A 532,030-nucleotide genomic window follows, 5' to 3' on the forward strand; every position below is an offset into this window, starting at 1 on the left:
GGAGACTTAACAGTGTTGGAAAGGTATTAGGGAAAAAAAATTAGAGCTATTTTATTTTTCTACGTTATTGTGTTCAAAAGTATTCAGATGAAATTCATTATTTTATATCTTTGGATATAAAGAAAAGTATGTAATGTTTTACAGTTTTTGAAATTTAAGCTACACAGGAAAAGAATGGTCATTTTTGAAGAAGCTTAAAATGTCTTTATTGCAGTTTATTAAATGGAAAAGGGAAACAAACGAACAAACAAGAAAATCAATAAGTCAAAAATTCCAAACCAAAATGAAGTGGGAGATGTTAGGGTGGATAATATGATCAAAATGCATTGTATAAAAATTTAAATACAGGCCAGGCAGTGGTGGCACACGCCTTTAATCCCAGCACCCGAGAGGTAGAGGCAGGTGGATCTCTGAGTTTAAGGCCCGCCTGGTCTATAAGAGCTAGTTCCAGGACAGACTCCAAAGCTACAGAGAAACCCTGTCTTGAAAAAAAAATTAAATACAAATTAAAAATTGGAAAGGGAATTTTATCACACTTTAAATTCAAATCGGAGGCAAAACTTCTGAAAATAATTGAGGTTTGGAGAATGTCTGCTAGAAGTTTTGTGAACATCATAAGTAGATGAATATGTTTAGTCCTTGTGGAGTGTTGAAATGAGCAAGAATCAGCCTTCATAATAAACTACATCCCATCGAAAGAAAGAAGCTTTAGTAGACCCTTACCTATCTCCCAAGCAGAGTTTTCAAATTCTTATAAGTTCTCCTCTGTACTTTCAACTCCTAGAGACTTGAACATGAATTATGGTTCAAAGACAGGGTCTGCTGAATAATATATGCCCATGGATAATTAAAAAGTGCTCTTCCTTATGGAAGAAATGCTTTAGATATGAAGAAAATGTTTCAGATACAATTCAGAGGCCTGGAATGTGTCTGAGATCTCACCTCTACCCTCACCTTCCTTGAGTCACCTTCTGCTCTTGAGACTTGGTACAACCTCTGGAGAAAATTCCAGCATTTCACAGTCCAACCATCCTTCTGACCACAATTAGGTCTGTGCAGCATTAATCATACTGAACCTTCTTCATTTTATATTTCTCTATTTTATTGCTCTTCTCCCTCTGTCTTCTTATACATAAAAACATCAATATTGCAAAACATTATTTTGGTGCCATGTAATGCTTTAACCCATGTAGGCATGGCATAGTGTTTAAATGAGGTTAAACCTATTTCTTGCTCATAATTTTTTTTTTATGTTACAAACACTGAAAACCCTTTCTGCCTGTGCCTGTTTTGATGATTATTCCATGTTGTAGTGATCATTAATGTAATTGTTTGAATATAAAATTTTCCCAATGGCTTCTCATGTGTGAATGCTGGTGGCAGTGTTTTGGGAGGTTGTGGAACCTGCTGGTGGACATAGGACTACTGGTGTGGGTCTTGAGAGTTTCCCCTGGCTTGTTACTGGCCTAGCTCCTTGCTTTCTGGGCGGCACTTTGTAGCAAACAGCTGACACACAATTCTACCATCACTGGCCAGACTTGTCCAGCAGCACTATTCCTTCACCACCAATTAGTACTGTGAACCAAAAGTGAACTCTGATTGGTTGATGTCAGGTGTTTGGTCATAGGGAAGAGGTAGGTAGTTCATATGGAAAATTGGTGCCACGAAATCAGGTCATTTTTGTGAAAGATCTGACTTTGTGGTTTGTAGCAACGGGTTTGTGGAAGGGATGTGGAAGTCTGGCCTCCAAACTGGATGCTGTTAGAAAAGCTTCACAAGCCCCTCTGGTGGGAATGAAGACACGCAGAAGTCCCAGAGAGGTGTGAGCGTTTAGGACCAGCCTCACCAGGTTTCACAGAGAAAGAATCAACACTTTCAGGGGTTTGGTTAGGGCCTGTTCATGTTACTATTCCTCTTCTGGGAAAAAATGTGTATACGTCCTACTCATATGCTGAAAAATTAAGTAAATTTTAAAATAATGGGCTAGTGGATTCAGTGTAAGAAATTTCAAGGCAGCGTAACAATTAGACTGTGCCATGGTTTTTGTTCACTGATTACAACCAAACTTGTAGTGATAATTCTGATCAAAAGGTAGAGCATAAAGATGTGAAAAAATGTGGAATTTGGCGAGGAAAAAAGAACAAGAATGAGTTTAATGTGGACAAGGTATGTGTAGACGAAGTTGCTAGAATTGTTATAGAGATTAATGCCTTTAAAGAGAAACTGGGGATTTGTGCCAGATACTATGGGAGGCACCTTAAGGACAATATTCTATTCATCGAAATGTTTGTTTTGTGTGTGAAAATGCAAGCCTACTTGAAGAATTTTTCATTGGAAAGGAAAGTGCCTGACAGGAGAGTGCCCAGGTAAAGAATGGCACTAGGGTACCCTACCCCAGACAGTTGCCTTAAAGAATGATCTCCATCGCTCAGCAGTGCAGGCTCTTGGATGTTGCTGCAACGGCGAACAGAGCGGGCAGGCTACATCTTGCATGATGTTCTATTAATCTTGAATTTTCTTAACGTTTATGAAAAAGAAACAACAGCAGCAGAGAGACATTGGATAACAAAAGAGAAACTTTTAAATTAAATCAACCAGTGTATTTCAAGTCTGTGCTGATTGCAGACTGGAAATCTGCAGATGTGCTGCATTGGGGAAGGGGTTTCGCTCTTGTTTCCACAAGAGAAGAAAAGCTATAAATGTCATCAAAATTCATAAAGATGAGATTTGAAAAGGAGTAACCTTGTGAAATAACAGCTCATATGCAGAGGTGACAATCACTCAGGTGATAAGGAAACCTCATAAGGGTTGGGGCAGGGTTCTGTTCCTGTCTTTGCAGGAAAATACACATCTTCAAAGAGTCAAGAGACCTTGGATATTTAGATGCCTAAAGAAAAAGGTAACTATCCAGAAAGAATCACCAAGCGAAGAGAAATCTGATTTATGATGGCATATCATCTGCAGGGTAAAATTTCACTACCTAAACATGTATATACCTCTACTTAAAAATTAAAGCTGCCTTTGGAGTTGGACAATGGCTATCTTTCTTTAAATCCAAGCATGTTGTTAAAGAAAAATTCAGAGTTTCTGTCTCATATCAAGAGCTATCTGGAATGGAACAAAAAAAAAAAAAAAGAAAAACAAAAAATTTAGGAAAGATTTTACTTTTCCCCATAAATATATATGCCTATATGAATAATGTTTAAGTTTTCCACAATGAACAATAAATCTTCCTTCAGTAATCTATAAAGATTCCAGGAAGAAGATGGGGCCCCACAACAATGACTCCACCTGGTTGATACGGCATCATGATGCTGATAGTGCTACTTTAAGACCAGTTTTGGGTACCAGCTGCTCAAGATGACTCCAACTGGGTTAGCTGAAATGGTGTGCCATCTCGCACATCTTGCAACATTCTGGCCAGAACTTCAAATGAGAACTTCAAACAACCCCTATCAACTACAAAGAGACTATTTGCAATTATACAAGATAGTAAACTTGAAACTTAACCACCATTTTAGTTTAACAGGATCCCATAAAAAGAACATCGCCCCTGCAACCACTGGAAGTAATTAATTCTAAAAGATGATGTTCCCTTTCCCAACAAAGTTTGTCCTCAGGGTTAGGGGCATCAATTAGGGGTTGATTATAAATGGTATAGGGTTGGGGGTTGGGGTGGAAATTATATAGGCTCAGGGATCTCCTTAAAAAAAGGAAACTGAATGGGATAATAGGTAGATTAGTGTGAGCTTACTCACACTAATAATAATAGTGAGTAATAGAGTGAATACTTGTGAGCTATTATTTATAGACAATTTACATTGCTATAGATTCTTGTACATTAATAAAAATTTAAATTATATTTGTTATATTGAATATGCTCTTATTTCTATTTATGATATTTGTACAGCTATGCAAAGTTATTTTGTCATATTGTATGCATGCATGTTTCTACCTCTGCTTAAGACATTTTGTATGTTGATACATTTTTAGGATATATTTATCATATTGCACTATACATTTCTACTTCTAATGAAGATACTTATACATTGTTTATATTTTGAAATCATTGACCTCATTTGCTGCATAGTTGCTTAAAGATTGTCTAATATTCTAATATGGAGCCTAAATCTTTAAGCTATATAGGTATTAATAATTATAGGTCAATAGTCATCCATGTTTGTCATACTTATTGTCAGACTAATCAGGTTCTTTTAGATACATATAGATTGTATTCTGCATAGATAGGTAATCTTCATCCTCTTCAAAGAATTGTAAAATATGGCATAGAAATAACTTAGGGTTCTGTTAATGTGAGACACGATTGCTCCTGACAGCACCGATCTATTCCTAAGAGAATGTTGAGCGCCGAAGACTCTCTACTTGGAGCTTGTTTTCTTTTTGGCAAAACTGGCCTTTGGTCAAGGAACTGCCCATGCATCAACCACTGACAAAATGCACGATGTCTGGACAGGACAAATAGGATACAAAAAAAAAAAAAAAAAAGACTGTCAAATCTTGCCAAGACAGGGTAAGACGCCTTTTGAAAAATTTCCTGTCTCTGAAAATGTTCTGTCAGTTACTCTAAACCTTAGGCAAACTTGGTTGCTCCAATGTTGTAAATGAGACTTTGGGAGATTGCCCAGGTAGTCAGTTGACTCTGTCATTTACTGCACATTTTGGAAATTGCTTAATTGACTTCCTGTTTACTCAAGTAATGTTATTTCCCTTCTCAGATCTTCAATAGGGTTAAAGACTAGATAGTCGTAGTTACTTTTATCTCATGACTTAGCCAAGCCAATTTTAATACAAGACTTAGACTTCTTAAGATAGGATAATTATGAAAACATTTGGCATATGTTTCTTGCTTAATGTTGTTTATACTGGTTGTAATTCTATTTTTCATACTTGATATCTGTTCTTATTGTGTATAGTTTTGTATTGGGTTTGGACCTCTCTTATTTAGACAAAGGAGGGGGTTGCTGGGAGAACTCCTTCAACCAATGGCCTTTGAGATGCTGGACCACCTTGGGTGTGGCCTTGGGTACTATAAAAAACAGATGTAGAAACATGTGTGTGTGCTCTCTCTCTCTTGGCTGCTGGATTCAGTTCCCGTTTCTTGCGCATGCAGAGGGCTGTTGATCTGTGAGTCCACCCCTAAATAAAGAACCCTTTATGATACTCAATTCCTCTCCGAGCTAGTGTGGGACTTCTTTATCCAGTCCTCTACAGCTCTTCAGTGTGAACACTGAGCTGCAGCTCTCACCCAGTCATACAACCATGACGGTAGAGACTAAAGAAATAATACTCTAACATACCACAGTACTGAGTTAACATTTGGTTAGCGATAGTAAATAAACGCCAGTGTACTGTACACTATCTTCAACTTAGGATTTTTCTTTCTTTGGTCTTTCGCTGTAGTAGTGATCGACTCTAGGCCTTGGGTATGCTGTGCAAGCACTCGGACAACGAGCTCTATCCCCAGTTCTCCTTTCGCTTTTGGATTTTGAGGCTACATCTCATTAGGTTGCCCAGGCTGCCCTCAAACTTGATTAATAGTCCAGGCAGCCCAGAAACTTGACACTCCTGTCTCAGTCTCCCAACTGGCTTGGCTCAACATCAAATTCTGTGACTCTATTTACTTAAAGAATTTCTTTTAGAGGATTAGACAAACCCTACCTGACTAGAGCAAAGGCATAAAGGCTACTGCCCCTTAGCACAGTAATATATAGTAATTGCATAGAAATTTTCTTATAATAGAACCTTGGGTCTGGATTATATGAATTACCCTCACTAACCAGGCGACTTGATTGCAGTAGCAGATGTAGAAATGTAAATCATATTAAAATCGGTTATGATACTTAAATAAGAGCTCTCTGGATCCCGCAAGAGTGTGTTGGAGTCTATATGAAGATAGTATCATTTCCATCTGTCGTAATTTTAATCATACTGCCAGTGTGATATTTAAATTACTTATACTAGAAAATTAATCAAAGAGCCTCATTCATTTCAGTTTGCTTTTCTGTGGTGTTGGCTCACAGGCAGAGAAATAAGATGAGATACCACATTTAGCTTTGCACTTAATTCAAGGTTATGAGGCTCAGTTAGGTGTCTTTACTGACTGCTCTGTTTAATGATTTTTTTCTCTGCCCTTGTGGTTTTTTTTTTTTTAAATGGGATCATTACTAATTCTCCTGCACGAGGGAAACTGGAAGTATTCTGAGAATTCAAAACAAACGAGCGTTTGGAATTTAATGAGGAAGACGCATCTTACATTTAAAAACTGTATTTCAATTATCAAGAGATTGGCCTTAGGTCACAGTAAGGTTCCTTTCAAACCTTTCCCTCCCCTCTCTTGTTTCTTCCCTCTCCTTCCTCCCATTAGGTTTTTTTTAAGAGTTGAAATATAGATTGTGTTCAGTCTGTTTTTCTGATTAAGTTCTCCACGACTTTTCTCTATAAAGACACATGTGTGTATCTGTGTTGGCCATCTTTTCCTTACTACGTCTTCTCTACCCCCAGAATACTTAATTCTATATACTTGTACTTCTTAGGACATTGTATTTGACCTCTTCACTAGAGCATCATTCTTTCTCACCTGGAGCTCACTTTTCTTCATCACACCTTGACGATCTGTGGAACATGGTAGAGAAGCAGAAAAGAGTTATGTCTAGTCTCACCTAAATTTGTGGCCATTTAATATTATTTGTTATCATTTATTTTTCCTTTTTTTTTCTTTTTTGGTTTCTCGAGACAGGGTTTCTCTGTCGCTATGGTGCCTGTCTTGGAACTATCCTTTGTAGACCAAGCTGGCCTCGAGGTCACAGAGTTCCACCTGCCTCTACCTCCAGAGTGCTGAGATTAAAGACGTGTACTGCCACTGCCTGGCTTGTTTCATTTCCATGGCTGGTGTGCTAATATTGCTGTTTTTAATTTTTTATATTAAAAACTTAAGTTTACATGCATGCACGTGTGCCTGCTTGTCTGTATGCACCACATGCGTGCAGTGTGCCGGGAGGCCAAAGAGTGGATATCCCTGGAGCCAGAGTTACAGGCTGCTGCGAATGACTGATATGGGACCTGGAAACCAAACTCTGGTCCTCTGCAAGAGCAGCAAGTGTTCTTAACTGCCAAGTCATCTCTCTGGGCTCCTACTGAAGTCATCATCTTATTTTTAACATTCTTGTTTTATGCCACAAAAATCTGTTCCTATTCCAAGGTGAAGAGTTCAAGGTACAACTTCAGGCTGAAGATTCCTGACGACTGCCTAGAACTCAGTGGGGGTCAATGTTCTCGCCTAGTACACCCATTATCTGCCTCTTCACCTGTGGCAGGACTCTTCCTTGTTGGTGTCCTTTAGTTACCTCAAACCCATAGGACCACCTTACCTTGTAGTGGGAACCAAAGGCATTTATTTCGTTTACCCTAGACTTTTGAAGATGTAGAGTGATGTGACCTTTTCTCTGGTTATCCATTACCGATGAAACTTGTCAGTTCTGCTTACAGCCTGTGAGTAGGCACTGTGTGTACACAGCGGAATAAAGGTATGTTCAAAGATGCAGGCCACAGAAGCAGCAAAGGTGTTGAGATGGTTAACTGAAAGTCAACACAGCCCTAGGGTAGATTTTGGACTTTCATAGTTCAGGACAATTTTATCTCGTATATAAGGAGTGGGATCCTTCCAGGTGCCATCTGGGTTATGCATAATAAGGTATGGTATAGACATGCTCAAAATGTTTACTATCAGACACTGGCATTAGTTGAAAGTTCAGATCAATAGCAGTATCATCTTTTGCAAAAGGACAAAGCACAAATGTAATTGGTCCCTTTTGACAGTTTTCCACATATCCCATCTGTGATAGTTTGGGAAAATCCTCTTTTCGGCCCTCTTCCTGTTGTCTCGATATCAAATTCTAACCGTAGACCATTTCTTGCCTTCCTTCTTTCCCAAATGCTAAACTCTTACTTAGGGTGTACTTGAGAAACACAAAGCCAAATTTTATTCTCTGCCAGAGGTGGATGAATAAGTCCAATTAGCTGATCATCAAAAGAGTCTTTGAAATACACTGGGAATTTAATACAAAATATTTCAAAGAATTTGCACTGGACTTGATTGGGAAAGACAAACTAAAAGAAGAAATCTCAAAGTTGGATGGAGGAGAAGTGAGGGTTGAGGGTGGAGGGGGAAGATTCGGAGGAGTTAGAGGTGAATCTATTCAAAATGCACTGTGTGCACTTCTCAAAAGAAAATTGTTTTCTTTTTTTTTTAAAGAAGGAATTTGCACTGCAGACACTGGAGGTTTTCTGTCCCTTGGGATCTGTAAGCCTTCAGCCCAGAGCAAGGCGCTTGCTAGCTTGCTGCTTTTAGGCAAATGTGTAGTAGAACTACTTTAAAGTATAAAGGAGGTTCTGACTTTTAAAATGCTCACTGAAAGCAGAGCTTTTGCTTCTTGTCCTAACCTAGTTAGACTTTACCAAGCAGACACTTATTTATGGAAAAATAAGAGCTGTCCTTGTCTGCTGTTCGGATGCCAGAAAAATGATGAGAAGAACACACTGGGTCCATTTATAAAATAAAAATATTTTAAGCCAATACTGACAGCATTCCACCTAAGATGCTTCAGATTTTATGGATGTCTGTAAATTTACAGAAATATTTTTTCCCTGTTAAAAAGTTTCTCTTGGAGTCTAAAGTTTTACTGTTTGATATTGAATTTAAGAATTAATGGGTATGTGGGAGCTACTAGTTTAGTTGAGTATCACATTAATCTTTTGAGATGTATAAACTCAAAAGATTATGGCTGTGAATGCATTGGTTTTAGAGCTATGTATGGCACTTATGGACTCTGCACATCTTGAATTAATTGGAAGTAGGATTTCCTGCAGAGAAATATTTGTTCTATCTAACTTTTCTATGCTACTATGTACCCAAGACAAGGTCAATGCATATTCATAAAGATTGCTATTGTTAATGAGATTGAAATTGAGAAAAAAGTTGACTAGTTATGTTATGGCAAATACCATATATCTTATGAATGTTGGTGAAATCACTCTGAATTTAAAATATTAAACTTGTTCCCATAACCATCCTTCCTCCCTCCCCACTCCCATTCCCCCAAGCCATCCCCAATCCTCCCCCTCTCCCCTCTCCCTAACCATCTCCCCTTACTTCCACCCTCCCACCCCCCGTGCACCCAAGTTTGCCTGGCAATCTTGACGACTTCTAATATCCAGGAGGATAACTATATGATTTCTTCAGGTTCACCTTCTTATTTAGCTTCTCTAGGATCGCAAATTATAGACTCAAAGACCTTTAACTATGGCTAGAATCCACTTATGAGTGAGTACATACCATAATCCTCTTTTTGGGTCTGGGTTACCTTACTCAGTAAAGCGTTTTCTATTTCCATCCATTTGCATGCAAAATTCAAGATGTCATTGTTTTTTAACGCTGAGTAAAACTCTAATGTGTATATGTTCCACACCTTCTTTAACCATTCTTCTATTGAGGGGCACCTAGGTTGTTTCCATGTTCTGGCTATTACAAATAGTGCAGCTATGAACATAGTTGAACAAATGCTTTTGTAGTATAATAGGGCATCTCTTGGGTATATTCCCAAGAGTGGAATTGCTGGGTTCTGAGGGAGGTTGACTCCCAGTTTCCTGAGAAACCGCCACACTGATTTCCACAGTGGCTGCACAAGTTTGCATTCCCACCAACAATGGATGAGTGTTCCCCTCACTCCACATCCTCTCCAGCATAGGCTATCATTGGTGTTTTTGAGTTTAGCTATTCTGACAGGTGTAAGATGGTATCTCAAAGTGGTTTTGATTTGCATTTCCCTGATCGCTAAGGAGGTTGAGCATGACCTTAAGGAGCAGGGAAGTTGATATCTCAACTAAGGGAGCCATTTTAGGGTTTGCAAGAGACTTGATTCTGGAGGGGTTCCCAGGCCCAAGGAGAGGTCCCCAGATTGTACTCTGGGCAGCAGAGGAGAGGGTGCCTGAACTGGCCTTGGCCCATAACCATACTGATGAATATTTTGCATGTCACCACAGAACCTTCATATGGTGATGGATGGAGATAGAGACAGAGAAACATATTGGAACACTGGACTTAACTCCCTAGGTCCAAATGAGAAGCAGAGGGAGGGAGATCATGAGCAAGGAAAGCAAAATCAGAGGGGGCCTTCATCCGACGATGGATGGAGATAGAGACGGAGACCCACAGTGGAGCACTGGAAGTCAGGACCGCGAGGGGTGGGTTCACCCACTGATACAAGGGGACTGATCAAATGAGAGCTCACCAAGGCCAGCTGGACTGGGACTGAACGAGCATGTGATCAAACCGGATTCTCTGAATGTGGCTGACATGGGGGCTGACTGAGCCCCCAAGGTCCAAATGAAGACTGAGAAGCCATTGACAATGGCACTGGGTCTTGTTTCGTCTGCATGGACTGGCGTTTTGGGATCCTGGCCTGTTTGGTTGCTCACCATCCTGGACCTGGAGGGAGGGGGGAGGAACTTGGATTTCCTACAGGGCAGGAAACCCTGACTGCTCTTGGGAATGGTGAGGGAGGAGGAGAGGGAGTGGGGGGAGCGGGAGGGTATTGGGAGGAGGGGAGGAAGTGGAAAGAGTGTTTTTGGATACTTGAATAAACAAGTCTAACTGAAAAAAAATATTAAACTTGTTTATATGTGTGCATGGCTGTGTATGTATGCATCATTCTGTGTGTGTGCTGCACGTAGAGGCCAGAGGAGGATATTCAGTGGCTTCCTCTGTTGCTTTCTCCCTTATTGTCATACAATAGTGTCTCTCACTGAACTGAAAGCTCACCATTTTGGCTAGTCTGTCGGTCTAGCAAGGTCTGGGAACCATGTGTCTTTGTCCTCTAGTGCTGGGGTTATAGGCATGCACAACCACGACTTTTTATATTGGTATTGGAGATTTAAAATCAGCCCTTTCTGTTTGCAAATGAAACAAACTTGCTCAGTATCCCTTTTCTCCAGCCCCTAAACTCTTAAATTATGCTAGTGAACAATTTGAATTTGACTCCTTAGCTCATTCAGTATAAATTGTTACAAGTCAGCTCTGTTTTCTACAAGCAACAAAAATTTTTATTAAAATATTTCTGTAATAATAATTATTAATAACACCTAACAGTCACTGAAAACTTTCCTGTGACAGGCATGTGCTAAGCAATCAACACACTGTATATAACATTTGACACTACCATCCAACACAGTGGTATCACTAATAGATGAAATTCATTCTTTGAGGTTAGGTGACTTGACCATAGGTCTGATGATCTGTGTAATTGGGCTATACCAACAACTCTAAGATTTATACAGCAAATAGTGTAACACACTGAGTCTTCCCATCAACCCAACAGCATGTCAGAATAAGAGAATAAATAGTGAAGTGTTCTGTAACTTCTCAGTTGAACTCCAGCTGCATGATTATTAACCTGTAAATGTTTGTGGTCATATATGAAAACCACTAGTTACATGTTACATATTAATTTGCTTTTTTAACAAAAAGTACAGCTGTCCATTCATTAGCTACATTCAAGAACTCAATAGCCCTTTGTGGCTGGTGGGTACTATATCGGACAGCGCAGATTACATACAGGGCACTCTGTCAGCACAGAACACTAGATTGAGCCAGGCTTCTATCTCAGTTTCATTCTTACCTTTTTCTGATGAAATTTCTGTGAAGCATGGACTCCAGGGAGAGGTCTGGCAGACACCTTTCTATTCGCAAAACCTTAGCAAATCATGGTTTGAGATGGATCTACTTGGCTGGTGGCTCACTTCATTAATTTTTTAAAATTCTGTTTATTATAAATTCTGAGAAGAAAAGCATTTCCAATATTGTCCTCAAGTTTTGTGATCCCCATTACTTGGGAATTGTAATGGACTTTGCATGGATTCCATCGCTGTTAATATCTTTATACTCAGGAATATTAGGTGTTTAAAATACTTCCAGAGACAAGAGGTATGAGAGTATTTAATGTTCTCTAAAATGTGGAGTTTTTCCAATGAATAGATTTTCAGGTCTCTCTGCTAAGGAGCATAATGCTGCTTAACTGATCTGTTTCCTTCACATTGAATTCCCATTATTGTCTAGTCATTTGAAAGATGGCCTTGTCTTTTGGAGATGGTGCATATTGTTCTATTTTAATGTGGTTTCACGAATAAAACAAACAAGGAGGAATGGCCTTTCCTTGAATACCTTTTTATTACTATGTATTTGTAAGTAGGAACCACCATTTTTCACGTCTTGACTTTAAAATTAATGACTAAAAGGAGAAAATGCAGTTTATCATCTATATGCTGACATTATGGGTACCTGCTGAATTTATTCTAATTTGTGAAGGTGTTTAGAATGATAATTTCCGAATTGATGGGCCATATTCCAGATGGAAACCTGTTTCTATGGTAACATTGGGTACTGCATTAACTAAAATTGCATATGAACAAGATGATTCCCCTTCTCCAGAAAACTCATTAAAAAATGTGAAAAAGGGCCAAACCCCATTCCAGCTCCCCATAATGATTATTTGTGTGGGTTGTGTTAAATATTCTTAGAAACAATTGGTTTCATAAACAGTATATGCTCTCTAAGGCTCACTTTACCAGGTCTGTGCCAGAAGACCATGATTAGATAGGTATCTTAGTTGGCATTTCCATTGCTGTGAAAAAACACCAGGACCAAACGCAACTTGGGGAGGAAAAGATTTAGTTTGGCTCACAGCTTGTATTCTATCACAGAGGGAAGCCAGAACAGTAACTCAGGGTAAGATCCTGGGGGCAGGAGCTGAAGCAGAAGCCATGGAGCAATGCTGCCTACTGACTTGTTCCTTGTGGGTTTTTGATAGCATCCCGGGCCACCTGCCGAGGGGTGGCTCTCCTATATCTCTAACCAATCAAGAAAATGCCTACAGGTTTGCCAACAGGCTAATCTGGTGGGAGCATTTTCTCTCCTCAAATGATTCTAGCTGGTATCAAGTTGACATCAAACTAGCCAACACAGTTGAGACTCTTAGAAATCGGTTATCTGCAGGAGCATTTCCCTAGAGGGATTCAGACACAAGAAGCAAGAGGGAACTAAGACCTGGGGCTAAGCATTTCTGACATTGGAGCAACATCAGTGTGAAGAGAAGGCGTAAATAGAAGACAGAGAAATTACAGTGGTGAAAGAGGAGAAGATGGGGCAGTTGAGACAGAGAATGGAGAATGTGAAGATTCACAGAGAGTTGTGCTATCTTTAGCTTCTTGGAAGTTTTTAAAGGAACAGTTGTAAATGAGCTACAGAGTATATCATAGAGCAGAGTTTCACCGCCTGGCCAGTACTGGGTGATAAATCCCGATGGGAACTTTAAGTCGGTGCTATGAGCAGAAGTAAAGATTGTCTTGGTTACAGAATTGTATTTTCGAAGACGTCTCTGTACTGAACTGAACAGCTTTGGAAATACAGATAGGTCTTTAAATGGAAGAAAGTCAAATTTTATTACTCCACATATGGTAAATATAACTGCTTCTGGAGGAATGTCTGACAGGCTTCCTGCCTACTGATAAACTCTTGTTTCCTGAAACTGTTCTTCAGCATGCCCCACTACCTATGCAGGTATCCTTGTCACTGTGGTTTTGAAGGCCCAGAATACTGATGCTTATACTTATGTTGTAGCTAATGCTATGAATTATAAACTGTCCTTTATCTTTGACCCATGAATCTTGTGTCATCTGTCAGCATCTGTGAATATGTGGCAGCCCTCTATAAAACTGGCTCATTTACAGTTCTTAACAGTTACTCTGGCTTGGAAAGGATTTTCCCCTCCATTGATTCAAGCCCTGTAGTATTTAAAAGAGATGCAACAATCAGGTCCCTGTTTTTCTGGGCTCTGGCAGGGTTGGAGGGCTACTGCTGTTGGATACAGTGCTTATTCTTTTCCTTAGGTCTGGCCATTCCTCTTAATATTTTTTCTAGTATCTGTAACTTGTAGTGAAGAGAGCCATTAGTTAGTTCCTGGCTGCTTAGCCCTGAAACAACCACACAGAAACTGTATTAATTAAATCACTTCTTGATCCATTAGCTCTAGCTTCTTACTGGCTAACTCTTACATATTAATTTAACCTATTTCTATTAATTTGTGTATTGCCATGTGACTGTGGGTTACCAGATTAAGTTCCATCTGGCTCCAGCGGTACTACATGGCTTCTCTTTCACTTCACCTCCTTTCTCTCAACATTCTGTTTAGTTTTTCCCACCTAACTCTGTTCCCCTATAGCTGTGCTATAGGCCCAAAGCAGTTCCTTTATTAATCAATGGTAATCACAGTATACAGAGGGAAGTTCCACATCACCTCCCCTTTTCTGTTTAAATAAAAAAGGAAGGTTTTAACTTTAAAATAGCAAAATTACATATATCAAAACAGGTATCAAGTAAGAATTATAGTTACAATATTTATATCTATTTTAACTTTTATCATGACTAAGAAAAACTATATATATTCTTCAACTCCATCAAAGACTTCAAAAAGATACAATATTACCTAAGTTAACAGGAAGTGTATTATAAGAAACTTCCAAAACTCTAGAAATAACAGAGACATCTTGCTGCCTGAACAGTCAGGCAAAGTTCTTCTGAACCATTGGGGCATCCATCTTCAGCCTACAGGCCCATAGAATCCAGCAGATTTTCCCACAAAGCAGGAAATTTCAAAGACAGTTCTACCTGTATTGGCAGTTGTCAGTTACTTTCTTTTGTATCCAGCAGACTCTTAGATGAAGGAGGAGCCCTGAAGAATGGTCTCACCTTTAGGCAAGTTCAGCAGTCTTTTCTCTGTGGGTCCTACATATCCAGTTAAGCAGTCCAGGTAAGAGCAATTTTTTGCCCAAATGTCTCACCAATTCCATAAGGAGCCACTTTGATGCCCATCTTCCTCTTGAAGTAATTGGTGCTGCCAGGAGCAGATGTGTCTCATTGTCATCATAAGTCCTAAATTCTAAAAACATTTTACCTAAATTCTTAAAACATTTTAAATGCCATATTCTGTAGTCTTTGAAAGATTTGAAGAATGCATATCCATCAGAAATACAGCTCTGTACATCTAGAAAATCTAACTAACATGACTATAAGTTTGACTATTAAAGATGACTATCTACTAACCTATATTTCTTAATTATACATTACATTTTTAGATGAGATGGACAAACACAATACCATAATCATGAACAGAAATACACACATAAAACAAAATTGACCTTAAAATTGTATCAATAGAGCAAGAACCATACCAATGCAAATCTCTATAGCATATCCCCCCTTAAATATAAACAAACATTCATAAGCAATATTTGGAAATTTGGGCATAGTTCTCCAGACTACTTCCTGCTGATTGGGAGCGTTGTTAATCAGGTCTTTCATGGTATATCCTGTGTACTAGGTTCATCTCAGTCAGCAGTTGGGTGAAATAACTTTGAGGGGTGTTCACAGAGACCTTTCTGGGGGTCTTGGTCTATCAAATCATATTAGTCTGGAAGTAATCTACAGGTTCTCATCATTTGTGAAAACAAAGGAAGAACCTCTTTTCCAAAGCAATATATCCATAGACTCTAATTTTGAAGTCAAGAAACCTTTAAAACATATATGTTGTTTATCTTAGCAATTCCCAGAATCAAATGTCTCTCTGCATCCAAGAAATATTCAAGAAAACACAATAGTATACATAATCCAGACTCCCTTTGCATATTTCATCTTTACGTGGCTTAATTTTCTTTACTCCTTTTAATCTATGACTGTCTGTACTCTATCTCTTTAAAGACTTTACCTTTTCTAAAAAAAACCATTTACTTCTTTTTATAACTGTCTTTAGTCTTCTTCTTCTCTCTTCCAAACCTATGCTCATTTATCTAATACTGTGACTCATTTAGAGGTCTTTTATGTCTGAATCTGTCATATTGTGTATCCGTAATTCTTGAAGAGCTTTTAAAATGGTAAGCAGCTTGCTCTGGATGCTGACTCTGCTTCTCTCTACTTTCAAAATACTAGAGGTACCATTACTGCCAGCTCTGGGATTGCCAGGTAGGAGTCACACTTAGCATTTTAACTCTGAGAATGAACATGCAGCATATAAACTCGTTTTTATCTGAGTAATAGCCAAATATGCCCTGTAGTGCACTGTGTGGCCTGGAAATATCTCTGTGTATGATGGCAGGAATGTGTCATGCTCTTGACTTGTGCACACCTAATAGACCTGATCCCGCTACCTGCTCAGGTGGGGAGCACTGAGCCATTGGCATGGTCTCAGCTACTTTCCTCCTGACTCTGAGTGGGCACACAAACATCCAGGCCCACAAATGCCATTCAAATGCTCCATAGCTAGAGTTCACACTGGAGGCATGGCCCATGGTCTTTTTAAAATGGCATGGATTTTTTTTCCTGCTACTACTGAATCAGGAAAACCTCTCTTAAAGGAGCTGCAGCATACTACCAGCAAACAGCAAGAAACTGTATTAAACTTTGTCTCAGGCTTTTAAGTGGATTTTAGTTTGCCACGTTGGTGCCAGTTTGTAGTGAAGAGAGCCACTAGTTAGTTCCTGACTGCTTAACCTCAAAATAATCACACAGAAAACTGTATTAATTAAATCACTGCCTTGCCCATTAGCTCTAGCTTCTTATTGGCTAACTCTTACATATTTATTTAACCCATTTTTATTAATCTTTGTATTGCCACGTGGCTGTGGCTTACTGGCTAAAGTTCCATCTGGTTCCAGCAGGGCCACATGGCTTCTCTCTCACTTCACCTTCTTTCTCCCAGCATTCTGTTTAGCTTTTCCCACCTCTGTTCCCCTATACCTCTGCTATAGGCTCAAAGCAGTTGCTTTATTTATCAATGGTAATCACATCATACAGAGGGAAATCCCACCTTAGTAACTTAAAGGACATAGAGACATAATTTTGCACATTCATTGGCTTATACCAGATATTTTATTTAGTAATACTGCATAGTTTTAATCTTTTGTGTTATAATTGTATAAAATTATTATATGGTAAATTTGTTTAGTTGGCTTAATTTCTATCACCAGTAGACTGCATTTCTCCAAATGAACATTGATATCTGCTTAGTGGTGTTGAGATATTCTATTCCTCCTTGATTTTCGCTGCTGTAAACTGTTCAGTATTCATTCTGTGACTTGCCTGGATGTGACAGTGTCTTGATAAGGTTATTCTAGGAGAATTTGATGATATGCTAATATTCAGTACACAGAGAAGACATTGATGTGTCAATCAAGAAAGACTAAAATTTTTACTATAAAGGCAAATCTGCCCAAGGATATAAGAGAAAAGGAGCATTCTTAGATTCTAATTTTGCTCCTGTTTTGTCCCTTGCATAGAAACAAAATACATCTGATTCCTATCAGCGTAAGTTTCAACTTGTTCATCACTGGTAAGAAGTTCATAGCATTTGCTCTGCGATTTTGCCAGCGTATCCTCCCCATTCCATGCCAGGGCAGCTTTTAAATTTCTAAAAACAGCAGCAGCAGGAGCAGCAGGAACAGCAACAACAAAAAACAAAGGCTCATAAAAATTTCTGTAAATTGTAACAACAGCTTCCCCACTCAACAGTTTGAGAGTTCCTTCTTCCAGTCTCTCCACTTGCAAGCTCCTGTGGGACAATGTGACCTTTGGAAAAACATACAAATTAGGGTTTTAATTAGCAATATTATTCACACTCCAGAAATATGGGAATTCTAATGCATGGGCAATTAACTTGTCAATTTGTGCCCAATCTTATCTTGCTAATGTGCAATGATTGGTGTGAAAAAGAAAAGAGCCTGGGTAAATAGAAAATATGACCTATAATTTATAATTATACACATGCATTGGCTTGCATTGAAATTGTATTTTGAAATACTGTGTAGCTTTTAACTCTTTGAACTAGGTTTTTGGGCAAAAGCCATATTTCATTTGGTATTTCCTTTTGGAGCTTTTTTTCTGTTTATATGGCTTAATTTGTATCTCTAGTCAGAATGCCCATCTGTTCTTTATGGGTTCTGGGAATAAAGTGCAGATTGTACATTAATTTTTTTCATAGAGAATGAAGCAGAATACAGTTGAAGGAAGAACACATCTGCATATTTATGAGGCAAATAAAAATAATACAACCATTAAAATTTTCAGGAGCTTACAGGTATTACAAGGACAAAAATTGGTTTGCTTTTTTTCAGGTTATCTTTCTTTCAATGTTTTTCTCTGATAGTGCAGATGAAGCAGCTATATGAACATTAAAAATATTTGAAGACATTCAGATTATGTCAGTTCCAAAAAGTATCCAACTTAAAAGGCACTAATTTTTCCCTCTTTATCTTGGATTGTTTTATGTTTGCCATCAGCTGGAAGGGTTCCCAACTGTGACTGTTCATGCCCACAAATATGTTATGAGAGTTCATTTAATTTACATACAAAGCTCATGAGAGCTCATCTTTGCCACCTAGGAAAGACTACATACTTTTTGAGTCTTTAACTCAGGTTGGTCAAATTCTATCCATCATATCTATCATGGCTGAAGGAATAAATCTGGCAAGAAATACATACTTAGTACATTCTTCGAAGTATAATATTTCATTGGTCCCTTGTCTTTTTACGAAGGAAAAGGGCATACAGAATTTTTTAGAAAAAGACACAAATCTCTAAAATGTGTTCTGTCCACGTCTTCTCTCAGAGAATGATATTTTGCAGCTAAAAATTATTTCCTAGGGACATCCCTGCCCTGCTCCAAAAATGTCCAGAGTTTAATAGTGTTTGATAGAACCACAATATTAAGCTTTGAGTGTTTTTAAGAACCAGCTCTGTTAAAGCTGCTTGTTGGCTCTGTCGCTTGTAAGTCTGATAGACAACCATTTCTGACAAGGTTTAGCATTTATAAAATGCTGTTGAACAGCCTTAAGGATAGAGTGAAGACCATATGTTACAAAAATGTAATCCAAGGTCTGCCGCATCTGCTACTTGACTCTGCTGCCGAGACATGCCCGGAGAGCCTGCCCTCAGCTGCTGTGTGTTGTCAAGATTCCCTCCCCGTTCACACTTGCGGAGTCTGTTCCCTTTCACAGTGTGCTGGAGGGCAATGCTTTGGCTCGCGCCTTTCCAATGACTCAAAGTAGCACTTAACAGGCCTGGTGTGTCAGAAGACACCGGTAGCATATAAGAACATCTCTGAGACTATGTTACTCCAGAAACACAAGCTGATTTAAATGTGTAGGAGGGCAAGTCTACATAGTTGGGATTTAAATCATAAACCAACAGTTTAATCACACTTTCAGTACGTTCTTACATAGTAACTATATGATCCCGTGTTATTTTTAATGCATGTTAAATAATAAGCAAAATATTTATGCTAGGCATCTTTACTCATTATGACTGGAAATATTCATATGAATAGATCAATTTTGAACTTAAAGTGATACTTTTACCTGAATACTTGAAAGCTATCATAAAGAATCTCATGAATTTGACATTAAGCAGTTTCTAATCCATCAATTAGCTGCTTATTACCTCATTTTGGCCCTATATTTGATTGAATTTATGTAGATACTGCATTTCTAGTCCTCCTCTTTTTTCTTTAGCTCATATTATCTTCATTTAGGTTATCTTCAAGTTGGTAGTGATTGATGACCTTCAAAATGCAAGATGGCGACTATGAAGTAAACTGAGCACAATCTTTGACATCTGGTAGACCTGAACCTGAACCTCAGCAAGACTCCTTACTTCCAGTTTGGTTTTAAGGAAATCAATCTCTCAGAGATCAGAGTTCCTTATTATAACACTGAATCAGGAGCAGTTATTTTGCACTGTTTTTGGCCAGATTTACATAACACATTTGTGTACGGAGGGACCACTCATGTAATGGCTAGTGGTACCAATCTGGTTCTTTTTGGCTGGTATTATTTATCAGTATCAGAAGAAAATTGGCTTTGAGGTTGGAAACAGTTATTCATAGTCTATAAGAGATTGGATGCTGTCTCATTTCCAGGGTAACCAATCTTCCTGTGAGCCTGGTCATTCCATTGTATGAGAAGATGTAGCAGGCTTTCTTTTGGGCCACCAACCAGCTCCCAAATCATGACACAGAGACTTAGCTATTAGTTATGAGTACTCGGCCTTAGTTTAGGCTTGTTCCCTTAGTTCTTATAACATATTAACCTGTTTCTCTCCATCTAAATTTCGCCTTGGGGCTTTTTACTTTTTATTCTGTATGACCTACATCATGTCTGTCTGTCTGACTGGCCCAGGGTATCTCCCCTTCTTTCTCCCTTGTTCTCTCTTGAGTCAAGATCTCTCCTACTTATTCTCTCTGCCTGACATTCCTGCCTCTCCCTCTACTGCCTAGCTATTGGCCATTCAGCTTTTTATTAAACCAATCAGGTGCCTTAGGCAGGCAAAGCAACACTTTAACATTGTTAAACAAATGCAACATAAACAGATGTAATACATATTTGTCTAGTCATGGTAATATTTCACAATATGAGGAGGTTCCCAGGATGTGGACTTTTGATACTAAAGTTGAGGAAGTACTGAAAAATCTATGAAGAGTTCATCACCTGAGATGTTTTACTATATATTATTGAGGATAGGGGTCAATGTTTTTGAAGAGAGACTATGCTTGTAAACCAAAGTCAAAGGTTTGAAATGATGAAGGGCCATTCACAATAAGTATTAGGATAATTAGGCTTTACTATGTTTTATGTATTGAAGAAAGTACCTGTCTCCTGAGAAAAGGGTCTTTGCATTTTTATTTTTATTCTTCCCTCATACAGTACATCCCAATTATAGATCTCCTCCTTTTCCTCCCAGATCCGCTGCTTCTCCCTTTCCCTTCAGAAAAGAGCATGCATCCCAGGGACAGCAACTGAACATGTCATAACAACATACAACAAAGGCAGGCACAAGCCTCATATCAGGCTTGGGTGAGGCAACCCAGTAGGAGGAAAAGGGTCCCAAGAGAAGGTGAAAGAGTCAGAGACCCCCGCCCCTACACTCCATTATTAGGAGTCCCACAAAACCAAGCTAAACAACTGTAACAAATATGTGGAGGACTTAACACAGACCTATGTGATTGCCTCTTCACTCTCAGTGAGCCCCTATGAACCCTACTTAGTTGAGTCTGTGGGCCATATTCTCCCTGTGTCCTTGATCCCTTTGGCTCCTATAATTCTTTCCCCCCCTCTTCATTGCAGTTCACCCCCCCCATCCAAGGGGAAAGACACAGTGGCGATCTCTAATCAGACCCAATGGAGACCTCAACCTGAACTCTACCTGCCTAAGGTTTCGCTGAGTGGCTCTGCATCTGCTCCCATCAACGACTGGAGGAAGGTTCTCTGATGATTGGACAGAACACCAATAGGAATCTTTTCACTGATTTGTTTTTTCTACCCTGGGTCTCAGGGATATCCAGCCTTAGCTATCCAGCCTGAGATCCTGGTCATTCCAGGCAGTGTTGGGCATGGGCTCCAGAAGGCTGAGTCTTAACAGAGCTGTCTAGCCTGGAAAATGGAACCCGCCGGGAATGAACGGTAGCTCCAAACTGTAACCCACCTATCTAACAGAGATCATTGCTTCACACAGAGTGTGAATGATCTTGCTTCATGACCTCTGATTTGGGTTTAATTCTTTCGGCTTCACTGATGATTGAAGGGAGAATGATTTTGGAACTCCGGGAGCTGGCTGGAGCTATAGACAGCTGTGAGCCAGCCACTACATCATGGATTTCTGGAAGAGCAGCAAGTGAACCACCTCTTCAGTCCCAAGTTTTATTATTTTAGATATGAACATTCTTTTCTTTAATCTGAAGGTTGATTTATGTATACTTGGAAGCTGGGAATTAAGAGTAACATTTGCCTCTCAATGCTCCCTATATATACAGATTTGCGAGTCCCAGACTCTGCGAGCTTTTAGTTGGCATGGTCGTTTAAAAGACTAAGTAAGTCCTTTTCCAATTACTTTTAGCAGTAACAAGCTTCTGCTGCCTTCTTGACTGAATCTTATTAACATACAGTTTTCTGTCTCAAATTACTTGGCTTCATTGTTGATGCTGCACACATCTGGTATAAATGAGGTCAGGTTGCCTGGTTTGTCCTGTGAATAGCCTTGAGCGTGATGTTTTAGTCGAATGTTTGTAGAAAACAGAGATAATTTGGTGAAAAGCTTTCACTCTAGTTTAACCTCACGTAAAATCATTATCTTAATTAAAAAGAATCTAGATTTAGAATGTATTCCTCTATCCATTGTGTGTCTTTGTGGGTATTCAACCACATGTGAAGTTCTTAGGCTTTCTGTATTGTCTCTGAACCAATGGATCTTGACTGGACTATTTCTTAGAAAGACTAGGGTAAGACTGCAGGATGGGGGTGGAGAATTTAAGAAACATTTATGCCTATGACCTATTTCAGGTCAAATAAATATGTATTTATGGGAGTGGACCCATGTATTTGAATTCTTTTAAAAGATATATTTTCTTTTCTTTTCTTTTCTTTTTTTCTTTTTTTCTTTTTCTGATTCAGGATTTCTTTATGTAGCCCTAACTGCCCCAGAAATTGCTCTGTAGACCAGGCTAACCTTGAACTCAGAAATTTGCCTGCCTCTGCCTTCAGAGTGCTGAGGTTCAAGACAAGTGTCACCACCAACTGGCTGATACCTTGTAATTTTAATGGGATCTTCTCAATAGCTTTACTGTTGGCAGTGGGTTAAAACAAATGAGGATGTCAAATAGTTTCCAGTTATCAGGCCATGTGTCGCAGCACTACTATAATTAGATTGAGAGAGGAATATACATTCCGTTTTGAAGACCTTCTCCCCTCATTCTCTGGGGAGCCCTCAGATTCTCGTGTCTCAAGGGAGAAGTGAGAAGCATGTGCACAGTGTAATCAATGCCCCTTTTCCTGATGCGGGTGCTGAATGCAGGTGGATGCAAGGGCCAACATCTGGAGAGAGGATGCTGTAACTGTCTCCTCTCCATGGCAGCCCCATTAAGCCTGTGTTGGAATTCGGGATGGAACCTGTGAAGAAAACTTTCCTTTTTGGAATTCTGAATGCCCACTATGGAGGAACCTCAGGTGAATGAATTTCAAGAATGCGGTCACTAAGAGGGAAGGAGGGAAACGGGGATGTATACACATATAGAAATTAGTGACAGAAATGGCCATTTTGCCTTATCCACCCCTAAATTACCACCACCAACCAACAACTGAGCAACTAATTGTGATAATCATTAGATTAGAAGACAGCTAAAGTAGTTTAAGATTGAGTGTCAAGACTAAAATTTAGTTCGCAACTTACCCTCATCTATGACCACGACAAAGAAACCAAATGGCAATATTTTCGAATGACCACTTGGCTGTCTAGCTCATCTCTTGAGTCTCGACGTCAAGGAAACAAGAGAAAGTCATCCGCTGGCCCCAGAGGGTGACTCTGTTTTCTATGGTCTAGGGACAATGGTGGTAGGAAAAGCAATAGTGGAAGGAGGGGAAATGGGGAAAAACTGAAAGCAGATTTTAAAAATACTTGAGGACAGCAATACTGAGCCTTTTAGTATAGTAAAGGTATGTTTGGGGCAATATTACCAAGAGGCTGGTTTGTTGGATCTAATTTTTTCCTTTAAATTTATAAATGTGCATGTACACACACACACACACACACACGCGCACACACACACACACACACACACACACTCCTACCCTATCATATACCAGGGGCTGGATGACGGAGATAAGAAAAATTGAGACTCCATGCTCAAAGTTCTTCTTTTTGAGACCTTTGGCTTCTTTATTCACATATTATTTTCACTTGATAAATTTTAATATTGTTTAAAGATTTTTTGAGGATTTCATACATGAGACAAGTACTATATTATCAGAAAGAGATTTTGCTACGTGTGTGTGTGTGTGCGCGCACACATGTGCACGTATTTATGTGGGTATGCATATGCACAGAGGCCAGAGGTTGATGTTGAATGTCTTCCTCAATCTCTCTCCACCTTTTGTACAGACTTTTGTTTCTTGCTTTTCTGTTTGTGTGTCTTGATGACACAGCCTCTCAATGAACCCAACCCTAACGAAATTGACAACATTGACTGAGAGGTCAGTTGTAGGAATCTATCCGTCTCTGCCCCCGTCGTGTGGAGATTACAGGGACGTGTCACCACAGCAACAGGAAAGGGTTCTGCACAGAGGTGCAGAGTAGTGAATTTGAAGGCACTGATGTTTTGGAGACAGGGTCTCATGTATCGTAGGCTGGCCTTGAATCTGCTAAATAGTCAAGGAAGATCTTGGAATGCAAGACCTTCTGCTTCTGCCTCCGAAGTGCTGTGGTTACAGACCTGTGACACCATGCTGGGCTTATTCTTTTATTCCTACATTATTTAGTGTTCTGATTATAAAGTGCCTATTCTAGAGAAGTTAGGGGTCTAATAGAAATATATAGAGAAACATTGCCCCGATCCCATATGTCTGGCTTCCTGTTTTGTGTAGAGCAGTTTCAGTAGTGTTCTTCCTCTTGCCTTGCTTCCGTCTTCCTCTCCGAGCTGAAGTCTTTTCCTCAGGTTACAATTCTAGTCAGTTCCCCTCTGTTCTCAGCTTCATCATCGTCATGGTGAGGGAATAACCACACCCACAACTCAGAGTTATTTTTCAAAAAATAAATGAACCTAGACAGAATGCTTGGAAAAGTGTAGCATGTAGTCATTTTATTACCACTCAGACAAATGAGCAAGCGACAGCCACCGGAAAACCCTTTTTCACACACCATTCTCCAAACTTGTTTCTCCCATACATTGGCTCCCTGACCTCTGCTGACGTGATTCTCGCTCTTGTTTCTAGCTTAGATCTGAAATGTCCCCGCAGTCTCTGAGCTCTTGGTCTGCAGCTGGTGACACTGTTTTGGATTGTTGTGAAATCTTCGGTATAAAAGATTTAGCATAGGCCCCTAGGAGTGGGTTTTAAGGGTGACAGGACAAACCTACTTCCCTCCTGAGCTCCTTCTATTTCCTGATGTGCCAAGAAGTGGACAAGCCACACTGTGAACTCCCATCCCCCGTACAGGGCCTCTCCTGCTGTGGTACCTTCCCCACCATGACAAATTTCTTCTGAATTGTGTGCTAAAATAACTCTTCTCACTTTAGGTTGTTCCTGTCAGATATTTGGACATGGAGACGAGAAAAGTGGACCAACATGGCATTGTAATTAGGTGTCGTGGGATAAGTGGCTAATTTTACAGTTACTCTTAGTAAGCTATTTTCCCAACTCAGCTGAACCGGTGCAGGCCTTTCCATGTTGTACAACATCTATTTGCATATGGGGCTGGTCCATCCAGTGTCAGATCTGGCTCCTCATCTGCAAGTAAAAACCCAGGCTTTGGAAACAAATTCCAAACTCTAACTCCTCCCAAAAAACCTAGTTCTTGATCACCTAGACCAAGCCTTCCTGCGTATCTCTCTGTCCGACTTGGGCATTTCCAGTGTGCACCGTCTCTCTAGAGTTTGTACTTACCTGCACATGTTGTCGTTGCTGTGTGTCTGTCCTCCCCAAACGGTTGACAGGGACTGCCATGTTTATATGCTTCGAGAGCCAGTTTCACGGAGGTTTGTCAAACAGACCCAATGTCCTGGGGATATTTTCAAGATGGTTACTATTTGCTGCCTTGACTTTCAATTATTCACATATATATCTTTATTCTTTTCCATTAATGTAAGGGTCTTGCCATTTGGGAAATTGTCTTCTTCAGGTATGATTGCTACAGCGTATCCAGTCTGTATCCTGCATATTAAACTTATAGGTCTTTACCCAACATTGCTGAAATAATATTTGCCTTTGCAGAGCAGAATGTTTATGCCTTATGAGACTCCCCTATGAGGAAAAACTCATTCAGTCTCATAATGAACCTTTATGGGTAGTCCCCACTTTGCAGTGGTGCTTTAACATCAGTGAGGGGAGCACACGGAGGCAGTAAGAACTCAAATCCGAGTTCTCGGAGTTTAGATGCCTCCATATTTTCTTTTATGCTCTCCTGTCTCTGAGATGAAATGCAGTATCATTTCATCTGGGTGAGCATGCAGAGTGGAGAACACGTGACTGCAGGGGCCAGGTCACCGTCATGTACCATAATTCTCTTGGGATTCTTTTAAGCCTTCTTATAGGACAGGACGGGGCTTGCTAAGAAGGGATGGGAGGTACCGGACCTGTGGTCTGATAGGAAGAGACATTTTGGAAGATAGCATGTCATGAGACAAATCTTGTGCTAAATTTAGTTTTAATGTTTGTCATTTGATAAAGCAGCCATGCTCAGGATTATCAGAAAGTGCTTAATTGTAAGGCAAATCCATGAACTGAGACTTCACCATTTCCAGTTGATTCTGCAGTTAATGTAACTCTGGACACAGGAATAGAAATGAGTACAGGGGCACTGTAGACCACACTGCAAATCCCTGAGACTTAAAAAAAGTTTCAATTTCTCTTAAAACACCACTTTTTTTTTTTTAAAAAAAAAAATAATGATTTACAATGTAGCAAGGGCCAACTGATTTTTTTTTCACACAATAACATACCTAAAAGGGCCTCTCATTTAGCTCCTGGATAGGACATGAAGCTACTTTTTTGTCATCTTATTGAAAATATTTATGGACAGATTTATTACGGTGCAAATCTAGAGCTAAACACCATTTCCTAATATTGCACCAGGAGACAGATATTTCCTGATTCCTCCGGTAATTCTTACATGTGAATTTTACACGTTAAACAATGCTCTGTCGGATAACAAAGCTAAAGGGACCGTCTACAGTGAGGAAAACCTTGCGTGTCTACGTTTTTTTCTCCATTGCTTTCGAGCCAGTCCTATGTAGCAGGTTATGCTAAGCAAGGTCAGTAATTCTGGGTCACTTACTCTTTCATTGCTTCTTTGTTCTACTAGACACAGAAGTTTTGGGGAGTACACCGAGGGCTTGCTGGCTTCCTTTTGAGGGTCTCCCTCTCCACTCTGCATTTCTCCTTGTCTCTCTTTTAAGCTCCAGCAGAGAGTTCATCTCACTAGTCAGGGAAACCTCTATTTCAGCTCTTTTCCCTGCACTTCTCCTACGCTTGACGCCATACCTTCATCCTTACAGACTGAAACCACCACTGAGTCTGTATACAGGATTTTTATTGGATCTTTGTTTTCTTACAGTAACCTGTATCTCTATTTACCCTTGAGTTTTCTCGTAAGGACACAAAACTTTTTCAATCTGTCTGTGCTGTTGATTCCCCCTAGTACTTGACTTTAGGGAGGTTTAGAAGCCTGAATGGGGGGAAAAAGTAACAATTTAGACAATGGCAAATAGCGTATCTTATTATCAGGGAGACACCTTCTGTTTCTCCTCTTGGCATTGCATTTGATGCTCCTTGTGTTCTGTCCTGATGGAATTTCCAAACTAAAAACACTTTGGAGACAACAATAATTCCCTCCCTAAACTATGTCAGTCGATAACTAATGTCTTTTTTTATTCAGATTTTTATTGTGGCAAGTGGTTTGATTTTCAATGACAAGATATTAAAGGTAACCTAATATTAGAAAAATCATAAATACCATAGCCATTATTTATTTACCAAAGACGGTTTAATAATACTTATTAAATCTACTAATAAAGAATGACACACAAATAATATTTTCAAAAGCTAAGTCACACCATACTCCAGATTAAATGCTGTTTATGCATCTCCATACTTTTAATTTTTCATTCAAGTTATTTCAACTCTCTGCCCACTCCCTTTGCCTAAGAGCTAAATTCTTAGAGGAAACTGACATGAACGCTTAGCAACTGCTACTGATGAACCAAGTTGATGATAAATAATTCAGAGTAGGAACTCCGAAGCTTGTTTACGACTGCCATTGGTATTTTTGCCAAAATACCGCAGTGGTAAATCCTTGAACATAACTCCATCAGAGCACTGATTTGGTAGCCAGTAAAAGGGACATTTCTTTCTTTCTTTCTTTCTTTCTTTCTTTCTTTCTTTCTTTCTTTCTTTCTTCCTTCCTTCCTTCCTTCCTTCCTTCCTTCCTTCTTCTTCTTTTTCTTCTTCTTCTTCTTCTTCTTCTTCTTCTTCTTCTTCTTCTTCTTCTTCTTCTTCTTCTTCTTCTTCTTCTTCTTCTTTTTCTTCTTCCCAACATTGGAAATCCTTTCATTTAGGAGTTAATGGGAGAAAGAAAGTAAGAGTCAACACTTATCTGCAGAAGGAAATGAAGAGCTTTCTTCAGCACCGTGTGCATGGATATGTGTTTATGAGACTAGTCCCAAGTAGGCAAAGCCTCTTGTCGGAGATACCTGAAGCCGGTATGGCTTGATATAGGACACTTTCCTTAGCAACTTAATGTTTTGAGCCTCATTTTGTCACTTGTAAAATGGCAATGCTGATGAGTTATGTATTTTAAAAGAGAAAACTTTTAAACATTTAGACATAATTTCTGGCAGTAAGTAAGTGTGCCTTCTTCTACCATTCTCGGGGGAAGTCCTTAACCAGCATAGACTGAGACAACATCAGTTTGATTCGTCCCCTCCTCTGTCATCATCCTTGTAAGTCCTGCATACCCGGATGTCCCTGCAGGTACTCTCTGAGCAGGTCACCTCCTGGAATCACTGTACTGGTGATGGTGCCCAGTCAGCCCCTCCTGGCTATAAGGTCAGTCGTTCAGAACAAAGGCTCTTTCTCACCTGTCTAGGTCCAAGTTGCCACTGCTATTTCTGGCACCAGTCCTGGCTTCAGAGAGACTGGAAGTGAAAGAAGGCAGGAGGAAGGACTCCTGTGGGTGCCCCTAGGAACCACTGGAATGTCTGTGCATGTCTTTGCGGTTTTTCTGGTTAGCTGTTTGCCTGTGAGCGTACAATCCACACGGCTCTGGGTGAGAAAAAGTATCCTTTAAAAGCCAAGGGCTGCTGGCAGAGTCTCCCCCAGTTACTCAAACGTCTCTTTCTGTATAGAGGATTTTTTTTTCTCTCAAGGTTGTAGCAGTTTAAATGAAAAGCTGCAGTTTTGACCTCGTGTAAGAGTTTTTGCTCTTGGAGTTTGCTGTTTTATGAGGTGTGTGCTCTGTGACTGAGTTGCATCCCCATCTAGAATTTGATATGTGGCCTGTAACATAAGATTACGTCTAGAGCTTGTGAAAGCAAATGCATACATTCTTTAAGAGATGTACATTTAAAGAGGCAGTAATACCTCTTTGTGTTATATCCCCTCTGCCCACAGCTGTGCAGTAAAGGAGCTCAAGAACACATGCTAAACTGTTGTAAAAGTGAGCCATCCCAAAGTAGCAAAGCTACCAGTGATTGCTTTATTTCCTATTGCTATGTTTTCTAAAATGTTTGCATATTAGTTCCAAATAAAAGAAACTGTGTATACATAAGAATGCATATACACATACATACATATATATGTATATATATGTATGTATGTATACACACACACACATACACACAACAGAGTTACTTATTGAAAGGACTCAGGGCATTGGTCATCACGAACGAAAGTGTCTTGTAGCCACCAGTTACTAGATCTGCAGTGATTGGTAGTGAGCGTTTTTGTACTGATTCACAATTCAGTCGGTAGAGCCAGGTGTTTTCTTCATCACGGAATGCGACCTCATGCAGATGCCTTCAACTTAGTTTCTCTGCCAAGAAAGCACAGGTGGCATCTATTTTGTTGGATTGTTATAAAGTACAAAAGAGGTTATGATAAGGAGCAGTCTTGAAAAAAAAAATCCAGGAAGGTATTGATGGCGAGGCGAGCTCGAAGGACAAGGGTACAGCAGTTTTGTGAGAAGACCCAGAGTAGTGATAGCTGAAAGTAGGGGCTAGAAGGAAGGAGGCTGTCAGTTGGTGTGCCTTGATGGCGCTAGGTGGATTTATGCAAATATTTTTCTTGATTCTTTTTTTTTTTAAATTTTTTTATGGTTTATTTAACTTTATTTTATGTGCATTGGTGTGAAGGTGTCAGATCCCCTGCAACTGGATCTTTAGACAGTTGTGAGTGGCCATGTGGGTGCTGGGAATTGAACTCGGATCCTCTGGAAGAGCAGTCAGTGCTCTTAACCACTGAGCCATCTCTCCAGCCCCTTTTTCTTGATTCTTTTGGAATTTTACATCATGCACCCTAACACGTTCATTTCCTAGTCCTTCCATGTCAGTGCCCCACCCATGTGACCTAACCCCCCAAACAAATTAAAATTAAAAAAAAAAGGAAAGGAAAAAAGAAACAGGTGCAATTTCTGTTATGTATATCCTCACTGGAGCATGGTCAAACTCTTAGTGCCTGCCTGTTAACAGAACTGAGTCCTTCCCCTCCCGCATCCCCACCAGCAGCCATCTATTGTGGAGAGCTAACTTCAGCATCCTTATCACACATTTAAAAAGATCTCTTCACGGCTTCCTGTTTAAGCTGGGGAGGGAGTGTTAGGGTGGGGGCAGGAATTGATACAGAAGCCTTCCGTGTCCCCCTTTTTCAACTGTGAGTTTGCAATCATTGATATCACCGAATAAGTAGCCTGCTGCTCTTTCCAGTCAACTGGAGCATAGACCACGGGCTTCCACACGTTTTCTGGCAAGAGCACAGACCGCGAGCCTGCCTCTCCCGCTCCTCCCGCTCCTCCCGCCCCTCGGTTGCTGCAGGACCATGAGCCCAGACAAGGCCCTTGGAAGCAGCCAGAACCATGGACGTCAGCTTGACCCTCAGGTGACAGCACAGACCACCCTTATCAATATGACCCCCAAAGGCAGCAAGGCCTATAGACATCAACAAGGCTTCAGGCTGCAGCTCAGACCGTACACATCCGCATGGCCTTCTGTGGTAACACGGCCTCAGGGCCTCAGATGTCAACACAGCTCCCAGCTGCAGTCGAACCACAGACCCAGATATGGCCCTCAGTGGCAGCACAGACTTGGACATCATCATGGGATCTGACAGCAGTGCAGGCCTCTCACATCAGCCTGGTCTTCCCTGCTGCGCCTGCGCATCTCCAGTTCTACCGCTCCCACTGCTCTGCTTCCCTATCTTCCCCATCTCTCCACCTCATTCTTGGTCACAGTAGTTGACCCCGCCCACGAGGCAACGGGATGCAAGGCCGGGCAGCCTCTCCTGGTGGAGATTTTGAGCAGCTGTGGCTATTGTCAAGGGATGTTTTTAGTATGTAGTCACACTTTCTTCAGAGAGCTAAGTGAACCACCGCTTACTGAAGAAGAGTGAGGTTGAGGGAGGAATAAAAGCAGAGGAGAATGAGTTAGAAAAGAAAAACAGGTCAAGCTAAAGTTTTTGTGTGCCAGGCTCTGTATAAAGCTTTAACTTAATTCTTAAAGTACTTCCCTAAGAAGAGTGCCGGTATGGGAGGTCCTTCTGTATATGTGTTGCTTTTATTGGGTAATGAATAAAGAATCTGGCTTGGCCTGTGATAGGGCAGAGTAGAGCTGCAGGGGGCAGGCACATGGCACAGAGGATGGGGATGGGGGATAGGATGGGACACTAAACTGAATGCTGGGAGAAATAAGGTGGAGTGGAGCTGCCAGAGGAGAAAGACACAAGCTGCCAGTTGGACCCTTGCCAGTAGCCACAACTCTCATGGTAAAATATAAAATAATAGAAATGGGCTAATTTAAGAGATAAGAGTGAGCTAGAAATATGCAAAAGCTAATAGGTCAGGCAGTGTTGTAATTAAAACAGTTTCTGTGTGGTTATTTTGGTTTTGGGCAGCCAGGAACAACCAAGCAGCCTCCATACGGCAGAATGCTTTTATTATTTGTTGTTTGTAAATAAGCAAACTGAGTCTGAGAGATTCATTTTTCTTGAAACTAAAAAGCAAAATTTCTAGAAAGTTGAAGTTTAAGCCTAAGCTGTGTGTCTTCCAAGCTCACTCCTTAGGGTTGGCTTTGTTAGCTAGAAGGCTCAATTTACTGGTAGTTACTGAAGAGAATGTATATGACTAATCTAAGGCAGAGTTGTTTTTAACTGTTTATTTTGTCTTTCTTTAACAGACCTTTTTGAACAAATCAGAGTGCATTGTATTTGTGTATTTGTCTTGCGAGCAGTCCTAAAATGGAATCAATTAAAAGACTTCACTGTTTATACATGGAAAACAACAAAGAACTGAGTATTTGCATAAAGTCAGCTTTCTACTCCATAATAGGAAATCAAATTCTTTGATGCCATAGATCAGGTTTCAAATTTCAGGATTACACTGCCACCTAGTGCAGAGAGAACATCTTCCCACAAAGCAAAAAGTAGTGAATGGGCAGATGCCATGGGACGAAACATAAGGAAATGTATGTTTAAGCTTTCTCCTAAAAAAGAAAGAAATTTCAGGATCTTCCTATGCTTTATTAATGAATGTTAGTAAGTAATTCAGGAGCTCAATTTTATTGTTAATATTAAGTTAATGAATGATGATTGTGCAAAAGAGAATACATAGGTGTCTATACCTCTCCTACCAGGCATATTTTAAAATAGATGTCTAGTAAGGAATGTATTGCTTGTGCTCTTTTCATGTGCTCTAGAAGTCTCATGAAGTCTTATGAGTTAAACTGATAATTATTCAAAATCTTATTCCACAAGTAATGATCATACATTTATAGCCTACAAGTCAATACCTGTGACGACAAAGGGGAGAGGCTTAAAGGAGTTGAAAACATGACTTGAATAGGCAGTTCTCAGTGGAACATCATCATCATCATCACCATCATTATCACCACCACCACCACCACCACCACCATCACCATCATCATCATCATCATCATCACCATTATCAGCAGTAGTAGTAGCAGCAGCATTTTGGAGCCTGTTAGAATACAAATTCTTGAACCTACCTTAAATCTTGTGAATCAGAAGCTCTGGGCCTGGGGCTCAGTAATCTGCTTTATGAACCCCAGTGGTTGATTCTAATGTAGTTTTGGCTTCACTGTTAGAAAAGAAGGCTTTCCAGTACGTAGAGAAACATGCCGATGAGCCAGTGTGCATGGTTTGGAGGAAGAAAACGAGGCTTAGGACACGAACCAGCTGCTGTAAACTTGGAGACCCACAGGCAGCAAATACAGCAACAGCTCCCCGAAGCACGTGTGCTGTAGGGGTGAGAGACTGGGGGATTGATTTTTCACTTCTTTTGGGAACTGGAAATGATCATATTTTAAGGGAAGCAAAAGTAATACCCTGAAAAGCTCTAGGGTAGGCAAAGGTTAATGCTGCTGTTTTTTTTTTGTTTTTTTTTTTTGTATTATCATTCTACAGTGTGAGCCCATTTATTTGTGAGTGATTGCACAGAAAAATGACTGTACCACGGGGCCCTGTTTGCTTGCAGTGGGCCTAGATGGTTAGGCTACAATTACAGGCATAGAAGCAAAATAAACAGATTTAAAATAGAGCTTTGATCATGGTGGGATTTCTTTACACTAAAACTGAACCCAGTGTAGGATGGTGGGAGTCTTAGTTTTAGCAACTCTCTGATTGTTAATCAGGCTCCCAGCCAGAGATTTCTATGATCAACTTCAGACTCTAGCTGTGGCTAATTTGCAGCACCCTGACACAGGTGCCATGTGCCCCCAGGCACTTTGTATCTTTTACTCTTAAAACAAAGACAGATTAATAAAGCTTAAAACTAGATTCCGTTAAGAAGCTAGTTAAAACACTCTGCTTCCTTTGAACCTATAAAGTAATTAAATACGACGATCACAACATCTTTAATTATTGTCATCAGCTCATTATTACTTCATGCAAAACCACCTTTCAAAGAAAATCAGATGCTTCTGCAGAAACCAAGAAATTCGCCCTGCTAGTCTGTGAGTTTTGTGTGATGCCCCAAGTTCTGTATCAGGAAGTAAGGAGCATTTTCAGGGGCCACTGTGTTCCAATCCAGTGTAAACATGAGTTGCAACTCATTACTGGTTCTGAGATCAATACATTGACTTGATCATCTTTACTAAAACAAGGGAATAGAAAATAAATCAGAAACTAGAGTACAGTATATTTAAATACATAGGTGTTATTTTCTGAAACTTTCACTTTAGTTTTGTGTATAAGTTGTGCAAATTGGTTTAAGCCATTCTTCAAGCAACATCAGAATCCCTTTCAAAGATACACCTAAAAGTCTCATTGGGTTCTCAAAGACTTATTGTAGTTTCCATAGCAACCAGAACAAAGTCTCAACCCCTTGGTGCCATTCAAGATCCCTCACCCAGTTCCCCCTATTCAATATTTCACAAAATTTCCTGTCTATTTAGTTTTCAAGCTCAAAACCAGAAATATAATTTTTGTGTCCCTAATCCTTCCCTTTTCAATCTACTTTATCAATCTTATCTCTTCATTCTCATTCAGTTTTCCTTAATATCGGTCACGCTAGAACAGCCTTCCTTTGTAAACAAAGCTCTCTTGTTCGGTTCCTGTCTGCCCAGACCTGAATAATCACACAAAACTATATTAATTACAACACTGTTTGGACGATTAGCTCAGGCTTCTTGTTATGCAACTCTTATATCTTAAATTAACCCATTTCCATTAATCTGTGTATCGCCATGAGGCTGTGGCCTAGTGGTCATGTTCTGGTGTGTCCTCCTTTGGCAACTACATGACATCTCCTTGTCTCCGCCTACTCTCTACATCTCTGTTTTGATTTCCTGCCTGGCCTTACTCTGCTAAGCCACTGGCCAAAATAGCTTTATTCATCAACCAGTAGAACAACACGTATACAGAAGGACATCCCACATCATTCCTGATCCTTCCGTCTCTACTCCTCTTTCTAGCACACACTTTCCTCATAGTTTTCATTTAAATTCCAACTGAAATTGTCTTCTAATGTGTTTGATGTCTCTCCCTAACCATATGTAAGCTGCATGGGACAGAGACCTGGTCATTGTGTGCTAGAACTCTAGGGCTGAGTTCAAGGTTTGATGGAGGAGGGACACGGCTGACTAATTATGAAAATGTCTCTGAGCTCAGTTTGTTATTACCCCTTTGTTTCCTCCCTGCTTTTTTTTTTTTATGATATTCTGTTTTCCTGCCTAAGATGTATTGATATTCCTTATTCTCTTGGTAGGCTTCTCTTCATCCTTTCAGATTTCAGCTCCTGGATGAAATATTTCCCTATGCCCTTGGACTGAGTTCATACTTGGCAGTCATTGTTATTATCAGTAGTGCAGTCATTTTTCACTCCCTGCTATGTTGTGAGCTTCCTCGAGGCAAGCATATGCTTATTCGTGCATTTTTGTCTTCTAAACTTCTAGCATACATTGCAATACAGTTATTGAATGGTTGAACAAACAAATGAAAGACAATAGATGATCAAGAAAGATGATTGCCTGCAACAGAACTCCCTAATTTAAGTTATAAGTAATGAGTCATTTTGATTATAGAAAAGGAAAGAGAGTGTGTAATATATACACTATAGGATATTTGCATATAAGGTAGAGAGTTAAGGAAGGTACAAAATTATTTATTCTATATAAAACTGATTACTTAAAATGTCGTGTTTTCTTACTGAATTTACAATCTGTTGTAAATGACCAGCTTTCTTTTCCATGTGACTTTTCAGGGAAGAATCATTAGGTGGGGCAACTGGACCTGGAGAGATGGTTAAGAGTATTTGCCACTCTTGTAGAGGATCTGAGTTCAGTTCCTAACGCCTGTGTTTGTTGGATCATAGCTGCCTGAAACGCCAACTCTAGGGGGTCTGACGCCCTCTCCTGGTCTCTACAGGCATCTTCAGTCATGTGCAAAATCTGATACAATGCTCATAATTTTAAAAAAGAAAAATATGGGAAAGCTTAAGGGTTTTCGACTTCAGCATACAGTTTGATCCCGACCAGATAGTGGAATTCCATCCTGATTTCTGTGAGACCTTAATGCCACATTAGGAAATACAGTTAATTTCAGATAAGATGAATGGAGGAGACAAAAGTATCTTTAAAGGTTGTGTGTAGCTTTTTTCCCCCCTCAGGTTTAGGGTTTTTTTTTTTTTTTGTCTTAATAAAGCTGTTACCTTGTTCTTCACTATTTAAAATAAACAGCCAGCCTGGAAAGAAGTCTGTCACTCACGAGTAAGCTTAGTTCCCCTCGATTCTTTTATCTTTTTATTTAAAGGCCTGCTCACCTGTTTTCTTATTTTAGTTGTAGAGATTCCTTCAAAGTGCACTGGGAAGGGGCAAACATAAAGGTGAGTTCTCTAAAACTCTTTGAAGGATTTCTGAAACCCTTACAGGGATAGGAAAATCTGTCCCCTCCCTCTTTTTTTCTTACAGATCACAAATACAGAGCTTGAATAGAAATTCCTTTTGGGAAATGCCTTTCTCTCTGCAGATCTAAGGATGGCTTGTTTTCCATAATTTCAGACCATTAGGATGCTCCCCAGAGGCACGATCCTCTTTTTACATAAACTTCAACTAGTTTAAGGAAATAAGCAGGGCTCAGGTCATTCATAGCTCTATTCTGAGCCAGGGCAGATGCCTTAGGGATTGAGGATTTGGGTAGAGAGTAAGCCTTGTGGATAGCACCACGCAAAAAACAGATGTCCCTCTCTGGGAGAGAGAGGAACCCCTGATAAGTGGGCCAGAGAAGAATGCTATACAAAGAGAGTATTTGCTTAATCAAAATCCAACCAGAGGCTCTTCAGTGAGCTGGGAGAGGCTGAAGCAGAAGAGACCTTACTGAAACCAGAAACAAGGAAGGGCTGAGGAGATGGGTTGGTGCGTAATGTTTTGGCCTCACAAGCCTGCCGACCAGAGGTTGGATCCTGGAACTCACATAACAGAGAGGCAGATCTGGCAGTTACCTATAATCTCAGCCCTAGGGGAAGATCCTCCAACACTAGCTGGCTAGCTAGATGGGCTGGAATTGGCGAGCTCCTGGTTCACTGAGAGACTGTGTCTCCTTAAATGAAGTTGAGCCCTATTTAAGAAGACACTCACTGTCAAATTTCCAGCCACTGCAGAGTCATGCACTCCATCCCCCACCACATGCAAACATGCACACACACACACACACACACACACACACACACACACACACACACACACACACACAAATAAAATGAAAACACAATACTACTTGTTCTATAATTAAATAAAAATTTAGTGAGGTACAAACATTGTCTGTCCTCCAAGATGGAGCCATAAGTAGGTCATCCTATGCTTGGGGGGACAGGCCATGGGGTCTGCTGTTCCTTCTCCAGAGGTGTTCAGGTTCACGAGGAGGCCTGTGCAATTGTGACAGTGGCATCGGTACACCATCTCTCTAGGTCTGTGATCCTAGTAATTCTCTTGTTTTGTTGTTCATCAAAAAGAATGTGTTGTGTATTCTCATGTATGTGTATATTCAGTTCAACACTATTAACATCTGAGATTGAGAACAAACAAGTGAAAGTGTTGAGGTTACTTCTTATCAAAATTTCCTGCGGCAATTTAGAGTTGATACACAATGCCCAGCAGCAACGGTGCTTGGGACAGGCACCCGGGTCTGTATCTTCATTCTCTCATCCAGTGAATAATGTTGGGTTGAGTCTAACTTCGTGCATGGCTGTGAGACCTGTACGCTGCGAGGCTGTAGGTACACAAGAGGAAGAAACAGGCAATGAAATATTACCAGGAGAATAAGGGTGCCAGGGAATGAAGTTTGGGTCAGATCCGGTATCTTTGCCTGTCTCACCCGATTCCCCCAGTAACTGTAAAGGAACTGTTTTCATCTTGTTTTATACATAAGGCAGTCAAACAAAGGAGGCTAATTACCCTGATCAAGTTCCTATAACAGATAAGCCAGGAGAAGTGGGTCTAAATCTAGAATGTCTAGGCAGCAAGACTCCAGCGAGTTCCCGCATCTCTGCCTCCTGATAGGCAGCTTTTTGCTGGGTTCAGGGGCCACTAAAAGCCTCCTCTGTGCCCTTGTAACAGTCCTAAAAGCCTCTACTGTGCCCTATAGCTACTCTAAAAGCTCCCACTGTATTCCTATAGCAGCGTGCTGCATTTTTTCTGGTGAAACTCCCCACATCCTGATTTTTTACTTGCAGCAAGACTTTCCCCCATTCAATACCTCCTTCACTGTAACCTTGTTAGCTCTGAGGGCACACCCCCTGGCTGGGCCCCGGCTTACAGGCTGCCTCTCCCCACCCCTTTCCTTTGCTTCAGTTTAAAGAGTTGTTAGACATTGTCTCTGACTCACTCTTTGCTTTTAGCCCTGCGAGGGGCAAGAAGGACCAAGATTGGGGCCCAAACTCAAGAGCCTTAGAAAGAAGGAGAAGGGGCCTTAGGGGAGTAGTGACTCCCCAGCAACCCCTTCTTCTCAGTGACTATTATAAACCAAAGAGAACCTACTGGAAAAATGAAGACCCGTTGGTAAGCCCAGGACTCTGGAGGGAGGTGGGTGAGGTTTTTTGCAGTAGTTTTAACATGAAGGGGAGCTGAGAGACCGCGAGAACCAAGGGACCATCGGAGGTAAAGACAGATGAGAAAATACAGCAAGTGAGTAAGCATTTGAGATAGAAAAAGAAGAGGCAGCTATGAGAAGAGAGAGACAGAAAGCAGAGATAAAAGAAAGCAGAGGCAAGAGTAGTGTAGAAAGTGAGCTAGGAGACATTGAGAATGTGTGATTGGGACGGCGGGAGTCAGAAATGTCTTTATCCGCAAAATTTCTTAGGGAGCTTTCAAAATGGAAATGAAGGCAGTGGTACGCCTTGGGATTTGGTTGCTGCCATCCGTCAGGATTTTGGGATTTGGTTGCCGTCATCAGTCAGGTTTGGCAAGTTTAAAATATGAAAATAGTTCCCATCGGAAGGAATTCCTGTTTGGATCATTTCTTGTTCTCTCCTCTTCAGGAAGATTCCAGTTTTCTTCTTTGCATGCAGTTTTCTGGGACCCTGGGTATCTGCAACTCCTAAGCGTCGTCCAAGTAAGAGCCATGGTTTATGGAGTTTGAAGTAGCTCTTGCTACCGGAAGCAGGCAGGGCTGTGATGGTGCCGGGCTGTGGTTGGGTGAAGACTGGTTATACCTCCAGTAGTCCTTCACACCTTCCCTCCTGTCCTGCACCGAGGAGTTGTCCTGCACGTAGCTCTGTGCTCAGTGTTGAGCCTGGAAAGGGAGTCCACACTGAGCCCAGTAGGCAGGAAGAAGAGCTATGCCTTTTCTAAGGGCCTAGCATGGTGCCTCTTCAGACAGTGAATGGTACATGTTGAGTGAATGTGTGGTAGATGGATGGGTAGGTGGATGGATTTCCCCCAAAACACTGGGGTCAGGAGGAGAAGAAGAAAATATTTGATGTACTTTGCTGGGTAGTAAAAAAGCTTAGGTTTGTATTGAAACATTTTGTTGCTTCTGCCTTTTTTGGGGGGGGGGTTGTTGTTGGTGGTGATAGGGTGTGTGTGCATGTGTGAGAAGTCTAAGACATATTTTACCAGATAAGTCTTATCAATGCAGAAAGGGACATTGCAGTTATAAAAACTCATCTTTGATGGTAATGATTCCCCAAGAACTTCACTTGTCTGGGAGTCCCATTGAGCCGTCTCAAGACTGACTCTGTAATGTCATTGGATGTTTAGAATCGGTGGTATTTAAGGAATATTTCTAGGCTAAACCACCAGAAAATTTCCAGACAGGCTTCTGACCTGTGCCATCCAGGACACTGCGCAGCTCTGGTTCTACACCGAGCAAATTCCCAACTTTTCCAGGCGGGAACATTTTTCCATCATAAATTATTATCCCTTCAGGAGAAGCTGATGGTAAATGAATTCTAACCACTGAGGCATTGAGTTCAAGCTAAATACACGGCTTATAAGCAAAGCTGTATAACACTATATTTTAAGCAGTTGCTTGGTTAGTAATATCAGTAAATATTAAATTAATTAATTAACATCTTGTAGTGGATGGATTGGATGACATGACACTACTTTTGCAGGGGTTCCTGCCAGTCCCAATGGTGGAAGTGAACTGTGTCCCAAGATCAGGATTGGCCAAGATGACTTGCCAGGCAAGTAGCCCCGTATCATACTGGAAATTTAAGCTTTTCAAATATAATTTATTTGTGGAGGGGACAGTCTCATTTCCAACTTTCTTTTCATATCTCTTTCTGTAGGGTTTGACCTGATTTCTCAGTTCCAAATCGAGAGAGCTGCATCCCAAAGAACGGTCCAGAGGGTGGTGGGATCCACGGCCCTGCAGGTGGCTTACAAGTTTGGGAGTGATGTAGACTTCAGGATCCCAACAAGGTAACCCATCAGGAAGGACTCTAATGATCCTCCTTAGAAGCATCTGGAAATGCTTACAGCAATGCAATGTTAGAGAATTTTTTTTTTTTTACTTTTTGGTAGTTCTTGGATTATTTTAAGATGAAGGGCGGGCTTGGGGTAAAGCTCAGTGGTAGAACACTTACTTGGCGTTCACTAGCCAGTGGGCTAAATCACCAGAAACTCCTAAAGAAGAAAGAAAGCCAAAGGAATGTGTTCCCCTATCAATCATTAGCACCTGAATGCTGCTCTTCATGTTAGGTTTGTAATGTAGTTTCCATTCCAGGAATGAAAACATCCCTGAGACCATTGGACATCAATTCGGGACATGTTCTTAGTATTTTGCTTTCTGTCTTTCTGTAATTTGTCTGGTTCTGACTGAAAGGACCCTCTGTGAAAAGCATCAGAAGTGAGGCATAAATTTAACCAGGAGCCGCAGTGTGGTTTGAAGGCTCACAGTGGAGCTGTTCAAGAGTCCCAGTGCTGAAACAGAACCACACACACACACACACACACACACACACACACACACACACCCACACACACCCGTAGGTCCTAGATGACACCAAACAGAAACAAAAGGGAAATAATTATAACAGAAAAACTGATGGGGATATACATACAGATTTTATTTTACTGTTATCCTTTCTTGGAATTAATCTGTAAATTCTTTATTCCTGAGGTTCTTTGGTATATGTGACTTGAATGAGTTGTGTCATTCTAATGAATGCCCTTCTATGATCTAGGTTTTGCACTATCAGCATATCTTATAATTAATAAGGTTACTATATGGCTTTGGGGGCATTATTATTTACATATGTTCATTGTACAAGCTTATTGTTTCATCACAAAATTTTCAAACATGTGTATCATATACTCTGCTGGTGTCCTGCTCCTAGTTCCCTCTCATTTCTCCTCCTGAAATAGTTTTTATATGCTTTCATGCCATATATGTATATTTATTAGTATTGTACATAATGTTTTAATGCATTTAAAAAACAGAACTAAGATTGCTTTAGTAGATAAAAATTATGATTTTAATGGACACTAAGTTATATAGAAAATAGTAATTAACTATAATAATGAAAGAATATTCTCGAAAATTTGTGTATAAAGTTCAAATATTTTTAAATTTAGAAAAATCTGACGTAAGAGGAAAGAAAGTAGAAATTCACATTTTAAGCAATTTGTGTAATACAAGTATGGTTCATGTATTTACTAATATTACTCTCAACTACTTTATAACATTGTTACAAAAGGACATTATCCCTGTTGTTTAATGTAGGAGGAAACTGAATCCTCAAAGTTTAGTTAAAATGAGTTAAAGGTTTGGTGCTAGGGGGAGGGGGAGTGTGCTGAGACCAGGCAGCATGGTTTCAGAGGCAGTGCTTCTAACTACAGCTTCATGCTGAGCCTGGGCATGCATGAAGATTAAAGGTCTCTCTCTAGTTTTGTTTCTGTTGCTGCGATAAAGTTCTACGAGCAAAAGCAACTTACGGGAGGAAAGCATGTATTTGTAGCAGTCCATCATTGAGGAAAATTAGGACAGGAACTCAAGCAAGAACGCCAAGCAGAAACCATGGAGGAATGCTGCTTCCTGCCGTATGGGCTCATGTGTCGTGAGCTTATATAGCTCAGGGCTACCTGCCCAAAGAATGGTGCCGCCTGAGGTGGGCAGTCTCTCTTGCTTCACTCAACAAGACAGTTTCCCCACAATCATTGCCCAGGGACTAATCTGAGCTGGGCAATCCCTCAGTTGAGACACCCTTCTCAGGAGACTCTAGGCTGTATCAAGTTGGCACGTAAAGCTAACTAGAGAGTGGCAACTCTGGCCTTATTTATTTGTTCATTTATTTTATTGCCTAGATAGTATTTTCATGTCATGAAATACTAGCTGGGTTTCAAAAGAAACTTCAAAATCGTTGTTTCTCTTATAATAAAATAATGACATGACACAGAACCCTGATCTAATTTCCCCTTCCATGACTTGAAGCACAATCTGAGCTGCCATTAAGCTCAGTCCAGAGACCGGAGGAATTGGGGTCGCACAATTCTCTACAGTCCGCTCATCTTTTTTTCTATTGTTTTTCTCTGAGCACTGAGAGCCTTCAATAAGTAATGCACACAGGTCCTAATCATAACTAAGGGCTCACAATCACTGGACTCACTAAGAGATGAGGAAGGAAAGAAAGAAGGAAACAGGAAGGATAACATAAAAAGGGAGGCGAGACAGAGTGCCAGGTTGTTGTGCAGTTCTTGAGGTATAATAAAGTCTTTCCTCTGTTTCTTGGAGGAAGATTTATTTCTATCTTGTAGCTTGCATTTTGGTATGAGATTCCACACATGTTTTTATACACTATTCTCAATTATTCCCCTCTTCCCCTGCCATCCCCATGCTTCTTGTCCCCAACCTTAGTTGGTTTGGAGCAAACTATTTAAACCTCAGTTTTATCAGTTAAAAATTAGAGCTATAAGGGATGACTATGTCATAAGGTTACTATATAAAGCAAATATTAATAACTGTAGAGTGCATGGACACTCTTAGCAGAGAGCCTGAGAGGAACAGCAGAGGAAATTGCATATAGGGTAAACCTTCTCCTTAATGGACTTTTTTCTTTTTACTTTTACTTATTTTAAAATTTCTGTTCATTTTTGAAGAGGACTTTATATGACTATTGAATTTATATCATTTTCCTCTTTTCCCACCAACTCATCCTGTGTCTCCTCTGCCCCCTCTCAAATTTCTGGTCTCTTATTCTTTAATTGTTATGTACACACACCCCCTAAGTGTATAAATACAAGCAATTCAACCCCTTTAATGTTATTTGCATATGTGTTTTTAGGACTTGGCAATTAGTGGTAGATAGTTAGAGGACTCACCCTTGGGGAAGATTGGTTCTTCCTCTCTCTTAGTCATTAACTGTCTGTAGTTCGTCATCTGTGCATGGAGCCTTGTGAAATTTCTCCGATTTATGTTGGTGTGTCGATTGGTGCTGTCACTATTCTGGTCTTGTTTAGGCAACAATATTGCTGAGATTTCATGGGTGCAGCTTTCTTGTCATGTATAGAAGACACGATCTCTCAGCAGTTATCCTGGTCCTCTGTCTCCAAGACCCTTCCCAGGCCCTCATCTGTGATGATTGCTGAACCTTCCATGTAGGAGTTGTGTGTAGGTGTATCAATTTTGTGAACCCTCTAGAGCGTTCTTTGCATTTTGACTAGTTGTGAATTTCTGTAACGGTCTCTGCTTCAAAAAGATGATTCTGGGTCGAGGAATGAGAGCTGCAGTTATGTGTATGTGGACAGAAGGATATGTATTTTGAATGCAGTTAGAAACCGACCAGGTTTAGAAAAGTGTCAATAGTCATTTCTCCTATTGGGTCCATGACCTCCTGAGTCACAGGTGGTTGACTAGGTTTGCAGTATCAGGCACGAATTCTCTCATATTAAGCTGGCCTTAAAGCCAATTAGATGACAACTGATTGTCCCCAAGATATGGTGCCACTATCGCAATTTTGAAATCCTTTGCCATGCTGGTCACTGTTGTGGTCTGTAGGTGTCACAACTATGAGGGACTGCTGACTGCTTTTCTCCCTAGGCCCCTTGCATAGGGCTTTTCCTCAGGGAGAAAGATTTCAGGTCATACCCAGTTCAACTCCTCCAGGTTCTGGGTCTAAAGTGTGTGGTATCTTCAGCAATAAAGTCTTGCCTTCAAATTCTTGGAAGAAACCAAGAGCAGTGGCAATACCTGCATTGTTTGAAGAGTCTTTTGACTCCCCGGGTTTCTCATGCCTAGTACTAGGCTTTTTGTTAAATAGTCTGTGGTTCTTAGGGTGATCAGTATCGCCCACATGGCATAACTTTATTTAGACTACATATTTACACTTTTAAAATACTATATGTAAATATACATATAGTATACATATGTATATTATATATATTTTTAAGTAAAAATAATCCAGCGTGATTCTATGGCTTTTTTAAATATCCCGAGTGTGATTCATCCCTGCCCACTGTATTCCATTTCCACTCCTCTCTCACGCTATCCCCTCTGTTTCCCACTGTCCCCCCTTCATTTCACCTGTATTATATGCTATTTCCTTCTCTCACGAGACCCTTCTCACCCCTCCACCACAACCACAGTCCCTTCCTACTTTCTGCTGCTATTCAAGGTTATATACACACATCTAGAGATTCAGAGCCAGGAATGGCAAATAAGAGAACACGAGGCACTAGATTTTCTGGGTCTGGGTCACCTCACTCATACGTAATATTTTCTAGTTTCATAATTTACCTGAAAACTTCATTTCGTTCTCAAGCAATTGAAAACTGATCTATGACCTGACCCAGATGTACCACGTCTCAGTGTCTTTCTGGGGGACAGGCCCTCGCTCAGCTGCGCTCATTGCTACCCTATTCGCAGTAGCCAGGAAACAGAAACTGCCTTTTGTTTGGAAATGTCCTCCAATGAATGGATAATGATGAATGGATAATGAAAACGGGGTCCATATCCACTATGGAATTTCATTCCTTCCTTTTAAATCACTCATGTCAAAGCTAGATGACCAAGAAGGAGGAGATTGGAATAATTCTCAGGGAGCAGAAATGCTCTTTTTTCCCCAAAGAATATTTTGAGACAGTGAAAAAACATGCATAGGATGTTTCTTCCTGGGGAGAGAAATATACCACACAAAACAATGCTAGGCAGTCAACGATTTTTACTTATTTGTCTTTCTAATTACTGAAGAATTAAGAGACATGGTTCTGCTCCCTTTTATTCTTTATTTTAGCCACAACAGCTTTCCATTCTTAACTGCTATTTACAACCTAGTCCGCTTGTTTTCTTTTGCAGCACAGACCTTAGCTGTCTTCGTATTAAGGTCGTAAACAAATATTTCAAGGTTCAAAGACTTTTGAATCTTTTATTTGAACCCACATGGCTCTCCATTTAAGGAACTTCGTGAAGATTGGAATACAATAAATCATTTATAGACACAACTTCTTTTAAATTATGTATGCTGTTGGGTTTACTTATTGATAGGCATAGCATATTTTCAAGAACAGAATTTCAGGTGTTTAAAAATACATTAGGCAGCCTGTTCTGTATATTAGGTTTCAGAGACATTTAACAGTCTTTGGTACACACAAATATGTATTTTTTATTCATATGAATAATGAGGCAAATTTTTTTATTAACCTCTTAACATACGAGTAGATGCTAAAGGATCATTAACATGTTAGCCATAGTTACACTTATGTACATAACCATTTGCTCATCATATGTGTGGAGGGAGGTGACACACACATATGAGCACACTTGGTATGCCAGTGCATCTAAAAATGAAGCATTCTGTGAGTGTTCCAAATGAGGATATCTATGAATGAAGAACTTTGGGGTTTTTCCTTAGAGACTATTTTGGAATAGGTATAGTTCCAAAAAATATGGAATCAAAGGAAGTGTGGCAAACCAATTGAGAAAAATTATATTTAAAACAAGTATTTGATCTTGGCCATCCTGTTTGGAGTGGATGGGGGTCGGGTGGTGGAAGATGTGGGGGGATGGGAGGTGGAGAGGGAGAGGGAACTGGGATTGGTATGTGAAATGAGAAAAGAATGTTTTAAAAAATAAATTGAAAAAAGACAAAACAAAAGGAAAAGAAGAAAAAGTATTTGGAGTGATGTGGTGGTTATTCTATTCTGAAAAAACAAGACTTTAGATAGTTCTTTTGTCTTTCTCATCTGTATTCTAAAGTGTTTTTTAAAGCACATGCTAAAACCTTATGTATACTTTTACAAAAGTGTGTGTGTGCGCGCACATGTGTGCTCATGTGTGCTTGCATGTACACATGCACACGCACACACACTAAGCTTCAGTTCACCAAATGTCATGTACGTGAAATCAATACCCATTGTGATAGTTCTTCTTGCCTTTCTTCTCTTCACTCTCTGTAAGAAGGAAGCTAAGCACATAAGTTTGACCTTCAGGAAGGTTGTTTGGAACTCTGTGTCTTAGTGAGTAATTGTTTTCAATTTTCCTATTGGTAAACACATTTCACATTTAGTTTTCCTAGCGTTTCTTTCTTGTTGAGGAATTTTCTTATACATAGAAGAAGATGCAACGAAATAACTTTGAAGACTTTGAAAGCTGACATTAGTATTTAAAACCCCACAGAACTTGCTTCAACAGAAGATCTGTAGATAAGGGTAGATAGATAAAGTGGCAGAGAAGGATGGTCTTAGGTATGCTGCTGGCTTTAGCTTCCATTTAAAGTAGTGAATAAAGTAGCTGTGGTGTAACCTTAGGTGGTGGACTGAGGAAGGATGGGCTGGAGGGGAGAAGGAAGTGCCGATTATCCATTGCCCATTACTCCTCCAATCACCAACAAGGAGCTACCGCTTCACTATCATCCTTGAAATCCCTGGAAATGCCATCCTTAGGGTGAAGAAGCCTTTAAAGAGATGCTAGGTGGTTGGTTACTAATTCTCAAAATGTGTGTCTAGAAGGCAAATTTTGAGAATAGCCTGGCAATTATAAAAATACCAAATAATTTTAATATGTGTAAAAAATTAAAATCCAGTCAAATTAAATAGTTTTTATAAGCTAGTAGATTTGATTGAGACTTTAAATGACCACCCTCCCTCACTTTTGAGGGAAATGTTGCCCCAAAGATTGCAAAAAATGTGGTTTTGGGTGGGGTGGCATTGCTAAATGGTGGCTCTTTGGGTAGAATAAATAATAATATCATTGAAAGCCTTTGCTAGTTATGAGGGAGAGGGTTTTAAAAACTATGGATTTAAGGTGGAGCCCTGATGTGCATGGATGATTGAACTAGGAGGGTCTGTGTAAGATGTCATCAGAGAACAAATGCCGCATAGCTTTCCACACTGTGACCCTTCTGCAGGGCTAGAGTCTAAAATAACACAAACACCGGAAATGGTCAATATGTATAAGCACAGAAAGCAAGGCTTATGTTTATTGTTTTCAAATTTTACTCAGGCATTTGTATCCCAGTGGACTGCCTGAAGAATATTCCTTCTTAACCACGTTCCGGATGACTGGAGGCACACTTGAGAAGAACTGGAACATTTGGCAGATCCAGGATTCCTCAGGGAAGGAGCAAGTTGGCGTGAAGATAAACGGCCAAACAAAGTCCGTCTCGTTTTCCTATAAAGGACTGGACGGACGTCTCCAGTCGGCAGACTTTTCACGTTTGCCGTCCTTGTTCGACTCCCAGTGGCATAAGATCATGATCGGTGTGGAAAGGACCAGCGCCACTCTTTTCCTCGACTGCGTCAGGATTGAGTCCTTACCTATAAAGCCGAGAGGCCAGGTTGAGACCGATGGCTTCGCTGTGCTGGGGAAGCTTGCGGACAATCCTCGGGTTTCTGTTCCTGTGAGTATACAATCACAAAGTTCCACCACTAATTCAAGCTGAAGACAAACCCAGGTGGCTAAGCTCAGCACCCAAACATCTTGGATCATTAGCTACAGGGCATACACTGAACAGTTATTCACTTTGTAAGGTTTATTAACTACATCCCACCACACATTCAGGAAGCATTCACCGCCAGCTTTGAGTGCCACGTGCAGTACAGACTTTTAGTTAAGCAGATAATCTTAAAGGAGGTTAAGGTCTACCTGGAGTTAAGGTGTTAGGCACTCACTTGGAGCATCCATAAGCCTTTGAGACCACTTACAAGGAGACCCACAATAGTGCAGAACATACCATGTATGTATAATGAATCAGAATTTCTCACGTAAAATTAGAGATGAATCGTGAATCCAGTTAGTCAGGGAGTCCATTATTTTTGAAAGCAATACATTTTGAAAGGGAAGGATTTGAGTCGGCAAAAGAAGGGAAGAGAGCATTAAAGACAACTGAGCAAAAATGATTCAAGAGTAAGTAGGATTCATTCAAAAGTCTAGAGACTGATTTGAGTAACACGTGTATATGTGAAGGGAGTGTTTGTGGGACTAGGTGAAGGCTAGTGAATGCAGATGGTAAGATGTAAAGTAAGGAAATCATATGGTGTTTGATAAGCCATATTATATAGAGGGCGTGAGATGTATTTACTTAGAACTAGACTTTGTGTAATAGACATCCGAGGGCATTGAATTCCGTGGTGCTAGAATTTACAGACGTTCTGAGTATCTGATGTGGGTGCTGGGAGACGAATTCTGGTCCTCGGCAAAAGCAGTGCAGGTTTTTAACTATTGAACCATCGCTCTTACCTGAAGTAAAGAATTTTAAACTCTGTTCATCGTTTTGTTGTAGAAATCCATTGTGATGGAAGTAAGAAAGTGACATCACAATTGTCTCAGCTAGCACCTTCCAGCTCTATCATTTTGAACATGGAGGAGCAATTCTTTCATAGCATTTTGACAGTAACTTAAAAATACAACCTTAGAGATCAAGGATTCTTTTGGGGAAACAGAGGAGGATAAAAGTCAATGTAAAGAAACTGTTGATGCTAATACAGCTCTCCTACTGTATGGAGCTGTCATGGTCTAGTCACAAAGTCTGTGTCACAGAGAGAGCAAGGGTGACACAGTCGTTTTGAATTGTTTCTCTCCACATCTCTGGGAGAAAGAGACTTTTGGGGATCTCAGTAATGGAATTGTTCAAATGACTTATTTTTACAGGAAGAGCAGTGATGAGTGTGAAGGCTGGTGTGAAATTTCTGTATTCTGTGATAGACAGGGAGCAATTTGGAGCTGCCACATTGCTGCTCTGGCTTGCAGAGTCTTCTTCATCTCATGAGTCATCACACTTCAAGCGGCTGGGTTAGAAAGCTGATGCGGCCACTGTTGTGAAATGCTCAAATTCTGCATAGCAGGAACTCTGAAATGACCCTGGAGCGTTTTTTCAGACAACATGGCCTCTGTGATGTCAGTGCCATTTCTGGACCCGGGCTAGGGAGTGAAGGTCTAAACACCTTCTCAAGGCGCTGAGTATCAGTTGCTTAAAAAATGGATTTGTTGACCTTAAAAACACGCCAAAATCTTATCAGTCTGCTTTCTGGATACTATTAAAGATGCCTTTTGGTTTTATTTCCATTGTGGCGAAGTCTCAGTATTACTTTGCTATGCTACACATCCCCTAGCTAGTTGTGGATTTTCTGAAAAACCTAGTCTCCCACCACAGTGCGTAGAAGTTTATGTTGTCATCTTCCGTTTTCTTCCTCGCATTAGGAATGCAGCCAATACTATAGCATCGGAGTGTTCCACGGTGCTTCTGGGAGAGTAAGGAGCTTTTCTAAGTCATCCAGCTGACCCCAGTGTTAAAATGATTTGGTATAGGCAGTGCAGCCTTCCCTTTTCAGAATGAATTTCCTTCCTGGAAACAAAAAAGATCTGAGCCCAAATCCCTACTAAAGTTCAGTATTAAGTGGTGTTGGTGGTGTGGTAACATTGATACTTAGATGGAAACTATAGGCTACCAAACAAACTCTGCTTTCATTAAAGACATCAAAATGACATTATCATACTCAAACTTTTCCCTAGCGTAGCCTTCTTCCCTTTCCGCCAGCTCCCTATCTACTTTCTTCTTACCTGATACTTCTTCCTCTTTTTTTCTCCTCCTCCTTCTTAGGAGAAAAGGGTACAAGAGAAGTCCATTTTCCTTGAAGAAATCATCTTAGTGTCTTTAATATAACACTTAGATGTTTTCAAAATCCTGTTTTTCTAACTTTCTGATCTTTAGAATAATTTTATAAGATAACCCATGGTCTCCTTATTAAAGGAGATGGTGTCTGAGAGAATCCTGGAGAGGAGAATAAAACGGTATTTGACATGGATGGATTCTCACTTGGAAACTCATATATACCAATTCATTCCTTTCCAAACGCCTAAAGACTGCTTATGCTACACCTCATGGTTTAGAACTAAAGCAGTCGGGTTTAAGTCTTCAAAATCCAAGTGCCCACGAGTTGACTTAGACCCTGCTTTTACCTTATAGCCTGTCATCTTGGGCTTTGCATCAATTTTCCTAAAGGCGGAAGTCCTTGGGAATTATTGAAGACCACCACCAACTAGCGACTTCCTTTAAGGTCGTAAAGGGTGATGGCTAGTGATATGCATGTATCTCGAGAAGCAAAAAACTCGTAATAGTGGGCCATCTGTCTCTCAGTTTGGGACAGCAAGTACTCAGTGTCACTTTCTAAGGATTTTTTCAAGTTAAAAATAACATGAAATAGCTTGAAACCAGAAAAACATCTACATTTTTTAGTATTTTCCGAATGCGATTGGGTTATTTCTAAACTTCAACATGTTCTATTGGTTGAATATTTGTTTCAGGGTCAACCCTTGCTTTTCTTTTGTAAATAAACCCAAAGCAAGATATCCTCTCCACAGGCATTGTCGGCTATCAAAGGTAGGTATGAGAACTGCATAGTAAAATGGAACCTGGACATTTGATGGATCACAAATGCTGAAAGACTCGCTTACGCTGTAGCTGTTTGTGACTTTCCCCATCCATCCCATCTCGTGTTCCGTCTCTTTTTCTAAATTGGAAAAAGAAAACAATTTCAAGAAGCTTTCATGAACATTCTTGTGGGCTACAATTCAAACACATTCTCATCATTTATAGTTATTTAGTGGGCTCAGAGAATTTTGTATTTTTCCCTTTGAATATCTGTAAGTTTGTTATTTTTGATTTTAAAGCAATAAATTCCTCATTTCCTATTCTCCCCTGTGCCTGTAGTTTAGGATGGAGCCATTTATCTCGCTGCAAAGCGTGGTTCCCAGGCAGATTACCATGAAAACATGTTACTTTATGACAGGTTCTTTATTGTTTGTTGTCAACATGATTGCCTGGGAGAGTTATTTGGTGCAGCTCTATTAGAAAACAAAGTTAGCCTTTCTCCCTTTCCAGGGATGCACTGCATTGGGAGTTTGGTCTTGTTTGAGGGAGGATAAAAGTTTATGTGGATTTTCCCATATATAACTCAAATCATTCTTCTCTTTACCTGTGCATATTCCCTATAAATCACCATAGAACATAACGGATTTGATGCTATGTGAAGTGTATGTCTGAGGCCTTGCTGTAATTTTTTTCCTTCAGATTTAGAGAAAAATGCCTAAGTGGGAGAAACCATTGCTAGAGGAGCTCTCTGTCTTCTTCTTTACTCTGTAGCACTGGGACATTTTATATGCAAATGTGAAAACAGTGCAAGGTTCATGAACAATAACCTGGGAAAATAATTTTTGATGTCATAATCAGCATTTCTGGCATTTGAGGAATGTAGGAAGCTATGCACAGTATGTAGTGATGTAAGCAATATACAATTCTTATGTTCTGTTATTAATATTCCTTTTTAAATTGTTTTTTCAAGACAAGATTTCTTTATTGCTTTGGTGCTTGTCCTGGAGCTTACTCTGAAGACCAGGCTGGCCTTGAACTCACAGAGATCTACCTATCTCTATCTCCCAAGTGCTGGGATTAAAGGTGTGTGCCATCCATGCCCGACTGTTATTAATATTAAACAACTATTTTTAAAAAGTATTTACTAAGTTACAGGTGTACTTTAGGTGACTAAGAAATACAAAATTAATGCCTAAATAAAGGCTACATTCTGGGGAGAGGCACAAGGAGGAGCTGAATAGTTCATAGTGTACCAGGAAATCATAAATGTTATCAGGGAAAGTGAAATGGAAGGTTGAGCTGGGACTCATTCAGAAGTAAACACTTTTGAGGTAGCTTTAAGGACCTGAGGTAATGGCCTGAAGATACCTTAGAGAGCAAGGTTGCAGGAAGAGAGAACATGAGTGACAAGGGACAAAGATGGGTGTTACCTGACATTTGAGTGCTACTTGCAAAGCAGGGAGACTAGAGGAGGAAATGAGAAACAGCCAATGAGGTTGCAGAGCCACGTCATTAAGCTTCTGAGGGAAGATGTTGAGCAGGCTGTTAGCTGTGAGCTTTTGGCGTTTATGAGCCAGGATCATAGGGGCACTGAACCCTGGGAGCTGTGAACATTTATGCATTATGAAAGTCATCAAGTCAAGTCATAAGTGGAGGACTGAAGACTGACTTCTGAGGTGTGCAGGATTATTGCCACAATGAGGAAGACAATAAAAAATATGGTGGCTGTGATGGCGAAGTGAAGTAGATGGTTGTGCCCCAAAGGTTGAGCAGGAAAGGCTGATTCAAGGCGAATGATACAAGAATTGTTTCAAATGCTGGGTAAGTCACATACGAGGACGACTGACAGGTGTCTGTTGGTTTTAGAGACCCACGAGAGTGATTGGATCAGAGATCCACTAGCCTGGTGTGAGTGGAAATCAAGTTGGAAAGAACTCAAGAGCAAATGAGGAGAGGCTTTGGAGACCAAGTGTAGATTGTTTTGAGCTCTGTAGAAGGAGGTGCAGATAACTGAACAGGAGCTGGGCAGGTTGTGGAATTAGGAGAGGGATTTCTTTCCACTTGGCTGATACCTTAGGACGTATTGTCAATGGCGCTGTATGCAGGACTTCTTGAAGCCTACTGTAATAGCTTCCTGCCTGAAGTATCAGACATGCATGATTAACGGACTCTTCATGAAGCTCCCTTCGAATTCCACCCACTTGTTACCATATTTATCCACTGAAGAAAAATCTTTGATGCTCACACCCGAGCATTGAAATTCCTCAGCTTAGAATTCATAGTGTGGAAAGCCCTGATGCATGCTCTACCTCAGCTAATCCGGGTCCCCCTCTGCATAGTCTTTCCTACCCATGGGCTTTGTCCTAGCTTGAGAAAATCTCACTTGCCATTTGGAACCATTCACATATTATGCATTACGTCATGGCTTTAGCCAGAAAAGCATTTTACCACCTCCCGCGCTTTAGCAGTATTGCTAAAAATATTTTTTCAGTACATATATATCCTTAAGTAATATTTTGTGTCTTACATGGTATTTATATCCAAACACACAATTTAGTAAACGAATATATTCCCAGTGTGCTAAGTCCAGGTCAAACGTCTTCTCCTGTCACCATTCTGCCCACATTTAATTCTATTTCCAGCACTATGTCTGAACTGCATGACTCATTTTACACAGAGTTGGGGGAACTCTTGATTCTAAGGACGTTCAGAACTTCCTGCTCAGTGCCTAGGAAGTGTCATCTGGTGACATTTCTTGGTGATGGAAGAAGGCAACATCTCAACAAAAGTGGTACATCAGGATAAGATCTGAACCCTCAGCATTGACTGGACAGCTTGATGAAGGGTTGATCTTGTCAGCAAAAATTAGCTTAGGTGCTTAGTACCAGCAAATTGTCAAAATAATTCTGTTAACAAAAATCACAACTTGTACCATTCTAAGTAGGCTGGAATTGAGTTCAAATACTTAATCTTTCTCAACAGTCTAGCACAATAAGTAGCCATGGTTGCAACACTATTAACAAAGACTAGAGTGTTGGCATCTGGGCCCCAACGTTAACGTCATTCCATTAGCTGAGCACCACCTTAGCTTCAGAAATGAAGTTCTCTCAAGGGTTGATTAGAGATGAAACATCTGGATAAGGCCAGATCTGCACAGGTGTGAGGACTTTCCACTCACATCATCCCATTCTCCCTGAGAGAAGAAGAATTTCCTGTTGCAAACAATGGCATTTCCTGAGGTGCATTATGCTTGCCTTCATAGTAGAATGTTCTAGTTCTCTATTTGCATTTTCCTCATCTTACAGACCGGGAACTGTTTCTGCAGCGGGTGCTATCTGGCTTCCATACCCTGTCTCCTCAGTGCTTGCTTTATCCTGGGCTTTGAAATGTTGACTGAATGCCTAAGTTAAAATGTTTGTCACGTATGTTTTGTCAGGGAATATTCAAAGAGCACGAGGATCCCAGGTATGAAAATGAGAAATCAGCATTTTGGCTGCATAATGAAAGTGACTGTTACAAAAGCGCTCTGCCAATCTTCCTTCAGAATAATTAGCATGCAAATTGGAATTCATATTGCTTGCCAAAAAATTGGTTGTTGTATAGCTGATTATTAGTGCGTAGGAGGTGTTTATGTGGATACGCAGATGTGTTCGGAAACCCTTGATCACTTTGAACAGCCCAGCTTGTATTCACAGATGAAATACATTTCATTTCTCCATTTTTTTGTGCCACAATTGCATTTTCTGCATATTTAAACAGGTGCAGCAATTTATCCAGAGCATTTTACAATTTTAGGATGACAGCTTAAAGAATGACTTCGGGTCTCTAAGAGGTAACTTTGACGAACTATCTCAACGAAGGATCTACATTCCCTGGATAGTCATCTGATCAATGTTCATCAGGGTGATCACTTTTCAGAACTAGTGTTTTGTGGACTTGTAGTGCATACCGAGTTTGCATGACCAATCCACACAGGCCTTAGTGAATAAAATTGTGTGGTGTAGTCTTCTATTTTGAAGACTGGCGATGAGGAATATATATTTTTGTATTCCGGTTAAACGTTTATGTAGTCCGTTGGAGAAAGAAGAATGATAATTATCTTTCCCATGTGCTATTTGCCGTGCATGTGAATGTGCAGTTGCATATAGGCACGGCTGTTGATCCTCAGAGGATGTTTCTGGGTGTGTTTCTATAATGAGTACACAGAATGGGGAAAGTTTTGACTCTTTAATGAAAGGTTCTTAGCTTAGCTCTGAAGGTTCTAGAAGATGGTAGAATTGAGCATGTGCAGTTTTAATTTTTACTTCTTGCTTCCATCCCTCTTTCATGTAGATGGTCAGTTGACAAACATATTGGTTACCTATATCAAAACATGACACATTATGGAGATAGTGTGCGTTATTCAGAAATATTGGGAGGTGTAGAAGAAACATTATTAATTTAATATTTGGGAAATTTAGAAACCTCTGCCCTTTATGAGCCGCTACAAGTGAGTCGACTTCTTTTTCACACTTTGTCTGTGTCCAACCTTAAGTGACATGCATTCCTCTGTCATTAAGTCAAAATTCATTTCAATTTTTCTTCTCATCTTTCTTTTAAAACTTCTATTGCAATGAAAGTAAAACTCAAATAATTCTTTTCCCCAGTAATCAAGACTAGTCTGATAAAGGTAGTGCTTGGCTGAAGTGGTTTCTTTAACTCTAAGAGGCTGTGAAGCTTGGCAAATTTTTTGAGGAATGTCTTCATTCTATGTTAAGTCAGCACAGCACGGTGCTCATGCAATCTGTAGATAATTTTTTTAAAGTCTGTCCTGATGGCTGCTTCATTTGACTCCTGTGATTTTCACTTCCTTACAAGAGGGGCGCTCACCCTCAGCTTCTTTCTCCCTACATTTATTGGAAGTGAACGACTTCTCTTTGCTTTGTCTCAGGCTTCATTTTCTACATCCAAATCTCAACTCTGGATGTGTGCACGTTTAGCAGTGGGTCAATGGGTATCGCATATCTTTCTAGAGCTGGGAGTTCTAGAATCCATCCGGCAGGCGGTAATCAAAGAAAATCACGATGGGCTGAAAAGAAGGCCATAGTGTTTAGATCTGAGACCTGGCCACCTAACCAGCTGCCTAGGGCCAATAGAACTTACTGACCAAGAAAGAAGGAACTGATTTTGATTGCACAGCAAGGAACCTGCCTCCCCAGAAGATGGGCCAACACGTCTTTCAGCTTCTGATGGGGTTTGCAGGTTTTCTTGTCTTTTCATTTAAGACTGTCTTCAGATTTAGACCTGGCAACCCTTGACTTCCTCTGTTTCTTCCTTGTTTTAATCTTCCTCCCTTAACAGTCTATTGAGAGCATTAGAAGTTGTCAGGACTAGATTTCGAGTCTTTAAAAGGCTATCTCTCTTCAAACATGAGTACTCATACACAGAATTGAAATAGTTTGAACTTTCCTCCACCATAGATTTCTCCACTATTCTGTGGAGGATGTTTTCTTCAGGAATAAATTTTCTTTCTTCTATTTTTTCTCTCTTTAGTCACCTCTTGCTGTCTCTGTCTCTAATCTCCCAGGTGAAGTTTTAGAGTGTGTTTCCTGTGGAGATGGCAATCCTGGTTTCCAGGGTTTGCTTTGGGAACTCTATGAACCATGTTTTAATAGCATTGACTTCTGGAGGGTGTGGTGAGGACAGAAATTGTTTTCCGAGGTTTTTTGTCCCGCCCAGTTCTGTAGCCGGTAAGTCTTAAAGAAACACACAGAGGTCTATATTAATTATAAAACTGATTGGCCCATTAGCTCAGGTTTCTTATTACCTCATAACTTATATTAGCCCATTATTCTTATCTATGTTAGCCACGTGGCTTAGTACCTCATTCAGAGAGGCTGTCACATTTTGCTTACTCTGCGTCTGGGTCATGACTCCAGACTGAGCTTTCCTCTCCCAGAATTCTCCTGTTCTCATCGTCCTGTCCCTATTTCCTGCCTGGTCACCATGCCTATACTTCCCGGCCAATCAGCATTTTATTAAAAAATAATACAAGTGACAGGATAAAAGACCATTGTCCCACAGCACTCAAGAATAATAGGCTAATATAATTTATAAGAGTTAATAAGATGCCTGAGCTAATGAGCCAATCAGTTTTATAATTAATGTAGACCTCTGTGTGTTTCTTTGGGACTTACTGACTGCAGGACCAGGTGGGACAGAAAACCTCAGTCAACAAGAAATAGGAAGTCAATGCCAATGGTCTGCTTCCAGGCTAGAGCTAAACTGGAGCAAATCAAAGCTAAGGACATCTCCTGCCAATGAGCAGAAGAATTTGGAAAGGCTTCCAGACATTTCCACTAGAAACTCTTCTCAGGAAAAATCAAGAGCTTGCTGTTCTGCTAAGGATTATAGATCATATTAAAAAACAACAACGAAACGCTCCTCTTTGACCTGATCTCTCCCGTCTCTCGCCAGTTTGAACTCCAGTGGATGCTGATCCATTGCGACCCACTGAGACCCAGGAGAGAAACGTGTCATGAGCTGCCAGTCAGAAGCACGGTGAGTCCTTGAACCACCTGCAAAAGCCACTTCTTCCCACCTCACCTTCTCCTCAGCACCAATCTCTCTAGGTCTCTCCTCTCACTTTCTCTTTCCCTAGAGTCTGCCTTGCTATACTGACTAGCTTGGAATTAAAGGAACACAGGTCCTTCTTGCAACCTGGGGGCAGAAGCGATCCCTGAACAGGCCAGTGTCTGACACACTTGGCAGCTCAGCATCTCCAGAAAGCACTGGAGGGCTGCTCCTCTGTAAGGCGCAGACCCTTGGCAGGCTCCTGGCATGATCAGCAATCACACCGAGAAGGGGTGTGCATTCAAGCCTGGATGCAGCTGCCAGGAAAGGGTTAAAGGGGACCGTTGTCATTCTATCCCTCCTCCCAGACTTGTTAGCTCTCCTCCAATCCCCAGGACCCTCTCCAGGCCATTCATAAACAGGAGGAACCTAGGTCCCCTTAGCAGGGCACCTTTGCGACCTCGGCTCCCGGTGCATTTGAATGTCCAAGGGCCACTTTACATCCTCAGCTGGGTCTAGGAGGCTGGAAGGCATCAGGTTGCAGAGTCCCGAGGATTAGCAGAGAGCATTCAGGATGGCCTGGACTGCCTGGGGCCCTGGAGCACTTGGGTTGCCACTGCTGCTGTCAGGGCTCTGCTTCTGTGCTGCGCAAGTAAGTTGTGTGTGAGTTTGCCGGGTGCTTGCTCACTTTCTCTCCATCTTTTTGTCTACAGCCCAGCCAGACCACCGATGACGAGGTAAGCTGGGAACGGAAAAAAAAATAAAAAATGATGCATTTTCCAACTGTATGGTGAGACGGCACAGAGCACTCTTAGGGCTCTCTGGCCAGCTGCTCTGCAGCCAGGAGTACCTCCAGCAAGTAGGGTCTGAGTCGGAACCTCAGGTGACCCACTAATGTGGGAAAGGGGGCCACTTCTCCCACTTGAACACTGGCACTAAAGGCTCGGTACTGGATGGCTTAAATCTGCCTCTTCGTTTGTTTGTTTGTTTGTTTGTTTGTTTGTTGTTACTGTTGCTTACTTACCCTTCCCCTCAAGCCCGGTCCTATTCAAGGGCAGGTTGATGGTCAAGGCAGAAATTCGGGCAAGCGTTTTTTCCTGCCACAGTAGGGAAACCGCTAAACCTCAAGATCTTGCTAGCAGTTCAGAAATGAAGCCTGGCAGTCCTGGATCCCATTAGAACTCTAGTAATGTCTCCTTAGTCTTTCCCCACCCCACCCCTGGCAAGGGAGAGTGCAGCAGCCAGGCAGGGAGGCCAGGGGAGGTATGAGGTTTCACTTACAGAGACCCCATTGTAACCTGTCTGGTCCTTGGAGTTCAGGAAAACAAAGTCTTCCTTGATGAAAGCAGCCTTCTTCTCTCTCCCTCTTCTCTCACCATTCCCTCTCCCTCTAGAAGCAGAGGGGGGAAAAGCATTCCCTAAAGCAACAAATTAATACCGTTTGAGGCGCCAGTATCCCCTGCAGACCCTTCGAAACAGTTGCCTGCTTGTGACAAGGGACACACAGGGCTCGCAAAGCGAAGGGTCCTTCTGAAATTTGTGTAACTTTGGAAGCAAGGCGAAACACCTATTCTCTCTCAGGGAGTGTCGTGTGAAACAAAGTCAGGCTCCTGAATTCAGGGCTCTATCATGCCATACCTTCTGAACTTAAATCTCCCTCCCCCAATGACCCCCCCAGCACCCCCACGCACGCAGCGCGCTCCCAGTCTACTGGACAAAGAAAGGTTTACAGTTGTAAAGAAACTGTTTGTCCCGGGACTGCTCCATTCAAGACAAGACTGACCTGCAGTGAAGCTATCAATGATTCCCATAGTCATTTCTTAGTTTCTTTTGGGGGAAAGAAGACCTTAGATACCCGCTTCGCATTTCCCGTCTTTCCAAAGCCTTCTGAGAAAGTGGGGCCAAGTGAACTTCTATTCGTAGGCTTCGAGTCTACTCCACCCTGGACAGTGTATCTCATAGGAGGTGGAAACACACTATATTTTGGTTCAAAAGCTTATCCCATTAGAAAGGCTTTCTTGTCGAGGTGTGTGGGGGTGGAGGGCCAGGGAGGTCTTGTTTGGTTGCTCTCGATGGTGCACATTGCTCTCCATTAATCCTTGTGCGTTGTTTTTGACAGAGAGGTCCTCCTGGTGAGCAGGGCCCTCCAGGGCCTCCTGGGCCTCCTGGAGTTCCGGGCATAGATGGCATTGATGTAAGTTTGTATCTCCTTTGTTCTACAAGACAGACTCTTCCCATACTTCTTAGGCTTTGGATGAGCTTTTGGAAAGCACCTTGTGACCCCTTCCTGTCGCTCCCAAGAAGAGATGCCAGTGAATGTTCTGGGTTGGATACTGTGACCTGGGGATTGTTAGAGAGGCGACCTAGACCTGTTGCCCTATGGGGCATGAACTCCCATCTTTAGGCCCTCACCCTGGCTTCGGTCCATAACTTTGGGGTGCATGTCTGAGACTGTTCCGTGGGACCCCAGCTACTCTTGCTTACGTATTGCTTTTACCCTTTCTCTGTTTCCAGGGTGACCGAGGTCCAAAGGGTCCCGTGGGCCCTCCGGTAAGTTGATTGGCATCGTGGCACCTCATTTCCTTCCTTAAGATATGTTTGTAGCCGTGTGTGTTTGAAGAGTCTTAAATTTACTTTATTTTCTTTCTCTGCCTCCCCTTCATAGGGTCCTCCTGGAGACCCGGGCAAGCCAGGAGCGCCAGGCAAACCAGGCACACCAGGCGCTGATGTGAGTTGAGTGTGTGTGTGTGTGTGTGTGTGTGTGTGTGTGTGTGTGTGTGAGAGAGAGAGAGAGAGAGAGAGAGAGAGAGAGAGAGAGAGTTGCTGCTGTGGCACCCTGCAAAATGCCATGGGAGGGTTCCACAGCACAGAGCTTTGACATCTCAGAAAAATGGTGAGTTTATGGGTTCCCGTCTCTAACAGTTTCTCCCTACTCACCCTATAAATGCGCACCTCCACTGCCTGCATAGGGAGGAAGGTGGGTGCTGGTGTGTGGAGGGCTAGGTCTCACAGTAGATGAGTTCTGTTTTCCTCTGGCACTCCCTGGATTAATTAGAAAGATGGAGTCGGAGTGGCGGCTCAATGGTTAAGAGCATTGGCGCTGTTCATCCAGAGGATCGGGGGTCTAGTCCCAGCATCCACATGGCAGCTCACAACTATCCCAGGGGATATTTCTGAGGCTCTCCTCTGGTCTCTGGGAACACAGCATGAATGTGGTAAGGAATGCATGCACATAAGAATAAAACAAATTAAAATATTAGAAAAAGAACTGAAATCAAGGTGGATGTAGTAAAGGACAGGAAGTATTTCGGTTCCCAGTAATATAAAGAATGAAAATTTGTTCAGAGTGAGTGGAGGAGTGTGTACGGATACAGTAGGGGCAGGGAATGGGCAACACAGAGACACAAAAACTTAAAAATCAGCTTGGGAAACAGGAAGCTAAGGATCAGTTAGAGATGTTCAGATGCTCAGTTATATGGTAAATAATACCTCTCCAGAGTGAAGTAGCTCCCAGTTCTCAGCATCCTCTCTCCATGCCCACTACTCACAGCTGATTTGGTCCTTCATCAGGACTTGACATTTGTCTGCCTCTGGGTTGCAAAGAGATGACATTTACTTTCTAGGATTCCTAAGTCTCTCTCCAATCAATTATCCCTTACTTGTTTTACAAAACCCAAAGGCTTTTCTGAAGAAAGCCAGCACCTTAAAACCTACACCTGCTATTTCCAAGAGTTTTTGCCAGTGCTGAACAAAGCTTCATTGTTCCGAGAGAAGCAACTGGCTGGATTTTAGTTGTTACTCAGACATGTGCATTTTGTTGTGATTAACTTGGTGCAGATGTCTATTTGTGTATTATTTAGTGTGTCAGGAGACACCCTTTGTTTTACAGTTCAAAGCTTCTAGTCTGATTTTCTTTTTTTGTGTGTGCATTTCAAATATGGCAACACATGAGCTAGCTCATGTGGATTAAGTATGGATAATATCAACTCATGTTCGGATACTACAAATGAGATTATGTAACTTGTTGGCTATCAAGATTTTTGAAATTGAATTACTTGAAATTGTCAGATCCTAGTAAGGATGTTTCTTAAATGCCAGGCCACTAGGTTAACTACTAGTATAGTATCAGCTGATTTCTTCTCTACATTTTTTTTATTGATTTTTATTGACCTCTACATTTTTCTCTGCTCCGCTTCCTGCCTCTCCCCTCCCCTTCCATCCTCCCTCAAGGTCTCCATGCTCCCAATTTACTCAGGAGATCTTGTCTACATTTTTTTTTTTTTGAAATTTCAACCAGCCTTTCCTTTTGGAGGAAGAGAAAATTTCAGATTAAATTTTAAAAATTATGCTAGAAACATAAGCAATTTATCTAAAATCTTGTCTTCCTGTTGAACTTTAATTTAAATTCAGTCAGAATGCTGGAATTCAGTGTCCCTCAGTCTGTCTGTTTGTTTGTGTGTCTAAGATCTTTCAGTGCAGCTCAGCCTGGCCTGGAATTCACAATACTTCCTCAAAGTGTTAGAATTACAGGTTTGTACCATGGTACCTATAATGGCCCAGGTAATTCCTCAGTTTAGTGGTGATTTTGAAACTTAACTTGCTTGACAGTTTTTTTTAAAATTTTTTTTTAAAATCTCAAATTGTAAGTAATCATTTTTTTTTCTTTTTAAAAATTATGCTCCCATTTGGACAAACAAACAAAAGTGCTCTGAATTTTGTAGTAGTAGACGAGGAAAACAGTTACAGGTTGGTTTGTTTTGTCTATATTTGTAGATAAGAGTATGAGAAAGACACACAGGGTGTGAAAAAGACACCATTTTCAATACTGGAAGCTGTACAAACTTGTTAGATGATTACTCTATCCCTAAAGTGGTCCATAAGAAGAAACTCAGGACAGAAGAAGAAAACAAAAGAGAGAAAAAGAGAGGCTGGAAAAGGGAGAAAATCCACACATGTGCCAGTGTCCTAGGCATTCCTTAGAGAGAAATTAGCTGTGGCATTTTCATAAACTTGGGACATTTTTCTCAAGCATGGTCACAAATATACTCCCTTCAGCTTTACCATAGCCTAGGAAGAAGGTTGTTCTAATGCCATTTTTCCAATAAAAAGGAAAATGAAAAAAATATAAGGTTAAATAACTTCCTCAGAGACCCAGAGTTACGTAGCTGCTAAGACAACAAAGACTTTTATATTTATTGAATTCATTTAGGCAACTCAGTTCTACCTCAAGCTGATGCAATTGAGTTTCGTAATGCATTGGCAGTCATACACCCTGAATGTGCTGGATAGAATCTTCTTAATAGATGGGTGAATGAAAGAGTAGGAAAGAGTGGCAATGAATTTTTAGTACCCAAGTTACCAGCTAAGATGAATGATATGTAATACAGTAAGTGCTGAAAATTGTTGACGATTGGCACCCAGTGATTGCTTTAAGTATTTTAATGTTTCATGTCCTTCAATTTTGGAATTAGAGTCATTCAGGACATTTTTTTAAAATTTTTATTGAGCTCTACATTTTTCTCTGCTCCACTCCCTGCCTCTCCCCTCTCCTGCAACCCTCTCCCAAGGTCCCCATGCTTCCAATTTATTTAGGAGATCTTGTCTTTTTCTACTTCCCATGTAGATTAGATCTATGTAAGTGTCTCTTAAGATCCTCATCATTGTCTAGGTTCTTTGGGATTGTGATTTGTAGGCTGATTTTCTTTGCTTTATGTTTAAAAACCACTTATCAGTGAATACATATGATAATTGTCTTTCTGGGTCTGGGTTACCTCACTCAAAATGATATTTTCTATCTCCATCCATTAGCCTGCAAAATTGAAGATGTTGTTATTTTTTTCTGCTGTGTAGTACTCCATTGTGTAAATGTACCACATTTTCCTTATCCATTCTTCAGTCAAGGGGCATTTAGGTTGTTTCCAGATTCTGGCTATGATAAACAAAGTTGCTATGAATATAGTTGAGCACATGTCCTTGTGGCACGGTTGAGCATCCTTTGGGTATATACCCAAAAGTGGTATTGCTGGGACTTGAGGAAGGTTGTTTCCTAATTTTCTGAGAAATCACCAAACTGATATCCAAAGGTGCTGTACCAGCTTACACTCTCACCAGTAATGCAGGAGTGTTCCCTTTACCCCACAACCTCTCCAGCATAAGCTTTCATCAGTGTTTTTGATCTTGGATACTCTTACAGGTGTAAGATGAAATCTCAGTGTTGTTTAAATTTGCATTTCTCTGAAGATGTTGAGCATTTCCTTAAGTGTCTTTCAGCCATTTTAGATTCCTCTTTTGAGAGTTTTCTGTTTAAGTCTGTACTCCATTGTTTTATTGAATTTTTTTTTGATGATCAATTTCTTGAGTTCTCTGTATATTTTGGAGATCTGTCTGATATGGGGTTGGTGAAGATCTTTTCCCATTCTGCAGGCTGTTGTTTTGTCTTGTTGACTGTGTCCTTTGCTTTACAGAAGCTTTTCAGTTTCAGGAGGTCCCATTTATTAATTGTTTCTCTCTGTGTCTGTGCTACTGGGGTTATATTTGGAAGTGGTCTTCTGTGCCAAAGCGTTCAAGTGAACTTCCCACTTTCTCTTCTATGAGATTCAATGTGGCTGACTTTATGTTGAGGTCTTTGATCCATTTGGACTTGAGTTTTATGCATGGTGATAGATATGGATTTATGTCCATTCTTCTACATGATATCCAGTTATGCCAGCACCACTTGTTAAATATGCTTTCTTTTTTCTATTTGATATTTTTTGCTTCTTTGTCAAAAATTAGGTATTTATAGGTGTGTGAATTAATATCTGGGTCTTTGATTCAGTTCCATTGGTCCTCCTATCTGTTTTTATGCCAGTACCAGGCTGTTTTCAGCTCTGTAGCTCTGTAGTAGAGTTTGAAGTCAGGGATTGTGATGCCTCCAGAAATTCTTTTATTGTACAGGATTGTTATGGCCATCCTGGGTCTTTTGCTTTTCCATATGAAGTTGAGTACTGTTCTTTTGGTCACTCAGGACTTCTGGATCTAGGAAGTTTTCTTACTGCCCTCTCATTGAGTTGACATTAAAACCTTTCACAGTCATTGAGAAAGGACATTTTTTTTGAGAACAATGAGTAATAGCTCCCTCAGAGGGCACAGGTGCCTCTGCCTAGCCTCTGTGGAATATACCTAGTAAGACATCTTTGAAAGAACTGTTTCGACAATGATCTCAAGGATCTTGATGTCCGATCTCTTTGTCTTCTACTCTTCATTTCACAGTGAAAGTTATGCATATTTTTGGTGATGATTCTGAAATGATTATTGGATGATGTTTGTTCAGATCTGAGAGAGGGACTTCATTTCCCATGGGCAATGGATTTTGATAGGTTTGTCATTGCAGCTATGCTTCTAGTAGTACACTTGGTTGTCAGTAGCTGAGATGCTGGCGTGCTGGAAGGAAGCAAGAGGCAGGATGCCGGGGACAGGTATTCCCTGACTAATGGTGATGGGAAGGCTCAGAACACAACTCCAATCCTGTTCTGTATGGAGCTCTGTCTGCATAAGCACCCATATAAAGGCAGTTTGCCCTGCCATTGGAGAGCTTTTTCTCTGTCATTTCTTTGAAATTAGATTTAGAGGATTTTTATTACAAATTGGATTTTGAAAATTGTGCATGCTGTGTGTGTTCATGTATTTCCAGTTTCTCTTCCCACCTCTCTAAGTCAGGTCTTCTTTTCTTTTGTATTTATATAGAATAGGATGCCAGAGCCTTACACCCAAAGGACAGCTGTGTTACTCTTACGGACAATACTCGATAGAGAGATTCTAGCAAGTGCTGTTTGTTGCAGAGTGTTCAGAAATCTCTGTAAACAGTATTTAATTCTTTCAGGACCCACACGAGACAGGTACACATAGGGATTGTGGTTAAATCATATGATACCAGACAGGCATGACGTTAAATGCTTTCTTCCCTTTGAATGAGCATAGTCTACATTCCTGAGATATGTGTCCCAGCAGGAGTAGTTGGTTAAGACATTATTCTGAAAGGTCAATGTTCATTGACGAAGTCTGAGGAGGCAAAGAAGTGCCATGCTGTGGTTAATACCCAGATGTTTGTTTGTAGGGACCTGTCTGAATGAGGAGTAGCGTTAGAGCACTGTATAGCTAAGCAGCATGCATAAACAGCAGTAGGTAGGGTCAAATAATCAAAGAGGACATAGAAGGACCCTTCTACCCAAAAGGTGAATCTAAATTTAATGTGTTCTTTCATCATGCATTGTCTGTGTTAGATGCCAAGGGGCAATGTGCTAGAACTCTATTTAAGTATGGAGTCCTTCTCCTCCTTTTCCTTTTGTCTCCTCTTCTCTCTTTTCTCTTTCTTCTCTCTCTTTCCCCTTCCTGTTTCTCATCTTCTCTCCACTCTTTCTTTTTTTTTTTGCTTTATAGCAGCCAAACAACTTGAATGTAGCCCCAACTGGTGTTTGAACTAGTAGCTTTCTCACCTCAGACTCCTGACTGCTGACATTACAGTCTTGAACCAGCGCACTTGGCAAGCTCAGTCTTTTCTTCATAGTTATTTCATAACTTCACTGCAACACCCAACACCAAATCTGCTTTCAGTTTAGTTCAAAGAACTTTCCAACCATAGACATAATTGCAAAGATCCTATGAAAGGTATTATAAATGTGAGTGACTTGGAACAGCCCTCGGGGTACCTAACACTTCCTTGATTATGTTTCAATGTATTACATACATAGTAGTTATGATCCTCTGCTATTCCAATTATTCCAGTCACAAAATGAAGAAGTTGACTTTGTGTAGGAAAACTGACCAGGAGTTGTCTTTGAAGTTGATACAAGAAGTGGGATTTAGAGCATCCACTAAATATGCCCCAAGGTTTTTAAAATGCGTGTACGAAATACACCAAGAGAGTCCACCTTGGTGGAGGTGGTGCCTTTGCTAAGTCAGGGAAGGCAAACAGTTCATTCCTATTAGCATTTAGCAATTAAATGCTATCATAGCTCTTGTTCATACCTCATAGTCTTAGAAGTCGGCTAGGGAAAGTGAAAAACTGACATCCTAAAAATTATATATGTTTAATAATTTTTGTTGTTAATAAATTTCCAGTGACTAACATTTTCTATTTTTTCCTCTCTGATTTCTTTGGTTCACTTTATGGAATTGCTAGAGGACTTGATAAGAAAAAAAAAGTGTGAAAATGTTAGTAAATGGTAGACTCAGAAGTTAAAACTCCCTGATTCTGCAGAGGATCAGAGTTTGTTTCCCAGGGTTTATTTTGGATAGCTCATAGTCACTGATCCCTCTCGCTCTGGAAAATCTGTTGTTCTCCTCTGGCCTCTTTGGGAGCTCATGCACTCATATACCAACACACAGACACACACATGCACATAATTAAAAATAAAAAATAAAAAGTATAAACCACAAGCTTTTTATAAATTGCCTAAAAGCATTATTTGATATTTGACATGAATTTTGGCAATCTGGTATAGACAGGGTTTCTGCAGTTTCAGGAGGCCTCAATGAATATTTTTCAAATATTGATGATATAGACTTTATGAGATATTTATATGCATGTATACATAAATACACATAAGCATATATGCACACATATTTTTATCTTTAGGAAAATAGAATTTCAAGATAACATTACAAAGACAGCATCTGAAAATATCTGGATTAAACAGAAAAATAGTAAAAACTGAAATTTATCTGTCAAATGTAGAAAATGTGGCCTGCATGCAGTATTATTATGGTTTCATCTTTACTTTTATATTGAATAAGATGATTAAATAATTATTAATAGAAAAGAATAGATAGAAAATACATTCAATACATCTTAGAATGGGATATGATCACTAGATATATATACTAGGCTTAAGCTATACATAACAGATAGCATACATTGTTACATGTTTTTACTAAGGAAAATATAAGCTTTCAAGTTTTTTTTAAGTTAAAAGTTAATATTCTTCACTAAGTTGTTGCTAGAAGATGGCTGGAGGGTTTAAGGTGGCTCTCAGTGATAATAAAATTATCTGTCTTTAATTTATATTAAGAAAACATTGCATTAGCTTTCAAACACTATTGACCCTCATCTAGGAAGACATACAATATTTTTATTTTGTAGGTGAAGTAAAGTAGATACATAAACATAGCAAAGGGGTGGAGTCAAAGTCCATCAGAGTCAACTGGAGAAAACTGAAAACATTGCATTTTCTCAGAGCAGAGATTTAAAAATTTTACTAAATTATTGAACTTGCAGGACCTGCAGTTATCAAATCATACAATTTTCAAAAAATGAGAAGTCAAAATCAGATCCCATGTAAAAGGTTTTAAATAAGGATATGTTGAAAAGAGTTACTTGATCAATACTTGTGTTATCCATGTGCGAGCCAACCTACAGCTAATTAATAAAATAAAAAAAATTCTGTCCAGTGGTTTTTCTAGGGCTATTACAATAGTGCTGACATAATTTTCTTGCTTCATTAGGGATTAACAGGACCTGATGGCTCCCCTGGCTCTGTTGGACCAAGGGGACAAAAAGTAAGTTAGCCTCTTGGTGTTAATTATGTAGTGTCCTCAAATGTCAATGAAAATACCCCAAGAGAAAGTGTGTGAATCAATTGAAACGCTAAACATCTGGTAGATTGGATTAAAGATTTCGGTATTTATTCAATTTTCTTATATTCATATTCATGCTCCAAAGAGATAAGAACAGTGGAACTGCTTTTATTTTTTTTTTTAGGGAGAACCTGGAGTGCCTGGATCTCGTGGTTTTCCGGTAAGTATTAGTTTAAAGCCACAAAACTGAAAACCTATGTTTAGGTAAAACTCCTCCAGTGTGAAGGAAAATGTAGTGCGATTTCCTACATACTACACACGACAAAGGGCCTATGAGCCATCGAGTATAGCAAGTACACTATTATGGCCAGAAAAGTTCAAAGGTATGGGATAAAGTGCACATCCATATCAGGTGGGGTTTCTCAATGTGATTTTCTTTGGAGACAGAAAGAGTCTTACTCTGTAGCCCAGGCTGGAGCTTACGTAGCCCAGGCTAGATTTAGTCTCACAGTGATCCTCCTGAGGTGTGAACCACAATGCCGAGCTGCCTCTGGTGCTTCTGCCTGCGTGCTAGGAACCACTGAGCAAAGGTCCAAGTGTGGTCTAATTGAAGTCTCACGATGCGTCACGCCCCTCCCAGCTGTACAATCTCCTGAGAGCGCAACAGACGAGCTGTTGCTCGACAGATGTGTTCTTCACCAGAGAAGCACAGTGGTATCTTCGCGTGCAGGAGGACTCGGCTCTGTTCTCCTTTCTTGCTGTTTTCGTCAGTCTGTGTCCGCTCCCCATTTGCTCTCCTTTCTTTGCTTCCTTTTTATCAACCCTTCTCTTTTTATTGGTCGCCTTGGTCCCCTGGGACAGTTTTACTTTTGCACCATGTATACAGACATTGTTTCATATGATTGTTATATAATCTTATCTCATATTTATGAGAAAAACATAGATTATAAATTTATTACAATATCGATATTATTTGTATAATTCTATATAAAAATCTAGAAGACACAACTTTAAAAAAAAGTGGTGTTTGTCTTTCCGAAGACTGATTTGGTTTGTTCTCCATTGCTCACCTTCAGTGGCACCCATTTTCCATCTTTCTGGAGTTTGCTGTATACTAGACTCTGTGCTGGGAATTGTGAGGGGAGGATATAAGTAAGATGTAACTTCAGCCTGAGATAGTCTGGCGTGAATAAAGGGATATGAAGGACAGAGGAAAGGGAGAGTCAAGTCTTGATCTTTTAAACCAAATAGTATATCCCATAAAGATCCCATTATGAGGAGTGTTATCAACTTAATTTAAATATACATTAAAGTTAGTGTGCAGAAATATAGTCATACTTCTTAAAAGGGGTACATCTGTTTTCAAAATATTTTTCTTTGTGCATGTGTGTGAGCCTGCATGAGTTTATGTGTACTCCGCTCATGCAAGTCTCTTCAAAACCAGAAGGCAATGGATTCCCTGGGGTTGGAACTGAAGGGGTGTGAGCTGCCTAATGTTGGGCGGGCTCAGGACGTCCGTAAGAGCAATAGCACTCTTACCAATGAAGCCAGTCTGTATTACTGAAAAATGTGTTACTCCTTTGCCTCTCTGTGCCTACAGCTTGTTTATGGGAATGTGTAAATGTCATTTATTACAACCTATAAAGCTGTGTTGTCTTTAATACAGGTTTCTTATACAGTTGAGGAAAATCTTTAGACTATGCTGGTTGTGATGTGCCTCTCTGTGAGTGAGGGCAAGTATAGATGGCTTCTTCTGTCAGTGAGGGCAAACATACATAGCTTCTTCTGTGTGTGAGGGCGAGCATAGAAGGCTGCTTTATTGATTTTTCTTTTAAAAATCCTTAGCAAAACAGTACTGGTAAGCATAGAATCAAAGCAAGGCTTCCGGGACAGAAACAAACTTCTGGCTTTGTCTGAGGTAGGGTGATATTGCTTCTGCCATCCAGGGCTTTCCAGTAAGCACTGCTAGTCTGTTTACACAGTGTAAGAGCTTCAGCTTCTTGTGAATTGAGCCATGTCTATAACTATGTTTATGTTATATATGTTGTAAATAAGTTTGATGTTCAAACCTCAAGCCATAAATATTTTTATTTTGATCTTTTAGGGCCGTGGTATTCCAGGACCCCCTGTACGTATCATTTCATTGCTTACAGTTTTACACATTCTAGAAAATACTCTATCTCTAAAACCTAACCTTATACCTATTACTCTAACCAGGGGGGTGTAAAGACTTTTCTGTATGGTGTTATATAGCTCCTAATGACAGCGTCACTATTTTGCCAAACAAAAATACCAATTAGGAAAATGACCACTTTAGGGAATTTCTGCTTCCTGATAAATAAAATTTTGTTACATGAATTATTGTCTCACTGCAAGCCAACATGAGAAAAGATGGGTGATTCTAAGTCGGTTCTTTATCAGTTTTAATAGCATTTACGATAGATTGTAAACACTATTACAAATCAGATTGTCCCTTTGATTTGTTGACTTCAGGGTCCTCCTGGGACCACAGGACTTCCTGGAGAACTTGGCCGTGTAGGACCTAGTGTAAGTACCATGGTGCCTTTTGATTGGCATTTGATCCTTTGAAAGAATGTGCTACTATTGCAGGCAGTGGGGTCACTGCGCATCTCCCCCTGAAATTCCCAACATTGTAGGTGAATTTTATTCCAGTCAAACATTTCTTCCTAACCTGCAGCAGATTGAGTTTCAAATTAAAGATGTCATCCCGTTATTGCACTTTCATCTAGGATTGGGATCCAGTGTCTTTTCTGTTAAATTATCCATCTGAAATTAAACAATAGCACTCAGTTATCACCATAAATACCACACTAGAAGCATTAAATTATAGCCAGGATTTAATTCTAATTGAACAGAAAGAAACCGAAATTGACTGAGAAAATTGTTGATTAAAAAGTGTTTCGTGTGATATTCTATAAGCACTTAAAAATGTTGAAGTATTGATATGAGAAGCTATGAAATTATGATCTCATTGAGGGACGAAGTCAAACGCCATGTATCTTTCTTGCTCTCTACATGCGTTTCCTGTATGCAAAGTAACTTACACATATGTTACAAAAGAATGAATTATGATTGCATATTTAAAATAATTATGATGTTTCTGATTTTTTATGTGAAATATTAAGAAAGAAAATGTACCAATAGTAAAAAGAGGGCGTTCAGAGTAATTTGAACCCACTTTCATCTGAATGGATTGTTTTAATTTAGCTCTCTTTGCTTTACTGTCCATTGCAAGAGTTCAGTGACAGCTCAGACCAGGGGACAGCAGAACTAAGACATGGGTTTGCAGAGATGGGTCCTCCACTCTCAGTTTTGGCCTGGGGTCTGTGCTTTCTTTTGCTTTAATTATCTAAATGACACTAGCAATACTGGCTATTCTGTTCTGTAAACCAACTGGATCAGTCCATGGGATTTCTGATTCGTGTTTAAAGTAGGTAGGGGGATCATCATCCTATAGATAGCTGCTTCGGTGTCTGCACCCCTTTTCTGTGTCTTCTTTGCTTTGTTTTCTACCTTGGTAAGACCAGAATTTCTTTGTTTGCCTGGAGTTGGACTATTAATTGGGTTTTGGTGGTAGGTTCACGCCTGCCTGAGTTCTGCTTGACTTTCTAGCAATGCCTTTCTCTCATGGCTCCTTGGTTTTATGAACTGTATTCTGAATCTTGTGTAACTACTGTGTCTCTATTTTGAAATGACCTAGGGTGACCCTGGGAAAAGAGGACCACCTGGCCCCCCTGGTCCCCCAGGACCCAGTGTAAGTAATTTCCAGCTTAAATTTCTTTTGTATCTGAGCGGGAACTGAAGAAATCTTAGAAACAAATGTGGAAATATTTATTAAGTCATTGTTCTGCACTGCCAAAATGGCTACTGTGTTTTCTTCTTTTTTTCTTTTTAATATACTCAGAGCCTGTTTTATTTTACAACTAGAAACATAGAGGAACCATAATAATCTAAAGGATGTTTTCCCAGAGAGGTCTTATTTGTTTACAGCTTTTTGGTAGTTGTGATTTCTTAAGAGCTTAAAATGTTGACACGAGAAGAAGCATTTTCATGCGAATTAGTTTTTGTTAAGTTTTTCAAAGTCGAAATCAAAAAAATAGTTTAAGTATGTGATACTCTATGTTTTCATTCATGTGCCAGAGTTCCCCACTTTCTATATTGTCAGTGATTTACTCTCCCCCAAAAGTTAACCAACTATAGTTTAGGGATCTTTGAAGGACTCACCCATCAATAAATTTTCAAATATTAACATACATGCTTCTATTTTTCCTTGTATTTCATAAAATAAATACCCATATTATAGTTTTGCACCCTTGTTATATATTACAAAATATATTTTAAAATTTCTGTCAATCATAAATTAGAGTAAATCTTCTAGTTTTATTCTTAATTTTTGTATTTTACTTACTTTAGGGAACAATTGGATTTCATGATGGAGACCCATTGGTAAGATTTTTTTTCTTTGAATACAATATAGATTGTAACTCTTTCTTGTTAGTATATATGATATAAAACAATGAGTTTAATCATGATGTTTATACATCATAGCACATAACTACTATGTGTACAACATAGCAGTTTTAAAGACCATGCAGTCTTCAGATGAGCTGTCTTTAAAATGATCTGCCTGAAATATGCTTGGCCTCCACGTTCTCCTTCAGCCTAGTTGGCAGAGCCGTGTGGACAGGCTGCTCACGTGTTCTCAGGCTATACAAGGGTTTTCACTGGAGAAGGGTCGCTGTTTCTGTTTAAACCTTCGGCTCTATGCCTGAGGTGTGATTTTCCATGGGAGTACTCCAGTTTTGGGACATGGTTTAAGTCTAGATGAGCAGTCAACAATGGTAAACCACACTCATGGAGTTTTGGTCTATGGTGAACGACTGTGACCTCAGGATGGTGCAGTTTCCGCGGAGGAGGAGGAAGAGGCCAGACAAGGTCCTGCTACAGTCTACTATCTAAAGAATTTCACTTCTTGTATTATATCTGAAATAAATACGATAAAATGTTTACAGGTAACATGTGAAAGATGAGCACATGGCAGGATGACTGTTGAGTTCTCCATGCGTTTCTATATTTAAAAGAAAAACAAAGGAAGAGGATATTCAGAGTTGTTTAATGATTATAACTGCTTTGGGGCTCTGTAGCTGGACTCTTTGAAAATATATTTCTCATTTTCACAAAGTAGGTTCTCTAGTTTACCTCTCCCCTCTCTTTGTCAGTGCCCCAATTCCTGCCCACCAGGTCGCTCTGGATATCCTGGCCTCCCAGGCATGCGGGTAAGAATAATTCCATTACTTTAAAGAGTGGCAACATCTAACCACTGGTCTTGGTTAGATTAGTAAAGTCTGCCGTTGCTCTTTCTGTCCGTGGCACAAATTCAACCTGGAAAATCTAACTAGTGCCCCTACCGAGGTGCATGTGTTCAGTTACAGAATGTCTGTAGTTAGGGAGGAAACGCTCCCAGCATGCACTGGGCCAGGAAACTTGAACATGAAATCCAGGACTGGATGTTTGTCTTCTATAGGGAAAGATGGAGGTAAGGATGTGGAGGGAGACTGTATAGATGAGAATTTGAGAATGTCATGGTAAAAAAATTATTGGGGGAACCTGTGCAGAATAGATTTTCCTGAAGTTTCTCTCTCTTACTTTGCCATCATGATACTTAAAAATGTCTATTTTGAAAGAAAAAAACAATTGCTTTCCCCTCCATTCTCTGAATCTGCAGTGATTTTGAGAAATTCCAGACCCTTCCTTCTCTGCTATGATTGGAAGACGTTGGGCCGAGAGGCACAGGTTTCCAAAGGGTTTTCTCTAATTGCAATTTGGTGAATTCTCTTAATTGCAATGCTGTGGAAGGGTTAGTGCTTTGTGACGTAATCTTTTTGTTCATAGTTTTTAACACAGATTTAGAGAGGCAGAACAATTTTAGGAGCCTTCTGGCCACTTTTGACATCAAACTCAACGCAGCTTCATTTACTTGTGTTTTTATTTTTTATGTTTGTTAGGGTCATAAAGGGGCAAAAGGAGAAATTGGTGAACCAGGACGACAAGGACACAAGGTAAGGGAAATGAGCGTTTAGTGGGCCAATGTGATTAAGAGGTAGTGTGGATGTCCACTACCAGGAATTCTAAGAAATAGTAAAGTGTGATGTGTTATTTCTTTGGAAAGTAAATGCTTGTGTATTCTAACTACAGTATTCCAAGCTGTTCAGTTATTGAAATGACAGAGAAAACACCATTTTTTTTTTGCCTATTTGCCCCATATTGACTGCATTTTCTTTGTTTCAAATAGGCCATATCTTGATTTTTTTAATCAAAGCTGATGACAGCCAGACACTATGTCACTAGTTGTTTTACCTCCCCAGAGTTTATGATAGCTGTAAAGCTGTACAAGTGTTTTGAAAGTCAGAAGCACGGGATTTAGTAGATAATTGGCTTCGAAGTCTACTTCTCTAGACCTGAACTAATTTGTCTGTTTATTTCTCATCTCTTTTCACCATAACTTCGACGTGAAGTAGCTGGAAGTTAGCAATATTATCCAGTTAGAAATGTGGAATCTAGGCCCGGCAGTGGTGGTGCATGCCTTTAATCCCAGCATTCGGATTGGAGGATGGTGCAGAGATAGAAGTAGAGGCAGGTGGATCTCTGTGACTTCGAGGACAGCCTGGTCAACAAGAGCTAGTTCCAGGACAGGCTCCAATGCTACAGAGAATTCTGGTTTCGAAAAATCAAAAGACAAACAAACAAACAAAGAAAGAAATGTGGAATTTATATTGCACTGAGGTTGATATACCTTTCCAAGAAAAGCTGAAAAGTACTTGAAGCAATGCAATTTGATTGCCATTTCTTCATCTTATAATTTTACTTCCTGCATAGTGTAGGCTCTTTCTCTTAGTAAATTTTATAATATTTTACAAAACCATACCACTATTATTAGTGCAGGATTGCTAGACTTTGTTGATTGTGTCTGTCCATATAATTACTAGGTTCTGGTAAAATATTCGCCTTTCTATTCAGAAGTAATGAGCAGGAGAGGCAATTTATTTTTTTTGAGTAAAATATCTTTGAGTATTAACATCCTTGAACTCTTCAGCCCAAATCAGTCTGTTAAATAACCTCACTTGTATAATCAGGATAAATAGGCCAATTTTCTGTGCCCTATTACAATTTGCACATTATTTTCAGTCATTTATTATGAAGACTGTGAATTGCTAAGGTATTTTTATTGATCTGGAATGAAACCGCTGGGTTTCAGGTATCAAACTTGAATAAAATAGAAAAAGTGAATGTCCTGTTTCTCTGCATGCCCATTCCTCCCCAGAATTTTAGATTTCCCCATTTTGAAAATTCAACCAGTATTTATCAACTACTTGTTATGTGCCATTGTTTGTTCAAAGTTCTGAGAGTTCAAAAGAGAACAAAAACAATACTCAGTCATAGGGGATTAACTAAATTGAACATGACATACTACTCCATGAGAACACTAGCTAGTCACTAAAACGGGCAAGCAAGAACATTAAATTACACCAGAGCTTTTTTTTCTGTTCTTTTTGAGAGACGTGTGTAAAGCAGACAGTAGATTTCCATTCAGGCCAATACTTTTATCCCCTCCTCCTTGTGCTGTGGGTCGCTTTCCTTTGGAGAACCATCTCTCCCTTGTCCTGCAGGATTTAGAACTGTTAATCAGGTCTTTTCTCCCTAATGCCCATCAAACTTCTATTTTTGGTGCCTACAACTTAGCTACACAGAAGCTTAATTTTTTTTGCATGTTAGGCAATTGGATAAATGTCCACTTTGATGTTGAAGATTCCTGTAGTTCTTTTGATATTTTTGTGCAAACCTAAACTTTAAGTAGTGACTTTCAAAATTGGTCTAAGAAGGTGGGATGGCCATAGGCTATTGATGACTGAACCTTCGAAGAACTGAGCCTGGACTGAGCAGAGGGGCCTGGAGGTCTGCTGTTGGCACGCAGCTTCACAGTCTGTCTTTAAAGGTATCCTGCACGTTAACTAACGAAGATTAAAAAGCTCTGTGAATACAAGCGAAGTCCTAATAATAAAACTGTGGTCCTGGAATCATCAATCTACACTTCAATCATCACCCATTCCAAATTCCTCCAGTGACACGATAATAAATAAGGTCTCTTAAACTTGTCATTTAGAATTTGTGACTATTGATTGGATGAGTACGTTTTATCTGCAGGAGAAATGTTTAATTCAAACATATTACTTCAAGTTTTATTGAAAATCTATGAGAAATATGCCATATGCTGATAAGAAAACTTGCAGTCGACTATCAATCATTGTTGTTTGTACAGCAATGTGATAGCTCTGGAGGAAAAGCAAGTACCGTTTATTTATATTCAGGAAGTGCTGGAGAGATGGCTCAGCAGTTAAGAACACTTGCTGCTCTTGAAGAGAACCCTGGTTCAGTTCCCAGCATCCTGGCAGTTCAACCCTCTGCCGGCACTGCCTTCACATATACATAAAACCAGGCAAAACACTCATACACATAAAGTAAAAATAATTCCTTGATAGTACTTACATAAAGATTACTCACTCCATGAACGAGCCAATTTCAGTAGCTTTTTAACTTGGGACTGCTTCTTTCTGCTGTCAATCGTAAGTTCTAGTAGAATACAACCTGAATTTATTTATGGTACTAAAGCAGTAAAAATTTCATAATTCACTTGGAAATTAAGTGCCAGGGCTCATGCGATGGCTCTTGTGAATGGGTGAATGGTCTTGCCGTCAAACCTACCTTAGTTTGATCTTCAGAATCTTGTGTTGGTAGGAGAAAACCAATCCCACAAGATGTTTTCTGACCTCCTTAGATGCATATGGTATGTGCGTGACCCCTCCAAATAAGTAAATGCAAAAATTAAATGTAATTCATTAAAAGATAATCTAGTTGTTTTCTACACTTGATGCCTAAATGTTATCTATTAATACTCTATTAAATTTTCTAGGTGTACTTGGTTATTAGTTGTGTGAAAAGACCTGTAAATTTAGTGTATAACCTAGGGAAATTATAATATATTGCAATTATATTATATTTATATGAATAGCATCTATTAGTCTATTGTATATAAATATGATATAAAATTATAAGCATGAAAATGAGTTAATAAAATATGTATATTAATAATTGAATGACAGAATTAATTTTAATATTTAATATAAATACGAAATTTTCCTCACTAATAGCATCACAATTAAAGATATGTATTACCACTGAAATGTAAAGTGTTATATTTAGTATTTTCTCAATCTGTAGAGTTGACTTTCTGTAAGAGACAGCCATCAGACTTCTCTCTCTCTTTCTTCTATGATGCTGGAGATTTGAACTTAGGACTGTGGCATGCCTAACCAGTGCTCTATCATTGGGCTATATCCACAGCCCAGGAAGAATACTTCTTAATAGAATATTCTGACATTTTAAAGTATGACAGAGTTTAAAAAATAACAAAATGTCCAAATAACAACTAGATAATATGAGAGATGTTCTCAATGACAATAATCACCCAACTGCAGATTGCTTTGAACAAACTTCAGCAGTATTCAAGTCTAATATAAAGAAAATGTCAAAACTTTATTCATTAAATAAAAACAGAAAAAAGGTTCTACTAACTAGAGTAAAATACATAACTTCAAGAATAAAGCAGAGTCGTGTACTTTAATACTACTTGTGAAGGTAGACAATTCTGCTTTTAAAATTCATGTGCATGTGTGTGTCTGATGTGTGCATGTGTGCGTGTATGTGTGTGCATGTGTATGTGCGTGTGTGTGTGTGTGTGTGTGTGTGTGTTGTGTGCATGTGCACAGGCACGCACACCTGCATAAACACATAGAGGTCCGTCAAGCACACTGGTTGTTCTGTTTGATCAGTCTCTGCTTACTCCCTTGAGACAAGGTCTCTCCGTGAACCTGGAGCCAAGCTACCAGTCACAAGCATCAAACATCCTCCTGTCCCTACTCTGCCCCCGTAGCACTTGGGTTATAGGAACATGTGCAAGCCATAAACAGCTTTTTCATGTAGGTTCTTTGGATGCACACTCAGGTTCTCATGTTAGCACAGCAAACGATCTTACCCAGCCCACCATCTGTCCCTTTCTGATCAGCTATTCAAGTTCATCTGGAAGAATAAACATTTAGGCAAATATGAAAAAAAGAGTATCTATGGGCAAAACATATAGAGAAATTTTTCCTCCGTAGATAAAAGCGTATTAAAAATTCAGTAAGTAAAAAAGTTTTGGTAACAATGACATCACACAGCAGGTCAGCAGTAAAATCAGAGCCCTCCAGCTCACATGTCCACACTGTATAGAAAGGATTTGTTAGTCAACGCATGATACCGAAACAAGTGTCCAATTGCCACAGCAAAGATACATTTTTAATCAAAAATTAAATTATTAATAAATACTTTGCATAAAAACGGAACTGTGGAATGACTCAAAGAAAATATAAATGAATTCTAATAGTCTTATTGGTGAAAGTGGCCTTTCTGTTGTTGATGTTACAGGCATAATCTATGAAAAAATTGATTGATGCATTAACATTGTTCGTGGTATAAATTTATGATAAGAAAAGCCGAAATGGAAATTACAACAAAGTATCTTACAGTAAAAGATTTTATGATGTGGTTATATCTTCCTAGTAACACTAGCAACCTAAGTACCCTCTCTTCTTTCTCCCCTCTTGTCTTCCTCCCTCTCTTTAGAAAATCTTGAAAGAACAGCTTCTAAGCGGTATCCCCCTGAGTGCCTCCCTATCTGCTTATCTGCGTTGCCTGAATACCATGCAATTGACACAGCCTACCTATATAATTTAACAAAACACAGTAGAACCATCCAGAGGATGTCAAACACACTTCACACCCTGAGCAAGACCTGGCATATTCATTTGCTAGCTAATATTTACTGTGATTTTTCTCTGCTGCTTTTTAGGGTGAAGAAGGTGACCAGGGAGAACTGGGAGAAGTTGGAGCTCAAGGACCCCCAGTAAAGTATTTTTTTTAAAAAATGTTTACCTAGGATAAGCAAATCTTTTTAATGGCTCAGTATTATCTTCTCTTTAGCGTGTGGATTAATGGTTTACAGCATATGAATTTGATCTTCTCTGAGCCTCCAGCCAGCCAGCACCAGGCAACCACAACTTTTTCACAAGAAGAAAGAGTCTACATTGTTCTTTCAAGAATTTTTTAAGAGAAAAGTTCTACGTAAAATCACATGTAACCTCCAAGACTTCATAACCTGAAAGCAAATGTTGAACCCAACAGGATGATATATTTTAATTTCAGCAGTGCTCTGGCGGGACAGAAGTAACATCTTGTATGCCTTGAACACGAAGTGGGTTAAGTTCCAGGGGATTACCGCAGTACCTTCCAGAAAGTGATCACACATTAGAATGCTCTTCGTGGTTCATAACCACGCCTGCTTCTGCAGTCCCACACCTGCTGTGACGTAACATGGCTGGACATAAACATACTTCAAGTTTAAGATGTTTGCCAGGTTGGAATTCATGTTAATTTTGTACCATGTGGAAGTGCAATTGTTGGCCTTTGTCCTTGTCTAAATTACAGCGATAAGTGTTGAGGATTCCTTGAACATGTGACACTTCCTGAAGTAAAGCCGATGTAAAAGGCTACCAGCAAAGAGTCAGAGAAGACAACTCAGGCTCCCTCTCCTGCGTTGATCTTCTCCTCAGGACTACTTATTTATTTTATTTATTTTATGTGTATGAGTGTTTTGCATGTATGCATTGCACCATGTGCATGCAATGCCTGGCCTGCAGATGCCAGAAGATGCCTTTGAACTCGAGTTATAGGCAGCTGTGAGTTGCCATGTGCCAGAGCTGAGAACTGAACCTAGGATCTCTGCAAAAGAAGACAGTGCTCTTAACTCCTGAGCCATTGTGAGAGCCCCGAGAACTAGTCTTTTAAAGGGGGTGAGAAGGGCACTAAAGATCCATGCTTATTTAGAGTTAAAGGCTAAAATATATGGTGACGAGTATCTAAGAAGACCTTTAAGAGACCTTTGTAGGAGAGGGAATGTTTTCTTCAGAAATTTGCTTTTTCTGAACCTTTGTTAGGAGGCAATAAGGAGTTGAGCTTTTACTTCCTAGGAGATAATGCTAGTTAGTGTAGTTTGTTTGCTTTTGCTTTTTGGATCTAATGAAAATTAGGTGTGGGCTTATATATTTTCAAAAAAATCCATTCTCAAAGATTATGGAGTTACGTTGTATAGCTCAGCGGATCCACTGGGGCCTACTATCACCATCTGCTGACCTCTTGGTGTTTAGGAGGAGGATGCTCAAATGTTTCTGCAGAATTCACAGACTTTTACCTCTTAATATAAAGCACACTTATAAGGCAATACATATATTTATAAACATTTCCATGGTGTATTCATATAAGGAATAGTCATTTTAAGGGCTTATTTATGGGACTCCTGTATCACAACTACTTATTAATTTTTTATGTACAAGAATTACCCACAGAATTACGTACAACAAGCGACGTAAGTTGGAGCGTTCAATCTGATATGGCTACATTTCATTTGAAAACCTAAGGTGTCAGTCCAGCCTGGTTCATACTGTACTTGGGAATTTTGAACACTTTCAGACTGACATGAAGAGAGTTTGTGACTGAACTAGATAAATGAAGGCTGGTCCTAGAACTGTCCTTCTTTTCCGAGTGTAAAGATAGCCACCCTAAAGCACCTTTATCTGAGGCCGACGTGAGAAGTTGGCAGATGTCAAAAGTATCTAACTTCCTTTCCGTGGAGCGTGCACTCACAGCTCCACTCCGGGGAGCACCCAGGCTCACCCCTGAGCAGGTGGCTCATGGAAGAAGCCTTTCAGTACTGAAAGAGTGCTCGAAAGTCACTCCGCCTCCTCGTGTTTAGGCTTATTCACCTCTGTGTCTGTGATTTCTTCCCATGTCATGCTGGAGTTCAGAACACTCCTTGTCATAGAAATAGCGTGATAAATACTGGTGACAGGTGGTTGTTGGGCAGTCCAGCTCGATTTCTGATAATACACAGCCTTCCTTTGCTAGCATGGATTTGTAGGTAGCTATTATTTTAAAAGTTAAAATAGTGCTACCCCTAATGGACCTCGAAAGAGCTGGCAATGGGAGTGTGGGTTTTACCCATGAGTTAAAAGATGTCAAAACCACTGTCACAGTTGCTTGTGTTTACTTTTTTTAAACCATCAAGTAATTGTGTTCACTCAATTTGTATAGTGTTATATAAGCCTTTAGAATTTTACCAAAGGGTTTTAAGCAGTAGAATTTTACTTGGACCTTTCTTTTTAAATTGGAAGTGTTTGCCTGTGTAAACTGTTGCCCTCTCTTAATGTCTTCCTTCATTATGATAACATGCTTTTTTCTGGATCGGCATCTGCAAAAAGTGTGTGCTTTGACAGAAATCATTGGCCACTCCCCCCCCCTCTTGCTTTTCCAGGGACCTCAAGGTCTGAGAGGCATCACTGGAACAGTCGGAGACAAAGGAGAAAAGGTGAGATATCTTTAATAAAAACATAATATAAGAGTGATTTTGCCTCCAGTAGCATCACTTTTTAGTTTATCTTTGGCATGTTTATATGTTTTAATGATACCTAATACAATGCATATTTTGTAAATATTTACAATGACAAGAAAACCATGTGTAATTATTAAATAGAGAGGTATTTTCCGCTAAATATTTTTTGGTGGGATTCATGGCACAGAACCCATGGGCATGGATGGGGTAGTTTTGTCTTAGGTCAATCCGTTTAAGTGGGGATGAGTTGTTCCAGATTTGTCATTATCTGTAGCTACTGCTCACAGTACTGACACGATGCTGGAGATGATTCTGGTCCAGCATGGCTAAGACAAAGGAAGATAGGAAGGGAGAGATAGGCTCTTGAGACCATATTAGTGGTCTACCTTACTCGGGGACCATCCAGTTGTAGCCATAGGCACCAGACTGTCCTTTGCCAGTCTCAGAAGTCAGGTTTTCCTGACTCTTGCCATGCAAGGCATCTGCAAGTTCAAAGACAGTTTGAAGATCAGGTTTACATTAAGTACATTACCTCTTTGGAGAGGCAGATAAATAGCTAAGCAAATACAATTAGGGAAGACACAAATCTGCAGTCAGGCAGTGCAAGGAACTTGCAGCAAAGCAGTGGTTTAATCTTGATATGACATCTGAGAGGGCGGGCCCATGACAAAGCCGACCTCAGAAGGTGATAGGAGGATGAGGTGCAGGTGATGGTGAAGGATGAAGATGTAGGATGCTCGGTGGAGTGGTTCTGGCTTTGCTCTCTTCAGAGCCCTTTTCTGCTAATTTGCATCAGTTCCACAGAGCATAGTGCTTTTTAGTTAAGATTTTATTGTTGATATACAATGTATTTTAAAAGAAACCCTTTTCTGAAGAGCCACACACCCTGTGGCTTGCAGGACTGACTTGTCTACCACATTTTCTTCAATCTCTCTTCTCACACTCGATCTTTTCTAGATATTTCTCTCCTTTCCATCTCCTCTAAGGTATTTTTTTTATATAAACACACCACACTGAAGTCCCACTTATTTTTACATCCATGCTCCTTTAAGTAACACTTGATGCACATCTCTTGGCTATTAAGCAATAAATTCCATCTATTTTGATACAGCGAACACCCAGGCTATCATTCCCCACCTCCATGGATTTAACTCACCCCATAAAATAGGCGACCTCTCCTTGAAACCAATTACTGTTCTTGATATGCTCTTTATTGAGGCATTTCTCCATTTGATATGTTTCAAGATTTTTTCATTTCTCTTCATTTCTATTAAATTGCTTCAAAAAGACAGCTCCCCTTGTGAACACAGATGTTGAAGGGTTACTTAGTAACAGCACTTTGGGCCTGAGCTCATGCTGAATTGCAACACGGCAGAGAGCGAGTGCATCAAAGCCATTTCCGCAATGCAAAGGCTGGGGTGTGCTCTCGTAATACAAGGTGAATGATGAATTCAAGGTCTTTTTCGGGTGTTCTTAATCCTTTCTTTTCTGATGAATGGAGAAGGGCTCTGCTCTGTTCTAGTTTTTAGTGATCAAAGAATTTCAGGGCTCTGTGCTACCTCTGCTTCCACAGTGTTTTTTTTTTTTCCCCCTTTGAGTCCACGTATGTCTGAACTTTCTATCAAATGTTTTCTAGTTTTTCATTCTTCCCTGGTCCACCTGGTTGTGCCGGCCTGACATCTATCCAGTGCCTTTGACCGATTTCTGCTTCTTTCTGTCACCTCCCCCCTTCAGCTACTTCGTTAGGAGACCACCCGTCTGTCCACTTGAGTCATCTTAGTGCTGTCTCAATGAGAGGGACATCTCAAGATGGGGCATGCATTTTGTCGGGGAGAATATGTAGGGAGCACAAAACCCACTGTAGTTTTGTTTTCTAAAAGAAAACTACCCTTTGGTTCTAATGAAGAAAACGAAGAGATGGTATCTGTACTGTAACCAAGTCTGAGACCATTCTCAGAGTTCTAGACTTGGACACTTTAGACAGTTCCTATGCCATTCCATTATAGGGCGGATTACTATATAGAAAGTAATATCAGTCCAGGAGTGGGTATGTCTAGATTCCTCTAGGAGTCTAACAGTTCTCTCTTCTGAATCACAGTCATGTGATTTACTTTTATTCTAACTCAGGGATGGGGTGGTGCTTTCTAGAGCCATAGAAGTCCTTCTCACACCTGTGGCATCACAAAGTCTACTGTGGCTACCCCTAAATTCATGCTCACCTGGTGGTTCTAGGACCCCTAGCATTAGTGAATTCCCATAGATGTCCAGAGCCTTTGGAGGCTGCCTGCTGAATCTTGTTCAGTAGATCTGCTAAGTTCTGTGAATAAGGACCAGTTTTCTGTTCATGCCAGCAGTTGAGTATAGAGCCATTGTTTACTTAGAATATGCAGAGTGGTATCAAAGGCTGTCCCAACTGTTCTTGGCATGATGAACAGTACACACTAGTGGCTTCATGTCCTAAGCATCTAATGAATTACTCTTCATTGTTCAAATATAGTACATGAAAAGAATGTAAAGCTTCCTTTTGTTCTGGCTGGTATGCTTCTTTAGAAAGACGGTGATGCCCTTCAACGTGCATGACTGGTCTGAATTTTATTTCTTTGTCTCGTTTTCAGGGTGCTCGGGGATTCGATGGAGAGCCCGGGCCGCAGGGGATTCCAGGTGCAGCTGTAAGTAGCTTTTCTCTCACAAACAATCAGTGACAGATTTTCAAAACAAAGATACTCTCCCTTCCCTTCCCCTCTCCTATTCTTCCCTTCTCTGCCATCCCTTCCCTGTCCTTTGTTCTGATACATCATCTTGCTATGTAGCCCTGTCTGGCCTTAGACTTACAGTGATCCTTTGGTGTCAGCCTACCAACTGCTGAGATTACAGATGAACAAACACTATCACATTCAACCAGAACATATGTTTTGAAGGCTTTACCCCATTTACCCCAGTTTTCTTTTCTTTTTGCCTTTTCTATCCATAGGGATAAACATAAGTAACTTTTACATATAAATTATTGAAATGAAAAATAAAAGCCAGGTCTAAAAGGCCAGGCCTGTAATTGCAGCTACTCAAGAGGCAGAGGTAGCGAAACCCTAAATTCAAGGTGTGGTTGGACTACAGAGTGACTTCAGGGCTAGTCTGACCAACTTAGTGAGGCCCGGCCATAAAATAAACAGAGGGATGGATGAAAAAGTTCAGCGACAGACTGCTCTTCCAGTTTGTGAAAGGCCTCAGGCTTGTCCCCCAGTGCCAATAAATAAATAGAAAAGTGGGCAAAAGTTTTCGTATTTATTTAAAAATTACAATCTTTCTTTTGGATGTAGAGAATTATTTCCCTAGTTTTCTTAGGGGGTATGTCCTGTGGTTACCAGCTTATATGATTGCGTTTTCCTTTTGCTTCGGTTGTTAGGGTACTTTGACTGACAGCGGTGACCATGTTTCTGGGGCCTAGACTGTTCAATCGTTTCCTCTTTGCTGGTTTCTGATCTCATTGTTTCATAGTTTGACTACCATGTACCCATGGGTCATTATTCAGACTGCCTCACACCTTTTTGAAGATTCACAGATGAAAGAAATCATTCTTACTCATCTATACCATGAAAAGGTAGACATTACACACATGAAGCAGAATTTCTCACTATCGAGGTACAATGGGGAAGGCAAGATAGGACTCATTGATGAGCTACAAGATCAAGTGCTTGAATTGGGACAGAGGCAGTTCCCAAGAGAAAGATTGCTCTGGAAAGGCCTTCTGAAGCGCAGGGGGTGCTGTTGGTGGTGGTGTTATTTGTGTTACCACAGGGCCCCACTGCCTAGGGGAAAGGTGTGTTTTCAGAAGAGGAGACTGAATGGATCAAGTAGAAATGCATTATGGGTGATGCCAACACCAGGCTGAGCAGCCTGAGCTGAGAAATGACACCAGAGAGCCGGGTTAAGCTGGGAGTAGTTTAACAATTCAAAAACCCTATGTTTTAAGAAAGACATCTTCTCATCTGTTGGGGGCTGGAGAGATGGCTTAATGGTTAAGAGCACTGGCTGCTCTTCCAAAGGTCGTGAGCTCAAGTCCCAGCAACCACATGATGAGTCACAACCATCTGTACTGAGATCTGGTGCCCCCTTGAAAAAGAGACCTGGTCAGTGATCCTCATCAACTTAGACCATGAAAACCAATGTGGCCAAGTTCAGCAGAACTGCCATATATAGGGTACCCATGCCTGCTTCAGCATTGCCAGGGCATACATTTCATTTTTTTCTCATCTATTGCCATATATAACATATATCATTAGGTAGATACTTTTTCCAGAAACTATTATTATTGAAGCGGGAACCAAATAGCAAAGAGAAAATCCAGGTGTCTAATTCATCCCTCAGCCTACCATAACAGCCAGTGAGATCAACTTACACGTACAAAAAGTGAACAAAGTTGTTGCTTTAAAAGTGAAATTCAGCCTGTTTCGTATGCACATCCAGGGTGCAGGACCATCATGCATCTGGAATGGAAACAAATGACGCACATCCTCAGTTAACCTATGGCAATATCAGTTTTTGAGGACAAAGAGCAACAACATTCCTCAATAGCAGCTGGAGAGATGGCTTAGTGGTTACAACACTGGTTCAACTCCCAGCACCCACGGGGCAGCTCGAAATCCATCTTTAACTCTGCTTCTAGTGGGTCTGATACCAAGGCAAACCACTCACATACTCTAAAAACAGTTACTCAGTAGTCTTCAATGCAGATGATGTTTTCTAGCCTTTGGGCACCCCCAAATAAGCAGCCTCTGTTCACATTAGGAACTTTGTGTTTCTACAGGGTGACCAAGGACAGCGGGGCCCTCCAGGAGAAGCAGGTCCCAAGGGAGACAGGGTGAGAACAGATGAGACCTCATCACGGCAAAGCAACCCGATTTTCTGAATTATCTGTTGATTTTGCGTGTTTGCATGACCTGTGCACTCTGCTCAGTGAAGATGCCTTGTTTCCTCTTTCTCTTCTGCCCTCCAGGGTGCTCAAGGTTCCCGAGGAATTCCTGGTTCTCCTGGGCCGAAAGGAGACACGGTATGTCCTGAGCTGTAGGTGTCAAATACAGTTCCCAAGATGGCTGGCTAGCAGTGGGACTTCAGGAAGTAACGCAGAGAAGAGGAATGTGGCTGTTTCTACACAGTGTGCTCTTTGTGTGTCCTTAGGGCTTGCCAGGTGTAGATGGTCACGACGGAATACCTGGAATGCCGGGAACAAAGGTAGCTGTGTGGCCGAGTCCTGTGTGAATGCGGAGAGCTTTGCTCTGCACAACTAAATTCAGCATTCCCATTATATCATTACCAGGAAGTTTTCTTAAACAGCACTGCTATTTTTTTTCTCCTCTCTTTCAATTTTGAAATTGCCTACTGCAAAATTCTTATTAAGATAGCACACTTATTTGCTTGCTTTAGGAACTCAGTAAAATAGACTCATTGACGAAAGTCATCTGAAAGAAACTCTGTTTGAATATGTGCCCCGTATCCCACCCACCACCTAACCCGAGCTAAGTAATTTCAAAGTACACCTAAGGTTAGCTGCTGGAAAAATATTTTCACCTAAAATGTCTGCACTCCTCTTTCTTAGAAGAACACATCCGTTCATAATGGCACAATTGTGTGACTAAGAACTTTGCTTTCAGGGTGAAGCGGGGAAGCCTGGACCTCCGGGTGATGTGGGCTTGCAGGGGTTGCCGGTACGTGGCCATCTTTGATTGCTTACGTGTTCATGTTTTGTGTATGGGATAAAAAAAGATGAATTCAGAGGGATGACTATGTTATGCAGTTTGTTAAGTTTTGAGGGAAAAATGATGCTCTATTTTTTTGTTTTTTTATTTTAATGTTTACATTTTTGATGTTTTTTTTTCCCCCTGTGATTAGCTGGTCATTTGCCTCTGGTTATTTGCCCAAGAAGCATAAAGAGAATTCTGCTTATGCACCATTTAGCTTTATGGTTTGTGTCTGCCTTCTCTGTTACGTTCCTTAAACAGCCCAGAGCAGTGGGCACTGCTCTGTCTTATGGGGCTGAGACACGAGGAGATTATAAGAATTCTCAGGGACAGTCTGAGAAAAGTTACCAGTCTTGGGTTAGGTGATATTTTGAAACACTGCAATTGGTATTTCCTTTCATTAGTATGGCTGAAAATTCATATGAAATTCATTGTTTGTGCTTTTTGAGTCTCTGAAGGCAAATCTTTTGAGTTAACAAAAGATGTTTGGTAGTATCAAGAACTGGCTCCCAATCTGTTATGGCATCTGGCACTCTGTAAGCTGCCAGGGGATATAAGGACACCCAATGCTGAAATGAGGGTTTTATTATTCTGTACAAGAAGTAATGTCACGTCTCTGTAGCATCTGTCCTGCCCGGAAGGTTGTCTGTTGATGTGAGGACAGGGTTGAGTTCTAGCTTGAAAGGTCATTCCGAAAAATAGCGTTAGCTTGGAGATTTTCCTTACGGTTCAGCCTTAGTAAGCCGGGTACAGCGAAGCAGAGCGCTGCACACCATATGTAGCTCTGGCAATGGCCAATGTGGGAGATGGCAGCATCTCCCCCACACTGCCCTTGTGGTTGCCATGGTCCCTTCCACCTCTTCTCTGATGGCTTTGGTGTTTGGTGGATTGTCAGATGAGGTGATTAAACCCAGAATCTGTGTGTATTCTTTTAGGGTGTACCTGGGATTCCTGGTGCGAAAGGCGTGGCTGGCGAAAAGGTAAACAAACAAACAACAACAAAACAAGAAACCCTGTCAGCATTCGTGTTATCCCTTTGTGAGTTTATTTTGTTATAATTTTAATACATCCAGTCCGTATTTGGTTTTATATTTAACTCCAGGGAGAAATCAGAAAGCAGAAGCTTTAATGGGTCGCGTGCTCAATCTCTTTCCCAGCTGCAGAAATCTGCTGACCAGACTTCATGAGAACGTCAGCCTTTCGCTAGTAGAAAAGACAGAGGCAGCTTCGTGGTTTCTGACAATTTAAAATAAGGGCTGTATTATTAATCTATAGAACAAATGTCAGACTATATTCTACAGAGAATTAAAGAACAAGTTATTAAAAGCAATAGGAGAAAGAGAGAAAACAAAGTGATAACATGGCTTTTCTTACATTTCTTTAGAGTAAAGTAGGTAAAACATGACCTGGTAGAACATCAGGCTGGTAGGCTGTGCCGTTTGTGAAGAGCCTGCTTGAGTCTGTTCCCCAGAGTCCCTGTAAACATCCAGGCATGTGTCCTCAGTCCTGGAAGGATGCCTTCAGCTTGGTGAACAGCCAGCTTGGCCTACATGATGAGTTCCAGGCCAATGCAAGACTGTCTCCCTAAACCCAGGAGGACAAATGACACACAAAGATGTATTCTGGCCTTCACATACACACAGGCGTATGCCCATCCACGAACATACATACACATGTGCACGTGTGAACATGCATTCATATGTACATACAAACACGCACCTAAGAAAGAGATTATGTATCCTCCCAGAGTCCCAGTGTGAAACCAGGAGATCAATGCTATTTAACGCATAGTGTGGGTAAGGCAGGTTGATGGCTACATTCGCAATCTGAATTACTCTAAATGTTGCATTTTTGTCCTCAGGGTAACACAGGTGCTCCCGGGAAGCCTGGCCAGTTGGGAAGTTCAGGAAAACCAGTAAGACTGCACTTCAGATTTCAGCTGATTACAATCCATCGTTCCCGGGAGGTGTTCACTAACTGTTTCTCTACCTGCTTTTCTTTTCACAGGGCCAGCAAGGGCCTCCAGGAGAGGTGGGACCTCGAGGACCCAGGGGTCTCCCTGTGAGTACTCCTCTCTACTCTCCCCTCTGACAATTTCGCTGCGTGTCCCTTGCTTATGATTGTATGAGTGAGTGAGCATGGGCATGTCTATCTGTCCAGACAGATGACAGCATGGGACTGCCAATCTATATATATAGTGTATCTTCTTTTCAAAAAATGGTTCCAAAATGGTGTTTAAAAGAAGCATAAAGGCTGCCCCCACCCTCCCTGAGACAGTGTTTCTCTGAGTTACAGCATTGGCTGTGCTAGAACTCACTTTATAGATCAGGCTGGCCTGGAACTTACAGAGATCTGCCTGCCTTTGCCTCCTTCATGCTGGGATTAAAGGTATACACTACCCCTGGCTAGGGTTTTTTGTTTTCATATCATGTTGGAAGTATTTGGGTGTGGTTCAAAACCTTTCCACAGATGTAATTCACATGCTATATAAATTACCCAGTAAATATACAAGACACTTATTTTTAGTATAGTCACGAAATTATTTAGTCACCATCACGATCAATTTCAGAATATTTTCATCGCCCATTAAAGAAACCCTGTTCTCACTTTCAGGCACTCAGTTCCAATTCCTTCAGCTCTATGCATCCCAGCTCCCCTTCTGTCCCTATGGCACTGCTGATTCTGAAAGTTTGTAGGAATGGATCCATCCAATAAGTCTTCTGTCCCTTGGTATTGTGGCTCAACATTCTTGTACTCTGTAGCATGTTTCAGCATTTCTTTCCTATTTCTTGCTACGTAGTGGCTAATTGTGTGGATTAATCACACAGATAGATCCCATCTCTTCCACCCATTCATCGGGCGGAGGTATTCGGTCCTCCACTTTTGGCTGTTGTAAGTATGCTGCTCAGAGCATACGTGTTCACACTTTTCTGTTGATGCCTTTAGGTTCTCTTGAGAATATACTTACGAGTGACTCTCCATTTAGACTTTGAGAAGCTTCCATATTTCTTAAGTGCAAATATGTGAACTTGTGTAAAGGATGCACTTGTTTTATAGACAACACAACAATGTGTATTTTCCTACTAGAGGATACATTTTAATCCTTAGAGAGAAACTGATCAAAATTTTCATGTTAGGGCCAAAGAGGTGGCTCTTCAGTTAAGAACACTGGTTGTTCCTCTAGAGGACCTACGTTCTATTCCCAGCAGCCAGGCAAAAGCTCACAACTGTCTATAACTTCTATCCAATGGGATCTGTCACCCTCTTATGATCTCCTTGGGTGCTGCATAATGTAATAAAATAGTCACCCACGTAAAATAAAATAATTCAAAAAATTTACATTATGTACTTAAATCTGACTTCCTAAAACTCTCTGGCCTTCATTTTCAGTTCTTAGTTGCAGTCTTCTGGATAATAAAAACAAGGAAACAAGCTAACACTCCAAGAAAGAAGATATAAACAGATCTAAACATTCTTCCCTTGAAGCCTTTCTTTAGTGTGTGGAACAAAGGTTTTCATGCTCGAGAAAGTGTACATTGCCGGCTGTCATGTGGCAAGAGAGTCGTAGTCTCTGCTTCTAACAGGTGTTTATAACTGACCTACATAAGGTGGTTTCTCAGGGTTTCTCAGCAGCCAAAGAAACCAGCGCCTGTTTCTAGCCTTGCTCTTTGCTCGCTCATTATTTCCTTCCCCTGGGTTTGAAGCCTGTGGATTTCTAACTAAAATGCTTGCCATGGATTACTTTCCAGGCACTGAAGTTAGAGCCAGATCTTGTTTCTCAGGCAGTGAAAATGCTGCGTGACTGACTCAGGGAGAAGCGGAAGAGCCTGGGAATTAGTATTTTTGAGATGGTTTCCTGTTAAATCAATTTATTTTTAGCAGAAAGCTGTGCATGAGTGAATGGAACATTGATTGTGGGCCTATTGCGTACTAAAAAAATGCACTGAACATATACACACACACATACACATGCACACGCATGCACATGCACACACACGTATGCACACATCACACAGGGAATGCTTGCTGTTACCAGGTAAGTGAAAGGAACACAAGCTAATAACTCTCCAGAGACGGAACTTGAGAAGGACATAGGATTGGGTGTGGCGAGCTGGTTTAGAGAAGGTTAGCAGGTGGAAGTTTTGGGATTTGAACTCCAGGTTTCGCTTTTCACATTTCTGTGGGTCTGTATTCTTCCTTTTGTTCCTGTCTCTGAGGCTCAAAGCATGACCCCTCTGCTGTCCTAGTTCCTGTCTCTAACAGGGTACTTCGATCTGTCTTCTTCCAGCCCCTTTTGATTGACCTTTTCGACTTCTGTTTCCTTCACCCTGGCTGACTCAGCACCCACTTGGGTTACTGCGGTAACTCCTGATTTGCTTCATCAGCTCTAGTCTGTTCTCCCTCCGCCAGTTTGTCTCCACAGGACACCACGGATATCCAGTGCTTTCTAGTCCTCTTGTTTGTTGCGTGGTGTGTCCTATCCATGCCCGCCACCCTAGGATACTGTGGAAGAATCCATAATCACTGGGATGAATGAAATTGTCGAACATAATCCTAAAGGCCCCAAGAAATGGTAGTACCTCCTGCCTGCACACTCCAGAGTACTGATCTTTTAAAAGTACAGCTTTCATATTATCTTTCCCTCCCTATTTAAAATCTTTTATGGCTGAGCATGGTGGCTTTTAATCCCAGAACTCAGGAGTCAGAGTCGAGTGACTGACTCTCTGTGAGTTTAGCCCAGTCAGCTCTACACAGCAAGTTCCAGGCATAACAAGGCTACAGAGTGAGACCTTATCTTAAACAACAGCAAAAACAATAAAAATAAAAACAAAAATTATGGATTTACACTGAGCAGAGAAAATCTAAATTCTGAAACTATTTGATAACTTCCTAGTTATCAAATCTCTTCCCTCCCTCTTCTCTCTCTCGCTTTCTTTTTTCCTTTCTAATATGTGCATGTGTGTTTGGCATGTGTGTATATATGGTGTTCCCATGTGTGTAGACACATGTGGCATGTGTGTGGAAACCCAAAGTTGACGGCAGAAATCCTTGCCAGCTTTGCTTCACCTTATGCATGGAGTAGGAGTTCCTCAGTTAAATCCAGAGCCCACTGATGGGCTGGGCTGGTTAGCTGGCTCATTCCAGGGATCCTCTGTCTTCATCTTTCTTGTACTGGAATTCCAGGCTGCCATTTATATGGATTCAGAAGATCTGAGCGAACTCTTCACACCTGTGACAAGTGCTTTAGCCACTGAGCGATCACCCCAGTCCTTTACTTCTCACTTCTGCTGACATCCACGCTGAGGTCACATTTACTTCTGTGTGAAGTTCACAGTTAACTGCTCTGATACTTCTTAGTGCATTGTTTCTCTGTGTCAGCTTTTGCATTTATCTAGTTGGAACGCTTCTCCATATCTGTGAGTCATCATTCCCTGCTGAGTTGTTCTGAAGTTCATAACCCTTGACCCCTCTGTGTCCCCAGCTGTGACTTTCAGGGAGACTGAGGGATGCCTATTCATCTCTGTGCCTCTTACTTCTCTTTACTTAGGGCCTGACATAAGGTAGTGCTCAATATTTCTTGGATTATGTTGACTTGGAAGCATAGTAAATCCTGTCATGCTGCTTTCATTGGTAATGACTGACTTCTCATCTATAGTAATTTCTCTCAGAAAAAAATGCCAGAGTGTTCTGAATATTATAGTTCTGGGACAAAGATTTAACACCAAATTGCTCTCCTGGAGGTTATATTTGCTCTCCCATTTACACCATTTTGTAGACAGATTCACACATTTCTATTTACGGTTGGTGAATTTGATCAGATTTTCCTGCAAATCTCAAATCAAACTGAGTAAAAGGGCTTTCAACATATGTCTAATGTAACCCTGAAGCAATTGATTTTTGTTGATTTGATTGCAAGAAGGATTAGTTTTTTTCATTTTGACCATCTCAACTCTCTTAATTCTGTGACCCTTTAACCATACAATTATTTTCATTGTTACCTCATAACTATAATTTTGCTATTGCTATGAACATGATGTAAATATGTGTGTTTTCTGGTGGTCTTAGGCTACCCATGGGAAAGAGTCATTCAACCCCTGGAGGGGTACGACCCTCAGGTTGAGAACCACTGCCTCAGTAATTTCATGGGAACCACTACCACACACTGAAGGCATTTTCTGTTACACTTTCTCTGCTTGGTTGATAATTTTTGTGAGTGGCTCTTGATTCAGAGCAGGCAAACAGCCTGGCCTCTGATGTGGCACTACATGTTAGTGGCTCCTAGCTACTTTGAAGAGGCCTCTTTGAACTTGCCAAGATTTTGGATGAGTGGGTTATGTGTGCTCTGCTCTCTTGGTTCTAGTGGGGATAGCAGTCTGCTGACTTACCTCCTTCTGAACATCCCATGTCCCTATTGTACTTTTCCTGGAGACCTCCTCCCCATCCCAACACAACAGTCTCATATGAGGACCAGATGGGGTGTTGTTGAACAGTCTAAGCTGCACCCCATTCTGCCCAGCCCTCGGCAATGGTGTGAGAAGCTGATCTGTGTGATGGTAAACTTTCAGACAGATTTCTCTCTGCCTATGTATCAGCGAATATTTAAACTCATCCAAGATAAATACAACTGTATCATATCGTAAAATGGAATCCTTTAGAACATCCTTGCAACAAATGGAAAGTTATTCCCTGAGGTAGAGCTTATGTGATTTTCCAATTTAATAGGAAAACGAATTGATAAAAAGAGACAGTCTAGAGAAATCAAGATTGATCTTTTGGGTTAAATCAGCATCTTCTCTTTTTGTTGTTGCCAGAGAGAGGCACTTAGTACACAGAGCAGACTGAATATAATGATGTATAATTTCTCACTTCTAAAATTTACCCAGCATGCACCATGCTATTTATTCTTCAGCTGGTTAGCATTTGGGGTAATTTTGGAAACATGGGGAGTATGAGATTCATGACAAACTGAAGAGATAGAATAGAGTCAGTCCTTTTGGGAAACAATCCTGGTAACATCACGTCACACTAAATTTTTAGACTTTTTGTGATCTTTTATAAATGTCTAATAGTTCCTTTAAAAGGGAATGGGCATCAAATTGAAGGATTTGGTGTCTACATCTCTCTGTAGCTGCATGCGGTCACCGCCATTGCATGACTTTCAGTTGGTACTTGTTTGCCAAAATCTGCTGGTATAAGACATTTAGCCATTTTTATATTTAAGATTTATGAGACGTTTCAGTCTTAAGCTTTTATTGGAGGTTTAAGCAAAGTTGGTAAAGACAAATACACAAATTTGTACTGATTCCTGGGCGTGTGTTACACTAGAGGCACAGAATTAGAATCAGAAGAGGGCTGAGTAAGCATAGGTACAATGGAGCGAAGTGCTGGAAACTCCTGTGCAGCCCAGATCTAAACGGCATAGAGTAGCTGTTCACAGCCACGGCAGGGGCAGAGGCTCTGCGTCTTCTCTAAAGCCTTGGTTGGCTATAGGGGTGCTTTGGATGCATTGGCAGGCGGCGCTGAGGTTTTTGCGAGTGGAAGCACAAGGACCCTGAGAGAAGCAAAGAGCCCTTTAGCACAATCTCACATATTAACTGGCAGAACCGTTACTGTCAGAATCAACTGATTCTCTTGTCATAAACGGAGACTGTTATTGTCATGGCTGTGTAATTATCAGTCACTGGGAGGGGCCAGCCTCCACTGCCCACACCCGAGAGTGTGGTGAGCACACGCTATTGGATCACAAGGCTTTATCATTTATGTGCCTTACCTAGTTACTGTTCAACATTTTCAGAGTGACTATTTTCAGAGTGACTATATTGACTACTCATCTTTTTCTTCTCACGTAAAAAAATCCAGAGTTTACACAAGTATATGCAGTGTGTGTGGGTGCGTGTGCATGTGCACGCATTGTGTCCAGAAATCACAAAATAACCATCAGAGAACTTGTCCTTAACAGTTGATTCTAAGTAACTGAATACTGTCATGAAAATGACCATTTCGGACTTTCCCAGTGAGGTGATGTCTGTAGAAATAGCTACATTTAGAATAGCCTGGAGTGTGTAACAGGGGAACGAAGAAGAGCAAAGAACCTACCTGTTTGTGCAGAAGCAGAAGCAGAAGCAGAGGAGCACACGTCCACATCACAGGTCTTTCTTGTGGTCCTCCATATCCAGCGACTTCTCTTGGGTTCATCCATCGGCAATGCAGGCTGTTGCTAGAGGTGCCCTGAGTCATCCATGGGTCCTTATCATGGTGGTTGAGGAGGACGGAGGAAACAAACAGAAATCATGAAAGATGGGAAAAAATTAGATTTCAGTGGAGAGAATCCTTGTTTTTGACTCATAAGATAGTTAATCCTCCCAAGAATAAACCAAAGGTTCTGTAGTTCTGATGCTCTGTCTTTGGAAAAGAACCCTACTACTCTCCTTGATTTCAATGCAGCAGCATTGACTCTTTTACTTAGAAGTGAATTAGAAGGGAATACTTGAGACTCTGTTGGAGACCAAACTTTCTGCTTTCTTTGGATATCATCTGCTTTTCCTCACCAGTGATTATTCGTTTTAAAAATTAATGTCATGTTAGACCAGTGACTTTGGGGATCTGCATCACAATGGAGTAGAGAACAGTTTGAAAATACCAGTGGCATATGTATGCTGAAGAGAAGCCATCTTGAACTTGGAAGGTCCAGGGCAAATTATTGGAATCTTCTCTTTCGTCACAATTTTTAAAAATTAAACTTGTTCTTTAGTAATGCGCTCTCTCTCTCTCTCTCTCTCTCTCTCTCTCTATATATATATATATATATATATATATATATATATATTTAATGTATTATGAACTCACATACCCCACACATCCTACCCTCTTCCTCACTCCTCATATAAGCCACCCTCAGTTTTATTATCTTCTTGTTTTGTCTTTATTTAGTGATTCAATGAGTTTAGCCAGGGTATGTATGAGCATATGTGTAATTCAGTCCCTGGAGCATGGGGGACTCACCAGAGTCTATGCTACTGAAGACAATGACTCTCCTTCAATAGTTTCCTAAGGAAGGGTGGGTCCATGAGCTTTTCTTGTGGTAGGTGTCTGGAGGGAGGACAGAAGATAATCTTTTAGATGGATAGAAAAAATTGTTACAGTGGCCACTTTTTATCTAGATTCACATCCTTACAGCTGCTTCTATCCTCATGGGCACCGCTTCTGGTTTCCAAGATGTTCATGGGATTAAGGACCAATGTATTATTCCAAATGTTTACACCTGACAGGTTAATATAAATTTTTATTGAAAAGCACTTGAGAGCATTGAGTTTCAATCACTTATAAATCATCTGAAATGACTACAATGAAATTATATTCCACAGCCAGAGGCTGTTGGAAGGTGTTAATCTTTAGGGAGATCAAGAATTCAGGAGGTTTATGGATCTTGACACCTTGTTCAACCTAAAGATGAATGAGTAACATATAGGTCAGAATAAAATAACCTTAACAGGAGCATTTAGAAGTATCAATTATTAAAATGGATCTCTTACATCATTTAAAAAAAACAAACTCAAATTATTCCTCCTAGTTCTATGATAGATCTCGAAGGGAATGTGTACCAGTGTTCCACTCAGCTGAACACAGTATGAGCTATACAACAGGCTTTTGTCAGATCACACGAAATTGTGTTGAGTTCTTAAGAACAGAAGTAAAAGACATACTTCGCCTTTTCTCAAAAGTTCCTTTTCTTTAAAGGTTAGAGTTTCAAGTAGAATAGAAATTTGATGACTTAAATTTCAAATAAAAAGACTTTAAATTGGCCCCCCAAAATAAAATTGGCACTGCCGTTAGCAAATCTTCATAGTGAGTCACTTTTCAAAGTCTGTAATCCTTGAAGACGTATTTAGATCTAGAATGAGGGAAACAAGACATTTTATCTCAGAAATTTTATAAATGTCTTCCATCTGTGCCTGCTTGAGGTGCAGTGATGATTCACAGACGAGCATCTCTGTCTCGTGTTTTTCTTTTCACGCCTTTCTTGAGGTAAGCAATCACTCCCAGCTGCTCCTTTGAGGTATCCGTAGACACAAGAGCTTGCTCTGCCTCACAGACATGGCACCATGATGAATGGATAGGTATGGAATATCCTAAGAACATGTCCTAGTGCGGGCATAAAATGTATATATATATATGAATATCCATAACGTAAAATCGGACACGACTTACATGCTGAACCTTGCTAATTGTCATTGTGTGTACAGGTTGTGGATATTTCCAATGTCCTGCATCCTTGGAACAGCATGAGCAGGCGCCATGAACAGTGTGCTCAGAGGATAATTAGATCTTGATAGAATGGCTTGCACCTTCAACTGCAGTGAAGGGAGAGGATTTTGGCAACTCCTATATTTTAACAAAAACCTATATGGAATGTTATTTCTTTTTCATATGACAATTAAGCATTTGACTCTGGCCTAAACATACAGCTGATGACAACATGTCTGTTTTCACAGGGCAGTAGAGGGGAAGTAGGACCAGAAGGGTCCCCAGGCATAACAGGTAAACTGGTAAGTGATGTTTCCAATCTCTACGCGGTCGCTTCCTACAAAGCAGATATGGTTTTTGAAACAGGAAAGGGGAGAAAAACCAATTTACAACAGGTTGTCTAATCAACTATACATTTTTTTGTTGTACAGGAAATGTGAAACTGTAAATACGAAATTTTAAATCGTATCTATGGATATCCTCCAAGAGTATTTATTTTAATCAGTGTGGTTTGAATGCGTTTGAAAATCTAGAGAGGCTTGGAGTGCTGCATTTGGCGTCTGCCTCTTCTTGGAATGGAAGAGAACTGTGGATGAATGCTGGCTTTTGCTTCTTGTGTACCTCCTGTTTACATAGCAGAGGCGACAGCGTCCCACAGGACCTTGACTCAAAGAGTCCACTGTTGCTGAGCTGCGCAGTGGGAACTCAGAGGTGGGGCGGAAGGTGGGGGGCCGCCGGCCTCTCTTCTGGGTTACGAGAGGGAGCCAAACTGAAGGGGCAGCTCTAAACCAACCAGACATTAATTTTAGACATGTGTTGCTACCCCAGCGCCTTGCCTGGCTTGTCAACATTGAGTATTGTGGGCATCGTGACTTTGGAGGTTTTCTGTTTGTTTTCCAGGGACCTCGTGGGAGCCCTGGCCTTCCTGGCTTGCCTGGGCCCCCTGGACTTCCTGGAATGAAAGGCGACAGGGTAAGAAATCCAGCATTCTGCACGCCTATTTATCCGGAATGATGAATCCTTCTTGGTTGAGAAATCAAGCTTGCTTTGCCCAGTGAAGACTGTCTCTAATAATTATCACAAAGAAGCGCATAAGAGGCAAATGAAGTTGCTGAGAGTTGACATTGAAAAGAAAGAAACAAAACAAAATGGTAACTTCCTGGAAGGAAGAGAAATAAAGGCTGAAAGAAGTGTTAGCTGTAGTTAGAGTTTTTATTTAGTTCTAAGTTTATATTCCTATCAGTAAATGTTCATTAACATGGCTATAGTCAAAGAACGTTCCCCTGTTGCCACAGATTTTGGGACCAATTGTTGATAAGCACAGGTCTCGTCTGGTCCTCATTAAGCAGTGAGAAATGGGGAGCTCTCAGTCAGCACACCATCCATCACTTCATTCGGGGATGTTGGCTCCTCTGAAATTGCACACGTGACTCAAAACACTGAACAAGTGTTAAACCTTCTTCGTTTCAGGGTGTATTTGGCGAACCAGGTCCCAAGGGTGAGCAGGTAAGCTGTGCGTGTGGTTGGTGGTATTGGATATATACCGCTTCTCAAGGGCATGGCTGGCTGGTTTGCAGGTGTGGCGGATGATGGCGACTCATAGCATTTCTCAGTGTACTGTAGGGTGCGTGAAAGCCATAATGAGGTTTGGTGTGCAGGCAGACTGTGTTCGTATGCTGGAGCTGGCGGCTGTCTCCTGTGCTGTACTGTGCTCTTCCTTTGAAGTGTGTGACCCTGTCTCTCTGGCTTGCCTGGTTTTATTCAGGTGACACAGACTTTCAAAGCCACAAAATAGCATTTTAAGTATTGCGTGGTTAAGACCTCAGCAAATAAAATGTGTAAACAGAGTCAGCCCTGCGTCTGGATTCCTATTCCTACTGTAGGGTGCCACTTTCGAGGGTTATTGAACTTTAAAATTGCTAGATACCATTGTTAGCTTAATGAAATAACTTAAACTTAATCAGTAGCTGAAACCAGGCCTCACCTCTGTCCTCTCTCGTCTACTGCTTTTTTTTTTTTTTTGGTTAGGGTTAGCCTGCTGGTATGGAATCCAGAGTCTACGTGATCTGTGGGGCATTTGGGCACTTAGAAATGCTTATCAGTGTTGATTGGTTAATGCTGCCTCATGAATAGAGGATAGGAAAACATGTGACATTTTATCTTTTTTTTTTTTTAGGGTGCTTCTGGTGAAGAAGGTGAAGCTGGGACAAGGGGAGATCTTGTAAGATTTTTTTTTTAAATTGGGGATATAAGACTTCAAAAATTTTGAAAAAATACGATTTCTCTTTCAGACACTCTTCCCATTATCTCAAAGGCTAAGTGGGTTTTCCCTCTACCTTGACTGTTGATCCCCAATCCTGAAGGAAGGAAAAGTAGTTGGTAGACGTAGTTTTAAACTTCTGCAGAATTCCCTTAGAGATAGCGAATTCTTCCATGCTCACACACGGAGACATTCAAGTTGCTCATATAGTACTACAGAATTTGTAGGAATACAGTCTAGCAGAAAAATCATGTCTCTTTACGGTCAGGGAATTGTGGCCTGCAAATATGACTGAGAGCATCCTATCTCCCCCGATAAACTCTGGAGGAATGACGCCCATTTCCAGAGGGTGAGACCGCCAGTCTCCAGGACAAGGACAGGGCACACTGTCTGTGTGCAGAGCTTCAGGCTTGCTGCCTCATTACCATGACGGTTTGGGCAGGAATGGTCAGACCTGACGTGGAAATGCATGCCTGAGTCCTTCTGCGGTCAGCAAGGTCTTTCCTGTGAAGTAGCCTTACAGCTCTTCAAGAGCGAAGAAACAGTCTGCTAATATTTACTGGGACTTACAGGGTCTGGAAGAAATAGGAATGAAATGTCTGAACTGGGTCACATTTCCGGAATTTTGTTTAAAGGAAATTTCTGTGATTACTGCATTTTAGCTTCTGTAATGGCTGTTCATTTTATGTGCCTAGGGAATGTTTTAAAATTTAAATCATTCCATCTTATAGCGGAGATATGCTAACTCTTGAACTGAACTCATCCAAAATTAATGATGGGAAGATCGCCTAGGTGTTTTTTTTTTTTAAGCCTTAAAGCATGTATATTTTGTTTGTTAGACTTTGGTGAATGAGTTAGAAATCACAAATATAAAAATAAAATGTCCGTGTATAGTTTTAAATGTCCGCCGTATTTGGTAAGAAAAGCTATTTTATTTTATTGTGTATAGATTTTCAGTTTTGGTGCTGAGCGTGTATATCTGGGTGGATCTCCCACAGCTCTGATCTCAGCCTGTTAGTTAACAGCTCAGTTGGCCAAGGGCTGGGAGGTGGCCTTGCTCACACAGAAGCACAGAGTTGGGTAGCCGAGCTGGAATGACAGCCCATATTTTGAATGAATTGCTTTCTACAATTCTGGGCTCCATCTGCATATGGTTTTCTATATATTAGCAGTACAATAGCATTGGAAAAATGGTTTAGGAAACTATGTAAAGTGAATGAATTGTACCAATCTAATTTTGTTTTACTGATTTAGGGAGATATGGGATCACCTGGCCCAAAAGGATCTGTAAGTATGATGAAATTAAATGGTATAAAATTAAAAACATAAATAAAGCTGTAGAAAATGTAATATTCCGCTTCATGAAATGGCTGTATAAAATTAAATTCCACGAAGGACTAGGAGGAAATAAGTCTCTAAATTTACTCTGTAAATAATGCATTACACCAGTAGAAAATAATTCTCAACTGTGGAAATGGACCTTGCTTCTGAACCAACCACTCTAAAGAAGGGTTTTGTTTTGATATTCTAAATGGCTCAGTGGATGTTACATTACAAAGCTCTGACACCGTCCCCAAATGGGCCATTTCTAAAAGATGGTAGGTACTCTGCAGTGAGAACGGCTAAATCTCAATGGCAGCCACGCTTCTGCGGAATATTTCAGTAACTTTCTCAATGTCCCATGCATTCTAGTTGAGGGAACTGAGAGAGAAGCCAAGCACATAACAGAATATAACAGAGTCATCAGAACTCCAAAATAATTAGCTTCTTCAATTTTGTTATTTTATAGAAAACTAAGCTCATGTCCTTAGAGTAGATGAATTCAAAGTTGTAGATCTAATTCATAGGAAACCCGAGGTGTCTTGCTAATGTGCATACCAGCACAATCTGAACTGAGAATTTAGAGAGAAAAGGGAAGCTCCGATGGTAATCTTGAAGGCCACTACTACTAGCTTCCAGTGGATTTTTACCTTCTCTCTGTTTCTGGAATATTCCCTATTTCTGTCTTTATCTGACAAATTATCTCCTCAGCAGCTATTTTAACCCTATTTTTTTTTTAAAAAGCCTGCTATATATCACTCTTTCCCTCTGAATCCTAAAGCAGAACTTAAAAAAAGATAACCATTGTAGAATAAAATCAGACTCCCAGCAAAGTAGATTACAGCTGTCTGGTAGTGTTATTGTTTTTCCCATTTTGTCTCTTGGAGATCTAGAACTTTGTCTGTTTTCTGTGCTTTTATATACTGTGTCATTAACACTTCCTGGTGTGAACAGACTTTCTCTTTCGTAAGAATTACTGCCTCCTACTTAGGCATGCTGATCCCTCCTTTATCTTATCTGCTCTAGGGGCACCCACCCTACCCTGGTTTCAGACCCCAGATGCAGGCTTGTTTGTAGACTGCATCATACTAGCATGTGGATGCAATCGTATTGTATGGACATCCCTGCCTTTAAACATCAAGTTTCAAGAATGTTTGTGTATAAAAATACTTGACCAGGTGGTGGCGGCGCCTGCCTTTAGTCCCATCCCTTGAGAGGTGGAGGCCTCTGTGAGTTTGAGGCCAGCCTGGTCTACAGACGAGTTCTAGAACAGACAGAGCTGTTATACAGAGAGACCCTGTCTCAAAAAACAAACAACAACTAAAGAATACTTGAAAGGAATGGTTTAAAATTGCACCAGATATAAAGAGTAAACCCTGATGTGTTTGGTGAAAGAAATCTTATGTCATTGCTTAACATAATTTGGTTATGTTCAAGGGAAAGGATTCAAACTATAAAAGAAAAAATGATCATAGTGTAGTGACCAACACTTACTGCACTCTAATTTGGATGTGTTAGGAATTAGCTCTTAATTCATCCCTTCTCTTCTACCCACTTTGTATATGACACTGCCCAAGCAATGCTGAAGAAATTGAACTGTCCTGCCCCAGAGTCAGGAAAATACTTTCCTAACATAGGAGCTTTTATCGTGCACTCAAATGCGAGCTCAGATGAAAACCCGAGGTCTGCTCAATGCACAGAATATGCCCGTTGAAGAACTCTTTCTGGGAGATCCAGGATCCTTAGGGCATCCTGATCCTTGCATCCAAGAGCTCCTGTGCTTTGTTCAGTAGTAGTCTTGATCGCCATCAAGAGAGTGAGTGTAAAAATGTGGTCAGTTCTTGAGTGCATTTTTAAGGTTCATTTTGGCATTTCTTTGGTTTGTTTTAGATGTTGCTAGAGTGTTTCACGTGGGCATCTGACAGTTTTGCAGCCTTTTGCAGTTTTAGCCCTCTTTGTTGGCGTTGCTTCCCAGCAAGTCTTTCAAGTTCTAATTTCCTTAGAGAAGCAATCTGGTCAAGTTGACGTAGATGAATTTCATTTTTTACATCATAAAGCAAGATTGAGAAAGCCTGTGGGATCTTGTCTGGGTGCATGTGGTGAAATCATGGCTTTTCTTCTTCCCTTGGGCCGAACACATTGGAATATTTGAAACAGCTCTTCACAGACAGCTGTTGCACAGGAGAAAGAGGCAGGGTGAAGTCGATCTATGAACATCCCCACCTGCAAGATTAGCACTCCCTGACTTCCTCTTGCCCTGTACTTTTTCATTTTTATTCAGAACAACAGTATGTTGTACTGCTTGGCAACGAATTGCAACAAATTTTAGTCTCACAAAAGAGTGAATTAATAAAGTCTTTTTTTAAAAGCAGTTATTATACATGAAGATTTTAAAAATGCTTTTAGTGGTGCTTTCAGAAAAAAGCACATAATTTATGTTGTATATATGCCTCCATGCTGAGGAAGAGAGTGGTTTGTTGGTTAGCTTTTTTAATATTTAGGCTTTAATTCCCTTATTACTGAAACTGTAAAGTTGCCCCCCCCCTTTTAAATGCATAACTTTCAAGGGTATTCTGAGTGTGCTGGCTTAGTTTATGTTAGTATTTTCTGATTCCTGTTTATTACTAGTGTTTTCAAGTTCACCAAAACCATCTTATAAAAGTCAAATAACTTATATTCTTGGATTGTTACATTGTTATATCCAAATAACATATCTTGGAGAAAATCTTTGACTTGGAAGAAGTTTTTTTTTTTTATTGCCAGAAAATGTTACCAATCGTCATTTAAAAATTAAATGACAGTCTGGGGAGACAGCTGGGTGGGTAAAAGCACTTGCCATACAAACTGGAGAATTGGAGATCTCAGTTCAGAGCTCCAAAAATCATTTCAAAGCTAGCGATGGTGGCGTGAGAATCCATAACCCCAGTGGGAAATGGGAGGCAAAGACTGGGGACTCTCCAGAAACTACAGGCCAGAAAACTTGGCTTATGAAGCAGCAGGAAGATCCTGTCTCGAACAAGGTGAAAATGGGAGGACTAACTTCTAAAGGTTGTCCTTTGACCTCTGTGTCATCATTCCCCCCACAACACATTCACAACAAACAAACACAACAAGCAAACAGCTTGCTTGGACTGGCCTGTATCTTGGAGGCTGGGCGTGTGTAAGGACCTGGATTCCTCTCGGCATCAAAACCAGGAGGAAGCCTAAAACCACTGACTTGTTCTTAGGAAGCAACTTAAGGGATGGCAAATGAGTCCTGAAACAGATCTCATCTCAGTGGAGATTTTGAAATAATAATAAAAGAATTGTCAGTTTACTTAAATTCTAAGTGGCTGGTGAGTGTCTATAGTTGAGGTAACTTCTAGACAGACATTACTGAGGGACCGAAATGGTAGAAAACCTAATATTCCACCTAAATATTTGTACTGATACTAAGCAGAACATTGCTTATGTCTGGCCCCAGTTTCACAGAGCCCTGTTTGTTCTAGGTGGGTAACCCTGGGGAACCTGGCCTGAGGGGCCCCGAAGGAGTCAGAGGGCTTCCTGGAATGGAAGGACCAAGAGGACCTCCTGGACCCCGGGGTGTGCAGGGAGAACAAGGTGCTACTGGGCTGCCTGGTATCCAGGGCCCTCCGGTGAGTGGTGGACACATCCCATGGTTTTCTACGGGTATAGCTCCATTAATCTCAACCAAGTTCTTCAGCAGTAGACCTCTCAGCGATTCTGGCACCTGGTTCCTGGTGATGTCTGTCCTAACAGCTTAACAGTCTTCTCTGTACGATTGTGAATACAACCTGTGCTTTCCTTTCTCATCCCAGGGCAGAGCGCCGACAGATCAGCACATCAAGCAGGTTTGCATGAGAGTTATTCAAGGTAAATCAGTGACAGGGGTTGAAACATTTCCACTGCCCGCTTTGCTTCTTTAGCTTTTATTTCTGCAGGCCTGCAAGGCTAAGTAACTAGCTTTAAAGGTGGGAGATGTTGAGTGATGTTAATACCAGTTATGTTTTACCTAAGAGGTGACGCTTATCACCTTATAATAAAATATTACCTTCTGTCTTAGCCTTCTCTCCACTCCCCATCCAGGCTCCATCTCTATGGGTCTCACCCACCCCTTTCCAGAAGAGAGGGTAACATACAGAAACAAAATGCATATACACGTGTCATTTTCCCCCCTCGTTTGCAACACAAATTTCTAGGCATCATCTCTCCTGAAGATGCTACCCTTTAGTGTCTACCTGGTATGGTCGTAGGATCTCACAGCCCCGTGCCTATGGGTAGCCTAAGGACATTGTTGATACCCACGTAGTACATGTTTAAAAAGTAACAAGTTTCCCAAAAATGATTTGAAAAAAAAAGTATTTCTGCATTCGTTAATCTTGATCTAAATTTATCTAAGGCTATGGAAATCACTATTCATTTTAGAGTTTGCCTACTCATAAAACCACAGAGAAAATGAATATGTACAAAAATACCCCCAAACTGAGGAGACACCACAATTTTGGCACTTTCTGCAGAAAACCCTCTTATTATGGTAGAATTGTGTCTCAAAGAAATGCTTGTCTTTCATGTGCTAGTAGACAATCCACTCTGTCTAGTAGACTTGTAGAATTTTCTAGAACCAAATGAGAATAAAAGGAATATTTCTGTATTCGTAAGTCTCATTACTGCACGCACTTTATTTTGGCTCCCATTTGAGCTTTAAGCATTACTAACATACCCAGAAAATTATAATTTGATGTTTATAAATTAAGAAATTCAAAATAGTCATACTTAAGTAATTTTTAAACTGTTGAATGGAAATGTGTTTTTAGTTCCTGTTTTTTATACCCTAAAGCTTTAAAAACAATATTGCACTGGAATACTTGCCTCAGCATTTTAATGGGGTGGATTTTCTTGCCTTTCATGGCTTTAGCAACTGATTCTGAATGTATGTAAGAGTTATTAATTTTTAAGACAAACTGTGACCATTTTCAAGGAAGGTTGTTTTTATGATTGTTACCTATTCCAGACATGAAAACAAACTGTAGGGGAGAGAATTATTAGAAGTCTTGAATTCTCATGATATTTCAGATTATAGAATTGCTTTGAACCAAAAAAACTTAGTTTTATGATCCATCTCAGCGTGTCTGAACCTTAATTTTGAGCGACGCTTCGGTTTTTTTAAAAGCTCCGAGACAACATTTCCAGCCATGCATGATAAGAAACTCATTTTCTTCTCATCCTGGGGTTTCACTGAGTACCAGATAGCATTGGCACCCTCAAGGTTCTGGACCCCCACTCATTTCAAAACTCCCTCACCCTGAGTTGTCTCCAAACAGCTGTGCCAGATAGACCCAGGGCAAGCTCAGAAAAGTCCCCTGGGGATGTCATCCTCTTCTTCTGAGCCAACCGTTGTGTTTGTGACCTGCAGTCTTGTTTTTATTGTCTTTCAGAGCATTTTGCTGAAATGGCTGCTAGTCTCAAGAGACCAGATGCGGGAGCCTCAGGTCTTCCTGGGAGGCCTGGTCCCCCTGGGCCTCCAGGCCCCCCTGGAGAGAATGGTTTTCCCGGTCAGATGGGAATTCGTGGTCTCCCTGGCATTAAGGGTCCCCCTGGCGCTCTTGGCTTAAGAGGACCTAAAGGTAAGTTTTATCTTATTTTCCATTACGTGTATGTGTCTGAATATGGGGGTTCCCATGGAGACCAGAGAGTGCATCAGACACCCTGGAGCTGGGGTTGCAGGGACATTTGTGAAGTGCCCAGTGTGGGTGATGGGAAACTAAACTCGCGTCTTTCCCAAGAGCAGTGTATTCTTTCTAATGGCTGAACCCTCTCTGCAGCCCCAAGGTAAGCTATTCTGCCCGAATGCAAGGCACCATGGCTGCTTATTTTCTTTACATGTTTGATCTGCAACCAAACTCACAGACTCAGAAAATCCCAAGACTCTAAAGTCATTGTAGCGATTTCTTAATATGGCATCTAGTCTAAGGATGTCGGGGTGTCTGTTAACCTAACAAAGGTGCAGAATATGTGACTGCTTCACGATGCCGCCGATTAGCGCGGTTCCCCTCCTCTTTGAAGAGTTAGTCTGCTACCTTTACTCTTGATGGGCTTTTATTTTTCAGCCCCAGGGCGCAATCTAATTTGCTTCTTTCCTTAATCTAAAGCAAGCCAAGTGCTTGTAGACAGGAAATGTTGCAAAAACACAACACAGTTTTGTGAGCAGGTTAAGATTCGCAGAGCTGACAGAAAGGGCACCTCAGACAGCCTTTGCTAGTGGAGGTATGTGAGCCGAAGTGTTTATAGATAATTTATGGAGAATTAAGTAAAGCGAGGAATTTCTGTGTTGTGACCAGTTACTGACAGCTCTCCAGGGAACTTCAAAAGGATGTGACATAAAAAAACAAGAGCCCCCCCCCCCACATTATTTTTAACATTGTGGTGTTCCAATTAGGGGCAAATATTACAGTGTGATAAGGTCAGAGGGCAAGTCAGCTGCCTCTTTGGATCTATAAACAAGTTGGTGATGTGGTTGGCTAACTACAGCCCCAGTTGGAACAATTCGTTTAATTACTTTTTTGGCATGTGCAGAGCTGTGTGTTAAAAATGGACTCTAATTGGAACTCTTGTGAGTCTGGAGAGATGAGGGAAAACACAGAGCACTCTGTTCTTCTCAGAAAGTGTCCGGTGCTTATGCATCTTGGTCCTTTTTAGAACTAGCTCAGGACTCTGTGCCAGATGAATCTTGTGGGCAGTCCCATCCACCCTGAAGACCATGGCTTGGGTGGGCTATTGAGTTGGTTGGACCGGTTGGACCACATGCATCAATGTAGCCTTCCCCGACTTCACATGCAGTCAAGAACAGCGATGTGAAAGACTCCTGAGACTTTAAGAAGGTCTCCAGTTCTCTGCCCCACCCTTGACACACTGAATCAGAAACTCAGGGTGGAGCCTAGTACTTGGACTCAAGAGATTCTCAGAAGATGCAGATGTGGTCAGACATCGGTGTGCCGTTCAAGCTCCTTAGAGGGTCTAGGGAAATTAATCACAGAAGCAGAAAACTCACATCCCTGTTCTCTTTAGCAAATCAGTGATTGGTTCAGATCTTGCCTTTGTGCTAGTACCAAACTCTCCTCCAGGCAGCTTGTGGGGCCACCTCCTCCAGTCTTGGCTGCATGAGGAATCTCCCTGGAAATTTGACGAGCAGTCCAGCAGCACCTCCAGACTCTCAGGATCAGGTCTGGGCTTTGGGGGCTCACGATGCCCCTGAGGTGGTCTTAACTCTAGTCAGCATTTTTGAAGTGCTTTCTGAAGAAGCTTTTGACTGCATGGGACGGCAGCTGTGTGGGGTAGGTTTGGCTCTAGAAGGAGAACCTCATCCGAGAGGAAGAAAAACATATTTCCGAATTTGGAACCCAAGAGGCTCATTTTTCAGTCCCTGCTGGATGGCAGGGGGTTTCTTCTTCTTCTTCAGTGGTCACAGCGCAGTCTACCATCCATCCAGTCCTTCACTCCCAGCCCTCCACCCCTATCTCATTTGATTCCTTCAAATTAGCATTTTCTAAGGTTTACTTATGAAATCTGGGGTGGAGGCAGGCAGGGTAGGTGGATTTCATCATCAGCACTACAACTAATTAAGAAACGCACAATTCCAGGTAACTGACCTTAGCTTTATTCCACCACATATTGGACAGCAATATTTAACGAAAAATATTTTATTCTACTAGTCAGAAGCTTACAGCTTAAAATTTCCCCAAGGAAATGCATTCTACTGTGTTGAAATTTGAGTTTTGGGTCATTAGAGATGCTCTTCAGTCTGGTTGTCTCTTTTCCCCCACTTTCTTCTAAGAAGAGGAGATAACATGAGGCTCACTCTATCATATGATCACTTTGGATCTTTTCTCAGAGAAATAAGAAAAGTAAGAAGCTACATTTACAATTAAGGCTTTTGAGAGTCCAGGCTATGGCCTAGTCATTGTTTTCCTCTTGACGGTGGAACATTTGGGTAAGAGCTCGTCACCTTCCCCAAGTGTCCCTTGCCCACCAATGTAGATTGACATCTCAGTCCACATAGGTAGTTCTCCCTGACACCATAAAATGTGTAATTGCACACATGCAGGACCAGTGTCTATGCAGCATGCACCACCCCCCCCACGCATGGCGGGGCAGAAGAATGACAGCAGGGCGGCCTTCTGCTCAGGTTGCTTAGCGTTTTATTCGTCTTTCTGCCCATAAATCTCATTTTTTAAAATGTTCACGGGTTAGGATTAATTTTTAAGCTCCTTTGAATAAGGCTGTGCCTTTTTAGACATTTTAGTGTGAGCCAAGCAGATGTGACAGCATGGAAGGGAAGGTGTGAGAAAATACTTGTTAGAGCCGTGACTCACACGTTTTCTGGATTAGTCCGCTCTTGGAGGCGGGCGTGCAGAACATCAGGTAGAGCTTGTGAGTAACGAAGGTGAAGTAAACAGCATCTGGAAAGCCCAGCATCCTGCTTTCCCTCTCAGCCTGGCTCTTACTCCATACCCCACCTACAGCTTTCTCATGTGTGTGTTTTATTTGCATGTGAGAACATTTTGCAGCCTTGTTTTGCGGCTGCCGAGGCCCCGAGTCCGGCTGTCTCATAAATGGCCTTGTGCACGTTTGGTTGCCACCCGCAGGATATTCCCAATCAACTCCAAGTTAGAAGTGAGAGACACTTGGGATAGCACGCTTTAATTTTTAAATTAAGTTTGCTTTTGGTAATAACTACATTTACACCGCCCAAAAAGTTAAATGCGAGAAAGGAGTTTAGTAAAGAATTTCTCCCCCAAGCTTCCTATCTGCTTAGTTTCCTTTGAGGACATTTTCTTACGATAAAGAAACCCCCTGGCTTCCTGTAGAGTCCTACAAGCAATGCTGTAGAAATCTGGGGACGGAACTTTGTCTGCCCCCTTATGAACAGAGCCACATTATCCTGCAGTGAGCAATTCGGACTTCATTTGTTTTTCATTTAACAATATGTCCAGGAGACCATGCCAAAGAGCTTCCTGTGATTTCCCCAGCTGCGCAGCTGTCTCTTCTGTGGCAGTAACTCAGTGTTTACCTTTAATGATCCTTTTGACAGTTTCTAGTCTGCTGTTGCTGTAGCAAGGCGGAGCGCACAGCAGTGTACACATCTCATCTCGGTACAAAGTATTAACACAGACTTCATTCCTGCTTCTAATTCCATCTCCATTCCAAAGAATTTTTCTGTTCTGAGAGTAAAGTTCTGGAAGTGGAATACCTGGGCAGCACAGAGCTCCACTTTTAATTTGATTGTTATTGTTTTACCCCTCTAATGAACTCAAGCCAACTTGTAGTTTTCTAAGCAATATACAGTTCTTTGGTTTTCTATAAACTCAATATGTTTGCATAACCATGGAACTTTTGCTAATTTTATAGGATAAACATCTCTGTTCCTTTTTTAATTTGTGTGTATTTCTGAAAGCAAACCCAGGGGCTCTCATCTATGCGATAGCCATTTTTGTTTTCTTTTCATGGCTGCCTAATCATGCAGTTTGCTCATCCTTTTAAAATTAATTTTCACTGCTTGTGTGTGTATGTGTGCCTGGTTGGGCATATGTGCACCATGTATGTGCAGGTACCTGTGGGGGCCACAAGGGGTGCTCGATCTCCTGTAAATGGAGGTACAGTCGGACACCTGATGTGGTTCTAGGAACCGAACCTGAGTCCTCTGTAAGAACACAAAGTGCCCTTAACCACTGAGCCATGTTCCCAGCCCCATGTTTTCCCATGGTTCCTAGACATTTGATCAATTTGTGATTTATCCTATTGTTTGATAGATGTTTAGCTATAACTTCTTTTCCTGGTGGACTACTCACTTTTTCTAAGCATCTGATAACTCACTAATGGTTTCCACTTGAGATGCCACCTTTATGACTGGGGAGGTGGTTCAGCAGTTAGGAGCGCTTGCGGTTCTTGCCGAGGACCCAAACCCACAACTGTCCTAAGCACCCACATCAGGGCACTAGCACGAATCTTTATTCCCAGTTTGAGGGGACTCTATGCCTTTTTCTGGTGTTTGCAAGCAACTCACACACATGTGCACATGCACACGCATAAAAACCGACAGAAAACACAAAGGAATTTTAAAATAAAAGATGCCATCTTTGTTATAAACCAAATTTCTCATACGTATTTGTATCTATTAAGACCTTGTACCTTGTGGATGAGTACTTACTACACCATTGTAATAGGCTTAATAACTGGTAGAATTAAATCCTTCATACGGCTTTCCTTGGGTGAACTTTATGGCCATTCCAGCTTATGTGATTTTTAAAATATAAGACAGAATTATCTTCTTTGGTTTAGTGTACTTCGAAAAATGGGGTTGTAATCAGTATTCCGCTTAGGGAGAAGGATGACGCTTTATTGGGCTGTCAGTGCACTCCAGGATGGTTTTCAAGCCTTTTCACATGCATTAGAAATGCTCATTTTCTTTCACGTGTTACTCGAACATTTCCATTAAGCCCACGTCTAGATGTTGAGTATTTTAATTGCCGCTATAAATAGTCTTTGCCATTTCTCATAACCGATGGCTCTTTGTATATGTGAGAATGATTGATTTCGGGGTATTAATTTTGTATCCTGCTAGATTACTGAATTCACTTATTGTTTGCAATGGTTTTTGAGCTGATTCTCACCTTTAAAGTATATGTCTCTGTTATTTAAAAATAGAAATGGTTTTAATTCTCCAAAGCAAATGATGTTCAATAGTGGCAAAAGAATATTCTCACTCTTCCTGGGTAAGGGTCACTGCCAAGGGTTATGCTTACAGGTTGAGACAGATTTGGTCATATCAAGGAAGGATCCATTGACTTTCGCCTTATCAAGTGTTTTACTGAAAATGCACATCCAGTTTTGTGAAACTGTCACTTCAGTGGCTACAGATCAATCATTTGTTTGTTTGTTTGTTTCTTCTTTGGTCTGTTGATATGCTTTTGGCCTTGCCTCATGAGTTTGTTTTTTTTCAAAGTTTAAAATACAGAAATTTGTTGATATATTGAAACATAACATTTCTTTAATGAAATGCAGGTGACTTGGGAGAGAAAGGAGAACGTGGCCCTCCAGGAAGAGGTCCTAAGGGTTTGCCTGGAGCTATAGGTCTCCCAGGTAAGTGAGTTCTGCGGTAGAAGGAGGGGAGAAAGTGTGTGTGTGTGAGGGGGTATAGAACAAGAGCTGAGGAACATTTAAAAGGAAGTGCTGCTCAGTCACTAAAACTTATCAAGTGACCATGATGGTGGGCACCGAGTTTTCACAACTGGCTCTAATGAAGAATTAAGTGATTTGTAAATCAAGTCTGCACTCCTTTCCAGCAGATAGATACCAAGGCTTGAACTATTCATTTCTTAAACGAAACTATTATTTCCTTTAAGGAAAATAGCATCAAGGTCCATTCTTACTCCACTTGTTAAAAAATTTGCAATGAGTTGTGCAATTGTATCCATGTTTAGCCCAGGTGACCATTTCATGCTATTTTATTATAACTATTAACCGCTATTATTAGTTGGTGGTTATGGGAATCAAGCCCAGGGCCTGGCACACACTGGGCAAGTGTTTTACCATCACACTATAACACTAACCCTGACATTTTACAAAATCCAGAGCAGTCGTTAAAGGAATCCAAGTTCTCAGTTACTCTTGTGGTACACGGAGTAACTGAAGTTTCATTTTAAAAGCTTTCCTTTCAGATACCCAGACCCTCCAGAAACCCACTCTGCCCTAAACAAACATTGAGGGAATTCATCTAATAGCTGCAAGGAACTCCACACAGGAGCAGATCAGAGCTGTGTGGGCCACGGTGACAGAGCAGCTCTGTGAGGAGCAGAATTCTCTCCCTGGGCGCTCTGTGTTCTCTTTCCACACGGGCTGCTCTGGTGCTGGGGTCTGGCCTGAAATGGACTCATCTACTGGGGAGGAAACTTGTAAACCCAAACACTGAAGGAGCACTGTGGACCTGAGGCCTGGCTCAGCTCAGCAGTGGGTAGGATGTGCAAGCTGCCCCCTCCTGACAGCTGAGGCATGACTGGGGGAGGTTTGGAATCTAGTTGATTCTTACAAGGGGCGGTTAGGGACAGAGAGGGAGGAGGGAGGGAAAAGAAAGTTAGGTGTGGCTTGTTTCAATCACGGATTTGGAAAACCAGTTTAGAGAAATTTAGGAGAAGAAATTACCATTTTATAATTCTGCCAGAGGTTACATATTTAATCATGGCTATAATTATATAATTATGACAAAAATTTAAAAAAAATCCTTGCTTTCCAATTATCTATTTCATTGCTCTCGGGAATTGCTTTCTTATTAAAATTTTGGAGGGGGACTGCATTTGGAGAGAGCTCAAACGCTGCCAATCTAAAACTGTGATTCATGGGCCTGTCCAGATATTTTCATAAATTAATATTTTTTATGGTTGGGTAGAAGAAAAATCTAGCTGGGCTTTGAAGGATCAAGAAAAAGACTTTAGCACACAATAAAACGCGGGTTTGTTGATGGCCGAGACAGAGAGAGGAAAACAGTTTTCACTATGAGCACCCCCCTTTGACAGTGAGTATCATATGGGGCTTAAAGCGATCTACTCCTCCTTTCTTTTCTTTCTTTTTTTTTAACATGGGTCATCTCTCCCTTCCTTCCATCTTTTTCACACTGATTCTCTCCTTTCTCCATCTCCCCCATCCTCCACCTCGTTTCTCCATCTCCCGCATCCTCCATCTCCTTTCTCCTTATCCTCCAGGCCGACCTCCATCTCAGTTTTCTTTGTGGGAGGGCTTTGTTACTTTGATGAGACAATGACATCATTTGGTGAATTTGAGCTTCAGATTAATTTTCAAAAATATAGGCTAAACTTCCAAATCACGGTTGCTTCTCCATGGGTTTCAGTAGACTACAGGGTCAGAATTTACCACTCCCCAGAGTGCCTGTTCAGGTCTGTCTTTTTCAGACAGATTCACATTCTTTTCTTTGCACTGTGAATATATTTGCCTAATTGGGTCAGACATGTCCTGACAAGGGATTTCCTGCCTGAAAGCATAGGACCTACCATCCAGAAACCTAGGGTTCAAATCAGGCCACAATCCTTTCTTCACCTTATGGCCTTGGGCCAATTAGTTTCTCTCTGTGCCTCAGTTTACTTATTTACAAAATGTCAGGGAGGTCATTCTGAGCATGTAATCTTCAGAATTACGAACAAGCAGTCACGTAAAATGTTTAGGACAGTTTCTGACATGACAGTTGCCCCAGAATGTGGCCTATTAGTTCAGTTTCGCTTTTGACATTGACGAGGGAGCTAAGGACAAAGCAGAATCGTAGTGAAGCCCTTCCAGTCCAGCGTTTACTCCATTAGCCCTCCTCCCGAGGTGCCAGCCTTCCTTCACGACAGGGCTTTGACTCTGTGTCATGGCTGTAGAGACCTGGTCGCTATGGTCATTCCACTGGTTAATTGTCCACCAAGTGGTTATGAAATTTTAAAAACAAATTTCCTAATAGAACTTAGAATGTGGTTTTGTGGTACTTTCCAAATATACTGCCAGTAATAGCATTCTGAGCAGGAACCTGTTGGCATCTTCTATGTAAATACACATTTTATCTGAAAGTAATACTGTCCTCACCCTTTTAAAGTTTTATCTTTTAAAAATTTGAACACATTTTAATTAAAATCTACTTAGTATCACTTTCTCCATACCTACCACTTAAGCTCTAATTTTTAAATTTTATTTTTAAAATATGTTTTTAATTGAATTAGAATTACCTCGTTTTCTCCCTTCCTTTTCTCCCTCCAATCTCCCCGAGTACTCTCTGTCTAATCCCTGCATGTCCACCTTGACTATCATTGATAGCTTCTTTTCCTTTGATTATGATATACATACTCACATATACATGTATATGTGTGCACATGTTAATACAATCTGCTGAGTCTGTTGGCGTTGATACACACACACACACACACACACACACACACACACACACATATATATATATATATGGCTTAAGGGCTAACTAGTCTGCATTGGACAACCCATAAGGGGATCATCAGAGGGAGAGGGTAATCCCAGCATTCATTAGTTGCCTGTAGTTTTTTTGTCTAGGGGTGGGACCCTGAAAAATTCCCCCCTTCCACATTAATATTCCATTGACATTGTCATGGCTCCAGTCTTGTTTATGCAGCCATCTCCAGGAGACATTTTCCCAGAAGACTTCCTGGTGTTCTGGCTCTCACAGTCTTTCCACTTCCTTCCTCCGTGTTCGCTGAGCCATAGATCAGGAGCTGTAATGTAGATGTATCCCTTAGGGCCGGGGTTCCCATGATCAGTCCTCTGTGCCTTGTGTCCAGTTGTGGTTTTCTGGGATGGTCTCTGAGAAACAACCCTTCTTGGTTGTCTCTATTGTTGAGTTTGGGATTTAACTCCTACGGAGTGGGAAAAGATCATTTCATCATTATTTGTGCAAACATACCTAACATTTAAACACTGTAATAAGTACCTTCCATAGCTATCAGTTGTTAGAATCCCTGTCTTCTTTCTGTGCTGTTTCCGCTCTGTCTCCCTCCCCAGCAGCATCTCTCTGTTCAGTGGCAAGCATTACATGTTCTGGAATTTTGGGGTGACATTGCTTATTATAGACCAGATGTCATAATTGTAATGCTGATTATCATTTTGGCTATTGTACCTTGTTATTTAAAAGCAGACATGTGCTGTATAGTTCGTTAGTTGAACTAGAAGGGACAAATATTTAAGGACTATGGTCCCGGATGCAGGCTCCTAGGATTTGAGGACCCTTCTCTTCCTTATTTCCAGTGACCACTGCTATAAGTTCTTTCTTATGGAGCAGGATTCAGAACCACACCCCCTATGGGAGCATCTAGGAGAATATATGCCTTTGAGGATACATGCAAAGCCCAAAGAGAAGATCCTTGCTAATCCCCACGCTGAGAATTAATTGTAGTTAATCCTTTCTTTATTTTGGCCATATATAGACTGGCCCAGGTGTCACACACCCTGGCAACTGTATCTCTGGCTGTAAGTGGTAGAGGGAAATATTTGTGTTTCCTGAGTCTAGGTTCATATAAAGGACAAAATGACAGGTTTTCCAATGCGATTAGTTTGTCTTTGTCACCATAGTTACCTGATGCAGGCATATCCCCAACCTCTTATTCTTCCGCCTCTCTCCGAGAGCTGTGCAGATCTCATAAACAACCTCGGGGCCTTTAATCCCCCTCTTCTTCGTTCTTGCACCAGAGCTAGCGGGAGCTGTTGCTGAGTTAGGTCATCTCATTAAGGGACATCCTCGCGCGCCTGCTGCCACGGAACTGCTCATGTGTGACCAGTAACTCAGCACTCAGAGCATTCCAAGGAAAAATATTTAATAATAAATCCTGACTTCTCTGTGCATTCAAACTCACCAGGGAAAGAAATAAATTAAATAAAGAATCTTGTGAAAACAGCACAGAAGTAAGCTCCATGTAGAAAAAAAAAATGTAACTTTGGGGCAGATCCCCAAAGATTAAATAGCCGTTCCATTCATCATCAGATCGCCTACTTAATGCTGACAATTGTCTGCGTGTCTTTTTCCTTCATTTGTGTGTATACCTTATTTCATTTTGTAAGGCGTTGGGGGAAAAGGGCTTGCCTCCATCAGTGTAACACGCCTGCCCTCTAGTGTCAGGAAAACTTTTGGCAGTGTGGCCGTTGATGCTTCAGAAAGCCATGTAGTCATTAGGTAGTTGGTGTAGTTAACAGGCCCACAGGCTGGACAAGGCATTTGGGGGGGGGCTCTCCAGACCCTGGTCTTCTCAGCACATAGAGACTTCAGATAGACACTCTAATGTAGCTGCTCAGGCTAGCATTTGCGCTGTGAATCCTCTCCAACTGGAATACAACGTCCCCTCAATATGAGGCTCCCTATCCACTAGTCTAGAGTATCCTGGGGAGCAAGTTGAGGCTCTCAAGAAATTGATAAGCTGTTATGGTCAGTCCATTACCTGACCTACGGCATGCACACAGGACAAAACCCACTAAAGTAAGTTAGTTTCTTACGACAGAGACCTAAAAGGCAAAAATCAATCCTAAATTTTTGTAATTGGGGTCTCTTTTTAATTTCATAGTCAAGTTAGACCCAACAAATTCACCACCAGTATCACCACCACCACACATATAACCTCAGGAAAGTTGGTCAATCATTATTTATGGGAGGTTTGCTCAGTTAGAGTAGGGTGAAGGGCCCTTATTGCTAACTACAATGTTTTCTAGATCAGCGACTTGGAGACTAGCCTTTTTAACTCTGGTTCCCTATGAGGGAGATGAGGTCAGTCATGAGCACAGTATATGGCATGTGAGAGAAGGGCACTCTGTGGTGCTGGTGATGCTGGTGGTGATGACATCATCCGTAGCTACAAGGGTGTACCTTGCTGGTGCCCTTGCTGAAGGCTGACTAGGGCTAACTGTGACTCTTCTAAGATGAGCCTAGGATAGAACGGACACTATCACTGACTCTACTGTCAAAGGTCAAGAAGAAATTTGAATAAAATCAGCAAGTTAAAACAAAACAAAATAAAATACCCATGTCCCTTAAAGTGTGTTGGGTCCGAGTCAGGCATGGTAGCTCCTGCCTGTAATCCTAGCACTTGGGAGGCAGAGGCAGGAATTGATGGCCAGCCTGGGCTATGCGGTGAATGAGGCCAGCCTAATTACAGAGTAAGATCCTCACACTGCTCCCAGTGTGTTAGCTGGGACACTGTGAGAGAAAAATGTAAGAATCTTTCTGTTTTTGCTGTTGTTTATTTGTGTGAGCAGGGTCAGACTACATATTACTGACTAGCCTTGAATTCTATATGTTGAGCATGCTGGCCTCAAACTCATAGAGATCCACCTGCCTCTGCCTCCCGCGAGCTTGGATTAAAGGTGTGCGCCACCCCATCTGGCTGAACAAATTCCCTTAAAGGTGTGCACCACCACATCTGGATGAATGAATTCCCTTTAACGTGAGGTTTCAGGGAGGGCGCTAGTTTACTACCGTGAAATAAAAGTGGGAAGCAGTTGTTCACACCCTAACTGGGAAGGTCTGAGTTGAGTCATGGCTGTGTTTTCCCTGTGGTAGCTGCTAGCAGGAGCAGGCCCAGGGCATCCATCCTCCAGCTCCCACCCACGCAGTGCCCTCTTGCGTTTCCCCAAACGGGCACAGAGCCCTGGTGGTCCTTTCCATTATTCTCTCATTATCTGTTTTCTTTTAGTAAAAAGCTAGTGGGACGTTTCCTAATCCTGGCCTGTTGGTGGATGATGTTTGTTGCCAAGGATGCTTCTCTCTACAGGCTTATAGTTCTTGGCTTTGAGTGTGTGGGGGGGTCCTCTGTGACAGCCATTCAGCCATGGCTTTGCCTTCCAAAAACAGCTACAGACAATATGTAAACAAATGAGCATTGCTATTCCTAATACAGCCATTTTTACGAAGAAGATTTGGCATGTGAATTGAGGTAGCCTAAACTACGCTACCTGCCTAGAAGTTGGCCTAATCTACATCGCCTGCCTAGAGATTACCCTAATCTATGCTGCCTGCCTTGTCCTCATAGCCTTTAGACTTGAATTCTTCTTGTGAGCATGGTCATTTTCTCCTGGTCTTGATCTGATTTCAAGATGAATTTGACATATCTCAGTGGGACATTCCTATTGATAAAGTACATGAAAATCACCTTTTATATGTAGTTAGATGTGTCCTATTTTTTTTTAAGCTAAAAAAAAGTCAAGCTGACCTTTCGCTGTCTCTAATGTCAGGGGATGGAGAGGTCCGTGCTGCAGGGGCTGTTGTGCTGGTCTTTTCTGTGGAGGCTGTGGATGAGGAAGAGCCTTTCTCCCATTAGAGAAAATGCATAATCACCTGCTTCATCTCAATTTAGAGTTGGATAAAAGCCTATGAGATAATTTATTGGAAATAACACATTTCTTCTTAACTGCAGCCTTAAGATGCATAATTCAAAGATAATTATTCTCCCTTAAATCTTGCTAATGGTTTGCCCTCTAACACTGCTTCATGTGGGCTTGATGTAAAACACACAGAAGAGTGAGATGTGTGTAAAACAGGGTCTCCCACTCACCTTTACTTCAAAGTTTATGAGATCTGCAATAATCATACCATTTATTATGACCAGGTCATTATAGTAGGATGTATGTAATTAGACTACTAAAACAGAAAAAAAGACCGAAGACCCTGGAAAAAGCAGGAGTATACCTTTACCTATGAAAAATGTGCAATTGAACATGAAGATTTGGCTTTCAACTTCTCCACAGAATGCCTATGATAAGAAAACCGAGACAGAATAAGGATCTGTGTAGCAAGATTGCCGTAGCAAATGCAGTTGCTTCTATACTGCTTTCTTAGAGTCACTTTTGGGATAACAGAATGAAAGCACTGTTGCTGCAAAGAGGGACACATTCACTAGAAAGTCTTCTTTGTTAGGGGGCACTCTGTCTCAGAAGGTGCCAAAATAGGAATATCTGCAAGAAACTCACTGTGGCGAAACTCATGTCGGGGTAAAATTATGGAATTTTGTAGGCAGCATGGTGTGATCTTCTAAAAGACATTAATAAATAATATTTGATAATTAAGACAGTCCCCCATTTAACTGATGCTGTCAATCACAGAATTTAATAACAAACACATCATCTTATTTTGTAGATGATGAAAGTTAGAGGTTTTTTTTTATTCTAATTGTTCATAGAGTTACACCTTAAAACCATGTGTCCTAAAAGTCTGTGCTTAGCTTCGTCTGGATATGGATCACTATTAGAAATTAGGGAAGCTGCTACTGCTCATGAGAAAGACAACGTGAGCCATAAATCAGCCCAGCACATGTGATTCTGAGTCTTCCATAACCAAGGTGCAGAGTCAGGGGAAACCAACTTTAGTAATATAGCTAGTCACTGGCTTAAGGTATCTAATCAGAGTTTTCAGTGTTGTGAGGATAAGAAGGGAGACAAGTTTAGTAGAAACTTCACTCAAAAATTCTGAGTTTTGATGTTTTTATGGAGTCAGTGATACATAATATGATAGTCTCTCCTGAAGCCAGACAGAGTTGGCTATGCACTCACTAATGAAAAGACCTGTACCTTGTGGTTTCTAGTCATGATGCTTGGGAGCTTGGGTGTGTTATTTACTTAACTATGTTCTCAACATAACCACCCTATATGCTGAGTGATGCCTGTGCCATTTACTTAACCCACTGGCTTAAAAATATTATTGTGTCAGGTAATAAGTCTAAATTTTGTTATAAAATATTTTACACCTTTTCATATTAAGCCTTCAAATATCAGCTTTATTTTATACTTACAGTTCACCTCTATTTGGGCCAACCACATTTCAGTAATCAATAGCCATATATGGTCAGAGGCGGCCATGATGGAAATGTGAGAGACAGACACTGATACCTCTGTCTGCCTTTGTTGTCTATGAAATGCACATCCACCAATGGGGCTCCCCATTTCATCCTTGTGCATGATCTCCAAGGGCATTGGCTAAGTATCTTGTTGCACACTGCTGGGCTATACGGTCTAGCGTCTTCTGCTAATCAATAGTTTGTTCTCACGGGTGGGTTTGTGTCTGTTTCAGGTGATCCCGGCCCTGCCAGCTACGGGAAAAATGGGCGAGATGGAGAGCAAGGTCCCCCAGGAGTGGCAGGAATTCCTGGTGTGCCTGGACCCCCAGGTCCCCCAGGCCCTCCTGGTTTCTGCGAGCCAGCTTCTTGCACCCTGCAGTCTGGTCAACGAGCCTTTATCAAAGGGCCTGACAAGTGAGGGCCTTAGCGTTAGAGGTCCTCTTCACAAACCATGCCTGGGAGAGGAGCAGGGGGGAGGAAAACACCCAAAGCTGGGGCAATGACTAAAAGCTTCATCTTCAGCATGATTACACAAGTCCTATCTGACAATCAGATTTAGAAAAATGGTGCTATCAGTAAGTCTTGTTCCTTGTCCATGGAAGGAAGACTGGTGCAACATCAGACAAAAATCAAAATCAAATTTCCTCTAGCCAAATTTATAATCTTCTTCCAAGGATCTTGAACTTTAGTATGTTATGAGTAAATATGTGATTTATTGTGGGCCACTGTGCCAACGAACAAAAACAACTGTCCAGTTTACCTCAGTTGCTATAGTTATCTTCATTTCAATTCAGATACTGTCCTCAGATTATTAATTCAGTTATATTATTAATTCAGGTATTGCTAGAATAGTAAGGAAGAAACCCCACTACATTCAATAAAATTGGTGCTTTAATCTTTATATCAGCTGTGTCATGGAAGTGATCTATTTACATCATACAGTGGTTTCCATCTTTATGCTGAATTTGTGACTTGTATGTACTGTACCCCAAACCTATTTGTATCTCCCATATGAAAGCAAAGAAGTAATTTTAATACCCTGACATGCATACATTTTATTGTTGACATTATTTATTTTAAAAGTTTGAGGTAACATCTCTGGTTGTACCAAAGAACAAATAAACATGGTTTCATAATCTTTTGTATGTTTCTAAATGGATAGTTGTGTTAAATGCACTTAAAAGTGAATTGAATTTGTTTATATACATTAAAATTTTGACTTATTGCTACTTCTAAAAATGTGTTTGTTTTACTGGTTTATTCCATCAAGAGAAATCTGAAAAGTACCTACTAGTCCATAGGGTTACCTGTGACAGATATTGTGTGTGCTTGTGTGTGTGTGCTGAGAGACTTAATAGATTTCTTAGAAATTCTAATGAAAACTATGAACTCATTTCTCCTAGATGAATGCACAGGTCCATACACATGTGCACTTTGTTCAGAGAGTTCATGGAGCCCTATAAGATTAAAATGATTTAATCTTCTTTGAACATGTACACAAACACACAGTGGTTGAATTTCATGTTATTTGTACTTATAGGTTTATATATATTTTTGATTCCCCACACTATTTTTCATAATGACTTTATTACAATCCCACTACTAGTCTGTATGGCTTCTCTTTTCTCTACATATTTGCTAGCATTTGTTAGTGTTGTTTTTTATTATTGCCATCTAAGTAAAGTTGGATTGTGGCTTGTTTCACATTCTCTAATGATCACTGAGATCTTGTTTTATGCACTCATTTGGTTATTTATATGTCTTGAAATTTTGAGAAATATCTATATTTTTTGGCCATTTTACAATTGGATATTTTTCTTCTTCAGTTGGGTTTGCTACATATTCTGGATCTCATTCATTTACTGGAGAAACTGTTTGCTCATACAAATAGAAAAGGAAGAAATAAAATTATTCCTATTTGCAGGCATTATAATTCTATTTATAATAAACTCAAGAGAGTCCACCAGGAAGCTTTTAGAATGAATGATCCTTCAGCAAAACAGCAGGATACAAAGTAAGTGGCTTTCTAACCTACTGATAATGAACACATGGAGAAAACTGTCAGGAAAGCAATCTTTCATTATTATAGTGTCAAAAAATATAAAATGCCCAGGAATAATCCTAACTGAGGATATGAAAACCCTCTACACTGAAAATAACAAGACACCAGAGAAAGGAAGAAAAAATTTTCCATGTTTACAGATTGGTAAAAATAATATAGCAAAAATGGTTGTATAACCGAAAGTGAGTTATAGATCCAGTGTGATCCCATAGACAGAAGCTGCTTATTTGTTCCTAGCTGTCCAGACCCAAAATAATCACACAAAAACTGTATTAATTACATCACTGCTTGGCCAATGGTTCTTGAACATTTCAAGCTATCTCTTACATCTTAAATTAACTCATCTCTGTTAAGTTGTACATCACCACAAGATCGTGGCCTGCTGGCAAGTTTCCTTCCAGCATCTGTCTCCTGCAGCAGCTATGTGGCATCTCCCTGACTCCACCTATTTTCTCCTCTATCTTTGCTTGGAATTCCCACCTTACTCTATTCTGCCCTGCTATAGGACCAAAGTAGCTTTATTCATTAACAAAACACATGCACAACATACAGAGGGGAACCCCACATTTTTTGTCTAAATAAAATGGAAGGTTTTGAATTTAACATGGTAAAATTACATATAACAAAACAGTTATCAAGCATGAATTACAGTTATAATATTTATATTTCCTTTATCTTTTATCATTACTAACGAAAACTATAACTATGTATTCTTTAACTCCATCAAAGACACCAGAAGGATATACTATTATCTAAGTTAACAGGAAGTGCCTTTTAAGCAACTTCCAAAGCTCTAAAATTGGCAGAGACATCTTACTGCCTGGACAGCCACCTAAAGTTTTTCTGTGCCATTATGGCATCCATCTTCAGCCTACAGGTCCATAGCATCTAGCAGACTTTTTCATGAAGCAGGAAATTTGAAAGACTGTTTTGCCTCTATTGGCAGTTTGTCAGTCACTTTCTTCTATATCCTGCAGAATGTCTGGAAGACTCTTTTATGAAGCAGGAACCCTAAAGGATTATCTCACCTTTAGGCAAGAGTAGTCATTTTTCTGGGGGTCCTACATGTCCAGTTCATACAGCATACCTTGAAGCAGTCTAGGCAAGAGCAGTTTCTTGCCCAAATGGCTAACCAACTCAATAAGGAGCCTCTTTACTGCCCATCATCCTTTTGAAGAAGACTGGTGCTACCAGGAACAGATGTGTCTTATTGTCATAAAAAGTCCTACATTCTTAAAACATTTTGAATGCCATATTCTGTTAGTCTTCGAAAGGTTTGAAGAATAACTATCCATCTGAAATATATCTCTATACATCTAGAAAACCTAAGTAACATGACTAGAGGCTTGACTATTATAGATGATTATCTCTTAGTATGTATTTCTTAATTATACATTACATTTTTAAATGAGATGCACAAACACATTACCTTAATGAAGAACAGAAATATACATATAAAAAACTGACCTTAAATTTGTATCAATAGACTAAGATCCATACTGACGCAAAGTATTCATCTCTATAGCATGCCCTATTTTGTAGAAATTGACTGTGACCCTTAATCACTTAAATCAATCCTCCCCCCCTTTTTTGAGACAGGGTTTCTCTGTAGCTTTGGAGCCTGTCCTGGAACTAGCTGTTGTAGACCAGGCTAGCCTTGAACTCACAAAGATCCACCTGCCTCTGCCTCCCGAGTGTTGGGGTTAAAGCTGTGTGCCACCATGCCTGGCAACAATCAACCCCCTTTAAGTGTAAACAAACATTGATAAATGACCATTTAGGGAATTTGGATGTAGTTCTCTCCAAACTGCTTCCTGTTTTTTGTTGGGAAAAGCAATTTTATCCTGTACTATGAAGCCAGTGAATGAGGCAAACCTGTCTGTAGTTTCAACAAGAAACTTAACTAATGAACTAAGGAGCAATCAAGGTGGTTGTGGCTTTGGGGGTCAGGGGGAGAACTGTTAAACTGGTAAGTCTGTCGGTACCCTAGTCACCAAACACCATCAGCTCTGAGGAGGATAAATTTCACCTGAGTCATTTTCTCAAGGATCAGGGGATCATTATCTGTTAGGTATATCTAAACTATACAAATGTTGTTTAGGCTCAACTTTGATAAGAATATATCATTCACACACACACACACACACACACACACACACATATGGATGATAATATCTGAACATATCAAAGAAGTTGATCCTTTATGAAGTAATTTGTATGTCTAAGTATACCATTACAGAACATAACTGTTTTCTCTATGACTTTGTTTACCAAATTAGCTACAGCTTACCAATGTTAGTAAAAGCAAGAAGGTGAGATATGTTTTGAAACTGGTTTTTGTCAGCCTGAAGAGACCTTAGAGAAGAAGAGGCCCTTTATCGGACCGTTTAGGTTATCACCTTGCTGCTTCATAAAACAGGAATACCCCAGTCTCTGTTTTTCAGCTGTGGTCCTAAGACATAGAGCATAGTCATAATCTGTGGAAGGCAAAACCAAGTTTTAGCACTGTAAACAATCTAGTCAAGGGGATTATTCTTATGTTGTGGAATCTGGCTGCCAACAAGATACATCCCTGTACCTGAATGCTTGGAGGTACAGCTTTAACACCTCAGTAACCAGCATTGCTTTAAGTCCCATCTTTCATGAACCTTGTTTTTAGGACAGGAATTGTAATACAGAAATCTATACTAATCAAAAAATATATTGGATACCTAATGTCTTTTTGGTGGGGCCATCTCTATGTGGTCATTTTTGTTTAAGATGGTGTGAACTCATATAATCTCCCTCTTTTTCAACCTTAGTCAGAATGGCATCTTTAATTAAGGTGGTGGTAGACCATGTGGTGTTTTCCAGAACAGTTTCAATCTGGAGATATCAGTTTTACATATTTTAAACTATATCCAATTTCTAACTTGTTTTTGTTTAATAGGGTAGAACAGCATAAAATAAATTTGACTGTCATTATATCAGATTCAGGGTGAGAAAAGCCCAGAGGCAAATTCTGATCCCAGGCAGTTTGTGGACACACAGAACACATACAGTCAGGCATCCAAGACCAGTCAGGAACAAGCATGCAGTGGCCACATGTTTACACATCCAACTGAACCTGAAGTAAACATACAGGCACAGATCCATTCTTACACACAGACCGGACGTTTTAACAGAAAGACAGACAAGACTTTCCCCAGGGGAGAGCGGGCAGAAGCATAGAGTGGAAGAGTTGGAAAAAGAGATGTTTAGGAGAGAGTAAGTAGAGTCCTAGAGACCCAGTGATGTGGCTCCGCAGGCTCAAAGAGTCATAGCCATCTGTAGAAGTCTCGCCGAAGTCCAAACTGAGGGTCTCCCAGGCTGTTGGGGAAGCGGAGGAACAGCCTGTTTCTCCAGTTTCCTTTACAGGCTGTAATGAAAAGAAGGATGAGACATTTACACAGTTTAGTGTGGAAGAGCAGACAGGAACAGAGATAGAAGGGAAGGGTAGAGACAGAGACAAGCGGAACAGGCTAGGAGACAGGAGTTCAAAGCTCCTAAGCATGGATGAGGTAACTCAAACTAACATATGGTGTGAGATAGTCCTAACTTGAATAAATTTTGTCTCCAAGGGTGTCTGGGGATCGAACTTGAACCCACGAGTACCATTCACAAGCCTTTTGCCTGGGACCAGAGTGTATAGAACTGCATCCAGTTTTAAACACTTTTAGAGTTGGAAGGATTGTGCCTCTATGGAGACTGTCTCCCCTACAAGGGAACCCCCAAGGGGCAGGGACTGCCCCTGCTCTAGAATTGGCTAGAGTTATCATGGCAGGCAATCCTGGAGCCTTTATTACCAGAAGGGTTAAAAAGACCCAGAAGGGGTCCTGGATCCCTTATAGTATTTTGGTTTGGAAATGGGTGACTTAGCCAGCAAGTCTTGTGTGTCCAGTGGCTTCCCATGGCCATGTGGTCAGGGGAAAGACTCAACTCTACCAGGGCTGGGAATCAGACGCTAAGTGGTTTTGAAACTGATGAAATTGACTTTTTGTCCTATGTATCAGAAAATTATCTTTATTTATGTATACATATACATATGACATGGAGCAAGAGGGAGACTAAGGGAGGACGGACATGAGCTACTGGGGCAGGAACGAGCAGGAGTAAAGGGACAACATGGTAAGAGGTGGATGTGTCTTCATATTGTCACCATGTACTTGACAAAAGTGTCTATATGAAACCAAACACAAAGCATAGTAAATGTGCCCCAATTAAAAAACAAAACAAAACAAAACAAAACTCTGAACTATGTCTTTTCTATTACCTCTAGATGGAATGTTCTGCAAATGTGATTCAGTTCCGATAGTTTTCTTTTGCAAACTTTCTGTCTAAATGATCTTTCCATTGAGGGAAATGAGATTAGTGTATTAGAGCCCACCTCTCCCTTTTAAAAAGACTATATTTTTGATTATTGATATTTTCTGATCACTCAGGTAGATTAACATTGTTTACATAAATGCATCGACTTGCTATTCCATCAGCATGTAGTTGAACTACCAGTCAGAGCTAATGTACTTCCTATGTTACAAAGCATCTTTGAGACTTGTCCCGCACAGAGACAATACTCAATGTCCTCAGTTAGTTTATGAAACTCCGGTCAAAGAAGAGCAGGTTCTACTGATAGTTTTATACCAAGGGTTTCTCATGTGAATTCTTTACTTATGAGTTGTTTGGTTAAATCAAACATGAAATCTGTAGCATGGAATTTCTTTACATTGTTTTTAGCATGTAGTTCAGTGATTTTATCTTGAATTGTTATAAAGAGAAAGGTTCCATCTTGGCTATGTGTCAGCACCATTTATCTAGATTGTCCTTCCCCTGCTTGGAAGACAACTTTGAGAATGGAGGCGTCTGTTACAGTTCTCTATGACATATTATATAAAAATGGTGTATATTTTCTATGACACAGAATAAACATGCAAAGAAACAATTTTTTCATCAAAGTGCTTTTATCTTTAATTAGAGTGACAATACCCAAATACAGGAAAAGAAAAATTAAGTAATTAAACGAGTTCCTCAGTCCTATAACATTGTATTCATAAGAAATAAAAAAATAAAATTTCAAATATCAGTTCACCCAACTGTTACACAAACTTGATGCATATCGAGGCAGGACAACAAGACCCACAGATACAGTAATGTTGGGGACAGCCACTTACAGACAGCTTATGCAAAGCTAGCACATCCCAAATGGCAGGAACAACCAACCCACTGTAAATTTCAGTTAAACGAAACAGTTTGCGCGAAGCACTAATATTTGATGAAAAAAATTCAAAAAATAAATGTGCCTAGTGAATGCTCTCCATGAAAGATGGCTGCTTAACCCAGGCAGGCCTACTATGCATTCCTAGCAAAATAGAGGTATCCAGATCTTCCTTGATGTGCTTTAGAGATTGGGTAGTGTCGATCAGAGAACCTGTCAAGAGGGGAATGCGTAGACAGCTGAAGTTGCTGAGAAACTGGCCTATTAGTCAAGAGCAGATGATTTCTGGTTTTTTTCTACTCATGTTTCCAAGATGGGATGATTTGATGCGTAATCCTAATAGCCAACAGGCTAGTTAATAAGTATGAAACCAATTTTCTAGTCTGAGCACATATATTTGTTGCTGATTTTGGATAATCGTCTTCTGTTTGTTGGAAGAGTATGAATGAGTAGTCATACAGTTTGGTGACTGATGTGGAATATTTTATATTTCAAGCTTGTTAAACCAATATTGCTACCCTTAAACATTATCAGATCCGACCCCAAATGTGCTAAATTTAAACCCCTGCTTCAAAGATCACTTACAATTGAATTATTAAATTTTGGAGATATATTGTTTCTGAGGTATAAAATCTCCAGGTTTGAAGTTAACCAATATTGGTGGAAAATCTCCCATAACACAAATAATCCCAAATAGCAGGAGAATTACCTTTAAGCATGCTGGTAACCCTAGGAGAGGGAGTATAAAAATGGCACTAAAAATGAGACGTTAGTGAGCTATTTCTTTTGTGACAAATGGAAAATTGATGCGGGAGAATTGTCTGTATTCTGTCAATCATATTTTAATAAAACGCTGATTGGCCAGGCAGGCAGTATAGGCGGGAAAACCAGACAGGAAATAGAGGTGATGCAATGAGAACAGAAGAATTCTGGGAAGCAGGGAGGTTCCTCTGCCACTCCTGTGCAGACCACCGAAGAGACAGCATGTAACTTGCCCAGCTGAAAAAGGTACCAAGCCATATGGCTAACGTAGATAAGGATAATGGGGTAATATGTGTCATAAGAACTAATAAGTAGCCTGACTTAATGGGCCAATCAGCTTTATAATCTTATGGAGTCCTGTGTGTAATTTTCGTTGGAATTTGCCGGCTGTGGGGTACCGGGCAGGACAGAAACCCCAACAAGCCGGCCCCCTCGTGTTACAGAAAATGGCCATAAATAGTCTAAAACTCTAAGACAATTTTCATGGTTAGGCCTTATAGGTTATGAATTTTGTGTAGTAAAATACTGTCCAGTTGTGTACTTGTTTTTTATGAACTTCTGATGTTGAACATTAAGTACCAATGGCTCAGTAAATATTAAATACAAGTTGGCCATTTGTAATATTGTATATGCAGTACACACGCTCAAATGGCACTGAGAAGGTTATCCAAAGACCTGTAGCATGCTTGATAGATCTGGTTATTGGCAAGAGGGTGCTGTCTGATAAATATTTGTGTCTTAAAAACTGTCAATTTACACTAACTTTCTGTTTCCCATGCTTTTGTGTGCTGTCGTTCATTCTACATTTGTAACTGAAGAGGAAAAAAATGGAGGAAATTGACTCTAAGAAACGTCTTAGAATTTGTGTCTTCTTTTTCAAGTTTATTTTGATGTGTTTTTATTTGGTCTCCAAGTTCACAGTTGCATATGAGAAGACAACAATACTTTTTAGAGAGCACCCACTTATTGTAAGGGAATATGAAGGCAAGGATAGTTGAGTATTGTTTAAGTCATTAGCTAGTCCATATAGACATATAAAGCCACTGGCATATTTTGATTGAATTAATTTCTGTTAGAAAACATACTATATATTTAAATATGTATTGCCATGCTAAGAAACTTATTATAGGAGGAAAGTTAGTCACACTCTTCTTAGCTTTCTAAGAGTTCTTTCTAGCAAGGAGTCTAACTTTGATTTTAACTTCTGTTAGAAGAGAGCATCATTTTGGACTCACTCTTACTTCCATTTCCATTTATAATTCTCATCTGAAATCAATATACTGGGCTTTGCATAGTCTGCCAGGGAGGAAGGTCACAAGTTCATACTGTGAGGCCGGTGTGGTAGACACTGAGCCTCCAGCAGAACAGTCCCCGGCTCCATGGATGCTGTGGGCTTGCGCTTGGTGCGAGGGTGATTGTGAAGCTTCAGTGTGGCTAAGAACTAACAGAACAGAGCTGGGGTGGAGCTTCGGCCACGGAGAAGGACTGAAGAGTAGACACAGTGTTAAGAATTGCACCTTAGAGGTCCCTGATTTAGAGTGGATTCCTTTATTGCTGAGAGAGGCAAGGTGTTCCTGACGCATAATAAAGCTAGAGGAACCAAGGCCTACAAGCATATATTCACTGGGATTTATCATTAAGTGATATGAAGTGAGTGTAATAAAACTCAACCTGAAATAGCTAATGAGGTAAGATAGTGAACAAACAAAATGGAGAAAAATACATCCCAAATGTTATTTTAAAAATAAATAGTTATAAAATAGACAATAACACAATCTGAATTCAAATTCACTACAAGCATTTATCCTCTAAATATACCTTAAGAACCAAAGGAAAATAAAAAGTTGTAAATTGAATGTTGATGCCTGTCAGCTTGTTATGGTCAAGCAATGCCCAGACTCATGTTACATGTTGAGCAGTTAGTCCATTCACTTTGGGCAAGTCTGTGAAGCAACCAGCTGATATCTTGAGTCAAATCATACATCACTACTGAAATCAAACTTGAACGTTTTTCTGTGTAGCTGTTTCTTGCTAGACTAAGTTTCCTCTTGTCTTTTGGATCATTATTTTCTTGCTGGTTTGCTTGCCTGAATCAGTGTTCTCTGGGGCTGCTGGAAGCTTCATTCAATCAAACCAAACTGATGAACTAAGCCATGACTCGGTTAAGTGACGTGCTGCTGTGGTCGCTCCAGCTATACCAGTAAATAAAATTTTTCTGTATCCTGGAATTCCCACTCATTGAATATATTTGATCCAACAAACGCCACTTTACACACTGATGATGAAGAAATACAAGTCAATGGGCTACAACATTACTCTTATGCACACGACTTAAAGGGCGATAATTAAACTCTCCTGGGATTCTCCTCATAGGGGCTCTTTAATCTCTGAGACGAGAGGAGTACAAAAGGAGAGTATGTCCCACTCTGAAGCCAGGAGAGAAAACACCATGTGTCTTCGCATGGTAGATATGTCCAGACAAGCGTAGAAAGTAAGTTAAGGACAAGGGCAAATGTCAAATCTGTTCAGCTTTTCCCTGGGTCATTCAAATCACCTCAACATCACTGTACCCAATTCTCAGTCTTGGGATAGCGCTACCAACACTAGAAAAAGGATGGCATTTTGAAAATCAGTTTTCTTACTTAGTTTTGGAAAGGGTGACATATTTCTAGAAAAATAGACATTGTATAAATTTAATTGCAAAATTTACCGTGAGCAATAAGGAGTTTAGACATTGTGTAATGTGTAAATAGCTCCTTGTGCTAAGCTAAATGTGTCTCATTTGTCAGGACACCTGCCCTGCCTGCAAGGTGGGATGAATACTTAGTGTGTGCACATTAGTCACGAAAATGCAAAAGTGGCATAAGACAGCCTTATAGCAAATTCGCAGGTCGCATATAGGTATACACATAATAAATAAATACAAATGAGACAACCAACAAACCAAAAGCTATTGTGTTCGCCTCACAAAGCTACTGAAAATTTGGAAAAAACGCAAATTAACTAAATGAATAACAAAGAATATTTACAAAACAAAAGTGCAAAGGCCAATGTCTGACTTAGCTGTTCACCAAACTTTTCTAGGGTTTAGACTTCTGGGAGTCTGTTCACCTCTGAACAAACTGCTGCCAACACCATCTTGTGGACAAAGGAGGTATGTAATAAGTTTCTCAGAAATGCAGAAGAGCTGAACCATGTCTGGGACATAGCTATCGAAATTGCTTATTAACTCAGAATCAAATGGTAATATGTATAGGCAGTATATTGTGAAATAATTCCTTAAGCTTTGTAGTAGGCAAAATGTCAATCTTCAGCTACGTCGTGAAATACAGAAAAAAAAAGTACAGGAGGTCAAAGTCTTTAAATGGCTCTGATCAAGGTAAGATGTTGAAAAACTCAAGACTGACTGCTTCTGTTGTGGTTGGAAGTAGCGGTCAATGCTTTCATGCGGAAAGAACAATGGACAAATGCCTAGGTCATTCTTCTCTCTTTTCTTTTGCCTCTAAAAGCCAGAAAAAATGAACTGGGAATAGAATAGTCTACATAGGAAGATTTCTAACTAAAATTGCTAACGGAACTGGCATAAAATTTAAAGAGTTCTAAAATCTTTGTTTATGGGGGGGAAAAAACCAGTTGTAATATTGTCATCATGGCCTGTAATTATTTTGTATTTAAACATATGTGTAGTACGAATGAGAGAAAATTAATAATTCTTCCTCTTGCTAAAGACAACACCTAAAGTAAACAGCTTTTTAAAATTATTTTTTAAATGAAACAAATGGTTATTTAGAGGAACATTTCCCATTCTACTTGGGGGACCAAATTATCCTGTTTATTTTTATCAAAGGGTTGAGCGCCTGCCAATCTCTTTGCTATGCTAGCTAGACTAAGTGTTCCTTGTAGCCCTACAGCTGTAGTTATGACTACAGCTGAGGCAGAAAAAGAAAAACAACTTTTCAAGATGAGTCAGGGTTTGTGCTATGTAATCTCAGGCCCCGCTCTCTAGTTATATCAGACTTAGTCACATACCCCAGTTTTAAAAATGAGCTTGAACCACGGTGACAGATCACTCTCAAAATGTATCATGTAACATTTCATCCCCTCCTGAAGTCACATTAATAAATCTAAATCCTTAAAACAGAAATAACGCAGTCACACAGTCACAGAAATTAGAAAAAGGAAGAATAATAACTACTATATTACGTAAAAGAAAGGTTTCTGTTGTGTGGAACTGAAGTGAATGCAATTGAATATAATTTACAAGACAAGAAATCTTTTTCTACATATAAACTGATCAATAAAAAAAACCCAAATGCATTGATCACCAGTCAAATGTTCATGAAAATATTAAAATTATGAAATAAATATTTTTGAATAAACCAAAAGGCAAAAGGATAAATAACCTGTCAATTAATATGAAAAATAATCTTTGAAAACATATAAAAGTCTTAGCTTTACAGCAAATTCAAGTAAATTAATATGTGCCAGGTATTTGGTAAGTTTTCAGAAAGTTTAACAAATTGAAATCTCAAAATATACACATAGCACCCATCTTTTCACCTTATGTACATGGGGGGGTAGACTGTTATTTGATTATGAAGATACATATGCAAATGTCTGCATCTTCCAATTGCATGAGTTTAAAACACAGCACCATTGCAGGTATTGCAGAAGAAAGAAAATAAAGTAATACGCAACAAAATGTTTAAAACGTTGGAAATAAATAAAGTAGACTTGGAAAATGAATACACTTGGATGGAAATACACAGCGAAAACTCAATATTAAATACCTAAAAAGCTATATTTATGCACAATTATATTGACAGTACCCGGCCAGCAGCTCATCTATTTGTAAGGAAAGCCAGTTCAAATCATGGGTGCATTTGAACAAACTCTGCCTTACATCAGGCATGCTTCCCGGGAAAATCCTTCACAGCTTTCCCCACTCTCAGGGGGCTTGCTTTCTTAAACTCATTGTCTGCTTTAATTAGTGGGTAGAAAACACCATTTTATCCTGTGAAATATGTCCTGCTCCTTGAGGTGTGAACTAGTCTCTGTGACCGAAGGGCTCTGGTGGTGCACGCTCAGCTTCTGGGCGCAGGGTGGGGGGGGTGGAGGAGGAATCCAATGAATTAGATTCCAGCAATGTCCATCCTTGTGCTAAATATTCTAGAAAATCAGTTGTTTCCCACAAAAAGTTGCTCTAAACAATGAATGGGTAGGGAGTATAAAATACCGCTGGATAATTCAGCTAACCCCACTGGAATTTTGCTTCCTTTTAGAGTATATGTTTGTTTATTTCTTTTCTCCCCCAGAGCTGAGGATGGAACCCAAGGCCTTGAGCTTACCAGGAAAGTGCTCTACAACTGAGCTAAATCTCCAAACCCGGAACACACCGTTTTGAAGCATGGGGTGCCTTTCATGTAGAATCTCCATCTTTCCTTTGCAGAACTGGACTCTTTCTAGGAAAACATCCATGATTCTCCTTAGGATGGTGTGTGCTCCACCTATTCATCTGCTGGTGCTTAACCCTCACTTTGCAAAGTGAGGACTCTTCTGTTTCAGTCACTACAAGTCCTGTGCTTTGTCCTAATTGGGGGTCTGGGGATCAGAAAAATAACGCATGAAAGAGCACAAAGTCTTGCCAGCCTACTAAAGTTTGTCAAAATCCAAAGACTTGGTACTTGATACTTTGACTTCAACCACCAAACACCTCTTAGGGAAAAACCAATTTCTTCATCACTGGAGACTCACTGAAGTGAGCATAGGGTCAGTTTGGTTCCTTCTTTCTCTTGTAGCATATGTTCAATGTTATGAGGAGTACTTCAAATTGAGCTCACAGCAAGGAAGACACAAAGTCATTTCAACAGTTGGCTATGCTGAGTTTGGGGACTTCCTAATAAAGAGTCTCCCATAGTTTGTCTTTTGAAAAATAACTTAAAAATGAATCTCTTATTGCCTATTTTTCTGTATAAATAGAATGAATGTAGGATGGTATAAGACTTCTCGTAAAAATCAGCCATAGAACAATCGACAGCAGTAATGTGCTGTCTCAATCTCAAAAGAGCAGAAAGATGGTTTTTAAGCAACAATAGTAAACTTAAACATGAAGAAAATACCAATATAAATTTCAAAAATTCAGGTTCAGAAATCAAAGTCTAATCGTGTTGATAAGTTCACAAACTGTATGTCGTCTGTGGCCCATATCATCTCATGGGATTTCTTCTGAAGAGCCCGTGATAGGCTCGCTTGCATTTTCATATAAAACTGAGTAGAACTCAGAGCCACGGCAAAGCAAAACACACAGAACAAAGTTGGGAAACGTCTGAAAAATACTGATTTGCAATTACTGTCAGATAGGATTCTGATGGTGGCTTCGGATGTTTGTGCCACATCGGAGGAAAAAAAAAGCAAAGAAAAACGGTCCAGAAATCATACGCCTTGCGAGCACGTGGCTGAAAAGCAGAGATCAACAGCTCCAAGGGCATGGAGATCTCACCAGGAACAACGTCTCCCTCTGTAGTGTTCATTTTCCACCTGCTTTCTGCTGGGCAGAAGTCATAGGAAAGAGGCAGTCTTCTGGATTACATCTTCCACTAGGGCCTGGGGGTCCTTGAGGCCCTGGGGCACCTGGTGAACCTGGCAAACCTGCTGTTAATGAAATGAAATACACCATGAGAATGCAGGTCACATGCAATCCTGCCTATCTCCCTCTCTCCAGCTGCCATGGGCCATTCCACTGAACAGGTAGGCCCACAGGGGAGAAGAGGCTCATCTTTTAGAGGCCTGCATGCTTAAGGATAATATGTCTATTACCTGAAGATCCAGGAAGGCCTGGACTCCCTGGCAGCCCAATCCCAGGTTCTCCTCTTTCCCCCTTCTGTCCTCGGTAGCCTGCAATAGAGATAAATACAAAGAGAGATATGGAAACATGAGTATTCAACCCTGGCATGCTCGTGGAAGTACCGTGTTCCGAGGCATTCTGTCTCTTCACTCATCTTGCATTAATATTCATTTCATATTATCATACATGAGACACGAATGAGAACAGTAAAGCACGGAGGATCTGATAACTATGCAGCTAATATGTAAAGTTTAAATAAACCAAGCTTTGGATAGTGAGGATTACTTTTAAAAATCATAAAAGTAGGCCCTGCAGTGGTGGCACACGCCTTTAAACCCAGCACTTGGGAGGCAGAGGCAGGTGAATCTCTGTGAGTTCAAGGCCAGCCTACTCTTCAAAGCTAGTTCCAGGACAGTTAGGACTGTTAACACAGAGAAACTCTGTCTCAAAAAAAACAAAACAAAACAAAACAAAACAAAAAAACCCCAAAAACCCAAAACAAAATAATAATAGTAATAATAATAATAATTAATCTTTAAAATGCATTGTAAGTACTTTGGAGACTTCTCAATCTTTCACATTGTGGCAGATAAAATTTCTGGCCCTTTACATTTATAAACTTTTACAGTAAAACATTTTTGTGTTGTTATCTTACTAATTTGACTCAAATTTGTATTTTGCCAATCTTGAAATTATGAGTTGTTTGTTCCTTTTATTTCATTTAATTATCATTAATAAATTGATTATTTTATTTCATAAAGTCTATATTCTTATGCTGTCTTGTTCTCATATGAAATAGAATTATTTCTGTATATTTCTTTCCTGTTTCCTGTATCTAGACTCCATCAGAATTTCTGTTGAAGAGGGCTCACACACCCATCACAAATATATAAGAGGAGATATGAACAATATATTTAAGGATTATCTATAATGATAAATTCTCATTATTAAAAGCTTGGTTTGTTGGCACTTTATATATTAGCTGTGTATCTGTGAGACCCTCCATGTTTCATTGTACCCAACTTGGTATTTATGTTTACTATATGATAACTGTGAAATGGATGATTAATATATGATGAGAGAAACAGCAATATACACAACATGAGCTCAGAAAATAGCCTGGCTTCTGAGGGTGTTGCTTTCATATGGATACACACACACAAACACACACACACACACACACACACACACACTGTGCTCAGCCTCCCTGGTTCTGGTTCACTAATCGACTGCTGAGCCCTTCAGCCATTTTGACAGTCTTGTCCTCTGGTTTCCAAAGGACACCACTGCTAATTGTTTTGTTCGGTCAGAACTATCCTAGGACTGTCAGCCATTCTATGGGCCACCGCATTAAATACAGGGGAATAAGAGGTTTGCCTTGACTTAGAAGCAGATGCTACCTAAACTATAAAAGTTCAAAAAGAAGAGCAATGACTCCCAGTATTGTCCTCTTAAAATTGATGGGAGTGGGTAGGTAGGACTAGATCCTTTGCCTCCTCCTCCCCCTCCTCCCCCTCCTCCTCCTCCTCCTCCTCCTTTTCCTCCTCCTCCTCCTCTTCCTCCTCCTCCTTATTATCTTCGGATAACTCGACATGCAAAGTTCTTTCTGAAATGAGAGAAGCATTTAAGTATGCCAACTTATTTCTCAAGGTTTTAAAACAAGTCTTTCTTTTTTTTTGCTGTTAAAAAAAATTAACTACATTTTGTGAAAATGCTTCCACAAAAGCTCACCCAAGAAAGTGAGCTTTGTTAGGAAAGCTTGCCATCATTTATCTAGACTTCTGCTGGGTTAGGCTTTTCAGGTTCACGTTCTTGAGCTGTGGCAATCGGGCCCCGTGTTGCAGCCCCCTTCCAGGAGTGACAGAACGCCGAGCAATACTTCCTCCAGCACAGTGGGAATGCAACTACCACAGCTCCGCAGAAGGGCTAACATGAGAATTCAACGGAACCGCTTTTGGCTTTAATAAGACATCAGTCATCACCCACTCGGGAGACTCAGAGGATTTGGACAAAACGGGGTCCCCTTTAGCATCTTTCCCAATAAGCTTCCACTATCCTTTAAGAAGACTGGGTTCCTGGAAGAACACCCTCGGGCTTTCATTAGTAAGTCTTCATAAGAGTATAGCCTCCCCCTCCCTGGACACATTCCTGATGGCTTCACATCAATTTCTTCCTTGCTTCTAAAGAATCCTGCTTTGCAGAATAAGCACAGGACAGTTTTTAAGGTCTTAGTTTTTTTTTTTTAATTCCTCACTAACTATATAAGATAATGAAGGTAATAAAAGGACCCCATTGATTGTCCGTATTTCAAATTGTCACTTAATTTGAGTTAAAAATGGCTTTCTTTTCTGACAAGTATGGTTAAGAACTCATACATCCTTCATGCAACTCCTAAGAGTGAACTACCCTCAGAGAGAGTTCCAGGTGACGGGTGTGCCCTGAGATACAGCTCAGCAGAGACATTTTCTGTTCCTTTCTGCACTGTGTTTTGCACGTCAACCTTCTGTTGACCTCACTTGTCACAATGAAGAGGGCTAATCTAGTCAACAGCATTTAAGTTGGCCTGGCTGCCCATGCCCTGCTTTTGAAATTGAGTAGAGAAAAGCATTGAAGGAATACGTGTGGCTTCATCCTCTGAGAACTTCCTATTTCCCTGTTACCAGGGAAAACCTTCCATTTCTAATGCCCTCACAGAGAAGCAACAAAAAGCAGACAGTGGTTGCTGCCTTTTCACCTGTTTCTCACCTTCTCTTATTCCCCCCTGTCCCCTTTCTCCTCCCCCTCTTCCCCCTCCTCCTTCTCTCCTCTCCCTCCTCTCCCATACCTTCTTCCATGAGATTTCTTTGTGGCTTTCAGGATCATCAGCACACCATTTGCTGATGACTATCAGCAAAATTCTTTTTAAAAAGCCCACCAGATCAACCCCCATCTCTGCAAACTTTATTTTTCTGCTGTATTTCCGGCAAATTTAACATTACAAAGAGCGGGAGTGTCAATAAACAGCGATATTCACTGTCAGAAGCCCCACGGGGGAAACAAACTGAGGCAACAACTTCTAAGTGTGTTTGTTGTCAGAAACTCTGGTGGGACAGAAGCTGTGTCCATTTTAGTAGATCTTGCCTTAAAGAAAACCGGAAATCATGTGGGGAATTCCTTCAAACTCAAGAATTGCACTCAGATCTCTATTAGAAGTCGTAGTCTGTGATGTGCACACAGCAGCAGGCTAAAGCCACAAAAATCTCTTGCAAAAGGATGGCTCCTCAGTTGGCTGTGTAGCGAATATGAGTCTTGTTTTCAATACCCCCACCCCCGATATTGTTTACTTAGAGTTGCCCCTGACAGAACCTTCCAAATCACCTGGGAAGGTGCCTGGAGCGATGAGGGTGTGTGGGAAAGTGACTCCAGTCGGAACTCTGTTTTACCAGGTCACTCTATTTTCCATCTTGTATATTCTCTTGGACTAGAAAGGTTTGAAGGATCCATCTGAATTTTCTACTGGTATTAACCTGGCTTGCTCTTCATGTGGTTTGAGTATCGCATGTTCAGATGACATTTAGAGGTCTTTCCAGTTCTCACTCATTCTGACTTCAGAAGAGACTCAATGAATAAGAAATAATAACTACCCAATATTAGTGTAAATGGGGAGGGACTTGGTCCTGCCTCAACTTGATATGTCAGGCTTAGTTGACTCCCCATGGGAGACCTTAGCCTCTCTGAGGATGGGGGTAGGGAGGTAGGGAAGATGGGAGGAGGGGAGGGAGGGGGAAGTGTGGTTGTATGTAAAATGAGTAAAATAAGAAAAGGAAAAAATAAAATTTATAAAAAAAAATAAGTGTATACACACAGAAGACTACCTATGAGTCTGCACACTTCCCTTTTCTTCAACTCCGAGTCAAACCTCCTGACCTACGATAAATGGAAGACGGATATTTGTTGGGCCAAAATTATCTCTGAGCCTATACCTCGAGGCCTATAGGAAGAGAAAAGCCTGGCTCGAGTTTGAGGGATAGTCTCAAAGCTACAGAGGATGAGACAGCAATATCTAGGTAGACGGCCCTCCAGTCAGAGGTAGGGCTTGGCTGTCTCTCATTGGCTGGAGGTACCCCCACATCACACGATGCAGCTTAACCTATATAAGTTGACACTCACAGTAATAAACTGAGCTCCTGCTTTGACCTGACTCCCTGCCGTGTCTGATGGTCCTGTGTCGTGGGGCTGCAGAATGGGCGAATAGAGCACTCCCCTTTCCCTGGGGAATAAGCCTAAGGAGGCCTGGCAGATATTTAAGAAAACAATAGTGGTTTTGAAAGTGAGCATAGAGGCCAACTCGTATGCGGACTTCCCACTGAACTCGGTGTGACTCACGTCTTCGCAGTTATCAGGTACAGTAGGTTTCTTTTGCTGTGAGTTTGGAGCTTGGCAAGGGGGCTTTGTGGTAGCCCCTTCCTCCAGGCTGTCCACTGTGGAATGGGAACTGAGCCTGGACAGACTCATGGGTGACACGAACAATCAGGAAATAATGATCTCTGCAGAAGATTGAAGCACTGTGCTCGAGTGGCTAGAACTGGATATTCAACCCCTGACCACAGATCCACACGTGTGCAAAAGTTCTGCTTAGTTTTCAACCACCAGTCTATGTAAGCATCCCACAGTCAGCCTCCTGACAGCATGACCCAAATGGTTCTCATCTTCTGATCGGTTAGCTCATCTTTCCAGGTCTTTCTGTGCTGCCTTGCCTTTAGACCAACTGGCTTTTCTTTTGGAGCTCCAACCATGGCAAGCTGACCACTCACACTAGCAACATCCTTCCTTGCTATGCCTTCAGTAGTTGACAGTGCCTCTTGTTTCTACTGCTCCCCCATCTCCACACTGACTGCCTCCAAATGCCCAGAGACAACTGCCTCTAGTAAGCTGAAGAAGCCAAGCTGAAGTATCTATGGGTCAGTTACGAAGGCCTCCCGTTTCCTCCACAGGCTAGCAGAGAATTGGGGCTGAGTGGGATCCATTCTAGGGTTCAGCCAGAATCTAAAAACCGGGGGTCCATCTTCTTCCTGAAGTGGGGCCCTGTGCCCAATATTGAGAATGGTTTTACTGGAGGCTGCTGTTCTGTCCCTGTTGTGTACAGGACTTGGAAAGGTGGATAATTAAAATGGATTCCAGAGTAGAATTTAATTCAACTCCAGCAAGGTAAACTTCCCAGAATGCTTAGGAATAACTTTGGTGGTAGCAGAGGTTCCTAGGGCTAAAATTTCTCTAGTCTTGTTTATCATGGTTCAGACATACTAAACTCGGCATTTCTCTGTCAGAATGCATGAATCGTCTGAATGCAGACCTATCTAGTCAGTTTGCAGATTGCTAACCACAATTTTACAGAATAGCTGTGTCAGAATAACTGAATCAAGCAAAATTTGAGAGTATTTGTCTTCTCCAGTCGTCATCAGTGGTTCACTTCCTTTTCTTTTTCCTGCCAACCTAAGTTTGTCTTTAGAGACTTTAGAGGTCATACAAAGTATCCTTTAATGTAGAGGATTCAATAAACCCACGTTGGGTGCCAGATGTAGACAATTTCAATAAAGCAGTCCCACACTAGCTCAGAATGAAGTCTAATAAAGGTTTTTTTTTATTTGGGGTAGACTCATAGATCAACAGTCCTCTGCACGGATGGGGAACAGGAACCGAATCCAGCAGACAAGAGGATGCACATGTTTTTGCATTTGTACCCAAGACCACACCCAAAGTGGTCCAGCATCTTAAAGGCCATTGACTGAAGGAGTTCCCACAGCACTTTAAAGTTCAAAAGTTATCATTACCTGGCCAAGACCTACCCAAGGTAAGTTATTTAAAAATTCTGGCATAGATGGAGTAGATGACCTCCGGGCCCTGCCCCTTACTAGGGAACTATTGACAGAGGCTGGGGAAGGGGGACTTATTCCTTTTTTGTTTTTGTTTTTTTTTGGTTTTGTTTTGTTTTGTTTCTTGAGACAGGGTTTCTCTGCGTAGCTTTGGAACCTGTCCCAGAACTTGTTCTGTAGACCAGGCTGGCCTTTTAAGCTCACAGAGATCTGCCTGCCTCTGTCTCCCAAGTGCTGAGAGGACTCATCCTTAATGGAAGATGTGACCGCTGGTAGGTCTCACATGTCTTAGGGGATGACTTTACACCTGTGCACATATGGGGAGCCCTAACTGGACTTAGTGAGTCATTAAAAGAAAGACAGGAACTTGGGGAGGACCTATTGAGAGGGCATGGGGAAACTTGGATGGGGAATGGGGAATATAAATCATTATATTTCTCTGCATACATTTATGAAATTCTCAGAAATGAATATAAGTTAAAAGAAGATTATGTCTATACTTTAAAAGTTACCATCTACAAAACTCTACTACACAATCACTCTAACCCCCCCATTAGGTGTTAGCCCCAAATGACTACTGTAGCAGACTCTCCTGACTCTTTCTTCAGTTTAAGACCCTCTGAAGAGAAGCCTTGCCTGGCAGTGAGATGGAGACAGAAGCAACTCTAGGATTGCTCTATAACAATAGAGCAGCAGGGAGCATTGCTGTTATTGTTACACTGGATATCATGAAGGTGAACTTAGAGTAGCAGGCATGTCAGTTTTAAATTTGCAGTAGTAATAATATTTATCACTAGAAAATAAAATATTAACAAAATAGTTCACAACACGTCATTAAACACATATCACACATATGTTTTTAATTGCAATTAGCATGTTATAAATATAAAGGATTAAAAACTTGGCAAATACAATATTATACTTGCACCTTACCTTGGGGTCCGGGGTCTCCTGGGGGTCCAGGTAACCCATCCTTCCCCGGTGGGCCAGGTCTCCCATGAGCTTGCGCGGACAGCATTGCTGCTGGCAGCTTAAGTTGGGATAGAAACACAGCCATCCTCTCTGCATTTGTGAAAGAAAAAGATACATCACAAAACGGAAGCGTCTTTATGTCAAAGGATTTCCAAATACTTTTATAAGAAGTTAAAAGAAATCAGTTACTGATTTAAGCACATATTATATCAACTGGTCTGATGGCTGTGTTTTTATAAAATGAAGAATCAGTTGCATGAAGTTATTTGAAGACAGAATTGGCTTGCTGGGTGACTCACAGTGTCTAAGAATTACTAAGGTTCCTGGAACCCGGCAATGGGGTGGCCAAAACACTTGCCTAATTAACTTGGTTATGACTTGTGGAGAAACCTTGGGTTCACTGTTTCCAGAATAAATGTAAGGCACTTTCTAGCCATGTGTTGAGAGTGTAGCAATTTGACACGATCACAGATTCTTTAATACCCCCTTCCGCGGTTAGAACACAATCTCCGTGTTTTGCGTCATGACTGGATTTACTTTTCTTATGAAAAGAAAAAAAAATCAAAAGCAGAATGGACAATGTGTAACCAGAAAGAATCATTCATAAAAGAACGTTCTAGTTGCTTCTCAGGTGCTGTCCCAGGAAGTAGTCACTGACATAGAATACAAAGTGGGGTCACTCAAGTGACATCTATACTAGTGAACTTGTAGGTGCCCACCTTTCCCCTGCAGCAGACTTGGGTCCTATCTGTGACCTTACTCCAGATTTAGTGACAGAACAATATAACTAAGCAACGCTTCAAGATGTTGACCCACAGACCATGTGAACTAGTGGGTATCTACTCTTCCGATTCACTCATATGTGTAGGAATTACATATTCTTACATGACAACAGATGACCCATGTTGCAGGTGACTCGAACCACACCACCTTTTCAACAGCGATATTTAGTTTCTGAAAAACTGCCATTGGCTTCATTTCATCATTTACGCTCTACAGTAGGCAAAAAGGTCACGAATAACTTTTACTTTTTAAGGAAGGGAGCCTCTGTGCCCTCATTATGCATTTTCTGGGTTGCATTTCTAGTTAGCGAGTCATTAGTTCAGTCAGGTTGGTAGGAGGAAGCATGTCTGGTTTTGTAAAAGGAAAATGTATCCAGCATTGCTGCAGACGAAAAGCCTCTCTCTGAATCCCAGTGGCAGCCGTAGAAACAATGTTTCTGTGAGTCTCTGAGAGCCTAATGCTGGACTAGAGAACACAAATTACAGTCAATGGACACGTTATACATGCCATTCCAAAGAGCAGGTAAATACGTTCCAGTTTTTTGTTAAGCACTGAGGAATACATCTTTATGAATTAAGTCCTTTCTAACACAAGATGCTTTCCCAAAGGGCACATCAAAGGCATTGCCACTTATTTATTTGACAGACTGCCTGGAGCAAAACACTATGTATATGTGTCCCGGAGAAAGAGTCCACTGATGACAGAGAACATTAAAGAACACACCCTCTCAGGGGCTAACTATCAGCTCACAAAAGCACCTTTATAGTAGGTGCAGTGGGGTGTAACTGCTAAGTCTTAGACAGTTATTAATGTCATAGGACTTTGGGATGAAAGTGAGTATACAAAACTGAAAGTTAGCATGTTGGATGAGGTTAGGGAGATGACTCGGTGGGTAACGGTGATTGCCGCACAAGCGTGTGGACTCCAGTTCAGCTCCTCAGCACTCCTGTAAAAGCTGTGAAGGCTCGTGTGCATCTGTAACCCGAGTGCTCAGAGGTCAGAGACAGGAGATCACTTGGACTTCTAGCCATCTGTCTAGCAGAGAATACAAAGCCGAGGTTCAGTGAAAGACCAGGTTCCAGGGAGTAAGATGGAGGGTGATAGAGGAGGACATTTGACATCCTCTGTGGCCTATGTGCAGGCACTTGGTCACAAGGGGCATATCCCAGCCAATCGCTTCCTGCCCTGCACACAGACATATGACACCGCCCCCCCCCAAGAAGAACCAAGAAAACTGGTGTGCTAATGAGACTTGAAAGAACCATAAAAAAGAAGTTCAAAGACTGTATGAAAATATGAATAAGAATTTTGCATTAAAATCAGCTTCTAAACAAGGTATATTATCAACTAAATTAACTAAACATTCTTTATTTTATTTTTTTAAATATTTGTTTATTTATTATTGTCACAGTGTTCTGCCTGCATAACAGAAGAGGGCACCAGATTTCATTATAGACGGTTGTGAGTCACCATGTAATTGCTGGGAATTGAAATCAGGACCTCTGGAAAAGCAGTCAGTATTCTTAACCTCTGAGCCATCTCTCTGGTCCCCTCTTCATTTTATTTTTTAAGTAAAAACATATTTGATTACGGATCTCATGCAGTCCAGGCTACCCTTGAACTCCTGGGGTTCCAGCTGCTAACAACAAACCTGGCTCAACATTCTCCATAGCAGAGCTTTTCATAAGGAATTGTGGACTTTGTTCTGGGATTACGGAATTTACTCATTTAAGTAAGAACTATTACCATGCTTTTATGAATCACATATATTATAAAGGACATTTCTTATCTGGTGTCTCAAACTCCAAAACAGCTGAGCCTCTTCAGCTTAATCGGAGACAGCGGAATAGGACTTTGTCAGCTCATGCAAGACATTTCTTGTCGCTATTGAATTGTTTGTTATTAATTCCAGACAGAGCATTGCTCAGTTAAATTTTATCTCAAGAGCATACTCACTATTTTAGTCTGGAATTCATTTTGAGAAAATCATGAATTCACTTATCTATAAAAGCTGCCACGAGGCTCCTTAAACTTGCTTTGCTTATATTATATATATTTTCATCTAATTAATTTTCAGTCTAATATATGGGTGATTAATTTTTAATATACAAAACTAGAAAAGGGTACAGTCTTGCCATGATAAGAAGAAGCTGATGGTTAATGTGTCTCCTCACCACACAATTTCTTCAAAAAAAAAAAAACCCAAACAAACTGTCTTAGTACTTCAAATGATTTCACTGGTAAAACTAACTGGCAGCTGAGATAGCTCAGCTGGTAAAGACGCTTGGCACTAACACTGACGACCTGAGCCCAATCCCTGGGATCCACACGGGAGAAGGGGAGCACAGACTCCTACAACTTTTCCTCTGGCTTCCGCACATGTACACACGCTGTGGCACATGCGCCAACATACATAGGTGTGCATGTGGACACACACACCAATAAATAAATGTGATGAAACATGTTTAGTACCTTTAATACCTAAACAGCTATTTGCCACCCTAATTTTCTTCTCTTTAACATAAGAGGTAAATTTACAAGTATTTTGTTTTGGGAGGATTTTTAATAACTTTAGCAAAACACAATTATTTTAAACAACTACTCCTAGCTGTAAATGAACTGGCTTTAAGCTACACCAAGAAACAGTCATTTAGCATAAGCTAATTAGCTCTTCTGAACCCTACCCTAATGCTCTATAATTGAAACTAATAGTTTCTTAGCATCTAAATGAATTGTGGAGGCCTGTATTCTTAATTGCTTTCCCTCTGTTTTCAGGGCTCCTTAGTCATTTAAACTGTTTTTTTGATTCTGCCTTCTAATGAGGCAGAAAATTAAAGACTTTGGAAGAGGTGTATATAAACCATTCATATTCCACCTGCCTGGGCAAAACAAGAGCTAGCAGTCACAAGAGCCAACAGACTGACAGGCGAGACTGAGCACCTGGCTTCCTTGGAGAATGAAGTTCCAGGGACAAGGCAGGCATTAACATGGATTGAAGAAGTAAGGGTCACTCAGGTGTCACCCAGTCCTCTTCTGCCTCTTGCTTCGCAAGTACAAATTGTAACTTGGGTTTTTTTTTTTTCAGAAAACAATTGAATCTTTTCTCCTAACACTCATTCCCATGTTGAATTGCCCACTTTCTTAGTATAACCTCATCTTATTTTCTTTTTATGTTCCACTATGGAAGTACTAGTTACATGATAGATCAAGGGAAGTCCTCGTCACTTGATAATACTGTTATCTTTTAGCCTTAAGGATAAAGAATTATCATTCACAGGATTACTAAATTGTTCTAGAAATCACTTTTGGGGGCATTTTCCATGGCTTTCCCTTATGTCTTATAATTTTGGAAAAGAAAATTACATATAGGTTTCACCTATGGGGCAATACAGCAATAATTTCTTGTGATATCTGAATCATTTCTCAGTTTCATTTTAATTGCTGTTGTATATTTTGGACTTATTTATTTTATAGTTCACAATGCTGTATTTGTTCACAGTCTTTGTAAAGTATGTTACTTTGAAATGCTATCATGGGTAAATACAGTGAGTTGAACACTCGCATCTGACTTAAGTCTCCTGGGGATGCTTGAAAAACAACCAAGACACTTTTAAAATCACGAAGCTCAAGAATAAGGAGACTCTAAAAGGAAAAAGTAGTTACACGGTTTTGGAAGCTGAGGGTCAGATTGCAGAGGGATATTTGTCTTGGTATAAAGCAAGAAAACTGAGACTTTACACTGAGAACAGAAACCAAATTTAAAATGCAAATTCTAGAGACTCAGAATGGGGGATAAAGTTATCTCTGGAAGTAGGCAGCAAAGGAAAAGAGTTGAAATAAAGTAAATAGATTAAAAGCTTAAGTATAAAGTGGTAGAAATGTTTCTCTAAGAATCTAAACAGTCTACCCTAGCCCTAGCAGCTAAAGGGTCCCTTTCTAAAAAGGGGGCAGTCTAGGGGAGAAGAAGGATGGAGAAAGTGAGGTAACTGTATTCCCATTAAAATGTAAAATGAATAAATAAAGGGAGATAGACTGTCTCTGAACTGACAACTCCAGACTTCAGCAATACTCTGGCTTTAATACTGGAAAAAAATTAATAAATGTACCCCTAAAATACTGCCGAGGTGGCAGTCAAGGTAGAAAACCGAAACGCATTCTTAAAGACACTGAAATCGAAAGACCTTCATTTAGAATGCCCAGCTAGCTTCCCCATGTGAAGACCACGGTTGGCAAGTTCTACATTCGCTCGCAACCATCAGTTATGTATTTTAGAACCCATTTTTCTGTGTGAACAGACAACCACAGCTCACTGGAGACAGAGGAAATCCTGTAAGGCGCATGACTGATTCTGGTTGAGTCCCTGGCAAACAGATGTAAATGGAATTTACAGAATATGTTGTGGAAAATACTGTATCTTCCATGATGCGTATCTATTGGATGATGCGTATATTCACACACACACACACACACACACACACACACACACACACACACACACAAATATCCTACTTATAGATGAGTATCTGTTGGATGCTGTGTCTATGCACAAATATATACACACTTATAAACATCTTACTTATAGAGAGGAAAGAGATGTTGCCTTGAAATAGTAGAATGGGATAATATGTTATACTCATTCAAATACATGTATGTGAAAATGGAGAAAATATGGGTTTTCTGAACACTGGAAACCAAACGCAGAAATAACCCTAACCTTCCTGTTCTTCCTCAGTTGCAGGTTGGACTTTGAGGGTTTAAAGAGTGGAAAGAGTCTGTCAGTTTGTATACACTATTTCATAATTTTCCATATAGATGCAAATGCTCAATTATTATAGGGTAGGTCATAGCAAAATCCATGCTTCCCTGACATGTAGATAGCATCACGAGAAGCTGCTAAGTCCTCCTAAGGACAAAAGATGCTAAGGGGAGTCATGTGGATGGCATCTGTCTCTGCCTTGTGTTATCTGATCACCCTACCCGCAGAAGTGCTTTGACATATTGGCCAATCAAAGTGGGAATTTAATCTAACTTTAGAATGAATGCATGCTTGTGTATTACTATCCAGGTGGAACCCAGGTTTGAGATCATGGAGAATCATCTCCCTCCTCCACTTCTCAGGGTTGGGAATGAGCATTTAGCATGCTGAAGTACAGGGTAGAGGCCTGTAGGACAGCCCAAGGTGAGAAGCCTGTGAGGATCACCTATGAAGCTCAACGGAGGCTGATAAATCCCTGGAGGAGAGCTCAGAACTTGGGTCCTGTGTAGGGTTTTACACGAGGAGCCACCTGGACAGCAGGACCTCCTGAGGACCACGTTGGACTCCTGCTGAAGAGGGAGGACCCTTCCTGAGGCTATGGCCAGGCAGGGGTGTGGAAAGACTGCAGGAGCTCCCATTGACATCTTCTCTAGCGAAAAGGCTAAGAAAACAGGCTGCAGGTGAGCGTGGCTGAACCCTAGCACTGACTGTACTGCACTAGGTCACTGAACCTGTTTTAAAATGTGACAATCTCTGCCTTTAGAGGAGGCTTTGTGGAAAAGGAAACTGACCTTACAGTGCCATGATTTGCGAAAGTGGAGTTTTACCTTTTTTCTTCTTGGAAAATGGTGTTCAGAAGTCATGGAAGAAGGGGCTTCTGAATGGGAAAAAAAAATCAAGCGGACTGAATGGAAATGGTTTGAGGACAAATGAACTTAAGTGTTAAATAAGCAACTGTAGGTTCAGGTGCATTTTGTGTGGGAGAAGACAGACGTGCCAGGATGCTGTCTGGAGAGTGAGCAGGAGAGGGGACAGCACACATGGAGCTGGAGGCTAGAGATTCCAAGCAAAAAACTTCCATTGGCTCTTTCTAATAAACCATCTTGAGGAAAAGGTTATCTGTGGCTTTGGCGGTAAACAAGCTCTCTCAAGGTTAGAGTGTCCTGCCATTCACTGGGACTCTAAGTGAGAGGCGTTGGGAGAGATTGGAGGTGAAGCTAGGGGACACATGGGTGAGAGGCCTAGAACAGATTTTAGAAAATATATAGAGTCAAACTTCAATAAACAGTAGATTGATAGATAACTTATAGCCGTGCAGAAGGAATCTGATGACATTTGGAAAAACCTAAGTCCTGATTCAACTTAAAATTTGAAACATTCACATTTTATTACTACTATGACTACTCATTTATTATTTATTGTTATTGTTATTGTGTGTGTGTGTGTGTGTGTGTGTGTGTGTGTGCATGGCAGCTGTGACAAGGTGTGTGCAAAGCGGTCAAAGGACAACTTGCAGGAGCCATTTCTCTCCTCCCACCACGTGGGCCCCAGAGGTGGACCTCAGGCTGTCAGTCTCGGCAGCAAGCGCCCTCACCCACTGAGCCATCCTGTCAGCCCAGCTCTTGACTTTTCAATTCAACATTTCCATCCACAGTTAGAATGATAACATGGTTATACCTTTAGAGATGACCCAAAGCTGTGCCAACCACCTTACCTCCCACGAATATTCGAAACGATAGTTTCAGGTTGGACCAATGTCAGAACACACATCACTTGAGTTTTATTTGATTTTGTTTTGTTTATTTAATTTTATTTTTTTGGTGTTGTAAGTCAAACCCAGGGCCTTAGATAGGTCGAGCAAGTGTTCTGCCACTAAAGCCACTGGACACTTAATAACATCAAACATAAATTCACCTGTTTAAGGTCTTTAAAATAATACACAATTAAAAACTCTTTTAAAAAGTTTTCAGAAGGAAGAAGCACGCAGCAAGTCTTAGCTGTTGAGAGAAAGCACTGATGGGCTGGAATGTGGCTTGGCTGGTAAGCGTCCACTAGTGTGCATAAAGCCCTAGGTCTAGGCGCAAGAACAGCATTAATAATCCTGGTAGGGTGGTCAAGTGCTATAATCTCAGCACTTGTAAGGTGGAGGCAGGAGCATCAGGAGTTCTAGGTCATCCTCAGGCTCCATGGAGAATTCAAGGCCAGCGTGCGGGTCTGTGAGACACCGCTTTGTTTGTCTATCTTTGTTTGGCTATCTTGGGCTTAAATACCAAGAGCTGGGGCAGGCAAACTTACTCTGAAAGAGTCAGAAAGTGAATATGTAGTTTTTTGCTAGCTATATGAAATCCGTCACATCTATTCAACTATTCACCTGTAGTCTGAAAACGCTGGAGAAATAAGAAAAAAAGGGAGCATGACTGTACCCCAAACCATTTTATCAGAAACCAGATCTGAATTTAGGTCATTTTAAATGTGTCATTTTGATATTTTTAAAAAATGATGATGGGAAATCCTATAACAAATATATAGAACTGTTCTCAGCTTGTGGGCCATATAAAAGTCCATCTGTAGCAGAAGGAAGTGGCTGGGAGTCTTTAGTTTGCTGACCCTGGTATAGAGCAAAGGACATTGTAACCCACCCTGGTTAAAACCTTCATAGGTAAATTAAACACCTCCCTATGGTGGCAGGGATGGGGGAACTGGACGTACTCCATGGAGGAGGAAAATCAGGATGGAGGGGGATGGGTATTGAGATATTTGAAAGGCAGCTACACCAATCGCACCAATAGAAGGTCCTTCACCTGTGGTGTTTTATAGACAAGTGGCGAGGAAAGGAAGCTTAAAGAGAAAATTTGACAGCACAAGGCAGACATTTCTGTCCGAAGGAGTTGCCTCTCTATAAAATGGATCTGCTAAGGTTGCTGTCACGGAGTCTTTCAAGAATGTCAGTCACTAAAGGGATTCCCCAAGAGGGAATAGGAAGTGGAGACTCGTTAAACATTCGGAACTATTACAAAGCGAATCTAACCTTCAAAAATCCTTAGGACCTCTTGATTAATGTACTTTTTGATTTCTTCAAATGAAACAGCATCAGCCTAAAGGAGGAAAAAGAACGACTATTAAAAGAGAGCAGAACACAAGTGGGTGAGAAACGGAAATGTTGGGCTTGGGAGACCTTGGCTGATAAACATCTGCCAGGCAAAATCTTCAGGCTATTTTGGACAGTAAACACTGTTTGGTCCAATGCTTGGATAAACTGAAGTTCATAGTTGCTTTACAAGTAACTGGGATTATAATCAGTGATGCTAATACTTTGCCTAAGAATGGAGAAATGTGGCTAGAGACAATTAGGACATACAGTTTCTGTTGCTTCATCTCATAACCTTAAAAGGCTCAAACAATGCATGCTGTTCATAACTAATCTCAATGGAATGCATACCCCACTCCTGGATACTGGAAAAATCTCTAACAATCACTGACATCATGTTGTTGCAGGATTATCCTATAAAATGTTTTCCTCATATCTTGCCTGTCTCATGCTACTATAACTTATATATTAATATAAATATATTTGCTAAATTTTAATTTTTGGTCGTGAACATAGCTCAGAAATGACTGAGTCATTTCTCCTGCCCATAAGCACATTTCCCATAGAAAACACCTGAGATACCTGGGTAACTCCAAGCAGGTACGTGTTGTCAACTGGATGCTTAGTCCTTTGACAAGAAACCACATTTAAAATAGGCATGTTTTATTGACATACTTTAATATTTTCAGAAGGAATCTCTCACTTTTCAAGACTGCCAGGATTTGAAGGTATCTCAGTGCTAGTCTTTGTATGTATAGTTATTTTCTGAGGCTCCATGTATGGCAATGAAGACAGCGTAGCACACGTGACAAGCTATGATGCAGGGTATCCCTCTCATTGCCAATCACACACTTTGAGGAACGCATAACAACGCCCAGTGGGCTGTGACCAGATGAGGGGCATGGAAGATCTGTGGGAAATCTCCATGGGAGGTGATTTTCAGACATGGTCCTGCTTATTCCTACAAATTAGGCAGTTGTCCTAAATCTGTCAAAGTTCCTGTGTTGGCGAGTTCTCCATCATTCTCCCCTGATTCCCTCATCATGTTTGCCTATCGAGCCTGTATGTATGATGATAAGACTGTGAGCTTGTCTGTGCACAAAAGACAATGTGATGTCCCCATAAGGCACTGATTTCTATTGCTCAGAACTGCTCCCTTGTCTTCCTTGTGCATGGGAAAATGAACTTGAATGAAAGTACCGAGACGGCAAGGTGGACATAGGTCCCACCCCTAACCAAGAAGTCGTCTGCAGCTAATACCTGCTGCAAAGAGAAATATCAGTTTTCTCTAGTGGAGTGTCACCAGGCAACTACACTCCAGGGTGGGTCACATGTCCTGTTATCCAATGCGAAACAAACTCAAAGGCATTTGTGTGGATTTCTTATTCTGTTTTGCTTTGTTTAGGTATTTTTTACCTTACTGGGTTTTTGCCTATTTGTCTTGATTTTTGTTTTTGTGGGATTTTTTGTTTCTTGATTTTTTTTTGGCTTTTGTTTCTTATTTGTTTTGAGAAAAAGAGATAAATTGGGTGGGTTGGGTGGGTAGGGAGGCGAAGAGGATCACAGAAGGGGCATGATAATATACAATGTATAAAATAGGATCAGCACATAACTTTAAATAATGGTGAAGACCAGCTTATTTCATATGTTTACAAAGGATTGGCATTTCTTTCATTATAGAAAGTCACATGGTCAGTCTGAGCCAGGAGCTCCACTTACCGGCATGCCGGGGATGCCTGGAGAGCCTGGAGGGCCCTGGTGGCCAGGTGATCCTACTGAGCCCTTGCTTCCTGGGGGCCCCACAGGACCTATAGCCCCTTTCATGCCCATAAGGCCTGGTTTACCACGTTCACCTTGTGGGCCTCTGTCTCCTGGAATTCCCTGATCACCCTGTTTGGGGAGAAAATAAGGAGTTACCTTTTCTAGTAATGCAGTGACTACTAGCGAAGTCAAGGGAAGTGCCCAAGGGAAGTGTGACCCCACAGCAAGTGCTTCAGTTCCACGCCTTCAGTTCACATGCACGACTCTGGGAAGTGTGAGCTGAGTGTGATGGGCAGGTGCTAGAGGCCGCCCTGCTCTTCCCACACCATGCCTGGGTCTGTAATGCTCTGCAAAAAACTCACCTGTATTTCTCTTGATTTTAAAAAAAAACATGAAAATAAGTGAACAATCACAGGTATTAATGTGATCATAAGGTACTAAAGGAGATAAAGAAGCCATGTAGAAAGAAAACATGTGCCTGTAATATCAATGGCATTGTCTTATAAAATGTGTCAATTCGTAGACTTCTCAGCTCATGCCTGCAGAAACTTCCAAGATTAAAAAATATTAACATACTTGGATCTATGATCTGTATTTTATGATCATGTGAACCTTTAATTTTTTTTTTTTTTGGTTTTTCAAGACAGAGTTTCTCTGTGTAACAGTCCTAGCTGTCCTGGAACTAGCTCTGCAGACCAGACTGGCCTCAAACTCACAGAGATCCTCCTGCCTCTGCTTGCCAAGTGCTGAGATTAAAGGTATGTGCCACCACCGCCTTGCAGAACATCTAAATTTTTATGTATGGGACCTGGTGAGATAACTGAGTTGACACCTGTCACCCATTGTCACTTCAGGCCTCAAAAGGGCAGATGGCATCCATCACCAGATTTGATGTGTTGGTTTAATCCACATACGCAGGCCGCAGGGTGGAGGCAGAGAACTCCTCTATACCCACATAACTCTTTTTTAAAATTATTTTTTCTAAAAAAATGTTTGTAGCGTTTATTATTAAGAAAACTGGAGAGAAAATAGCTGATTGGAAGAAGAGGACTAGGGAATCTGTATATAGTCATTGCATATTGCTAGTAGAAAAAAATGCTTACAGAACACTGTCAATCTGATTTCGAAAGATTATACTTTCGATAATACTTTATATCGATTATATAAAGATCAATACTTTATATTGATTATATGTGTACATTATACATAAAAGTGAAAAGTTAAAATACATTCAAAATATCTAATGTTTATCCCTGTGTAAGGTTGCATGGAAGACTTTTTCTTCTTAAATTTGTTATCTTGTTTTTCATACTTCCTTCCATCATCACAAATGACTTGTGTAACATTTTAAAAAAATGCCAATAAATTAGACACCAGTACACAAACACATATATGGTCACAAACATAGGAGCAGCCCTAAGAAGGACTATGTGAAGTAACAAGGCTGTGTAACTTCCACCGGGAACACAAGTCCTACTAGGAGCTTATGATTCATTACAGAAAATGCTGGTAAGTTCCAGTAACAGCACCGGCAGCCTCCAGAGTTCTAACAGAAGTACACTGCACACCTGCATGCGGAACTTCACATTCTGTTTCCTTCCTACTCCTCTCCTTCCTCAGTTTCCCTACTCCACTTAGTGTTCTCGTGGACCAGTGTTTCTCAGCCTGGGCGGTCTTCTCCCTGGAAGGCATTTAGTGAAGCCTGGGGAGCGACAGCGGAGGCGTGATGGTGCTGCTGCATCAGGACAGGGCCAGCAATGCCAGCAGTGTTCTGCAATATGCTAGGCAGCCAGACAGCACAAAATCTTACCTACCTCCACGTGTCAGTACCACTGTGGGTGAGAAATCCCTAAGCTGGCCAAAAGAATTTGGGTGGTCTTTGTAGTTGGCCTATGTGTCTCAGACAGGAGGGTGGTAAAACCCTTCCAAACTGGAATAGAAAGGCAGACTCATGTGCACAAAGACCAACTAGCAGGCACACTGCCCACATGACTTACACAAGTGTCGCATCCTATTCCTAGTGGATGCATTGTTTCATGTACATCCTAACCATTTGCTGTCAGGAGAACCAAAGTTTTCTACAGGCTTCATTGTGTGGCTAAAGTGATGGAAGAGTTGTTATCAGACAGGCAGGAGCATCAACCACAGTGGTGATATACATACGCGCTCTCCTTTGGGGCCTCTGTCTCCAGGTTTACCCATGATGCCCTGGAAAACAGATGTCAACACTAAAAATCATTTCTTACCAAGAATTCCCATCAGTCTAACTGACCCAAATGGCTTTGAGATACATATACTTAAAAAGTAGAAATTTTAAGAATTCATACCATTTAATATTTTTTTCCCATACCTGAGCACCTGGTAATCCATCTTTTCCATTTATGCCCTAAAAAGATATAAAAGAAAATTGTCTATCTCATGTCTATGTACAGTCATAGTTAAACACACAAAAATATGTTACATATTACTTCATGTCTTGGTGAGTCTGAATAGTAAAATTGAATAGAGAATCAGTAAAGCCTTGTGGCCCCAAGTTCAAATTCTGATTGTCATTTACTGGCTCCATTGACCAGGCTCGGGGATTTAGTCCATCTTATTAACACCGGCATCTTCACATACACAGTGAAGAACGTAAGAATGAGTTTACAACCAAGAAGGAAGCACAGCAACGTGGAATTGTGTGTGGCGTCACCCAAAACGGCTTCCTCCGCCTCCTATGAAGAGTAATGGCAACCCAAAGCACTGAATGCATGAACTGTGAAGAGACTTTATACGTCTGTTGTGCAAGAGTTTTCTCTGAGATAAACCTACCATCTTGGAGGGAAGTTTCTTAAGACTCAGGATAGTTTTAAGGAAGACGAAACACTCCGTCCTTCAGGGAAGCTACTTAAAATTCAGGGTAAACAACCTGAAAGCTTTAGGAAGTTCCTGAAACTGACCATATTCACTATGCTCCTCCTTTCCAAGGTTAGTAAGGACTTCTGAGAGATGCCCTTAGATTGGCTGAACTGCCCAGAAATGTGGAAGAATTTGGAGAATGCACTCTCAGCAGCCTGTAGGCTGTGCAGTGAGCTCCAGAGCTCCAGCTTCTGTGAGCACTATCCATGGTGATGCAGCTTTCTGGGCATCATTTGTGCTCCTGCCAGGAGCTCCCCACCTACACTCCTGTAAGTCATGCCAGCTAAACTCACACGTTCACAGGTTTCCTTTCTTCAGTCTGCTGTTGATTCCCTATCTGTCCCTACCAGTGGGTGTCTTCCTGGGATTGGTGTCTCCACAACAACCTTCTAGCAATTTTAAGCCCAGGTTCCCTCTCAGCAAACACTGTCACTTGGTTCTGAGGGAATTTTATAACATGGACAGAATGTGTTCCTCCTATAAAATAAACCATCAACTGGAGAAAAATTATTATTTTTTGATTTGAAAGAATAGTAAATGAGAGCTGGGAATCCATCATCGTAGCTTTTGAGACTATTAGGTAGTGACTTTTTTTTTTTATTAGAAAATGGGAACTTCTCAGACCTCTTAAAGGTATTCTGGAAGTGGTCATAAAGCCAGCCCTGACTGGAAATTTCTAAAACTGACAGAATTGCCTGTCAGATACAGAGGGAAGAAAAGGGCTTGGGGTCAAATCAAATACCTAGAATCCGACTGCAGACACGGCTTTGAGGTGTGATTTGAAGAGAGAGAGATGAAGGTGAGGGAGCGGCATTTCCTAGCCAGCGGGCATGGCCTAGACACGCTCTGGGAAAGCCTGAGAGACTTTGTGCGGGCACAGACTCCCCAAGGACACAGCTGCAGACAGTCACCTGTTTCAGGACTGCAAACCATGCTGACATCTGTTGTGGTTGGTAACCCAACCATAGGCTCAGGACTTCTCTGAAGCGCCCTGGGAATTCTGGAGAGCACTTTAACTAAGAATATGTTTCCTGAAGTGTATAGTTCAAAGACTTTATTACCTGCCAGAACACTAGCAACACAGGTAAAGCTGATTAAAGAGAGAATGAGAAACAACTGTGACACCTGAATAAAAGATAAATCAAACTGGAACTCATGCTTTGAACCTTTAAAATGTACGTAAGTTTCTCTTTTTAAAAATACCCATACACATATACAAAGAAACATAATCACATCTATCCCCATTTTCCCACCAACTCTCCATGAATCCCTCTCAGTATGACCCCTTCCCAACTTTATCTTCTCTTCTTTTGATAACAGACTGAATCCAAGTGGCACCCCTGCTATACACATAAGCAAAGGGTGGCAGCACCCCAGTGGGAGCTCCCTCAGGCAGGAAGGAGTGCCTCCTGCAGCGGTTTTCAGCACCAACCATTGTTAGCATGGAACAGTTGCTCAAAAACGTTCAATGAAAACAATTGCCAAATGTATTATATACAGGGAACTCAACCACAAGCCTTTTACGGGCTGGCTCACAAGGGTTAGGGAGGAAAATTTGTTAAGGGGAGGTGACGGGAAGCTCAGAACACTATGCTGTTCACTGGTACTTCCTATAGCCAGCACTGCAGGTCCCTTCACACCACATGCCGCCCGATTGACTCATGGAACACCCTGGGTCATCGATCAAGCCCAGAATGCCTGATGCTGAACAGCATACACCTTTTGTCTTCTGCATTGCCACCTCTGAGGAGAGGAAGGCCAGAGAATTCATCAACTCTGAATGTCAGAGAAATATCGAACAAAGTCCTAAGATTCATGGTACTCATTTTCAGGACTTCCCTTCCATGCATGACAGAGCAAATGACCAAGACCTGTAAAGAAACTTTGATAGGCTGGACAGATGACTCAGAGATTAAGAGCACTTGTTGCTCTTCCAAAGGACTGGGTTTGATTCTTAGCACCCATCTGATGGCTCACAATCCTCTCTAACTATAGTTCCAGGGGATCTGATACCCTCTTCTAGCTTCCACATGTACCAGGTACACATATGGTACACACATATACATGTGGTGACACATACACATAAAATAAACTACATATTAAAAGATGAAAAAAATCTTTAAAACAAAACCCAGAGCTTCACATGCCTCTCTCTGGCCTCAGGACACTCTGGGCTCACAGTAGGGGCTAGATGTATAATCGCTGGGTGGGCATGACTGTCACAATGTCATGTCAATACACAAGCTTTTTAAGGGCTCTGGGCACAACACATTTGCAGTAATGGTTATTAATGACATTGTCAGGACAAGGCCTATAGTAGGTTTTCTTACTTAGTTTATCACACAGGCACTATGCCAGCAAGCTGTTGGCTTCTTCCTATTTTAGGATGTGACAGGACATTTAATTTGAACTCTAATGAAGTTACTAGACATAAGAAACAAAGAGTCCACTTTAGTGGCACTCACAAAAATCACATCGTTCCCCACCATTGTTTAAATGATAAAAAGATTCCAAATAGAGATTTAGGAAACTCCTGGAGAAATCTCCTGCCAGTACTCCAAATTCAATTTTTAGAACCTGTCTGCATTTCATTCTGAAGCTGCTTGCTGAGATCTTCGATTTCTGAGGAGGAAAGTGAAGAGACAATGGATAGAACATCTCTTAGAATAGCAGTGTCTGTGTCGTAAGTACTTACTGGCCTCCCCGAGGGTCCCTCTGGTCCAGGAAAACCTGTATCTCCAACAGGCCCTCTCTCACCCTAGAAGTGTGAGCCAAGAAAAAAGTTCATTGGTGAAAATTTCTTTAAAATAGCTCCTAGATACTACAGCAGCGTATCTGCTGCTAAATTGGTGGTAGCTCACCGGCTCCCCTGGGACTCCTGGAGGACCTTGGGCACCGGGCTTTCCCTGTAAGAAAACCAAATAAAAATGTTAGGAGCCAGGTTAGGACGCCATGCATTTCTGCCTCCACAATAGGTTACTGTCTGTCTGGACTAGTACATGTTCCAGGGCTCAGTGGACCCCAGAGGCTGTAAGGCATACACTACAGCGTCCTGAGCGGGAGGAGGATATTGTTGAACATGTACCCTCGTTATTGGATGTCCTTAAGTCTTTTTTTTCCTGGCAATTCTTTCTTACTCTAGGCCAGTGGTTCTCAACATTCCTAATGCTACGCCCTTTAATACAGTTCCTCATGTCGTGGTGACCCCCAGGCACATTATTTTTTATTTTGTTACCTAACTGTAATTTTGTTACTGTTATGAATTGTCATGTAAATCTCTGATATGTAGGATGTATTTTCATTGTTACAAATTGACCCAAGAGGGTCACGACCCATAGATTAAGAACTGCTCCTCTATGGTAGGAGATGGAGGTGGGAGTTTGGGGAGGGTGTGCTGGTTGGGTTTTGTTGTTGTTGTTGTTGTTGTTGCTTGTCAAGTTGATGCAAAGTCGGGTCATTAGGAAGAGGAAAACGTAATTGAGAAATTCCCCCATCAGACTGACCTGTGGACAAGTCTGTGGGACATTTTCTTGATTAATTATTGATGTGGGAGGGCCAGCTCACTGTGGGCAGTGCTACAACTGGGTTGGTGGTCCGGGGTTGTATGAGAAAGCAGGTTGAGCAAGCCATAAAGTGCAAGCCAGTAAGTAGTAGCCTTATGTGGTCTCGGTTTTAGTTCCTCCCTCCTGGTTCCTGCCCTGTTTGAGTTCCTGCCCTGATTTCCCTGAGGGATGGGCTGTGTTCAGGTCACATTAGCCAAATAAACTTCCTAAGTTGCTCTTGGTCATTTTTAAAAAAAAAATCACACTGATAGAAAACAAAGTAAGATAAAAGGCAGAGGTGAGAGGAATTTACGTCAGGTTATGAGTTTCGCAAGGGAGCGTCTGTGTTGGTAATAAAATAATATGAAAAAACATTTTATTTGAAAAGCTGTATTTGGGTAAAAGGTTGAGGAAAATATTTCAATGTGCTATGGTCCAAAGAACAAGAAGCAGGAAACCCTGGAGCAGAAAGACCACAGGAAGAGGTAGGGACGTGATGCCTCCACAGTTTAAATGTGAAATGTGTCCTACAGGCTCATGTATGTGAGCATGAGGTCCTCAGCTGCTGAGGTTTGGGAAAGTTATAAGCCTTTAGGACTATGGTTTTATAGCAGAAACAAGCTGACTGCTCAGAGGCAGGCCTTGAGGCTCCTATCCACTTCTGTGTCCTGCTGGAGCTCTCTACTGTTTGGTCTACCAACACGTAGAAAATACATTTCAAGTTCTTTCTGCATCTGCTCAGCCTACCCCAGCAAAACCTGGCTGTCGTGGCTTTCTGGTTTGCCAGCAAGTATGGCTCTGACTCTTTCAGGAGGTCCGATTATGGAGTACTTGAATAGTGTTTGTAGGCCCAGGTGCTTGTATGGCCACTCGGGGAGTAGGAGGAAAGGAGCAGAGACCATGCCCATGGCTCAACACCCCTGCCCCACTGCCTGGGCAGGTGGTGGGATTGGGTCTGCTAGACATGCACAGGCAGGAGAGCATAGAGGATTCACGCTGCCGTACACAGAGGTATTTCCAGGCTGTGCACTGCGCTGCATGGCAGATTTAGCTTTCACTTAGATAAAAAAGGGTTTACATGCTGCACAGTGCTACCCAGAGTTGAGGTGGTGAGGACAGCTCACACCCAGCAGTCCCAGAGCTGGTGATGAACTTCCTCTGCCATATTAAAAGCCTGAGAGAGGTGGAGCCAGTGTCAAGGGCCACTGCAACTGAGCTGCTTACCATTTCAAAAGCACTCCTGGTCAGAAAATTATTACAGATATGCAATAAAGACAGATCCAGATAAAAAGACCTCTAAATGGGTCACAGTGTTGGGTAAATGTATGCACACTTGAGAGAAGAAAAAAGATATAGAAAGTTATAAAAATAAGTAAATTGTTTAAAAAATAAAAATTAAACAAAGTCTTTAAAGACACAAAGTACAAACACCTAAAGATTAAAGGAGTAAAGAAAAATATGCCATGTAAAAATGAAAAGTACTATGATACTGGGACCTGTTTCCTCTGCATATACTGGATTTTGGGGATCCAGTCTGTTTGGACACTCACCTTCCTGGACCTGGAGGGAGGGGGAAGGAACTGGAACTTCCCACAGGGCAGGAAACCCTGACTGCTCTAAGGGACAAAGAGGGAGGAGGAGAGGGAGTGGGGGGAGTGGGAGGGTGTTGGGAAGAGGGGCGTAAATGGAAACTTTTATAATTTAATAAAATTTACTTAAAATAAATAAATAAATAAATGAAAAGTACGAAGAAAGTCTGAATTATGCATATTATTGTGTTTTCTTTGAATATTTTGACTGTGAAGGAGCTAAGTACAGAAAGACATTATATTGTATAGTCTGTTAAGTTAAACCAACATATATATTTTAAAGGTATCTTAATTTCAAAATTTGGGTCTAAGGCTATGTTGCTTTGAAAAAGAGGTTCTGCTTTTGCTTTCTCAGAAGATGAGAACCTGTGGTTTCCTTGTAGACTAATGTGGTTTGATGGACCAAGACCCCTGTAAGGTCACTGTGAACATCCCTAAAAAATTGCTTTGTCCAACAAAAAGCAGGAAGCAGTTTGGAGATAACTATGTCCAAATTCCCTAAATATTGTTTATAAATGTTTGTTTACATTTAAAAGAGGATATGCTACCGAAGATGAATACTTTGCATTAGTATAGATCTTGGTCTATTGATACAAATTTAAATCCAATTTTGTTATATGTATATTTGCGCTCTTCATTAAGGTATTAAATTTGTGCAGCTCACTTAAAAAGTGTAATGTATAATTAAGAAATATAGGTTAATAGATAATCATCTATAATAGTCAAGCTTGTAGTCCTCATGTTAGCTAGGCTTTCTAGATATATAGAGATATAGTTCAGTAAGACAATCTTCAAACCTTTCAAAGACCTACAGAATATGGCATTTAAAATGTTTTAAGAACATAGGACTTTTCATGACAATGAGACACATCTGCTCCTGGCAGCATCAATCTACTTCAAGGGGAAAATGGACATCAAAGAGGCTCCTTATGGAGTTTGCTGGCCATTTAGGCAAGAAACTGTGCTTACCTGGACTGTCTGATGTTATACTGTTTGAAGTGGACATGCAGAACCCACAGAAAAGTGCTAAAATTGCCTAAAGGTGAGAAAGTTCTTTAGGGTCCCTGCTTCATGAAAGAGTCTGCAAGACATTCTGCAGGAAACAGAAGAAAGTGACTGACAAACTGTCAATATAGGCAGAACAGTCTTTAAAATTTCCTGCTTTGTGGGAAAGTCTGCCAGATACTATGGGTCTCTAGGCTGAAGATGGATGCTCTAACAATGCAGAACAACTTTGGGTGACTGTCTAGGAAGTGAAATGTCTCTGTCAATTCTAGAGTTTTGGAAGCTGCTTACAATGTACTTCCTGTTTTCTTAGGTAATATTATAACCTTCTGGAGTCTTTGATGGAGTTGAAGAACAGATAGTTATAGTTTTTCTTAGTTATGATAAATGATAAAGGAGATATAAATATTGTAACTGTAATTATTGTTTGATACCTATTTTGTTATATGTAATTTTACTATGTTAAAGTTAAAACCTTTTTTTATTTAGACAGAAAAGGGGAGATGATGTGGGAAGTCCTTCTGTATATGTGTTGCTTTTATTGGTTAAAGAATAAAACTGCTTTGGCTTGTGATAGGGCAGCGTAGAGCTGGGCAGCAAACTAAATCAAATGCTGGGAGGAAAAAGGCAGAGTCAATTAGATGCCATGTAGCCACCACAGGAGGCAGACATACCGGAACCTTGCTGGTAAATCACAAGCCTCATTGTAAAATATAAAATAATAGAAATGGGTTAATTTAAGAAGTAAGAGCTAGTTAGAAGTACACTTAAGCTATTGCTAAACAGTATTGCAATTAATATACTTTCAGTGTGTTTTTTTCAGATTTGGGCTCCTGGGAACAACCTCTGGCAACAGGTATCTAGAAATATTTCTTTGAAAACAGACAATTTATGGTAATAGTAGAAGGTATGTTAAAGTCACATGTAGGTGAATGTAATAGGAAAATGAGTTTCTTTGTGAGTATGAGAACGTGAGTGTAAGGGAACAGGTTGGGATGCCATTCTGAGTATGGTTCCAGAAAGAGAGCCCCCAACGCTAACGAGAAGGAGAGTCAGATGTGTGTGGAGGGTGTAAGATTAAGTGTGAAGTCCGTTTTCATAAACAATCTTCATTTTATATAAATTCTAGAGAAAGTATTTTTTATTTTTTGCCTTGACAATTGTACACATTTTTAGTCTCAGTATGGACAAAAGTAATAAAGAATGTCGTTCTCTGTAAGGCATCTACATGATGGGTAGCATTTCATTTTTTATTTGAGCTAGTTAAATATAATAATGAGGGGTTCATGGACCTTTTTAGGATGGCAGTAGATGGCAATGTATGGTGGTTGGGGGTCTTAGGTTGTATACAGTGATGCTAAGTGGTGTTAGTGAAGCAGCCGTGGGGTGGGGCTGACAGTCGGGCCCCTTCTTGTCTTCACTATTCAAGCACATGGCGTCCGTGGACTTTCTTGTAATACGATACTGGACTTTCCCTGCGGGGTCACCTGCCAAGAGGATAAATGGCCTCTTACTCATAAACCGTGACCACAAAATTTTAATGAGGGCATCATGAATGAAGATCAGAATTGTCCCAAGGGCTCGTTGAAATGATTTCAACCTTTCTGGGAGCACTTCTTATTCATTTGCAGAGACCTTGATGAAATTAAAGCATTTGACACCAGAGAGCAACAAAAAATGACTGAGAGGTTTGAAGCCTGGTTTACGAGAAAACATTAGCAGCAATAAAGCTCTGCTAATAACCCTGGGTGAAGTGAGCACCCAGGCAGACTACAGTTTAATGTGGGAGCCCGACGCACGTGTCCCAAGATGAGAACGTGGCCTCGGGGAGATAGAGAACTGCTGAAATATGACAGGGACAGAGGTATAAAAAGTGAGTTTTCAAAGCTGTGCACACACACTAATGCACAGCCATATGTAAAATGATTTCCTCTCTTTCCATGAAAGAGACTTGGGAAGGAACAAAAGGCAAAAAAGAGAGGGATGGTCAAAATGAAGAACAGACATGCTAGAATCAAGAGCAGCGAGACAGGCTCTGGACATCAACCACCATATAGTCAAAAACCCTTGATCACTAGCTATAGACTGAGATAGAAATGCATACCTGAAAAGCTAACATGATATAAGCCAAACTCACCGACATGCCGGCTATTCCTGGGGGACCTGCTGGGCCTCGATCTCCCTGTTGAGGTTAAAATAGAAATGGTTATTTATAATGATAGCTATATACTCTTTACTCTTATAATCATTGCTCAAATAGTAATTTGACATGCCATTGTGGATGGAGAAAATCTCACAAGGCTCTACACCTAGATGAAAAGTGCAGAGTGAAGGAGAGAGGGAAGAAGGGAGAGAGAGAGAGAGAGAGAGAGAGAGAGAGAGAGAGAGAGACAGAGAGAGAGACAGAGAGAGAGACAGATTTTCAGTCTTCAAGGATGAGCCTCCTGATTGATTATCCAACTAGAAATGGGCAGCCCTAAACACACACACACACACACACACACACACACACACACACACACACGATACTAAATGGCCTCAAAAGGCTACATTTATAACAAATTGTTTACATATGTGAGTAATAATGAAGAGAAGGCCATGAATTTGAGGGTGGGCAAAGAAGTTGGAGGTAGAGAGGAAGGGATAGAAATGCTGTGAATATGTTGTGAATACAATACTTGTGTTTATAATGAAAAGAAATTGGATTTGTAAAGCCTTTGTTGAATATAATAAGTGCTATTGTTATTAACTTGTATGAAGAAAACTAGAAAAGCAGAAAAAATGTATACACAATTCAACCTATTATATTTTCATCCTCTAAAGAACTAAGTAATTCATAGTTCTAATAAAAACCATTATTTATGATATTACTTTGGCTTATTTCAAGAGGAAGCCATGCATTCTAACAGTTAAAGTTAGTCAATATTTAAAATTCTACACATAATAAAAATTACTACTATGACCTGAAAGATTAATCACAATGAATGTCTCCTGAGAACCTCTTCTTCACCTACTCCTGTTGGATGCAGGGTTAGAATAAGAAAGACTGAGAACTAAAGATTTTTATTTCTCCTCCAATGACCAGTCAGAAGATCCAGGTAATTGCTCTGAAAACCAGAATAATTCAGGTGCCTTCAAGAGGCAGTGTGCTTCAGATACAGTTCGCACTGCTGTCCGTGCTGGGGAATGACATGTGGGAGAGCAAAATGGCAATTTTATTGAGCAGAACCCATAATTTAAAAAAAAAACTCACAATTTTGCTTAGGGATGTAAAAGAAGACTTGATGAAATAAGGAGATATGGAGCGTAAGACAATGCCATAATTTATAAACTTAAGGTGACTAAACGGGTATAATATACCTTGTAGGTTAATGGGAAACCCAAATAGGAAAGCTATACCTTGTAGTTAAGAATTCTGTTTGCAGTTTTCTTCTTTGTTCTGTGCAAGTTAGAGCTTCTATTTGTAATTAAAAAGTCTCTGTCCTGTATAGGTTACAGTTTTTGTTTGTAGTTCAAGAATAAGCTCCTGTTTGCCCTGTAGTAAGTTCTTGCAAGTTAAGGTTTTTATTTGTAACCAGGAATAAGCTTCTGTTTCTTAGATCTGATTTAAACTGCTTGCAACTCCACTTACATGATGTCTATCCTTGCCCTTGATGATTTCTTGTCATTATATCCTTTTAACAATGTATAACAGCCAGCTCTCTCACTTCTGGTAACACCTTATCTCTCCTATAAAAGGGACTTCAAGCAGCAGGGGATGCTTTCTCAAATCCTGACTTAGGAGGAGACAGCCTACTTGGTCAGTGTCCAAAATACAGTTTGCTTTAATTGAACACTTGTGGATTTGGTCTTTTCTCCTCTAGATCCTCAGGCCTAACAATTCCTCCATAATTTCTTCAATTTCCGCCTCTAGGTTCCTGCTTGAGTTCCTGCGCTGACCGCTTGATGATGGAGCGTGAAGTGGAAGTGTAGCCAAGTAAACCCTTTCATTCCTCCAAGCTGCGTTTGCTGAGAATATTTTATCGCAGCAACAGAAAGCGAGCTAGACTATTAGATAATGCCGGGGCTTACCTCGGTCTCTTCCATCCTCTGGCCAGCACCGTTCCTCCAGTGGTCACAATGAGCAGCACTGTTTGATATACCGGGGTCACCTTTCTACCCTACCCCCACTTCTCAGACCTCATATCTAAGACTTCTGCATTCTCACATTTGATGCAGGACAATTGTCTGTATTCTGTCAATCATATTTTAAATAAATGCTGATTGGCCAGGCAGGAAGTAGAGGTGGGAAAACCAAACAGGAAGTAGAGGTGATGCAATGAGAACAGAAGTATTCTGGGAAGCAGGAAGCTCCCTCCACACTCCTGCACAGGCCACTGAAGAGGCAGGATGTAACCTGCCCAGCTGAGAAAGGTACTGAGCCGTGTGGCTAACGTAGATAAGGATAATGGGGTAGCATAAGTTATAAGAGCTAATAAGTAGCCTGACCTAATGGGCCAATCAGTTTATAACCTAATGTAGACTCTGTGATTTCTTTGGGACTTGCTGGTTGTGGGGTACCGGGCGGGACAGAAACCCCAACAAGCCGGCCCTTCATGCTACACACATTGACCTTCCCATTATCGCTGGAGCTGGTGGCTTGTCTCCGGGTCCTTACATCTGTGGTTTCTGCTTCATGAATTGTTCTTTCTTCAGACTTATGAGGACATGGCTAACTCACCTTCCTTAAGTCACTGTTCAGTTCTTGCTTTCTGGGATATCATATGATTGATGGAGGACCCTCCACCCCCACCCAGCACGTGTGATACCTTTTAACCTGTTCTACTTTTAATTTCTTTCTGTAGTATTTTCTGATAACTTTGTTTTTATTGTGCATTTCCTGTTAGTTTCTGTATCCCTCCCTGGAAAACAAGCCCTGTAAGTATAAAGCTTCGCTTGTTTCGTTCTCCTATACTTAATAAATATAAAACAGTTACTGGCATAATAGCAGGTGAACATACATTTTTTAATATTGAACCAACACTGCCTCTGTGCTTACCTTTACACCAGGAAATCCTTCGAGTCCTGGCAAGCCCATTGCACCAGGCTCTCCCTGTAAATGGGAAAACAGAACATGCAGGAGCAATGGCCAAAGGTTTATAAGCAATGATTTAAAGTCAAGGTCTTTTTATTGCTCATATCCATCAACTCTGATTTCCAACCTGGCTAGTGAATGGCATCCTTTATCTTCAGGCATTAGGTATATGAAAACAGCTTGGGAATTACAGCTATTCTCCAGGCATACGTCTGCTTTCTGATTAATTATTTTTATTCTGATTAAGAATCTAATCAGGATGAATCCCTGTAGTATATTAATAACTCCAATTTCAGTAAGAATTAGAATGAGAGGCAGATTTTAATAAAGTTTGCCAATTTGTGGGACACATGGGGCTGCTAGCTTACAATCTAATAAGATTGGACTGTTTAAGAGTGAGTGGAACTGGGGCTCTCAGAACAGACTGTGGCATCCTTGGCACGGATTGTAAACGCTTAGGAAGATAACCCCAGGAGTGGTACCGTTAATAATTTAAGTCAGTGCTCAAGCTGGCAGATACTGAAAGGGGGATAGACCAGCACTTTATATGTTCTATCGCATGGTCCCAGTCTGTGGGTCTTTAAGTAGCATTTGGAAAAATCTCTTGAAAAATGCTGATGGTTTGAACAAAAAAACCCATTTTGACCAAGAATGATGTAGAGTGGGCTCAGAGTGAGGCTCGACAGTTGGCTGCTTTTGCAAAAGACGGGAGTTCAGTTCCCAGCATCCACATGGCGGCTCACAACCACCTGTAACTCCAGTTCCAGGGGATATGATGCCCTCTTCTGGTCTCTTGTGGGTACAGCAGGCATGTGATAATTGTTCATATCAGGCAAACCAAGCACAGAAACAAATCTCTAGAAACATAGAGAAATAAGTAAAATGGAGTTATTTGATAATTTCCTGTGAATTAATTACTTTTAGCTAAAAATATTTTCTTAGGACACTAGATGCTTTAAGGATCACAACCCTGGCTGGTGTGGTGGTGCATGCCAAAGAAACAAAAAAACAAACTAGAAAAGCGAGCTTTCAAACTGCACTCTCTGTAGATACATGTTTTGCATAAAAATACAGTTCTGCTAGAAAATATTTCTAAAGCTTAACAACCATTACTGTTTATCCCTGTATTGTATAACCTAATAAATGCATGCACAACTTAATACGTTTTATGTTTCAAAACATTTTTTTTAGTGCTCACTAATAAATAACCTGTCAGTCAGAAGAATAAAAAATAAAAAGGCATTCAGACTCTAGTTTGTGTAAGGCTGTGGGAAGAGGCCCTGAGTTATCAATGCATGGCGTATATCCTGGTATCATGACATCTCTTCGTCTACACTTCCAGCAGTCTTTCCTTACAACAGAGGAAGTAATCAATTAATTAATCAGCATTTGTTTGGGAGCAGATAATAATTAAATATTTAATTGAAATCACGTTGATATTGAATAACTAAAAAGGAAGTGTTCTGCATCAGGAAATCATTCACTTATTAGTATATCCAGCTTTATTCCGAAGAATATTATTGCCATGTGCTGTGTTTTGAATCTTAACTCTCTTCCCAAAGTACATGAGTTTGAGGGCCGATCTGCACATCCTTGCATACAGACGCAGGGCTCATGGGGACTCTGACCTCATCAATTAACCCATTAGAGATTTATAGCTTAGCAGGTTTTAGGAATGGAGCATGGATGTAAATAAAAACTGTGTTTCTTTTCCTGCCACCACGAGGCTAGCAGCTAAGTGTTCCCTGGTCCTTTGACTCCCCACAGGCCCAGCAGAGCAGCTGACAATGGACTGAAACCTTTGAAACCGTCAATCAAAACTAGTATTGCCTCCTTCTAAGTTGTTTATCTCCAGTATTTTGTCAGAGTGACACACAGCTGACTGAGCATGTCATGGAATGTGAAGGATACCCAGAGAGTGCATTTCCTCCGCCCACCCGTGTTGGCGTTTCAGACATGCGCTCTGGAGGGTACAGTCCTTCCACTCCTGGTTTATTCCTGTACTGTGGGGTGCTGTTTCTCTATACCCAGCACACGGTGGGAGATGATGACAATAGCAAGAGGCTGTGTTCATGTTGTATGAATGTTCACACAATGTTTAATTCCATGACTCCGTATTTCCCATTCATATTCTAAGCACAGAGACTAACCTTCAATTACTTTTTATTCTTTGCCCTGCTGAAGTTTAGAAACACGGGGCCTAATTTTTTTTTTAAATTTTACTCAAAAGGTCTTAGTTTTTGACCAGCTACTTTCCAGCGCTAATGAATTGTAATTTATTCTCCAGTATAATATATTTTTTAAAATGTTCTCACCTTAACCTGCAATTATTAACGTGAGAATGTGAAAGAATGTTCCAGAAATGTCAGTGAGAAGTCTGAATTTATCTGTATAACTCAGAGGGGTGCTGTTCTATAAGACTGTAAGAAAGTAAGACTAGGGGAATTTTTATCAATAGCATGAAAAAATAGAAACAAAATTGAACACTATATTTCCAGATGAACATATAGAATAGTATTTTCAAAGATACAAAGAAAGAGTAACCAATCACAAAAGAAAACCATCTAGATAACATATTTGGGATTCAGAATACAGTACTTAGGACTTGAAGTAATTATTTTAGAGTAAATCAAATAGACATCTAATGTGTATATCATTCAGTAACAAAGATAACTTCTTTGGTAAATCTCTTTTTGAAAATATATTTATATATTAAAAGCTATTTTCTATGGTTTGTCTCTTTTCTGGTTTAACATTTATTCAGACAGTTTCACCAACTTCAACTATAATAAAAAAAAAATCTTTTTTTTTTCCAGAGCAACAAAAGATTTTTTTTTTTCCAGAGCAACAGAAAGTGGTTTGAAAGCCTGTTTCAGTGTTAGGTACATTTAAGTTCCAATTCTCTCCTCAAAGGCTAAGAGGCTATACAAATAGAACATGAAGGATGGAATATTTGCTTGGAAAGGACATGGCAGGGAAAAAATGCCAAAGGTTAAAGGGAATCTAATTGAATTTGGCAGAACTTTTGTCACGAGGCTCCACGGCTGAGAGAGATGCTGAGAACAATTATCACCCTTTGGGCAGCTTGAGGACACGATCTCCTTCTCGGCGGAGTGTTAACCTCCAGATATATTCCACTCAATAAGCAGGTTTATGACAGTCTGCACTCCCTGCAGAATAATTGCCCAGGACATGCAAAGTAAATAAACAGTCCTTTCCCCTTTTCTTGCTGGCGAGATGTCAGACATATTAAGGAATTTCTCTCCCTTAAGTATTTCTCTTCCACGAGCTACTTAAAACTGAATCAATCATCAAAAGAAGGCCATTAGAGGGAAACGTTCCATTTGTCAAGAGCCTTATATGTGCCTTCCTACATCAGAGGGTGATTTTTAAAACCTGCTGATGGAAAGAGTCGCACCTCAAGGGCAGGGACAGCATCCGCACTAATGCATCCTGAAAACAAAGGACGTGTTTGCAGGCATATCTCTACTTGCTTGTCTCTGACACCTTAACTGAGACACAGCTAAGAAGGCAGGCCACCTTTGCTTGGTATCCTTTGCAGGATTAACCAAGACTACCGCACAGAGGTAAGAGTATACATACCACTGGGCCGGGATCACCTTTTGGACCCTAGAAGAAAAGCATACAAAGATGTCTTAATTGTTATGAAAACACAGTTACAGAATCTGAGGCATTTTTTTTTCTTCAAATGCCCATTAACAAATGTAAGGATGGTACATATTTTGCTTTTGCTGAAGTTTGGATATGAAGAATAAAATTAAGAAATGTGACTTGGGGTCTAGAGGAATTGCGGTTCAGTAGTTAAGAGTGCATAATTCTCTTCCAGAGTACCTAAGTTCAGGGCTCAGCACCCATGATGGGTGGCTTTAGCTCCAGGAAATCAAGCATCCTCTTCTAGCTTCTATAGGCATTGAGTGTATATCCCATGCATATACTTACATACATACCAATCAAAATAAAAAAAAACTCTAAAGAAGCAATATGTAGCTATTTCTGTGAACATGATTGGACGTTGACTCAGAACTTAGCTTGGCAATGAAAAATGGCACTATGCTAAATATTTTCCATTAGAAAAGTTTCATGAAAATTTTCTTTTATTCAAATTGGTTTCACTTATTATTTACTCCGTCTGTAAAATTTGGTTACATTTGTGACGTTCAGTTTTCAGTGAACTTGAGAGATTCCCCCCACAATCATCACTGTAGTCTAGCTAAAGCAACTTCAAGATATTCATCTGTACTTACAGGGGGTCCCGGGGGTCCTGGGTAACTAGGAACATTCATTCCTCCCTTCAAAGGAAGAAAAAAACAGATGAGAAGAAAATACAGAGCCCGACAAGGGGAAAATGATCACAGCTAACTAGACATGGAGATACCTGGATTTTGTACAAACTGCTCATGCCGTTTCCTTCATTGAGCGGGACACCCTTAGGGAAGAAAGAAGATGCAGAAGTAAGCGTTTGAACCTCAGTCATTTTACTAAATGGCATTCTTCTGATATTAATTTTTACTTAAGTTTTTCTGTTCTATACTTAAAGCGGATTTAATATAATAAACAAGCTATCATTGTGCCTCAATGTCTCAAAACGGGAAAGCAGGGAAAAGGAGCCTGTGCTACGCCTGGAGCACCTGGATGTTTCCCATCAGGGTTTGAATAGTGTTCAAGTCTGCAGACGAGGCACTAATGTATTCAGAGGGAAAATATTATTTGCTCATTAAAATTCAGTTTCTGAGTTGCCAATTTGCCGTGTTTACAGCCTGCTGACCTGCAGGCAGCCGAGCAGCAGGACTGATGAAGATGTGATCAGGGAACAATCTGGTACTGCAAAGTGAGGCTTTCCTAGAGTATCTTCAAACCGAGCAGAAAACTGAGGTGAATTGGAGGACAGCTTCACTCACCATCTCGTGTGGGTACTTCTACAAAAACATCCCTAGTACCTGGGGAAAGAGCACTTGCTCCTTCCCCGCAAAAAACCATATATGAATATGGAGTAAAAAAAGAGAACCCATAGTGCAGTTTGAAAATTTCCATCCATGTTAGCATTTGGGGAAAACGCACATGAAACATTCAGTTTGGAAGCACCTAGAAAGGACATCAGAGTCTTACATTAAATACCCAAGTGTGTGCTTTCATTTTTTTGGTATTTTTTTTAATATCTCAGAAGCAAAAACGAAGAAGCCATCGTTTCATTGCCGCTTGGGGATAATGGTGGTGGGCCCAGCGTGCACAGTTCTCACGCATCTGCGAAACAGCAAGGAGGGAAGAAAAAGCTCTGCCTGTTTCGTCTGCTGCTCCCGTTCATTGGGGAATAACTGAGCAGGGGCTATATTTTAGTATGCTATGCCCGGAGGAGACATAAGAGACTTAGGAGACTTCTAAGAAAGTTTCCCAGAGAAGATGCACCATCTGTCTCAGAAATGAATTATTTTTGAAGAATCCAGAGACAAGAGGAAGATTTATTAAGCCTGATATAAAAACACAGGTTTCTTGATATAATTTTCTTTCTTTCTTTTTCCCATTGAGAAGAGGAGCGTATTTTAGAATAGAACACCAGGAATTTTCTGTCTTGCTCCTTTGTTAAGAAAGAATCAGATAAAGAACATGTTCAAGAAAAGAGAGAGTCGAGCAGCTAGCTTGTGTGCAAAGCGTGCAACTGTGCACAGGCTCATAACATCTGCCTTAGGTTTCAGAAGGCTGCCAAGAGACACTACCTCTCTCTCCTAAATTTGCAGTGCGGGGGAAATAAGGGCTGTGGACCTCAGGCTTGCTGCAATTCGGCCAAGGCCCCACACGAGGGCAGACTTGCCACAGAGTGGCCGCTCTTCTCGCCACAGCTTCCCTGGAAGAGTGTGAGTCTGTGTAGACCATCAGGGCAAATGTCCAGGGCTCTCAATGCATTTTTCTCACTGCACGTCATAGCAGAAGAATTTCCTCATGTCTCAGACATCACTCACCGGTGAACATACACAGCATCTTTGAAAGTCCAAATTGCATGCTAAAGAAAGGACGTCCTTTTAAAGGCCTTTTATTTTCTGAGATGGTATAGGTTAGTCAAATGATTCTCTGTCCTTTTTAGGAAGTCTAGAGGCAGGCCAGTGTACAGCCATGCATCCTGACTACACACACACACACACACACACACACACACACACACACAGGAAACTCAGAGGACACAGTTTTTCAAGCATCTAAGCAATCTGCCTTATGAGTCTGAAGTGCCCAGAATTAAAGTTTAAATCTTAAACAACTCACAGGAGGTCCAGGAGGTCCAGGTTTCCCAGGGGGTCCCTCGCTGCCCTGCAGGAGATACAAAGGACCAAATGAATGGCTTGGACATTTCCACTTGAGATTTGTGATCCAGGTTGTTTGAAGAGCTGCCTTTTAAAATTCCCATGACCTATAATATTGCCTCTGCCTTGCAGTCTTATTCTGCTTACCTTGCTCCTTGGTCCGGTGAAATACATTTCCCCACTCCAGGAATGTGAATGCCTCTCTCCAAGCTGTGTGAACTCTAGGGAAGGACCCTTAGCTTCACTGGGGGTAGACAAGCTAGGTGACCTGGTCTAGGCTTTGAGTACAGTGGGGGATTCTCTCCTTCTATGTATACATGGGGAAGAAAGGGAGAGTTCATGCACAGATTGCAGGTTCTGAGACTTTGCCTCCACTAGCCTTCACTCTTGGCTTCACCTCCACCAACTTCAGCTTTGTGGAACCAGAGAGAGCAGTCTAGTAAATTTAGCCGAAGTATCAAATCACTCCTGTTGGCTAATATTTAACTACAATCAGGTGAGTCATGTCTTACCGAGTGGAAGTGACTTTGGTATGACAGCACTTAAGAGAAATGGTCTGTTAATTTAATTTGTTGATACAATTTAAATAGCCTTAGGTTTCTGCTTATAGGAGACACAAGTTGAAAATGAAGGGGCACTGCAATAATCACTTACTATAAAACAATAACTATTCTGGGATTTGAACTGGGACTTGGAAAATGACTTTTACAAAGCACAGACTCCTTACCAGCTCACAGCCAACAATTGTTGGAGCCCCTTGGGCTTTTTGCCAGTTGTTCCTATAACTGCGCATTGTTTGTGGAATGGTACCTTTATAAACTTTTCTATGTTGTGTTTATCAGGGACAGAGATAACACACGGTTAATTGACAAGAGTATCCAGAGGGACTAACACACAATGTCCAGGAATTTTGAGGGATGCTAGTCCTCTTCCAGAATTTGGCAGACGATTTTATTTCAACACTCATCTGTCTTCTCATAACAAAGGAAAACATCACAAGCCATACATTTATCAATTTAAATAAAGCTGTGAAGTTTCTCATGCAATGAACGGCCTGAGAGTGTATCCACTGAATAAGCACGCTGTATCGTCCCCAAACCACTTCGATGGCCACTGCATCTCTAAGACATCCTCCATCCTGCTGACTGCTGGCAATGTCCTTTAAAGCATTACATCATAGTGCTCATGAGTCAACAGCGTGTGCCTAGTGAGAATACGTCTTTTCTTTCTTCCTGGCACAATTAGAAGTCATATTCTCATTGGTGCCCTCGAGCTCATTTCAGTGTGGAATTCCCATTAACTTCAAAGGCCAATCTAGGACAGAAGAATTTTCATAGAAAATAGAGAGAGAGAGAAAAAGGCTGGTGCAGCAGAGAAGGATTCTTGAGATATTAGCAGGATAAAAATGTGCTGTGGCTCTTCAGAACAAGTAAGTTGTTTCATTTAAGTGTCCTGGGGATATTTTGCTCCTCGACGCCACCATGATCCGTTTAGCTCAGGGAGCTGGCATCCTGGCAAGTGTGCAGGAGACACTTAGCTAGCTTATGTGGCCCCTTGGCTCTTAGTTCCTTATCCTGAATAATTTTAGCTGTTTCACCATTTGTGAGTCTATGCCTGGGCTGTCACTGTAATGCCACTTTTGACCCTACACCCGGACAGCCTGGTGCTCTTGCGTTGTTGGTCTTCCCTCCCTAACACAGCCCGCATGGCCAGCTGTGAGCTGTGGTGGTTCATCTTCACTGCCCAGCTGATGAGATTTAGAATCACCATGGAAACGCACCTCCGGGTGTGTCTGTGAGGACATTTCCAGAAATGTCTAGCAGAGCAGGGGAAGACCCACACTGGATGTGGACATCATTATCACGTGGGCTGGAGTCCCAACCGAACAAGAGTACGGCAGCAGCATTCACCTTTCTCTGCTTCTGCCTGAAGAGGCAGGGTGACCCCCCGGATCTCCTCCTACCATGACCTCACTGCCGTGATGAATGCTATGAACTGTAGGCCAGAACAAACCCTTCCTGCATGTGATGTTGTCTCAGATATTTTGAAATAGCAGCTAGAGTAACCAATACATTCTTTTCCCCAAGGAACAAGTTTTCAGTGACTTCCCACTACTGCCTTCCAGGGCCAGCATTTCCAGACTGTATCACAAGACCTTTGGTTACTGATCAATGTTTTTATAGTCGGTACGGCATCTGGAGCCAGAGAGCTTGTTCAGAATCTTTGGGCACTCCTCCCCCTAACTTACAGCATGAATCCAATCCACAGGGTGATGAATGAGATGGACCCTTTGGGAGACAGTTAGGTCACGGGGTGGAACTTTCATGAATGGGATCAGTGCCCTTATAAAGAAGCCCAAGAGAGCTGAGTTACAATTGAACTACACAAGGACTCATTTAGGGCATGCCCTCTGTGAACAAGAAGATGGGCCCCAGCGGCTGCCAAAGCTACCAGGGCTTTGAAGCTTTGACTGGGGACTTTCCAGCTTCTGAGGCTGCAAGAGGTGCCGTTTAGAAACTATTGATAATATTTTGGTTATAAAAGCCCAAGAGATTAACAGGAACAGCTGGAACTCTCTGGTATGCTACAATCAATCCAGCTTACCCATATCTCTTTAGGAGACTGGGACCAGTCACCCTTCCACATGGACGCATGGCCTAGTCTCGGACTCCAGTTTCTGGATTTTCTTTTTTGTTGATTTTTTTTTTATTTTTATTGAGCTCTACAATTTTCTCTGCTCCCCTCCCTACCTCTCCCCTTCAACCCTACCCCAAAGTCTCCATGTTCCCAATTTACTTTGGATTTTCTAAATCCCACCCCAGTGTTCTCTCTCGTCTTGTTTTCCTCTGTGAACACACCTGTGCTCACACCTACTTTTAGACCAGCATCTTTGCAAGCACACTCCATGAGTAGCCACTTCCTGACACCATTTGCTCTTGTAGGCTGTTCTTGGTTGCATGGATCTCTCAGTAAATGGTTCCACCTTTCCCATAACCCAAGCTCCATTGTCCTCTGTACCTTGTCACCTTTGGCTCCAGTGGGACCGGGGTGTCCAGTTCTTCCTGTTAAACCCTGTGAAATGGACAGCTGAGTTTGTCATAGAGCCAACAAGTCAATGATCAAAAGATGTTGGAAGTTGGTTGCTAAAACTTACCCATGTTGAAGGTCATTTAATCTTAATTAAACCAGTTCTACAAGTTTATATTTCTTCAAGCTGATACAGCACCTGTATTCTCCTGATAACTCTTTGGAAGGGTAAAATTTCTGTCTGTGGGTTTTTTCACCTTGGCCAAACACATTTAATGACCTTAATTGGAACCTTTTTGATACACTTAAGAATTTAGTCTTGCTGTTTAAATGGCAATTTACATAACATTATGTCTTTCTAAATGAGGTATAATTTTGGTAGCGATCAACATTTTAAATACTCTAAGACTGGGCAGAATTAACAATGGGCATATTGAGTTATGTGATCTGCATTGTAAAAAACTTGTGTTGCATCTGAATCTCTTGTCCAAGGTTAGAACCAAAATTTAAAAGTAAGGAGATGATGCACTTGTGTATCCAGCTTTTATTTCCAGTGGAGTGGGAGGATGCTCTTTGGCTTGGCAAAACTTTTGACAGGAGGTCTCCAGGTCACTAAGTGGGCTTAACTGATCTTAGAAAAAAATGGAGGTGCTGAAGGAGGCTGCAATGGCTGATCTACAGAGAGACACGGAGCTTGAGAGGCCCCAGGAATACTAATGTACCTTGTAGCATTCCTACAGGTATGACCTGTGAGGAGAATAGTTGTATCAAATACTTACAGGAGGTCCAGTTGGGCCAGGAGCTCCTGAGAGGCCAGGAATTCCTTGAAGACCCTGGAAGAAACAGTTTCTATCATAAAGTTTATTCTAGGAAACAAATCATTTTTGCAATTCAAACATTTTTATTATTGAAAATTAATCATAGACTTTAATTGAGAAACTTGATATGCATAACCTATAAATAACTACTTAAATGAAAAATTATCTGTATGGGTGTTTGCCTACATGTATATCTGGGTACCATGTGTGTGCCTGTTGTCTGCAGAGGCCAGAAGACCACATTATAAAACTGTAGTTACACATAGTTGTCAGTCACGACTTTGGGGTTGAGAATCGAACCTGGGTTTCTGGAGAGCAGAAAGTGCTCTGAGACATCTAAAAGAACATGGAGACATCTCTCCGGTCTCTAAATACCAGCTTCAAAGAGTACGGGTGGTAAGCTAAAATGCCATGGCATGGAATCTGTAACAAAGGTAACTGAATCTGTTGGTGATCCATAGAACATTTCTGACGTTCTATACCCACCAACCAGCGGTAGTATTACTGAGAATTATGTATTACTAAAGCATGAAAATACAGGCTTTGGGCTGGTATAATACCAGTAGGAAAACACTTGCTTGTACCAAATCTTCATCCAGCTACTGGCAAAATAGAAAATGCTTTATAATATACTTAGTTTATCTGTTTAGTTCATTATAAGAAAAAAAAACTCACCTGTGAGTTTACCTGAAAAAATATGGCTTAAGCATCAAAGTGAAGGTCTTTTCCCACCCCCTTCCATGGATTGCCAGGAGAATAATTAAATGGGTATGACTTGGAAAGCTGGAACAATTATTTATACTTGGGAAGAAATTTGTAAGGTAATTTCGTTTCTTTATCATGTGTTCCACTACAGGATATTAGTTGACTACATCCCGTAAAACCCAAAACATGGAAAGTTTCACAATTACTAAATTACTGCCTAGAAAAACCATTGGATGGCATGGAAAATGGAGGTCAGAAATGTTATATAGCAGAGGCTAAATTTTTAAAGATTTAAAAATATTTAAAAAGCAATGCATCCATTATGAGTGGTGTGACGAGATCACACTGGTGTCTGCAGAAGCATTTCTAACAGCACATAAACATGTGAATACTTCTATAGCAGAGTGTGATGTTCTGGTAGAACGAGAAGACAGACCAGACCTGTGTGAGTTTGTGTCAGACTTTGCTGTCAGTTGAATTCATTGCCAACCAGAGTGAGTTTTCCAGGATTTTCAGAGGTTTCAGGGGTTTGGGTTGTGGGCCATCCACAATACTCCAATTACCATTTCAGTGTGTTGTGGGAACAGACAGAAGGCTTAGGCTTCTACTGTTTTGTGTTTTTGCCAATTTTTCTGTAAGAGGTTTAGATCACTTTTTAATCAGAGAAGATAAATTAGTCGCCCTTTTGTTGTTTCAGATCAACATGAAATGCGTCAAGTTCTAGATTGAAGGGCTGGGTTGTAGCTTAGTGGTCCAGCACTTGCCTATCAGTAATAAAACTCAGGCTTTCATCCCCGGCAGTGTAAATACCAACCAACCAACCATCCAACCAAACCAAAACCAGATTCAACTTATGGATCAAATGGTCCCATTCTTTCAAGATTTAATCCCGTTTATCGAATAAAATATTCTTTTTCCACTGCCTTAATATTATTTGTTATAATAGGACTCCTCCATCTCCTCTTCTTAAATGATGATTTTTATTCTTGTTATAGAGACCAGGTGACTCGGCTGTGGGAGACTGATTACATCTTTTATAAAGCATCAGCAAGACTGAGCTGGATCGAGGTTCTTTGCACCCATAGGGAGAACAAGCTCAGTTCTTCCAATTCTACATAGGATCACAGTTATTTCAGCTTTATTCATGAGGTGTCGTGGTGGTTTGAATGAGGATGGCTTCTATGGGCTTGCATGTTTGAATATTTGGTCCCTAGTAGGGGGGTGGTGGAACTGTTTGGGAAGGATTAGGAGGGTTGGCCTGTTTGAGATGGATTAGGAGGAGGTAAGTCACTGGGGGTGGGCTTTAAGGTACCCAAAGTCCATTCCAGGCTGGGTTTCCCTCTCTCTCTGCCTTTTGTGGATATCAGGTAAGCTCTCAGCTACTGCCCCAGCACGATGCCTGCCTGCCTTCTGCTATGCTCTCCACCCTGATGATTGTGAACTAACTCTTTGAAAGGGCAAGCAAGGCAAGCCCTCAATTATATTATTTTCTAAATAACCTTGGTCGTGGTGTCTCTTCACAGCAGAGCAATAGTAACTCAGACAGAAATGATGTGCAGGAATACTGAAAGACTCTCCTTGAATGTGGAGGAATGGCTCATGTAATAAGTCTTGGGGAAAATCTCCTGCATATTTGTGTTAAAGAACATAGTCATTCTTCCTTCAAGACTCAACCAACCCCATTGGCTGGCTGACTGTGTGCACACAGGCCTGTGCAATCCCACCAGCGTGATGGATTGACTCTTTCATTTTCCTAGCATTATCTTCATGAGCTTATAAACAAATTTCTAATTTTATAAGTAGAAAGGAAAATTTTCTATGGGGAATGGTACTTTTCAATGACCGAAGTTTAGGCACGTGTGTTGTAAGTTTCTTTATCTTGGAACATCTGCGTTTCCATGTTTTTTCTACACATACCTGTTTCAGGTACGCATGTGCATATTTCTTCCTCAACTCTGAGTCAATCTAGGGATGCTGAGTGAGGTTTTAGGCTGTCTAATTTATAAGCATGGGACTCATTAACCTTTGATGGCTGCATTAAACTTTAAAATAAACCCCACTGCATAAGTGAAAAACATCATTCTCAGCAGTCATTCTCTCAGCCTCCTGAAATTTGTAATAAGAGTGGAAAGTTCCTATGGAGGCCTAAAGGGCGATGGATTGATTTTGTGAGGCCAGGCAGTCACTAAAATAGAGAGACATTCAAGACGAAGACAGCCAAGTTAAGTACATAGTGCCAACCTCAAGCACAATTACAATCTATTGCATAGGTATTCAGCCATCATTTGTATATTTTGCGATGAATGATATTTTCATGTCTTGTTTGTCATTTATTAGCATAAATTATATGAATACATAAATCCAAAAAAGAATTTTCTGAGGCTCAGAAGGGCAGGATCTGTGTGTTGTTAGCGCCTTTGCAACTTGGTGCTGAGTCAGAAACATAGGAGGAGAACCTGGCTTCCGCCACTTTTGAGGATTGATAAGCGAGTGATTCCTCTAACTTAACAAATTATTGATCATTATAAAACCAAAGCTCTAAAAGATATGTTCTTCCCTCTGTTCCTTTCCATGGAATGAGAAATAGATGTCTGTGGTTTGTAACATTAGAGGCAATGCACACCTGCCGAGAGAGAATAGCCTGGTGGCCAGTTGGTCAACATTTTATTCACTTAAATGAATCAACGAGCTATGTAACTAAGGTATTCTTTGAGTCCAAGCAGATATTGCAATTATGATTCTGTTGTTGATCTGTGTGAAAGATCAAAGTAATGTTGTTTTGTTCCTTTCAAAAGACCAGACTAAGTCAGTATGTTGGGCCAGGTTTATTCATGCTATGCTTATGATGTGGAGAACAAGGGAAAAGAGCCTTCTGAACTCCAATAAGTTCTCTGCAGATTTCATGTGATCCATGTCAAAGAGTGCACAGAGTGTACCCAAGAAAGACTAGACTAAAATATCGAGGAATATTAACCATGGGTTCAGCTCACCAAGACAGCGAAATACCTGCAGAATCAATAAAATTTAATGTGTAGTGAATTTAACAGAGTCACTTATAAAAGGCCCAAATTACAATCATTTCTCAATCTTTTTTTTAATGACTGTCTGAATTGCCTCTAAAGCCCAGCTCTGGGATCTAGGCAGTTAATCTGCCTGCGTGCTAAAGCCGTTCCTGTGCTTTGGCTTCACCGAAACCTTCTGTGCAACCCCGGGAAGCAAACGCTCATCAATTCTTACTTGTTTTCCAAACACAAGTGCCTTTAATGTTTTATTTAGAAATGAAAATAAATGCCGTATTTCTTATTCTTTAATTTTTAACTTGGAAAACAATCCCAAGCCAATCTTAAAGGTTTCTAGAACACAATGAATATCAATAAAAACAATAATAAATGATGATCACTTGTAATGTGAAATACAGTTCTAAGCAGGAAAATAGATCGACTTTATAGTGTCATAATTTCCCACACTACCATCAAGGTTAATATATGCCAGATGGCTTTCTTACTTTCATTAAGAACTATTAGCACCAAAACTGTTTAAACTAACAGCAATTCATCATTCTAATTGGTTTTTCTAAGAGTTAATGTGAATTATGCAGGGCAAGAATGATATCCTAAGCATCACTGTGGTTTACAGTCAGGAATTTACACCATTATTTCTAAAGCACATTTGAGTTGGGTGCTTGGTCCTGGAGTGGGTGAGCCTGCTGACCTAAACCAGTATGCACAGATGCCCAGCACAGCTTATTTCTCCCAAGTACTTGGAAGCTGAGCAGAGACATGGAGAAACCAAGGTTGTTAAAGTTCAGCCATAGCACAGAGGGCTGGCTCCCCTGGCTGGGCTCTGGAGTGGCCCTTGGGTCTATGCTTGTCCATTTACCCTTTCCACCTCTTTGCTATCCTGAGGTTTGTTTTTGTGAGTTCACTCTTCTTTCTTTTCTTGTAAGAACCCAGATATTTACCTGCTACCTAAAAACAAAAACTCCATAACTTCCATGTTAGTTACTAGCCTTATTTTGTGCCTCCACATCTAGACCACTGGAGATAAATGTGCATCTATAATTACCAAAAATGTGTCATTTTAAAACATCTAACTGTTCTTGGTTTTCAATGGCCTTGGTATTGAACACGCACTAGTGATAACTTAGTGTCTTTCCTTTATGGAATCAGGTGGAGAGAGGCAGTAACTGAGTGCTTTATCAGAGAGTCTCTTACCTCATCTCCCTTCTCCCCATGCACTCCAGGGTAGCCCCGCTCTCCTTTGCTTCCCTAAAAAGACAGCAACTTCAGTTAACACTGGACCATTTCAGTATTATTTGTAATAACAGGAAAAAAAATCTCCCTTCAGAGCACTTGGGGTGTGCGCTTTGCACAGGGCCATGGGATAAACTAATAGCATCATCTGCACCTGCCCTTTGCCCCATGTTACTAAGGTAGGTTTCACAGGAGTAGGGTATTTTAAAAATGGGATTCGTTTCTCCATGTTTCATTTAGTTAGAATCTCACAAAGGACTTTCTTACCTTTGGCCCCTCTCTGCCTGGGACTCCTGGAGGACCCCGTGGTCCCGCATCCCCCTGGAAGACAGAGGAGTCAGAGCTGCCGGCGGACACTCAGTAGGTGTGCGGCAGGACTCACAGGCATGCCAGCAACCTCTCACCTTCCTGCCTGCAGAATCGTGTTTTCCAGGTTCCCCTGTGCCTCCTTCATCCCCTTTGTTGCTCTTCAGCCCGGGAACACTGGCTGGGCAGTTGCCACAGAAGTTCTAGCGAGCATAAAGACAGTTTCACTGGGAGGTTCCTGAAACCCGTCTATGAAGCTGATCTATTTGTACCCTGGTCAAATGAGCAACTGGGAGGCCGCTCTACCTTCAGAGACTTGTCTGTCCAATCTGAAAGATGGCTTTTTGGGGTAAACACTGGACAAGCCTAATCTGTAATCCTCCTTTACAATACTGGTGAACTTTTACTTAAAAGCAAAACACCACACCCACACACCTCTGCTACCATTTCAATGGAAAATTCCAAATAAATAGTAGGGGTGGGGGATATAATTTGAGAGCGCAATCTAAGTTTTAACTGTTCAGCACTTTTAGGACAGGAAGACTTATTAAAGCTTGAATATATATATATATATATATATATATATATATATATACATGTGTGTGTGTGTGTGTGTGTATGTGTGTGTATTTGCCAATATAGAGCAAAACCTTCAGATACTGATTTCAGAAACATTTTCAGATAGATGATTCCATTGATGATTTTAGTGGAATTCGTATTCAGTAAAATAAGAAAAAATTTAAAAATGATAAAAAAGATAATTGTTTTAACTCAAGAGAAACGTCTTATATCTATTTGATAATGGTCTCATTTTCTTCAGTTAGATAAAGCAAGAGAAACTGATTTTAATAAAGGTTCCTGAGAAATGACTTGATATTATTTTATCGAAATGATTAAGACGCATTCATCACTAGCCTGTGCGCAATCTGCTTCAAAGAGACCTGCCACACAGATTAACCCAGAAGGGCTGGGAGGGATGGTTCGGGGTTAGCATCAGGCCAGGGGCTCTCCATGCTCTGACCAAGGGCATCTTCACAAACAGAAAGCAGCTGGCAGCTTGTGAAAGGCTCAAGGCCTGGAGCTTGCGTCAGTGTGCTGGCTTCCAGGGTCAGGATTTAACATTACGTTATTAAATTGCGTCCGCAGGTCAATCTCTAAATCAAATTCTGGAGGTTGGGGTTTGGGTGGGGGCTACTTGTTTCCCCCTTTCATCTGTTGCATAAAGGTCGTTGGGGTCAGCTGCCAAGCTTTCCTCTCTGCATCCCACCTGTCAGGTCCTTTGTGACTGAGAACCTTACTGAGATGATTCTGGGATGTGTCAGAGCAGGCTGCCCTGGCAAGACCGTCAGCTCCTCACATGCATGAGACTCCTGAGGCTCTGGTTCTCCTTTTAGGAGAGTCCACTCAGTCTGCTGTCTGTCCTATGAGGCACCCCCACACTCTATCAGAACATTTAGTTCTGCTTAAGTAAACAAATTTCTCATCCTTCAAGGATTCAAGCATCTAATTCCTACAATCTTGTCATTTCTAACATTATAGCAGTTACAAAGACTCTGGGGCCTAATACCTGAGGACATGCAATTCCTGTGTCAACCTCACACTTATTAACTATGTATCTGGGCAAATTCTTCAGCTACTTGGGGCTTCAAGTATCTTCAACGAATGAGAATGGTCCTCCAGCCTGAGCTCATAACATTTTGGTAAAGACTCAATGGGAAAGAAATTAGTAAGGTTGCACTGACTGACATATAATTATAATTCAGTATGAGAGCTCTTTGGAACTCTCACAAATATTCCACATTATAAGAAAATGCTGCTTTTCTTGAGTTCCTAATAACCCCTCCAGAAGTTTTTTCTTTGTTCTTTTTGGTTTTTTGAGACAGGGTTTCACTGTAGTTTTAGAGTCTGTCCTGGAACTAGCTCTTGTAGACCAGGCTGGCCTTGAACTCACAGAGATCCACCTGCCTCTGCTGGGATTAAAGGCATGCATCACCACTGCCCAGCCAGAAGTTCTTATATTAATATTTGTATTTACATATATTTTCCTATCTTTTCTTGAGACTAGACTATGTCTTTTGGTGAATTCCATGTTATAACTCTTCATGTTTACATGTATGTCATTTGGCAAATCATGTGAATAAACACCAGTTGTATAAGTGAAATCACTTAACAGTGTTAACTAACACTCTCTGGTCATCTGAAGACAGGAAATATCAGAGTGAAATGAAGGGCTACATTTTCATTTGGGATCACCAGCTCTTACTAGACTGCATGAAGATTACATAAGCATAGTCTTACCCACTGCCATACCCCCAATCTTACTGATAAAACATAGCAAAGTATTTAAGAAAAATGGTGGCCATAGTGAGTGCACATGCGTGTGTGTGTGTGAGAGAGAGAGAGAGAGAGTGTGTGTATGTGTGTGAGAGAGTGTGTGTGCGCATGCGTAAGTGTGTGAGTGTGTGCGTGCGTGAGTGTGTGTGTACGCGTGTGTGAGTGTGCATGTGTGTGTGAGTATGTGTGTGCATGCATGCCTCTGTGTGTGTGTCTGCATAGAGCTGGACTGAAACTTGTACTCTTGTTTCAGGCTCTTAAAGGCTGGAATTACAGGTGTGTGCCATCATGTTTCGCCCGAGGTACTTTATGGGATGGATAATCAGTAGAGATAATTTTTGTTTAACAGGGTAACAGATGTTAGAGCGATTGTTGGCTATGGAATTTTATAGCTCATTTTGTAAAATTCTATGATATAAAAACTCAATCTGTAAGCGAGTGGCACTGGTTTTCTCCTTGAGACTGCCCAGAGCTGACAGGGTGGCAGACAGGCTTTAGGACCATGAGCCAGAGTAAGTTGAAGAAAGGAAGAGAAAGCTAGTCCTTGAGAGGAGGCAGGGTCTACTTTAAGGTAGCAACGATGTCACCCCTTCCTGTAAGTCATCTCAGTACTGTCTTCCCCCATCTTTGTATCCACAATGTGAGACCCGGAAAGAAGGGAATGGGAAGATTGGTATAAATGCTATAAGCTATAATAAGACATGCATGTTCTTATGTCTTAAATATTTTCTAGCAGAATTTGAATTGTTTGGGATGAGCAGTTAATTATTCTATCTTTGGTAGAAAGTTCCTTTTCAACCTTTTCCACACACCAACATCTAATTCCTTTTCTACCAAAATAAAATACCTTCAGCAAGGCGCCAATGTCTCCCAAGAGAGGAAGTGCAATCTGTAGTTAAGAGAGAGAAACTCAAATCCATGGATATTCGCATATACATGAACATAATACAACATGAACATAGAAGTTGATGAGTGTATTTGTTCTAAAGTGCCATGCCAATTGCTTTGGGGATGGTGAGTCTAGCCAGGCTCTCTTGCTTAGCTTTCTTTCAGGGCATGGAACTTACACACAGTACGGCTGGAACCAGCATGTGAGAACAGTCACTATTTTGTCAGCAAGATCATGCAAACTCACATGTGTCATTGCTTTGATAATACACCTGTATTTTAGAGATTCATGACAAGGTCACCTTTATGCTTTCTCTGTGCTGTTGGTTTTTAGTAATATAGTGTTTTATTTAATCATTTGGTAAAAGGAAATCACTCATCAAGCCCATTATCAGGCTGCTGAGAAACACGAAGATTGCATGGTGAGTCTGCCTTAAAATTAGCTCTTACGGAAATTCTAAAGATACTTAAGTGAGGGGCAAGACAGACATTTGGGGATGGTGGACTGTGTCTGGGCCACAGGTCTTAACATGTCCTTTCAGAGGAACACTGTATAAGCCTGGGTGACAGTTGACAGGATGAGAGATGAGGGATGCACTGTTCAGACTTGGAAGTAAAGGAAGCCGGATAATGCTGCCGCATGCAGCTCCTAAGATCTCAAAGGCACAGCCAGTGTGGGAGGTGAGAGAATCGGAGAAGACACAGCGAGGGGCCAGATTGGGATTCTATTATACAAAACTCTTAATACAATGCCGTGTGCCGTGTGGCCTCTCAAAACTGTAAGTGCTGGAGCTGAGGCTATTTAAAGGGACTTACTGTCACTCACAGCAAGGCTTAACCTGAAATAAAGCTATGTAACACACGGTTAGCGTCTAAATGCATTTTCTGAGAGTTTCAATCCAATTTTCATAATTTAATCCTCGCATCTGTTGAGAGGCACTCAATCAATGGGTATGGACCACGTTGGAGGTAACTTACCTGCAAACTTTCATCTAGAAAAATGAAATTCATTTACTCACCAGCATTAGAAAGACTAGAAATTGTGGTTATCTGTTTTATCTCAATTTTCCATGGAACAAAGACTTTAAATGCTCAGGCTCAGCCTGGGGCAAAATTGTACAGCTGAATTATACCCTTAGGAAATAAGAATTCATCACACACGCACAATAACGCTGACCCAGCTTGAATTTTCCCCCCTCTACAAAATAATGGGGATAAACAAAATCACCAAGCAGTCACCGAGCATTGCAATTAGTTTGGACAGCAAAATTTGCTTGGTAGGCTGTTTGGCTTCTGGGTGCGTTAAAGATACATAAATCAGGCAAAGCCTGCCTACATACCGGGTCACCTGGGGGGCCTGGAAGGCCTGGCTTTCCGTCTCTCCCTGGAGGTCCCTAAAAACAGACGTCGCTTATTCAAACCTCTGCAAGTTACAGCTGATTAAAATGGACCCGGATGGGAGCTGGGGAAAGGTCCTTACATCATTCCCTGGGGTCCCTGGAGTTCCTGGCAATCCGGGCAGACCTCGAGGACCCTAGAAAAATGAAGAAAACAGTCTTGCTGGGCCTGTCTTTTGAGCAGTTCCTGGCAATAAAGAAAACTGAACTTCTTTTGTGCGTAATTTAGTGAAGTCACTTACCTGAATACCTGGCTCTCCGGTGGGTCCTTGGGAGCCCTGGGTAAACAGAGAGAGAATTATCTAACCTCTACCAGGGATACTCATAAATGCCCTATCCTTTACGTAGCAGAAAAACGAGGTTTGGCACTTGCACAACCTGAAAACTCTGTAAGTCTTGCACACAGTTTCTGGTGGGTGCGCCATGACCTCAAGCCATAGGTAAAGAACCAGATATTCAAGGCTGAAGCACAAGACTTTGCTCAATTACTTGGATGTTTCTTTTATTCCCCTCTGCTGCTGCACACTCAGAAGTGTCCAAGCAATGTGTCCACATCCTGTCAGGTCAGAAACCACTTGCTCATGGGGCTCAGGAACCTGAGACTCCTTTCCTTTCTTCGTTGGCTCATTTTTCTCTTTTTTATTTGCTTATTAATTTTTTTTGAAAGTACATTCTTCTCACATGCAGTACAATTCCCAGCACAGTTTCCTCTCCCTCCACTCCTCCCAACTCCCTCTCCTCTCTTCTCTCCCTCAGACCTGCTCCACTTAGGTTTCTTCTGCAGAAAAGAGCAGGCCTCCAAGACACAACAACCAAACACAGCAGCACAAGATACAATAAGACAAGGTAAAATCCCTCATGTCCAGGCTGGACAAGGTGACCCAGCAGGAGGAAAAGAGTTCCAAGAACAGGCAAGAGAGTCACAGAAACACACTCTTCCACAGTTGGGAGTACCACAAAAGCACCAAGCTAACAGCTAGAGCATGTAAGCATAGAACCTGGTATGAACACATGCGGGTTCTCATTTTCCTCTTATGAAAGAGCAGGGTCCAGTATTCAGTGGTGGGCGTAGATGGCTAACTAACAGCACCTGGAGTTATTTTCTTCTTCTGGAATGCTGAGTTTGGAATAACCCAAGTGAGGCTGAAGTTGGCCAAGAAACCAATGACATTCCTTCTGGTTATGCATATCTTTGGGTCATTGAATTTCTGGTGCACATGACTTCAGTTTTAGCACTTGGGAAGCAGACGTAGGCTGACTTCTGTGTGTTCCAGGTCTTACACAGTGAGTTTAGCCAGTTAACCCTATGTAGTGAGACCCCATCTTTAAAATCTTTTTTTCTTTAAAGTAGTTGGTATCAGCATTTTCTGGGTTCTTTGTCTTATTTAAAAATATTCGTAACATCTTTATTATCTAAGCCTTTTGTTGCCTTTTTATTGTGGTATTTTTTCCTATAAACTGGTTACCTATTTAAAGAGTTATTGACATAATGTTTTATCAACTGTTAAAGTAGTGTGTAAATCTGTGGTTTCCATTCTGACATTTTCACACACATTGCTCCGATGGGTCTCCCCCCCACCATTGCCCCCTTCTTGGCCTGTTTTCTTCGTGGTGGTCTCCCGTCTCACCACAAGACTTGCCTTATGCTTCCCTGTCAGATGTATTTCATTACTCTCTCTTTTCTTCCCCTCTCATTCTTCTTTCATTTCTACTTATGTGACTTACACACACACACACACACACACACACACACACACACACACACACTTCCACATGTACTATTTGTCTTTCTGAGTCTGACTTATTTCACATAATAGAATGATTTCCAGTTGAATCCATTTTCTGTAAATGTCATGATTTCCTTTTCCTTCGTGGGGATGAATAAAACTCCTGGTGTATACACACGGCATTTTCTTCATCTGTCGAGAAAGCCCCTGGGCTGGTTTCATCCCTTAGCTATTGTGAACAGTGAAGAAATAAATATAAACGTGCAAGTCTCTTCGGGGTAGGCTGAGTCAGAAGGCTTCTGGTGTGCGCAGAGCAGGATAGCTGGCCCATGTGCTAGTTCTTGTTTTACCTTTGAGGAGACCTCCTCGTGATTTCTGTAGATGCTACATGTATTTTATATCCACACTAGGCGTGCGTAAGAGCTACACTTTTCTCAAAGTATTACCAGTATTTGTCTCTTGTCGTGATGATAGCTTTTTCGGACTGGGGTGAGGTGTGTGTGTGTGTGTGTGTGTGTGTGTGTGTGTGTGTGTGTGATATACATGTGTACACGGGAGTCCTGGTGTTGGAGGCCTTGAAACTGGAGTTACAGGATGGTGTGGGTTGCCTGATGTGGGTGCTGAGAGCAGAATTCGCTTCCTTGGAAAGCTCACACAGATCAAGCTCTGAACTGACGAGTCGTCATCTCTCCAGTCGCCAAAGCAGCTTTAACTTTTATTTCCTTGATGGCTAAGGACGTTAGACACTTTAAAAGTTATTATGGATTGGCTATTGTGCGTTTTCTTTTAAGAGCTATTTAGTTCATTAATCCATTATTGATAGAGAAATTTATTTATTTGTTTATTTTGACCTTTAGTTCTTGTAGTTTTTATAGATTCCTGATATTAGTGCAGAGACGCCATCTTTGCTGTCCTCTCCTGTCCGGTGGTTGCTTCCTTTGCGGTGCAGAAACTTCTTAGCTTCACAGTTTCCCCTTTGTCAGTTTTTAACTCTCTATGCTGCTGGGTTTCTTTTCAGAAAGGTTTTTGCTTTCGAAAACCTGTATTTCGAAGAGTTTTTCCTCATATTTCCCCTATAGTTTCTGTTTTTATATTAAAGTCTTTGATTTATTTTGACTGATTATTTTTCCTTCATGGTGTGTGATATGGGTCTACTTTCTTGTATATGTGATATTCTTGTATATTCTTGTATATATCTGTTTTTCCCTGCACCATTTGTTGAAGAGGCTATTTTTGTATTCCAATGAATATTTTTGATACTTTTCTCAAAAATTAGGTGGCTGTGGTAGTGTGGATTTATTTCAGGGTTTGTTATTCTCCTCCCTCAGTTTACATATCTGTTCATGTGTCAGAACCATGCTGTGTTGACACTATGGCTCTATAGCGCACGTTGAGATCAGGTATTGTATTTCTAGAATTTCTCCTTCTGATTAGGATTGCTTTTGCTGTTCAGGGTCTTTGGGCTTCTATATACATTTTAGCATTGCTTTTTCCAGTACTGTGAAGAACATCATTGGAATTTTGACAGAGATTACATTGAGTGCATGGGTGACTTTTGGTAATATAGACATTTCTCATGGCACTAGCTCGGTCTGTTTGTGAGTGTAAGTGATGTCTCCAATGCCTAGTGTCTTCTTCAGTACCTTCAAGTTTTCATTGAACGTGTCTCTGCCCTCTTTAGTCCGGCTTATTTTTAGGTAGCGCCACTTCCCCCCCCCTCGCCTGGGCTAATTGAGTGAGAATTTTTCCCCTGATATTTCTTCTTATGTTTCTTATATGCTATATAGAGAAGCTACTACTTTTTAATGCTTAGCTTGCATTCTGCTACATTGCTGAAAATGTTTTACCACTCTAAGAGTTTTCTGGCAGTGTCTTCAGGGTCTTTGCAGCATAGGGCGAAGTAGAGTCTGAACAGTGATGATTTGATTCTGTCCTTTCCTGTTCATATCTCTTCTACTTTTTCTCTCTTCTTACTGCTTTCTGTAAGACTTTGAGCACTGCATTGAAGAAGACTGGAGACAAAAATGTAACCAACTGGGTTGCAATAACTTGACTGAATATTACTTACTGTCCTGCCTGGGATTCCTACCCCTGGTGGGCCTGTGTCCCCTGGGGAGCCATGGATACCTGGTAGTCCTCTTTCACCCTGTGAAAGCAAGTGCTCCTGTTAGGATGAGGTTCCAGACAGATGCATTTTCAGTTACATTTTCTTAATTATTAATTTTTTTTAAAACTAGCTATGAAATCTGTATACCTTTGGACCACGTGGGCCAGGTGAACCAGGATTTCCATCTAATCCCTAAAAGGAATGAAAAAAGTAACATGATTACATTTCTTTCTCTACATAACTAAAAAAATTAGAAGTTATAATTAAAAACATGATTCATTACCCTTCATTTTACTTAAGACAAGAGAGAAAATTTTAGAACGTCCTAGATTTTGCATAATTAGCTCAAAATATAGGGTTTTATCTGTGAAATTAAACATCTAATCTTCAGAATTATTGCCATTGATAATTGTTATAAAAAGTAGAAAGAAGGTAGAGGAAAATAAGCCAATCAAATGAGCATATTGGCTTTTAGGTTTTCTAGTAATAGAATTTTCTGCATCCTGAGTAGAGCATGGATCATATACACTCTCTATGAATGATGGTCTGTGGTTATGTTCTTAAACTCCAGAAGGGCAAGGTTGAGTGTTTGTTTTAAGGCAGTGTCCTAGTAAGATCTACAGCTCACAACCTGTGTTTAAGGATTCATAGATCCTTGAGGAATCAGTACATAAGGTGCTGGGACCTTTGAAACATCTCAGTTTATCTGTAAAATACTGCAGCCTGTGTATCTTCTGCAGCTGAGACCTCTCGGCTTACATCCAACATTCAAATTGTTTTAGCTTTATGAGCTATGGGATAAGATCGATCTTTCCTTCCTCCCTCCCTCCTTCCTTCCTTCTCACCTTTTTTTTTGGCCGGCTTAAAGACTACAGTTGTATCCTGAAACTGTGGACCCAGAATTAGCAGTACATTAACTCTCAAGGGCAATCCTAGTAAAAGAGCGGTACTTACTGGTTTCCCTGGCAGGCTTTTCCCTGGAGGCCCAGCATCACCCTTTGGACCTGGAACTCCAGGAGGGCCTAGCCTTCCACCAGCATCTCCCTGTGAAAACAAGATGAGATTCTTTCTTTCTCTGCTGAGGTTCATGATGGGAAGTTGGAAGACAGCAGTTTCCATTGCTTTATTTTGTCATAGCAAGGCAAACTTCATCTTTGTGTTCACGTCTGTACTCACACCCTCAACAGCATTTACACGTGCCTAGCTCACTCTAGGAGCTGCTCTTGTTATTTTAAATACATCCACGTTCTGCAATGAGTTCTGTTTTACAAAGTTGAACAGTACCATGAAACACAGACTTGTATATAAAGTGTGGAGGCCCCAAAATGTGAGCCTATTTCCCCTTGACCAAAGATCAGAGAGCTGGAATTTACTTCTAGAGGACAATAACTCCTTCAAGGTTATTGTCTGTTTCTACCTCAAACAAAGGTTCCACCTAGATTTTAGGCCCGTGGGTTCTGCTCTCCCAAGATTATTGTCAACAGGTATGGCTAATATCCAGACTGTGTATTTCAGGAATTGAGAAGTCGATATGTTTCTACCCCAAACAAAAGTCTAAGGGTTCAACTAAGTTCCAGTTCCCTTAGGGAGATAACAATGGAGTCTACTTAGGGAGTGGTTTGCCTACGGAATGTTTTGGTCTAGGGGTGTGAGCATTTCTTGTCTTGTTCTAACCACAAAATGTTTAACTATGAATGTAGCCCACAACCTTCAGTATGTGGTTATGTTCATTTCCTTGTATCATTTTAATGCAGTATTTTTAATCTTACTCCTGTCTTTTGGGATTGGGGTATTTTAAGCAATTGGAAATTAAATGTGGGCGGCTTCAGTACTCACTGAAACTCCCTCCCGGTACTATCCTATACTTCTGTTTTATTATTTTTACTTGCATCTTTGCCCTCTTTACTATTCTTCTGATCCCCATGCCCCCACCCTGGTAAGTGGTATTTTTGTCGAAGCTGGTCTCCAACAATCAAACACGGACACAAAGGGCCCATCTATTCATGAAGATTTTTAGATGATCTACATTCCTGATTTCCTGGGGAGGATGCAATATATTGATATGCCATCTTCACACACATCCAAGCAGATGGTAAGAGGCGGAGAGACTTTTGAGAATTCAAAGCTTGACCTCAGCCCTAACATTTTCATTTTCAAGTTAGCTCATTTGGTTACCTGGAATTCCTGTGCCATACCCATACTGCAATGATGCATGACATCAGGGGCGCCATATCACAGGTTATATGAATGTCTGTCCCTTGCACTGATAAATCCTGGGAAGCTCAAGTCTTGATAGGCTAATCTTTGGCTTCTTTAGTGACTTTAGAATCTTTGGTTTCTTCTTTCTATTTTTTTTAACATACTGTACAAAAGTAAAGTCTAAACGGTACCTTCTCTCCTTTAATGCCTTGTATCCCTGGGATACCATGTTCTCCTGGCAATCCCTAGAAAATACAGAATTAAAGGGAAAGAACAGTTAGAACCTCTCTTAATGTAAGGGGACAGGATTTTAACATCTTTCTATAAGGTAATGCTTATTTGGCCTAAGGAGAAATGTTATTTGAAAATATGTGGCTTCTTGTCTCAAATGAAGTCAACAGCTATAATGGGAATTGGAAAAGAACTAAAATGTTCCATCTAAGAAGAGGGAGGGTGGTGGTTGGTGGCATTGCAACCCAACTTAAGTAGTCAAGATATTTTTATTATGTTTAACCAGAGTGACTATTTCTTTTCTTTTCTTTTTTTTTTAGTTCCAATAGATAGTTTAGTCTAACCAGAGGATTTTGTGGTTAATCTTGTGTTATTAATATTGTCTCTTTTTATGGTGTCTTTCAATGAGTTACCTCAGAAGTGGTCCAAAGTTGGCTTGTAGGAAGAATATAAAACAACAAACTTTCCCTATGATAATAGTGGTGATGCATGCCTTTAATCCCAGCACTGGGGAGGCAGAAACAGGTGGATTTCTGAATTCAAGGCCAGCCTTGTTTACAGAGAGAGTTCTAGGAGGGTCAGGGCTATATAGAGAAACCCTGTCTCCAATAAGCAAACCAACAAAACCTTTGCCCTATGGATTGGTTGTTCAAATTAGCAAGCACACTATGATGCTAACCAGGAGACCCCAGGAGGCTCAGGTTGTAAGCATCAGAGCAGGGAAAGAAGCCATGGACTGCTCCCAAGATGGTAGAAAAGTAGCAATCTCAAGTCTGCCTACCTAGAATTCTAGTCATGGACAGAGAGAGAGTCACTGTGAGCTGAGGCCAGGAATTTTCTCCATTTTGATCTAGTTTCTGATGGTTAGCTCTCAATTCATATGGGGAGGTCAGAATATTATCCAAGGGGTAGAAATCTGGGGAAATAGATGAAAAATGCTTCCAAAGAGAATGAGGGTTTGTCTGTGTAAGAGAGAAGCGGGGGGTGGGGGTGAAGAGAGCCCACTACAGAGTTACTTTATCTCACAGAACATTGGAAATGCTTGTTGTCTTTTTTGACTTTCTCTTATTTCCTCGGATATTTCCGTTTTCCTCTATTCACAGTAGTATTGACTATGACAATTGAGTTAACCTGAGTTTCAAAGATTGGATTATTAGGCTCTATACCAAGGGACTTCCCAGTAGTAAACCCCGCCCCCGACATCAGAGGTGATCAGCCTGGGTGGTGGCAGTGACTCATGTTTTTGGGGAATGTAGTATAATTCAGATCATTAATATGTTCTTTATGACATATCCTAATCTTAATTTCATCTCAAAATATTGAAGATACTATACATACAACATCTCCTGGTGGTCCTCTGGGTCCCATGGAACCTGCAGGTCCTTGCTGACCCTAAAACAGAAGATAATAGATACTTTAACTCTGCATGAAAATAGATTGTATCTGAGTGTTGGTGAAATACCTTGTGCCCTTGACAGGGAAGAGACGGACTTCTCAGCATCCCACCTTTGTGTACAGTGCTGACATGCCCTATGAGCTTGGCAAGATAGTTCTGAGATGCTTCATTTAGTGGGTCTGCTTTTATCAGCAGGTGATAACTGGGTAGCTGGCTTCATGCACTGCTGGGAACATTCTCTGAGAGTCTCTCTCCCACCTCCCCCAACTGCTTTTGCTTAAGACACTCCTGCAGAATTTCCTCTGGGGAACACAAGCATCTCAGGGATGCATAATTTTAGTGTAGAAACAAAGCCTGGATCCTTCCTTTCCCTGTCAAGAACGTGGCACAGGGTCATAGATTTAACTGATATTGTTTACTTGTAAAGCTTTTGTGGATGCCATTCTGAATTGCCCTTGCTCTTAAAAGGGATTTTGAAGTCCTATTGTATACCAAAAGGCCTAGCTTCTGTGTTTGTAACAAATGCAGCCAGTGGTACTGGTGGGGAGGGAGGTCACCATGGAAACAAGATAAAAATCTCTGAGAACATCTGTGAAGAAAATGAGCGGTACACCAACGCCTTTCTGCATCCAGGACGGCTGCAATCTCCTCATCATTTCCCAATAGCGACTTCTTATACACCTTAGTATATGAAGTGCATACCTTTAGCCCTGGGCTTCCTGTTAAACCAGGGGGACCAGCAACTCCAGGTTCCCCCTAAATGCAAGAGTGGAAAGGAAAGTTGGATGTTACTATTATTTTCAGCATCTTCTGAAGGATGCAATGGTGACTGAAGAAATGCGGAGGGATTACCTTCATTCCCTGTGGTCCTAAAAGGCCGGGCTCTCCCTGTAAATAAAAGAGTTGGTGTATGGTTCATTGCTGAATCCAGATAGGGTCGGACATCTTGATCCTTTAACTGACTTTCTATCGGTTAGCATACAACAAAGCGGACATTGTGGAAGCTATGTAATCCAGCAATGCTCACCCTAAGACCAGATCCAGAACCCTTATTGCTAGGAAGTAACAAAACTCCTCATTTCATTCTTTACTTGGGACAGCACGTGTGGTAGTTTGAAAGTATTTGGCCCCCATAAGCTCATAGAGAATGGCACTTTTAGGAAGTGTGGTCGTGTTGGAGGAGGCTGGATGACACACACCTTTAATCCAGACCTTGAGGATGCAGGGTATACCTTTAATCTGGGCCACGCCTTCTGTTGGAAGTGTGTCACTGTGGGGGCGGGCTTTGAGGTCTTTTTCCTAGGCTTCACACAGTGTGACAGTCAGTGAACTTCCTATTGCCTCTGAGTCAAGATGTAGGGCTCTCAGCTCTAGCACCACCTCTGCCTGAATGCTGCCATGCTCTCTCCGATGATGGACTGAAACTCTGAACTATAAGCGAGCCTCCCCCTCCCCCACCAACTAAATGTTTTCTTTATAAGGATAGCTGTGGTCATGGTGTCTCCTCACAACAATAGAAACCTAACTAAGATGTCATGGCACGTTAGCATTCACCACTAAATGGTAGCCAACCTCAGATGAGAGGCAGGATAGAATAGGCTAAGTTCAAAGGGGTGTGTGCTGGTAATTCTACTTCCGGGTGCTTAATAAAAACAGAAAAGATTATATGAAATAGCACAATATTTTCTTATTTCCCATGCCTCACTTAAAAGTTCAATCTGTGTCTTTAACAAAAATTTTGAAAATCTGTACTGCTTGCTTTAGTTTTGTAGTTTAGATAGTCTTCTTCTTTTCCTTCCCTCCCTCCCTTCCTTTCTCTCCTCCCTCCCTCCCTCCTTTTTTCCTTCCTTTCTTTTCCCCTGAGACAGGATTTCTTCCTTGGTTGTTCTGAAACTTCCTTTGTAGACTAGGTCAGCCTTGGCCTTTAACTCACAGAGATCTACCTGCCTCTGCCTCCAGAGCATTGGTTTTAAAGGCATGTGCCACCACTATCTGCCAGTTTAGATATTCTTACATTGAGGCATAACCACTAATAACAGTAGGCTACAAAACAGAAACAAAAGCCATGAATAGGGCTGGGAAGGTGACTAAGAGAGCGAAGGAAGTTGCCCCTGAGCCTAAAGACATGAAATCAGTCCTCAGGACCCACGTGGTGGAAGGAGAGGACAGGCTCCCACAAGCTATCTTCTGACCATCATATACACACCAAGGCATGCATACAAAATGCGGCACACACATACCATCCCCCTAAAATAAATGTAAAATAAAAATACAAAAGAAAGCCTGCATAACCCAAATCAAATGTACAAGTGTTACCACAAGATAGCAACTTACTTTATCAAATCAATTAGGAGCTGAACCACAAACTGAAGAGAGAATCAATGAAATAGCAAACCCAAGACAGCACTAAACAGCTACTTACTCTATCTCCCTTTTCACCTCTGGTTAAAGGCTCCCCCTAGGAGAATGGGTAGAAACAAGAATCAATTATAAACACTTAGAAATCAACTCTGACAGGGGTAAGTGAGAATGACCTTACAGATTCCTCCATATTCCCAAACGAGCACCGAGTTAATCATGTTAATACTATTTAGGGGCTCCCAACAGCAGTCAAATTGAAATGCTGCCCTAGGCTAAACCTTCCTATTCCGAAATGAAGACGAGCACACAAGCATCCATCTGCAAGTGGAGGGAAATGGGTTCGGTTAAACTGTTGAGTGGCAGGTACCCACTTGAATTTCCCACCCAGGCTAACTGTGTTCAAACACACGGAAACATGGTTTCAACGATGCTCTTTGACGTGTCTGTGTACTCTAACCAAAATGACTCAAAAGGGGTTAATTACTGGGGAGACAATTGTACAGGTGGATGGAACTGATTGGTGGCTATTGGGCTTAGGATGAAGGTTCCCTGGACAGATAGATGATGTAAGAGAATCTATCTATCTATCTTTCCTGCTGACCTGGCAGCTGAATCTTTCCCTGTAAGCCATGACCTCGTGGTGACATACAGATTATTAGAAATGGGTTGAGTCAAGATGTGAGAGTTAGCCAATAAGAGGCTGGAGATAATGGGCCAGGCAGTGTTTAAAAGAATACAGTTTCCATGTAATTATTTCAGGTAAAGCTAGCCGGGAAGCGGGCTGCAGGAAGCGGCCCACCATTCCTTCTACAGATAGATTTGAAGAATCATCCTATTCCTGACACTCTTCCTTGCTGTGCCCATGTTACCAACCTTCTCTGGTTACACACACACACACACACACACACACACACACACACACACACACCATGGTTAACACTCAGTTATCAAGGAGAAGTTGCTATTATTATAGCCATATACAGTTGAAGAAACTGAGGCACAGATTGGCCAGAATTCTTCAGGCTCACTTCCTCTTCAATGGTGACTGAGAAGTTTGCATATGCCCGAGGATGCAGCCATAGGATTTGAATCAGCTTGGTGGCTGAGTGTGGTGACAAGCAATCAACCACCTCTTCTTCTAAATGAACCAAGCTGCCCTCTAGTGCATGCGGGGGCTAACTTTTCTCAGGTTAAAGCCACAGATTTGTTACCTGGTGTAACCACACAAACTATGATCTATGTAACACGATGCCATCTTTATTATGGGTTAATTTTTACATGTTAGATCAGGGCCTTGTTTATAGTCTTGCTTTACATATTTTTATCTTAAAATTATGTGTTCACCTACTAAGGTATTCATGGTGGGCCACTTTGTTTCCACCTCTGCTTGCAACCTTGATATCTACATTGAATCCCCCACTCCCTGGGGCTTAATCCAGGTCAGTGCCTTATGAAGCTGAATCCTAAATTTTCTCACCTTACTTTTCCATTTGGAGACTAGGTTTCACTAAGTTTCCCAGTTAGGACTTGAACCCTGTATCCTAGGATAACTTTCAACTTGTGGTCCTCCTGCCTTATTCCCCTGAATAGCTGGGGTAATAGACCTGTGCCTCCAGGCCTGGTTCAAAGTCTACATTGATTGGTGTCATTTGTAGGAGTCTGGTTGACTGAGGTTGGCAATTTAGTCTCATCTCCTCTGAATACTAACTGGAGTAGCCATTTGAAATTTTCGAGTACCCCTTTCTTTATCTATAAAAGTGTGAATTCGAATGAGATCCTTTTGTGTACATATTTTAGAGCTCTGATACACAGCACATGCCATCATATTCTAAATGCCCAGTAGTGGGGGGGGGAGGGGCATGTGGCCATTTGGATGTTGGGGTTCAAAATTCTAGTTCTCTAGTAGTTAGATACTGACTACTCTTCTCTATGTGCTTCCTGGTTATTATGCAAAGTCACCCTTAGGAACTATGCATTACTCCAACCCTCAATGATGTTGGGGCCACAGCACTGGTCCTTTGAAAGAGTAGCCAGCGCTTAGGACCGCTGAGCCATGTAACCAGCCCAAGGAGTTTATTTCTACAGAATAAAAAGGACAGGGCTAAGATAGGCCCACATGGGCAGCCAGGCTTCCCATGAACATGGAAGGCAGGAGAGGAAGCCAGAGGGAATCCGTAAGAAGAAAAAGGCCTCTTTAGGAAGCATGCATTTCTTCAACCCTCAGCGATGATGCTGGAGCAAGGGCATTGGTGTCACTTGTGGGAAGTGCAGGGTTCCAGGCTCCACCCAGAACTCCTGAGCTAGAATTCTCAGGGCTTGAGCCCACACTCATGTTTACAGAGCACAGCTGCTGATCACAGAATATTCTTTTCTGCTTCGTGTCTTGTCAGATCCTCCACGGTCCACTCAGGAAATTAAAATTGAGGTGGGCGCCACTGGGAAGGTAGAGTGGAGAGTCCAAGGGAGGCTAGGAGATGCTCTGAGCGGTGTCTGGGGGAGGGGTCGCATGATAGCCCCCAGACCCTTGGAAATCCTCGGCCGGAGGACACTGTTAACGGCTGTTCGGGAGGTCTGGACAGGGCACTGAGGATAAGAGACCAGAAGGTCAATAACCAAGGCCCGTAGGTGCAATGCTGATTTCAAAGCTGCCAGAAGCAATTCCCAGGACTACTGAAGATGTCTAAGTGAAGCTGAGCAGGGGAGAAGCTCAGCTTGGTAGCGCCGAGTGCTTTCCCTATTGCTTCTGCTTGTCATGCAGGTATTTTAGTGACTTCTCCATTCCTCGTGTCCAATCAACCCATAGCCCTAACTCACTCTGGAACACGGGTGAAACAATTTAAAAAGATGTGCTGCATGTAACAGAAATGGCAAGACATAAGTTAATCCTGATTTTTGCACAAGAGTGAAGACCTGTGTTTGTTTTACAGAACTCACGTCCAACAAGGGCAGTGTATGGTTGCCATCCCGGGGCTGGGGAAGCACAGCAACAGGATTCTTGAACATGGCTAGCTAGTTAGACTTGCCAGATGACTGAGTTCCAGGTTCAAGAGCACACAAACACACACACACACACACACACACACACACACACACTAAATGTTGAAACTTTTTTTTTTTTGCAACTAGGCTTCTGCCATCTCTTAGGTGGTCCTATTTGAATACAAATAATGTGATAGAGTTTCTCTTTTCTTTTCTTCTTTTTTCCCCACACGAGGAAAAGTTTTGAAAGAAAGCAGTCACAGCAATATTGGAAGGCGGCTTTGCGAAGTCACTGTGATCTCACAGAAACCAGAAAGGAAAATAACTTCAGAGGTGTACTGAGAGCAATTGTTTGAGCAGAGAGGGAAGCATTTTCAATTTTTAAGATAAATTTGTACCAGTCTTGATATATTGATTGTGTTTCTCACTTCAGATATGGTGTTCAGTCATCTCCAGGCAACTTAAATGGTTTGAATGCCTGGGTTCTGGAAACAGCCTAACCTGTGTGCAGAATGGGCTACCTCAAGGGGCTTTTTTATACGAGTTACATGAGTTAATATATAAAAGATCTGGTGCCTGGCATGGTGTGTACTTGCCTCAGAATCTGATCTACAAAACTGTTCAGATTGTTAAAAGTAAAGGGCCATGGAATTGCTGCTGGGAAAATACTTTTAATTCTTCATCTGTTTTTTTGCTTTCTCCCTCTATTCTGGAGGATAAAATACTTACAGGTTCTCCTTTCTGTCCTTTAGGGCCAACAGACCCTGGAAATCCTGGCAGTCCAGAGTCACCCTGTCGAGACAAAACAGAAGAGAGACACTACCTGAGTGAAGAGAAATTCTCCCTTCAGCCCCAGAATCCAGCGGCCTGGGTCCAGGGCCTCGGGAAGCTCCATACCTAGGCAGTCTGTTTGCCTAATAAGGAGTCTTTGCCCTCCTCCATGCCGTAAGTCTTCCAGAAGTCCGTAACATTTTATTAGGACATTTAAAATTAATGTGGAACAATGTTAATTATTTTTCAAGGACAGGACACAGAGAGGAGAAAAGAATTACAGTTTTGTTCTGGTGTAGCCAAAACATTATTTATTTAATTTTGCCTTTAAATGACACAACAGTCTGCTCCTGTTTTCTTTCCAGGACTCATTTCTTATTTTAGGTGTGTGTGTGGGGGAGGAGTCCGTGATCGCAGAGAGAGAAATGAGTCTGCCAGCTGTCCCCAGCCTTTCCCCGTGCTGTGTGGATGACTGACTGGAGACAAAGAGATCATTTGGGCTGGAGAGATGGTTCAGAGGTTAAGAGCACTGACTGCTCTTCCAGAGGTCCTGAGTTCAAATCCCAGCAACCACATGGTGGCTCACAGCCATCTGTAATGAGATCTGGTGCCCTCTTCTGGCCAGCAAGCATACATGACATGCAGACAGAACACTGTATACATAATAAACAAATAAATCTTAAAAAAAAAGAGAGATCACTCTCGTTGATATGGTGACAGCAGCAGCTTAGAAATGTCTGAGACATTTCTAAGACATTTCAACACTTGTCAAAAGTGTTGAAGAGGAATTTGTATGTGGCACGGAAAGAGGACTTTCAGAAGATACAGTTGGAGAGAGCAAACTGCTGAGTCATCTTTCTAGCCCTGATATATGATGCATCCTAGCAGAAATAGGAAAAAACAAACAAACAAACAAACAAACAAACACGTCTTGTATATCCCTGGCAGTACTTTACCACATTGTAGGTGGCATGTGACTTTCTAGACAGAGTAAATCATGTTCGATATAGGAAGATATAGGAAGTTCGATATAGGCAGTGAGCACTTACGGCACCAGTGTGTAACTGGTTTGTAAAACTCTAAACTGACCTCTGTGTCACACACGAGGTTTGTGCTATAACATCCCCAGAACATAGTCATAAAGGAAGCATACTCCAGACAATCATCTCGTTTATCAGAAGTAAGCAAGTGTAGGGGCTAGGAATCACTTAAAAACACACATCTGCTCAGAATAATAAAGGATGGGTGAAAGAATGAAGGCCAGGATTTTGATGCTGTGATGTGTGAACTGAGGTAGGCAGAATGCCAGTGAAGGACAGCAGAGGGACCCAACGAAGCCTGCGCTTTGTGCTCCCTGGGTGGGGTTGGCCTTGGCTAAACCATAAGAACACATCTCACAAGTGAAATCTCGCAAATGTTTATGTCTAATACTAGACACATGTGGGTTCGTTTCATGCTTGAAATGCATTGCAGTGGCTTATCGCAGTCAATATGAGTGGAAAGGCGGCGATGAATTTGCGGAGACTCAGAAGGCTGTCTTCCAGCCCAACAATTCTGATGCTGCTTAGAAGGTCTTGTGCTGTTGAGCCTCCATCTTGTTTGTGCCACAGTCTGCTCCAGGAGAAAGCTGATTTTTTCCCAGGAATCCTTGCTCTGCTAAACTGTCCCAAAGTCTCAATGCAAGTCATTTGCACCGACCAAATACATGCAAATACTGACCCTCCATCACACTTTGGGGTGTGCAAAGCCGAAGAAGACAAGGCACTAAGGATGGCAATAGCTCATAGCAAAAAAGAGCCAAATGAGGACTTATGAGCAGAAGGCACAAACAAAGAAGAAAAACGGATGTTTACTAAGATGCTTCCAGGTGAGTTCATCTCATTAGATCTTAATCCTCCCATCGGTTCTTCCTATAGATGATCATGCCCACTATACAGGTGGGGAAACCGATGCTTGGGGCAATGAGTTGGCTTCCCAAGGTAACACAGCAGTCAACGCCATAGTCAACGTCTGATCCCAAAGTTGATGCTTCTCCCATTCCTCAGTGGTTCCCAGCCCCGAGGGCATGTCACAATCATCTCACACATGCTTAAGTCACAGTAATACTGGTCTCGGAGTCCCTATATGTGAGGCATTAGAGCAGGCCTCTATTTTCCTCATCCTCTCCCAGCGGGTCTATGTACAATCAGGATTCAGAACCCCTGGCCACATTGCAAGCATAGCCAGAGACCCACACTAAGGAGTTTACATTTTCACTGTGGAAAACACAACTTTAGAAAGCCAAGAGATGGATTCAGAATAGACAGGGAGTGGATGTGCACGTAGAGTTGACTTCCTTCTCCCTGCCATTGCTACACTAGGGTTTCCTCATTTACTCTATGCACGGTTTATTGGCAGTGGCTCCTTCATGACAGGTAATTTTAAAAACCCTTCTGTTGGTGCACTGGTACGAGGCTCAGTGACAAGTTCCCTGCAGGCTCTTCTAGATCATTTATCTGGGTAGGGTGATGGGACAGATACGCCACCAGCTTTTCCTGCCTCCCCTTTAGATTCTGAAGCAATTAGAAGAGATTCCAAGCGGTAGGAACCATCCCTGGAGTTTGAGATACACCTATTTTCCAGAATCAAGTTTCTCATCAGCGAGGTCTTAAGGATTTCTAAGTGGCATGTGTTTGCCAATGAGGAGGGCGACGTAGAAGCCAGCTGTTTGGTTTCGAGAAATGAATCGTCATTTAAATGCTTTAAGAGTGTCGCACCCTCTTCTCCACACAGCTGTGCCATGTGACAAGCTTTGTGCCCCGTTGACCCTGCAGCCTACGTCTGTTCTATGGTGATGTCTTGCAATGTAATGCCTTTGCGAGGATGGGGTGGCGCTGCAAGCTGCTGACTCACAGGAAATAGTGTTGTTCGAAACCCAAGACACTGGAGTGACTTGGATTGCTGTGGGATCATTTTTAAAATCGTTTTCAGAGTGTCCATGTTTTATTTATGTGTTTGGCAGGCTTTTCCTTTTGAATGGCCAGTCTATGAGGAATGTACTGTTCCTGCTGAGAGGTTCGCTTAGCGATACTTCCAGGGGAGAGACTCACCGTCTTTTGAATAGATTGTGCTGATTTAGAAGACACAGAAGGCTGATTTCTCGGACTCACGTCACAGTATCGTGCCCTCAATCAAGAGAACTTTTACGGGGCGAATGAATGAAGGCAGTTCTCACAGGCCATCTGCCCACAGAATATTTTTCCAACCTTCATATTCCTGTCTGCAGATTTAACGGGCTTTTTTTTTTTTTTTTAAAATTCTTTTCTCTGACCATGCCTCTTTGACTGTGTTCACACTCACAGTCCAAGGCCATCACGGCTTTACAGTCAGATGGGAGTGGAGTGATATTTTCCCTAGGAAAGTTAATCTGCCATCTTCACAAATGATAAAACCAGGCTACCGTGTGTGAGCAATGAAAACGCAATGGACGCACACTGGTGTTTGAACTTGAAAGCTGTTTCTGAAATAATTGCTTGGCTAGACTACTACTGGGCATGATGAACCCTCACAAAAACAAAACAAAATAATCCCTCGACAGCCTCTGTTTTAAGAACAGAAAACCAGTGAGCTTGAGCCATAGGCATTTTGCCATTTGGATCTTCCTTCGGATGGTTTTGGCTGCCTGCAAGGATTCCTGACCAATCTTAAAGGTGTTTTCTCTGGACAGCGCTCCTCCCTTATAGCCCAGCCCAGCTCAGCAGCGCCCCCAAGGGGCAGCATCCAGCTGCTGGTCAGCAGTCAGGGGAGGTGCCTGCTCGCAGGGACTGCTGCCCCCTGTAGGTGAAAGAGTTTAACGGCTTTGGAAACAGCAAAACCAAAAAACCTGGCATTACCTTTTCTCCTTTTGGGCCACCAGCTTCGTGTTCACCCGTTCCCTGGGGGGGGGGAAAAACAAACAAAAAAGTCCAGTTGTTTTTAATGCATTCAGTCTTTAAAAGCAACTAGCCAAATGTAAGTACTTTATGTTTTGTGTATTCTGTGTGACACTTTGGCAGACATTTTTGTCTTTCTCATTTGTATTCCTGTTAGTGTAATGAATATTTAATCTTGTTAAAATACCAGCCAAATAAATATCTCCAGCGTCGGAGACCCCATTTGTTCTTTCCTGGCAATCTCTCCAGGGGGAAACATCACAACTCAAGGGCCTGACTCCTTTCTCCATATGCATAGCAGCCAAACTCAGTTGCTGTCTGCCTCTCCTGATTTTTCTATTGCAAATATTTATTGCCTTAACTTGACTCTGCTCACCCTGGGAGGATGATTGTGCTTGTCAGCACACAGAAAAGGTTAAATATAAATTGCTAAGAAACACTTAGGCCTCAGAACCCTCTGGGTGTTGAGAGACAGAGACCATTATTAAAGACCGGAAGAGGACAGACAGGCTCTCATTAGTGAATTCCAACAAGTGTGGTCCAGAAATCCTCCACCGAAAATGTAAGCTGTGAGGAACCTGTAACTGGACACCTCAGAACTGCAGCCAGGCGACCCAGCCTTTGCCGAGGACCAAACATTGACCAGTCAGGACTCCCCTAATCTGCATGGTAGAGATGCAAAACAGAAAATGACAAGCACATGTGGCTCGCGCTAACCTCCCAGGCCCCAATGCTGACCAGTTATGAATGTCCCCATTCCTGTAGAAGAAATTGCAGGCTGGAAAGTTACTTGCATAGTACGGCACCTGCTGGGATCAGGACTTCTCCCGAAGTGGAGTCCTGCATATCACTGCCTTGGTGCTACTGGTTCTTCTGACTGCTCTTATTATGGTTTAATGAATAAACCTATTTTTCCTCTTATCTGGTTTAGAGTGAATTTGTCTGTTCATCACCAATAAACCCCGTGTGTGACATGCCTCTGCCTTCTCAAGGAATGTTATCATTGCTGTTAGATGAAACTGGCCAGTTTACGTAAGCTGTAGCTGAAGTTGGCCAAATTCTTTAAACGTTTCTTCTTGCCTTGGTCAGTCCACCTGTTCTCTCTTCTGCAGACACAACAGAAAACACTTGCTTCCCATTCTTGAACAACTTTCCCAAGATCTAAATGGCCTCAATGTTCCCAGCAGCCCAGATAATTGATACAATAGAAACTTCAGACACACTTCCTCTGACTCTAGCTTCCCTGCACTTAGAACATCTACTGTAGGAAACCTGTGCTCTTGTGGTTTGAAGAATTCCTGTGGTACTGGGTTTACTGTGTTCTGTGAGTGGAAGCTGAGCTGCCCTTGTCCCTCTTTGGGCTCTCTCTTCTGATCTTTACCTCTGTCTCAGGCTTCTTTCCTTCTCTCCCCATCTAACTGTGGAAGGTTGCTCTTCCTTCGAACTTGGCCCAGGCTCTCTCCTCAGATGACTGCCCACCCCGTACCCTTGTCTAGCCTCATGGTTAGGGTATTGTTTAGACAAACAGAAGTTCATCAGCCTGTCATGTCTCTTCTTCGCTCTGCTTTAGACTTACGTATCTAATTCGAGAAGCAACTCATACCCAGCAATTTAAAATATGGAATGAGAACACATGCACGCATATATATGAGAAGAAAAGACAGGGTGACAAGTACCTTAACACTGATGAATCCGGAAGTAGAAGAATGACAATGACTGTCTTTACAATGTATTTCTGAATGGCTTTTTAAAAATATTAATTCTGTTTTATGATTGAAAAGTAATTAGGGGATGAGATCTGCACTTATTCCTCTTGCCTACAGAAGCTAGGCCGTTCAATATTGTATTGTCTTATATCCCCTTTCCCCTTTTTCTGAGACAGGCTCTCATGTGGCTTAGACTGGCCTTAAACTTACCATGTAGCCATGCCTGGCCCCGAACTCCTGATTCTCCTGTCCTGACCTTCCTAGTGCTGGTATTATAGGCACAGGCCACCATGTATGCCTTCATCGTTTTTTTATTCTTGTCCCTGACATTCAATTCACCATCCAGTCTAGCCTCCCTAATGTACACAGAAGCAAACTTTACATAGTTCCTGAAAACACTAGTCACGTTGGCATGGTGTCAGTCATTGCTCCTAAAACGTCAGCATGTCCCCCTAGCTGTACTTTTTGCTTGGATATTTTTAGGGATGCTGGAATGTGCTTTTGTCTTTACACATGGCCTTTGGATTTTGAAGGTCCAGGTACTTGGAGCACAGGGCAGAAGAGCATGGAGTATCTCTGGTGAAGGTATATCCTGGTGCATGCCAGCAAGCTCCGGGGTACCATACCATAGCTGAAGTAGTTTGGATCTAGTAATTTCCCTGCAGCCTCAAGTCATACAGTTCTAATAGTATCCCAAATTTTGGTTTTCTGATGATTTAGAAAATCATCAAGACCATCAGAACACGGTGTGCTTGTTTTAGTCTGTAATCAGGTCAAGAAATCCAGGTATCCCTTGGTCCTCAGAAGCTCCCGCGTCACTCTCCCCTCTTGCGTTAATAATACAGCCGTCTCAAACTCGAACGTCAGTAACATTTGCTCACTGACATGTCATATACTCTTTCCTCCTCTATTCAAACCAATGGCACCAGACAATTACCCGGTTTTACAGGAATAATAGGAGACAAGCCCTAGCTTCTAGACCTCTAGTTCTGCTCCACAGTCTCACAGTTTTGACCCTGTTTGTTGAAACTTCCTGAGATACAATGATAACAGTCATGGTGTGTGGCTTGCTAATGTGTCTGCTCAACTGGAGAATTCTTCATGTGAACGTCTCTGTGTTCCCACATGGGAAGTGGTATGCAGAATTTCGGAACCATCTCAAGCAGTAGAAAGGCTCAGGGCTACTCTGATTCTTTCAAAGAGAGAATTTCTGGCAAGGATGCTCTGTGGTACACATGTATGAATTAAGTGAAGTAGTCATTTTTTTTTTCGTAGTTCCCAAAGAGTAAACAGCCAGCAATTTCCTGTCATAAAACTAAAGGAAGAAATCAGGGACATGAGCTCCCTGCTAAAACATGGAGTCATTGCCACCCACTCAAGTCCATGCTTTTAGGAATACACTGTAACATCCTCTGTTTATTCATTAAAGACTGCAACTGTGAACCTGCTTCACTCATTCATATGTAAAAGTCCGACTCCCAGGACTTCGGAATGTGAATTTAATTTGACAACATGGTGGCAGACACTGTAGCTAGTTACTTGATAAAGATAACAAAACCTTTTATAATGACCATGTCTTTATAAAAAGAGAACACAGAGCCATACGTATAGGAAGGGATCAGTGGGTATGGATGGGGAACCATTGGAAGTTAAGAGAGGAGTTTGTAATGCACTCATGTCTAGAGCTCTCAGTGGGGCCATAGCCCTGCCATCAACTTTATTCTAGACTTCCACTCTCTAGAACTGAGAGATGGCAAATGCTTGCTGCTTAGGCTGCTCCACTGGTGATACTACACGAGTCAAACCCTAGAAAGTTCAAATACAATATATGATGGACAGGGTAGCACTCTCAGGGATGAATGAATTCTTAAAACTGGTTCAAAGTCCAACTTCCCAGTTACTTTCAAGAAAACATTTTGCTGGCCACAAACGGGAGTTCATGTCAGTGCCTACATCCTAAATGCTCCCCAAAGTCAGCGGATCCTGGTCATGAAGCGGGAAAGTGGAGGAAACCATGCATTTCATCTTGACTGTCATCTAGATGAGATTTAGAATCACCATGGAAACTGATCTCTGGGAATATCTGTGTAGGGGTAATTTAGACTAGGGAAACCGAGGTGAGAAGACTCACCCTGAATATGGGCGAGACCATCCCATAGGGCTGGGGTTCTGGACTGAATAGAAATGAAAATGTGAGCTGAACACCGGCATCCATCTCTTGCTGCTGCTTGGAGGCTGCTGCAATGTGACCTGGTGCCTCAAGCTGTTACTGCTGTGACCTCCCTGTCATCTACCCGCGAGCCCCAACAAACCTTCCTTTCCTTAATTGCTTTTCTCAGGCATTTTGTCACAGCAGCAAGACAAGCAACTAATTCAGGAAATTAGGATTTAAAGTTTAGGTTTTTTTTAAAACTCTTTAGGGACCAGAAGGGTTGCCACCAAGGAAGCCTTTGTTTTATATACCCTTGTTGGATTTAATTCTGTGTTTGGAAAGACCTTGGAGTCTGTTTTTGGACAAGAGTTTTCCGTCCTTCCTAGTCTGTGAGCATCAGTGCGAAGTTATACTTTGGTACATGGAAGGGAAATAGATGATTTTGCTATCATTTGTTTTGGATCAACTGTTTGGAGAAGGGAACACTGGGATTGGTTGCTGGGAAGTATTGCATCAATCTCCAACAGCTCGAACTGAGCCTCACGATGGCACAAGATGATATTACTGGACATTTTCAATGTCGATCTTTGAAAACATGTCAGATGTGTGTCACATCAGTACTCAGTATTCAGTCTACACAGAGAATGCTCCACTTCCGCCTACGGAGCTCCAGTGCTCAGTCTGCACAGAGAGCACTCCATTTCCATCTATGGCGCTCAGTACTCAGTATTCATATACAGAACACTCCACTTCCGTGTACGGAGCCCAGTGCTCAGTCTGCATAGAGAACGCTCCACTTCCGTCTACGGAGCTTAGTGCTCAGTCTGCATAGAGAGCACTCCACTTCCATCTATGGAGCTCATGACTTTAAAAGATGATGGAACCTATCTTAAGGTGACTAAAATTTCCAGAGATAAAGACAATGAAGAACAGTGTGCCTGGGCTGGGTAGTGAGCAGACTTTCCTTCGGAGGACAAGTGTGCTGGGAGTTGATGTTGCTCGCAAACAACCCAACGGTATGAGAGCAACCGTCTGAAAATGATGTCTGCCATATGAGGGAAATTCACTCTCTTTTCCATCATTGCACGTGAAAACACACATGTAATCCTGCCGACTTCACCCTCCTGTGAATCGCTCTCATTTTCCTCTTTCTTCTCCTTTTTCCCTTCTATTTTGACTTGTGCTGTGAAGGGAGAGATTTCTTTTGACCATGGCTCTCCTTTGGGTGGGACAGGGAATATGCACTGGAAGAGATCAATTCTGTTTGAGGACCGCAATGCAAGCGCGGGATGCTGGGATGAGGGATGAGCCATCCGTCTTTTAGTCTGGAGCAGGGAGGGGACAAGTGTGAGGGGTGTGCTTGCTCCTCGTCCTCCCATGAGCAGCTGCCTCAGCAGAATCTGGGCTGTGGAAGTGCCATAGCTCCTGCCAGAGGGAGAGCTGAGGTCCAGGACTCGACGCAGGTGTCCCATAAATCAATGCCAATTTAAAAGGGAAGATTGTTTTAACCTTGGAGTGTCACTTTGTGTGTCTCAATACATGGTCCATTATTTAATCCCAGCTCCTCCTCCACTGTGCTCATTTGTTATAGCCAGGACCATCAGGCATGCAACAAACTGCAAACCACAACAACCTTACTATCCCAGACCAGATGGGGGTGTCAGGGGCAGTGCCAAGTGAAAAATGCAGCTGCCTCATCGCAGCGCACTTGGCCCTTTGCTTTGTGAAGAAGACATGGTAACAATTCAAAAATAGCATTCCGTGTGGGTCCCGGGGGTGGGGCTCGCTAGCGATCCTCGTGGGACCTCAGCGTAGGAGCCCCATCTACTCTCCGGAGGAAACAGAATAAACTGTTTAATAAGCTACCTCCCAACAATCACAATAGACATAAACACTTCTGACTCAAAAGGGTTCTGTTGCATTATTTTGGGGAAAAAGAAGCTTTGGTTCCTCACCTTACACTATCATGTTCCATCCCCAAAGTCACACTCAGAGCACCCGTGAACTGACGTGAAGCTCAGCTCTGTAGTAGTGACGATAGTAACTGAGGTTCTTTTAGGAGAGACAACAACTGAGCTCCAGGTACCGGTGTGCAAGTCTCAAACCTCCCCACTCAGCTGCTAAGCTCAGTTTCCATTAAAGCAAGTATAACTTTAAAGTCTAAAATTAACGTTTTTCAACCTCAGACTGTAAAGTACAAAGGTTCCATATATTTTCATTTAAGAAGAAACTGACTCATCAGTAAGAAAAAGTATATCCAGAACTAATGTTAGAAGACCTGTAAAGACCCAAGCCTTAAAAGTTTTGCAGGGTTAGCAAAAATTTAAGCAGCTGAGCCGTGACTTGGTACATCTTGTACTGATGGGGAGAGGGATAAATTATAGTACTTCAACTTTTCTAGCTGACTTGTGACATCAGACCAACTTATTCTCATTATTTTGAAGCTTTTACTGTAAGTCCTTACGCTGATTCAATTTAGATACCCTCAGGCTTATATTGTTTTTTAAAACTTGTCAGCTTCTAATGTTTTTTTTTTTAAAGTTGGTATCAATTTAGTTAAGATATTTAATAAAGAGTCGGGAAACATTGGAACCATCCTAACACAGCACTCCCTGAAAAATCTAAACGAATGAAAAGATTCAAGACAGGATCATGATCTTAAAATTAACAAGAGCAACAGAGTGCTTACATGCTTGATTTTAAATTTATTAATTATGCATTTTCCAGGCCTTTACATTAAGTTTAATTTGGTGAACAAATAACTGAGATTTTTTAATTAATCAATTTGGCCTTGAAAACGAATGAGAACGTAGTTTTGAGCGCCAGATGTCTTCAAGACTTGGGCTGGGAGGTTGAGGGACAGCAAGAACCCTATAGCTGCTCTGGCAGAAAGCCGGAGTTCAGTTCCCAGAACCCTTACGGTGTGGCTCACAACCATCTGAAACTCCGTTTACAAGATATCTGACATCTTCTTCTGGCCTCTGTGGGCACCAGACATGCGTGTTACACACACACACTCAGAAAAATAAGTAAATCCTGAAAAAGAAAAGACTTGGTTTGGAACACAGGTTCTTGGAATGTGTGAACAAAGATGCAGTATTGGTTCCAGAAGTTTATAGGGGACAAATGCCAGAAAAACAAAGCAAAAACACAGGGGTATGTTTCTAACTTTTTCTGTGAGACAAGGTATCAGCGATGAGCTGGCGGTGACTGAAAGGACCCGGTTGCTGTCATTTGGGCAAGGAAAAACAAAATGACACTGTCTAGGTTTCCCTATGTGATTAGACCCCCAAGTGTTGTTCTTGAATGACGAACCCATCAATGACTTCATTCCTACCTTTGAGTCCTGTGTAGTCATCAGGTATAATCAGGAGTTAGTCACTTCAGTGTTTCCATGGCAATAGTCTTTGTTCCAGGTGTGGTGACAAAGGATGTTATACGCTACACTTACCCATCCCTGAGGAGGCTCTCACTCTTGATCTATGGGATGTGGATGTGTGCCTGGGACCTTGGTTTGGAGAGGTTCAGTTGTGGTATGACCCAGAGCTTCAGAAAACAAATAATTTCTTCTAGCTCTTCATTATCAAACTTTGAACTATTACTTTAAAATCTATAAAACCAAACTCTTGGTTTATAATATGTCTAAGAACCTTTTAAAAATTTAAATTGGGAAACATAGTGCTCAGTATGGGAAGATATTTTGAGCATATATCTCAAGGTCTGAGATGTTAGGAATTAAAAATGCTTTTGCCCCCTACAAATATAACCACATAAAAATCTCTGTACCCACAAGCTGTGGGAATAAAGAAGCTGTACCTTATTGAAGTAGCCACCAAAAGTCTGCGGTAGTCCTTGTAGCCCAGGAGGTCCCTGCAGGAGAAAACAAAGACAAACACATTTCCCGAAACACTGTGTCTTTAAATAATACACCCATAGTCTATTTTGTCAAATATTCTACTGAATAAAGAATTTCATGGTTATCAACATATAATAAGATTTCTAAAGTTCATTTTTTTCTACATTAAGTCTTACATGAATTGGAAGTACAGTCATATAGTGTGGGAGAATTATCTGTATTCTGTCAATCATATTTTAAATAAATGCTGGTTGGCCAGGCAGGAAGTATAGACGGGAAAAACAGACAGGAAGTAGAGGTGGAGCAAAGAGAATGGAAATATTGTGGGAAGCAGGAAGCTCCCTCTGTTATTCCTGCCCAGACCACCGAGAAGAAAGGTATAACCTACCCAGCTGTGAAAGGTACCGGGTGGGACAGAAACCCCAACAAGCAGGCCCCTCATGTTACAGTCATAAATGGCAACAGGAAACATTTACATGTTCAAGCACCATCAAACTCTCTACTGAAAGGAATTCCACCCACTATTCCAGAAAGGACGTCATAACTTCAGTTTTTCTGTGTTTTTCACGGGATGGAATGAATGTTTTGCAGAAATGCACGGTACCACATATAGATAACATAAAATGTGGGGAAGTACTTTTTTTTCTGTTGATTTACTCTTATGAATTGTTTGAAATGGGATACACATGAATCCTAAAATGGGATACACATTTGAGAACAGGAACAGACATGTAAAACCTTACTTCTAAGGCATTTTAATGCTGGCAGTTATTGTCTTGAGACTATTTGCTTGGCATTATATCCAGCTTCGGCTGGATAGAAAATAATAAGTAAGACAGCTGTCCATCTCTAGAGCTACCAGGAAAAAAAGATAGAAAAGAGTTCTCTAAGATTTTTAAGGGTTACAATTTTGGGAGAGAATCATAAGAAACACCAAGTATAGCATTGTTTTATGAAGGAGCTGCAGTCAAGTTAGGCTGAGCTATCTCAGACAGGAGATGCATATACTTCATTTAGACCTCAAAAACTAGGAAGAGAGAATACACTACAGAAGCAAAATTCCCAATGTTTTACCTAAGAAGACCAATTAGATGATTGAACAAATTAAAGAGCCCCATTGAGCAAAGAATGTTTTTAAACAGAGAACTTAAGTTTTGAAATGTGAAGAAAAATATTTGAGGAAGAGTCGCTTTCTATGTTCTGATTCAGGTTAACATCTTAGGAGTATGGACATACTTAATGCAGACTAACATGCTAGGTGTTTCCTACAGATGGCTGGTGTCTGAATATCATTTAAATATGAGATCTTGGTATTGTGTCAGTAAACATAGAGGACATGAGGGTGAGGTGATGGATTCCTGGGAACAAGTTGCTGTAATACTTGAGACAGTAATGGGACCTGCAAACAATTGAACTGGCTGTGATCAGAAAGACAATACTGTTACCTTGCTGAAATAGATAAGTAAAAAGAGTCAAAGAATTCTCTTGACGTCATGTACTTTTCCATCATTCAGTCTTGTGTAAAATATTCCAGGTTTGTTAGATGAAATAATGAGGAAGTCAACCATTGAATTGAGGGCAGTTGAAGACTTTCTAGCCCAAAACACACAAGTTAATAACTTATTCTTCAGAGGAGATAAGATATTCCATACATGTTAATCTTTCTGAAAACATATATGAGGCAAGGAGAAATTTTGGACACCATGGTTAATAGCATCGACTATGTGTTAAAGCACTAAGGAGTCTAAGTGTCAAGAATTCAGTCTGTGTGTTCATGATAGGACCCTTTATAGGCAATTACTGTGATACGATGGATTAATTTAGTTTCATATGCCTTCTTCCTAGTATGAGAATTGATTATGATGGCTTCTAAGTAGAGTAGAACAATTAAAAATATTGCCTCTTGAATAGAGTCTAAGGATCAATCAAATAATAACATTCCAAATTTATATAGTGCTAATTGCGTGCCATTTATTATGATTTAACTCATTAAGTTCTTGCAATGACATCGCAATAAATGTGCCATCACTATTTATGATTCAAAGATAAAGAAAGAGAAAGTTAGAGTTGTTAATTGGCTCAAACTCAAATCACTGTCATCTGGTAAGGCTAAAATTTAAGTCACCTTTGACCTACTCTTTTTCTGTTGCAACTGATGTGTAGTCATTGTACATAGTGCCATGTTTCATGAGAACAGCTTCTTTTAAGTGTATCATGCATTCAATCATGTCTATCGTCCAGTATCCCAACCTCATTCTATCTCTTCCTGCTGGTCTTATCCTTGCACCTTCTGTTTTCATCATGTGTGTATGGGGGGAGGGCATGTTTAAGCATCTATATAAAATCTAGGACCCCCCCAAATGAGAGAAATCATGTGATATTTGTCTTTCTGATTCTGACTTTTGTTTAAAATGATAATTTCAATTTGCATTTACTTTCCACTAAGTAACCTAATTTAATTCTTTATGGTTGACTAGAACTTCATTGTGCACATGTGTATAAACATTTTCTTTCTTTATCTACTGGTGGATACCAAGGAAGATTTCACTGCGTGGCTGTTATGAATAGTGCTTTAATAAACATGATATTCAAAAGTCTTTCTTATTAACTCAACATCCTTTGGGTATATTCCCATAAGTGGTATATCTGGGTTATAAGGTAGATATATTTCTACCTTTTGTACTAATTTCCATAGTGGCTGGACTGACTTACATCCCAACTAGTAGTATATAGGGATTCTTTTCTTCATATCTAGAATTTGTTGTCAATTATTTTCTTAGTTGCATCCTTTCTAATTAGAATAAAGTAGAACCTCAATGTAGTTTTAATTTTCATTTCCTTGATGGCCAAGAATGTTGAACATATATTTATTATCAATTTGTGCTTCATCTTTTGGTAATTACTCATTTTAATAGTCCTTTTATTGGCTGGGTTGGGTTGTTTGTTTCTTTGATGTTTAGTTTGTTGAGTTCTTTCTCTCCCGCTCTGTAGGCTGTTCTTCACTCTATTTGCTGCTTCCTTTGAGGTACAAAAGCTTTTAGATTTTGTTCATTGCTGTTGTTGGCACTACTTCCTGAGGAGCCTGTGTCTCGATGTGTTAACTGTTTTAGAGATTTGAGTCTTACAGTAATGTCTTTGATCCATTTGGAATTAGATATATTTGGATTTTTTTACAGGTTGCAAGTTAGGCAGAGATGTCTCCAGTTTCATTTTTCTATATATGGATATCCAGTATCTCCAACACCATTTGTTAAAGAGAACATCATTCCCTCAATGTATGTTTTTGCATGTGTCAAAAACTAGGTGTCTTTATCTGTCTATTTCATGACTCTGTATGTCTGGTTATTCTTTGCTAATACCATGTTGATATTCTTTTTTAATTTAAAATGAATTTTATCTTCATACAGTATATTCTGATCTCTTTTTCCCTCCCTCATCTCCTCCCAGATCCTTCCCACTTTGCCACCATTCCAAATATGTCTTCTATCTTTTCATCTTTGGAAAAGAAATGGGCACAAAATAAAAACAAAACAAAACAAAATAAAGCCAACCAACTAAATAGACAACACCAACCAAACAAAGAAAAGGCAAAAGAAACATATACATACATACATACATACAGAACCCCCAATTGGAAACCATAATATACATATATAATATACAAGTAATCAGTAAGATATACAAGATCAGTAAGGTAAAAAAAATTCTCAAGCAAAGCACTATGAGACAAAATAGTCTGCAAAAATATGTCTGAATCTGCTTTACATTGTATATCTACCGCTGGCGCCTGCCTAGAGCCTTTGCCACTCCTGACTCGTGTTTGTGGTACTGGAAGGTACTGTGGACATTGTTAGAGTAGAAAGGTAAACACCAAATCTGTAGTGTAACATGAAGTCAGATATGATACTTTCAGCTTTGTTCTTTCTTCTTCAGATTACATTGACTATCTGGAATATTTTTATGGCTCCATGTGAATTTTAGGATTATTTTTTTCTAGTTTGATTTCTCTGTAGCATATCAGTGTGTAGATTACTTTTGGTAATACAGTCATTTTCATAATATTTCTATTGATCTGTGAGCATGGGAGGTGGTGGTGGCTAACTGCTGCTTCTCAGCCTGACACATCTGGGCAGAGAGACATTCAGCAGAGGAACTGACTCTATCAGATTGACCTGTGGGCACATCTATAGGGATTTTCTTAATTGTTAATTGATGTAGGGGCACTTGACCCCCTGTGAACAGTGCCATCCTCAGGCAGGTGGACCTGTGGTAGCTGAGCAAGTTAGCTGAGCAAGACAAGGGGAAGCAAATCAATAAGTAGCTTTTCTCCATTGTCTGTTTTAGTTCTTGCCTCTAGGACCCTGTGTTGGCTTCCTTTGATGATGGACGATCACCTATAAGGAAAATACATGTCCCCACAAGTTGCTTTTGGTTATGGTGTTTATCACAGCAACAGGTATCAAATCAGAACAGAAATTTCTATCAGGAAAGTGAGATGTTGGTGTGATCGGCCTGACCATGTTTCTTGTTCTTCTTTTCTTTCTGTCTTTGTATTGTGATGACATTTGAAACATTAGGCTAGAAAAGCCAGTGAGAGACCAGAGCTCAATAGGCTCTTATTGTGGGGGTTTAGAAGATAACGTTGAAGGAGAGGAGCAGAGAAAAATGGATACCTCAATAAAAACAATTTTAAAAAGTTAAACAAAAAGGGAAGAAAACATTGAGAGCGCACGGGCAGTAAAGCCTGGCTTTGCAAATTCTAGAAGGAACTTTGAGAATCCCTTAAGAGTGATATGTTGAATTAAGAATCTGTGAAAGTTACCCCTGATAACGGGAAAGGGAGGAGGACAGGGAGGAGAGGGAAGCAGATGAGGAGGGACTGGGCGTGAGGCTGGGCTTGCTTTCTATTTTGCACAATTGAAAAGTCTACCAGTCCAGGAGGTGCAAATCTTTCTCCTGGGTTTGGATAACGCTGGCAAGACAACTCTGCTGAAGCCTCGCGTCTGAAAGCACCAGGCAATTCGCACTTACACAGGATTCGAACCTCAAAAGTGTAGAGTCACAAGGTTTTGAACTGAACGGATAGGACGCTCACTGGTGGGTGGAGGGATACCAGACCAAGTTGGGGGAGTTCTTTTGAAAATACTGATATTCTTATAGATGTAATCGACAGTGCAGACAGAAAAAGATTCGAAGAGATGAACCATAAACTAACGGGATTACTGTAGGAAGATAATCTAAGTCGTGTGCTGGTGTCCGTCTCTGCTAACAAGCAGGATCTGCTCATAGCAGCCCCGGCCGACCTCTGAGACTAGGGAAGGATTGAATTTACACACCCCCACTGCACCGACGCTGACATATCTAGTCTCACGGGCAAGGGCAAGCAGGATGGCGTGAACTGGGCGATCTGCAAAAATGTCAATGCAAAGAAGACATAAAATGAATGCAGACACTGGGGCTGCAGGAGCTGAATTCGGCCCTGAAAAACACTGATTTGCTGCTTTTTGACCAACTGCTTTTCCATTTCACATCTGTGTGTAGAGAGAGGGCCGCAGTTTGAAAAAGAGCCCCGTTCCGGCAGTAGATTTTAACTGATCTCAGAGGTTTAATATAGGTTTTCAAATAAAGGAATTATATTATTTTCTGTCTGTGGAAGTGAAACCTTTGCTTCACCCGGATCATCAATGCTGTATCTGGGGCTTAGAAATCAAGTGTGACTAATAAGAGACCAGCATCAGTAAGGCACCACCTTCTGGGGAGATAGCGTGTTTCCTTCCTCAGGGTGAGCATGCAAGCCGTGGTCCATAGGAGGCTGATGCTGCGCTTCCTAGCTGGCAGCCTAACTTGGCTCTATGAAGGAGCCACGTGGTCCGGGGTTTGCTCATGTGAAAGCAGCAGAATCTGAGGGCTAAGGAAGAGCAGCTGAGACTTGGCACCATGTGGCTGGGCCAGAGTGCCTGAAGAGAGGCCAGGAGGCTATGGGTGAAGGTGCAATTTCAGTTGCCATGGAGATCCCAGCACTGGAGATGCCTAGAAACTAGAACATGGCTCTTTCCTCCGTCTACAGTCTTCTTTAATTTCTTTTTTCAACATTTCAAAACTTGAACTGTAGAGGGACTTTACTTCCTTGATTAAAGTTATTCCTAGGTATTTCGTTTTCTTTGAGGCTATTGTGATTATGTCGGTTTTTCCGAGTTCTTTCTCAACGTGTTTGTTCCTGGTAAACAAGTGACTGGTTTTGAATGTTGACTTTATATCCTACTACTTTGATGAAATGTGTAACAGTTTCAAGAGTTTCTGAAACTCTGGGAGCCTTTTTTTCTATATAGATGACATCATGCACACATAGAATTTTATGACTTCTTCCTTTATTATTCATAGCCTTTATCTCACTTGTCTTATTGCTCTAAAACTTCAATAGCTATAGTGAATACAGAGGCCTGATCTCTAGCTAAAATCACACTTGTAGTAATTGTCATCATAGTTCTTTTTTTTTAATTAGGTGTTGACCCAGAGAATGCAAGATGATGCCTCTCCTTGGTTCACTTCTCATACCACAAAGAGTGTAGTTAGCACGTCTCATCCACCAACACTGTGTGGCTAGATGGAGGGATGGAAGTGCTTTGCTCTTAGCTATTGCTTAAAGGAAACTCCCTTTTGTTTATTATCTTTCAATCATTCGTTCTTTAAGAATTATTTGTTTCATGCTTCTTGCATCTACCTTCATGCATTCTTTCAATGTGCCGGAACATTTCAGAATACAATTGCAGTAAGAATGTGTCCTATTGCATGTTGGGAGAAAACGTGGCTGAGCAAGGAATGTATGTGTGTGAGGGGAGGGGCTTCAAAGTAACTCCGAAGACAGGGAAAATAGCAGTAAAGCAGACAGGGTGGTGCCAACAGAACAGCAAAGGCAGCAGGGTGTTGACAGGAAAGTTTAGGAGAGCATCGGGTATGCGTCTACATAGATGGTTATCTGCCCACTGGATACAGCTGTAGTCCTTAGACACAGAGTATGCTCTGGATGTAGAATCCTGATCTTGGGAAACTCACCTTTGGGAGTAGGGTGGGAAAATACAGGTGGCTCAGTGTGGCTGTTTCCTCTAACACAGTAGCAAGAATACAGCCCACTGTAAAGAGCCACATGCCAATAGAAAAGTGAAAACAGTTATTCAGATACCCAGAAGATCAACACATCTACAAAAGTGACACCCGTATTTTCACATCTTCTTGTTATGAAATGTCCTGTTTGCAAAATAGTGCTCCAAGTGGGTTTGATCTGAAGTGTTAAGCTCTACTACTTAATCAGATGATGGGCATTTATGGTGACGTTTTCCTTCTAACTTCTTAGTCAGTGGAGTACTCTGGGTACCATAAATTCATGGATTGATGTAATAGAGATTTATTGCTGACAGTCCGCTAGTGCAGCGGTACTTTAAATAAGCTCTCCCAGACAGCTGCGGAACCACACTGCGTCTGAACGCAAACGCTGGCACAGATAGGGAAGAGTTCATGGACACCGAGTTCAGCTAGCAGAGAAAAGACTCACTTGATTATTTGAAACATGCAGAAAAAAACTTCAAATAAAGTAGAGGATAATAACCATGGATAAACTCCAAGAATATATGTGCCAAGAGTAGCTTGGTATATGGTTAGAAAAACAATATAGACTTTGAGGTCTTAGAACTGAAAGGCATTCCTATAGCCACATCATCAAAAAACGTGCTATTTTTCCTAGCTTCTCTTCTAGGTTACAGAATAGCTGGGAAGACTCAAGGAATCAATTGTTTCAAGTTTAGCAAGTGCCCGCAGTTCTATAGAGCATCAATCAATTCTAAGAAAGAAGAAGTTAAAAATGGATGGCGACAAGTCTCCAGGCAACATGAGCTCTAGGGCATCCGAGAGGTCATTTTCTCTTAAAGACTTGTGTTTAAGAGCCAGTTGAGAAGACACTGAGACAAGTCACCCTCAGTGAAGAGGAGGGAACAGTCATGGAGAGCATACCACCATTGGTTAATCCACTTACATGTTCTAGCTAAACAGAATACAGATTTGTACAGAAAGAATATCAGAATATCTTGCCCGCAACAGAGGCGGGCAACATGAGTGCAGGTGAATCAGGGCTATTAGTTTTTGTTGTTGCTGGTTTTGTGTGTGGAGCTCTGATTCTTTTTTTTTAGTTTGTTTGTTTATTTATTTATTTATTTATTATGTAGACAATATTCTGTCTGGGTGTATGTCTGCAGGCCAGAAGAGGGCACCAGACCTCATTACAGATGGTTGTGAGCCACCATGTGGTTGTGGGAACTGAACTCAGGACCTTTGGAAGAGCAGGCAATGCCCTTAACCACTGAGCCATCTCTCCAGCCCGAGCTCTGATTCTTTACTTGGATGCCCCAGAAGATACAAAGCATTAGGTTAATGTGAGTAGCACACAATATACAGCAGCTTTTAATGGCTAATGAGCTCCAGGAAAACACACCCGCCTGGAATGCAACTGTACTGATGTGCACTGATTTGAGAGGTCTATAAACTTAGCATGAGTAGAAATGTTGAGGTTGCAAAGAACCATGTCTGGTTGATACATGGAATTAAAGCTCTGTCCAATTCTGGAACTTCGTACCTTCAGCAATGGTCTTAGTAGCATTTAAGGAATCTGGCTAAATCCTTGCTGGATATGAAAAGCAGAAATACCATGACATCTCTCACTAGTTACCTCGACATCCTATCACACCACCATGGCATGATATGAAGATCTGTGGCTACAATCTTTTTAATAGATTTCACTTGGGGCTGAGCATTCTTGAAAGGTCTGGTGAATCTACTGTTAAAATTGAGACTTTCTTAGTGGCTTAGCTCTATTGTCACTTTTCAGCACCCAATATGCAAAACTCAAGGGAATAAGTGTGCCTTCCCCGCCATTTTTATCATGAACTCTCTCTGCATGTCTGAGTGTTTGATGTAGATTTAGTTCATCTTAAACACTGCGTCAAGATCTCAGTGGCTCCTCAACTTCTGTTTATTCACTGATCTTTGCTTGGTGATTCCAACTCTGTTTAAAAAAAAAACAAGAAAAACAAAAAGCAAACAAACAAAAAACCGCTCTTTTCTGACTTATAACTATGCCGACTGAGCTGTCTCAATTCCACTTATCTCAAAGTACCATAGCCTTTCAATGTCTTATTAGTACAAGGAGGTCCTCCCAGGACTCATAAATACAAATTGTGAGCAATAAACAACTATCTCTGGCCTTATGAATTTCTAAGTAATTTCAATAATGACCTTTGAAATATCAGAAACTTCTGTGAGCAAAAAAAAGTTTTGCTAAGAATACTCTTCAAATTATAGTAAAATTAATTTTGCTTTAAGAACAAGTAGAAGGCTAATTATTGGTCAGTTATTTGGGTTCATATTCCAAAGATCATTTCCATTGTTCAAATGGCTGGTGGGAAAGGCAGAGAAGTAATTATTTTTTCCTTGATAATTAAAATTTTCATTAGGAAGTCTAAGATCTCAGACATAGGCATAGTGACAATGATCGGAAACACTAATGTTACACTGTTTCTTTTTCTCATCTATGCTCCCACATGTGACACATTGTACAGGACTTAATACAACACATATACACTGATGATAGTGTATTATATACTAATACATAGTCTTCTCGAATGAAAATTCCTTTAGGACAGGATTTCAATTACTATCGAGATTCAGCATTATAATATCAGTCGTGGCATAGGGAAGCTTTCCAATGTATGCCTCCCCCCCCCAATTCCTGGTACCAGATACTCTCTGAATTCAATCAATCGTTGCTTTTACAAGAAAATGTTCATGAGAAAAGCTCACTTCCTTCTTGTTCATTTGGCTTCACTTACAGATGGTCACAGAAAGAGCAAAGAGCTCGCTGCTTCTAGAGTCACAGAGGGCAGGCCCCGCAGATTCAGATTAATCTGGGAACTTGTCAAGTCAATCGGAGGCAAAGCTGTGGGGAGCACTGGTTAAGTAGGAAAGAACGCATGGGTGGGAATTTGACTAGAATTACAACATTTGAGATTGGACTATAACTCTGAGGGAAAAAAATCAATAAGGTTCTTCAGAGAGAAACAATTCGAAAAAGAATTATTTTGTTTTTAGGGAACTCAGATCCTTGGGCGCGAAAGAGATTGCTCAGGGGTTAAGAGCACTTGCTGCTCTTCCAGAGGACCTAGGTTTGGTGCCCAGCACCCACATGGTGGTTTTCAAAACCACTTGTTAAGTGCAGGTTTAGGGAATCCAAAGACGTCTTCTGACCTCTGTAGGCACCAAGCATACACATACTTACATGTGGGCACTCAAAATACACATAAAATTGAATAAATGTAAAAATGAAGCATAGAACCTTTCATTTATCTTAATATTTATTATCAGTTGGATTTTCCAGCATTTCTTGAGATTTCATTCTGTAAATTAAATGAATGTAAGTTCACAATGAACCACTTTATTGGCCTGCATCTACTGTAAATTGTAGAGAGAAAGGAGATGGTGTGACACTAGCCTTCTCTTCTACACTTATGCATGTCTGTGAATGTGAGTGTAAGCATGTATACGTATACACACATACACACACATACACATACTACATATGCTCACATACATGTACACACATACATGCGCTGGCATGTATGCAACAGCAGCAACAACAATGACAAACCCACAAATAAACAAACCAAAACAACAACAAAAAACCACCAACAAATACATTCTATGCACTCAAATATCAAGACAGGATTTCTGAAGCTAGAAGACTCACTGAGTGTTTCTAGTTGGGATTCTGGTGGGACATCCTAGAAATGTGGCCAGCTACTTCATATTAACCTATATTTGAGGGCTGCTGGGAGGTGAGAATTCTTATCCATACATTCTACCTACTCCTTGGTTTATGCCTCCAGCTCCACTAATGATCCTTATTTAGTTGTTATTAAGTTCTACTACCGCCTCAGATGCTAATATTCTTGGATGATGCAATTCTAAAGTTTCATATTTCATAGTTCATGGTAAATCTATAATTATCTGGACCCCCGTTTTTCCTCGACTGCGGGGTAGTTTGATTGCAAAGACGATAATCTAATCTGAGCTCATGAGAGCTTAACCAAGTGGGTACTTTTTTGTTCCCCACTGGGAAGATGGCAAAGCCAAATACTTTTTCCATCCAACTACACAATTATTGTCTTATTGTGACAGAATCAAGTGTGAAATGCATTTCATTTTAATACACTCGTACGAATGGTTCTTTATGTAGCTATCCAGACCAGGTGAGGTGGGGAGGGAAAGGAGAACACTAACTAGGAAGAAATAGAGGAGAAACTAGTATCAAGAGAGGGAAGTGGTTCAATAAAAGACACCGCAACTCTAAAATCAGGAGATCGCACCATCCTCAGGTAGAGCATCTCACTTTCTACTGCTGGGCTCCATGGAAAGAAGTCGCTTCTTTGGAGCCAAATCTTAGTTGCCTTCAACTCTCAGTGGTGGAAACTCAGAGAAGAATCCAGCCAGAAGTTGGGCTCTGAGAGAAGAGCCACATGGAGACAAAGAAAGACCCCTGGGATGACTTTGACAGTCAGGAGATCTGAGGTGTTTTCCTTCAGTAGGCCTTCGTATGTGCTTTTGTTCTCTTTGACAATTGGATTTAACAAGGTATCCAGGCATGTATTTATACCAACAGCGTTGGACCAAGTTTCTTTACAACCATTTGAACAGAGGACGGTACAAAGGAGAAAAGCAAAGCACAAAGGAAAAGCAGTAAGCCGATGGTCCTGATTGGATGTTGAAAAGCAAGCATCGGGACAAAGTCCCGAATACAGTAGGTCCAGGGGTGAATCCCCAGGCAGACAAAGGTAGTGACAAGGCGGGGGAGGACAAGGCGGGGGCGGCTGTGATAACAGTATTAGGAAGCTGCAGCAATGACTCTTGAGAATGGTAGCTGTGACAGCCCATTTCCTCCGTTTGTGCCGCTATAGCAGAACACCCCAGACAGGATAGTGGATAAACCATAGATTGAATTTCCCATAATTCCTTAGACTGGGGAGCCGAACATTAAAGTTCTGGCCTCTGATCTCACGAGGACCTTCTTGTATCCTCACTTGGCAGAAGGCAGAAGGCCAAGATAGCGAGCTAACCACACGCTGGGGAGGCTTCATTTATGAACTGCCTTAATCCTGTTAATGAGGTCAAAGGCTAACAGATGTAGATTAAACTCAGAATTTGAAAGCAAAGCTATGGCGAAGCTTTGGTTTAATCGTCTCTCCAAGTCACCACTTCTTAGTACTGGAAATGTGGGTTGTGGGAAGGACACAATAAAACCACAGCATAAGTGTATTTATTATCGCATTAACTATTTCAACAATGCAATGAAGGGTACTCTCCTTCTTTTCTATGTAGGACTAAATAATTTACTCAGGTTCAGTCAATGGAGAAGAATCTGGTTTTAACCCAGGCCCTGTCTGAGCCCCCAGCTGTAATCTTTTAACTCTTTCTCTTAAACTGACAGGGAAACGAAATCTCAGCCATCTTTTAAAACCAGTTAAAAATATCCAGATGGGGGTCATTCTGTTGTGGAAGATGACAGAACCCCCCTCAATATGATATAGGATCAACGAAGGCCACACAGGGATAGCTTTGAAATCTGCCATAGCCTTTCAAAGACTTCAGTGAGAAGAAGTGATCGAGGGAAAATCGCCAGAATAGGCCCAGAGAGTGAGGAGAAAGGAAACAACACGGAGACAATGAACTCCCTGAGGACTTAGAAAATCAAGGCAGGACAAGGGAGGAAGACAGGGCAGCTGCGAAGGAAAAGGTAGTAAGACTGTGACCTCGGTCACAGCATTCAGAACGTCTGAGGCCAAGTAACACCAGCGAGGGTTGGAAGTCTCCGCATTTACACCACGGGAAGAGAAAAGGAGAAATAACAGTTTGCAAAGGTGGCGGAAGAAACTCCGTAACCAAATGAGCACAGTCGCCTGGGGAGAATGTTGATGACAGCAAACTCCCGTGAGCACGGAACCGCAGAGAACATTAGTCGTGAACTTGTCACGCAGAGACAAAGAAATATCCTTCTAATAAGAACACAGCAGAGCCTTTGTGGTCTATCCTGGAGGAGGCACTGGGTACATCAGCACTGAGCGACCTGCCAGGGCACTTTGGTTTCAATACTGTGGGGAGATTTTCCCTATAAAACACAGTTTGCAGTGGTCACATGCTCATTCTAGGTGAATTTCTGGAACTTCTGGGTAGTACTGTGACCCATGACATTCAGTACTGTGACCTACAGCCTTCTCTCCTGTGACCCATGGTGCTCATTACTGGGATCCACTGTCTTCAGTACTGTGTGACCCATGACATTCAGTACTGTGACCTACAGCCTTCTCTCCTGTGACCCATGGTGCTCATTACTGGGATCCACTGTCTTCAGTACTGTGTGACCCATGACATTCAGTACTGTGACCTACAGCCTTCTCTCCTGTGACCCATGGTGCTCATTACTGGGATCCACTGTCTTCAGTACTGTGTGACCCATGACATTCAGTACTGTGACCTACAGCCTTCTCTCCTGTGACCCATGATGCTCATTACTGGGATCCACTGTCTTCAGTACTGTGGTCCGCGACATTCAGAACTGTGACCTACGGTCTCTGCACTGTGGCGTTCAGTACCTGTGACCCCTCTTCTTCTCCCATCTCGGCTGCTTTGCCCTATGGCGGCATATACTCACACCATTTTTGTAAAGATCTATAGCTCTTAAGGGTCTTGGCCTGAGATATTATTAGTGCCCCGGTTCTGAGATTTAGAAGCTGTGTGGTTAACAGGTGAGGGATTGCGGAAGAGGCAACCTCTTGATCTTGAAGGAGAATTTTTCCCGTCTGCCACTTTGGACATTTTTCAAACTTGTCCCTCTGTGTATTCTAGGAAAGCACTCACTTGCGCTGGGCTTGTCTGTTTCTGGCCTGCACACTGAGCTGTGTAATTGAGGGAACTCAAGCATGGACAGTTCATGGCTGTATGAATAAGCAAACTGCTCAATATGTGACCTGATTGTTTTCCAAAATTGCGCCGGCCCCGGTTTCACTTGTCATTTTGGAGCAGGAGTGGGAGGCTGAGGCTGAGACAGTGACTGCTTTTCAATGGGCATAATTAATCCATTTCAGGAAAACAGATTTCCTCAATTAGGCTATGAATTACAAACATTTTTAACCCTGTACACTCCAAGTCGGGGAAGCATCATTTTTGTAAGGTGCATGTTTCCTCAGACATCAAGCTAATGCGTCTAAACCTCATTGCGTTATTGACAGAATAGTGCTTTTTGACTGATACCCATGGCATGGAGCCTAGATAATATAAATGATTCCTCCCCAATACTGCCTCTCAGGTTACTCACCCACTAAATGTTCCAGACTCTTCTCTCTGCGGTATGTCCCCCCCAAAAGAAAAATAGTATTTGTCAGCTTCCTACAATATGAGGAGCAGCAGGAATCTTTCAAGTCCTTGCCACCCACAGAAGCGACATCAATGATCCAGTGCAAGGTGATAAAACCAGGGGACATGAAAGCCAGCAAGCATGGGGATGTGTGAAAATAATTGTTTGTATCCAGCGGTGTCCCCCAAAGATCACCATCAACAAAAACTACACCTTGGGGACAGCTGTGCCTCCTCCGACCTTCTTGTCTGGCCTCTGGAAACCTCTCCACACACCACCCAAATCAGAAAGAAAGTTGGCTTGCAGAGGCCACACAGGCAGCCTCCGCCTATCGGCCCTCCGCACCCCCATTTACTATAATTAAGTGATAACATTCACTCCCTTTAAAAGCACCAAGAGAATGACAAGGCATCCTGTGCAGAGAAAATGAAATTTTCAGGTACACTGCTGAGACTCAGGATAACCAGGCTGCTGCTGGGGGCTCTTACACAACCAAGTATCATAGCGGCTAGGAGCAGGTAGGAAATTCAAATAGCTGGCCACAGTGTGGATTGCTGTAGACAACAGAAAGATTGCAAGCTTTATTTTTATAGGAAGATTAATTCCTTGCTTCCAGCTCAAATGTTTGATACTGCTTTTGCACTCATTTCCATGCAGAACTAATGGCAAATCTGCACATGACAATCGAGGCTCAACTGAGCCCCTTTGTTACATAAAGTGTTGTTGCTGGGGGGGGGAGTACCTGATGGTTTTAGTTTAAAAATATTTAGCGCCATTGCACAAAGGATTTCTAGAAGAGAGAACACTGATGATCTTGGGGGTAAAGATATGGTTAGTGACAGTGACCTTTACGAATTTTGTAGGGTGAATTTCCTGGTTATAAAAAATGGATTTGGAATACTGCAAACACATGAAATGGTACAGAAAATAATATGATAAAAGTCATGAATTTGGAGGTGGGGGGCTCCCAGGTCCCTACCCCAATTTAGTAGCAGTAGACAGTTGATGGGCGCTAAGAAAGAAAGAGAGAGAGAGAGAGAGAGAGAGAGAGAGAGAGAGAGAGAGAGATTCTTTTAAGCACATAGCCTTTGGTAGGTTCATGTGGATGGCCCAACACCCAGAAGTATATGGATAGGACAAGTTGTTCTTGGAATATTAAAAGAAGAAGGACATACTTATTTGGGAGGTGGTTGGGGATAGGAAAGAGCAGGAGTTGGGAGTTGAATATGATCAAAATGCAAACATTCTCAGAGAACTAATAAATATTATATTAAAATGTCTCATAAAGCCACACTCTAACATTATAATCAAATATTAACTGTCGGCCACATTTGCTCAGCTCTGCATCCCATTTAACAAAATTAATAGACACATCAGAAGTTACTTCTGATCTTTTTTTCTTCAGATTTCCTTCCTTGTTGCGGATTCCCCAAAACGACCCTGAAATCCCGTTGCCTCTCCACTCAGAGAATGCCCATTGGTCTTTCCCTCACTAACCTGAGCTGTAGTTGGGCACAAAACTAATGCCACAGGTGGGGCTGAGTCTCGGTTTGCTGGACCTGGAGTCTGGAGTCTTGCTAAAACAGAGATGGTCTTTTCTGCTGATCCCATGAAGTTCTATAGTTATAAAGCTAAATGCCCAATCAGCATCTTTTGGGGGCTATTGAGGTATAGTGTAAACTATAAAATTATTTCAGAAACAAGTCCCCCGTTTTGAACATAAAAGGTTCTAATAAATCTGATTGCGTTTTGTTTCCTTAAACCTCAGTCTTTACCCAACACAAAGGAATCATGAAAAGTTCACGCACTGAGCCAGCTAGTTACCAGTTTAGTCCGCATAGACCCAGGATTTCAAACATCGGCCTCACTGTTGATAGAAAGAACATAGATTGGTCTAAAGAGATATAGTCAGTGGAAGATGAAGATGACACTTCTTCCACCATTGTTTAGGCATGACCACAAAAGACCTATGGGAGAAAGGGGCTAATAATGTCCCATGACTGCTGCTCTTCGAGAGAAAAGGGGGAGTAAGAAAGCAGATCTGAGCGCTGGTGTTTGAAACCTCAACCTGACACCCAGCTGCCTCACATGCACGCCTACTTATCCTGTGGTCACAAATTGACGCTGGAATTTTAGTAATGTTGACAACAGCTGTTTTGTCTGGAACCATGACCCCAATAAGGGACAAGTGGCAGTAAAAATAATTAATGGGTCAGGTCTCCAATTTTTAGATTCTATGTGTCCGTATTTTTAAATCTAGGGATGTCATCTTATTTTTCAATAAGTAATGAAATTATTATCCCATCGACTCAAATGAATGGTTAGGTTTATTTTCTCTGAAGATATTGCCATTAAAGTGCTTGACCTTTAGTCAGTTGATAGACAGAAGAGGCCAGGATCATGGCTGAAATGGACATTTAGAAAAGCTTTGATGGATTCAAGGCTTGCAAATGAACCGGATTCCCACCGAAACATCACGGGCTTCAAAATGCACGCAGCCATGCACAGGACATTTTAATAAGAAATGATGCTGCAGTCTGATATTTTGCAATCTGCCTTATTCAGTAGTCTGAGTGTGGTTTAGGGCACTAACTTGTTTTGGGAGGCAGTCATTATATCGGATACAATGACATTTTACATTTGCCCCTCAGTGCATTGCGACAGTCAGAGTAGGAGGGCACAGAGTGGAGGACAAGTGGAGACAAGAGGGTACACATACAGTAGTTCTGTGGTTCTGGGATGTTTGGAGGGTGGGCATTGTCATACTAGGACTTCAGCTGACCCAACATGGAGCCCATTAGAGAGCATCAGCGTTAGCAGTAGAGGGGGAAATACTGATTTATTTGTGATAGAATTTCTATCTTTGATAAAAAATTGAATCCAGTGTTCACACCAAGGTTGAAATTAAATGGGCTACAATAAAATCTTTGTTTCTTTTTTTTTTTCTTTTGGTAAACAAGTCTACTATCTTGATGTGGGAGTCTCCTCTGTGTGCTGTGATTACCATTAATGAATAAAGAAACTTTCTTAGCCTGTTGATAGGGCAGAACTTAGGTAGGCAGGGAAAACTAAACAGAATGCTGGGAGGAAGAAGGCAGAGTCAGAGAGAGATGCCATGGAGCTGCCGCCCTGGGAGATGAACATGCTGAAACTTTGCTGGTAGGCCACAACCTTGTGGTGATATACAAATTAAAAGAAATGAGTTAAATTAAGATGGAAGAGTTAGCCGATAAGAAGCTATAACTAATGGGCCAAGCAGTGTTTTAATTAATACAGTTTCTGTGTGATTATTTCGGTTCTGGTGGCCGGGATGAACAAGCAGCTTCTCTTTCAACACTAACTGTCTATTCAAAGACTAAAAATGACAGGCTAAAATTTAAATCATCTTCATAATAATTATTTGAATCAGAAAAGTGATTATTTCATCACATTAAAATGAAAGCAAAATCAAACAATCAAACAAACAAAAAACAAAAGACAACCAATTAAAACACACATGAGATTTAACAGAAAGGAGCAGTGAGCACCCCGTTGTTTTCGTTCCTGCTTGTACCACCCCGACTCCCACTCTTATAATAAGGTCTTCATAGAATAAATATTCCTATCCCTTATCCTTCTCTCAAACTAAGTTTTCAGTTCTGTCTATTTTTTTTGAACACATCCATCTTTCTGGTTGGAAAGTTCTTGTCCATTTTCCTCGTGTGGCCAGTCCCTTCTTGAATCCTATTATTGACCAGAGATACCTCCTTGGGTCAGCCTGGCTGGAAAAACACCTCTTTTATGTTTTACCACTTTCATCACTTTATCCCCACAGAAATCCTCAAGTAAAGAATAATTCTGAAAAGGTTTTGTCTCTTATTTGCTTATTAATCACAATAGTGGGCAATTATTAAGCAGAGACCTCTGTGGTGTGCTACTCTGCTGTTTGAAAACACTGTACATGCACTGTTTATGGTAGTGATTAAAAGATGACTGTATTGGTCTGCCCTTATCTGGAAAGAGTAAACGTAAGAACCTCAGCTGATACCAGCCAACCTAATAAGCAGAAACTACACGCTCATGATGTTTTGGAAGTGCGGGGTACAAGCAGAACAAGCTTTGTACCTTTTCCTTTTTATGATTTCACCAATAGAAGACTTAATTTTTTTAACCATAGATCCTAGAAACCTCAGCATATAATTTCCCTTTAAACTGACAACTTCTGCCTTCTCACTTAAAGTAAGCGTGTTATCCCTTCTCTTTGGCATTTCAACCACAGTTATACTACTGATGAGATTTGAATTAAGTAGAGTAAGTGCTGTTTAAATACTGTTTGCCATACTATGGTGGTCAATCTGATGACAATGGCTACCAGGCAGGCGCTATATAGAAACTAGATGCAGTGGGTAAGGGAGATGGTATATAACCTGAGGAAGGAAGAAGGACATAAAATGGGGTTTCACTCAAAAAGGGGGTGGGTATAAAGAAAAAGGTTATGAATTATTTAGTTCTAAAATTTACTTAACATTGTTGGACCATGGTTGAACATAGTTAACTAAAACCACAGAAAATGAAACCACAGATAAGGGGGTACTGTTGAAAATGGATTAAATTTTGCACCTCAGATTTATTCCTTTAATGTCATCACCTGATGTTTAATCGGTCACACCCTTTAGGGCCATGAGATGAAATTATGAAAGAAATTATTTTACAGTGATGTTAAAATCAAAGCATAAATAAGGTGGCCATAAATATTTAAAACCAGATTGTTGCCCTAGAAGACAGGCATTTCTTTGGAGTGAGCGCCACAAAGCACACATCTATATCAGCATTTTACCATACATGGGCATTCTAGAGAACCCAGGGTTAGGACTGAATTTGCAACTTAATGAAGCGTCAAGCTGATGTTAAAAGCTACTGTCGCTGAAATGATAAATATATTTAAAATGTAAGAGACATAGAAAGTGCCACAAATCATGAAAATTAGATTCTAAAATTACACTTGCTCACAACTAAACCCAAAACACGTTAAAAAGAAATGTCCAAATCTGCCCTCTCTCTCTTTCTCCGAGAAGCGTCTTTGCCTAGAAAGTTTCCAGTGGTAACAGTAGAGGGCGCTGCTGACCCACGTTACATATTTCTTGAATTTTGTTTTTCAGCCGAAATCGCTCGGCACTCAAATGTGACATATTTGAGGCCACTGCTGGATTCTCATACCGTAATAATGAAACAATACGCAGAAACAATGCCGGAAATAAAATAAAGATGGTTTAAAGTCATGCCAGTGATAGAAAGAATAATTACACATTTCAGAGCTAGCATGGCTTTTAATCAATGCCCCTTACCGAGACGATAAACGAGAAGAAAGTCAACGTCAGGGGGTTGGGCCGTCACCCGCTACACTTAATGGCTCATTAACTTCTCTGGCTTTCCCTCCTACTCCAACTCATTTCCACGGCTCTCCAACCTTTTCAAAGGAAACTAAAAACTAAAATGTTCACGGTTGCACTAAGGCGTCCTGAGTTTCCAGGCTTTCCAGTTTCGCTATAGTAACACGGGGTCACTATTTTCCATGGCATACCCTACTCAGGTCACCAGAAAGCTGTTTCAGAGCGATGTTTTTATTACAGTGTGAGGAGCATGTGGTGAAGACTCACAGAAGATCCCCGGTAAGAAAATACAGCGTCTCAGATAAACCAGTAAACCAGCTCTGTAAGCCGGAAAGACAGTGTGAAGCTGCGGGAGAAAAAAAAAACTTCATTGTATCCCTTGCCTCAGCTGCAGTAGTGACTTAGAAATAATTTCCCTGTCTCTTCAAGAGTGGGTTTACGTATGGGGAGTAAGTATTCGGCATGTAGCCTGATCATTTAAACAATTCAAAGATGGATTACATTTTCAGTAGCTAGATCTTGGGAAAGTAGAAAGGAGAAAAACGACATTGGTTCTGCTGTAGTTTTGGACAAGCTCTTCTACCCAGAATGCAAATGAATGATGCTCAGAGCAATCTTAATATTTTTACTTGCATACAGCGGAAAATTCCTATGCATACATGGCAGCTGGTCCCCCTAGCCAGCGTAGGAAGTAGATGGGGCGGGCACTATGGTTTCATACTTACAGAGGAACCAGTGTCAGGTGCACGGTCGGGAAAGGGTTGCACAAGGGTAGAGGGATGGCACCCCCACACCCCAGGCTACCTTACATTCCTATGAGGTGGGTGTCAAGAACTGTCATAGAAAAGTCAAACAATGCTTGGGTGTGTAAGGCTGGTCCATATTGAACGTAACCGGGAAGAGCTCAACTACAGTAAAGGTGGATTTGGGGCTCAAATCTCGAGTCTGAATTCTGCTTCGCTCTCATGCACTCCAGTGTTTGGTGTTTGTAAGCCCTACTTATCCTGTTGCAAAATGAAGATAATTTTGACTTTCCGAGGCCGTTCTGAGGATTCCATAAGACCCTGGAAATGTCGTCTAACACAGACGTTAGTGCTATAATCAAGCTTCCTGGGTTCCCCGCACCTCTTTCTTTCTCTGTTAGACTTACTTCTTTCGTGAGGGACTTGAATGTTCTTCTACTTTGCCTCTCTGGAAAATTGTTCTCAATTATAATCTTAGTGCATCCGAAGATATTATTCATTTAAGATATCTCTACTTAATGGTTTCCTTCTGCTCTTGTTTACTGAGTCCTCCAAATTTTATGTATTGGAAACTCAACCATTAAATTCATATTGAACAGTATTTGGAGGTGGGTGGGATTTTTGAGGATGTAATTAGTATCAGATGGGACCATGAGTGTGAGGTCCTCATGATACAATTAGTGACAGACAGGGATCCTGACGCCCCCACCACGCTATTGTTCAAGAACGCCCTTACCAGATGGTGGTACAATGTTCTTGGATTTTGCAGGCTCTGCATGTCTGGGCATGGTAAGAAGCAAACACTAAATTAGATCCGACCTCTCCACCTGGCCAGATACCACACATTCTTTTCCAGTATCAACTGATCAGTGTATTCAAGGAATCTTCTCTTTGCAACAGGTGGAGGTCATTACAGAAAACCACAATCAATCAAAATGCAGAGTGATGGAGTCCTGTCCCAACTGACACCACATGACTCCCATAACGAAGGCTCAGGGATCATCGCTGAAGCGGGGTTGGAAAGACCGTATGGGCCAGAGGAGTTCGCTGTGAGACTGTTTCTCTGAGGAATGTCAGAAGCTACACCCGTAAATTCTCACTAATACGACAGCTGAAAAGTGATCTGAACAAGGACAACAACAATAAACATGTCATATTGGACAGGAAAAGACCACAGGACCTCCACTCGACACAAAGAACTACAGGCTGCTAAGGAATGCTGGAAAGAAAAACAGCTTCCTCCAGGGAAGAGCACACAAATTTGGCTATCCAATTCCAAATGATCAGCTCTGAAAATATACGTAAAGGTAGCACTCTATAGACTGAACAGGTTATATATAGGAATCTATATGTATATAGCAACAATAAATGAAAAGGGAGGCCAGGAATTTGAAGGAGAGCAGGGAGGGTTTGGGGAGGGCTTGGAGAAAGGAAAGGGAAGGGGAAATAAATGAAAGGACATGTTGGCAAAAGTCATTTAGGAAATTTGGAAGCATTAACCTTTGCATATATGTGTGTGTGTGTGTGTGTATATATATATATATATATATATATATATATATATATATATACATACAGATCCATACACATACATACATATGTGTGTGTGTGCCTCTTGACAGAAAACCATGAAAAGTGATTTTAAGAAATATGTCCCACATAAGTGAGCAGAGCTAGCCCTGGCAACCAACTGCAGATTGCATATATGAACTACAAATAAATCTTCCCTGAAAAGATAAATTTCCCCTGATGCTAAAACTGAAATGTGGTGAGCTAATCTGCAGTAACGTATGTGACATTGAGACAGTGACTCCTAATTTAGGAGCATTCTTCAGTAGACTTAGTAAATGTCCTGGTTAGTTATTATTGTCAACTAGACACAACCTGGAGTCACCTGGGAGTGGAGAACTTCTGCTGAGGAATTTCTTTACTTAGATTGGTCTTGATCATGTCTAGGAGAGATTGTCTTGATTGATGATTTTTTGGGGGGAACAGCCACACCCACTGTGGGTGGCCCCATCCTTAGGCAGGTGGGTCTGGGCTAATAAGAGAGCTATCTGAGCAAGCCAGGGAGTGAGTCAGCCAGTACCATGCCTCTGTTGTTTCTGCTTGAGTTCCTGCCCTGACTTCCCCTGATGGTGGCCTGAATGTGTAAGTCAAGTAAATCCTTTCCTCTCCAAGTTGCCTTCATGCAGAGAGATGTATCAGAATAACAGAAAAGCAAACAAGAATAGTCAATACCTCCTTCTAGAATTTTGCTTTTTTCCCCTACTAGATTTAATTTTCTTCAAATGTTAGTCACATGGCTCTGTGGATACAGCCCTTTCTACGCGCATCCTCCTGCGTGTGGGTGTGCACGCGCCCACCTACACGTGCACACAGCACCCAGCTCATTAGCTAACGCTAAAGTTATAGAAAGCTATTCCTTGTAAATGATGTGCCTTTTGGCTGAAACATTTCTTAGGGAGGTGAGAAAATAAAAATTCGACCTCAGAAGAAGAGGCACAGGTAAAGGATGGGCTACCGCAGTTTAATTATTTCGAGTTGCTGCAGGCCAGCAGAGACCTTCCCTCCCAGTCCCAGCTCCTTTCATGTTCACTGGCATTGCCCTAAATAACAACACTGCTTTGATTCAGCAAATACCCCGGAATCTCCCAAAGGGGAGAGTGTTCTCTTGAGGACATTGAGTCAAACACTCTATCTTCAAAGGCTTGCCTGTGGAAGACTCACATTCCTTAGCTCCTTTCTAACTCAGATTGATTAATATTTAAAAAAAAAACTGCTCAAACATAGTGTTATAAATACTTCAGTTATTTATTTATTTTGGGCATATTGCTTAATTTATTTGATTAGAGGTAAAGTTAAATTTTTCTTCGTTTTGTTTCTATATTCACACTTGTCACAAGCCATTCTTATACACGTTTTAGGAAATTCTAAGTCTGGGCCACTGGGATGAATCACACAACATCTCAAATCCCAACTAGAAGAATTTCAGCCTCCTACCACCTTTTCTCTTAGCTGTCTTATTCCCTGCCATGAAATAGGGCTTGTGTAATGCAGAGTACAAGCACTGGAATAGACAAAAAATATTTAAAAATAGAGTAGATTGCTCTTGGTCACCTCTAGCTCTATATGGAAATGAAATGCAAACAGCTCCATGGGCCAGCCGCACTGAGGTAGCAAGCATCTTGCGGAGACTTCAGGGTCGGTAAATCTAATAGCTCTAGTGAGTCTCACTTGCCCTCAGCAATCTGCTTTCAGGATGTTGCTAGAGTGACCATCAGTGAAATCTGGCCTTGTCCCTCTCCAGCATAGGCCCTTTGTTTACTTTCATAGCTTTCCCTGAGGTTTGCCAGGACCCTGCAAAGATTTGACTTCATCCCTATTGGCCTGGGGCTGTGCCTCAGTTGTCTATGGCAGGGAGCCCACCTCTACCCACTGGAGGCTTGACAGTTCTGGGTGTTTGTTCACGTTGTCTTCCTTCTCAGGGGCACCCAGCTGGCTCCCTCCCCTGCTCTATTTGCTTTACTTTTCAAGCCTCAATCTTAATCCTTTGCTGGAAGTTCCTCCAGGAAACCATCTGTGTTATCTTCACTGCGTTCTCTTCCTCACCCTACATTGCTCTCACCTGAACTTGAACCTCATAAAAGGCAAGGACAGCGTGTTCTTCAGGTTTTCAAGTCCACCTCCAGTTACGCACTTAGTCGGACCCTCCATAAATGTGTGTGAAACTCTTGAACAATGTGAAAATTCGGTGCAACTAGATTCTTTTGATGAGTTAGTTATTGAAAACACTAGTTATTATGACCTTGAAAAGATTCAATATGAAGAACGCTTTTCATTTCTAATCATTTGGGAAGCAGCAGCTCTCTTTCAGGAGGACCTTGGGTTTAGAAAAATTACGTGTTCAGTCCTCAGCTACACTGTGAGTAGGGTAGACATCCTATGATCCATCCTATGGTGGGAACAATCTCAAACTGATGAAAACTGACGGTACCCTAAGATGGAGTTTTGATGATGCTTGCTTGAAAGGAAACATTTTAGTCATTTAGAGGAACCAGCCTCCTTAAATCACACCTACCAAGCAGACATGAACCAATTGCTTGGCCCAATGTTTTCTTCTTAAGTAAATGCTGACCTACGTATAAAACCTGTTTATAGTCTACATAACTGTTTTCTTTTTTTTTTTTAGCCTTAACAAATTGGCTCTTTTATTATATTAAAAAGTTCATAAACCATTTTTATTTCAAACACAAGATTTAACGAGAGCTCTGAATCAGAACCATAGCTGAGTTTAAATGTTAATACTTAAAATATGCACACACCTCCCCCAAAGACTCTAGCAATAAACTGAAACCCATGGAGCAGAGCGCTTCAGGTCCTTTCTCCTGGTCATGGATTTCTTAATCTTCCCAACCCTTCAGTAAATGTGTTTATCAGACCTCACCTTAGATTCGAGCATGTTCACCTTCTCCCCAGGCCTTGGGCCCACTGAGTGCGCATGCCTTCATCTTCTAGATTCTCTCTCAGAGACAAGTCTTGAGGCCCTGTCAAGTGTTTAGGAACGACAGGAAGACTTCCCCTTGCCTGCCAGCACACCCTCACTGTCTTCTTCAAAGCACAAAGCAATTACTGAAAATCGTACAAAGCATTTTTTGTTTTACCAAAAAAAAGTGCAATAAAAGCCAACATCCTATCCAATTCAACCCACACTCTCTTGTTTTTCCTTGTAACCAATATTAATCAACAGCAATGCACTGCTGATAGCCCAATCACTTGCATGGGTAAAGGGAAATAAAAGGAATTAGGCGGCACCGGAAGTGTTTATTTTGCCACGTGACCGCAGCCTCATTACTCACTGGCGGTCCTGGAGGGCCTGGGTTTCCTGGAGGTCCTGTCTTCCCTCGTCTTCCCTTGAAATGAAAAGAAAATAGATTAAGTGTTGTGGTTTGATTTCGTTTTAATATAACAATATTTAGCAGCAATATGGAAGACAGTAAAAGTGTTTTTAAAAAATAATTTAAAAAAATTCCAAGTCCACAAGGCTCTTGACCATCAATGAATTCCGAAACTGTGGGCCAGTACTCTACCATGTTGGGGAATATACGGCCGGAAATGTACAGATTCTAATTGCTGTTGACCTTTCCTGTGCAAATTATCTTGACACTCCAGTCAATGTTTGATGACTCTGCAGTTCCAGTTCAAATAAAAATTGCAATTTAGATGAAATAACAAATGTTTTTCAGCAGTTGGAGAAATGGTTTAGTGGTTAAAAGCCCTGCCTGTTCTTCCAAAAGACCCAGGTTCGGCTTCTAGCACCCACACACAAAAGCTTTCAGCCAGAACGCTTACAACCGGGGGATCTGTCACCCTCTGCTGGCTTCTATGGGTACTGCAGGTAGAGGGTGCATGCAAGACATACACAATAAATAAAAATAAAAATAAATAAAATCTCAAAAAAAAGTTTCTGAAGGGGGTCTGAATCCTAGTGTGATTAATTCAGGTACCCAGGGACTAGTGTAACTAATTAAGAAACTGGTTAAAAACCTCGGGGCTAAGAACCATGAATCTGTACTTCAGAGTGACTTCCAGTAATCCTTATATTTACTAACATTTGAAAAGCGTTGCATTGATCAAATCATATATCCTACCTGGAGTATACAAGCTAGCTCGTTCCTTCTAGCTAGGTAAAGTGAACTAACTGAATAATTCTTGCAGATCACTCATTATTATAGCTCTGTGTTCACATTTCCAGATTCATGACGGGCTGAATTCCAACCACAGGGGCCAGCGACATAGACTTGTGGTGACATGGTTAATAAATTGCATGTCTAACATTACATAAAAGAATTTAGGTGCCATTATTATTATTGTATATGTGTGGGGGTGCACATGCCATGGCTCCTGAGCAGAGGTCAGGCTATAACTTCTGGAGTTAGGTCTTCCACCTTTACTTGTGGTTTCCGGGGTACCCACTGAGTCCTTGCTCTCTAGCCCTAGCTATTTGTTAAAAACAAAACAAAACAAAACAAAACAAAAAACCCACTTTCTTAATCCTTTTTGCGCTTAAGACAAGGAAAATAAGTTTGTTTGAAGTAATATGTTCTGAATGAGGACCATTTCTGAGCTTATGTTTCCTAAACACTGCAATTCCACCCCAAGGATACTATTCTACTAAGAATGTGGTCGCCACACGGAGAAGGTACTGACACAATTGTGGCTCCACGACAACAGACTTTAAAATGTAAAGACGTTATTAGGCCAACCTCTTCAATGTTTTTGATATGTTTGAGAATTATAAGCACAGAAAGGCCCATTGCATTGACGAATTTTATTCAAGCTCCAAGTTGGGTAGGACGTCTAAACCGCAGCTGGGTCTGTAGGTTCAGCTTTGAGAAATAAGCAAGCATTATGTTGTGACTGGGGAGAGAAACGTTCCCATTACTGTGGGAGAGAAGTCCAGGGCAGACTGTTAGGGACTTAGGACTCTAGCTAGCTGTGGTTACCTTCGAGGCCTGCATGAGACTGAGCTGTCAACATTCAGTTAGGAGGAGGGAAGGATCTCAGGAAGTCCCAGTCCAAGAGGGGAGACTAAATGGCTGCTGGGGGGTGGGGATGGAGTTCTTCAGTGATGCCACCAAAGGTGAGTGTCCTTGCTTCCCCACACATGCTTGTCCCATGCTTATGCAAACAACCCTGATTTAATCCAGCGAGTCATTTTTCTTTTCCTTTTTTTTTTCTTTTTTAAGAGATAAAAGCAGGAAGGGGATTGGTTGGGAAAATAAGTTCAGAGGGAGGTGAGAGGTAAACATAATGTTTAAAACATGATCAAAATACATTATATACAGTACAAAATTGTCAAAGAATAAACAGAACCCACCCTTTCTGTAAACACTTCTAAGAGTCACATTCACAGAACAGAAAATGCACCCAAACCGCCACAGTCATACAGTTAGTGGAGTTTCCATATGCTTTCTGTTTAAACGATAGAAATGTTGGCTTTCTTTGGGAGGAACGTAGGATTGGAATGAATAGGTAATTTTATATTCTGTGTATTTAGTGAAGATTATACATGCATACAAGAAGCTCGTCTTGCAGTATATATTTTCTGGAAATCGATATATTTGACTTTTACTAAATGCGAGTCAATTGCCTTTGAGAGCTAAGGGAGAATAAAGAGTTTCCTCAGAAGTAGAAGCATTGTAATTACTAATTTGCAAGAGTACTGGAAATGAAATCAAAGACCTCTAAGCAGGTGATCCATTTCTTCTGGAAGCATGCATTAGGTTGAGTTTAAGTTAAAACCGTAGTGTCGGGTTTGTTTATAGTCCCCTTTCTTCAAAAGAGAAATGGGTATCTGTTTGAACTGGAAGCAGGGAAAATGAGGCTATTGATCAATTTTTATCACAGAGTTTACGCCAAGACAAACCAAGTGTCAGATTCCATAACACAGCATTGATGTGCTACTATGAGGACCCAAAAGCGTCCACGGTTCTGGATGGTGAGGGCAAGCATCCAGACGCCTTCACTTCCCCACTGATTTACGTGACGTGTTACATTAGCCCTGATGGAGCCCTGCTGTGCCTACTGAGTGCAGGGAGGGCTGGCTCGCTAGTACATCCTTCCTAAGAGTGGACAAGCAAGTAAGATATTTGCGAGGGTTGTAAACATAAAGGAACATATTTGTGAGGGGAACTTCGGCCAACACATATTTTCAGCTTAAGGCCTGAGAGTCTTGTAAGTGCCAGAAGCATATTTGAACAGTTTGAAGTGTCTGCTTTACAGCACCCGCCCCTCCCCCATTCTAGCTTTATTACGCATAGCATAGGGAACAGGCAAGGCAAGGCTGGGATTTCAGGTTCCTGTCTCAGTGTCCTGCAGAGGGCACTCTGGCACAAGGCGGACAGAGCCGTGAGGCGAACGTCAGAGGATGAGAGAGATATTAGAGCCATGTCCAAGGAAGTAATAGTTCCTGTTCACTCTCAGACATTGTCTCTCTTCCTCCAGGAGGCTCCAGGAGTCTCTCTCTTTCTCCCCTCTGGCCATTTCCTCTTCTTCTGCAAAGTCTCTCTGCCTTTGAGGGAAGAATAGCGACTACCTCAGAACTAATCTCTCTCTCTCTCTCTCTCTCTCTCTCTCTCTCCTTCTTTCTTTTGTACTGCAGATTGTATTGTTTGGGGGACAACAGGAAAAGTACTTTATTGCTGATACCTTAGCCAACACAACAGGCACAAACCTCTGTTCATACTAAGACTAAAAGTAGATTTCTTCATTACAGTAAGGTGTCCTGATTTTCTTCACAAGGCTCTGCAGCACTGGCTGGGGGCACATGGGTCTTGGAGCAGGAAGGTGCAGATGGGAGTGTTAGGGAGGAGTCTGCCATGCTGGTGGGGGAATGTTTATGACATGTCTGCCTCCCTGCCTGTCTCCTCCTGTTTCTCTCCTTTCATCTCATGTCTTACAATAGGTCCGCTGTAAAGGAAGACAAAAAGGGAAATCCTGCAGATACCGCATACAACTGCAGATCTAAGAAAGACTGCCCTTCTTTGGGTGGCTGCTCTCAGGAGGTTATTTGTTCAGAAACAGCTTTGTTAAACCTCATCCCACAAACCTGCCAACGCAGAGAGACCTGCCATGCCTGCCTTATGATGATCAAGCTAATCTAATACATTCCCGACAACCAAGGTAGAAAGCTTAAAATCACAGATTTACTCCAGCCTGTTACCCTGGAAACCTCAGAGAGTTTTTCTGCTTGGCAGCGGTAGAAAGATTTTGAGCTACGATTTAGATTCTGCCCAGTGTTTGCTCAAACCGGGAACACCAGTTAACATGGATGGTCCCTGCCCTAGGCTGGCGTTTCTCAGATCTGGGAATTAGCATCTCCAATAAGTCCTGTAGAGCATAGACCCACAAGTCTCATAAAAAGTAATTCAATAGGTTCGCTGATTATGCAAAGCTGAAAATGATCTTTGTCAAATTAAGACGCAGCTAGACTGGGATAACTGTTTTTTTTTTCTCATAGAAACATTGCTGTGTATGTGTGAAAGTTCCATTGCTATACAATGGTGTTTAGAAGCGGCCACAAGTTTGTTGAAGATTCCAAAAGAGATTACTTGTAAAAAACCAAAGAAACAATTGAAATAAAAACAGGAAGTGACAAGTATTGACAAGAATGTGGGAAATGAATACCTATGGACTGCTGGCAGGACTGCCCAATGGTGCCATCACTGGATAAAATGTTATGGCGCTCAGAAAGTTGAAAACGGGACTGTGTGTGGTCTTCTGGGCATACACCCCAGTACATACTTCTTGGAGCTGAAAGTGTCCCAGGGACTCACAGGCTGCTTTTGATGGAAGCATTGACTCTTCCCTGGAACCCACAGATGTCCCATGGGTAACTCAAGGCAGGATGAAACGTGGTATCTCTGCCTCTATACTTGACCTCGGCCTTTGCTCACTCTTGTTTGTCTTCCTGTCCCGCAGATAAGTTCATCATTTTAGGAGTGTCTACAATTCCTAATGCAAGCATCCCAAATTAACCTAACTACTTTCCTCTCACTTGGAGGCTAAAGACACTAAGGTAAGAGCACGACATTTTCCTGACTTAGAGGATCATCTTGTCTGATGGACACTGACCACCTGATGTTACAGTGTCCCGCTGTAGACCAGAAAGGTGGCACCAAGAGTCTGCAGGCATGGCCCTAAACCTGAAGGAAGACCCTGTAGTCATGGCCCCAGGCAACGCGATTACATTCTGGAACATACTCTTTTTCAGCGATTGTTCCTTTCCAGCTTACTGAAAGTTCCAGGAACAATGAGCCTTGTCGGCAGGCAATCATCCCCCCTGGTGCCAGGAAACCCAGCACAGCCAGAGCCGAGACGACAATCAGTCAAGCCACGGTTTGTACAAGGCTGCTTGATTGTGCATGCCTTTCGGTCCCAGACTTTTTTTTTTCTACTGTCAGCACCGTGAAGACAGAGTGAGGAAGTCACCGGATTTGCTCTTTCCGGTGTGACCACACTGGAAAAGTATTTTCCTGTTTCTGCTATCACTTATTTCTCTGGTTAGAACTTCAGGGTTCTGGGTAATTGACCTTAGTCTCTTGGGTCCCCCCTGGGGTCAGGTTTCTATCCTAGAACTCTGGTAACACAAAGTTCATTGCAGTAACATTCTCAACAGCTATGAGATGAAATCAATCATTTCCCTCCATGGAGAGATGGCTGAACCAAATGTGGAACACACATACAGTGGGTTGTTACTCAGTCTAACAGGAAGAACATTTTATAACATGGCACAGCATGGAGGGAGCTTCATCACGTGACTCACTGAAATAAAGTAATCACATCATGACAAATACTTCATGGCACTTTTCATATTGGCAGTTAAATATCCAAACTCATAGAGACAGAAAGTAGAACGGTTGCTTTCAGGAGCGTAGAGGGCAAGAAGAGAGGAGTAGCCAAATGGGGAATTTCAGCTTTAGGAGGTGAAAAAGTTCCGTAGATCTGTTTTGCAACAACATGAATATAGCACGTATTTAACAATGGAAGGATGATAGATTTTATGTTCCAATCTCTGGAACCTGGTAGCACAGCCAGTTTCTTTCCTTCTCTATCCTTTTACTACTTTATCCTGTTTTCTAGTTTGCCATGTGAAACTGTTTGTAGTGTCAAAAGGGAAGTTACTAAAGAATAAAGAGAAATCCTTCACAAGAGTGTGACCATGAGCTGGCAAGGCAACCCAGTGGGTAAAGCATTCTGACACCAGCTCAATGTTCTGAGTTTGATGATAGCAATCCACATAAAGGTGGGATGAAAGAACTGACTTCACACAGCTGTCTTCTCATCTTCATGTGTGCTGTAGCATGTACATGCCAGTCTCGTGCATATATACAACAATAATAAATAATGCACTTTAAAAAATGTGTAACCAACCCTGAGTTATACATACAGATGGATAAGGCCTAACATAACAGTCAAACGTCCATAAAAAGTCCAAATAAAGTAAATGTTATGAAATAGTGTATAACATTCAAAAATGAGTGAAATTGAACTATATAGAGTCATATCCATTCTTAGAAGTGTTATGTTGGGGCTGGAGAAATGGCTTACTGGTTAGGGATGTGTACTGATCTTCAGAGGATCTCAGTTTGGTTCCTAGCGCCCATGTCAGGAGGCTCACAACTATCTGTAACCCTAGGGAGTCCAATGACCCTTTCTTGCCTCCTTGGGCACCTGGACTCATATGCACATACCTATGGGCAACTCCCCACCCTATCCCACTAAACAAGTAAACTAAATCTAAAAATTTACAAGCTTGATGTTGATCAATTTATACAGAGGACCAAGCAGGGAGAACTAGTCTATGCAATTAGGAATGACAATGAGTGACCCATGTGGATGAGGATGACTTATGGGAGCAAGCACAAGGGGCATTTCCCTTTTTTCAACTCGGTGTTGGTTCAATTGTGTGTGTTCATTTGGTTAAAAAGTACCAAGCCACACCATAGCACGACCTATCTTTTTAATGCACATTTTAGTAAACTTTCAAAATGAAACCAAGATCTTCTCACAATGGAATAAACTTATTTAAAGAATCTAAATGACAATCTATCTGTGTTTGCTCTGTTCAAGGCAAAAAATAAAATAAAAAGTACTGGCAGAGGGTGACTATTGTCAGCAAGCCATCAGGCAGGCCGGGCTATTAAAATGAACGACATTGGCAGGCGGGCAACAGTGAAGCATCACCCGATCCTTTCAGGATGACTTGCAGTACGAGCACACGTGCATCTTAAATTCGATACTGGACTTAGACACACTTCGCCCTCCACCAGCATTATGAAGAGAAGAAAACACATAACGGACTATTGGTCCTTATATAGCAGGTGCTTTTTGTTGTTGGTAAGGATTGTGAGGATGTAGAAGGAGTTACAGCAGGAATTAGACTCAAATCAAGGGTTAATATCGAGACCCCCAAACCCACAAGCTGAAAGATGTGTCCAACTGTGTCTCCCCGGAATTGCTGATCGCAAATGCAGGTGGTTCCTTTCAAATATTTCTCTGTTCTCCTGCCTGTGTGTCTCATACTCTTAGGCACTGGCTCAGTCTGAGCAGGTATCGGGGAGATGTCAAGGAAGAGCAGACAGTGCTTTGACTGGCACTCACAACTGTGAATGAGGTGTTAATTACACAGGAAAACATTAGTGTCTATCTGGGAAGTTTGAACTTCTTTTTTTACATTGTGAACGGAAATTAGATTCATGACTGGTGTTGTAAAGAGTTACCATGTTTCAAAAATCGAGGCTAGGAGCAAAAATGAGAAGCACATTCTCACGTGAGGAATGTGTAACATCCCAAGTGCACTTTCTCTCTTCGCAGCCGTTTAAAAATACATCTGCGACGGCACCGACACTAGTCATAAAGGTCTTGTTACTTCAGGGATCAGACAAGAGGCTCTTGTAAGGGCTGGAGAGAGGGTGTAATTCAGTACGAACAAGAGATTTGGAATAAGTTTAGAACTGTGGAAAGATGAATCCATACTGCTGCCTCCTCCACTTGCAACAGGAGCTTAAAATCTTCAAATCATTCCACAAGTTCTCAACTTGCCTCCCTCTTTTCTTTTTTCCCCTTTCTTTCTCTTTTTTCATCACTTTTCCAGTGTGTGTGTGTGTGTGTGTGTTTGTGCATGCGTGTGTGTGCGCGTGCATGCGTGTGAGCATGAGTGTGTGTGTGTGTATTTGCTCCCCCTTTCCTTTTCTCTCTCTCTTTTAAAACAATCCTCCAGTGTGTGCGAGCGTGTGTGTATGCACGTGTGTGTGTGTATGCGTGTGTGCTCATCCAAACCATGGTACACGTATGGAAATCAGAGGACAACTTCCAGATGAGCCAGTTCTCACCTTCCACTGTCTATATTCCAGGCACTGTTCTCGGATTTTTGGGCTTGGCAGAAAATGGCTTTATCTGCTGAGTCATCTTGCTGGCTCCCCTTTCTTTTCTTTAACTAGACTTCGCTTCTAACTAATGATGGGTTTCCAAACAAACTACAGCTGTCCTGACATTTATTGTCTAAGCCCCCCTGGGCTACACGGAGTAAATGATGATCTGAATAAATAATAATACTTCACAAGAACAGGATTATAATGTCCCCTCAGTGCAGAGATTCTGATCACTTACAATTTAAGCATTCTGCTTCTGTTATTCTCCCTTTATTACTATGACTGGTTTTGTTTTTGACACATGGTATTTGTAGAGTGTATCTGGATGATATCTCGAGCATGTTGTGATGTGTATCAATACCCTTGTGACACACGGGGAAGGTGGAAGCTGCAAGCGAATGAAAGACCTGCCTTCCTGCTTTGCATGTACCCAGACTGAGAAAGTGGGGTTCAGCTCTACACGCCATCTCAGGGACTGAGAACAGGACCGCTAGGTTTCCTCACCCCCAAAACCTTTATCATTCTCACGAATGTGGTGTTTCTATCGTTCGTGTTTAACAGGGTAGGTATATGGTTTCAGAGTTAGAGCAGAAACAGGCTGCATGTAGAGGGACACATGATACAGGTAAATGATTTGTCTTGCTTACTGGAAGTGCTAATGTGAAAACAACATGGTGACATTTACCCACAAACCTATGGGTAAATATACCCACAAAAACTCCAGATAGGTCACAGTCTAAGTCAGAGGAACAAGAGCAAGCCCTGAGTTACTAGACAGCATCAGCAACTAGAAACAGTCAATAACACTTAACACTGTGATTTCCATCAGGGTACATACTCACAAGATACGCTTTCAGAGTTTTTGAGTTATATGCTTTAGACGATATATCCTTAAGAGTTGGAATTTTAGGGTCAGTTAAGTGGCTTAGAGCATAAGGGTGCCTGGCACCAAGTCTGATGACCCGAGTTTAATCCTGGGGACGCGCACGGTAGAAGGAGAGAACAGACTGCAACCAGTTGTCCTCTGACTGCAGTGAGTACACACACATACACATGACGAACGAAAAATGAGGGGGGAAGTCAAAAGCTGGAATTTTAGAACCACATACTCATTCTTAAAGACCAAATTGACCAGCACCGCATACATCCGCAGGAATAGATTTCAGTTATTAACACACTTCTGACAAATGAAGTGGATGCTGTAGCTAACCCCGAGACAAAACTGAAGGTTAGGAAGCAAAGCTTTGCCTCACACAGGTCTTGACTGACTGAATTGAGTTTAGTGGCTCAAAGTGCCTTTGGATATGTAAAGGCTGCCTTCAGAAATCAGTCCTGTGGAGATGACTTATTTAGGAAAAATTGACCATCAGTGTTTTACCCAGGGGCGCTACAGGGAAATGTTCCAAGATGTCTGCGACCTGGGTCCTGCCTCCCAGGAAGAAGGGTTGGGCAGTCGCTCAGTGATACTTGAGAGCTTTGCTCATGGGGTTTCAGGAGAATTCAGCTTCTTCAAGGTGGGAAAGTAGCAAAGACGTGCCTCCCAAATGTGCTACTTTGTGGCACCCTCTCCAGATGTCACTCTGAGGCTGAGGGGCCATGTGGACAACAGGAAAGGATGTGCAGGCAACACAGATTCCATACCCCTAGTGACAAGACAGAGGAGCAGCGTCTCACTGGTGGCTTTGACTAGATGCTTCTGTGCCAGCACAAAGGGGATGTGTGAGTCACCTGCGGTTTTCTTTTCTGACTCTTATCACCAGTCTAATTCTGTAGGCCTCTCTCAGGCCGCCCTCATCTTTCCTTGCACAACTGATTAAATATTAGGGAAATATATTGATGGTGTTCAAAACCTGAACACGTGGGTCACACTGTTTGGCAGATGCTGGCAATATGTGTGGGGTGGGGTTTTTGTTTATTTCTTGCTGTTGTTGTCTTTATTTGAATGTTATTTTTCCTTCTCTTAAACCTAACATACAGTGGCAGTTGAAAGTCCAAGTGGGTGAAAGTAATTTAGACTCTGTCCTTATCAATCTACCTCCTCTAGGCTCTCGTCGGCTCTAGTTTCCAGAATAAAACAGAGACTTCCTGGAAAGGCTGGAGCTGCTGAAATCCCCTGGACCACTTCCCAGGTGCCACGTGTTCCCTTGTGTTCTTGTTCTGTTCTCTTGTGACTCTTGCTCTGTCTCCCTCCGGGGAAGTCTCTTGTTCCTAGCACCTAGCAAAGCTACATCTAGTAATATATATCCTAAAATTAATGTAGCCAGCTTTCTCAACTGCATGAAACGTCCGCTTTGACTTGTAAGTATCTCATTTGCTTGCCTGCCACCTCTTCGCTGTTTCGTAGACATTTTCCTCACTTTGAGCTCACAGATACCCAGTCATTTATCGACCACCCAAGAATCAGTTAAGCCTTGGAAGTACCTTGAAGCCTGCTTTCATGCAGCTTACGTTCCCCTGTGGACAACGGCAGCAAGAGATAACCTAAGACCTTAGCATTGGCAACTCCAATAAAAGCAGTTTACACATATTCATTTGATAATTCACTTTGATGTGGTTCCATTTTACAAATGAGATGAATGTGTGATAAAGCGATTTATCCAGGGTCATTGACTAATGAGCAACAGATTTAGGCCTTGAATCTGGGCAATCTGGCTGTACCATCAGTGACCTTTACTGCTATGCTATATTTATTGTTTATATAATAAATAAACACACATAGGAATGTTAGGTTGGGACAAGACTTGCAAAACAATATAACGAGGCAAAGAGGCAACTCTTACGTAGGGAGATGAACTATTTTGGAATAACATGGGAAGTTTCAGAAGAGGTCTGAAGCGAGCATGTCTAGGAGCCATGTAAGGTCTGAGGAACAGGCAGCAGAGGGGACAGACACAGGGGACAGACACAGGGGACAGACACGGGGCTTGCTCACGGAATGGTGAGAAACAGCTGGCTGGTGAAGAGTGAGTGGCAGAGTGGCTGGATTATGCTGGGCTTTGCAAATTACACCAAGGACTCTTAGTTAGAACTCTGGGCTGAGCTCGTTGACTGTCCCTGGAAGCCAGAGAGTTTTGCCTCGAAAAGGCCTCCTAGCCACGACGCAGCAGCAAGCACCTGTGTGGGCTGTCAGTCATTTCCACAGTAAATCTGCTGTACTCCCGCCACTTAGCACAGCAGTCCAGGAGAACTGGCGTAAGATGATCTGAATTAGAGCGTTTACAGCAAGGCCTCCTTACAGCTGTGCAGCCACTGAGGCCTTAATTCTATGTGAAACACTTCTTCCTCACGCGAGCATTGTGTGTTGCTAATTGTGATAGCTACTTTTTGCTATTTACTCAGAAAGGGTGTATGAGGAAGACAGATCCATTTCTCTCTTCGCCATGAACTATGGTTTTTAAAATAGAGAATTTTTTTAAAATGTAAGTAGTCCTACAAGACTTATACAAGGATATTAATAATTTAATGATCTTGCACTCCAGGGGGAAGAACGTTCTTGAAATATGTCAGGATGAATTTCCGAGGGAAAGGCCTAATTAGCAGGGTCTGCGGCATGTGTCATCACGTTGAGAAAACAAGATCTAGTCCCTGTGGACAGAGTGGGAATTTGGCTTTCAAAACGTTAACTACTCTAGTTAATATGTATGATTAATGAGCAATATGTCAGTGGGCTAGCCTAACTACAGCAGAAGACCTGATGGAGGGAAAAGGACACATAAACTCGGACGGAGAGAATATGTAATGTAGTTTATAATCTCACGTGCATTATGACTAGTCTATAATTTAGGGAAGCAATGTCGTACTTCAGAGAACCGATGCTCTATGATGACTAAAGGTCCCAGTGACGTTACAAATGAGAAGATTAATGCTGAGACATTAGTGATAAAAAAAGACCCCCATGTTAGAGCATGTCTGGAAAACCAATCACTGGAAAAAAGAATTTAAAGAAAGCTATGCCACTATCTTTCTCTTAAATATTATTATTCTGATATTTTTGAAAGAGTCACTTTAATGAAACCTGATTTACTTCTTTGTCTTTTATTTTTTTTATGATGCACTGAGTCCAATGAGAACTATCCTTCTGTGAAGTTATGGGGTCATCCACTGGAACATGGGAAACCCACCTGAGACAACACTCCTAAAGAAAACTGACTTGCCTTCCCCCAGCAGCTACTCCCTGCCCAAAGCTCAGAAGCTCTCAGTTGGAGTGCAGCCCCAAACTGGAAATAACACAGGTGTCCTCCAGTGAGTGTATGGTTAAACAGAGTATGGATTCACCCAGAACATGAACTATCACTCACAAATAAAAACAATTGGTTTTAATATTGAAAAAAAAGAAACCGGATTTAAATCCATTCAAAACATATGCAAGTGAAATCTATTTGAGGTCAAAAATCTCAAAGACAACAAGAAAAATTCAATGTACTATCTGTTTATCTGTGAAAGACTCCAAAATAACATGGTTATATTTACATGTTCAAGGAGATTTTGGAGCTCTTGAAGCAGAAATGTAAGTTTTTTGGGATCACCAGTGAGAAAAAAAAACTATAAAAGCTAATGTGAGAGCCAATAAAAATTGCATATTTATTTACTACTCCAACAAGAAACAATCTGGCAATGAAGAACACAAATAAGTAGGAAAATAAAGAAAGACAATCTTACATAGATGAAAATATTTGAGCATTCCATAAATGAAGAATATGTGCCCACTATTGAAGATTGAAGAGAAATTTGCACACAGAACCAGTCCTTGACACTCTTATAATGTGGCAGTGCAATCTGGAAGCATACTTTTCTTTTTTGCTGCATGCTTTTCCCTCCAAACATGAGTTAAGGCTGTTTAAAGACCCCCCTCTCCCCGTACACTCCGACCCAATTGTCCATTGTTATATGCAGCAACACGATTGGCTAGCGTAGCAATGACCCCAATTTGGCATACTGTAGCTATGAGGCATACTTACTGGTTGCGGTTATATTTTATATTTCAGTAAAGAATATCACCAATTTAACAGGAACCAAATGGAAAAAATGCACATCATATTGAGAAATCAGAGCTCTTGCCATTGGCATTCCCTCTTGCTCATTAACTAAACAAATCTGACCAAACTGCATAATCTTTGTCTCTGATGTTTCTACTGTAGGAATTAAAATATCCATGCAGAGACAGTGGGTTGGTGTACATGAACACACTAGAGATGTCTTCTTTAACAAGAAATATGTAACTTTGTGAAGGCCTTCCCATAGTCTTCTCGCTGTTACTAGGCTGTAAGCTTCCTTATGGCAGGGGAGGTGTCCATAGAGCAGTATTCTTTACACAAATGTCTACCAACTACGGAGAGTTAAATCTGCAAGTGACCATGGATGTTAGCCATTCCCTCTAATTCTAGAGATGGCGAGGTGACCACTTCCCTAGAACACACCCAAGAGAAACGAACCCTACATATTCCATTTGTAACTTGGATTATTGTTATTACTGTATGTTTGGGTGCTGGGGGATTGAATTCAGGATCTGTATGTACTAAGTATCTACTCTTTTATTGAGCTATAACCCCACCCCTTAAAATGCAGTTACTTAGGCCAACCTATTAGCCTAAGAGAAAACAAAGTCCATAGAATGTACTGTCTGACACTGGCATGAACTACAAACAGAAAAGACAAATAGCAGAAATGTCTTTAAATTGGCCAGGCACGTGGTCAACAGCTACTTTGTTCTCTTTTCCTCCCAGTAAGAGTGAGAACAAGAAGGATGGCTGCCAGATTAGGACTGTACAGTGTCTTACAGACAGAGGTGGCAATCTCAGCTTTAGCCCTGGTCTCTAAACAAAGTGGACATTCTAGATATCATAAAGTGACAAACTGCCTTTGATCAGCAGCAGTTGGACGCTTCGGTGACCTGCAGGGTTGAGTTCAGCATGGTCCCATGGACTCTCTGACCTCTGCTCACTTTCTATCCCATTCTGGCCACAGCGGCCCTATGAAGCTCCTTAGAATTCATGTCTCAGAACTCTATACCTTCTCCTTCTGCCTGCATGGATTTCCCTGGATCTGAGTCTGCTCCTTCTGCTCTGTGAAATCTTTGGTCAAAAGTCATCTTCGCGGGGGCAGTTTTTCTGATGCCTCCTTCTCAGTACTCACAGTCTCATCCTCCTGCTTTCCAGCATTTTGTTTTATATTGTCACACACACAAAGCTTACATTACGACTATCTGTATCAGAATGCGTGCCATGAAGGACCGAAGCTTTTGTACACTGCAGGGATGGGGAACACTTCTTTAGAGGAAAAGACGACAAGTATTTTAGGCTTAGAGAATCACTCATTTTTATATAATTATTCATCTTTACTGTTGAGCAACTGAAGAGGCAACAAGAACAAAAGGGCATTGATGTGTTCCAATAAAACTTTATTTACAAAAGTTGGTGGCAACAGAGTTAAAGACCCTCATTCTGTTTGTTCCTCTAGCTGAAATGCATGGGAATATAATTGGTGCTAATTATATACTTTTTTGCTTTATGACTGAGCTAATAAGGAAAATGGGATTAAATAAAACTTTCTGAAATGATGAGCTTATAGTAATGAGGAAAGCTGTGACTGCATTATACCTTGAAAGTTCTTTAGGATATGATGATGTTTGTGTTGTTATTTTGGTTAATGTTGTAGATTTTTTGAAATTCTTTTGCCAAGAAAAATTTGAAATCAGATCTCATCCAAAATGGGTAGCATAGCAAATGATAACTTTTAGAATTAACAACTAGTGATAAATACAGAGTATTTTCTTCAAGTCTTAAAAAGAAACAAAACACCACAGATTTAAGGGAAATCCCTTTTACTATGACAAAGTTTTGTTATGAAGCTGATGCTGGCCTCGAACTTATGATCACCCCATCCCATCTGGGGTTGCAATCATGTCTCCCATGCCTGGTTGGAAACCTTCTTAAATCACCTAGAGTTATTTCCCTCACATCTGCCTATGGGTAAGTACTCTCACAAGTTCTATGCTATACTTCTGGTCAATGGTAGTCTTCTGAATTATGTAAATATGCCACATTAATACATACAATGTATTCTGTTTTAACATTTATCCTTGTGTTTCTGTGTCAATATTTTAAAGTACTGCCAATGCTCAATTCCATTGATAGTATGTGAAATTTTCAGATGGAATTATCCCTAAGTAAAGAAATACAGAAGTTATTAGATACTTATCATTTTATGAGCTAAAGTTTAAAGTAGCTTTTGAGGTCATCCATATCGGGATACACTGAGAAGATCAAGCCTTTCATCCAATGAAAACGCTAACAAGCTGAGAGATAGGAGAATTTAGCAACATTCCATTAAATCTCTGCTGGGAAAACTTCATCCTGTAATGTCAATTTTGTGTTAAGTCTTCCAGCAGAATACCCCACTTTCAATATTTTAATTTATCCAGCTGCTTTTGAAAACACAAAACAGTATCATATGGCGCTTCTCCCTAAGAGCAAACATAATGGCAAACATTTTAAAATTGCGTCTAAGTACAAACCGAGCAAGTTGAAATTGAATGTAGGCCAACTGCTGCAAAGTCTCCGGGTGTAGGAGCTTTGAGGCAGAGAGTATGGTTCTAAGAGGGTCGAGATATGGTGACCTTACTAATGCCTCCTGACATACCTCATACCATCAAGGCATGGGAAGGGGAATGAAGAGTTTGCGTGAGGCATTTGTGGTCCATAAAACATTCCTCAAAGTTCTGTGTCATCCTGTGTTATAAATAGCTCCATCCTGGTGTGCTGCATGTCTCACAAGTGTCTGCCTAATGACAGAAGGAGGACTCAAGACTACTCGGTGCCAGCTTTAGAAGTATTAACAGTTTTCTGGGGGAACCAACAATGGTAAATGTTTATTTATTTAACACCACAGTAAGGGGAAAAAAACCTACCAAACAGCACCTGTCAGTGTCTATTTGGTGGTGCTCTCTGGTTGTAATGAGTCAGGAGCCAGGGGCACCAGGTACCACAGATTGAGCTACGGGCCTTAGGGGAAAAAGGCTCCTTCTTCAGTTAGCGGCAGCCCTACCCCGAGGACCGCAGTTGGCTGGGTTTCACCTCCCAGCTATCTGGACTTTAGAGGCACTTTTTGAGAGAGTAACCTGGGCAAGGGTGCTAGGCAACAGATCCAGAAGTGTCCTGAGACTCTGTATGAGCCAGTGAACTTTCCCTGGATCTAGTGCTAGAGGATGTCCCTGTGCTCAAGGATCAGTTAATGTAGAAATTCTGATACCCCAGTGTAGGCTAGGCACAGGCAAGAAAATAGAGCATTTTGTATAACTGTCATGTGTGACTTTTTATGACTCACGTTTTCTGTATTGTTACACTTTAAAAATATCCTGTCATATTCTACATCTTTAATGATGTCTGTATCATGAGTCAATTTGTGATTTATTCATGTATTAAAATGCATACTCTGGAGAACCTAGCAACTGTAAAAACAGAATTGGTCAGGAACTATTAGTTAGAAACCCACTCTGTTCTTGCTCTGTGTCCTCAAACACAATATTGTAACCTCTTTAAATTTCAGTGTTTTCATCTGAAAAATGGAAATAATAACCCTCAACACAGAGGAGTGTTTTGCTAAGGGATAACATTCCTTCTGGGGATAATGTAGGAAAATTCAGAATTACATGTTATGAAGGCTATTTTTATTGCTGCAATGTTGCATGTGTTATCAGTACCATGAAGTGACCTGAAAATTTTCAGTTTTATGATTTCGTTAGATTTACTTATTCCAAACTCAAATTTGTTCATCTCCCTTAAAAATGACCTGTTAGCATAAATCTAAACTCCGTCTTGGAGTTAATTGCTCCCACAAACCTTCCCCAGGATGCCCTACACTGTAAGCTCCTCCCTGCTTGTGTTTAGCCGTCACACACCCAGCCTTTCTACTGCGCTTTAAGGTTTCAGCTCTGGGAGGTCACACACTGAGTCATCTCTTGAAGCTCTTTGAGGAAGACGGATCTTCAGATCTTACAAAGAAAAGTCAGACTGTTCACACTTCCCCTGTTCCGGATCATTTTATGCTCTACCTCACAGGAGGAAACACCCAAAAGAGTAAAGGAATTAATCGTTATTTCTTCTTAAAATATCTTTTCAGAGATTTCATTTAAAAGCCAGTTTTCGACCCACTGGCGGCTATGCTCTGTATATATCCTCTATGGGAATTATTCCAGAATAAATTATACAGGATAATAAAAGATGGCTGTTGCCATCCTAAGTCTACTTAGCACATAGGGCACAGCTAAGAGTTCATTGTGTAATTTACTCATTAGAGAGGTGACCTGACTTTGTGTATGTTTCTCCTAATTATTACAAAATTAAATTATTTTTAAAAGGCTAGTAATATTTAAACAAAAATAAAGCTAAATATATATGCCTGCCTAATTTTTGATAAAGACAATAAGCATATGTATTGGAGAAAAGTCACAATCTTTTCTCAAATGAAGTTGGGAAATCAGTAAACCTATATGTAGAAGAGTGAAGCTGGGGCCCCATTTCTTACCTGTATAAAAACCAGAGTTCTTTATGTAAGGTCTGAAACTCTGTTAGAGGACAAATTAAGGATAATTCTTGAAAACATAGGCAAAGTCAAGATTTTTCTAGAATGGACTCGAGTAGCTTCGGAAGTAAAACTAAGAGTTGAAAAGAATTTTCATGAAATTAAAAAAACTACTCCTCTCCACATTAAAGGAGAAAATTAAGTGAACAGACAGAGGAACAGATGTCAACTACATGTCTGACAGGACTAATATCTAGAGTACATAAAGAACTAGAAAATTAATTAAAAAAAACTCAGTCAACTTACAAGCTAATGAAATGACTAGTTTTCAAACACACAGTCAAGAAACATAGGAAAAAACGTGCAATATTCTTAGTTATTAGGAAAATGCAATTTAAGTGTACACTGAGATACCATATCCTCTCAGGCAGAATAGTATTTAAAAAATAACAAAAATGTTGGCTTTATAAAAAGGAAACCCCTATACATGGCTGGTGAGAATATGAATTGCCTCAACTATTATGGAAATCAGTTTGAACATTCTTCTAAAAGCTAAACTATGTACCTATCATATGGCCATTTTCTGGGAATATAACTTCCACCGAGATTGTTGTAAAGCCGTGGTGTTTGGCAACACTATCTGCGATAGCAAGGATGGAGGCAGCCTAGGTGTCTTTAAGCAGATGAGTGGATACAGGGGATGCCAGACATATACCCAGTGAAGTTTTATGTAGCGACAAAGAAGAATGAAATTAAATCATCGATAATCAAATGTATACAAGTAGAGGTCATCATATTAAAATGCCTATTAGAATTGGAAAGACAAATATGTTGTTTTTTCTCCCTTGTGGATCTTAAATTTAATATAAGTTCATTATATAACACACACATAAGGATGAGCAGTACACACATCCTGGAAGGCAAGTTCATGTGTCTAGATGTTTAAATTTAATTTTGAAAATGTGAGAATAAACTTTTTAAGGTTGTAAAATTTTTTAATTTATGTGTGTATTTCTCTCTCTCTCTCTCTCTCTCTCTCTCTCTCTTTGTGTGTGTGTGTGTGTGTGTGTGTGTGTGTGTGTGTGTATAGGATAGAGAGTGTGTGGGGTCATCTGAAGCTGGAGTTACACATAGTTGCTAGAACCTGAACTTGGGGACAATCTCAGAAGTTTATCTACCCCTGTAACTGCACCATCAGACCAAAGCCCTGTACAAGAACTAAGTTCCAATAGTTCTCTGCAATGCAGTCATAGTCGTGGGCAAAGATGCTGAAGAGGAAATTGCTTTAACACTACCATCCTCTACAATCACTAAAAATTGCTGCAGGGATGTTACCTGCATGCTAGTGAAGAGGCAGGGACCACGATTCAGGAGTTTTCTTTGTTTCCCAAGTGGATATGTACTAGTTTTTGTAAATGTTAAGCCATAGAATTTTTCTACATATTCATGTCACAGTTCCAAGGAAGCATCTTTGAAGCCTTTGCCCACAATTGCCTCAGCAATTGGATGTTTCTTTTGTAGTTGCAACGATTTAAGAAATTACTAAGAAACCATTAATGTTTGTATTTGAAATAGTGTACATTTGGTTTAATTGGCTTTTTAAAATCAGTATTTGTTTTTCCAGAAATCTTTTTGTCTTTGAGTTTATATTTAAGTTTTTGCATACATGTTGCTAATATTTTTATGGTCCTACTGCCTCATTACCCAGCCCACAATTGCAGACAGCATGCTGTGATTTAATGCTTCTCCACGAATTAAGAGACTCAGTTATGTTTAATCACAATGCCTAGTAAAACCACACTTAACGATTTTGGTCTGCATTTCTTCAGACTGATTTGCAAGACTCTCATTTAGCTTATTCCTATTATAATGGGATGTAAAGAAATTTAGTGAAAATTGTTTTGCCTTAAGTTAGTATTAAAATACAGTTTCCTTCTTTAACACGAATACAAAATAAATAATGAAATGTAGATTAATAATTCAAATGTGTAAATAAATTAAAATACAAATCGCAAAAAAAATCTGTAAACGCAAATAATCGCATTTTTCTCAGGGCTTTGCATGCTCTCTTAATGGCTCACTTTAATAAAAGTCACAAGTGTGTGGACCTGCTGCTTACAACTCAGAGGAAGCCAACAGAAGCTGTGGCTCCCCATGAGCTCACTGCTACTTCTTGGTGGATTGTTCCACTGGGAGAGTCCAGCGATCATAGGCTGAAATTGTACGGCCAGAGTTAACTGTTATTAAAGTTTCCAAGTCAGCGTGTTTAGCTTATGGACATGTCTTTGCTTGTTTACGGTTTCCTAAGCACCACACTTCCACTGCTTCTGCTCTGCAAGGATGGTTCACCAACTCTTCTCACTTGAGACAGGATCATTCTCTCAATTCTTTTAGTGCCCTTTAGCTAGGCAGACAACAGCCCAAGCTTTAAGAGAAAGCAAATGTAAGGTCAACTTTAAAGAAATGGCAGTGACCAAGGTCTGTTTCCCTCTGTCCTCATCCTTTTTCTGCTTATGTTGCCTGTTATGGCTGCATATGAAGTCTACTCCAGGGATGGATACCTTGCTTCTTTCACATCTACCTGTTGGTGCTGTTTTACGAAGCTGGAGGACACAAGTTTCAGAGGATGCACCTGCGAAGATCATCCCTTGTACCACTTCTCTCCTCTTTCTTCCTGCTTCCTGTCTGTGATCCATGGGACAGGTGACCCTCCCACATGTTCCTACAGCTAGGATGTTCTGTCGTCCTGTCATGTACCAGTTTCTCAAGATTAAAAGCTTCCACCTCGGAGGGCAGTTTCTTAAGACATAGACGTAAAAGGAAAGGAACTAACGTGATATTTTATGACTCACCGGGAAGTAAAACAAGGTGCTGTAAGGGGAGGTAAAACATCCCATCCTGCAGGGAAGCTCATTAAGACAGCATGTAACCAGTTCAAAATAACTCCAAGAAGTCCCTGAAACTGACCAGATTCACTAGCCCTTTCCCCTTCTCAGGAATATATAAGCAGTAAAGCCCTCTGGGAATTACTCTTAGCTAAATCTAGCCACTTGGAAGCAGTGACGCACTGAGCAGCCTGAAAACGGCTGAGACCAACTGAGATCCCTACAAGGGAAAAGTCTCCACCTTATTGAGAGGAGGCCTGCAGCTTGTGCCATATACTCCATGTTTCAGCTTTTGTGGGTGCATGAGAAGGCATTGGTGATGCCGCTGTCCTTGAGTCACTTCTGTTCCTGTAAGTAACCCCTCCCCCCCGCCCAAAAAAAACCTCATTTGGTTTACAAAATTGAACTTTGGTGCTATCCGTACTTTGGTCTGTCCTCATGTTCCTATCCTGGAGTGAGCACACATTTGCTCATGCCTTCCCAGGAATAGTGTCACACATCAGCCCTCAGGGATCCGAAATCAATGGAATCGAAGGCTAACAACGTTGAAAGGTTAACAAGGAAACTTTTCAAAACCGCACGGCAAAGTAAGCACTTCCTCCCTCTAATTGTATGCGTCGGGTGTTCAGCTACAGCACAGAAAGCCAGCAGGACGTATTTCCCATTGTTCCCACGGGGAATTTGTAGGCACAACCTCCATGACTATCTTTTCTTATTGGCTTTTTCTTTCCCGTTTAATGAGTCATCAGTCTTAGTGATGATGTAGCTCATTCCGTTATCTCTAGAAGGTGATGGTGCAGATATTTTTCTACTAGAATAATATCGAGGATCCTGAAGAAGGATCCTCTTTCTGAGCCATATATTTCCCATTCCTGTTATGATTTGTGTTCTTGCAGGAAGTCTGAAAGTCTCTCTAAGTTGGATCATGAATAACTGATCTGAGAAAATTTCATAGATTTGTTCACCTTTTTTTTTTCTAATTGTGCTCATGACCGAAAATCTACTTAACTTTTAAAATGATGTGGCAGAAAAAAATTTGTTTTTAAGAAAATTCATTATAGATAATTATATTTGAAACCAAGTAGCAAAATATAAAGAAGTATGGAGGGCGTATGTGTGTGTGGGGAGGAGGGAATAATTAGAATAAAAAGTTAAAAATGAAGGCTTTTTCTCCTTAATACCGTAGGGCCATGGTTCTCAACCTTCTTAATTCTGCGACCCTTTGTTTCAATTCTTCATGTTGTGGTGACCCCCCAACCATAACATTATTTTGTTGCTATTTCATAACTGTAACTTTCCTACTGTTATGAATCATAATGCAAATATCTGATAAACAGGACAGATGACATGTGACCCCTGTGATAGGGTCGTGTGAGCCCAAAGAGATCACAACTCTCAGGCTGAGAACTACTGCCCCCAAGAGTTCACCTATTTCATTATCATTGTCTCTGCTTTCCTTAGATGAGAAATATTTAATCAAAGCAAAGTAGACACACTCAAGTCACACAATTTTGACAACATAAGGAATAAGAGTGAACAGTACACCTTTTAAAATCTTACATTAGAAACATAATTTTTCAATTAGGAATTTTTATTTCATCCCTCTTGTACTCTGAAAAGATTTTTATCTCTATGGCAACGGCTGCACAGGAGTACACAATATTCACCCCAATCAGCTCTCCTGGAAAGGAATTCGAGCTTATAGTGAGTGAGCACAACTGTATATGCAGATCTAAGATGCCAGAAATACATGAGCCGTAAACTGGTCTCTTGTCTTGGCAAAGACGCTTGATCTGCGTACTTCAGACATTTTATGGAATTCAGGAAAATGAGAGTTTAAAAAAATGAGCTCAGAGTTATAAGACGTGAAATTCTTCAGAAGCAATAAATATAAGAACAATTTAATTTTAATAGTGTTTTACCCTGACTCTATTTATATTTTGCCAATAAAATTTTCTAAAAATTAGAACTGTCTTTCAGAGAAACATGTTTATAAAACAAAATTAATGTTTTGTTTTAATATACCTGATAAAAGGGGTTTTTAGAAAAGACATCACTGGTAATTTATGTAAGACAGAATACACGGAGGTTTCAGATCAAATGCCTGGACTTCACCAGAAGCTAGCACCCCTGAATTGCTGCCACAGACCCTTTTTTATTCAGTGATCACCCGTTCTCTGTTCTCTTACTTGGCCTTCTCAACATCTCTATTTTTCCCTGCTTTTTTTTCACTGACTTGGGCTTGTTCATGAGCGAAACAGGCAGTAGCTATCATGAACAGTCGTGGTAGAAATGCTTCTTGTAAATAAAAAAGAATTGTGGAAATCTATCTCTTCTGATTTTTTCTGTATGAGACAAACATATGTATATAATATGAAACATTATAGATATATGTAATATGAAAATTAATTTACTTTGGTTCCTTCTTGTCCCCAAAGTGAATGCTCACATCCCTTTATACCAGTGGTTCTCAACTTGTGGGTTGTGACCCCTTTGTGGGGGGTCAAACGTCCCTTTCTCAGGGGTTGTATTTCGTGTACCCTGTATACGAGATATTTACATTTCAATCACAAAAGTAGCAAAATTATAGTTATGAAGTAGGAGCAAAGAGAATAATATGGTTGGGCTCACCATAAGGGAAGCACGGTATTAAAGGGTTGCAGCATTAACAAGCGTGAGAACCATTGCTCTCCACCTTCCTCTGGGTCCTCCCAGTGGAGTTACTGATTAGTGATTATGCAATACTTGCTTTCCCAACTTCCCTTGGACACCTATAGGATTTTCATGGTTGTTTTTAGAAGCTTGTACCTTTAGTTTCTACCTGTTTGTGAGTTTTCTTCTTTCAGGTTATGAATGCCATTCAAGTACAAAAAGAAAATCTTCTCCCTGCCTTCCAAATGTGGCCTTCAGTTATTTCCCTTTAAATTCTAGTTTGTGGGCAGGGGAGAGGATACGGTGGTTAATGCACATGCTAGAAAGCCTCAAGACTAGAATTTTAATCCTCAAATGCAAGTAAGTGCTGGCTGGGTCAGTAATGCAGAAGGTCTAAAGGCAGAGGTGGGATCTCTAGAGGCAGCTGGCTAGCGAAATGAGTCATGTCTTGGAGTTCTGGTCTGATGAGAGGCCCTGCCCCTGCCTCAGTAAACAAGGATGGTTTCTGACATCAACCTCCAACTTCCATCTAACCTCCAGTGTACACATGTGCACATATCCATACACATGTGAGTCAATTCATAAAAACATGCATACACATATACTACATATGCATGCAAGTTGAGAAAGAGAATTCTAAGCTTCTGAAAATGATAGTCCACCACCCTCTGACTTTCTTAAGATTGGTAGTGTTTCCTCAGAACATGTTTCCTCCTTATCTACTCCTAGATGTAGGGGTTACCCCAAGTTCAAGGCCCTGTCCCCAGTCCTTTCTGAATCCAGTCCTTTAGTGGGAGGCAGTCGGTCTTCAATATTCTTCCTACTAGTAACTTCTCTCCTTCTTGCTTGAGGGATCAGATGATCTTATCTTTATTTTAACAATACTTTCTCTTTTAGTTTTATTTATTATTTTATGTATATGAGAATTTTGTCTGAAAGCATGTATGTTCCACGCTAGTGCACATCATGCCTGACAAGAACAAAGGCGGGCATTGCATCTTCCTGAACTGGCGCTGTGGCTGGCTTTTAACCACAGTGTGGGTGCTGTGAATCAAACCTGGTCTTCTGGAAGAGTAGCCAGTGCTCTTAGCTGGGGAGCCATCTCTTTAGCCCTGCTCACCCACGGTTTTAAGGGCTGATGCTCTTCCTGCCTGTGTTCCTTAACTGTAGCCTTTAAACAGATTCTTCTCCAAAAGAAAGATTTGCTCTGTGGTTTCTTACTGTCTTCAAAGGCACTATCATTATTTTCAAATTGTTCGGAAATAACTGAAGACTTTTTGTTTATTCTGTGTCAGTTTCAGACATGTATATAATTAATTTTAGTTGTTTTCACCCCTGAATAGCCATTGCTATTTAAGGTTATTGCTTTGGGTCTCTGTTCATTTGCTCTCCTCAATGACCACAATATCTGGCTAGTTCACTTGCTTAGGTAATCATGTTCTATCATCTACCTTACCCGCTTCCTCTGTCTTTCCTGTCATAATGTGATTATCAAATTTATTGTGGTGTCTTTGCTTCTGCTCAGAAGCCATCAGATTCTACACAACTGGCACTGATGTCTGTGTTTTGCTCCACCCCTAGCCCAGAGCCATGCTTAGTTGGTAGGTGTTTGCCACTAACTGTTTCTACCCATACCTTTCCCCAGAAGTCTCCTTTGTTTCTAAGAGTTGCCTGTTGGGAGTTAACTGGGAAATTATTTCCCATATTCCAATCCAGAAAGAGGAGGCACAACCGTTTGCCCCAATGTGGGATAAGGTCTGTGTGCCTCATTGAGCCTTGTGGATTCAAACTCTTCTGAGTCCTCTCAAAATCAAATTTCCCTGTGTGCTTCAGCTGCTCACAGGTTTCTTTAACCAGCCGCTTCAGTAAGGACGACTTCTACCTCTGCTTTTAATGAACACCAGGGTAGCTAACTTCCAAAGCATGTCACAGAAAACATAATTCAAGTGCTTCATCTCATTTTTTTTCTGTTAACTAGCTCTTATTTTTTATCCCCTCAGTGTACAGGGTTAAGTTTGGTTTCTTTTGTAAAAATACTCTCAAATACCCTAAAAATAAAAGCTCAATAACATAGTGAAATAAATGTCTACAGTTATGCAAATGTTTTATGTGGAACACTTCACAAAAAATACCATCAGTGGAAAGTGTGAAGACATGATCAAAGGAATACAATCATTTTCCTCAATGGAATCTTAGTCTATGGCGCTTTTTTGGTTTGTCTTGATACTTTGGTTATGAGTCTAAACTTTAATGACTGAGGCATCTCTCCATTCTAAGGGTTGTTTTTTTTAGAGTGTCATTATGATTGAACATATGCAATATTTATTTATTATTTATGGGAATATATGTACATATATACCGCAAATTTCATGTGCATTCATGTATTAGGTGTTACTTTAGATATTCATTAGTCATGGTTTCATAATCCTGTCTCAGACACAAACAATGAAATAGCATCCTTTGCTAGTGCTAACGGTGAGTGTAGCCTAGCACATGGTTTCTATTCCCGAACCACAAATGATAGCCATGCAGTGTATCCTTCTTACTGTAGTGTAGCAACTATAAAGACCACCGTGGTGAACACAACCACTTAAATACAAACATGTATGAATGTGCTTGTATTGAACTTATTAAAAGCTATCAAGTGGGTATCCCTAATTTCCAATGAGAACAATTCAAAGGACTTTTTAAAAAGGAAAATGAGAAAGAGAAGGTCATTAATTAGCTTTTTCTGCAGATTTCAAAAATGACTCTGAGTAGTTGTGTACATCCACATGAAAAAAAGTCTGGTTTTTCAACTGCTACGTCATCACATTTACTTTGTACCCAATGCTGTCTCTTGAGACTTTTAGTATGATACTAAAATATTTGCTTTCAGAATTCCATTATTACTGAAGGTTATTGCAGATGCTAGAGCTGAGTGAAGTTGAGGTTTGAAATGCAGCTTTCAGGCTTTTAAATCATTTTCTATAAAAAATGTTTCATTGTTCCTCAAGTTTTGCCTTAAAAAAACCCCTCCACATGCAGAGTTCCCACACTTGTTCTTGGCTCTGCCAGCCATCCTCACAGCTATTCACTGTCTCTCAAATGGATAAAAGCGTTCTGCTTGACATTTTCCCCGGCAAAGTTAGCAAATCCTCAGGAAGGTGCTCTGTGTGATGTGGGTGCAGTTAAGCCAGGATGCACGAGGGTGAGTTAGCACCGCCCACTTTGAAGAAACTGCTTCTTCTCTTTCCTGTCCCTGTACACCCCCCCTTCCCCCGGCACCAAGTGCTTCTGTGGCTAAGTAGGTAGCATTTATAGGATGCTTCAGTCCACACCTGTCGCCAGAGAACATTCGAAGTGCCTCTGGTTTAATTCTGTAATATACCAGAGAGCCAAGTTGTGATAAAACAGACACATTTACATTAGAACTTGAAGCGGTTTGCCTGGAGTTGAGCTAACCCCACAGCTGGAGCAGGGTGACTCTGACAACCACCCTCCCAGCTTCCATCCCCCTGGCCGGGCAATTCTGGCTGTGAGCTGCTGACAAGATAAGGAGGCACTGGGAGGCTGTGTGTGCCTTTCTCTGCACGGAGACCAGAAAGGATCGGCTGCACCATTGTCCCTTTTAATGTGTGGTCTTAAAGTGAAAATTGAAGTGGATCTCAGGTCAGTGCTCCAGTTAAATTCTCAATATTCTCCATTTTAAAGATATGCAAATCCATTTTTTATGTGGAACCACAAAGTAGGTAATATTTCCTCTTATAGAGAAAAATATAACTTGTCCTCTGGCCTTCTTTAAAACACTATTGGAATTTTATGGCTTCAGTTTCATTTGATGGGCAAGAATGACCCTACCGGTCCTTTTTATTTTTAATTCCCACCCCCCTAAGTTGTGGCATGTTCTGGAAGTGCAGCCCTCAACAGACTGGTCTCTCTGAATCTCCCAGCATCTCTGGACACTGACGACAAGGAGTCTTCAGTCTGAAGGAGGCTCCATGATAGGCCTCTTCCATGGCACAGAACGGCACTTCATGGATTCGTAGAGACAAACTGCTCACAGTCAGTTGCCCATTTGGAGACTATGAAAGGGTTCCTCTTTGCTAGTCACCAAATGGAGATAGTTTGCACAACCATTTTATTCCACTCCAAGTCATGTCCTTGGCCCTTCGTTTAAATGAATGTAAGAACCTCAGCTCATTGCATCTCGGCGATCTATTTAAGTGTTGAATTGTAACCAGAGGCTACAATCGTTTTTTCCTCCTCACTGATAGTCCTTTCTGAGCATTTTGTCTTTCTGGCTTTAAGTTCATCGCAGGCACCACTAATTGGAGTGAGTTTTACCACAATGGGCCACAGACACATTGTCATTAACTAGCTGTGACATTTAACTGGATCTGAAGGATGGCCTTTTCTCACCAAGTCCAGTCCATGCCTGCTGCTGTCTCCTTTTGCCTGACTTCAATTAGACTGAGCTAGAAGTTGTCTCCATACATCTTGTTTCTTGGATTTACAGATCCCATAAGGCAAAGCGCGAGAAGCAAAACTAGAAGATGTTTACTGCTGATACCCAACTGTACCCTTGATGATATATATTTGATATTAACAAACATGGACATCATCTCTGCCTTCCTGTCTTAACTCACTGCTTCAGCAGACACATACGCACACACGCACACACAGAGTTTTTATTTGATGATGATTTGAGAGACATTAAATACCCAAATACTGCTACAGAATCTGTAAAATGGAATACGGGATTAATGCAGATTTTTATTAATTTTATACATTAAGTCTGATATTGGGTTTTGTATATGCAAGCAAAGTGTTGCTGAAATTACATACCTCTTGCCTGAATCCTGTGTGGGTTGCTTAGCTTCTCATTCATTCATCTAGAAATTCTAGAAATTAAAGATGCTATCTCATATGACATCTCAAGATAATCCTCATGGGGAAAATATCTTCAGAAAATAGTTGAAAATATGCCATCTGTGTGGTTGCAAGTATATGGCATTTGCAGTGAGCATGAACCATGCATGGGTTGTAGTTCAGAACCTTAGAGATACTGTCTAAAACAAATTTACATACAGACTCAAGAGAGACTTTTTTTCCCCATATTTGTGTCCTAAGTAGGAATAGAATCAAAATAGTTTTTAAATAAATTTTTGGGAGTACACATTGTTAATATAGAATTATGGATATATCCGTGGGGCTTTCTCAAGGTCAATATCTGTTTTAAGATAAAGTCTCACTATATATCCTTGGCTAGTCCTAGAACTTGCTAGGAAGGTCAGGTTGACCTCAAACTCACAGAGAACCACCTGCTCCATCCAGCCTTCCAAAATGCTGGAATCCTAGGCACGTGCTACATGCCTGGCAGCTTCCTTCTTATTGCATGTAAAATTAATCAAATGACTTCCTGAATTCATTGCAATTCGCCATCATCTCAAGAAGCCGACTTAGGCCCCTGTAAGTATGTGAAACTATGGGTTCACTTAACGAGTGGTTTCTTTAACTGGCTTGGCTGTCTGAGGTGATTTGCATAGTTGCGAAGTTACTGCATCTAAATAAACTGCCCTGAAGAAGAGACAGGATAATGGTTTAAACTCAAAGCCAAAGACCTTCCCTGTCAGAATGCTGTGCCTTTAAAAGCACAACAAGGATAGGACATAGGGTGGTGGTTTTTGACCTTCCTAATGCTGCACCCCTTTAATGTAGTTCGTCGTGTTTAGTGACTCTCCACCGACCATAAAATTATTGTGTTGCTACTTTATAGCTGTACACTTGCTTCTGTTGTGGATTGTAACGTAAATATCCGATATTCAGGATGTTTTATATGCCAGCCCTCTGAAAGGGTCACTCAACCTGCCTCAAAGGGGCTGAGACTCACAGCCTGAGGATTGCTGATGTGGATGCACAACTGCACCTGGGAATTGTGCCAAGTCCCACAGAAACAAACAAGCTTGAGGAAGAACTGGCTTGAGTGGGTGTTGAAGTATCTGTTGGTTTCCGAGAAGCAGTGGTTTTGACGGCCTTTGTCCTAGTGGGGTCAGTAAGCTCAGTTATTATCAGCACATCATCTGTGTTATTTATGCTACCTTTGGTAAAGCGTCTCACCCACATCAGAAATAAACAAGGAGGAAAGCGAGGTGCTTGCCAGAAATCCTGGTAAATTTATACATAAGCACTTTGTTTTACTCATAAAGCAAAGATCGAGGCCTTGGCTTCTCTACAGTAATAACATCAATCTTCACGTCTTCCCTTCAAGGGGAAGGAAGTAGTAGTGAAAAGCATTTTTCTTAAATGACTTCCCTTAATCATTACACAGTGTTGCTAATTGAGCTCTCATAGGTGCTGTGCCCTGCCTCCCCTTTCACCGTCTCTGCATCTCCAGGCTGGAGATGAGAATGATGGTTGTTTCTGGCGCGTACTTCGTACTCCATATAAGCGGGCCTTGGTGGGTGGTATTATGACCTACGTTTTCTAAGTGAGGAAACAGGTGCAGAGGGCCAGAGGAACTCACTCGTGATGACACAGTCAGGATTGAAATTCCATCAGTCTGGCCTCAGAGCCCGTGTGGCTCTACGCTAACCGCCGTCTTGCCTGTGGCATGAGAAGTAGGCAGACACACGGCTCTCCCTGACTTCCTATCATTTTGCTGGCTCCAACATCATGAAGGAAATCCTTTGCCACCAAATTTGGCAATGTACAATGGGGTGGAGTCTGAGCAATTCCAGTTCTTGGTGTTCCGTTAAGTGCAAGGATTCCTGAGACCAGACAGGGCAGGCATCTAGCTCTGTGAGGGAAAATAAAATCTGCACCTCGGAGTCAAAGGGAGAAATCAAGGCAGAGCTTTCTGACAGGCTCAGGTACACAGGATAACCTGGCAATATGATGAAGGGGGTTATGAGGAAAGTTATTGGAAAATTGAAAGAGTATTTCTGTTAGCATTAACATTAGATTCTAGTGACAGAGGGTAAGAATGAGATGCCATCTTTGTCTAACGATGCAAAGTGCATTTAACGTGGTAACTAGCTGACTAATTAAGGCTCATTTTTAGACTTAGAATAATTTTTTATAAGAAATCATATTAGCTTCACGTTAAACTCATATCGTTCACATATATTCAATGTGTACATAAGAAAAGAAGAAGGTTACATTGAATAATTATAGCTTTTTTATACGTTGAGAAATTCTATTATAAAGAACTCCTCAGGGAATCTGTCTCTCAGTGGGGATCTTTATCAAAGTCAGCTCTCTTGAGGTATTTCATGTCAGCATCTACAAACACCTGACCTGTCACCTGAACTATGTCACTTAGCACAAATATTTTCTGGGCTTCCATTCAGTTCTAGTCCCCATTGCTGTTTCTGCTTCCTCACAAAGACTCCTCTCATTTCCTTACCCCATCTGTTCCATTTTGTCTTCTAAGGCCTTGTCTATTAATCAATTGAAATTTATTCCTCGATTGACACTGAATCCGCCTGTTTCTCTTAACAAACTTCTTTTTGCTGATGTTGCTGCACATTGTGTGTGTGTTGTGTTGTGTGTGTGCACTTTTATGTGTTCCATGTGTGGTGCGGGAGAATTGTCTGTAATCTGTCAATCATATTTTAAATAAAAACTGATTGGCCAGGCAAGAAGTATAGGCGGGAAAACCAGACAGGAAGTAGAGGTGGAGCAAAGAGAACTGGAGTATTCTGGGAAGCAGGAAGCTTCCTCTGCCATTCCTTCCCAGATCACCGAAGAAGTAACATGTGAGCTGACAGCTGAAAAAGGTACCAGGCCATATGGCTGACATAGATCAGAAAAAATGGGTTAATCAAGATATGAGCGTTAGCTAATAAGTAGCTTGACCTAATGGGCCAATCAGCTTTATAACTAATAGAGATCGTTGTGTGATTTTCTTTGGGCTTGCCGGCTGTGGGGTACTGGGCGGAACAGAAACCCCCAACAAACGAACAGCCCCTCATGTTACACATGTGTGCTCACAGCCCCTCATGTTACACATGTGTGCTCACAGCCCCTCATGTTACACATGTGTGCTCAGGCTCCAAAACCCTGGATCTGGAGTTGCCCTATGGTGAGCCACCATGTAGGTGCTGGGAACTGATCATTGGACCTCTGTAAGAGCAGAAAGAACTATTAACCTCCAAAACAGCTTTCTATCTCCTGATGTGAGTTTTAATCCTAATGAATTCTTCATAAGCATTTTTAGAAATAATTTATTTTATGTGCTTTGGTATGAAGGTGTCAGGTCCCCTGGAACTGGAGTTTTAGACAGTTGCGTGCTGCCATGTGGGTGCTGAGACTTGAACCTGGCTCCTCTTGAGTCAAATATTTTACTTACAGGATTTCAAAAAAAGTTAAGTTAATAAAGTTGATGTTATAAAACAAAGATAAAAATCAGGTGAAGAAAACATTCCTATAAGTCTCAGATACAGGAGCCTGGGCTATGGGCTCAGCCCGGCAGGGGCAGTTCCTGTGCTTTGAGAGCCTGCCTGAGCACAGGCAGGCCCTGTGTCAGCTCAGCCACATTCCTGGCCAGCAAGAGACAGTGAACGTCTAGCAGACATCCATTGGAGGAGGGGTGAGTTTGCTCCTGGCCCGAGGACTTCGGCTAGGAGGAATTCAGACTTTCCCTGCCCCCCTTGACTTTCTGGTCACCCTGCAGTGGTGGCTCCACCCTGCGGAGCTCTCCTGAATCCCATCCCAGCCTTCATCCAGGCACACCTTCCTCTCTTCCCCCCTTCCCTCTGGGGCCACAAGATCTCCCCAGAGCAGCTCCCTTGCACGCTGGGCCTGGGCTGTGAGTGCAACCCGGCAGGAGGGAGTCCCTGTGTTTCAATAGACTGCCTGAGGAAAGGTAGACCTTCTGTCATTGAAGTCCCTGCCCAACAAGGGAACCTAACCTGGTAACAGAAGATCCAATATAGAGCATTTGAAGGAAGAGATGGGCAGACGCCAAGGCAAGAACTCCTCCAACAATCTAAAAAACAACATGAAATCACCAGATCCCAACGACCCTACAATAGAAGGACCTGAACCTCTTAATTCAGAAGAAGTGGAAAAAGGTGCCATGATGAAAGCAATAGAATCCCTTAAACAGAATATGAATAACTCCCTTAAAGAACTGGATGAGAAATACAACAAAAAGAGTTAAGAAATGAGTAAAGAAATGGATGAGAAGTATAACAAAATGTTCAAAGAAATGAGTAAATCCGTGAATGATACACTGGGAAACCAAGAAAAATCAATCAAACAGGTAATGGAAACAGTTCAAGAATTGAAAACTGAAATGGAGGCAATAAAGAAAACACAAAACGAGGGCCGGCTGGATATGGAAAATCTAGGTAAATGAACAGAGACTACAGAATCAAGCATAACCAATAGGATACAAGAGATGGAAGAACGAATCTCAGAGTCTGAAGATACCATAGAGAAAATAAATGCTCTGATCAAAGAAAACAGCAAATCCAACAAATTCTCATCACAAAACATTCAAGAAATTTGGGACATAATGAAAAAACCAAATCTAAGAATAATAGGGATTGAAGAAGGAGAAGAACTGCAGATCAAAGGCCCAGAAAATATATTCAACAAAATTATAAAAGAAAACTTTCCCAACCTAAAGAATGTTATTCCTATGAAGGTTCAAGAAGCATACAGAACACTGAATAGACTTGATCAAAAAAAAAAACCCATCCCCTTGCCATATAATAATCAATGAATCAAAAAGCTGGTTCTTGGAGAAAATCAACAAGATTGACAAACCCCTATCCAAATTAATCAAACGGCAGAGAGAGAACATGCAAATTAATAATATCAGAAATGAAAAGGGGGACATAACCACAGACACAGAGGAAATTCAGAGAATCATTAGATCTTACTACGAAAGTTTATATGCCACAAAGTTGGAAAATGTTAAAGATATGGACATTTTTTTAGATAAGTACCATATACCAAAGTTGAACCAAGACCAGGTGAACAATCTAAATAGACCTGTCAGTCATGAAGAATTAGAAGCTGTTATCAAAAATCTCCCTACCAAAAAAAGCCCAGGACCAGATGGTTTCAATGCAGAATTCTACCAGAACTTCCAGGAAGAGCTAATACCTATACTCCTTAATGTATTTCACAATATAGAAACAGAAGAATCATTGCCAAACTCTTTTTATGAAGCTACAGTTACCCTGATACCAAAACCACACAAAGACACAACCAAGAAAGAGAATTACAGACCAATCTCACTCATGAACATTGACGCTAAAATACTCAATAAAATACTGGCAAACCGAATCCAAGAATACATTAGAAAAATTATCCATTGTGATCAAGTGGGCTTCATCCCAGAGATGCAGGGCTGGTTCAACATACGCAAATCTCTCAATGTAATCCATCATATAAATAAACTGAAAGAAAAAAACCATATGATCATTTCATTGGATGCTGAAAAAGCATTTGACAAAATTCAACACCCCTTTATGATAAAGGTGTTGGAGAGATTGGATATACGAGGATCATACCTAAATATAATAAAAGCAATATATAGTAAGCCGACAGCTAACATCCAATTGAACGGAGAGAAACTCAAAGCCATTCCACTAAAATCAGGAACACGACAAGGCTGTCCACTCTCTCCATACCTCTTCAATATTGTGCTTGAAGTCCTAGCAATAGCAATAAGACAACATAAGGGGATCAAGGGGGATTCGAATTGGAAAGTATGAAGTTAAACTTTCGTTATTTGCAGACGATATGATAGTGTACATAAGCGACCCCAAAAACCCTACCAAAGAACTCCTACAGTTGATAAAAACCTTTAGTAATGTGGCAGGATACAAGATCAACTCCAAAAAATCAGTTGCCCTCCTATATACAAAGGATGAAGAAGCAGAGAGGGAAATCAGAGAAACATCACCTTTCATGATAGCCACAAATAGCATAAAATATCTTGGGGTAACTTTAACCAAGGAAGTGAAAGACCTATTTGACAAGAACTTTAAGTCCTTGAAGAAAGAAATTGAGGAGGATACCAGAAAATGGAAAGACCTCCCCTGCTCTTGGATTGGGAGAATCAACACAGTAAAAACGGCAATTCTACCAAAAGCAATCTATAGATTCAATGCAATTCCCATCAAAATCCCATCAAACTTCTTCACAGACCTTGAGAGAACAATAATCAAGTTTATATGGCAAAACAAAAAACCCAGGATAGCCAAAACAATCTTATACAATAAAGGAACTTCTGAAGGCATTACCATCCCTGACTTCAAACTCTATTACAGAGCAACAGTATTGAAAATAGCTTGGTATTGGCATAACAACATTGAAGTCGACCTATGGAATCGAATAGAAGACCCGGGTATTAACCCACAAACGTATGAACACCTGATATTTGACAAGGGAGCTAAAGGCATACAATGGAAGAAGGAAAGCATCTTTAACAAATGGTGCTGGCATAAGTGGATGTCAACCTGTAGAAGAATGAAAGTAGATCCATATCTATCACCATGCACAAAACTCAGGTCCAAATGGATTAAAGACCTCAACATTAATCTGACCACTTTGAACCTGATAGAAGAGAAAGTGGGAAGTAGTCTACAAGATATAGGCACAGGAGACCAGTTCCTAAGCAGAACCCCAGGAGCTCAGACAATAAGAGAAGCAATGAATAAATGGGACCTCCTGAAACTGAGAAGCTTCTGTAAAGCAAAGGACACTGTCAGTAAGACCAAAAGGCTACCTTCCGACTGGGAGAAGATCTTCACAAATCCCTCATCAGACAAAGGTCTGATCTCCAAAATATACAAAGAACTCAAGAAACTAGACACTAAAACTCTAATTAACCCAATTAAAAAATGGGGGTACTGAACTGAACAGAGAATTCACAACAGATGAACTCCGAATGGCCAAAAGGCACTTAAGGTCATGCTCAACCTCCTTAGCGATCAGGGAAATGCAAATCAAAACAACTTTGAAATATCATCTTACACCTGTCAGAATAGCCAAACTCAAAAACACCAATGATAGTCTATGCTGGAGAGGATGTGGAATGAGGGGAACACTCATCCATTGTTGGTGGGAATGCAAACTTGTTCAGCCACTGTGGAAATCAGTGTGGCGGTTTCTCAGGAAACTGGGAGTCAACCTCCCTCAGGACCCAGCAATTCCACTCTTGGGAATATACCCAAGAGATGCCCTATCATACCACAAAAGCATTTGTTCAACTATGTTCATAGCAGCACTATTTGTAATAGCTAGAACCTGGAAACAACCTAGGTGCCCCTCAATAGAAGAATGGTTAATAAATGTGTGGAACATATACACATTAGAGTTTTACTCAGTGGTAAAAAACAATGACATCTTGAATTTTGCATGCAAATGGATGGAAATAGAAAATGCTTTACTGAGTGAGGTAAGCCAGACCCAAAAAGAGGAATATGGTATGTATTCACTCATATGTGGATTCTAACCATAATTAAAGGTCTTTGAGCCTATTATTCATGATCCTAGAGAAGCTAAATAAGAAGGTGAACCTGATGAAAATCATGTAGCTATCTGCCTGGAGATTGGAAATAGACAAGAGTCCCAGGTAACCTCGGGTGCATGGGGGGGTGGGATGGTTGTTGGAAGGGGAGAGGGTTAGAGAGAAGGGAGTAGGGGAGGAATGGGGAAAGCTAGGTGGACTGGGATGGGGAGAGGGAGGAAGGATGGATATGAGATCAGGGAAGAATATATTTCAACTAATGGAGTCATTTTAGGGTTTACAGGAGACTTGATTATAAATGGGATCACAGGTTCAAGGAGATCCCCAGATTGTTCTCTGGACAGAAGAGAGGGTGCCTGAAACGGCCTAGGCCCATAACCATACTGATGAATATTTTGCTTATCACCATAGAACCTTCATCTGGCGACGGATGGAGATAGAGACAGAGACCCACATTGGAACACTGGACTTAACTCCCTAGGTCCAAACGAGAAGCAGAAGGAAAGAGAACGTGAGCAAAGAAGCAAGACCAAAGGGAACCTTCATTCGACAATGGATAACGATACAGACAGAGACCCACATTGGAGCACCGGACTGAGCCCTCCAAGGTCCAAATGAGGAGCAGAAGGAGGAAGAAAATGAAAAAGGAAATAAGGACTGCGAGTGATGCGATCACCCACTGATACAAGGGGACGGATCTAATGAGAGTTTACCAAGGCCAGTTGGACTGGGACTGAACGAGGACGTGATCCAACCAGATTCTCTGAATGTGGCCAGATTCTCTGAATGTGGCTGGCCTGGAGTCTTTCTGAAAAGCCATTGACAATGACACTGGGACTTGTTTCCTCTGCATATACTGGATTTTGCGGATCCAGTCTGTCTGGACACTCACCTTCCTGGACCTGGAGGGAGGGGGGAGGAACTTGAACTTCCCACAGGGCAGGAAACCCTGACTGCTCTTAGGGATGGAGAGGGAGGAGGAGAGGGAGTGGGGGGAATAGGAGGGTGGTGGGAGGACGGGCGGAAATGGAAACTTTTATAATTTAATAAAATTACTTTAAAAAAAAACAAAAAAAACCACAAAAAACAATCAAACAAAAAATCTCAGATACACATTGCCATAAGTTGTTGCTGAAATTTAAGTTAATCTTCAAGTATAAGAACATTAATTTTTATGGCTTATCAAATGAATAGGTTTTAAGCTAATGTCAGTTTAAAGGACAAATAAAATCAACTCATTAACATTTCAAACAGAGTTCTATTTAAGTACCCATAAAACAGTATTGTCATTGAATTGAATAGAAATCTTTTTATCATACAGAGAGAGAGAGAGAGAGACAGACAGACTTACATAGTGTCTTAATAAAAATAACTTAGCAATACATACATATTTCTGTAATAGTTACATTTTCAACATATGTCTTTATGCCATACTTGTTTTTTAATTTTTTGTTTTGTTTTGTTTTCTTAAGACAGGGTTTGTCTGTAGCTTTGGAGTCTGTCCTGGAACTAGTTCTTGTAGACCAGGTTGGCCTCAAACTTACAGAGATCTGCCTGCCTCTGCCTGCCAAGTGCTGGGATTAAAGGCGTGGGCCACCACTGCCTGGCATATAATTGTCTTAATGTGAGAAAAGGTTATGTGTGTAATCGCAAAGGAAATATAGAAGTTAATGATTCATCTACTATTAAATGTTTCCCTTTAAAGACACTGTGCCTAGAAGTCCTGAGGACCTGTCATGTGTTTCATATTTCATTTTAACAGTCGTAACAAGAGTCAGACACCTGTAACTAAATTTACATGTTTGTTGACTGTTGATCAATATATTTTTATAGCTACAGATCTTTCTATAGTATTTCAAAATTCAATGAAGTAGAATAATTATTAGTTTTAATTTCTGAAGGTGTGTGTGTATGCTTGTAAATATATTTGTGTGTGCAATGTGTGTGTATTGTGTGTGTGTGTGTCTATTCAGACATGTCTACATCTCACCCATACATATAGTTAATGTGTTTTGAGGCTGAGTGATACCTAGCACCCTTAAAGAGGAGAAATGGTGACACTTAGGGATATAAGCATAAATCTACAGGGGTGTACTCCTTATATTAACTCACTTCCTGTTTAAGTAGCTTATATGGCAGAGAAAACATCAGAAATTATTTTTAACTATGGATAATACCATTTATTTTCTTTAAAATACATGAGATTTTTGAGAGAGCAGTAGAAACAGAGACAAGCTACCCACAACAGTGACTATAAAATCCTGCTTCATTGTCTACTGTCTGATGCTGTTGTTCTTCAAAGAAAATAGAAAGAAAGTAATAGGAAGTGTTCTGGAATACACACATTGATAAGTGGGGTATATTTGCCTTAAAATTGTGATTGAGCTATAGTTCAAATAATTGCCTCTGCAATCATAAAAGATGCATCAGCTTCATTTATCCTTTGACCTTTTTCAGAAGCCTTATCAAAGCTTTCAACGGAAATGTATTAAAGCAAAACAAAACAAAACTGTCATTTGAATAGTTTGTTGTTTCAGCTAGTACCTGATAAGTCTCTTATAATCATCTTACAAATGCAATTAAGAAACGGGGGTGAGAAGGAAGCGAATTCACATGCATTATATGTGCTCTGATTTGCGTGTCACAAGCCCGTGATAAAATGGCAGGCTGTGCTGGTGTTGCTTGGATTGGCAGGTCTTTTTCTGTTTAGAATTTATTAATGATTTCAATGATGTAAAGATGGGGCCTGTTTGACTGGAAAACATGATTTTTATACTTCAAAATAACAAAATCACAAGGACATAATGTTCAAATAATAGAAGATTAGAGACTGAAATCCAGAAGATGAAATAATACAAGGTTTGTTCCAATGCTGTGATATAAAAAGACAACCATACAGCAGAGAGAACATGACTGGGCAGATGTTTTCATTCTAACAAAAGAGGGCAGTGTTTACCTGAGCACATGCCAGCGCAAACCCAAAGCATCATCCCAGACTAGAAACATCTTAGAAAGCAGTGAGTGTCTACTGTCCGTGGTATGGGGCTTACCTGACATACTGCATTGCACCCTATTAAGACTATACATTTCTAGTCCCATTCTTGATACCTGCATGAGGTTAATTAGTATTTCCTGGGACAAACTACTGGTCTGCACTGAGCTCAGGAATACATAAAATGAAGGAAAAAAGTATCAAGAAAATTGTTTCTTTATTAACCCCCAAAAGGCAAAGCTTAATAAATTGTTCTTCATATATTTGAAGTACAATGATATGTTTTAAGGGTTTGATTTATTTCACATAGGGTAGAAATGAGATTAATATGAACAAATGAGAATAATTTAAGATATACCTGGGTAACAAGAGAAAACATGACCTCTACTTTAGGAGCCAAAGCCAAATCATTTGAGTCTATGTTACAGAACTCTAGTCCACACTGTTGTAGCACTGATAATGCCTGCTTTATGTAGCACAAAGGCTTGGTAAGCAGTGTATGAAAAAGCATATAAAAACACGCTAGCCTCCAGAATCAACCAAAAACAGCACAACATGACCCAAGGATGGTGTGTCAAGAGTCTCAGTGGAGTGGACCAGTTGCCAGAATCCTTCAGGGATTCCCTTTTGTGGAGACACAGAGATTCCGCTCTGACCAGGGATAGAATTATTGTGCTACATCCAACTATAACTGATATTCGTTTATTGCCTATTTCATCTCGGTTAAAGTCAATAAATAGTAATTAGATAAGAGTTACAAAGAGTCATTAATGTCAATTAGCTAATTTGGGTCAAGAGCACAGCTAATATCCACAGTTTTTAGAGAATATGTGATAGATTGGACTTCAACCAAAATACTCATTAGCTTAAAGATGAAAACTATGGCCAAAATATTCTAGACCAAATTAGGGCTAATTTATTTTATGCAAATAATTGTCTGTACATTTGTACTGCCAATTTTGAAAATATGTAGACTTTTCTGACCTTAAACTTCTGTCAGAATCTCTAATCTTATATTCTGTCTTTGGTAGTCGATACCCCATGTGCACCTGTTTGCTATATTTTTATTTTATTTTATTAGTGCTCAAAAATAATTATCCTCCAAGTTAGCAAACTCTACCAGCTGTTCCTAGCTTACTTACCCTTTGACCTTCTTTTCCAGGTGGACCTTGGGGGCCTTGTATCCCTATGGAAGCCTGTGAAGAAAACGGAACACATGTTACCACTCTAGCTCAGTGCATCTGCCATGAAAGAATGTAGCGATAATTGATACTCATTTCAGTGGTGAAACCTAACAAGTTTAAGTCATTTGAGCTCCTGCAATGTTAATCTATCAATATATCAATATATCAATAAATTAATAATGATAAATGGCTCCTCCTTGTTTCCAGAAAAGAGTAAATGGAAGTTATGAGTCAGATGAGAGATTAAACAAATGAATAAACAAGCAAACAAACAAAATCCCCAAAAATACAAACCAAAAAAACCCTTCTTATTACTGAAACCCCATATTGTTAAACTACCGAACACACATGCTAACAATATTTATAAGTAGAAAAATTACCTTTTATATATTTAAATTTTATAAATAAAATTACAGTTTTATTGAGAACAGCTTTGTATAGTTTTAGAAAGCACATGATTGGCTTCAAATATGTCTATTTATAACATGTACCCTTCAGTACCTTACATGTTATTAAATAATTTCTCTTATTGCCATCAAATGATGGAGGAAAGTCATTATTTTTCAGACTGTAAAAATGTTGATGAAATCCCAGGAGCTGTTATTCTGAAAGTCAGTCTTTTGAATTTCAGAAGTATTTGTTATTACAAGATGTCCTGCTCAACCTGAAACTCAGACTATATCACTATTCTTCATCTTCAGCAATTATTATTTGGTGTGGGACAATTCTGTATTCTGTCAATTATGTTTTAAATAAACACTGATTGGCCAGTCACTAGGCAGGAAGTATAAGTGGGTCAATCAGACAGGAAGTAGAGGTGAGTCAATAAGAACAGGAGAATTCTGGGAAGGAAGAAGCCCATTCCTCCCCAGTCCTGCCCAGACATGGAAGAAGGAAGATGTGACCTGCCCCACTGGAAAAGGTACCAAGCCATATGGCTAACATAGATACGAATAATGGTCTAATGTAAGTCATAAGAGTTAATAAGAATCCTGAACGAATGGGCCAATCAGTTTATAATTAACACAGACTCTCTGTGTGATTTCTTTGGGGCTAAATGGCTGTGGGACCTGGTGGGAGGACAGAAACCAGGAAGGACAGAAACCTCAGTCAACAATTCTTGGTTATTCTTGGTCCTTCCTAGTGTTACTTCCTTCCCCTTTTAACCTTCAAATAGGCTTATGTGGAATTTTACACGTGTCTTCAGAGTTTCTGTTCTCTTCATGATTTCCTTCATTTATGGCTTCAGATCCTTTACAGAAATGATTCCCAGACCCATAGCCTTCATTTATCATATGCAGATCTAACAGCCAAATGCCTGTGTGACACCCCCACTTGAATATAAAATATGGCAATCAAACACTGGATGTAGAACCCTCCCCACTTCCCTTTGGCATTCTGTACCTCAGTACCCAAGCATTGTCTTGTCACTCAATGTAGAAATCAGACTCACACCCCACACTTTCTTCTCCATTCCTTACATATAATTACCGAGGCTGCTTAGTTTTCTGTGTATTTGAGTCCATATGTCTCCATCCCATTACTTTCAAATAATCTGCCTGTCTGCAAAGCTTCTTGATGATCCTGTCACCACCAAGTCAGTTTCAGAAAAAACCCAGCTTTGCCTCCCTGTGACTCTCCTGACTTGCCTGTTCAGTTTATGATGGTTTAAACTTTTAGAAAACAGCATACTACAGATTCATTTAAATGGTGTTCATGTAATGATTTGTTCTTCTGGCTGAGAGTCTATCTTGTTTAATATGGTGTGAAAGATCTCCCATGCTCTTAGGCAGGTAAAATTAACATAGTAAAAATGACATTCTTACCAAAAGCAGTATACAGATTCAACAAAATGCCCATAAAAATCTCAGCAAAATTCTTCGCAGACCTCAACTTCATATGGAAAAGAAAAAAAAACCAGGATAGCCAAAACAATCCTGTATAATAATGCCACTTCTGGAGGCATCATAATCCCTGACTTCAAACTCTACTACAGAGCTACAGTACTGAAAACAGCCTGATATTGGCATAAAAACAGACAGGAAGAACAATGGAACTGAATAGAAGATCCAGATATTAATCCACACACCTTTGAATACCTGATTTTTGACAAAGAAGCAAAAAACATCAAATGGAAAAAAAGAGAGCATATTTAACAAATGGTGCTGGCATAACTGGATATCAACATGTAGAAGAATGAAAATAGTTCTATATCTATCACCATGCACAAAACTCAAGTTCAAATGGATCAAAGACCTCATCATAAAACCAGCCACACTGAACCACATAGGAGAGAAGGTGGGAAGTACATTTTGAATATATTGGCACAAGAGACCACTTCCTAAATATAACCCCAATAACACAGTCACTGAAAGCAGCAACTATTAAGTGGGGTCTCTTGAAACTGAGAAGCTTCTGTAAAGCAAAGGACATAGTCAACTTGACAAAACAGGAGCCTACAGAATGGGAAAAGATCTTCACTAACCCCGCATCAGACAGAGGAGTGATTTCCATAATATACAAAGAACTCAAGAAATTGGCCATTGAAAGAACAAACAATCCAATAACTAAATGGAGTACAGACCTAATCAGAGAACTCTCAACAGATGAATCTAAAATGGCTGAAGGACACTTAAGGAAATGGTCAATATCATTAGGCATCAGAGAAAGGCAAACAAAACAACTCTGAGATTCTATATTATGCCTGTAAGAATGGCCAAGATCAAAAACAGTGATGACAACTTTTTTTTGGAGAGGATGTGGGGTAAAGAGAACTATTGGGGAAAGCTGTTTGTTCATTCCTGGCTATCAAGAACTGAAATAATCACACAGAAATCTGTATTATTTGCAATACGGTTTGGCCAATAGCTTAAGCATTTTTCTTGCTAGCTCTTATATCTTCAATTAACCCATTTCTATTATTTTATATTTTACCATGAGCCTACCAGTAAAGTTTCCAGACATCTGTCTCCTTCAGCTGTGCCTATATGGTGTCTCACTGACTCTGCCTACTTTCTTCCAGCATTCAGTTTAGTTTTCCCACCTATCTATTCTTCCAAAGCAGCTTCTTTATTTATTAACCAATATACAGATTGACATCCCACACCGTTTCTCCTTTTCTGTTCAAATAAAAAGGAAGTTTTTATCTTTAACATAGTAAAATTACATATAATAAAACTAGTATCAAGCGAGAATTACAGTTACAATATTTATATCTACTTTATCTTCTGTTATAACTAAGAAAAACTATAATTATAACTAAGAAAAACTATAATTATAACTATTTATTCTTCAACTCCATCAAAGACCCCTCCAAAATATAATATTACCTAAGTTAACAGGAAGTGCATTGTAAGCAACTTTCAAAACTCTAGAATTGATAGAGACTTCTTGCTGCCTGGACAGTCACCCAAAGTTCTTCTGTAAAGATTGGGGCATCCACTCTTTAACCTATAGGCCCATAGTATCTGGCAGAATTTTCCATGAAGCAGAAAATTTCAAAGGCAGTTCCACTTATGTTGGCAGTTTGTCATCACTCATCACTTTCTTCTGTGTTGTGAAGAATGTCTTGCAGACTCTTTCACCTTCTATAGGCAACTTCAGTAGTCATTTTTCTGCAGGTTCTGCATGTCCAATTCATACAGCATAACATCAAGCAGTCCAGACTCAAAATAACACCTCTTTATTGTTGTTGGGAGTGCAAACTTGTACAGCCACTTTGGAAATAGTATGGTGATTTCTCAGAAAATTAGGAAAGAACCTACTTCAAGACCCAACAATACCACTTTTGGGTATATACACAAATAATGCTCAGTCATATTACAAGGACATGTGCTCAACTATGTTCATAGTAGTATTATTTATCATAGCCAGACCTGGAAACAACTTAAATGCCCCTCGAGCAAAGAATGGATAAAGAAGATGTGGTACATTTACACAATGAAGTACTATACACAGTAGAAAAAGTAATGACATCTTGAAATTTATGGGCTAATGGATAGATCCAGAAAACATTATATTGAGTGAGATAACCCAGACCCCAAAAATGCAAATATCATATGTACTCACTCATAAGTGGCTTTTAGACATAAATCAAAGAAAATTAGCCTAAAAATCACAATTTCAGAGAATGTAGACATCAATGAGGACCCTAAGAAAAACATACATGGATCTAATCTACATGAGAAGTAGTAAAAGACAAGATCTCCTGAGTAAATTGGGAGCGTAGGAATCATAGGAGAGGGTAGAAGAGAAGGCGAGAGGATGGGAGAGGAATGGAGAAAAATATATAGCTCAATAAAAACAATTTTAGGAAGAAAAAATAAAAGTAACAAAATTCTGTATAAATTATTGAAACAGATTTTTGAACATTAGTACAAAATTTCTGCTCTTGCTAATTGTTAAATTCTTAGCTTCTTCACCATGGTTGATCAGTAAAAGCTATACATTTATCACTACGGTTATTTTATATGATTTGGAAAAAATGATGGTATGAAAGTAGGACAAACTTCCATTTTACTATCTTAGGAATAAAACTTGAGAACAGAGAAATTGATCGATTTTGTTTGTAATTTAAAAACCACTGGCAAAATGATATATAAGCATGGAAAGTTGGCTCGTTAGGCTAATTCCAAGATAACAACAAATTCCTAATATTTATGAGTAAATTGAATGTTGAGATTAAAATATACCAATATTAATTACAGCATAATTACATAGACACATTATTTTGTACGAGACTGACACATTCTTGGCTCTAGATGAAACTCTTCTCTTTTGCCCTCAGGAAAGCTACTGTATTTCAAGAATAATAAAACTAATACACAACATTTTTGATATTCATCCAAATGCTGACAACTCCTTCAATGTTTTTAAACATGAGTTTCTAAAACACATACACATTAGCTATCATCAAAGGAATATGCTTAAATCTTGGAAATATTAGAACTGTATTCTCTTTACAAGTATGGAAAATTATATTGTGAAGTCTGTATAATGCAAAATAGTACATTTTATTTTGAATGAGTTCAACATATTAGGAAATATGAGAATCTTTTGTGCAGAGGTCTACCCGGGAAGAAAATGGTACACACATAAATGCCAAGTGTGCCTCACAGCCACAAGCTCTGCTCCCACTTCACTCTTGCTAAGTGAAGGAGCCAAGTAGCAGACTGATGAAAGCTCACTATATTCTGTTTAATCTTTAACAAATAACTTCCAATTAAAATTATCCATGGCATCTTATATTTAATCTTCTCCATGCTGACCCAATGCTCGGAAATTTAGCTCCTGGTGTGCTGGATAGTGTTATCAAACTCAGGACGCAGGCTGCTATGTGTAAATGCCCTGCCTTTGATCCAGCTCCAGTATTCTTATACTGCTGTATGGAACATTAGCTGACATTGACAAAGAAAATGAGTTTTAATATTGACAGTAGTAAAACAGATCCGTCAATTACACATACAATTATTATTATTTTAAAAACTTGTTTTCAATATTGCATTAGAGAAGTGATTTTCCCTCTTTCATCTCAGCATTCCATATTCATAAATATCATTCTTTTACTTTCAAGTCTTTTTTCCTTCCTGTGCTCTATAAGTGAGAGACATCATGCGATACTTTAATTTATGGTATCCTCCAGAACTTGAAAATAAGACCCGATTGTTGAAGACCCCATATGCTTGAGCCTTAGAATGTGGAGGAATCAAACTGATAATGACCTGAAAGCTTCATTCCTACTGGCTGGCTTTCTCAATGCTGGAAGTGTCGTGTACCCTACTTGGAGAGAACTAACCATCAGTCACACCCAGAAATACACTCTGTGAGCTACAATAATGGCCAAAAAGGCAATGGAGGCTTTGTAATATAAAAGTGGCATGAATGTTTTGGGAATAAGTAACCTCTTCTAATTTTACCTGAATTTAAGCCCTGCCCCCATAAAAGGAACTCTGAACATGAGTCATAGTATTAAATTGACTTCTATAGACATCTCATTATGCATATATATTAGGTATTTCTCAACTCTCATCAGAGAAGCTTCTTCTTGTAATTATGGTGATTAGCACAGAGACTCAAAATGGGTCAATGCAGAAAATAACAAATGTCGGATGCCCAGCAGTAAAATGGGTCCTCAGGATCACGCCCTTTCTGCCTGAGGCTCAAGGGTTATCACACCACAGGAGCTGAAAAGATTTTAAGAGCCATCAATTTAATTTCTGTCTTCCGTGTCACTTAATAAAGCTCCATTGGGTACCACTTTTCCTTTAAGAGACAGAAGAGGTGGGTGACTCCACTGAGATGGGATTTGCTGGGCAACGGGACACTTATGCATGACTCAGTAGTTGTTACTGCATGCACAAGACTATCGTAAGATCAAGCCATACGAAGTCCCGGCATGCAGGGGGCAGGTGGTGAGCAAGTCCACCCCTAACCGAGGAGCTATGGACAGGTTGAGCTGCTGGGAGAGGGAAGTCAGTTTTCTTTTGTAATAGGAATGCAACCCCGAGAGACTATCTATAACCCTACCCCATGAACATACTGGAAGCATTAAGTGGATTTTAATAAAGGAACATAAAGGAACATTTGGATTGAGAGATGGAGTAAGTAGGGTGGAAAGTGGGTGAAAGGAAATAGGGGGTTGACTTGATAATGATATATTGTCCACACACACACACACACACACACACACACATATATATAATAAAATTACAGATAATAAAAATTATCACCGTATATGAAGGAAGTGTGTGGCCTGGCACATGTGTGGAGTTCAGAGCACAACTTTGGGGAACATTTTTTTCTTCCCTTCCAGATTCATGTGGACTTTGGATATATACCTATGTGTAGATATCATATGGGAATTTTATATACTCTTTTAGAAATCTCCACTATTATTGCCATAGTGGCCCTACCCTTTTACATTGCAGTCAGCCGTATAATAAAGGATTTGCCAGTACTCCCTGTCTTCATCATCAGTTTTTATTTTCTTTTGCTTTGTTTTCTTTGTTTTGTTTTTGAGACAGGTTTTTTAAATTTAATTTATGTTTTAAATTTTTTTATTTTTTTATTTTTATTTTTTTATGTAGCCCTGGCTGTCCTGAAATTTGATTACATAGACCAGGTTGATCTCCAGTTCACAGAACTCCACCTGCCTCTGCCTCCTGAGTGCTTGGATTAAATTGTAACTGGGATGAGATGCAATTTCAATGTAGTTTTGGTTTTCATTTCTCTTATGACTAAAGATTTTTTATGCATTTATTTAATCATTTGTTGTTCTTTTGGAAATGTGTCTAGTTTGTTTGGTAAATTATTGACTGGGATATCTGCTTTTTTAGTATTGATTTCTGAATTTTATACTGTTTATTAACCCTCTGTCCGATGACTAGATGACAAGATTTCTTTGCTTGTCTCTTCACTTTGGTATTTTTTCTTTGTCATGCTGATGCTTTTCAGTTTGACGTAATTTCATTTGTTACTTAGGAGTCCTTATTCAGAAAGTTCTTGTCTGTGCCTACGTCTGGGCATGTTTCTCTTACGGTTCTCTCCAGGTGTCTCCAAGGTTCAAGTCTGTGATCCTTTGAGCTGATTTTGTATGAGATGAGAAACAGAGGCCTGGTTTCAGCCTCTGCACATGCATATCCAATTTCCTCAGCACCACTTAGAGAGGATATGGACTTTTATCTAGTACATGCCTTTGTCACTTTGGTTAGAAGTCATATGGCTATCGCTGTGTGGGTTTATTTCTGTGTCCTCTGTTATAATCAATTGATTTACATATCTGTTTCTGTACCAGTCAGTACCATGTTGCCATTGTTACTGTGGTTCTGTAGTATGTTGATAATTTGAGATCAGATATTGTGATACATCCAGAATTGCTCTTTTTTGCTCAGGATGGTTTTGGCTCTTTATATTTCTCTATTAATCTTCTAATTAACTTTTTTTCATAAATAATGTCATTGGAATTTTGATGTTGTCTTGAATCTGTAAATAGATAGATTTCAGTAATATATCCATGCTCACAGTGTTATTTCTGCTGGTTTATGAGCTTTGGAAAATCTTTACATCTTTTAATGTCTTCTTCAGTTTCTGTCTCCAGGGTTTTATAGTTAGCACTGTAGAGACCTGTCTTCTCTTCCCTTAGGATTACTCATAGTTACTTAATTTCCAGGCTAGTGTGAACTAGCCTGAATGATGGCTAAAGTTCATCCCCCCCACCACCACCTCTCTCTCTTGAGACAAGGTTTCTCTGTAGCTTTGGAGCCTGTCTTGGAACTAGCTTTTGTAGACCAGGTTGGCCTTGAACTCACAGAGTCTCTGCCTCCTGAGTGCTAAGATTAAAGGCATGTGCCACCACGCCTGGCTACTAAAAGTTCCTTTCTTTCTGAACTCATTTATTATGGTGCATAGAACAGCATTGATTTGATATTTGCACGTTGAATTTGCATTCTGTTTGCTAGAAGTATTTATGTACTTTCAGACTTTTCTAATGAGTTCTTTAGAATATTTAAAAATAGGATCACAATGCCTGTAAATAGAAGCAATTTGAGTTATTTTCATACTTCCAACTCTTTTATCACAATGTCTATAAGTAGGAGCAATCTGACTTATTTTCACACTTCCATCTTTTTATTTTTTTCCTGCCAATAGGGCAAACTCAGGATTCAAATCCTATATCTAATAATAGTGTAGAATAGACACTCATGACTCATTTCTGATTTTAGAGGAAATGTTTCCAGGTATTTTTCTCTTCATTCAGTATAACACTTGCAACATTGGTTGCAGATACGTCACGTGCATCCTGTATTATTTAGGAGTATGCTCCTCCAAACCTCTCTGCTTAATCAGGGACTTGAATCATTATTTGGAATGTTGGGATTTTTAAAAGACTGTTTGAAAGCCCCTTCATCTATCTGTATTATGTTACATTCATTTACATGATATGAACATAGACCTTTGCATCTATGTTCATGAAGAAAATTGAACTATAGGCCTTTATTTCTGTATTCTAATCTTAGAACTGATTTAGGATTATACTGACTTCCTAAAATAAGCTTGATGGTGCTTCTTCCCTTTCACTTTTATCAAATCATTTGAGATAATTAGTTTTGTTATTAGTTCTTCTTTAGTCTTTATTCATAATTCTAGCCTATTAGAATTATGTCCTATGCAATCTTGTCCTGTTTTATTTATTTAGAAACTTTCTAGCAATACGTCAATCGCATTTCTTGGTATTTGCTTAGATTCTCTCAACAAATTCTGGTAGGCCAGTCAGTGTATGAATTTATCCATTTTTTCGGGTTTTCCCATTTTACTTCAATGGTGTCCGTTTTTAACACCTTTGAAAAAAACATTCATTTTATTCTTTATTATGTGGATGTGCCCATTTCTCCATGTGGGTATGTGCATGCAAGTGCAGGTGCCATGAAGGCCGGAGGGATCATTCTGGAGTCAGCGTTAAAGGTGGTTATGACCCACCCAACATGGTAAACAAACTCAGGCTCTCTAAGCGAGCAATAAGCTGTTCAAAACGCTGATCCATCATTTTAGCCCCAGTGACTCCTTTTTTGGCTCAATTTAAATCTGAATCCTTTGCTTTTTTGACTAATTTAGCTGAAGATTTGGCAGTTTAGTTTGCCTTTTCAAAGAGATAACAATGAAAACACCGCTCCTTTGCAGTACTATGAGGCTTTTCATTCTACGACAACTGGATATTCAAACTTGTCACAAATTATGGGTTTAGCTTGTTCTTTCTTTTATGAAACCTCACAGAGTACCATTTTAAACTGATTTATGTGAAACTTTTAATGGACACACTCACAGCTATATGGTTTTAGAACTGTCTTTGTTGTTTACCAAATATTCTGCAAATCTATTTTCTCCCACCTTTTTCGTTTATTATAGAAATTAAAAATTGCTCCAAATGTCTCACTAATCATGTAAAATCTTTGAAAATACCTGATTGATCTCTATGTGTTTGTTCAGTTCCTAATTTTTTTCTTTGTATTGATTTCTAATTTTAATCCATTATAGTCTGATAAAGAAATATTTTGTCATGCATTTACATTTAATAAGACTTTCCTTATGGTCTAACGAGTGCTCCACTTTGGAGAAAGCTCCTTGGGCTATGTGTAAGCTGCAGCTGTTGGACAGAACATTCCATTAATGTCTGTGAGGTTCATTTGTTCTGAAATGTAGTTTTACTCTGAAGATCCATTGCTGACATTTGTTTGGATAACTATTGATCAAAGTCAGGTATTGGAATCACTCAATATTATTGTATATGGAACCGGCTGCCCTTTTGTGTCCAGTAGCATTTGTTTTTGGCAGCCTGGCTATATCAGTGTTCAGAGAATATGGATTTACAGTCATATTTTCTTATTCGATTGAGAAATTTAACTCTCATTTATCTTCCTCATTCTGAAATTATCATTTTGTTAATACACAAGTCTGACTTGTGGTTCATTAACTAATGAATCACACATTGACTGAATTTCATCTCAGTTATTAAACTTAGTAAAATCTTTGGTCACTTCCTCACCTTATTCTGTGTATTATCTAGAGTTTTGTATTATTAAATGTTTAGACACATGCTGCATTTACATGTTTTTTGAATGTTTTCATTCATTTAATTAGGTAATGAGTGCCCTTTAATCTACTCCTGCCATTTACTTAGTCCTCTATAAGAGTACCTGAGATAAGGTTATATCCAAAATGGTACAGATGCACAGACTCATTTATGTAAAAAAGAAACCTGAGATTGTATTCAGCATTTTTATAATCTAAGCATCTATATATTCACCCATTGTTTGTCAATCTAAGCATCTATATATTCACCCTTTGTTTGCCAATGGAGTTCTGGCTGTTAAAAATGTTGACAAAGAATGGAGTTCCTAAGACTGATACATCATTTGGCTAGAATAAAAAATATGTAGAATGAGGTCCTAGCCAGCTAACACATTCCAGTGAGTAGAAGTTACAATGTGTTATATTTCACATAGTTCTCTCTGGACAATGGGCTGATTATTTAAGACACACTTGGGATTATCATTATGGAAGATGGTGTAAATATTTAGCTGAGAAATTACTTAGCATTAAGTGGTTCAGAACAGCACTTTGAAATGTTTGGCAAATATACCAGATGTTTAGAAAAGTTAATAGGATAGATTAATTGCATTTGAACACATCTCCACTTGTGAAAATAGGCAAGATATGTTCATAACTTCCCAATCAAAGAAAGGATCTGAATTAAATCAAAGTGTTTTCTTTGTAAGTGTTATCTACACCCCTTTGCCAGGAATGCTGAAGTACACAATACCTAATACCACCTTGACAAAAATGTTACATGGATAAGCATACTTTAGGTGTTATGATTATTGCTTTATAATATCCTTCAACGGCTTGAAACATAAGCTTAAACTGTATCTGCATAAATTTTAAAATGCTACCACTTTTTTCAAATAGAATACATGATAATAAAGCTGGAAACAGCTTATCTGTCAATGTAAAAAATTCTTATCATTAGTATGAAAACAAGAACAAATTTTTCTTAGTTTTGTATATTATAATAAATTATTTTCTTCCACATATAGTTCTTTAATCAGTGTTTTTTGATAAAAATCTGTCTGATTTAAGACAAAGTGACTACATAAAATATAAATGATATATGATCCAATCATAAGAAATGTTTTCATAATAGTTTTGAAATATAAAATAAAATTTAAGAGAACAATGTAAAGGATTCATTAGTTTATATTATATTTAAGAAGTAGAAGGACACACAATTTTCTTAGTATATATGTTAAGAAAACTAAGTCTATATTTATTTCAAAAGTCTACGGTTTTATTATAAGTAGTTTGCAATGCACAGTAGTAAGTGAGTGTCTTTAAAATGAAGAACAGCAAAACACCTTCCACAGATTGACGAAGTCTTTATCATCCTTCCCAGGAACATGAGCATGCGATAATTTGTCAGTCTGTGGCTTCCGAAATAATAGTGTGCAACAGGGATTTGGTCATCATCCTCTGTAACCAAATTTCCTATCTGGATGGACAACTGATTCCCACCAGCGGTTAAGTACAGAGCCTTCTGCCTAGTAATTCTGCCCCAAAAGCCCTCGAAGTTTCAGACAATAGACACATGCTGTTTCTGAGGCACAGTTGGGAAGTAACCTCAGCCTGTGTTGGGTGAATTCAAAAAGCACAGCCTTTTATATTAGAGATTTTGAAATAGCTAGTCTTTGTTGCCATAAATGAGTTTTCTAAAACTAGGAATAGCATAGGTTAGAAAATGCAACATGTCTTTGGATTTGGAAAGGGAGACGTCTATATTCCCCACAAACATCCCTCCAACACTGATGTTTTGCTCTACTGTAGAGCCTTCTACTGGGTTGTTGTGGTACACCCTCAGCTTCCTTCCCGTGGGCACAGGACCTAGCACTGTCCTCTGAGTCTGGCAGGTAAGAATGGATGAATGATGATTGAGGTTCTAATTCTTGGCATGGCTCGCAGCATTTCTGTCATAGGCAGCAGTGAGAACACTGATTGACACAGATACAGAAAATCCAACTCAGAGGATTCCACTTTTCTCCCACAAATCGTACTTGATGTCAAATAGCCCAACAGAGTTCTTACTACCTGTGGGGTTAAGGGTGAAAGCAGATACTAGTGTCCCACTTGAAGAAGCTTGCCCTTTATCACAGGAAGACATGTAACCGGTATTGCTTAACTTGTCTCATGCTGATGAAGGTTTATTTTGAAAGTATTTACTCTTGAAAAGTAGAATAACACAACAATTAAAGAATCTGTACAAATATCAGTAAAGTTGTTTGAAACGCTTGTGTATGGAGCTGACTCAGTTAGTACAATTCTCACTTTGGAAACATGAGGGCAGATTTTCTCCAGCCCCCACACAAAGGCCAGGCATTGATGCCTATATTTAGAATGATCCCAATTAGATTAATTAAAATGGAATCTGTCACAAGGCATGGTGGCACACACTCATAATTATGGCACCCAGGAGTTGGAAACAGAAGGACTGTGAGTCCAAAGCCAGATATGAACACAGCAAGACCCTGTCTCAAGTAAACAGTTTTCCGATTTAGACTCTTAGACTCTCAGCACTGGGAAGACAGAGATAATAGGATCCCCGGAGCTCCTAGGCCAGTCAACATAACCCCATGAGAGACCCTGGCTTAAAACCCAAGCTGGATGGGTCCTGAGAAATGACACCTAAGGTTGATCCCTGCCCTCCACACACACTCATACATTCATTTACAGACATTCACACACATACTCATGCCACAAGCCAACCGTACAAACAAACAAACAAACAAATAAATAAATAAATAAATAAATAAATAAATAAAAAAATGCCTATATCCTTTTAAATACCAAATCTAATTTTTAATTGATAAAAACTTTTAAATTCACCTTTATTTATTGACTACAAATATGTTCATATGGTTGTAATTCCACCTTTGAATTATTCTTGATCACAATTTTTAAAAGATTTATTTCTATGTATGTCTGTATGTGCATGTATATGTGCATATGTGCCCAGGTGCCTGGAAGGCCAAAAGGGTATCAGATCTCTCTGGATTTACCTGGATTTGCAGGTAGTTGTGAGTCACCAGACACGGGTGCTGTGAGTGTTAAAAACTGAACTTGGGTCCTAAGGAAAAGCCTCAAGTGCTCTTTGACTCTGGCTTACATAAATTTTATTTAGATTTATTTTGACCCTGATCTAATGAATGAAATGGTTTGGCTGTTGTCAACTCGGTGCACTTTTGACAAAATTAGTAGTTCATAATCTGTCACATCCACTCTGTCATCTGTTTTGATGACTTACATGAGGGACATATGGCAGCTTCAATATTTTCCCCCGTTTTGTGTATTTGTTTCCTTGAGAAAAGGTCTTGTTATTTTCAAAGCCGGCCTTAGACTCGCAATTCTGCATTCAACTCCAGTGTGCCATAATTCTGGCTATGTGTCACCATGCCTAGTGACAGGTTCCATTTTAATTAATATAATTAGGATACTTACTTAGAGTTTGAGACTTGCTTTTTCATACATCCTCGGCTACATGAAGATTGTCATAAATATTAATTTAGACATATGTTGCTTTAAAATATCTTCCAAAGATTGGCTGTATGGCAGAAAATTAATTTGACATCATTAGCAACTCTTGTTAATTAGAACTTTGCAGAATAGGTGAGTGGACTTTCCCAAACTCTTTGGAATTTCAGAATTAAGATGCAATTAGTGCTCCCACATTTACTCCATGTGAAACATCTCTGTACTTACTGCAGACGACAATGCGGGTGGTTTCAACAATACTAGGATGAGTAAGTTATAACTGATTATGGATATGAAAACAATATGAAACACAGAAAAGCATTTCATGCTGTATTAGAGACATTTCAAAAGTGTTAACATATTTGAAGTACAATTCTCTTTTATATTCTTCCTACTAACCCTGTTCCTTTATGCCCGAGGAAGCCATTTCTTAGGGAGGATTGGGGTGGTGGCAAAGTTGAGGGTCAGTTGAATAAAGATGATGGAAGAATCAATGCTGGCCTTTTTACTGCAAAGAAAGGGTTGTTTAATCAACCCAGGGTAGTAGTTTGGGAAGTGACCCGCCCAGGACAAAAGTACTTCTAAAGATCATGTTGTTCCTCTCTACACCTCAGAATATGCTTGCTCGTGTTTTCTAGTAAGCCATGAATCACCTGGTGCAGAAGAAGAACAGGCAGGGCTAGCTATACCCGATCAGAAAGGAGATGTAGAAATGCCCTTTCCTTCTGGTTTCCTTGTATGAAGTTCCAGAAGGATGGAAGAAGTCATTGTTCTTACTTTCCCTCTTCTCAGGAAACTAAGAGAACCAGCAATCCAAACAGAAGTTAAACTTCTTGGCAGCACAATCTAAGGGAAATATTTTTCTGTCTGCAATTCAATACTGGCTCAAACTGTCAGTCAAGTGTTTGAGTAGAAAATAAAATCCAAGACATGCTAAGTCTCTGGAAAATGTCTTTCATTTCACATATTTTGCATAATTTGCTTGAAGATATATCTACATAAATGAGGATACAAAAGCAAGGCAGAAGATGACGAGGAAAAGAAGCAGAGGTGAATCAATGCCAACCAACAAAGAATGAGAAAACAACCATCAACCAATCAACAAAACAGAACAACAGATAATAAACAAACAATGAAACAAATGAAAACAAGGGACATGGCTGATGAGTTTCCTGTCCAGATAACCTGAAAGCTAACCACGGAGAGAGAAAAGGGCCTGAGTTGTGTTTCAGAAACCAAGAAGTAGTGACCAGTGTGGAAAGAATGAAAGGCAATCACAGGAAAACAAGACAATCACAAATGCCAGGGCACAGAACAACACTAAAAACAAACGAACCAACAACCTTATTCAACAAAGGAGATGTATACACCCGACTCTGTAAATAACACGTAAAAATGCAAGCATATTAATAACAAAAATAATACTGCCGCTGTTCACTCCCCTCTTTTGGACATGCATGTTATTTCTAGGGTCTGTGTGATGTCGTAGATGAGGGAGACTTATCTATTGCTGTGTTTTCTGATGTGTATTGTGATGATAGTGTAAAATTGTTACCTCCTTCCACAGTCCAGAGACTGAATTCACACATACTTTTCCTAGAAAGTGTAAGGGTGTATCTCACCTCTTTGTCAACATAATGAACTACCAGTCCTTTGAAAACATCTTTGAATGGTTTCATTTTCTTATTCTTATGAATGAACATAGGTACTTTTGGTATGTCTAAGGGGCACCTTATATTTAAACCAATTTAGTCTTTGTCTTTTGGGAACTGAGTTCACATCATTAACTACTTTATTTAACTGAGTTTTGATTTTTTTTATTGTCTTATGAGAGTCTTTCTGTATATTAGGAAATTCAATCCCCTTCTGTATATTAGGAAATTTAATGATGAATATTTCCCTTTTGGCCATTCCGTGGTATATCATTTTAAAAAGCAAGTAGTTGTTTATGCATATGATCAAATATGCACATGCATGGTAAAAAGAAAGCACCGCCTCCCTGCACGCTGCCCCCTGACATCGACAAGCATGTCTCTGCACACCTACACAACCCCCTGCTGACACATAAGTAAATAAATACAAATTCTATTTGTTATATTAGAAACCCAACATTTCTCTAAAACATTTCAGTTCAGCTGCCCATCCGTAAAGTCTTGATCTATTCAATACTTTTATTGGCATACTCACTGGAAGGGATCCAACTTTGTTTTTCTAAATGCTGAATAATTAGTCCCAACCCCATTTATTAAAAACATGAGTTTTGTGATAAGTCAATCAAAGTGCTACTTGATTTTTGGCTTTGCAAATATATTGATTTGGGAAGAATCAAATTTTCATTTGAAACACCGAATGCAGCAAGATTAATGAAGCTAATTCTCAAAGGTATTACGTGAAGAATCAAACTGAGCACTTGGAATAGTCAAAGTGTGCATGATTTTCATTTCTGGCAACTTATCCGAAAGCACGCTGAAGATATGCTTCCCTCATTGGCAGAAGCGATAACTGCACTGCAATGATTTACTAATTTGGGTAATAGAGAACGGTTATTATTATAATGTAAAATTTGTGTTTAATTATCACCTTGTCATTAGACTCTATTTGTACTTCATGGTGCCAGAACCAGAAAAATGTGCTCTACAGGTTGAATCAACCCATGCAACAAAGCACAGAATCGAGAAAAGTACCAAGGTGACTTCTTAAGAGCTACTTCTTCATTCACAGGATCGCCAAGAACTCTGGGAATTTACACTAAAAGGTGGATTTTGAAAATCTGTGTACTAGTAAAAGACAGTGATTGCATTGCTTGTATTTTTTTGTAATACTAAGTTGGGAAATATATAATAGCTGTTTTTACACTTAGAATAATGTGTGACCGTTGATAATGTTACTGTGGGCAATGAATCCAAGAGCCAACAGTTTTCGGTGGAAATATCTTTCAGCTCAACAGGCAAATTCCTATGTACAAATATTTCCTAGAGCTTTTCTGTTTAGAATCAGGAGTCACACTATGAAGCTATGTAAGTGCATCTATTTTGCAGGCTGATGGGTTAAGGCTTTGCCACCCGAATTCCAGTGTCAGTAGCGCCAACAGGATTGATCATGGCACATCACACAGACCCTTAGGATATCTGAAGTCGCTTTTCAGTGACTTTATTAGGTTAGTTAAATGGGTTGGGTATACTCTCCAAATAAACAGACTGTGAGGCTATCAAAGCCACCTAATTTTCAATTTTCAAAACCCTAGGAAGTTGGCATGAAAGTAAATTATAATTAGTGTTTTTATAGTATCTCAAAGAAGCAAAGCAATCAGAAATTATTTTCTTGCTTCTGAAAAGTAGGTGGGGTGTCTAGTGTATAAATCAAGAGACTCTGAGAGTCAATGCACTCTGAAGTCAGGAGAACACAGAGCATCAGAAGCAAATACACAATTGTGAGGAAGAGGAAAATCAGCATGGCCAGTATCAGCGCTCCTTGCATCATGCAAACTGACATTCTCCAAACTTCCTTTCCCCAACTCATCCCATTATCCCAACACTCAACACCAAAAGGCACTTGCTGGGACCCCAGCAGCCACAGTAGCCAGGGAAGCATAAGGCTAGCTGCAGATCTCCACCCCTTGTCTCTCTCCTCCAAATATCCCCTAGTCTCATTCCCAGTTCTGTAGCAGACCGCCTGCTGCAGACACCCTACCCTTCTCCGGATCTCCAGGGGATCGCATAAGTCTTACCCTGCAAATTTCCTTCCCCCAATGCATTGCTTTAGCCCTGTCCCAGCTTCAGTGCACATTCCCCGGGAGCCAACCAGGCAAATTTGCCAGAGTAACAAGTCAAATGACAAAGCAGGTAGGCGAGTTTCAGATCTTCACTCCCCCCCCTCCACATCCAGTCTCCCAATCTCGTGGTCAGCTCTGTAGCAGACGGCTTGCTGTGTCTCTGGCTCATTCTCTGCCCTTATTCCCAGGAGGATAAGCAGATCCTGGTAGAACATCTTTCTTTCCTTCCTCCCATGGGTCCCCTCAGTGTCCCTCCCAGCCCATCCCCATTTCTAAGGGTCAGCTCCCAATACCTAGAAACAGGTTTTACCGGGAACCTCCTGTGGCCACACCTATCAGGATCCCAGAAGAATTTATTACTAGGCCACCCACAGCCACCACATTCTAAGTACCAGAGAGGGCAGTGGAAACCAAGAAGCCAAACTGTCACCCAATAATGACAAGACATACATCAGTACTTGTAATTACAGTCTTGCAAAAACCCAGAAGCCTAGATGCCAGTGTAAAAAAGACAATCAACAACAGCAAAGACAATGTGTATCTCTACTGGAGCCCTCAAAATTTGCTACAGTAGGCCCTGAGAAAATTGCAACATAGCTAAAGTTCAAGACAAGAACCTAAAAGAGCATTTATGAATATGATAGAGGTCCTTACAGAAGAAATGAATAAATCTCTTAAAGAAATTAATGAAAACACAAAAAGTGGAAGAAAATGAATAAAAAAAGTTCAAGATCTCAAAGTGAGAATAGAAAAAAGAAAACTCAATCTGAGGGAAATCTGGAAATGAACTTGAGCAGGAACCACATTGTTACGCCTTACCAACAAAATACAAGAGGTGAAAGAGATAAACTCCGGAACTAAAGACATAATAGAAGAAACGAATGTGTAGGTAAAATAAAATACTAAATATAAATATTTCCTGCTACGAAGCATTTAGGAAATCTGGAACACTATGAAAAGACAAGAATTTAAGAATAATAGGAATAGAGGAAGGAGAAGAAACCCAGGAAAAAGGCAGTGAAAATATTTTCAACAAAACCATAGAAGAAAAATTTCCTATCTAAAAGGTGGAGATACCTATTGAGGCGCAAGAACACCATATATAGAAGGGAGAAGAAGAGAAAGGCCTCTTGGTACATTATAATTAAGACATTAAATGTATAAAACACTAAATTTATGGAACAAAGAAAAAATAAAATCTCCTGGGGGAGAAAACCAAGTAACATATACAGGCAGATATATTAGAATAACACCTGACGTCTCAATGGAGACTCTGAAAGCTAGAAGGGTTTGGACATATTTTATAGAGACTCTAAAAGATCACAGAGGCCTACACAGGGACTACTTGACCCAGAAAAACTTTCAGTTGCAAATGATAGAGAAAGTAAGACATTCCACAATAAAACAAAATTTAAGCAATAGCTTTCCACAAACCCAGTCCTACAGAAGGCGCTAGAAGGAGGTTTCCAACTTGGAGATCAAACACACTCATGAAAACACAAGGAAGAATAATTCCAGCACAGCAAATAAAAAGAGAGAAAATCTCTCTCTCTCTCTCTCTCTCTCTCTCTCTCTCTCTCTCTCTCTCTCTCTCTTCAACAGCATAATAATAGGAATCAACAAACACTGGTCATTGATCTTATTCAACATCCATGGTCTGATTTCCTAGTAAAAAGATGCAGACCAAAACCATGTATGAATAACACGATCTATCCTTTTGTTGCATCAAAACAAACAAAGAAACAAATAAAAAAACCTTAAAATCAAGAATAAACATCAACCCAGAGTAAAAAAATTGGAAAAAAATAATCCAAGCAAATGGATTTAAGAAGCAAGTTGGTACAGCCACTTTAATATCTGACAAAACAGACATATAACTAAAACCAATCAAAAGAGATGGAGAAGGACATTACATACTTGTGAAAGGAAAAATCTACCAAGTGGACATTATAATTTTTCTTATTCATCTATTTATTTTATGTCCTAGTTACAGCCTTTACCCCATTGTTCCTTCCCAGTTTCTCTTTCCCAATCGCCCTCCCACACCCTTGCATTGCAATTTTTTAAATCTATGCACCAGATACAAGGGCATCCAAGTTCATAAAAGCAATTCAACTATAGATTAAATCACACAATGCCCCTTACATACTGATAGTACTCCACTCTCTCACCAATAGATAGGTCATCTAGTCAAAAACTAAACAGAGAAATGCCAGAAGTTACTGGCATCACAAACCACATGAACCTAACAGATATCTATGGAACATTTCACCCAAATACAAAAGAATATCACTTCTTCTCAGCACGTTATGGAACTTTCTACAAAATTAACCACATACTTGGTCACAAAACAAGTCTCAACAGATACAAAGAAAATTGAAATAACACCTTGTATCTTATCTGACTACCGTGGATCAAAGCTATATATTAGCAGTAGAAGCAACAGGAGCTTAAAAACTATGGAAACTGAAAAACTCACTGGTCACTGAAGAAAAAAAAAACTAGGAAGACAGAAATTACTAAAGAAAGACTTTCTAGAAAAGAATAAAAATGAATACATTTCCATTAACATACTCAAACTTATGGGATACAATGAAGGCAGTTCTAAGAAGCAAGTTCATAGAACTAAATGCCTGCATAAAAATTGGAGATACCGCATACTAATAACAATATACCTGAAAGATCTAGAACAAAAAGAAGAAATCACACCTCAAAGTCACAGGTGGTAAAAACAATAATCAAACTCAGGGCTGATATTAATAGAAATGACAACAAAAACCATACAAAGAGTCAATGCAACAAAGAGTTGATTCTTTTAGAAAAATCAATAAGGTTGACAAATTTTTATCCAAATTAATTGAAGGTGGAGAAAAAATATTCAATATAACAAAATAAGAGGTAAAGGGGGGGACATAACAACGGACACAGAGGAAATTCAGAGAATCATAAGAATATATTTTAAAACTTTATCTAATTGGAAAATCTAAAAGGAAGTAATTTTTTTCAATACATATCATATACCAAAGTTAAATCAAGGTAAAAAAAACAATTGAAATAGACATATAACCCAATATGGAAATCAAAACAGCCATTAAAAGTCTCCCAACCAAAAAAAAAAATAGCCCAGGCTCAGTAGGTTTTAGTTCAGAATTCTACCAGACTTTCAAAGAAGAGTTAGTGCCAGTACTTCAAGTAATACTGTCCAATTCATATTGCAAAGCCATAGTTATCCTGATATAAAAATCACATAACAACTCAATGAATAAAGAGATTTACAGACCAATTTTCCATTAATATAGATGTAAAATTGTCAATAAAATACTTGCCAACAGAATCCAAAAACACATCAAAAATATCATTCACCATGATCAAGTAGGCATCGTCTCAGAGATGCAAGGGTGGTTCAACATGTATAGATAGATGAATAGGATAAACGTTCATCATAAGGATAAACAAACTGAGAGACAAATCCACATGACCTTCTCAGGCAGAAAAGGCCTGTGATAAAATCCAATAATTCATTATGATAAAAATCTTGGAGAGATTAGAGATATAAGGTACACACCTCAACATTATAAAGGCAATTTACAGAAAGCCCATAGCAGACATCAACTAAGAGAAACTCAGAGCAATTTCCCTAAAATCAGGGACAAGACAAGGCTGCCCACTCTCACCATACCTATTCAGTAGAATACTTGGAAGTCTTAGTTAGAGCAATAAGGCTACCCAAGAAGATCAAGGGAATACAAATTAGAAATGAAGAAGTCAAAGTATCTTTATCTACAGATGATATAATAGCATACATGAGTAAGCCTAAAAATCCAAAAGGGAATTCTTACAGCTGACAAACACTTTCAGCAAAGTAGTTGGATACAAAATTAACTCACAAATTCAGCATCCCTCCTATATACAATGAAAAAAATGGACTGAGAAAGAAATCAGGGAACAATATCTTTCACAATAGCCTTAAATAATATAAAATATCATAGGTGTAACTCTAGCCATGCAAGTGAAAAGCAATATGATAAAACTTCTAGTCATTGAAGAAAGAAATTTAAGAAAACATATGATGAAAAGATCTCCTATGGTCATGGATCAGTAGGATTAATACAGTAAAAACTGGCATCCTACAAGAGCAACTTAGAGATTCAATGCAATCCCCATCAAAATTCCAACACAATTCTTTACAGGACAAATTTCTGCTTCATATGGAAACACACACAAAAAAAACTGGATAGTTAGAACAATCCTGAATAATGAAAAGTTATTAAATTTATCTCTATCCCTGACCTCAAATTGCAGTAGAGTTACAGTAATAAAAACAGCATGTTATTGCCCCAAAAAGAGATATGTTGATCAATAGAATTTAATTGTAGATTCAGACATAAATTAACATAGCTATGGACAACTCATTTTTGTTCAACATGCCAGAAATACATACTAAAAAACTGCATCTTAAGCAAATGGCCTGGTCAAACTATATGGCTGCACATAGAAGAATTCAAATAGGTCCATCCTTATCGTTCTGCACAAAACTCAACAGTAGACAAATCAAGACCCCAATATAAAACCAGATACATTGAACTTGACTAAAAAGAAAGTGGGGAATAGCCTTGAACCATTGGCAAAGGAAAAGACTTTCTGAAATTTAAAAGCTTCTGCACAGCAAAGAACACTACCATTGGACAAAGTGGCAACTTACAGAATGGGATTTTTTTTAACTAACTATATATCCAATAAAGGGCTAATATCCAAAATATATAGAGAACTCAAAAGCTAGATATCAAGAAAATAAAAACCTACTTGAAATGAGTTATAGATATAAAGAGAATCCTCAAAAAAGGTAAACTCAAATGACTAAGAAACAAAGAAATATACAATATCCTTAGGTAACAGAGAAATGCAAATCAAAAGTAGTTTGAGATTTTATCTTACACCATCGGAATGATCATGATCAATATAACAGTGACAGCTCATACTGATAAGGAGTGAGGGAAACACTCATCCAATGTTAATAGGAGTACAAACTTATGAGTCAATATCAATATTAGTGTGACAGTTCCTCAGGAACATGGAAATTGATCTACCTCAAGATTTGTCTATTCTGTTTTGGAGCATATACCCAAAGGATGCTTCATCATACACCTGTTCAACTATATTCATTGTGCTCTATTTATAATAACTAGAAATTGGAAGCAACCTAGATGTCTTTCAACAGATGAGTGGATAAAGAAAATGTGGTACACTTACAAAATGGGATATTACTCAGCTGATAAAAATTGAAATAATGAAATTATGTGCAGGTAAATGGATAGAACTAAAAAAAATCATCCTGGGTGAGGGAACCCAGATTCAGAAAGATAAATATGATATGTATTTGCTCATATACAAATATTTACTTTTGAGTAAATTATAACAAAGCTATAATCTGTAGAACTACAGAGATTAGGTATAGAGTAAGAGACTGGAATGTCAGATAAACCTTGTTAGGAAAGGGAAATAGAATAGATAGGTAGGGATGAATGGGAGTTCTGGAGCAGGAGGGTCAAGAGCGAAAGGAATATTACAAGAGACTTACATGCCATTTGAGGGTGGCATGGAAACCAAAACTGTAGAAGTTTCCTAAAATATATGCACAAATAAATGTAAACTAAATGACTGCCAAATAATTAGGGAAATTGCCAAATAATTACCAAATAATCAGGGAAACAAAGGCCAAACTGTCCATCTCTTGTCACAAATGTAGCACTGAATACTGGAATTGGGATATATCTAATTGAGTTATTGGCCAAAGGGTTTCCACAGGAATCTCAAATAACCCAGGCTGCTGCCAAGATTATATATTGCTCTCCACAAACTAGCAGAAAGACCCCCATTGTAGAAGATGGCACCTACACAACCCACTGAACATAGAGAAGTCAAGTTGGTGTCTACATAGAGCCTCACTCCTACTTATCTGCATCTTTGGTACGGGAAGGTACTCTGCATACAACCAAAAGAAAAGTATAAACTGCGACCCAACTGCAAATCTTTTCATCTGTAATGGCCATGACTGCAAGATATGTTAGAGCAACAGTGGCACAAAGGTTGTGGGAGTAACCAACCCATATCTGGTTTGACTTAAGGCACACTCTATGAGACAGAACCTATATCTGACCCTAAGAACCTTAGGCTAGATAGCTACTGCTGCAAAACAGACAAACAAAATGTAGCAGTAAAATCACTCCCAGAGATATTCTGCTATACTCATAGAGAAGTTCTTGCACACTATCATCAGAGAAACATCCTCCTGAAGCAGATGGGAACAAATAAAGAGATTCACAACTGAACATTATGCAGAGAATGAGAGACCTAGGACTGTTCAGTCTGAAACAGAATGTCTCCATTCAATCCTACCTCATAAGGCCCAGGAAACCCTACAGAAGAGGATGAAGAATGTTTGTTCTTTGTGTTTATATTGTGGCTTCCAGTTCAGTGTTTTTATGGAATTCCTGGGTATGGGTGTGAATGGAGTTCTACATCTATATCTGTTTCTTGTACCTTTTCTTGGGTTCTTTTCTGTTTGATTTTCCCTATTTTGATGTATTAGGGTTTTTTTTTTTTGCTTTACTATGTTACATTATATTTTATTATTATTCCTTAGAAGCCAGTTTGTTTTCTAATGAGAGACAGAAAAGGGTGGATTTAGATGAAAGTGGAGGTGGGGAAGAACTGGGAGGAGTAAAGGTAGGGAACATATAATCATGACATATTATGTGAGAAAAATTTTTTCCAATGAAAGGAAACTGCTGTGGGACAATGGTTTTACCCTGTAAAGATTTGCTCCTTGTACTTGTTTAATAAAATACTAATTGACCAGTAGCCAGACAGAAAGTATAGGTGGGGCACCCAGGCAGGAAGTAGAGGCAGGGCAATGAGAACAGAAGAATCCTGGGAAGAGGGAAAGTTTCAGTCCACAGTCCTCACCCAGACACAAAGGAAGCCACACACAGAGCAAGCAATATGCTGCCTCGCCGAAAAGATACCAAGCCACGTGGCTAACACAGACAAGAATTACGGGTTAATATAAGTTATAAGAGTTAATAAGAATCCTGAGATACTAGGCCCATCAGTTTATAATTAATATAGACCTCTGTGTGATTTCTTTGGGACTTAATAACTGAAGAAACCGGGCAGGACAGAAACCTCAGTCAACAGGAAACAAACAAACATAAGAAAGTATATCAATCAATCAATCAATCAATCAATTAATAAAATATTCATCTTGAAGAGTATAGAACCAAAACAAAATTTATTTTCATGGTCTTCACTTATTCACAGTACTAAACAAGAAAGGGGACAGAGAAATGATATTTAATTGAACGTTGGTTTCTGTACTCATGGTTTTAGTCACTCTACACCCATGATCTTATTTAACTTTAGCAATGTTTAGAAATAAAATTATTTCCTTTTATATATGAAGGGAAACTTTCAAATGATAACCCTATGAATAAATGGTGAATATTAACTAGTAACTCAAATATGTCTGACATCAAAACTATCGTATTTCTATTATATTAAACTTGTACTTTTCAAAGAAACTTTGGAAACTCAGGGGTATTTGAATATGCTTCATTTTAACCTGCTAATGAGGATACAGGTTAGTATTACCAGGCTTAATAATGAGACAACTCTTGACATTTTTGACTCATGAATATGATAAGCCTTCTAGAATATTTCATATTTGGAAGGGCAGTGTAAGACTGCACTGTAAAATTGTATGACATTCTGCAACAAAAGGGATGAAAAATCAACAGTGTCATAAAGAGAAATAAGGCTAGCCATGCACCAGAAGAAAAACACTCAATGATCAGGCCTGTTTAGAAGCAGAATGATTACCCAATACAATTTGCAGTGGTAGAGGAAAGGAAAAAATAGCTTTTCCCTAGGTTTTGTTTAAAAAGAAATGCAATGCAAAGACCTGGTTATTGCTATAATTCTCCATAAGCTCATGCATTTACGTTTATCCTGTTAGTGCGTGACTGTCCTAGCTTAATTTATGTTGCTGTGATAAAACAAAAGCAACATGGAAAAGAACAGGTTTATTTCAGCGTGCTGGCTAGAATCAATTGTTAAGGGAAGCCAATCCAGGTCTCAAGGTAAGAACTGAAGCAGAGGCAATGGAGGATCACTGCTTATTGGCTTGCTTCCTGGGTCTGGTTCACCTACATTCATATACAGACAGCTCTTCTAAATCCTGCTGCCTAGGGACAGTACTGCCCACAGGAGTCTTGAATTTTCTATATCAACTAGCAATTAAGAAAACTCCCTGAAAGGACATGTCCACAGATCAACCCGATGGAGGTAATTCATCACGTGAGGTTCCTCATTCCCATGTCGCCGTAGTTTGTTTCAAGTTGACAAAACCTAAGCTAACTCCTCTTTTGTTTTACTCTTCAAGTAGAGGCACTGACAAAAGGAGACCATGAGGATAAAACAGTTCTGGCATGGTTACCTGAATATCCTTGATTATTATATACCCTTAATAATAAAACAACAACAATATCCAGTGCAGCACCTTATTAGTTCCCTTTGGTAGTACACCTAGGCCAAAGTGGACAGAATGAATCTCTAAATTTTACAAAGAGTTGTACATGTCATTGATGTTCCTGGATTAATGTATTCATTCAAGAAGAAAGTTCAATACAGAAATGTAAGGAGACTGTCACATAAGTTTTTAAGATAGGTCTGTTTCAATCACTTATGGGGTTGGTTTTGATTCTTGGATGTGGGGTCGCAAAGAAGCACCAACTTGACTCATCTATCTACTTGCTTGGAGTCCTGCCATCAGTACCTTTTATTAAGTAGCATTGAGACAAGCTGCAGAGTTTTAGTGTCAACTGCTTTTGGTGAGATTAGGTGCAAGCAGTTGATGGCATGGAATACTCAAGAGTCAAGACAGCTTAGAAAAGAAGAGTGGAAATCATAGAAGACAGTGGGTCTTTCTGTGTGTTATTTCTCTGTCTGCATGTCTTGTGAGTTGAATATTGACTGTCCTTTAGACTGCTCTCTCATTTTTCCTGTGGTGCTATGTATTGGTTTGCCTCTCAAGTGCTAGGGTGGCACCACCATGCATGACTGGACTCTCTTTTAGAAGATTTTTTTTTTTTAGCAATGCAAAAGACACTTAATTATTTGGAACATTCGAGATTAATCCTTTCTCTGGACAAGGGGAAATTTTATTTATTGCAGTTGATTATAAAAGTATTTGGTTTCCGTATTTTGGAACTGCTTAGCTTTGACAAATCTGCAGTAGGTACAGCCCCCACCTGGGTGCTTCGTATGCGAGATGAGAGCAGCAGAGAAACCACCCAGCTCATGCGCTTATTCTCAAGCACTCACATGCCTTTTCCTCTGATTCAGAAGTTTCATGTCTGCTTTGAGGTTTCAGGACACTGTAACAGGCTAAATGATCTTTCAATAGGAGAATATGTCATGTCACACCTTTCATAGTTTTTGACACTGGTAATCTTCTATGTTGGAAGTAGACAAGATTGCCAGGCAAACTTGGGTGCACGGGGGAGGGGAGTAGGGGGTGGAACTCAGGGGAGATGGTTAGAGAGAAGGGAGAAGGGTAGGATGGGGGATAGCTTGGGGGAATGGGATGGGGGGAGGGAGGAAGGATGGATATGGGAGCAGGGAAGTATATATCTCAACTAAGGGAGCCATTTTAGGGTTTGCAAGAGACTTGATTCTAGAGGGGTTCCCAGGCCCAAGGAGAGGTCCCCAGATTGTTCCCTGGGCAGCAGAGCAGAGGATGCCTGAACTGGCCTTGGCCCATAACCATACAGATGAATATTTTGAATGTCACCATAGAACCTTCATCTGGCGATGGATGGAGATAGAGACAGAGACCCACATTGGAACACAGGATTTAACTTTCTAGGTCCAAATGGAAGTCAGGACTGCGAGGGGTGCGTTCACCCACTGATACAAGGAGACTGATCTAATGAGAACTCACCAAGACCAGCTGGACTGGCACTGAACGAGCATGTGATCAAACCGAATTCTCTGAATGTGGCTGACACGGGGACTGTCTGAGAAGCCATTGGTAATGGAACTGGGACTTGATTCGTCTGCATGTACTGGCTTTTTGGGATCCTAGTCTGTTTGATGCTCACCTTCCTAGACCTGGAGGGAGGGGGGAGGAACTTGAACTTCTCACAGGGCAGGAAACCTGACTGCTCTTAGGACTGGAGAGAGAGGAGGAGAAGGAGTGGGGGGAGTGGGAGGGTACTGGGAGGAAGGGAGGAAGTGGAAATTTTTATAGATAATAAAAAAAGAGAAAAAAATCTATAGTTAAGCCATTCCTTATACAAAGAGTGATGAAAAAGATATTTTAAAGAAAATAAATTGTTGAAGGGCTAGATATTAGCAGTCCTTTATTAACCAATGGTATTCACAACAAGAACTGCTTTGGACCTATAGCAGGACAGAATTTAGGTAGGTGGGAAAAACAGAACTGAATGCTGGGAGAAAGGAGGTGGAATTAGGGAGAAGTTATGGAGCCACCGTCGTGATGATACACAGATTGATGGAGATGAATTAAATTAATATGTAAGAGTTAACAAATAAGAAACTAGAGCTAATGGGTCAAGCAGTGATTTAAATAATTAAGTTTCTGTGTGATTATTTCAGGCCTGAGCTGCTGGGCGGCTGGGAAACAAACAAGCGGCCCTCTTCACAACAGGAGACTATAATCAAATTTTAGAGTTGCCAATGAGATTTATATTTTTGGTTTAACCCTAAGTGTTAATAAGTGACATACTGGATGTGAAAATGAATAAAATAAGTTGTATATTTCATGTTAGAGTCTGATTTTTGACCTTATGCACAATGTTTCTTTAACTTTTTCTTCTAAAGAGGACTTTATTAATAGCTTAAACATATAAAGCCCTGATTACACACGCAGGGTATTTAACAGATGGTAGATTTTTCCAATCAAGGAGACAATACTATTTACTCCAAAACATGGCTTTGAAATCAACCAGACAAAATTTTCATAATCACTGACATAAGCATTGCTACTGTTGAAAAGTCTTGGTACAGGAGAAGTTGATCACTTGTCCAAATTTAATTAGTTTTAATGTACTTCATTTGATGCTCAAGGCAGTATTTTACATTTTCCGGGGGGGGGCGGTTGCTTTCAGTGCAGGAATGTATTACATTATAATAATATGTTTTTCAGTGTGGTGAAATGTATTTTTTTTAACCAATGAAGAAATAATATTGAATACCTAGATTGCATTAAGCACTGTTAATCCTGAGAGATGCAGCTATACATTAGATAGACAAAAATCATGTCCTCTTAGAGGTCACACCGTTGATGGACAAAGAAACACCAGGAATGAATTCATCTTACATTCAATAGTTTTCTTAAAATGAAATAAATTTCACCTAGACCATGTGATTTTTATGAAAATTCAAACACTTTTAGAAATTATTTCATAAAAATCATCTACCTTCACACATACTAATATTTATTTGTGATTCATATCGGCATGATAATAGTAACAACCACGATTAAGTGTTAAACAGTGGTTTAGGGGAGCAAGTTTTTATTTTAAAATGTTTAATATACCACCTCATTTAACTACAATATTGTAAAGCACAAGAAACTACATTTTGTAAATAATGAAACTTAGATATAGATGATTAAGACGCATGGCCAGCTTAAAACTCATGTCAATATATTGCCTAAAATACCCTGGATGAGTTCTTGCTATGCTATCAAATGGATGGAATAAGTAATCCGAGAGAATCTGATTCTAGTCCCGAGAGATGGTGCACACTGATAAAGTCCCGCTTTGTCAATCAACATGAGGCTCCACTACAAATTTTTTTTTTTTAAAAAAGAAAACGCTTTAACAGAATGGGATGAAATTTGACTAATTTTCCTGTAGATTAATAGCTTGAATTGTATGCACTGGTGCACATAAACTTTTGCTCCCTTTATAATTCTCTAATGCATTTGAGGTATATTTTCCTCCATTTCCTTAGATTGCTTAGCATTTCTTTAACATGAGATAAAATAGTCTATCATAAAAGTCCCAGCATGCCAATTTATTTCACTTTTAGTAAAGTGAACTGTTGAGGTTTAAAATGTGTAATTTAGATGTTTGATGAAAACAATTCAAAATGCATTCTGAGAAAGAAGCAAAGTGTACAGTGAAGGGCAGGATAAGCTATTGTCAAGTCATTCATCTAATGAAAGACATATAAATCATGCCCATGTCAAGCAAGCTGGCTGTATGTTTTCAAAAACATAAATTTTCTCTGAGGCTAAAGCATAAATCTTTCAAAACCTTTAAGCATTTGACTTGCCTATATTTCTGCAAAGTATATAAATATAGTTTTATATTATATAGGCAGTTTCTGTTTTTTATTTGCATTCTTGAGACTCTTTTTGTCCATGAGTACTGTATTTGAATCATTTCTACAGCTTTCTCACCCATCCAAGCTGCTCTTATTTTGATAAACTAATTTACTTACAGAAATCTTTGACTTGCAAATTTAAAAACAACGCTTTTTGAGTAAGACTTTAAAATTTATTTTTACTCTTCTTTTGCATTGTTTTTTTTTTCCTTCGCATGTGTCCATGCACCACATGTGCATGCAGTCTGTGGAGGCTGGGAGAGGGCATCGGATACCCTGGGACTGGAGATCAAAATGGTTGTGAGCTGCTCTGTGGCTGCTGGGAATTGAACTTGGGTCTTCTGGAAGACCAGCAAGTGATCGTAGCCACAGAACCATCCCTACAGCGCCCTTAAGCACTGATTTAAAAAAAAAATGTGTTAAAGCATTTTTACTTATTTTCCCAATAGCACAAAGATGCTCTAAAAATTCAAATATTGTCTTGGATCACTAGTTTCAATGATTTAAAATGATTTTAGGAGAGTTAAAAATGATTTTAGGACAAATGTTATTTATGTAAGTTTAGTGATTGAAAAAACATGCCAACAGTTCAGTTCATTATATCATAGATTAAAGTAATCTTAAGTAGAATGATCCCTCACTTATGCTATACTATGAAGTCTTGTGTGTACATGTGATACCAATGTAACATATTCACTATAGAGGAGATGTTGAGTCTAGTCAGAACAAAAAAAGTATTTTAGCTGAAATCTATGTAACAAAACTTTTACTAAAAAGAGCTGACCATAGCTCCTTTGGGAATTCAATAAGAAAGCATTATTTAGTAGGTGAGTTTGTAATTCTAATACAAATATCGTCTTATATTACAAAGTAAATGTTTATAAATTACCTATTTCCTTGGAAATAGCTAAGTCTGTATATCGTACCACCTAACTACAGTTGAACAAATGCTTGTAGACTACTTGTATATTAGCTAAATGTCTGTATGTAGTACCAGATAACTACAGTTGAGCTCATGTTTGTAGACTACTTGTATATTAGCTGCAAATCATGATTGAAAAAGGATCCGACTTTACCTAAGTGGTTGTTTAACTAGCCAAAGGAGAGGCCTGCCCTGTTTATCCTGTGTTCCCGGTGCTTATTGCAGTGTGTACGTGTGCTAAGCATTCAAGTGAGGGAGGAAGGTGGGCAAGATTCTGCACCACTTGCTGAAGAATTGTCTTTTCACATGCCGCCTCCGAGAAAGAATTATTTCAAGACTTCCTCCGTGTGTGTGCTTTATGATCTGTGCATCAGGTCATCTGGTAATTGAGTGCCATTTTATTTATAAATGGCCAGCTGAAAATTTCTCTCTCTTGCCTACAGTATTTAGAGTAGTTCTCGTTCTCTCTCTCTCTCTCTCTCTCTCTCTCTCTCTCTCTCTCTTTCTGCCTTCTCAGTTCCTCATTTTCACTTAGGCAGGGTTTATCCGGGCCCCAGAGAGCTGATAATCAAGTATCATTTAGTGGGCATGGATGAGGCACCTCTGCTGTTGACCGACTTAACCTTTGGCCTCTGTCTAAACATATGGTGCCGTGTGGAGGAGTATTTAATAACTTGCTGGTGAGACAGGGCTAAAGCAACACAGTCATATTCCTGGGTACTAAAATTAGGATATATATTACATGAAATAGCACTCTGTGTCTTTCTCACCTGTCTCTCTTCTGACATGACATGCAGAAGCCAGAAGTGATGGGAGCGGGGGAGAAGAGGGCCAGCCAACTGTCTCATTTCATTCATAGCGCCCAGGTCAAAACAGCAGTGACTTTTTTTTTTTTTACTTAAAGGAAATCTGATTAATTATGAAGGTAGGAAGAACACAGAACATTCACAGTTTAAGAGCCTACACACAACTCCATATTTATATAAAATTAATGACAAGTGATAACTGTATTTAAATATAAGGGTTTACATCCAATAAATGTACATTTTCAATGTAAGAAAATACATTTTCAAATGTAAGAAAAAGCTAATATCACTTGTCATAATTCAAACAATATGAACAAACAGGGAAATCACTAACTTTAATAGGAGATTTCAAAGTAAAAATCTTCATGTTTCCTAATAACTTAGATAAATCACATCTCAGTCAAGGAACTCTTAATACTTATAATAAAAATATTCCCATTTAGACTTGATGTTACCTTCTTTGCATATTATAAATACCAGCTGAAGAGATACTTTAAACCCAGTGGTAATTAGGTTTTTAAAACATCTCGATATTAAGTGCATAGTTTTCCTAAAATCAGGATGTGATATCTTAGAAACAAACTGACTCTGAAAATGGTTTTCTCAACCTACCTCTTTAAATAATTCATTAGATTAATTATTATTGCTTATTAGGCTATTTATATCTGTTTTCCTTAAATGATATCTATTGTGCATCAGTATTTGGCAACGATGTCAGAAATAACACCATTTCTGTTCTAGTGTTAGCCAGGAAAGTCAAGGAAAACTCTGAAGTAAACCAAGTTCTTAAACTCATAATTTAAATGTTTGTATCAATATGAAAGATACACTCATATGGAGTTATTCTTTGTTAATAATCTACTCAATTAGAAAATTTCAGCTAGAATCATGGCACTATTTGAACTTATTTGACTTTATTTGGGCTAATAAAAGCAAAAGCAGTCAGCTGATAGCAGTTTGTTTGAGATTTCGATAGACTACTCCATTTACCTTCTAAGAGTTCAGCGAAGTGCTAAGAAGTGAATGAACAGATATGGTTAAGATTTACTATAAACCATAGGTAAAGTTTGTATGAACTGTAGGCCAAAGACTTATCCAGTGTATACTTTAATAATTACCAGACATATCACAGGGATTAGAATTCAACATTGATCCCCCCGCTCCCTTCCCTGTAAACCTGAGGACATTGAGCAGAGCCGATGTGCAGCGGTACGACAATCCATTACATTTGGTCGTTATCTTGCTTTTAAAAAACCTGAATAGTGGACAACTATCTGAGAAAGTGGCTTAAGAAGAAGCAGAAAGCCTTGATGAACAAATTACCCTGAGGAATTAAAAATAGCCAGTTTGAGAAAAGTCCTTAAAAATGTGCCGCTTTACCAGTTTTACCCGAATCTTTTGTAAGAGCTAATATTTATACAGACTCAATTGGAGTGGAAAGAATCTGGCAAGCTAAATTACTAAAGCTAATATAACATTAAAAAATTGCCCAAAGATAATATTCACTAAACTCCAGGCACTTCTCGAGGGCAAGCAATATGTCAAGCCATGCTAGATATGCTTGGAATTCCAAATAAATTACTTTTCTAAGTGGGTCAATGTAACACTTACATTCAATGTCTCGCCGTGCCTAACTCTTACTGTGCTATTTGTCAATGAGCAGAACTCTTAAAAACTCTTGACTTTGTGGAGTTAATATTCAAATGGATAAGGAAAGTGAAAACAAAATAAATGTAACAAACAGAAGTTCTGAATACATTAGAGCATTAGAAGAAATGTGAAATGAAAAAAATATGGACCATAATGATGGGTATTAAAAATTCAAGTCCTTTCAAGGGAAGGGTAGCCTATATGGTCATAGAGAGGGTGATGGGTAAACAGAAACTGTCCATGGGTAAGGAAGTTATCTATGTATTCATCAGGCAGAGCAAAGAGAAGTGAAGCTCCTATGGTGGCAATATGCCTGGAAGTGGGGGAGAGGACAGGCAGAGAGAGATATAATGACACCAGAAAGAAAATAATAACACAACTTCAGGAACTCAGGTGAGAATTTAATTATGTGAGGCTTTGTAGGCCCTTGTACTACATGTGGATGTTAGTTTAGATCACAGTAGGAGAAGACAGTGGAGGGTTTGAACAGAAGAGTGACCAGGGATACTCTGCTTTGTGTCTTAAGAAATAGCTCAAGAACAAGGACTCAGCGGTAGAACGTTTTTTTTATTAGTGTGTGTAAGGCCACAGTAGAAAACCCCTCGTAGAAAAAAGAAGTCGCTAGGAAGACAAAAGGAAGAGCAGGGAGAAGGCAGATTGGTTGACAGAAATAACCACGAGTCAGTGGGCGTAGAAGAGAACATGAGAAGCGGTCAGACCCTGCAGGGTTTTCAAAGGTAAGGTTGATGGAAGAAGCAAACATACAAAGCTTATGTTTAAATAGTCAACATGACTAAGAAAATTATATACAATTGAGTATTACATAAAAATGCCTTATGTTTCCATAAATGACCTATCAGTTCCTATTGGACCAACACCCAGATGATTATCAACTATGGGCCAAATATAAAGACACAGATGATGAAAAAGGATGCGGTGTAGGCAAAAGGGTGGAGTGTAGTAATAAGGAAATAAAGCTATATTTCTAGTTTCAACTTCATTATGATTTTTGTTTTTCTTTTCCTAGTCACTATGTGAATTCAGTTCTCCATTTTGGAATTCAGGAAAGATCAATCATGAATATTCCTTTCAGCATACTTGAGAAAGCTGGCTTTCCTGCTTTAGTTCCTTTGATCATTAGCCCATAGGAGTTAGGGACAGTGAGCCAATGAATGCAGCCATTGCACTGACTCTTAGAATAAGTGAATTAAAGACCTTTTTCCCTTAGGGTGAAGGATTTCTATAATCTGAATTTTTGATCATTTTCTTTCTATTTAAAACAATATTAAATCATTCTACTATAGTTTTATCTAATAAGTAAATTGTATAGAGTATGGTGTGTGTGTGTGTGTGTGTGTGCGTGTGTGTGATAACAATCATTTGAAAAAACTGGAAATGTACAGAGATACAGAACTGGAGTCAATATTTGAAAACTTAAGCAGCACGGGGACTATTTTCCTGTTTTTAAGAAGTTTAGCCTGAACACAAGGTCATATCTGAGTCACACAGTAGCTGAAGGAAAAGCCGGCAGGCAGCTGAATTGAAAGATTCAAGGTTAGCATTTTGGGCAAAGGCCATCTCTGGAAAGTCAAGGGAGGGGGTTTACCAAGCCCTGGAAAAAACTTTACCACAGATTCTGATTATAAATACTGTTCATATCTCTGGCTGATCTTCTCCGATTTATAGGAAATTTTTTAAAAAGTAAGGTTAGAACTAGTGCTAACCAGAAAAACAATTTATAATATGAATTCAGTTGATGTAGTTCATTAAAACTATTATTGAACTGCAGAGAAATAAAAGAGAATACAGGATGTGTGCTGGTCAGTTTGGGCCAACTTGACACAAATCCAGACCTATGTGAGGAAAAGGAATCTTAATTGAGGGTTGCCTCCATCAGATCATTCACTAGTGTGTCTTAAGGACATTTCTTGGTTCATTATTGGCGTGTGAGGGTCCAGCACAGTTGGGCAGTGCCGCCCACTAGTGATGACCCTGGGATGTGTTGAGTAAGAAAGTAGGCTGAGAAAGCCCTGGGGAACAACCCTGTAAGAAACATTCTTCCATGAGCTCTGCTTCAGTTCCTGCCTTCAGATTCCTGCCCTAACTTCCATTGTAAGATGAAATAAATGCTTTCCTTTCCAAGTTACTTTGGTTGTGGTGCTTATCACAGCGTGGAAAGCAAGCTATGACAGCATTCCCCTGACTCCTCACTCACAGGAGCTGGCGGCCATGTCACGGGAGCTGCAGGTGGCAATTGAAGGTCAAGGTGTCAGGCCACCAGGATGAGACTCCCGGATGGGTGAATCTCAGACAGGCATGGCCCCCGAGACCATAGACCCTGGAATGTCTTCTGCTTCTGCTGTTCCTTTCCAATTTTATATTAAAAGCTTCATTTGATGATTCAACAGTAGACCAAAGACAAGCAAAACATTAGTGAGCCTGACAGCAGTGCAATAGAATTGTGACTTCAAAAGAAGGAAAAGAATGATAACAATGAACAGAGGTTAGTAGATAAGTAGAATAGTATTTAAAAACCCAACTATATGGAACTGATATCGCAAAAGAGAAAAGGAGACAATGGGACAGAAGACATACTGGAAATGTTCAAATTTTCTCAAGTTATATGAAAGATATAAATTAAAAATTTCTGAAACTATTTAGGACAAAGTTAAACATATGTACACATAACCGCATCATTACTAAACATCTAAAATTGATGAAACATAATGAAGGCTGTCTGTGAAAACTGGGACATTATGATTGGTGAGTTCTTATCATAAATAATAGAACCCTGAAGAGAGGAGAGATCCTTCAAATAAGTGGTCAGACCAAAGCCCACATCTTTCATTAATGTGTCAAAAATATTCATCATGGCAAAGTAGGACTTATCCTAGGCAGTGAGATAGTATGCACTCAGAAACTATATAAGGTCATTTACTATATTGAGGTGTTGAAGAAAAAAAATATGTATCTATTTTAACATATGCAGAAAAGACCACAAGTTCAACATGTAGGCTAAGAGAAGGGAGAAGGGGCGGATTGGGGAGAGCTTGGGGGAATGGGATGAGTGGGATGGAGGAAGGGTCGATATGGGAGCAGGGAAGTAAATATCTTAATTAAGGGAGCCATTTTAGGGTTGGCAAGAGACTTGACTATAGAGGGGTTTCCAGGTCCAAGGAGATGTCCCCAGCTTGTTCCTTGGGCAGCAGAGGAGAGGGTGCCTGAACTGGCCTTGTCCATAGCCACACTGATGAATATCTTGCATATCACCATAGAACCTTCATCTGCCGATAGATGGAGATCGCATCAGAGACCCACACTGGAGCACTGGACTGAGCTCCCAAGGTCCAAATGAGGAGCAGAAGGAGGGGAGACATGAGCGGGGAAGTCAGGACCGCGAGGGGTACATCTACCTACTGAGACGGTGGGACTGATCTAGTGGGAGCTCACTAAGGCCAGCTGGACTGGAACTGATGGAGCATGGGATCAAACCGGACTCTCTGAATGTGGTTGTCAATGAAGGCTGACTGAAAAGCCAAAGACAATGGCACTGGGTTTTGATTCTACTGAATGGACCGGCTTTGTGGGAGCCTGGTTTGTTTGTATGCTCACCTTCATAGACCTGGTTGGAGGGGGGAGGACCTTGGACTTCCCACGGGGCAGGGAACCCTGACTGCTCTTAGGACTGGAGAGGGAGAAGGAGAGGGGGTAGGGGAGAGGGGGAGAGAAAAGAGAGGTGGGGAGGAGGTGAAAATTTTTAATAATAAAAAAGTTTGCCAAATAAAGCAGAAAGAGATTTCTTTTGCCAAATCCAAAATCAGAACAAAACAATCATAAAAATACTAGCTTTAATGTAAAACTCTGGCACACTTAGATGCAAAAAGACCAGCTCTACTCTCTTCTTTATCCAATATTCTCTAAACTTGCATAAAAACATCAAACAGAAAACAAGAAACAGAAAGATCATATTTAATATGAAACTTATGAGCTACCATGCTTGTGTCATACGAGGACGTTTTGGAAAGATGAGAAAATCATTCTAAAATGAGAACAGCATGGTTAACTATAAGGAAATATATGAGAAAGTACAAACAAATCTGATATCTTACTAAGGTCATAAGTATTTGCCAGCATAAAAAAATATGAAAGAGTAACATATTTTTTCTTCTTCTTAGAAAAACCACTGTCTCTATATAATGTTTGGGGTGGTCTGTTCTGTTTCTTATTCTCTTATTGATTTGTAATATCTTCCATATTATAATCCAAAGTCCCATAAGTATTTGAATGTGTTACAGGGCTTTGAGAGTCCTAAAACTAAAACATTTAACAGTGTTAAATATTGTTGAAATGTAGTTGCTTTTAGAATTCTCATAAATTGACAAGTTTGTAATTTGTGTAGTTACTTTGGGGAGGGAAATTAGACAGTATCTTGTTAAGTTGGACAAAGGACATTCTTTATCACACGATGACTTTACTTGTAGGTATATAGCCAAGAACACTCATGTTCATGAGAGATAAGCACAAAACGATTCATACATTGTTAACAAATGAAAACATCATCAACAGGAAAATTAGTCCATATTTATTCATGCAAAAGTTTACTACCTATTGGAAGATTGTAAGTCAGTTAAAAAGAATAAATAAATCTAACCTATAATATCATCACAAATAAAGCTCAAAACCTGATGAAAATCAGCATACATCAAATACTTCTTCCTAAAAGAATAGCATGTATGGGAAACATATAGCCCAACATGACTTTAAGTACATACCTATATCATAGACATGTAGTAAGTATACATTATTATCAATATAGTGACTTTTTAGAATAAAAAGACAAAGTAGACATCTAATAATATTTTTTTATTTAGAAATTTCTAGGGCAGTATCATAGGTTAATAATGCTGTTTACTTTAAATAATAAATACAGTGTCCGTTATGTCTCATATTCTTCATTAGACAGGAGGGAACACATGCTTGCTATTCTAACCTGAACAAGAGCCTATGTTTGGAGAGATCACAGGCCACAACAACCTATTATTATTGTTTTCTCTAAATAGTCATGCTGTCAAATTGCTTATTAAATATTGATCTGTATCTATAGAGCAATGCTGCTCTCAATCTTGACTATAGAAGCTCCTTCGTTCGGTGGGTAGCAGTTACTTCCCTACAAGTTATTGGCCAGAGAGGCCCAAGAGATACTGGAAGCAATAGAAACTATTGCCATTGCTTTTGATTATCTATTTTAGCTAGATGGTAAGACCCTCGTGCTGAAGACACCACACAGTTTGGTTGTAGGCTACAGAGGGATTAATCTTGAACTTACCAAGAAACTACCCCTGCTGACTCTCTTTCATAGTGCTATAACATACTATTCAGGATGCTGGGGGAGAAAGGGCACCAATAGTCTTGCCCAGTACTGAATACTGCATGCTACAATATTGACCTGCCAGCCAAGATGCTTCCACGGGTGCCATGCTGGTAAAAATGCTAATGGCCGTGACCAGTTTCCCCCTGACTGCATTTGAAGGCTGCTTTACTGGAAAGAATTCTTGGCTGGTGTTTTAAGCATAGCCAAGCCCCAAGAATATGGAATTCATAGGCCTAGGGGTATTGATTTCTAAGTGGTCATGTTCTTAAACTACCTTCTAAATATTTGTATTGATATTTTAGATATTTTTTTTCTGTTCCTAACCTTGGTCAGAGAAATTTGTTATTGCAGTGGGTAGTGGCTAACACAGAAATGTTACTAGAAGCATTGAGTACAAGAGACTGAATGTAGTACAAGAGCTTGGGTATAGGTGGGACTAAATATCAATTCACTTCTCTACAGGCCCAGGGAATGTCTTAGAGTGTTCAGAAAGAATCTTAGAACTGGAGGATAGGGATGGGTGCTGCGAAATGTGGTCCTCTGGACATGAAATCACAGTGGCCATGTTCACTTTTGCAAGATCTGCACAAGATTAGGGCAGTTAAAAATTCAAGCATATTTTCAAGGTTGACCATTTAGTACTGGGCAACCAATTGGCATGCTCTCTTCTAGTGAAAACCATTTCTCCCATTCTCAGCATTTGTCAGCTGCCTGTAGTTTAGGACTGAGGCCTCTTGAGTTTTCTTCTATTCATGTTAGTGTACGTCTATTGCTCTCTTTGGTCAGGTTGTACTTATATATTTAGTATATATATATATATATATATATATATATATACATGTATATACATATATGTAACACACGCACACACACATATGTTATATATATATAAAACAACAGTTAATGAAAAAACAGGTCATGGATTAGAAAGAAAGCAAGTATGTGTATATGGGAGGTTTTGAAGGGGGAAGAGGAAGGGAACAAATTATTTAATTATATTATATTTTTTTTCTCAGTGTAGAGGGAGAGGGACTTTGGAGACCTATCTGAGGACATACTGATAGTTGATAGGTTCTGAAGAAGGGAGGTGACTTTTCTTTGGGTTTAAGTATTTAGAGAAGATTCCTGGGCAAGGTTTTGTGGACTATTCTGCTCTCAGATTCACTGGGTTGTTCTTGAGGTTATTCCTTAATGTTTTTTTCTTCAAATAATTTGGAAAATTTTAAAGAAGGCATCTGGGAAGATCGAAACTTTATTCACATAATGATAAAAATCATCTTTCAGATTCGTAAATCTGGGGAGACTGATAGAATAATTAAAGGTTAAGAATAGAAGAGACATGGGGGTAACTCATCTTTATGTTTTTAGTCCCAGATTATTTCTTTCTTCCTTCCTCCCTCTCTCCTCCCTCCTTTTATCCTATCTTCCTTCTCTTCTTTTCCTTCCTTCCTTGCTGGCCTTTCTTTCTCCTCCTCCACATCCTGATGTTTTTGTTTGTCTATTTGGTTTTGGGTAAATATTTCTCCCTCCATGTGGTAACTTTGGAGTTCTGTCTATATGATCTGTGAAAATGAACCTACAAAAGCTGAATGTTATCAAAGAGATTTAACTCTGGAATCTGAACATGAACTACGTTCACTAAGTCAAGAATGAATTTAGTATAGACTGTCTGGAAACTGCAGTGCCATTTTGGTCAGTCTTGTCAGCCCTGTTCCCTATTTTCTAAGGCATCCTGTACAAGGAGAAACAGTGGGTGACTGTGGGTGGCAGAAAGTGTAAGAACTGCTGCAATTGGACTTCTCTAGTGAACCTGCTTCCAGAGAAAAGCATCAGCTTTTCTCTATTCCTTGCAAATTTGGCTTCCGGCCCTCCTTTACCCACTTTCTTCACTGAGACCCAGTTATAGTTATATGTGAGAAGTTAGAAACTCCAAATAAGAAATAAAAATACCGTTAATGAGAATAGATGGTTTGGGATACCATTTTGAATTACTTATAATGTGGTTTTAATTGAGTTTTAAACTTTTAGCCAATAGCCAAAGCACAATGATTCACCAGGATAGAAAAATAACTGCAATAAACTTATCTCCTCACAAACTTCCTGCATGCAAAGACATTATGCTCAATTGTTATTTCTCTTCATACATTGTTTTAAAAAGTCTTTATGTTAAATCAAAATGAGTAAGTCCTATGACTTAAGTGAGGAAACTAACCCAGCCTGTTCACTCTCCTTACCCAGCTCAACAGTGTGAACTCGGATACTCTTTAGTATTCTATGTCTTGGAATTATCAATACTTGTGTACTTGCTTAGGAAATAGAAAAATCCCTGTTGGACTTGCCAGTAGATTGCAAATATATAGTTTGAAGTTTATCCTTCACGATGAAGTAATCAGAAACCAAATATTAAATATTACTAAGGGGTCTAGTCTCTCCCAAAAGTCCCTAAAGTAATCACGCTGGTTGTTTCTTATATGAATACGAATGAGTTACTCCAAATTTTTGTTCAAGAATTTCAAGAGGAAGTTGCAAAAATCGTTAGGTGTGCTTTCAAGACCATGGCTCTCAAACTATGTAGGAGTTGCCTTAAGAAAATTTAACCTCCGACTGCATAGTTTTTTCCAAGAGGTTCTAACTTCATTGGTATAGATTGTAGCCTAAAAGTTACATCTTTTCAAAAAGTACCTGCGGTAATTTGAATGTGAAGTAAAGATGGAGAGCCACTGACCTGTGAAATAAGGTGGTGAGTCAGAAAGAACATTAAGCTTTGTTTGAGCCATGGACCAGGGGGACCTTCAGCATTTTAGTAGGTACTTACTGAGAATGTATAATTTCTAGTCTCAACCCCACACTTACAGCATAAAACTATGCACTTGAAGAAGATTCCCTGGGTGGCTCCTATGCACTTTAAATTTTGAGATGCATTAAGGCATCTAACCCAGCAGGCAGACTTGAATAGTTGGATTAAAGTAGTAATTGAAAGGCATTCCTAGACCTAACCCCCTCTACTTAACCAAGCCATTTTGTATCTTGATTTTTGCCTGTGTGCTTCCCCAAGAGAGAGATATTTCTTTATTGCTGTTCATTAAGTTGAATTTGAAAGCCAGAGTACTCCAACATTCTAAAAAATTTGCGGGCAGAAACAAAACTTGTTTACTACAGTTTTTATAAACAATGGTTTTTCACTCCATATTCATATTTAGCTTGACTTGTGGGACTTTAAAAATATACTGGTTCCACTTTAGAGTTATTAAATTAGAATTTTGGGGGGAATGGAGGCCCAATACTGGAATTTGCTAAAGCTTTCTGGTGGATTTTAGTGAGCAGCTGGTTTGGGGAACTATTATGGATGAACTCTTTGATATATCATTATCTTGTTTAATATATTATAAAGCAGTTAGTCATTTTGGCTTCCCGAAAGACTGATATCAGTTACTTCAATTAATAAAATATTAACCTGCATTATAAGACAAATTAAATATTTAGAGCGTATAGGTTGATATTAACCTCACTTCACCCCTATTTATAAATGATGGTTCATTGTCTACATAAGAAAACGAATTAATGGCAAGCATATCAAATAACAATACCCACATAATATTATTATCTCATTTTGTAAAATGCAACACTTTTTATTGGGATTTGGGTTTGCCATATCATTAGACACCACAAAGCAAAAATATCTTATCTTTATCTCCGTAAGTGCATTCTAAATGAATGGCAGAGACCACCATGGGGTGTTCCTTAGCAGAAGGGCTTCAGCTGCTATGAAACAGGCACAAGGAAGATAGAATCCTACAGTTTCCCAGGTGAGGCTCCAAAATTCCATTTCAAGTGAAAGGATAAAGATCACATGTCAGCCTTCAAATGGAAGTTGAAAATGACTGGGGAATCAAATGACTAAGTGAAGTAGCTGACTTACCTGCAGCAAAGCAGTCATGCCTTGCACAAGATAAGCAAGCCTAACTCTAAATGAAGCCAAATAAAGTTTTAATTCCAAAATGTATAAAATGGAAGGTATTAAAGGTAAAAGCTCCTTTCAAAATCATTTTATTCCACTTTGGAAAAAAAAAACCTTAAAAAATCTGGCTGTTCTTATTGTCTGTGCTACTGGGGTTCTACTTAGGAAGTAGTCTAATAGCCAGAACATGGAAACAACCTAGGTGCCCCTCAATAGAAGAATGGTTAAAAAAGGTGTGGAACATATACACATTAGAGTTTTACTCAGCGGTAAAAAACAATGACATCTTGAATTTTGCATGCAAATGGATGGAAATAGAAAACGCTTTACTGAGTGAGGTAACCCAGACACAAAAAGAGGAATATGGTATGTACTCACTCATAAGTGGATTCTAGCCATAGTTAAAGGTCTTTGAGTCTATAATTAGTGATCCTAGAGAAGCTAAAAAAGAAGGTGAACCTGAAGAAAATCATATAGTTATCCTCCTGGATATTAGAAGTAGACAAGATTGCCAGGCAAACTTGGGTGCACGGGGGGTGGGGGGTGGAAGTAAGGGGAGATGGTTAGGGAGAGGGGAGAGGGGGAGGATTGGGGATGGCTTGGGGAATGGGATGGGGGGAGGGAGGAAGGATGGCTTTGGGAGCAGGGAAGTTTATACCTCAACTAAGGGAGCCATTTTAGGGTTTACAAGAGACTTGATTCTGGAAGGGTTTCCAGGCCCAAGGAGAGGTCCCCAGATTGTTCCCTGGGCAGCAGAGGAGAGGGCACCTGAACTGGCCTGGGCCCATAACCATACTGATGAATATTTTGCATGTCACCACAGAACCTTCATATGGTGAAGGATGGAGATAGACACAGAGACACATATTGGAACACTGGACTTAACTCCCTAGGTCCAAATGAGAAGCAGAGGGAGGGAGATTGTGAGCAACGAAAGCAGAACCAGAGGGAACCTTCATCCAATGATGGATGGAGATAGAGACGGAGACCCCCATTAGAGCACTGGACTGAGCCCCCAAGGTCCAAATGAAGAGCAGAAGGAAGGAGAACATGAAAAAGGAAGTCAGGACCGCGAAGCGTGCGTTCACCCACTGATACAAGGGAACTGATCAATGAGAGCGCACCAAGGCCAGCTGGACTGGGACTGAAGGAGCATGTGATCAAACCGGATTCTCTGAATGTGGCTGAAATGGGGGCTGACTGAGAAGCCATTGACAATGGCACTGGGTTTTGATCCATTTGCATGGACTGGCTTTTCGAGATCCTGATCTGCTTGGATGCTCACCTTCTTGGATCTGGAGGGAGGGGGGAGGAACTTGGAATTCCCTCAGGGCAGGAAATCCTGACTGCTCTTGGGAACGGGGAGGGAGGAGGAGAGGGAGTGGGGGGAGCAGGAGCGGGAGGGTATTGGGAGGAGGGGAGGAAGTGGAAATTCTTTAAATAAATAAATAAGGGGAAAAAATCTGGCTATTCTTAAGTAAGACCCTTTTTGGTTTCTTGAGTTTTTTGTATACCAAGAAATAGCTTTTCTTTTAATGTCAGCTGGAAAATGTGAGCAAGACATTACTATCATTCCGTTTGGGGTGTTCAACTTTTTTAAAAAGTACACATGTATAAAATCAAAACTCCTCAAATTCCTGTGCTCTACAGATAGCAATGCTTCATCCAGAGTGCCGGGAGACATCCTTAGAAATCCTGACTTTCTACCATAACCAGAGGATCTTGAATATTAGTGACTCCATGCTTCATTTATGTCATCCATAATAGCAACACAAAATTTGACAAACCTAAACTTGATCTTTAAAAAAACCTTCTTCTTTTCCATTGGGCTTAGAATATTTCTTAAGTTAAACAAGAATCTTTAATGCTCTATGCAGAAAATTTGTATCTAAATGGAAATATTCCATAAGTGTTTAAAACTGATGAGACATTTAATTGAGAACTATCCTATCATGTGCACATTATTAAATTTTCTTATGAATCTTTTGTCATTTTATCATTTGCAATTCTTACAAGGAATCATAGGAAAATAACAACAGCCTCTGTCAGGTTTGGGGGGGCAAAGTAACTATCAGTGGGAAAGTGTAGCTCTTGGCTGGACATCATGAGACACACCTTTAACTACAGCACTAAGCAGGCAGAGGCAGGCAGGTCTCTATGAGTTCAAAGCCAGCCTGGGCAGCATACTGAGTTCTGAGTTCTGGGTGAGCTAGTGGTGCTCAGTAGTGATACCATGTTAAGGTTGGGAGGAGAATAATAGAAAAGGGAGGAGAGAAGCTATCTGTTCTCCTTTCTGGATGGTTATGTCTGGTGTTACTCTTATAATTTTTAGACTAAGTAGAACTTTCCATTTCCATTTACTCACATTTTTTATTACAAAAGAATGTGTAATCAAACACAGGGGCATGGTATTAACCTTGGTAAGCATGTAGAGAATTGTTTGAGGTAGATACTGATTACAGACTCCTGTGGGAAATAACCTTAACACCTTGGGTCAAGTACTTCACGGTTCAGGGAAGAATCCCATCTTTAAAAGGAGAAGGTTTACTAGTCATATTGTGATTCCACTATCAGTTCCTGTAATACTACATGGCTTAAATTATATCTGCTAGTATGGATAGCAAAAAGAACATTTTAATTTAATTTATTTATTTACTTTGGTTTAAGATTACTTACAGTTGAGGCTGGTGGCCCTGGAGGTCCCATATCACCCTAAAATAGATGAGAGAAATGTTGCAATTACCATCAGCACTTTTCTACACATTATTTCAGTTTCTGGAAAGAAGCAATAATACAGATAAACCTTTTATGTCTTTATTTATTCTTTAAGAATTTCATATGATATATTTTGATCATATTCTTCCCCCATTTCCCATTTCCTCCCAGACTCCTCCGTTTCCCTACCACAAAATTCATAATCTGAAAAGACTTAAAAATAGAATTTTTCTTGATAAAATTTTCTGCGTAATGAGAGCCTTATCATCTTCCCCTTAGGGATTATGATATGAAGATCGCCTTGTGTGCCCTTGTGCTTTCTGCGGGAGCAAAACGTGTTTTGAAAAACTAAAATAATCTAGTTTTCTATTCTTTTGACTGTGAATCCAAAATTAGGAAAAAAATTATCTTTCCAAATACGGTTACTTGCCAACAGAGCAGCTGGGAAGCGTCATAGCGACAGATAATTTTTCTGACAAAGTTAGCATGAGCATCAGCAGAAATAATAAGTGGATCCCCCCCCCCGTGCCTTCCAGCTGCAAGGAACAGTTCCCACCACCTCTCCTAGGCTCTGCTTAGTAGGCATCACTCGTGTCTGGGGCATTCAGAGGCTTTTCCTCCATCTGAGTGTTTTCCAGGGCTAGGATAGCTTTGTTGACCTACGTGAATTCAGGCATGTGTGTTGGCTATTAAAAAGTCTTTGAAAATGCTGTCTGTAGTGAGAGTGGTGTGCACTTTAATTCCAAGCACTGGGAAGGCAGAGGTAGGAAGATATCTATGATTTTAAGGCTAGTCTAATTGACATAGCAAGTTCCAGGCCAGCCAGGGCTCCATAGTAAAATCTTGTTTAAAAACAAAGGTTTTGAAAAAGTGTCTACAAGTTCTTGATGTGTCATTCCAGTGTTTTGCTGGCTTGGGAGCTCTACTCATTTATGAGAATGCTGTCACTGGGCCCGAGTGTCTTTCCTGTGATTTTTTACTGCCTTGAACATTATGGAGTCCACGTTCCTGTAGAGTGTACCATGGGGCTGTCTTGCCAAGTATATCTAGGATTTTCTCTTCTCATTAAACGCAATTATCTCTAATTTTAAGACATAGCATTGTACATTCATTATCTTCAGAACCATTTTACTAAAATAACAGTTGTTAAGGAACTTAAATCAGTCTCTAAGGATTGCTCTGTGAGATCATCTCTAACTCAAAGAGAAATATTTAAGATACACAAGGAATTCTGCATCTGTTGACCATGGAGAATAAAATGCAGACATGGGCAACTCCCATGAAATCCGGGTTGCTAACTTACCTTACTCAACACAACCCTTACCTTTAATATTTGTTAGCTCTCAGTGAGAGGCCACTACCAAAATCCTTTTATAAAGTGGTACACAAGAAATGAAGCATTTAATCTAAGGATGAGGCATCACGTTGGCTTCCTTTCCTCAAAGCCTCCTGCCTGTTCATTATGGTGACAGCTTTGTGCTGTTGGCTGAGTTTCCTGACACAGGACACCTTTGCTAATGTGGTGTTGGAACACCTCATGCTGTCAAGCAAAGGTGAGAAACAGGAGGTTTCACACGTGTGCTAATGTCAGCTATGGCGGCACACACACAGTCTCTCACACTAAAGCAACCAAAAGGCTTTCCTTGCTCTGAGGATTTTCATATAATAGCCTTCCATTAATCTCAAGATGTTTGTGCAACCAGATGTGATCTACAAGCAGTCACCCTGTTTTCTGGAAAGGTAGGTCTTAAAACAAGGTCGGGACGCTCGGGGGTAGATACAGTACCTTTTCTCCTTTTGGGCCAGGTGGACCATGAGGACCCAAGTCACCTTTCAAACCCTGAAAAAGAACATAACAAAAATCATTTTGATATAAGAGTCACCAAAAGGTTCAATTACTGACAAATTATTAGTAAGAAAATGAAGCATGTTTTCCTGAACTCCCAAATCCCATTCTTCCCTTTGTAGTGGAGAGAGAGACAGGCAACTGGCACCAATGAGATAAGCAACATCTGTGCTGCGGTGGTTTCAGATCCATTAAACCAGTGCGAGGCCTCAATACTGCATATTTGTGCAACTTTGCTTCCTGCTAAAATTACATTAATTCACCATCTGGGGGAACATCATTTAGATCTATATGAGCTTTTAAGTATCCTCTTTGGATTAAATTTGTGGGTGTTGTAAATACCTCTGATTTAGCATTGATTTAGTCTTTATAGAGCTTGCCAAAAAAAAACATGAGTTACATCAAAAACATGTTCATGTCTCTCTCAAGAAATTTAATTATTGGGAGGAGAGCTACCATAGCTGTATGCTTCTCTTGTCACTCACTGGGCTGCAACGAAGGGGAGCATCCTGCCCATCTGAAAGTATGTTTTAGTTTTCTAATTCCTTTCCTAGAAAGCTATCAAATGGAACTACATGAGACAGAGAATGCCAGCTAAATATTTTCACAAGTCCTTTGGACTCTTGGGTGTCTTAGAGGTATTTAGGTGGTGACAGCCATAATCAGTTCTGCAGTTGAATGTATTCACTGTAGAAACAGAGGACAAGTTGGATGGACACATCTTGATGGAGTGGCAAATAGGAAAGATATCTGCCATCATTTTTAACACATCAGTTGAGGGAGAAGGGATAAGGAAAAAGGAAGCACTCAGGAGTAATATTACACACAGTTTAAGTCCAAACATCATACTGTCCTAGCTGAGGAATTGCTACCCTGGCATTTTGAAGGGACTAAATTACGTACAGATAGGCATTCAATATGGAATCCAAGGACAAAGTGAAGTAATAAAAAAAAAACAATTAGATAAGAACATTTTGTTGCACAGAGAGTGTGACAATCATTTCAGACACTACCACCAACAAAGGCAGGATAAAGACCAGACCTTCATTTTGTAAATCATTCAATAAAAAACCCAAATCCAAAAGAAAACAAAACAAAAAACAACCAATTTTGAAATGAATAAATACCTTAATATGTTTTTAATCATTAGTTTAGTGTTTAACGAATATATTTGAAGTGTAGTAGTCTACTATATTTTGGATTATCAATCTATTCCTTCCCAAAACGGTAGATACTTGAGAGTAAAACCTGGCAAAGGAATATCTTAATCACTTGTAGTGAGACAATTGCCATTTCTGTGAGTGGATTTCTACCATTCATTCATCCATTTATGCAATAAATCTTCACCAGGTACCCACATAAAATGTATAAGCAGGAGTAATTTTCAAGAGATGCTCAAAATCAAAGTGGTGAGAACAGTTAGTAAAATGGCTGGCACTTAACAAAGGCTACCTATTTTATTTTCAGGACAAGTAAGACATAATCAATAGTGCTTTTTGTTCTGTTTCACACTCAGGTGGACAGATATGTAACAACTGTGCTTTAAGTCATAGAGAATAAAATGCAGTTGAGAAGTATTATATTAATAAAGCTTCGACAACTACATCCAGGAAAGTAGACCCATGTAACTCATGTCCCTTATGACAAAGGACTGTGAGGCTGAAGCTATGGCTTTGTAATGGTCTCTGAAAAACAGCTCAGTAATGCTTTTTGCAAGTATGGTTTTTCTCTTCCTGTCATGCTGATGCTGCTATCAATGTTATTGAGTGCCAGAGGGGTAAAAGAAAGACACAGTGCAAAAGTATAAAACATGTTTAGAAATGGGAGCAGTCGTCTTTAACAGCTGAGCTGTGCCTTCTAGATAGGAGCAAGATGCTGCAACCATGAAATCTCGATGTTGTGGTCTCCTAAACAAGACCAGCATAATGATAACACCTGTTGACATGACAGAGCAGATAAGGGAGATTTCAGACGGCCTTGTCTCTAGAGGAGAACTACAGCAATCAATGACTGCAGGAGAGGAATAATCTGTCTTCTTCCCCTAGGGATGTGGCCAGTGATAAATGATCCAATCCTGAAAAAAGTGGTTGACTCTAAACACATGTACATAAGAACATCATTAAATGAACATCATTAATCAGTAAACCCTCTGTATACATGTGTGTGTGTGTGTGTAAAATGAAGAAAATTATAGACAAGGTCATGAGCATGAGAGGGAGTGGTGGGGGAGGTATGAGAGAAATTAAAGGGAGGTGGGTGAATAGAAATGATGTAATTAAGTACAGTAAAGTACAGTAATAAAACTTAGGAAAGTTTTATTAATCTATGAAAACTTTAAATTAAAAAGCATAAAACACCAAATGAAATGGATACTTAGCTTAAGACTTGGACCGATATCTATTATTAAGGCTTCCAGTAATATTATTGTACATAAAGAATACTTGAAACCTGGCAGTTGTATCTACAGGAAATGTGAAGAGGGGGAGTTTTCTCTATAAGAGAAATGAAAGTGAGGGATGGCGTCACATAAAGCAAATGGATTTCAGGATTTTTATCGGAAAATACACTGCTCATGTGATATAGAATCCTTAAATATCATATAATATAAAATAATATTGTTTGTTTAAAAATTTAAGTTATTAATTCCTTGTCCCATCTACTGATGAAATCTTATTTTCTAACAATGGCAGCACCCATCACCTAATGATACCTCTGGTTTTGTGATTTCAGGGTTTGTATCATTAGTAGTGCACGTTGTACTGGTATATGGAAAGAAGTTTTGATGATTATTTTCGAAATGTCAGATATGTTAGTTTTGAAAAGTTTCAAAGATCAAAATGAACATGTAGAAGAGACTAAACTCAGTGACTGAAATCTACTTTTCTGAGATTGTATAGCCATCTGAGAACAAACTAACGAAAGAGATAACCATTAAAACTAAGTATGTCACATTTAAAAGTTTTTAATGGACAATGATTACATAGTTCTTACTGTATGCTGGGCACTATTTTAACGCTGTATGCATGATGATGCCTTTGATCCTCTCACAATCCCTGTGAGCACTAAAATCTTATCATCCTACGTGTAAATAAAGACAATGAGAGGAGAAATAGGGCAGCGTGACATGCAGTTACTGGAAGAACTGCTGGAGTTCGAAGCTGACAGCCTAGCTTCAGTGCTCACAATAGTACATTTATAGTACTCCCTCCCACGTCTGTTCTGAGATACTATTGTGGAATACATTTCATACTGGGCCACAGTCAGAATCACATCACTAAGTAAGAACAAGATCTTATCATTTCTATATTGTTTAGTATGCACCACTTAAACTGCAATGAAAATATGTTTATCAATTCTTTAGCACGTAGTCGAAAGTTCACGCACATTTATGCATGTGCACACATATGTGCATGCAGTCACACATATTCTGGAAGTTATAATCCCTATAGTGGCTTGACTTTAGAGAGTTTAAAATCACCATTAAAATTCCATACACTCCCTAAAAAAGTGTGCGTGTAATTACAAGGGCAGCATGAATTGTGACAAGTGCTGAAATACTTTGGTATGGAGTCAGGAGTTTAGCCTTGAAGAATAGGTAATGGTGTATGGCATGATTTAGTGGAAAAATGAGACCTTTTAGTGGGGCACTCAGAATTAAAGAATAATTTTACTGTTTTATAGAATAAAATTGATTAATTTCCTCATGTGACTTTTTCCTTTTGAAAATAACTTGCGATAATGCCCTGATATAGCTAGAAAATAAAGCTGGAAGAGGACTAAATTTCAATTTCTAATAAAAGTAATTTATGAGAAACATTGTTACATACCACGGTCACAAATGGCAATGTCATAAAATTCCTGGATTCTTCACAAGTAACTGGGTTTTCATTAACAATGATAAAGGGGTTATATTTTAGCTTCCCCTCTATTCAAGTACCAAGTTACATGTATGTAAGACATCTGCCACAGCACCTCCAGGTCTTTCTTCCTCTTTCATCATTGTCTTAGGTCAGGCTTCAGTTACTTAGGCATGAGACTACACAACACAGTGACCGTTTCTAAAAAAAAAAATGTAAACTGCAGCAAACAGCAACTGAAAACTTAGCCCAAGCATTCAGTAAGTGCTTGGTAGTATAACACATCTTTACTTTCTTGATAGGACTATAGAAAGGACAGAAAACTAGGCAAAGACTCAAATTGTATCTTAGAAATGACTCACCCTTAGCCATAAGGTGGGGCTTACAGGAAGGACAGGCCTTGCCTACTGGACAGGTTCTAGATTCTCCCAGGAGTCATGTCTGGGGCACTGTCTGTGAGGAGGTTTCTAGATTGGGTGAACTAAGATGGGAAGACACTAAGTGCAGGAGACACCATCCATGGTCCAGATTCCAGGACTGAATAAGAGGGAGAGGCAGCGCTGTCACCAACTTCCTTCTTTCTCTTTTTTCTGGACTCTGGATTCAGTGTGACTGGCTGTCTCATGTTCCTCCCACTGTGAGTTCCCTTTAAGAATTTGACTAGACCTTCAAACTGTGAGCCAAAACGAATGCTTGCTTACTTAAGTTGCTTATTGCTAGGTATTTGTTTGTCAAAGCAACGAGAAAAGAAACTAACACTGCTAATGCAGTGCTTTCTATACTCTGGTTCTAAGTGTGTTCTGGATTTTCCTTCTCTGCAGTCATGAATTGGTCAGATATTAATAGGAAGAGTGCTGGAAACCTCAAAATTTCATCATGTTAATAGTAAAGGTTTAAAAAATGATTTCTCCATCACTTGGCAACAAGCCAAAGAAATCACAAAAAGTTGTCCTACTTGTTCCTTCTATAACCAAACTCCTTTACCTACAGGGAACAACCCTAAAGGTATGCAAAGAAATAAAATTTGACAAATCGATATGTTTCATTTTTAAAAATTTGAAAGATTAAAATATGTACACCATACAATAGACACATTATTCAGGATTTCAATATGCAACTGCTTTGATTTCTGAAAGGTTTGATTCTATAATTGCACACCTGTTAGAAGTTATGGCTGTCATGGGTATACCTTCACACATTAAAACTGACTATGCTCCAACATATGTCTCCAGCAAGATAAAACAGCTTTTGAATTACTGTAACATAAAACATATTATAGGTATATCACATAATCCAACAGGACTACTTGTCATTGAGAGATCTAATAATAATAAAATAAATGCTTAATAAACAGGTGGGAAAATCAAGACGCCCAGAGATAGACTGCTTAATGTCTTATTAAACTTAAATTTTCTTAATGCTAGTGAGAAAGGAACAACAGCTGTAGAGAGACATTGGACAACAGAAAAAAATCTTTGAATTAAATCAGCTGGTGTATTTCAAGGATGTGTTGACATCAGAATGGAAATCAGGATATGTGTGGAAGGGCTTTCACTCTTGTTTTCACAGAAGAAACATTATGGATACCATCAAAATTAATCAAGATTCAGTTTGAAAGAAGAAACCTCTTGATAAAGTGAAATAACAGTTTATTCACAGAGGTGACAATCCTACAGGTTGTAAGGAAACCTCACAAGGGTTGGGGTAGGGTTCTGTTCTTGTCTTTGCAGGAAAATAGGAAATACCCATCTTCAAAATGTCAAGAGACCTTCGACATCTAGATGCCTAAAGAAGCAAAGATAGTTACAGAAATAATCACCAAGCAAAGAAAAATCTGACTTATGATATCAATATTCTCTGCAGGGTAAAATTTCACTACTAAAAGATACATATCTCCTTACTTCTCAGTATAGTGGTAGTCCTGACTCACTTAAAAAAAACTCCTCAAAATGATTTCAACTTGACTAGCTGAGGTGGTACACCATATTACCACACTCTGGCCGGAATTTTAAATGAAAACTTCAACAACAAAAACCCTACACACTACTCAGAGACTATCTACAATTGTTATAGGCAGTATCCTTGAGACGTAACCATCATTTAGTTTTTTACAGGATCCCATTTGCATGCAAAATTCAAGATGTCATTGTTTTTTACCGCTGAGTAAAACTCTAATGGGTATATGTTTCACATTTTCTTTAACCATTCTTCTATTGAGGGGCACCTAGGTTGTTTCCAGGTTCTGGCTATTACAAATTGTGCAGCTATGAACATAGTTGAACAAATACTTTTGTAGTATGATAGGGCATCTCTTGGGTATATTCCCAAGAGTGGAATTGCTGGGTCCTGACGTAAGTTGACTCCCAGTTTCCTGCTGTGTCAGAAACCGCCACACTGATTTCCAAAGTGGCTATACCATCACTCCCATGACAGCTAAAAAGTAGTTCTAAAAAATGATGTCTCATCTCCCTACAGATTTTGTCTTCTCAAGGTTATGGATAATTGCTATCTGTGAGGAGTTGATTATAAGTTGTATAGAGTTGGTGTGGAATACGAAGTAGTATCAGGAATCTCTTTTTGAAAAATAAAGGGGAATGGATGAAATGGAATAATAGGTAGATTAGTGTATCTACTTGTGAACTATTAGTTATAAACAATTTACACTGGTATAGCTTCTTGATTACATATTTAAAATTATTTTTGTATTCCTAAGATAATTTGTATACTAATTCAAATTCAAATTATGTTTATTATATTGAGGATGCTCCTATTTCTTTTTAAAATATTTGTACACAAATGTAAAATTATTTTGTCATATTGTATATATGTATGTTTCTACCTCTTCTTAAGATATTTCATACTGATGCAATTTTTGTATATTTTTATCATATTGCTCTATACATTTCTACCTCTGATCAAGATATTTATATACATTGTAAAAATTTGATGTCATTGTCCTCATCACTGCACATCTGTTTAAAGATTGTTTCTTTTTTATAATGTGAGGCTTTGGTTTTTAAGTTACATAGGTATTAAGTACTATAGTTTAATAGTCACATGTTTGTCATATTTTTTAGTTATGTTAGCATGGTTCTCTAGGTGAACAAAGATCAGTCTGCACTGATAGGAACTATTCAAAGAACTGTAGAATATGACATTTAAATAACTCAGGATTTGTTGACATGGGACACGATTGTTCTTGGAAGCACTGATATCTCTTCCTGAGAGAATGTTGGTCACTGAAGACAATCCACCTGAAACTTGATGGCAAAACTGGTCTTTGGGCAAAGAACTGCTCTTGTCTCAACTACTGACAATATGCACACTGTCTAAATTGGGCAAGCAGGATACAATCAGAAATGGCTGCTAAACCTTGCCAAGACAGGGTAGCACAGTCTTTCAAATTTTCCTGCTTCTTTAAATGGTCTGTCAGATCCTCTAGACCTTAGCCAAAGTTGGTTGCCCCAGTGTTGCAATAAAAGACTTTGTGTGATTGTTCAAGTAGCCAGCTGTCTCTGTCATTTCTTAAACCTTTTAGAAATTGTTTGTTTGCACTCCCTGCTTACTCAGATAATATTAATTTTCTTCTCAGGTCATTGATGGGGTTGAAGACTAGTTTGTCACAGATGCTTTCCTCTCATAACTTAGCTAAGGCATTTTAGTATAACACTTAGACACCTCGGGATGGGACAACTATTAAAATAATCTCTGTTACCATTTGTGTATAGGAGGGCAACTGATTTTTTGGAGTTGATCTTGTATCCTGCCACATTACTAAAGGTGTTTATCAGCTATAGGAGTTCTTTGGTAGAGTTTTTGGGGTCGCTCATGTATACTATCATATCGTCTACAAATAACGAGAGTTTAACTTCTTCCTTTCCAATTCGGATCCCCTCTATCCCCTTATGTTGCCGTATTACTATTGCTAGAACTTCTAGCACTATATTGAAGAGGTATGGGGAGAGTGGACAGCCTTGTCTTGTTCCTGATTTCAATGGAATGGCTTTGAGTTTCTCTCCGTTCAGTTTGACGTTAGCTGTCGGCTTGCTGTAAATAGCTTTTATTATATTTAGGTATAATCCTTGTATCCCCAATCTCTTCAACACCTTTATCATAAAGGATTGTTGGATTTTGTCAAATGCTTTTTCAGCATCTAATGAGATGATCATACGGTTTTTTTCTTTCAGTTTATTTATATGATGGATTACATTCATAGATTTGCGTATGTTGAACCAGCCCTGCATCTCTGGAATGAAGCCTACTTGATCATAATGGATAATTTTTCTAATGTGTTCTTGGAATCGGTTTGCCAGGATTTTGTTGAGAATTTTTGCGTCAATGTTCATGAGTGAGACTGGCCTGTAATTCTCTTTCTTGGTTGTGTCTTTGTGTGGTTTTGGTATCAGGGTAACTGTAGCTTCATAAAAAGAGTTTGGCAATGACTCTTCTGTTTCTATATTGTGAAATACCTTAAGGAGTATAGGTATCAGCTCTTCTTGGAAGTTCTGGTAGAATTCTGCATTGAAACCATCTGGCCCTGGGCTTTTTTTGGTCGGAAGGTTTTTGATAACAGCTTCTAATGCTTCGTGACTAACAGGTCTATTTAGATTGTTCACCTGGTCTTGATTTAACTTTGGTAAATGGTATTTATCTAAAAACCAATCCATTTCTTGTACATTTTCCAACTTTGTGGCATATAAACTTTCGTAGTAAGATCTAATGATTCTTTGAATTTCCTCTGTGTCTGTTGTTATGTCCCCCTTTTCATTTCTGATCTTATTAATTTGAGTGTTCTCTCTCTGCCTTTTGATTAGTTTGGCTAGGGATTTGTCAATCCTGTTGATTTTCTCCAAGAACCAACTTTTTGTTTCTTTGATTTTTTGGATTGTTTTCTGTGTTTCTATTTTATTGATTTCAGCCTTCAGTTTGATTATTTCCAGTCTTCTACTCCTCCTGGAAGAGTCTGCTTCTTTTTTTTCCAGAGCTTTCAGGTGTGCTGTTAAGTCTCCAATATGTGCTTTCTCCGTTTTCTTTAATTGGGCACTTAGTGCTATGAACAAACTTCACCTTTCACGATAGCCACAAATAGCATAAAATACCTTGGGATAACTCTGACCAAGGTAGTGAAAGACCTATTTGACAAGAACTTTAAGTCTTTGAAGAAAGAAATTGAGGAGGATACCAGAAAATGGAAAGATCTCCCTTGCTCTTGGATTGGGAGGATCAACATAGTAAAAATGGCAATTCTACCAAGAGCAATCTATAGATTCAATGCAATCCCCATCAAAATCCCATCAAACTTCTTCACAGATCTTGAGAGAATAATAATTAATTTTATATGGAAAAACAAAAAACCCAGGATAGCCAAAACAATCTTATATAATAAAGGAACTTTTGGAGGTATAACCATCCCTGACTTCAAACTCTATTACAGAGCTACAGTATTGAAAACAGCTTGGTACTGGCATAAGAACAGAGAAGTTGACCTATGGAATCGAATAGAAGACCCAGATATTAACCCACAAACCTATGAACACTTGATTTTCGACAAGGGGGCTAAAGGTATATAATGGAAGAAGGAAAGCATCTTTAACAAATGGTGCTGGCATAACTGGAGGTCAACCTGTAGAAGAATGAAAGTAGATCCATATCTATCACCATGCACAAAACTCAAGTCCAAATGGATTAAAGACCTCAACATTAATCTGACCACTTTGAACCAGATAGAAGAGAAAGTGGGAAGTAGTCTACAAGACATAGGCACAGGAGACCACTTCCTAGGTAGAACCCCAGTAGCACAGACAATAAGAAAATCAATGAATAAGTGGGACCTCCTGAAACTGAGAAGCTTCTGTAAAGCAAAGGACACCGTCAGTAAGACAAAAAGGCTACCTTCTGACTGGGAGAAGATCTTCACCAACTCCTCATCAGATAAAGGCCTGATCTTCAAAATATACAAAGAACTCAAGAAACTAGACACTAAAACTCTAATTAACCTAATTAAAAAATGGGGTGCTGAACTGAACAGAGAATTCTTAACAGAAGAACTTCGAATGGCCAAAAGTCACTTAAGGTCATGCTCAACCTCCTTAGCGATCAGGGAAATGCAAATCAAAATAACTATGAGATACCATTTTACACCGGTCAGATTAGCTAAAGTCAAAAACACCAATGATAGTCTATGCTGGAGAGGATGTGGAGTGAGGGGAACACTCATCCATTGTTGGTGGGAATGCAAACTTGTGCAGCCACTGTGGAAATCAGTGTGGCGGTTTCTCAGCAAACTGGGAGTCAATCTCCCTCAAGACCCAGCAATTCCACTCTTGGGAATATAACCAAGAGATGCCCTATCATACCACAAAAGCATTTGTTCAACTATGTTCATAGCAGCACTATTTGTAATAGCTAGAACCTGGAAACAACCTAGGTGCCCCTCAATAGAAGAATGGTTAAAGAAGGTGTGGAACATATATACATTAGAGTTTTACTCAGCGGTACAAAACAATGACATCTTGAATTTTGCATGTAAATGGATGGACATAGAAAACGCTTTACTGAGTGAGGTAAGCCAGACCCAAAAAGAGGAATATGGTATGTATTCACTCATAAGTGGATTCTAGCCATAATTAAAGGTCTTTGAGCCTATTATTCGTGATCCTAGAGAAGCTAAATAAGAAGGTGAACCTGAAGAAAATCATGTAGTTATCCTCCTGGAGACTGGAAATAGACAAGAGGGTCAGGTAACCTCGGGTGCATGGGGGGGTGGGAGGGTTGTTGGAAGGGGAGAGGGTTAGAGAGAAGGGAGTAGGGGAGGAATGAGGAAAACTCGGGGGACTGGGATGGGGGGAGGGAGGAAGGATGGATATGGGATCAGGGAAGAATATATCTCAACTAAGGGAGTCATTTTAGGGTTTACAAGAGACTTGATTATAAATGGGATCCCAGGTCCAAGGAGAGATCCCCAGATTGTTCTCTGGACAGAGGAGAGGCTGCCTGAACCGGCCTTGGCCCATAACCATACTGATGAATATTTTGCTTATCACCATAGAACCTTCATCTGGCGATGGATGGAGATAGAGACAGAGACCCACATTGGAACACTGGACTTAACTCCCTAGGTCCAAACGAGAAGCAGAAGGAAAGAGAACGTGAGCAAAGAAGGCAAGACCAGAGGGAACCTTCATCCGACGATGGATGGCGATACAGACGGAGACCCACACTGGAGCACGGGACTGAGCCCCCACAATGTCCAAATGAGGGGCAGAAGGAAGAAGAACATGAAAAAGGAAATCAGCACCGCGAGGGGTGTGATCACCCACTGATACAAGGGGACTGATGTAATGAGAGTTCACCAAGGCCAGTTGGACTGGGACTGAGCGAGCACGTGATCCAGCCAGATTCTCTGAATGTGGCCGGATTCTCTGAATGTGGCTGGCCTGGAGTCTTTCTGAAAAGCCATTGACAATGACACTGGGACTTGTTTCCTCTGCATATACTGGATTTTTGGGATCCAGTCTGTTTGGATACTCACCTTCCTGGACCTGGAGGGAGGGGGGAGGAACTTGAACTTCCTACAGGGCAGGAAACCCTGACTGCTCTTAGGGATGGAGAGGGAGGAGGAGAGGGAGTGGGGGGAGTGGGAGGATGTTGGGAGGAGGAGCGGAAATGGAAACTTTTATAATTTAATAAACTTTGAAAAAAAATAATCTCTGTTATTTGCTAATTATCTTAGACTGGACATTTAGCATGTGTTTCTTACTTGATTTGTTCATATTGGTTGTAGTTCTATTTTTCTGTATGTTTTTGCCTTTTCTTCTAGACAATACTTGATATTTGTTCTTATTGTATATTGTTTTGCATTAGGTTTAGAGGCCTCTTATTTGGACAAAAGGGAGAAGTGTTGTGGGAACTCCTTCAGCCTTTTTGGGTACTGGCACATTAGGGCATGGTCTGAGGCACTATGTGTGAGTGATAAGCACAGATGGAAAGCGTAGTGGTCAGAGTTCTGTTCGCAGCTTCCAGCATCCACAGAGCAGAAGATTTTGACTCTCTATCCATATTGTGAGTTTTCCCCAGATAAATATTTGTTATCCTTAATTCCAGCCTCTTATGGACGTTCTTTAATTATGCCTACATTAGGGGTTCTAAAACAAAAAGGAATGCTTTAAATCTCATGATGCTTTCCATGCCTATAGTCTTAATAACCTTTGTATAAAACCATAGGATACTTTAGCAGAGGGTACTTTGTTACCTATGCTAATTGTGCCTGCCACTTAGCAGACTGGAAAGTGACTTGCTGATCTAAGGGCACAGCTAGGGTCCTTCCTTGGCTTGTTCTCTAGGACTCTTACTGCTACACCAAGTACCATAGTACTGTGATGTCACGGTAGGTCAGATACTGCATTTAAACCCGTGGGTCAATGTCCTGATACAGCAAGGGAAGGCCATAGAGTATAGACAGACTCCTGAGCTGGAAACCAGTGCATAACACAGCACAGAGAACTGCTGCAAAGGTGAAGATCAGCAAGGATGAGGGCCATAGTAAAGATGTGAATGGAGAGCCCTAGGAAATAAGCAAGAAGCAGAAGTTGAGGTGTGTCAGCAACTTGTGCCAGGGGTAACTCCTGGGGGGTCACTCTATTGGGATCAAGTCTCCCAGGAATTTGATGACTTTCTCCACAGTCCTAAAAGATTGATCTTCAACCTTCTTTCCTGCTGTGGATGTCTACTGCACACAAGATGGATTTCATAATATCTTTAGGGATGGCAAAGATTTCAAAGGCTTTCAGGTATTACAGAATTGAATAGAGCCTTGGGTAGTGTTTCCTTATTCTTGACTAATAAAGACAGGTAATGGGACCCTTTAAACCATTTAAACAGTGTATACGAATAGATGCCTAAGGAAAGGATTGTCACTTTTTAACCTCCTAGTACAATCTGCATTTCAACAGAAAATGGTAGCTGTTGATTGGAACAGTTTCCATTTTAAAAGAAACCAAAAAATGAGCTATTATTCAATTATTATTCTAATATCTGTGGTAGCATGCTGGAAAGAAGGAAGGGCAATAATTCTCCAGGAAAAGGGAAGGATATGTATGGATTCAAAGATGTCAAAAGCTGTGGTCAGCTTTAGCTTGAAGAAATCCTGTATGGGGTGGTTAGGGGGTCATTGTTTTCTAGAAGAGTTTATACTATTAGCACACAGCCTCCCTTTTCTTTTCTTTCCCTGTTTATATAAATACCACCCTACAATCACAACTCTCCCTGCAGGGAGACATTGGTGATTTGAACTGTGAACTCTGACTGAGAACAAATGTCACCAATGAATATGTGCTGGGAGAAAATGACAATGAAAGCAAGACTCAAAAAAAATCAATCAGGAAATAGAGATGAAGAAAGGATTAGTGTGGGTAAGGAAGTGCGTGAGACAAATGAAGCCTATGGGAGCCCGGTTATGGAGCTAAAAACACTGCTGCAAATTACCTTGTGTAAAACCTACCTCCATCCTTCATTTTGTTTGAATGTGGCTGGTCCTGCCAAGGAGATCTAACTCTAATTGCGTTACATAGAATATTTCAGTGGTAAAACTAAACAGAACATTATTAAAGAGGGAATTAGTTTTATATCATGGGCATTAAGGCCAGCCAGACCAGTGTCACCGTTGGCCCTGGTTCACTCTAGAAAGAAACAGTTTATACAATAAAAAATGTTGTATTTCAAACCCTTTACTAAGAAAAAACAGGAGCTTTATAATGTTTGTATATATATGAAACAAAGTGATTAATTTGTTAACCCGCTGAAGGAAACGTGTATCTGAAAAATAAACAGTTGTGAGCCCTAAAACCAAAGAAGTTCAAAGGTTCAAAGGAATCCTGCATAAAAAATGATTAGAGTAGAATTAGAACGAGGATTATTTCTTTTCTTCTATAAGCAAAAAATAACTTTCCAGAGGGCAATTTGGCAATATATACCAAGGATCTTAAATCAGTTCCTTCCACCTGGCCCTGTGATTTTTTTTTAAGAATGTATCCTAAGGAAATAATCAGATGAGAAGCTTAAGGCACCTTATAATAAATGCAGTGGTATTTATGAGAAACATTCCACATTCTTAAGAATAAGGAACTGATCCAATAAATTACTGCACATAGATGAATTGACTCTGGTGCAGCTACTGAAGTCATGTTATGATTTTATGTTATGCTTATTTTATACTATAAAATTATTAGTATATAAATAGTAGAAACAATAAACAGATTAAAAGCTCCAATGAGTGTATGTTAACTAACATGCAATTTTTTTTTTTTAAGATAGTGGTCATCCCTAGTAGGGATATCTTTATTACATCCTCACACGCACACAAATCTTAGGGAACTTCGTGGGAAAGAAGACAGAAAGAGTTGGAATATGGAGAAATGTCTGCTGGGCACAACAGATATCACACTCACGAGCACAGAGAGCAGGAACCTGCTCAAGACCTGACATGCAATAGACCAAGCCAATCAAATTTCTAGCATAGTCGGCAAAGCAGCTCTGTGGGCCCTGCCTTAATAAGGGGCTACCGGCAGTCAGCATATATTCTTAGGAACTCACAGTTATTCAAAATGGCCATGAATATCATGGTGGATAATACATAACAATAGTGACACCTAATTTTGTTCAGTTTCTGTCTGAAAGATGTATTTACTTGCATACCATGTAAACCTACAGCACAATTCAATTTCAGAAAAATGCTGTCTACCTAATAACCTGCACATTAGCTTTTTACAAGTCTTGGGAATAATAGTGGGAAAAAAACAAACCAAAGCAGTTAAAGTGGATGCTTGATGCATTCTAGTGATTATGAATGTTTCTTTTCATTTCACACTTTAGTGTTTTTTGTTTCTTTTCCCTAGCAATAAATATGTATTAACTGCACTAGCAGCAATGACTTAAAAATAAACACATATAAAAAGAATTCACCCCCCCGCCATGTGTCTGTGCTGTCTGATACAATGTAAGTGGCTAATACATTCAATAGTGTCTGTATAGTATGTGTGTGCATGTGTGTAGTGTTTGTTGTGTGTATAGTGAGTTGTGTGTATAGTGTGTGTATGTGTATCATATATGTGCTTATATATGTGTATAGTGTGTATATAGTGAATGTGTGTGTGCATGTAAATGTAAAATATAACATGTTTGTACCATATCTACTTTGCATCACCAAAGTGATTTTTTTTATTTCTATTCTTTCTATTTTTTCAATGACAATTATTATTTTTACTTGCAAGAATATTAAACTAGGCATGCAGTTTTAAGAAGTAGTACATTAGAGAGTGAAATACTTCACAAATAAAAATACATATATGTCGTCTCAATACTCTTAAGATTATTTGTATCTACTGAAATGAAATATAAATAATCATTGGTATATAATAACATACACACGGGAACAATAAAGTGCCCAAATCTAATTTTCACAGTGAGTGGAAACTAGAATGCAGCAAGGAGTTTAAGGCTAAAGTGTTGGGCGAGGAGTTACTCCAGAGTTGTGATGCGCACTGGCCACAGGTGGCTCTTTGGATTAGCATCTTAAACAGTTAAAAACTGGTTCACTATCCAGTGAGACCGCTCAGATTGTAAGGGCACTTACAGCAAAGCCTGAGCTCCTAAGATCTTTTGAACCCACATGGCGGAGGGAGAGAGGAACTGATTTGTCCCATGTGTGTGTGATGGCTTGCATACCTTCTGTACCCAGGACGCACCACACAAGAGACACAAACAAACCTAATTTTAAAAATCATTCTTCAAGTCAGGCAGTGGTGGTCCACACCTTTTGTCCAAGCACTCAGGAGGTAGAGGCTACAGCAGATTTCTGTAATTTCAAGGCCAGCCATATCTACAAAGAGTTCTAGGACAGCCAGGGCTGTTACACAGAGAAACCCTGTCTTGAAAAAATGAAATAAAAATAATCATTTCTCAATTGTCCTAGACACATTTCAAGTGATCTCATTTTAATGAGTCCCACACATTTTCTATCATGACAGAACATTTAATTGAAAATGATGATGCAGAGAGAGAATATTATGTGTGACAGAAAGCTTAGGAGTTGTGAGCCTTGTGCTGTGGAATGGATTCACGTGGTGCACAGGGGGCCTGAGAAGCTGCAGGTGAAAAATGATAAGAGCACAATCAACAGGGCTGGAGAGTTGATGTGGCTGAAGGGAGGACTGGCTGTTCCTAGGTGAAGTTCCTAGCACCCACATGGTGGCTCACAACTGTCTGCAATCCTAGCCCCAGGGATCTGACATTCTTTTCTGGCCTCCAGTGGTACCAGACACACATGCATTGTATAAGCTTAGATGCAGACAAAACATGCATGCACATAAAAATAAATTTAAAAAATAGCCCCATTGACAGAGAAAGAAAAAAATATATATCTACTTAAGAAATAAAAAACACAACACTGCCTTTAAGGCACATAAAGTTGCTAATAAAATGCAGTGGAATTTGTGGCATCAGAAAACAAGTGGAATTCTCTGGGGACCATCAGAAATATTTAAAATTTATTTGACAACAAGCACAATCTTGAGTATGAAATAATTCTGGGATTAGTGATTCATTTCTGTGGTACATTGATATGTCTAATCTAAATTATGTGAAATCTAGGTCTTTTCATCACCCCAAAAATAGAACAAAATAAAAATAAAATAAAATGATGGTTTCTAAAGATGAAAAAATTAAGTCCTGTACCTATTAAAAGTATATGTGCTTACAATGACATTTGAAGTTAGATGATAGCGTTTGTGATGATGGTAATGATGGTGTTGATGATAGTAGTAATAAGGTTGGTGATGGTGGGGTTGGTGGTGATGAAGGTGATGGTGAACATGGTGGTGGTGGTGATGATGGTAAAGATGTTAATGTTGATGGTGAGGATGGTTGTTGTGGTGATGGTCAGAATGGTGGTGGTGGTGATAGTTGTGGTGTCAATGGTAGTGGTGATGCTGATGGTGAGAATGGTGATGTTGGTAATGGTGATGCTGATGGTGGGGTGGTGATGGTGATCCTCATGATAGAAGGGTAGTGGTGATGCTGAAGATGGTGTTGTTGGTGATGATAAGGATGGTGGTGGTGATGATAAGGATAGTGGTGGTGATGGTAAGGATGGTGATGGTAATACTGGTGATGATGGTATCATGACTGTAATGAAGATGCAGTGAACAGAGCTGATAGTCTGATGAAGTTTGTTCTGTAGGGTAAGAGGACATGGAAAGAAAGAGAGCTGAAGAAGCACCATACTGCTTCAAACTGATCTCTAGTTTAAAATTAAGTTTATGATAAGCACCAACATTGTACAAATGAGGAAACTAAAGACAAGAAATATGCCTAATTCCTAATTCAGCTCAGGCACCCTGCCTTGTAGTCAGCATCCTAAACCTATTAAATTCATTTTTTAAAAGAAATGTTTCAATTATGAAGCTGAAATACAGCACATCTGGCTGGATCTCTTCAAAGAAAGACACAAAGTTGTTCAAAATGTTCTTAACATGGGTTTTAGAAATAGAGGCACAGGGATGGGAGAGCTTGCTGGTCTAACACAGTGGTCTAGAGAGCTTGCTGCTCTTCCAGAATTGGGCACCAGAACTGACATTGGGTGGCTCGTAGTTGCCAGTAACTTCAGCTCTTAAAGGATATTATTCCTTTTGGTCTCTATGGGCACCTGTGCTCAAAGGCACACACACACACACACACACACACACACACACACACACACACAGAGAGAGAGAGAGAGAGAGAGAATAAACAAATATTTTTTTAAAAAATAAAAATGGGGGGGAGTGGGAGGGTGTTGGGAAGAGGGGCGTAAATGGAAACTTTTATAATTTAATAAAATTACTTTCAAAAAAAAATAAAAAATAAAAATGGCTGGGCATGGTTTTATTGACGAGTGGGCAACTGGCAGAGGAATGGTGCACAGTAAAAGCTTGTTCACTGTCTACCTCCATACCCACCTATCTGTCACCTACCTCTTCTAATTTCAGAGCTCTTGGCAACTCTCTGTTGTAGGTTGTCCTCTACACTGCAAGGTATTTAGCGTCATCCCAGATTTCTATTCACTATAATCCAGAAACCAGCCTCTCCTCTACTCCATGAATCTTTAGTAACAGCAACTAAGAATGCCCATAGACATTTCTAAAAATGCCCTAGAGTAATGCTACTTCCAGTGAAGAAAAATTGCTGATATTTCTTGCATATATAAAGTATCTATGTAACGTATTTGTTATATAAAACATTATAGCAACCGAAACAATACATAGTGTCAAACAAAAATATTTAAATAATAAACGTGTAGTCTTGCACTTAAGTTAATTCTGGATCCATCAAACAATTACATCGTAAGTATTGCAGAATGAAAAGGAAGTATAATTGAATGTAGCAAGGACTCATAGGAGATAATGCACCCCAAAGCATGGAACAAAACATCCAAAGTAGAGAAAAAGTAACATGCTTGATAAATTATAAACAAACTAGTAATATTATGATAATCTAAATAACTTAGGGAAATATTACTTGGTGGTAGATTATTTAGCATAATTATTAGGCAAAGAATTTTCAGCACTCATAGGAAAAAGAAGGTTATGCTGACTGGTAGTCAAGTAAAGGATGTGCAGGTTAGACAGAGGAGGAGTACAGGAGAAAATGCTGGATGATAAAATTGCAAATTCGATACTGGGACCACATGATCTTTTGGTTTCTCTGTTTTAAATTCTATCATTGTTCGCAAAAAGAAAGAAGTGGTGAGCTCTAAATCCAGACGAGAAAAACATATATTCATGTGTTGCATATTTAATAAATCTCAAACAAAAGAAAGTTGAAAATAGAAACCAGCTGCTTCTTTCTTTCCACTGGAAGAGAATGGGTAAAGACAAAACCAAAGCATTAAAAATTTAATCTAAAATTAAAAAAAACCTTACTTTGACATCAGGGTATATTAGAAAATAAGATGAGCATTGATTGTTTCTTGGTATTTGACTCAGTGTTAAAAGATGAAATATGAAAAATAGAATGTCTGAATATTTCTTTAAAAATATAATAAATCATGGAATGTTTGACTGATGGGAAACTAAAAACAATTCTAACCAAGTATGAAAGACAAATGGGAATTAAGTCCCTTTGATAATTTTTCCACTGTCCATTCTTTCATGAAGCTATGTTAAAATCATATAATGATTGTGACCCTCCAAGAAAAACTTCAATGCCTCTGAAAAATATGTTTTGTAGCAGTTGAATAAGAATGGTGCCCATAGACTCATATATTTGAATTCTTGCACCCCAGTTGGCTGAATTGTTTGGGAAAGATTAGCAGATGTGGCCTTTTTGGAAGAGATTTGCCACTGCAGGGATAGGCTTTGAGATCTCAGAAGACATTTCCCAGTGTGCCCCTCACTACTTCCTACCGGTGTGGATAGAGATGTGAACAGTCAACTATTCCTGCTACTGCGTCTTTGTGCTAGCATCATGGACTCTAACTCTCTGAAAACACAAGCCCAGTTAAATGCTTTCTACTGTACATTGTCTTGGTCATGGTGTTTTGTCACAATGGAAAAGCAATAGATAGCTTTAACCACCAATCTCTCTCTCCAGCTCATAAGTGCCGTGGTCTATTCTATCAGAGATCACATATGGCTATTATTTTCATCCCTTCTCACTGGTACAGCTCAGAGACTATAAGTCACTTCCATGGTCAAAAAACTTCTGTTATTCCAAGTTACTTGTTCAACAAAAGTACAAACACATAAAATCTTTCATTCATTGTGCTTAACTTCACTTTTTCCACAGGTCTAGGGCCATCTTTGATTTTAGCTGTAGCTGGAGGACAGTTCTTGAAAAGTTTTGCACATTTGTCAGCGTTTTGTCAAACTCTATCCTCCCCTACTTTCTTTGGTTTTTTGTTTTTGTGATTGCTCTGAAGCAAATAAATTAGTTTGGTCCTGGCATGAATGGTGATAGCAATTGATGCTCTTAGAATACCAAAGGGTGACAAAAGTTAGTCCATTAACATATTAGCTTCTAGAGAAGGACAATTTCAAGCCACCCTCTCTGGTTTCCTGAGGGAGTTCAGTAGCATTCAGTCCCAGGTGCCACCAAGGATAAGAAAGCTCACATTCTTTCCCCTACCTCCCTTGACGTCTAATATATTCTCTGGATCCCTCTTGCCTTGTTTCTTGAGATCTGTTTCCTATTTTATACCTGAAGAATAAATTTTTCAAGAGTCACTTTCAGTGGGGTTTATTACTTCAAATTATTTGAAATACAAAATGAATGTCTAACTAAATTTTTCTCAAGTCATTGGTATTCAAAACAGACTGGGTGTGGTGGTGCACTCCTTTCATTCCAGCACTTTGAAGGCAGAGGCAGGTAGAACTCAACTACAAACTGAGTTCTAGGCCAGCCAGCCAAGACTATACAAAAACAAACAAACAAACAACAACAACAGATCCAGAAAGACAGTCTTCGTGATGATTTGCTGACTTAAACATGAAACAGTTCTGGTTAAGAAATGCTTTCACCGAAAGCCTATTATTGCTTCCATGGTCTTGGCTAGCAGTTAGCTCAGCTAATTGGTGCAGGAGGAAAATCGCTCAGTTGACATTTCCATGGGCCGTGCAGAATCCAAGATTTCTTAGCATCAACCACTGGGAAATATACAAGCAGGCAATGGTCACTCGTGTTCATTAATGCAGTTTCAGAATTTCCAGGCTCCTTAAACTTAATTTTTGTAATAGACACAAAAGAGAAATGTTCAGAACTGTTGCCATAAGAAACCACAGTTAACAAGTGCACCATGGGAACCGTGACAGTCGGGCATTAGCAAACTGCTCGGTATAGCCTACCACTTCCAATCACCTACAACGGTAGTTTCTATACTATAAATGGAAAACAGTAAGAAGCAAGTCCTTTGCTGATTAGTTGAGAAAGTCCAGAGCAAGAGAATGCGAATGGAGAAAGAGAGAGGCAGAGGGGAAGTAGGGGAGGAGCATCTTTTCTGTAGGAGGAGGCAGCACAGCAATAAATCCAGGTTAATGGAATAGAACAGGAGAGTGGTGCTTTGGGGGAAAGCCAGGCCCATGTCTAAAGGAAGAGATAGATGATGGGGAGAAGCAAGACATCAAATGAGACATTAAGGCCCATTCCTCAAAGTTAACAAATCTGGGCTGACTCGGTTCAGATGTGCACATAGTAGGTCTCCCACAAACACCTCTTAGAGGAAGGTCACAGGCAACCCTGAGTAAAGCAATGGAATCTGAAATGAGAGTGTCAGTCTGACTTAGGCTTGGGGCCACATGTAGAACGAGTCCCTACACTGCCAAATCTCCTGTGTAATAGCCTGACCAGTTCCAAATTATAGCAATGTCAGCAATAATATTTCAGGCCATTTCCAAAATCCCCCATTTCATTTCATTTTGCTGATGCGGAAAGGAAATGAAACGCGATCCACATTTGGGAGAAGCAATTCAGTCTCTTGCAGCTGCTGCCTGGTATCCGGACAGAATGACAGATCCAGGGAATTCTCCACAATCATCGTGGGCCAGTTGCAACTTGTTCTGGGAGCCATTGCTCTCTTTGCTGTCTCAAACTCATTTCTGGTCTAAGTAGGATGAATGGTTGAGAGAGTTATTTCCTTTGTTGGTTTGAGAATGAAAGGGTTTTTTTTTTAATTTAAAATGAATTGTCATGCACGTATAATTAACAAGATGCTGAGCATTAAGAATGTTTTGATAGGAAAAGAACAACTTCTTTTCTGACTTGTAGTTACTTTGTCCATAAACTTGAGCTGAAGAGTCACCGACCCCCCGAATTACTGAGCTAACTTGTGAAAGCTGTTTATGAACTGCCCATATATTGTTTTTGCAGAGTGTCCATTACTCTAAATTTATGATGCTGAAAACTGTGTGATTTTTTTTTCTTCTGGGTTGAAGCATCCTATTCTGGAAGGAAGAAGAGAGATCACCCAGAGTCAAAGAACTAACAGGCTCGGTAAGCCTGTAAAATTACTGGAAAAATCCCAAGGCTACTCCACAAGTTTATAAAGCATAGAACAACTGAGAGATGGAAGACTCTTTGCTAGAAAGCTCTACGAGTCTTCCTCTATGCTGGGGTGGGCCTTTGTCCTTTGTATCACCCATGCTCCTGTAAGAAACACCAATAAATCCATTGGTTCACCAAGTTAGATTAGTTGGACTGATTTCCTTGTTCTATGATCAGGTCTCCCAGAGTTACATAATATACAGTTAAATGACACAGTATCTGAAATCCTAACAGTGCACTCTGGTGTGGAGAGAGTAAGGTGGCACCTTAAACTACTTATTATTAGATCATGTCAGAAAAATGTGAGTGCATTTTATGTACTCCCTGTGACTATTTCATTAGTGCTATTTTTGCCTTTACAACATCTTATGCATTTATTTAGTTTTAAATATAGAGTTTTAAAAAGTTTATTTTGTTGGTATTATTATTATTATAAATGGCATGCCTTAATTCAATTCACTGGACCTTGACTGAAAAAACATACACAACTCTACATTCAAGATTGGAAAACATTTTCAACTAAATTAGATTTAAATTGTTATAATAAGCAAGCAAGGGTAGCCCTATTTAATGTTGGATACATTCATATGATCATAAGCCTACTCAAATTGTGAAGTACTAAATAATCAAACAACTTGATGGCATCACAAGTTTATGTAACGTCTCATGCTAGCACTGCGGATTTATGATCTCAGCATTGCTGTTTAGAGAAGAGCCATCTACGGTAATCTGCAAGGGGAACCAGGGCATTAAATGCTACATGAACTCAAGAGTAAAGAAAGTACTAAAAGCAGTCATGCTTAGGGACTTTTATGATGCGGACAGAAGCTAAGTTAGTCCTTTCAGTACATTAAAGCTTAAATGATCTGTCATCCTAACAGAAGGAGCTTACAAAGGTATGGCTCACGGTGAAGTGATTTAGGGGCTAGGTGGGAGTGCTTTTACTGGCCAAACAAGACAATTTTAGTACCAATAAGGATAAGGTCAATGGATTAAAGCAGTTCCATAATACCAAAAAAAAAAAAACAGTAAAATAAAACTAACTGGTAACCATTTGTAGATACTAGAAAATCAACTTACTTTTTTGAAAATTATATATGAGTGAAAAGAGTGTTTAACAAAACCTTCTTACTTATGTCTAACATGGGGTAATTTAGGGAATTGATTGAAGAAAGTTTCTTCCTATAGAAGTAGTACATCTAATAGAATAGAGGGGAAAATAGAGTTAAACTATCGCCAGTTTTGCTTCCCTAAAAGTAAGAATGGACCTAGGTATTGATAAGTAAATGTTACACACAGAAAAAGGCATTTCAAGGTGGCTTGAGAGATGTCCTAGCTACACAAGTCTGAGGACCCAGGTTCAGATTTCTAGCACCCACATTAAAAACAGAATATCAACGCCTTGTGTGAGGTGCATGCCCAGGACCTAAGGGCTGGTGGGGCATAAACTGGCAGGTTTCAGAGCCCACTGGTCAGCCAGCCTAGTCAAATAGTGAACTCCAGCTACCTGAGTCACTGAACCCTGTCTCAGAACCTAAGGTAGGGAGTACTTGAGGAAGACACCTAAATGTGTCCTCTGGGCTCCAATAACTTTACAGGACAACTCAGGGGAAAGCTCAGCAAGTAGAGTGTATTAAGCAAAATACAGAACAGCAGAACTCTAATATGAAGTGGAGGATTAGACAAAATAAGAAATAAATATGAAAAATTTAAAAATATACCCACAGGAAAGGAAACATAGAACACCATGAAAATATCAAAATCTCGAATTATAGGCATATCAGGGAGAAGAATTCCAGGTCAGTGGCATAGACCAGATCTTCACCAAGATCACAGAGAAAACATCCCCAAAGTAAAGAAACACCCACACACATGCAGGAAACACACAGAACACCAAATAGACAAGACCAGAAAAGAAAATCCCATGGTATATCACAGATAAAACACTAAGTATGTTTACTAAAGAAAGTGTAGTGGGAGCTACAAGAGAAAAAACACAAGCCACACATGAAGGAAAACCGATCGAATAACACTGATTCTTTCAAAGTTTCTCAAGGAGAACTTGGAAAGCTGGAAGAGCCTGGAGCTACACATTCCAAGTCCCAAAAGACCGTGACAGTCAGCCTTGTCGAAGATACCAAACAAACTTACATGCTAAATTAAGGGAAAAGAAAGGTTCGGGATATAAACAGCTTTACAAAGTTTATATTCCCCAAACAAACCTAAAGAAAACAGGAAGCTCTACACAAGGATGGAGAGAGTAAAGAGAGCATAGCTGGAAAGCTGGGGAAGAAATACGAAGCTGTAATTATTAAAACACAGAACATCACTGAAAACGCACCACCATGAAAATTCAACAGCGTGATGACTAATTATTACACACATTTCAAACTATACAAAGATAAATGGAGTTTATTTCACATATCCACAAATAGAAAGGTGATAGCTACATACATTCACTGTTAAGCTTTATGCTATCTAAAAATTTCCTTCATATGTCAGAGGACTGGAACAAAGGCGAACACTACCCTTTCACAGATGGTGTATGGTATGAATATAAGATCTTGCATACATGCCCCTCATCTATGAGATTCAACTCACTCACTTGTCTTATCACAACACTAGGGCTGCACGCTACTATTATATCCTCTCTCTGTATGATCAAACAAGGAAAAGGTGAAGCAGCCAGTCACTGGCTCTTACCTCGACCTCAGTCTGAAAATGGCGACCCTGCTACACCAGGAATCCTGAGTGAGACTGAGGCTGAGAACTGTCTCCTTCCGTTTTACAATCTTCTCTAGTTCTGAAGTTAATGGCATGCACCACTATCGCCTGGTTTCTATGGCAGTCTAGTGTGGCTACTGGGATTAAAGGTGTGTATCATTGCTGCCTGATCTGTAAGGCTAGCCAGTGTAGCTGTTTTACCTTTTTTTTTTTTTTTTAATCTTCAGGCAAGCTTTCTTTATTGAAATACCAATGAAATGCCACCACAGAGGTTCTTCAGTAAGGACAGCCAGGAATCCTGCACAACAGTCAAGTACTGTATGAGGTGGTAACTCACAACTGGGAGGCGTGGCTAGAGTCAAGCCTCAAGTCAGCAAATGGAAGAGCTGAGGTACAAGCGGGGTGCTTCTTTCTTTAGCATCTGGAATACAGTTGCAAGTGCACAAAGATTTCTGGGCTAACCCACATGTTATAACCATTGTGCCTTGTGTGAAAGCAATAGCCCATTCTTTCAAAGATTTCATTTAAAATTGGTTTTAAGCATCAGAGTTTAAACATTTTAGGAGCAAATTGAGAAGAACTTCAATTTTTCTGAATTTCTGAATTTGGGTACAGTATTGTGGACATTTCTACTGTGAGAAAGAATTAAAAGATTTTGGATTTATTACATCATATAATTCCACAATTTGTCATTTATTTTTTGAGGAATGCTGTAGAATGAAAGAACATGACAGGGTTTAGACCGTGTGTGTGTGTGTGTGTGTGTGTGTGTGTGTGTGTGTGTGTGTCGTGTGTGTGTCATGTGTGTGGTGTGTGTGTGTGTGTGTGGTCTGTTTGTATGTGTATGTTGGCATAGCTTGATGAATCAGTTACAATCACTAATAAGTTTGTAGGACTTGAGTAGGTAGAGGTGGTAGGTTTTGATTTGACCCATCAAAATGGATTTTGCAAAAGACCCCCAGTCTTAGAAGTAAAGAGAATCTATAAATTGCTTTTTAAATTTGTACTTAGACTTCCATGGTTCCCTATTGGAGTCACAAAACTAGGTGACTTCCCATATGTGCCAACTTTTCTTGTTGTGCAAGGATCTCTGAGGGTACAATGCAAACTTCTAAAGCATAGTGAACCAGGAGGTTTTAATGTAGGCAGTCTACAAGCTATGTTATGAAAGACACTGAGTATAATCTGTATCTGGTGTTTCTCATTACTGTCTATCCATTGGTAATTAACAATAACCTCAGCTTAAACAGAAACACACAGTCTCTCACATTCTGCCATGCAAAAAAAAGCTAGTTTTTCAATTCACATCAATATGCCATAAACTGCTTTGCACAGCAATTACTAATTTTGCTAGACATTTTCTATGTGTGCTATTAAAACTAAAGACAATAAAATTAAATTTAAAATGTTGTTTTGTCTTTTTCTATTTTAGTAGATTAACACGCTTGAAAATTTATTTTTATATCTTTTATCTTCATTTTATTTGTATTTTGTATTTATAAAATTAAACATATTCAAGCTTGCGTAGCTAAAGCAAGATCTCTAACTAAAACACGACATGGAAAGAGTGCATGTTTTAACAAGGCCCTCAACCGGGTTTTCAAAAGACCCCACTGGGCCCACTGTAGCTGTTACAATCTATTAAATTCAATTTATATAGGTGGAAAGTCCTTATTATGCATCTTATGATAATATGCATTTTAAGATGTCCCATGATAAATATTATCCTCACTATAAGACCATAATGGTTATTAACTCAGTAAAATTAATAATAGGCCTCTTAAATGATCCAAACTTTTAAAGATTCTCAGGGGAGTACTTTTGTAGTGAAGTGTTGAAATAAAGGAATTCCTACAATTTTGTGAACAAAGCAATATAAGTTTAAAATATTTTTGAAAATGTTCGGAAGTCATAAATGAATCTTAGTTCCAGAATTCAGGTGATGAGAGTTTCTTCTCAACTCTTTTTTAACAACTGTATCTATATCTTCTAATCATAACTCTCAATTCCAGTTTTATCATTCACCTAAGCAGTCTTAATTTTTCTGACTGTGTTACCCACAGATGGGTCAAGATTTGGAGTCTCCCTCACCCTCTTCATTACTCTATCAGGAGCCGCTCTTGGGCCACACAGCTCCGGAGCACAGGAATGGTTGCAGTGCCTCACGCTTCACAGCCGTCATCTCTCTGAGGTGAGCGCCTCTGCGAGTCAGAGCTTGACAATGCAGAAAGTGGGATCAGAACACTTCTCTGCTGCAGAAGTCAGGCTGGCTGTAATGTCGAACCTTGTACTACTACTGTGATTTCCCCACCAAGGAACTCAAGTTTTGCAATCCTGGCGAAAATAATTCCTCCCTAAAAAAACCCACGTTGGCGTGCACTTTGTATTTCAAATCCTGTGAATGAAGAATATTAAAATCAAATCCGTCCTTCTTAACAGTCAAAAACTGTCAAATATCAGCCCTGCACCCCTTTACTCAGTGCTGTAGTGCGTACACTATTTTGCATAACTGCAGGAAGGAAACCTAAGAAACAAGAGCTTGAAAGGGAGTATAGACGTCTTTGTTCACATGGCATGGTTCTCTAGTTTGCCTTCCTGTGGCTCTGATGAAGCATTCTGAACAAACGCACCCTGGGTAGGTAAAGCATTTATTTGGCTTTCAGGTTACAGCTCATCAGGAGGAAAGCCAACGTGGGAATTCAAGCCAAGAACCTGGTGGCAGGAACTGAAGCTGAGACCATAGAAGAATTCTGCTAACTGACTTGTTACTCTTTGTTCATATTCAACCAGCGTTCTTCTACAACCCAGGCCCACCTGTCCAGGGTTGCTACCACTCACATTGGGCTGGCTACTTCTGCATCAATTAACAATTAAAAATATATACCTCACAGATAAACTCACAGGCACACAGGCCAATCTACTCAAAGAAGTTTTTCAATTGATGTTCTGTCTTCCTGAGTTCAAGGTAGATAATTACAACTAATTGACACATGGTGACCTAGAAAGTCGTAGACCTTGTCTCAGAAATAAAGAGGAGAGAAAATTAGGAAGATGCCTTTCATCTCTTCTTTAACCTTTAGTCAACACATATCACTTTTTGACATGCATGCATATAACACACATGCACACACACACACACACACACACACACGATACCTAGTAATAATTCTAACAAAGGTTATCTCTAAAGTGAAAACTACAAGGCGTTACTAAGAAGAAAGTAGACCTTGGCTGGAAAGATAGTTAAGAGGCTTACAGTAAGCAATGTTCTCAGAGAGAACTAGAATTTAATGCCCAGCACCCACATGGGCTGCTGTAACTACCTGTAACTTCAACACAATTACCTTCAACCCAAAACCTCTGGCTTCCCTTGACACTAACATTTATGCACTCACATGTTGTTGGTTATTTTTTACTCTTTGGGTCTTTAGAGGGGGCCCACCATCCAGCTCCCAAATAATCACATGGAGTCTTATTCTTTCTTATGAATGACTGCTTTTAACTTGGCTTGTTTCTTGCTAGTTTTTCTTAACTTCAATTATCCCATTATCTTTTGCCTCTGGGCCTTTACTTTCCCCTATTCTATGTACCTTTCTATACTTCTTACTCTGTGGCTTGCTGTGTACTGGGTAGCTAGCCTCTGGTGACGGTTCACCTTCTGCTTCTCTTGCTCCTTAATCTTCTCTTCCCAGGTTCTCCTCTTATTTATTCTCTCTGATTGCCAGCCACACCTATCCTTTCTCTTGCCTAACTGTTGGCTGTTGAGCTCTTTATTAGACCAATCAAGTGTTTTAGACAGGAAAGTAAAACAGATTCACAGAGTTAAACAAACGTAACATAAAAGAATGCAACACATCTTTGCATCAATAAATATTCCACAGCATAAACAAATGTAACACATCTTCAACTAATAATCTGCAAAACTCATACTCACAGGCACACATACATACACACATTAAAAAAATAAAATAAACCCTAAAAAAGGAACAAGAAAAATATAAGTAGGCATATTATGAATTGGAAGATTCTATAAAAGATCCAACCAAATTACATATCAAAAATTCCATTTAATAGATCAGCAAGTTGTTTGTGAGAGCTGAAGGTGACTGGCTAACTTTTAAATTTATGTGCAAATCCTAAGATACTAGTTTGCTCAAGAATACCTTAAAGAGCTAGAGATGGGTGTTTGTGGCTGAATGCTAACTCTAGATGAGTTACCTATGCAGTGTAGTATTGGTACCAGAATAGAAAATAAATAGGTTAGAGACTTCTTTCTCCTTTCTTTCTTTCTTTCTTTCCTTCCTTCCTTCCTTCCTTCCTTCCTTCCTTCCTTCCTTCCTTCCTTCCTTCCTTCCTTCCTTCTTTCTTTCTTTCTTTCTTTCTTCCTTCCTTCCTTCCTCCCTCCCTCCCTCCCTCCCTCCCTCCCTCCCTCCCTCCCTTTCTTTCTTTCTTTCTTTCTTTCTTTCCATTTTCATTTCCGTTAACTGATTCAGCATTTGCAACTTCCCTGTCCCACTGCTACTGTGGCACTACCATTACTGTTCTCACAACCCTGCTTCAGTGTCAGTACTGGCTACTGTAGCAGTTACCTACGTCGCGCTACATTTGTAGTTAAAAGCTTTCCTAGGACTTGAGATTTTAGCACAGAAATAGACTGGCTACTGAGTGCAAGGCCTTATGTTAAAATCCCCTGTACCACTAAAACACAAGACAAAAATGAGCTAAAATGCATACATATTGATATTATATATACATAAAATATATATGTTAGTGCAGATGTTAAAGTATTATCTGATATTTATATGTGGATGACAATAGCTGGAGTTAATGAACCTATATAATACAAGTATGCATTTAGAAATTGTTATGAATTTAACATTTATTAATATAAATATATATAATTTACACATTTGCAGTATTTCAAAATATAAAATATGTGTAATATTCATGTTTTCAAGTTAAACAAGCAGTCATTTCTTATGTTCTTGCTATTTTCTTTTTTCCTTTATTTACTCTTTGCTGTGCTGTTTGTCAGGCTCCGCCCCCTGGACATTCTACAGATGAGCTATAACCCCAGCACTTTCATTTTTAAAATGGGTATTTAGTCAACTGGATATCATAATTTTATCAGTGTCGTGTAGGCACTTCAGTTTATTTAAACTCACATAATCAAAATTGGATACATATACAATATACAGTCTTGTTTTTTAAAACAATTAGCCTATATAGTTATATACATACATTATATATATGTGCAGTTTCACAATTTTAAATTCTCCTTCAAGATTATCATCTGTATATTAATTTGGATCACTCATATAATCCCATTCTCTTAAATATTTGCACTATACTCTATGACATACCATAATTTATTCAATTATTTCCTGCTAAGAACATTGACTATTTACTGTTTTGTGCCATTATGTATAAAACTGCAATAAACACCATTGTATTCCTCACAAGGAAGCACTCGACAGGGTTTGTACTGTATAACTAATAAGTGGTACTTATATTAAGACATTTGTGGGCCAACTGTGCAGATCTCAGTAAATGGTTGAGTTCAGCTGACTCCATTAGGACTTGTATTAAAGCTTTATCCTCCTTCAAGCCATAAACACCATCATTTGTCTGTGACATACTTCACGGTAGTAGGATTCTCAAGATGGTGATTGCTAGGTAAAAGGATTATGCATTTTTCATTTCAGAACAGATGTTGCCAAATTGCTTTCCCAAAGAGAATATAGCTCTGCGCATACCACCAGCAATGCATGGGCATGTCTTTGCCCTTGAATTCCATCCAGCAACAGGTGCCAAATGGGTGTTAAGTTGCGTCTCATAATTGCTTTAAATTACACATCACAGACTGCCATTAAGCTCCAGCTTCACTGTGTTAGCATTGTGAGTTTACTACTGAGTGCCTGCTTGTTCGTATATCTTTACACACTTAAAAACTGAGTTACTTGGGGTTTTTTTTCTTGTCAAAAATTTAAAATCCTCTGAAGAGAGCAAATGTTAATTATTACAGTGTTGATAGAGCTATCATTTTTAGTTGATTTTGCTTTTTAAGATGGTTCTGTACCATTGCAATGTTCAATTTTTATATGGGTAGACAATCTTTCTTTTTAGTCCTGTCTTTTCACATTTTGGTATACAAACCCTGTTCTTCAATTTTACAAATACAACATATTTACTTAGTTTGATTTTGGCTCAAGTATTTCATCAATCTGGAATTTATTGTTGTTAGGTATAAGGTATCCTTCAGATGGATAAATTCAATAGTTCCAGAGTCTGTATAGAAAAATCCTTCCCTCCCGACTTGATTGAATTTTAAGTGATATTCCAGTCTTAGAATAAAGAGGTCGGGTTCTGGGCTCTGAGGCTTACTTACTTCTATATGTGATGTAATATGTACAACCATGCAGAATCGCACAACATGCCAGTATGATAAAGTTCTCAGACTCTGTCTAAGAAGAAATGGAGAATGCTGTGATATCTTGGACTAGTAGATTATCCTAGCAGGCCCCTGCGTGCAAACCTGGCAGGATCTGAGCCCATGGACCATGTTGGCAGGAGATAACTGGACTTGAACGCTTTCTCCAACCTCCCTAGGGTGCCACCCATTCTTTGTAATCATCATAAACCCACAGGGGCCACCTGTCCCCTGTAATATTATCAGACAATGCCTTTAAACTTTAAAAGAAAAAACAATGTTATGATGATGATGTCTAATAAAAGAAACACTTCTCCCCCACCCCCTGAGAGACTATGTCCATTTATTAAATATCCAAATAAATGTCAAGGGATAGTCTCCAACTTTAAAAAATAATTGAAAGCATTTTCAAACTTTTATGGCATGAAATTTGTGTATTAACTTTGATCATTGAACTATTTTATTTTTTTATTTTTTATTTTTTTGGAGAACAGAATCAACATGTATACCTTTAGACTTTATTCTGTACTCATTATTTTTGTTAACAGATGATGTGGGAAATCCATCTGTATATGTGTTGTTTTTATTGGCTAATAAATAAAAAAGCTAGTTTGGCCTGTGATGAGGCAGAATGGAGCTAGGTGGGAAAACTGAATTGAATGCTGGAAGAAAGTAGGTGGGGTCAGTGAGAAGCCATGGAGCTGCGTGCCCATGGGAACCTTTCCAGGAAGCCACAGTCACGTGGCAATACATAGATTAACAGAAATGGGTTAATTTAAGATATAAGTGTTAGTCAAAAACATGTTTACCCTATTGGCCAAACAGTATTGCAATTATATAGATTTCTGTGTGGTTGTTTCGGTTCTGGGCAGCAGGGAACAAACAAGCGGCCTCTGTTAACCAACAAATATTCTTTCTGTTCTTAAGATTTCTCAAAATTGTTATTGATTTTAATATTTAATAACTTGTTTATCATTTTTACTTTAGTTATTCCTGGATACAAATACAATATCAATTTTCAACACATTTACTATTAATAAAGTAACTTCTCTTATAAATAATTATAATATTTTTCTAGCAAGTTCTCCTAAGTTTTCTTAAAACTCACTTTATAGCCAGGGATTAATATCTTTTTTCCAATTCATGTGATTTAATTTTCATGTGAAATAGTGGTGATGGAAATTTTACTTCTAGGAAATAATTTTGCTTACTCAATTTCTAATATGTTTTTTCTTTTTACAATCAATATTTACTGTTGCATTTCAGTAAAGATATTTTATCAGTTCCTGTTACCTGGGTATTTTATTAAGAGTGACTACTCCATGCTATTGAAAACTTCAGTCTGTGCCGAGAGGGCAGCTCAACCAGACCCTTTATTTGGCTAATGCAGTGCACTTGATAATCCCTTCACCTGAATCTTCACAGACATCCTTCTCTAGTTTTGTTTGTTTTTTTTGATGAATAATTCAAATCTAACCATTTATGTCTTATTTAATACATTTGCATATATGCTTGTGAATGAAATCCAGCAGCAGTTTAGGTTTCATTAACTCTGCGATTGAATTACAACAACTTCTTGGAAGCTATCTTAGAGCATTTTAATTATTTAAACACTTAAACAATTTAAGTCTTGTATCCATAAAGCCAAGCTCAGAAACCAATTGCTCCTTTATTTACTGGTGTGTTTTCAGCTACTTCTCCAGTTTCTTCCACAGCAACTGAGATAGCCATATTTTCCAGTTCTTATTGATTACATTTTTTTACATCTTCTAGGTTATGCAGTTGGCCCGTTCAGGGTGCATGTTAGAAAACCCACATTCTTTTAGTCCATCTGCTGTCCATGGTCTTCTGTTACTAGCTTATCTTATTTCTCTTTCTACTTTCTGTCTACTTGAATTTTATTCGTTTTCTTGATCACACGTTAAACCAGCTTTTAAAGTTATTTTTCCTCTCTACAGCTTTATGACTGTTGTGTTTCATAAATTTTACTGACTGTGTTTATTAATTCACTGTTACTATTTTACTTTGAAGTTTCTTTTTTATTTCAGAGTAAAATCTGTTTTTCTCTATTTTCATTTGATTCTTGGGAATAAACAACATTTGTACTGTACCATTTCACACTTGTGGCAGCTTTGGATTTTCCCTATGGGTCTGGGTGTATTTTCCTGGGTGTTTTTTTTTTAATGAACTTTACTTCGTTTTCTCTATTTCTTAGTGTGTTCTCCACTTTCCCATTTTATTATTATATGCAAGAATGTGTTTTACAAAATGTCTACATTCTATTTTAACCTTTTGCCGCCAAAACAAAATTTTATGTATGTTAACAGACACGCACTGCACACACACACACACACACACACACACACACACACACACACATTGGGGGCTGCGGAATGGCTCAGAGGATAAAGTGCTTGCCTTTCAGGCAGGAAGACCTTAGTTCATATTCCCAGAACGATGTAATGCTTGATGAGATACAGCATACCTAAAGGAGAGATGGGATGGAGACACAGAAACTCTAGGGACAACTAACCTTGTACACAACAGCGAACAAGAGACCCTGTCTCAAATAAGGTGGAAGGCAAGGGTTGACATCCTGACTTCCACACACAGACTTTGGCATACCTTTATTGACATATGTGAATACATACATGGACACACATGCACACTTCTTAAAAATATCGCACAGATAAAGGGTAAATGGTTTCTTTTTTCTCTTTTCCTCCTCCTCACTTTCCATGTTCTTACTTGTACCCCCTACTTTTGTTTCTTTTTCTCCCTTGGCTTCTCTCTCTCTCTCTCTCTCTGCTTAGTTTGCTAAACCCAGAAATACCTTGCTTTTTTCACTTCTCAAAAGCCAAGATGGAATCCTAGCAAAAGGAAACTGTTGAATCCACGCTTAACAATTTGTAGATGTAACACAGAATCCCTGCAGTTTCTCAGACAATTAGCAGAGCAAAATCATAGGAAAAGACTAGACACCTATTATTTTTCTTGTTGTCTTGTAGTTAAGTGACTGTACCTTCTCATTAGCAGGTAAAGTCAGTAGCTCACCACTTAACACTTGACAATCAAAAAAAATCACATATGAGTCATAAAAGAAGTGGCAATGTTTCTATTTTCTCTCTCTTTCTCTCTCTCTCTCTCTCTCTCTCTCTCTCTCTCTCTCTCACACACACACACACACACACACACACACATTCACATTTACTCAGAGGAAAATTAAATGACTGGATTAAATTGCCTCAGATTTTGGCTAGCTGAATAAACTTATGCTAGAGGTCAAAATTACCCTCCCAGCTAGAATAAACTCTTTAGTTTTACTAAATGGTGAGAATAAGCAGAGAACTTAGGTAAAAGTCCTATTCATGCCATCCCAAAGCTATCAAAAGGATTTTGGCCTCTAATCTTCTGTCTTGAGGCTTCAGGTAGGCATTCTCATGAGAGGATTCTCCCAGAAACAACCAGCTTCCTTACCAAGGTGGTTGATTGCTTTCTGATCTGGTAGCACGTCTGCTGAGAAAAGGGGGGTCTAAATATGCCAACAACTGAATGCTCCCTCTGATGTTATATTTTGATGATTCCCTCTCTACAATCTTTGGATATTCTTCCCAAAGCTGAGCTTCAGTCATTTTCTGAAGAGCTTTTCTTTCTCCTCCAGTGGTCACTGCTTTCCATATACATATAGGATGCTCCCTATGCATCCCATAATGTATTACATTGAACTTTTGAACTTTCTTCTGCCTCTTCCTGCTATGAGAACTCTTACTTAGCCCCTCAGTGCTTACTAATGAACAATATTTTGAAATATATTCTTCCCTGATCCCACATTCATCCTTCCTCCCTTCCCCCCATCCCGGTCAACAGAGCTTTCTCCATTCCTCCCCTACTCCCTTCTCTCTAACCCTCTCCCCTTCCAACAACCCTCCCACCCCCCCCCCCCCCCATGCACCCAAGGTTACCTGGGACTCTTGACTATTTCCTACCTCCTGGCGGATAGCTAAAAAATCTTCATCAGGTTCGTCTTCTTATTTAGCTTCTCTAGGATCACGAATAATAGGCTCAAAGACCTTTAACTATGGTTAGAATCCACTTATGAGTGAATACATACCGTGTTCCTCTTTTTGGGTCTGGCTTACCTCACTCAGTAAAGCGTTTTCTATGTCCATCCATTTGCATGCAAAATTCAAGATGTCATTATTTTTTACCGCTGAGTAAAACTCTAATGTGTATATGTTCCACACCTTCTTTAACCATTCTTCTATTGAGGGGCACCTAGGCTGTTTCCAGGTCCTGGCTATTACAAATAGTGCTGCTATGAACATAGTTGAACAAATGCTTTTGTAGTATGTTTGGGCATCTCTAGGGTATATTCCCAAGAGAGGAATTGCTGGGTCCTGAGGGAGGTTGACTCCCAGTTTCCTGAGAAACCGCCACACTGATTTCCAAAGTGGCTGCACAAGTTTGCATTCCCACCAACAATGGATGAGTGTTCCCCTCATTCCACATCCTCTCCAGCATAGGCTATCATTGGTGTTTTTAACTTTAGCTATTCTGACAGGTGTAAGATGGTATCTCAAAGTGGTTTTGATTTGCATTTCCCTGATCGCTAAGGAGGTTGAGCATGACCTTAAGTGTCTTCTGGCCATTCGAAGTTCATCTGTTGTGAATTCTCTGTTCAGATCAGTACCCCCATTTTTTAATTGGGTTAATTAGAGTTTTAGTGTCTAGTTTCTTGAGTTCTTTGTATATTCTGGAGATCAGACCTTTGTCTGATGAGGGGTTGGTGAAGATCTTCTCCCAGTCAGAAGGCAGCCTTTTTGTCTTACTGACAGTGTCCTTTGCTTTACAGAAGCTTCTCAGTTTCAGCAGGTCCCATTTATTCATTGTTTCTCTTATTGTCTGTGCTACTGGGGTCCTACTTAGGAAGTGGAGTCATATTAGAGTTTACAGGAAACTTGATTATATATGGGATCCCAGGTCCAAGGAGAGATCCCCAGATTGCTCTCTGGACAGAGGAGGGGGTGCCTGAACCGGCCTTGGCCCGTGACCATACTGATGAATATTTTGCTTATCACCATAGATCCCTCATCTGGCGTTGGATGACGATACAGATGAAGGCCCGCGTTGGAGCACGGAACTGAGCCCCCCAAGATCCAAATGGAAGGAAGAAAATGACGAAGGACTGCGAGGGATACTATCACCCACTGATACAAGGGGTCGGATCTAATGAGAGTTTACCAAGGCCAGATGGACCGTGACTGAACGAGCATGTGATCCAACCAGATTCTCTGAATGTGGCCGGATTTTCTGAATGTGGCTGGCCTGCAGTCTTACTGAGAAGCCATTGACAATGACACTGGGACTGGTTTCCTCTGCATATACTGGATTTTTGGGATCCAGTCTGTTTGGATGCTCACCTTCCTGGACCTGGAGGGAGGGGGGAGGAACTTGGACTTCCCACAGGGCAGGAGACCCTGACTGCCCTTGGGGACAAAGAGGGAGGAGAAGAGGGAGGGGGGAGTGGGAGGGCGTTGGGAGGAGGGGCGTAAATGGAAACTCTTTATAATTTAATAAAATTACTTTCAAAAAAAAAAAAACTAATGAACAATATTTGACCTAAATCTACCTCCGTCTCTGAGGCACTATGTGTTCCTTTCTCTTCCTCTACACTCCATCCTATACAAGCTCCCATCAATCCCTTCACATGTTTTGTCTTTGTCATGTTATCTGAGTGCTGAACACAGCATCTAGTCTGCAGTAGGTCCTCAGTGATCAAATCAATGAATGACTGAACAAACAGATCTGTTCTAAAGCCCAGTATGTGTTTGAAGGGATTCTCTGTCTTGCTGAGTTTCATTGGCATCAAACAGTCTGGAAAAGACATTGAAGGCCTTGGAATTAATTGGTTGATTGATTGCAGCTGAGACCCCTGAGACCAAGATGGACATGAAGATTGGAAGGACAGATGAAGGACAGATAATTGACGTGAGTCTCAGAATCTTAAGGAAAGGCTGGTCTGCTATACGATATCTTCATGTTAAAGATATATATATATATATACATTTAATGGACTTAAAGAAGGATTCTTGGTAGATACCTGGACTTTATTACTTTTAAAGCATTTTAAGGAATGTATAAGGAATACGATGATTTCTAAAGCAAAACTCTTGTGTTATGATTTCTGTTTATAATTGAGTAAAACATTTAACAAAGGATGGGTTTAAATGTTAGCGTGGTAAAAAATAAAAGTGGTTAAGTAACAATACTTTATATCTTCAGATGTGTTTAGCTATTGCCCAGAAAAAGGATTCTTATACACTACTTATATTAGTGATTCAAGTCACCATAATTCCTATATATAATATCCACAGCTCTTATAAGGCTAAAAGTGTGATAACTGTAATAAAACAGAGTTAACGGCATACAGTGAGGACCGTAAGGCCCCAGAAGAGAAGTGATCACATATAAATGTGGATGCTTATATTGTGGGTCAAGATAATTACCTTCCTATAGCATAACCCCTCCATATTTTCAGAGTTTAGGCCAGAACACCTGTGACTCTAGAGGAGGCAACACAGCCTCTTTCTTTATGTTCCCAGGTGAAGGCTCTGAAACAGCCATACAATTAACTAGAGTTGGAATTGGATTAAGGCTCTGTTCATTGATACACTGCCTAGGTAATTCAGTGATTACACCAAAAAGAGTAATCATTGCAATTTCTGAACTGTGTCAGTAGCCTTATGAGGTATAGTGGCATATAAAAGCAGCAATGAAAAATCTTAGGAGTCTGTGAATTTATCAATGAAGCACAAAGCAACCCTGACTCACCTGAGATGTTAACAGTCTACCTGGCAGTACACACACTGCCTTGGACTCACCAAAAGATTATCAGAGCTCAGGTGGATTAGCAAATATAACAGATTTTGACTTATAACAAATAGTTTTTAATTGTCTTCTATCAGCATTAATGAGAAAATCCATGAAGCTGGCTTAACAAAATCTGAATAAATGGTGAGAGCCAATGTAGGTGATCTTCTAATTTCTTGATGACTAAGAAAGAAGCTTTGATTCAACCCGTGCTTATGGGACGGGGGAGGCTGTCGTGTGTCTTCACCACAACTGCTGCTAAGGTATTATCGTCATGATCATCAGTACACATACGCAAAGCTTAAGAGGGAGCAATATCCCTATCATTGAACTCCTGGAATGTAGCCAGCTAACGGCATCTGTACTGCTACACTCCCAAGGCTGGACAATGGCAGGTATATAAAATAACGTTCTATGAAATCCTTGCTCCAATCCTCAGTGCTGTGTAGATTTGTCCTTGTGCCTAATCATGCAGTAGGAACAACAGACAGGGAGAGGCAGTGAGGAAAAGTACTGCAGAGGGAAGTGGATGCTAATGTTTTGCTGGGTCTTGTTTTCTTAATCCTCCTCTGCTATTAAAGAAGATCATTGATAGAGAGTTATACGGCTTAAAGGGGATCATCAGGATTATCAAGGAAAAGTGGAATCTGGAGGCGGTTTCTTGAAGATATTAGAAAAAGAAGAGAAGGCTGACCGTAAGCCTGGATAGTAATCTCACATAGGCAGCCACCGCACACTTCCTGGGCAACAGCAGCTGCGTCAACACCTCTGCTTGCTGTACAGGAATTCTGCTATTTTGGTGAGACACAATCATTCCACAATTGCTATACAGTGAGTTGTTTATACAATGATTATGAAAGAAGTTCCCACAGCGGTGGCTTTTAAATAAAAGCGATGAACCTGTCAACTAATATTTTTGTGACATGGCTTTTCCAGCATCTAGAATGTCAAATTTTGTCAATAATGTACACTTATGAACTTAGAAAATTACAAGGTTATGGAATTAATAACTTATTCCATTTAGCACATTTTAGATCACATATTTTTGTTTTATACACTCAACTCTGTCATCAAATGTGAAGACAGCGTTGACCTTTTAAATCACATATTTTTGTTTTATATACTAAACTCTGCCATCAAACATGAAGACAGCCTTGACCTTACTCTTAATTTAGAACATGGCCTCATTCAGAAATGTTCAAGAATCGAGACGTGGGAAACAATTCAGCGATAGAGTATTTTCGCAGAAAGTGCAGAGCCTTGGGTTCAATCTTCAGAAATGCAAAAACGCTCAAGGGTGGTACCAGTGGCAGGAATGTATAATAGACCTCTTTCCTGGAATGAGAAAACGCTCTCCAGTCACCTGCTGAGGAACTCAGACATTTATATTAAAAATGAGTTGCTAGAAATGAAAATGCTGAGGAGAAACTCATAGGGATGTCACAGAAATTAAACGAGTGTGGAGAATGAGGTGGAGGTCCAGAAATGAAGGAGAAGTCAGGAAGGGGGCCAGCAGAGAGCAGAGGAAAGGGCTGTGGCATAGGATGGCCAGCGCACGGAGAACTGGAAGACAGAGCAGAAACAGGGAAGCCTCGGTAGCCCAGAGCCTGAGTAAGGACTGGGGGGCATGAAGTGAAAGTCAGAATATGAGCAAAATCACTAATCACTGATTAACAAAAACACTTCAACCTACAAATGACCAGGTTCTTCTGCGTGCCCCTTAAGCGCCCCAGAGTTTCTTATTTCTTCATCCTTAAATTATGTAAGATAATGAATGAATAAGTTTCTTATAAAAAAAGTATCTTGAGGTCGCTACAGTTAACAGCCCACAATTCCACCATAATTAAAACTAAAAAAAAAAAAAAATTACAGTACAGGAGTCATCAGATACTTTTAATATTGTCACTAAATTTAAAAGACAGTGTCATATCTGGCATTAAAGGCATTATATATTTTTTTACAGATATAATATAAAGTTAGATAGCACCTCCCAAAATGTAATTTGTAAATAATAAAAGTTGAAGTATTTTAATCAATTTATTCTATGCATATTTTAGCATACTGCTGAATGTATTAATGGTTTATATCTTCATTGAGATGCAATTATAAAAATTATACATATAGAACTAGTGTAATGGAGCAAGTGCATATGCACACACATTAAATATCATGTATATGCAACTCTGCCTTACAAGTTAAAGAGCAATAATTTTAAGAGACGAGATATTGCTTGCAACAAAATATTTACCAAATAATTTGAGAGGATGAAAAGAAACATTCAACGTTTTCCACACTATTCCCTGGTGGTAATGAATGAATTAATTAAATTCTGTTTTATGCTAAGCATTATGTTAGGTGTTGGAGATAAAAGCAAAACTGTAGGCTGATATCTTCTGTCTTGGAATGTCTAATTGACTAAGTGGAAATGAGTATTAAAAAAAAAACACATGCCGGAAAGTTATAATTGCAAATTGTGATAAGTAATTAAAGGTGAACTATAGTGTTAAAGGCTTAACGAGAATTTATGACAGCAGAAATATTAACTTTCAAATGTAATGACTGAATAGAAGTAAGGTAATTGCAATGGCTTGTTTTAATTGTTACTTTGACACAATCTAGAATAACCTGGAAAAGAAATCTCAATGAGAGAGTGTTTAGATTAAGTCCGCTTGTGGGCCTATCTGTGGAGGGTTTTCTTTTCGATTACAATAATTGGAGTGGGTAATCCTGAGTGACTCATTCCCTATTCAGGAGGTCCTGAACTTAGTAAAAGGGGAGCGTGGTGTGAGAACACTCATGTTGCATTAATTCACTGTTCTTTACTGTGGATGTAATGACTGGCTGCTTCGGGTTCTTACTGTCTTTATTTTACATACAATAATAGAGTGAATTTTTACAGAAGCAGGAAAGGAAATAGAAGCAGTAAATGAAGGGGAACAGGATTAAAAAACCCATGCAGGCAACAGTGGACGGAAGAGTTTGTCGAAGTCAAAGAAGTGAAAGAAGAAAAGCTACTGGGGTGTGGGGAGAAAGATTCCAGGGAAATAGTGCAGGTCAGACCCTGGGAGGCTTTAGGTACTGTGTTTGTGGTTGGACCTTAACCTAGTAGAAAAGCAGTAGAATGCTTTTATAAGTGTAGCCATGTACTTATTTCTTAAAGATCCACTTGGCCACCGTTTTGGAGAGTGGAAGAGAGAGCAGGATTTAGTTCGTGAGTGGTTAGGGTGCGGTGGTATTTAGGCAGATGAAGACAAACAAAAATCAGTAGTACGTAGTTTAGAAGTAAAATTAGCATTACTCAAAAAAAAATCCCAGGTACTGTTAAATAATAATGTGTTAGTCATGTTACAGTTTAGTGGGAGTTCCTTAAGAGTGTGGTATTACTGGCTTTAGACGACAGTCCTGAGGACATATGAGACATTTGTAATTCCCGGTAAGTGCATCCATCTTTCCTTTTGGTTCAAGGTTCATGGTTGCTCAAGACCATGTCCTTTCAAGGATCATGCTTTTTTTTTTACACATATACATTTTCCTCTGCAGTCATCCACTGCCCCTCCAGCACTATTGCTGTTGGCTTTCACATCAAGTCTTGAGAGGATTCCATGCCATGCTTTTACTCTGTCACTTATATAGCTACTTAGACGTCAACAAAACATCACCACACCAAAATTACTTAGCCAAAGTTACCAAGAACACATAGAAAAGTCAGATTTCCAATCAGGTAATCATTAAATAAATTAATATATAGCCACATATTGAAACAGTCTACGGTTATTGGAAATAATACTTGAAAAGATTAACATTTGTGAAAATTATTCTATTTGTATATATGTATCGCTATTTAGTATACCATTTTCTATAATTATTAATGAATAAAAGAGGGTTAACTATACTTTATTTTAGTATTTATTCAACAGCTCTGTAAGGATTGGGGAAATAACATACAATCTGTACTGACTAATGTTAAGCCTTTGCCTTGGCACTGCCATTCATGAGTCCCAGTTGCCTGCCACCATGGATAATTGAAAGTTGGCATGGTTATTCCCATACCAATTTTCAATGGCCACACATAAATTGCTCTGATTTTTGAAATTATAGTTACTCTACTCCATCTGTTCTCTTCATTTTTCAAGTCAGTTGTCAAATGATACACGTGAGTCCTAACTAAAAGCTTGAGAAGTTTCTCACATGTTATCAGGATAAATGAAATAATTCTAGATCAGGCTAATGTTCAGGAAAATTCCACAAGGTGAACCACAGGAAAATTCACAGGAAGTAAGGTGACAGGTTGACATTCGCTTTGTAAGGATGATGGCAAATTGCCTCATTGTAATAACAGGGTTTAGCAATCTTGCCTAGTTCTGAATATTAAATATTAAGCATAATTGCCAAGAAAGTTTTAATAGTAAAATTCTGAAAATATGTTTCAATTCTGACCTGCTTTTTCCATTTATTCTAACAGTTTTATTGTAACTAAAATTAAAAAGCACATGATATTAAATAAAAGCAGAACATAATTCATTGATATAGCTAATGAGTACTTCTTTTCTGTAACCACTACAATGAGTTTTATTTTTCTATAATGGTTTTACATATAAGGCGGTGCTGTCAATCAAGTTTGAAAACATATTTTTCACAGTTTCTAAATCCAAATAAGAGCAACTAATGTATTTCAGGTTATGAGAGGATGAAAACAATAAAATTGTTAAATCAGTCAGCTTCTATTCTAAACTATTGATTTAAAGGTAGGTTAGTTTTTATCATTTGTGTTACTTTTGTTACAAAATCTAGCATTTTGTGTTCTTCCGTGTATCTGTACTTTCTGCAACCAATAGTTGGGTGGGGTCTGGAATCACACCTCTTGAACCTGGGCTGGCTTTAGAACCCGCTTTCTAATAGAACACCGTGGAGATGTGGCTTGCTGGTTCAGAGACAGGAACTGCAAAAGGCCTTACAAGTTTTGACATTTTTGCATGTTGTCTTTGGATCCTTGCCTTGAGAAAAGTCTGTGATGACTTTTGGACAGAGAGCGGTCCTCTAGAACAAAGACATGCTGGGTCTTAAACTCTAACATAGATTGGCTACCCTCAGTCAGTATCCTAGCTCAGAGGTTGTACTTAAGCAATCCAAGCAGGATCAGTGTGACTAAAGAATCCCTGATCGAAACCACAGAAAAACAGGCTAAACACATCAATGTTGGTTTGGGGTTATTTGTGCTGTACAAGTAGCTAAGAATCCTGAATACTTTATTTACTTGTTTAGAGGGAAAGTTAAGAATTAACTTTATACACCTTAAAAAGTAAGCATTGTAATTATGTCAAAATTCCAATATTTTGTGTATTTTTTCATAGTTTGGCTACTGATGAATTAGTTTTAATAGAACATCTTTTATTCGTTAGGCATTTTTTTTTAAATTTCTACAGCTAGTCTGTAAAAGAGGAATTGGGTGTCTTATAAAGGAAAGCCCGTGGTAAAGAACACACAAAGGTGCACACAGCTGACATAGCAAGTTGGGCTACGATACAGCATATAGCAATCTATGATTCGTTTATCCCAATCACAGAAAACCATGAGCACCACAAAGAGTTGTCAATCGAGTCTCTGATTGGAGTGCTACTGAACAGGCCAGAAGCTATGTTCCTGTTCTTCTACATAAAATGTGATTAATTTTGGTCCGTTAATGAGTCACTTTTATCTTTTATCATGGGTATACGTGGACAAACTCTGACACGGATATAAAATATCTCAGCCAGTGTAGACTTCTCCAGTTGGTAAAGGGACCTCTTGACTGACCTAAAATTCTTCACTAGAATATCCAGAAGAAAAGTTTATGAAAACTGACTAAGTTCTTTCTTTGGCAATTTTCTCATTCAATTTTATGTGGCCGGATCATGGCTCCCTTTCAGTGTTTCAAGTTCTTTGTGTCTTTAACATGACAACAGTTAAGGAACAATTGACTAGAGGGACCACATTTTTCTGTGTGCTAGATCTTGGAATATTTGGAGCCATAATCATTGTTTCTTGGTGCAAATAATTACTGCTGATTGTCTAATTGGTTATAACCACGATAGATACTGCTAGAAGTCCGTGTTTCAACTGTGTATTCATAGGTGACATTTACTTGTGATGCTGGTACAAAATATTGTCTCATCTTTTAAGTTTAGTTAATAATTAAATGTACATCATAATCTATCAAAAATAAATGAACAAAATTCTATCATATACATTGCCCACCCCACTATTTTTGTCGCCATTGTTTTGAGACAGGATTTCTCTGTGTAACAGTCTTGGCTGTATTGGAACTCACTTTGTACACCAGGTGACCTTGAACTCACTGAGATTTGCCTGCCTTTGCCTCCCAAGTGCTAGGATTAAAGGCCTAAGCCACCACCACTCAGTGCCCACCCTACTTATTAGCTTAGCATTTACATACCATTTTTACATGTGGGACATGCTATGTGTTGATGCTATTGTATTCTAATTCTACAAGTACAGAGCAACAGAATAGCAAGAATGGGCTCAATACTGCTTTTTCACTTGACTAACACCCAACATGAAGGACAAAGTCAAATACATAGGTGGAGACATTTTCTAAAAAGCATTGGCTATCTCTCCTATTGAACCAGCAAAAACAACCACCAGAGAGCAACCCTACTGCATGTAACTCAGACAAGTGAACTCATCTTAAAAAAAAAAAAAAATCTACAGGAGGACCACACACATGTATTTATGTGTTACATCTTAAGTTGGCATCTGAAAATTTGAATTACATCACCTAAAAATTACCTGATGTGGATTTATGATTAAAGAATACAAATATTTGGTTACATGGCTTAATTATAAATGACACCATACAGTTTTCTAGCATTAAAGTAAATATATACATATTTATTTACACATGCACATAGATATGCATATAGGTAAATAATTCTAGGTTATAAAACATAAAACACATTTTTCTAATTTTACTTATGGGAATTTTTGACATTTTATAGAATTAAATAGTATGTATTTAAAAGAACCAAGTAGAAATAGGACTCAGTGGAATATTTTTCCAGCAGACATCTCAAGTAATAGATATGCACAACATTTACAAAACCAGAGGAATAGATGGCTAAGCATAATTTTCTGACTTACAAACATGTATCATATGGATGGTATGTAAAGCATGTAAAGAGGACTTTGGTAACAGCAGGACAATAAAAGTCATATCACTAGCCATTTATAAGGTCTAGTTTTTCCTGTGGTGGTTATAAGAGAGTGAAAGCCATATGCATTTGCTAGTTTTATAACTTCTTTATTGTGTTAGCTTAACCTAGAGTAGGAGAAAACATTGACAAACAACATAGTGGAAACGGTCATTTTTCATAAGCCTAAACAAGAGTCACTACATTGTGGACATTCAAGGCTAGAGGGTATGTCAAGGTCTCAATGCTGTCAGCACCTCCCTGGCTCAGTTTACACAGAAAGAATTCACTCTCTCATTTTACTTTAAATTAAGAGATTTGAAAATCTTGTTCATTTTAGTTTCCCAAATAAGAATGCTGAAAGTAGCTGAAACACTGTGTATTTCCTTACTAAATATGTCTATGGTCACTGTCACTCAATAATCAATCAAACCCAACTGCATTTTAGGTAATAAATCAGGAAAGATATGGCTGGCAACTGTCGTTCTTTGTCTGCAATGGTATTTCACAGCAGGTTTAGCAGGGCCAACTTTTCAATTTCTCCTTATTTACTTTATGTGTATGAATGTTTTGCTTACATATATGCATGTACAACATGTGCTTGGTGCCTGCAGATGCAGAGAACACTAAACTAAACAACTAAAAGATACAGTTTTGAGCCATCATGTGACATGATAAACTTTTTTAAAAAGCTATCTTCTTAGAGATACGTATCTTATAAACAACTATTTTTGAGAGGACTAAGCACCTTTATGGTAAATTTCACTTTAGAAATGACTTGGCTTAATAATGTGCATGGTTCTGATCTGTTAGAAGTAGCTGTTCACAGGAGTATGTAGTCCGACCTTGGATCAAACCAATGGCCAAATCTATCAAAAAAAATTGTCTGAAGGACATGGGTGTTGGGAGGGGAACTCTTATACACTATTGGTATTAATGTAAACTAGTCTAGCCACTTTGAACATTAGTTTGGAAGCTTCTCAAAAAGTTAGAACTAGAACTATCATATGACCCAGCTATACAACTCCTGCATATATTTCCAAAGGACTTTATAGTCTACTACAGAGATCCTTGCACATTCATATTAATTGCTACTCTATTCTTAATATGTTACAAAGAGAATAAACCTAATGTCCATCAAATAATGAATAGATAAGGAAAATGTGAAATACATATACATACTAGAATTTTATTTGGATGTTAAGAAAAATGAAATCACAAAATTTGCTGATAAATGGATCAAAATAAAAAATATACTGAATGAAATAAGTTAATTAAAAATATAATTAAGAAAAAAAGGAGTTCAAACAGAGGTGCCCTATAAGGGTTAACAATGTTGCTCCTAGAAGACATGAGCTATTAAAAGAAATTATATGGGACCAGGTCTGAGGTAGTAAACTCAACAGGAGCAGGACTGAGCCAGCAAACTGGAAGCAGGACTAAGCCAGCGACTTTGGCTGGAGCAGGCCTGAGGCACTGAACTCCACAGAAGCAGTACTGAGCAAGTGACCTGGGCCAGAGTAGGCCTGGGATGATTAATTCCACGAGAGTAGGAGTGAATCCTGACCAGGGACATTTGTGGAAGCTGGACTGAGCCAGGGACCTGGGTCAGAGCAGGCCTGGGTTGACAAACTCAACAGGTGCAGAACTGAGTCAGTGACCTAGGCCGGAGCAGGCCTGAGACTATGAACTCCACATGAGTGGGAGCAGATCCAGACCAGGAACATTTACAGAAACAGGGCTGAGTCACCAACCTAGGCAGGAACAGAGTGTTTGTCTCAACAGCAAACTCCACAGGAAAAAGTACAGGGGAACAACCACTGAGGGAGTGGGACAGAGACAGAGACCACTGTAGGTCTAGGCATGAATCTGGGGCCTTTGAGGTAGTATAGCCGAGTCACCCCTGCAGATCTGAGAATGAGTCTGGGACCTCTGAGGAACTAGTCCTGAGTCAGGACATCTTCTGGCCCAGGGCTGAGTCTGGGACCACTGAGAGAGTAGGCCCAAGCCAGAGACCTTTGAGGAGCAACCCCAAGCCAGGGACCTCTGCAGAAGCAGATCTAAACTAGGGACATTTATAGAAACAGGAATAAGCCAGGAACCTAAACCAGAGCAGGCCTGAGATAGTGAACTCCACAGGAATGAAGCAAACTCCGGAGTGCTGAGTGACCTCCAGGAACATGAAGTGACCAATGGGGTGACTGAAACCATGGCACTAACTGTACCATGAGGAAAAATCCATCTGAGCCTTGGATCCACTGGCAACTGGAAGACTGATCACCAGAGTCCAAGACAGCCCCAACTACACCAATTAGAGGAAAAGATGGGTAGATAAGGTAAGAACACATGAACACCACAAAGAGCAACATGACACCAGTAAAATCTAGTGACCCTACAACAGCAAGACTTGAACAACCAAATATAGATGAAGCAGAAAAAAATGACCTAAAAAGGGAGGGTGGTGGGAGGAGGGGCGGAAATAGAAACTTTTATAATTTAATAAAATTACTTTAAAAAAATGTAGGCAATATGAACATTTCCCAAATAAAAAAAAATGACCTAAAAAATAACTTTAGGAGAATGTTTAAGGCCCTTAAAGAAAAATGAAAAATTCCCTCAATGAAATGGAGGGAAAGGCAAGCAAAAAATTGGAAGACATCAGCAAATCCCTTAAAGAAAACCAAGAAGAAGAAATCAAATATATGAAAGAAACTATTCAAGACTTGAAAATAGAAATAGAAACAATAAACAAAACATAAGCCGAGGGAATTATAGAAAAAGAAATCATAAGAAAATGATCAGGAACCACAAATGCAAGCATAAACAGCAGAATACAAAAGATGAAAGAGAAAATCTCAAGTTCTGAAGATACAATAGAGGAAATAGCCTTATCAGTCAAAGAAAACATTAAATCTAACAAAAGCATAATAGAAAATATCCAGGAAATATGGGATACCATGAAAATACCAAACCTAAGAATAATAGGTATAGAAGAAGGAGACGAAGTTCAACTAAAAAGCACGGAAAATTTATTTAACAAAATCATAGAAGAAAACTTTCCCAACCTAAAGAAAGATATCCCTATGAAGAAATAAGAAGCCTACAGAACGCCAAATAGACTGTATCAAAAAAAAAGTGCCTTTGCCACATAGTAAAACACTCAACATACAGAATAAAGAAAAAATATTAAGAGCTGCAAAGGAAAAAGGTCAAGTAACATATAAAGGCAGACCTATCCGAACAACACCTGACTTTTCATTGGAGACAATGAAAGACAGAAGGTCATGGTCAAGTGTTATGCAGACATTAAGAGACCATGAATGCCATCCCAGACTACTATACTAGCAAAACTTTCAATCACCATAGAAGGACAAAACAAGATATTCCATGAGAAAAACAGATTTAACCAATACCTAGGCACAAACCCAGTCCTACACAAAGTACTAGAAGGAAAACTCCAACTCAAGGAAGTTGTCTACATCAACAAAAACACAGACAATTGATGATCTCACAGCAGCAAATCCCAAAGATGGGAAAAACACACAAATCAACATCACCAACAATAAAAACTAAATTAACAGGAGACAACAATCACTAATCATTAATATCCCTTAATATAAATGGGCTCAACTCACCTATAAAAAGACAGAGGCTAAGAGAGTGGATATAAAAATAGAATCCATCCTTGTGCTGCATACAAGAAACACACCTCAGCCTCAAAGACAGACATGTCCTCAGAGTAAAGGGTTGGGAAAAAATTTTCCAATCAAATGGACTTAAGAAACAAGCTGGTGTAGCTATCCTAAGATTTAACAAAATAGGCTTCAAACTAAAATCAATCAAAAAGACAAAGAAGGACATTTCATATTAGTCACAGGAAAAATCCATCAAGAGATCTCAATACTGAACTATGCCCCCAAATACAAGGGCACCCTCATATGTAAAAGAAACACTTATGAAGATTAAATCATACATTAAACCCCACACACTAATGGTGGGAGGCTTCAACACACCACTCTCATCACTGGTCAGGTCAATCAGACAAAAAATTAACAGAGAATTAAGAGACCTAATAGGTGTTATGGCTCAAATGGACTTAACAGACATCATTAGAATATTCCACTCAAACAAAAAAAAATGAATATGCCTTCTTCTCAGCACCTCATGGAGCCTTCTCAAAAACTGACCACATACTCGGTAACAAAACAAACCTCAACAAATATTTTCAAAAAATGGAATAACCCAATGTATCTTATCTGATCACCATGACTTAAAACTAGAATTCAAAACACTAATTCCAGAATGCCCACAAACATATGGAAATTAAACAATGCTCACCTTATTCATCAATGAGTCAAGGAAGAAATAAAGGAAGAAATTAAAGACTTCCTAAAACTCAATGAAAACGACCACACAACACACCCAATTTTATGGGACACAATGAAGCAGTGTTAAGAGGAAAGTTCATAGCATTAAATACCTACATGAGGAAGCTGGAAAAATCCCACACTAGTGAATTAACAGAACATTTGTAGCCCTTAGAACAAAAAGAAACAAACTCACCCAAGAGAACTAGATGGAAGGAAGTAATCAAACTGATAGCTGATATCAACAAAATAGAAACAAAGAAAACAATAAAGAATGAATGAGACAAAGAGTTGGTTCTTTGAGAAAATCAACAAAATAAAGAAATCTTTATCTAAATTAACCAAAGGCAAAAAGAGAATACCTAATTAAGAAAATCAGAAATGAGAGGGGGGCATCACAGCAGACATGGAGGAAATGCAAGGATCTATAGGTCATATTTCAAAAACCTGTACTCCACAAAATTGGAAAACTTAAAGGAAATGGACAACTTTCTGGATAAATATCACTTACAAAAATCAAATCAAGACCACATAAGCAAATTAAAAAGACCTATAACTGCTAAAGAAATGGAAACAGTCATCAAAAGTTTCCCAATCAAAAAAGCCCAGGACCAGATGGGTTCAGCTCAGAATTCTACAAGATTTTCAAAGAAGAACTAATTAATACCAGTACTCTTCAAATTGTTCCACACAATAGAAACAGAAGAACATTGCCAAATACTTTTTATGAGGCTACATTTACCCTGATACCCAAACCACCACAGTTACAGTATGGATATATTAGGCAAGATAGTAAGTAACACTGGTGTAATAGTGACACATAGAGGTCCCCAATGTCTGTCTGGGTGGATTTGATACCTGTTCCATGGGGAGTAATTAATGATGGATACTGTAAACACAGTCAAAAGCCAATGACTGAAGAGGGGAGCCACTATTGTTTTGCTAAATGATTATATTGTCAAAATACCTTCTAAATATTTCTGTTTATACCCATAGATCTAGGCTACTTCCCACCTTGGTCCAAGATGCTTCTTTTGCAGTGGGTAGTAGTTAACGCAGAGGTTCATAAACATGAGTGCTCAGCTGGAATGAGAAGACACCTATATAGCCTCCCCAACATGGTCCAAGAACATCATGGGAGAGCTCGAGGATGGGGAAGAGGGGAGAGTGCTGTGAAGTGCCATCTCTGAATGGCAGCTCTTCCCACCACTATATCAGCAATGCTGTATTGTAAGTACCATCTTCTTGACATGACATTGTTCTTGCACTCATGAATAACGGCAACAGTGGTTGCCTGTCCAGGAACAGCACAAGAACAAAACTATCAAAACTGCAGCATGAATGAGGAAAACACTCATGAGGCCCCACTCATAACTGAGGAGCTATCGACAGTTGGTGGTTACTGGGGGAGAATTATTATTTTTCTGGGGCGTGGGGATATGGCTACTAGTGGGTTCCCTATGCTCTGGTAGATGGCTCCACACCATGTGCGTATAAGAAGCACTAATTAGCCTCGATTAATTAGTTATAAGAAAGAAACAAACAAAGAAAGAAAGAAACAAAGAAAAAAAGAAAGCATTGGAAGGAGGAAGGAAGGATGAATGAGGGAGGGAAGGAGTGAGGGAGAAAGGGAGAAAGGGAGAAAGGGAGGGAGAGATGAAGGAAAAAGGGAGGGAGGGAGGAGGGAAGGAGAAGGATGGAAGGACGGAGGGAAGGAAGGAAGGAAGAGGGAAGGAGAAAGGGAGAGAGGAAGAAAAGGAAGGAGGGAGAAAGAAAGGAGGGAAAAAGGAAGGAAGCAGGGAAGGGGGAAGGAAGGAAGGGAAGAAAGGAAGAAAGGAAAGGATGGAGAGGGGAGAGAGGGAGGGAGGAAAGGAGAGGGAATGAAGTTCAGAGGGAAACGTTTTATGAGGGTTGTAGGTGGATATATTGTGTTCATGAATTCTCAATGAATAGACAAAGCAGTGTTTAATATGTGTCTGTATTGAGAACACAGTGTTTCTCTTGTCATCATTTCCTAGGGTATAATAGCTATATACATATCATTTGCATTGTATTGAATATTATAAAATAATTTAGAGGCAATTAAAATACTCATGAGTATGTACATAAGACACATAGCATTTCCTATACGGTACATGAATATCTGTGGATTTTTGACCTGTTCAGAGGAGTCTTCAAACCAATACCCTATGGATATCAAGGTACAAACAGACAAGTACTTCATAAATCAAAGTTTTTGGACTAAAAGCAGTGCATCTGTAAACTGGACTTTTGCGGAATCTCTTGGGCATTCCTAGTGAGTATATCAGGCTGAAGTTTTATTGTCTATCTATGAGTAAATAGCAGACTTCTGAACTTGGTTTCCATTGCCTATAGAAACAACACCTGGAAATCAACACAGAGCATGCTATCCATCAGAGTCAATATTATCTTTTACCATAACCTTGAGTTCTTGATAGATGTGAAATTCCTCATAATCTCCTGAATGATTTAGTCCACAATCATTGTATTGTGTCTCAAATTTTAATTTTGTCACTCAGAATCATCAAATTTTAAACATGGGAGTGGAGAAAATATGATAGTTTAAGAAGAAAGATGTTTGTAAAGTAATTATATGTTAATTCTTCCACAAGGAATTGATATTGAAGTGTAGCTAGCTGATTTTGTTCAGAAAAAATGCATTGCAAGCAACCCAAGAACACTGGACTCTTGTCACACCAAATTGAGATCTGTCACAGACTTTTCTTTCTTTTTCTCATAACCAAAGTCAACCACATGACCTTATTTATTTATCCTATGGAAAATGATTTATGGATCAAATATAAAGCTTTTTACAGTTTGCAATACTGAAAAGAATCATTTAATGTACTGTAAATAGCAATCAAAGTAAAACCTTCTAAGCTTAAAGGTGATTACATGAATATTAAATCTGGCTATAAACCATCAGGATTGTGATTCTCATTACAGTCACTGTCCTTTCTCTTTGATGCTTATTTCTTTCTACCATATTTAGGGTAGTCTCCATAACTGTTTCCGCCTTACAGTAGAAATTGGTTGCTTGAATGCAACACTCAATAAACATGAGGAAGCAGAAGTAAAATCTTAGGTGCAAAATAAATGGAATGTGTGTTCTTTTTCAATGTTTGATTAGCATATGTTAATTATACACAGTAATGAATTTCATTGCGGCATTATGACGCATGTACATAATGTATTTTGTTCATGTTCAGTCTGTGAGAATCTGTTTATACCACAAAATATTAGCTATGTTCAGAGAATAATAAAATAACCAAGTTTTGAGGTATTGTTGACTAAATTATAGAAAGGATATTATGCCTTACTTAGTTTCATTCATTCCTACGGATAAAATTCAACTAATGAACCAAAATATACATCTAAATAAGAATTAGAGACACGGCTTGATAATAACTATTATTCTAAAGCAAAAGTGTTCAAGAATTTCTAAAAAAAAACCCATTAAAAGTCGTTAAAATTTTAATGGATTTTTCCTCAATTGCACGGTTATTATATGGCCATCTTCTCCTTTTTTCTCTCTCTCTAACTTCCAGGAGGGAAAGTAATTATTATGTAGAAATAATATACAACATGTGAAATTTGTACTGTAATTATAAAAGATAATCATTGTCTCTATAAATACTTATAAGAGAGGCAAATAACTGATCGCTGCCCGAAAGCTAGATGCCAGCAACGCTGGCTGATTTGAGAGCACCGTTTCCACCTGCAGAGCCTGTTTGTACAGGAAAGATTGTTCTGCTTTTCAAGGGCTACAAGATGACTCGGTAATAATTGCTTAGAATAAAACACTGCTTAAAGGTATAAAATGCATAGTTCAATTTTGTGAGCTGGTGATGGGCTGACCCTTGGGTTACAGGGATGATATCTGTTCTTGGTTCCTCAGGCACTACACTCTACCAGTATCTAAACTCCTTTGAGCCCCAGGGTTCCCAGGTCCATGGGTTACATACACCCGACTGACTCTGATTTGCTTGCTTCACTAGGAGGAGTCCAGGGCTGAGTGGGGGTACTTCTTCCCAAGGTTCTCACTGGGGACTGACTGCCTTGGGAAAAGTACTTTCAGTCTGAAGCCTTCCCCACATTTTTCTCTGCCTTTGCATCTGTAACCTTGTGGCATTGATCAAAGAGTCTTCTGCAATGCAACACAAGGCATTTAAAAGTCTTGTGAGTCAGTTTCTTACACATCACCCACATCTTTTAATCACCCCTATACTCAACCTTTTGAAATAACTCTGATTGTAGTATTTGCTATCTTGTCTGTAGCATTCAGCTCTTTTCTTATTATTTTTTTAATTTCCCCTCAGAAAATATTCCACTGATAAGCCAGTGTCCATGTTAATAAAACTTTTAGCCAGAGACGTAGTCATAGTGGATGAATGACACCATAATATAAAAATACAATTTCCAATAAATAGTTGTATCTTTTATATATAAATGTAATAAATGTAACTAAAGATGCCTGACCAAGTAAATTTAGAACAATTTTTGTCAATCACCAATGTATAAAAGTTACTCTAGTTGATGCAAATGTTTTTAGTTTCACTATAAAATTATTATACATACTGTATAGAACGTATGAAAGAAGCTAAATGTCACATTAAACTATTTGGGGAGCATAATTCTTCTTTATAAACACTAAAGGATTACCTTTTCACCAGTTTCTCCTTTGGTGCCTTCAAGTCCTTGTTCTCCCTGCAAAAGAAGAGCATCATGTAAAGTAATAAGAACAGTTCTTATGGTTCATGGAATTTTCATAATAATAATATTATTTCTAAGAATAAAATATCAGCAATTTAAATAGTTCCCTGCGATATGAAGTTCTAAGCAAACACTAAACAATGCAAAGTCTGAATAGTACAAAATATTCAAGGAACAGTTTTTTTGGATATTTCCTTATCTTCCCAAAAGATTACATCCCCATAAATTCAAGGCCCCTGCACATTAAGTGTCAAAGAATGGTATCGTCTAGATTTGCTTTGAGAACTGAACAAAACAGCACAGACTGAGTTTGCAACATCTCATTAAATCCAGATGACACAAACTTCTTTGAAACCTACCTTCCACATGAGTATCTAACGAGAGGTTCATGAGTGGGTTTAGAGTTGAACCTTGGAGACCCCTACCCCACCCCAGCACTTCCCTGCACCTGGAGCCACAGGTTACTCTCCGTTCTGCTCATGTGATTTACAGTCACAAAAAAGAACTGTTTTCTAAGTCTATATGGAGGAAGGATGGAGATGAGAGCAAGGAAAGAGAGATCTTGATTGAGGGAGCCATTATGGGGCTAGCAAGAAATTTGGCACTAGAGGAATTCCCAGGAATCCCCAAGGCTGATCCCAGCTAGGATCCTAAGCAATAGAGGATAGGGTGCCCAAACTGGCATTGTCTTGTGGTCAGACTGATGAATATCTTAAATGTCACCATAGAACTGATTCAGCAACTGATGTAAACAAAGGCAGAGACCTACATCAGAGCACTGGGTTGAGCTCCCAAAGTCCAGTTGAAGAGTGGGAGGAATGAGAATTTGAGCAAAGGAGTCAAGACCGTGATGGGTTCACCCACTGAAACAGTTTACCTGAGCTAATGGAAGCTCACCAACTCCAGCCAGACTGGGAAGGAACAGCATAGCACCAAACTAGTCCCTCTGAATGTGGATGACAGTTGCATTGCTGGGGCAGACTGGGGTGGGGCAGGGGGCACTGGTGTGGCACCAGGATTTATCCCTACTGCATGTACTGGCTTTTGCGGAACCTATTCTCTTTGAATGATACCTTTCTCAGCCTATATATAGTAGGGAGGGACTTGGACCTTCCCCAAAGCAATGTGCCTTACCCTCTCTGAGGATTGGATGGGGGTGGGGTGGGAGGGTATGAGAGGGGAATGGGAGGAGGGAAGAAGTGGGAACTTGGATTGTATGTATAATCAAAAAAGATAGTTTATTTTCTTTAAAAAAATAAAAATTCAAAATAAATAAATTAAAAATAGAATTAAAAAAGGACTAGCAAAGTAAAAGAAAAAGAAAAAAAATCTGAGTCCTTCAGCATATTTCTAATCAATAATTGATCAATTTCTCCATTACCTCATGCTTGAGCACCTGGCAGACATGCATGGTGTCAAATGTGTGTTTTGTATATAGAATGATTCCTATTCCTGACTATATCTTGCAACTGAATGAATAACAAAGACAATTCTGTATCACCTGGTCTAAAAAAATAAAAACAAAAAGACAAAGAAAACCCTGTTTTCTATGCCATCCTCTAAATCTACAAAGTGCAAGTGTTTTTTCCTCAGCTGAACCCTTTCCAATTTCATAAATTTATTTTTTTACTAATTTGACATGAATATGTTGATGAGGTTCCCACCAAACATTTAGTAAATGCTGACTGAGAGCCTCCTGCACGTCAGGGATCTATGGTATGATGGGTTATATCTGTCGTCCACTCATTAACTGGGGGTCATTGCTGTGGGAGTTCCTTCCGCTCTGATGGAGGAGGGTTATCTGTCTATTGTGTTATTTTCATTGGTCAATAAAGAGACTGCCTTGGCCCCTTGATAGGACAGAAAATTAGGTAGGCGGAGTAAACAGAACAGAATGCTGGGAAGAGGGCTATGAGCCAGAAGCCATGGAGCCAGCCACCAGGTCAGACATGCTGAATCTTTCCCGGTAAGCCACCACCTCGTGGTGCTACAGATTATTAGAAATGGGTTAATATCAAGATATGAGAGTTAGTCAGTAACTAACTCTCTAGAGATAATGGGCCAGGCAGTGCTTAAATGAATACAATCTGTGTGTTGTTATTTCTGGGACTAAGCTAGCCGTGCGGGAGCTGGGTGAGGCGAAAAGCAGGCCTGCCTGCAGCCCCTCATTACACCGCTCCATCAGCCAATCGCCGCTGAGTTACCAGCCCATTGGGGCGTGGTCTGTCTCTCTTTAAAAAAAGCAGCGGCTGTCCTCCACTACCTCTTTGGCTTCCAGCTCAGCCCCTCTGAGCGAACAGGAAAGGAGTCTAGGAGCCGGAAGCGGAGCCGGAAGCCAAAGAGGGAGTGGAGGACAGCCGCTGCTTTTTTTAAAGAGAGAGAGACCACGCCCCAATGGGCTGGTAACTCAGCAGTGATTGGCTGAAGGAGCGGAAGGAACTCCCATAGCAGGTCATGGCATAAGGCATCCAGCCAGTATCCTCATAGGAGGCCAATATTTACGTTTGCCTGTTTTATTTTTCTATTTAAGTTTTTAAGGATAAAATGTGGTGTGGGTCAGATTGTCCTTAAGTTCACTATGTAGCCCATAATGACCTTGACCTCCTGATGATCCTGTCTCTGTCACAGAAGCGCTGAGATAACAAATAAGCACATGCCATCACACCTAGCAACAAATGAAAAGTTTCTGATATCAACTTTTTTGTACTGCCTCTACAAAATGCCGTATGACATAATTAAAATTCACATGTATTATATAGATTAGAAGGTAAGCTCTTGTTATCTATACATAGATAATTTATGAGTATATTAGTACTTGCAGAGTCAAATAAATGTATATAATGAGTGTAGAAACTTGATTAAATAATTATCTTCTGCTTCCTTTATTCTCCAAATATCACTAGCAAACAATATGTTAATTCACAGGGACTTTTTATCACTAATGCGCGGGCCTACCTTACTTTTAATAGTGTTTCCCCTGAAATAAAGACTTGAACTCCGTCTGGTAATTCAAGCTGACATTGAAGCTGCTAAAGCCCGTAGCGCACTGGCCACGATGTCAGCATGATGCAGCCACCACAAACAGCTGCTGGAAAGTCCAAAACCATTTCCCAGCAGATAAATCTGCACATCCTTGGCTTGCAGCTCAGATCGCAGATGCGGCACATGCTGTACCAGTGGGGTTTGCAGAGAACTGCTGGGAAGTGTACGATTTCATGGCTCCCAGTACAGTCTTATTATCTCTACGGGGCTAGGTAAAGAAACAGTTTTTTAAAGCTCCAACTCTATATGAAAGTATGACTTTTCAAATGGCATTTCGGGCTACGGAAAAGCAAAGCGTAGATGCGTAGCGACTTCAGGCTTTCTGTTATTAAATCCTATAATGTTTCGCCACGATGTTGAAATGACAGCTTTGGCTTTGGGGGGCATCTAAAATTGTATCAATAATGCTCTCCCCTGTGGTGTGATTTTCTGGGCTGTATCACAACAGCTGGCCCCACTGGAAGCGACTCCTTTTCATTCCAGGAATCTATGAAGTATAGTAGCTCCTGTACACCCAGTGATGCTCGGCCCATATTGTTGTTCCCAGAGAGAGAAAGCCGTCCTCGGATAGGTAGTAAAGAATCCAGAGGAAGTTCATCTTGGTGATGAGAAAGATGTGAGGCCAAGACTCAGACTAGGTGGTGACAAAGTTCTCCTTCATTATTAGTATTAATGTAGGGTTTATTATTATTGTTATTATTATTATTTATAGAGGATCAAGTCGACAGCCTCATCTGAGCTAAGCAAGCACTCCAGACTGGACTATTTCTCCAGTCCTCTTTTTCCTTTTTCTTTTGAGACATGATCTCACTACGTTGTCCATGCTAGCCTCTACAGGCTGGCAGGCTGTGGACCTGCAATATTCCTGCTTCAGCCTTCTGAGCAGCTAAGATTCTCGGCTTGTGCTGCCAGACAAAAGCAGACAGGTGTGTTTTGAAGAGCTTAGTTGCGTGTGATCCTTGTACTGTTAGATATTCTATGACATCACAAACATTTTTGCTTAACTCAATCTGAGAAGCACAACACATGCACGTCAGAAATGACAAGCAGAACACACTGTTCCATTGTTCACTCCAACTGATAACGGTCAACATGTTTCTGGTGCAGTTGTAACACCTCCATGGCCTTTAGAAGGCATCTCTACTGATTCCTCAGGACGGCATGCTGCTAACACCCTGGAACAAACGCTTCCTTGAGAGGTCCCTGAGAAGGAAATGCTTCTACAAGTCCTCCTTGGAAAGATGGATTTATTAGCTTAGTTTGTGGGAAACATTTATAAAACCCATTACCTTTTGACCAAGTAAGCCTGGAAGACCATGGATGCCATTTTCACCCTAAAAGAGTAACCAAAATAAATCCCATTAGCCACAAGTAATAATAAGAAATACCCCCACACACACCCACACACACCTTCTGTGTTTGTTGATTGTTTTTTTGAGACAGAGATTCCTGGCTGCCCTGGAACTTGTTTTGTAGACCAGGCTTGCCTCAAACTCACAGAGAATCGTCAGCCTCTGCCACCCAAGTGTTCGGGAAGCTGCAGTGTTATGAGGTAAGGTAACTTTTTTTCTGGATATCTGTCACATGCAGGGTCTTTCAACTTTTTGACAGGTCACAACACCAGAACAATCACCTCAAATTTTAAGATAAAGGACCGGAGGCCCTGAGATGCTAAGTACTAGTCTCACAGTCCCAGTGTCATCCACCTTACAGTATCGCCTGAGATGTCCAGCGCATGCTCAATGTGTATTCTATATGCTATTTACTAATCTCTTTCCTCTCTCTCCCTTCCTTCCTCCCTCCCTCTCTCTCTCTCTCTCTCTCTCTCTCTCTCTCTCTCTCTCTCTCTCTCTCCCTTCCTTTCTTTTTTTTTTTGCTTTAAAACATCTGGGCAAATTAATAAATGCTTTTTATGGGGTAGACATCATTTTCTGAACAAACTTATCAGCGAGTTACTATTCTTGTAACTATCTTAAATGAATGGACACACAATAACTGGCCTTCAGACTCTTCTCCCTCAGCTGTGGTCAATGTCCGACTTCCCTACATGGTCTCTGACAACCAACTTAATAGTAGTGTGTAAGTGTCTTCTTACCTAACATGAGATATCACATATGCACATATGCATAGTCTTACCACGTTATAGACATGCTTATTTCCTTATCTATATCTGTTGACTGCTGCGAGGTCAATTCTGAAGTCATACCAAAGGCAATTCCACATAAAACAGTTCCCTTTCCACATGGCCCTTGCCATGGGCACATTTTCAGCAGATGCCTATCAGGTTCCATTACTGGAATTCTTGGTCATTGCACTGACACCTCTGCTCTGGGAAGAGCACACCAGCTAGAAGATGCTCTATGGGGGTTTCAAGCATTCTCAGTAATCCCTTGTCTGTTTACTTCAGTCTAGGAATTCACCCTGGCTCCCAACAGTCCAGACTCAGGCAGCTCCAAACAAGCTAACAATGCTGTGACCTGCTCTACTTCCGTGAAATAGTTATTAAATTTACTTAGCAACAGTTTATAAGCATTTTTGAAAACACAGGTATTATTTCTAAGAAATACCTGAAGGAGGTTTAAGTATATTATGAAAAACATCATGTCTTCAAATTTTTAAACGACAGTGTGATGTTCTGCCTAAATATTGGGATCTTAATTTTATTACTAATACATTTTTTTGCAAAGTTTTAGAGTTTCTTTTTCCATAGGTGTACTGTCATTTACATGTACATTATTTTAGGAGCTAAGGCTTTTCTTTATTTAGATTAAATTATCCAAGTATTCTATAGTGTAGCTGCTGTCGTCATAGTAAGGACAAAACTTGGCTGTGATATGTAATTACGTGAGGAGGCATCAAAAATAGCATTCATTATCAGTGGGCAAAGTATTTCTACCACTTAAAAGTTACTGCAGGGGGCTGGAGAGACGGCTCAGTGGTTAAGAGCATTGCCTGCTCTTCCAAAGGTCCTGAGTTCAATTCCCAGCAACCACATGGTGGCTCACAACCATCTGTAATGAGGTCTGGTGCTCTCTTCTGGCCTACAGACATACACACAGACAGAATATTGTATACATAATAAATAAATAAATATTTTTTTAAAAAAAAGTTACTGCAGTTCTTAACCCTAGGCACCAGGCAGCACTAGTAGAAGCTGTAGTAACATCTGATAAGGAGATAACGAAATTACAAGAAGTATCTGATGCCAAGGGGAATAGAGCTCTACTCATCGCTGAAGTATGCCCACTTGTCCCTAAGAAGCAGATTATTTTCCTCAGTTGATTCAATATAATATTTTATATCATATTGCAAATTACACGGGATAACAAGATACAGCATATAATCCATTAAAGCACACTGATACGGTAGTTATCCCACCAACAGCCCATTTCGGAGAAGAGGGAGTGGTCATGGTTCTTTCCTCTCTTCTTTGCTAGCTGCCAACATTTGCATCTCACGTGCCCTGAGTGCTGAACTAGGTGTGTTGTGAGTTGATGCTTTGTGAATATTGTAGTTGAAATACAGTGTTCCCCTATGACAAGTGTTAACCGATCTCTTCTCTTTCTCTACTAAGAATTTTAAAATCACTTCTAATTGTCTATAGACCATAGGAGGAGTGTGAGCATCCTGGTTCCCATCACTACCTCAAAAAAGAGAGGAAAACATAGAATCACCATTAAAAACTCAAAAGGACATAGTTCATGCTAATGACAACTGTTGATTCTGTAAAACTTCAAAAATATTTAGGCTAGTAGCTGCAGTCCTCTTAGTGCTTATTCTGAAACACAGAACAAAGTCCACAAAGGTGCAGGCAGTAGCGATAAATGCAAGTTTACCTATAAAATCAGCATTTTCCTGACACTACTAGAAGAATGTGTATCTGCTTAGTGTGTGTGCAATCGAGTGTGTGCATGTGTGTACATTTGTGTGTGTATTTCTGAACTCTTGCTGCCTTTTTCTCCAGTATCATCGTAAGAAGGCATAGATGCTTCTCTTTTATCTTTCAATTATTGGAAAAAGTTACAACCAATGGTTTCAAAGAAGTCATACCTTTCAAAACTCATTTCTGGGGATAGTCTTTCTATTACAAGCCTTTTAATTCCTGAAGCACACATGGGAGGAGGAGAGAACTGACTCCCAAAATTTGTCTGTGACTTCCCTGTGAACACCAATCCAATATGAACACTCACTCTTACCAAATTAATAAGACATAAACTGTATTTATATATCAAACACCATTATAAGCTTCTAGTTAACTTTTTCTGATTTACACGGTGAAACACAAATAAAAAATCACATGCATTCTTATTTAATTAAAGCTTCTTGAATCAAAATTTCTGCCCACTAATCTTATTTCTGTTATCTTAAATTATGGGAGAAAAAGATCTTTCAGATCTTATACATGACACCCATGTGGGTCACTATTAAGGCTTCTATTCAGTAAATAATAAAAGATAGTTTGGAATTTTAATATTATGACCCTACTCTCTGGGTGCACAGTGGCCAGTCAATACACCTCTTAAAATATGGATTTCAAAACTCAGCATATTATGTCAGAAATGGTCCCACACAGAACAGAAACCAAGGCCATTACCTACACACACACACACACACACACACACACACACACACCATGCTGTTTTAGATGCTAAATTATTTTTCTATTAATATATTTTGCTTCTAAAATTGTATTTACATATACTAATTTTGTAAGCAAGTATAAACTCTACTACTATTTCCTTTCAAAGGAAAAATTTCTATTTCCAATCCTTTTTAAAGTTATACACATGTAAGTCATATTCAGCTTAAAAAAGTAAACATCTTAGTACTTATTTGTGGAGGTGGTAAGTTTCCTTCCACACCTACTGAAGTTAGGGAGACAGCGACTTTTGTAGGATCTTATGAAAATCTGAGATCCCATGAAATTGATATGATCTTAAAATGAACCTGTCCTAAGCAAAGATTTGGGCTAATTATATTGTCAAGTATAGGTTAAGGACAGCTTCAATAAATTTTAAACTGCAAAACCAGGGTAGGGAAATCAAGACCTTTAATCCAAATCATCTACCAAAAGATCTGATGATGTGTGGTAACTACCACCGGCATTGCGCAGTCCTCCCAGTGGAAGATGATTTAAGATACAGAACTCGGTGCCATCAGCCAGCTCCTAATTGCGGATGGTGAGATACCAGTCACTGCAAACCATTTCCTGTCCAGAGTATTCCTCGTGATGAGTAATTTATAGTGTGAGTCCATATCAGTTACCTCTACTAGGGCTCAGCTGTGCCTCAGCCATCGGTTAACTTTCAGTAAACGATCATGGAACCTTGGAATGAAAATTTCCTTGAGAAAATATAAGAAACAAAGGAGATTTTTCAACCTGAGACAGGGTGGACAGAAAGCCAGAGAACAAAGCCTGGCTATGCTTTAGAGAGCAGGGAGGGCAGGAGACGAGGAAACGGGAAGCAAATTCCGGAGCTGTACACACTGTCCCTATTACATTTCGTTCTAGGAAGCAGCACTTCTAAGCATTGCTAGGTAAAGCGTCTCCTTTCCCCCACTTCCCTGAAGTCCGCTGTTGCAGAAAGCCTTGCGAGTTCTTATTAATTCACCTTTCCCTTTCTGCGCTCAACGTAGTTGTCTAACGACTGTCTTTTATTTCCCTTCTGTGTTTTGGAGCTAAGTTTCCCTGAGTTCTGCCTAGTTCGGCTAACACTTATGAAGGTTCTATCAGCATGGGTGTCCTTTATCAGCATGTATGTCCACGTGTAGGCATCACAGAGATTAGAGAGACTATGATTCCTTCTATTCCAGGAGCTTCTCAGGGATATAGATGCACAAATATTGGTGATGTTAATAAAATTCCATGTGAGGGGAATGGAGGAGCTTCTAATTTTGCTTACTGGACTAAAAACTTTCGTAAAAGAGTTGCATGAACTTGGAATGCAGTAATCAGTGATGATGATGGTAAAGTATCAAACTATCAGTTGTTTGATAGTACAAAATTAGTATATGCAAACACAATTTTAGAAGCAATTGATAGTTTGATACTTTACCATCATCGTCAAGCTTTCAAATTTACCTGACAACTTTGCCTAAGATCGTATACTGGTACATGTGGCCCTGACTGGGCTGGCTGAAAGATGCTTCTAATGGAACCACTTCAAGAAAACTGTCTTTTAAAGTCACAAAGATGTCTTAAACCATTGCAGATATTTCCTAAATGTTCACTGTTCAGTGTAAAGGCAATCTACGCAAAGAATAAGATAACTAGCTAGCTAGCTAAGCGATGTAATATTTATGCACTAGATACCAACTGCACGTTAAACCAAAAGGGACATTAGCAGACTGGGTTTCGGAAATCTGGCTAACTGTTTGGTAAATAAAGGTCAAGTGCTTGGGAGCCAGCTACGCTGCATGTGTTGAGCTCGTCCTCCATCTGTTGCGGTCTCTGCCAACTGCTCTACTTGGGATGTGAGTGGAAAGCATTAGAAGGGAATGAGAAACCATTAAGGAAGAAAGTCAGCTGCACAGGGAGCAGGCTTCTTCTGCCTATTCCGCTACTAGCTAGCTCTTTCCTCACAGTTCTGCTCATTGCAGTGATGGATCGTATCAGCATACACCTCCTGACAGCACAGCGACCAGACAGTCCACATCAAAGCCGGAGTTTTTCACCAATAAAGTTTTAGCCTTGGAACTTTAGCCAGTGAAACTAGAAAATACAGCAGTGAAATGATAATTTTTGTGGTCACTTTCTATAAATATTGGTTATTATAAGAATTCCAATGCTATGTCTGGGTTTGATAGAATTTTCATTATTAAATATATTTTTAAAAATACAGGTAGATAAGATGATTTCTTTGCAAAATAAGAGTTGATTACATAAGAAATCGATAACACTAAAAGTTATTATTAGTTTTAATAGAAAGGTGAAACATAATCACATTGAGATTATTTTTCTTACAAACAGCATATTTTTGATTGGTAATACTTGATATAAATGTAAAAATGGTATTTTTGTTCACATAAAATTTACATTTATTTCATCAGCCTTGACAAAACATCCTATTGTTCAACATGAGCTGAACAAAGATGACCAATAGACATGCCAAACTAGACAGGGAAAACTCGTGAGGCTCCGCCCCTACACAAAGAATTGAAAGCAACTAACGAATGTTGAGAGCAAGAGAAATGATCTTCCCCAAGTCATCCAAGACCAAATGCCTGGCCGTGAAAACATGAACGCAAGTGACACCACACAGACTGAGCAGGTTACATTTAGGAATATATCAGAATATATACACATATATTCATGGAACAATAATTTAAAAGGAGGCCATGAATTTACAGAGAGCAAGGAGGGGCATATGAGAGCATTTGGAGGGAGGAATGGGAAGAAATGTAATTACACTATAATCTTAAAAAGTTCTTTTTTTCTCATTGGATAAAGTTGTGTGTTCTTATTTAGATGTTTCAGTTTCTATAATAAATCGCTACGTGCAAATACATATTAATTTTTTCTTGACTTAGGGAGAAACTGTGGAAATGTGCTTAATTCTGATTGTCTACGGAAAAATTAAGTGAAACTAGAAATGCAGAGAGGAAGCCAAATGGCTTAAACAAAAATTATTTTCACTAAACGCCTATAAGGTTTTTAGTCTCCGAGGCATTAACACCACATCTGGACCAGGCTAGCGCAGAACTCATTAGGATTCACAACAGCTACAGGACTCGTCTGCACGTACATAAACTGAACCAGCATCTGCCTTTGTTTCCTGGAGCTGCAATATTCTCACAAATGCCTTTTTAGGGAAAGTCGAGATCCAAACATCACCATCATTTCGTTTCCCAGCAGAAAAGAGATGCAGAGACAATTAACTATGGATCAGCCTTGTTTGTGCTCATCCCAGTGCAATGACTGGGGACCCAGAGGTTATAGAAAAAGATCTGCCATCGAAAGTCCGGTATAATGAGGGTAGTTCAGCAGCTTATTATGACGGGCAAATTAGCAACTGACTCATTGTGTTATTAGGTGTAATTCTTCAGTATCTTAAAGAATATGGCTTTTTACCATTACAGGCTATTTTATTGGAGTCATGGTATTAAGTTTAATGTCTTTGTTGGTGAGTACTCTGTATGTATATGTTCATGTGCCTCTGTGTGCATGCATGTGCATCAAGAGCATATTTGGTAAAAGGTATAAAAGGTAGTATGTTTTATGCTTGATGTTCAGGTCAACCCAGAGAGTAGTCACGAGTGGGCTACTGTCCACGGAGTCCAGACTACAGATCTTTAGAATCACCTCTGTACACATTGGAAATATTTCAATTCTAGTTTTGAATTTGGAAAATGAGCAAAATCAAACCATCATAGTTTTATAATTCTTATTTCTGTGCGTAAAACTGCAAAATCCTCACATTGGGTGAGTAAACTTGTTTTCAGTAATTCTCAGGAGACGAATACAATCTTCTGCAGGTGGTGGAGCTAGAGGATCTAAGGTTAAAGATGTTCACAGACTTAAGGATGGGGACACAGCACTCTCTGGAACAGAATTTAGAGAGCCAACGTCACAATCCACTCCCTAAGCTGCAAGGCAAATGGATTTGCACTCTAAGTCAAACTGAGTGCGAAAGGAAATCTGGGTCTTTGGCCACATCCAGATGATGTCACAGCAGGAAAGCTACTGTGGGCAGAGCATCACCTTCTAACTCCACTTCTTACAAGTTATGAAGCTTAAGGAAGGTCTAATTCTCTTTATATATTAGATTCTAAATCAAAAAACTAACAACAACTCTGAACTAACATGTCTTTAAGTATCGAATGAGTTAATTTAAAGGAGGCTCTTGGCAGTGTTTAGCACATAGTATTTACTGCATGTGACTATTTTTATCGACGTGATACAAGTTTGTAATTCTATATGTAATTATTTTGAAGGAGTTCACTGGTTTGGAAACATCACATTTTTTTTGTCAAAGAAGCCAAAGACACAGATGATAATTTGAGTTTTATTTTAACACTATTGCTAAATAAATTTTGAATAAGATACATTTCCTTAAGTGAGTTCTAATTTGGTCTCATTTTAAGCCAGGATTTGGAGCAAGAACATCAGCAGACTGTATGTTTGAAATATATCTTCTAGTTATCAAACACTGGTGCTAATCATGAAGCTGCCTCTTCCATGAACTTCCAATCTCATCACTAAGATAAACCAAAAGTGGGTCCAAGTATGATCTCCATGTGATAGCGGAGAAAGAGTGTTGTACTGGAACCCATTCCGGGAAGTGTAACTCTGCTTGCCCAGTGTCAAGTGCACACTGAGGACTAGGATCTATGTTCTTCGTACTCTAGAAGGAACAAAGAAATTTAATAACTCTTTCCTCCTGCTTGGCTGGTGATGCACACCTTTTAGCCCCACACTCAGGAGAGAGAAGCGTGAGGATTTGAGTTTGAGGCCAGGTTGGTCTACCTAGTGAGTTCCAAGCCAGTCAGGACTGCAAGGTGAGACTGCCTCAAAATAAATAAATAAATAAATAAATAAATAAATAAATAAACAGATTGCTCCTCCTTAGGTAAAAGTTAATCATTTAGAAAACAAATATTACGTTAGCATCATTTAGGTTCTATTTTAGTTATATTTTTACTATCGCATAAGTAAAATAGACATTATTGGAAAATAATCTTATTTTTAAAAACTATAGATATCTCCCTCAAACAATGGACAATGTACTGGCACATAAGAGGAGTAAGAAGTAAAGCAAATTTTTGTACACAGTATGCAGCAGTGAAAGCATGTGTGGCTCCCGAACTGGAGATGCGAGACGCTCAGCCACTGTTCACCTTACCAAAATTTCCCACTTTAGACAAGAAGGACAAAATGTGTCTGTATGTGCAAGGGTATGTGCATGTGTGTGGGTGCGTGAATGTGTGTGGGAGTGTGTGTGTGTGTGTGTGTGTGTGTGTGGATGTGGGGAGGTATGTGGGGGGAACAGCAGTTGTGCATTGTGATTCTATGCATTCCTGTGTTTATTTCTTCTGGAAACTCATCCACTCCTTTAACTCACTTGCCTATCTACATAAGCTTACCAAAAGTAGCCAGGTATTTACTATAGAATGGAACATTTCCCTATGAACCAACAACAGTCAGTTTACCAAACGTAAGCAGAATTTCAGGTGAGCGGCATATGTGATGCAGACAGTTACTGATTTGTGATATTTGACAGGAAGGCTCTATGTATAAGGTGAGGAACGCCTATTCATGTCTGCACTGGCTGATAAGGGTAATTTGTAAAAAATATATATATATAATTAAATGTTGTAATTCTTCATTCTTAAAGTCCAAATGAATCCATTCTCCAAAAATACATTTCACAAAACAGTGCTACACAGTGTATTAGTTTGCTTCTGTCTCCACAGAGGAAAAGAAGCCACCTTGGTTGAGCGCCACTTTGTTCAGGGTCCTCTCGAAGAATAATTCCTGCTGTCACTTTGCCAGACGTCTAAGTGCGCGTCTATCTTACAACAATAGAATTTGCATGCGAATAATTTAATTTAGTACAATATCATATTGGGGGAGATATAAATTGAAACTAGTATGCAAATTCTGCTTAATACTGTTCAGAATATGCCTAATTCCATAATCATAAATCAGTTTCTTGTTTAAATATAAAAAAATCCCATTTGAAAATAATGATTCAGCCAATAAAGGTTACTCTCACAGGCCACAAACCAAAAGTCAGATACAGTATTTTTATTATAAAGCAACAGGAGCATTCTATCTGAAATATTTAACTAGAGTTTGGTTTAAAATTTTGAAATTTAAAAGACTGACAATTTCTTCATTAGAGTCAAATCTTTGTAAAGTATATCAGCTATACCATCGAATAAAATAACAGTGACTTGCTTATTATTTTTATTTTGCACGGGCTCATCAGAATTACCTAAAATAAATGTTAAACCTTAGATTATAGACGTGAAGAAACACCCTGCTGGTGGTAGTTCTTTTCCACAAGCGTTAAATCCCTCTCACAACTAAATGAAAGTGAAGTTAGAAGCAGAGTTGGCACCGCCATGGACGCAGACCCTGGGACGAGAACGCGGTCAAAGACTGAGTGTTTCTATAAATACCAGGGCGATGCTCGCCACTAAGTAGGGTCTCTAAGCTGCACGAAACTGGCTACAGAGAAAGCAACCTAAGCTGATACTGTATTTAGCTCCACTGGAAGCGGAATGAATCTGGACCCTGTGCGACTCTTGGGAGCAACTAAAGTAACCTGGACGCAAAATAAAACTGCTCGAGGTACCTGAGGGAGGAATTAACGGACAGTTTTTTTTTTTTAATGTTAATTGTTCCAATTCTCAGAACACTTGCCTTTCAGTTAAGAAAATGAAACGTCAAGAGCCCGAGAGGCGTAGCCAAGTTCAAACCTTTCAGCAAAGAAGAGTTGGACTGATCCCTGGATCTTTCTCCACGGAGTTCACTTTATTACCTCTGCAGGCCGTTTACAATGCATAGTCCCCCTAGTTGAAAGACGATGGTACAAATACTAGACTGACACTCTGAGCAAGTTGATAAGGATAAAATAGTACAGAGTAGAGAATACCCCAATGACAGAACACACATAATACCGAGGTACATTTCAGAAAAGGGAGTCGCCTTCAAAACAGAGATCAGTCAAGGGAAGGAAAATGGACTCGGCAGACCTGGACTCAGTTCTCAGCCTCAACCTATGCTGTTTCGGCAATAATTAAGCCTCACTAACCCTCAGTCTTTCCATCAGTAAAATGGCAATACTAATTCCCAACATGAAAACTTGTATGAGAGTTAAATGCAAGAGCATCAAAAGCATTGGCCTCAGCGTTTGCACACGGTGAACAGTAAATACGTATATTTACTGTCTGGAATGATTTGAGTGCTCAAGTTGATTTAAGTCGTCTTTACATAATGTGTTTAATTATTTTGAACTTTCATATAATGATACCAAAAGCCTAGGAGCCCAAGATTTGTAACTGAAATAATCAGTCCCCTTTCACTTCAGAAATATCCTCTCCAGCACCCACTGTAATGATAGACTATGTCATGAAAAGTATGATGGAGAGACATTCCACGTACTCTGTGGAAGTCCTGAGGCTCTGTCAGGCATTAACCTCCTTCCGAAAAAAAAGCTCAACTAGAGTATGTAAATAATCATGAATTTCCAAGTGAGGAATTGAAGTCTATTTTCCCTTTGAGAAGAAAGGACAGTCACCTGACCATAGTATAAATTAACTTATATGATTAGCTAGAAGACACACTCAAAAAATCAGAAAACATTACAGAGAAGTTGAGCTTGTCCAAGGGAAGACAAATTTTGACGATGGGTTCTCGCCTACTGACAGGTCAGGAGCTTGCAGCATACGCCTTGTTCAGTTCTTTCCAGTCTCTCTGGGTAGTTTTCTTAGGACTCTTAAAATTCTCATATGGCATCTAACATAGATATTCGCCATCTTCTTCCCAGAGCGACATCCCAGGAAGCAGCTTATCCTACTCTTTATTGCCCCTAAAACCTGCAGTAACAAGCTTCCCACAGCTACCTAGTGAAGGTTCGCCATTGGATCCTGCTCAGTAGGGACCTATCAATGTACAAGGAGGGTATGATTCTCAGATGTCTGAAGAAAAGAACAATGAGGAAGGGTAGCAGGCAGCTGGGACACACGCCTGCTTTACTGTGTTGTTTAGAACGTAGAGGTACAGACTCGTGGTTCTAAGCTTCTCCGAATTTCCTACCATGATCTCAGAAGCAGACTCAAATGCTGACAGGACTCTGGTTTACAGAGATCTTCATCTCAGTTGAGTTTTTGAAAACCTTTGTGAAATGTGTTCATGGAGATTATGAGGTAGAAAAACCTTAAGTTACATCTGAACAAATCCCTTTATCCCAAGAGAATTAGTTGTGCACACATTACCGGTTCTCCTTTGTTCCCTTTTGGTCCAAGGGAACCCAGAGTTGGTGAGCCTGCTTCCTCCTGAGGGGGAAAAAGATAAATGCCCATGTCAAAATCATTCTGTTTCATTGTTCTAAAGTCAAATCTTCCTGTCTGTTTTTCTATTATCTATCTATCTATCTATCTATCTATCTATCTATCTATCTATCTATCTACTATCTACCATCTATCTATCTTCTATATATCTACTATCTATCTATCATCTATCTATCTATCTATCATCTCTCTATTATCATTTATATATTGTCTACCTACCTATCAACCTACCTATCACTTATTGTATTTACCTTCCACTATTTAGTTCTCCAATGGCCTCTTTTTAGAACACACCTAATCAACGTCTATGAACACAAAAAGAATGCTTGTGAAGGTCCATGGGCACAGCATCATTGATTAAAGAACCATATAGGTTTAGATGAAGTTAATAAATTGAATATGACCAACAGAGACAATCAATTAATAGAAGAAAGGCACTTAGTTAAATATGTGTAGTTGTTGCACAAATATCATCAGACAGGAAAGGAGAAGTTACTATACAGAGTGTTTTTCTATGTCTTTGTTGAAGATCAGACACTTTTCCTCCAGCACCAAATTCCCAAACTGTAGCCTGTTCCTAGCATGTGCTGTGTACTCAGGACTCCTAACATTTTTACATACTTCATATTCCTTGTCATACAGTGCTTTTTCTCTTCATTTTTTCTGTTAAATGTCACTTTCACACATTAAAAAGGAATTAAAAAACACCCACAGTCAAACATGAGGCAGAGCTGGGGAAACCCCATGGAAGAGGGGGAGAAAGGATGTTGAGCCAGAGGCATCATGGACACCACAGAAACCCCACAGAATCAACTAACTTGGCCTCATAGGAACTCATAGATGCTTATTCAACAACCAGGGAGCCCACCATAGATCTGACCTAGGGCCTCTGCATATATGTGACAGTTGTGTAGCTTCATCTTCTTGTGGGACTCCTGACAGTGGGGGTAGGTGCTGTCTCTGACTCTTTTGTTGGCTTTTGGGACTGCTTTCCTCATACTTGGTCTCCTTGTCCAACCTTAATATGAGGGGAGGTGCCTAATGTCACTGCAACTTGATATGTCATTTTTGGTTGATATCCATGGGAGGCCTGCCCTTTTCTGAAGAGAAGTGGATGGGGGAAACAGAGGGAGCTGGAAAGAGAGGAGGGAGAGAAACTGTGGTCAGGATGTAAGAAAAAATGATGATGATAATAATATTTCAAAAAGGGAAGGCAAAATCCAATAAGTGAAACTTAGATTTCTTTTTCTGATGTACTTTGGTAGTTGTATTATTTTTGATATTTGATTTCACCAGTACTAAAGAAAAGGTACCTTCTGAGGACCACAGGCCTCAGTCAAGGAGTCCAGACCACTGTGAGAAGTAACCTTTTGTTGTGTATATATGAAGGCTAGCATACCTTGATTGGAATGCACTGGCACGGGTCTTTAAGTTCCTGCTTTCCCGGCAGATATAAAGACATCTCACCAGTGTGAGTGGTCACCCATGATGGAGTGGTACTTCCAAGGTTGTCTTGCTCAGGACACTAAAATCCCCAAAGAGAATTTAGAGAATGGTGTTAGTTCTTGATGCTAGTAGTATCGAACCAGAGATAGCTATTTGACAGCCATACTTCCTTCTTATTAATCAAACACTGTCATCCAGATATGAAAAATTACTAAGCTTTTGCTCTATCACAAATCCTCAAGTATATTTACCTGGTGTGGGACAATTCTGTATCCTGTCAATTATGTTTTAAATTAATGCTGATTGGCCAGTAGCCAGGCAGGAAGCATGAGCAGGACAACCAGACAGGAAGTAGAGTTGGGAAAATGACAATGAAAGAATTCTGGGAAGGAGGAAGCCCATTCCTTGCAGTACTGTCCAGACACCAAAGAAGCAGGATATAACCTACCCTGCTGAAAAATGTACTGAGCCATGTGGCTAACATAGATAAGAATAATGGCTTAATATAAGTTATAAGAGTTAACAAGAAACCTATGATAACGGGCCAATCAGTTTATAACTTATGTAGACCTTCTGTGTGATTCTTTGGGACTAAATGGCTGGAGAATCGGGCAGCCAGAAACCCCAACAAGCAGGCCCATCATGTTATGTTTACCCACACTGACAACACATGAAGAATATAGGAAAACTGATTATTTTGGGGAAAATTTTAGTCATGTTAGTTGGTCTTATTGTAAGTATAGTAATATTGTACATTTAAAATATTAATATAAGACTTTACACAAGCAAAATGTAAAAAGTATCTGGCAAACAAAGGTTTAAAAGCATATACATTTAATTGATAAAGTATAATTACCACAAGAAGCTGGCTATAATTGTATATAAAGCTGGAAGTTACTTCTTTTCACATACAAAGATCATAATTAGTTAATCATGAGTATACTCTGTTCTACTCTAATATCCTTTAAAGTTATAAAAGTGGAGGATACCAAATCTTGTGAGTTTAGAGCATGCTGAACAACATAAAGTAAAGTTTGGTTATAAAGAGAGAAAATCTTTCCCTCCATCCCAATTTAGTTAAGGGGCAAGAGAGAGAGCAATTAAGAGTCTTAAGAGCAATTAAGACTTCTTTAGCAGAGAAGCCAAGGTCAGTTCTCACCACCTATAACTGTGGACTTAGCCCCAGCTGTTATTCTAGCCTCTGATGCTCTCTTCTGCTCTTCTGCACCTGCACCCATAGCATATATCCACATGCCAACATACACATGCATGCACACGCATCACATCCACATATGTAAATAAATAAATACTTTATAATATAGAGGAAAATTGATTAGCAAGGTGATTGTAAGGAGAATGGCTCTCTTGGACACCTGACACCACCCTGGTCCTTGGGCTTAATTCTTTATTTGCAGCTTCGGTAAACTGAAAACAACAGTGGAAGAACATACCAGCTGCTTTGTGTACTGCAGATTACATATGTATGGGAAAACGTGTTATGACTATGAATGATTCTTGGGGGTTTTCTTCTGTGGTGTGAGACCATGGTGGATATCTATTTTTGTCCTTGTGTCTGATATTTATTTACTTCCTGTATTTACTTTCTAAAATAAGAATTCATAAATTGTTTTTTAATAGATAGAACTCTAGTACTTTTGATAACAATAAAACCTGTAACAAACAGCACCCGAGACACTGGGACCAGATTCCTGTGTTTTGCCCTAGGGATTTCATGCTCTTTGCCTCTAGATTGGGTGATCATTGGGTATCCTAACAAATTTTTAAATCCAAAATCTTATAAATTATATTCAGATGAAACAAGAACACCGCTAAGACAGATTATTCTCCCCCCCCCAAAACTCATTATTTTCTAAGCAGTTTTCCCCTTACATCATCAGTCGTGTGGAGTTTGTTCTAGTGATAGGTTTTGAACTCTGGTCACATGGTTCTATAACAAATGCTCTTAACCACTGAGTCATTTCTCTGGCCCCCTTTAAAACATTTTTCAAAAATAAGAAGCAAAGAAGACAGTTATGATCAAAAGTTCACCAAGTGTGTCTAAATGACTTTTGTATGATTATCTTATTTAAGTGTCTATGAAATGTGTCAGATTGTTATTTATTATTAACTACACAGTGGATGGTGATGTCCTCACCACAAATAATTATCCACATGAGAACTACTGTGTTTGGTTGTTCTTATATAGTTGGTATGAATTTCTAACGTATTTTCAACTACAAAACCAATTTCCAAATAATCCTTATAAACATTATTTATTTTTATTTAATTTTAAGGTTAGCAGTATAAAACTAACAAGAACTGTTAACAATTGGGAAGTCAAGTCTGACTTTAGCTACTAAGTTACTTTATCCAATTCTTCACCTATACATATTTAAACCATTTTTATAGCACCATAGTTAACATAGGCAATGAATATTGGTCACGAATATTACATTTACAGATATTAAAACATAACTATATTACTTTTAAATGGCAGAAGATGGTTATTTTAAGAACCCTAATAAAATACAATCATAACCACTTAAAAAAAACTTTTGGATTTCATGATTAAAGGTATAGGCTCAGGCAGCCTTGGTATTTCAAGTCTGTAGATTGGCATTCAAGTTATCTTTTTAGATATTTATAGAAAGATATTTGGCAGACTTTCACTTTGCTTGGAATTAGATCCATAAACTGAGTTTGAGATGTGCTTCATACAGCCAAGTTATATAAGCAAGGCAAAATATTTGAAAGACTGGATTTATTTGGCTAGATTTTCACACTGCTACTCAAACTGTGTGAGAGAAGTTATGTGAATTCTTGAATTAAAAATCCCTGATTAAAATTTCATGTAGACTTCTTAGCAAGTGTAGAAATTTGGGGAACTTATTCCCTTCTCACAACTTCGTAGTGGACAAATCAGTAAACAAAGAGGTTCCATTGATTTTCAGTAGAAATGACCCCCAAGGGCTCGAATAGTTCAACACTTGGTCCCCGGATGTGGTACTGTCTGAGGGCTGCCATTTCCTTGGAGGAAGGAAGTCGCTGCCAGGACCCTGAGACTTCCTAGCCTTGTTCTACTTCCAGTTCATTTTCTCTGCCTTGTGTTTGAGGCTGAAGAGGTGATCTCTCAGCTTCCTGCCAGGCCTACCTTCCCCACCACCATTATGAACTCTTCCTTTAGAATCATAAGCTAAAAAAACAGTCTTTCTCCCGTGGTCATTATATTTTATCAAAGCAGTTCGGAAAACAAAGTAATCATACTTCGACAATCTTTTGCTAACAATGTGCTAGATATGAAAGAATTTGAAAGTAACTCCTCCATCTCTGTCTAATTTGTACTTCAATCAATTAAAAACAATTATTATATCCATAATATGCAATGGTATGGGGGACTAGTGCACTAGAGACACAGGAAGCACTGCCTTTTTTCTTGGAAGGAAGAACATGGATGTAGGAACAATGGTTATACAAGGAAGTCAAGACTATTTAACAAGGGAGACCACTCTACTGGGCTGATATGTTGTTGCCAACAGGGAATCATTTAGGACACTGAGAAAAAGATGACCACACAGGGACTCTGTTCATGTCAGTATATCTTTTTCCTTAGTTCAGTGTCTACTAGATCCATGGTTAAAAGCAAATATCTACTGTAGGAAAACAAATAAACATATAATCCAGTGATTTAGAGATTCATTCTGGTGATATCGCCAAGAAAAAGAAGGTGTGTTAGAAAGGCAGTTGGCTTGATGCTGTGAAAGCCAGGCATGAAGTAAAAGCGGATTGGGCAATGGCAGGGAAAAGAAGAAAAGAACAACATGTGTCACAAAGCAAAACTATACAAGACAGGCTGACGTAACTGAAAGTGTGAGTCCAATTAATGCAGAAGAGACTTGACTTTAATGGGGTAGCACCTCCAATCAGCGGGGTCTCAGATGAAACAAGGGTGAAAGGTTTGGGGGAAGATGTTAGTCCTCCTTGAGCTATGCTAAGTTTAGAGTGAGAACAAATCACCATCAAATTGCAATGTACAACATGGTGGTTGAAGTTTGGGCAGGTACTTGGAAGGGCTCCCTATTGGAAATAAGTTATCCATCCAGATTCAGCTGAGATACTTCATACTGCCCTACACACAGAATCTGCAGACCTTACGTTGAAAGGTAACGAACGTTTGTCGGTGTTTTACCCGGTATGAAAATTAGCCTACCTTATTAGCTGCTAGGTCACAGCATGATTCCTTAGCTAGGAAGTCAGAATTGCAGGCGATTATGAGCTGGTGTAGTTCAATCTGTAAAAAGGAAGTAGTAATATGCATCGTTGGTGTTGATAATCAAATCTAGGCATTATGAGCTATAGCAATTCAAATAGAAAGAAAAGAAAGTTAATGCAAGTGATGGATACACATTTATAGGGTTCAATTTTAAGTTATGATTCATTACTTTAAGGATCATTTGAGAACCCATCAGCTACACAGGAAGATCTTCAGACAGGAAAGGAGTTAATTGTCTCAAGCAATAAAAATGAAACGTTGAATTAAGGAGGCAATAGAGACAAACATTTAATTAGAGATATATTGCTATGTGCTACCATATACTACTGTAGGAAATGACATTTAAAAGTAAAACTTTGCAGGAAGGTAGACAAAGGTGTTAACATGGAATGGAAAAGGCTTTCTCTTTAGGTCCAAACGTCCTATTTGTGGTATGAAGTAAATGTGCCATTCCTAATTAAGTAAACAGAAGATATTTAGTTTTCACCTATGCTTAATGAAATCTGCCTAAGGTCTATGGATTGTCTTATTAGTGCCATCCTGAGCAAGGTTCAAAAGCTGAACCCTGTAACACCTGCCTGAAATACTCAAAGTGGTGACTTTGATGCAAGGTGAGGGTTATCTCAAGGCTAACTTGAGTTATATGTGGTTTTCCAGAACAGTCTGGACTACCTGAGTGATCCTTATTCAATAGCACTAAACCAACCACAGGCTGTTCTGCTCCACCTGTTCTTCATTTCCTCATCACAGAGCCTGACAGTCTTGTCTTTCAGATCTGCTCATGCATAGTCTCTAAGAGAAAAATGCTTTAAAAATTATATTTCCTGGCCAGGTAGTTATGGCACAGGCCTTTAATCCCAGCACTCTGGAGGTAGAGGCAGGCAGATCTCTGTGAGTTTGAGGCCAGCCTGGTCTACAGAGAGAGCTCCAGGACAGACTCCAAAGCGACACGGAGAAACTCTATCTTGATAAACAAAAACAAAAACAAAAATCATATTTCCGGAATATGTATCTGTATCTATACGTTTTTCCTTCCCAACAGATATTAAGAAATAACATCCTCCCGAACTTTTATTTCTGAAATATAATTTCACTCTCAGCACTTTGTGTTTACACCTCTGGCATTTATTCCTGGTCATCTGCATTCAGATTTTTGGAGACTTCCTTATCATTTTACCCATAAGAAAATATTTAGCTATTAAATGTAGGCAGATCTCTCCCTTTAAAGATTACAGGCCTTCTTTTGCAAGAAAATCGACAGTAAATCAGTAAATCTATATCATCTTAGCTTCAATATGTAATTTTTAAAGGGCCTTTCATCTGAGTTTTCCTAGCTGTCTGCTCATCCAAATGAGCCACTGATAGATTTAATGGCTGTTTTTCTGTGCAAAGGAACTCTAAAAAGACATTATAAGTTGTGCAAAATGCAGTAAGTAGAATTGCTTGAATGAATTACCTATTGTTCTTGAATGAAAACATCAGATAGTCTGGAACCATTTAAAGTATGTCTTTTTCCAATTTTTACTTAAAACACAAAAGTTTGGCCAAGTTTATACTGTCTTTGTCTCCTATTTTCAATTTTTTTGCTCAAAGTTACTCTCAGCCATCTAGGGTTTAAAGGAATGACACATTTATTTTAAATTTGCTGACTGAAAAATGAGGTTGAAAAAAATTATAGAATATAATTATTTGTGAAAATAGAGTTGGGAATAACTATTCTTCGGATATTTAATGACATTATAAACATTGATGAGAGGAAGGTCTTTAGAGTGTGTAATCATTAAAGGAAGAAATGGGTTCCTCCTTCCATCCCTCTCTCCCTTCCTTCCTCCCTCCTTCCTTCTCTCCCTTCCTTCTTTTCTTCCTTCTTTCCTTCCTTTCTTTTTTCTTTCTTTCCTTCCTTCCTTTTTTCCTTCCTCCCTATGTCCTTCCTTACTTCCTTTATTTTTTCTCTTTCTTTCTTATACTGGGTCTTATGTAGCCATGCTGACATTATACTCACAATGTGACTAAGAATGATCCTGAACTGAGCTTCTCATCCCCTTGTCTATACCTTTGTAGTCTGTGATTGGGGGCACATCATGAACCACCATGCCTGGTTTGGGTGGTACTGGAGTTCAAGTCTCAGGTGCCATGCAGGCTATGTAAGCTGGCTACCTATGGAGTCACATTTACGGACCCAGGAAGCCACTCTGAATAAGATATTTTGTTTTAACTTAGGGATGATGGAAGCACCCTGTGAGCGTTACTATTAGACTTACGTCCACAGGCTTGCCATCCGAAGCTCGCGCGGCGATAACTGTCTTCCCATGAAAATCCACAGAGTCCTTCTCTTCCGTGTGCCGACTTGCAATTAAATGACAATCCATATAGAGAGAAAGGACTCGGGATTGCACACCAATGCCAAGTTTATGCCACTGACGATCGAAGAGAGGGCGGAGTTCTCGATTCTTAAAAACGTAGTTCAACAGATCTCCCTCAGCTCCGCGGAACATAAATTCTATCACCTTCTTTGTGCCGTCAATCACTATAGAAATCTGAAAAAAAAAACAAACCAAGAAAGATAAGCAGAGTATCTTTATATGGCTTGAGACTCAATGCTCAAAATTAGTAAAGCTCTCAAACAAAAGCTCCACGTGTACAACGGCATAACTCAAGAACTGGCTAAACATGAGAGAGTACCTGTACCTGCTACACTGGTGGATACGAAAGAGTGTGTTAGCGTGAAGCATCCTGTACAATATGCTCCTTCACAAAAGAACATAAAAGGGTGTGCATGTGTATACAAACGCAAATGATTATTTTACATTTACAAATGCAACCATAACTATATACTTGTGTTATGACTTCATAAAAGTGTCATTTTATGAAGTAGAAAAGGTACTGAGAATATGATCATATACCTAAATAAGCTTATCTATGTTATTGTTCTATATGAGTATGTAGACTACAAGGTTTCTAATTTAAAAGAAACACAATATATGCATTTCTTTTTACATGACAACTGACATGGACCTTCTAAGCCCTTAATCATTTTCATGGCAAAGATAGATATTTTATAGATGACATGCCTTTCAGTTCAAATTATCATCCCATCGTAAAACTGTGAACTATATTCATATTAATAAGATTAACCAAAGCTAAAGGCATCCAATGGTTATGTACAGAAGTGGACACAAATGTGTGATGCTAATAAGTAACTTTGCAGTCTGTAGGGTGTTTGCATCACCACCTTGGCTCCACCGTCATTTCCACAAGGTCTCCTGGGTTCTTCACTCTTCTTTCTTGCTCAGACATCTCCCATCACACTTCCTTCAGTATAACTCTGCTGCACAAGTCCTCATAAATGTTTTCCCATGATATAGACTTTCTGCTCCATAAGAACATGAATTATGCTTTTAAAAATCTCTTATTTTCTTTTGTGTGTGTGTGTGTGTGTGTGTGTGTGTGTGTGTGTGTGTGTGTGGTTGTGTGTGGCATGCTTGGGTATATGTGTTCCTAGGTGTGGAGTGTGTGTGTGTGTGTGTGTGTGTGTGTGTGTGTGTGTGTGTGTGTGTAAGTATGATGCACATATGTGCACAAGAATATAGGAACCACAGCGGACATTAGGTGTCTTTTATCAAGTGTACTCCACTTTCTGTATTGAGGCCAGGCCTCTCCCTTGAGCCCAGAGCTCTTTGATTTGACTACTCTTGCTAGCTAAACTGCTCTGGGGATTCCATCTCCCACCTTGTGAATGTTGGACTGACAGGTGAACCCCACCTTCACCTGCCGTTTATGTGGGTGCTGGGGATCTGAACTCCATCCCTCAGTTTTGCATGACAAACACTTTCCCCTAGACCCTAAGGTATCTCCCTAGACCTAAATTTCTTATTCTTATCACTTCTTGGCATAAGGCATGTGGCTCTTATTTGTGTTTATTGATGAAACAAATTGTTAAGTATCAGGATAATATATAATATTAGTGATGAGAGGAGGTGAAGGTCATTAATGGGGTGAAGTCAGTCAATTAGCTCCCATAGAAAGTAAGTAATTTTGCTGTCTTCAGATAAAGTATGAATCTCTAAGTTAAAATAAACCAGGGCTGGAGGCATGGCTCAGTGGTTCAGAACGCTGACTGATTTGCAGAAAACCTGGATTCAATTCTCAGTACCCACTTGGTGGCACAAAATTATTAATGTCTCCAGGTCCTGGGTATCATAAACTCTCTTATGGCCTCTCTGGTCATTAGATAAGCACATGGTGTGCATACACACACACACACACACACACACACACACACACACGAGTGCGCGCTCACATGCACATACATATATGTAAACATTTATGTATATAAAATAAAAATAAATCTTTAAGACAAGATAAAACTCAAACCTCTGGTGTACTAGATTCTCACATCATTGATATCATCAAGGCTATCCTATTTATAATGCTTCCATTTCTCTGTTGATGATTCATTCCTCTAACCAACACATCATTTGAGTACTAACTACATCTGTTCCCAAATTTGGGTGCACAACACATCTGACCTAATGAAACAAATTAGCATCTTACCTGTGGCATATTCTGCTGGTTTAAAATCCGCCATAAAAACCACCGCTCCTTCTTGGTGCTTCTTCGTACACGAAACATGACTGCTACAGAGTACTCCTCAGGAAGGCCTTTGGGAAATATCTTACTATGGGAAGAAAGCAAATAGCTATTCAGGGGTGACTGGAGGTGGCCAGGGAAGAAGTCCAGGTATGAACCCTGTGTAATGTGATCTCTCAGTCATAGAAACTCTCAAATGAGTTTAATAATTTATTCTTCCTTTTTCAGCTGTTAGAAATATGGATGCAGTCATGTCAGCATTTTCTATGTAATTATTGTTGTAATTCGCTCTCTTTTTGTAATCGTCTAATATGGTTTTGATAAAGGTTGTAATAGGCAAACGAGTGGGTAGACTACAGTAAGCAATTTGTTGTTCTCTTATTGCGGGGTGTCTAACACAGAGGAGCTCAGAACTCACTGCGTTCAGATGAACATCAGTGCTTTATTAAAATGAAAGTGGTGTCCCTGGTGGTTTTGGTAGAGAAAAGTAAAGATAAATTCAAAAAACATTGATTATAAATCAATGAATATTTTCTGAAGAAATTTTACCATATTCAGCTCTTGCAGAAGAGTTCCTAATGTTGACTTCCTGGTAAATTATGATGACACTAAATTGGATGAGATTTAGCTTTATTTGTATTCCTTTAGAAAAAGTAATCTTTCTAGACGGTAGAAGCCAAAACATTGCCCCAGTATCCTTCTACCTCAGTCTCAGGTTCAAAATACTGATCTTAGTAAAAAACACAAAGAAACAAAAAATATTTCGCAATATACTTATCCACATATTCTGAATTTCATTTCCATTAGATAATAAGTTATGATTTTCTTTCTTTTCATTGGATTTGGGAATTTTATAATATTGTAATACTGCTTTTGTTTTCTTTTTTCAAGTAAGAAAGTATGTCCCTTAAAGACAAAGAGACTTGAATTGTCATACATAAATAAAGCACCAAGCGCTTAATTCGTAACTACTAACTTTGAATATTATGCTCAGCTCTACTAACAGTGAGAATCAAGACATTGACCCCCAGACTGTTATGGAGAACACTGAATGTTTTTTTTTCTCTTTGTGTTAGACTAAGAGACACATGTGGTAGAGAATTTACAAAGAAAATATGAAAAAGATGTACTTGCTTATGGTTGTAATTTACTTACTTGGTTAAATAGAACATTCACATATGTACCTATCGATCTATTTCTATGCATACGTGTGTGTGTGTGTGTGTGTGTGTGTGTGTGTGTGTGTGCATCTAGAGGCAGACAGAGTAAGATGCCAGCCTAAGAGAGTTTTGACATTATGATAGTGGGAAGGTGACATACATTAAGTGGAAACAGTACTACATGTTGATGAGAAACTAATTGATGCTTTTATATTGCTAAAATATTATCTAATATGTGAATACCTTTCAATAAATACAGTTATATTCTATACCTTTTAATGTGCATTTCTTACTTTGTTTTATTTTTTCCAAAGATCCTTATTCCCCGTCTATTTTATAGTTTGGAAATAATATTAGACAAAAAGCAGATGCAGTTGATTTTTTTATTCATATTCAAAATGGCCCATGAAATAGTGAAGACAACTTACATCTTCAGCAATGAATTTGGTACAGGAACTGCTAGCAAACGTACATTTGGTACATAGTGGTTCAAGAAGTTTTGCAACAAGAGAAGAGCCTTGAAGATGAGAAGCTCAGTGACCAGTTATCAGGAGTTGGTGATAACAATTAAGAACAAGCATCTAAGGTGCTCTACTTACAAGTACGTGTGAAGTTAACAAAGACTGCAAAGTGAATTCAATGTTCCCTCAACATTTGATCAAACTGAAGAGGCAAAAAACTCAGTAAGTAGGTGCTTAGTAATTGAAACGTCCCCTTGGACTGTCGTCTTCTCTTATTCTACACAACAAACCATTTCTCAATCAAACTGTGTTGTGGAACCAAAACAGGATTATATACAACACCCAGCGATGACCAACGAAGAGCGCCAAAGCACTTTCCAAAGCCAAATGGCACCAGAAAATTGTTACGGTCACTGTTTAGCGGTCTTCTCCAGTTTGATTGGCTAAGCCTTTCTGAATTCTAGGGAAATTGTCATCTATGAGAACTATGTTCAACAAACTGATGACAGGTGTCAAAATCAGCAATGTTTGCAGCCACCATAGATTGTGAGCAAGGCATAATTCAAGACCAACCTTGACAGTGCACTGCACAGCCAACATTTCATACATTTAACTAACTGCACTTTCAAGTTCTGCTTCATCTGTGATATTCACCTGACCTCCTGCCAGCCAACTACTATTTCTTCAACCTTTTCAGCAACTTTTGCAAGAAAGACACTTCCACAATCAACAGGATGAAGAAATGCTTTCCAAGAGTCAGTCAAATCCTGAAGCACGTATTCCCAGGCCAAGAAACAAGCAAACTTATTTCTCATTGACAAAAATGTGCTGACTACAAGGGTTCTTTTACTTAACAAGGATATGTTTCAGCCTAGGCATAATGATTTAAAGTTCACGGAAAACTGCATTTCTTTGTCACTATCTGGTTTGTTTTCTAATATTGGTTGTTAGCTTGATATATCTGGGAAAATGGAACATCAGATAAGGATGAGGAATTGCTTTCATCCCATTAGAGATTGGTGGGCAAGTCTGTGAAACATTGTCGTAATTACTAATTTAAAGTGGAAGGTCCAGGCAACCATGGACAGTGCCATCCTTCAGTGGCTTGGTTTGGACTGTAAAATAAAAAGTAGCTGAGTGTGAGCCTAAGAGCAAACCAGTATGCAGCATTTCTCCATGGTTATTGCTGTAATCTCTAGCCTTGAGTCCCTGCCTTGGTTTCCCTGATTTTAGACTAGAACCTGAAAACTGAAAGAAACTCTTTCTTCCCCCAGATGACTTCTGGTTTATCACAGCAGTAGAAAGCGATTGAGCACAGTTGAATTTTCCTGTGTGGTCCTTTCTAGATCCAGCTATTTGGTGCAGTGTACTCATTTGTGATACTGGAAGGCAGCCTGAGGCCACAGGGCTCCATCAGTCACATGATCATGAGAGTAGAAGCCTGGTCTGCAGTGTACTCTGCTGCTGACCTATGCTAAGAGGGAGACAGGTGAATGACATATATTCTCTACTTTGAATATATTCAAATTACTAAAAACATCCGCATTTGCTTAAAATCCTCTATCTAGGGCTGGAGAAGTTCAACACTTAGAAGCACTTTTTGCTCTTGCACTTTTTGATCTTGACTTTGATCCCCAGGACAAAGATGGAAGTCCACAATTGTCTGTAACTCCACTTCCAGGAGATAGAGTAACTTCTTCTGGCCTCTGTGGGCACTGTATACACAGAGTGCACGTACACACATGCCGTCAAACACTCACAGACATAAAATTTAAAAATGATTAATAACTCTTAAAAAGAGATTAATTCACCTATGTATAATTTAGATTTATTTTGTTTGTTGAGAGTTTAGTAAAAGAAGCAACAGACATTACCACAACTACATTATTATATCCCTTTAATCAATCAATTCAGAAACAACCTTTTTTTTCAATTCCCTAAAAATAAATACCAGTAATGGAATATTGTTTCTTCTGGGATTTTTTTTCCAGTATCAGATACAATTTTTACTAAATTACTGTTGACAAATATTGTGTTGCTTGAAGTAGTGTTGCTGACTTAAACACAACAACAACAACAACAAAGCAGGCACAGATACCTGCCATTTCCCTTTGAGACTATTTAAACCTGAAAGGTGGGCACATGTAGGGTTGAAGAGATAACACCAAACACACTTGCAAATGGAAGCTTTGAGTTAGGTGCAGCAAAACTACTGTTGAAGGGAATTCCAAGCCCTACATTAATCCCTATCACATATAATAATAGTTGATATCCTATTTTGTTTTCTATGTGAAAAGCAGTGTCTCTGTTGGCATAATGAGTCAATGGGCATGCCTCATTGCCCAGCATTTGTTGGGAGTTTTCACCAAGGCTCTTCAAACGTTGTGTGTCGTGGTTATTTATCCAGATATATTTCTTTTTACCCGAAAAGAATACTTTTGTTTTATACCTAGTAAATTATGTTCTCCTGGCTACAAGCATTTTACAAGTGTGTGTATGTGGGTGGAGGGCAATGTAGGAGTCTCATGGTTCATTATAAAATTTTGCTTTTGATTCATTTTTGGTGTCCCAACTCATTCTTGTCTTTACTCTCTTGTTAAAGTCAGTCTGACAGATTTGTAGCTCAATTTGTTTAGCTGATAAAACCCTCACCTCCTTTGTGGTTGGGTAATGAAGGTGGTAAGGTGGTAACGTGGAGCTCCAAACTCACATGCTCATCAGGCACACATACACAGACAAACATGGCAGTGTTTGCACACCCATGCACAAACCTATGCATGTACACCTACCTACACACACTTCCTCAGTAGTTTCTGCAGGGATTGATTCCTCTTAACCATGCATGCTTCAGGAATTGGGTGGGGTAGATTCACTTCTTACCAATATTGCCCACCTGCAACACTGAAGGTCCAGCTCGTTGCTTTTGTTCAGTCAGGTACATAGTCCCCAACTGCCTTCTCTTTTCTAGAATGAACTATAATTTTTCTTATTCCTTAGTATCCCAGCCTACAGATGTATTTGCATATTCAAGAGTAAACCTTCTTTGCAATCTTTAATGCATCATTTTCAAATGGTCTCATAATCTTGCTTTGCAAATTATGTCTTCTCTTGCTATAAACCAGACTTCCTTTGACCTGGCCGTACAACTGGTAGCTTCTAACTCACTCACCAAACTAATGAACATTTCAAATACCGACATATTTGCCATCCATCCATTCCTTACCCACTGCCTCCTGAATTCTAGCATTATTACAATCAGCTAGCCCACCACCCTCTTCTCAGCCACCTTCCCCACCCCTCGTGCAGGTTTGAAGACTACTGGCGCATATTGTTGTTGTTGTTTTTCATGCAAACTAAGTCTTAAACCAGAGCGGCTACAGGTCCCTGCAAGAAAGACTGAAATGTAAATTCTCTGGGTGCTTAGGTCTAACCCACTCACCTATTTGTCCTCAGCAGCTACGGTAGTGTCTGTGCAAATTAGATAATACATACAAGCAAACAAATAACTGAGCTGAACTTGGACTGTTTTTCAGATAAGAACATGACATGACGGACCCTCAACATACTTCCCCCATTTTGATATAATGGTGAATACATAATCTTTCAAAAATTCACAAATTTCTCTTACGCCTCTGTATGAGAACCAGAGCAGTGGATTAACCCCAGTGAAGTGACACTGGTCCATATGTAGAGGACACACGTGAGGACTGTAGGAACAGCCCAGTCTGTCTACAGGGACAGCTGTTAAATAGTACCAGCCAGCTGGCACCATGTGGAAACATAGATTCAGTGTTGCCAGATCATCCATTTTTCCACAGAAGCCAAAAGCCGAAAGTCTAGATTTATACCTAAAAAAGTTTAGAGTTTTAAATGTTGGCAATTAATCACAATTTTTAGTAAATACTGTCCAGACCAACAATGGACAAGCCGAATAAAGCCAGGGAGCAGCGGTTAGTAAACTTGGAATTACACAGTTGTCAGCTGAGTTCTGGTATAGAACACTATAAAACTTTAAAAGGCGACAAAAGTAAGGTCCTAGCCTGCATTTGCTGCTTCTTCAAACCAGTTGAGAGTGGAGAGTATTCTTGGGACATAAAAAAGTACTATAAATTGGTTCAGAACAGGGAAATGTTAAGGTGGCCAAAACCAGAACTACATTATATGAATGGAAAACCTAATGTTGAAAGTAAATCCAGTTAAAAAAAATTCTTATTAATAGCGAAGCAAGATGGCAGCTGTTGGGGATTCTCAGTGATCTGTTGAACAGAATATAGCCATGAGGGTGTAGTGAGAGATGTCTTAAAATACCTTGTCTCGGAGTCGCAGACCCTAGCTCACTGTCAACTGTATCTCCAGGATTTGGTGATACCTAATGCTTCTGGGACTCCTACTTGCTGGTTTCACCAAAATGCAAGGGTTTACTAAATCATTTCTTAACCCACTTCTCTAAAACTCCTCATCTGACTCCTCTGAATGGGTGATTCCTCCATCTTTGTTTCCATTCCTAAGACATATACTAAAGCCACAGTTAGAAATGCTGTGGACTCTAGGAGCTGGATGTAGTCTCTCTTGGGAACTTCATGGGTGCGACTTTCACCAAGTTTGGTTCTATTGCGAATACCAAGAGTACAGGAAGAATGGGAGGAGCTTGTCCCCTTGCTCCCTTGTTCTGTGTGGTTTTGTCTCCTTTTTCCTCATTCATAGAGTTTTCCTCTCTAAACTGTTATTCCCATTCCCCTCAAGGTCTCTTACTTTGTCTGGCTATGTTCTCTGTGCTTTTTCCAATATTTCTAACAGATAATCTCTCAACTCATACTTTCACTCTATTGGCTCCAGGCGGTAGGAAGGGGATTGTGGTACGCAATTCATAGAATGTGCCAAAGATGGTCTTAGCATTTAGTTATCAGTAGTGAGTAAGTTTTGGAAAATTTTGTTTTCTACTCACGAATCTTAATATAGTTGATCCATGACTAATTCAAATGCAGAGTATTTAACATGTACATGTTTTTACATGTGGAGTACCTTTTGCTGTTTTCTGAGTACATTATAATTGGAAAACATATTCAATGTGAATATGAAACATTTAAACTTTTAAAATGTAGTTATAGCCTATTCTGGACAATGTTCCATGCACACTTAAGAAGCACATGTGTTCTTCTATTTCTGGAAGGAATCTCCTCCAGAAAACAGTTAAACTAAGTTATCTCACAGACTTCAAACTTTCTATTGCCTTGAGAATTTTCTACCTAATGGTCCATTAATCTTTACATTTGGTATTGAAATTTTCCACATTTTTTATTGAATTATATATGTCTGTCTTCTACTCTATTAGAGTTTGTGTATTTTAGGGCTGTAATGTAGGGTACATATGTAATGATCATTGCTATCACCTTTTGAAGCACTAAGATTATAAAAATGATAAATTATAAAAATAGCCTTTTCTTAAAGTCTATTTTGTCTGACATTTGTATAGCCATTATAGGAGTCTTTATAGCCAATAGTGCAATCTTTTAATTCAGACTGAGTGGCATATTTCTTCTCTTATTTTTAACGAATTTTTTTACTAAAATTTAAAAAATGGAGTATGTCTATTTTAAATTGTAATATATGTATCATACTTTTATGAATTTGATAAATGTTTGAGATTCATATAATAATCATTTAGATAAGATCTATACTTATCATTTGCTGTTTGTTTTCCACTTACTTTATGTTTTTATTGTTCCATTAATTATTTATTAAATGTTATTTTACAGTGCCATTTTATTCCTTTTAAAAATATACTGTTTATGTTACTTTCTTATTGACCACTCTCAGTATGATACCTAACATAAATTTACAACACTGTGGTTTATATTAATGACAACTTAATTTCAATTATATATAACATATTTTATATATAAATTCAGCTCCTATATAAACATTCTCCTCCCCTGCACTGTGCTATTTATGCTTCTTTATACTTTATATACCTATCAACATAGATTCATATGTATTTACACCTATGTATTTTAAACCTAAAAAGAAAATAAAAGAGTTAAAAATAAACAAGGAACTGGATTGATAGCTCAGTAAATTATTACCTTGGCACACAAGCAAGAGGAAATAAGTTCAATACCAATGCACACATTAAAACAAGGCGTGATGTCTTGACCTTGCAGTCCCAGCACTGATGAAGTAGAGAAGGGAGAGACCCTGAGACTCAGCTATAAGTATCCCAGCTCTGCTCTAAGGGTGCACTTATAGGGTCCTGGATAACTGAGGTATACTCAGAGCTTACTGGATAACTGGGGCACACTCAGATGGTACTGGATAACTGGGGTACACCTAGAGTTTACTGGATAACTGGGGTACACTCAGAGGGTACTGGAATCAGTCAGGAAGTAGTCTACAGTTCTTATGAGTCATCTGGTTAGGTTTATCCAGAGCTTTACATTTATCCAAAGTTAGACTCTTAAGGCCTTCTCAAGTCTTTCCTGTCTTTCCACACAACCTTATGAACAATAGTGTTTGGATCTCACAAATGGTAGTTGTAGTTCTCAACAGTCATTGATTGTTTTGTGCTATTTCCCAAAGAAAGAAGCAACTCCTACTGAGTGAGCTCTGCCCTGGTAAAATAAAGACGAACTTTGAGCATCAGCCAGGTAAAGTCAGGTCTAGGGAGGAGTCATTAAGAACCCAGAGCCCCTTGTTGCCACCCTCCAGGGGCTCCTATGCTGCTGTCAATGTCTAATAGACTTAACCAGTCATTAAATTGTTGTAAGCCCTTGCTGTATTGACAGACTGAAAACTCTGAAATAGACAGTTTTAGTCCATATTCCCTTTGCTTTAAATGGAGTAAATTCTTTTCCTTTTAAATCTTTCACTTTTTAAAAAAAAATCAACAATGCAGTTATTTTAACTCGTTTTATGGCAAAACAAAAAAATAATGAAACAACTCTTTGTCATCTTCTACTTGGATTATCACTGTGCTCACCTCTGACACTGAACGCAAATGTGGACTTTATATTTACCACAAAGTCTATCAGCATTTCAGTGGGGCACCTAATGACTTTGTATTAAAGAAAGAAGTAGTTGAGCAAGAAAATAGGTAAAGGCTGACTTAATTCTAGGGTGAAACTTAAATACTTCATACAACAAGGTTCCATATGATTATTTTCATCAATTTATAATCTAATTTTAAAGTTTAAATGTTTTATATCATGAAACTTTTCTTGTGATAAAATGACTATGTAGTATAATTAACACATAACAATTACACCCTCAAATATGCGGGGAAGGAATGTCTCTGGTGTGCATTTGTAGAAGATGGAGATCTTTATAATTATCATATTTCTCTTTCAGAAATTTATATTCAGTCTTTGAGAACAAAAAACTAATTTTATTTTGCTTGCCAAGCATGTAAATTTTAAATAGAAATTTCTGTGTTTTAAAAATAAGAGGTTAAAAATGATATCTGTTCCTACTGACTTGGTCTCGTGTTTATAGGACACACACACAAACAGTCAGTGTGACACAGAATAGTTTCTCTGGGCCTTGCCAAAGTTTCTATTATAAAAGAGGCCATATTGGATTACTTGTGTGCTACCAGAGAGATATAATGACAGCTTGCTATGTCCAAGATATCCAGCCTGAATGTTTGTGAATGGAGTGTAATTTCCTATAAGAAACCCTACCCGCTGCTTATTCAGTGATATTGCCATTAAGGAAAATATTGCTAAGCTTTACTCAAATGAATATATATAGCTTTGCTATAAATTATCAATGGAATATTTTCTGACTTCACCCTTTTTTATATTCACTGCTTCTTGTCCAATATCATCCATGTAATTTTAGCCCCAAGCATTAATATTAACCTACTTTTGAGGGCTCAGTGGAATTCTGAATATTACATTGTTTCCCTTTGGGTGTCAAAATTGAGTAAGATTTCATTTTTCCTTTGTATTTTCTACATTTACTCATTTTTTTCCCAAAGAACATTATCTCATTAATGATTATTTAAAAATCCCAACTGACTCACACCTTTAAATCCAGCCCCCTGGAGGCAGAGGCAAGCGGATCTCTGAGTTTGAGGTCAGCCTGGTCTACAGAGCCAGTTCCAGAGCAATCAGGGCTACACAGAGAAAATCCTGTCTCGAAAAACCAAAACCAAACAAAAAGCAAAAAAAAAAAAAAAAAAAAAAAAAAAAAACAAAAACAAAAACCCACAACTGTTTCCATTTGGATAAAATAACACTAAGTAATGAAATGACTATAAGTAAACTTGTTTTCTTCAGATACGTAATAATAGAGTAGTATAGACAATGCCACCACCTCTTCCTAATCCTCCAAGTGCCACATGTATTCATTTGAAATTAGTGAGGCAAGTTTTTTGAATGGTGACAAGTAGACTAATATATTATTATAATATAATATATCATATAATACAATTATATTAGACTAAGATAATATTATCATAGGTAAAACTAAGTCACTAAAGTCTGTAGTCACCGCTTTACACCAAGGAATACCCTGAAGCATCAGAAAAGACTGAAAAGAAAAACTTCAAATGAAAATGTGCCTGAGTGAATATTTTCTCCATATACTTAAAATTCATCAATTAGTGACAAAACCCTAAGACATATGAAACTGCATTTCATTTTTTAAAAAATTGCATTCAAAGTATCCATGAAAGAATTCATTGTTCAGAACTTTAGACTAGACTGTACGGATCCAAATTGTACATTTGCTATATTCTCTAGTGATTTTTTTTTCCTTGCTGATTAATGAGATTTCTTGCTAGGCAAAATTTATTTAATGCCATGAGGAAGAATAAATAAGATAACAAAGTTTAGACAGTTTTGTATTGTAGGAAAGCTCTTGGCAAGAGAGAGAGAGAATGACTTTGGTAGAGAATGGCTGTGTACTTTTAATTACTGTGAAATGGAATTGTGCTTCCAAAGTCATTTAAACATACGGTCTGAGGTCAAAAAGTGTGGGAAGGTGCCAGCATTCTCTCTAATTATGCAGTGCTTTCGCCGAATGCCCAAGCTTGTGACAGCCACGGGTAGGGCTGCTCCTCCTCCCTGGATAGTGCTTCTGTTTATAAAACAGAAGCCCTGCTAGCCCTAGACCTTAGTCAATATTAATCCTTGAAAACCAGTTACATCTTGCTACCAGGTTATCTAATAATCAGTCCTTACTATGGAAAGCCCAGAGTCGAGATCTGCAGGGATTATGATAAAGGAAGGAAATTTCAGTAGCAAGCACAGAGGGAAGACCAAGTTTGATTTCCAAAACATCCCTGAGTTAGCTAGACCAAAATGACACACCTCTGTTATGAGATCCAAGTACTCAAAATGTCACCTTGAGGTATGGAGGGGAGGGAGAGAAAGAGATGTGGAGGGGGAAGGGAGAGAGGAAGGGAGGGAAAGAAGAAGAAGAGGGGAGGAGAAAGAGGAAGAAGGAGAATAAGGAAGAGGCAAACAAAGAAAGAAGAGAAGGGAGGAGAAGAGAGGAGGAGGGGAAGAGAAGATGGGAAAGGAGGGAGATAAAGTAGAAGAGAGATAAAACCCTGGTCAACTTTGTCAACTTCCGTCTTGTGTGTTCTGGACTCACATGGCCTATGTTTCTCCTGGGCATCTCTACTTAGAGGTCACAATCATTCTTTTGTTCAACTTCTTGTTTTTCTTGCCAAATATATGTATCAACATTCCACAACTCAATAGATGCACAGACATTCTCCCAATCCGAAGAAGTCAGTTTAATTCTTGCCTTTCCTTCATTATCAACCCAATCCACTGGCAAATCTTACTCCTTCCACCACCAAAGCAAACTCCAATTCTATCCATTCTTCTCCATCTACACTGTCATTGCATGAGTCCAGGCAGTCAGCATGTCTCTGTGGAAGTCCTGTTCCACTATCGTGATTAAACATATTCCTTTCCCTCTTTGGTTTAGTCTGATCAGTGCATGGGAGAGAGAATAAACTTTTAAAATTGAAAATTTCTTAAAACTTTTAGAACATGTCTTCCATTTTACAGAGGAAAAGGGACATTGCCAATGCTGGTCCAGAAGCCGATGAGGTCCCGCCTCAGACACATTGCCTCCTCCACCAAATTCTGTGTGGCAGCTGAGAATGCCACAGTGACCTGGATTTTGATTCTTTCAATGCACTGTGGTCATTGAGGCCTTGGTCCTTTGTGTCTCCTGACTGAGCCCTCTCATGGGACAGTCTTTCCAAAGTTTTCATTTACGCAGATCGCCCCCATCTCTCTTGTCTCAGCTCAAATGTCATTTTCTCTTAGAAGCTTAAGGTCAACCTGGCTCCGGTCACTACCTGACGCATCGCCTTGCTCTACTTTCTTCAGTCGTCTGAGTCTTTAATAATTTGCCATCTTACACATTTATCACCTATTTCCAACACCATAAAATGATTTCCATGGAAACAGGGGTCTAACAAACTCGTTTCTGTTAAATAACCATTGGGACTGTGCCCTGTGCCATTTCAGAAACCCACAATTCCTGTGATCTTGTCCGAGGTGCTACGTGAGCCTAAACATCTGTGTTCACTTGCTTAACCTTTGGAAACTGCACCACATTCTATTCGACAGGAAAATGGCAGAAGAGGCAATTAAAGGACCAGGTGGTGCTAAAGTTTCATGAAAAACTGAGAAACAAAAACTGTCCCACAACGAGCCCATCAGATGGCCATTCCCAAAAAGGAATGTAAGATCCCCACAGAGATTTAATGCCGCTGACGGGAAAACACTAACAGCTGAAGATTTCAACAAAAATGTTATTCAGTATTATCCTTGCATTCTTGCTAAAGTTTCAGACCTGAGAAACCATACACTGTACTCTTAATCTGAAAGGAATCCTGGCAGGAATTTCTATCCACCACCTTAGTTCCGAAGTGAGAAATCAAAGCCACAGAACTTAAATGACTGCCCCTCCATCCCTCTGCCAGACAGAGATCACGATGGGACTTGAACTCATGACTTTTTATTAGGTCAGCTTTTCCCAGGAGATCAAGTTGCTTGCATCCTCTTGGTTACAAATAAAATTGTCCTCATCGTTGCTGATCTGGCTTAAAAGTAACCTTTTCAGATTCTGATGAAGAAAAGAAGGCTCTAGTTCTCTTCCTGAGCATGAGGGTGTGAGTAAATTATTATAAAATACCAACATTACAAAATCTAAGGAAAGGACCGTTTCCATGTTTACAATCACACAGTGATATTAGCAACAACAGCAAGTCCTGTTTGGTCTCTAAGGAAAATATTCACTGTGACATTTGTCCTTCCTAGGTTCCTGGTATCCCTGAGGCTGATAATTACAGGTCCTTCCCCTCCTGTTATCTGAGCGCACCAGGAAGTCACAAAACACGCAGCAATATCTTTAAAGTGAACTACTTACAGTCTTAGAAAAGATATATGCTAAAGAACGTAAAATGAGAATAATTTTCCCTTATAAACCTGAGAGGTTATTTGTTTATTTTGGACAAGTGCGTCTTTAACAGTAACTCAGCTTTCAGGAAGGAGTAGAAATCTCGAGGGCAGTATATACATCAATAGTTATACAGTGGGACAAAAAGGATTAAAGAAATGAGAAATGTCTGTGTGTCTTATAGACGAAAGGTACAAGAATAGACTGTAAAACCCAGAGATGAAAACTAATAGAATGGCAACCTAATTAAAAAGATAAATAATTCTTAAAAAAAAAAAACAGACTTAATGCACTTTACTTTTCTTGTATAAAAACCCTTTCTAGTGTGTTAGCCATGTTTGGATCCTGGACCATTTTAATGGAGTCTTGTTTGGGTTTTCACAAGGTACTGTGAAAAAGGCTAAGGAGACTAACAAGGATACTTAGTGAACACAGTCCAGAGGTCAGGGGTCAAGCAGTTGTATTGGTCTTGGAGATGGCATCCAAGGTGGCCTTGGCTGGATAGCATTCCAAACGGATTGGTGGCTTAATTTTTTAAAGCTAGAAGCCCTTCTCATCCAGGAGCTGATGCTCTCCTAGGATCAGGGCAGACACCTTTGGTCAGGTCTATTATGTATTAGAAAGGCCATCCTCTCCTCTTGCTTAGAAAAACCCCAAGTACACACTGGATCTGTGTGATTGCCAGAGCTGAGGTGGGGGCAATGAATAGCCCTTTAGGGTGTAAAGAAATGATCATAAATTTGACAATTGGGAACAATGATTGACAGGAGAGCTCTTTGCTCCGATCCTAGATCACTGTCCTACATGCAGATCAGTGTCTATTCCACCCCATTCATCCACTGAGTTCCCAAAGCAGGAACTGGCATTGCTACCTACCCACAAAGCTAACTTAATGAAGGTAAAGATTACCCTCGTCACAGAAGGAGAGAAGATTTCAACTGAGCAAACTGAAAGGCAGCCCTGGCTGACCAACTAATGAGAAGGCAGCAGGGCCTGACTCCAGGGGACAAGGCTTCACTGCCCACCTCCTTTCCAGGTAGCAGGCACTGGAAGTCTGGCAGATTCAAGAAGGATAACACTGAAAATAGCTCGCTTCTAAAATATGCCCAGATATGTACTGGCATGGCTGTTTTATGGGGAGAAGGAAGTGTAAGACAGATTGATTTATTCTCCATCACAAGCTTAGATGTTTCTCTGATGAGAAAAATAAAGAGCACAGTGAACAGTCATCAATCTCTGTTTCTTGGTGTGTCAAGTCATTTCCTTGTATAGAATGCTCAGTCTGGTGGAGTTTTCTACATTCCTAAGGGAATCATAGTCTGCAAGTGGCAAACAGCACCTCTGTCTCACACACAAAGTAAAGGATAAAACCAAACTGCGGAGTAAGAGGCCGGGCAGAAAAACAACCACCTAACTGCTACTTCCTTTCCACAGACTTCTTTGATATGTAATAAGGAAAGTGAGGCCAGGAAAAACCTATGGAAAACAAAATCAGAGATTTTTTTTTTCAAGCTCTTGGTACTCATAATCCACAAGAAGGAGGGCTTAATTGTTTTAGAAAAACTTCACTTCCTAAACTATGTTCCCCAAATCAAGTATAATTTGTTTCCAAACAACAACTTGTTCAAAAGGCTTAAGTGTTGATTACAGGGGTCCCAATGCTAATTCGTCAAGCAGCTCATGGCCCAGGGCTTTAAGGAAAGCGACCTTCAGAAAGCTCTGTTCCCGTAGAACTAAAGCGAGTTTTCTAAATCACAGTTAACAAGACGGACATTTGTTTATTTTTTTTTCCTTTTAAAATGAATGGCCACATGGAAAAAAAATCTATTTTTAAACATTAAGAACAGGCTTCCAAATTAATTCTTCCATTCTGAATAAGTGTGAGGCAGGGTTCGTGAAGAACTTCCGTATTTACCAGTATCGCTGAGCGTCTCTGCCTTGCTGAACGTCTTCCAGAAAGAGAAATACGATCCAAGTTACATTTCCTGAGAGTGAAGTGAGAGATGCCTGCAGTTTATAGCAAGTCATTTCGTTCCCAGCTGACATCCACATCACCTGTCTACTTACAGGCGAGTGTGGCTAGCTGGGCTGGAGAGTCTGTCACAATGCCTTCCCTCAGGCTTGGGGGTAATGTTTGATTTCCGAGTCACAGAGAGTCTGACATCTTAGCCTTTTTGTGTTTGCTGAGAGGATTCGGACAGATGGGTTGTTAATGGGAAAACAGAGCTTTGGTGATGCTCTAATAATTTCTCGCCTATTCTGGGAAGCACTTGTTCATTGTGGTGTTGTAAATGACTTCCTGGTGAACACAATCCCTCCTACAAATGCCATCCAGCTCCCAAGGAAAAGCAAAACCAAAAACACCACGGCGAATTAAGCAAGTTGTTCTTCGGCAGAAGAGAACCATCGCAAGTGGGTTCTGTCAGGTGTTTCTCCTTCAAGGAAGAGCAAAATATCCTGAGGAAAACTCAGTCTCCACAGGAATCCCTGGACATCAGAAATGACTTCTGGGATCTGGGTGCTTGGCTTCTGTTTCAAAATCCACTTCAGAAGTCTCACACCTAACTGAAAGCTGTGATTTCTCAATGGTATTCACACAGTTCCTATTTTTATTTTCCTAGGGTGTATGCTACTGCTCCCAAACCTTTGACTTTTTGGATGAATGAGGTTCACACTCTTCAGACCGGCACATACGGCCTTTCAGAATAGCCTCACCTATCTCGACTCTCTCCCACTGATGTTCACTAACTGCACAGGATTCTCTTAGGATCCCTCCAACTGCCTTGACCTTTAAAAGTACTTTAATACTCTCTTTAACAGACATAGCGCATGCTGTTCCCCAGCTCCTCTACCACAATCATACTTTAAATCTCAACCTTTCAAATCCTCTGTGAAACTGTCCTTCATCTGCTCTCCCAGAGTGCATGTCATACACACACAGATATATGACATTACATTCCATAATAGCTAATTGTTGGCCTCTCTGGCTTTTGAGACAGAAATAACTTGAAAGCATGGACTATGCCTTTATTCATCTTTCAGCTCACAGTGAGCAACCATGATCATTTAGGGATTGAATGAACTACTTTGCAGAATTTCTTTTCCTTCAGTGGCATCAAAGCAGAATTTAACAGTGACATAATATCATGAAGCGCTCTTCTCTATGGTCCTCCTAATAACAGATAATTTTATATGCTTATTATGTATATCAAAAAGAGCAAGGCAAAATGAGGGCAACTGAAAGAATTGATCATATTCATAGCTCTAACTTTTGAGCCTCATGGAGGGAGAACTGGGAGTCAATATAATTTCTTTACTGAGAACTTTGTGAGGCTATGTGGGTATACTGTGCAGCCTCAGTGCCCCAGAATCAGAAGCGCTACATTCTTAACACACCCCTCCAAAGTGTGGATGGATGTGTGTGTGTAGCTACAGGGTAACTCTGTAACCCAAAGACTGAAGATGAGCATGTCTGAGCAGAATTTCAATGGATCTTGGGGAGCAACATTTTCATGAATCGAAATTCAGCAAGGGAATGGCCAGAAATTTAGAGAACAATGGTGAAAGTGGACTTCCTTTTTTGTTCTTGTTTCAATTCATATTTTCTTTATAGCACTGAGAATTAAACCCACCCCATGGGCATTACATATGTCATGGTGGTGGTCAGTGCTGGAACCACTGGGCTACAGCCCTCACTCGACCATATCTTTTTGTTTTAAACATGTACACATGATGAACATCCCTGTGGTTCCCAGAAAATGAACCCAAACAACCATTTGGGGGAACTTAGGTTCCCTAGATAACCAGGTAAGGAGGAGGTTTCACAGTGATGGAGGTTTAGTGTACTCATGACATCATTTGAACTCTCAAGTTGATTGAGTCTTCTGGAACCATTTATATGACTCCGGTCAAAATGAGATTAGAATTGTGTGCAAAATTACATCAAAAGTGAAGGGTATTGGAGCGCAAAATTGGAGTAAATTTGTCTGAGGACTTCGGCAGGGGCTGAATGCTGAAGGTATGGCTGCACAAGGTTTTCTAGGTTACATAGTAGTCCAGTTGGCAGGAATGAGAAACAGAGGTATGAGAGAGACATTGTAATGCTGATGTGATTGGCACTGGAAATGGAACAGTAGTTACTAGGATCTCAGAAGATGACATTTTTATAGGACTGAGGAAATCTTGGTCAGATGTGAATGTGTTAGGGGATGAATAAGAAATGTGTCGGTAACATGGAGGGTTTGTGAGTGAATGGGATTGTTTTGAAGATGTTTCTAGACTAGGGTTATTAAGCACATATTTGAAGAATAAGATGGTGTGGGAGAATTGTCTGTATTCTGTCAATCATATTTTAAATAAATGCTGATTTGCCATTAGCCAGACAGGAAGTAGAGGTGGGACAATGAGAACAAGAGTATTCTGGGAAGAAGGAAGCTCTTTTCCCAGTCCTGCCCAGAGCACCGAAGAAGCAGGATGTGACCTGCCCTGCTGAAAAAGGTACTGAGCCATGTGGCTAACATATACAAGAATAATGGGTTAATATAAGCTACAAGAACTAATAAGAATCCTGAGCTAATGGACCAATCAGTTTATCATTAATATATAATCTCTGTGTGATTTTCTTTGGGACTTGCAGGCTGTGGGAACTGGGCAGGACAGAAACCTCAACAAGCAGGCCCTCATGTTACAATAAGAAGCTAGGATACTATCAGGAGGTGAGTTGAAGACACAAGTTCCAAGGATCTATCACCAATTCACTTAAGGTGTCTAGTCATGGCAAATCAAATTTTTCTTCTTGGTTAATTGGATATCTTTTTTTGCTTAAAATTATAAAATATTTACCTTTTAGAGTGAATATATTTTAAGAAATCTAAGTTGTTATTAAAATGAGGCTATGGACAAAGTGAGTAACTATGTGTGTCACCTAAAATAATATAAGCAATTTTAGGCTACCATTTTACATTAGTCTTCATTGCTAAGAATAAAAATTTGAAATGGTAATAGGTTAATGAGTAATTGGGTACCACAGCTATTCTTCATTGGTGGATATAAATCCCAAAGTTTATCATTGAAATTGGGTTTTTATCTTACTATTTGGTAGCATCAAAGAGTGATTGTAAAACTATTTTATGATTATAGTGATATTTTATAAAAGCAGAGTCCTACCACCTTATAAAAAGTCTGTAGAGTTGCTTTAAATGTATTCCTAAGTATATAGCAAGAGATCATATATTACAACCATTAGTTCCTTAGCTAATTTAACAATTTAGAGCCAGAGAGGTGAATCAGTGGATAGAGGTACTGGTAGCCAAGCTAATAACTTGAGTTCAATTCAATTCAAAGCCACATGTTGGAATGAGGACACCAAATTCCTCATGTTATCCTCTAACTCCACGTTCTATGTGATGGTATGTTTACATATGCACACACACACACACACACACACACACACACACACACGTGCTAAATAAATAGAAAGGGCAAAATTGGTTGGTAAAATTTAAGGTTATGCTTAGCTATTTGAAGGCTTGTAAGCATTATAAAAATAATTCATTTTTCCATTCCTTATGTTAATTATTATTTAATCTTATCAGAACTGTTATGGACTAAATAAGATCAGAGATGTATAAAGCATGTGTTCATCCACCTGTTTTATTTTGTGTAGTGTAAAAATGTTCTCCAGACATGCTCAGCAGTTTTCTGATTAAGCCTTTTTCCTCAACTGAGAGTCCCTCTTAGCATGACTTAATCAAGTTGACAGAAAACATGATACCAGGCTACCATTTGTTCTCATGTCCTCTTTCTTCCTGCCCTTTCTTTTTTCTTTCTTTTTCTTTTCTTCCACCACAAAGTTATATCCTATCTATATAAGGTTTATGTTTTCCACTGAACACTGTCTGCTGTGAGATACAAAGCCGGCTTTCAATTGCTTCCCTTCCCTCCTGCTAGAAGAACATGACTAGCTGTCCCATTGGAAGAGTTGTGTTTTACGTGCTAACATTCTGCTCTGCACTATACCAAGTGGAGGGAAAAAAAACACTGTTTTCCTCAGAAATGGAAACACAGTCACTTTCTTTATATGCATTTGAATCTAGAAAGAGGTAAGTTTGTAAATGGACAGTAATATTTCACAGGCAGTTGCTTTCATTTTATTTGAGAGTGGGTTTAACTTTTAAGAATGTGCTCTTTGAAGGTGATAAGGAGAATCCTTACTTTACTAATGTATTAAATATATTCCCATCTGTATTCTGTGAATACCATTGGTTAACAAAGAAACTGTCTTGGGCCTGTGGCAGGGAATAGAGGTAGGTGGGAAAAACTAAGCTGAATGCTGAGAGAAAAGAGGTGAAGCAAGAGAGAAGCCATGGAGCTACCACTGGAAACAGATGTGCTGAAACTTTGCTGGTAGGTTACAACCTCGTGGTGATGAACAGATTAATGGAGATGGGTTAAATTAGGTTATAAAAGTTAGCCAATAAGAAGCTAGAACTAATGGGTCAAACAATGATTTAAATAATACAGTTTGGTGTGATTATTTGGGGGCTGAGCAGCTGGGAACTAACTAGCAGCCTCCTCCTACAAATTGACGCCCAGGTTGCCAATCCACTTTAAACCAAGAAAGCTTAAAAAGGAATTCTAGACACAAAATAGCCAAGCTAAGCATGGCTTCGTGATAGCCAGCATTTTGCTGGTGACGTGCTACGGCTCCTTTAAAAGAGGTTTTCCTGATTCAGTGGTTGAAAAAAAAAAGCCACGCCACTTTGAAATGCCAGCTTTCTGGGCCGTGCTGCCAGTGCAAACTCTGGCTCTTTCAGGAGGCCGAGGATTTAAATGGGTTTTGTCAACAACATATTACAAACTGCTCAATGGCTTGACATAGACCCACTGCATACTTGTAACTGGGACAATGTGCCTGACTTGCAGAGGCAGTGAACAAACTTCCACCATATTGGACTGTGTGAAGCAAGCAGACAGCGCCATACATACCCTAGCAATGGCACAGCTTAGGTTTTTAAGAAGCATTTACCATTTTAAGAAACGTTCCTGGACCATAAAGAATTACAGATACACAAAAGCACAGATTCAGACATCAAAGACCTCTAAATGGATCACAATGTTGGGTAAAAGTACATAGGCTTAGGAAAGAGAAGAAAAAGAGTATAGAGAGTTGGAAAACAAAGTCCTTAAAGAGACAGAGTACAGATAGTCATAGATTAAAGAAATAAGTAATAAATAAGCCATGTAAAGATGAACTATACACAGAGAGTCTGGATTATATTATATTATTGTGTTTTCTTTTGAATGTTTTGACTGTTAAAAAGCTATGTAACAAGAGATATTTCATTGTATGGTCTGTTAAGGTAGACCAACATATATGTTCTAAAGGCATCATGACTTCCAAATTTGGGTCTAAGGATAAGTTGCTTTGGAAAATAAGTTCTTATTTTGTTTCCACAGAAGATGAGAACCTGTGGATTTCTTCCAGAATAATATGGTTTTATAGACCAAGACCCCCTGAAAGGTTGCCTTGAACACCCCTCAAAAATTACTTTGCCCAACTGCTGACTGAGATGAACCTAGCACATGGGATACCCTATCAAAAACCTGATTAACAGCACCCTCAATCAGCAGAAAGTAGTCTAAAGAACTGTGTCCAAATTCCCTAAATGATTGTTTACAAATATTTCTTTACATTTAAAGGGAGATATGCTATAGAGATTTGCATTGGTATGGATCTTGGTTTATTGATACAAATTTAAGGTCAATTTTGTTATATGTATATATATTTCTGCTGTTAATTAAGTATTGTGATTGTATAATTAAGAAATATAGATTAATAGATAGTCATCTATAAAAGCCAAATTTGTAGTCATTTAGTCAGGTTTTCAAGATATATAAAGATATATTTCAATTAGATAGATATTCTTCAAATCTTTAGAGACCTTCAGAATATGGCATTTAAATGTTTTAAGAATTTAGTACTTTTCATGACAGTGAGACACATCTGCCTCTAGCAGCACTGAATTACTTCAAAAGGAAGATGGGCATCTAAGAGGCTCCTTATGGAGTTAGTTAGCTCCTTATGGAGTTAGTTTGGGGAAGAAACTGCCCTTGCCTGGTCTATTGTGTGAACTGGACATGCAGGATCCACAGAGAAATGACTGCTGAGATTGCCTAAAGGTGAGACAATCCTTCAGGGTTGCTATTTCATGAAAGAATAGAGTCTGCAAGACATTCTGCATGCCACAGAAGAAAGTGACTGACAAACTGCCAATATAGGCAGAACAGTCTTTGAAATTTCCTGCTCCATAAAAAATGCCTGCTGGATACTATGGGCCTGCAGGCTGAAGATGGATGCCCCAATGGTACAGAAGAACTTTGGGTGACTGTCCAGGTAGCAAGATGTCTCTGTCAATTCTAGAGTTTTGGAAGTTGCTTACAATGCACTTCCAGTTTACTTAGATAGTATTATGTCCTTCTGGAGTCTTTGATGGAGTTGAAGAATTGACAGTTAAAGTTTTCCTTAGTTATGATAAAAGATAAAGTAGATATAAATATTGTAACTATAATTCTTGCTTGATAGCTGTTTTGTTATATGCAATTTTACTATGTTAAAGTTTAAACATTCCTTTTCATTTAAACAGAAAAGAGGAAGTGATATAGGTAGGATTCATTCCCCCTCTGTATGCTATGAATACCATTGGTTAGTAAAGAAACTGTCTTGGGTTTGCACAGGGAATAGAGGTAGGCAGGGAAAACTAAGCTGAATGCTGGGAGAAAGGAGGTGGAGTCAGAGAGTCACCGCCAAGGACAGACATGCTGAAACATTGCTGGTAGTCTATGACCTCATGGTGATGCACACATTAATGAAGATGGGTTAAATTAGGATGTAAGAGTTAGCCAATAAGAATCTAGAGCTAATGGGCAAAGCAGTGATTTAATAATACAGTTTCTACGTGATTATGTTTTGGGGGTCAAGTGGGCAGGAACTAACTAGAGGTTTCCTAACAACAAAATGTAAATTAATATTATGCAAATAAAATCTCCTCATAGTGTCTTCATTCACAACTCATGTGAAATAAAATATTTAAGACTTATGAGTATTTTTTCCACTAGCACTCACAAATAGATACAAAATTTTAAAAGTTTCTTAACGAATAAGATTATTTGTCTCTGGGTTCACACTCAAGAGAATCTTCAATTAAATTGATAGCGGTGTACATCTATGCACTTGTGATCAATTATTCTTGCAGTTTAGCTTTCCAAAATGATACTAAGTTATGTGAAACCTGAAGAAAGAATACCCAATTAACTAAGTTTGTTGAGGAGAAGATAAAATCTTCTCAAGTCTTACTATTTGATCAACAAGAAAGGCACATGGACTTCATGTTTCACACAGTGCAGCGGTAGGATTTCCATAACGACATGACTTCATAGCTGTAATCTCAAAGGTATCTCTTTACTTTTCCTTGCAATTAATGTAAGCATACTCTTAAATTTTCTGAAGTGTTATCAGTAGAGACAGTCTAGTAAAGATTTAAAGTTTTATCCATTTAGCAGGTGTTTGCTTATTTCTTATATTCTTGAGGTAATTTGTTCCTTCAATTTAGTGATATTGTACTTTAAAATGATGAGCAAATGAAACAGTCTCCACCTAACAATCAGTACAATTTTTAAAATATTGTGTTGAGTATTTAATTAACAGTTTTACACATACAGAATTTTCTTGAAGATCCTTTCTAGTTGTATTATAGAAGAAGTTATGAAATAGTTAATATGTCAGTCAAATCAAGTATTATGTTACTTAATTTCCAAATGAACTCCGTGATGAAAGACTTAAAGATGAACTTTAAAAATATTGAAATTGGATTATTAGGTTCTGTAAAATTGTTACATATATCCTGCTTAACTTCTGATCGTTAATTTATATCCAACCAGTTACAAAGCAAATTTGGAGAGAAAAAATAAACAAAAATACTAGAGGATTTTTGCATCATTTTTACATTTTTGTAGTCATTTTTATGTTAAACCACTTGTTGATAGATAAAAATATCCCTTAATTTCCTAAAGAGGTCTGAGATAATTTTTGTAACTATTGTTAATATTTCCATACATTATTTAAAACTTCTACAAGAGTTATCTTTAAATTCCTTCAGAAGTAATACTAGTAATTTTGCTAAATAGTTTGACTTGACTGAAACAATTCCATAGCTGTGAGCCCAGCAGCCTTCTCTTTCCATTTTAGAATGTATGAGCAGTGACTCACCTCACATTCTTAGCGTGCCAGATGAGAATTAAGGAAGTACCACCGTGATGACATAAAGAATCATGTGTAACAGTCAGTCAGTCCCATAAAACAGCTGGACAAGGTTTTAGCTAAGTCACATCGCCCTTATATAGGAAGCTTCCTATCTCAAAACAAAAGAATGTCCAGAGAAAAGCCCAGGGGACACATAGTCATTCTCCATAGCTTAATGGAACTGCAAAATGATCCTTCAAAAACGCTCAGGAATTAGAAGCCTGTGTCAGAGCTCCGAGCATAGCTTCATGCCTCAGAATTTAACTGGTTCTAAGTACTTGGAAAGGACCCAGCTAAGAGCGAAAAAAAGTGAAACACGGGTTAGAAAACAGGCCCTTATGAGGGAAAGAATGAAAATACTGAAAATTGACCCTTACACGCATGGTGCTTAAAGTTTAGCCTCAATGACAGAGGGGTGGGCTATGAGCCACATGGTTTAACCATGCTGAACCGTGAAAGACCGGAGGTTCCAGGTTCTTCTCAGACCAGCACAAAAAGAAAGCAAACTTTTTTATTATTATAATAGTTGTTGGTGTTATTAATTATCATTATTATTATTTTCTGGTTTTTTAAAGCTTTCTTTAGTTTTAATTATTTCTATGTGTGAGCAGTTGTGTACATGTGAGGGCCAATAACCTAAGAGGTCAGAAGATCAGAAGTTTGGGTCCTCCTGGAATTGGAATTGCAGGGTTCCGTAAGGCAACAGATGTGAGTGCTGGAAACTAAATTCAGGTTTGCGGGAAGAACTTGTGTTATTTTCTTTTTTTGGGGGGGGGGGTGGGGAGGCTAGGTTAATTAGCAGTTTTATTTTTGGAGGAAACTCCATACTTTTTTCTATAGTGATGGCACAAGCTTATGCTCCGACCAGCAATCTATAAGTTTCCTCTTTCCCCCACCTGTGTCAGCACTTGTGTTCTTTTTTATTCCATTTTTCTATATTTTTTCTTTTTTGAATATCATGTGTTCTTAGCAGCTGGTCTGTCATATCTGCAGCCGTTAGTAGCTATTTCTTTCTTTTCATATATATAAAGTGATGGGTTCCATTCCGGCATTTGGAAGAATAGTTTGTTTCTATTGATCCTCATCCTCCTCTTCCCTCCTCATCCTCCTGGCCCCTCCTCCTGGTCCCCTCCCAGTTGACTCACTTCTTTCTCATGGCACGTGTACTCTACACCATCCTTTTAATTTTCCTCTTCCTTATTTTCCCCTATGCATGGCCTCCTTTTTAATTTCATAATTATATATGAACATCAATGGATTAACTACCAAATACGATATTTATTTATTCTATTATATCTATGTATAAGAGAGAAAATACTCAGTATTTGTCTTTATTAGTCTGGGATGTTTCACTTAATGTAATATTTTTATGTTTATTGCTATCTTTATTTACAATAACTAAGAAGTGGAATCGGCTTGCTTTGTCTCTCAGTAGTTGAACAGATGAAGAAAATGTGATATAATGAGATCTGCTTCAGTTGCAAAGACAAATGAAATCATGACTTTTGTAGGGAAATGGTCAGAGCTGTAAAATTTTTAGGGAAGTGTAACTTTTCCTTGTAACCTGTATCTCTCTAACACGTTCCAGGAAGGGAAGACAGGCTCACATCCCTTACCAGGGGAAGCCTGGAACAGTGTGCAGTGCTGAGTCATAGGATGTTCGATGTTTGCTGACTGAAATAAGCGTTGATTGCATGAATGAGAGGAACTTACAAATGCTACTTCTCGTTCTTCCTTTAGCTGAGGGGAACCATTTAGGAACAGCTATGGCAGGTGGAAGACACACCCGCTCCTGTTAGCAATTGCATAAGGATTAAGTTTAAAAACAACACCTTTGAATTTAGAACCACAGGCCCTAACGCTACAGCTGACTTCAGAAAATACAAAGTATACAAGGATACCAATGTGCTGGGACAGAGCTAGTACTCTATCGGGATCCCTGAAGATGGCTTTCAGGTCTACTAATCAGTCTTTGGGAAATAATCCCATGTGGAGAATAAAACCCCTTTCCTGTAGTCTGGAGTGCTGTTTGTAATCCTAAAAATCTGAGTTTGACTAATGACAGCTGACGGTGGAGGACAGGAGGGAGGGAAACCTGCAGCCAGGATGTAAGATAAATGAAGAAATTTAATTAATAAAAAAATAAACTTTAGTTTGTATAAAAGCCCGTGGGGAAAAATCAAACTTCTAGGGACCACCATTCAAAACTGTTAAAGACAAGATGTAAATTTTGGCATAAGCTATCCAGTGCACCACTCAGATTCAGGGTGATTTCCAGCGAAGATGCTAAACTCCGAAGCACCCCCCAAAAGTTTAAAATACAAAAATACAAATTAGACTAGCTTCTACTTACTTCTTCCCTTCCTTTGAGACATGCTCAGGTTTTCTTTGTATGACATTTTCTTAGCTTTTGTGAATATTCATTGACCCTTCTAATATCTCAGAAGACTGCTAGCATTTTCCTATAAAATTTTACTTGTCCTTTGATCTTTCATGTATCAATTACTTTAACTGATATATAAAAATCATACCTAGCTATGGGGTGTCATATGACTTTTGATACATGTACGCACTGAATGATAGTAAATGAAATTAAATGTATTTATTACCTTAAATAATCACCAATTCCTTACAGAGAAACTTTCAAAATCTTTTTCAAGCCTTTTGAAATGTACAATGTACTGTCATTATTTATCCCTCTATGCTATCCAACACCAGGAGCAAATCCTTTCTCACTGTGACTTAGTATCCACTGATCCCTCCCTCCCCATCCCTCCTGGTACCCAGCTGTGCTAGTTTAAATGAGAAAAATCCTCCCATAGACTCAAGTAATTCATCACTCATAGCCAGATAGTCATGCTGTTTATGGAGATGGTTCAACTTTGCTGGAAGAAGTACATCACTGAGGGCCTGCATCAAGACATCAAGAGTTCATAGCCTTGCCCACTTCCAGTTTCTTCCGGTTTTTTTTTTTCAGTTGAGTAGATACTCTTCTGGCTCCCTATTCTAGCCACCTGCTACCATGCCCCTGCCCCCCCCCCCGCCACCATTATGGACTCTGGAACTGTAAGTCCAAGTAAACTTTGTCTTCCATGAGCCTTTTTGATCATGGTGTCTTTTGACAGTGATGAAATGTAACCAATACATCTCCCTTGACTCTCATAATCACTATTCTACTCCCATCCCTTACTTCCAGGTAAAAGTATGGAGCTATATAACCCTGTCTTCATAAAGTAATAACTGAGGATACATTAGACATTTTGGTAACAAAAATCAGAATATATTTATTCCACTCTGATATATTTCTTCAATTCTAAGTAGAATATTTTTAGCATTGTAAAAGCATAACATACCCAGTGTCATATGTGTTAAATACATGGCAAGACAAGTATGCTATCCTCACTCACTGAGCCTTATTACCTGAATATTTTTCAAGCGAAACATCGCCTCACCTCCATTCATAGGTGTTACTTCAAATGCAAAACCCACCAGCTTCCAGACTTTTATCATAAATCAGAACAGTTACAAAGCTGAAACTCATTTGTGTAGATGGAGGTTTCTGTCCAGCATGCTGTTCCCAAGTAACCAATCAAAGGCTTACTATTAATTATAAATGCTCCTTCAATAACTCAGGCTTGTTACTAGCTAACTCTTACATCTAAATTGATCCATATTTCTTACGTATGCTTTGTCATATGACTTGGTACCTTTTCTCAGCATCTGGCTTCTCTCTGCATCTGCTGGCAACTCCCCAGCTCTGCCCCTCTTTCTCCCAGCTTTCTCAGTTTGGCTCTCCCACCTAACCTTGCCCTATTTAGTGATTAGCCTATCAACTTCCTTATCAAACCAATTCCAGTGACATTTATTCACACAGTATAAAGGAAAAGTCCACAGTTCCCTTTTTCTAATTAAAAATGAAGGTTTTATCTTAAACATAATAAATTATATACAACAAAACCAGTTATCAGGTAGGAATTACAGTTTACAACATCTAGTCCATTTGTATTTGGCAAAATTAGAGAAATGCTCTACTATTTATTTTATCCTTGTGAGTCTGAAATTTTAAACCTAATTTGCCTTTTATCATAACTAAGAAAAATTTAATTCTATTATTTAGTCTTTAACTCTGACAAAGACCGCAGAAGGGTAAAATGTTATCTAATAACAACTTTGAGTTCTGAAAAGGCTGATTCTGTAATTACACATTTATTAGAAGTTATGGCCATCATTGGGATGCCTGTACAAATTAAGACTGACAATGTTCCAGCATATGTCTCTAGTAAAATGAAACAGGTTGTTTTGAATATTTTACAACATTAAGCATATTGTAGGTATACCACACAATTCTACAGGATAATCAGTTGTAGAAAGATCTAATCACACTCTAAAAGATATGGTTAATAAACAGAAAGGAGTAATAAAGACCCCCCCAGAGACAGATTGCACAATGCTTTATTAATTTTAAATTTTTAATACTAATGAGAAAGGAATCACAGCAGTAGAGAGACATTGGCTAATAGAAAAGACTGCTGAATTCAATCAGCTTGTACACCTTAAAGATATGTTGACCTCTGAATAGAAACCAGCATATTTGTTACATTAGGAACGACGTTTTGCTTTTGTTTCCACAGTAGAAGAAAAGATATGAATAGCTACCATCAAAATTGGTAAAGCTCAGATTCCAACAGGAGAGACCTCTTGATTGGAAGAGGCAATAATTCATCAAACAGTATGGCCATTAAATCTAAACTAACTTAAAAGACTAACAAATGCCTTTCATTTGATCGGGTATAACCTGCCAAAAAGGAAACTACCCACAGTTAGGGTTGGGGAAAGGTTTTGTTTTTGTTTATCCAAGAGAATGAAGGCATCCAGCTAAGGAATCTGAAGACAACTGGACAAACAAGACATCTGAAGAAAAAAAGACGAATCATCCAGAGAAAATGTACCAAGAAAAAGAGTAAATTGGCCTAATGGTATAGCACATTTCCAACAGGATAAAAATTTTATAAATCTTCCCAAATATTTGTTTCTGCCATTCTCCACAGACATATAAGGCAAATGGTCTTTTTTAGTCCCAGTCTTGTAAGTTAGTTTATAACCTTGGGTGACTGTCCAGGCAGTCAGTTGTTTCTGTCATTTCTTAGTTTTGGAAGGTGTTTGCTCTGCACTTCCCATTTACTCAGGTAATATTATATTTTTCTCAGGTCTCTGATGGAGTTGAAGACAAGATAGTTACAGTTTTTCTTGTTGCCAAATTCAGAAAAGAAACTCACAAGAGAAGTGCAAAGAGTATAAGGTTGAGCAGCATAAAAAGATAGTTTGGGACTGGTGATACAAGTTAGGATAGAAAGTAAGCTAGGTACAACACCTTGGACTCACCAAGATAAGGTAGATAATGTGGTATTTTCTCTGAATTTGCCAAATGCAAATGGACTGCACATTGTTAGTGTAACTCTTACCTGTATATATTTGTACATAATTATTGCTCTTATTGTATATTGTTTTTACCATATTAGAGCTAAAATCTTCCCTTTTTATTTATAAAAAGAAAGAAATGATGTATGATGCTGTTTTGCATTCTGACAATAGAGTTTGTTTTGAATCAGAGGTAGAGCTAGATATTAGCTGCCCAAAATTAACCATAGAACTTTTAGAGAATTGAGGAAGTAGTAAGGCAGGGCCTAGAGATGATCTCAGCCCTTTTGGAGGAAGGAACAGAAGAAGTAGAAAGTCATTGGTGGCTGCTCTGCTACTTCTCTAATCTTTCAGGTTCTTACCCCAATATCTGACACCCAGTTTTTTCTTGATAAAGAATAATTAGATAAATACTTCACATTTGAGTGCCTCTTTAATAGGTCAAAGTACTAAAAACCAACAGAACTCAATACAGCCTCAAAATTCATCCTACTATAGTATTCCAGACAGCACTATAAATAAATAACCTAAGGTACAGGGTGACTTACCATAACAGAATCAGTGATAAATAAGAAGATTCACTTCTTGAAATTTATTTCCTATTTCCTAATCCAGCTCTGACTGTGATGGTTTTCGGACCAACAATACATAGAAACTCAAAATTTATGAACACCTTTGTATTGTAAGAGTATTAATAAAGGCTCACTAAGGGAAAAAAAAACTTCTGGTCAAGAGAACAGAATCTCCGGTGATATAACATCCCAGCTGGCTCAAGTGAGTCACCTCTCCAAGGTCCAACTCCTAGGAAGGCAGGCTTCTCTCAAGCCAATCTAAGGAGGCAGGTGGAGCATGCTCTCCTTTAATGTGGTACTGTATCTTTTCTACGCTGGATTCTTCCCATCGCACAATGCCCTACAGAGGACATTCATGCTGCTTTCTGTGTCCGCCACCTTCCTGAAATACACAGAAAACTGTAACTTTTCCCCTCCCTTTTACCTGTTCCCTAAGCACACCTTATGGCTGCCTGACTCCTTGCCACGCAGCTGCTTGTCTACCATGGGTCTGACCTCCACGCTGGTTCAACAAACATGATTTTCTTTTCTCTCTTTCCCCTTCTGTTTCTCTGGGGATAGTTACAGCTTGACTGCCCTGAGGGTTTTTCTTTTAAACTCTAATAAAATTGACTTCAAGATTCCACTTGAGTTCATTCTTAAATTCTTTTAGCGGTAAGACTAAAACCCCTAAGAGGGGAAAAGGCTTCCTCTGGAAAGATAACTCAGACAACTAAAAGCACACCACCCAGAATCTTTTAAAGCACAGATACTCACCCTTCATTCGCTCAAGAAATACTGAAGAAATTGACACGAGTTTCAAATCAAGAAAAACACACCAAGTTGTCAAGACACCCTTTAGCCAACATAGTTTTAGGTATACAATAATATAGATATAGATAGGTAGATATAAGTATCTTAAGGACCCTTGTCTGAGCAAACTTTGGGCATCCGATCGGAAGCCAGGCTAAGAATATTGAATGTGCTCTAATGGGTTTCTGATCCCCACATTTGCAAGACTTCTCGCCTCATGAATGTCAAGTAGAATATGCCAAACAATAAAAACAAGTTCAGGTACAGAAAGCATTTTCATTTTCCATAGAAAACAGCTTCTGCCTTTTCCCATGCTGAGTCTGCAAGGCAGCTTATTTACAAATATATAAATAGCTGCAACTTTACTCCAGGCCCATTGAAAAATTAAAACGGCACCATGCAAGAGAAGCATCCTAGCATAGTTGGCTCAATGAGTAAAATGTAAGTGGAGATGAGCCAAGCGACTTGACACTCGCTAGTCAGCTTAACCAGACACCCTCCAGTTTCCTGTCATGGAGGAACCCAGGGTTCTGCTCTGCAGAGTGAGATAATTCACTTTCATTGATTGTCCAGAGACTGGGGAGTGATTTAGAGCCAAAGGTGGAAAAGCAAACTTCAATTCGTTTGTAATCCTGTGGGCTCAAAGGGAGATCACGTAATACTGGCAGTACTTTTAAAATCAGCTTATTCTGCTTTCATGAAAGTCCAGTGAATTTAGAATGACTCACTCTAGTCAATTCTTTTCCCATATTGCCAGACTTAGGGGGATTTAAATCAACAGGAGAAAAGAAGTAAGAAAAATAATGCATCTTAATGTTTGAACAGAATGTATTGCCTTTCCTAAATTTATTAAGAAACATTAACTACCAAGAATTAATCCCTCTCCCTCCCTTTCTCCCTCCCTAGATACACACACACACACACACACACACACACACACACACACACTAGCATGTATCTTGATTGTCCTTACAGCATATGCATAACCAAGCATGGAAGTGCGGGGCTGTCCTCAGTGTCTCCTCATGAGGTCACCTGAGTAGCTATACCTTATGGCACCTAATGACAATCACTCCTTATATATACTTCCAATATCAAATTATGCTCTTCCTTAACATCTTTGTTTCTCATCAATGAATGAACAGAAGAATGCCATTAAATTAAAGTCTTCCAAAGCATCACAAAACAGGAAGTTTAAAAGGAACATTTTGCCAGGAGGTGGTGGTACAAGCCTTTAATCCGAGCACTCAGAAGGCAGAGGCAGGCGGATCTCTGTGAGTTCAAGGCCAGCCTGGTCTACAAGAGCTAGTTCTAGGATAGGCTCCAAAACTACAATGAAACCCTGTCTCTAAAAACTAAAAGGAAAAGAAAAGAAAAGAAGCATTTCCAGAGGAGAAAACGAGTTATGAACTTAGTCTGTGTGGAGAATATGAGAACAGACAACAAGATGCATAGATGCGTGTCGAACGTGAGAGCACTCATGCGTGCTGCATTCACTCCCACACAAAGACATCTGCGCTGAATGTTAACACCAGGGTGGCCGTGCTGCTTGTTCACAACAGTGCATTGACACACAAGGATGTTCAAGTTTGAGTCAACATATAAATGCCAAAAAACTAAACTGCAAAACAGTTTCTCATCACTTCAAGCGCTATTCAGTATTTAGAGGAAGCGCCCACAAATAAACTGTTATTTTAATTCCCCACATAACATAGTATATAGGAATAAATGCAGTAGCCATCCTTTGTCTCTAGACCTATATTGAGCCTATGTTTCAAAGTTCACTTTTTAAATTACTTTTAAATTTATGTCTACTTTAAATGCTAACAAGATTACTCCAAAAGTGTATGTAATTTTCTGAAGACTTTCTGAGGGCATGCAAAAGATTTGATTGCAGAGTTTTAACAATAACAAATAAATACATTGTACATTTGTGACAGCATTGAGGGGCACAACTGAGCTTTTATATTTTTGAGCAAAAATTTGGAATATCCTTAGAAAATATTTTTGTACTATGGTTGAAATGAAAACAAATTAGTTTACTCACCCAGTGTCTCTGAGAAGAAGGGCACTTCCTAATTTGAAACAGGTTTTATCACCTTCGCAAAATGCGCGCCTCAGAGCAAAACTCTCTCCGAGATCAAAGCCTGTAAAACGTCACACGCTATTAAACCCAGCAATAAGCTCACAGACAGATTGATTTTTTTTTAAAACAGGAACTTGTTATCATATATACAGGTTGATTGATTTAAAATAAAATCCTCCTGTTTGAAATCAACAAATATGCTCGATTTCTTTTTTGTTTATTTTCCTTTTAGGGTACAGGAGAATAAAATCCTCTTTGACTAAGGAAGGCAAGGCTATCTTTCTGAAGAACGGTTCATGAGTAGAGTTCTCTCTGGCTTCATCCGGCCTGATTACACAGCAACACTCCCACCTCGGCCTGCCCAGTGCAAGAGCACACTGGATCCTGAGAGTGCAAGGGTTCACCACCACCCTCCCTTCTCACAGGTGTTTCAAAGAAATACAATATCGCTTCACTTTTATTTAGGAGTTGACCTAAGCAAATTGCTATGGTAGTTCATTGTACCCTCTCTAAAGTATATAGAGAGCATTAGCCAGAATAAAAAATCATAGCCATTCTTTTTGAATCTAAACAACCTCTTACAAAAGCATGCTTCGGGGAAGTATGTGGATGTAGGGAAATGTTTCAAATTCAAGTGCAGTCTCTGTGTTATCATCATGTACATGTGAGAGTTGAGGAAACACGGAAAGAGAATATGGAAAGGAAGGGAAAGAAGGACAAGGAAAATAGGAATGTTGTCCGGGTTGGTAGAACAGGCCTATGATACATTTTTGAGACTGAAGCAGCAGGAGCTTGAGTTGGAAGTCAACCTGGGCTACACAGGGAGATCCTGTGAAAAAACAAACAAAGAAAAAAAACCAAAGCAACAATAACAACAAAACTAGCAAAGGCCATATTAATAGCAAAAAAAAAATGGTATAAAAAAAAAGAAAAACATAAAAATGTTACCTCAACACATTATGTAGATTATGACTTCATCTGCGTGCTATTCCATTGTAAAAGGAAAGTGGCGGGCTGCGTTCCCGCCCGGATCCTGGCTAGCTTACCCCTAAAATAATTACATGGAAACTGTATTCATTTAAACACTGCCTGGCCCATTATCTGTAGCATCTTATTGGCTAACTCTCTCATATTGATTCAACCCATTTCTAATAATCTGTATCTCACCACGGGGTCGTGACTTATCAGGAAATATTCAGCATTTCTGACCTGGCAGCTTCATGGTGGGCAGCTCTCTGACTCTGCTTTCTTCCTCCCAGAATTCAGTTCTGTCTTCCCCGCCTATCTATGTTCTGACCTATCAGGCCAAGCAGTTTTCTTTATTAACCAATGAAAGTAACACATAGACAGTTGATCCTCCTCCATCATTACATTGTCTCATTAGTCTTTCCTCTTTTAAAAATTGCAAGAGAAGTCACAACTTTTGTGATTTTCCATCGAGTTCATTCCCCACCAAAGTGAGGTGTTGTTCCCTGAGATTAAACAATCTAGAACTCTGCTGACAGTATTTCACCTGCAGCATTTACTCCATTTCTCTGTGAATGTTATGACCTTAACGTGTTATATTGGCAAAGGAGCACATTGGCCCACCTAGGCAAGACTTCTGGTCACGAGGATACAATCTCTGGCTTGGTGGAGACCTAACACGCCATCTGGGCAGGGTCAGTGAGCTGGCTGCGGAGCTACCCCTAGGACAAGGATGGGGTGGGGTGGAGGGGGATGGCCTTAAGCATTTTAGCCTCCCTGAACTCCCACTCCCCAGAGCAGTCTCATACAGGGCTGCAACCACACAGTGTGCAGTCACTACGGATGGACACTTTGCACAAAGTGCTGCTTAACAAAGGATGCTCACCTGAAACTTCAAGTTTGCTTCTGTCTTCTTGATATCCCTCCATCCTCAGTATAGGGCAGGTACTTTCTATTTAAAAGACAAGCATGAATTATTTGAACTAAAATTTCCGTCCTACTTTTTCCAAATAAAGTTCAATGCTACTGTATAATCAAAAACATGATAACAATGAAAATAAAAATAAACTGAACTACCTTATTAAATTTCTATAAGGTGGGGATGAAGATCCCCATCCTACAGTATGTCTATGAAAATTTAATGTTATATCTATAAAAAATAGAATATTGCCAGCCCATAGTGAGAATATAGTGATACTGGCTAGTATATATATATATATATATATATATATATATATAATATTATATATATAGTGTGTGTGTATGTATGTATGTATGTATATATTTGACCATAGGATTCAGTTAACTTTCATGGCTTCATCGAACAATTAAATTCAACGCATATTCTCTCAAATAGACAAGTGAATTATTGCTGTATTTTATCATAATTTTATTCATGTTTTTATCTGGTGATCCTTTATAACAGAAGGGGACATGAATGGAACAAGTTAAATAAAATTAGAAAGCAAAGATATTTCTATATGACAAAGTTGAGGAAGTTAATACTTTATAAGTTTGTTCATAGTACTCATGGATATATATAAAGTTAATCTCTACTCAGCGAGTTTAAATGTCCAATAAAACCACATCATAATGTATATGCATATATTGGTCTTTGAAGTGATGTGTTTAAATCTAACTCAGACTATAACCACAAATGAAGTAATGTTGCCAAAGCTGCAAGCCATTTTTCAAGTCATGCCACTACACAACAATACAGCTACACTCTTAAATTAAGTATTTCAAACCTTTTACATTGTATAGTCACAGGTTTAATTCTCCACATCAAAAATTTGTGTTTGAGTTTCATGTCTTAAAGTTTATAGTGTAGAAAGGAAATAAACTGCTGATGGCAAACTGACCACTACTGGACTGAAAGTGACAGCCTCTGATTTTCCAGCTAATGTCTGAGTGCCTCAGCCCTTCGTTTGACAAATGTACCTCATAGCTAGAGCTGTGGTCAGGAGTCAGTGTAGCATATTTAACTAGAAGAGCCTCAAAGTCTAAGTAATGCTATCACATCGTTGGCAAGTAAGAAGCAAATAACATATTCTTTCTGAATGACAGTTAGAATCCCAATTTCTATAGATCAGGGTGTGTGTGTGTGTGTGTGTGTGTGTGTGTGTGTGTGTGTGTGTGTTTGAAAACTGACAAGTTTATTGTCTAGTTTAAATGGAAAAGCAAAGATAGAGAAGGGCAAAGCTGAACAATAACTTTGAGACAAACCATGAGATATAAGAAATCCTTTTAACATGACTTTGGTGAACATATAGAAAGCCATCAATCAAACAGAATAGGAGGTCTAAATCCAGATCCTTCACGTGTAGCTCCATTTACTGCAAAAACTACTGCAATTCAGTTGGAAATGGAGGGTCTTTTAGTCAGTGGGGTCTGGCATTAGATATTGATACAGGAAATCACTGAATCTTGGTTTTTTTATACCACATGCAGAAATTGGAGAAAATTATAAATGTGAAATGAAAAGCTAAAGCAGGTTTGGTAGAGCATAGAGCTTGGTGAACCTGGAGAAGCAAAGAGCTCTGGAGAGAGACAAAGTATTGCTGTCAAAAGAAACTATTGATAAATGGGGCTTCTTCAGCTGAAAGCATATATTAATCAAAAGATCGGAAGTGTGAAAAGACAAGCCAGAGAATAGGAGCAGGTATTTACAATAGAAGCATCTTAAAGAGAGAAGGCAAACCACACACAAGGAGAAAATATCCAATGAAGTACTGAATCCAGAGCAAGCCCTGAGCTTTCATAAATGAGCAAAACATGAAAACGTTTATTTCTAATACACTCTAAACTTTTTAAGCACTTTGCAAAATGGAATGTTCAAATTACCAACTCATATATTCCAAGGGGTGTCACCCCATCAGTAATCAGAAATGTAGAGGAAACTACCGAGAGTCCATTAAATGACCAAAATTAAAGAACTGTCACTCCAAGTGTTGATGAGGCTGTGACAAACGGCGAACACTTTCGACTCGTCTACATTGCATGTGGGGGCCGAGAGCAGTGCAATCGCTTGGGAAAACCCTCTGACAGTGTTTACTGGAGCTAGTGATGCATGAACTCCAAGAGAAACTCAGTGACCCAAGAGACAGGAGAGCAAAACAGGAATGGAAATGACCTTTTTAGATAAGAATGCCTATGTTATCATTACTCGTAGAGTTACAACCTAAAGTTCATCAAGAGGACATACTGCAAAATAAACAATGAAAAAACTGGATAACAGTTCAAAAAGAAAGATTTGACTTGATACATTGAAATGTTTGGCTATTAGAGGCAAAGTAAGTGGGTGAATGTCATTCCCCTAAATATATACTACCTATTCCATTTATGTGATAATAACACAGCCAATCTCTGTGAGAGAAGTGATTACCGTAGAGGGAGTACCACCTCAAAGCAAGTACACAGAAATGTTTTAGAATCCAGGAAACATTTTATGATTTTATTTGAGTGATAATTACATTAGTGTACATATAAACGTAAAAATCAGTATATGGTGCTTTTAACATTTACTGACTTTATATAAGAAAATCTCAACACAAAGTAGGAAAGCAACAACTCCCTTGAGAAAATATTTTAATCTAAAAGTAGCTCTAAAATTTAAGTGATTAAAATATCCCAATAAAATGTCTACTGGCTGTGAATGTCTATATGGCAATATGCCCTAAGAGGAACCTTTCATTCTTCATAACATAGGCATATAGAGGAAAGAAGGAATCTCTGGGCAGCAGAAGGGCTTCCCTGCTAGGAGACTTGAGAAGGGAGGGGGAAGTATGTGGCCTGTTTCCAGTAGCAAACTGTAAATCTCATTACAATTCTTCCTAGGGAATATATGTTGATGTCAACAGAACAAACACACTGCTTTGAAAGAAAGGGGATTCAATATTTCCAGCAATATGCATGTATTTCCCCACTAAAGGTATTTCATTTATAAAACATTAATGCTGTTTCTTGCCTTTAAAACACAAGCTTTGTTGTAAACAACTGAACAAAACAAATTAAAACTAAGTGTTTTAAGATAATAAGATAGATTCATGAAGATAGATGAATTCATTGCATAAAAATGAAGAAAGAAATAGTGTCACTGCCTGTCATAAGCTAGAAATGCTAATTAATTTAAATAGTGACATATACATTGTAATATAAAACAGTAGAAGTGACACTATCACAAGTTGGGCACGTTAATTTATTCGAATATAAGCATATAAACATACGGGTGTATTTTAATATTAATGTATCTTTAGACTTATGCCTAAGATTCAAATGTTGTCTTGAGCAGACAGGACCAAACAGAGCAACTCTGTCCCTCAGAGGCTCTCTGGAGTGTTTCAGAGTAATGAATACCATCTTTCTATGGATGGTGCATTGCTTGCCGAACTCAACAGCTTTTCAAAAACAAATAAAAGTAGCTTTAACAAATGCCTGCTAAAGTGTTAATGTTAATGATTGGCAGGCTTTATTTCCTCTTTTATGTGACTTGAAAGACCTGGGTAGTCTCCATGATAGGTGGGGTACTGAAAGGAGCCACAGGAAACAAAAGGGAAGTCATCTAGTTCAGCTTTGCATATGCCACGACTTGATCTAATAACATCCTTAAACACTCTTGATTCCTGGTCATCTGAAAGTGAATCACTCTAGAAAAATAGGTCATGCAGCTACTCAATGAGAGAGTAGAGAAAGACACATTTCCTGCAAATCAACTTTCTTTCCTTCTGTATTGAGCATCTATCTCCCAAATGTATATTTTAAACAAAATAATGACATACCTAAGAAACTCTTTCCATTCTTTTTTAACATATATATATGATTTTTTTTCAAGACAGGACTTCTCTGTAGCTTTGAAACTTGTCCTAGAATTTGCTCTGTAGAGAAGGCTGGTCTCGAACTCACATAGATCCACCTGTCCCTGCCTCCAGACTGCTGGGGTTAAAAGTATGTGCCACTACCACCCAGCTTGGACTGGAGAGATGGCTTAGCCGTTAAAGGCTAAACTCACAACCAAAAATGTAAGACTCTTCATTCTTTAATGAAATGTATTTGCTCCCACCATCTGTTTTAACTATGTACTTAAGAAATGAATCCCTTTTCACACATACACACTAATAGATCTAATCTATTAGTTCTGGTTTCCATTTTACTAGTAGGCATGGCCTACTAGATCTTGGTACTAGTTTATTTCTTTTTTTCTGAAAGACATTTTAAAATATATGTGTGTGTTTGAGTGGTTTGCCTGTGTGTATGTTTGTGTACCACATGAATGCAGTACTCTCAGAAGCCAGGAGAGGGCTCTGAATGTCATGGTACTAGAGTCATAGGCTGCTGTTAGCCTGTCATGAAGGTAGTACCTTCAGACCCAGATCATCTGCAAGATCAGTCAATACTCTCTTAATCACTGACCCATCTCTCCAGCCTCATAAAGTATGTTTCTAATAGTGCACAGAAACATTAAAACTATGTATAGAAATATGGTTATAAGCAAGGATTTTTGGACAAGATTCCTAAAACATATAAAATAAAAATAAACAGCACATTGGGTCAAAAGAAAGTTTGCACATCTTAAATACATGCTCGCTCCTACCATACAGAGTTTTCTACTCTGAATGATGTGAATTTTTATTTTATTATGGTATTCACTAAAATACCTGACAACATGTTGAAATCTCCTTTTGCCCTTTTTGGCTTTTATTTTTGTCGGTGTCCCCTTGTTTCTCATATCTAAGACCAGCTAAAATCTATTGTTTCAAGTTTGTCTTTTCAATTGATTAATACCTAGGCAGTTTGTGTTTGTTTACTGATGGTCATACCAAATATGAACTAGGAACCTTTATGAGTCTAGCTTAGGAAAAGCAAATGGTGAATTCATTCCTGTATATAGTAAGGCAAAGGGGAAAACTCAGTTTTCAGAGTCATGAAAAATTAAGGCCAGCGTGTTCTATTAGACCTTTTCACTTTACAGACAGGCCTTTGCATCACTTACAGAACACCTCACGAATTACAGGAAAAGAAAATGTGTCCTATGCTTGGTAAAGTTATAATTTATATTTAAACTTTGCTAAAATGTACATATCTGAGGCTGGAGAGATGGCTCATCAGTTAAGATCCCCTGTTCTTGCGGAGGACCAGGACTGGGTTCCTAGCACCCACCTGGCAGCTTATAACCATCCCAAATTCCAGTTCTAGGAGATCCAACACTGCCTTCTGAAGTCTGCAGGCACCAGACAGACGATGCACACACATATGTGCAAACAAGACACCAAACACATAGAATAATATATATATTATTATTCAAATATATTTTATTCAAATAAAATTCAAAAATATATATGAAACAAAGATAAGAATAAAGTATACAACATCTCTACACATTTGCATTTTAACAGTAGCCCCCACCACACACCATGGGTTTTACATTGCAAAATCTTAGGAATTCAAAATCAATTGAAATATGCAAATATTAAATGGAAAAATTCTAGAAATAATTTTTTAATTTAAATTTAATTACAGAATATTGAGAGTTTTTAAATTTTATTTGAGTGCCAGCCATTGCTGCCAATCTCTCACTAGGGACTAATTTATAGATTGGCAGGACTAATTTATAAGTCATGTATACATAGGAGAAACAGTGTATGCAGGATTTACTGCTACCCGTAACTTCAGACACCCACTGGAAGCCTTGCAATATATCTCTTGTGGATAAGGGATGATGCTATCATAGGTGTCAGATAATCGTGACTTAAGTCCTTCTGAGAGAGACTGTACACTATAAACCCAGAAGTCTGCCATTTGTATGTTATCTGGGAATAAACAAACAAGCAATATTTCCTAGGAGAACTCACAGGACAGCGTACATTGCTCTGGTAAATGTAACAGAGTCCATGCTCGAGCTGTTGACTTTGCAGACTTAGGAATCAGATGATTTCAAATCACAAAACAAAGTAGCATGTGCCCCTATCCCCCTGCCCCTCATTCCTGTGACTCCTTTCTCCTGGCCTTTGTGACATTTCTCCCTCATGTGGAGCTGTAATCTTCTCAGAACCTTTGTGTGGCTGCTTCTCAGGTGTCCATGCCTTATTCTCACAGCCTTTGTGCCTCCACTTAAAAGCCCCTGCATGAGCCCAGCCTTCCCTGCCTGTCTGATTCTTGCATTACATCATATAGGATTGCCCAATATAGTGAATAAACAGAAGATTCATAATCAAATACCAGATACATATTGATAATATTTTAACATCAGTAGGTCTGATATAACGTCTAGAACATCCAGGTGCACTTGAAAGCATCATGTGTTATTTATCTAAACTTCAAATTTAGCTTGGTTCTTGAGATTTTATCTGGCCACTTTCCCACATGCTGTTAGCCCAGAGACGATGTTAGCGTGGACTACAAAGATAACCGCGAGGGTTGGGAAAGGCAGAAAGAATGAACGGCAAGAATCAACAAGCCATGGCGGTGAAAGAAGAGTTCATTAGACAGCATGTGTATTAATCAGCGGCAGTTAGGAGGAGCTAGAAGTGTTAAGATTGAGGAGCCACTAAATAATTCAAATGACTGAACAGAAGTTCATGAATTAAGGGCATGGGGTTGTATAAAACAGAAGCAATCGATACAGTAAAGAGACAACACACAGAATGTGAGGAAATGCCTGCAAACTTTTCATCTTTCTGGAGGTTGATAGTTAATAACCAGACATGAGACTCTAAAATCTCGACAGCAGAAAAGACGTTGACTAAGTCTGATGAAAACCACATGTAAATGATCTGAATTTCTCAAAAGATAACATACAAAAGGCAAACAAATGCATTTAAGAAATCAGTATCACCAATCGTCAGGGAAATGCAAATTCAAACTCAGTGAGAACGTCTTGTTCCAAATTTTAATTATCATAAAGACAAGAAATAGATTGAGATGCTGAAGAGAAAGGGGATCTCATGTTCACTGTTGATACAAATGTGTTATTACAGTTTTTGTCGGAAATAGTGTAGCGCTCCTTGGGAAACATGAAATGGAACTAAATATGATCCAACTAACCCACTATAGGACATTCTCAAATGTACTGGAATTCTTATACCAAAAGATGTATATTTCTATACCTATTACAATATTATTCATTATAGCCAAGCTATAGAAATAACCAAAATGTCTATTGACAAATAACTGGACAAAAAAATGCAGAAATTTTAACCATGAAGATGAGTGGAGTCTTGTTATTGGTAGAGACGTGAGCAGAACTGGAGGACCTTATATCAAGTGGAATAAACCTGCCATTGAAAGAAAAATATTATGTGTTCTTGTTCAGATGTTGGTGCTCGGGTAAAATAGTAGTCACAAGAATCGAAGCAGGAGTGAAGGTGAATGCCAGCTTGGAAGGATCTAGGATCACCAGAAAACAAAGTGCTTGGTATATCTATAGGGGACTTCGGTAATTATGGTGAGATGACCCAGCCTAAGTATGGGCAACATCATTCCATAGGCTTGTGTGCTGGACTCATAATAAAAGGGGGAAGCAAGCAAGAACACCAACATTCATTTCTCTGCTTCCTATCTGAGCGGCAATGTGACCAGTCACCTCAGTCTTGTGGTACCATGACTTCCTGGACATGCTGGAAACCGAACCCTTAAACTATGGGCCAAAATAAACCCTTAGTTGTTTATGTCGGGTGTTCTGTTTCAGAAACTGGAAAAACAACTAATACTGAAGGATGAAGGAGCAGGAGGTGGCAATGGATTTCAGTGTTCAGTCCTACAGAAGGAGCAACTACGGCTAACAATAATTTATTAGAAGTTGTGTAAGTAGAGAGAAAATAGAATCTTAAGACTTCCCAACACAAAGAAATGTTTAAGGATATATAAATCCTTTTAGTTGCATTTGTCACCACACATGTATATGCATATATTGAACTATCACAGTGCATCCCAGAAATATGTACAAATATTATTATATGCCAATTAAAATCTTTATCAACAGAGGAAGAAAAAAGGAAGGAAGGAAGGAAGGAAGAAAGGAAGGAAGGAAGGAAGGAAGGAAGGAAGGAAGGAAGGAAGGAAGGAAGAAAGCCAGAGGACTGTCTAGATGTCTGGAATGCACTGTGTAGTCTAGGTAGCTGACCTGCAGGTCTCAAGACTTTGACTGTCTCTTCCTCCCAAGAGTCAAAGTTTCAATGATGGGTCACTATGCACAGATTTAAAAAAGGGGGGGTGCATTCTGGGGAATCAAGCTCAGGTCATTTAGCTTGAAAGGCAAGCCTTTTACTGACTGAGCCATCTCTCGTGTTTTTCAAAAGCTCAAACAGAATTCTTATTGGATAGAGGCAGTCAAGGGGCCGGCCTGCTCATTGTTCCAAGTTGTGCTTCAGATCTCTGTGCACCTACTTTCTATGTAGTCCAGGCATTTGAGAACAGAATACCACTATTCTATGTTGAAAGTAAATCAAAGGCTAAGAAAAGTAGACAAAGCATGCTGGGCGACAGTATAACAAAACTACTATGGAAAAAAAAAAAGCTGCCAATGAGAAAAAAAGAGAGTCATAGCTATTCTGGGGAAAGGTCACAAGAGGTCACAAAAGTACCTCCACTACTTAGCTTTGATCCAAACCTCCAAAGAAAATATCTGGTGAGGAACATGTTCTCCGGTCCCTGTGGTATTTACTTTCCACATGCAGGCGATACGTACTGCATGTGTCCCTGTGGGGGATTTTAGGTGGTTCCATATCAGCACTAAGATTTACTAAAAATAGAGAAGACAAATTTCTATGTGAGGTTAATGGGAGCTTTTTCTGTCTACAAATATAAGCTATACTTCAGAACAATAACTTTTACATCTGTGCTAGTAGAGAATGGACTTAGTGAGGTTTCTGTGATTAGCTTTTGGCCTATGAGAATCCTTAATACCAGAGAGTACATGAAGCTGGAAAACTGTTTGCAAAATATTCTCTTAGATGGCACCCTGCCATCTAGTTTACCTAGGCTTTGCACTCTGGTGTTTCTGTTTTTTAGAATTTCTTATAATAATTTAGTACTCACGTTTAATGCCACATTAAGAGAAGAAGCTAACCATGTGATATGGAAGTTTCTATCATAGAGGATCCAGTTTTAAGAAACTGATTAAAGCCAATTTAAAGGTTGTCGAATTTTGTATATGTTAATACACTTTTCTTCTCTGCCCTGAAAGCTGAGCTGAAGCTGTCAGATTCAAGTTGAAATTTATCGATACTATGAAAATACACACATGTATCTTATTCCATAATGTGAATATAAAGCAAAATGATCAAAAATGGGAAATAGCTGAATTCAAGATTTTTTTCAGTTTACGATATTGTTGACTCTTCCATATTATTTTTGAAGTCTGTCCCACTCACAACAATATTCCAGGTTCTCATTAAGGCTGACATAGAGCGGAGGATGGCAGTGAAGACTTGAGGTATCCTTTATTACATTAGTTTTAACTGTAAACTGTTGACAACCTCACCAAGTCCAGAACTGAAACCCTAGCCTCTCCCTCAGATTTGCTAGATTTTATTTTTAGATGTAATCACTTCCCTCCGGTAAATGGTTAGTGACCACACACACAGGTCTGCACATGAGGAAACTAACAAGGGAATCTTGCCCCGTGAATCAGACACACAGGACACGACCCAAGAAGAGTCTCCTGCCAGGCCAGGCCCAGTGTGTCATGTTCTCCAACTGTCCCAGGGATGGTAGTGTGCTGACATTTTCAATTAATGTAAATGATATTTGAGATGAAGCAATTTCCATGGCAGGCTCCAAATGTACTTCTTGCTCTACAGGCACCCTCTGCCAAATGGCATGAGAAAACTTGGTGTTTTCTAAATTAATTTCCTTTAGTGCTACCTGTTTTGTGAATCTTATTACAATTTAGCTTCTTAGAAAAAAAATCTTTCAAAGAAACCAATTCAGTAAGATATTTGAGGTTAGATTACATTTGGGTAGTTTTATATACAGTATAACTTGATCAAAGAACTGTGATATTCAATGTAGAAAAGTAAAACATTCAGAAAAATTCCAAAATATGGAAGTTGGGTTATGTAAAATGATTGAGTTCTAGGGATATTCAGTAGACAGGGCCATTATGGTTAATAATGCTTTCTGTACTTGTACAGAAAAACATATTTCAGTGTACCTTTTACAAAGTAGAAAGCATGGTAAGTGTTCTTACAATAAATGAGTTATTAAAGCTAGAGATTAAAATAAAATAACAGAAGATAACCAGCTAAGGAATAATACAGAAAAATAATACAGAAAATAATTTAATTATCCCAAAAGTGAGTATTCTCCCAAATACTTCACAGTCATCCTGCACTAGACTCAAATCGTTGGCTTGTCAAAGACGTAAAGTACCGACTTAACCATGGCTTCCACGGCAAATGGAAATCTCTGCTAGACAGGCAGGAATCAGTACCTGCTGTGATTCTTGTTCTTGCTATAACTGGAGTCATTTGTGTAGATCCTTCAAACCATGTTTCCACTTAAAGCTATTTCCTACATACTGGCTTGGCCAAAAACACTGTACCACTCAGCTAAAGATTTATCCTCCATTCTAGGTAAAGGAAGCCCACCTACTCATGTTAAATTGCAAAACACAGCACCTTTGCTTCCTAAAGAAACATAAATTTAAGGGAGCAGATTATCAGAACATAGTTGCTCTCTCTAAGTAGCTTTTCATTTTAATGTGGCTGCATTTGTTAGGCATTGCTGCGTATGTATTTATTTCTCCATGAAGAAAAGGCACATTTCCTCAAGACCACGTGACAAGCACAGAGTATCATAAACACATAATAGAAAATTTAATTTTCACATGGACTGTTTTTAGGAAATGGGCTTCCTCTGAAATTAATGATAAATAATCAAGATGTACAAAGATTTGTTAAATGGTTATAGGCAACAGTTTTTATTTTGTATGTGTATAAACTAAAAGACCTTTATGAGATGGAAGTTGTCCTATTCATCAAAATTATTAAGAAATATTCTAAAGAACATACACAGAAAGATTCAGTCTTCAGATCTCAAGATAGATTACCATGTGTGGTTATTGTCAGAGTACATCCCATGTGATCTTTCCTTAGCAAATGACCTTATAGATACGCTTCAACTTTGCATCATGAAATGCAGGTAGGTTAATGATCTATATAGGAGCAGTTAATTTAAAAAGTCAGTGATAAAAATGAATGCTCCAAATGGCTGGAAAGACCTGTGGGGCTATTTAAGAGAAGATTCATAAATTTAACACTTGAAAATAAATGTTATCTATTTCTTGGATACTGTAAAGATTGTCTGCCCTTTGTTTCTCTCATCTGAGACACCACAAAGCCGACATATAATTAAACTCTATTTCTTTTTACACTTCAGAGACTGTTTTTCACTTTTTCTTAATTAAGGGCAGACACATCCTTCTTAATCCTAATTAGTGGTGAGGTTTTCGACTTATAACTTGAGCAAATAATTCTTAGAGGCTAAAATGTGAGATAATATCATATAGACGCACAGAGACAAGCAAGCATATAATCACACTTACAAGTTCCAATTACAGAAAAAGATAAGATGCATGTGGAAAAATCTGGAAGTTCACCATGGGCACTTTCTCAAGGTCAGTGGTCGAAAACAATGATTTCTCTTTTCTGGGTCAGTAGATCTAATCTGTAGCCTCTCCAATCTTAACAAGATTTGCTTTGATGGATTTTTTTTTAAATAATTTAAGGACTATAGATAACATTTATCATTCAAGGAGAGAGGTGACCCACATACCTGACTTGTCCCTGACCGTCACACAAGTGAAAGCAGGAAGCAGGACCATTGCCACCCAGGTCCACAGTTTCCAAGAGCCAGTGTGCCTCATTGTGCCGTGAGACCATGGGAACAAACGGCCAAGGATCTGTAATGGCAGAAACATTCAAGTTGAGATTCTGTATTCTGCTCCATCACACCCACAAAATCAGTAGCAGCAAAGCGAAAACAATTGATTTCTATATATCATATAGTTTTATATTAGGGTATATGATGTTCTAACATGCAACTGAGTGTTTCGATATATATTTTAACCTTTATGAGTGCTCAGGAGATATTTCTACTATTAACTACTAATGATGACAGATTTTCATCACTTAATTTTTCTCACCTTTTCAATGGTTTTAAAGCCATAACACTCAAATGATTTTTTTTATTTTAAAAAATGTGGTAAAATATATTGCAAAATGTATTTTATTTCGTATTTTATATTTTGTTTAATTTGTATTTTGATCATTTCTAGGTGTGCATATCAGTGTAATTAAGTTCATTGCCACTGCTGTGCACCCCCACAGCCATCCATCTCAACAGTTCTTGTCAGGTCCCAGAAGTGGGTATCTTTGACTGCTAAGTAAAACCCCCCATCTCATTGTCTGCAATTCCCTGTAATCCCTCCACTTTCCCTGCTACTCATGCGGGTAGGTACCTGAATATCGGTTGATTCTGCAATCATTCTACTTTGTCTTCTGGTGACTTTATTTTTCTTAACATGATATTTTTGGTGGTAGTGGTGGTGGTGGTGGTGGCGGCGGTGTGTGTGTGTGTGTTGTGTGTTGTGTGTACTCACAAAGGTGCCTACAGTCTTGGGCTTATGGGTGCACATATACATGTGTATGGGCGGAAAGTGGAGGTCAGTTCCAGGTGTCATTCCTCAGGAGCCAGCTACCTTGCTTTGTGAGACAAGGTCTTTCATTCACCTCACCTTCACTGGTTAGAGTAGACTGACTGATGAGCAAGCTCTCTTCCCCACAGCTGGGTTTACAGGCACACACCACCCTATCCAGTTTTTCATGTGAGTTCTGGGACTTGATCTCTGGTGTTCATGCATGTGCATCAAGCATTAACTGACTGAGAGCTTTCCTGGCCAATAGTATAAGGACCTAAAAGTTCATTTGTGTTGAGACTTGTGTCAGAAATTTCTCTTGGTTGGGGCTAGATGATACTTCACTGCTCCCAAGTGCCCATTTTTGTTCATCATCCATCAGTGGATATTCATTTATTCCCATCTATTGGCTGCTTTGAACGCTCGTTCTGAGCAAAGATGTACAGCCATCAACCTGTGCTCCCACTTACAATTCTCTTGGGTATATGGTGTGAGAGATCCTTCTGTCTATGTGTTGCTTTCACTGGTTAATGAATAAAGAAAGTGCCTTAGCCTGTGAATAGGGCAGGACTTAGGTAGGCCGGAAAAGCTAGGCAGAATGCTGGGAGAAGGAAGGCAGGGAAAGAGACATCATGAAGCCGCCAGAGTCAGACATGCTAAATCTTTCCTGGTAAACCACTGCCACATGGCGATATACAGATTAATAAAAATTAATGGGTTAAATTAATGCAAGAGTTAGCCAATAAGAAGCTATAGCAGTGACTTAATTAATACAGCTTCTGTGTGATTATTTCGGTTCTGGGCAGCCGGGAAAAGCTACTGGCCTCCTCCTACAGGCTCAACAATGAAAATGCTAGGTGAATCACATGGTTTTCCAACTTTCAGTTTCCTGAGGCAGCACCATGCCTTTTTCTGAAACACCCACACCATTCACATGGCCAATAGTGAGGGGTACTGATTTCTCCATATCCTCTGTTACATTCCTTGTTTTCTTTCTTTGTGATCGATACTATACTAATGGTTATTAATGTTATAACTATAACAGTATAGGTATGCTATACTAATGACTCATTGTGGTTTTGATCTGTCTTTTCCTGAGGATTCGTACTGCTAAACATGTTTTGTGTACATTATAGCCATTCTTATGTCTTCTGTGGAGAAATGACACTCATATTTTCTCTTTTTAATGGTTGGCTGTTGCTGTTCTTTCATATATTCTGAGTTTTGACTCTTTACTTACTTATTTATTTATTTATTTATTTATCTATTTATTATGTATACAATATTCTGTGTGTGTGTCTGTCTGGAGGCCAGAAGAGGGCATCAGATCTCAGTTCAGATGGTTGTGAGCCACCATGTGGTTGCTGGGAATTGAACTCAGGACCTTTGGAAGAGCAGGCAATGCTCTTAACCACTGAGCCATCTCTCCAGCCCGAGTATTGACTCTTTATCAGCTTATAATTAACAAGTGTTCTCTCTTATTTCACAGGGTTCCATTCAGTCAACTGACTGTATCCTTTAAAATACACACACGTTTAAATATATTTTATTGTATTTTTTCATTTATTGCCTATATAGTTGGTCTAAAATACCATGATTCAGAATTTTTAAACACAATTCCATCATTCATGATTTTGTTTGAGAATATTATATTTGTATATTATGGCTTAAATGACATCATAATATTTGACATGAACTATCTTGTTATGGGATTGCGTTTCACTCCTAAAATTACAATTGCACAGATGCAGTCTTCATACTGTCTAAAGGGAAACTGATACATGACATGCCAAGTGGGCATTTTATAATTGTCCATTGACATCACTGCTTTTAAGAATTTATATTCTCCCTTTACAGGTACGTCAATGAAAGTTCCAGCATACAAAAGCCATAGAGGGCCTGGAGGGTTTGCTCAGTGCTTAAGAGCACTGGCTACTCTTGCAGAGGACTTGGTTTGGAATCCCAGCACCCACAAGGCAGCTCACATTGATTGTTACTCCAATTCAGCTGATATGATGCCCTATTCTTGCCTCCATGAACATCAGACATAGAATAATTGTATGCAAGAAATCCATACACACACAAAATAGTGACAGATAAAATAAAATATATTTAGATACCTATAACAATTTTTCTAAATTTAGCATTATTTAAATTAACTTTACTGTAGCGAATTAGCAAAAATGGAAATAATTTGGAAGAAAAATGTACCGGATTCCTTAATTTTATTTGACAAATACACTTTTATTAGAAATAGCTATTCAAGAGTCATAAATCACTCATTTGCAATTATCTACATTTTAACAAAGAACCAATCATGAAAGAATTCACCATACAAATGTCTAACTTGTGTCAAGAGATTCTCTATAGAAAACAGTAAGCCCACCATCTTTGATAGTCTACATACACATGCCAAATACTCAATTCAGCATTTTGAAATTAATTCAAGATTCTAGATATTTCTGGATGAATAGCTAGAGGCAGCAATTTCAATGTTAAAACTGTATGTGTGGTTCTAAATACCAAACATCTGTTCGTATGTCGTATTTATTTTGAATTTTAGGACAGACATAGTCCTAATCCTCACAGAACCTTGCAAATTGATCACAGCTTTTATTTCTTCTCTGTTAGCAACTGTTAAATAAATGTATTCTGGTTCATATAAATTCTATAGCTAATTTTGATCCAATTGTCAAAAAGATCTATGATTGTGTTTTAACTGGGGGGATTTCGCTCAATTGATCAATTAGCACTGTAACATAGTAGTTAAAATCACGACTTCCTGTGTGAGTTCTCCTAATTGTATGAAAGTTACAGAACATTTTTAAGTTTTGATTTATTCACCTGCAAGCTAGGATCACTGACATTGAACTATGTACTCTGAAGATGTCTGCTGCTATATCTGCTAAAGAATAATTAGTCTAATTTGCAGCTACGGTTATCTCTTCCGCTCAGGTTGATTTGGTATCTGAAAAGGAGAAGTGCTAAGTGGTTTTAGAAATTCATTTTCATCAAAACTTTGGTTCCTGTTACAGCAACAAAGAACTAGAGAGCGATAAAGTCGCAAGTAGATCTTGACATCCCCCAACAATTTTTCAGAGACACTCGGAGGATTACAGAACTTAGCATTAATCTTATTTATCCAGAGTGTTGTAAGCATAAGATCGGATAATTAGTAGATCAAATGTTTGAGTACTTGAGCCTCCTACCAGCATCTTTCAGTGAGATAAGCAGGAACTTACACAAGAATCCATTCACTCCTCATCTTAACTCAGTCCCTTCTGAATTTCCAACAGCCAAGCCTTCATCCTTTTGTAAATACTCACTGGGTTCCCTAACTTCACATTACCCAGAACCTCTTCAGAACCTCTTCTAACCTCCCTACAGATCCATTGTTTTGGACTTGACTTCTTCTATCTGTCTGTCTGCTTGTCTACTACCATGTCTGTCTGCCTATCTATCTATCTATCTATCTATCTATCTATCTATCTATCTATCTATCTATCTATCATTTATTTATGCATCTATCTGTATGTCTATTTATCTATCTATCACCTATCCATGCATTTGTGTATTCATCCAACCATCCACCTACCTATCTCTCTTCAATTCAGTTGGTTACCTCATTTCTACCATCCACTTTCTTATTTCACTAGCATGCATTTTCTAGATTTTTTTTAATGTTATGCTGGAGGCATTTTCTGGGATGACCACCAACAAAACTGCCATGGAAAGAACTTTTCCATATCTTTCTGAGTCTGTTCGCTCTTTTTTTCCTGTCTCTGTCCCAGACACAGGCTGAGTTTAGGCTGCCGGTTGCTGCCCTAAGTTTGTCACTGTTCCCCTCCTTGGATTTCTTCATCCTTGACTTTAACCAACAACCAACCCCATATCAGAATGTGGCAGCTTTCTATATGTCCCTTCAGGTCTAGGTAAGATGACTATCAGGATAGCTTTGTAAATTAATTCAATCCAATGTTATCACAATCTAGTGCTTTGCCTTTCACGGCTGAAGTTAAGCTCTAAGACAGATGTCCCAAGTCTTCCCAGGTCAGTGACTAACCTAGAGCCACAAGACAACGTATGCAGAGGCAGAAGTTTCTTAACACCCTGAAATTGCTTTCTAGAAAGCCTGTACAAAGCCATCTACAATACATTTTTAATAAAGGTATAGAAAATATTTGTTCTATGTGGTTTCATTTTCTAAAATAAAGCATATTTTATGTGTTGCATTTATTTTAATATTCATAGTTCAGAAATATATGCCTGCCTCTAATATTTACAGGGTACAGAGTAAGAAGGCTATGTAACATATGCTCAAATATTTGAAAAAAATTTTTTTTGGTTGTTTGAGACAGGGTTTCCCTGTGTAACAATCCTAGCTGTCCTGGAACTAGCTCTTGTAGACCAGGCTGGCCTCGAACTCAGAGGGATTCACCTACCTCTGCCTCCTGAGTGCTGAGATTAAAGTGTTGAGATTAAAGGCACCACCACGACCCAGTCTATTTGAAAAAAAAATTAAAAGAGACTAGGAACATTAATTTTAAAAACACACATTTTCTCTTTCTACCCAAGCAAATATCTTGGGTTGGCAAGATGGTTCAGTCAGTAAAGGCACTTGCTGTCAAGCCTCAGGAACTAAGTTTGCTCCCAGATCCTACATGATTGAAAAAGGAAGATGAGACACGCTTGCCTAGACCCTAAGTCTTGTAATTCCACAGGCATGAATGCTCGTGCAATAATCCATCTGGGAGCCTTGGGTCCAAGTCCAGGTTTGCTTGATCAAGAAGTTTTTGTTATTACAATTTATTATCTACTAGCAGGGTGCAGGGTGTGGCTCTCAGATCATTATATATCACATCACTTCTTCATAAATATTCATTTATCCCCTGTCAAGATCCCAATCAGAACGTTGATAGTTCCAATCCAGTTCCACACGATGTAAAGACATACTTGTGCATGTGCTCAGCACTGACAGGCCCTACACAGACAGCAGTAGACCTTCTAAAACAATCCTCTGAAATCCTTCAGATAGCCCTACCTGAAACCTATTTCTCACTGCTATGACAGCAACAACATAGTAGATGTTGAATGCCTGGTCCTGATTGCTACTTGTAATCCAGTATTCTCCTCCAGTCCTTGCTGACCAGATAAGTTTTGGATACTATCTCTTATTCTTAGTCCATTTATCAAAATCTTTAAAGCTTTTATAAAATCTAATGGATTTTTAAGAAAGACAAGTTTTGAAAAATTCCATATTATGTTTTATAACATAAAGTCCATATTTGTACACAGAAAATATGAACAGCAGAGGAAGGATCAACTGAAAACTTTATTCCTTAATTTCATTGATATGATGAGAGCCCTACTATGTACCATTAATTGGGTGAAGATACAGCAATGTTGTAGATACTTGGTGGAGATACCAAGTCTGGTTTTAGGGCTAAGAGATGCCTCAGTAGTTAACAGCACTTGCTGCTTTCAGAGTGAATCCAGGTTTGGTCCCCAGAACCCACATCAGGCAGCTCACCGCTGACTGTAAATCCAGTTCCAGGGAATCTGATGCCATCTGGTCCATATGGGCACTCTTTTGAATGTTATAGACATAAACTCATGTAATACACATACATATAATTTACACATACTTGTGTAGATAAGTGCTGATGTCACTGTGGTCCACGAGAGAAATGTAAGTAGGGTAGATGCCTAATTTTTAAATCAAACTCTCTTGACTATGCTCCAGTATGTCTGTGCAACTCTAGCAGGAAAGCTTCGCTGTGCTGTTATGAAGTGAGGCATTGTGTAAATAAGCAAAGCAACAGGTGTCACACATCTGTTCTCTTGTCAATCTTGAGAATCTAACTTTCGTGAAGAGAAAAAAAAAAGCCAGCAGAAAAGTCATCAGAGTTAAAATCCTAAACTAATAATCAAATGCAATTGCTTTGTTATAGATGTGTTATTTGATAGTTTCATCATTTCTTTTACTCATGAAATTAAAGTCAGTCCACAGAAACCTCCCACAACTTGAACAAGGTTTCTACCTCTTGAAAACTGCACAGAAATCCCACCTTGATCTTTTTGTTACAAATCCTGTCAAAGTAGGAACCCATTAAGTTTCAACATCACCTTCAATTTCTTCTTCACTTCCTATGCGCTCCAGACCAGGAGAGAAGCCTGTCATATCCCTGTGCAGTGTGTCTTTTGAAACCATGCACACTTTCTCCACACCAAAAAAAAAAAAAAATAGTCTGTTCTCTTTGGTGCCATTTCTAGTCCTGGAAGCTACAACAGATTCCGCTAGACTCTTTTCTAGTTGTTACAACAACTACAACAAGACTCTTTTCCTCCACTCTTGTTTCCCCAACTTCCATTTCCCAACTGCTAAAAATTGATTTCTTCTTCCTCCTCTCCCGACAAGGCTTTGTAGGTATTCCAGGATAGCTGCACACCAGTGATTAGCACACCAACGGAGTGCTAGATTGCAGCAAAGTGTGGAAGTCCTGCCTAAGAATTCTCTCTCTAAACCCATGAGGGCTCCTTTTTCCATCCTCGGTGGTGTTTTATTGTGTACTGTGAAGCAAGGGACTTAAGGCTCTGGTACAGTAGAGCCTTGCCTCTTCAGCTCTCTGCTTATCTACTGCTTTCCAAACTGCCCCATCAAACTAGAAGCAGGACCCCAAGTACCCTACTTTTGCCCATGCTTTCAGGGTGTGCGTTGGGGATCAGAAGAAGGGCTTTGTACATAATGAACACATTCTACCTGTGAATTACAACTGCAATGCTGATTGTGCTTTGTACACTTTATTTATTAATTTATATTATTTGCTTATTTCCTGGAGAAGCATTCTTCCAGTCCTCTCACCACCTGGGTACTCTTATTCTGCCTTTAACTTGCTGTCCGAAAGCCATCTTCTGGGTGGTCTGTGAGCACCATCCTAGGCAAAGTTCGCTAGCCCCTGACTTTTGAGCTCACTGATCTCCACTCCTCTGCATCAGCAGTCTCTACTACGCAATGATAATTTGTTTGCATTGTCTCCACTCTTAAAAAAAAATTGGTTGCATTTTAGTCGTTCATCCCCTGCAAACCTAGCATCAGTAGGCAGCTATGAGACCAGCTGGAAAAAGGAACACAGTCACTGGCAAATTTTTAGATGAAAGCAAAATAGATATTGAGAACTATGAGCCAATATAGTGACACCTGGACTACTTCATATTTGTAGAAAGATACATGTGAAATAAGGAATTGTAGGGAAGTATAAAAATTGCAAAAAGAAGGCTTGGTGAATTTAATTTCGTGAGATTCAAAGATAATAACAGTATTGAACTGGGTCTTTGTCATCACAAAAAACACACTCCTTGACAACGAATATTTGTACTACCGACCAATTAGCTTAAATACTTCAAAGTTCTATAGAATTTTTCCTTTCATTTCAGAAACAGTGCTCACTTCCCGGAAGACATCCACCCTCAGATTCTATGTGCACACACCTAAGGGCTTGTCTCCCTTCTTGACAGTGCATCTGCTTTGACAGCTGTCTGCCATGGCTTTGCAGATACCCCAGATCTGAGATACCTCAGCAACTGCAACTGGCCGGCACTGCCTTCTCGTTACAAGCTCTGGTTCTGTTTTTCGTAGGCACATCCCTACCTCTGACAGAATTTCATATTGAAAGATTTGTATGCTTTCCCAACTCATCCATCTTTTCTTGTTTCTCTTTTATCTGAATGGCTCTGTAGGCTTCCTGATAAAATAGTCTTAAAATCGCACAACTGCCTTTGATTTTGTAACAAAAGGGAGGGGCATTTCCAATTCACAATCTACACATGCATAAGATAGGCCTGTTGGTCTGCCATCACCATCTTTCTGTTAATTTCAGTGTGCAGCCTCCTCACCTGGGTGTCTTGCTGTTGGTCTACACAACAGCATCCAGGGACCCCTGCTCCTCAGCCTCCCCATTCCAGTCTTCTTGCCATCTCTCCTCATCCTAGACTCCACATCAGCTGTGCTGTCTGTCTCACCAGGCACGTGAATGCTCCCCCTCGACACCTTTAAGCCTTCCTACATGCCATTCCTTCTGTCTCCCATGTTTGTTATCCTCTGCTAAGCCTACCGGTTCTCTGCCTCTTTGGATGCAAGCTTTCAACAAGGCCTGCCTGGAGTTATTAAACTCAGCCCATTCATTCGACTTCCCAGACCCTTCAAGTCTATGTATTAGTGTATCTGCTGCCCCACTTCTTTGTATCCCTGCTTGTTTTTCATTCGTCATTTGGATTTCCACTTAAGATGCTATTAGTCTCTTTCCTATGGTTCCTGTCTCTAGAATAGCGCACTCAGAACCCACTGCCCATTTCTGCTGCCTCAGAAAAAAAAACACAAACAAACAAAACAAACAAACAAACAAAAAAGCCGAACTGAGATTTTCGCAATAGAGATCAAACTGCAGGACCAGAAAAATAGATGGAAAGTTTCCATTTTTGAAGAATACCATGAACTCCCATCTGTTTGGAAAGGATTTGGGGAGAACAATGATTCAGATACAAACATAATTGCACGGCTTTCTTCCCTTCCCTTGGGCATTTCTCTTACCTGTCCATATGGAGCCTCTCTCCCTGCTCTATTGTCACAGATGTCCTTTCTCAGGACACCCCACTTAGGCTTCTGAACACTCGCAGAAATCGTTCTGATCAAAACCACGTGAAAGCACCTGGCAGCTACTTCCAGCATTTCCTGGAAGAGAATGAGTTCTCTAGCCCTGGCAGCTACCTCCTCTTTTGAGTCCTGAAGAATTATCCCTCTCAGATATGGTCCCGTCCGTTTGTCTGGGGACTGGGAAATTACAATTTGCACAATGAAAACATCCCGGCTCCTCCTTTGCAGGAGCCTGGTGGCAGGCTCTTTACTTAGAAAGAGCCCTGCAGCTTTGCTTGCCTTTTCGGGAGAACCTAAAGGCCACCCCTATCAAGCCAGACTTCTTTCCCTTCTCTCACAGAACAACCATAGGCCTTGGTTTGTGCAGGACTGTGGCTTTCATTAGCTCCCTTTCTTGGCGGTGGGGAGTGGGCAGATGTAAATTCCTCTAAAGCGCCTCTACCTCCTCTCCTAGGAGAGGCTGGAAGTAAGTAGTCTCTGAATTGGCGATGGGGTGGGAGGAGGCAGCACAATTTATTTCTGTTACCCTTCCATTTCCCAGCCTCGAGCTTGGTCTCACATCACCCACTGTCGCAGTTCCTGGATGGTTCTATTAAAAGTACACATTTTCAGCATCTGGGTCTGATTCTTTCTACTGCGGAGTCTACTGTCCCCCAAGATCCACCATGCGTTCCCCTCTGCCTCCCAGGCAGTGGGGAACCTGCGCACCCACTCGACTGGCTCCAGAGCCCTCCACGACCTAGCTGGAGTAAGGTTAAGCTTTATCGCCCGCCTGCTTCAAAGGAGCTGGCTTGCGCGGTGGCGCGCTTGGTTCCGGGCCAACAAACTTCTCCCGGACCGTGCGCGCCGCCTCCCTCCTCCCGATCGCTGTGGCTGCGGCGCCGGCCGGATTCCCGCAGAGCCGAGGGCCGCGGGCGGAGGCGGGGCGGCGTCCCCTTGCGCCTGGACCCTGACGTCCCAGCGGCGGCGGCGGTGGCAGTGAGGACGGCGGGGACGGCGGCTGCGCTCCGACCGGACGCGCTGCGCACTCTGCGGGTTGAAGAAGGCACAGGGCCGGGTACTCGGGGACCAGTCCCGGATTCTCGCCCCTGTCAGCCCAAGACTGGCTCAGGAACCACCGTGGGGGTCCAAGTGGGTAACTCCATGGGGAACTCGGGCGTCCGAGATTGCGCGTCCTGGCTTTCACCTCTCCCGGCACAGCATCCCAGCCCCAAACCACAGCCCCGCAGAATTCGTAGCTTGCTCTGTGTGTACTCCCGCGGATTCTCCTTCAGTGACCGTTCCACCCGCATCAGCATCGCTCACACTTCTGCTTTCCCAAACCCAACCAGAAAACCCACCGAGAACTAAAGTGGAACGCGCGAGCCCGCGTGACCTGGACGCACAAACACGAACCACATTATGGGTAGCGTATCAAAGTGGCCTGATCTGGCCAAATGCACTCAGTCCCCTCGGCTGGGAGCGTGGGAATGCGTAACCGCAGGTGGGCAGATTTACTCCCGAAATATGTGCACATGTGCAGTACCGTTTTGACATTTTCTTAAAAAGCAGATGCAGGCAAATGACCAGAATCAGAGCATATGACAGAGACCGGGCTTGTGTGGGAGACATCAAGCAAAAACGGTGGTAGAACTGAGCAGCTTACCTTGGGTTGGTGTCGGAGCCCCTGGGAGGCGCGGTGGAGTCCGGACAGAGCTGCCGCACCACCGCGGAGTGGCCCGCGCCAGCTCCCAGCGAGTGGAAGCGGGACGCATCTCTGCCCTTATTCGTCCCTCCAGTGTGACCCTCCCACTCGGTGAGCACGGAGGACTCCGCAAGACAGTCTTCAGCCAACTCGTGCCCAGGTTTTCCTTGATCACACAGAGCTGGGAATTAGGTCTTTTAGGTTTCTGTTTTAATAACAATATCATAGAGGCAATGACAGTTGGAGGCAGACCCTTTCACACTTCTGACTATGAAGAGTCCTCAAAGTACAATACGTGGCATACGTTCACAGGTAGATAACTGGCTTTTTTGACAGCTGAGCTAAAAATGAAAAGGGTATCATGTATATTTTATTTTTCACTTCCATGTCTGGAGTTTATTTAAAGTTAATCGAGTTGGCTCGAGTTCTAATCACTATCCTGCATGTAGGTTTGTGACTATATAATCCTCCGATGGAGTGATGTTGTAAATACTGATCTTTTAATTCTTTGAGTTTTCTTTTGATATGTGGAGGGAGTGGGTGTAGCAGCAAATATATAAAAGTATATAGGTATTTTCAGATCTATATTCATAGTAGATATATACAAATATTTATATACATATAGTGTTGTGACTTTTTAAATTCTAGAATTTGGAAGATTAATCCAAGGAATAGCAAATACTTAATGAGTTTTTTTTAGTTATATGTTGGCACAGTTGGAGCTAAAGATGTGTTATTGGTCCATAATGATGGAAATCGGGAAAATGTTACCTCAGAACTATGGACATCAGCTTCATGCACTGAGGGTCACAAACCAAGGTATACATAAAATAAAGGTGGCAAAGATTTTTTAAAAATGCTCAGAACGAATTTTAAAAGAGCTCATTTTCACCTCATCGGAGGGAGACCATTACAGCATCAACGGGTGGGAGTTAAACCCACCTGTGACCCTGAAGAAAACATTTAACAGTTTGAGAGTTCTCAGAGTGCCGTGAACCACGTTTCTGTCCTCGTGTGATTTCCGTTACCAATTTTTGGTTGACTCTGGAAAGAGGCCAAAGAAGGAGTTTATCACATGAGTTGAGTGCCCGGGGTGACCATTTGGAGATGTGATTCATAAGCCTTTCCTGGGCTTCTGGTGAACCTTTCCATTAGCTCAAGTATCCTTATTTCACTAGCTTTCCAATTTGTCAATTATAATTTAAATTCGTCCTCTTTTTATGCCCGGGTTTTACAGACTACTAAAATCAGGTATTTGCATCCTACTCAAACTCTTTAAAAGAAAACTTTTAAGCTGTATGGCAAGACATCCACAATTTTGACTCCACTGCTTCAATAATTTTATAACCTTTAGTGTTTACGAAAGAACCAAGCACAGTTTTGTTTCTATGTCATAATTCTCATTTTGTTACATAAAACACTGAACCAACAAAATTTTGGACACCATCAGAAACGAGTAAGTAAGTTTAAAACACTGTCATCAGTTACTTTCTCAGTTTCTAGACACACCTGACCAAGTATTCTCTTTCTCTCTCTCTCTCTCTCTCTCTCTCTCTCTCTCTCTCTCTCTCTCTCTCCAGGAAATGATTTGAATCTAGACTGGTTTTATGATCCAGACCAATTTTGTCCATAAGTTTCGAGGTTTTATCATTTTTTGTTGACTTTTAAAGTGACTTCAGGTAGAAATTAAACCAAATTAAACAATTAAACCAAATACCTTTTATTTATCGAAGTCAAATACAACTCTAAATAGTCCCCTTGACTCTGAAGCTACTGCTGGGGTGGGGGAGGGGGGAACGTCTCTGAAAATAGCCGAGGAATTTAAAATGACTAAATTCCCACAGCAAGCTATAGAACTTGTCACATCTAGCTTCTCTCTCTCTCTCTCTCTCTCTCTCTCTCTCTCTCTCTCTCTCTCTCTCTCTCTCTCCTTAAATCTTTAAGATTTAAAATCACAACCTACTTTCAACATGTATGCCTCATAGAAGACACAATTCACTATTTGTGACCCATGAGAGACAAGTTTCTTTTGAAGTATCTTAAATCTTCATATTTGTCTGCTCTGCTTACATAAACTAGACACATTGCAACCTATCTTGATACTTTGGGCAGATTAAATGTATACAATGTGTTTCTGTGATGGCTTCCTTCTCAACATCTTTCAGTTTCCTGTATTTTCTGCATCTGTACTCCCAGCCAGGCCACTTCTTTTCTCCTTTGTTGTTTCTTTTACTTTTCTCCTTCACAGTTTCCATTTCTTCCAAGAAGACAGAATTCCAGCATTGCCCCCAGCTAATTTCTTAGTTTCCAAAACATGAAAGTGTGCATTCTTTATTGACTTTTCAGGGCACAGGCATACATGACTTTCATGCATGTCCCATGGAAATACTTCAATGGACCCATAGTGGATGAACAGAACTCACTGTTAGCTGTAATTGCCAAATCTGACTTGTCGTTGTTCAAATGCCCTTCCCATTATACTCCTTTCTAGACCAGTGTTACATTACATTAGTAAGTATTACATTACTTTTATTCATATCAACTCTAAATTCTCACAAATCATCCAAAGCAGGCTAGGCATCTGCTGGTTTTAAAGTCTCGTTTTGCCACTGTTGCTGAAAAATTCTAGTCACACAGAAATTAATATTCCGCGGTTCGCCTTTCTCTTTGCTTCCTTTCCTGGAAGAATCTATAGCTCATGACGTGGACTCGGCTTACAAGCGATGGGGGAGGGAGCACAGCTGCATCTTTCTCCTGGTTTCTTCGTCCCTCTTCCTAGGATCAGTGACACTGAAAGGAAATATGATAAAACACAAGTGACTGGCCGAGTCATGGAGACAGTTTAGCAACATGCGCTAAGTTCTCAAAAGCAATTTAAGAGTGACAGAGTGACATACCCGGGTAGGAAAAATAGTCACCAGGAGGGAAAAACCCCAAGAGACAAATTACCCAGAAATATATATATGCAATAAATTCATGATGAAATATTTAACCTAGTTAGCTTTAGAAGAAATACACATTTATTTTTTAAAATTCTTTCTTTCACCTATTTTGCCAGGATTAAATATTAGTAATTGTGAGTGATGTTGGTAGAAGCAAAGAGCATGCTCCACAACTCGAGAAGTATAGACTAGCTCAGTCTTGCTAAAGGACAACTTAGCCACATGCATTTCAAATGAAAAGAAAATAAAGCAGGGTGGGGCAGGTGTCAATTGCATTGTAAATTCCTATAAAACAGTAACTCTGGCTATTTTGAGGGTAGGATTATAGGGATTTTCCTTCTTTTGCTTATCTGTAGCATATAAAGTTTCTACAGTGCACATGCAACTCTACTATAATAAAAATGTAAAAAGCGCAACAGTGTGTGTTGTTCTGTCTCAGGCATGTTGATAAAGCTGTGGTCTTACAGGAATCAAGAAACAGGCCTTATCAGTACTTTTTTTAAAAATCAAATAAGACAGGCGGTGGTGGCGCATGCCTTTAATACCAGCACTCGGGAGGCAGAGGCAGGTGGATCTCTGTGAGTTTGAGGCCAGCCTGGTCTAGCTAGATCCAGGGTAAGCTCCAAAACTACAGAGAAACCCTCTCAAAAAAAAATGAAATAAGAGCATTTTGAATATAAATTCACATGTAACTTGGCTCATTTAAGCTGGGTCTAGTGAATTCATTAGGAAATGGGTTATCTATCAAGCCTTCAGATCATTTAACATCAAATGGATTTTAAATTCAGAGGTAGGTTTAATGCTCCTTGGTGTCTGACCAGTGTGTTTGGTAAGAACACACACTCACGTGTTTAATTACAACATTAACAGAACATGCCAAGCATCACAAGCAAAGGAGATCTAAGAGATGAAGACCCATCAGAGAAGACCATCCTCTCCTGTGAACGTCAAGTTCTTAAAATTGTAGTACATGAAATACTACCATCATTTTGTCGACCTGAATAATTACACTTCCAAATCATTGCACGATCTTAGTTCTGGGGAGGGCATTGGACTTCTCGATTTGTGAAGCTATCATCTTATCATTTCATTCATAAGTGTTTGCCCAAAACATCAACAGAGCGTGAGGGTGCATGTCTCTTGTGATGAAAACGTGAGGTTTCTTGTTTCCTGCAGACTTAAATCCATTCCTCTGGAATTCAAGGGAGTTAACTCTACCACCCCAATCTACTCATACCTGTTCCCTCAATCACAGTCAGATTCGGCGACTTGGAACCACAAGCAGAGCATGTCTAATGGTCACTCATCCTGCCGCCTCCAGCTGAAATGTGGAAGAGCCACTGAAATCCTGCCAATCAGTCAGGGATTATTGAGGTGTCACGGTTAGCATGACTCCCTTCCTGCCACCCTCCACGTATACCAACCCTCCCTTCCCTCTGTACAGCACGGTGCTGCTTCAGTGACAATCTGTGTTCTTCTGCCTGGCTTATCACACATTTCTATACCTGTCTGTGTGGAAGAGGTCAAATAACCAAGGACACACAATTTTTAATGACAATTATGGATTGAGTATATGAAAAAGTAATAGGTTCATTTTTTTTCCTTCTAGCTGGGGGAATTCTATTACCCCACTGATAAAATCACTAGACAAAGTATTCTTACCTTTAAAAAAAGCCTCCAGAGTATAGGGATTATGAGGACAGCAATACATCAAGACAGGACTTCCACTACTTTAAAATATCGTTGTATGTACCTTTTACTTTTTCCTAATTCAAAATTTATTTCCACTATAAAAATTAGAATATAATACCATTTAATTTCTTATTACTTTTTTTGTTTATCTTTTGTGTTTTTGAGTCAGAGTTTCTCTGCATAGCCTTAGCTGTTCTGGAACTCACTCTGAGGACCATGGTGACCTCCAATTCACAAAGCTGAGTTCTGCCTCTACCTCTCAACTGCTGGCATTCTCCACACAGCCCGACTTTTTACTATGTTACAACTCTTAAAGGATAAAATACTCTCTGTTTGAACTTTGTTGGATTCATGAACATTCTTAAGCAGCTTATCTCACCCACAAAATTATTTTAATAATATCTCAGTATTGGCACAATACTGCTTATATATTAGCTAGGTTTATGTCCACAATATTGTGATTATTTTCCCTGAAAATTCTTCGCGGTGGGCATTTATTTTTCACTCAGAACTTATTTAGCTTGATCAATAAGAATCATAAAATCAAAATTGTGTTTCTAGAGAGTTCATCAAGTATTGTTCATGATGCTAAGTCCTTTCTGTACTTGGTTCTTTAGAATGTGAAGTGGCTCTGTTGTCCTACTCAGACAGTGCGGACCCTGGGATGTGAACAAATCATGGGCAGAGTGAGTGAGGATTTTCGCTCAGACCTGTCTCGTTCCCCACTCAAACCTGTCTCATTCCCCAGTCAGGTGTCACGTTACTAGGATATAGGACCTTGTCTTCAGCAGCTTCCATGAGACCTTCTAGGAACTTTGTCTCTCAGTGCTACAACCATCAGGGGGTTGGATCAACAGGCATTCAGGAGAAGCAGAGGCCCACAAGCCCTGACAAATTTATACCCCGCTCCACACTAAATACTACAAAAAAGAAAATGCATAAAGTCAGCAAAGCAGTCCTGCCTGAGAATGAGTTGATTTTACTTCGCATGTCGCTCAGGCTGGCTGCAAACTGTGTCGGCGATGATGACCGTGGATTTCTGGTACTATCAGAACCAGATTACCATCAGGTGCCACCAAAATCTGTTTCCTGTGGTGATACGCAGTGGAGTCGGGGTTCCCTGTATTCTAGGTAAGAATACCACAGACAGAGCTACACCCTGAGCCAGCAAGTCATCTCAAGGAATGCAAAACTGTGGATGGTGTTAAACGGAGCTTGCATTGTTTTATTTATTCAGATGCCCTGCTGCAATGTGCTTTAACTATTTCCAACAAGAATGAGAAGTACAAGACAGCAAACTGGGTAAAGAGCATTTCCCAGCTGAGTACTCAGCTAAGCCATGAAGACAAAGAAAATTCAGCTGGACTCTGCTCTCCATCACGGATGACAGAATTACCTATCTTTCCCATATTCAAAAATGTCCTTGCTGTCAAATAATGTTACCACAGGCCCGTTTTTTACCTATCTGAAAAATAAACCTTTATGTTTGTAGAATCCCTTCCAAGTAATTATGAGTGGTCATGCAACAAGTGAAAAATTATGAGATGTAATAACTCTATACATGTTCTAAGTCACTTCAAGTGTTAGCCAAAAACCACAGCCTTTTTTTTTCTGCATAGATTTGTTTTATTCACATACCCCACTTCCAGTTTTTTGTTGTTGTTGCTGTCGTTGTTTGAGAAAGGGTCTTCTCACTATGTAGCCATAACTGTGCTGGAACTCATACACATTCACCTGCTAGTGCTGGAATTAAATATGTGCACTGCTATACCAGGCCCATGTTTGTTTCATTCTTTTTTTTTAAATATTTCATTTATTGTGTATACAATACAGTGTGCTGCCTCCATGTATGCCTGCATGCCAGAAGAGGGTACCAGATCTCATTGTAGATGGTTGTGAGCTCCCATGTGGTTGCTGGGAATTGAACTCAGGACCTCTGAAAGAACAGTCAGCGTCCTTAACCTCTGAGCCATCTCTCCAGCCCTGTTTGTTTCATTCTTCAAACCTCATCATAAGCTTTAGTGTTTCACATAGCCACAGTGAAATTTCCAAAGCACATTATTTCTCGAAGGCTTTGTCTCACTAACTGCCTGGCAGGTCCCCTCATTGCCATCCCATCACAGTGTGGTCACTGTTAAACTGCTTCTGCTGTATTGTCATCATCCCAGCCCTGGAGATGTGGACTGCTTCAGGAGCCTGCTCCCAACCAAAGCAGAAAATTACAGTTGGAATGTGTGTGACCCGCCCACTTCATGCTGAAATTCTAACAGACAGTGGCTTATATTAATTTTAACCTAATTGGCCTATTAGCTTCAGGCTTATTATTAACTAGCTCTTACATCTTAAATTAACCTGTAATTCTTATCAATGTTTAGCCACATGACTTGGTATTTTTCTCAGTGCAGCATTTTCATCTTGTTTCCTCTGCATCTGGGTAGTGACTGCAGACTGAGCCTTTCCTCTTCCCAGAATTCTCCACCCTACCTATACTTCCTGCCTGGCTACTGACCAATCAGCATTAGTCCCTGTGAGTTTCTATGTGCCTCAGTCTTGTTGTGTCTCGGAGGCCTCATTTTGTTGTAGTCTTCTATCCCCCACTGGCTCTTAAAATCTTTCTATCTCCCCTTCTTCAAAGTTCCCAAGGACAAGAATGAAGGGACTAAATAGAGACAATCCATTTAGGACTAGGTGTTTTAAGGTCTCTACTCTCTGTACATTGTTCAGCTGTGGGTCTCTGTATTTGTTTCCATCTACTGCATAAAGAAACTTCTTTAATGATGGCTGAGCAAGGCACTGATCTGAGTCTAGGAGAATGCCATTGGAGTCATTTTATTGCTACTCTCCTTTAGCAGACTAGTAATAACTGGTTTTCTCCTAGATCCCTGGACTACCTAGTCTCAGGTTCTTTTCTACCCTGGGTGAGTTCTATCTCATGGAATGGAACTTAAATCCAACCAGATAGTGTTTGGTTACTCCTATAAGCTTTGTGTCACTATTGTACCCATGCATCTGATCAGCAGGTTGCCATTGTAGACCACAGGGTTTGTAGCTAGGATGGTGATTATGCAGAATGTTTTCCAGCATCATGAACATTAGCCAGTAGTGATGAAAGTTTTAGGTAGGCACCAGTTCAACTTCTCCATGTTCAATCAGCTGTGTAGGTATTGTCTTCAGCAAAAGGACCTTGCTGTCAATTTGTGGAGAGCAACCAATAGCGTTGGACATAGGCTGGAATGTTTGGGGGTTCCCATGGGCCCCTTTGGCAAACAATACAATTAGAGGTAGTAGCCTATTACTCAAACTGGAGGCTTCATTTGGTGATGAGAGATATGTAGTTGAGGCTCTGTCTCTGCAGTTATAACATTTAGATCTTTATTTGTGTGTATAATTTAGGAAGCCTCTACTGTATTAGGTTTCTATATGATCTTTCAAATGACCCTTAGTTTTAGCTGCCCCTTTCTGTACTCCTTCTCTCATCCCTTTTTCTTTCCCCTCCCCATTTCATCCTCCCATCCCACCCAACCCCAATCTATTCATACCTTTCTATTCTATTTCTCCTTCCTAGGGGGTTTCAGGTTTCCTCTCAAGTCCCTACTTTATACCTAACTTCTTTTGACATACAGATTGCTTACCAAAGATTTAACAGCTGATATCCACATATGGGTGAATGCATACTATATTTGTCTTCTTTCTGGATATGGATTACATTACTCACCATGATTTTTTTCTGGTTCTATCCAATGACATGAAAATTTCATTTTTAACAGCTAGGTAATATTCCGCTGTGAAAAAATGCATCACATTTTCTTTATCCATTCATCTGAGAACATTTTAATTAATTGATTAAAAAAATTAAATTAAAAGCTAGTTTAAAATTTTTTTCAGCCTTCAGGAAAATGAATAAAGGATAAAATATCTAAGTACAAACGATAGATATATCAGGTGTTACAATTTGCATTAGAGTACCAAGGGCAGGTACAGAGCCGTTCTGAGAGAGTTATTATCACATTTGAAGTGGGTAGGTTTCAGGGGAGGAAGGGTGAGCAGGAATCACATGAACTTCTCCAATATTAACCAGACTGAAGGACTGAGGGCTGCAGAGGAACCAGATTGTTTTTCCCACAGAAGGAAGGCTATTAATAGCTCTTCTTGGTCCCTGAACTTCAACTGGAGTGCCAATAGCCCCAAATGATTCTTTTTTCTAATCACGCTGGACAAATGAAAGTAGGAGAAGGAGACGGTGGGAGAAGTGGGAGAGGATTCCAGAAAAAGATCTTAAGCAATGAACCTTTTTGCTGTTTATGAATCGTACTTATCAGCACAGAGACTCTTGCAGGTATACAGAAGTGAAAGAGAAAATTAAGCTTTGTGTTTTATAGTTGTTTTATGGTCTTAGAGAAATAAATCAACTTTAAAATAACATACTAATCCAGTATTTGGGGATTTTTTAAAAATAAAGTTGATTGCATAAGACTTGGCAAAATTCTATTGAGGTACATTTTAGTACTTGGTTGAGTCCTGAAGAGCTCAACTTCCAGACAGCCCGGCACCTCCGTTCCTGTTCTTGTGGTGGTTCTGCCCTACACAAAACCCAGATCTCCTAAACGTTTAGTGCAACCATTGGGGGAAAAATAGATCATTTTCCTAACATGTCTTCATTTATTTAATGATCCCAGAATGTTTGAGAGGCTGAGTTTATTTTAAGAAAAGATGAAAATAAGTCAGTTATGAACAATTAGTATTCAGTTTGTATATTTTAACATCAAGATCCCAACAGGCTTCATACGAACAAGGTAAAGTAAAAATTGTGGGGTTTTTTTTGAAGTCGTTTATATGTAGACCTGGAAATATAATTTTGAGATTATTTATAAACAAAACAGTGGGTTTTTAAAAAATGATCAAAAGTCAGTCGAGTGTACAGATTTCTGTGCCTCCCATCCCATTGTGCCATTCCAAGGGTGTGGTCTGCAGTAAAAAATTCTGAGACGATTCTGCTTCTGTGACAAAGACACCTTTCACTTGATTGCCCACAGAGGGTTTGAAGATGGTGGACAGATAGTTGTTTTTTTTCCAAACATGGATACTTTCAAGAATGAAAGGAAGCTTCACGAATATTATAATAGGACAATAGAAATAAATGCCAATGTAATAGCCCAATGTTTAAACAGATAACTTGCTAAAAGAATGTCAAAGGCTGAAGAGTCTGCTCTACTTACCTTTGGATTTAGGACTTATTTCCAAGAGCCAGATTTGGGATATAGTAGCTGTGGATCAACCAGAGCCCTGGTGGTTGTTCTGGGACAAGTGTCTGTAAATATTGTCAGTATGCTCCTTTTATCTCCAGACGTTACCACTCCTTCATATCTATGCTCCTGAGTTGTGTGCCTTACAGTTCTAAAATACCTCCCCGGATTCTTGCAAGCATGACTATCCTCTAAGCCAAATTGAGTCTCCTGTTCTAGCTTCTGCTTGGTGCATATTTAAGGTAATACCACAGTCTTTAATACTGTTGTCCGATTTATTCATGGTTTTACTTTGGCCCCCACCTAAATGATTTAATCATCATTGCGGATACTTTTTATAATGAATCCAATATGCTCAACTTTGGATTGTGTTATCGCATTCAGTATAAAAAGAATGGCCTTCTAGAATGAAAGTCTGTGTGTGCTTTCGTCAGAGAATGTTGAATGCATTGTTGGGCTTAAGGAATTCCTATAAAGAAAGATTGTGTACTATAAAAAAAATTGGAGGGCATGGACAAAAGAGATCAAATGCTATGCAATACCAAGGAACATGCATGCCCAAGCTGGCTTCTTGTTAAAACTGGGGCATTTACAATTTGCAGCTGACTTCAGTTAATACCTTAGTCATTTACAAGAGTGAAGCATTTGGCTTTCTGTTTTAATTGGAGGCACAAGAGAAAATAGAATCTCTCTTCATCAAATAATCACTAAAAATGTTCAACTGCTATAGAATTTTACATATATCATGATACATATAATGCACAGACAAATACTAATTCAAAAATATTTTTAATTTTACACTTGTTTATTTTGAAACAGCTATTAGCAAAATAGACAGCATTACATGATCCCAACATAAACAGTGATGGGAAAGTTCTTTTAAAGAAAGATAATTTCATGTCTTTTATCAATACTTTGGACTAACCAGTCTCAAAGCGGCGTAGGGATCTTCTAGATTAAATAAACACAGGACAGTGTTCCCATGGGCCAATGCTCTGTAAGATTAAATTTGTGAGCAGCTACCTCCTAATGGCTCAGAAGATCTGAAATCCTCACAAATGTCTTCTTAATGTGTGTACAACATGGACTTCAACGCGTATTTATGGAGTGCTATCATGTGCTAAGCTCTGCTGTAGTCTTGGAGATACAGACCTGAACAAAATGAACTCTCTACCCTTGCAGAGTTTATATAACAAGGGACAAAGCAGAGAGTATTGCAGAAATAAGGGAATGATATTTATCACATCAGAAAGTGACATGTGCAAGAGAAGAAGGTAAGCAGGAACGGGGCAGAGCTTCCCAGGCTGGGTCAGGGCATAGCTAGTTTCTCTTATATGAAGGATTTCCAGGAGACCTCACAGGAAGAGCACATTGAGTAAAACCTGAGCGAGGAAAGGGACTGAAGTGCAGGGACAGCTGGAGTAGGAGAGGAGAGTGTGGTAGGCAACAAGGAAAGCTAGCGTGCAAGTCCTCATTTGAGAAGGTGCGCGGTGGCTGCAAGAAGCCCCAGGAATGGCAGTAGCCACAGAAACAAGCAAAGGCCTTAGGAGAAGGTGTGATAACCAGAGGGCTCTGTGGTGGCCAGTCGCCAAAGAGCAGTCTACTGCAGAACCCCAGCTGGTGAGAGAAGAAATGCTCACTTTGGACTGTTTATCCTGTTAAATTCTTTCCAGCCCTTCTCACTCTAATCCTTGGGATTTTGGGGTTGTATATATAAAATAAGATTTCCTTGGTAATTTTTAGAATTTTGTTTTTGGCAAAGGGTATAACAATACTCACTCACTGAGGTGTCATTTAAAGGAGAAGCAAGAATATTTTTCTCCAGTCCTGGAAATCTTGATATATTTAGGTGCTAGACGCATGAAAGGGTGCCTGACTTATCTGTTATGGGAAGGAAAAGCATTCTTTTCCAAGTATGCACATATATAACTATGCACACTTAGTATGGATATTTACATTTTCAACTTTATTCCTAGAAAATAAAGAAGCTAGCCTTAGCACAAATTGCATATAACCTTTTATATTGTGTACTCATTAGCGGTTAGTATTTGTGTAAAAAAGTAGATGTTTTCTTTAGCAGAGACAGCATCAAAGGACAATTAAACCTCTAGTAACAAATATTATTTCTGCCACAGGTACGTGACATAAAAATACAGGTAAGGTTATAGCATTTTTAGTCTTCTGTCTAGTGTCTTAGGCATCATGATGCACGGCCATAAGCTGTAGAATCAGAGAGAGCTGGGTTTGAGGTCAACTTTTGATACTTTCAAGTAAGTAACTTAATCTTACTCTAAATGTCTACATGCAGTGGATCTGAAAAGATTTCTTCAAATATATGGAATATTAGGAAAACTATGAGATATATATTAATTGCTCCATGGAGCATAGTAATTGTCTTTTCCTTATCTCCTTCATTCTCCTTAATCCCCAAATTCAGCCAATTGCCATTTCCTATTAGTCCTTCACCAGAAGGGATATGAGTTTGGTTTCTTTGTCTGAATTTCCAAACCAATTAACCAAAGAACACATTTATTCATTCAAGCAGTGCTTATTGAACAGAAAGAGAGCCACAAAAGGGACACAGAGGTGCCATTCAGCTTTTATTCTCAATTGCACTGCCTTGAATACTAAATTTAGATAAAGTATCCCCACAGCATCCAGCATAAAGCCTAATATTAGGGATATTACAAAACAGTCCCCAAAAGTGGCATTATAAAATTAGGAAAGAACATACAGACAATTTTGTACAAACTTTTTAACTTTCAAATAAATTTTAAGGATAGCCCAGAATTTAGATGATGCTTCAAGTGGTGAAAATCAGTGTAGTGTTACTTGTGAAATTCGAGAACTCTTTGACTGAGAGAGCTAGAACAATGGAGTAGGAAGTGATATTGTCCAGTTCTAGAAAGGGTGGTATGATATTGGAAGTTCTGGAGTTGAAAATCTCAAAGTTAAAATAACTAAGGACAAACCAAGAACTAGATGAAGTGTGTTTCAGCAAAAATTGAATGATATAAATAATGATCAAGTGAAAACTTTAGGAGTAAGACACTCATGCATGCGTGTGCACATGCACACACACACACACATACACACACACACACACAGAGAGAGAGAGAGAGAGAAACAGAATAAATGGAAATTAATAGCAAATTACATACAGCAGAAGGAAAAACTGGTAACACTGGTGATGACTGATCAGGAGAAAAAAATTATCTGAGACGAAATAAAAATACCACTTGTGAGTGACTAGAGTTTTCATATTAGAAAGTAGAAAATAGACCAATAACATGGGGGAAGACAAAGTGGCTCATGTTTTTCCAAGTCTGATGAAAGCTATTATGCCAGGCAGTGGTGGCGAATGCCTTTAATTCCAGCACCTGAGAGGCAAAAGCAGGTACATCTCTGTGAGTTTGAGGCCAGCTTGTTCTGGTGAAAGATATAAAAGTAAAAATTCAAGAGTATAAGCCAAAGGGGCAATCACAAGTAGAACCGTAAGAATTAAAATCATATAGGGGTGAGGAAAGCTATAATTTCTAATGAGCAGCTAGTTTTGATTGTGTGTTTCTTAACGTAAATGATGTGAGCCGGACAACAGTGTAAAAAAATCATTGAAGCATTTGAAATAAATAACTTCTCTAGAACTTCAGATCATCGCCTCCCACAAGGTTGTTCTTAAAGCAAAAGACAAAACAATACGTTCTCAGGGGCTGGAGAGATGGCTAAGATGTTTCGAGAGCTTGCGGCCCTTACAGAGGACTGAGCATGCGTCGTCCACCAGATATCCAGCAGATAACTCCAGCGCCAGGAGCTCTACCACCTCTTCTAGCCTTCACAGCCATCAGCACACACACAGCAGACATACAAATATGCAAATAAAAACTAAAGAATCTTAAAAACAAAGCCAACCAACAAAAACACCACTCAACAACAGCAAGGTGTTTCTAAGCCAGCGCACACTAACAGAATCTATTTAAGGGACATTTGGCAGATACAGTGAGAACGATCCTAGTTGACAAAACAAAAATTCAGAAACAGAGGAGGGACAAAAATAAAAGGAAAAATAAGTAAGTCAACGGCAGAGGCTTTGGCTGACTAAATCAAAATGCAACGGGTTATTTTAGTTTGATATACACCACGTGTTTGGCGCTACTGAGATGGCCCAGCTAGTAGGGACAGTTGCCCCTAACAGCCTGCCTTCTGTCTAGAGCACTCACCTGGTGGAAGGGGGGTTGTCTGCTGACCTGCACACGTTGCTGTGCCACAGGGCACCCACAACTCAGCACACATACAAATAGATACATACACACATACGTAAATGTAAATAAATGTTTTAAGGATTTCTTTTTAATAGTTTTAACTGTGTGTAGAGAAATGCCCGCATGTGGGTGTGTGCGCACGAGTGCAGATGTCAAAGCTGGAGTTACAGGAGCTAGTGAAGCCACTTGATGTGGGGTCTGGGAACCTTATTTAGGCCCTCTGGGAAAGCAACAGGTGCTTTTAACCACTGGGCTATTTCTCTAGCCCCAAATGTAATTAAAAATTTTTAAAGGTATCTGTATCATTATATGTACATAGAATATGCATATGTAAAGTAGAGACTAGACTATCTATGTATGTGTGTTCAATAGCACAAAAGAAGGTAAGTAGAATATCCAAAGTTTACTGTGTTCTTTTGAAAAAGTACAACGACTAAATAAATCTCATCAGGTCTCTAACAAGGTAACTACTTATAGTTTATATTCTATGGGCATATTCAGTCCTTCAACATTATCACACGACATAGTCATCTTTAACATTTATGCTCAAGAATTGATATAATCAAGTTACAAGACTTCATTTAAGAACATTTCACAATATTTTAAGTAATACTTTTGTGTTGGGCCACATTCATTTCTCATGTGCCTTCAGGAAGCAGCAAGTTTGACACACCTATTAGATTACGAACTTTCACAGATTAGTGAAAAATTCGTGGAACCTACACATTCTTGCATGTAGTTGATGGAATGGGGAAGAAACTCATGAATGCATGAATAATTTAAAGGAGAATACAGAGTAAAGAACATATGAATTAGAAAAAAGCACATGAGTACCTCTATAGGTAATATAACTAAATGTTAGACTATTAATATTTTAGATGCAGCAATTTCCCTATATCCATCTAGAAAGAATGTAAAAATGTATTCCAAGACCCCAGAGTAAACTTGAAATTGCAGTTACTACTGAACCCTGTACATATAGTGCTTTACCTATATATAAATACCCATGATAAATTTCAGTCATAAACTAAGCAAAAGCAAAAAACAAAACCAAAAATTCCTATGTAACGTTGAGTATTTAACCTTTTGCTTTAAAACTCAACCCTTCATACGATTTTGAAACACATAGTGTCTTAGTCAGGGTTACTATTGCTTTGATGAAATGCCATAATCAAAAGTAATTTGGGGAGGAAAGGGTTTATTTGGTTTATACTTCCAGATTACAGTCCATCATTGGAGGAAGTCAACCCAGGAACTCAAGCAGGAACCTGGAGGCAAGAGCTGATGCAGAGGTCAGTTAGGGTGAAGCTGCTTGCTTGCTTGCTTCCCCTGCCTTGCTCAGTCTGCTTTCTTTTAGAACCCAGGACCACCAGCTCAGGAGTGTCCCCACTCACAATGAGCTGGGCCCTCTGCCATCAACCACAAGTTTCTCGATTAGTGCACTACAATCAGATCTTATGGGACTTTTTCTCAATGGAGCTTCCCTCCATTCAGAAACCCTAGCTTGTGTCAAGTTGACATAAAACCACCAGGACATAAATACATGTTACAAACGTTTAAAATATGCTACTTAAATGTTAACTTATCTTCATATTTATAAATGCTCTCACCTCCTGCTTATTCTTAGAAACACAAAACCGAAAGTTTATGCCATGTTTGAACTTAGAATTTTTGAGTCAAAAGAACTGAATTGAGAGATTGTGCTGACAGAAGGGATCTATGAAAGCAATGGGATTCAGAGATGTTCGGTTTTCTCCTCGCAGTCTCTGAGATGGGTAATGTCAGAGCCAGCAGTGAACCCCAGTTCTTCATAGCCAGATAGCGCCTGCCCTTTCTGACAGAAAATAGTGCTTGATACCCCTTCCATTCTGATACAAATATCATGCTAAATGTCTATGCATATGTGTTTATATGTCAATGTTTTAGGTATAATAATAACATTACTATATTGATATTGTCAAATACAAAATGTTTATTTTATTTATATTATATTCTAAAACATTTAATATTAAATATGAAGTTGACTTTTCTTTCCTTCAAGCATAAAAAAATTGCTTTTTAGTCCTAAAAGCTCTATTTATAAAGCTTTCACAGAACCTCAGCAATTACATGGGATCTGTCTCTTCTGGGAAGTTTTGGGTTGTGTCTATTTTTTTACGTATGTAAAATCATTCTGAGCATACTTGTTAATCTACAATCTCCCGAACTTGAGACCACTTCTCCTAACCCTCTTACTCAAATTGCCTGCCTTCTTGTGACTTCTAATATATACTAGTTATTTTTTAAATAACAATGAAATCAGCAACATCAAGCACACCGTGTGGAGCTGGAGATATGACTTAGTGATTGAGAGCCCTTCTAAACCTCCCGCTCCACAGGATCTAATGCCCTCTCCTGGTCTCAGGAGAGACCTGCACTCATGGGCACATACCCACACACATCACACCCTTATTAGTTCAGCTTGCTGTTTGTGCTTTTCTTCTTGACTGGAGACCCACTGTGACCAGTCTCTTCAAGTCCCTGTCATACTGCCTTCCCCACCATGATGGACTATATTAAACTGCAAATCAAAGAAGATCTGCCTTACATTTCTTCTTCTTGGGTGTTTGGGCGCAGAAAGAAGTAACTGATATAATGAGCACCCATTTCATTGTGAATACAATCACTCTTTATGTGATAATAAAAGTTACGGGCCTCATGTTTGTCATAAACACTGTTAGCATCATACAGAGATCACAGGAAAATATATATGGGCAAATAAGTGGCTAATAATATAAATTAACACTTAAAACTGTTTCATGTGCATTGGGACTGCAAATTTAAGTATACCATAATTGAGATCATCATATAAAGTGACTTTCTTGTTTTCTATAACTGATCAAATCTTCACTACTTAGTTTAACCTATGCATTGGAAAGTGGAACAGGAAGTCTCAGCGCAGTCTTCAAATGGCAATCCAAGTATCTGGGCAGGCTAGTTACGACAGTCCTAAAATCCTGTGAAAATGCCTAATTATCTTTCCTCTGTCTCTGTTACGTGTTGTTTAGGTCTTCAGGAGAGAAGTGTAAATCACGTTATCATTCTAGAAAGAAGGGACCTGCTAGCTTCATGCTAGTCCTTGGGCATGCATTGGCAAACCAGTCAATGGGATTTTGTCCGTTATTGGTGACAATAGAAATAGCTAAATCCCAGCACAACATGGGTACCCAAGAAGACAAACTATGGTGGTTGGTACTCATTCTCTGTGTGTTGTCTAGTGTGCATCTGTTGCTCATGTCTGATGTTAATAAACCTACTTCGGCCCTTTCAGGATCCATTGCCATTTTTCGGCGTGTTGTGTCTCCTCTGACTGATGTTGCGGACACTCCTTCTGACTGTCTCCCTGACTCTCTGTATAAATCTCTGAGCCAAGGAAATAGATTTCTGCTACATCATAGCCCCTTCTTCCAGAAAAGAGAATTGTCCACACCTCTCTTTTCCCAGACCTTAAATATTTCTTACATTTTTAACTATTTGTGGATATGACTGGCTTGGGAAACATGCACATGAGTGCAGGTGCCCAGAGAGTCCGGAGAAAGGTGCTGGGTCCCCTGAAGCTGGAGTTATAGGTAGCTGGGAGCTGAAGACCTTGATACCAGAAACCAAACTTGTGCCCTATTCAACAGCAAGAAGCACTCCTTCCAGCCCCATTTCCTGGAACATTTTGACTTTACTTAAACAAACTTCTTAATAATTTTTTGATCATATTCGTTGCCACCCCCTCCCAAATCTTCTAATCTGTATATCTACTCAAATTTATGTTTTTGCCCTTTTTCTAAAACCCATCAAATCTAAGTGCCTTTGAAAATGTATGCCAGGAGGTCAATAGATGAATTAAAAGCTTTTAGTAACATTTACTTACAGATTGTTTAATTGTTTTGTTCTATAACATTTTACAATATTCCTAGAGGACTGTAGACCAATTTATTAACTTTTACCTTTGAGATGGTAATATAATTACATTTCCTTTTTCCCTTCCCCATCTCCAAGCTCTTCCATATAAACCCACCCTGTTCTCCTTGAAATTCTTTGCCTATTATCACTAACTGATCATGCATGTATATATATACATGTGTGTGTCTGTGTGTGTGTGTGTCTATGTGTATTCTAATTATAACATGGTCATATTGCAAAATGTTACCTATATGTATATTTCCAGGGCTGACTGTCTGGCACTGGACAACTAGTTTGTCCTTACACCTACAGATAAGTGTAGTCTTCACCCCTCATCCAGAAAAGCTTTTCTTTGCAACAGACAGACAACATTTCAGAAAACCACAACCAATCAAAAATGCAGAGTTCAGAGCTCAGTGCCAATGGATCCATCCACAAAATACTCCCACCCCTAAGACTCAGGGAACATTGCAGATAAGGGGCCTGAAAAACAGTAAGAGCCAGAGGACCAAGGAGTTTGCTGTGAGGTTGTGTGCCCTGGTAATATCAGAAATTACTCCCATAAAGTCTCACCAACATGACTGAATGTGAGCTTCTCCAGTGCGAGCTGAACAAAGTGACACCAGTGGACTTGCCAAACTGGATGATAAAAACCCACAAGGCCTCAGCTCTACACAGCGAACTGCAGTCAACTAAGCAAAGCTGGAATTAGGAGAGGAGGTCCTTCCCGGGGAAGAGCACACCAACTGGTTGTTTAGTACCAAAGTGTCAGCTGTGAAAATAAACATACCTGTAGTGTTGCATGGAATGAACAGGTTATATGTAGGAATATGTATGCATATATGTGAAACCACAATTAGTCCAAAAAAGATTAAGAGGCCATGAATGAAACGCAGAGGAGCGGATATATTTGGGAGAGTTTGGAAGGGGGTAAGGGAAGGAAAAAATGTAATCAAACTATAATCTTGAGAAAACATGAAAAATATGTCAAGATAGAGCTTAATGGAAGAGCAATCACCTAAGATAAATGGGACATCCAGATATACCCACTAACAAGGCTGTTGGGTGTTATAATATCTCAGAAATAAATTTCACCTTAACAAAAATATTAGCCTGGGAGATGGACATTCGTGAGTGAGGAGGATTCCATGCAGAGAAGAACATCTGTGGAGTCACATCTTGCTTTTCCACTTTATGAGTTTCAGGGATGGCTGTTGCTCGCCAGACTTGTGCAGCAAGAACTGTTACCCACTGAACCTTCTCTCCAGCCCCCAGCATTGTTTATCTTAAAAAACATGCCATATGTTGTGATGCTGACATGCTGAGGGAAGGTGGTTTAGTCTTTTTATGTGTTGTTGCCAGATTTCTATGACAGGCTACAATATCACCAAGATATCGTAGCATGTGCATTAAATATCAAACCACAGATGCTCTTTTAAAAATTAGATATGCTAGATCTGTTTCTAAGTCTAAGTCTATGCAATGCATGACAATTCTCTTTAGTCTCATTGAGAACAAAAATAGAAAGTTCATATGGTCTGCTATTGCTATTTATAGTTTTAATGACAAAAGAAATCCAAGTTTTAATAAAACAGAGACTGGGTATGCTGTCACCAAAATTTTAATATGAGAAAGTCAACATTATAAAAATAAACAAGATGGAAACTGGACCTCCTGTTATTTTGAGGCTTTTTTTTTCAGGCTAATTTTAAAAGGACTCAGGCTCAATCCCAAGCATTTGTACTCACAAGCACAGCTTGACATGGTCCTTTAACTCCATGTAACTCTAACGCCAATATATGATAGCAATAAGCACATAACTTCCTTCACTAAATCAGTTGATATCAGTTGGATCTTTCCTTTATGAACAGTTGGTATTTTATACCTTCACAAAGTAGCTCACATAGGAAACAGGGACATTAGGGTTACCTCAAATGTTAGCTTTCTTTAAAAGAAAAGAAATAGATAACATAGGAAATGCATAATTTTGTTTACTTATTTATGAAACACTGTTCTGGAATTTTATCAAAAATAAAACTACCCAGGCTACATCTTACCCGTGTCAAAATATTGAAAACTTTTCCAGTAAAACTTGATATGTTTTCTTATAATAGCATAAATTGAAAATATTTTACCTTCTTGTCTAATGTTTTTGGTAGTGTTTGGTGGTTTTGTCTTGTTTTCCAGTATGCTGTTTCTTGTGACTCAAGCATTCTCTTCTACATAGACGACTTCATCCAATAGTGCACAAAGAGGACCGAGCTGGGAGTCCTCCCCACTCAAACATAACTATTCCTTTTTTTAGGTTCTCGTGTGCATTGAGTTTAATCTGTTAATTATGCTCAACTATGAACTTTCATTTAAAATTTCACATCAACTACTTTAGAATAAATGAACATTTATTTCTACCCATGCCCTTTTGCGTTCTCAGGTTTATTCAGATATATTTCTATAGCGTTATTTAGGTGCAAACAAAGGTGACAGAAGCTAAGTTTGTATTCATAGTCCTATCACTTATTACGCCATCAATACTGGATACATCCGTCACCTAACCCCCGGGGGTTTCAGTTCCTCAAGACATGAAAGGATGGCATTGAACTATGTGGCACGGGAACATTCCAGCATCTATAAGGGACCTGGATCAATCATGGACCCGCTGGGAAACACCACAAAGACATATGCTCAAGCCTAACACTTCATAACTTTGTGACAATCGACTTCTCGTCTCTGTCCGTGTGTTCTCTGATAACCTTCATTATGCTTCTTCCACACCCTGTGGTGATAGGGTGAATAAAACTGTGAACTCTGGAAAGGCAGATTCTGCATTTAACTTAACTTTAATATCTACTTTAGTGATCTCAGTGATGTGACTTCAACATCTGCTTAGTATTTCAAGCATTTCTTTCCACTTATGCATGCGTAAGTGTGTTCATGTGCGGGTATGCACACAAGATGGCCAGAGTGCTCCCTTAAAGCTGGAGTCCCAGGCTGTTGTATGTTGGCTCTGGGACTCAAACTTAGGTCCTCTGCAAAAGCAGTGGGTGCTCTTAACCAATGAGTCATCCTTTCAATCCTTTAAGCATCAAAAATTCGATTTTATAAAACGTTTACTTTTTTACATTTTTCTCAGTATAACTGACACTGCTAATCCTAATGTAGCAGGGTTGTTCTGGCTAGTTCTATGTCAACTGGACACAAACTCATGTCATCTGAGAGAAGGGAACATCCATTGAGAAAATACCTCCATAAGCATAGGCTGTAGTCAGACCTGTGTGGTACTTTTTTAAATTAAAAATCACCAATTAATTAATAAATTAATAAATAATTAATTAATAAATCACTAATTATGATTTATGGGGTAGGACCCAATTCATTTTTTGGTGGGGATAACCTTGAACGGTTGCTCCAGCATTCTGTAAGAAAGCTTGCTAAGTAAGCCATGAGGAGCAAGCCAGTAAGCAGATTGTTCCAAGGTTTCTGTTTCAGCTCCTGCCTCCAGCTTCCTTCCCTGATTGAATTCCTGCCCTACCTATTTCCAACGATGGCCTGTAATGTGGATGTATGAGCGGAAATAAACCCTTTCCTCCCCAAGCTGCTTTTGGTCATGGCGTTTCAACACAACAATAGTAACCCTAACTGAGACAAGGGTTTGCATGATCAATTTATGTATTAAAATGTAAAATCAGATGATTTGATTCATGAGCCTTGGGAATAGTCATCTATGTATTTTTTTTCTAAAGTAACCTCACCAGCGTATTATTTTTCCGGTAACCGCCACAATACCTAAGAAAAAGCAGCTGAAGGGAGAAAGGGTTTCTTCTGGCTCACAGTTCAGAAGAATATCATAGCCAGGAAGGCATGATGGTGTGAAGAGTTTGTTCTGCAGAGCCTGCAAGGACACAGAGAAAGGGGAAAGTCAGTGCCACTCACATTCCCACTCATTCCCTCCTTAGCTTGTCTTATTGGCTACACACACACACACACACACACACACACCTCATTAATGCCCTAAGTATTTCTTAGTTCAATCAAGTTAATAATGGAAATTAAATATTAAAAACAGAAAAAGGTAGAAAAGGTAGCTCCTACTCTGCCAGAGACCAGGTCAAAGACCTGAGACCCAAGTAAGATTGTCCCCCGACCCTGCCTGTGCCCACTCAGCATAACTCTCACGTCCCCTCTTCTCCTTGTCACTATATCCTGGCCCACATTTCTAGTAGAAGACTCCTACCCCATCATAGCCCAAGCAAGATCCCTGAAAACCAGGTGAGTCACCACCCCGCCCCCTACCCTGCCTGTACCCACCCAGAATAACCCTAACTGTCCCTCCTCTTCTTGTCACCATATCCCAGCCCAACTTCCGGAGGAAACCTCCTATTCCACAGAAGGCCAGAGCAGCATCCTGAACACCAGAGACCAGGTTGACTCCCTGAAAACCAGGTAGAAGCCTCCTGTCCTACCAGAAGACAAGTCAGTATCCTGAACCACAGAAGACCTGCGTTCAGATCAGAGGTCACATATAGAGCCGGAAAACCAAACCTAATCTTGGGCAGCAAGTCCTTACTGGATCAGAGACCATCCAGGCCATTAGAAGTCCAACCCCCAACTTGGACAAAGGCCCTCTACTAAACCACAGACCCCTGAAGTCAAAAGACCAGAGAGAAAATAGAAACCAAGGAAAAAAATACCCACCCCACAGTCCAGACATTGGCACTTATAATCCCTTCAAATCAAGATGCCTAAATGTCAGTGTAAGAGCACAGACAACAGCCAGGGCAGTATGTCACCACCAGAGACCAGCCATCCCACTATAGTAAGTCCTGAATTTTCCAACACAGCTGAAGCATGAGAAAATGACCTTAAAATCTACTTTATGAAAATGACAGAATTTCTTAAAGGAGAAATGGTGTGGGAGGACCTTCTGTCTATGTGTTGCTTTTATTGGTTAATAAATAAAGAACTGCTTTAAGCCTATGGAAAGGGCAGAACAGGACTAGGTGGTGAAAGCTAGGCTGCATGCTAGAAGAAAGAAGGGCAGAGTCAGAAAGATGCCATGGAGCCACCGCCAGAGTCAGACATGCTGAAATTTTGTCAGTAAGCCACTGCCACATGGCAATACACAGATTAATGGAGATGGGTTAAATTAAAATATAAGAGCTAGCTGATAGGAAGTTAGAGCTAATAGGCTCTAAATAATATCGTTTCTGGGTGATTATTTTGGGTCAAATCTAGCCAAGTGGCCAGGAACCAACAAGTAACCTCCCTCCAACAAGGAAATGACAGAAAAAAATTGGACGAACCCAATAAATCCCTTAAAGAATGTGAAGAAAGCCAAGAAAAAAAACAAATGAATGATTGAAGGAAATAAATATAATTGTATAAGACCTATGAAAATAGAAATAGAAACAATAAAGAAAACACGAGCTGAGGGAATTCTGGAAATGAAAAATCTAGGCAAGAGAACAGGAAGTACAAATACAAGTAATACCAATAGAATACAAGACATGGAAGAGAGACTCTCAGGCACTGAAAGCATGACAGATGAACTAGATGCATCAAAGAAAAAAATGTTAAATCTAAAAAATATTCCTGACACAAAACATCCAGGAAATCTGGGACATTGTGAGAAGAACAAACCTAAGAGTAATAGGAGTAGTAAGAAGGAGATGAATTCCAGATCAAAGGTCCAGAAAGTATTTTTTAACAAAGTCATGGAAGAAAATTTACTTAACCTAAAGAAGGAGATTCCTATAAGAGTACAAGAACCTTACAGAACATCAAATGAGAAAAACTCCTTACCACATAATAAGAAAAACACTAAACACATCGGGCAGCGGTGGCTCACACCTTTGGTCCCAGCACTTGGGAGGCAGAGGCAGGCAGATCTTTGTGAGTTCGAGACCAGAGTGGTACACAGGAGCTAGTTCCAAGACAGGCTCAAAAAAAAAAAAAAAAAAAAAAAAAAACAACAACAGAAAAAAAAAACACTAAACACATCAAACAAAGAAGCCTGAAGGTCCTGGACAGAAGTCTGGCAGATTCTAGGACACCATAGATGCCAGCCCAGACTACTATACCCAGAAAAACTTTCAACCACAGTAGACGGATAAAGTAAACTAATCCATGATAAAAATCAAATTTCAAAAATACCTATCCATAAATCAAGCCCTACCAATGGTACTGGAAGCACAATTCCAACCCAAGGATGTTAACTATACATATGAAAACACAAAAACTAAATTATCTCACACAAGTATAACCCAAAGAATGAAAACACATACACACATTGTCACCACCAACTACAACAAAATAACAGAGATTAATAATCGTTGGTCACTGATATTTCTCAATATCAGTAGGCTTAATTCTCTAACAAAAAGACACAGACTAACAGAATGGATGCAAAAAAAAACAAGATCTATATTTCTGCTTCATACAAGAAACACAGCCCACCATCAAAGACAGAGTAAAGGGATAGAAAAAGATTTCTTGAGAAAATGGTCCCATGAAACAAGCTAGTGTAGCTCTTCTTATATCTAACAAAATTGACTTCAAATCAAAATTAATAAAAAGAGGTGGGGAAGGACATCATACTCATCAAAGAAAACTTCTCCAAGATGCCATCCCATTTCTCAATTTCTATGCCCTAAACACAACGGAACCCGTGTTTGTAAAGGAAACACTAATAAAGCTTGCATGACACATTGACCCTCATACATTAATAGTGGAAAACTTCAATACTTCACTCTCGACAATGAACAGATAAGCCAGACAAAAACTAAACAGAGAAATATTAGAGCTAACAGACAATATGAAACAAATAGGTCTAACAGATATCTACAGTGCTTTTCACCCAGACACAAAGAATAGACCTTTTTTTCAGCACCTCACGGAACATTCTCCAAAACCGACCACATATTCAGTCACAACGCAAGTCTCAACAGATACGTGAAAATTAAAATAACCCTCTGCTTCCTATCAGAAAACCATGGGTTAAAGCTGAATTTCAACAACAACAGAAAGCCTAAAAACTCATGGAGACTGAAAAACTCTCTATTGAATGAGTACTGTGTCAAAAAAAAAATAAAGACTTCCTAGAATTCAATGAAAATGAATTAACACACCCACGTTATGAGACACGATGAAATCAGTATTAGGAGAAAAGTCCATAGCACTAAATGCCTACATAAAGAATTAGCAACTTGAAAGCACACTTGAAAACTCTAGAAGAGTCAAAAGGACCCAAGAGGAGTCGACAACAGGAAATAATCAAACTAAAATCAATAGAAGCAAAGAGAAAGCATACGGAATTAATGGAACAGAGAAAACATAAAGAATTAATGAAACAAAGAGCTCATTCTTTGAGAAAAGCAACAAGGTATACAAACTGATAAACCCTTATCCAAAGTAACTAAAAGTCAGAGAAAGAATATTTAAATTTAAAAAATCAGAAACAAAAATGGGGACATAACAGACTCTGAGTTAATCAAGAGAAATATTCAGTCATACTTCAAAAACCTTGAAAAACTTGAAAAACAAAAAATTAAAAAATATAAAAGAAATGAGCAAATTTCTTGATACATACCACTTACCAAAGTTAAATCAAGATCAGATAAACAATTTAAATAGATCTGTAACTGCTGAGGAAATCAAAACAGTCATTAAAAGTCTTTCAACCAAAAAAAAAAACCCCAGGGCCAGATGGTTCTAGTGCAGAATTCTACCAGACGTTCAAAGAAGAACTAATACCAGTACTCATCAAATTATTCCACAAAATAGAAACAGAAGAAACGTTACTAAATTCATTTTATGAGGCCACAGTCAACTTGATACCCAAATCACACAAAGACTGAGAAAAGAAAGAGAATTACAGACCAATATAACTCATAAACACTGATGCAATATCAATACAAACCAAAACCAAGAACACATCGTAAAGCTCATCCACCATGATTCAGCATACAAAAAACTCTGCCAATGTAATCCACCATATAAACAACCTGAAAGAAAAACAATCTTCTCATTAGATGCTGAAGAAGCCTTTGACAAAATCCAACATCCCTTCATGATATAAATTTGGGGAGATTAGGGATTAGGGATTCAAGGGACATACATGTAATAAAGGCAATATACAACAAGCCAATAGTCAACATCAAATTAAGTGGAGAGAAGTTCAAACAATTGCACAAAAATCAGGAACAAGACAAGACTGTCTGCTTTTTCCATGTCTATTCAATTGTACTTGACGTTCTAGCTAGAACAATAAAACAACTAAAGGAGATTAAGAGGATACAAATTGGAAAGAAAGAAGTCAAAGTATCTTTATTTCCAGATGATATGATAGTATACATAAGAAACCCCAAAAATTAAACCAGAGAATTTCTATAGCTGATAAACACCTTAAGTGAAGTGGTTGGATGAAAGAGTAACTCAAAAACATCAGTAGCTTTCTCATACACAAATTATAAATGAGTAGAAAAAGAAATCATGGAAACAAAACCCTTCACAATAGCCATAAATAATACAAAATATCTCAGTGTAACTTTAACCAAGCAAATGAGAGACCTGTATGACAAGAACTTTAAGTCTTTGAAGAAAGAAATTGGAGAAGATATCAGAAAACAGAAGGATTGTCCATGTTCATAAATTGGTAAGGTTAACATAGTAAAAATGACCAGGACCTCCAGAGACTGGATGGACCAAAGACCTAGGATTGAACTGAACAGGACTGGCAGAAAAAAAAAAAGTCAATACCTGATGATATTTCGCTATACCATACATTGGTGCCTAGAAATATCAGAAAAACTTCATCCAGCAACTGACGGAAACAGATGCAGAGACCCACAACCAAATATTAGGTGGAACTTGGATAATCCTGTGGAAACTGTAGAGGGGGAGGGAGGATTGAAGGAGCCAGAGGGGTCAAGGACACCACAAAAAAAAAAAAAAAAAAAAAAAAAAAAAAGAAAGAAAAAAAGAAAAAAAACAAAAAAAAACCCCAGAGAATCAACTAACCTAGTCTCATCGAAACTCACAGAGACTGAATAGCCAACAAAGGAGCCTACATGGGACCAACCTAGGCCCTCTTCATATATGCCACAGTTATGTAGCGTGGTCTTCTTGTGGGACTCCTAACAGTGGGAGCAGGGGCCATCTCTGACTCTTTTGCAGGCTTTTGGGACCCTATTCCATGTACTGGATGGATTGCCTTGTCCATCCTTCATATAAGGGGAGGTGCTTAGTCTTACTTGATATGCCATGTTTGGTTGATATCCATGGGAAGCCTGTGTTTTTCTGAACAGAAATAGAGGAGAGGGGCATAGGGGAAGTAGGACTGGAAGGAGAAAAGGGAGGAGAAACTGTGGTCAAGATGTAAAAGAAAAAAGGAAGGAAGGAAGGAAGGAAGACAAGAAGGTGAAGAGCTGTATTTCAGTATGTAATTTTTATTTCATCACAACTGAACCTACCCCTTCCTGCTACTTACAGACTGAAATAAGAAACATGACTGAAAAATAGTAATAAAGAAATGAAGAATAATCAATCTGAAAAGATAGTCAAGTAGAAGAATAAAAGTAATAGAATTGTAAGACTGAAAATTATGTTATGGAAAGCTTTGTGTGTGCTGAAAAGAGACAATTACTACATGAAAAGTTTACCCTGAGAAAAATATGAAAAAAAAAAACTTCTCAGGCACAATTTATAAATCTAGGCAGTTGTTTTTATTGGACATGGATGTATCTGCATTAAAAAGTTTTCTATATTTTTTTAATGTATCAAATACAAACAGTAAAAAAACACAAGGTTTGGAACTTACCAGCAGACATTATTTTTTTTTAATGCCAACACTACAGCATAGCTGAAATGGAAGAAGATATCAGGATGTTCTTTTACAGAGACACTAAGTAATAAAAGGAATCCAGAAGGCAGAGAAATCTGAACTTTTATGGTATGTGGAGAAGTTAAAACACAGAAGCTCTTCAAAGTCAAGGGTACGTATAAACGAATAAGAATGCTTCAGGCAAGATTGAAAGCTGAGCTGGGAGAGGAGGTAGTGCTATGAATAGCGTGTTGAAATGTAAACAATTCAGCCTGCTTACTGGCGACAGAGAAGCTGAGATGAGAGATACAGGCTGATACATGGAAAGAGAGAAATGAGACAAATGAAAAGTGATGGATGACAGACAGGCAGATGCGTGGATTGATGGGTGTGTGGATTAGATGGATGAAACTCCACATCTTCACAATTGATTGATGTGGCTGCTTTTGTTATGTAAATAGATTAGAAAAAAGGAACAGTTAAAGAGAACTATCTAAGTAAGTGTGGATCACAGCACAAGTAAGGTGTAATGTCCAAAAGCATAACCATGTTGATAGTGAATCCTTTAGATCTGAGATGAATTTGGAGGTCCTATATTGGGAGTTCCAACCCCAAACCAAATAGTTGTGACCACGGACAGCCATGTTGCTTATGGCCTAGGACCATTCAATGATGTACATTTCAGCTGATAAGCATGCCTTCTAAGCCAGCACTACCAGAAGTGAGCAGGAGAAAGGGGTCAGAGACAAGTGAGGTGAGGTTTTATCTCTAGAGAACCTTGATTCTGATAGAAGAGACAGATGTGACAGAAGCAATGGCAGAAGTTTTCTGATTAGAACAGAAAAATCGAGTTATAAACAACCTGCTGAATCTGGAAGAGAGAAACCCTTCTTCCCCCAGGGAGAAGAGCATAAAATGGGTTAAAGATACAACACGCACAAATGTGCAGAAGCAATACAAATGCATAGTCCTTCTGTTTTTCCTTCTGTTCTATCCTTCCTTCCTTCCTCCTTCCTTCCTCCCACATTCCTTCCTTCCTTCTGTCTTCCCTTCCTTCTATCCATCTATCCTTCCTTCCTTTCTTTCTTTTTACTTTTGAGACCAAATCTTTGCATTTGATGGCCAAGTCTGACCCCAAACTTTTCCTGCCGAGGCATTCTAAGTGATGGGGTGAATTACTGCGGCTGACTGATTTGCATTGTTTTTAGCATCTTAATTTATTATTAAATCCACTTATTCATCAAAAGGGAAAAGCAGGCATATGAATACATATTACATATATGACCGTGCATATAAATTGTATATAGAAAGGGTAAATAAGTAAATAAGCCCATTGCTTGGACAGAAGCCACGTTCTTCAAAATGGAGTCCCAGAGCTACAACAACAGAATCACAAGCCTTCACAGATATGACCATTGTCTGGATGTACCTCAGACTGAGAATCCTCGGGGTTGATCTGGCATTAGCTCATTAGTTCTCCTCGTAATTCTGATGCCAATGTCTGAAAAATGATGCATTTGTATCAAGAGTTCACCTCAGCTTGTGAGGAGCAGATCTTTAGAACTCAGAAACAAGTCCCTTTTATTTCAAAGGCTTGTTTAACCTCATAGATATCAGGACTGTGGTTTTTAACATTTTAGAACCACACAAGAGCCCTTTTTGTGTCACATGAGATACAATGACACTTGCGTCAAATGGATTTACATATTACCTTTATAGAGCGAAAGGAAAGGTTTTAATGTGAATATATATGTACATTTTTAAAAGATTCTTATGTGCATTTTAGTGTCATAGGGAATGTGACATCTGTACTCAGTGTAAGGAAAAATCATCCAGAAGTAGCCCATCTTCTTCCTACACGGAGATGTACAGGAAAAACCTGTTGATATTGGCTTTGATAATGACCTATTGTTATTACACCAAAAACTCTGAAATGAAGAATAAATTTACAACAGTTTACACCAGTTAGAAAAGCTGATGGGTACAGCCCAGAAGGGAAAAGACGTGAGCACAGCATAGAGATATCCACAGTTTAATGTTTACTGGAGGATCGTTTTCAATCCCCCAAGACATGGAAACAATCTCAGTCTTCATTAGAGGGCCAATGGGTAAATTGTGGTATAGAGCTACAGAGAAGTATTGCTCAGCCTTTGCAATGGAGATGGTACCACTTATAACAACATCAGTCAACCTGGAAGACATTAGTCAGGGATGCTATTGCTCCTGTGAAACTCTACGACCAAAATCAACTTGGGGAGGAATGGTTATTTGATTTGAATATCCAGAGTCAGAGACCACTGACAGAAGCCAAAGCAGGCATTCAAAAATGGCAGGAACCTGGAAGTAGGAGCTGATACAGAGACCATGGTGGGGTGCTGCTTACTGGTTTTTTCCTCTGGCTTGCTCAGCCTGTTATAAGAGCTAGTCCTCAGGAAGAAGGCTTTCAGATCAGATCAAGTTAAATTCCTCTAATTCCTAGGTCGAAACACCCTGGTATCAAAAGCAGTCAGATGCCGAAGACCAGATAGTTAAGAATATAAAGACTTATAAAAATAATAAGACAGAAACCATAGAATAATACCAGGAGAGCATTCCAGTCAGTGACTGAAATCCTGAATTCCTGAAATCCCTGCATTTATTTTTTCACAGCTTTTATTCCCAATGTAAATGGCAGAGGAGGTGGAAGACAAAAGACTTAATTAACATGATACAAGGGATAATACAGTCAACCTTTTTTCACTCTGAGACATCAAATCATTAGCATTCTGTTATCTAGGTAGCAAAGGGGCTGTAGGTCACTTATTCTAAAATCCACCCCTTCCCCAGGTGACCTCATAGTTTCAAAAGCAGGAATAGAAGTACATTTGCATATCCTGATTACCTGTGGGATGGTGTGGAGCTATCTTAATTTCAAAAGAACCAAGCAATCACATCCTGAGTTGGGATAAGTAACTATGCTTGTCAATCTCCAAACTCTCTGACTGTTGAACAAGGTGGAAATGGGTCTGCGTGCCCCCCTCCCCACCCTCGGCCTCCACATTGGGGGTCTTACCCTCAATTTCTAGGAGACAACCAAGGACAATAGTTGTAGCCTATACTGTTGGGAAGTCCCCGGGCTCCCTTGACTAACAACTCAAAAGAAAGCTTCAAATCCCTGGCACTGGGGTTATTAGATCATTTATGGCTTTTAGGGGGAGCATTATCATCTCAAGTGGCACAACTTCATTAAAAATTGCTGGATGGTGGTAGTGCATGCCTTTAATTCCAGTACTTGGGAGGCAGAGGTAGTGAGTTCAAGGCCAGCCTGGTCTCCAAAGCAAGTACTGGGGCAGCTAAGGCTACACAGAAAAACCCTGTCCCAAGAGAAAATTAATAAATACAGAATATACTTATATATTATAGGAAATGTTAAGTAAAAAAATAGAAGAATATGATTCTTGACTACTTCTTCAAAGGCATACTTAGTTTTATGTATGCCTCTTTCCTTCCTCTGTCTCCACATTTCCCTCTCTCCCCTGTCCGCCGGCAAGTCTCCCCCTGTATTCCACAGTTCCATGCTTCACAACACCTATATTCTGCTGGTCCCCTTTCTAGAACTCAAGCCCTAATCTGCCCCACACCATCCCTTTTTCACTTTCCTTGTTTCTGTGGTTACTCCAGGTTATATAGCCACGCCTAAATTTTTGGAATATGATCCATCAATAAAGGAGAGCATGCAGAATTCTTTGTTGTGCTGCTTCTGAACAGTGTAAGAGTAGAAGCATAAAGATGGACAGTGTACCAACAGTTAGGGAGCCTGCATGGGACCAACCTAGGCCCTCTGCATGTCTGTGACAGTTGTGTAGCTTGGTCTGTTTTTTAAGGATAATATCAATGAGAGGAGGACCTGTCCCTGGCACTTAGCTGGCTTTTGGGAACTTGTTTCCCAAAGTGGATGACCTTGCCCAGGTAATTATATGGGGGCGGGGAGGGGGACTCAGCCCTACCTCAACTTGATGTGCCATACTTTGCTCAAGCCCATGGAAGGCCTGCCCCTTTCAGAGTGGAGATAGAGGAGAAGTGGATTGGGAGGGGAAGAGGGAGGGGAAATTGTGGTTAGTATATAAAAATAAATAAATAAAAATTAATTAAATAAAATTTTTTAAAAAGTTCAGTGTGTAACGGTCTGTCCTGTCCCTTTAAGAGACAAGCCCCACCTCTCCCTCCCCATCTGCTGAGGCAAGCAGGCCTTCCTTCTGCTTCCAGTATGAGTTCTTTCCTTTCTGTCTCTCTCCCAAAGAGGTAGCATGCTTCTCCTCTTCCCTCCCTCCCCTCTCTGTTTGTCTGCCTCTCTCTGCTCTTCCCCCTTCTCCCCTTCCCCCTTCCCTTCCATAACCCACTAAATAAATATACAACCTCACTCTGCATGGCATGCCTATCTGTCTTGGTCTCTCACATGCTGCACAGGTCCCAGGCCAGCTCCCTTCGTGGCCCATTGTGGTCTAGTGCCCCTGCCCACTGCTGCCACTTGGGGACCTGCAGCATTTTATTTTTACCATAACACAGTGTAGAAAATAAGCACATACAAATGGAGAGGAAATGAAGGTGGGGAGGGATTTTTATGAGTAAGTTTTGAGTGCAAAGCCTGAGTGTTTCCGAGTAACAGCAGGAATAGAAAAAATAGCATTAGTTGTGGATGTGGATTGAAGTGTTTCCTAATGATGACAGGAGTATCATGGACTGATTTGATCTGATTTGATCAAGTATATCACAGCTGTAATCTATGAAGACTAAATTTTGACCATGAAAGATAAGAACTTTTGGTGTCAGACATCAAATAAGTGTCTTTTAGTGCTAACTGACCTTGACACTAGTATTCTGGCTCTGGAGATATGTTTCAGGTTATCCTGGCAATCATACGAAGTAAAATTGATCTTTCAGCCTCCAGGCTAACCTGCAGCGACCATGGAAAACGACAATTCTAAAAATTACACCTGTGACAAAGTTATACAATGTCAACCGCAGCTCTCCATTTCTCATGAGTGCTATCCCTTGCTATGTGATAATATTCTAATCAAATGCCGAGAAGAACTAATGGATTACTACAAATTATCAACTGTAAAATTCATTATAATGGAAAAAGAACTCACAAAGCAGGGGAAAGAATGTCGTCAGGAGTAAAGTCATTCTGATTATTAGCCATCAGAGAACGTCTCCTTGAGTGGAATCATGCTCACAAAGAGGGCAGCTGTTAAGGTTCTAAATCATCAAAACAGAACTCAGAAACCGGTGAAGCAGCTTAAGACTTTTACCCAGGAAATATGATCAAGAATGAATTGCACATTAAAAATAAACACTCTCTTCAACTCCCCAAAATAAAAGCTAGACAGAAGTAGGTGAAAGACTGAAGAGGGAGTCGTTTCCATCTGGCGAAGGGACAGTTTGAAGAACCCATCTGCAGAAGTAGGTTTTTCATATGCCAGACAGGAAATGAGGTCTTGCCAGGATAGCAGTGACATTTCCCCCAAGTATCAAGTGATTTTTTTCTCTCCCCATATCCATTGTCTTAGTCATTGGTCTATTGCTGCGAAGAGACACCATGATCAAGGAAATTTTTTTAAATTTCTTTGCCACCTTACTTATAGTTTCAGGGCTTTGGTCTGTAATTATTACAGCAGGAAACATTGTAGCAGGGATAATGGAGGTAGGTAGTCACGGTGCTGGAGAAACAGTTAAGAGTTATATCCTGATCTATAGGTCAAGAAAGAGAGAGAGAGAGAGAGAGAGAGAGAGAGAGAGAGAGAGAGAGAGAGAGAGCATGCGTTCATGGTATAGAGTTTTAAAATTTCAAAACCCACCCCACCCCTACCACCAGTGACATACCTCCTCCAGCAAGGCCATACCTGCCCCAGCAAAGCCACGCCTCCTAATCTTTCTCATTTTTTCAAATAGTACCACTTCCTGGTGATTATAAATTTAAATAGTTGAGCCTATGGGGAACATTCTTATTCAAACCACCATGTCAATGTCTAGAGAAAGGTATCAGTTTATGACTTTGGCAGTACCTGGGTGGTACTCGTTCCTCTATCCTTCCCATTAGGGCCTGATGTAGTCATACTTATCCTTCATCTGGCGAAGGACGGCGATACAGACGGAGCCCCACATTGGAGCACCGGACTGAGCCCCTCAAGGTCCAAATGAGGAGCAGAAGGAGAAAGAACATGAAAAACGAAATCAGTACTGCGAGGGATGCTATCACCCACTGATACAAGGGAACGGATCTAATGAGAGTTTACCAAGGCCAGTTGGACTGGGACTGAACGAGGACGTGATCTAACCAGATTCTCGGAATTTGGCCGGATTCTCTGACTGTGGCTGGCCCGAAGTCTTTCTGAAAAGCCATTGACTATGATACTGGGACCTGTTTCCTCTGCATATTCTGGATTTTGGGGATCCAGTCTGTTTGGATACTCACCTTCCTGGACCTGGAGGGAGGGGGGAGGAACTTGAACTTCCCACAGGGCAGGAAACACTGACTGCCCTAAGGGACGAAGAGGGAGGAGGAGAGGGAGTGGGGGGAGTGGGAGGGTGTTGGGAAGAGGGGAGGAAATGGAAACTTTTTTAATTTAATAAAATTTACTCTCAAAAAAAAAAAACTCTTGGAGTTCCTGAGATAGTCTTGTAAACAGTCCTAAGTAGAAGCTCAGTGAATAAATCTTATACACATTTTATGCAATACACTATCAAGAGCTTGAAGGAAGGAACTAAGCCTTCTCTTTGTTTACATTCTTTACAGCATAAAAGATTTAATAAATTTAAATAGATGTTTGTTACAATGGGATCCAGCAATGCTACTCCTAGTATCTACCGAAAGAAACCCAAGTTACCAAAAGCAAGGCTTCCTGCATGCCTGGTATTATGAAATTGATCACAAGAGCTAAAGGCCAAACCTAGATGCCATCAACCTATGAAAGAATAAAGAAAATGTAGACACGCACAATGAAGTGGTATTGACCCATAAGGAAGAATAAGATTCTTTTGTTCGTAAGAAACTGCAGAGAACTAGAGATCGTCTTACTAAGTCAAATAAACCAACTTCACCACAACAAAGAGTGCACCTTTCTCCATGTGCAAAATTTAACTGTGTGTGTGTCTGTGCCTGTGCCTGTGTGTGTGTGTGTGTGTGTGTGTGTGTGTGTGTGTGTATGTATGTGTGTGAAGGCAGCAGAAAGATAGAGTAAAGGATTGTGGGTCATGGTCATATATGTGGGTCATGGTCATATGTGGGTCATATATGTGGGTTTATATAAATAACATATAAACACGAAAATGTTGCAATGAATATACACTATTTTTAAAAGCTTATTGGATACTGTTTGCATTTTAGAGACATTACTTTAGATAGACTTGTGATCCCTTGGTGACTAGGAAAGTTACAAGCCAAAATAGTCTATATCCATGACAACGAATTTAAAGAAAAAAACCCCCACAGATTTGTAAATGGACATTTTTTGTGTCCTTAAATCTGTTATTAAGGAGCATAGGCTCTAGGTGCTTGCACTAACTGCCAATTTTAAGATGCAAATTTCACTCCCCATTTGTGGAGTTGCTATTAGACCAAGTGAGGTAATAGGCAGGACACCACATTGTACAGTGTAAGCCTGTCACTGAGGTGTGCATATTTCTCATTGCACCAACCGGGACTAGCTTTCTGGAATGTGTCAAACTTAATCATAGAAAGCCTCCTTGGTTTTGTAAATTAGTGAGGGTGTGGCCACACCTACCATTTACATACTGACGAAGAGGTCCTCTTCAAGTTCCCAAGCTCTTCACAGAAAAGACAATCCACTCATTCACACTACAAACAATCGCTTAAGAAGGTAAAGAAGCTTTTTTCCGACATTTTAGGGAGGCTGCAGTGGTCGCCACCACTCTCCGAGCTTCATCATGCTGCCCAAGGACGACAAGAAGAAGAAAGATGCCAGAAAGTCGGCCAAAAAAGACAAAGACCCAATAAATAAGTCTGGTTGCAAGACCAAAAAGAAGTGGTCCAAAGGCAAAGTTCGGGACAAGCTCAACAATCTAGTCCTGTTTGACAAGGCTACATACAACAAACTCTGTAAGGAAGTTCCCAACTATAAACTTACTACTCCAGCTGTGGTCTCTGAAGACTGAAGGTCCAGGGTTCCTTGGCCAGGGCAGCCCTTCAGGAGCTCCTTAGGAAAGGGCTTATCAAGCTTTCTTCAAAGCACAGAGCCCAAGAAATTTACATCAGAAACACCCCGGCTGCTGGTGAAGATGCATGAACAGGTTCAATCAGCTGTACATTTGGAAAAATAAAACTTTATTAAATAAAAAAAAAAAACATGTAACACTCTTAATCCAATGCCTGGCACATGCACTGTGCTCACTGGAAGCCATTTTCCCTCTTTCTCTTCTAGTTCTTCCTCGTTGGCCCCTCAGAGGTGTAGACAATGAACAAGAATCTTCAGGGAAGGAGCCAACGCTACTACAGTGTCAAAAGAAACCAAACCTCCCAAGTTATAGTCATGACTTCTTTTTCCCATAATGAACTTCACCTGAGTGCCTGCAGGGTTTCACGTCGCTGGGTAACGTAGCTAGCTTTAAAAGACCAAAGACTTGACGGGGATGGGGTGGGGGCACTCTGACAGATAACGTTACTTGCCTTCTAAATCTTACTTCTTTTATGATTACTCTGGGATTTAATTTCTTTATATAACACATGACATCACAGGTAGGGTTGAGAAATAAAGGAATTATGAAGAAGATTAATAGACAACATGCTGTCTCTAGAAGTAAAGGGAATGGCGGGACAGCTCGGCTGGTCGAGGGACTTGCTCTGCGCGTGCTAGGGACTGGGTTTGGTCTCTGAAACACACACAGAGGTGGAAAAAAAGAACCAGACTCGACAAACTTGTCCTCTGACTGTATGTCCCTCCTCCCAATAAAAAGTAAATAATTTGTTAAAGGTGGGATTAGGAGGGGAGATGAGATTAGAAAGGGTGACCGGCGAGTCTGAAATTCAGAGTACATCCTTCATTGAGCCCTTGAATTCAGGCGCTCTGGAGGGCTGGAAAATCAAGTACAGGCAACTGCAGAGCGCCATCTAGTATTGGTTGCTAGAACTGCAGCTGCGTTTCTGACCGGCCAGAGGGGAAATTTACTTCGCTGTTTAGAATTCTTTAATTATTAAGGTGTTGAATTACAGGTGTTGCCTTGCTATGGCCACAGAGGGGGCAGCCTTCTCTGAAACAGCCGATGTTCAGTTGACAATTTAGAGTTTCTCGTGAAAAATAAATAAGCTACAAACAGATGACAGCATTCGAGGTTGTGCGTGCAAGACGACTTCAACGCACTCGTAACGACCTCTTTCCACAGCTTATGAGACAGCTGTGGAAGTCTGTAGTAAGTTTAGTTTTGGTGCGTAAATTCGAGTATATTTTAAAAACATAGTATTTTTTAAAAATAAAGTTGGCCTTTTATAAAAAGAACAAGGTTTTATTTAACAATTTTAATTCCCAAAGTACATTTTGATTTTAATTTTAAAAATTAGTTTGAATTTTCTGAAAATAACCTACAACACACAATAATCCCATCATCTTAATTTCTCCTTGACTTAGCAATCACATTATTTCAGATAACTGTATGTAGACTCTGTATTGACACACAATCTGGAACCACCGGGAAGGGAGTCTCAGTGAGGGACTACCTCGATTAGATAGTTTATGGCCATGCCTGGGTTTAGGTCCTAGATTTAAAACCAAACAGAAAACGAGCCAAGCAAGCATGCATGCATTCATGTCTCTCTGCCCCATAAATGCTATGTGACCAACTCGTTTGAACTCCTGCCACTGCGACTTGGATCTGGGATCTGAAATGGATTCTTTGTCCTCCAGGTTGCCTTTGTCTGGGTATTTTACCAGAGCGACTGTTGAGATTAAGACAGTCCCTGTCCTAATTCAGTTCCTATCGCTGTGATGAACACACGATCGGAAGCAGCTGAGGGAGAAAAGGGTTCTTTTCAGGTAACAGTTCATCACTGAGGGGTCAAGGCAAGGACTTTGGAGGCAGAAACGGAAGAAGAGACTAAGGACGAACATCATTTACTGGCTTGCTCTCCATGTCTTACTTGCTTGATTTTTAAAAAATACTATCGACAACCCTGTCCCAAGGTGGCAACGCCAACACTGGGCTGGACCCTCCCACATTAATCATTAATCAAGAAATTGCCCCCACAGGCTATTCTACAGGACAATCCAATCGAGGTTTTTCTCAACTGACTTTCCCTCACCTGAATGATGCTAGCTAGCTTGTGTCAACTTGAGAAAGAAAAAAGATACTAGCCAACACAGTATGATTTTGATTAATTTGGACATTCCTCTAGTTTAGTTTACCAAGCATATGTAAATATTGTGAAAAGATTAAAAGAATAGGAATGTTGGTTGTTATTTGAGATTTTTGATTGATTGGTTGGTTTTTTGAGATAGGGCCTAACGTCATAGTCAGAGTAGCCTGGAGCTGGGATCCTTCTTCCTCAATTGCTTTGGTCCTGAGACTACAGATCTGTGGTACTCTGAGTGACCAATGCCATATTTTTCCGAGAAGGACTTTTAGAAGAATGAATCTACAGACTCAGTCAGTCAACTTGAACTTCCTCTTTTAAAAAGACTTTCTTCACAATACTCTTGTTAAATTTCCATATAAACTTCTAAATTTCTCCTTAGTTAAAATGAGCATTATCACCTTTAATCTGACAGAAAATCTCTTTAATAGTTTGCCTAAATAAATTACATGTTATATTGGTGATTCAAAAGCATAATGCTTTGACTTCATATAGTATTGTAACATCTCAAAGACACTAAATCTCTCATTATAATGGAATCACTTCTCTGACAGTAAACGTCATGTAACAAATTACTTAACCACTTCAATCGTTTTCCTTTTCTATTCTTCAATTGTTCTCTTTATAATTAATTGAACTTCAAGGACATTTTTTTTTCTTTTTACTGTTGTAGTTGGAAATGCATTTGTCTATCCAGAGAAACAGTTATCATTGGTGCTGATGTTCTGTGGTTATTGGAAGGAAATCATCCTAACATGCAGACCCTGCTGTTTTGACTCCAGCCCTTCTCAGGGCTGCTGTACGGGTCCTCTGTCCAATGCCCTCCCCATGCTGTGTGCTACAAGGCAGTAAACTAATCTGTCAGTTATTTTTCATTACCTTTTAAAATCAGTTCTAGCCCTGTAAGAGTGTATCCTATTGTTTGCATCCATAAAAACCATATTTCCAGTCTTCTCTAAAATATTGCTTAGGGTTCAGATTCTACCGAGTGAGTTTCAGGTTAAAAAAAAAAATGTACCTGTCAGATAGCAAGAGGAAAATTTAGGTGGCAGCTAAGGGGGACATGGTCAGTCACTGGTTTTCCAGATAAGGCAAAACTTAGTTCTGTAGAATATTTTAGTGAAACTGACAGGTATAAACACTCTTCTGTTTTCAAATTGGCTGTTAGTGTTCCAGCAAAAATCTTAAATGTCAAGAGCTAAAATTATTTGTTATTCAAATTAAAATATGTATATAAGGCTTAGCAAAGTATCATTACATATGTTATTTTGAAAAAGTGATTAATTCAGACGTGTTTTCCTCCCAGAGAGAATCATTGTCATTTTTTTCTGATAATACAGAAACTGCATTTGGTTATATAACTGCCACCAAATTATTTTTGATGTTTTAACCTAGAAAGGCAACTCAAAAATATATTAATCCCGTATAACATATACAAAATATATGCCACCCCCTATAATAAATGTTCCAAACAGCATCTTTCTTAGAATTGATAGAAATATAAACATCAAAGAGAATTTGCAGTCTGAAAAATAATAAACACTGCTCATTGGTATCCTTCAACATCAGTGGTCTTAACTTCCCAAATAAAAAGACACAGACTAACAGAGTGGATGCAAAAACAGGATCCATTCTCATGTTACATCCAAGAAACAAACCTTAGCATATGATATGTCTATGGATATGAAGGACAGGAAAAGCTATTTTAAGCAAATGGACATAAGAAGCAAGTTGAAATAGCCATTTTAATATCTGATAAAATAGACTTGAAGCCAGAAATAATCAGAAGAGATATGGAAGGGTACTACATACTCATCAAAGGAAAAATGGCTATATAGAGCCTCCTCTCCTATGTTCTAGTGTCTTTAGCATAGCCTTCTGCAAGCTACCAAAGGAGAAGCCACCAAACCAACCACAAAGTCATTGATCTATAGTGGTGTCCTGCCTGACATATATGCTAGTGTAATGACGGCACAATACTTGCATGCGTAACCAATCCATCTCTGACTTGACTTAAGGTGTATTCCACAAGATGGAACCCATATATGACACTGTTTGTACGACCAAGATCTTGAGATTAGATCCTTGGACCTAGGGTAAAACTATGTACTACTGTTCTTTTAAAATAAAAAGCATCAATTAAATGATTTCTAATGAAGTTCTACAATATTCAAGTTGATGTCATGCTCCGTTAGCATCAGAGGCACTTCCTCCTGCAGCATATGAGAAGGAATACAGAGGGCCATAGCCAAACATTATGCAGAAAGGAAGTAACCTTGAAACACTCAGCTCTAACCTGGATATCTCCATCAAATCCCTCCTCTCAGTGCTCAGGGAACCCCGAGGAAGAAGAGACAGAAAGAATGCAAGAGCCAAAGAGGATGGTAGACAACAACAACAACAACAACAAAAAAAAAACCAACAACAAAACAAAACAAAAAACCAGGAAACTGACGAACACAGGAACTCAAAGATACGGAGGCAGGATGCAAAGGCCCACAGGGTCTGCACCAGATGTGTCCTATAGCGGAAAGAAGTGAACATATGCTCACATTCTTGTCTCAGGAGCAGTCTGCTCTTGATAACCATTAGCAAAGGAAAATTTAGTTTGCTCCAAAGGGGTCTCACTGGGCAAACAAACTACTCTTCAGGGTAGACTTCATGCCCAGCAGTAGAGGGTCAACAGAAAACAAACCTAATGGCACTTTTGGGTGCCCCTTTTCTTGCAATATCATTATGAAGTCAATTGAATTAAGGAATGCCTCACAGAGCACAACTCTGGGTGTGTCTGTGGTGGAACTTCCTACTGTGAATGTTCGGGCCTAGTCCATGAATGAACTTCTTGATGGAGTTCAGTAGGACAATGGCTTTACAAGCAGATAGTGCAATGTAGGTCAGGAGGTTGGGGCAAGTTGTAGGAAGTAGATCATTGGAGCCTGTCTTTGGGCATGGTACCTTGCAACAGGTCCTTCCTGTGCCCTTACTTTGTTCCATTTCTTTTTCTTACCACCATGGTGGACTGAAATCCCTGATACTGGAAGCCAAAACAAATCCTCTTGGGTTGTTTCTGCCAGGCATTTCATAACTGGTTGCAAATGGTCTTAAGTATTAAAAGCATTAATTACCTAAGCATTTTAAGGAAAATAACTTAGACAAGGTGATCTAAAATAGAAGCAATGAAATTAATTTGGAAGTACTCATACTCTTCATGTAGCTTCTTATTTTCTGTTATAATTCCCTGACCCTGTCCCAATTATTTCTACTCGATGGGCTTTTGTGGAGGACAGTCAACTGTGAGATTTTATCATCTGAGCTGAACCTGCATCTCATGGTACCATGTGTTCTTTTTACAGGTGTGTTATAGATAATGGTTTTTCTGACATCTTGAAATTTCTGTTCTGAAGAAAGGACCACATGGTGGATATTCTAGCTAGTCTTTTTGAAGCTCCTGGTAAGAATGAACTTTGTGAAAAGTCTCTATTTCTGTGACCAGTCTGCATCTCTGTGACTCCTTTTGCTTCACTGTGTGATAGTGATACTGAGTGGTAGACTTTGGAATGCAGAACCTTTGGTGCCTCGAAGATTCTGCTACTTTTACCAGGCTAATGATAGTTCATGGAGACACACAGAAGTCATAACTATTGAGTGCTCCTCCACAATGTTTCCCACTTGTCCTTCTAGTGAGTGCCCACCTGTTGTGCTTCAGGAATGTGAGATGGAAGCCTAAATTGGAATGGAGTTGGAGATGAGATTGTGTTACAATAAGGACTTAGCTCATTTTGTATTTGGGTCCCATGCTTGTACTTGCTAATAGATATCCTGAAATCACTACATTTCCCAAGTTCCTATGAAGCACACCGACCTACATATTTTACAATCCCCGTTCTACACTTTACCATTAAAATAGAAAATCTCTAAGAATGGAGTCTTAGAATTTTCAATTTTAAAAACTTTCTTGTTTTTAAAGCATGGTGGGGCACACTTCCAATCCCAGCAATTGTGAGGCTGAGGAGAGAGATCATGAGTTTGAAGTCAGTCTGAATTATATAGCAAGTCTGACACAGCCATGGCTGCATAGTAAAATCATTTAAAACAAACAATGACCCTTTGTTTGACAAGTTCAATTTCTTTAACTCACAGTTTTCTCAATATCGAAAGGATTGCTTTGAACTAAAGAATTGTTAGAGTCAAAATACGCACCTTCTAAATCATGATTTTCATGTTTGCAGCTCTGTTGGTGCTTACCACCATTTAACAGTTCATAGTTGCCTTTTATCCTTACATCATAAGGACCTTAACAGTATACAGTGCTTCTTCTCCACCAATGCCCAGGAGAGTTTTGAAACATACAGTATCATAGGAATGGTTGTTTTATTGAACTCAGTTAAAGATATAGACGGACATTTAATTTGCACTATGCTTTCACACCCAGGATTTTCCTGCCTTGACTGACTTAGCACACTTGATATAAAGAATGAGTCTGAAATTCCTTCTAATGTTTAATTAAATAAAACAACGTTAGCAGAATTTATTGTGGAATTAACATAAAAGAATGTGACGTGTGAGACACAGAAATCAAAATTCCCTTAGAAGGAATAGTTTTAGTCCCTCGTGAAGTGTTCTGGTTCAGTGTGTTTGGTATTTCAGTGGCCTCTCAATGTGAGCAACAGACCAACTGCAATGCAATGGAATCCAAGAGGTCAAACACATGAATTAATTGCATTGAAATCTGAAGTGCAGAACTCTCCAAAACTATGCTTTCTATTTAAGTAGTTCATGGAATATTTTTGGAAATTAGTCTTCAATACTAACAAGCTGTTAGGTAGGCTGATTATTGATGGATTTATGCAGGTATATTCCCTGGTAATGAGCATAAATCATCTGCAGCAGGAGGATAGTTAAACATCAGAAGGAACTTGATCTTATGACACCTATGAAGTTATAGAAATAACATTAGTTAGAAGAAATACTTAAGTTATTCATAGACGATGAAAAAATTATTATCTTATCAGCCTGAATTATGCAAATGTATCTCTCTCAGGCGCATACCAGTTATGTCAGACGTGCAGATATAAATAGAGTTTATTAGGAGAAAAATTATAAAAAGAATAACGACCATGTTGAACTCATTGGCTCAGGTCAGGCAGACATAGGATGCGTGCACCTGGCTGGCAGTCCAGGTGAGACTCTCATCAGCTCTGCACAGATTTACAAGGAAGAAGGTCAGAGGACATCTGCATAGTCATGTAACAGTAGGCGCCCGTGTTTGAGCAAGTGGCCTTGCTAAAAGGGGGTAATATTTGCAAACCAGTATCTGGTGTCAGCCAATTCTTCAATTGCACTAAGTGACCTGCAGAGTCAGCTCTCTGAGAAGTCACGGAAGGAGAAGAAAATAAGCCTTTGGCACCATTCCATTTTGTCATTGTCAGTCAGGCCCTTTGGTCCCTAGGGATGAAATAAATGTGAGCATTCCCTAGCAATGAGTGACTCCAGATGAATATGTTTCCCATATTGTTCTTGGGGGTCAGGCAGTGATGCGGCATTGGCTGGGCGCAAAGCATGGTTGCATATGCTAGGTGAGACTTCTACTGCCAGCTCAGATGAAGTGGCCCATCACACTCACTCCTTTCACTGAGAATATTGGTTATTTCTTTTCTCCTCCCTGCAACAAAATTTCTAGGAAAAAAAATTAACTCAAAGGAGGGAAGATTTATTTATATTGTGATTTAGAGAACCCAGTTTATCTTGGCGGGGAGGTCAGGCTGTGGCAGCTGACATGTGTGACTATGGCTTCTCACATCCTACAGGGTCAGGACATTGAGCACTTGAGCTCTTAAGCAGGGCAAGGCCATAACCCCCAGTGACCCGCCTTTACCATCATGCCCCCCAACCAAAACGTTCCATAACTTCTCCAGACACCATGAGCTGTTCAAATGCATGACCTTGTGTGAAACATTTTATATTCAAACCACAGCATTGACTAGTATCGGATACTTTGACAAAGGCCTTTTAAAAGTTACCTGAGGGCTCTGAAAAGTCTAATGGCAGAAAAGTTAGAAAAGAAACCAAAACCTCAAAGAATGACTCTTACTGTGGAGAAGAGCGATTTTGCTTTCCTATTTTATTCTCTTCTTCCTTCTACCCTTCTCCTCTTTCTGCTTTCGCCCATCCCCTAACTGTGATTACTTTCACCTGTGATCTTGTTTCTGTCTTTGTTTTGTGTTTTTGAGGTCGTTATATGATATTTAGCCCAAGGTAGCTTTGAACTAATGATTCGCCCAAACTCTGAGATGAGATCTCACATCTGTAGCCTGAGCAATGGCTCCGTGGGTAGTCAAAAGTATCAAATGTTCTTACAGGGTACGTGAGTTCAGTTCCCAGCACCCACATGGCAGTTCACAACTGCCTGAGACTGCAATGCCATAGGTTCTAATACCCTCTTCTAACTTTCAAAGGCACTGCAGTGCACAAACAGAGACATTCATACGTTGGGGTCTATGGTTCAGCTGCAGCCAAGGAAGTGTTGGTGTCTGAGACCTGTTTTATCACTGAAGGCCATGCAGAAGATAGTTCTCTGTGTCTCCGCCCGTGCTCGTGTTTGATGTCCGTGGGCAGGCCTGTTGTGGAGGCTATATTTGTGCCAATGACCTGTGTTTGGGCAGGGGCTTGTGCTGATGCCTGTGCTCTGTACTGCCACCAGAGACCATGCTGAGGTCAGCGGCACATGTTGACTCTGTGTAGAAGCCTGGGATCCATGTTCTGCCTGACTGGACAGGACAAGGAAGCTACTTTTGTAGTGGCACTGATGACTGCAGACACACAGTTGAGAAGGAGAGACATAGAGGGTTTCTGGGACAACCCCTACGTCTACCCCACCCATTCCTCCCAAAAAGTAACAGCCTAGACAGGAAATCATCAAAGAAAACTCTTAAAATTGTGATAAGGAAGATGAATAATTGAGGGTTTCTGGTGGGGAAGGACTCTATTTTCTTTAAGGGGCTGACTACTGGGAGTTTGACCCTGCTCCAATGAGTATATGGCAAACACAATTTGAACTTGTGGCTTCTTCTTCTTCTTCTTCTTCTTCTTCTTCTTCTTCTTCTTCTTCTTCTTCTTCTTCTTCTTCTTCTTCTTCTTCTTCTCCTTCTCCTTCTCCTTCTCCTTCTCCTTCTCCTCCTCCTCCTCCTCCTCCTCCTCCTCCTCCCCTTCTCCTTCTCCTTCTCCTTCTCCTCCTCCTCCTCCTCCTCCTCCTCCTCCTCCTCCTCCTCCTCCTCCTCCTCCTCCTCCCCTTCTCCTTCTCCTTCTCCTTCTCCTTCTCCTTCTCCTTCTGCTCTCCTTCTCCTTCCCCTTCTCCTTCTCCTTCTTCTTCCTCCTCCTCCTTCTTCTTTGTCAGGGTTGGGATGGGTCTGGGAGGACTCGGAAGTGAATGTGATGGGGGGCATAATGTGAAATTCTCAAATAACCAACAAAAATGTTATGTTGGAAAAATGACTTAAAATAAAAATAAAATCCTTTTGAAACATGTATATGCTACCATGTTCAATCGTCGCTTGATTTCCACTCACAATTCACACCAATTCGGGCAGCCATTAGTCTAAAACTACTACTCCTAGTGCCCACCAAATGATTCCTATGTGTAGAGACCTGTAAAGAATCCATCATGTTCCACCTCACTATTTCTATTTCTCTCCCAGGTGTTTCACTGTCTGTCAGCCTTGACACACAAATGCACAACATTAAACCATAACCTTTTCTCTTCTTGTTTGTCCTCCAAGATTTCACATTAATATTGCAATATAAAAATACAGTACAACTTTTAAAGTCTTACAATCTTTAGTGCTTTCAACACTTCAAAAGTCCAAGAGGGCTTTAAACATTCCAAGTCTCATAACTGGGCTCTTATGAAATAAAAAATACACACTTTCTTATTTCAAGAAGGAATAATCATGGCACCATTACAATCAAATAAAAATAAGGACAATAAAAAAAACCAAATCCAACAGCATAAAAGTTTAATTAATGACATCTGGAACTCACTCATGATCTAGATGGCAAAAGGCTTGGGCAGTTGCGCTTCTCCAGTTCGGCTACTCATATTACATGTAGCTCACGCTGACTCTGCTCCATAGCTGCCATTGTCCTTAGCAAATGTCCCACAGCCCTGGCATCTCCAACATCCCAGGGTTTTCTACAACTCAGTCTGTGGCTTCACTTCCAGCCGTTACTGGCTTTCTTCTGAGTTTACCACACCTACCAAGACTCAACTGTTCCTCTTCAAGCCTTGAAAACCAGTAGTGTGTGAGAGATTCTTACACTTTATTTGTCAAGTTGATGAGAAGCCTTGCACCCTACCCTCCCAGTGGGTTCCAGCTTCTACGTGCTGACCTTGAAGCAATGCATTACAAAACATTTTGCTTCAATGATACCCATGATTCTTCTAATCACAGCTGATTTTCAGCCCCAACTAATCAGCACCGATTGTCCTAGTAAAAGCAAAGGTTTCACTTCAGTGGTTCTGAACTGAGGCAATAAACTTATCAGAACTTATCTTATTTATACTACCACAGAAACAGTCCTGATAAGAGGATTGGAAGGACTCTCAAACTTTCCTCTGAAATTTCACAAGCTATTCCTCAATTGTCTGCATTTATCTCAACATTCTTATCTTCCAAGCTCTCACAGAACAGCATATTAAGTTGTATCTTTTCTAGCCCTAAGCTCCAAATGCTTCAACAATCCATCCCCAGAACAATGAGGTCAAGTCTGTAGCAGTGATACTTTATGAACCCTGGAACCAATTTCCATTCCAGTTTGTTTTTCTGGAGTCATGACAAACACCAGGAGCATAACCTTTCCACTATAGGAAGAGAGAGGTTTGTAACACGAAGGCCGGCTTGTTGGGGTTTCTGTCCTGCCCAGTACTCCACAGCCGGCAAGCCCAAAGAAAATCACACACAAGACTCCATAAGGTTATAAACTGATTGGCCCACTAGGTCAGGCTTCTTGTTAATTCTTATAACTTATGTTACCCCATTATCCTTATCTATGTTAGCCACATGGGCTCAGTACCTTTCTCAGTGTGACAGCTTACATGTTGCCTCTTCGGTGGTCTGCCCAGGAATGGTGAGGGAGCTCTGCTTCCAGAATACTCCCAGTCTCTTTGCTCCACCCCTACTTCCTGTCTGGCTTTTCCGCCTATACTGCCTGCCTGGCCAATCAGCGTTTTATTAAAATGATTGACAGAATACAGACAATTCTCCCGTATCATTTCCCTCTTTTAGGCTGGCTTGTTGGGGTACTGGGCGGGACAGAAACCCCAACGAGCTGGCCTTCGTGTTACAGAGGTTTATTTCAGTTATAGGTCACAGTCCATCATCAATGAAGCCAGATCAGGAGATCAGAGACTAAAGCAGAGACTGTGGAGAAATGCTGCTTACTGGCTTGATTTATGACTCATAGTAAGCAGCTATGTCTTTTATATATAAGGCCCAGGTCCGGTTGCTGAAGGTTGGGGATCACCAACAGAGGGCAGACTCTCCTACATCAATTCTTCTTCCCACGTGGCTAGGTTTGTATCATGCTTGATACATGCATGCATTGGTGCTATAGACAACTAACCCTTGCATATTAGGAGAAAGATAGAAAAATGTAATTATAGATAATGTAGTTGTTCAATAAGCCTTAACCAAGGCTCAGACCATTATCAGAGAACTTCAGACAACAGCAAGAAGAAGAGTAGACAAGAATAGTAAAGCAAAATACTGATGTGAAATCAGCACAACACACAAATGACGAACCAGAATTTAATGGAGCACTTCCCCCACCAAAAAAGTGCTCAGCAGAAAACTTTAGCAGAATCCAAAATTTCATAAAATAGTATTTTAAAAGCTATCAAGGTGACTCAGTGGTTAAGAGCCCTTCCTGCTCTTACAGAGAACCAGAAAGTGGGTTCCTAGAAATCACATCAGTCAGATTACCTGTACTCCAGTTGTAGGGCAGCCAACACCTTTGTCTAATCTCCATGGGCACCTGCACACGGCTCAAAAATTACGTGATGATGGGAATACATCCTGATAAATATGTCACTAAGTCGTTTAGCTGTTGTGTGAAAATCCTAAAGTGTAGTTATGAAAACCAGCATGATACAACGTGACTAAGAAACATAATTTTATGAGAACACTATCATTCACGCAGTTCCTTACTGACTGAAAGGTTGTTATGCAGTGCATAATAGTATATAAGTATGTGTTATACATTATCCATATTGAGCATAAAGTATAAAGAGCTATCAGACACCTAGAATTTGATGTATGTTATTCTTCATTTTGTACTTTACACTTATCTTTCATATTTATGTCAGTTATAAAAGATGCATAATTAGAATTTTTAAATCCAAACATAAAACAGCTGTCTTTTTAAATGTTTGTTTTTATATTTCTTATTTGTATCAGTGTAAATATATGTCATTTACATGCAGGTGCCCATGAGCTAAGAAAAGGGCTTCAGATCCCTTGAATATGCAAGGGCATATTGTTGGCATGACAGGCAGCTGTGATGTGGTGTTGGAAAATGAACACAAGTCCTTTGGAAGAGCAGCAAGTGCTCTAAACCACTGAGTTATTGCTCCAGCTCCTGACATTTATCTTTCATTGAAACATTTGACCCCTGTACACAGAAGTAATTACTAGCATAATTCCATTTTAATCTTATTTTCTACTTTTTATTTGTAATCCTGGCCCAAGTTTCTTTTTTCTTGCCCATTTAGAGTATTTTTAACAGTCTGTTCTTCTCCACTAGTAGTTTGAAAAGTATGTGGAGTGTTTTTAATATTTGAGATCTTTTAATATATTTTGATAGACATTGCTTCTCAAAGCCTAACAATAAATATTTCCGTTATTTGAAAATAAATCCAAGGCCTTCCTTCCTCTAGCATTCTGATAATACTATTTGTATGTTTTATGTTTATAATACTAATATTGCTTTGATACAATCTACACAGTTAAAAACAACTTTATGGGGAAAGTAGGCGGGTTTGGTCAGTGGGTAAAGTCACTTGCTGTGCAAGGTTGGTGCCCTGAGTTTGAACCCTGGGAAGCATGCCACAAAGTTGTCTTCCAACCTCCACATGCCCCTGAAGGATGCGTGCCTCCCCCCAAACAACTTTATAAATGTGTGTTATGCCAAGTATAGGTAAGAACATGTGACAGGCACATTTTAAGGAACAGAGAGTAAATGAGTAACAGCACACTGTGCCTACAAAATAGAGTGATACAAATGTATTTACTTTCTGAAATCTCTACATAGATGTGTTCACTAGTTTAACACTACATGCATTATTTCACTGGATGGGAGGGCTATCAATTCTCCATTCAAAGAGAATATTAGAGAATTATTAGTATTAGATGAACACTCATTGCTATTTTTAAGTTGGGCTAAAATATTAATGTGCATGCCTTGTCAGAACATGTGCTGATGAAAATCTGAGGTTACTTAAATTTCATATGGTGTTCGCCCATGCTAAGTTTCACACAATGACATAATAGCCATGTTTGTTCCTGTGTGCTCACATTCTCCACAATGCCTCTCCAACAGTTTCGTTGCTCTCCATTTTGTCCAGCACTAGAGTTATCATTTCAGCTTTTGTTCGTTGTGGTAGATGTAAATCATTTATCATCTGTTTGCTTCATGAATTTTGGTGATTGATAGCGTTTGAATATCATTTCATGTTATTTACCATATATGTTATTTGGATCAGTATGGCAGTATTAAATTAAAAAAGTAGGCAGCACAAATCTGTGGTGATACAGGTCATAGCAATTGCTATGCAGTGAAGGGATGGGTACTTTTTGTTTATCAGAGGGCTTAAATTCTTGAAGCTTTATGCATTCTGTAGCTGGGTCTCATTGGGGCTACCAGGGATATCTAGTAACATTTATTGAAATATAAACTAATTGTAAATTATATTGCAGCTGCTATATAGTACCAAACTGGGAAGGAAACCCTCATCTAAACAGTAGGAAAACAAGGCCTATAGACATATGAGATATGGTTGCTCGCCACTTTTGTAGGTAATCACGTAGTAAACAAATGGGTTCTGAGATCGGAGGAGGCTGGAAGTTACCTGCTTCTCTGACAGGAGAGAAACTGGGTGCTCTTTCTTCTTTGTCATTAAAATAACCACTGAGGAATGAGGATGATGCTAAGTGGGATGATACTCAGGAAGTGTTGGCATGGAGAAGCCATTTACAGGACTGCAAGCTTTTTAGTGTTTGGCTAAATAGATTCCACAAGAAAACAATAACACATTTTTCTTCTGTGACTTGGCTTTGCTGTGGTATATTGCTTGTAAGACAAACAAACAGACAGAAAACGTATCCCTAAAATATGCAATCAGGATGTCCTCTATGACCCCTAAAGGGAGGCCAGGGGTCAGGAAAATGTGACTGGCAGACAGAACATGGCTTAGAGAGTTTGTTCAAAGTGGTGATTGGGTACCATCAAAAGAGGCACACAGAGCAGATGGGCAAAACAAGAGTAGGAGGATACACTGGGACAGGGCCACCAAAGCTGCTGGCTGGCTCAGGCCCAGGACTTGTGGGAGTAACAAGCTGGCTAGCATACCACAGCAAAAAAGCTTGCATTCCCTTTTATAAGTAAGCCCCAAAATAAGAGCAAAGCAAAAGAGACTGTAGGGGAAAGGTGAGACAAAATATACTAATAATAAAGCAAAAATTAAAGAAAGAAATATGTCTAAACAGTGGGTTCCTAACATCAGGATAAATTATAAGCATGGCTCAAAGGAATTGTTAAAGACCTGGTGTGACATTTCTTAGAAAGATTAGTGCCACCTTCCTGGAATGTTTCTCATCCATTTCACCCACCAATCCTCTAATAAGCCTAAGTGCACACTGTGATGCTGGGTTGTCAGCTGGACAGATCTTCTTGGAGATGAGCCTCTCAGTGTGCCAGTAGGAGGTTTTCTTGATGGCTTCAACTGGGGTGGAAAGATTTGCCCATTATGGGAGGTGCCATTCCCTGGTTTGGCTCTTACACCCTATAAATGAAGAAAGGAAACCGAGCAGCAGTATTGCAGCCATCCCTTGCTCTCGGTTTCTTTACTGTGGATGCTGTGTGAGCAGCTGCCCCCAGTTCCTTCTGCTTTGGCATCTCTGTCATGAGGAACTAACTGCTCCTTGAACTGTAAGCTGAAATAAACCACTTCCTCCTTAAAGACACGTTTGAGAGAATGTTTTATTATAGCAAGAGGCATTCAGCTCTGAAGCCATTCAACTTTGTTTCCAACCATAAACAGTCGGATCAGGGTGCTGTAGAAATTCCTATAGCCAGTAGCCTTTAAGTTACCTGCCCACTTGGGCATGGTCTCTTATACTATTTATGCCGATGTAAAGTGTGAGTCGGGCCTCTTTTCTGGTCATGGGATGTAGTTGCTGTTCCATGTTCCAGCAGAGGATTGTGATCTGTGAGTCTACCTCTAAACAAATAACCCTCTATTATTCTCAATTCTGGGCTAGTGTGGGATTTCTTTTAAGTGTCGTTCTTCATCGGGGAGTGGATACAGTGTACAACTCCTTTTCTTTTCCCTGGTACCCTGTGGTTTTAGATGCTGGTGTAGTGAACCTCCAGAGTCTTGTCTATTGCCACAGTGATGTTCTTGTATGTCCAAGGTAGTACAAAAGGTCATACTGGTGCCTCACATTGCGAGACGTGGTGGTATCTACTAATTCCCTCGCTTGGTTCGTATATTCCAAGACTAACAGCCGTGGAAGTGTCAGCGGTCACCTTTAGATGTAGGCTGGGTTAGTGCTTCACTGAAAGCTTGAGGCTAAATTGTGGCATGCTATTTCAGAGACCAAATTTTCCAAAAATGATTTTGTTCTAGAAATTTCTTGCTGCTCATAGAGCTCTAAGGCATAATTAACTCTGGAAGTTCTGCTTTCTCCAGAACCCACCTACTAGATCCCATGCTCTTTACATGGGAAGATCACTAGCTAAAGATCAAAGGTCCTCTGCACATTGTCTCCAGTGAAGCTTATTTTCTCTGTTATGATCTAAGTAAGGGAGATCTTCTAAAACCTTCATAAAAACAATAGCTGCTTGGGGCTGTCCTCCTGTTTTGTTTCTCTGAAACTGCCTAAAGGAACAGTAACTTTCCTTATTAAAATACAGATGTGTAGGACTGATGTAACTGCTCTGCCAGGAAACCCCATTTTGTACAAGTCAGTACACATAGATTTGTAATTACTATGTATTTTGTGTTTTTAAATTTTATTTTTGTATTTCTTTCTGAATGCATGTTTGTATGTATGTGTATGTTCTAGTGAGCACACATGAACATTCATGTTGTGAATGTGGAAGTCAGAATTGAATGTTGAGTATCTTCCTCCATTACTCTCCACCTTCATTTTTGGGACAGAGTCTCTCACAGAACCTGGAGCTTCTTGATTGGTTACCCTAGCTGACCAACAAGACCCATGGATACTTCTGTCTCTGCGTTCCCTAATGTAGGAAGGTCATCTGTCTATATGTTACTTTCATTGGTTATTAAAGAAACTGCCTTGGCTTTTTGATAGGGCAGGAATTAGATAGGTGGAGTAGACCGAACAGAATGCTGGGAAGAAGGGAAGTGAGTCAGACACCAAGCTTCTCCTGCCCAAGATGGACGTGGGTTAGAATCCTCCCGGTAAGCCACGACCTCGTGGTGCTACACAGATTATTAGAAATGGGTTGAATCAATATGTAAGAGCTAGCCAATAAGAGGTTGGAACTAATGGGCCATGCGGTGTTTAAATGAATACAATTTATGTGTTGTTATTTCGGGTGTAAAGCTAGCCGTGTGGGACTAAAAGCAGGCCTGCTTGCCTTATCACTACAGTTCCCGGTGCTGAGATTTTAGGCATGTCCCTCAGGCATGTTTGTTTTGTTTTGTTTTTTTACAGTGGCTATTTGACTCATTCATTAGACAAGAACGCATAGACAAATTCTTATATGACAACCTTGAGGATACAAGAAACAGTCAGAGCCTTCGGACTAGAGGTACAGAGGAAAGAAGCAGATAAGTAAATAGATCATTTTAATATGTCACAGCCAGTGAATATGCTGGCTAATGAGTGCAGGCCTGGGTAATTACAAAAAGGCTGTTTTAATTAGATCTTCTTTCTTAGTTATAAAGACAGAGGTTCCCTAAGAACGCCTCAAGTCATGTGGAGTTTATTAAAAGACTCCACATGGGAGTAAGCAAAACAGACATTGTGCTCATTCATTCTAGCTTCCGGCCAATCTAAGGAATACATCAAACCAGGACCCACAAGAAGAACTGACCTTCGGTGGCACTGATTTTCATCGGCTTCAGGAACGCAAAAGACGTTCTTTTCAAACATCACAATATTCCACCCATAATATTTTCATCCCCTGTGCTGTCTATTCTTGCTGGCTAAATTTTTGTTTGCCTCCTTCCTTCTGAATCATGGATTGTATTTCTTGCGTGTTTGATTACTCAGCAATTCTGTTCTTCAATCTCTACCGCCAGATGTTGGCAACTGCCTTCTTTCTGTGTATCTTTCTTCTTTGCTTACCGATTACCCCCTCACTACAACTTCTTTAAAGCTTTCAGAGTAGATATTCTGTTTACCCACATTTTAAACATGGGACAAAACTCTTGAGCTAGGCATGGTGGCCTAGTCCTTTAATCCCAGCACTTGGTAGTCAGAGGCAGGTAAACATGTTCAAGGCAAGCTTGGTCTATGAAAAAAGTCCTCTGTCAACTCTCAAAGAAAACTGTAAATCAACATTTTTATTCTACATTTTATATTTCATTTAAAAATCTTACAAAGTTATAAGTACACATTGGATTAAAACTCCAGTTGAATGCCCTTCTATAAACTCCTTGTCCCACCTGCACTGGGCAAAAATCAGATGACAATAAAATTGAATGTATTGAATTTCCTTGATTGGAAAAAAATTGTAACAGGATGGATAGAGGCCTTAATTAGTCAGGACTCACCAACCCCTCGAGAATCTTACTGGGTAGTCAGTGTTACAGTCACATTGTAAACAAATGTTTTTTATTATTCCTAAAGTATATCCCATGTTCTAATGTTGTATTACCAAAATACACAATAATAAAAAGTTCGATTTGAAGTTGCAGTAGTAATTGGATCAATTTAACGCAAACCTCCCTGGTACTAATATCACACTATCTCCAAATAAGGAAGAGAGTTCACACAATTATCAAGACTCCACTTTAAAACTGGCTCTCAAGGATTATTCCCTAGATTTACTTAAGCATAGAGTTTAATGACACTTAATTACCAAACAAAGACTGGAAATTACCACTTGTACCACATACTTAGGGGAACTGATATTTTCTATGGTTGTGTTATTGAAATCAAAGTCCCCAAGCAGATTAATTCTAAAGCCAGACATGAGTATTGAGCCCAGGACTAGATACCTTTGTTCCAGCAAGGTACCATCATGTATCACATTAAAATAGTGTCAGTAACACAAACCTCTGTAAATTTTGTTGGAACTTTTTAGCTTTATAGGGTCAACAAGCTCTAGGCATTTGCACACAAATTCATAATTATAGATATCTAAATAGCATAAAATAACAACACTGTGCTGGGTGGCGGTGGCACACGCCTTTAATTCCAGCACTCGGCAGACAGAGGAGGCAGGCAGAGGTCTGTGAGTTTGAGGTCAGCCTGGTCTACAGATTAGTTCCATGAGCCAGAGCTGTTACACAGAGAAACCCTGTTTCAAAAACAAACAAACAAACAAAAAAAAAAAACAAAAAAAACCCCAAACAAACAAAAACTTGACATTGGATCTTGCAAAGATCTTTTTGTCTTTAAAGGGATACATCGAGGTATTTTCAAAGCTCGAGAAACACCTTGTAATCATATAAAAGACAGATAATTTTATTCTCATTTAAATTGAAACTGGAGAGTCAGTGCTCAAGATAAATGCAGTTAAGAGGAGAAAGGGAAAGCCCAGATGTTTAATAGGTTTGTGAGGGGGAGCGGCAATAGGGAGATGGAGGGGGTGCAGGGAATGCCCAGCACGTGCTGTGCGCAATGCAAAGTGCTAGGTTTCAAGGAGGAGTCAGAGACAGGAAGGTGAGTTGTTTTTTTTTTTAACTGTATAGAGGCCAAAACTTCACTTTGTATTGTTCAAGGTTTTTTTTTTTTATAAAACAAATTAGTATTATGAATACAAAATTAGGCTCAAGGGATTTAGAAATGGCTCAGTGGTTAAGAATATTTGCTGTTCTTGAAGAGGGCCCAGTTCACTTCTCAGCACTCACATCAGATGGTTCACAATAGCCTGTAACTCCAGCTCTAAGGGATACAATGACCTCACCTGGTTTCTCCAGGTACCCACCTCTCTCTCTCTCTCTCTCTCTCTCTCTCTCTCTCTACCCCCCTTTCTCGCACACGCAGGCACACACACACACACACACACACACACACACACGAAAAATAGACTAAAAAAATAAATGTTTATTTGAAGCAAGGCAAGGTAGACAATTTTAACAACTGATAAGCTACACATAAAATTCAGAAAAAAAGACAGCACTATCTGGATTCTGATTTCATAGTTTCAAAACTTGGGTCTTCCCACTACCCACAAACTTCTAGTACCAGCCACTGGACGCATATTCCCAACACAATATATCTCAGGTCCTGCCATTTGTCATAGACCCAAATAATACGGAACAGAGAACAGAGTATTCCTGGAAGCCAATCAAATACCTGGATATCCGTCAATAACAACTCTAACAGAGGATATATGGGCCATGTGAATATACCCCACTAGTGCTAACTGAAAAGCATTCCTAATACTAAATAACACTATCTGATGCTTAGGGTTTATGACTTCTCAAATGGCATGCCTATGAGAAGTGTGACGGAAGGATAGTTTCATGGGAAGAGCCAGGGAACAAACACACAGCAATTGCAAACCACTTCAGGAAATCTTGGGAGAATGTGGTAGGGACTCTTTCAAGACCCTGAGAAATGTCTGTGTCAGTGGGGTCCGTAAATGGAGGCTTCATTAGTGCTGTGGCGAATTTACTCCTGCAGGCATGAGAGTAAAAGGCAGTGCTATCTAAAGAGGACCTTAAGGAAGCTTAATTACCCAATTACCTCTCAACAACTTCTCCAGAGATGGCGTTTTCACTTTCTAATTATATTTTTATGACCAGTTGGTGTTCCTTTAAATGTCAGTCCGTAAGACTAGATTAAATGAGAAGTCCCAGAATCACACAGGTTACAAGGCAATTACAGCCCAGTAAATAAATGCTTGAACTGAGCGGATGGGAAAGACTGAATAGAATTTCAAAATCCATTGACAAGTGTGCATTTGCCTACAGTTGCCATGAAACAAATATAACACAAAGGGAAATGAATAATTCCCTAACTTGTGTAAAATCCCATCTTTCCTTAGATACTTGGAATATGCTAGTCCTGGGAAAATATTAACTAGTGGGTGGCTTAATAAAGCAAAAGAAAGAAGTTAAAGGAATAATAAGGGAATTTCTACCACATCTACCAAAGCTACTTTGCACTTCAACTTGGGGTCAAGGTACTACACACACATTTCCATACTAATAAAATTAATTTTGAAAATCAATGTTTGATATTCAATTAGTTATGGGCCTCTCCCCAGTAAGGTCTCATTCATTTGATAATATATAGTTTGGCACAATCCTAAAGTTGTCTTTAACTAAAGACGACTAAAATTGAAGTTAAAATGAAATGAGTACACAAAAATATGGTCTGAAGTTACTTGATCTACTGAGACTTGATTCATTAGATTAGAGAGTAAAAAGTGTAAAATTTAAATGAGTAAAACTTTAGCATCAAAATTAAGTTGAAGGGGCTGTTCAATGTGCACTGCTCTTGTTGAGGACCGGAGCTCAGTTCCCAGCATCTGCTTGATGTTTGCAGCCTCCTGTTTCTCCAGCTCCAGAGTATCCAACATCCTCTTCTGAGTCCCTTGGACATCTGCACCTGTGTGTGCATAGACACAGGCAAAGGTACACACAAAGATACATAATTCAAAAATTAAATAAATATTTAAAAATTAAGGAGAAATACTGACAACCTACAAAAGTAAAAATTTAACATTGCTTCTTTTTATATCCAGGACCAAGCCTGTTCGTGCTTTGTTTTTTATGGAAAAATCCCAACATTCACTTGTTTATGTTTTTTTGAAATAAGGAGCATTGTTAATAATAAATCTGTTTTTTAACATAAAGATGAAACATTATATAGGTAATTGGTCATGCTGCAGAAAATTAGAACCTTTTCTAAATCATAGGTATCATTGCCTGTTTTCATTATACACAATAAAAAGTGAACAATGGTATTTTTTTGTTAAAGAGAGCTATTGAACCTTTTCATATTAAGAAATATCAGTTTCCTGTTAACTGTGCCAAAAAACACTGTAAGATTTGTTTTCGACTGCTGTGAATCATAAATCTTTGAAAAATGAAATCATCTCTTTTGTCTTCACCAGGATCCTCTTGCACGTCCTCTTTGAAAGTCTTTACTCTTCTGCTGAGTGTCTTCTACTTGTCCCCCAGGTAGACTGTCCACCTTTTATTCGGCTGGGAACCCCAGCAGGCTGGGACATAAGGCTCTGCTCCAGATGCATTCCTCTGCTCTCTGCCATCCTGTGAAGTTCATTTAAAAGAGGCACTGGCTTAAGATAAGAGAGTGGGGAATAGTGGATATGTATTGATACTTTCTAGGACTGCTACGTCGCTCTGTCCTAGGCTTATGTATTTTTGTTCATTAAAATTACTTTTTATTTAGGAAGAGGGGACATCCTCCGAGGAATGGTAGTATATTCTTGCTAACCCCACTAACCATTGGGGTGTTTTTCTTCTATCCTGCTCACAACTTTGTGAATAGTCTTTAAACTTAACTTAAGTTTAAAGTTTAAACTTAAATCACCCTTTCCAATGCACTCTGCAGTCTGTCAAAATATTTATTAACTAGTGGACTTGTCTCTTCTTACTTGACTACCTCATTCTTCAGAGTTCAAGCGGTCGAGACAATTGGATAAAAACGTGTAGGTAGCCATACTCAGGGAACCACCTTCCTATTCATCTTAGAAAGAAGTTCAAATGTCAGTCACTTCTCACTGAGTGAGAAACCACTATGAATTCTCTTCCTTCTAAAAAAAAAATAGTTTTTCCCCCATTTTTGTTATCCATACTTCCTTATAATTCCCTTTCATCAATTCTGTTGCCCCAAATTCTCCTTTACTCCTGAAGTAAGTGTTGTCTTCATTGTCAAAAATCATTCTGGAAACACCATTAGTAACCTTATCGGTCTTTACTATACTTAACACTGACAGCTCACTGGTTCTCAAGCTGTTTTTCCTTGTTTCTGAGACATATTCTGTTTATTTTTTTCTAGACACCTCTTTTTTCTTTTGTTTCTACCAAAAAATATTATGTTGATTTTCAGGATTGAAAGACCCCCGAGGGATGTCTTCCTTTCGGGAGAGACCCCCGGATCCACTGATCAGACGAAACCACTCATACGGATGCAAACAGCAAGAGGTTTATTCGGATACACAGGTACCTGGGGCGACAAAGTCTCTCGGAGGACTTGCTCGCCGCCAGGCTGGGGCGAGGGGTTTTTATAGTAGAGCAAAAGCCCGCATACAGAAGCGAGATGCACGGTTACGGGGATTCATTCCATTGGTCAATTCAAATAAGGCTAAGAGCGCGCGCTGAGTGGCAAATTCTTGACCTTTCACCTAAATACCAAGGAGGGGGTTGTCTAGGGGCTTTCTGTTTTTCTTATCTCTTCCTCCTTCCCTAGCTGGAGACCCGATGACCAGCTGTTAATACCCTGACTCATATCCTGTCACAGGACAAAAGGCCCCCTCTTCCCCCTTATCTCTTCCTCTCCCCTAGCTGGGGCCTGACTTGTTTGTCCATAAGGACCTACATTCCAGCACCATGGGTGGTATTCCTTTTTCTTTTTCAGGATCATCTGTCTATATATTAGTCTCATTTATACTTGTTTTCCCTAGGAACTTTACCCCTTGATACTTCAATTTTCAGTTGAGTGTAGATTAGTCCAAAGATTTATCTCTGTGGTAGGTCTCTTGTCTGAGTATCCTATCTAACAGTTCTATGACCAAGAGCTACCCATGCCTCCAGGCAAGTCAAATCCAAGATACCAAATCAAATCCACTATCTCATTTCCTTAAATCTAAGGTGCCATTAATTATAAAATGTACTACTATTGTATAAATTATTAAGAGAAAAACTTAGGGCAATTATAGTATTAAATTTTAAGACAAATGAATCAGAGGTGTCAAAATGTAAAGGGAAAAGGTATACTTTTATCTTCAATGAAGTAGGGCATATTTCAACTAAACCTTCCTTGTGTGTTTACGGTTCTTAATTACAGGCATCTTTCTTTGCCACCTTCCTCAGACTGGAATCTCTAATGTTTGATTTTGCATGTCAAACTGATTGAGCATTCGATTATTCAGATGTTTAGTAGGTGCTGCTGTGATGGTATTCTGTAGACAAAACATTCCTAAGAGAATCAGTTGACTCAATCAAATAATTCTTGTGCCTCTAGATGTGATTATTCGATCAGGTGAAATATCTTGAAAGCTAGACTCATTTTCCTTAGTTCTTTTTTTGCCTTTTTGGATAAATTACAAGGACTGTCCAATGCTGTCACTCTTTCAAGAGTTTTAAATAGATTTGTTGGTGCATAATTATGTATTCCTAAAGTAGGATGTCACCAAATTTGTAGGCGACAGAGGAAAGCAACTAAAGAAGGCTCCAGTAAGAGAGCTGAGGGAGTCATCGCCAGCATAGTGTTGGTGGCGTTGCTTTTACTTTCTATTTTGCTGAATAGGAAAAAAATCTTCTTTGCTTCTTTTGCCAATTTTAGGGTTTGATCATTCAGTTTATATTCATTCGAGGAATTATCCATTCCTTCCTCATGATTAATATTCCCTTTATTTTCCATAGGTTTCTTAAGAACAGTCCAAAGCAAGTGACATGAAACTGAGTAGGGATTTTCTCCTTGTTTGCCTTTTCAATCTTTTTTTTTTTTTTTGGACTTTGTTCCATACTTTTTCATCTAAAATAACTTTTTCTGGAAACCAGAAATTATAATCATAAACAACTTGCAAGGGATCTAATAGTTGTAATTTTGATACTTGTTCTCCTCTTTTAAAAAAAAAATCACAAGCTCAACATAAGACAAAGCCTTCCTTGGTTTCTGTCCAATTATTCTCAGTCAGTTTTTTCCATGAGGGTTTCTACTTTTTTATCTCATAGCAGACTTCAGGCTACCAATTGAGGTGCCACTTGTGTATTGTTCTAGAGGCAGCAGGACCTGGGAGAATGGAACCAATGATTGAGGTGAACTAAAGTCTTGTGCAATAAATACCCAGCTTTATTCAAAGCATCAGACAATTTATACTCTGAGGATTAAAGAGAATCACCTGAGTTCAGTGAACAATCACAAGGACAAGCCATACATGGGAAAAACATGTTTTATCCCTAGAGGAATATAAAGGATAGTTTAAAAATTTAATTGAATAACATCAGCAAGCAATAATGTGTATTATAAAGTAAACTCACTTCCAACTGATTACACCTACAAGAAGCATGAAAACACATTCCAAGAATGGTTCTGTTTTGAAAAAACTGAGGTCATAAGACCCTTGTCTTGTTTTTATTAATAAATTGATTTGTTGGAGTTTTATTATAAGTACTCAGAATTCTTCTTATATGACTCCATCCTTGAGCTGTATTTAGACAGTCTGCTGCATGGATTTCAAATTTACACAGCCAGCAAGTCTCCCACAAATGCACAAACTAAGCTAATTCTGCTTGTTCCAACTCTCACTTGTAAATATTACTTATCACTGTCTATCTTATCTATCATCTAGATACCTATCTTGTTCCTTTTCACTTATCTCTGTATCTTTAATCTACTGTTCAGTTTGTTGGAACCCTAATACAGCATCTTTCTACATTCTTCTTCATTCACCATTCACACCTGAATACCATATCTTGAAAATTAATTTTTATTACCATTTCATAAATTTATCATGTCCTTTTATATTGAAGAACTGATGATGTTTCATTATCTCTTGCAATGACTCTATCAACAGCAGCAAATTAAAGACTCATGTATTCAGAAAAAGAGAGTATACAGAAAAGAGAGATTCAAGGATAAAGAAAACCTCTAAAAGGTTTACAGTGTACTAAAAATGCATGCAGGCTTGGGAGAGAAAAGAAAAAGGTTAAGGTCCTTAAAATAAAAAAAAGAAAGAGAGTAGTTGGGTGTGGTGGCACACACCTTTAATCCCAACACTTAGGAGACAGAGGCAAGCAGTCCTCTGTGAATTTAAGGTGTTGTGGTACACACCTTTAATCCTTGCAGGTGGTACACACCTTTAATCCCTGCAGGTAGATCTCTGTGAGTTCATGGACAGTCTGCTCTATGCTCTACAGAATGAGTTCCAGGACAGCCAAAGAGACAGAGAGCCTGCCTAAAAAGCCAAAAATTAAAAATAAAAATAAAAGAAATAGAGGTTAAAATAAAGTCACATAAAGATGAAAAATATAGAGTCTGGATACTGTATGTTATTATGTTCTCTTTGAATTGTTTGAATGCTGAGGAAAGAGCAACAGCTGCCAAAAGATATTTGCTTATAAATGCTGCTGAATTAATCCAAGATAGATATTTTGAAAATACCTTGACTTCAAAATTGAAGTCAAAAGATATGCTACTTTGGAGAAGAGGTTTTTCTTTTGTTTCCACAAAAAATGAGAGGCTATGGATTTATTCTGAGTTAAGAAAAATCAGGTTTGATCAAGGAAGATCACCTGAGAAATCTTGGTAGGAACAGATGGCTTGGACATATGAGTTCTACATCCAGAACAGATTCAAGACTGCTGTCTGAGATGGTCAAGCCTCATAGGATACTCCAGTCAGGACTTGATCATAATTCTAAATTTTCTTTAAGTCCCCATAAGATTATCAGCACCCCCAACCAGCAGGAAGTAGCCTGGAAAACTATGTCCACATTCCAAAAAAGAAAAAGTGGACTATGGATATTTTCCTGTGTTTAAAAAAAAGAGAGATGGGCAAGTGGTATGGGAGAATGGTCTGTATCCTGTCAACTGTATTTTTTAAAAAACACTGATTGGCTAGTAGCCAGGCAGAAAGTATAGATGGGACAAACAGACAGGAAGTAGTGGCGGGTCAATAGAACAGGAGAATTCTGGGAAGAAGGAAGCCCATTCCTCTGAAGTTGTGAGCCTATCACAGAAGAAGCAAGATGTGATTGCCTTGCTGAAAAAGGTACTGAGCCACATGGCTAACAAATACTAGAATAATAGGTTAATATAAGTTGTAAGAGTTAACAAGAAGTCTGAGCTAATGGGCCAATAAGTTTATAACTAATGTAGATCTCTGTATGACTTTCTTGGGACTTAACAACTACAGGAACTAAGCAGGATGGGGACCAGGTGAGACAGAAACCCTGACAACACAGCTTAGTTGAAATAAATTTATGATTTAAGACTTTCCACTTGCAACAAAGAACTCATACTACTCTAAGAGGAAATTTCTAAAATGCAAGGCCAATTACATTGTTTGCCTACTTAAAACATGCATTTCTCATTACCGACAATGTGAAAGTTTAATTTCTTAGTTGTATACATAAATTCATTTACAGTCTAGTCTTGAACTGACAAATTCAAATTGATTAAAGTCATACTGATTTTGCCCAGTACCAAATATGGCATTTCAGGAGTTTGCGCTGTTGTGCATGCTATTGCCTTAGCGAAATGTTTGCTCACTCTCTGATATGTCTGCTAAACCTAACCCAAATAGATATGTTTCATATTTTTAATTTAATCTTCTTCTTTTGGTTTTTCGAGACAGGGTTTCTCTGAAGCTTTGGAGTCTATCCTGGAACTAGTTCCTGTAGACTATGCTGGCCTCAAAATCAAAGAGACCGCCTGCCTTTGCTTCCCTCCCGTGCTGGGATTCAAGACTTGCATCACCACCACCTGGCTTTTTAATTTAAACATATTAAGCAAAGACTCAGACATAGAAGTTGAAATATAGTTTCTATCTTTCTATAATTAGAAATTTTTACAAAATTCGATAGTGAGAAACGACAGGAATGACAATGTCTATCATTGGTCTATCAATTTTTAACTACTTCACACGCTACAGCTCTGATTAGCCATAAGATACTTCAGTTTAGTGGATCTCAAACTTCCTAATGTTGCAACCCTTTAAGGCGGTTCCTCGTGTTGAGGTGACACCCCAACCATAAAATTATTTTTGGTGCTATTTCATAACTTTAAGTTTGCTATTGTTATGAATCATAAAGTAAATACTTGTGTTTTCCCATGGTCTTAGAAGACCTCTGTGATAATCCAATAAAAAAAAATGGAATACAGACCTAAACAGAGAACTCTCGACAGAGGAATCTAAAATGGCTGAAAGACACTTAAGGAAATTTCCAACATCCTTAGTCATCAGAGAAATGTAAATCAAAACAACTCTGAGATTCAATCTTAGAAAGATTGAATTCAACCTGAAAGATTCAACCTGAAAGAATGGCCAAGATCAAAAACACTGATGACAACTTTTGCTGGAGAGGTTGTGGGGAAAAGGGAACACTTCTGCATTGCTAGTGGGAATGCAAGCTGGTACAATTCCTTTGGATGTCAGTGTGGCAATTTCTCTGAAAATTAGGAAACAACCTTCCTCCAGACCCAGTAATACCACTTTTGGGTATATATCCAAAGGATGCTCAATCGTGCCAAAAGGACATGTGCTCAACTATGTTCATAGCAGCTTTGTTTGTGATAGCAAGAACCTGGAAACAACCTAAATGCCCCCTCGATTGAAGAATGGATAAGAAAAATGTGATACATTTACACAATGGAGTACCACACAGCTGAAAAAAATAACGACAGCTTGAATTTTGCAGGAAAAAGGATGGAGCTAGAAAATATTGAGTGAGGTAACCCAGACATAGAAAGAATTATCACATGTACTTACTCATAGATGGTTTCTAAACATTATGCAAAGAAAGTCAGCCTACAAATCACAATCTTAGCGAACTTAGACAACAATGAGGACACTAAGAGAGACTTACATAGGTCTAATCTACATGGGAAGTAGAAAAAGACAAGATCTCCTGAGGAAATTGGGAGCATGGGAACCTTATGGGAGATTGAAGGGGAGAGGGGAGAGGCAGGGAGGGGAGCAGAAAAAAAATGTAGAGCTCAATAAATATCAATAAATTATATTTAAAAAGAAAAAAAGAAGACCCCTGTGAAAGGGTCATTTGACCCCCATAGGGTCAAATCTATAAACCATTAGTATGCAAAAACTGAATACAGAAGGTTGCAATTTGAATTTAAATTTAAGGTGGAAAATTCTGTAAAAATGAAGCAAACAAAAGTACATTATGAAAAGAACAGATGTTTACATTAGGAAAGGAACCCTATTGTTACGAAAAAGAGCAACATATGCTACCAAATATATAAATAAATCAAAAGCATCTTTTGTTAAAATCATTGTGTGTACTATGAATAATTTTAAGTATGAGTTAGAATCAGTTTTCAAAAAGTCATTTATACTCACAAACTGACATCTTGAAGTGTACATCCAAGTTTTTTCATCTTAATGCAGATAAGTAATAAGTCTGACATTTGATAATGAAAAACATTTGGAGGCATTAAATGATTTTAACATGTCTAAACTATGAATAAATCATTTCACTTTTAGTCAGAAGAAAAATCTTAAGGAGACTACCATGCATTGCCAGTCTACACAGAGATGCTTGTTCCATTAGAGGATTTTGAACACCATTCACTAAGAGCCCATCATTGTAGAAACATGGACATGTAGATGTCACAGTTTGCATCACCATACTGTGTGCAATTTAATTTTAGAATGGGAAGTTTCCTGTGCATTTTTAAATTAAAAACACCCAGGTATTAACATTTTAGTGGCATTTTCTTCTTGGCATGCTTTTCCCCTTCTCTCTCTCCAGTGAAATAGATGTGCTATGATTGAAATGTACTTTATATGTTGGTGTGAAAAAAAATCTTGAGTTTGACAGAAAATGTAGACATGAGCAGAGTTTTTCATGAATTGGCTCTTGTGCAAAATCTTCTGGCTCCCCTCTGAGTTATATATAAATGAACAAATGTGCTCCTAGAACCAAATAGGCCCCACAATCTTACATGTAGAGAACCTTATAAACATAATCGAGACCCTTTTGCAAGGAAAAGAAGAAACTTCTTAGGGCTGTGATGAACAATTTAGGGGGTTGACAGTGGAACAGCTACGAGAGAGAATAGCTGATATAATACTGAAAAGACAAGGCTGGCCTGCTTATACTCCCTCAGGCCCACATCAATCTTCACCCTAGATCACTCCTAAATCCTTTTGACAGAAGATTAAGTACAAGGGAAACCAGGAGCACAGAGAACTAAATACTATATAAACACATTAAGAACCAAGACAGACATGTGCAAAGTCACCAGACAGCAAAGCTTCAATGTAACCTGACTGAAGGAATTAAAATAGCTAAAGAACGAATTTGTCATTCAAAAGAGGGATTATCTTCGAGACAAAATGACAGTCAGAAACACAAATTTTAATGTTTATTTCGACTTAGTCTAGTTTTTCAGTTTCCATGAAAGTAATGCATTTCAAAAATTTGACTTAACAATGCTCAGCTACCTAACAATATGAAAATGTCAACATATAAATATACTGTCAATAGTTAACTTGGACATAAAGCTCTGTTTGGTAATTTTCACACAGAGTTTAACTTCACTGTGGCTTAAATGCAATTTCAGCTACAAACCATATGTACACGTGGGTGTTTGTGTATATGTATGTATATGTAGCCATGTTTCAGTTTCCTTCTTGCAGTTAGAGTGGCTGAGTGCAGGACTGAGTTCCTGCTCAATTCTATGAGATCCTTCTTAGGTTGCAGCCCTCCCTCATGGGCTCCTGTCACCTTACTTCTACTTTGCAGGTGCAAGCCCAGTGGAATTCTCTATCCCTTTTCTTGGCTTCTGAAGAGACCAGGTCCTTTCTTCCATCTCCTACTTTGTGTCCAAATGGCATTACTTTCTTCTAGCCTGTTCATCTTTCCCCTTTATTAGTACATTCAATGCCTTCTGTGCTTTCTACTAATTCTTATATTAGTAGTCTTTTGAATTTTGTTTTCTAGTTTATGGTTGTTAATCAGAATCTTACCTTGGTTTTCCAAAAGTACTTCATAAAAGGATGGTGGCTACACACTTATACCCATTGGGCCCCAAACACACTCTCAACTGCTCAGCTCAAGGAGGAAACATACTTTGAGTACTTTGGGGAGCAAAACTAATCGTCTTTTCTCTAGTCCTCCTATTTAGGCCAAGAGAATTCTCTGGAAGACCTACTTCAGTGAAGTTGCACTCCTGTGGCACCTTGTATTAGGAAATCTCAGTTGTCAATCTGATGAAGCGTACAATCACCTGGGAGACAGGCACATTCCCCCTACCTTCCTTCTCTATATTTTAATTTAAACAGAATTACATCACTTTTCCTTCCCCATCCTCACCCTGTTTGTCTTGAGCTGTAAAAAACCTCCCACCTTGACTAGCCATAGCAATACATTTTTATGAAAATATCTCTTACATTCGAAGAAATTGAACTGTGCAGGGCCCAACCTCACAGTCAACTAGCAAGTACTACTCCTTGAGATCACTTAAGATTTAACCTGCTATCCTACTATGGTAATCAATCTATTTAAGTTTAGTCTGTCTTTAAAGAGAACAGTGTACAAACCAACCTTATTTGTCTTGAGTTCCCCAATGTAACTAGCTTTACAAGCTAAGGTGCACGCATAACTTTAATCTTAAATTATGTACTCATTCATGCTGGTGACCCAGAGCAATTCATGGGTATTTGTGTTATAGTAATTGTTATGGAATAATCTTTTTGTACACTGTGAAGATGTGTCTTTGCCAAGGTGTCTTCTGATTGGTTTAATAAAAGAGATGACTGATGTAGGAGAGTCTTCTATCTATCTGTTGCTTTCATTGGTTAATTAATAAAGAAAACTGCCTGGCCTAATAGGTCAGAACATAGGTAGGCGGGAAGACAGAACTGAATTCAGGGAAGAAGGCAATGAGGCAGTCGCCATGACTCCTCTCCGAGACAGACGCAGGTTAGGATCTTTCCTCGTAAACCACTACCTCGTGGTGCTACACAGATTACTAAATATGGGTTAAAGCAAGATGTGAGAGTTAGCCAATAAGAGGCTGAAAGTAATGGGCCAAGCAGTGTTTAAAAGAATACAGTTTTTGTGTAATTATTTTGGGTAAAGCTAGCTGGGCAGGTGGTAGGAAGTGGCCCCGCTGTTCCTACTACAGATGACTGGTTGGTAGCTAGACAGAAAGTATAGGCAAGACAGTCAGACAGAGGATGATGGGAGGACGAAGGGAGGAGTCTCAGGAGTTTCCAGAGAGAAGGAAGGCAAAGATGCCGCGATGAAAGAAGGTACAGCCATGTGGCAGATGGTAGATAAGAAATATGGGTTAATTTAATATGTAAGAGTTAGCTAGTAATTAGCCTGAACTATCGACCGAGCATTTATAATTAGTAATGTGTCTCTGAATGGTTATTTGGGAGCAGCTACAGAGACACAGAGAAACTCCGCCTACAAATAATCATTTGCTGAAAACAACCAACAGGTTGGAAGCAATCTCATAGGACAAATAGTCATAAAAATTGGATTTGGAACATTAGACAAATGCATGGGCACTGAAGGCAATTACATTCCCCAGTCTGCGGTGTTTTTTGGAAGGTAGGAGAACCTACAGAAGGTGGGCCCTAATGAAAATTAGGACACTGAGGGCATGTCTTTTGAAGGGACTCAGTTCTCTTCCTCTTTCTTTTCTTCCTCAGCCACCATGAGGTAAAGTTCTTTTCCACTATGTCCTCTTATATAATATACTGTGACTAAGCAATAGGATAAAGTAACCATAGGTTGAAACTTCTGAAACTATGGGCCAAAATAAGACTTTTCCCTTTATAGGTTGATTACTTCAAGTATTCTTTCTTGGTGACGGAAAACTGACAAATGCAGGAGGTTTCAAGGAACCTATTTAGAGAATTTGAAAATGGACACAACACAGAGATATACAGAAAGCTGTTGTCTGATTTAGGCCTGAACAAATTATACCCACTGTGGAATGGGGACTGAATCCAATAGAAATATACAAGAGAGGAGAGAGAGAGAGAGAGAGAGAGAGAGAGAGAGAGAGAGAGAGAGAGAGAGAGATTTATTCCATGGCAGAACTGGGGAAATGCAGTTTCACTGGGCATTAGCTTGCGCGCACAAAGTTATTGATCACGTGACTATTTCCAGAAGAGGATTTGGGCTATGTGAAGAGAATGGGAGTGACCAGTTCCGAATTGTTTGAATTATCTCCTCCAAACAGGAGGCATATTGGGGAGAATTAAAGACCTGGGCAGGAAGAAGCAAGGCTCAAGTATGGCCTGCAGCTAATGGAGAAATTCCAAGGGCTTCTTATTGCTTTAGGGAAAATACAAGAGAGGTCTCCAAAGATGTGCATAAATCTCCACCAGAGAGTCAAGTTCTACCCGGAAGTCAGTTTGTGAAGTTACCAGTTCACATCAAACTTGTTCTCCTCAAATTTCTTCACATTTCTGTTCTGATAGACAGCGCCACCCACCCCTTAGCTACTGCTGACTTCCAGCAGGAAGTCTAGAGTGTTTAATAGTATCACCATATAATAAACTGTAGAGATTATAACCTTCATTTCATAAACTTTATTTTGACTGCATCCTAGGTGTCTTAGATTCCTTTGCTAGTGCAGTGATAAAATACCTTAATAACTGCAATTTAAATGCGGAAGGTTTATTGGGCACACGATTCAGGGTTCCAGTCCATCCTTTGCGGGAAGTTAAGAGCAGAAAATTGAAGAGGCTAGTCATATCCACAGTCAGGAGCAGACAGCCATGAGTTCATGCATGCATGCTAAGCGCTCAGCTAAGCTTAGCTCTTGTGTGTGCAGGAACATGAAATAGTTCTGCCCCTACTTCAGTTAACCCAATAAGAAAATTTCTCATAGACCCACAGGCCAACCTAGTTCAGAAAATTCTTCCTTGTGACTCTCTTCCTGTTGGTTCTGCACTGTGTCACGTCTACATTCAAGACTAAACATCTCTCCAGGATTTATTTATTTAATTTAAAGATGCACTAATACACCACAGGGCCCAGGCAATCATCCCAGGATTTCCCTCAGCTTCATTTATGGCGATGTCTGTTTTGTCCACTTGAAAATATTATAAGCACCTACAATCTCATTATC

General features: G+C 39.7%; 2 protein-coding genes, 1 non-coding gene and 2 pseudogenes across 4 annotated transcripts; 3 read left to right on the forward strand and 2 right to left on the reverse strand.

Annotated features, from left to right (window-relative positions):
• The first annotated feature begins 38,361 nt into the window (after positions 1 to 38,361).
• Col9a1 (collagen type IX alpha 1 chain) lies at positions 38,362 to 121,465 on the forward strand. 2 transcript variants are annotated; one of them, XM_048430497.3, is made up of 38 exons: positions 38,362 to 38,375; positions 38,855 to 38,928; positions 39,932 to 40,003; positions 40,109 to 40,241; positions 47,257 to 47,653; positions 57,080 to 57,163; positions 57,889 to 57,912; positions 59,295 to 59,369; positions 59,690 to 59,725; positions 59,841 to 59,903; positions 67,658 to 67,711; positions 67,914 to 67,949; positions 69,834 to 69,857; positions 70,223 to 70,276; positions 71,451 to 71,504; positions 72,164 to 72,196; positions 72,970 to 73,026; positions 73,756 to 73,809; positions 78,696 to 78,749; positions 81,213 to 81,266; positions 83,906 to 83,959; positions 86,092 to 86,145; positions 86,281 to 86,334; positions 86,463 to 86,516; positions 86,936 to 86,989; positions 87,958 to 88,002; positions 88,884 to 88,937; positions 89,030 to 89,083; positions 97,516 to 97,569; positions 98,168 to 98,239; positions 98,738 to 98,773; positions 99,444 to 99,488; positions 100,782 to 100,814; positions 104,336 to 104,482; positions 104,666 to 104,720; positions 106,283 to 106,471; positions 111,906 to 111,983; positions 120,460 to 121,465. In XM_048430497.3, exons 1-38 carry the CDS (start codon positions 38,362 to 38,364, stop codon positions 120,642 to 120,644), a joined length of 2,763 nt encoding a protein of 920 aa, XP_048286454.3. In that variant the 3' UTR covers positions 120,645 to 121,465. The 2 variants fall into 2 exon arrangements, with proteins under 2 accessions (XP_048286454.3, XP_048286455.2); XM_048430498.3 differs by lacking the exons at positions 38,362 to 38,375; positions 38,855 to 38,928; positions 39,932 to 40,003; ... (2 more) ...; positions 57,080 to 57,163; positions 57,889 to 57,912 and adding an exon at positions 57,571 to 57,827.
• A 5,802-nt stretch (positions 121,466 to 127,267) lies between these two features.
• Positions 127,268 to 451,282, reverse strand: Col19a1 (collagen type XIX alpha 1 chain). Its single transcript, XM_087898047.1, has 49 exons — positions 451,160 to 451,282; positions 439,275 to 439,340; positions 437,384 to 437,483; positions 405,174 to 405,297; positions 402,881 to 403,156; positions 400,557 to 400,637; positions 396,303 to 396,428; positions 394,829 to 394,888; positions 383,176 to 383,220; positions 378,794 to 378,838; positions 324,547 to 324,600; positions 322,722 to 322,757; positions 277,038 to 277,091; positions 237,300 to 237,353; positions 211,840 to 211,893; positions 204,127 to 204,168; positions 200,213 to 200,275; positions 196,566 to 196,601; positions 194,996 to 195,031; positions 194,846 to 194,899; positions 194,086 to 194,139; positions 192,708 to 192,761; positions 191,272 to 191,361; positions 190,465 to 190,509; positions 190,279 to 190,356; positions 186,726 to 186,761; positions 186,567 to 186,620; positions 186,427 to 186,480; positions 185,046 to 185,087; positions 181,963 to 182,067; positions 181,826 to 181,879; positions 181,520 to 181,573; positions 176,562 to 176,615; positions 175,774 to 175,827; positions 172,718 to 172,762; positions 170,841 to 170,891; positions 170,710 to 170,754; positions 170,048 to 170,074; positions 166,409 to 166,462; positions 163,508 to 163,552; positions 158,096 to 158,140; positions 157,930 to 157,992; positions 154,687 to 154,722; positions 154,500 to 154,544; positions 152,295 to 152,465; positions 150,516 to 150,582; positions 141,910 to 142,038; positions 135,097 to 135,174; positions 127,268 to 134,931 (listed from the first exon to the last, which is right to left on the reverse strand). Exons 1-49 carry the CDS (start codon positions 451,248 to 451,250, stop codon positions 134,807 to 134,809), a joined length of 3,351 nt encoding a protein of 1,116 aa, XP_087754173.1. The 5' UTR covers positions 451,251 to 451,282; the 3' UTR covers positions 127,268 to 134,806.
• LOC146890745 (ADP-ribosylation factor-like protein 3) lies at positions 213,373 to 217,317 on the forward strand (annotated as a pseudogene).
• Positions 418,817 to 418,952, reverse strand: LOC146890746 (small nucleolar RNA SNORA64/SNORA10 family). The gene has a single exon (XR_014998485.1). It is a non-coding gene; the product is annotated as a small nucleolar RNA SNORA64/SNORA10 family (small nucleolar RNA).
• A 46,873-nt stretch (positions 451,283 to 498,155) lies between the features above and the next one.
• Positions 498,156 to 498,526, forward strand: LOC125397949 (small ribosomal subunit protein eS25 pseudogene; annotated as a pseudogene).
• The last annotated feature ends 33,504 nt before the right edge of the window (positions 498,527 to 532,030 follow it).

The sequence above is a fragment of the Myodes glareolus genome, chromosome 18 (genome assembly GCF_982192425.1).
Source record: "Myodes glareolus chromosome 18, mMyoGla1.1, whole genome shotgun sequence".
In the NCBI taxonomy this organism is placed as follows: Eukaryota; Metazoa; Chordata; class Mammalia; order Rodentia; family Cricetidae; genus Myodes; species Myodes glareolus.

What these genes read in the sequence shown, in the direction of transcription:
- Col9a1 (XM_048430497.3), top strand. An exon ending in CTGGAATGAAAGGCGACAGG is followed by an intron (nt 98,240 to 98,737) that starts GTAAGAAATCCA and finishes TCTTCGTTTCAG; the next exon opens with GGTGTATTTGGCGAACCAGG. An exon ending in CTGGGACAAGGGGAGATCTT is followed by an intron (nt 99,489 to 100,781) that starts GTAAGATTTTTT and finishes TTACTGATTTAG; the next exon opens with GGAGATATGGGATCACCTGG.
- Col19a1 (XM_087898047.1), bottom strand. Translation starts at nt 451,250, where the DNA reads ATGAGGCACACTGGCTCTTGGAAACTGTGGACCTGGGTGGCAATGGTC. An exon ending in GTGACCTAGCAGCTAATAAG is followed by an intron (nt 396,429 to 400,556) that starts GTAGGCTAATTT and finishes TGGGGATTTTAG; the next exon opens with TGTCCTGAGCAAGACAACCT. An exon ending in AAGGATTTCCTGGTGTAAAG is followed by an intron (nt 163,553 to 166,408) that starts GTAAGCACAGAG and finishes TAACCTCAACAG; the next exon opens with GGAGATCGAGGCCCAGCAGG.